Source organism: Hyperoodon ampullatus (assembly GCF_949752795.1).
Source record: "Hyperoodon ampullatus genome assembly, chromosome: 10".
Classification (NCBI taxonomy): domain Eukaryota; kingdom Metazoa; phylum Chordata; class Mammalia; order Artiodactyla; family Ziphiidae; genus Hyperoodon; species Hyperoodon ampullatus.
Genome location: NC_136923.1, coordinates 93,732,675 through 94,309,390, shown reverse-complemented (window position 1 = coordinate 94,309,390; position 576,716 = coordinate 93,732,675). Strand labels below are relative to the sequence as shown.

The following is a 576,716-nucleotide window of genomic DNA, read 5'->3' as shown; positions in this document are numbered from 1 at the left end:
AAAGTTAACACAAATACAACACTACTATGTAATATCCAGCCCACATTTAGATGTTGGGGGTAGGAGTTTATGAATTAATTTATTTATTTTTGCTGTGTTGCGTCTTCGTTTCTGTTCAAGGGCTTTCTCTAGTTGTGGCAAGCGGGGGCCACTCTTCGTCATGGTGTGCGGGCCTCTCACTACGGTGGCCTCTCTTGTTGCAGAGCACAGGCTCCAGACGCGCAGGCTCGGTAGTTGTGGCTCACGGGCCCAGTTGCTCCGCGGCATGTGGGATCCTCCCAGACCAGGGCTCGAACCCGTGTCCCCTGCATTAGCAGGCAGATTCTCAACAACTGCGCCACCAGGGAAGCCCCCAACCCACGTTTAAGTTTCTCCAGTTGTTTCAAGAATGGCCTTTCTAGCTGCACCAGTGCTCTTGAAATGAGAGGACATTCCTGCAGGGGTTTTTTGTCTGTTGGCTTTTTGCAGTTTTCTACACACTCAAGTAAATACATGTTCGCCTGCCAACTAATTCATTTGATGAGAGAAAAATAAATTCACGTGCCACTAGAAATGACAAAAAGGTAACAAGAATTTTAAAAAAGGATAATTTATAATTTCTCAAGATATACATACTGATTCATCCATTTTCAACTGATCTAGATCTATATGTATCTACTCTCTAGCTTACCAGGTTCAGTTTTACTAACTGGTACAAGACAAGCTTTCTAAGAAGTGGATAGCATGGGCTTCCCTGGTGGCGCAGTGGTTGAGAGTCTGCCTGCCAATGCAGGGGACACAGGTTCGAGCCCTGGTCTGGGAAGATCCCACATGCCGCGGAGCACTAGGCCTGTGAGCCACAACTACTGAGCCTGCGTGTCTGGAGCCTATGCTCTGCAACAAGAGAGGCCGCGATAGTGAGAAGCCCTCACACCGCGATGAAGAGTGGCCCCCGCTCGCCACAACTAGAGAAAGCCCTCGCACAGAAATAAAGACCCAACACAGCCAAAAATAAATAAGTAAATAAATTTATTTAAAAAAAGAAGTGGATAGCAGTATCCTTAGATTTCTTTTTGAATTACTTTTAAATTAGTTAAAGAAATTAAATTTCTTTTTAGATTCGTAGTCTGATTCCCCAGAAATACCACCATGTTTAGACTGTGGGCTCCTTTAGGTTAAGCTTATGGATCGTGTCACAATCATCTTTTCATCCTTAGTAATTATATCGCAGCTGGTACATAGTAGAAACTCAATAAATGATGATGTGAGTGAGCAAGTGAATGCTTTTTCTGGCCATTCAGAGCAGGTTCTGCTCCCCTCCACATCTCTGCCAGTTTGCAGATATGAACTCTGTGCCCTTTTCCAGTTTGGCTACAGTCATATAGAGAAGAAAGTTTAATAAGATAATACAGAGAAAGAAGACCAGACCTTGGTCCCTCCTCGGCAGAGGCAAGATATTACTGGAATCACAACAAATCTGAATCATGGCGGGTTTTAACTGCAAATAAGATACACAGGGAGACTGGGAATCCACAGGAAGTGAGATTATTTGACCTGCACACCTCCATGCTTCTTTGAAATACTAGAAACTTTGTGTTAGGCAGCAGGTGGTGAAAGCTAGGGTGGGCTATAAACGCTTCTTTAAAAAAAATAGTCCACTCACTTTTCCTTCTGGGCTTGAGGGAAACCCTCATTCTTGGACCTGTCCAGCTAGATGAGCGAGGAAGTAAAATACCTTCTCTCAACGTGAGATGAATGCTTTTCACTACAAAGTCTCAAACATCCTTGGGTCAGGGTCTGCCTGTTGTCAAATGTGGCTTCTTATTGATTAAGGGAAGAGGAAGGAAGAGCAAGGGAGTTTCTGTTAAAGGCACCTTCAATCTGGTATCAGCTTATCCTTGAAAGAATCACACTAGGTCGATACATATAAATAAATCAGAACTATATGGATCAAATATCTCAGAGCTACTGAAGATATACCATGTGCATATATATATGTAAGAAGTAACTTCTTGTTTGATCCAAACAAATATACTCTCCCAACATGCTCTGAGCTGATAACTGAAATTCTCTCATCATAGACATATAGGCTTTCAGAGGGTCTTTTTAAATTCCTTCTTTTCCTTTTTTTCTATTTTAGTTTTGACTTATTTTGTTTATTTATTTGTTTATATACTTCAATTTATTCAGTAACATCTAAGTTCATGAATGCTGGAAAAAAAAATTCAAGCAGTTCAAGATGAAAGCCTTCCTGATTTCTTCTCTCTAATTCCTCTGCCTTTCCTACAAGTGTCTGTTCTCACAGGTACTGCAATTCCTCTAGTTCTTTCTCTGGATGTTTACATACACATGAAGCAACAGAAACATGACAAGTATAGGGGACCATACATACCACGTGCACTACTCTGTCCCTTACTGTTTGCTCTTAATGTGCCTTAGAAATCTTTCTTCGTGCAAGGAATTTCAAAGGTGACCTGAGCCAATGCTTTGTAACAGGGCTCCCCAGGGCCCTAGGGGTCCTGTAGGGGGTCCTCACGGGCTGCCCCAAAGAGGAGCAAACAGAACAGCTCCAGGCTCCCGACCCTGCTCTGGCCAAGGGGCCTCCCATTCAATCTTCTTGTCTTTGTTGATTTCCAAATAAATTTTAATTAAAATTTTTTTTTTTATTTATTTATTTATTTTTGGCTGCTTTGGTTCTTTGTTGCTATGTGCGGGCTTTCTCTAGTTGCAGCAAGTGGGGGCTACTCTTTGTTGCAGTAAGCGGGCTTCTCATTGCAGTGACTTCTCTTGTTTCGGAGCTCGGGCTCTAGGCACGTGGGCTTCAGTAGTTGTGGCACACGGGCTCAGTAGTTGTGCCTTGTGGGCTCTAGAGCTCAGTAGTTATGGCGCATGGGCTTAGTTGCTCCACGGCATGTGGGATCTTCCCAGATCAGGGCTCGAACCCGTGTCCCCTGCACTGGCAGGAGGATTCTTTTTTTTTTTTTTTTTTTTTTTTTTTTTTTGTGGTATGCGGGCCTCTCACTGTTGTGGCCTCTCCCGTTGCGGAGCACAGGCTCCGGATGCGCAGGCTCAGCAGCCATGGCTCACGGGCCCAGCCGCTCCGCGGCATATGGGATCCTCCCAGACCGGGGCACGAACCCGTATCCCCTGCATCGGCAGGCGGACTCTCAACCACTGCGCCACCAGGGAGGCCCGGCAGGAGGATTCTTAACCACTGCATCACCAGGGAAGCCCTCCAAATAAATTTTAACTTAAATTTTTTTTAATGTGTTGATTTAAGAAAGGGGGTGAGAAGGACTGATCTAGTTCAGTTCTGCTGTCTGTGCCTTCTGCTAAGATGTAAATGATTCTGAACTGAGTCAGGCAGTCTCAGATTTCATTGGCTTATTTGTTTTTTTTTCTAAAAGCAATTTTAAGGTGAAAGTGGAGAGTAACACTGAATTGCCTCCATTTTCCCAACGTGATCAGTCTTTAGAAGGCTAGAGACAGAGAGGATTGGGAAAGGCCAGGGATGGAAGCAGACCGATTCCCTGGCCACTTTCTCCCTCCTCCAGGAAGGAAAAGAGCCCATGTGTTCATCTTGGGTCTTACATATTTCTGTGTATATGTTACTATGTATCATCTGTACAACCAGAAAATCACTACTCATGTGCCCCTTGAATCTTCTCCGGCTTTTCTCTCTAAATCTTAGATTCTAGACCTTTCTGTTCTGCTGGGTCCAAACCCAAAACCCCTTGAATGGTCAACATTGTACTCATATCCGGAAGGCCTGGGAAAAAATCTGACCAGACAGGCCTGCTCCAGCCTATGGGAGACGTTCTTTCTGACCCAGGTAACCTGATCCTCTGAGAAATTTCTGAATCAAACAGAAGCATAATAAAAACCATCGCTAAAAAGCTAACATGCAAGAGGGACCAGGAAGTAAAGTCTCCCCACTAACTGTCAAAGTGCCTGGTTATTTGCAAAGGCAAGTGGTTGGAGCAAGTCTCCTCAGTTGGAAAACCCAAGCAAGTTGCTGAATTCCTCTGAAACTCAGCGTTCTTATCCATCTAATGTAGATAATAACTGCTTTTTTTTTTTTTTTTGGCCACGCTGTGCAGCATGCAGGATCTTAGTTCTCCGACCAGCGATCAAACCAGTGCCCCCTGCATTGGGAGCGCTGAGTCTTAACCACTGAACTGCCAGGGAAGTCCCTTGAAGATAATAACTATTAATCTCATAAGAGATTAAGTAGAGTAAGGTGTAATTAGATGCTGAAATTCTAGCTCAGTGCCTGACACAAACTATTACGGGTTGAACTGTGTACTCCCTAAACACACATATTGAGGTCCCCAGAATCTCTGAATAAAACCTTATTTGGAAATCAGGTCATTGCAGATATAATTAGTTAGGTTAAGATGAAGTCATACTGGAGCAGGGTGAGTCCTTAATCTAATATGACTGGAGTCCTTTTAAGAAGTGGAGGGCCTCCCTGGTGGCGCAGTGGTTGAGAGTCCGCCTGCCGATGCGGGGGATGCGGGTTCGTGCCCCGGTCTGGGAGGATCCCATGTGCCGCGGAGCGGCTGGGCCCGTGAGCCATGGCTGCTGAGCCTGCGCGTCCGGAGCCTGTGCTCCGCAACGGGAGAGGCCACAGCAGTGAGAGGCCCGCGTACCACAAAAAAAAAAAAAAAAAAAAAAAAAAAAAGAAGTGGAGAGGAACACACAGAGGGAAGACAGCCCTGTGATAACAGAGGCAGAGTTTCTTCAACAAATGGTGTTGGGAAAACTTGATATTCACATGCAAAAGAATGAAGCTGGACTTAATTAACTCAAAATGGATTAAAGACTTATACATTAGAACTTAAACTATAAAACTCCTATAAGAGAACAAAGGGGGAAAGCTTTATGACATTGGATTTGGCAATGATTTCTTGGATGTGACACAAGAAGCACAAGCAACAAAAGCAAACATAGACAGGACTACACCAAACTTAAAAACTTCTGCACAGCATAGGAAACAGTCCACAAGTGAAAAGTCCAGAATGGGAGAAAATAATTGCAAATCTTTTATCTGATATGGGGTTAATAGCCAGAATTTATTTTTTAAAAAAGTAACTCAATCTAAAAATGGGCAAAGGACTTGAACAGACATTTCTCCAGAGAAGATATACTAATGATGAACAAGCATATAAAAGATGGTCAACATTACTGATCATTCGAGAAATATACACCAAAACCAAAATGAGATATTACCTCATACCCTTTAGTTAGGGCACTTTCATAAAAACAGAAATTATAATAATAAGTGTTAGCAAGGATGTAGAGAAATTGGAACTCTTGGGCACTGTTGATGGGAATGTAAAATGCATTAAATGCAGCCACTATGGAAAACTGTATGAAGGTTCTTTGAAAATCCAGAAACAGGATTGTCATATGATCTAGCAATCCCACTTCTGGATATATCCAGAAAAACTGAAAGAAGTTTCTCAAAAAGATATTTGCACACCAGTGTTCACTGCAACATTATTCACAATAGCCAGAAGGTGGAAGCAGCCCTGATGTCTGTTGACAGATGAGTGGATAAAGAAAATATGTTATATACATATAATGGAATATTAGTCAGCCTTTAAAAAAGGAAATCCTGTCATATGCTACAATATAGATGAATCTTGAAGGCATGATGCTAAGTGAAATGTGCCAGTCACAAAATGACAAATACTATATGATTTCATTTATATGAGGTATCCAAAGTAGTCATACTCACAGAAACAGGAAGCAGAATGGGGGTTGCCAGGGTCTGGGGGAGGGAGATATGGGGAGTGGTTGTCCAATGAAAAAGTTGATGAAAAAGTTCTAGAGATCTATTACACAACAACATGAATATAGTTAGCACTACTGAACTGCACATTTAGAAATGGTTAAGATGGTAAATTTTATCATCTTTATCATTTACGTGCTTTTTACCATAATGCAAACATATGTACATATATAAATGCATATATCTGTGTTCTGTGAATCCACCATGATTCCTTAACAATAGTATTAAATATAGCCATTTAAGTGAAAATTACTGGAGATTTGATGCTTAATTTTTTAACTTAAAAAATCAGAATTTTAATAAACAATAACATTTAATGTCTAGTCATATGCCTTTAAAATATGTAAACAAGCATATTAACATAGTTGATTCTTACAGTATCTGATTTTAAAAAAAAAAAAACTATGAGAAACTATACATCCTGACCATGTTTTCATAATAGTATTAGCTAGTATTCCCTAGAAGCTTACTCTGTTCCAGGTACTATTCATCTTTTTATATCAATTAATTCTCACGTCAATCCTGTGACATGGGTATGAAACTAAGGGACTGAGTGTTATAGTGATTTTCCCAAGGTTACACAAGTACTGGACCCAGGCTTTGAACCCAGGCCGACTAACACCAGCATCTAATCTTGTCCCCCAGGCTCTTCAGCCTCTATCATAAGCTCTGTCCCTGGTTTTCTCTGTATGTCACTGTAGACACTGCCGTGTGAGCCTGGGTTTAGAGTCGTCCATCCACCATCCCCAGGTGAGGCGAGCTGAGGAGAATGATGTGGTCAAGTTACCATTTCACTATATGGTGTCACAATCCAATAAACCCTAAATCTGCTGCTCCCCTGCCCTGTCCTTTCCTGGTAAGTAGCTCCCCACTGGGCTTGCCCGTGGGACATACTGGCCTTACTTCAGACCCCGGAGAAGGCACGCTCCCTCAAGAAAGGCTCCTAACAAAAATGTGGCTCCTGCTACTTCAGAAGGAGAAGGAAAGTGTGCATAAATGAACATATTTACAGATTTGATTTGAACATTCAATTTCATCTGTATGTAGCATGTGTTTCATTATACAGGCAACTGAGTTCTGCTAAAAACAAGGCTCCAGAATGCCACTCCTGTTTGCTTAATTCTGTGAAAGAAGTTCCAGAACTATGTTCCTCCATGCATCACCACAAAAATAGTGGTATGTATACATACATATGTATATACATGTATAAGTACAAGGTAACACAGCATAAATATAGAAGTGGAATAGGCAGGCACATGTTTAGCCAGACTTCTATTCTGGCTTCACCATGTGCTAGTGAGGGGGAGCATAGGCAAAGCCATAACACGCTGACACAGACACACAAAACCCAGAACAGAGCAGTCCCTCTCTGACGACAGGATAACGGTGATGCTGACATGTGCATCCACAACCAGGATGGCACTCTTCCATCTTTTCTGCACACTCGGCCCAAAGGAAGTGTCACCATTTTTCTAACTACCTTCCAAGATCCCAGCCCAAGAGAACCTGACAGTTTTGTCCACCACTCTCCCTCCAAGTAGCTCAACTGAGCAGCTTTCCCTCTCTCTCTGTCCTGCGGCAGATTTTTTGGCCTCTCCCCCTCCCCTGGCTGAGGGCTTCCTGCAGACCAATAGCAAAGCCGTCCCAGAGAATCAGTGGAGAGCCTGTCTGCAAAGCAGCACCATTCAGCCCAAGAAAGGGTCCCTTTGAGAAATAGGAAACTGTCAGGAAGGTGGATAGAATGAATCTGATTTCCCAATATTTTTTCAAATAAATGGAGTCCAGTTTGCCTCAGCTATAATCCAGGCATAACATTTATATGAGAACATAAAATACTACACAGCTGTAAGTAAAACAATATGTGTGTTCCTGAAAATAGTGATACCACTTGCCAGTAAGACTATATTTTGACCAAATAAAAGATGACCTAAATTTGACTCAGTGGGATGGGATTTACTACATGATTGCTTCTTGAAATGAAGGGATAGATAGAAGGGATTTCCTGAGGGTAGAAGGAAATAGACAAGGAGAACAACAGAAAAATAGGATGGAAAGTTATATAATTAGGACTTGATTTGAGAGCTCCGGTTGTATAAAGAATAAAGGGCATTTAACTTTAAATGTGTAGTTGTGTCCCTCCCAGATAAAACCTCCTTTTATATCAGACATCCATATTGCAAAGTCCCTCACGGGCCAACATCGAACACATAGAGAAGTGAGTTTTCAGCCATAACGGGAGACCATCATTATAAACACCCCACTTTACAATGGTTTTTATGTATTCCTCCATTTCTTCCTTCATTCACATGTATGATCACTTAACATATATGCCTGTGGACTTAATATGGAACAGGCCCAGCGGGAGACAGCTCTGCCCCGAGGGAGTTCACAGCCCTGCAGGGAGGAGGAGTGGGGCCACTTCAATCCCGGCTGGTAAGGGCCATTATAGGGAAAGAAATCTCCACACAGGGTGCTGTTCCAGTGCAAAGACATTCACAAGGGGTCCTAAGAACACACACAAGAGGACACTGAGTGAACCAGAGGGACCAAAGTGAATAACGCTGGAGCTGTGTTCTTAACAAGAGGACAGTAAGTCAGAGAAACTGGAAAAAAGCAAAGCAGCAAGTTTCATCCAAATCACGAACAACAACAGGTCAAGGTCCATGTGCACGGCTCTTACACACATTGTCACATTTGAACAATACACAGACTGTTCCCAGATGCTTCAGTAAGTAGATGCATTAGCCAGGACTTAGGTATGGCTGATGTAACAAATCTGAAATAAGGGTGGCTTAAGCAGGTAGAAGTTTGTTCTTTCTCACAGAACAGTCCAGACTTGAGAGCAATCAAAGCTGTCTGGCAGCTACGAGCTCGATAACAACAGTCCTTCTGGTTCACGGCTCCACCATCTTTAGGATGTTGTATTCGGACCGTTCGGTCCATTTGCATCTCAGTTCCAGCTGGAGAGAAGGGGAAAGGGAAAAGGGGAGGACACAACATTCTCCTTTAACAGCACTACCCAGAACTTCACTTCTCTCCACACACTGTTGGCCAGAACTCGGTCACATGACCACACCTGGCTACAAGGAAGCTGGACGTACAGTCTTTGAATATTCAGGGCAACCATGAACACAGCTATAGATGCATATTGCATAGAAGAAAGAGAAATGGATACGAGGCAGAAACTAGACATCTCTGCCACCCCAAACGAGCCCTCCTCTTCTTCCCATCCTGAGGCAGCCACAGATTTTAAAAGACTTCCCAGGAAACCATTGGAAACTTTTGTACACAACCATGTGCGCACACACACACACACACACACAAATGTATTACACAGCTAACAATAAGTTTTTCATTTAAAGAAGGAAGATAAAAACTGCAGAACTTTATATCAGAAGATACTGTAGATTGGACCCAAGACTGTGGCCCGGGGGTTGGGGCAGTTTCTCTCTACAGGGACACACAGAATGGAGGAATCACATGAAGACGGGGGTGATGCCCTCCATCACCTCCCCCTCTCCTGACTTCTTCCCCTGCAACATTCTCCCCCTTAGTCTCACCTCCCCCATTGAACCAAACATGATAGAACGCATTGCCCTGGTAAGGAGAGTTTGCGTGAGCAAATCAGGATGTGCAGGCTGTGACAGAGCCAAAGGTACATCACTATAAGGGTGAAAAGAACCAAGTTGGGGCTTCCCTGGTGGCGCAGTGGTTGGGAGTCCGCCTGCCGATGCAGGGGACATGGGTTCGTGCCTCGGTCCGGGAAGATCCCACATGCCGCGGAGCGGCTGGGCCCGTGAGCCATGGCTGCTGAGCCTGCGCGTCCAGAGTCTGTGCTCTGCACAGGGAGAGGCCACAACAGTGAGAGGCCCGCGTACCACACACACAAAAAAAAGAACCAGGCTACTCCCAGCTCTGATTAATGAGTTAAATAAACTGGAGCAAGTTGTTTAATCTATTCATGCCTCAATTTCCTCAATATCAAAAGGAAATAAAAACACTTGCCACACCTGAAGACAGTTTATAGAGAGAACCAGCAAAATGGAATATATATATATTATTTGTATTATTTTCTGTTGCTACATAACAAGTCACCACAACTTAGTGGTTTAAAACAATACCCACTTGTTATAGTTTCTGTAATTCAGAAGTCTGGGCACAGAGTAACTAGATTCTCTGCTCAGGGTCTCACTGGGTTAAAATCAAGCTGTCAACCAGGGCTACATTCCCATCTAGGGTTCAATCTTCTTCCAAGCTCACAGGTTGTTGGCAGAATTCATTTCCTCGTGGGTGTAGGACTGAGGTCCCTATTTTCCTCCTAGCTGTCAGCCGGGGACCACTGTCAGGTGCTGGAGGCTGTGCATAGTTCCTTGCATATGGCCCCCATCAGCCAGCATCAGCCCTCATGGGCATTTCACATCACGCTTTTTTGTTTCTTCCAAGTCAGCCAGAGCAAATCTCTCTGACTTCCTCATTTACAACCAACCAGAGAAAGCCCTGCTTTTTGAAAGGGCTCATACAATTAAGTCAAGCCTCCCTGAAAACCTACCTATCTTAAGGTCAACTGATTTGGCACCTAATTATACCTGCATAATCCCTTTTCTGGAGCACCTAGATTTGTGTTTGATTGAATAAGTGGGAGATGGTGTATATATACCAAGGACCACAATCCTGCAGGGCCATCTTAGGATTCTGTCCTTTGGCCCCGGAAGATTCACATCCTTCCCAAATGCAAAATACGTTCACCCTCTCCCAAGGTTCGAAATAGCCTCATCCCATTAAAACATTTTCTTTTTTTTTTAATAAGCATAAATCCTGTTGCTTTGTGAATCTAAGTATTCCGCTAAGGACCTCCTGCATTTTCCAAGCTGACGTCACAGTACTCCACCTGCTTGACTCTTTTCTCTGACTCAAGGATTCTTGCTGTGCTATTGTATTCTTACATCTGGTTTTCTCCAGGGATGTTGCAAGGTACTCCACGTTCTCTCTCCTTTTTCTGTCTAAATTGACTGTATTCCAAGTGACGTCCTTCTGTCGGCATATGTTTAAGCTGGCTGAGATAACGGGCTCCACTCTCTGTATGCTTTTCCGTCCCCTGGCACATTTTCCACTCACCAGAAAGATAGTACGGGCTCGTGGCAAGAGGAAGGACTTTGGAGTCAAGTCAGTGTAGATTCAGATTTTCTCACCAAGCACTTTTAAACTAAATATGCTTGTTACTTAGCCTCTCCCCATACCCACTTCCTCCTCTGTACATTTGGGATGATACCTACCACACAGGGCTGTTGTGAGAATTCAGTGACATCATATTCTTGAGAATTAAATGATACAACATTCCTAGCATAGAGCAGGTGTGAGTTCGAGACCCTTCCTCGCTCTCCTATCTCCTACCCCACGTCATCACTCCCCTTCCTTTCTCCTCTCCTTCTTTATCTTCTTTCCACCACCATCTCAAAGAACATCTAAAACTGGTGAAGCAGTGGTGACCACAGTATATCACATTAAAGGATAACTGCCTTGTAATTTTATCCAAACATTCCATTTGAATGCCAACATGGTAAGTGGGTTTTGATACCAATTTTCTCCATGCAAGACTACTGTGGAGACAGTGCTATTCTCTCATTTTCCTGACACCCATTTTTGTACTTTACTTTAAAAATGTGCTTGGACTGTGTTCTCATACTATTACCACACTCTAACAGATTTGTGCTCCTTAGGAAAGGAGATCTGGTCTTGAAAGTGTTCCAGATCTCTCCCTTATCAAGACGCTTAGGATAAAAGAAGGATTAATGCTCAGAAGTAACTTAACGGAAGAGCTGAGGCTGACCAGAGGGAAATGTTAAGGACTGCCTGGCACAAGTGAGCACTTTCTGGCAAACTTCTGAAAGTACTGAAATAAAGGGTCAAGAGTCATCTGCTAAATGACATGGACTTAACACAGGAATTGTCACGAGGCTGTTTGGGTTTTTTTTTAATGCCAGTGCATGATTCTAGCTTGGTGGTGTTTTGTGCAAACGCGATGTTGGTCATATGAGAAGGGTTTCAGAAGCAAGTCTCCTGTTAACATTTCTAGGCTCCAGCAATCACCAGAGCATAGATACAAACACTGCTTCTGGAAAAAGAATAGAATTGTCAACCAGTGGCCTCCAGTCCCCTGCTCCATAGGTCAGATGCCTTCTTCATCATGGGGCTGTGAAGCAAGGATGTAAGGGAAAGGATAACACTTGCACTGAGTTCTCAAGATCAAGACAGAGAGAGCTCATCGGCACAGGCAGATCACGCCAAAGTCAAGCCCCCTTCAGTAGAAAGGCATATCTATAAATCATTAGAGATTCAGGGTGCCAGGAAAGCTACTCTATTCGCTCAGTATTATAGGCAGAAGGCTTGCATTTGCCAGATGCTTTACAACTATTTTTATGAAGTATTACCCATAATACCCCGGGAGATAAATGAACAATATAATCTCCACTCTATAACTATGGAAGCAAATAGCCATGGAGGCATTCTGGAAGTGAGTAGCAAGCTAATGTTAGAAACATGGGCCAAACTCGCCAGGTCAATGATCTTTCTAGTGAATAAGTTTGCCTGGTAGCAAGAATGGTCTTAAGTTGACGTAAAACTCGCATATAAATTTAAAATCTGAGCCAGAGCAAAACTGAGCTTGGTGAATTGTAACTTGGAATTTAAAAGGAGATATCTACTTCCCAATACAGTACAGGACTGTTTGAGCAACATCAAGTATATCAGGTGAGGGTACAGTCACAGTTGCTGTAACGAGGGGACCCTAAAACACAGTGGTGTAAACAATGACATAATTTTATGTTTGCCACTTGTAATAGTCCAGGGGTGGACCATGCAAAACCAGAAGGCAGCTCTGCCATCCTCAGTACATGGTTTCCATCATTTGAGTCCGAGGTGTCTGCTCCAGTCTCACCATTCCCAACCAGCGGGAAGAAGATGGGGACCAGGGCATGACACAGAAGCTATACCCACTCACACCCTATTGGCCAGAGCAGTCACTTGGCCATACCACGCTGCAAGGGGGGCTGGGAAATGTAGTCTGGCTGGGTAGCTAAATGCCCAGCACAAACTTTAGAGTTATCAAAAGAAGAGAAGAAAGGATACTGATAGAGAAGCCGCGGTCATGGTTTCACTACACTTAAGAGGCAAAGATACAATCCTCAGACCCAGTGTTCCATCCTCCCTGCCCCAGCAGGGGGAAACAGAGCAAGGTCAACCATGAGGTGATTAAGAAGAAATCTGGTATAGTGACAGGGGCCTGATATTAGGACCCAGAAGAGCTGAGTTCTGGTACCTGCTCTGTCATAGGTAAGCTATGAGATCTTGGGCAAGTCATTCGAATTCTGGGTCTCAGTTTCCTCATCTATAAAATAAGAAATTGGGGCTTCCCTGGTGGTGCAGTGGTTGAGGGTCCACCTGCCAATGAAGGGGACACGGGTTCGTGCCCCGGTCTAGGAAGATCCCACATGCCGCGCAGCGGCTGGGCCCGTGAGCCATGGCCGCTGAGCCTGCACGTCCAGAGCCTGTGCTCTGCAACAGGAGAGGCCACAACAGTGAGAGGCCCACGTACCGCAACAAAAATAAAAATAAAAATAAGAAATTGGACCAGGTAATATCTGAGGTTACCTCTAGATCCTACACTTAATGATGTCAGAGTAGAAACTTAAACACGGTACATTTTCTAATGTAACATATCCCCTCAAGTTGACTAATAAATGACCAGAACTTACAACATGACAAGTTTTTAGTCTTAAATGGAATATAGAAAATGAGTCCACTTTATGAAAATCATGGCATGATTTAGTATGTAAATGAGTTTTATGTTTTCATAACGTTTTTTATCTGACCAAAATAGTTACCCGTCCTACTCATAGGTAACACACACACACACACACACACACACACAAACAACAAAACCAAAAAAACCCTCCATTTTCTCTATAAGCGTACATTACCATGAATACCTTACCAAAGTTAATTCAAAGCACTTTAGCTTGTACTAAGCTTCACAGTTAGTGAAGATACGTTTTACGTGTACTTTCCTCAGTTATGTTCATATAAATATCTCCCATTAGTGTGGCAGTTTGGAAGTCTGGCTTCTGGAAACAGGAGATAACTGAACTAGAATTCCCTACAGAGTCTGCTGGACACTTTAAATATATTCTTACCAGTCAACAACCATCATCCTTTGAGTGTCCTTTGAAGCTAATGTTATTGAATACCATAGATGAAAAAGGTGATGGTAGTGAGATGTAACCAATAAAGTTGTTGTTCTTGTATAAATAGTAAATGGCTCTGAAACTATTTCTGACAATAGTGATAGAAAATGAATGGAAATGATATGTTGCCTTCCAAGATCTTGAAGGCAAAAGCATATAAATGTTAGTTTATTAGATTATTTTTATAAAAGTCTCATTGTTTATAATTAGATAGTAATCACGTATTGTGTGCCATGAATGTTTCCCAAGTGCCAGCCATTTTGCAAAACACTTTAATGTGGATTTATCACCAGCTTCAGGAAGGTGTGTCTGTCTCTCTCTCCTCTGGCAGAATCTGAAAGTTGCCTGCCCAAGAGCTATTCTCCCTTTCTTCCCTAGAAGTGAGCACCCATTTTATGTGAAACTTCAATGTACCCAACTAAAGCACTAATTTACCAGCTTACCTTGCAACTAACAGTGACCAATGAGATAAAAAACAGAAGATGTTGAGTAAAGCTTGCAGAAAGGCAGGGAGACAAACTAAAGGCATGTGCCCCCTTTGTCCTTTCCTATTTCTCCTGCTGCCTGGAATTTAGAAGAGATGTCTGGAGCATCAACTGCCATCTTGTAATTTATGGATGGAAACCACAAACTAAAAATGACAAAGGAAAAAGTTAAAAGAAATCTGGGTCTGTGGTAAAATCATGGAGCTGCCATCCCAGCCATGCCTGTCTACCACCAGATTTATTCTATACAAGAGAAAAATAAACTCATATGTGGCTGAGCCACTATTATTTGGGATTTTTGGTTTATACTTTTGAACCTAACCCTAACCAATATACCTTTCCTCATTCTTATATATAAGAGAATTGAGGCTTGGAGGCTTGTCTAAGATCTAATAGCTAGGCAAATGGAGAGCCAGGATTCAAGCCCAGGCAGTCTGATTTCAGAATCTCATACCTCTCATAGTCCACATATTCTTTAGCTTACTGATTAAGAAAGAAAGACACAGCATTTGTCCATTCACCTTTACCTAACCCAACACAATACTGTAAAATCACAGAAGTGATAGAAGATAAAGTAAGGTAGATGGTCTAATAATCCAATATACTAAGACTATTGGATTGCTGAGTAAGCATATAATTTATCTGCTATGTAAGTTAATGAAACTGATGTAAAGACCAATATTTAATAGTGAAAGTCAACTTCCCTCGCACACCAGACTTCATAAAAGACCCCTCAGGAGGTCAGGGATGTCATACAACTAGGCCCCGTATCCCCCTCCAAGGACATGCATATCTGCAGATATGAAGCCGTCTTGCCAACCCAGGCCTTCTTTTCAACAGACTCAGTCTCATTTCCTGGATTGTGTGACTCATGAGAAAAGAAAGGCATAAGTTAGCAGTGATATATAGAAGATATTCTGTACCTGCAATTAAATAATGGTCATGCATGTAAGAGCTATGTTTCGCCCACAGGAAAATACCAGGGAAGCACAGTTTTTCCATTTGAAACCACACTCTCCCATGACCTCAGATGAGAACCGAGAGCAACCAAAGTCTCATGTATGGTTTCAACGCCCAACCAAAGTGAAATTCTACAGTATACACCACATTTCACTGTACTGATTACAATGAACCCCGAATAGTTTCATTAAAATTAAGGCCTTTAATGATACAGGAAATGTGGCCAGATGGCAACATGAGCCATCCTGTCTTCCCAGAAATTGTGGTAATTGACATAGGCTACCACCTAATCAAGAGAGTCAGCCTGATCATGAAATCGCTGAAAGAAACCATGACCAGTTCAGAGCTTTGTGCAGAAAGACCAAAATTCAGGGGCCTGCTCATATGAAAACAAAACAACCATGGACCAAAGACCTCAGAAATTGAATCTGGGCTTGGGGAGCTACAGAAGACTACACATCTAGATTTTTCTCTTTTTCCCTGGGCAGTTTGAATTGCACGTCTCAACTTTTGTGCCGAGTATATGTTTTACCCCTCTAGGTTCACTCTTTTCTACCCTAGAGGCTGATATGTAAGGACCACATCAAACTCTGGCTTCTGGGTGGGTCTGGCCAGTGGGGAGCACCAGCAGATGATGGAAGGAGGAAGCCAGCGTCTCAGTCAGCTCAGGCCGCCATAGCAAAATATCACGGACTGGGTGGCTTAACCAAAAGAAATGTATTTCTCAAAGTTTTAGAGGCTAGAAGTCCAAATCCAGGTGCCAGCCAGTTCAGTTCCTGGTGAGAGCTCTCTTCCTGGCTTGAGGAAGGACAGCTTCCTTGCTGTCCTCACTTGGTAGAAAGAGAAAGACCCAGGTCTCTGGTGTCTCTTAGAAGGACATTAATCACATCAGATCAGGGCCCTCCCTTGTGACCTCATTTTACTTTAAATAGCTCTTTATAGACCCTCTTCCAAATACAGTCACATTGGGGGTTTGGGCTTCAACCTATGAATCTGGAGGAAGCACAATTCAGTCCGCGTCAGTCATCCTAGTGGGCCACTGAGACAGAGACGGCTGAGCCCCTCAGCCAAAGTTCGCGGCTCCTATCAGGCGGGGCTCTTCCTAGAGCTGTCTCTCTCCAGGTTCCCGTAACTTCTTCCTTATCTCACTCCTTCCACCCTAGGGGTCATGATGGCTCCCCACAGGCATCTACCCCGGCACTCTGCACTCTCCCTTAAGGTTCCCTCCATCCCTGCATCCCGTCCTGCGATCACAAACTCTCCTGGCACAACCCAGTTGGAGTGTACTTTTCTTTCCCTGCCCAGGTACCAAAATAACTTTTGAGCCAGTGCACATAGGAATGTGGAAGTCCAGAGAGGCCTGGAATGGGAGTGCGGGGACCTTGGAATTTCAGCAGCATCCCAGCACTCACACACTGCATAGCAGGACTATAGCACCAGCTTCCCTGCCTTTTGACCTTCTGGATGAAATGAAGGGCTTAGATGGCCCCTAAGACCCCTTTTTGCTATAAGATCGTTCTACAGATCTCCTTCGCCTTCCCTTTCTTTCCTCCTCTTCCTCTTACGACCTCTTTTCCTTTCCACGTATATAGTACACGCCCGCCTCAATCCATACCACACAAATCCCAGGGTCAACTGATGAAGAGTAGAGGCCGGTAAGGTTAGAAAGTAAACAAGGAAACCATTTCTTTTCTCCTCACACATCACAGAGAACCACTATGAAAACAGACTCAGGAAAATTCCATTTAAAATATTAATATTGATTTAAAACTATTTGGCAATGTGCTGGTTGGCATAAATTACAACTTCATAGTTAAACAACCCCGGCTAAAACTGTTTGTGAATATTGACATGCCCAAGGTTAAGGAACTATAAATAGGTCCCTTGGTCAGCTAATTCTAAAACAATCCACCCTGGACTTCTGTTAGCATTTAATGAACACAAAACTACAACAAATGCAGAGCAATGTTGCAATCTGGTATCCAGAAAAGAATTCAGCCAACTTATGATTGTCAGGCACTTGTGTAACTTGAGCCTCTGAGGAAACCGAGCTCCAAGCCTTCTCCATTTCCAATTTTGTAAACTACAAAATCAGCTGCTGCCCAGTGTGTGCATAAATTAATCCCCGATTTTCCATACAAACTGGGTGTGTACTTCAATGACGCAGTTAAGGCTGATCCTGAGGATGGGGTGGAAATGGACATAAGCGCTGCAGCCTTCTGCCAGTGGGACTTTGGGCAAGTTACAGGAGTTCCCTGGGTCTCAGTTTCCTCATTCATAAAGCAGGGATAAAAATGCCTACCTAATCCAGCAATTCCACTTCTGGACATATAACCAAAAGAAATGAAAGCAGGGTTTCAAAGAGATATTTGCACACTCCTATTCATAGCAGCATTATTCACAATAGCCAAGAGGTGGAAGCACCCCAAGTATCCATCAGTGGTTGAAGGGATAGACAACATATGGTATGTCCATATAATGGGATATTATTCAGCCTTTTAGGAAGATAATCCTGCCGCCTGCCACAACATGGATAAAACTTGAGGACATTATGCTAAGTGAAATAAGCTAATCATAGGAAGACAAATACTGTACTTAGAGGAGGTACTTAGAATAGTCAAATTCATAGAGACAGAAAGTAGAATGGTGCTTTCCAGGGGCTGAGGGTGAGGAAGAAAGAGTTTTGTAAGAAGAAAAAGTTCTGCAGATCTTTTTCACAGTAATGTGAATATGCTTGACACTACTGAACTGCACGCTGAGAAATGGCCAAGATGGTAAATTTTATGTTATGTTTTTTACCACAATTTTTAAAATGCTTACTTCATTTAATCTTTGAGAGAATGAAATGATGTAAGTGAAAAGGCCTGGCATACAGTAGTAGATGCTCAGTGTGTTCCATCTTTCTTCCTCCTTCACCTCATTTGACTGGCTTATAAATTATTTAAAACATTAAAGAGACTCCTAGCATCCAAAACACATGGACACAGGTAGGAAAGGGGGATCAGGCCCCATCTTACTTTCCTTACCTCCCTTTTCCTTCTTTAATTCTTTGAAGCTGGGCCAGGTCACCATCCAACTCAAAACCTCAAAGTATTGGGGCTTCCCTGGTGGCGCAGTGGTTGGGGGTCCGCCTGCCGATGCAGGGGAGACGGGTTTGCGCCCCGGTCCGGGAAGATCCCACATTCCGCGGAGCGGCTGGGCCCGTGAGCCATGGCCGCTGAGCCTGCACGTCCAGAGCCTGTGCTCCGCAACAGGAGAGGCCACAGCAGTGAGAGGCCTGTGTACTGCAAAAAAAAAAAAAAAAAAAAAAAAAACCTCAAAGTACCAACTCGAGGCACAATTTGTCACCCACTCAGGAGGTGCCTGGCATCTGTCATCTAGTACCTCCCAGCTGATCTCTGGGACCCCAGAAGCATGCCCTACCTCTCTTTGTTCCAGAGAGAAAGGTCCTGAGACAATTCCTTCTGTGTTCTGCTGACGTTTTTAAAAAGTAGCAGTATATTCATTCATTCACACAGCTAACAGTAGATGCCTCCACTGTGCCAGGCACTGTTCTAGGCACTGGGGTATGGCAGTAAACAAGAAAGACAAGGTACTTGCTTTCACAGGAGTGCTTATCTCCTACTGGCTTCTTTTGGGGGCTCATACAATTTGTCAGTTCCCACCCCTGTACCTCTGCCGATACTGCCTGGAATTCTCTCCCTGCTTCTCCTTTCCATTCAAATAATAACCCAACTTTTTAGAGCCCAGCTCAAGTCCAAGATCCTCCTTCAAGTTCCCGATCTTGACTCTGCATTCTCCTTTCCCTAACAGCTCTTGCACCTAGATCCTACCCCACATCATTCAGGGTCGTACTGCTCTCTCAACACGGCTTGGGATTTGATCTTGTTTCCTAACTAGATGATGGCCCCCCGATGGTCAAGGCCATATTCCTTTGTCCCCTCACACCCCTCCCCCATAGGACATAGCACAGAGTGTTTGCCAAGAGAGGGTCACACTTCTTAGCTTCTTTTTTTTTTTTTTTTTTTTTTTTTTTTCATTACGTGGGCTTCTCACTGCTGTGGCCTCTCCCGTTGCGGAGCACAGGCTCTGGACGCGCAGGCCCAGCAGCCATGGCTCACGGGCCTAGCCGCTCTGCGGCATGTGGGATCTTCCCAGACCGGGGCACGAACCCGTGTCCCCTGCATCGGCAGGCGGACTCTCAACCACTGCGCCACCAGGGAAGCCCTTCTTAGCTTCTTGAATCTCTGAGTGTGATGTGGAACAGTTCTTGGTGCCAGGTTGGCACAGAAATCTGTTTCCTGCAGCTGTATCTATAAATCCCTGCCTTCCTTAAATTATATCTAACTCAATATGCTAAAATAACTTCTATCAGAAGTATAATTTATGGGATAGGGTTAAATACATATGTTTAAAAGAACATCTATATTGATTTTTCCAAAAAGTCCAATATATATTTTACACTTAATCAATCACACTGTAAACTGATTTTTAAAAAAAACAAAGAAAACAAAAAAACTCTCATATGTCTAGCATTGTGTGCAGGGGAAGAAAACTTTCCTCTACCCTCTTAGGTTCTACAGTTAGGGCCTGAAAATCAAACTGACAAAAGACAGATTAATAGGAGAACATGTTTATTTTGTAGGTATACGGGATATCTTACAGAAAAGAAATGAAAACCCCAAAGAAATAGTTAGACCTGGGGGCTTATATACCACTTTAACATAGGGCAATAAATTGTGGAAAAGTAACTAGACAAAGAAAGGGGGGTGATTGGGGTTTCTAGGGGTTGTAAATTGTAGGAAGCTAAATATATAAAGGGAAATAATTAAAGAGAAGTGTTGTTGAGGAAGGTTTGTTATGCAGACTCAGCTTAGTGCCTTTCCATTGATGAGAGTCATCTCTGGTGATTAAGGGTCCTCCTCCTCTTCCATGTATGGGAAAAGAAGACAGGTTTATAGATGAAATTTATGTTCCCTTTTACAGAGGGAAATTTATGTCCTGCTTTTGGACAGAAAGAGGGAGCACAGAGAGTTTATTGCCTTCAACTCAAAACAATCCTGTGGCATATTGTGGGGTGGCAAGCTTTCATTCCCTCCACGTGTAAATGGCAAGGGAGGAGGGGGACCGGCAGTGACAAGAGAAAAGATGAGGAAAGACAACAGGTTTGTCAAAAGATTTAGGAAATGTTTGCATAACTGCATGGAGAGTTGAAAAGCTTTACTTAAAACTAACCTCCCTCAGTTCTTGAAGTTTGATTTTAGAACCCGTATTTCCTTGTTGTTGTTTTTGTTGTTCTGGGTCTTTCTGAGGAGGAGACAAGAAGGACAGCTTGACCCATAGTGGTAATGATGCATAAGGGCAAAAAAATCACTCCAAGGAAGCACCTCAGGCATAAATATCTGCATGCAATTATGCAGTAAACAATCCTCCATTAGCTAGGCAAGACACAGACTATATGTCTTCAACGAAACAAAAAATTATCAAATCAATAATAATACTGTCGCTTTAGTAATGTTTTACTACCTAATTCTAGAAAAGGAGAAGTAAATTTACCTTTAGACATTCTCCATTTCAAAGTACTAGTGTGCAGAGAGAACACTGGATTGAGAATCAAGACTTGTATTCTAGGGACTTCCCTGGTAGCACAGTGGAAAAGACTCCACGCTCCCAGTGCAGGGGGCCCGGGTTCGATCCCTGGTCAGGAAACTAGATCCCACGTGCATGCCGCAACTGAGAGTTCACAGGCCACAACTAAGGAGCCCGCGAGCTGCAACTAAGACCCAGCACAACCAAATAAAAATAAATAAATAAATATTTAAAAAAAAAACAACAACAAAAAACCCAAAGACTTGTATTCTAGACTGTGGCGTTCCAAGGACAATGGTGCTTCAAGGAAAAAGGACGACCCTGCCTGAAAAAATTACACCCCCTACCAGACTCCCCACTATGTTGCCATGGTTATGAAATTCCTGAGCCCACCTGGGTGACGGGACCTGTCCCAAATAAGGAAAGGCCTCTGCCTTGTCCCACTCCCACGCTATAGGAGGAAGGCATATGTGCCTCGACCAATCGAAATTTTCACCTCAGACCATTCCTTTGTTTTCTGGCTATAAAAACTGACTAATAGCACATGTTCAGGCTCGACTCTCCCAGACTACTAGGAAGTTGCCCTCTGTTCAGGCAGCGACACTTGCCTCTAATAAATTCTATCTTCTTTACATTCTGCCTTGTGTCTGGAGATTCTTTTCTTTTTTTTTTTCCTTATTAGTTATCTATTTTATACATATTAGTGTACATATGTCAATCCCAATCTCCTAGAGGTTTTTTTCCAACCCACATTCGGACCACAACATACACCAGTGTTGTCCAGTAGGAACATAAAGGGAGCCATATATGTCATTTTAAATTTTCTAATAGCCATACTAAAATGAAGCAGGCTAAATTAATTTTAGCCCAATATATCCAAAATTCATCATTTCCACATGTCATCAATATAATTATTGAGATCTTTTACATATCTTCATATCTGGAGAAAAAGATTGTCCAAAATCCAATGTCTGTTTTACACATACAACACATCTCAGTTTAGCCACACATCAAGTGCTCAACACCAGCGTGTGTCTGGACAGCTCTCCTCTAGACTCTGATCCCTTCAGACTGGCTACATGACCTTGGTTTTAACCTCCCTGTTCCTAAGTAACCTCACTTCAAATTGAGAGGGAGAAATAAATGTCACCCAAAGCTTTTTCTAGTATAAATTCTGCTGTGTCCATAACTTGTATACTAATGGAAAGACAGCCATTTCCCAAATTCCAAATGTAGTCCATGACATTTATTAATAACACGCTACTTTTTAATGTAAAATTAATACATGTCCATTGTAGAAAAAGTTTAAAAAATACAAAAAAGTAAAAAAAAATCTATAATCTCCAAACATACCTACTATTAATATTTTGATAAATTTCCTTCCTGATTTATTTATTTTTTTAACTCAAGAAACAAAGTTGAAACTTTGGGAAGCAATGAATATATTGCTATACTCTTCCTTACATATTTTAGGAACTTTTTAAAAGTCATGTAATTTAGTTTCCAAGAAGACAGATCTACCTTGTATATACTTTTCTTCTCTGCCCCTTTTTTCTTTTCTTATTGAGACATAATGGACATATAACATTGTATGTTTCAGATACACAACATAATATATATGTATATATGGTGAAATGATCCCCACAATAAATTAACATCCATCACCACATAGTTACAAAAATTCTTTTTCTTGTGATGGGAATTTTTAAGATCTCCTCTCTTAGCAAACTGCAAATATACACTACAAATTTGTTCACTATAGTCATCACACTGTACATTAGGACTTAATTTATCTTATAACTGGAAGTTTGTACCTTTTGACTCCCTTCACCCATTTCATGTTTTTTTTAATATAAATTTACTTATTTATTCATTCATTTATTTATTTATTTTTGGCTGCATTGGGTCTTCGTTGCTGCGCACAGGCTTTCTCTAGTTGCAGCAAGCAGGGGCTACTCTGTTGCCGTGCGCGGGCTTCTCCTTGCAGTGGCTTCTCTTGTTGCGGACTGCAGGCTCTAGGCATGTGAGCTTCAGTAGTTGTGGCTCACGGGCTCAGTAGTTGTGGCACGTGAGCTCTAGAGTGAAGGCTCAGTAGTTGTGGCACATGGGCTCTAGAGCACAGGCTCAGTAGTTGTGGTACACGGGCTTAGTTGTTCTGTGGCATGTGGGATCTTCCTGGACCAGGGATCGAACCTATGTCCCCTTCATTGGCAGGTGGATTCTTAACCACTGCACCACCGGGGAAGCCCTTACTGGTTTTTTTTGTTTTGTTTTTGTTTTTTGCGGTACGCGAGCCTCTCACTGTTGTGGCCTCTCCCGTTGCGGAGCGCAGGCTCCGGATGCACAGGCTAAGCGGCCATGGCTCACGGGCCCAGCCACTCCGCGGCATGTGGGATCTTCCCGGACCGGGACACGAACCCGCGTCTCCTGCATCGGCAGGTGGACTCTCAACCACTGCGCCACCAGGGAAGCCCTCCCTTCGTGTTTATTTTTGACATGAAAAGCATCCAAATCATTTTCTTTCAAAATCAGTTCGTTATAGGGATCTTTCTTTGATCCCTCATGTCATTTTTGTAGCCTTTTGTTTATTTCCATGATGTATCTTGGGAGTCTTTAGTTTCCATCAATTTTCTCTCCTTTCTTGTCATCTGTATGCAAGACCACCCGGGTCTAATGTCTATTTGGGGTCCTCTCTGGTCAAACCACAGAGGCAGTCCTCTCCAAGGGATGATTTCCTAGGCAATGCCAGAGTCTCTCCTTAGGTAAGAGTAACCAGGCCATCCATGGGTCAGCTTGACAGCTTGACTATCAAGGGTTGCGAGGACTTTGGATTAGCACCTCAGGGCAATGGTAATATTTAGTCTGAATTGCTTCCCCATCCTTTCTGAAGGTTTTTTTTTTTTTTTTAACCCAGCAATTAGTCAAAATGTAGGCACTAAAATAACTATTGAATACTTAGCATATTTATCTGTGGGAGTTGTTGGATTTTATAAAGGCATGAGAAGAAAATAGGTTTATCTCCCTTAAAATGGCTCCCTTTCCTTTTCTTTCTTTCTTTTTTTTTTTCATTTCTGATTCCTTTCTGTCTTTCAGGAAGGAGAGCGTGTGTGTGTGTGTGTGTGTGTGTGTGTGTGTGTGTGTAATTGTCAACGTGCACAGCCGGAAGAGGAGAAGAAATGGAATTAGAGGTGAAATGAGTAACCACCCTGGCAGCAGGGCGCGTGTTAGCGCCCCACACGTGGGCCCGAGCACCCCTCCTACAGCCCCCATCAGGACAACCCCCCACTCTTTGATATGCTAATCGTGGCTGTGGGTCGGTTCTAGCTGGCAGGAGAGCAGAAGCTTTCAGAAGGCTGACACGTTACAAAGCTGCAAACTTCAAAGCCCGCTTTAAAAGGGTCTGTTCTCATCCAGCAAAATAAGTTTGCTTTTTACAATGCCTAAGAGAAAATCCCAACAAATTAGAGTGGAATCTTAAACAATGAAGCAGGCCCAATTCAGAAATAAGGAACCAATTAATGCTATCAACATGGCTTCTATCTGTCCTTAGGACTTTAATCACTTCAAGATGAGTGCATGCATCTGATTAGGGTCCTCTGGCAGCTCTCTCCTCCATCAGGGCTCAGTGAAAAAAATGAACAGGGGGCTCGGAGGCTGGAGTCCAAGATTTGCACTCGTCAGCAGGTCCCACTCTACCTTGAACCAGGTTGACGTGGTTTCTGGCAGAAAGACCAACAGAGTGTAGGACTTCAAGGAATGCAATTCCTGTCTTTTAGAAACACATATATGATTTGTTGGGGTTATTTCAACTCCCAACAAAAATCGAGGTACCTCACCAAGGTTGGCCCTAGAAGTTCATAAAGTACCTGCTTTGTCCCATCATCTTATTTTGTGACGTGTCAATCCAGGTTCTGTTACCAAAGGCAGGTTCATGTCCCTGATGCACAATGAGGCCAAACCAACTGAAACGTCGGAGTTTGGAGCAGAGAAAGGTTTATTGCAGGGCCCAGCAAGGAGAATAGGTGACTTGTGCTCAAAAACCCCGAACTCTCCAATGGTTTTGGGGGAAAAGTTTTGATAGGCAAAATTTGGAGTGAGGGCTGCAGGGTGTGTGACTTTGCTCTGATTGGTTGGTGGTGAGGTAACAGGGTGGTGCTCCAGGGATCTTGTGCTCAGCCTGAAGTTACCATCCTCCACCTGGGTGCGGCCTTAGTTCCTGCAGAAGAACTCAAAGATGTTGTTATGTATATCTCTTGAGGAGGAACCAGGACCCTGCTTTAATCACTTCTCTATAGTTTCTTGATTGTTCCTCCTTTGTTTCTGCATTCCCTTACTTCCATGATTAGCAACTGTTTGACTCTGCCCTTTGGAGCTCAGGGAAGGTCTATGAGGCAGAAGCCTATTTCTTACAAACAAGAAGTGAGGGGGGAGGGATGACACAGAAATGATTTATACCTGGGAGGGCCCCACAGGGTCCTGCTTGGTTTCAGTTCTGACCCCAGTCTACAATTCTACCATTTTTTAACTTTAGCTCTTAGGCTCTTGAAGACTATTTTAGTCTTTGTCCTAGTTGGTTTGGGCTACCATAACAAAATACCACAGACCAGGTGGCTTAAACCACAGAATCTATTTTCTCACAGTTTTGGAGGCTGGAAGTCAAAGATCAAGGTGCTGGCAGGATTGGTGTCTGATGAGAACTCTCTCTTTGGATTGTAGGTGGCCACCACCTTGCTGTAGCTCATAGGACCTCTTCACTGAGTGCATTGGTGGGGGTGCAGGGGGTCTCTGGTATCTCTTCCTTCTTTTATAAGGACAATAATCCTATTGGATTAGGGCCCCACCCTTATGACCTCATTTAACCTTAATTATCTCCTTACGGGCCCTGTCTCCAAATACAGTCACATTGGGGTTAGAGCTTAAAAGGGATCAGAATATGCCACTCCAAAATATACCACTTTGGCGTAAGGATTATTTTGAGCTGAAGGTGACTGGGAATCAACAGATGCAGAAAGAAGCCTTCCCTTATCGGACTAAAAGCAGCAAGTTCTGGGAAATAAGGTTGCCATAATTCCCTCTCCAGGGCGAATCTACTCCCGGAAGGGAAATAAAACCCACCCTAAATCCCTTCTCTACACGAGTTTAATGGCCCTGAAAGAGACAGAAATATCACTCAGACCTGTATAGACAAACATTATCACAAACTTTCTTACCTGTCCTTTCCATAAAAGCCTTTTCTCCCCCATCCCTTTCACCTACTAAGTTAGGTATATAAGCCTCTAGCTTTAACCATTTAACCAGCCAGCTACCTGTTTTGTTAACTCCCGTATGCATAAGAATAATATTTTTGTCGTGTTTATCTCTTTGTTCATTTAATGTGCAGGCCTCCATTTTTCAGAACATAAGAGGGTAGAGAAAGAATTATTTTCTCCCTTACAGGCTTCAACTTATGAATCTGGGTTGTAGGTGACCGGGGACAAACTTCAGTCCACAGCAGTCTTCAAGCTTCCTCAGCTATAGCCAAAACCCTCATGCATACTTTTGAAGAATGAACACAGCAAGCCAGGGAAAGAGCTGTGTCCTTGAGGAGAGAATGGGAGGGTAATGCGGGGTGATGAACTCCGACCAAGACGGCACTTGCCTGCCTTCCTCCCTCGGTTGTACCTGGGGTCTCCACTACCTCCAGGCTTTCCGTTTTGATCTTAAAAGGACCGTCTTTTCCCACTGGCTAATGGGTATGACCTGTGTGTTGACCTGTATGAGTTGGGGGTGGTAGAGGAGGGTGAAGAGTTGTCCTGGCTCTGAAAGGGAGCAGAATATGCCACCCCAAAACATGCCTCTTTGGCATATGGATTATTTTGAGCTGATTATTCTTTTTTTTTTTTTTTTGCAGTACGCGGGCCTCTCACTGTTGTGGCCTCTCCCGTTGCAGAGCACAGGCCCCGGACGCGCAGGCTCAGCGGCCACGGCTCACGGGCCCAGCCGCTCCGCGGCACGTGGGATCCTCCCAGACCGGGGCACAAACCCGTATCCCCTGCATCGGCAGGCGGACTCTCAACCACAGCGCCACCAGGGAAGCCCTGAGGTGATTATTCTTAAGAGACTGCAGACACAGGAGAATCTCTGAAAACAGCAGTATTTACCCTTTTGTAAGGGATATTTACATTTACAAAGGAATTCTCCTCTTTTCAGGGTCTCCCTCATTCTACCAAGAAGAGAAGAATGACTCTAAATCACAAGAAACTCTTATCAATGGGGAAGGCCCCGACTTAATTCTGCATAACCACTTTCATTCTGCATAACAACCTTACCCTTGTTTACTGGGCTTAACTCCCTTAGCTGGGCTCTACCCACAACATCTTTCTTTTGTCTTTGGCCGAAGACAGTTTTTAAGGTGGTGGCATGTGGGGGGGGTTTATTCAGTTTTCCTGGGTCTCTCTTATGTATACATGTTTTTAAATTTCTGTTCGTTTTTCTCTTGTTAATCTGTCTTTTTTTACAAGGGGTCTCAGCTACGGAACCCAGAAGAGTAGAAGGAAAATTATTTCCCCCCCTACAGTTGGAACAGTTCAGGACAGCCCACCCTCCAGGAGCCCAACAGCTCGAGAGGCACCAGGCAGCTGCAGTTCCAGCAACTTGGTCTCTGCCTGGCACTGGCACTAGATGGTGGCGCTGGCAGCAACAGAAAATGGTTTCCACCTCCTCTGAGGTCTGTTGCAGCCATCAAGAAACACGGCCATCAGAGGGGAGCAGAATAGGCCACCCCAGTCCCTCTTTGGTATTGGGATTATTTTGAGCTGGTTATTTTTTTAAAAAACAGCAGACACAGGGGAAGCTCTGAAAACCAAGCAGAAGGTTAGCCCTTTGTAAGAGACATTTTTTACATATGTAAGGAAAATCTCCATTTGTGAAGGCGTCTCCCTCTCTGCACGCGGAAGAGGAGGATTACTAAATCTCTAGAAACCCTTATCAATGGCGCAGGCAACAACTTAAATGTGCATAACAGCCTTACCCTTGTTTACTCTACTTTTCCTGGGAACCTCCCATAACAAGTCTCCCCTCCCCACCCAGTATCTTCTTTTGTCTTTAGCTGGAGGTGGTGACTTGGGCCATTTCCGGGAGTTACTCAGTTTTCCTGGGTCTCTCCAGGTCTATAGGAGGGACACATGCGATTACACTTGTTTATTTTTCTCCTGTTAATCTCTTTTATTACTGGGGGATCTAGCCAAGAACCTAGAAGGGTAGAGGGAAAACTCTTTTCCACCCCTATACTATATACAGCAAGATTAACTGCATTTTAAAAACGCACAGGAAAAAAATACTGGAAGGAAACAGAGCAAATGGCTTTCTTTCCTATGTAGACAGCAGCCTAAATAATTGCATCCTCTGAGATCTACATAAATCCCACTCAAGCCCCCTCTCCCAGGTCCAGAAGGAAGTGTGGGATGCTCCCCCAGGTCTCCTGAATTCCGGAACGCTCGGCCTCTAAGACGTGCGGCTCGGATGTCCCGTCCCCTTCACTTTCAGCCCCACGAAGTCTCACCACCCTCAGCTCTTCTCCCCGCCTGGCCCATGGCTTTGGGGGGCTAACAGCCTTCACTGGAGGTGCGGGGAATGGGGGTGGGGACGAGGGCACAGGGAAGGGTGGCCGTCTCCTCGTACCACTTCAAAGTCCTCCAGCCCCCCACCCCGGTAAATTTCTCCCCCGCCCACATCAGCACAGTCCTCCGCCACCGCCTGTCACGCCGAAGCTCCGCCCACCGATCCTTCCGCGTTCTCCGGCCGAGCTACCGGCCTGGGGGACCGACCCCCATGCCCTTCACCCTCGGAGTGTCTGGTCCAGGGATTTTACCAAACGAAAGGCCACCTACTCCAGAGTGGGGTTCTGCCACTCTCCGACAGGCAGAAGCAGCTGCCACTGGGCTTTGGCTTAAAGTCGCATTTTTACCTTTACTACAAACTACTTTCCAAACTTTCCCGACACATATTAATTTCAAATAATGTTTGAAATTTTTGTTATGAAACACGGGAGGAAATAATCCACAATGGATGATAGCACACACACAAAATAAAAGGATTAGAACCCCCCAAAAAAATTTTTTTTTTTAAGTGAGAGTTCACATATGGACCAGTGGGTCTCAACCCGGGATGATTTTGCGCCCCTAGGGGACATATGACGACGTCTGGAGACGTTTTTGATTGTCCTAACAGTGGGGTGGAGGGTGCTGCCTGCAGTGGGTCCTGACCAGGGAGGCTGCTGAACATCCTCCCATGCACTGGACAACCCCCCAGCAAAGAACTTTATGGCTCAAAATGTCAATAGTGCCAAGGATGAGAAACCCTGCTGTAGGTTAACAAGCATCTAAAGAGAGGAACAGAGTGACTCTCTCTTCTCTGTTTAAAGTGGGATCAATTAAAGGAAACCATTCCCTTTGTTGACAGAATAACAACAGCTAGGAATTACTGAGAATTTGCTCCGTCTACAGCCAGACCACCCTGAGCACGGCCAGATCCCAGGAAGCTAAGCAGGGCGGGGCCTGGTTAATACTTGGATTGGAGAATTTTCTCTGCCCCTAACAACCCTATAAAGCAAGTAGCTGTTCAGTTATCGTCCCCTTTCTAAGCATAAGGGAACCAAACTGTGGCGAGGAGCGGGTAAATAACTGGCCAAGGTCACACAGACAGTGTGACAGACCCAGGAGAACTTGATACAGAGTAGTGTCAGGCACAGAGGAAATGGTGCTAACATTCACACTTTGGTCCTAAACTTGCCACACAGAGATATTTCCTGCATTTCTACCCCACTGCTGAGCAAACAGAGAAGGTGTTAAAGGAAACATGAAGCTTTGGGCGCTAAATTTCATCCCAAAATTGTGAATGGCAATTTTGTGTTTTGTAAATGGAACTTCCAAAGTGTGTTTCATTCGGGAGGCTTGATTTTTGGCCTTTAAAATTAATCAATCAGGGAGTTCCCTGGTGGTCCAGTGCCATGGGCCCGGGGTTCTATCCCTGGTCTGGGATCTAAGAATCCAGAAGCCATGTGGCGTGGCCAATTTTTTTTTAATTAATTAATTAATTAATCATATTATCAGTACACTGTATATACATATGTATGTATGTATTTTTAAAATACTTTTAAGTGTGCATTTTTAAATATGGTGAGAGAAAGGGAGGAAGGCCCAGATGGCTTCACTGGAGAATTCTACCAAATGTTTAAAGAATTAACATCAGTTCTACACAATCTCTTCCAGAAAAATAGAAGAGGCGGGAACACTTCCCAATTCATTTTATGAAGCTAGTATTGCCCTAATACCAAAACTAGACAAAGATAGTACAGAAAATGAAAACCACAGACCAATATCCCTCATGAATATACATGCAAAAAATCCTTAGCAAAATATTAGCAAATAGAATTCAGCAATATATAAGAATTACTTACCATGACCAAGTGGGCTTTATTTCAGGGAGACAAGGCTCATTCATATTTGGAAGTCAATCAATATAATCTTCACATGATCAGATCCTTCAATGAAAAAAAAGCATTTGACAAAATTCAACATCCATTCGTGATAAGAAATAACAGAAAAATAAGAACAGAGGGAAACTTCCTCAACTTGACAAAAAAAGTAACCACAAGAAACCCCCTACAGCTAATGTCTTACTTAATGGTGAAAGACTGAATACTTTCTCCCTATGATAAGGAACAAGGCAAGTATGTCTGCTCTCATCACTCTCATTCAACATAGTGCTGGAAGCTCTAGCCTGTGCAAAGCCAAGAAAAGGAAGTAAAAGGCATACATTTCAGAAAGTAAGAAATAAAACTCTCCCTATATGCAGATGACATATAATAATTGTCTGTATAGAAAATCCCAAGGAATCTATTTAAAAAGAAAAGAAAAAATAAATAAATTCAGCAAGGTTGTATGATATATAAAATAAATACACAAAAATCAATTGTATTTCTATATATTACTAATGAACATGTGAACACAAAATTTTAAAATATAATGCATTTACAGTCACTCAAAAAAAAGGTGTAAATCTATTTTACATGCAACTGTATCTGAAAATTAACACCAATTTTTTTAAAAATCAAAGAAGATCTAAATCAATGAAGAGAATTATATTCATGAATTAAAAGACTCAATATAGTAAAGATGCTAATTCTCTCAAAACTGATATACAGGTTTAATATAATTCTTATTAAAATCTCAGATAATTTTGTGGATATAAGCAAGATGATTCTAAAATTTATATAGAAAGGCAAAGGAACTAGATTTTGGAAAAAAAAGAGAGAGAGAAATCTGTCTACTTGAATTTGAGGCTTATTATACAGCTATAGTAATCAAAACTGTGTGGAATTGGAGGAGGGAATAGACATAAAGAGCAGTGGAACAGAATTGACTCAGAAACCGACCCATACAAATATACCAAACTGATTTCTGACAAAAATGCAAACGCAATTCAATAAAGGAAAGATAGACTTTTCCCAAATGGTCTTGGAGCACCTGGACACCCAAAGCAAAAAACAGAACAAACAAACAAGAGCCTTCTCTTAAGTCCCACACCTTTCTTAATCAAAAATTAAATCAAAATGGACCACGCTTTAATGTAAAAATGTAAAGCTATAAAACTTCTAGAAAATAACATAGGAAAAATGTCTTTAGGACCTAGGGCTATGGAAAGAGTTCTTAGATTTGATACCCAAAGCACGATTCATAAAAGGAAAAATTAATAAACTGTGCTTCATCAAAATTGAAAACTTCTGCTCTGTGAAAGACCCTCTTAAGAAAATGAAAACGGGGACTTCCCTGGTTGCCCAATGGTTAGGGCTCCACACTTCCATTGCAGAGGGCACGGGTTTGATCCCTGGTCAGGGAAATAAGATCCTGCATGCTGCAAGGTGTAGCCAAATAAATTTTTTAAAAACAGAAAAGAAAAGAAAAAGAAAATTTAAAAACTAGCTATAGAGTGGAAGAAACTATCTGCAAACCACGTGTCTGTCAAAGGACTAGTATCTAGAAAATATAAACAACACTCAAAACTCAAGAGTAAAAAAACGAACAGTCCAATTAGAATGTGGGGAAAAGACCATAAAGAGACATTTGACCAAAGAAGATATGCAGATGGCAAATAAGTATATGAAAAAAATGTTCAACATCATTATCCATTAGGGAAATACAAATTAAAACCACAGTGAGATATCACTATCTCAACCCATCAAATGGCTAAAATAAAAAATAGCAACAACACTGAATTCTTCTGAGGATGTGGAGAAACTAGATCATTCATATAATACAATGCTGGTGGGAATGTAAAATAGCACAGCCACCCTAGAAGATAGTTTAATGGTTTCTTTAAAAACTAAACACAGACTTATCATATAACCCAGAATTGCACTCTTGCTCATTTATCCCAGAGAAATAAAGATTTATGGTCACACAAAAACCTGTACACAAATGTGTATAGCAGCCTTATTTGCAATAGCCAAAACCTGGAAACAACCCAGGTGTCCTTCGATGGGTGAATGATTAAACAAATTGTGGTACATCTATGCCATAGATATGATTCAGCAATAAAAATAACAGACTATTGATACAGGCAACAACCTGGATCAATCTCCAGAGAATTATGCTGAATGACAAAAGCCAATCCCAAAGGTTACAACTTGTATGATTCCATTTATATAACATTCTTGAAATGAAAAAAATTATAGAAATGAAGAACAGATTAGGGGTTGTCAGTAGTTAAAGAAGGGTTAGGGGCGGGAGGGAAATGGGTATGCCTATAAAAGGGCAACCTGAGGGATTCTTGTGATGGAAATGTACTCTATCTCAACTTTCAATGTCAACATCTTAGTTGTACACTGTGTTACCATGCGGGGGAAACTAGGTAAAAGGTATAGGGGAGGGCCTCCCTGGTGGCGCAGTGGTTGAGAGTCCGCCTGCCGATGCAGGGGATACGGGTTCGTGCCCCGGTCTGGGAGGATCCCATATGCCGCGGAGCGGCTGGGCCCGTGAGCCATGGCTGCTGAGCCTGTGCATCCGGAGCCTGTGCTCCGCAACGGGAGAGGCCACAACAGTGAGAGGCCCGCGTACCACAAAAAAAAAAAAAAAAAAAAAAAGGTATAGGGGATTCCTCTGTATTATTTCTTACAACTCAACTGCATGTGAAACTATAATGATCTCAAAATAGAGAGTTCATTTAAATAAACTATATTTTAATTATAATATAATAAACTATATCATAACTATATAACTATACTATATTAAGCCTTTTTAAACTGGATATCTTTATGGAATTCATCTTAAGCTTCTCAGAGAGCCATAATTTGAAAGATAAGCTTTAATATGGTCTTTAGGAAAAGTTATGAACAATACAAGCCCAGAACAGACTAGCTCCTTGATTAAGGCTAAAAAGTACTCATTGACTGGAGGAGGAACCCCTAAAATGTGACCAGGAGACAAGTTAGGTGTTAGGTGGGCAGTAGAGGGAAGTGTAATCTCACAGAATTGAAAATTATTATTCTGGGAATGATTGCAGAGTCATAATAATTCCCACTTAATAAATGCTTACTATGCCTCTGGTACTATGATTTGTTCAGATCAGGACAGTCGCCCACTGTCCTGAAGAGCAGGCACCTATAATCCATGTAAAATAAACTGTAGACATAGAAATTGTAATGTGCGAAGAGAGTGGAAACGGAGGAGGGGATGTCGTAATGACAAGTGCAAACAGAGTCACCATGGAGTCTAGAAAGAGCTGGAGGGTGAGACACGAGGTGTTTTTCCAGCACTGACCAGGACAGAATACAGCTGGCCAACACAAACATCCAGTCCACTGGGCAAACATATTCCTGGCTGAAAGCAGATTTTTCACTTGGGGCAGTCACCATGTGATGAAAATACACCCTCTAGGAAATCCAATTTCCTTTGCTTGGGTTCTATAGTCATCAAGCAACCTTCTGATCTTAATTTGATTTTTGATGGTTTCCTCACTAGAAGAGAAGGAGCTAATGGGATCCAATCTGTTAAATGATTATGTGTTTTCTTCCCTTATGACCCTCCCATGGTTTTTTGGCATTGAGTATTTTGTTCCAAATTGTTTTCTCTCTCAGGCATGATAGTATTTTCCCTCCAACACGAATATAACCCCCTTGAGCAAACTGAGTCAACAACCATTTATTAAGCACCTGCTATGTGCTTGGAACTGTGCAAGGAACAAAAGCAAAATGCAGCCGAGATATGATTTGCACCCCAGCGATGGCTAATTTCTTGGTGGTCCTTTACCAGCTGAGCTGGTAGTTGTGCCATTATGGCTAAGAATGTGGGCTTCAGAATCAAACCAATGGAATTTGAATTCTGGCTCCAACATTTACCGTCTGTGTGAGCCTGAGCAAGTTACATAACCACTCTGACCCTCAGTTTCCTTGTCTATAAATCAGGTAGATTTCACAAGTTGTTGTGAGGATTAAATGAGTTAATCTGAACAAGTCATAGTACCAGAGGCATAGTAAGCATTCATTAAGTGGGAATTATTATGACTCTGCAATCATTCCCAGAGTAATAATTTTCAATTCTGTGAGATTGCACTTCCCTCTACTGCCCACCTAACTTGCCTGGCCACCCAAGGTCCAATTATTTCCAGGCATCTGGGAACATCAGGGAATGCAGAGAGGTTCTATAAATCTACCTTGGCTCTCACTTGCCACCAACCACCAACTGACACATACCATTGCTCTGTCTTTTAGGCGCCTTCACACCGGCTCCTCCCCACCTCCTCCTGAAAATGGGCCACGGCCTGCCCTCATTCCTCACAGTGCTAGCTGGGGCCTTGACATTCATGACTTGACCTTCAGAAGGCTGTGGGTAACCAAAGGGACCTGCACCCAACTCTGAGTCTGGGCTTATCACTAAGTTTCAGAGGCTGCCTCTCTTCCACTCTAAAAAACCACACCATCTCCAGGCCCATAGAAAAGCGGCGGGGTGGGGGTGGGGGTGTTTTGTTCTGTTTTGTTTCATTTTAAACAGAAACTTGATCTCAGAGATGCAGCCCTGCCCACCAAGAAGACAGTCCTGTTCATTCTTCTGCAGAGCTGTTGAGCTGCACGTCTCCAGCTCCCCACGCCCAAACAGGCTCTGCTTTACCTGTGCAGGACCACAAGGCCCAATATAAAGGGAGTCAGCCCTCCAGGGACCCCCGGCCCCCCTGTAGCAGAAATAGCCTGTTGCAGCATCAATGCCCATCATGATTCTCCTCCAGCCACCGAGGTTTCAAGAAACCTTGAGCTGTTTTGTTGATGGAGATGTCCTACCACACCTATTTTGCCCAGCATAAAGCACAACAGCTGAATTGGGGGGCAAGAATGGAGAGACAACTTTTCCACGTGTCACAGCCGTGTCACTCTGCCAAGTGTCTGAACAGAGTCCTGAGCAGGACAAATACCAATCTGACCTCCCAAAATAATCAAAAAGCAATTCAAATCTGCTGTTAGGCTTCTTTTTTAAAAAAGTAAACACGGGACTTCCCTGGTGGCGCAGTGGTTAAGAATCTGCCTGCCAATGCAGGGGACACGGGTTCGAGCCCTGGTCCGGGAAGATCTCACATGCTGCAGAGCAACTAAGCCTGTGTGCCACAACTACTGAGCCTGCACTCTAGAGCCCACGAGACACAACTATTGAGACCACGTGCCACAACTACTGAAGCCCACGCGCCCAGAGCCCGTGCTCTGCAACAAGAAAAACCACCGCGATGAGAAGCCCACGCACCGCAACGAAGAGTAGCCCCCGCTCTCCGCAACTAGAGAAAGCCCGCACACAGCAATGAAGACCCAATGCAGCCAAAAATAAATAAATAAATAAATTTATTAAAAAAAAAAAAAGTAAACACTAATGGAAAATACAGCAAAACCTATATAAATCCTCTTTGCCCTCCTTTCCTGGGCCACTGCCCCAGGATTTGCCCCTTCAGCTATTCTTTTTCTCCCCCTTATGTAGCTCTTTCTAGAATAAATCTGTCAAGTCTTCCTCTATTCATCAGCCTGGATGCGGGCAGCCAAGCCGGCAGAAAGAAACAGAATCTTTGGACTTCCCTGGTGGTGTAGTGGCTAAGAATCTGCCTTCCAGTGCAGGGGATGTGGGTTCAATCCCTGGTCAGGGAACTAAGATCTCACATGCATGCTGCAACTAAGGAGCCCACCTGCTGCAACTAAGACCTGGTGCAACCAAATATAAATAAATGAAATTTTAAAAAGTAAAATAAATTTTTAAAAATAATTATACATATAAAATAATAAATAATTCCATATCTTTAAAAAAAAAAGAAAGAAAGAAAGAAACAGAATCTTTCCACAAAGTTCAGAGGAAACATATACCTGCAGAGCTGTGTATGTTCCTGCTTTAATTTTTGTTGTTGTCTCTCCCACATATTAAGTCCGACAGTTTTCCCAACAGTTATCATTAAGCACATCTTGTCTCCCACCAACGTGGCTATATATTCACCCTTGAACTTGACCAACAACTCAACAATTGCTTTGTTTTACAAAAGGAAAATAAAAGGATTTTAAGAAGAGAAGGGGTCTTCCCTGGTGGCGCAGTGGTTGAGAGTCTGCCTGCCGATGCAGGGGACACGGGTTCGTGCCCCGGTGTGGGAAGATCCCACATGCCGCGGAGCGGCTGGGCTCATGAGCCATGGCTGCTGAGCCTGCACGTCCGGAGCCTGTGCTCCACAACAGGAGAGGCCGCGGTGGTGAGAGGTCCGTGTACAGCAAAAAAAAGAAGAAGAGAAGGATTTTAAGAAGGTAACGGAGGAGAAGAGAATGAAGAGAAGATGAAGAGATAAAAGAAAGCAGGTGAGGGAAAGTGAGAGAGCCAGGCGGAGAGGGGGCCTGGCAGACAGTCTGCTGCTTCTCCAGCACGAGCTGGTGGTCCCAAATAAGATCAGCTGTGGATGACAGGGCGCTTTCTCAAAACACCTTTCTGAGAACACCTCCCACAACGCGTCAAAACAAATGAAATCTACCCTGACAGTATCTTCTTACACTAGGGGCAAACGCACATTTACGTAATTCAATTCAACAAATACTGGTTGAATATACATAGTATTATATTATATAAATATGTATCAATACATATGAGAAGTAAATGATGAGAAGCTGGTCAGGATCAGGATCAGGAGGCCCTGATGGCAGGCCCCCTCAATTCCTGCTGCAGGACTGTGACATCTGACTTTGGGGAACAGATGTTACTGGAGTGCCTGCCATCGCATTATTCACCTAGCGCTCGCCTGTGCCCGGCCCTGATCTCACAGTGCAGGGGATAAATACAGTCTGTGCTCATGCATTAAATCAACATGCATTACACACCACGGAAAATACTTATAAGATGTAGGAATTGCATCTTTATTTCCAAACACGTGTGTTATTAAAGTCTCTTAAGGAGACTGGGGAACCAGAGGGCAAGGTTAGCATTTTTGATGAAGGAAGAAAAGGTTTTGAGGTGCACGTTATGTGAATACTTAGGTTGAGTGACTGACTTTTCAGATATTAGCAAATACCTTTCTAAACTCAATGACTTTTGCAGAGAAAAAGACATGCTGTGTATTTATTTATTTCTGAATCTGCACTGACGGAAAAATTAAAAACTGCTCGATATTAGCACGCTCAAGCTGCCAGAACAAAATGCCACAGACTGGCTGGCTTAAATAACAAATTTATTTTCTCACAGTTCCGGAGCCTGAAAGTCCAAAATCAAGGTGTCAGCTGAGTTAGTTTCTGGTGCAAACTCTGTTTCCGGTTTGCAGATGACCACCTTCACACCATGTCCTCACATGGTATTTGCTCTATGTGATCACAGAGAAAGAGAAATTGCTGGTCTCTCTTTCTCTTCTTATAAGGACACCAGTCCTATTGGATTAGCGCCCCATCCTTATGACCTCATTTAACCCTAATTACTTCCTTAAAGGTCCTGTCTCCAAATACAGTCACACTGGGCATTAGAGCTTCAATATACAAATTTTGCGGGGTGGGGGTGGGGTGGAGGGGGTGGGGAGGGGATGCAGGGGGGAGGGCGGGACACACAATTCAATCCCTAACATGCTCCTAAGTGCTTTCAACAAAAAATATTGCTTATTTAAATACCTTCTGAAGCTAACATCTATAGATACATTTTAGGAGTACTAAAGTTGAGAGTGACAAGCACAGAATGAACTTAATACGTGTTGCTACTCTGACTGTAGGTTGGTGGTGGTGAGGATTGTTTTGCTTTGCTTTTTTTTTCCCCCATTACTTTACACTGACTCTCTTAACTTCTCAACATCCAAAGTTCATTCATGCTAGGCTGTGAGCCCGCTGAGAACAGAAGGCATTTCTTTTCAGCTCCCTACAGAGTCTGGCACATACCAGGAGCTCCATAACCGCTTTTGCAAGAATGCACGGCTCCTTGGCTTGTAGACGTGGGGTTGCGAGGGGGAAGTTCATGAGAAGGGCCCGAGTGGGTGGAGGCAGGCTGAGAGGGACCCTTATCTTGATCTCCCCACCTCTCTGGAAGCTGAGGAAGAGAACCCTCTAAAATGAGCAGCCACCATGTCCTAGGGAGAGAAGACATGATACCCTAAGTCAATTCTCTGAGCACTGCATGCTCCGAGAATGTTGACGCATCAGTTGGGATGAATGCTCGGAGGATGTTGACGCATCAGTTGGGTAGTTAGTACAACCCAACTACCCTTTGGTTCCCCTGGCCACACACCCAAAAGGTGCCAGGACCCAGGTCAGAGGTCATAAGAAACAACCAGCAAACATTACCAAGTACCTGCTCTTCAGTAGTTCCATAAATACTTATTGATGACATATTTTGTGCCAGACACTGTACTTGGCACTGCAGACACAGAAGATGAATATGACACTCTGGTCCTCTAGGAATAAGTACGGAGGTATCAAGAGACATGACAATGCTGAAACCGCTAGACCGCTGTGCCAGGCTTCTTCTTATCCTTGACGAAGCATCACGTAATAGCTGGTGGTTCCCCAGTGTCTGGAAGTAAAGACCTATCCTATGTGTGTTCCCCTGAGCCAAAGAAAAAGTTTTTCATTTAAATTTGACTTATTTTTTACGGCTGCCCATTGATTTGCCTGAACTAAGAGGTATAGGTCTGGACTGTTCCTGCAATTAGCCAGAGGAAGGACTGAACGAGATATCCAGCTCACAGTGATATTTTAACACTCCTGCTCGTAAGGCTTAAGGTGACAAACGACAAGGTTAGGATGAAGATCTGCCCCCAGTGAGAGGCCATCAGGCAGCTGGCAGGGAGCACAGACAGAGGATTAGGTGCTCGAGTGGCAGCTCAGCTTGGTGACCTGGCCTCCCGCCAGGGCCACCCTCTCTGGTCAAACTGTCCAGGACATCCCCCCTTCTCCTACCTCCCCCCAGGCACTGCATCATCACCACCCTGGGCGTGAGATTATACTGGGCAGCACATTGTGGCGACTTCCTTGCTTACCCTGTCACTAAACTGGCCCAAGTAAAAGTGACTCTGTCCTTGATCTTACCATGGACGTCACATGGGGACAGCAGAAGCACACAGACCCTCCCACGGAGCCAGCAGATTTTACCAGCAACCCCAGTGTGGGAGATAAGCCTTAAGCAAAGAGTTGCCGCAGAGTGGGGCAAGTATCAGGTTGAACTCAATGCAGCTATCAGTGCTGGATTGGTTTTGCCCTACAAAGACAGACATTTCAAAGGGAGGCACAAACTACTGGGCGTAAGATAGGCTACAAGTACGTATTGTACAGCACAGGGAATATAGCCAATATTTTGTTATAACTTTAAATAAAGTATAACATTTAACAATTGTTTTAAAAATAAAAATTCTTTCAATTAAAAAAAATTGTGAGGGCTTCCCTGGTGGCGCAGTGGTTGGGAGTCCGCCTGCCGATGCAGGGGACACGGGTTCGTGCCCCGGTCCCGGAGGATCCCACATGCCGCGGAGCGGCTGGGCCCGCGAGCCATGGCCGCGGAGCCTGTGTGTGTCCGGAGCCTGTGCTCCGCAACGGGAGAGGCCGCAGCAGTGAGAGGCCCACGTACAGAAAAAAAAAAAAAAAAAAAAAAAAAAAAAAAAAAAAAATTGTGAAAAACGAATTTCTTGTGGTTCAACCTAATGTCCTCATACCTAACTCTTACATAGCACCTCCAAGCTCTTTACACACAAACTCACTTCATCCTCACAGCAGCCCTGCAAGGAGGGGGCTGAGTAAGTGGCTGCTAGGAAGTGTCAAGGATACAAATGCAGGCAGCCCAGCCCCAGAATCCACACAGGATGGGCCAAGATGCTCTAGAAAAGGCTTCCAGAAGGAAGTCAACCCAAGAAGCCTTGTGCCCTCCGACACCCGGCATTGCAACAAAAGGTCTTCATGTTGTTTTAACAGGGTCGAGTTTGCCCGGCCAGACGTTATCCCTAAGGGTTCAATTCACACCACCCAAACTCACATGGGGTTCACCTAATAAACATCTGTTACCTAAATGCCTGAGGGAGGAAAAGAATGAATGAACAATAGCAGAGAGCAAGCTTGTTCATTTCCATGGAGAAGTAACAATGCCCAAGCACCTGGCACGCTCAGGTGTGCAGAGTTGGGGCGGGCAGGAGCTTCTGAACACCTTACCTGGTGTCATTTCAAAAAAGCAGAAACGTATGGAAAATACTATCATTTTCATTTTACCGGTGAGGAAATGAGCTGGGAGAGTTGACTGAAGCCCCTGCCCCCCTGATTCTGACCACACTCTTCTCAGCCCTGCTTCGGCCTTCCAGGATGCTCAGCAGCCCCTCTTGCCAGTGGAAAACTTCACTTGGGAAATCCAATTAAGAGGCTTCAACTGCAGAAGGAGTCCAGGTGCAGTTTAAGAGGAGTGGAGGCCTTTAGGAACCACTTCCAGCCGTAATATCCTGGTCCAGCTTTCTCCACAACGCAGCCGTACACCTACCCACGAGAAAAGAACCCTGAAGTCAGTGGTCAGGGCATCTGCACCCTGGGTCACCACTGGAGAAACTAGAAATTGTCATTCCCTCACTGTGGCACCTTTTTCAATATTCCTTATCACCTACCAAAAGCTACTGCCATTACAACATTACCTCATGATGGGCATATTACAATTTCCTAGATTACATCTTACCTGACATGAGTTACATTTTAGGGTTGTTGCTTCCTGGCACCTTAATTTCGTAAGTAAGCTATCTCCAAATCACAGAGGAGGATGAGTTACAGCCACTTCTATCCATTCTCTAAGACTCATTTCCAGAAACTAACATTTTCTTCCCTTGGCCCGGATCCCGGGGTGTACTATCTGCTGGTTCTATTGCTTTCTATCCATTAACCATAATAAGTAATGATGATGTTCTTTACCTCGCTTATTTTGTTTTCTTTTTTTTTGGTGTTTGGCATGAGAAGAACTACAGGCAGAATCTGATTGTGTAAAATTGTCATCTTTTTGCAAAGAATCCTTTGCTGAGAGATGGTCATGAAGCTGCTAAGGAATTTTTCTTCTTATTGTTCTTAATTTTAATTACAGAGATTAGTTAGCCTATAGAGAGATACCAAAGATAGAACTCTACGCAACATTACCATATAATCATCAAGGGTTAATAAATATAAAGGGAAAAGAAGGTGTTCTTACCAAATGTAATAACTTAGCCACATTTTATATCCTACCCCTGATGAGTCAGACAAAAAACTTCAAATAGAGCACATGAAGGGTGGATAAGGCACTTAAGACACTGTCTATTTGACTTCCCTCCACTGCCAGATGGCAAGATTCAGGAGTGGAAGAAAGGGAAGGAGATGGGACTTAACTCCTCAGGAACTCCTCGGTTCCTCAGGAAATCCACCTCCTTGTAGTACATGGCAAACCGTAAATGAAAAAGAACAAAGCGAAGGAATGGGCAAGTTGAGATGATTTAAAACCATGAGTGTAAAAGCATAATTGTGTTGAGTCTCTTCATAGGGCAAACAGCTATTTTCCCTGGGGGAGGACCTTCTACAGAATCATCCTTCCGGCCCTATGGCCTTCGTTTCTGCTGTGCCTCTATTGGCCCCCAATTTAAGTCCTTTTGCAGTTGACTGCATAGGAGTCACCATTCTGTTCTTCATACATAAAGAAGACGTGTTAAGTGATGGAAAGGGTGTAGAGAAAGGGAACCCTCCTACACTACTGGTGGGAATGTAATCCGGTGCAGCCACCATGGAGAACAGTATGGAGGTTCCTTAAAAAACTAAAAATAGAGTTACTATATGATTCTGCAATCCCACTCCTGGGCGTATATCCAGAAAAAGCTCTAATTTGAAAAGATACATGTACCCCAATGTTCATAGCCACACTATTTACAATAGCCAAGATATGGAAGCAACATAAGTGTCCATCAACAGATGAATGGATAAAGAAGATGTGGTACACATATACAATGGAATATCACTCAGCCATAAAAAAGAATGAAATAATGCCATTTGCAGCAACAGGGATGGATTTAGAGATGATCATACTAAGTGAAGCAGGTCAGACAGAGAAAGACAAATATCACATGATATCACTTATATATGGAATCTTAAATACGATACAAATGAACTTATTTACAAAATAGAAACAGACTCACAGACATAGAAAACAAATATGGTTACCAAGGGGGGAAGGGGTGGGGGAGGGACAAATTAGGAGTTTGGGATTAGCAGATACAAATTACCATATATAAAATAAACAGAAAGTTCCTACTGTATAGCACAGGAAACTATATTCAATATCTTGTAATAAACCATAATGGGAAAGATTATGAAAAAGAATATATATATGTATAACTGAATCACTTTGCTGTATACCAGAAATTAACACAACATTATACATCAACTATACTTCAATAACAACAACAAAAAAAGAGGATTTGTTATTTCCCATGCCTTGGGAAAACTAGCAGTCTTCGATGGATATTTTACTGAATGGATTTGCAAACTTTTCTTTAGCCATCTATCTTTACGTATACATCCTATGAGTTAGCTACTGGGAATAACGTTATGATGGCTAGATTGTGTCTATTATTTAATGTCCTCAAGTTTTTGTGGCTGAATTTGGATGAAGGGATTAAATGCTAAAAATGACAAATCATAGCTTTAAAAAATAAGAAGAAGACTGGATTTAAAACAAAGCAAAAACATCCTCCAGACATACAACATCTAGTGCAGGAAATTTGCGAGAACAGTGAGTAGAGTATGGTCATGACTGGAAGTGGCCTGACAGCACTGAGGACCCAGCTGAACGTGGGAGACCGTGCATCTGAGGCGACCAGGCCCCTGCGTTCTGTGTGGTTTGCACTCAGCATCCATCCTCACCTCCTTCCTTCTCTCCCACAGAACAGGGCTGAAGACTAACAGCCACATGTCTCAGACTCCCTTGTAAGTAGAACTCTGGATGTGACTGAGGCTCTGCCAATGAGATGCCCCTGTGTGGTGCTGGGAAGGTGGGGGGTAGGCAGAGGGTGAGCAAGCTTGGCAGATGTGGGCGTTTCCAGCACACTCTACCATCTGGTCACCAGCTTGCTGGGTGTGAGGTGGCAATGCATGTGACAACAAAGGTAGCAATTCCTTCCAACTGAATCCCAAGTATGACTGTGAATCCAAAAGCCCAGTGGTGCCCCGACCTCTACTCCGTCACATCTTCACAGTTTTATAAGAACCCAACATTAAATCCACTTCTGCTAGAAATCTCTAGAATGTCTTCCATCTCCTGCATCAAATCCTGATTAATAGGTGTGTTTCCTCTAGGGCCAAAGCAGTCAAAGATTACGAGGCTGAAGAGTTGGACTGATCTTGGATTAGTATTTTGCAGGGCAAGTTTAAAGGAAGGAAAGGGGAGAGAGCATGATTTGAACAGCATTTCCCAAACTATGCCATGAATAGCTTTGGGGATTTAAGAGGTACAAGCACAAGGCATTAAATAACATTGAAACTTGTAATAAAAGAGTTATTCCCTTTTCAATTCTCTTTTAATCATTTAGGGAGAATTCTTAGGTTGGGACTTGATTTCTTTAACACCTCTCTAATATGTACTAATCCCCTTTACTTGCAAAGAGAATAGCCACAGAGCCTTTGATCAGGCAACAATCCTTAGCTAGAATAGAAAGACTCTGTTTTATTTTCAATATACTTATTTCCAGAGTTGTCCTCCGAGTATGGTAAGCAATAGCAGTTTCCCATTTATGTTAGTGAGACAAGTGTCTTTTTAATTTCTACCTTTTATTTTGAAATCTTTTTAAAAAGACAGAATAGCACAGTGAACATCCATATGCCCACCACAGGGACTGTACCACTGTTTTCTGTTTTTGTTTTTAATTTTTGGCCATGCCGCTTGTCCTGTGGGATCTTAGTCCCGGAAGCCCCACCCGCTGCAGTGGAAGCGCCGAGTCCTAACCACTGGACCGCCAGGGAATTCTCTACCACTGTTGACATTTTCCAGATTTCCTTCATCTATAATGTCTTTCTTGTTCAACAATGTAAAAGTAAATTACAGACTTTGAGGCACTTGACCCCTAAAATATCAATATGTCAGCATGCAATTCCAGAAAACAAGAATATTCTTCTACAAAATTATAGCCATTATCACGCAAAACATAATTAACAATTCCCTCAAGTTGTCTAGCCCATGTTCAATTAGGAGCGTGTTTTTTTCTTAAATAAATTCACTTCTAAAATGTGAAATGATTTAAAGAAAAAATAGACAATTAATAGTAAACAATAATATAGGTATATATAATATAATAATATAGGTATACCTAAAAATATAATATAGGTATGTGGTTATGGAGAAAAGTGTCATGATGGGGAAAGTGGGGAGATGGTAACAACAGTAAATAATAATATGGGTGTTATGTGGATAAGGGGAAACATGATGATGGTGGGTTTTAAAACTTTAGGTTGAAAACTAATTCCTGGGGAATGGTAAAAATGATGGAACATGAGATCTAGGCTGGGTAGGAAAAGGAAATAGAACAAGAAAGATGCTAATAGGTTGGGAAAAAAGTAAGTGGGCCAAGAAATAGAAGTTACTCCTGGTCAGAGAGTAAGTGTGCTGGGAAGAAAAGAAAAAGTAGGGGCTTCCCTGGTGGCACAGTGGTTAAGAATCCGCCTGCCAATGTGGGGGACACAGGTTCGAGCCCCGGTCCGGGAAGATCCCACGTGCTGTGGAGCGGCTGGGCCCATGCGCCACAGCTGCTGAGCCTGCGCTCTGAGGCCCACGAGCCACGGCTACTGAGCCCGCGTGCCACAACTTCTGAGCCCACGAGCCACAACTGCTGCAGCCCGTGCGCCGAGAGCCCGTGCTCTGCAACGGGAGGGGCCACCGCAAGGGGAAGCCCGCGCACCACAACAGAGAGTAGCCCCTGCTCACCGCAACTGGGGGGAGCCTGCGTGCAGCGGCGGAGACCCAATGCAGCCAAAAATAAATAAATAAATAAATAAATAAATTTAGAAGAAGAAAAGAAAAAGTAAAGTGGAGGCATAATGAACACCAGTGTAATTAGGGGTTATCCTGGGAGTTGTGACAAGTGGTGACTTGTACGCTCTATGACATAGTAGATGACCCTACAAGCTCTAGAGTCAGCCTGCCTGGTTTGAATCCCAGTTATGCTACTACTTGCTGTTGAACCTTGATATAATGACTCAAAATCTCTTTGCCTCAGTTAACTCATATACAAAAAGGGAGGGAAATAGTAGTTCTTAGCTTGCATGCTCTTGTAAGGATCAAATGAATTAATACACTGTAAACCCTCCCTAACACACAAGTGACAAGCATTACCCCCAAAATTCAGTGGTGTAAAATGCAGGTTTCTGTTATGGCAAAGTTAACGAAAAACAGTATTTTTCAGTGGGTCTGTGTGGTCACGAAAACTACAAAAGTAAAGCTAATAAAATATGTAATGTATACAACTAACCAGAAATGGTGCCTCAAGTACTGGGGCAAGGTGAGGGGAGGAAGTGACACAGTGGTAGACAATCAGAAGAGGACAGGAGGGGGGGTCTTCCCTGGTGGTCCAGTGGCTAAGACTCCGTGCTCCCAATGCAAGGGGCCCGGGTTCGATCCCTGGTCGGGGAACTAGATACTACATGCTGCAACTAAAAAAAAAGATGCCCTATGTTGCAACTAAAGATCCTGCACACTGTCAACTAAGACCCGGTGCAGCCAAATAAAGAAATAAAGTAAATTTTTAAAAAGTGGGCAGGAGGGCAGGAAATTTGAATTTCAAAGTCAGCAGAAAGGGGAGGAGCCAGGAAAGGGGTGGGATTAAGATCAAGGTTACCATCAGGACTGTGGCCTATAAAGGGCTCTCCTCCCCCAAAGAATAAAATTTTATTCAACTTCCATAGGAGAACAAGGGTCAGGCAGAGAACAGGAGATAATTACCAATAGCCAACTGTGTTTTATGGGATATTGATTTATCAGTTGGTTTTACTATATATGTCAAGGGCTGAGAACAGGCCCTGGCATATCAAAAGCACTCAGTAAATGTTCAGTATCATTATTATCATCTCTCTCTTCTCTATTCCCACTACCTCACCCTATTTCAGGTCCATGGTACCACTGGGCTGGTTTAGGTTAGTTCTTCCTAACTAGTCTCCTGTCCTGGGCAGGGAATTCATAGAACCCACCAGGAACTCCCCCGCTTCGTTTCCAAGTGTCTGCCACATCCCAGCCCTTCCTAGAGCTTCTTCACACAAGTTAATATGCTTGGTACCGTGGTGACCACCGCTGATTGGTCCAGGTGGGCATCGGACACAAAGGGAACTGTTGACAGGCTAGTCAGCAGCCAGTGAAGTTATCTGCACAACAGGGGTCTCTATACTAGCCTGTGGTTGACTGGTCCAAACATATTCTTCAATCTAGAGAACTGAATGCAAGATGGAGAGAGGGCCAGTGGGCACAAAGGAAACAGATACAAAACAACACAGAGACAAGGCAGTAAGCAGAACTTCTGAGGCAGGAGAAGCCATGAGTAAGCAGAGTATTTACCACCTCATCTCTGGTACCTACTGAATCTTTTTTTTTTTTTTTTTTTTTTTGCGGTATGTGGGCCTCTCACTGTCGTGGCCTCTCCCGTTGCGGAGCACAGGCTCCGGACGCACAGGCTCAGCGGCCATGGCTCACGGGCCCAGCCGCTCCACGGCATGTGGGATCTTCCCGGACCGGGGCACGATCCCGTGTCCCCCTGCATCGGCAGGCGGGCTCTCAACCACTGCGCCACCAGGGAAGCCCGAATCTTTAATTAAGAAATTTAACACCTTGGTCATAGTACTCTTCTCTGGTCCTGCTCTCAACATTATCTAGGGCAATATCAAGGTCCATGTGGATATTCAAGGTCTTTGGGTCTTAGAGTTTTCCAAATCCAATGACTTTCTCTTTAGGTCTCTTTTTTCCTCCAGCACAGCGTTAATACTTCCTAAATCTAGGAATCCCAGAATTTTAAAAGCTGGAACAGACCTTATATATGTCACTCCTCTCAACAAACAAACAAAAAAATTAATTGGCTTCCCTCGGTTATGACTGCTCAGATTGCTTTTCTGAAAATAACTATCTTGGAATTCCCTGGCAGTCCAGTGGTTAGGACTCGGCGCTCTCACTGGCAAGGGCCTGGGTTCAAACCCTGGTTTGGGAACTGAGATCCCACAAGCCACGTGGTGTGGCCAAAAAATGAAAGAAAATAACTATCAAAAGCCGTGTGAGTATATGGCTTCCCTGGTGGCACCGTGGTCAGGAATCCGCCTGCCAATGCAGGGGACACGGGTTCAAGCCCCGGTCCTGGAAGATCCCACATGCCATGGAGCAACTAGCCCGCGAGCCACAACTACTGAGCCCACATGCCACAACTACTGAATCCCACGCGCCTAGAGCCCGTGCTCTACAACAAGAGAAGCCACCGCAATGAGAAGCCTGCGCACCACAACGAAGAGAACCCCCACTCACCACAACTAGAGAAAGCCCTCGTGCAGCAACACAGTCAAAAAAAAAAAAGGCCGTGTAAGTATATGCCTTTGTAACCAGCAATTCCACTTCTAGTAACTTATCCCATAGAAAATAGTTGGACAAGCACACAAAAATGATATGATGGAATATTCACTACAGCATGCTTCAAAACAGCAAAAGTTTGAAAACTACTTACATGCGTAACAAGAGATTTGGTTAAGTAATTGTTACATACAGCCATTTGGTGGGACACTGGTGACTGAAAATTGGAATAGGGATTATAAATTTATTAACATAGAAACATGTTCTTGCATTATTATTGGGTCACAAAATGGGGTGTTGTGTTGTGATTTCATTGATTGGAAAATATTTTAAATATGTTTACATAGGGCTTCCCGGGTGGCGCAGTGGTTGAGAGTCCGCCTGCCGATGCAGGGGACACGGGTTCGTGCCCCGGTCCGGGAAGATCCCACATGCCACAGAGCGGCTGGGCCCGTGAGCCATGGCCACTGAGCCTGCGCGTCCGGAGCCTGTGCTCTGCAACGGGAGAGGCCACAACAGTGAGAGGCCTGCGTACCACAAAAAAAAAAAAAAAAAAATATATATATATATATATATATATATGTTTACATAAACAGAAAAAAAATGTGGAAGGATTTTATAGAACTTATATTTACATGGCGAGAATGTGACAATTTTGCTCCTTTGCTTATATGTAACATCTAAATTTCTTCATTGAAAATACATTTCTAACGAAATAAAAACAAAACAAAAATCCTACCTAAGGCCAAGAACTGGTGACATCCCTCCTATAAATTATGTAGAGAGAAGCCCATCAGAAATGTCAGCCCCCTGCTCCTGCATGTGGATGTGTTTATATCTGTCTTCACAGCAAGCACACACTCACATTCATGTCTCCTCGCTCTCCCTATGTGACGGGAAAGACCCTGGAAAGCATAGCTGCCTTTCCCTCTACAGTACCAGACTCGGGGTCTTACACATTGTAGTGGGTTATATGTCCATGTCCCAGAATCTGTGACCGTGACCTTATTTGGGAAAAGGGTCTTTGCCCAGGTAATTAAGTTGAGGATATTGATATGAGATCATCCTGGATTATCCGGGTGGGCCCTAAATCCAATAAGAAATGTCCCGATAGATAAGAGATAGGCGAGGGGCTTCCCTGGTGGCGCAGTGGTTGAGGGTCCGCCTGCCGATGCTGGACACACGGGTTTGGGCCCTGGTCTGGGGGGATCCCACATGCCGCGGAGCGGCTGGCCCCGTGAGCCACAATTACTGAGCCTGCGCGTCTGGAGCCTGTGCTCCGCAACAAGAGAGGCCACGATAGTGAGAGGCCCGCGCACCGCGATGAGGAGTGGCCCAAAAAATTAAAAAATTAAAAAATTAAAAAAAAAAAAGAGATAGGCGAGGAGACAACACAGACGCAGAGGAAGAGGCCACATATAGACGGAGACAGACACTGGACTCAGGCAGCCACAGCCAAGGGACCCCTGGGGCCACCAGAAGCTCTTGAAGAGGCGAGGAAGCATTCTCCCTTAGAGCCTTCAGAGGGAGCACGGCCCTGCTGACACTTTGATTTTGCACTTCTGCCCTCCAGAACTGCGAGAGAATAAATTTCTGTTATTTTTAAGGCACCAAGTTTTTGGTGATTTGTTACAGCACACATAGGAAACTAAGACACACATAGTAGGCATTTTGTCAATATTTGTGGGAGAACAAAAAAGAATTGTTTGAAGGGCTATGTCCTTGGTTCTAATAGCTTTGATTCAGAAAGAAAGACAATCTTATTAAAATACTTTTCTAAACCCTAGTTTCTTATGATCAAATGTGAATTCTTCCTCCCACCATGTATTTTAAAGGTAACCAAAATGGCAAGTGTTACTTGGTGATCTCCTAGCCTTGATGCGAAATGTGGAAATAAAAGTAACTGACTCACCCTTACAACATGGAGACCCAGGGTTCCCCCATACTTTCTCAAAGGCTAAGCTTCTTATTTTACTGGAGTGTGACTTCAGTATCCATGGCTTTGCTCCAACTTCACCAAACACTGACAGTAAAGGCTTTAAAGGGACAATGACAGAGTTGAGAGGCTGAAAAATTTGACCTACTTTTCTCTTCTGTCTGTTCTAAAAAATCCATGTCATTTTCTTCCTGTGATTCAACTCAATTCTTTAATCCACATTCCCAGTTCCTTTCCACGGAGGGCATAATTTGGCCTCATGTGTTTGCTTTTTGTTTTGTTTTTGAATCAAACGCTTCTGTGCTTTGATAACCAACAGTGAGGAGGAGAAGAAAACGCGTTTTTCTTCAGGTTTTAAAACAAATAGTGTTGAACACTCCAGGGATTATCATGTAAAACATGGTGCAAAGAAATGTGAGTGGAGGGGGACTTTGAAACCTCATAAATTGCTTGTAGGATGATATCTGCTCTGGATGACAGAAAGCATCAGTCTTCAAGGTCGCTTCTCATCCATGTGATGTACAACTGCGTATGGTTCCAAATATAAGACAGCCCCTGCCTCAGATGCCAGCGTGGGGAAGGAACGCACAGAATGAATCCACACGGAAGTGAACATGCAGGGCTGGTGTTGGACGAGATCACAGATAACGAGGGGTTTGCCCACGCCTCTCCACCCGCCCCCGCATCCCTCTACCTGCCCTGTTGGCTGAAATAGGGGCTTCTCTCTGACCCAGAGATGATCGGTGACTTCCGGCTAGGCCTTCTGAGAGGGAGAGACCTTCTTCCTCCCCTCCCCCTCCCCCTTCCCAAGCCAACCCCTCCAGGTTCCTGCCCCTCTGAGCCTGCACTGTGTTGAGGGCTGGTCTGCAGAGGGCCTGGCACGGTTCTGAAGAAGACGCTGCAGGAAGCATTTCTCACTGGGCTTGAGCTGTCCACTGGAATCTGCTAAACTAGAGAGCAAGTCCCTTTCTTCCCCTCAGGTGAAGTGAAGCCTTGGCCTTCTCACCTCAGAGAGCACACGGAAGGGCCTAGAGAAAAGGGAAGCCTTTGACTCTTGTACCAACCAGAACTGAAGGGATGCCTACAGCCCGGGGAGGACACATGTGGGTAGCCAGCCTACTCAAGGGAAGAGAGACCAAGCAGATAACCGCATTCAACCTGGATGATAATGGCAGGAGAAGGTATGGATTCTTCTTCTAAGGCGTAAATTACATTTTAATGGTGGCTTTCAATGCCTGAAAAGAAGATAAACTAACATGGGAATGTTGACCGGTGGTCAGTGTGGGAAATATTCTTTAAAAGAAGGGCTGTCAAAATGCTTGCTTAAAATCACATCAACCCGTAGCTCTTACTCACTATGCACTAAAGAGTTTAACGAATGGATGGCTCTGAAAAATATTTCTCATACTAATTGGAAAATTGGAATACACTTCCCAATTTGCCTCCCTCAAAAGGACAGCAATGCCATAGGCCTGTCAGTATTACAGGTCAGCTGGAGTCACGTAAAAGGATGGTATCCCATAGACTGACTTGATCAAATGGCGTAATCGATCAGAAAAGGGGAAAGGAATTTCCGAGTCCAACAGGAGCACAACTTTTGTCCAGACACGGAAAACCAAACTGGCAGATTGGGAAGAACAGAATTAGCCCTCCCCTGGTGTGGCGGGATGCCTGGATCTGGTGACAGCTGGCATCCTGAAAGAGTGGCAGGTACACTGCAGAAAGAGGGGCTTTCCCTCACTCTACGGAGAGCAAGTTTTTCTGTGGATTGATCAGGACCAAAAATATTTCAGGAGAAAGCACACCCCAGTGCCTTGAGTCCCTGCCTACTGTAGGCTAGTAGGTCTCTGCCCTTGATGCTCAGTAGGGTCTGAATGGCAACTGGATGTGGCCCAATATTTTCTTCCAAGGGAACATAATTACAAAATACATGGTATAAACCTCTGACCCATATCTCAGGTCTCAGCACATCCAAGTTAAAGGCCCTTTACTGGTGTTTGAAATAGCGTTCTGTATCACCCCCATCAGAAAAATTCTCACCTTTCTTTTAGGCCGCCTTGGAGCTTAAATCAGCTGTATATTTCACCATATGGACCTAGGAGCCAGCCGATTTTCGGGCAGGGGGGCGGGGAGGTGAGAAGGGAGCAGACACATGAAGGTCAGAGGCCAAGGACAAGGAGAGCTCTGAGAGTGGGTTCCTGCTTCTGCTGCTCCTGGCGGCTGATCCCAGTCCTGCCACTGGGGGCCAAGAGGTACCCCATAAACTCCCACTCTCGCTAATGCTGGGTTTCTGCTACTTGCTGCCCCAGGGGTCCTATGGCCACGTCCCCACTTGCACTGTGAGTCCTGTGAACATAGGAGCAGTGTCTGCCTCGTTCACACTTATGTGCTGAACAAAGTGATGTACAATAAGAAGCAAACATCTGAAAATCCTCAGAAGACATGGAAAACAGGAGGCTTGTTGGAGTCTTGGATTGGGAGTCAAAACCCTGTGCAATCCTTTTGTCTCTACCACTATATGATTGTGACCATAGATAATTTACTGAACCTCTCTGGGCCTCTATTTGGTCCTAGAAAGGCCATAACATAACACAACGTAACATAACCTAAAACATAACATTAAGTGTTTGGTACACGTTAGAAAGACATTTTTATTATTGCCCTTGTGTTCCCCATATTTTCGTAAAACATGTAAAAATTTGTAATTTTTAACCTGAAACAAACTGCATACGCTAATCCATTTTTCCATAAAATAGCCAGTATTACCAAACCTGGCAAATATCATTCTAGTAAAAGCAAAAAATAAAAAAAAAAAACCCTTACCATTTCAGTTACGCTGTGCCCTCTTCCCCCCAGATAAATGATGCAGTTTCTGTTAGACATCCTGAAATATTGAAAAGAGCTTGAGGACTCCCATTACTACACTCAGGGACTCCAGCCCTCTGGATATTCTGGGTGGAAACCATTTCACTTGATGACTAATAAACCCTAAAATTCAATTATTCTGATAACTTAATAGATGCCTGCAAATTAGTACAAACAGACAACCTGAAGGAAGCAGGCTGGACACCTACGAGAAAGTTTAGATTCCACCTATACGTGGAATCTAAAAATTTGCTACAAATTTACTTATTTGCAAAACAGAAACAGACTCACAGGCGTAGAAAACAAACTTATGGTTACCAAAGGCGAAAGGGGGTGGGGGGATAAATTCGGAGTATGGGATGAACAGATGCACACGACTATATATAAAATAGATAAGCAACAAGGATTTACTGTATAGCACAGGGAACTATATTCAGTACCCTGTAATAAACTTTGTATAATGGAAAACAATCTTTAAAAAAGAATATAGATAGGGCTTCCCTGGTGGCGCAGTGGTTGAGAGTCCGCCTGCCGATGCAGGGGACACGGGTTCATGCCCCGGTCTGGGAAGATCCCACATGCCGCGGAGCGGCTGGGCCCGTGAGCCATGGCCATTGAGCCTGCGCGTCCGGAGCCTGTGCTCCGCAACGGGAGAGGCCACAACAGTGAGAGGCCCATGTAACGCAAAAAAAAAAAAAAAAAAAAAAGAATATAGATATATACAAATATATACGTATAAATGAATCTTGCTATACGTCTGAAACTAACACAATATTGTAAATCAACCATACTTCAATTAAAAAAAAGAAAAGAGGGGGGCTTCCCTGGTGGCGCAGTGGTTGCGAGTCCGCCTGCCGATGCAGGGGACATGGGTTCGTGCCCCGGTCTGGGAAGATCCCTCATGCCGCGGAGCGGCTGGGCCCGTGAGCCATGGCCGCTGAGCCTGCGCATCCGGAGCCTGTGCTCCGCAACGGGAGAGGCCACAGCAGTGAGAAGCCCGCGTACCGCCAAAAAAAAAAAAAAAAAAAAAAAAAAAGAAAAGAGGGCTTCCCTGGTGGCGCAGTGGTTGAGAGTCCGCCTGCCGATGCAGGGGACACGGGTTCGTGCCCCGGTCCGGAAGGATCCCACGTGCTGCGGAGCGGCTGGGCCCGTGAGCCATGGCCGCTGAGCCTGCGCGTCCGGAGCCTGTGCTCCACAATGCGGAGAGGCCATGGCAGTGAGAGGCCCGCATACCGCAAAAACAAACAAAAAAAAAAAAAAAAAAAGGAAAGAAAAGGAGGGCACTTTCCGTTCTCAGCAGTTTGAGAGTTGAATACCACTTTCAAATACATTGCTGATGTCGTGCTGATAACATTTGCAGGCCAGTAAACTACTCCTCCAACGAATAATTGACTAATAACACTTACTGAGTGTCTCCTACGTGCATACTAAGTACTTTTCACCTATTGTCTCAATTACCCTTTCCCCTTCAATGCCAGAGCCTTACATGGTAGGCACTAATATTTCATCACCCCCATTTTCCAGATGAGGGAATTGAGGCACTAAGGGTAGAGCTGGGATGACACCCAGAGTGCCTGACCCCTAACCTTTTGTTGTTGCTGTTCCCCGACCAGGGATCGAACCCATGCCCCCTGCATTGGGAGAGTAGAGTCTTAACTGGACCGCCATGGAAGTCCCTGACTCCTAACCTTCATGCTACACTGCTTCTTGACATCCCTATTGGCTGTTAGATGACCCTGTTTGAAATCCTCAGTAGCATCTGTATTAGCTTCCCAGGGTTGCTCTGACAAATCACCACAGACTTGAAATTTATTCTCTCACAGTTCAGGAGGCCAGAAGTTCAAAATCAAGGGATCTGCAAAGTTGATTCCTTCCGGAGGCTCTGATGGAGTCTCCCGTTCCATGCCTCTCCCCTCACTTCTGGTGGCTGCCAGCAATCCTAGAGCTCCTTGACTTGTGGCTGCATCACTCCAATCTCTGCCTCCATCTTCACATCTGCTTCTCCCCTCTGTGACTCTGGATCTCCTTTTCTGCCTCTTAGAAGGACACCTGTTGTTGGATTTAGGACCCTCCCAATCCAGGATGATCTCACCATGGGATCCTTTCCTCAATCTACAAAGACCCTTTGCTAAACAAGGTCACATTCACAGGTACAGGAGTTTGGCACTTGGACATACCTTTTGGGGGACAGCCACTATAGCATCCAACAATCTTTGCCTCAACCTTTCATGAGTCTTATTTTCACACAATCCCGTGGTTCTTTTTTTTTTTTTTTTTTTTTTTTTTTTTGTGGTACGCGGGCCTCTCACTGCTGTGGCCTCTCCCGTTGCGGGGAGCACAGGCTCCGGACGCGCAGGCTCAGCGGCCACGGCTCACGGGCCCAGCCGCTCCGCGGCATGTGGGATCTTCCCGGACCGGGGCACGAACCCGTGTCCCCCTGCATCGGCAGGCGGACTCTCAACCACTGCGCCAGCAGGGAAGCCCACTGTGGTTCTTTTTTGAAGGATGGTGGTAACTCCTATGTCCCAAAACATAAACCATACAAGATTTATCACTCTAATTACATAGATGTGACAAATTTAAAAAAGAGAAAGAAAACAGGAAGAGAGAGAATATATAGAAATGATAGAAGATATAAAAGCATTTATTCAATTAACAATTGTTTAGAACTCTGGGTCAAGCACTGTGCCAGATGCCAGTCCAAAAAAAGAAAGAAAGACATGGCACCCTCCCTGGGGAGCCTGAGGTTCAACTTGGGGGGACAAGGAATCGAGGGCAATTGCAGTGCAATTAGAGAAGTGGCATCAGGTGCATGGAAAGGCTTGTGGGATCACAGAGAAGGGAGTAGTTAGCGTCCCCCGGGTCAGGGTGAGGCTTCCACAGAGCAGGTGACATTTGAGCTGCGTCCTGAAAAACGAGTGGGAGTGTGCCTGGGTGGGAAGGAGCCCAGGAAGGGCATTTCAGGCAAAGGACTGAGCAGGAGGCGAGCTGCAGGCGCCGGAAGAGATTGACAAGTTCAGCACACAATGCGCGGTTCATCATCAGGCCCCACTTTCATCCCGTCAGCCTTGGCACCGAACCTTTCAGTGACCTTACATCATTGAAGACATACAACCCGAATCCTTTGTTTTAGAATGCCGGCCCTCGATAACCCAGCTCAAATCACTTCTTCCCAACATGAAGTCCATGCTGCAGTCCTCCTGTCCCCAGTCTGTCCCTTATAAGGAGTGACTGCTCCTGCCCAGTGGCTCCTAGGATCCTGCTGGAACTGCCACATGAGGGACGCTCCCAAGTCCCATCCGTCTACAAAACAACCATTCTTGGAGAACCTTCCCATTGGCCAAAATTCCATAGAAACCAGCTTTCATTATTAACATCTAAAGGCAATTCTTCAAGCGCAAAAAAATTGGCCTTCACATATGGAGCTGTATCCAGAGGGTGATGACACAGCATCTTTCTAAGGAAACAAATGTTGGCCATTGTCAACCCCAGCAAGCCAAAAAATATGTTTTGTCTTTGAGATGAACAAGGAGAAAATGCGGGGTGGTGATGGTACAAAGAGGAGAAGGGTCTGTTATTTTTTTTATCCACAATTCTGCAATTCAAGGTGCTCCCCAAACCCCTAGCTAAGTCCTAACTCACTGGGTGTCCAGGGCTGACCTGAATGGATGTGAGCCTATTAATAGTCTGTCTCTTTCACTGTGCAGTCTGTGCCTTTGGCTGCAGAGTTAATAAGATGCTTGGTTACACAATGCTGCAGGACCTCTACCAGGGGTGTTAGGTAATATTCTGTGTCCTGAAACTCATTTGGCTCCAAGGATTTGGGATGTGAGACTGTGGGCCTGTGGTTGCTACATCTTGCCGCAGGTGTTTTTAATGATCGTGCTCCCTGGGGCTGTGTTTATTCTTAGCTGGAGCTCACTTGAGGGATAGCCTGGTTAGGGTCACTGACAAATCTTTGTCCAGGGGCAGGTAAGATAGACAGCCTCGGGCAAATGAAACAAGCAAAGCCAGCTGGAGAAGACAGCCAGCGTGAAGCCCAACTCCACCCCTTCTCTCGGTCTCAGTCTTATCACCATGAGGCTGTATATCAGCAAGTGGTCTTGACCAGTGCAGATTGCATTACACAAGATGTAAATAACACAAGATGTTGAAGGACATGGAACCTCCACCTCCTGGCCCTGCCTCACATCACACCCCCAGATGTCTTGGGTCTACACATACTCTCACAGCTTCATTAGAATGACCGAAGCTCTCTGAAGGTCAGCCACTTGAGACATCAGCAGTTGGCTTCCCTATGCATCAGGGCCAACACACACACACACACACACACACAAACACACACGTAGGATTTTTTAACATAGGCATGTGGGCTTATGTCCCAATTCTTCTACCTGCCAGATTCGTGAATTGGAACAATTTAACTCATTCTCACCTGCTGCATCATTTAAATGGTTATAATTATAATAATTGCCTCTGACTCTTCTTTTCAGTGTCAAATAATAGACTAGACGTGATAGTCCCTGTAAGCAATAAAACGATATACAAAATGTCATCGCTGTGTTCATTATTATTTTTAAGGTTAGAATATTAATTATACTGGAATACTTATTCGTTAAGGCAATACTTCTCAAATGTATTATCAGGGGGCACTAATGTTCCAAAAGATGTTCTGCTATTAAAATTGAACAATGACGGTCTTTCTCACCCTCCAGGGGAAAAAAAAAAAACACTCAATCAATGACAGAATTTTCTCAATACTAAATTTACCATCAATTAGGTTTTTCTTAAACATTAGGGTCCAATTCTACTTGTCTTAGAAGTCCTATGAGTCAGATGAGACTCATGTGTTTAAAGAATAACTTGTGCTTAAAGAATTACTCTCCGGTGCCATTTTACAAAGAACACCTTGCCAGGCAAGATGTTGAGTGCCGAGGACGCACATATGAATACAAGGGTACAATTCCTGTATTCTAGAAGCTGAGTGATAGGAGAGAGGTGGTGTGAGTGTAGAGAGGTGAACAAGCAGTTGTATTAAAATAGAAATAAAATCAGAGACACTCTGATACCTGTGTGTAAAGGTCTTACCTGGGCACAAAGGAGGGAGTGTTGTCCGATTCTTGGGGATAGAGGGTAGATTCAGGAAATGCTTCACAGAAAAAAAATGACACCCAGGGCCAAGACTTAGGAAATGTTGAGCAGTATCATATCCTCCCACGGCCCCATCACGTGGGTTCCCTGTGGTGAGGCTAGTTAGCGGACTCACCAAAGGATGTTTTCTTCAGCAAGATTCAAACTCTGGATTTTGCTTTGAAATTCAACATTTTCTAAGTGGAAACCCCATTACCGCAGAGCCTAGCAGTCTGAGTTACAGCCAGAGTGCAACACGGAGTGGCTAGACAAAGATTAATTAAGGCAGTGGGTTTGAAAGGACAAATGAATCTTGACGTACAAACATAACAAATGTGTGTGTCTAACACTAATTAGCAATAAAAAAATACTTATCTTCTAAATACACAAAGCACATATTTTCAGTGACAACTCATTCTATGCTTAATCCCCACATAAACACATAGGTCAAAGAATGCTTGGGTCAAATCTTGTGCTTTCATCCCCTGGATCCACATGGGCTTCACTAACTAGCCCACAGTGAGGGGAAGAGAGTCCGTACGGGCCCATTTTGGGGAAATGCTCATTTGCAATCGGGCAGATGAACACCAAGGACCACCTCTCCACTCATAAAGCAATCTGTCAATGTGCAAGGACTTCAAAGGCAAATTAGTATTTATATACCTACTCCTCTGCAGTTTTGCTCTTTCAGTTTTAAGGTAGAATGGCTTGTGTAATCCCTCTACTGAAGACCAAAGAGTTTGTACTCAATCTAAATTGAACTAATTCTGATTCTGCAGAATGAGTTAAGAGAGCCCCAACTCTGGGTTTAGTGAACCAGTTACCTAATTAATTCATTATTCAGGGATTCCCTCGTGTCCTGAACACCGCTAGGTATTGTGTGCTGGTCCTTCCTCAGAGAGAACTTCCCTCACCACCGTATCGAAGTAACAACCCCCCACACACATTCTTTGCTCTCCTCCTGCTTTATTTTTCTGCATCACATTTGCCATTTCCTAACTTTGTAGTATAAATGTGGGTTTTTTTTCTATCTTCTCCACATGGAAAGCTCCATGTGACGGAGACTTTGAGAGTTTTATTTAATTCTGTAAACCCAGTCATAGAATAATTCTTAGTACATGGTAGGCACTCAGTAAATACTTGGAAGATGAGTGGATGAATGAAGTTGAATGAATAACTCAAGAACAAAACAGCCCTGGGCCCCCTGGGATTGGTCTCTCTGTTTGCAGGCCAGTCCCCTCACTTGTTGAGGACCGAGTCTCCTCAATGGAGAGTCTTCCAAAGAAAGTGTTTCAGGGAGGTGCCACCCCTCACTGTGTGGGGAGGTATAGCCAGTGGCTAGAGCTTCAGATAAACATAAGAAAAAATATACTGAGTCTGAGGCTCTCAGAGAGGCTTGGAAGAGACTGCCCAACCAGTGGGGAGAAGAGAGGAGGCTTTGGGGGTGGGGATGACTCAGTGACCCTTGTCAGGACATGATTTTTAACTTTCCACCCACAGACACTTTGGGTTGGCCAGAGAATTCTGGCTAAACTTCGACAAACTGTGCCTACAACTTGACGATTGTTCTCTTTCTCCCCACTCTCCCACTGCCTTCTCCTTATGCCATCGTGTGCATTGTTTCTGGGAAGTCTGTGAGGAATAATCGAGCAACGGAGGCAAACACTTATTGCTGTAAGCTAGTGCAGTCGACCTTTGTGGATTACATTCCCAGCATCATTTCTCCTTCCCTTTCCTATAGGCCCTGGGTCTGGGTTGGCCATTGGGATCAACTCTAGAGGTGAGATATATGATGTAGGGTAAGGGAATCAGCATTATTCCTTCCCCCTGGCCACACAGATTGGTTCAAGCCAATGAGCTTCAAGAAAACGTTGCTGGGGATTTGTGAGAATGAAGTTTCTCAGTTCTTTCAGTGACACCGTTGTCCACAGATGGGAAGAGGGAAGCGTGTAGTCCAGGATTTATAGGCAGCCATCTTGTGACCCCGAGGTAAGCTAGCCTTGAGATGAAGCATAACCACAGAAGACAGATAGGAGACAATGAAATAAACAGGACCTTTGGTGACATTACTGAGCTAAAGGAAACTTGCTTAGCTCTGGGTTTTTCAGTAGATGCACGTCAATATATTCCATTTATTATTTGAGTCAGTTTGAGCTGTTGGCGAAGCTGATAACTACCGAACTCATACATAGGTTCTGATTCTTTTTCCCAATTTAAGGTCAACTGGGGCAGTTTGTCTTAAAAAGTGAACTTGGGGGAAGATAAATTTTTCATTTCCCCAGCTTTTATTATGGATAAACTATTTGATTTTATGACTTGTTTGGGATGAAATCCTGTACACTTGCATATTTTGGACTCAGAAAGAGATCTGGAACTTTGAAACTGAAATATCCCACTCATAAACTGACAATCAAATATCTTATGCCAAAATATTCTTCAACATTAACTGGTACTTATAAAATATCCTTTGAAATATGGCTATCTAGAGAAGTTAAATGTGTCTGGGGATTAGAACAGCATTTATTCACAGTCTCTTCTTATGCTGGCTGAAATGTTTCTAATTGATTTAGACGTGTGGAATGTTTGAGATAGGGGAACAGGGTGCCGTGGTTAAGAACAAGGCTAATTTGACCAAGATCAATCTCAGGCAAGTTAGTTAACCTCATTTTGGTGGATATTGTTGGTGGCCCACCCAACATCCATGTCCCCCCTTCCTCTGCCGTGCAGCCAGTGTGACTCGGGGGAAGCTAACTACTTCTCTAGCTCTGGAAGTGAGTCTTGATGTATCTAAACCAATCACAATGTTTTTACCCTCCTCTTCAGCTCATGATACATGACACAGATCAGGCCAACAAAATACAAGGGGATTTGCCCCCAGAGTTTCTAGGACAGTTCCTCTAAAAGAATTTCCAGAAGCAATTCCCTCCCTGAGGTATAACGTAAAGAAGAAGAAAGCCAGGTGCCCTGACTGCTGCTGACAGCCAACCCTTCACCAGGAGGAGACCCAGCCTCAGGGATAAAGTCCACACTGCTGATGGCAAGGTAGAGAGATGGAAAGAACATGGACCCTTGAAGTCAGTCTTCTGGACAAATGATCACCCAACTCTAAAGTCCATTCTGCCTTTGGACTTCCTGTGAGCTGTGTGAGCCAAGAAATGTCCTTATTGTTTAAACCACCTTGAGTTGGATTTTCCATTACTTGCAGCACAAAGCACCCTCACTGTTAAGCTCATTAAACCCTATTGCATAGAAATGTTGGGTGGAGTAAGTTTGACAGTTCATGTGAAGTGCTTAGCATAATGCCTGGATCATATAAGTGCTCAATAAATGGTCACTATTATTATCTAACCTCTCTTTTTACAGATTACTTGCCCAAGTTACTATAGATTTCCTATACGTTTTGTGAGATGAGTCCAAATGCATCAAACCAGGAAGAGGGCCAACAACAGTCAGATGGTTAAGTCAAGAAGGTTGATGGAACTTCCCTGGTGGCGCAGTGGTTAAGAATCTGCCTGCCAATGCAGGGGACACAGGTTCGAACCCTGGTCCTGGAAGATCCCACATGCCTCGGAGCAACAAAGCTTGTGTGCCACAACTACTGAGCCTGTGCTCTAGAGACCGTGTGCCACAACTACTGAAGCCCGCGTGCTTAGAGCCCATGCTCTGTAACAAGAGAAGCCACTGCAATGAGAAGCCTGTGCACCGCAACAAAGAGTACCCCAGCTCGCTGCAACTAGAAGAAGCCTACGCGCAGTAACAAAGACCCAATGCAGCCAAAAATACATAAATGAATAAATTTATAAGAAGGCTGATAACCCAAGTGCCAAGATCCTAGAGGCAGAAAAATGCCCAAAACCAAAAAGAAGTCTGGGGCTTCCCTGGTGGCACAGTGGTTAAGAATCCTCCTGCCAATGCAGGGGACACAGGTTCGAGCCCTGGTCCAGGAAGATCCCACATGCCGCAGAGCAACTAAGCCCGTGAGCCACAACTACTGAGCCCATGTGCCACAATTACTGAAACCCACGTGCCTAGAGCCTGTGCTCCGCAACAAGAGAAGTCACCACAATGAGAAGCCTGTGTACCGCAACGAAAGAGCAGCCACTGCTCGCCGCAATTAGAGAAAGCCCACACACAGCAACAAAGACCCAGCACAGCCAAAAATGAATAAATAAATAAATAAAATTATTTAAAAAAAAATAAAGAAGGAGTCTGGTTAGACAAGACTGGGATCAAATACCTTGCAAATGGAGTGAGGTAGGGACAGAGTGGATCTCCAGGGTACCAGGCTCCCAAATGACAATCCCACCCTGTCCTAATAGGTCCAGCTGGGGGCTCAAATGGAAGACCCTGCAAGACAGCATGTTAGCAGCAGAATCTAGTTAAGCACGAAGATCTTATTCTTGTGCCCTTTCCACTACATTAAATTCAATTCCAGCCCGTGGGCATTTATTTTTGTTACATTCAGAAGAATCCTCCTAAGTTACTTATCGTTATGGAGTGCAAGAGGCAAAGTGCCCACTTCCAACTTCAAAGTAAGTTAGCGGTTATCCTGGGGTGGAGGGGAGATACACTGGGGTGTTACATCTACATTGCATATTCCTATAATGACTGAAGTATCTACAAACATGGCACATTTTCTTTTTGTGCGTCAAGGAAACTGGTCCATTTGTTTCATAAGCATTCATCAGTCCCTGCTCCTGCCCCTTTGAATTAGGATGAGTGAGTGAGTGATGAAGAGCTACTCCTTCACACACAGTTCTCTGGACCACTCCAGAGCCCACGCAGCCTTCCTAGGCCTGGCCCCTTTGGGTGGCCTTCCCAATGCTCCCACCTCAGAAAGAATACTCTGCATTGCCCTCCTGAGGAGCTGGATCACTCCAGGAAAAGTGGGCAAAGAGGCAGCCCGCACAGACAGTGCTCTGAGCTACCCAAGGACACGTGTGGCAGGAAGGCTGAGCCCGCTGCACCTGTGGAAGGCTCGGGTGCACACGTGCTGTTCTCTGGGCGCACTCCCCTTCGGTCAGGTGCCCTCGGCTCACTGACGTTACAGCCACACAGGCCAGCCCTGGTCACTAGGGCGATGGCAGAAAGCAGGTCAGCTTTCCTCCCTGTCCCGGGCTCTGCTCCTTGACTGGAGGGACACTGTTCCTATCTCCCCTTCACCCCGGCACACCCTGTCATTGGGCACTTCCCCATCTCCCAGCCTCTCTCGTCTCACACCTGCTCTAGGGAAGGATCTGACAAGTTCAAGCCCATTCAGGACACCTCCACAGCCTCACCCATTGTTTCCTTTTTTTTTTATTTTTTTCGGCTGCGACTCGCAGATAGCAGGATCTTTGTTCCCGGACCAGGGACTGAACCCACACCCTGGGCAGTGAAAGCGAGGAGTCCTAACCACTGGACCACCAGGGAATTCCCTCCGTTGTTTCTTATATGTCTCTGGAGGAAACTGCCGCTAGACCCAGTCACCAGCCACAGTACAGGATTATGATGGGAATCACGCAAGCCTCCTGGCATATTAAGGTGTCTTAATTGCCACCAATAAGACTCATCCCCAACTCTGGGTGTCATTTTGATCTTCCCAATTACCCTGGTGACAAGAAGTCTCCTAGAAGCGTTACCCACTAAGCTGACTCAGCTCATACTTTACAGACCATAAGAAATAGAATCTAAGTGATAGAGTTATTATAAAGATTAATTGAAATAATTCATGGAAAGAGAAACCAGAATGTCCCAAGTCTGGTGGCTCAAAGCCAAATGCATCATTCTATCCCCTGCCCGAACTGGGGAGTCTTCCTGGGTTACCCTCCCTCTGCAGAGAACGGCAGTCCCCTCCACCCAGTCACTCCGCTCGCTTCTACTTCCTTGATCTCCCTTCTTCCTCACCCCCACCCACTACTGATGACAATACTAGCGACAGGGACACAACTGAACATAGTGTCAAGCACTGTGCCAGCACAGGCTTTGGAGCTGGGCAGACCAGAAATCATTTAAACCCCAGCTTCATCACTTAGAAGTGGCATGACTTCCTGTGAGTCTGTTTCCTGTAAAATCAGAATAAAAATAGTACCTACCTCATAAGGTGTCATAACGATTAAATTTGTCATTGATATAAACGTGCTTAGCCCAGGACCTGGCACACGAGTGCTTAAAAATGGTAGTTATTAGCATTATTTTCTCCAATCCTCACAAGAACCCTATAGAGTAATGACTATTATTCTCATTTTAAGGACAAGGAAATTGAGGAGGCCGGGAAGTGACGTGACTTGCTGAAAGTCCTTGTAGCCTATAAGAGACACAGCGGGGATTTTCAAACCCAGTGTGTCTAGTTCTAAAACCCAAGTCCGGGATCAGTTACACAATTTGTAGAATCTGGTACAAAATGAAAAGGTGGGGGGCCCTTGTTCAAAAATGACCAAGAATTTCAGGACACAAGAGCAGAGCGTCCAACCAAGTGGGGGGCCCCTCCCAGTCCTGCCCACGAGGCTGGCCCTGCTCTAGCCTCCCAATCGGCCCAGTCCTGTTGATGCGACCTTCGCTGGATTCCGTGTCTTCCTTTTACTCCCTATGCCCCGGTTCCAGCAGCTCACACCTTCCTGCTGCATTAGCCTCTTACCTGGTTTTTCTGGCCTCAGCCTTGTCCCTGCCAACCCATCAACCACCGACTATCAAAATTATCTTCCCAGAGAACAGCTCTAATGATACCCTTCTCTTTAGATATTCTCTAATCACTACGCTTTGCTTAACAAAATAAAATCCAAGTCCCTTAGAGAAGCATTCAAGGCCCTTGACGGCATGACCTTTGTCAGATGTCTCCCCTGTACATTTTTCAGACCTGTCACACCAGATTATTCCCACTTGCCTCCTTGGGAACTTTTGCTGGGCTCTTTCCTTTCTGCTGACAACATCCCTCAATCATCTTTGCCTATTACAATCTCATTGTCTCTGAAGGACCAGCTCAAATGCTATCTCCATCACAGAATCTTACCTGACTTTCCCAAGGGGAATCCATTTCTCCCTCCCCTGGGCTTTCTTGGGATAGTTCTATGCCAGTGATCACTGTATACCTTGTATGAGGGTTAATATATGTCCAGGCCTTGAGAATTAAGCTGATTCAAAAAACAACCTGGGCCTTTCTGGCTGGGTGAATTCAGCAAGTTGCTCCATGGCTCCGGGTGGGAATAGTAAGGATTCAATAAGATAATACAGGTCGACTATTGTCTGTGCCTAAGGGACACACCACAAAAGTCGTTATTTGTCCCTTGTCCTTACTAAGAACCATTTCTCATTCATCTCCCTCAATGCCCAACACAAGGCCTCACCCACTGCAGCCAAGTGAATTATTTTGCCCAATTAATTAACCTACCCCTAAGTTTCCCAGCCCTACTTGTGCCTCCACTTAACATTTTAAATGCCCACACCAGCAAAAACCTATGCAGGCTGCCTGTTCTAAATAAAATCCTTATCTACCTACATTCATTAATAATTATGTTTTGTTTTTAACATAGGGACTGGTTTATATTAACATCCACAGGCCCTGAGAACATTTTTTTAATAACCGGGAGTCATGAGCTGGGACAATTCTGCCTTCAGCAGGCCAAATTTAAAAAAGAATTATTCCCACAAAAGCTTCTGTATCTCTTCTCCACCTAAGTTATACTGGCTCTTAACATTTGGAGGCAGAAAAGCTTTGGTTTGAGTCAACTGGGCAGCTTAACTAATACAAATGAAGAAGGCTTTATTTCCTGGGTTAATGGTATCAGCCCCTCCCAGGGATGCAAGGATGCCAGTGGGGGAGGGAATTTCCCCTGAAGGCAAAGCCACAGGGTGTTATTTTGAAGGAACCTTCCAGAGGTGGATTCTGGTCTTGAGGTTGCTGGAGGTTTACGCTTCTTCTGAGAGATGATCTAACATGAGATAGTGCCAGGTGTCTGTGGCCAAGCTTCGGCCACAGTGCCATCCCCGCCCAGGACCAGGAACACGATGCTGGTGGTTAGGCAGCTGTAGAGAAGCCCTGTGATCTGCAACTATGGGGCCGGAGGCAAGAGGGAGAAAGGGGACCCTGGTAGCGCTCTGAGGTCCACCGCTTGCGGCCAGAGGGTGCCTGACAGGCACAGCAAAGAAGTTTCAGTGCCAGAACTTGCCAGATCATCTAATGCATTGGGATTTTACCAACCCATACTAAACCTGCCCGTTTCCCCCTGGTAACTTATGGGCCTGACCTATGATGAGATTGGGTGTCCTCTAATAAAATGTCACCTGATGATTCATGAGGATAAATAATGATGTGTGGTTTTTGAAATTCAGAGATGCTTGTCCTTTCGTTAAACAGGAAGACAGCTTTGCTTTTCTACTGGCCCAGGCCCATGGGTTTCTAAGCCCTTTTGTATCCTGGAACATTTTGTGTGAGAACTTGGCAGCAGAAGGCCTGGCCTCAATGAGTGAACCTGGGAGCCCATGTGTACAGACTTCCCAAAATAGAGACACAAAGAGAGCAGAGGCCTCCTGGGCTTGGCCGGCTTTCTAAGGCAACGGAGGTGTTTGTGGTCAGTTTGAAAGAGCATCTGAACACCCCTAGAACCTACAGTATTAATTTCCTGGAGCTGCTGCAACAAAGTCCCCATGCCGGCTGCTTTAAAACAGCAGAGATGTATCCTCTCAAAGTTCTGCAGACGAGAAGTCCAAAGTCAGGGGGTGGGCAGGGCCGTGCCCACTCTGAATGCTGGAAGGGAGAATAGGTGCCATGACTTTCTCTTAGCTTCTGGTGTGGTCAGCAATCTTCTGCATCCCTTGGCTGGTAGATGCATCATTCCAATCTCTGCCTCTGTCTTCACACGGTGTTCTCCCTGAGGGTCTTCAAATCCTCTTCCCTCTATATGTGTCTGTGTCTCTTCTTTTCTTATATGGATACCAGTCACATTGGATTAGGGGCCCACCCTACTTTAGTATGACTTCATCTTAACTAATTACATTTGCAATAAGCCAATTTCCAAGTCCGGGTACAAATCCTTTCTGTGTTCTCTGTTTCTTGTTTGTAAGGAAATAGGCTTAATTCAGCCGCCTTGACCTTCCCTGATTTCCAAAGGGCAGATTCAAACAATTGCTAATCAGGGAAGGGAGGGGATGCAGAAACAAGGGAGGAGCAGCCAAGAAACAATAGTGCAGGGACTTCCTTGGTGGCGCAGTGGTTAAGAATCCGCCTGCCAGTGCAGGGCACATGGGTTCGAGCCCTAGTCCGGAAAGATCCCACATGCTGCGGAGCAACTAAGCCCATGCGCCACAACTACTGAGCCTGCGTTCTAGAGCCCGTAAGCCACAACTACTGAGCCTGTGTGCCACAACTACTGAAGTCCGCATGCCTAGAGACCATGCTCCGCAACAAGAGAAGCCACCGCAATGAGAAGCCCGCGCACCGCAACTAAAGAAATCCCATGCGCAGCAATGAAGACCCAACACAGCCCAAAATTAATTAATTTAAAAGAAAAAAAAAAGAAACAATAGTGCAGCCTTGGGGCAGGGTCCTGGTTCCTCCTCAAGAAACATACATACATAACAGTATCTTTGAGCTCCTCTGCAGGAACTAAGGCCCCACCCAGGTGAAGGATGGTGACTTCAGGCTGAGGGTAAGGTTCCTGGAGCACCGCCCTGCTACCTCGCCACCAACCAATCAGAACAAAGTCACACACCCTGCAGCCCTCACTCCAAATTTTGCCTATCAAAACTTTTCCCCCAAAACCATTGGAGAGTTTGGGGTTTTTGAGCACAAGCCACCTGTTCTCCTTGCTGGGCCCTGCAATAAACCTTTCTCTGCTCCAAACTCCGACGTTCCTGTTTATTCGGCCTACCCCTGCGTCAAGCACGCAAACTTGTGTTCGGTAACAAAAGCCCCGCCCTCATATTTCATCTAATCCTAATCCCCTCCCAAACACCTCACCTCCAAACACTATCACATTGGGGGGATTAGGGGTTCAACATATGAGTTTTCAGGGGACACAAACCTCCAGCCCATAACAGACTTCAACATATCTTTTGGGGATGCCCTGGGTACCCACCCACCTGAGCAGCTACAGGGGTCAGCAGGGACAGAGGTTCGATGTCTCTGAGCTAAATCCTCCAGCGGGAGGGGCGTCACAACCCCTAACATAGCGCAACAGGGAAGAGCTAAATCGCACTCCATGTTGGATCTCTTTCTTTGACTTTAACCTTTGCTTTTCATTGCTTTTGTTATTATAATGATAAATGGCCTGACTCAGGGAACCCTGCCCCTCTGCCTGAATGTTAAACCAAAGTGCCCTTGTTCAGGGAAACATCCTGACCCCACCCACATGTGGATGGCTGCAAGAAAGAAGCAATGAACCCATCCCCTCCCCAGGAGATGCTTTGCAAGACCGATGGCCCTTTTTACTTTACTTCCTCTCCACCTCTCCCTCTCTATCCTGCCTTTTTACTTTATTTCTCTCTCTGATTCTATAAAAGAAACTGGCATCCGGACCCTGATAAGATGGTTATTTTGAGACATTAGTCTGCCATCTTCTCAGTCTGCCAGCTTTCCAAATAAAATCGTCTTCCTTTCCTCAACACCTCGTCTCCGATTTATCGGCCTGTCGTGCGGTGAGCAGAACGAGCTTGGACTCGATAGGAGTTGGCCTCCTCAGATTAGTCCTTTAATGATCCAGCCATTCGATACTGAAATCTGCGTGGGGCGTATCCCAACCTCTGGGAGGCGCAGGGCCTAATCCAGGAAGGTCATCTCCCTGCTTCTCTTAGGAAACAGCGCCGGCTAAAGCAGAGGGATCTGTCTCAGGGGAATGCCGGCACAGGCAGTGCTCCTGGAAGCTGGTACGGTCTCCTCAATTGGAAACCACCCTCGGGGGCACAGCCTGGCCAGACTAACTGATTTCCCTCCTCAGAGGCCCCGTCACAGACCAGTGCCCTGTCCACACACTGTCCACACAAGTACTGCCTGTCGAGGGGATGCTCCACAACTATCCATTTCATACTGACAGTCCCTGCCCACGGCCGCCACCCCAACGATCACGTGACAGGGCTGAAGGCCTTCCCAAAGGACGGGCTCTCTTGGCTGGGTCTGCTCTCCAGCCCTCCCCTCTGCCCTCCCTCCCCCGACCCCAGGTATTTAAGTAGGCACGTCTTTGTTTGGAAACACTGGGCTCACCCCTATTAATAATACAACGACGGGCTTCCCTGGTGGCGCAGTGGTTGAGAGTCTGCCTGCCGATGCAGGGGACACGGGTTCGTGCCCCGGTCTGGGAAGATCCCACATGCCGTGGAGCGGCCGGGCCCGTGAGCCATGGCCGCTGAGCCTGCGCATCCAGAGCCTGTGCTCCGCAATGGGAGAGGCCACAACAGTGAGAGGCCCGTGTACCGCAAAAAAAAAAATAAATAAATAAATAAATAAATAAATAATAATAATAATACAACGAGAGGCGCCCGTCTCCAAGGAACTCCAAGTGCTTCACAGGCGTTATCTAATTAGCCCTCACCCAAAGCCCGCTCCAGCAAAACCATCAGGGGAGCGGCGGCTGATTCAGAGCCACGAAGGGATGGAGACCTCCTTGGAGCTCTTGGGGAGAGCAAAAGGCACAGTACTTGCTCAGGAGGTGGGGTGACACGACTTCCAGTGAAGAGACTATTGTAAAACTCGTCCCTTGCTCCCCCCAGATTGGGAAACTGGGTTGAAAGAACGTTTTACAAAACCCCAGAAGGGCATTCCTTGACTACCTGTACAGGTAAGCCACCACGCTGAGGACACTGCCATATGCCAGTCAGGGCCCTCAAGATGAATACCCTTGTCACACACTCACTCTCTGCTGTCCCATCACTGGGTACGCACCCACCCCGATTACCACCTACTTCTAACTTCTCTTGATGGGGCCACCAAGAGTGGGAGGGGTAACTGGAGGGGAGCAGTCAGTGTGACCCATTGGGGGCGCCCATCTTCCCCTGAATTCTCCCCATCTTCCCACCTCACATACTGCCATGTCTAAAGTACACACAATGGCCAGAGTGCTCGAGACCCATGAGGTTAGGCCCCCCAGCCTCCCCCCAGAGAACCAAATGGGCCTCGCACATATGCTGGCATCCTGCACATCCAGTTAGCTGATTTACCCTCGGCACCTGGCTCAGTGCCTGGTCCCCACCTTGAATGTATTCAATGCATATTTAGGGATATATAATGGGAACACTAATTCCTTGATCCTCTCAAAAATCCTCGGTGGAAGATGGGGCTGGAATTTTTATCTGCATTTTACAAATTACCAAAATGAGGTTGAATTGACTGGGGGATTTGCCTGGGGTCTCACAGCTCACAGGTAGCAAAACCCTGAATGGAACCCAGATCTTCATGCTTCAGGAAGCAACCTTTGCCATCATACCTTGTTCCAGCCCACCTGCCCCTCTTGGAGAGTTCAGAGTGCTCACTTTACTAAAACCTTTACAGAATTAAAACTATATATCATCTGTGAGGAACTAGACCGCTGACACCGTGTGAAATAAAAGCACAAATGAGAGAGAGGAACATTTTCCCCCAGGAGACTATTTGGAAAATCAGAACCATTCCTATCATCCTACATTTGGGGAGAATAGCGTAGGGTCAGGTTGGTGAACAGAGGTCCAAAGGCAGAGTCAGCAATTGCCTTCCCAAAGCTCATTCCAGAACTGACAAGTGTTGATGTTAAGGTTTTACTTAAGTAGAAGAAGTCAAAGAAAAGTTACAAGAATTCTTACATAGCACACAGCAGTTACAAATATGCAATGTACTTTCACGTGCGTTATTTCATTGGACCACACAGACTCTGTATGATGAATACTGTCATCCCTATTTTTATAGTTGAGAAAACCGATGCTCAAAGATTCCTTGCCTAGAGACACATAGCTGGCAAATTTCAATCACACTCCAGCCCAGGTGCTCGGCCTCTAAGTTGGTGCTCTTTCCAAGTGTATCACAGCCACCCCTTAAATCCTTCTGTTATGATTGCAGAAGTATCGCCTTGAGTATCTGTTGATGACCTATCTGCATCAGTTCCTGCTGTGTCAGACGTCATTGCTGTTCATCGACACAGCTCCCCTCTCTGTCCAGGCCTGCAGGTGGATGGCACTTTGCTGCCCCCTTGAAGGTAGACATCACTAACTGACTTGCTTTCCCCAGTGAAAAGTGGGCAGAAGTGGTGCCTGTCGTTTCCAGGTGGACACATTTACCTGCTGGTGCTGGTCTCTCCAGCTTTCCCCCACGCCACACTCATAGTGAAAGCTCACGCTGAGACTGAGCCTCCATCAGCCTGGGTCTGGGTATGACCCCCGTGAGCAGAGCCTTCCTGTTGAACCTGCATCAAATGTGAGGAAGAAATGTCTCTCTTGTTTCAAATCACAAAGATGTGGGGTTTGTTTACTACTGCAGCGTAACACGTTCTGTCCTGACTGACACACTACCCAGAATTTCCTTTGGAGAATCTGCCCAGCATCAAGGAGTGTTGGGTAGGACTGAATCTCCCCCCAGATCTAAGGGATAGACTCCGACTGGCATCTTGCAATCCATAAAATATTATCTGTGTGCCACAGTGCTTGGTTTAAGTATGGATAATAACCTAGGCCCATGCCAATCAACCCTTAGTATTTATTTAGAGCAGTTCAGGGATGAACCAACCCGTGTGAAAGTAAAAACTGTTCAACAACTATGGAAGCAGTGCTATCTCTCCCTCGACGACAGCAAGCCCCTATTGGGTTGGATGACCGGCCTGCAAATGAAGGAACCCTACGTGAGGACAAAGGTGAACCGAGGGCAAAGGCAAAACCTGCAGACTGTAGACAGAGAGAGCAGAAGCCCACTGTCAGCGCTGGATCTTTCAGAGATGAGCCAGTCCAAGGTGAGCTTTTGGACTTGAAACTTATATGTGTGTGTATATATATATATATATATTTTTTTTTTTTTTTTTTTTTTTTTTGCGGTACGCAGGCCTCTCACTGCTGTGGCCTCTCCCGTTGCGGAGCACAGGCTCCGGACGCGCAGGTCCAAGCAGCCATGGCTCATGGGCCCAGCCGCTCCATGGCATGTGGGATCTTCCCAGACTGGGGCACGAACCCACGTCCCCTGCATCGGCAGGTGGACTCTCAACCACTGTGCCACCAGGGAAGCCCCAGCAGACAGTTTTAAACAACTTCCTCCTCAGAATAATAACCCACTGATATAATGATATGTAGGTATTAGAGGTGTTTCTACAGTCAGCCCTGCATCGTTTGGGGGCTTACGTTTTGACTTTTGTGAGGTTGTAGATATTCCTTAGAAAGGCAACAGAAGTGAGTTTTAGAGTCAGAAAGGATTTTAAAGAACATATGGTCTAACGGCTCATTTTATAGATGAAGGACTAAGGCACAGAAGGTGCAGTCACACTTCCCTGGACGTCCTGCGTGACCGGCTCCCACTGACCTCTGATCCCATGGGTGGTAAATTGTGCATCTCAGGTCGTTCAGGGGATTAAAAGCAGATCACGTGCATAAAGCTCCCAGCGCTGGGGCTGGCACAGTGTGGATAATCAACAAAGGCTGACTGCTTTTTATCAGTGACTCACATTTTAGTATCGAGGGGGGTATAAATAACTGACACTCCCCTATCAGTTATTAATAGTATAGAGACCTCGCCCAGAGCCGAGAAGGAGCCAGGCCCTTGAACTTGACCCAGTAAGCAGCCACGGCCATCTGCAGAGAGGTGGGTTGACCCTGAGTCCCCGCCTGGAACTTGGGGTCATTCTGGGGCATGAGGCAAGCCCACCGGGTATCAGAGTTCCTTCTCACGAGGATCTGGCACTCAAAACTGTGTCCTAAGCTGATCAGAAGTTCCAGAAGAAGCCGAGAAGCCATGTTGCTGATATTTTGAGAAACATGGGGGCCCTTGCTGTTCAGAACAGGCAGTCCCTTCACAGAGAACTGCTGAGCACAGATACCCAGGGGCCCAGCACCCTAGGAGACAAGGCAGAGCAGGCCCAGAGTAGGGCCAGCCTTGTCAGTAGCGCCTGCGGGACACTCCTGAGCGCTCTTGGAAACACCTGGTAGAGATTCCACAGGGGCTGGAGGTCCTGGTGAGCCTGCAGGACAAGGGCCCATGATGGGGGAGTAGCTGCAGCAAGTCACACGGGCCTCACATCTACCAGGGGCTGCAGAAGCTCATGGAGACACGGGCCCCACCGTGCAAGGCCCAGCCCTGATTTAATAAACAGCAGCAGGAGTGGAGCTGCTATCTCCTGGGAGCAGGCAGCTCAGGAGGAGAAAGACTCCGTCCAAGCGAAGCCCAGGCCACCGAAAGCAACTGTGATCATTTCCTGTCTTATTAAAAGCCAGCCCTGCAGAAGGCTTTTGTTCTTGGGTCCTGGTGTTCTCAGGTCTTGGATTAAATGAGATAACTAATGTAAGCCACCCCTTCCCTGTTCCTGGCACAAAATGAGCATGAGATAAATGGCAAATGTCTTCCCCTGCTTCTCTTCAAAGTGTGAATCTCATCTGAAAATTAGCGGGACCACATACACTCAGAGGGTCATCCGAAGAGCAGCGGCTCTTACGTGCATTCAGGGGTTGGAGATGGACCCTCTCCTTGTTAGCTGTGTATCCTTCATTCTCTGTATTTATAAGCTGGACGTAATATAACCCTTAGGCGTCCTTACCCATCTCACTGCAAGGATTAAATGAGATGGAGAAAAGGGAAAGGGTTTTATCAGACACCGAAGGGCTGAAAGGCCTTCACCTTTCCTATCAGCCCAGAAGCTGACAAAGCTCCTTCCCTGGTCCCGCCCTCTCTCTAACAAACACTTTTTTTTTTTTTTTTTTTTTGCGGTACGCAGGCCTCTCACTATTGTGGCCTCTCCCGTTGCGGAGCACAAGCTCCGGACGCGCAGGCTCAGCGGCCATGGCCCACGGGCCCAGCCGCTCCGCTGCATGTGGGATCTTCCCAGACCGGGGCACGAACCCGTGTCCCCTGCGTCGGCAGGCGGACTCTCAACCACTGCGCCACCAGGGAAGCCCACAAACACATTTTTTTAAGGAACAAATTCATGGGATTTACCTGATGGCCAGTTTGCTCGCGCATATCATTTTTCCAATCTAAATTCAGTAGCAGCTGCGGCAACCGTAAAATGACTTCCTCTTCTCCACACTTGGCTTCAGTGACAGGAAGAAAATGAGACAAACTGTAAAGGTGTGCTCCACACTTCACTCCATATTATATAAAACCCCGATACGATAATCCTTCGCAATTGTTTCCACAGTCAGACGGGCCAGAGGGCGGGCGGAGGGAGGAGAGCGCCAAAGCTGGGAAGCCGGTGATGGAGAGGCAGTGCCCAAGTAGGGGCGGAGGAAGACTGGCCGAGGTCATAGGTCGTAGGTCAGGGTGGCCATCGCCTGCACCCCTTCCACAGCCACATATTCTCACCCGCTGTCCACATCCTCTCCCTTCCCTTTCAGCTCTGCAAGTCCACTCTTAGGAAGGTTCTGACGGAAGTCTGGGGTCTCAGCATGGAGTCACCATCCTCCACCTGGGTGAGGGCCTTCGTGACTGCAGAACAGCACAAAGACACACGTCAGATTATTATGTGCATCCCTGAGGAGGAGTTAGGACTCTGTTTTCTCGCCCAAAGGTGGTTTCTTGACTGCTTTTCCTTTGTTTCTGCATTGCCTTCCCCCACAGCCCTAATTAGTAATGGCTTGAATCAGCTCTTTGGACCTCTGGGAAGTCCTGAGAGACTAAGTACTATTTCTACAAACTACAGTGTGTGTTGGGGGGGAGGGACACGCATGGAGGGGGCTTTGTACCCGGGAAGGCCCCCTTTTTCTTTGATACTCCTCCATTTTGAGGCGAACGGGGTGGGACAAGAAAGGGGGTGAAGTTTTGGGTAGAGAGATTAATCACAAACTCAGCAGAGGACCTTGGTTTTCGGGGGACTCAGTTTCACCGCCAGCTTCAGGAGAGAAGGGCTGTTGGGTGCACGGGAACTCCCTGGCATTCTTTTTACAACTTCCTATAAATTGATCTTTATTTCAAAATAAAAAGGTTAAAGTAAAAGGCACCAGGTTTTTCTGTCTGTTGGTAGAGCATCGTATGCTCCTTCTCCTGTAAGCCTCCTAACTCTTGCTCATTCTTCAGAATCAGCTCAAAGCACACACTCGATAAATGTTTGTTAACTGAGTGAACGAATGGTCCCTGTTATTTCTGTGATAAAGAAAGAGGCCGTGGAATCAATAAACCAACAAAATTTAGCAGCTAACAGCATGCACTTGAAGCCAGGCTACCTGATAGAAACCCCAGTTCTATAGGCTCCTCTAGCCGTGTGACTGAGTTTAGTTTCCCCAGCCCCAGTAGGAATAGTACTGACTGACATCGTAGGCTTGTTGGAAGGATGAAATGAATGCACTGTGATACAGCAGGAAATATACATTTCATCTTCTCCCAGGCTCCTGACACAGAGCTTCTAAAGCCTTTGGAATTTCCTGAGCCATAGGAGCTTTTGTGGTTATTCCTAACAAACCCTTTTCAACCATACCTGAGTTTATGCTAATGAGGTGGCATTTGGTGGGCCCCCAGATAGCCCGGGGATGGGGGCTGATTGCCCGAGGACTGGAACTCTCAGCCCTACCCCCAGCCCTACCCCCAACCTCCGGGGAAGTAAGGAAGGCTAGAGGTTGACTTCAGTCACCAATGGACAGTGATTTGACCAATCATGCCTGCATAACAAAACCCCCTAAATGATGGGTTCTGAGAGTCTCCAGGTCGGTGATCACATCAAAGTGCTGGGAGGATGACGTGCCCCCATCCCTTGCCTTATGCATCTCTTCCATTGGCTGTTCCTGAGTTGTGGGTTTTATACTAAACTGGTAACAGTACGTAACTTTTCCTGAGTTCTGTGAGCCATTCTGGCGAAGTATGGAACCTGAGAAGGGGCGGTGGGGGGTGGGGGCGGTAGGAACTGTGACTTATAGCCGGTTGTTCAGAGGTATAGGTCGCAACCTGGCCTTGCAGGTGGAGGGCGAGAGGCAGGCAGTCGTGGGGGGCTGAACCCTTAACCTGTGGTGTCTGCACTAACCCCAGGCGGTTACTGTTAGGACTGAATCGAGCTGTAGGATACCCAGATGGTATCTAGAGAGTTGGAGGGTTGGTTGGTGTGAGAAAAAAATCCCACACCTTTGGTGTCAGAAGTGTTGGGAGTGGAAACAGATGAACTTAAAGTGCTTAAAATAGTGCTTACACATGTAGTAAGGTCTCAACTCGGTTACTATTATTTTTTCTTTTTTTCTTTTCTTTTTTTTTTTTTTTTTTGCGGTACGCGGGCCTCTCACTGTTGTGGCCTCTCCCGTTGTGGAGCACAGGCTCCGGACGCGCAGGCTCAGCGGCCATGGCTCACGGGCCCAGCCGCTCCGCGGCATGTGGGATCCTCCCGGACCGGGGCACGAACCCGTGTCTCCTGCATCGGCAGGCAGACTCTCAACCACTGCGCCACCAGGGAAGCCCTTTCTTTTTTCTTTTGGCTGATCTGGGCAGCATGCAGGATCTCAGTTCCCCAACCAGGGATTGAACCCGGGCCCCCTGCAGTGGAAGCGCGCAGTCTTAACCAGTGGACCACCAGGGAAGTCCCTTGGTTACTATTATTAACTCTATGTTGCCTTTTCTGACCTGTCTCCATCCTTATTCCCATCCCTACCCTCCTCACGAGCACTCGAAACATCCTGTGCTACCCCCGAACCCAGCATCACCTTATCCCGTGTCCCATTTACCTACTGCTGTGCAACAAACCACCCCAAGACCAGTGGCTGAAAGTAATGACACCATTTTTTTTTTTGCTCATGAATCTGCATTTGGACAGGCTCGGTGAGGACGGCTTTTCTCTGCTCTTGTTGGCATCAGCTGGGGTGGCTTGGAGGCTGGGGACTGGGATCTTAAGCCATATTCACTCACGTGCCCTGTGCTAGACGCAGGCAACAGCTGGGACCTTCACTGGGGCTCTCGATCAGAACACAGACCTGTGGCCTCTACAGGTGCCTTGGGCTGCCTTATGGGGGCTGAATTCCAGGGGCAAGTGTTCCAACAGGAAAAGAGCCAAGTGGGAACCATATCACCTTGAATGACCTAACCTGGGAAGCCACACAGTGTTACTTCCTCCAGTCTATTCACTGAGGCCATCACAAAGGTCCTCCAAGCTCAAGATCAGAGGAAACAGACTCCCCTTTTGACGAGGCAGAGGCAGGATCTGAAAAAGCATGTAGGACCAGAAATAATACTGTATTAGCCATGTCTTTTATTTTCTGTACTCTGATGCTTTGATATCTGGGGCCTTGCTGACCTTGGAGAGACTGCCCTCCCAGGGTTAACCAATTCCTAGAGATCATCAACAACTTACCCACAAGTGCACTTTTCAAACACACACCAGCCAATCCACAGCCCATACCCCAACCACCCCCCTTATCAGCTCTCACACTCTGGGCCACTAAGTACCTGCCCTAATCACCCCAGGGCCTGGTACCAGCCCATGAGGGACAGCCCCTATGCCCCAGAGCCTGATGAAATTGTTCAAACTAGCCAGTCCTAAGCCTGTCTTTCCTGCCTCAGGGTTCCTTCCCACAGAAACCACTAGAAAGGCTCTGACCCACATTTTCTCTCTCCCTCTGCCTCTTGATGTCACTGGTGCTTTCCCATGTGGCCCCTCGTGGCAGGGCTCACCCCCTCCTCTTGGAATCTGTGAGTATAACAAACTATCTTTTCAGTGGTAACTATCTCCTGATCTCTTGGCTATGCCTCAAATTTTCTATTAATATACCATATTTTAGAACAAATACTGTGGCCATTTGGGGGAAGTACAACCTTCCACACTCTGTATTATAGCTGATCATGTACTTGCCTTTCTCCTCATCTTGACTTTGTTCACACAGAAAACAGACCTTTCTTCTATCTCCTTATCCCCTGTGCCCAGTACATAGGAAGTACCCGTTAAACGTTTGTTGACTGACTAGCTGACTGAATTTCTGATAGCCACATACCACCGTTGTCCTCCTTATTTAATGTCCAAAGAGAAAGGATGCTGCAAATTCCTTGACACACCCTGCCCCAGTGGTTGCTTACTCAGGCTGTTCTCACCATGCTGAAGCACACACACCCAAAAATCACAGCTCCTGTCACCTCTGCTTTGTGAGGTTTCCTGGCATAGAACAAGCCTCCTCTGAGTCCCAGGGATTGGACATGTGAAGGCAGGGTGGGAACCCCTGAGGTGAGTCTCATCACCAGAAGGCTGCACTGGCCGTCAGAACACGGGGAGAAGCTGGTCTCTGAATCGCCTGCAATTGTGCACGCAAACGGCTGGAGTACCCCTCATCCCGGCAGCTCAGTCACGCTTTGTGAAACTAACTTAGGGAAATTTCTCCAGTGCTAAAATCTCCAGGGAGTCCCTACAGAAAGGGAGTCATGCCCCCCAACTGTCCCCATCCCAGAAAAGTGGACAAAACCGCAAGACTCTGCATAGACCCCCAGGACAGCGCCTGGATTCGCTCTGGCAAAGGTGGCAACAAGCAGGAGAAAAGCGAGGGGATGCTCCTCCATCCTTTGGGTTTCTAGTCCATTCTCCCACTCCTCCTGCGAGGGCAAAGGCTTCCCCAAAGCGCCAATACCTTCCTCCTCAGGCCCAAACAGTGCATGTGAGGAAGAGAGCACCTTAGAATGGTTTACAGCAAGTGGGGGAGGTCAGGAAAGACGCCCCGCACCTCTTCCGCCTGAGTGTCAAATGCTGGAAGCCATTTGACAACTAACAAAATCTCATTTTATTCCCTAACGAGAGATGAAATTTAAAATGCAAATACTCCTGAGAGAAACAACACATTGGTTTAAGGTCAGTCAGTGCTTAGTCCGACAAATAGCCCTGCTTTGCGAGCAGATCTGATTGCGGGGCAGGAGAGGAAGCAGAGAGGAAACCCAGGGGCAGGTATGGAGGGCAGAAGAGTGATTCTCTGCTTCCTTCCCCAGGAGGCTTCCTTCCTTCTGCCAAGACCTTGTCTAACCATCTTATTCAGAGCTTTCAGTAGCTGTCAGAAAAGCCATTCCAGTTCGCACCCCCTACAGCCCTCAGATCCCATTCTCCAAGTCAGCCAACTCACCTGAGGCGTCTGTGAGTCCTTCACTTGCTCAAAGTTCTCTGCAGAAAAATGCTTTTCTCATGCATAGAGGGTATGACTTTTCTCAGCCAAATTTCAATTTTTAAATGCGGTATCATTCACAATAGCCCCAAAGTGAAAACCACCCAAGTGTCCATTAACAGATGAATGGATAAACAAAATGTGGTATAAACATACAATGGAATATGATTCAGCCTTGAAAAGGAATGAAGTTCTGATACATGTCACATTATGGATGAACTTCTAGGAAATTATACTAAGTAAAATAAGCCAGACACAAAAGAACAAAAATTATATGATTTTACTTTTATGAGGTGCCTAAAAGCAGGCAAATTTATAGAAACATGGTTGCCAGGGTTTGGGGGGGAGGGAGGAATGGGGAGTCATTGTTTAATGGGTACCGACTCTCTGTTTGGGATGATGAAAAAGTTCTGGAAATGGATAGTGGTGCTGGTTGTACAACCATGTGAATATACTTAATACCACCAAATCGTATACCTGAATGTGGCTAAAATTTTAATTTTATGCTGTGTATATTTTACAAAAAAAAAAATTTAAGCAATTACCACTCTCCCAGGCTATCACTTGTCTTTTCCCCCGTGCTCTGACCCAGTGTTCTGTCATTGGCTGATTGAGCAGCACCAAGCTGGGAAGGCCGTGTCCAGGATCAAGAAGAGTCCGGCGAGGTGAAACTTCTGACCACGGAGAGGCCAGCTCTTATGCCAAAAACAAAGGCTGGTCTGTTTCCACTATCCCAGAAACACACCTTGCGCAGCCTCCCCTCTGTTACATCAACGCTTCCATAACCACCTTTTACCCACAAGCTCAAGTTCTAACTCCTTAGGCCAGAGTTCAGTACCCTCCCATCTGGCCCCAGCCCAACCTTCCAACTTCCCCCTCACTACCAACCTCCACAAACTGCTCCGACCGTCTGGCCTATGCCCCATTCTCCAAACACACCTTGCAATTATGCCACTGCCTCTCCTGCCCACGTTTCAATGTCCATCCTGAGACCCAGCTCCTCAGGGGTCCCTCCTAAAGCCGTTCCCTTCCACGGAGGCACAAGTCCTTCCTGAACTCGGGGCTCACGGCATCCGTCCCTTTATTGCTTGGTTATACAACAGATGCACTGGTGGTGGTAATTAGATTCTGAAGATTCAGGCTCTAAGGAACTTTAGGAGATTATTTAGTTTGACTCCTTTAATACATAGCGAGGACACGAAGCCTGAGCAATGACTTGCCCTGGGCCTCGGCACGCCTTAGTGGCAGAGGAGGGAAGAGAATCCCTGTCCTGATATCTACTCCATCCTCTTGTTCATAGCATCACGTGGCCTCTTGGAACTATTTTAAATGTGTTAACCTTACTGTTGTCCCCAACGGGGTTGCGAAGCTACGTCAGGGCAGGCAAGGACCACACTCCTTGTCATTTGTGTCCTCACAACACCCAGCACTACGAGGCATGCAGGATCTTAGTTCCCCGACCAGGGATTGAACCCGTGCCCCCTGCGGTGGACATGTGGAGTCTTAACCACTGCCAGGGAAGTCCCGAGCACAGTCTTAATAATAAGTCCATGTTGAAACCATAAAGGTGTTACTAGGTCATCCCCTTAACTGCTCTGGCCTAAAATTTCTTTTAACGGTTTCTTAAGAATAAGATCTTTTTCTGCTCTTCCAGTTTGGAATATCTTCCTTATGAGTTTTCTAAGAGTGAGTTAGGCAAACCAAAACAAAAGCAGGTGGATGATAACTGAAGAAACGTAACCAGTTTTTGTAACCTCAGAAGCACATTCAGTTTACTTCTTGGCCTGAACTGTGGACCCACCATAAGTCGAACCAGACATACTTGCTCTAATTTTATCTCCACTTTGCAGGCAGAGAGCAGCCCTGGGTTGGTTCACTTCGTCTATTTCCTAGACCATTACTCCGTCGCTTTTGCTGTCTTGGCTGTGTGGGCATCCTCTCAGTTGGAACATACAGAGGCTGCTTCTCCCGCCGCACAGCTCTTAGAAAGAAAAAAGGAAAAGAACAAGGAAACACAGCTTCACCTCACTCGTGATAGAGACAGAACCCTCCTGGCGGGCCCGGTATCATCTGCTTAGGGGGTGAGTTTGCAGATGTCTCATTACCTAAGGCAAAGCCTGGATCTCCTCCAGCAAGCGAGCTCCCCTTTCTGGGAGTCTGTTCCCTCCTCCAGCCTAATGGAAGCCATCAGAGCAGGATGTGGCTTTTGGCATCACAGACCACAGAACCCAAAGGTACTGGCTGCAGGGAGGGGGCCCATCAGCACGGGGGTTAAATGGTGAGGAGGAGAGAAAGGAAACCTGGGGAAAAGTTCTGAACGCTGAGTAACTCTGGAGAGGAAAGATGAGGGAGAGAGACCCAGATCCATAATTACAGAAGCCTCGTGCAAAATGTAATTAAAACTTGGGCGGAAACAAACACCAGAAACAAGTGTCATTCATCACCCTTAAAACACCAACGAAGGTAAGCGCTGCCACAAACTCAGGCAAAGAAAGGGAGCAGGCAGGAAGGAGGGGCGATCACTCTAGATATCAAGCAAATCGAATGACCCTGAAGGCCCCACCAGACACGTGCATTAATCACCGTTATCCCGGCTGCACACCCGCACGGGAGGCGAACCTGGCCCGCTCCAAATGACTTCAGCCCACGGAGTGCGCTGGACTGGGCTGGACTGGGCTGGACGGAGGGGCAGGGAGGCAGGCCCAGGGGAGCCCAACCGGAGGCGGCCATGTGGCACCCCCGGCTCTCCCCGGCCAGGCAGGAGGAGAAGCAGGAGAATTAGATTCGGGCAGGTGAGGGCAATGCCCAGCTCTCCAGCCAAGTTCCTTCCTGCTGCTGCTTTTTTTCTGCATAACAGGCTTCAGGGTGATACTCAAGGATTGGGCGAGCAGGTCCAACTGCTCAACCCTTGCTGTTGCTGGTTTTCTCCTCTCCTGAAATTCAGAGCGGAGGGGGAAGGAGAGCAGGAGGGAATGGGATGGTGGGGGGGTTTGCAGTGGGGTGGGGAGGGGACAAAGGGAGCCTTTGCCTTGGTTTCCTGTGCGGCCCGGGCTCTGTCCACCCACACGTGAGTCCCCAGGGCTGCTCACAAGCTGAGCCTCTTCACAAAAAGGGGCTGGAAAGCAGCTCAGCTTTCTGGGCTGGGAGCTATGTGCACTTGATGAGAAATTTCAAGTGGGAACCATCTGAGTCTGTGCCTATGTGAATGAGAGTGCATTCGGAGAGAACAAATGATTTACTAGCGGGGCCTCCACAAAGTCTCCTTCCAAAAGGGAAGGAGCTTCTCCTCACCCCACCTCCACTCCCTTATCATTAAAACCTTGAACGGGAGAGTCCATTTGGTCTCCTAAGCCAGCCTGCAAGGGAGTCATAGCTAATCAGGCGACCAGCTCAGGTCCTCCAGCCTTTCTCTGAGTACAAGAGTATGTATAAACTGGCAAAGTGGACTGCAGACCACTTTGATGTTAAACAAAGAGGGAAAACTCCAAAACAGCTAAAAACGGTATTCCTGTTGAACTCCTCGTGTCCTTTCTACAGAGCATATTTAAAACTCACACAGCCTAATAATGAACGATTACCATTTCAGACACTTAGACCCAAGTGTTTCCTGGAAGAGAGAATGGCCAGTCTCGCCCTCTGCATTACTTGCTCTGATTATAGAAGACTGTCTTTTGAGCAGCTGCCGGGGCCTGATGCCATAAGATCGCAGCATACACCACCTCATTTAATTCTTGCAGAACCTCTGTGAGATCCATACTATCATCCCATTTTGAAGACGGAGCAACGGAGCGGTTAAGGAACACGCCTCCTATGTCTCGGCCTATAATGGGGTTTCACACTCTGGTCTCTAGGGTTCCAGAGACCTCCCTGGAAGACAAAGCTTGGGTTGTTTCCCATTCTCATGAATGAACTCCCCTTACTTGGGAATGAGGTGCTTTAGGTGGTTGACATAAGTACACTTTTCAGATATCCAAGACCTATCCCTTTAAAGCCAAATCTTTTTAAATGTTTAATTCGTTGGAAATAGAATTTTTCTCAACTATAATTGTACACTCCCATGGCTTACAAAAGAGATAATTCCTAGGAAATGTCCAGAGGAATGATTCCTGGGCAGGTAGGAATTCCAGCCTTTAGGTCCTCAGAGAGGCCAAGGAGGGGCTATCTCTTGCGAGCCAAGAGGATGATTCCTGATCAGGTGGGGAAGAGGGGTGTGATCTGGGTACAGCCTCGCCCCCGAGGAGTAAAAGAGAGGACCAGGAAGATTTTCTGAAATGGAGTCAGAAAACCAGCTATGGATCAAGAAGTAAGAACCTTGTAAGAAGATTCTAGCATCCATATTGTCCCGTTCCTTCTTGCTAATAAATGGTAAAATAACCTCCAAAACAAAACAAAAAAATTTTTTTTAAATTAAAATGTGTATGAGCCAAAATGTTAACAGTGGTGATAGCTGAGTGATGTGATTAAGCTCATCCTTCTTCCTTTTTGCTCCAAGGCTCCATTTTAACTTAGATCAGAGAGGTGGATTGAGCACTCAACTTTCAGGCAAATCTTGTACCCAAAGAGCATGTGGAAGGGAAGACAACGTCTGACTCCCAAGCAATGTCACGGGGGCCATGGATGCTATTATGTTGTGTTCGTACGCTGTGTCCATAAACCTGGACAATGGGGAGTTTTCGGAGCCAGGAGGAAGTTACTTAGAACCCGAGCTCTGCCACTTAACTAGCAGAGTCACCCAAGACACTTCACTTAATCTCCCAGCCTCAGCTTCTCTGTCTGTAACATGGGACAAACGTTACCTACTTCATGGGATGGTCGTGAGACTCAGTATTTCATGGAGAGCACTTTTCATTCAGGGAATGAATATACTAAAGGAACAGATGCATTCATGAGAGCAACGTATTTTGCCTACGTTTACAAATAGGACACCTTCACCTCCTACCCTCTCACATTGTCAACTTAGACTTCATTGAACCATAAAATTCATGGTGAGATGAATCTACTCCGGACACCATTTAAAGATTAGTAGCAATTACCGAAGTGCCAAGAGAAGCTGTAAGTGTCACTGTGAGACTGGTGCCACAGCATGAGACCATATTAGGATAAAGCTACCAGGCAGAGAATTAATGGGAGTTAAGCATCCAATTAAATGTATGCCTTGAATGCTTTCACATGTCTTATCTCACTCCATTAACAGAATAGCCTCATAAGGTTGGTATTATTATCCCCATTTTACAGAAAGTTTCAACAGCGTCCCACGGTCACAGAACTAATAAGTGGCATAGCCAAGATTTATATCCAGATCTCACTGACACCAAAATTCCTTCTTTATACATTGTTTCATGTTTGTTATCTATTTTTGTGTGTGTGTGTGTGTGGTACGCAGGCCTCTCACTGTTGTGGCCTCTCCCGTTGCGGAGCACAGGCTCCGGACGCGCAGGCTCAGCGGCCATGGCTCACGGGCCCAGCCGCTCCGCGGCATGTGGGATCCTCCCGGACCGGGGCACGAACCCGTGTCCCCTGCATCGGCAGGCGGACTCTCAACCACTGCGCCACCAGGGAAGCCCTGTTATCTATTTTTGTAATCAGCTTAGTTACTAGATTTGTGTTAATAGTACCCAGAGCATTATTTAAGGCTAGACAATTCCAAGGAAGTTTTTCAACGGTTTATGACCCATGGATGAGTGATTCTGAATATTACTGGTGAAATGCAATTTCTTCCTCCATCTGTCTTCCTCTTCCTGGTTGTGTCTCTGTCCCTCTCTCTTCCCCCCGACTTGACAGTATTCCCATCAATATAAAGATAAGATTATAAATCTAAGATATTAGTTCAAACTTGTTTTTTCAATTTAAGGTATGAGAAAGAGACAGAGTGTGTGAGAGAATGAGAGTGACAGAGAGATTATAAAGACATATCCTTTAACTTCTGTTTACCCTTGGAATTTATACCAAAACCCATTTACCCTAAGGCTAAGGTTGTACTTGCAATGCTTCTGCCGGTACTTTAGCCAGTTTCCCAATCAGTGTGTTGAAAGCCTGGGTCACAGTGGGGATGGTGATACCCTCAGACCTCAGGGCAGCCAGGCGGAGCCACAGTGCCAGAGTCCCGGGATGTGTCACCTCCAGCCAAGAGCTACCTTTACCAATGGTTCCCTTCCTGATTGCGTCTCTCCAAATGAGAAAGGTCAGGAAGCTCTGCATGTCTTACGTGAGAAGCCACACATCAGGCAGAAAAATCATTTGATAGCGGAATCTGAAACACTCCCCCGAAACCTAAGGTGTCCAAAGAGGTCACTGATACTCAATCCTCTTCTGGGAAAAATACGGGAGAGAGAAAGAGTCCAAAATCTAGACCTGGAATGTCACCAAGCTCACTGTGCATCCAGTCCCTCTCTGAGTTGGACCTGACACTTTCCAACATCCTCATTTCCTGCTGAAAACATCCATTCATGGTGAAGGGGCAGCTCAAGGGGAAAACACGCAGCACTGACGCACACAGTCAGCCGTTTTCTCTTAAGTAACTTGGTGGGAAACCGGCCATCTTAATGGAACCACAGTTTGACGGAAAGGTGCCACCATGAGCGATTGGTGTTGATCCGACCTACGTCTCAGCCGGCCCCACACGTATTTTGTTCTCAAATACCCACCGGACACAGTGTGCCTGACATCGCTCTGGCTAAGGCAGGTCTGCTGGAAGCTGCGGCATCTTATCTCCTTCCACACAGAGCCTCAGGCCTTTCCAGGGAAGGGTTGCTACAGTGGGGAATAAGAGCAAGATATGACTTGCTATTTTATCTTCAAACCGTAAACACCACTTCTGTGAACAACCATTTCTCCAACAAGCAGCTTACCTAACCCTCTGGACCTCAGTTTCCTCTTGGGTAAAAAAGGAACAACATCCATCTCAGAGGGCAGTTGTGTCAATTAAATGAGGAAACCTCTGGGTCATGTTTGACACTGAATAACAGGTCGGCGAGCTCCTCCCCTTTCTGGCCTTGGCCAGAGTCTTCTCCACAGATGCTATGGCGTGAGGAGTCCCATGATGACGCAAGACATGCAGCCAAAGGATCCTAGACAACAAAGGGTCCAGCCAAGGTCACAAGCTTTACCAGGAATGGGACCAGGAGCAGAGGTAAGACATTTCAGTGAGAGAGGAGTCAAGCTACACACTGAGCTACTAAGCCTCCAGCTCTTAGGCAATGGAGACTCAGGAATGCTAGTCTAACAGCCTTGACATATATATTTTTTAATTCCACAAATTCAAATGAGATCGACAGTATTTGAACTCTCCCCACACATGCCAGGGCATAATTCACTTCAGGATGGACATGTGTCCCTATGACTCCAGTATAGACAACAAAGCAAAGCAGAGATCAGAAGTGAATTTGGGTTATGGCTAATACAGAATACCCATTGAAAAACTGCAAAATGGACTGACACGCGCTGTTTTAGCTCTGTACATGTGTGCTTGAATCTTCCTAAGGCACTAAAACTAATGTTTAAACTACATATGTGTCAAGAAACACAAAGACGCTCATTCTCTTTGATCTAGTCTCTCTCTGAGAATCTGTCATGAGGCAAATTCAGTGGCTCAAGCTAGAAACCTGAACATCACTTGGTTAGAACACTGCTGCAGGCAAGAAATGGGGAGACAGTGAACCTCGGTCCAGCTGTTCATGGTGTTTTTTGACATCCATATTATAACGTGAGAAATGCCTACAGTATAACATTAACTGAAAAGGGGACCAAATGTTAAATATAAATCTGGTTACAACTCTATTTTTAAACTAAGCACACGTAAATTAAAAATATTAGAAGGGGGGGCTTCCCTGGTAGTGCAGTGGTTAAGAATCCGCCTGCCAATGCAGGGGACATGGGTTCGAGCCCTGGTCCAGGAAGATGCCACAGAGCAACTAACCACCACAACTACTGAGCCTGCGCTCTAGAGCCCGCGAGCCACAACTACTGAGACCGCATGCCACAAATACTGAAGACGCACGCCATAACTACTGAAGCCTGCGCTCCTAGAGTCTGTGCTCCGCAACAAGAGAAGCCACGGCAATGAGAATCCCGCACACCACTATGAAGAGTAGCTCCCGCTCGCCACAACTAGAGAAAGCCTGCGCATAGCAATGAAGACCCAATGCAGCCGATAAATAAATAAATAAATAAATAAATAAATAAAATCTATTTAGGACTTCCCTGGTGGCACAGTGGTTAAGATTCTGCCTGCCAACTCAGGGGCCACGGGTTTGAGCCCTGGTCCAGGAAGATCCCACATGCCGCGGAGCAACTAAGACCATGTGCCACAACCACTGAGCCCACGTACCACAACTAATGAAGCCCACGTGCCTAGAGCCTGTGCTCTGCAACAAGAGAAGCCACTGCAATGAGAAGTCCATGCACCGCAATGAAGAGTAGCTCCCACTCGCCGCAACTAGAGAAAGCCCACACACAGCAATGAAGATCCAACACAGCCAAAAACAATAAATAAATAAATAAATAAATTTAAAAAGATAAATCTATTTAAAAAAAAATATATATATATATATATATATTAGAAGGGGGGAATTTCCTGGTGGTCCAGTGGTTAGGACTCTGGGCTCTCACTGCCGAGGGCCCAGGTTCAATCCCTGATTGGGGAAGGAAAATCCCACAAGGCATGCAGCGTGGCCGAAAAAAAAAAAAAAAAAGATTAAAATATATTAGGAAGAACTATGCCAAACATCAATAGTGATTTTCTTTGGGTGGTAGAAATATTAAAATATTTTTCTTCTTTTAACTTTTGCTAAATGTTCTGGCTTTTTAAAAATTGCAGTGTTGGGGCTTCCCTGGTGGCGCAGTGGTTGAGAGTCTGCCTGCCTATGCAGGGGACACGGGTTCGTGCCCCGGTCTGGGAAGATCCCACATGCCGCGGAGCGGCTAGGCCTGTGAGCCATGACCGCTGAGCCTGCGCATCCGGAGCCTGTGCTCCACAACGGGAGAGGCCACAACAGTGAGAAGCCCGCGTACAGCAAAAAAAAAAAAAAAAATTGCAGTGTTATTTACCTACAATAAAGTGCACAGATTTTAAATGTACAATCAATGAGTTTTGACAAATATACATACCAATATCCAAAAAAAGTCCTCTGTGCCCCTTTCTTATTAATCTACCTCTCTGCCCAATAGCAACCGCTGTTCTGATTTCTATCTCCTTAAATTAGTTTTGTCTGTTCTTGAACTTCATATAAATGAGATCAAGTGTGTAATCTCTTGTATGTGGCTTCTTTCACTCAAAATAATGTTTTTCAGCTTCACCCAAGTTGTTGGATTCCTTTTTACTTGCTGAGTAGTATTCCAATGAATGGATATAAAACATTTTGTTTACCCATTTCCCTGTTGGTTGACATTTGGGTTGTTTCCGATTTTTTGCTATTAGGAATAAAGCTGCAATGAACATTCTTGTAGATTTATGCTTTTATTTCTTTTGAGTAAATCTCTAAAAGAGGAAGAGAAGAATTGCTGGGTTCTATATACGAAAATAGTTTTCCAAACTGATTGTACCATTTCATACTCCCATCAGCAAGGTATGAAAGTATGAAAGTTCCGCTTGTTCCACATACTCTCCAGCATTTGGTATTACTGACTTTTAATTGTTTACATTAGGTAGATGCATTGTGGTACCTCACTGGCTTTAATTTCCATTTCTCTGCTAACTAACAATATCAAGCATATTTTCATCTCCTTATTTGCCATTGCTGTCTCTTCTTTTCTGAAGTGTCTGTTCACTCTTCTTTCATCTTTAGTCTTGAGCCCCACTGGCCAGGCCTGGTCCCCAGCCACCTCCAAGACATCAGCCCAGCTGGACCAGTGAAAGGCATCAGGGGTGGACATCCAAAAGAAAGCCAAGAGCTATTATCAAAATGTAGGGTGGGGACTTCCCTGGCAGTCCAGTTGTTAAGACTCCGTGATTCCACTGCAGGGGGCACGGGTTCAATCCCTGGTCGAGGAACTAAGATCCTGCATGCCGTGTGGTGCAGCCAAAAAAAAAAAAAAAAGTAGGGTGAATGGATCTGGGTGGCCCAAAATGACAAATTCCCATCACATCCTACTTCTCCCCCAAGCCTCCATTCAGCCCCATTTAGGTCTGTCAAGACTGCAACCATCCTTCAAAGGCCAACCTAATATCTGCATCCTCCAAACAAATTTTCCTTGTCCCCGCTTGCCTTTCCACCACTACAGAAGATTGTTTTACTCTCTCTTGTGGCAGTTCTCTTACTCCACAATTCATTATCAGGATTTGTGCACTTGGGTCTCATTTGTCCTACCACATAATAATTTTTTGAAATCAGGGTCAGTTCTGCAGCAACTTGGCACAGTATCTTATGCATAGCAAAGCACACATTCATTCATGCATCCGTTCAACAAATATTTATGGAGCATTACTTGTGTGCCAAGCCCAATGCTAGTGAATGGCATCCAACAATGAACACGATAGACATAGTCTCTGCCCCCGTGAAGTGTGAAGTTTTATGGGGCATAGAAACAAGGAAACAGCCAAGAGCAGCTCGAGGTGGTGAGTACTCTGATGGGGTTGGGGGCTGAGAGTTGGGGGAGGGTACAGAATAATACAAGAGTGTACTGGGGGCAGGGCATGAGACCTGAGAGCTGAGTAGCCAAGTGAACAAGAGTTCATGGAAATGTATTTTTTTTTTTTCAGTAAGAAATGATTTAATGTAAAATATACAAATTTCTCAGTATGAGAACTTCCACAAAACAGGGAGAATGACAACTAAAACAACTTTTCTTAAAAAAGAACACTCCCCTTACCTTGTCCTTGCTACCCAGCACTCAAAAACAAATCTGTACAAAACCACCAACACAGAAAAGGACCTTAGAGGATGTTACAACACAAAGCCTTCAGACGTAATCTAAACTGCTCTCCTCACCGAGACCCTCCCCCGATAGAGCTGAGGGTTCCCAGGTCCACCGGGGAAAGTGAGTGGTCTCAGATCATCACCCCTGCTGTGCTACAGATGGTCCACGGTCACTCGCTGTCAAACTTAACAGAATTGACTTGGACAGAGATGGAGCCTCCCCGGTAACTGCCCCGCTTCTTCTTGGTTTTCTCGTGCCGGAAGGATTTGCCTTTGGTGAACTTCAGAATTTGATTGGCTCGCTCCCCCCAGTCTCCGGCTGCACCCCGCTTGGCGTCAAAGGAATTGTCTGCCACTCGAGCATCCACCTGAATTTCCTCCTCCCTGATCCTTCGGAATGGGGAGGATCCCCTTCGTTCTCCTTTATTCCTTTTAGGAAATGTGTTGGGGGTCTGGGGCTTTATCTTCTTGGCTGGAGGAGTCTCTGCCTCCTTAGCAACCTCATTCTGCTTCCACTTCTTTCCTGAACCTGGCTTAGCAACTGCCACTGCTGTCTTTTTCTTGCCCTCCTCCTCCTCGTTGCTGTCATGGAAATGTATTAAACATAAATGATTTAACTTAAAAATTGCTAAACACTCAAGGAATGGTGAACATGGCCTGCCAAGCAAAGAGGGAGGAATTGAAGATATCTCTTGCCCATTTTAGAGATACATGTGATGGGTGTTTCAATTTGCCTCTGACATGCTTTCACACTGCGCTGAGATTTTTTTTTTTTAAGCAGGGAAAGAGCTGTTTAGGAAGGTAAGGAGCACGAAGCCCCCAGCAGAAGTAAGCCCCAGGGCACAAGCGTCCAGCAGGAGACCTGTATGCACATCTTCTGCTTGTGTGCAAGAGTGTGGGGACGAGGGACAGGGGGAGGAAAAGAGCTGAAAACGAGGTTACAAATTGTGAAGAGAAATCACGGCGTTTCTGTCTTTCTTTCTTTTTTTTTTTTTGCTGTACACGGGCCTCTCACTGTTGTGGCCTCTCCCGTTGCGGAGCACAGGCTCCAGACGCGCAGGCTCAGCGGCCATGGCTCACGGGCCGCTCCGCGGCATGTGGGATCCTCCCGGACCGGGGCACGAACCCGCGTCCCCTGCATCGGCAGGCGGACTCTCAACCACTGCGCCACCAGGGAAGCCCCACGGCGTTTACTTCTAAATGACAACTCTTTATATCTTCCTACCCCAGGCCTATTTGTTGACAAGCCATTCTGTCAAAATGTGTTTGTTGGTCGAGGGAAGGGAGGCCCGGTGTTCTGGCGGTGCACTAGGCCTTGATCTTGTCTCTGTTGGAATCCAAGAGGCTCCCCTGTGAGCAATCAGCCTTCCTAATGGGCAGGAGGTCCCTCTGGGAATGTGGATTTGACAAGGCTTGTCAGAGCTGCCAGGCTTTCTCCTTCTCCTGTTCCTGCCCTGGGAGGGGAACAGCTCCGTGGGCTATGCCAGTCCTTCAAGGACAAGAGCTGAAACCACAGCGAAAAGCTGCTCAGACATTAGCGGGGCAGACGCAAAAATCCGTCATATAAAAAAATATCTGGATGAACAAAACAGGTCCAGGCCAAGAGCACAGTGTAACTTAGGGCTGTGGGAACAGCCTATGGGGAACTCAGTAGAGTGAAGCACCCTCTCTCTCTCAGATTCCCTATCACCCAGCATAAGTGAACTAAAATTGCCTGAGGATCAAGCAGGTGGTAAAGGCCTCTCTGGCAGATAAAGGTTATCTGAGGATAGACTTTTCCCTGAGGCTGTGACTCTGTCTTGCTCAGGTCCACAGTGGAAGAAAAGAGGTCCAGGGGCAGAGAGGTGCTGCAGAGGAGCCCTGGCCTGGAGGAGGCCAGGTGGGTGAGGCCCTCTCCTGGACCCTGGGCCTTAGTGATGAAGGCCTGGCCTTGCATCCTTAGCTTCCCCAGGTAGAGCCAGGGTAGCCGGAAGCCAGAACGTGATTTTGATAGGCCTCTCCTCTGACTCCTGTTTAGTACAAAACCAAGGAGGAATGGGTGCAGAGGGGAAGAGGTAGTTCAACTGCCACATGTCAGCAGGATGGGTCCTTAAGGATTTGATGAATGTAGGAAGATTCGAAAAGATCTCAAGCTGCAAACAAATGTCTTCCTATTTTCTCCTTTATACAAACCCAATTCCTCTCACAACACACACACACACACACCCCAGTCCCAACTCATCTGTCCTGAAGATAAACATGCTTTCTTTAAACCCTAAAACCTGTCTTCCATTAATTCTGCTTCTCAGAATGAAGCTTTCCCTGGTGACTGATTACAGAAAATTGCTTATTTCAAGAAACGTGGAATCCCTCCTGCAGACAATGGCTTCCATTCTGGTTTCAGGGACTTCTGCACTGATGGGAGCGACCAGCAAGCGCTTTGAGGGGATCAGAAATGGGGGGGAAGAGGAGGGAACGGTTCACACGAGCACCCTCCCAGTCACATGCACACACACACAGCCCATCCCAGAAACCGCACCATATGACACAGATACATTGGGGCTTCTAATTACTTCACTGTCTAATTCATGCTAACACAGCAATTAGCGATAAAGCTCAAAACACTCATACACATTAGCCTGATGACATTTAATTATGACATTAGATGTATTGAGACATGTAGCTTAGCAAGTAATAAGAAATCTACATGTATGGCCGATCTAAACTGCAATGTAATAAAAATAAAGAAAAGCCATGAAACCCTCACGTTGCCATTAAAAGAAAATGGTGTAATGGGTGCATTTTTACGTGAAATATACCATTTCCAGAGGCTAAGAATCCGGTCTCCTCGGCTCAGAAAACATAGCTTGGTCTTTATTTTTGGAAAAAAGGAAAGGGGAAAAAAAAGTAGACGGTACTTCATTATTGCTCCATGCCTCTGCATATCCATACTCACTGTCAGTCCCCTAGACGTCAGCAGAAGATACAGGGGGAAAAGTGACATTGTATTGCCAGGATGGTCCACGAGAAGTGCCATTTGCTTGTGGTTTACATGGGGCCTGTTCATGAGACATGATTAATAGCTCAGTGGCGCTGCCAAAAAGCACATAAATCTGGCCATCCGCGGAGTAATTGACATACTGCTTGTCTCGCAAATACCTACAGCGCTCGCTTACCGCAGGCCGATCCCCAAGTGGGCATTCCAAGCAGCTGATTAAGCAATGCACAGTTGCTGACACTACAGTTTGGGGGTCCGTTCCTTATTGCACCCAATTAGCTACCACATAAAGCCCTCCTCCCCTATATCAACCTTGACCAGGTGTTAGGACCAGCTGAGTGAACACAGGCTACCACGGAAATTCCACTGGAGCACTCAGGCCCTAACAGAGGGGCCCTTGGGATGGAAACCTCAACCCCCAAATTCTGGATCAAGCTGTCCTTTGGGTTCGCTTCCCAAACACCGCTGCTTTAGTTCCTCACACCCAGAGCACAGCAATCTGCCCCCCAGCCCCCAGTGGTAACCACTGTTTCCCAGATCTTTCTTCTCCTCCCGCCCACCTCATTCTCCTTTCCAGCTCATTATCCGTCTTCACTTTCCACATTGAAATCGAGCAGCCCCACGTGGCTGTGATATAAGAACTTGAAAACTTCAGCTCCCTCACCCCACCCTTTCCTCCGATGTCTCCCTTTCTATGAAAACGTTTAAACAAACAAACAAACGATATTGACATAGCACAGGAGGCACAGCCGAGATTAAATATTACATAATGAACCAGTTGCAAAGCCCTTTGAAAGCATAAAATGCTGTAGGAGTAATTATTATCATTGTTATTAATCACCTCGGTTCATCGCATATAGTAAACGAGATAATAAAGAAGGGACTCTTAAATGCAGTATCAGCAGCAAGACCCATTTATTACAATGCTATTTGCTTGGATTCCATTACAGTTATAAAATTTTACGCTCATCTAGCACTTTCCATCTAAGAATGTCAAAGTGCTGTACAAGCACAGGCTCTAATTCCACTAATCCTCCCAACACTTGAGGGGAGCGGGGACACAGCAGAGAAAGGCCACTTCCACTTGTGGAGCTCGTCGTCTGAGCAGATCCCTGTCCAGGGCTGGGGAGGACTCCCTGCTGAGGGCTACACCTAGAAACTTCCAAAATCTGAAAAAGTTCTTAAGTGAGTCATAGCATTTTTTTAAAGCACAAATAATTAATGTCAGATAGACACATGTACTGAGGTCTGACTTTTTTTTTCTGTGTGGGGATGACGTAGCCACTGTCTTGTGAGTAACCCACCTGCCTTGATCCCACCATTTTGGCCCATGATTTCTGTGTTTGCCACCAGAGTCTGAAAGAAAATCGTCTATGTCTTACTGTAGGTAACATTGCCAGCCGGGAAGTTTTCATACAGGGATGATGATGAATGATAGTAAATGAGTGTCTACCTTGAGAAATACAATGAAAACAGTGTATGTTGGGACTTCCCTGGGGCACAGTGATTAAGAATCCGCCTGCCAATGCAGGGGACATGGGTTCGAGCCCTGGTCCGGGAAGATCCCACATGCTACGGAGCAACTAAGCCCGTGCGCCACAACTACTGAGCCTGCGCTCTAGAGCCCGCGAGCCACAACTACTGAGCCCGCGTACCACAACTACTGAAGCCCACGCGCCTAGAGCCCGTGCTCCACAACTAGAGAAACCACCGCAATGAGAAGCCCGCGCACCGCAAGGAAGAGTAGTCCCTGCTCGCCACAACTAGAGAAACCCCCCACCCAGCAGCAAAGACCCAAGGCAGCCAAAAATAAAAATAAAAAATAAATAAATTTATTTTTGAAAAAGTATGTTGTCAACATCTTGTCCTTTTGCCAGTGTAATACTCATCTGGGGAAAAAAAACAGCTGTAGATAACTCTTATACAACTTTTACAGTATTTCTAATACTTTGTTGTAGGTTTTGGTTTAAGTAAATGGATAGTTTCAGCTATAGTAATAATTCTGCCCTAAGAGCAGAACAAATTATTTACACTCTTGGGATTTGGCATCCTTACACTTTTAAAAGTGTGTTATGACTCCAGAGCAAAGTACCCACAGCTCTGTGTGAGGTGATCCAATGTGGTCCAGGAAGGAAACAGATTTACTTTATTCTATTTTCTTTTCTTTTTTTTTTTTTTTTTTGGCTGCACAGCATGCACGAGCTTAGTTCCCCAACTAGGGATTGAACCTGTGCCTCCTGCGTTGGAAGCTTGGAGTCCTAACCACTGGACTGTCAAGGAAGTTCCACTTGATTCTATTTTCCGCTGAGTGTCTGTGTCAGTCCTCTTCCACACAACAAGCAGAAATGATGTCAGGCTCCCCACGTAGTTCTTGACCACATTTCATTGTGACCAAAGTGGGCTATGAAGCATTTTCAGAAATCAAAGAACCTTAGCCCAAGGTAACGCTGCTTTACGTAAAAAAATAAAATGGGGCTTCCCTGGTGGCGCAGTGGTTAAGAGTCCGCCTGCCGATGCAGGGGACACGGGTTCGCGCCCCGGTCCGGGAAGATCCCACATGCTGCGAAGCGGCTGGGCCCGTGAGCCATGGCCGCTGAGCCTGCGCGTCCGGAGCCTGTGCTCCGCAACGGGAGAGGCCACAACAGTGAGAGGCCCGCGTACCGCAAAAAAAAAATAAAAAAAGTAAAAAAATAAAATGGAAGACTCCTTGGGGTGAACTGCCCGCTAAAAAGATTTTCTTCCAATTCTGGAGTCGAGGACCCAGCTTTGTGTCCCAGCTGCACACCCAGGGGAAAGTCCTCCATCCTCCAGGTGTGTCTCCTTAGCCCTACCTCACAGCCCAAAAACAGCCCCACCCCCAGCCAGGTCAGAGTCAAGGCCGGGGTCTCTGACTCGAGAAGATAAAATCCTTCTCACCTGCCCCCACCCCAATCCAGCGCCTTGCAATTACTTTTGTAGATTCCCAGCATTCCTTAAGAAGACTTTTCACAGTAACCAAAGTTGGGGGCAGCCAAACGCAAACACAGGGAAAGGGTCTGCGAGCAGCAGCACTGCGGACAGAACAGCCGGAGCCCCGCAAACTGGACCAGCAGTGGGCCTGAGGGGCAGACGAGGGCAGCGTTTCCGAGCCTTTATCGGAAGCCACTCAATGCCACACTTTGGCAATTAATACACAGCCTAGCAAAGCACTGCTGGGTAGAAATACAATATATGCTGTATATAAAGTTTATACTCACACGAATCTGGGCGCTGGTATGACATGGTGGCCCAGGAGCACAGCCGCAGCAAGGGAATGCTGAGGTCCAAGAGGACCAGCCCAAGGTGGCCTGAGCTGGGCTCTAGCAGCCACGGCAAGGCAGCAACGCCAGAGGCAGCGATGCTCAGAAAGCAGGCACCAGCAGAGACTGCAGGTGAGGCGCCCACAGAGATACAGGAAGATGGAGACCGGCGGAAGAGTGCCGGCCGGGAGGTAAGCAAGGGCAACCAAGCCGCGGAATTTACTCTCTACCCTCAAGCGGTGAAACCTACAGACATTCAGGTCAGATAACGTGACTGGATCACAATTCTGGCTTAGGTTAAATACGAATGTCAGACACTTGGAAGCAATCTCTGGCTCCAGCCTCTTTTGAGATTAGAAGGCTTTCTCCTAAAGAAACCGGACAGCTGAGCAGTGAAATCCACGGCCTGCCTGCAAAAGCCCACGGAACTTGGCCTCTGCCGGAAGTGCAGCGGCCTTTCCTTCTGTCTCCTTCCGCGCTCTGTAAATCAAAGAAAGCAAAGCGCCGTAAATCAAAGAAAATAAGACTCGTGTGAAATAATGTTTTTTTCGGGACACAGTGACTCCTGAGCCAATTAAGACACGAATTTTCCATATTCTGGGTGATGGAAATCAGGTCAGGCAGGGCTAATAAACAACACAAGAATCAACAGCTTAATTTCTCCTTCAGAGAGAAAGCAGCCTAGCTCGGTGGAGAATCTACATCACGTGAGTGAAATTTCACTTGTGAGGATCATGTTAGTGCTGCACAAGCCCCCAAAACCTCCCACAGAGACGGCGCATCAGAGGTGAGCCTTTCCCTCTTCTGTCCTGGTTGTCAACTCTTCTTATCACTGAAGAGCCCACGCTGGGCCACGACTGAGCTTGACAGACAATAACAATAACAACAACAAAAAGCCCTGCCTGGAAAATTATTATTTTTATACACAATACACATCCGTTTGGTAGACAGTTTCCAAAACATCCACCAACCCACAAACATGTTCTACAGTTTCGTCCCGTTAGATGCAAGCATACCATACCCTAAGGGCACACAAGGCTTCTCCAGGCCACTGTGGTCTTACACAAACATCATAATTAGTAGCATGCTTGCTTCTCTTAGCGTCAGCAAAGAAGAATAAGCATGGCAGAAAGAAAGAAAAAAAGGAAACTGGAGTCCCAAGTAGAGAAATCAAAGTTGGTGTACTTTTGAATTCATGCTTATGATGCAGATAATACACATGATTACGGGAAATTTAGAAAACACAGATAAGAGGGAGGGAGAGAATTCGTTCCCTGGTCTAGAAACTAACATATGTTTCTGCATGATTTATTTCAAAAGATAAGTTGGCAAGATACAGCTTCCCAACGATTACCTCGAAGTTCACTCACGCAGAGAACAAATTCATCATGCAAAAGTCTCTCACCAGGAGCTTTAATGAAGAGCATGGTATCTGGTGTGAAGGACCCACTGCAGTTTTCTTGGAGGCAAGAGCCACACGTACATAATAGAAGGTTCACTTAGAGAACTCACGTTCATGGTCTTCATTCCAGACTCTCGGAGCAAAGAGAGTAGGAAAAGCAAAGAAAGGCAATGAAAAACAAGAATATTTGGAGTGTTAGTACTTATCGGGGCACCAAAAAGCCAGGGTCCCCTGCTCTTCTCCAATGGCTCCTACTCTATAGGCCAGGGGGGTAATTGCAAGGAGGTTGCAAGTGGTTTGCAATGCCAAGTAGTTTCCAACAATAAGATAATTAAAAGTATAATGACTATCCCATGAGGCTCATTAAATTCTTTGATATTAACAAGGGGTCCTCACCCTTCTAAAGTTTGAGGGTCATTCCTCCAGGCTGTCTTCCACTCCTAAGACTCTAGTGCTTAAGTCATCTACCATCCAGGTCCTAGACGTCCTCATCCAGAGGATGCACCAGGAACCTTCTCTACCTATGTGGCCCCAAACACCTCACCTCAGTTCAGGGCCTCAATTTCTCCTTAACACTGTCATTGTCATAATGATGGTAATAAGTGACACAAAGGGAATGTCTAGCCCTCAAAGGTAATTTGGGGAGTAGTGAGATTGTGTGTCAATTCCCTAGAGACATCCATTTCCAAAAAGGATGTTGCTGTAAAGATGTAGAGTTTTCTCAAGAAGTCCAACTATAACCCCTAACTCACTACTCGCTAAATCTGTTATCCAAACTGATTCTCAATCACAGAAAATCTACTGTAACTCTGCCAAATGGATACTTTCTCACATGGAATTAGGTACTCCAGATGCCTGTTTTCTATTTCCACTGTCTGCCATCAGAGTGTTATCTATGTATCCAATCACAGATTCTCAAGTTGCAAAATGGATTAAAAATTCACTCCATTAAGAATGTTTGCAATTGTTTTTAGGGATGTTATATGTTTAAAACTTTGTTCAAATTATAAAGTAATATCACATTAATATTTACCTTTAAAGATAATGGAAAATAAGTATATGAAAAAGATCTAAAAATATTTATTTAAAACATACCATACCATGTGAAAGAAATATCTATTACATTACTTTTCAACCCATAAAAGCTAACCATGTCAACTTAACCAAGGGAATTGCTGGCCAAATACAGTACTTTGTTCCTAATGAGGCTCCAACCAACAGAAAATTGTGGAAAAGAATAGGATTTGGTATCAGAGACTTGGGTTTAAATCTCAGCTACCTCACTTGCAGATTTCCATATTGAGTCAAGTCACTTTCCTCATTTCTAAATAATAATATTCGCAAGTTGTGAAAAGGATTGAATGTAATAATGTACGTGGAAGCAAAATGCTATGGAAATACTAGCTGTCAAGTTAGTATACAACCCATTATTCTTCCGTCCATCTAGTAAGTCAAGAACCACAACTTCTTTTATTGAAGGGTAGTTAATTTACAATGTTGTATTAGTTTCAAGTGTACAGCAAAGTGATTCAGATATATATATATATATACGTTACCAGATTCTTTTCAATTATAGGTTATTACAAGATATGGAATATAGTTCCCTGTGCTATACAGTAGGTCCTTGTAGTTTATTTTATATATAGTAGTATATATATGTTAATGCCAAACTCCTAACTTATCCCTCTCCCACCCCCTCGAGATCCCCTTTGGTAACCATAAGTTTGTTTTCTGTGTCTGTAAGTCTATTTCTTTTTCATAAATAAGTTCATTTGTATCATCTCTTTTAGATTCCACATATAAGTGATATCATATGACATTTGTCTTTCTCTGTCTGACTTACTTCACTTATGATAATCTCTAGGTCCATCCCTGTTGACGTAAGTGGCGTTATTTCGTTCTTTATTATGGTTGAGTAATATTCCATTGTATATACATACCACTTCTTCTTTATCCATTCATCTGTCAATGGACGTTTAGGTTGCTTCCATGTCTTGGCTGTTGTAAATAGTGAACCACAACTACTCTCAACTAGAGTAAGGTGTGGGAAGTGGGGTACAATTACCCCCCAGCCCTACTAAAAACATCTGTCAGCCTCTGCACCTCTCTTACCATCCAAAAACCCCCACTGAAAGAAACCAAAAGTAGTCCCCCTACCAAAAGAAGGTTCTCATTATAATAAGTCCATTAATACTGGCTTTACAGTTGACACCTGCTAAAACATTTTTTCATGAAAACCCAACATCAGAATCATATGGTAGGTTCAAAAATAGCTCTCTGTTTAGAAGTTCTTGTGAGAATTGCCATTTCATGTCCTGAAAATAAAGGAAATAAAATAGCATGTGCATGTGCTATTCATAATGTATAAAATATTGTATAAAAATATTGAATAAGGTATATTATAATGTATAATAATGTATAAAATATTGAATCACTATGTTGTATACCTGAAACTAATATAATATTGTAAATCAATTATACTTCAATTAAAAAAATTAAAATAAAGATTTTTAAAATAACACATTTGATACACAATGTGTATCTTCTCTCCTTCCCTGTTAGCATCTGTCATATTACCGGCACCATCTTTGCACTAGGTATAATCATGAGAGCTGCATGCATGACCATTTACCTGCCTGACTGGAGCTGAGTTACCTCCTGGGTGCTCTTCAGAGTCATAAGGGAGGAAAAATTGTTTCTAGGTAACTTTTTTTTTTAAATCAACATTAAACTCTGGATTTTAGAAAATATAGAGACTCCAAGGTCAAACATCTTCCCTTCATAACATCTTCAAACATACGTTATCACCATTTGAGTTACAATCAAATTGAGCTGCTGGAGGGTAATGTAGAGCCACTCATCTATTTGAGCTTTCATCTATTGATACAAAGAGATTCTCATTGAATGCTTTTCTATGCAGTTTTTTCAAGTACTTTTTTTTTTTTTTGGCTACAAAAGAAATGTGATCATTATAAATACTCAAAAGTAAGAGAACTTCACTCATAATCTCACCAACCAAAGACAACCATTAACATTTTGCCACATAATTTATGGTCTTTATTCTATGTGTGACTATAAATTCCTTAATGACAATACAATATGCATATTGTTGTTCAATCATTTTCCTTTTTTAAAAAAATTATTTATTTATTTTATTTTTGTCTGCGTTCGGTCTTTGTTGCTGCGTGTGGGCTTTGTCTACTTGCGGTGAGCGGGGGTTACTCTCTGTTGCGGTGCACGGGCTTCTCATTGCAGTGGCTTCTCTTGTTGCGGAGCACAGGCTCTAGGCGTGTGGGATTCAGTAGTTGTGGCATGCAGGCTCAGTAGCTGTGGCTCATGGCCTCTAGAGTGCAGGCTCAGTAGTTGTGGCACCCGGGCTTCATTGCCCCATGACATGTGAGATCTTCCTGGACCAGGGCTCGAATCCATGTCCCCTACATTGGCAGGCAGATTCTTAACCACTGTGCCACCAGGGAAGCCCTCAATCGTTTTCTTCTTAAGGGCCAACATTGTTCCCCGTCACACAAGTTTCTTCAGCACTACTTTAAATGATAGTATAGTATCCCATGATGTAGATTTATCATGTGTTATTGAACCAACCCCCTATTGCTGGGCAGTTAAGTTGTTTCCAAATTTCAGTATTACGAACAATGCTGAGCTAGACATCCTTGCAGCTAAAGCTTTGGATACGTCTATGACTATTATTTTTAGGATAAATTTTACAGGCAAAATTACTGAATCGATCAGCATGCCAAAGTTTAAGGCTTTGACCTGTATTTGTGCATTTTTGTTTCCGAAAGCAAGATTCCACGATCTTTAAATAGGCTCAGTAATATTCCATGGTACATATATACAATGGAATATTACTCAGCCATAAAAAGGAACTAAACTGGGTCATTTGTAGAGACGTGGATGGATCTAGAGACTGTCATACAGAGTGAAGTAAGTCAGAAAAAGAAAAACAAATATTGTATATTAACGCACATATGTGGAACCTAGAAAAATGGTACAGATGAACCAGTTTGCAGGGCAGAAGTAGAGACACAGATGTAGAGAACAAACGTGTGGACACCAAGGGGGGAAAGCCGCGGGGGGGGTGGGGATGGTGGTGTGATGAATTGGGCGATTGGGATTGACTTGTATACACCGATGTGTACAAAATAGATAACTAATAAAAACCTGCTGTATAAAAAATAAATAAAATAAAATTCAAAAATTCAAAATAAAAAAATAAATAAATAGGCTCAGAGATATCAAAATTACAGTGTGACTGTTATTTACAGAAACTAATCAGTGACTTAGTCTTGTTTCACCTCTCATTGATGGACAGATTGGGAGCACTGAGGTGGAAAATGTATCATTTGACCAAACAATTATTTAACAATTTGTCAAGAACCTATCATGTCTGGCACATAGCAGCTCCAAAATCAATGTTTCTTTTTCTTTTCTTTTTTTTTTTTGGCCATGTCATGCAGCATGTAGGATCTTAGTTCCCCAACCAGGGATCAAACCCACACCCCCTGCAGTAGAAGCTCAGAGTCTTAACCACTGGACTGCCAGGGAAGTCCCAAAATCAATGTTTCTTAAGCAAACACTGAGTCCCCTCTCTTTAGGCCTTGTGCCCCATTCCTGCTTTAGAGGAGTTTCTGCATGGTCTCTTAGCATTTTCTGTATAGGAAGAAATACTGTAAGTTTCCTTTGGCCAAGTTGTCCCCAGAACCATCCACATAGACACAAAACCAAAACAAACATCTAAATGTTGGCCAAATAAGTTTCCCACCCAATGTCTTAGAACCAGTTCTTAATACCACCATAGGGAACCATTCTCCACATGCTTATATATAGGAATAATGAAACAATTTTCCTTATATAAACTCTCTTTTTTTTTGAGGTACGCGGGCCTCTCACTGCTGTGGCATCTCCCATTGCAGAGCACAGGCTCCGCGGCCATGGCTCACGGGCCCAGCCGCTCCGCGGCATGTGGGATCTTCCCAGACTGGGGTACGAACCCGTGTCCCCTGCATCGGCAGGCGGACTCTCAACCACTGCGCCACCAGGGAAGCCCTTATATAAATCCTCTTTAACCAAAAGTTCAATCATTCTCACCTTTCTTGATGAAATACAACTGAAAAAAAATAGACTATTATAAATAAGAAATTTTTTGGCCAATATTTCAGAATCATTTCTAATTTAAATGCCCAATTTGTCCCCTGGCTGTACATGTAACCACACCTCTATCACCCTCAAACTGCTCTCCTAACATTCCGTTCCCTTCCTGCTATTTCCAAGAGGTCAGAGGGAAAAAGTCAGTAGAAAAAAAAAAAAAAGAATCAAGGAAACAGTTCAAGACTTAGGAAATTTTGACATCTTTTCCACAACCATCAAAAAATGATTTTTAAAAATAAGTACCACCCTGGACATCCCTTGATACCATTCTTTCCTCAAAAAGCATAATTTAACACAGAAAACATTGTCAGGGGCTGTAGAACAAGTTACTACTGAATGGCTGTTGAATGGGACACATTCAAACAAGTAATCATTGCTCTGCGGTCGACACCAGCAGTGCGTGAATTTGGGTAAACTTGAAATCACTCACTTAGCTGTATCTGGGTCATTGCAGGACTCTGAGCTTAGAAAGAGAACTGGGTTATGGCTCTTGTGTAGCCTGAGATTCACACAGGCCCACAGGGACCACACACCCATGACTAGGCACCATGTTCTCAACCCAGCGAGGTGCTGAGGAACCTTGATGGGCTCAATTGTGAGCGCCTGGGGGGAGAGAGTAGGTGTTACTCCTCTTTGCAATCACTTAGCACAGGACCTAACACTGTGAACGAATGAACTAAAACACTATCAGAAGTCGCACCCTCCAGAGGGTAAGTGTTCCAATGCTAAAATATGTATCACGGCAGCAACAGTGATAATCATTATTTCCTAAGACCTGAAGTTGACTCTATCGACCACTAGAGACCAGGAAAAACAACAGAGCATTAAAACATCTTTTTTGAATGTAGTCTTCTCTTCCTCTTTGCTGCCTTCATGACTAAGGCCCTAAATTTGTGTGCCCACTTTGCTACTCTCAACTCATGTACGTTTTCACCCTGCGGGTGGCTCTCCAAAACATGCTTTAAATCCTATTTTCTTAGGACTCAATTTGCAGGAGGTGAACAAATCAAGCAAACCTGTGTTTAAATCCCAATTAACCTCCATGAACCTTAATTTTCTCATCTGTAAAATGGAACGGTTTCCCACATCAAGTTATATAAACTACTCAACATGGGGCCTGGCACAGTGCTTAATAAATAGGATTTGGTACTTTTATTATTAAAGACAGAGGAATCCAGCAATGTGGATTCATGGAGGAAGTAGAAGATGAGGGAGCCTCTTTTTTTTTTTATTGAAGTATAGTTGATTTACAATATTGTGTTAGTTTCAAGTGTACAGCAAAGTGATTCAGTTATATTATATATATGTGTATGTCTATATACTTTTTTTTTCCGATTCTTTTCCATCATAGTTTAGAGGGAGCCTCTTAAAAGTAGCTAAATCAGATCCTAATTTTTGATCTAGGCAAATTAAACTAATCATAATAGAATGGTGATAGGTGTAATGATCTGTGAGAAGGAAATCACATTTAGCTAGGATGGCTAATTATTTAGGTTAGAAATCAAATTTTACTGGAAAAAAAATTCATGAGAAAAAAATAGAGAAACTCTTAACACTCTCTCCTCTCACTCTCTCTCTCTCTCTCTCTCTCTCTCTCTCACACACACACACACACACACACACACACACAGAGCTTTCAAGCATCCTTGAAGTCGATAAAATTGTGACCCTAATACATTAAGAAAAATGCCCTAAACCAGCCAAGAGTGAAAACAAACATGACTGAGCAATAAATTGGGATCTCCTTCCCTCTGCTTCTGCCTCCCACATGCTTGGGTTTTGCAGGGAAACAACACAGTCCATATGGAGCCTTTGGCATAATCAAGACACACACCCCCGCCCCACCCTCTCTGCACAGGTCCTCCCCCAGGTGACTCCAGGCCCAGGCGTCCAGGGGCACTGTATAAACATTAGCTGATGCAGATGGAATGAGCAGATGTCTGGTGTCCCAAGCCCAGGCTGTAAGGGACAGACAGTGAGAATGAGGAGGGGGCTCAGAGGCGGGTAGGCACCCTGTTTCCCTGCCCATTCCCCTGATCCCTGAGTGCCAGTGATGGGAAGAAGTGCTCATTCCAGCAGGTGGTGACCCCACCTTGTGCCTCTCCCGAGACCACGATACCCAGACCGAGACAGAGCATGAGTCAAAGCAGCTTGGAGGTCACCTAATCCGATCTGTCCATGTGACAGATGAGAACACTGAGGCCTGGGGGCTTTAAAGGACTTGACCAACCTCATATACCAGCTTCTTACAAAACCAAAAACAGTTTCCACGTCTCCTGCCTTCTAGAGCAATCCTTTTTTTTTTTTTTTTTTGCTGTTCGCGGGCCTCTCACTGTTGTGGTCCCTCCCGTTGCGGAGCGCGGGCTCAGCGGCCATGGCTCACAGGCCCAGCCGCTCCACGGCATGTGGGATCTGTCTGGACCAGGGCACGAACCCGTGTCCCCTGCATCGGCAGGCGGACTCTCAACCACTGCGCCACCAGGGAAGCCCAAATCCTCTTTATTTATACTCTACTGCTGTCATAGTTTGATCAAAGATCATTCATCCAACTTCTCGTTAAATCCTCACTGTGTGCCAGGCACTGGGGCCAGCGTTTGAAACAATAAGATTCTTCCATGGCAACAATAAAAGATCTCTCTGTAGGTGCCGAAAAGAGAACAATTACGCTGAGAGCTTCTTGCCCTTCAACATCAAACAATTGGTAAGCTCCTACTATGTGCCAAGTTCAGTACTGGGTACCGAAAAAGAAAGGAATGGATATGACACACTCCCTCCCCTCCGTGGGGTACTCCTAGTTGACATTAGGTTCCGCTGAAATGAATAAACAGAGGAGACTCAGACCATGAATTAACATGGAATAAACACAGATAACAAATAGACAAGATTAAATATTTAGATTATGTATTGGCCAGGGGTTAAGTGGATTAATGGAGTCATGAGTTGGGCAGAGTTACGGGATTTCCATGTTTAGACACAGGGTAGATTAGGTTGTCTAGCATATGGAAATGTAAACCGAAACTGCTATAATCAGCATTAACACCCTGTATACATCTCTAGAGGTGCCTTTCTGTCAAAGGGTGGAAGGTGCAGGACAGACTTGTCTCGCCCAATTTTACGACATCCTGGTGAGCCAGAGCCAGGGCTGTAATTCCCAGGCTCCGTGTGAGGACACAGAGTCGGGGTGGGGGGGGGTGGAGGGAAAGCCAAGAGCCACTAGAATGGAGTCCTGGCTCCTCTTCCCCTCCAGTCCAAATGCCTCTGGAGCACTTGGGCAATTCAGACAGGCACCAACACGATGACCTGTTGTAACTCAGCCCCTTTGATCTTTTACCTCAAAGGAGGAGAAATTGTGAGAGCTACCTTGTAATTATTTCCCAAGTACTTCAAATATATGTTTTGGATTCTCTATAGAGCATAAGTTTCTTAAGGGCAGGGACCTACCTTGAATGTCTCCGTCCCCTGCAGCTCTGGAGATGCAGCAGATGTTTTATCTTTTCTTGCTGAATGAGTGAATGGTCGAGAGAAAAAAATCGCACAAGAAAAGTGAGTGCCTGGGAGAAATCAGTTGTAGAGCCAGTGAGGGTTGGAAGAGAGCCGAAGGCCAAGGATGCACCATCTCCCTGGGGGAAACGGTGGGTGAATTGACAGGAACTGAAGGAGTAGTGGGTGGAACAGATGGTCCAGGGTCAGGAATCAAGTTCGATTGTGCTGTCGACCAGGCACAGTGTCCGCTGCCCATTCATTCCCTGCCCTGCACACTTCCTACCCCTGTGAAGCGTGGTCCTAAAACAAGTCTCTACCCAGTTAGAGATTCATTTAGATGCCCCTGAATTCACTTGCTTTACTCCTCCATCAATAGATACAAAAGAGAGTTCTTCGTGAAGACCTTGCTACTTTGTTTTTCTGGATAGAGGAATCCCATGACCATATTCTCATGTGTATCCCACAGGTAGTTTCTCAAAGAATAATGAAGGGCACGAGCATTTGGTTCCAGCACCAGACTTGTGTTCGCTCCTCCTTGTAACTTTTCTCCCAAACCAGACAGCCACTCACTATACAGATAAATTGCAGAGTCTTTTTCTAAAATTATTCGCTTGTTGCTCCTTCATAGCATCATGCCTTTTAGACCACATCCTGCCTATCTTCCCCGCCCCCGATATGGACGAGTGCTAATTTGCAGAGCAGTCCTAAGAGAGGTTAGATGTGGGTACAGTGCAGTGGAGAGGTCTGGGTTTGACTCTGGGTCCTGCTGCTGTGCCAGCACTATGGCAGCCTTCTAATGGAGCCTTTTGATTTACAGACAAGCTGAGGCCCTGGGACATTAAATAACCTACCTTTTGGGCTTCCCTGGTGGCGCAGTGGTTAAGAATCTGCCTGCCAACGCAGGGGACACAGGTTCGAGCCCTAGTCCGGGAAGATTCCACATGCCGTGGAGCAACTAAGCCCGTGAGGCACAACTGCTGAGCCTGTGCTCTAGAGCCCATGGGCCACAACTGCTGAGCCCGCATGCCACAACTACTGAAGTCCACGTGCCTAGAGCCTGTGCTCCGTAACAAGAGAAGCCACTGCAATGAGAAGCCCATGCACCGCAAGGAAGAGTAGTCCCCGCTTGCTGCAACTAGAGAAAGCCTGCGCGCAGCAACAAAGACCCAACGCGGCCAAAATTAATTAATTAATTTTTTAAAAACCCTACCTTTTTCTAATTTTTTTAAACAAATTTATTTATTTTATTTATTTATTGTTGGCTGCGTTGGGTCTTCGTTGCAGTTGGGGGCTTCTCATTGCGGTGGCTTCTCGTTGTGGAGCACGGGCTCTAGGTGCGTGGGCTTCAAGAGTTGTGGCCCATGGGCTCAGTAGTTGTGGCCCATGGGCTTTAGAGCACAGGCTCAGTAGTTGTGCCTCACGGGCTCAGTTGCTCCGCGGCATGTGGGATCTTCGCGGACCAGGGCTCGAACCCGTGTCCCCTGCATCGGCAGGCGGACTCTCAACCACTGTGCCACCAGGGAAGCCCTAACCTACATTTTAAATGAGGCTTTATCCCACCCCTCCAAAAAGAGAGAACTATTCTAGTCAATGTCAAAAGTCTATTCCAGCCCCATGCTTTTGACTGCAGTTTCCCTGCCTTTAACCTTCTTCCCTGCCATAAACTGTATCTTGTGAGATGATAAGGTAAGGAACCTCACCTGTCCCTGCTTGGAACTGTTCCAATCTTACTATGCTTTGCATTCAAATGTTGCAAATTGTTGCCAGGTGTGGGCAAACAGGCTCGTGACCTTTACACACCCTCCTATTGGGTGTGCTCTGCCTCCGGCTTCATTTCCCTGTTTGAATACCCTTTATCGCCACCCTACACAGAATGGAACTTGATTCCCGACCCTGGACCATCTGTTCCACCCACTACTCCTTCAGTTCCTGCCAATTCACCCACCGTTTTCCCCCAGAGAGATGGTGCATCCTCGGCCTTCGGCTCTCTTCCAACCCTCACTGGCCCTACAACTGATTTCTCCCAAGCACTCACTTGTCTCTGGTTCATCCTCATCCAGGTCTTCAAAGTAAGTGTGTCCATTACTGCTTCCCCCACGCATTATTTTGCTCAAAAAATGAGAATGTAACACAGATCCCTGAAGTTCTAAGGGAGACTCAACCCTTGAAAGATTGACATATATATTGCTGTCTTGGTGAGTCAGTAAAAAAAACTGTTAGTCCAAAATGGCTTTGGCCTTCTTTGGCGATCTGAGGGCAGTATTTAAAGGATAGGAGCTGGGAAGTGCCTCAACAGTTAAAATATTCCCTGAAAATACAAACTGGCAGACCGAATTCATTATTGTGGATTCTTTTTTTCTTTTAAAGTAGAAAAAACATTTTTCAAAACTCGGGTTATATGCTTTAAACATTGTCCTGACATCTGTTCTTTGAAAGCACAATAGAAGGCATGCATTCAACTACAAACACAGATAAAATATGGAAACGCAGTTCTGTATTTCTGGGCTAGGGACATGCTAAGTAATAGGGATTTGCATGACTAAGCTTCTACTATGCTGACATATGCAAAATTCAGGAGCAATCAAATAGGTCTTCTTAGTTTGACAATGTTTAAACGAGAAACAGCCTTCACCCTGGGTCTGAAGACATCGTGAGCTCACAGGAGAACCTGACTGCACCTAATTAATAGCAATTTTAAAACAGCCCTATCTAAATATTAAGTCTCCTAAACTAATAGTGATGTAGGCAGGGATTCTAACTACAGGAACAAAAGGTCAGTAGAGATTAGACCAGGGCAATGGGGCACAATTCACCTGAGCTTTGGCCCAAGCTGATTTTTAAGATCTCACCTTTACTTGCAAAAAATAAATAAATAAATAATAAAATTTTAAAAACCTGGAACCGAATGAATATATATTCTGAAACTTATTTCATGCTAAGTTTTTGTAGCAACATTTTTTTCTGTTCCTTTAAGATGTGCTACCTTGTAAGAATAAATGAATTCTCAAAAGCTTAGTCAGTTAAACCCTGCAGTGACAGCATCTGTTTTGTTCTTTTTTAAATAAATTTATTTATTTATTTTGGGGTGTGTTGGGTCTTCGTTTCTGTGCGAGGGCTTTCTCTAGTTGTGGCGCGGGGGCTACTCTTCATCGCGGTGCACGGACCTCTCACTGTCGCAGCCTCTCTTGTTGCGGAGCACAGGCTCCAGACGCGCAGGCTCAGTAGTTGTGGCTCACGGGCGTAGTTGCTCCGCGGCACGTGGGATCTTCCCGGACCAGGGCTCGAACCCGTGTTCCCTGCATCGGCAGGCAGATTCTCAACCACTGCGCCACTGAGACCCATTTCACAGAGCCTCGCAGAAGAAAAGTGTGGCCTCTTCTAGGCGTTCCCTCCCTCCCTCCTTAGGAACAGCAACAGTGATGCAAGAGAAGATTGTTGGCCCTATGTGTCTGGGGTGTGATGGTTCTCAGGGGGTAGGAAAAGGATGCTGGTGCTTTGAGAGTGGCAGGGACTTGCCCACCCAGGTCTCCATGGGTGGCCGGACCTCTGATGGAGCAACAGAGGCCCAGAGGAAGTGGAAAGGCCTGCCTTCTAATCAACTTCAGAAGACTGGTCACTAAGTAATACAGCAGTGATCGTGAAGATCTGAAGGAAGACCAGTGACCCTTCCATAAATGTGCAGGACTGACAGGACTCCAAGTCTCTCACATCAGTGCTTCCCAAACTGTAATGTGCACATGAATCACCTCGGTCTCTTGTTAAAAAGCAAATTCCGATTTAGTAGGTCTGGGGTGGGACACATGATTCCATGTTACTAACAAGCTTTTGATGATACACTTTGAGTAGTGTCTTAGTCATGCAGGCAGCTATAACAGAGTACCACAGACGGGGTGGCTTATAAACAACAGAAATTTATCTCACAATTCTGGAGGCTGGAATGTCCAAGATCAAGGTGCCAGCAGATTCAGTGTCTGATGGGGTCCTGCTTCCTGGTCCTTCTCTCTGTGTCCTCATATGGTAGAAGGGGCCAGGGAGCTCTCTGGGGTCTCTTTTATAAGGACACTAATCCCATTTGTGAGGGCTCCACCCTCATGACCTAATCACCTCCCCCAAGCCCCACCTCCCAATACCATCACCTTGGGAGTTGATTTCAACTTATGAATTTGGGGGAGAACACAGACATTCAGTCCATAACAGATAGAGAGGTCTTGTTCAAACCTAGGAAAGTGGAGAAGCCTACCATGGACAGGTAATACAGGCCAAATTACCAGCCCTGGGAGGTGGCTCCCAAAGAAAAATATTCAACTTGATTTAGAAAAGTTAAATAAGTGAGATTTCCTACATCCATGTGTGAAATGAGCAAATTCAAAGTCATTTCTTATGGTACATGCTTGCCCACTTGTAATTTAAGCTGTAAAACAGCTGTTACCCATCAAAATAGACCAGTCAGTGAGGACCAGCACACTGCACGAGCACCCGCAAAGCCCCCATGGCATCCATGCATCATCCACTGTCTGCATTTCACAGATGGGGTCTCCACCACCTCAGCATCATCTCAACCCAAAGACCATGACGAATGGTTCTTCAGTTATCACAATGCTTTTATTTATTTCTTTATTTATTTAGTTAGTTATTTTTGATGGAGGATCATTTTTGTAAATGCTTTGAGAACTATTTTATGATTTCATTGTTTCCCTACTGCAAAGTTTAATCTCCTAGATAAATACTGTTTTACTGTAGCAACCTGCTCTGAGCACCTACTAGACATTAGCCATCATGCTAGGCTCTTTACATATACATCATCTCATTTATCACCCATCCCTGAGAGATGGGTATTAGAAGTCTCGTTTTATAGCTGGGGAAATTGATCCTCAGAGACTTTAAACAACTTGTCAAGCTCACTTGGTACTAAGTGGTTGAACTGAAAATTTAAAACAGGTCCACTTACTCCAGAGCTGTTTTGTTTGTTTGTTTGTCTCTACCAGACCACACTAGCTCTGAGCCTTCTCCCAGGTCCACAAATAGCCTTACGATCACCCACCTGCTTCAGGTTCTACTTCCCAATGGACCATCATAACTTTCCCAAATAAAATAGGAAAATACTCTGTGCCAGGGACTTAATCCTTAATCCTTCTCTTAACTTCTACTTGGAGCCTCCTCAGAAAGGAGAAGACTGTAGGGTCTAAAGCCTCAAGAATATGCCTGATCTTTGGTTCATCTTAATTTTCCAGATGTCTAATGAGAGTTTCATGAGCCATCTCCAATCCTTTTGGAAAAACTTCTCTAACAAAGAATTCTCTATTCCTAGAGGGCTGAATACAGCTTCCTTAGGGTTTAAGACACTATGGACATTAAAAAGTCTTACCCTTTCCTGGAGGGATAAAAATCTCTAAAGGGGTTCAAGATGACACTCTCCCTTCTCATTCAGAAACTTTTCCAGGAATTCACTGAGAATTTCCCTCATCCCTGAGACAGGCGACATCATTAGGTCCACTAGTGCAGGGACCGTGACTTGCTCCTAAAATCATTCATTTTAGATCCTATGTCATTCAAGTCAAGTGGAAGTGTGCATGGCACAGATTGGCATTGCACCAGAGGGCAGGTAGAATTGGGTAGCCAGGGAGAGCTGGATTCAACGTTGACTCGGCAACTTACAAGCTGTGACACCTTGGGCAAACTACTTTACTTTTCGGAGTCTCAACTTACTTAACTGTAAATATTAGTAATGTAGTTGATCATAAGGCTGTTTGAGGATTAAGTGGGATATCCTATAAAACGTACCTGGCCTGAAGTTGCTATTCAATAAAACGAATGGGAGCCCTCTCACGAGGTAGAGGATTTCAGAGTTTATTCCTTTCACTCTCTGCTTTATTTTGTCTGAGAAGAGTGATGGGTAGGGGGAAATCCCAATCACTTTTCTATTTCTCTTCCCATCAGCTAGCAATCCATTTTCTGCCAAACAGTCAGTCCTTTCCATCTTAGTCAGGCTGAAAGCCAAATAATAATAATCAAAAAAAAGAACAGATAGAAATCCATCTAGATATCATTAATTCTTCTAAGGTTATAAATTGGGCCAAGTATGGGTCAAGCTAAAATTGTGTCATTCTTCTGGGCTGATATGTGGAGCCATGTCTTGATTATATTAATGCTTATCTAGATGACCTCTTGTTGTGCTTCCAAAATGGCTCAGAAAATAGACATTCAGGCTGTGGTTTGCCCACAGCTGTGTACATCATCCATCCACCTCTCAGTGACACCTCATCAGTCCTCTCCATCGAACTCCTATCCTACAGTTATTCAAATTCTACATATAACCCAGACCATGCTTTTTCTTTCGCTCTGTCTCAGAGTTACCCAGCTAAAGAAAACTGCTTTCCACCTCTGGGTTCAAATCCAGGTCAAAATGGTACCTTTTCCCCTCCTCACCATCCCACCACCAAGCCCCTCTCGAGGCCCCCAGGGCTGAGCATACAGAGCTAGGCATGGGGTTGAATGATTGAGTGAATAAATGAACAATTGTTCCAGCAGGTTTGGGCACCATGTCAAGTGTGCTAGGACACAGGCCATCTGCTTTGTATCTTAACACCGCATGGTGTTTCTCTTAGTCATTTCTTTTGGGTCCCTCCAAGCCCCCCAAGCACCAGTGTACTTAGAGTCGTTCAATAACACCTCTTAGCCAGGGAATTCAAAGTAGTTCAAGATGAGTGACAATAATTAACAGTCCTATGAAATGATGTCTATGCACAAGGGGAGAGAATTGCAAAGGTAAAAATAGAACTCAGGTGTCCTTACCCCAAAGACATTGGCTAAAGGATCAGCTGCCCACTCCTCGGACGACCTTCACAGCCTGCGTCCTGTTATTCCACAACACGCACCTTACACTCAGACACTCTAGTTCTTGCTACTCAGACTGTGTGTTTGGACCATCAGCAGCAGCAGCATCCAGGAACCTGTAAGAAATGCATGACCTGGGGCATTTCCCAGATGTACTAAATAAGGATCTGCCTTTTAACAAAATCCTCAGGTGATGAAAATGCTGCCAGTCTGGGGACGATACATGCTTTGAGTAGCATGGCTCTAGATTACCCGTCATCCTCTAAACAAGTCCCACATGGTCATGCCTCCAAGCCTTTGCTCTTATAATTCCTTCTGCTTATAATACTCTTTCCCACCTTCTCTCCGTGAATTCTACGCAATTTCAGTTCCTCTGTAGAAATCATCAGAGCACCCATCTTAGCACTCAGCAAAGAGAAGAGCTTGCTTATCACACTCTACATAAGCATTCCTAACCACCTGGAATTGTAATTAGTTGTTTATAGGTGTTGGTCTCTCCAGCAAGATTGAGTTCAACAGTGGGGACCATGTTTATTTATCCCCCAGAATATGCTATGTGCTCAATAAATGTTCATTGAATCAACATGAACACTAGCTCCATGCTCTTTGTCATTTTCACATCTTCAATAGATTCCAGAAGAAGCCATGTGGCTTATGTAAAATCCCACCAAATTTTAACTTGTGCCACATTTAGCATCCTGCAAATGCCCATGTGCTTGCCGAATGGTGGCCCATCTTGAGACAGAACCTTAAGAGATTATGTATCCTATTATATATTATGTATGTCCTCACAGATGTGCTGAAACAATAACGGTCTGCTCTCGATCATCTTCGGCAGGGGCTTATAACTTGCAGAGAGTAAATGCAAAAGCTGATTTGTAACCTATCACTAGGAGCCTTAATGGTTCAAAACAGGCCCTTACAATGTTTTTCTTTGCCAGTCCAGGAGCACACGACAACAAGCTTTGTGGGTCGGTAAGTCGCTATTCTGGAAAAAAAAAATGGAAAAACACACTTTGAAAATGGGAGGCATTGAAGTAAATCGTAAATTTGTCTCATTATTTCCTGTTTCTTACTTCATCCTCATTCATGACTATAATGGCTTGGTTTGAAAATTCTACTACTATGATAATTTCCTCCTTTCTCAAGGCCCCAGCCAAACCCCACTGGAAATGAAAGAACTGAGCAGAGAGATGGTTGAAATTTCCCATAAGCTGAATTTTTTATTACGGCGACTGCTGCTTTAAAAGCCCGTCGTAACACATATGGCTTACAAATTATTGCCTCATGTAGGGAAAGCAAAATGCTCTTTATCCAAGTAGACGTGCACTTGCCCAAACCCTAAAGGGAGCATTTACGTGTTTAGTGTTGAGATCCTGTAACAGCAGAGGTGCTGTTGAAGGTACCACAGATAAGCCTGGGATAACTCATATACGTGCCTCCTCGTCACTGTGTGCTATAACTGTTCTGGACTCCAGGGATGTAGGTTCTGGGGGATCAGTCACTGACAGTATATGACTAACAAAAGTTTTAGAATTTTAGGTTGAAGATGAACTTCAAGGTCATTTCGTCTAATGCTTGAATCTCTTAGGTAACATCCCTACCAAGTGGCCATCCAGCCAAGACCAGAATACCTCCAGTAACAGGGAAACCCTTACCTCCCAAACACTTATGTCCCTTCAGTCTGGTCTCCACTTGTTTATGCTCCATCTTTTCCTGTGCGGGAGCACAAGAACAGCGGTTTTAGAATTCGACTCTCACGAGAAATCAGGTCCGGTGGTTTCCTAACTTCGGAACTGTGGGTTCAAGTACAAATTCCAGGGAAGCAGAGTCTGCTTAGTCTAACTGGATACCACTCCTTGTCTGGAGAAAGGCCAGAACCACTGAGACCACAGGCAGCGGAGATGGGGGAGTCCTCCAAAGTAAAAGGAGGTGCTGGTCCCAGAAGAAGGAAAAAGAGTGCTAGACTGACAAGAAACAGTCAGATGTTTACAAACTCACATTCCTGCTTTTGCTCAAACCTGGAATAACCTCTTCAACCCCCAGACAATTCTAACTGGCAGCCCGGGTCCCGGCTCCCGGCTCCCGTCCGCTTCCCAGCTCTCACTGCATCTGCCTTGGTGTGTAGATACCCACGTGCTTGGACATCCCATTTCCCTTACCAGACTGTAATTACTTGGAAAGGGAACCAAATCTTGTAGCTCTTTATCTACCACAACACCTACCTACAAAGTACGTGCTTACATACAGTTGCTGTTTTCCAAATTATGTTTTCCAAAACAGCAGAAAATGTCTTACTTCAAGCAGATGTACATCCAGAAAGTAGGGAGAAAGGAAATTGTGAATTACCCTGAGCGCTTAAACTCCTTCCTTTTAGGATTTTATGGCATGTGGGATTTCTACTGGTTAAGTAAAGATTTCTGTTTCATGATAGTAGTGTTAAATTGAAATATCTCAACATATTAATATTCATCCTCTGACATTTTAACTACCATTTCTATTCTCTCACGCAGTCAACAACCAGTAATTGCATCAGGATTCAGGAATAGAAATATGAGCAACAGATTTATCTCTGCCATGAAGGAGCTCATCATCCTTGATAAGTCAGGGGTAGAAAAATAAATCAGGAATTCCAGGATGAGACTCTGTACACCAGAGATATAGACTAGGTGCCTCTCTGATCCCGTAAGTCAGAATTTCTCAGAGCACATCCTCCACCTTTCTGCAACCAACCCACTCCTGGAACTTCTTACACCGCAGACCCCCAGCCGCATGTCTGACCTATAAAATCAAGCATTTAGCCTAGTGCTTGGGGTCCAAGATTTTCTAACAAGCTCCCCAAGGGGGAATTTCATGCACATCATATATTGAGAGCTACTACTCTAGTAATAAATTCTTGAGATTTGAGTATGCAGAATATTATAATAGGGATATTCCAAAGCCAAAAACCCCCCCCCCAAAAACCCTGTTAAAATCCCAACAAAACAATATATAAACTCACACTAGCTTATCATCTGATGAAAGGAAACTTCCATGCAGTATCATACTCACTTTCATGGCTTACCGTTTCCCAGCATACATTGTTCTATCATTAAACCCTGCAGGAGAAGGATGCCCTGCTTGACAAGAAGAGTTTTCAGACTAGCAAGTGACTGGAATGTTACCTGGTCCAGGTGTTTGTTTAGGAGGCTGCACCAGACTTCAGCACATCTGGGTTGCATTGCGTTTCCTGTTAACTGTGACCTGCAGTATGTGTCATCCAATCACACGTGTGCCCCATGACAGGTAGGCTTTTTCTGACAAAGGGAAAGATGCAGCAACCCTATGTGTAGTTGAGCTGGAAAACGTGCTATTGGCTCAGTCAAAGGATAAAGAGAAGTATAATCTAACTTCTCCCTTTTCTAAAAGCCATGATAACTACCAGAAACTTAAAAATAAAAAAAAAAAATAAAAAGTCTGTCTTTCTAACAGCAGGCTCCAAATTTCCAGCGGGCAATGGAACAAGCCTGGCATTAGAGCTCTAAGGTTTAGCCCCACGTTGCCTCGTAGCAGAAGTGGAAGCAAGTCGCCCACCTCTGTGCCTAGTCTCCTCCTCTGTCCAACGCTGGCAGCATCTGCCCTACCTCCGGGGTTTCGGTCGGATCCGTGGTTCATGGACGCAAAGGTATTTCATATACTCCGAGTCAGGGCTTCTTACCCAGGGGTCCATGGGCCCCCTTGGCCTGGGCTTCAGGACTTTAGTGAACATCCTGACATTATAAATAAAATCTGGTATGTATAGGCACACGTGCTTTTTTTCTGGGGAGAGGGTCCGTAGCTTTCATCGGATTTTCAGGGGAGTCTCTGACCTAAATTAGCATCCTGTTCCTCTTTTCTTTGTAACTGATTACCATTACCGAGTGTTTATTGAGCCTTTACCATGGGATCTGTCGTTAGTGGTGCAGTGAACCCCCAATTCTCTTCTAACCTTTGAGCCATCAAGGAAGGTTTACAGGCTTTATATCGGTTTGGGTTGCACTTTACAGGAAGGAGTGGGTGAGGGTCATGCACCAGGAGACGCCTGGGAAGCATTACCTCACCTCTGGGGGAGTCTAAACCCCCAGGATGCTCTCCCCGGCCTCCAGCAGGGCGGAGTGGGAGGCTATCGTGGAGCTGGTTCTGTCAGTGCAACACCTAACATATGGCGTGTGCACTGATGCTGATGAAAACAGTGATTCATCCTTAATCCTTAAAAAAAAAAAAAAAAAAAGCAGTCGACCCTGTGTGGCCTTGGCTCTCCTCCCTGAATGCCCTTCTGTTCTCCAGAATGTCTGTGTTGTCACCTGCCTCCACCTGATCCTGTTGGCTCCTTGGTCTTCCTCGCGTGCAGGCTCCCTCCAGCCCTCGAATCTCGGTCTCCTCTTTCCGTTGCTCTTTTCTCTGCTTCCTCACTGTCCGTCCTGGAGATTTCTGTTGCATATCCTCAGCCCTCTCTGTAATGGAACGACCTTTCCTCTCACTCCCTTCCTGGCCTCACTGTCCCCCACCTCACACCCCTCCCATACCTGGTCTATGCTTGACCTTTACCATCCTCCCCTATCCCTTGCCCCTTGGAAGGAATACCTCCCTACCGGGGGTGGGGGTGGGGAAAGGGAAAGTAAGAGGTGAAGGAAGATGCAGGAAACTTTGGGTTATGGGATAAGGAGGTGAAAGGTGGAGGAAGAAGGTTGCCGGATGAAAACATTGAGAATCACCGACCTTCTCCTGCCACTTTGATTTACTTCACAAGGTCTTTTGTTTGGTGCCCAACAGGGCAGAAGGCAAAGGTGTTATATTCTGGGAGAAGACCAAACCTCACCAGTCTTGTAAAAAAAGAAAGAGAAGAACAGAGGGACAAGAAAAAAGAGAGGGAAAGCGTCAGGGGATAGCAGGGAGTGAAGGATAAGAACATATAATCTCATAGCTTAACTGTGTTTAAACCAAAGCAGACCTTCATCAATGGGTGGGCAAACAGGGACAAAAAAGAGTCATATCTGGAGACAAAGGCAGCCAATCACTGTCAATGAGATTTGGGACCAGGGTAACGTCCAACTATGCAACCAGGTATGTTCTAAACATTTGTTATTGGTAGGGGCTCAAAACACATTTTCAAAAAAAGGCAGTATGATTCAGAGAAGTCAGACAAAACCGAGTGAATCTGGGTTCGATGTAACCTTGGTCAGGTCACAACCTTTCAGAGCCTCAAATGAAGATGAGCATACCTTCTTAGAAGTATCTCTCTAGTGCAGGATTGTTGTGACAAATAATGATATGTCTTAAGTGCCTTGCATACAGTAGAAGCTCAATAAATTATGGTGGTTATTATTACTATCATTAAAACTCTGCTATATATAGCAAGTTCGAATCACAGGGGGAAACTGCAATAGCTAATAACCTGCAATCTACCAGAAATATAAAGCACTGTCCTAAAAAGACCGTAGAAATCTAACCACTGTGCACTGCACAATTCTTCTAGAGGAAAATGTCCAGAGTTCAATCCCCAGCAGTAGGAGTCAGTGCTTCTGCAAATACAGCCTCTGTTGGAATCTGCACCAGGGTAGGGTGGAGAGGGTGGGTATCCAGCAGGTTGGGAGTAGAGAGAGAGTCAACCTCATAAATAGTGGTCAAGTGTCTAAGCCTCAGATCCTCATCTGTAGAAAAAGGACAGTAATGTACACTGTATACAAGTTGGAAGATTAAAAATTGACCAGTGGGACTTCCCTGGTGGCTCAGTGGTTAAGAATCCGCCTGCCAATGCAGCGGACACGGGTTCGAGTCCTGGTCCGGGAAGATCCCACAAGCCGCGGAGCAACTAAGCCCGTGCGCCACAACTACTGAGCCCGCAAGCCACAACTACTGAAGCCCGCGTGTGTAGAGCCCGTGCTCTGCAACAAGAGAAGCCACCGCAACGAGAAGCCCGCACACCACAACGAAGAGTAGCCCCCGCTCACCACAACTAGAGAAAGCCCGTGCACAGCAACAAAGACCCAACGCAGCCAAAAATAATAAATTTAAAAAAAAATTGACCAGTATACCAAACCTGTGTTTTCTGGAACATAAGCTCTATAGGATATTAATAAGTGTTATCAAAATAGGAAAATGCTGGATCACAATAAGGTCTCATATGTAGGCAAATTGGCAGTATCTACCAACATTGTAAATGCACATACCTTTTGATACAGCAATCCTGCTAATGAGATGAGGGGGAGAGATTCAACTGATTTCTTATTGCAGGACATCTTCAGACAGGAATGTGATTTAAAGCTTTTCCCAAACATATTTAAATCCAGGCCCCTTTTCTTGTAGAACATCTCCTGGGACTAGTGTTCCAAGGAAGACATTTGGAAACACTAAATTAGATCATGCATGTGAGAGCTGGTACAGATGGTACTCCATAAGCCTTTTATTTTCTTCTGATGGTCCCAGGATTAACCCTAGACCTCCTATCCCATCACCACCATCTGTTCCTATGACCAAAGTCTCTCGTCTCCCTAGTCAGCTACGGAATATGATATGGTCCAATAACTTTTCCCTAACCTCCTGTCTCTGAAGTATAGAGTCCCTTGGAAGTTTTCTAACGCTCTTCACTGCTTAGAGCAATAAGAAATGAAGAACAAAAACATTTCTACTCTAATTCCTTTCTCTTCATTCACTTTGTCTCTGTATGGAATGACAAGGCCAAATACAGTTTAGGTATTAAAGGTAAGCATTGAAGTTTCCAAGTGAAACTCATCTACTTTGCAAAGAAAAATTAGGTAATATATCCTGGGTCCTTCAACAGAAAAGGTAGGGGAGCTTGTGAACTAAAACACAAATCAGAACAGAGGCTGGAGAACCAAGAGCAGTTGAAGTAGCTTCGGGAGTGAGCTTCCCTTTCCTTTCCTGAGTCATCATTAGCCTTTTCCCCTAGGATCTGATGGGGTGCCAGTGAGAAAATGTGGGACTGGTCAAGGAAGGGAGGAGGAAGGCAGAGGAGTGGTGGGTTTTAAAAAGGGAAGACCCTATATGCTGTATATGATGGAGCACTGGCAAATGGGTGGTGCCCACACAGAGTAGGTCTGAAATCCCTGAATGAATGAATTAATGGATGAACCACCAACCAACTAGACATAAATTGAGTACAAATCAGAAAATCATAGTGTCTTCAGATTAAGAAAATAAAGGTCTTAGCCAGAGTCAGATCCAGTGGAGCAAGGCTGCCTTGGTTGACCAGGTAAAGTGTTCTCTTGAATACCTAACTGAATCGCTTTTGTTCCAATTCCTTCTCAAAGGCACAGAATCCCAGCAGGTGCCTGGGGGAAGGTCATTCTTCCCGCAGCATTTGTCAATAGACCTGAATTTTGCTCTAATCTGCTCAGAGAGGCTTTCTCTTCCTTTGTTTGGGTTTTCCTCCCCTCTGAGCATTGCCTCATCTCTAGATAGTAGAGATCTTCACCAGCTAGCCATCAGGGGTTTGGCACTGTGACTGTGGAATCTCTGCTATTCCTTGAATATGAAACAAACACAATGGAGACTCAAAGTATTGTTATTATCTATTATAGACAGAAAAGAGGAAAAGGAAATTTAACTGTATGCACAGCCAAAACCATCAATATTTACAAAGGACTCCAATTACCGTAATAATTGTTGTGGAGTACCTTATAGAAGACAATGGAATGCCATACAACTGATGAAGGATGTACAAAATCTTAAAACTACATGCTAACTCTGACACACACGATAAAAAGGAAATGTTGCTTAGCCAAGAAAGATAGATTTAAAAGTCAATATATTTGTTTAAGTAAAATATTACCAGGAAGATGAATCTTTAACAAGCAAAATATGACCTGCATCTGAAGCCAAAGATAAAATTTTTCAATTATTCATTGATTTGAATTATGAATACAAATTCCCCTTACATTTTACTGTAAATAATTGAGAGTTAACTCGAGACTTAAAGTTTTTTCAGAACAAAGGAATGAGTTTAATTCAAAAATTTAACTTATGATAACTCTCTGTTAAGTACAATTAAAGTGGTAGAATTAAGAAAACTAACATAAGGAAACAAAAACTAATAACAGGAAGAATTGAAATTTGAATGTTTATGGGTAAATGAAAGTCACGTTTTCCTAATTAAGGATGAATCTTAGGGGGACTTGCCTGGTGGTCCAGAGGGGAGGACTCCGAGCTCCCAATGCAGAGGGCCTGGGTTCAATCCCTGGTCAGGGAACTAGATCCCGCATGCCACAACTAAGAGCCCGCATGCCGCAACTAAAGATCCCACATGCTGCAACTAAAAAAAACAAAAAAGAGATCCCATACACCGCACCGAAGTTCCTGTGTCACAACTAAGACCAGGCACAGCCAAATAAATAAACAAATTTTTTTTTTAAAAAAAGGATGAATCTAAGGAATACAATTCTGATTGAAAAAGCAACACATGCTCCTCCAGAACCTGCTCAATCTTACATTTTTTTCCTCTAAAAACCTTTTGATCTTAGTTCCTCTTCTCTACAAAAGATAACATCTACTCTTTCAAATCACTTCTGTTAGTTAAGATTAAGGAGTTGAAAGGAAGGTGATCCTGGACAATTCTGCCTCTAGCTGTGGCAGATTAATTTGTAACAGACTAACACTCCCCCTAAGAACAATTGAAGAAAATGGAGATGGGGAAGAAGAGTCTGTTTGAGGGCATCAGAGAGGTACCAAGGCACCTAGGAACCTGAGGGGGCAAAATTCCAGAGGGCAGGGAATCTTTGGTGTGAACCTGGTATCTGTCAGCTGAAGCTAAACAAGAAGAATAGAAAATTCACAGCCTGTGTATTATCAGTTGATGCAGCGATTTCATAAAAATGTCTAAATTCAGCCTAATATATTTTCCTAAGCAGCAATGAGGAAGGCATTACCAACCCTTCCAAGCGAGCACTCCTTGGATATTAAACCCAGGCTTTGGGCCTCCCTGGTGGCGCAGTGGTTGGGAGTCCGCCTGCCGATGCAGGGGATACGGGTTCGTGCCCCGGTCTGGGAGGATCCCATATGCCGCGGAGCGGCTGGGCCCGTGAGCCATGGCCGCTGAGCCTGCGCGTCCGGAGCCTGTGCTCCGCAACGGGAGAGGCCACAACAGTGAGAGGCCCGCGTACCACAAAAAAAATTAAAAAAAAAATAAAAAAAATAAAAAATAAATAAACCCAGGCTTCCTTTGGAGCTGCCAATTGTCTCCTGAGCCATAATCAGAATTGAATACTTTAAGACCTTCACAAAACAAACATTGTTAAGTTAACTCGGTGACTAGCCAAGTTGACCAAAGGTAAAGAGTCTTAGGAAGGAACCAAAGGCAAGAGAAAGTCATTGCAGGTTGGGTTCCCCAGAGGCAGATGCTGAGATGGAGTTTGGGGTATAAAATGTTTATTTTAGGACCAGCACCTATGAAAGGAAGACGGGAAGAAGGAATGAGCAGACGGGGCCAAATAAAGTTTCCGTTTACCAGGCAGGGAGTTTCAGAGTAAACTAGTACCCATCTGAGTTGTCCCCCATTGGGCCAAAATAGCGACTTTATATCCTCTTCTCTTAAGTCATGGGATCCAGAATATGGCATGAGCTTGCACATATTTTGTGGCTCTCTGCAGATAAAGCAGACTCTGGAGGAGCTGACAGCTGAGGGCTTTCTTCTGACCACACTCCCTGCAGCTGAGCAGCAAATCTTTCCTTGAAGGAGGAGCTAGTTCCTGCATTTCCCTATTTCCCAGAGCAGGGGCGGCCCAGAAAACGTAGCACAGGATACTAACGGCGAATGGAGTCAGGGGTGGTGCCACCCAGGCACGTGTTCATTCATGCTACATTCCTCAAACTTTCACTGCTCACTTATTCTGCACCTAGACCTCTACTAGGTACTGTGGATCCAGAAAGGAGGCTCACACTCTCCCTACCCTCAAAGGACATCCATCCGCAGTGAGTACTCTAAGAGCCGAAAGCACAGCGCGGGGGGGTGGGATGCGGGGTGCTGTGCGACAGGGAGGGGTCCCTCACCCAGCCGAGGTGGGGAAAGGGGGCAGGAATCTTCTCCATTTCCCACCCAAGTGCCTCCTGGACAGGAGTGTCTGCTGTGTAAGTAACTAATCATAACCGGCTACCTATGGGGAAGCAGACCCTGGTTGGTCTATGGAAATAGTAAAACATAAGGAGCAAAGATGACTTAGCTGTCACCCCAAGAGTCATATGAAGGTGAATCACCGTCAACTTCCCTAGGCCTTTTTTATTCATCTGTAACAAAGGGGAACTCTATTTCAAAGAAAAAAATAATTCCTATGACATGTGTTCACTGTAATTAAAAAACCTGGTCAGGATTATATAAAATCTGAGCTTGGTTCTCCCAGTTGTGGAAGGCTCAGGAAGTTAGATTTACAGAGTCTACAGAAGGAGCTGAGAAGGGGGCTATTTTTGTCTGTTTTTTTCATAGCTGTAGCCCAGCTTCTACAACACTGCCTGGCACAAATGGGAAACTCAATATTCCTTTTTTTTGGCTGCCAACAGCTTTATTTCCATTTGATCCAAGGCTTGGGAAAGGGCTCCAGGGTAGTTAAAAAGCTGCCTAGTGGCTGCAGAGAGGGCTTCAGGCAGAAGCCCTGACCACAGGGGCTCCTCAAAGGCCGCTGGGTTTCAGAGGCTCCTAGTCATGCTTGAGGGTGAGCCTTTCAAAGAGCTACTAGCCCAACCCAGCCTGAGGACCAGCCAGCCTGCAGAGGTTGGTCGGGTGGTCACCCATCTTCTTGATGAGTTTCACCTGCTCATACAGGAAGCGGCTCTCCAGGAAGCGGCTCTCCAGGAAGTCTCAGAGGTGGGGGCCTGTGCGGGCAGAGCCCAGGGCATGCAGATCGAAAAGGGCCTGGTTCAGGTCCTTCTCCATGAGAATGGCAGCTTCCATAGCGTCCTGGGTTTCACCCCACTCATCTTGAGATGTCTTCTGCGCGTCCTGGAAGAGGGCACGGTCGCTGCACTGGTTTTGTATTTTCAAGAGAGGTTCAGTGCCTTAGCGCTTCTCCTTGGCCAGTTCACGGAAAAAGCGGCCCACACGCTGAAGAGCCCCATCGTCGCGGTCGAAATAGAAGCCCAGAGAGAGAGGTAGGTATAGAAGGCCTGCAGATGCAGGTTAACCAGGCGACCTCTACCTCGGTAGAATAATTCTGACGAATCTGGGAGCTCAGGGTTGATTGGTAATAAGGAGTTAACCTCAAAAAATGGTGTTGGGGCTTTCCTGGTGGCGCAGTGGTTGAGAGTCCGCCTGCCGATGCAGGGGACACGGGTTCGTGCCCCGGTCCGGGAAGATCCCACATGCCGCGGAGCGGCTGGGCCCGTGAGCCATGGCCGCTGAGCCTGCGCGGCCGGAGCCTGTGCTCCACAACGGGAGAGGCCACAGCAGTGAGAGGCCCGCGTACCGCAAAAAAAAAAAAAAAAAAAAAAAAAAAAAAATGGTGTTGGTTGGTTCCAGTGCCGTAGGGTAGCTGAGTGGCTGATTCCAAAGGTTGCAACTGAAAAAAAGGCTGGAGGGCGGTCGGAGGCTGGAACAAGGGGTATCCCTTGGTCCGTTCATTCTAAACACTGTTGAAGCAAGAGACAGATCCGCAGGCCTGCCGCGCGACCTGCCGGAAACTCAATATTCCTCAAGCCAGTTAGTGAGAGCAGTATAGTCACTTCCGGCCCCCTCCGTCTCCACCACCCCCACCCCCGCCAGCCTAAGCCCTCCTTTCCCCCCTCCCCCCCTGCCTAGGACCACCTCTGAGCTAAGGCTGCGACTGGGACACCTGCAAGTGGCTTCTCCAAGTGGCCAGGGCTTCCTCACAGTGTCGTGGCTGGGTTGCCAAGGTGAGCATCCTGAGAGAGAGGGAGCCACACAGAAGCCACGTGGCCTTTTGTGACCTTGCCTCAGAGGTCAAACACTGTCACTTCCACTGCATTCTATTTGTCGAGGCAGTTACAAAGATCTTCTCAAGTTCAAAGGTAGGGAACATACCTTCTCAGTGGAGGAATGTCAACATCACATTGCAAAAAACAAAAACAAAACATGTGGGGTGATACAGATATGGCAGATGGCATTTTCTGAGGGATATATATATACATGCCGTGACACTCAAGCCTTCCCTTGCTTTTACCTTATCAGACATCCGGCACTCTGCCCTGCACATGCTTCGTGCAGTACTTAGGAGCTCTGCAAGGAAAATATGAACAGAACGGCTCTCCTTCCCACTCCTGCCCAAACTCAGGACTGGGGGACAGGGGTGCAAAAGTGGGACATTGGGAATGTTTACCTCAGAAGGTAGAGGACTCACTTGGGCTCTGGGTGACTTGGGAGCAAAGCCACACACAAGCGTCATCACTATCACCTGTGTCAGCATACTATTTCTGTCCCTTTCACTCCTCTTTTTCATGGTTTATTTCTCATAGGTGTTTATGTTATAGGGAATAAATCTTGGGAAAGAAGACATTATCGTACATTGTTAAGTCTCCACTTTCATGTATTTATGCCAATGCTTGTGGCCTCATTAGGAATTTTAAGCTGAATTCACTTATGCCGGGTGGCCCATTTGATAGGAAGTGAATTTCAGACTAGGTCAGCACTCAGGCAGTCATCCACCTCAAAGTCAGGGTACAATTCAATTCTTTTTGATATCAATGGAGGTATTCTTTAACCAGAGTTAAAATAATCTAAAACCATCTTCCAACAGTACGATTCGAATGAAATAACATCCAGCGTGCTTAGATTGGAAAAAATGGCATTATTCAATTTCCAGATACAGTAACTCAAATAATGAATTTGAAGAACTCGGCTTCGTAACTGTCCTTTCAGTTCTCTTTTTCTTTGTGGGAAGATGGAGGAGGGGTGGCTAATGCAAAAGCAGAGGCAGCATCTTATTTACGCCATAACTGCTTTCCTGTGTCCTAAACCCTCAAGAGGCCTTTCTGAAGAAACAGGGGTGAAAAAAATTAAACCTTATCCAGTGGAATTTACAGAGCTAGAAATAAAACAGCCTTAAAAGTTGTAACAGATACCTTTTTGGTTTATGACCACATTCTCTAACATCTGTTGAGGGACATTTTCTGACCAAAGGGTCTGTCAGTATCAATAAGGAAAGATGTGTTCCTCATTGTTCTAGAATCTACGGTGTCTAGGGTTATGGAAATGGATATCTACTGTAGTTCATACCGAGGATGGAGAGGGAGATTACAGACGGAAGGAAAAGGGGACGTGGATTACAGTGTGGACTTGCCCCTGGCCTTGCTTTGAACTCCCTGGCTTTTTGGAACTTAACCAAGATCAAACAGGCAGTTGCAGCCAGCTCACGGCCTCTGGTTCTCTGTATAAATTTAGGAGTTGATTTTGAGGTTAAGATTATGAAGTTTTGTGGTAACTTTAAACTGGAAAGTATTGCATTCACCTTTTATATTCCCCAAAGAAAGAAGAAATGCCCAGCCATGTAATGAAACTCCTTTCAATCTGACCATTGTGTTAGGAACAGATTTCACACTGAGCGAATCTTTGAAACCAGACTCAAATGTTTCCCATTAAGGCCGTGCTCGAGTATAAATGTGCAAGGGCCCACTGCAGACTGTGCCATTCTCCAAGCAAATGCACACACTTGGTGACTTGGGTAGGGTATCAAAAACAGATCCACTGTTGAATACTTGTTTGCACTTCTTATTGCCATTGCTTAGAGCCTAGACAATGAGAAAGAAAACTCCCTCAACCTCTTGGTGGTGGCGGTGGGACCTACCTGATTAGGCAGAACAAGTGTGCGTCAAACTGTTGCAGCCTTAATGTCTGAATCAGAATTGCTTGCTTACAATGGCTAAGACATATCTTACTAGAATCCTTCACAGTTTAGCAACTTTTGCTTCAAGCTAAAATAAGTGCTAGGAAGTAGAGTTTAAAATGATGCACAAAGTTTTAGACTATCAAAACAGGAGATTCTATTCAGAAAATGACTTTTACTGAAGTTGAAGAAAACTACAATACATTAACAGAAAGTTTCAATCTGTTATAAGATGGTTCTCAGTTTGATTTTTTTTTTTTTTTTTTTTTTTTTTTTGAGGTACGCAGGCCTCTCACCGTTGTGGCCTTTCCCGCTGCGGAGCACAGGCTCCGGACGCGCAGGCTCAGCGGCCATGGCTCACGGGCCCAGCCGCTCCGTGGCATGTGGGATCTTCCCGGACCGGGGCGCGAACCCATGTCCCCTGCATCGGCAGGCGGACTCTCAACCACTGCGACATCAGGGAAGCCCCTAGTTTGATTATTTTTGAGGGGTGGGGGGACTTTCCTTCCCTTTGTCTTAGAGCAAATGATAAAAACAAGCACTCCTTATAAAATAGCTCCATACAAGAGGGTGTTAAGGCAAATTAAAGTCCCCAGGTATAACTACAATCATGCTAATGAGAACAGAAACAAGGGCACTTATAATATGGTCTTATCCCAGACTTCAGGAAAGTTCCTAGATGGTATCTTATGAATCCTGTTTGAACAATAGGCATGGCTATCTCCACTTTATCTTGGGGCAATCGAGGCATCCAAAGATAACTTGCCAAGGTCATAAGATTCCTCAGAGCCACCACCAGAAAAGAGAACCTTTGGGCTTCCCTGGTGGCACAGTGGTTGAGAGTCTGCCTGCCGATGCAGGGGACACGGGTTCGTGCCCCAGTGTGGGAAGATCCCACATACCGCAGAGCGGCTGGGCCGTAAGCCATGGCCGCTGAGCCTGCGCGTCTGGAGCCTGTGCTCCACAACGGGAGATGCCACGAGAACCTTAATAGTGCAAACGCTGCTCAGAAATCAACGTTGTATGCATACTGCTAGGAGTAACTTTTGTAGACAGTGTACTGACTGAAGGAAGTGGTGAAGCAAGAGGGAAAAAGAATAAAGGGGAAAATGAAGGCTGATCTGCGACTCCTCAAAAGTTATTTCTACAATTATTCAAAAGGAGACAAATCAATTATACTTCAATTTAAAGAGAGACCGTGTTTCAGTCTTATAAAGTTTGACATAATTTAAGACATAATTTAATACAACTTGCATTACTCAAATATGTACTTCTAAAAGTTTCCCCTTTCTTTTGTTTTTAATTGAAGTATAGTTGATTTATAATGTTGTGTTAGTTTCAGGTGTACAGGAAAGCGATTCAGTTATACATATTTTCTCAGATTAATTTTCTTTATAGGTTATTACAAGATATTGAATATAGTTTCCTGCTCTATACAGTAAATCCTCGTTGCTTATCTATTTTAGGTATAGTGGTTTCTGTCTGTTAATCCCACACTCCTAATTTATCCCCGATCCCAGTTTCCCCTCTCTTTTTGCAGAATTTAAAATTATATTGAATACTTTCACCTAATGTTTCAAACTTACAACAGTCGCCTTCAGCATTTTTTAAAATTAATTAATTTGTTTATTTTTAGCTGCATTGGGTCTTTGTTGCTGCACACAGGCTTTCTAGTTGCGGCGAGCAGGGGCAACTCTTCATTGCGGTGCACGGGCTTCTTATTGCGGTGGCTTCTCTTTGTTGCGGAGCACGGGCTCTAGGCACGCGGGCTCAATAGTTGTGGCACGTGGGCTCAGTAGTTGTGGCTCACGGGCTCTAGAGCTCAGGCTTCAGTAGTTGTGGTACGTGGGCTCAGTAGGTGTGGCTCGCGGGCTCTAGAGCACAGGCTCAGTAGTTGGGGCACACGGGCTTAGTTGCTCTGTGGCATGTGGGATCTTCCAGGACCAGGGCTCCAACCCGTGTCCCCTGCATTGGCAGGCGGATTCTTAACCACTGCGCCACCAGGGAAGCCCTCACCTTCAGCATTTTAAAGTACCATTTTAAAATGATTTCAATGTGTATTATGTCATACAGACATAAGTATACTGTTACTTTCTTAAATATTGCTATCAAAAACACATATACAGTAAAAAGACATTTCCACTACTCAGTATATTCAGAGTATTTCCGTTGTCTGGAATTCATCCAAAGAGCCACTCCTACTTGGTTTGTTTGGTTTTTTTGTTTTGTTTTGTAGGGTTTTTTTTTTTTTTTTTTTTTTCCTGCAACTTAAATTTTCTTACTTGCTAACAGTATGAGTGATTAGAGTAAAAGGAAGGGGGAAGAGCTGACATTTTTCTCACCTGAAAGCAAAACCAGCATCCAGCAAAACTCTTTCTTCTATCCTCTCCGCATTCTTTTTGGTCCCAATTCCAATCATCTTAGACCATCACCAAAATGCTCACTGACTCCAATTTAAAGTACTATTGACCCAGAAGTGTGTGCATTGTAATAGCGAGACTTTTGAGGTCTAACAATTTTCCAGGGTCCAAAGGCCATCATTTGTAATGGTTAGGCTTTCAGGTGCATTGACAGATAGTGGGGGACCATCTTTGAAACCAGAATCGATTCCCCTCCATTCATGTTACAGAAGTAACTTCTTATGTGTAAGGCAAGTTCTGAGTACAGATTTTGATTATTTTTTAGCTTGTCTTAAAATTTTAAAACCTATCAAAGCTAGAAAGTGGTCTACCAAAGAATAAGGGTCATGGGCTCGCCAAGTCCTTGAATTTCAAACCAGAGACAGATGATTCCCTTTGACCTCTGAGGGCCCTCCTCACCCCAACTGCTACAGGGGAAAGGGGGAACAGCAAGAAAAGCAAGAAAAACTACAGGCCTGACAACAGGATTTGCCAGGAAGCTGTGTTCCACCTAGAACCTCTCTAGACACACGGATTGCTGATGCCTGTACGTCCACAATTAAAGATCCCTTCCTCCCTCAATACAATGAAAATACCCTGGTAAAAGGTCACGTCTTATCCAATAACATGACAGCATATCTCAACACCTACAGCATAAATACTTAAGGTATTTGGTGAAACTCCAGATTCCTGGACTTCAACACGGAATCACTGAATGAGAATCCTGGGCACCAGGGCCCAGGAATCTGAATTTTTAACCCAAATTCTCATTTGATCCTTACGCACAGTAACATGTAAGAACCTCAGGCTTTGGGACTTCCCTGGTGGTCCAGTGGGTAAGACTCCTCACTCCCAATGCCAGGGACCCGGGTTCAATCCCTGGTCCAGGAACTAGATCCCGCATGCCATAACTAAGAGTTCACGTGACACAACTAAGAGTGTGCATTCTGCAACTAAGAGTCCACATGCTGCAACTGAGAAGCCTGCATGCCACAACTAAGAAGTCTGCATGCCACAACTAAAAGATTCAGCATGCCACAACTAAGACCTGGTGCAGCTTAGATAAATAAATAAATAATAAAATAAATAAGGGCTTACCTGGTGGTGCAGTGGTTAAGAGTCCGCCTGCCAATGCAGGGGACACGGGTTCGTGCCCCTGTCCGGGAGGATCCCAAATGCCACGGAGCAGCTGGGCCCGTGAGCCATGGCCGCTGAGCCTGCACGTCCGGAGCCTGTGCTCCGCAATGGGAGAGGCCACAACAGTGAAAGGCACGCGTACCGCAAAAAAAAAAAAAATAATAATAATAAAATAAATAAATAGTTAAAAAAAAAAAAAGAACCTCAGGCTTAGAGCTGGAGAGAAATAAGGAGGAAGCAAGAACAGAAGATGTGGGACCAGGGTTGTATGTGGAATCAAAGGTAAACATCATAAAGTATGGCCTATTTGACAATTTAAGCCAATCTTGGAAGACACAGAGAAGGCCAAAAAGTAAAATCAATGAGAAAAAAGGAAGGAAAGAGGGCACAAGTTTTACGGACCTGCCATGGGCCTCTGAAATGTTGTCCTGCATTAAATAGATCTTGGCCACCTCATCAAGGAAGGAGTTTTGTTGTGGCTCTTCCTTTTTTATTTCCTTTTCATATAAAATGATTCCTTTCCTTACTCGCACAGAATTTTCCTATGGAAACATGGGTTTTGTGGAGAGTAAGAAAGGTATTTTTTACAAATGAATGCTTTGTACTCACTAATCCCATATTTTTTCCCATATTAGTTTCTTCAGGAATTTCTACAAAGATGGTATTTTATCAGGTTCTTCTTCTTCTTTTTTTTTTTTTTTCTTAAGAAACACCTCGGGCTTCCCGGGTGGCACAGTGGTTGAGAGTCCGCCTGCCAATGCAGGGGACATGGGTTCCAGCCCTGGTCCGGGAAGATCCCACATGCCACGGAGCAACGAAGCCCGTGTGCCCCAACTACTGAGCCTGTGCTCTAGAGCCCATGAACCACAACTACTGAGCCCGTGTGCCACAACTACTGAAGCCTGCACACCTAGAGCCCGTGCTCCGCAACAAGAGCAGCCACCGCAATGAGAAGCCTGCGCACCACAACGAAGAGTAGCCCCCGCTCGCCACAACTAGAGAAAGCCCGTGTGCAGCAACGAAGACCCAACACAGCCAAATATAAATAAATAAAAATAAATTAAAAAAAAAGAAACACCTCACTTAAAATAAGCAAAACGTTTTTATTCACACAAGTATCTTTTACTAACTTTATCCAACATTAGAAGCATTGTAGGCTCCAAAGACTATCATGATTAACCTTGTTCGGATGAAACTTTAAGGATGTGCTTTGAACCCACAGAAGAAATTAAATGCACAGTTAAGACTGATTTTCATCATCAAATTGCAACAGGGAATTGTCTTTAAAGCCATCTTCTGCTGCCTTCATTAGAGTTTTGATCTCTTGCTGCAAATTTATATTCCTTTGTGGGTTTAAGGCAGATATTGGATATCCTTTTAACTTATATTTATTAAGCAAGCTATTGATGAGTTTCATTCTGCCACAAATTCATGAACGATGTTCCCATGACCACCCTAGTGGGAGTCTTAACTGAATACAACATCTTCAGGATAAATGGCCATTTGTCACAAGGTAAAAGCTTTTTTTTTTGTTGTTGGCGATACGCGGGCCTCTCACTGTCGTGGCCTCTCCCGTTGCGGAGCACAGGCTCCGTACGCGCAGACTCAGCGGCCACGGCTCACGGGCCCAGCCGCTCCGTGGCATGTGGGATCTTCCCGGACCGGGGCACGAACCGGTGCCCCCTGCATCGGCAGGCGGACTCTCAACCACTGCGCCAGCAGGGAAGCCCGGCATTTTTTTTTTAATCGTGAAAGTTAAAAACACATACCACTTTGACTTTTTTACATTTTGACTTGTTCCACAAGCCCCAATCAGCCAGCAAATAAAAAATGTATGGCAATAATAGAACACCCAGAGAAACGTCTGTGCTCCCCACCCCGCCCCCTACCCAGCCCCTTTCCCTTTCCAAAAAACCTCTCCCAATTTAGGACCTTCTATATGTATCGGAGCCAAGTTCCTGATTGGAAGAAATTCTGACCTAGAAAGGAGGAGGGACAGTTTCCCTGGTGGTTGTCAGCTTTATTCACCACCTCTCTGTTCTGCATCACAGGGGACCTGACCCGCGCGAACTCCACCTCTCAGGTCCCCTTGCCCCTGGCATCCAGCCCCTTTCAGTCAGTGGGGGCCCTGGATGGAGACTGAGGGAGCAGGAAGAAAGGAGATGTCAGAGAAATTTCGCCCTTCGTTTCTGTTTTAGGCAGCATCTTTGGCCGAGGCTGCACCCCCTGCGGCTCCCCCCCAGGGCAGCCTCGCGTTGGCTGAACTGAGCTGGAAGCCAGTCGGCAAGGGAGTCTGGGAAATGTCTCTGTAGATCGGCCCTTTGTGCATGGTCCAGAGCAGATCAGGGGAATTATGAGGCCTGGATCTGAGAACAAACGGCTAAATGATCAGCCCAGAGAGCTGAACTAAGTAAGACTCACTGGCATCCTCTCTAGCTCGGTAGGCCAAAGAGTGACAGTTGACTCCAGTTCATCCACTCAATATTTACAGTGCATTGACCAGGTGTTAGGAGTTGTGCTAGCTTCTTTTTTATATGTTTGTTTGTTTGTTTATTTATTTTTGACCGTGTTGGGTTTTCATTGCTGCGGGCGGGCTTTCTCCAGTTGCCAGGCGTCTTCCTTGCGGCACGCAGGTTTCTCATTGCTGTGGCTTCTCTTTGTTGTGGAGCATGGCCTCTAGGCACGTGGGCTCAGTAGTTGTGGCTCGTGGGCTCTAGAGCACAGGCTCAGTACTTGTGGCACACGGGCTTAGTTGTTCCGCGGCATGTGGGATCTTCCCCGACCAGGGCTCGAACCCCTGTCCCCTGCACTGGCAGGCGGATTCTTAATCACTGCACCACCAGGGAAGTCCTGTGCTAGCTTCTAAGAATGCAAAGATAAAGAACATATGGTCCCAGCTCTCACCATCTTCGGTTCGAATCCCAGCCCTATTCCCTTCTAGTTGGCTTTGGGCAGCTGACTTGACCACTCCAAGCCACCACCTCCTCTGCTGTGAAACAGGGAAGATAATAGTATCTACTTCCTAGTTGTTTTTTTTTTTTTGTCTGCATTGGATCTTAGTTGTGGTACGTGGGCCTCTCTCTAGTTGTGGCATGCAGGTTTTCTCTCTGTAGTTGTGGTGCGCGGGCTCCAGGGCACTGGGCTCTGTAGTTTGCAGCTCGAGGGCTCTCTAGTTGAGGCGCTCGAGCTCAGTAGTTGTGGCGCATGGACATGTGGGATCTTAGTTCCCTGCCCAGGATCGAACCAGCGTCCCCTTCATTGTAAGGCGGATTCTTTACCACTGGACCACCAGGGAAGTTCCTCAACTTCCTAGGATTGTTTTAAGAGTTCCATGAGATCGCTGCTTACAGTAGACATTCAGTGAGCATTTCTTGAATAAAATTGTGCCTAGTGAGCCAGACACTTAATAAGTAAAACGAAGTTGCACTTCACTGATTGCCTCCCCTGTGCCAGACACATATGTTCGTTACTTTAATGCCTACAACCACCAGCAAGGTGGGGTAAACAAGCAGTTTCAATACAATATGGTAAAGCTCTATAACAAACGCACCCACAGGCTGTGCTGGAAACACTGTAGGGGGAGAACCTGTAGAGACCTCACAGAGGAGTTACAGAGAATTGCATCAGAGGGAGAAGGAGGCAGGGCCCAGAGGGTAAGGACCTCCCAATAATAACAACAGTAACGGGCTTCCCTGGTGGCGCAGTGGTTGAGAGTCCACCTGCCGATGCGGGGGGCGCGGGTTCATGACCCAGTCCGGGAGGATCCCACATGCCGCGGAGCAGCTGGGCCCGTGGGCCGTGGCCGCTGGGCCTGCATGTCCAGAGCCTGTGCTCCGCGACGGGAGAGGCCACAGCAGTGAGAGGCCCGCGTATCGCAAAAAAAAAAAAAAAAAAAAAAACAACAGTAACAAAAGCTAACAAGGATTGAGAACTCACCCAGAGCCAGGCCCTGAGCGACAGTACTCACTGAGTCTTCCTCCATGGATGCTCCCTATCAAACCCATTTTATAGAGAGGGAACTCAAGTTTAGGGTTCTAAATTATGTCACCCAGCTAGTAAAGGTTAGGGTCAGGATCCAAACCCAAGTGTGCCTGACTCCAAAGTTGACGCCCTGAGGAATAGCAGATGCACTCCTGGCTGTAAGGATGGATTGTTTTATTGAGTTAACTAACACAGCAGCCACAAAGTACAAATCTGTGTGCTAACATCCAACAGACTGTAGACTCCCTGGGGTAGCTGCACAAGGAGAGCTTGACACTGAAGGTGCTTAATTCTTTGGGAGTCCAGCTGCACAGCCCCAGCTCCCAGCGGAGGACCAGGGAACAAAGGGCTCCATCCTGGGGTGGGGGGCAAGTGGCTGAGGGGGGCACGTGTTCTCTGGAAGTAAACTGAGTGGCCTTGAGAGGTGAGTTAACCCTTTCAAGACTCCGGGCTACTATGTGGTTTAATTATCTCGTCCAAGGTACCGACGGCACTCTGTCTCACAGAGCAAATTTATCTTTCAAATGGGAGCCACTGACCAGCCTGCTTAGGTGTCAATTCTCTTGTCTTTTCTTTAAAAGGCCAGTTGCAGGCAACATCACTACTTTTCTGCTTAAAAGAAAGTGGGGAGAAGTCCTTAAAACCTCCCAAGATGGCTTTTAATTAAAAAATACTAATCCTTATTTTTCCTATTTCTCCAACCTTCTGTGCTGCTGGGGGTTGTGGATGTGAAGATGAGATATTTTGCAAATAATAGTAGACCTTTCCTTCGCATTTCAGAGCCGTTCAATTATAAACACTGCCACCTGCAAAGCTGGAAATCAATTCAACGGCAATCTTCTTTAAAGCGTTTTCAATGCAGCTGCTAACCTGTCTAGATGTTTAACTTTCAGGTTTCAAAACCTGTCAGTTAAAACTTGCTTACTGTTACTCCTTTTCTCTGAAGCTACAAGCCTGAAGAGAAATTATATAGCAAATTGGAAACAAGGAACTAAGACTTGATAGGAACACAAAAGGCCCGTGAATGGGCTGTGGTACAAGAAACTACAATCCCTGCTCTGGAAATGAATGAAGATTAGAGGGCTCGTCTACCCGCAGCCTCTAATGAGGTTGCGCCTTCTCGGTTCTGAAGGCAGCAATTGATCCCTTCACAAGAACACTTGGGCTATTCCGAGAAAAAGACATTAGTCAAACCTGTTGTTGGCTGAGTTTACCAGTCAATTCTGTTGAATTGTGGCATGGGTAGCGTGGGGTGGACGCAGCTCATTAAAAACTCCATTCGGGAAAACCCGAAGGCAACAGGATAGTCATTACTGAACTAATTCTATCGGCCTGAAAGAGTTAATTCAACTCCTAGCGGGAAGCAATGTACTTTCTATTCCGCAGGATGAGCCAGCCTCTCACCCAGCTTAGCACAATGAGACTGTTTTTCCTCAGCCCTCCCCTCTACTCTGGGCTGAAGGCCCTGTGACAGTTGACAAGCCCAAGATGGGGCTCACCAGGAGGGTCTCCTCTCATTCCCCAGTACAGGCCCCTCTAGGCCTAAGGGCCGGCCGGGTGATGCTGAATAAATCCATGCACACAAGGAACAAGCACAAGGACAAATCCCTTGACTTTGTGTCTGGATTCTAAACACCTACCCAGATTCTAACAGTGCAGCCAGATCAATCTATCAACAAGAGTAGCTAAGAGATGGCTGATTTATATGCACCCTTTGCAGTGTATCACTGGGCACAGAGCACCCTGTAAGCAGTTCTGCACAGGCTCCAGTCCTGGCCCAACGGAGAACAGAGGCCATCACCCGCCTGGACCACAAATGTCCCCACTGAGAAAGAACAGAGAGCCACAGAGGGCCAGAAGTGTTAAATGATCCACACATTCCCTTCTAGATACTACTTTTTAAAAACTAATTTATTATAAAAAATGTCAAATATAGATCAAAACAGACATAATGGTCCCCTATGTACCTATCACCCAGCTGCAACAATTAATAACTTACAGCTAATTTTATTTCAGCTGTACCCCCAGCAAGTCCCCCATCAGGTTATGTTGGAACAAATCCCAGACTTTCTATCACTTCATCCATAAATATTTCAGTGTGTATCTCTAAAAGATAAGGCCTCGGGGCTTCCCTGGTGGCGCAGTGGTTGAGAGTACACCTGCCGATGCAGGGGACACGGGTTCGTGCCCCGGTCCGGGAAGATCCCACATGCCGCGGAGCGGCTAGGCCCGTGAGCCATGGCCGCTGAGCGTGCGTGTCCGGAGCCTGTGCTCCGCAACGGGAGAGGCCACAACAGTGAGAGGCCTGCGTACCGCAAAATAAATAAATAAATAAATAAATAAAATAAAAGATAAGGCCTCTTTTTTTTTTAAACAAAACACAAAACAATTACTACCTCTAAAAAAAAAAAACCCTTTTGACACCTGCTACAACATAGATGAACCTTGAGGACACTGTGCCGAGTGAAATAAGCCAGTCACAAAAGGACAAATTTTGTATAATTCCACTAACATAAGGTTCTTAGAGTAGTAAATTCATAGAGACAAAAGTGGAATGGTGGTGGCCAGGGGCTGAGGGGAGGTGGAGATGGGGTGCAGTTGCAATTCTGCAAGATGAAAAGAGCTCTGTGGCTGGATGGCAGTGAAGGTAGCACAGCAATGTGAATGTACTCAACACCACTGAACTGGATAATGAACTGAAAAATGGTTAAAATAGTAAATTTTATATTGTTATATGTATTTTACCACAATTTTTTTCAAATAGTAAATTAAAAATAAAGCCCTTCACATTCATAAACTATCCATTAAGCGTTTAATTATCTCATAAATGTCATATGTTTGTTCAGTTTGTTTGCTTGGATCAGAATCCACACAAGGTTCACAGACTGTGCTTGGTGTCAGTTCTTATCCGTTGTCTCTCCAACTGTTTTTTTTCTTTTTTTCCCACTGCAATTTATGTATTGAAGAAACTTTTCCTAGAAAGCTTCCCACAATGCAGATTTTTCAGTTTGCATCCCTGTGATGTCCTCTGTTCCGTTTTCTTGAAAACTGGAAGTTGGATCAAGAGAGCAGATTAGAGAGTGGCATGGACATATATACACTACCCAATGTAAAATAGATAGCTAGTGGGAAGCAGCCGCATAGCACAGGGAGATCAGGTTGGTGCTTTGTGACCACCTAGAGGGGTGGGATAGGGAGGATGGGAGGGAGGGAGACGCAAGAGGGAAGAGATATGGGGATATATGTATATGTATAACTGATTCACTTTGTTATAAAGCAGAAACTAAAAAAAAAAAATTATCTGTTTCACCTTCATTTAGTTTTTTGATGAACCGATATGCCAGGTACCTTGCTGTAGGCTTCGGAGACACAGATTAAAGAGACAGCTCCTGTCTTCAAGGGTTTTATGATCTAAAAAGACTAGTAAGAAAGGTTATAATCCAATTGGTAAATGTTATAATAACTGCTGTTTACTGAACAATAACTACATGGGTAAGATGGTAAAGGTTTTACATTATTGATATCTTTTTTTTTTTTTTTTTTTTTTTGCGGTACGTGGGCCTCTCACTGTTGTGGCCTCTCCCGTTGCGGAGCACAGGCTCTGGACGTGCAGGCTCAGCGGCCGTGGCTCACGGGCCCAGCCACTCCGCAGCATGTGGGATCTTCCCGGACCGGGGCACAGACCTGTGTCCCCTGCATCAGCAGGCAGACTCTCAACCACTGCGCCACCAGGGAAGCCCCCATTATTGATATCTTACATCCTTACAATATAAAAAAAGCATGACATGGTTTAATAATAAAAATAGGGCTTCCCAGGTGGCACAGTGGTTGAGAGTCCGCCTGCCGATGCAGGGGACACGGGATCGTGCCCCGGTCCGGGAAGATCCCACGTGCCTCGGAGCGGCTGGGCCCCTGAGCCATGGCTGCTGAGCCTGCGCGTCCGGAGCCTGTGCTCTGCAACGGGAGAGGCCGCAACAGTGAGAGGCCCGCGTACCGCAAAAAAAAAAAAAAGAAAGAAAGAAAGAAAAAAGAAAAAAAAATTAATAAAAATAGTATCATGAGGGACTTCCCTGGTGGTCCAGTGGTTAAGAACCCGCCTTCCAGTGCAGGGAACTTGGGTTCGATCCCTGGGAACTAAGATTGGGTAACTAAGCCCATGCGTCACAACGAAGAGCCTGCACACTGCCACTAAAGATCCTGCGTGCTGCAGCTAACACTCGACGCAGACAAAAATTAATAAATAAATAGTATCATGTGCTCTGGGGTCAAGTAGGAGGAACACCCATCCCAGACTGAGGGGGTCAGATATGTCTGTATTAAGTCTTTTTTTTTTTTGCGGTACGCGGGCCCCTCACTGTTGTGGCCTCTCCCATTGCGGAGCACAGGCTCCGGACGCACAGGCTCAGAGGCCATGGCTCACGGGCCCAGCCGCTCCGCGGCATGTGAGATCTTCCCGGACCGGGGCACGAACCCGTGTTCCTTGCATCGGCAGACGGACTCTTAACCACTGCGCCACCAGGGAAGCCCTGTATTAAGTCTTTTTGAATTAATTTATCTTAATTGTGCTAAAACAAACACAACGTAAAATTTACCATTTTCAGTGTTTAGTTCAGCGGCATGACATACACTCACATTGTTGTACCACCATCACCACCATCCATCTCCAGAACTTTTTCCATCTTCCCAAACTGAAACTCAGTACCCATTAAACACTAACTGCCTGTCCTCCCTCTCCCTAGCCTGAGACAACCGCCATTCTCCTTTCTGTCAGTATAATGTGACTACTCTAACCTCTTCATGTGAATGGCATCATATAGTATTAATATTTGCCCTTTTGTGACTGGCTAATTTCACTTAGCATAATGTCCTCAAGATTCATCTGTGTTGTAGTATATGTCAAAATTTCCTTCTTTTTTAAGGCTGAATAACATTTCATTATACGTAGGGTTGGCCCTCTGTATCCATGAATTCTGCATCTGAGGGTCCAACCAACTGTGGACTGAAAAAAAATTCTTTTAACTTCCAGAAAGTTCCAAAAAGCAGAACTTGAATTTGCTGTGCAACAGCAACTATTTGTATAGCATGTACATTGTATTAGGTATTATAAGTAATCCAGAGATGATTTAAAGTATACGGGAGGCTGTACATAGGTCATGTGCAAATACTATGCCACTTTATTTAAGAAACTAGAGCATCAGAGGATTTTGGTATTGTATTGGTGGGGGTCAGGGGTGCTCCTGGAACCAACCCCAGTGGACGCTGGCGGACAGTTGTATAGACCATATTTTGTTTTATCCATTCATCCGTCAATGGGCACTTGGGTTGCTTCCACCTTTGGCTATTGTGAATAATGCTACCATGAACATGGGTGGATAAATACTTCTTCAAGACCCTGCTTTCAGTTCTTTGGGGTATATACTATGTTCAGTTTTGAAGAATGAGAAGGTATTAAGGCAAAAAAAAAAAAAAAAAAGAACAGAAGCATTCCAAGAAGAGCCAGTGACTAGTGGAAAGGCACAGAGAGCTATTGTTAAGCTCAGCTGAAGAGTAGAGAGAGGAGGGGGGCGGTGAGATACAGGGCCACAGCGAGAGGCAGGCACTAGACTGTAAGGGCCTTGCACACCATGGGGAACGGACGATGGGGGCTGCAAGCAGAACTGAGATCAAATCCCTCTTTTTGCTGCTATTCTTAAATTGTCTACTTTAATGTAATTTTAAGCAAATATTCAAAAACAATGGTTTTACAGGAAAGACTTTGGGCCCTACTGGAAATGACCACTAGAAGATGTTTAGGCATTGTGGTGACCCCATTCTTCTGTTTCCCTGACAACAGGCCCCCTCACTCTACCAGTGTTCAATAAATAGTAATGGAGCGCTCAACAGACCAATTATTTATGGTCAATGGATTGATGTTATTTCATAAAATCTTTTGCTTAAAATAATATTCTCTAATGCACTGCTTTTATTTGACTGATTCTTTTCAGAATCAACTAAGCCAGAGCACAGATCCACTTATGAGTTTCTGCATTCAACTCTCCATCTTGCTTTTCCCTAACACAGGATGAATCCCTTGAGCTGTAATGAAAATGGTGCCAGGTAAGCTTGGGGCCCTACCCAGCTATGAATGATTTTATGACAATGCAACACATAATCTATTCATTTATATGAAGAGCCTTAATCCCCTGTGAACCCAGTTACACTGCAGAGAAATAGATGGCATGCTGTGTGTGTGTGTGTGTGTGTGTGTGTATCAGTTTAACACTCGGGTGACATTTGGGTGTTTCTCACAATGCTGATAAACACTGACACCATGAACGGACAAGCTGCTCACAAGAGGATCCATGAGTCACACCTGTGTGTTCTTCAGTGTGTTTAACTTTTCTGGTATTCATGTTGATGCTTTGGTTTATAGTGTGAAATAGTAGTAAAAATGAAGAATCACCAGAATGATTTCTCTACAAAAGTCATTCATCTAATGAAGATTTGGTCAGCGGGTGAGAGTGGGGGGCGGGTAGTGTCCTGTAAAGGGCGGGGCAGGATGTGCAGCCGAGGTCACATCGGCTGTTATCAAACGAGAGCTCTGGGCCAGAAATCCTGCAACATGGCTCAGTCAATGGAGGTGGGTTTTTTTTTTTTTTTAAATAAATTTATTTATTTATTTATTTTTGGCTGTGTTGGGTCTTCATTGCTGTGCACGGGGTTTCTGTAGTAGCAGCGAGTGGGGGCACTCTTTGTTGTGGTGCGCGGGCTTCTCATTGCGGTGGCTTCTCTTGTTGTGGAGCACGGGCTCTAGGCGTGCGGGCTTCAGTAGTTGTGGCATGCAGGCTCAGTAGTTGCAGCTCGCGGGCTCTAGAGTGCAGGCTCAGTAGTTGTGGCACACGGGCTTAGTTGCTTCGTGGCATGTGGGATCTTCCCGGACCAGGGTTCGAACCCATGTCCCCTGCATTGGCAGGCAGATTCTTAACCACTCTGCCACCAGGGAAGTCCCTGGAGGTGGGTTTTGAAGTGACCTTAGATGTCATAGAGCAATACAAAAAGTCAGCACTATGAACTGGCCTTTCACCAGGTGAGGGGTGGATGCCCCCAAATACATTGATGAAGGTGCAATCATAGCAAAGGAGAGTCTGGTCCTAATCCTTTTTTCTTTTTTCTTCTTTCGGCCGCACCACACAGCTTTCGGGATCTTAGTTCACCAACCAGGGATCGAACCCATGCCCGCTGCAGTAGCAGCGCAGAGCCTTCCACTGGACCCCCAGGGAAGTCCCAGGTCCTAATCTTTTAGAGACTAGTCACTTCACACTTGAAGTCTGATGTTCAACTCTGATTATTCTGATGCTTAAAAGCAACTCTGAGGCATGTAGGCAATAAGCATTACTTTTCATTATATTCTTTTATTTAATGTGAATGTTCTGATAGGCACACTGTATTGCTTACAATTTAAGTTCAACTTCATATAATAGAGCTCCATTTCAACTAGTCCAAAATGGCTTAAACAAGATGGTAGTTTATTTCTCCCTCTGGGAATTCCCTGGTGGTCCAGTGGTTAGGACTCCACGCTTTCACCCAAGATTCCATCCCTGGTTGGGCAACTAAGGTCCCGCAAGCTGCACGATGCGGCCAAAAATAAAAGATGAATATTTCTCCCTTAGATATAAGCACAACTATAGACAGTTAGGAATGGTGGGGTGGCCTGAGTCACCACTATGCTACCCCTAGATGTTGCCCTGCCCACATAGCCAAAGAACGCTCACTACTAAGTCCTTGTTACAAGCCACAGGGCAGAGGAAGGTGGGATGAAGGGGTATATCACCTCCCTGTAAGAATGCATCCCAGAAGTGGCCAGAATTCCAATTTCCAGAATTCATCACAAGGCCACGAGAAGGTGCAAAGGTTGCTGGCAATGTCAGTACCATGAGTAACACTGGGGTTCTCTGACAAGGAAGAAGGATCGAGCATCTGCTGGGGGACCCCCAGCAATCTCTGCTACATCTGTTTTCTTTTTTCTAAATTGAAAAAGAAAAACTGATTCACAAAGAGGGAAAACTCCCCCAAACTTACCTGGTCAACACCCACTCATCCGTCTTGTGTCAACTTAAAAGTCACTTCCTGTGAGAAGCCTACCTGGGGTTTTCTCCTTCCTTTCCTTCATCCTCCGTGGCCCCCATCTAGAGGAGGTCTCCCCCTTACTCTCCGTGAACAGCACTCCTCTGAGTGTTTTAACTTGCCAGAGTTGAAATTAATGACTCACTGATACGACTATGTATGTCATGTCTGCCTCCTGAATGGCATTCTGAGCTCTGCGAGGACAGGGACTGAACCTGTCATGGTCACATGGCCCCCTGGTAAGCGCTCAAAGCAAATTTCTCAAATCAGTTCATAAATGAATGGAAAGGCAGGGGGGTGCGCTCAAAGTCACACAATTAGTACAGAACCAAGACTGAAACTGGGTCTTTAAACTCGTTTGTTTTTCTTATCATACCACACAGCTCTTCCAGGTAACAAAATGAGGGCCAGAAGGACAAGGTCACTAACCTGAACTTGTGCAGATAATTAGTTGTAGGACAAGACCTGGAATCCAGGACGCTTAAGGCTCAGCCCAGTTCTCTTGCCACCAAAATATAATAATGCTTTTATTTCCAAACCCAAGGAGCTCCTATCTCAGAAAAAGTCAAGGGGTTCACCAAGAGACTCCCAATCATGGGCAAAACAATTTGCTTAAACTCATTTTGATTTTAAGAATAAATCAGAATATGGGACTTCCTTGTTGGCACAGTAGTTAAGAATCCACCTACCAATGCAGGCGACACGGGTTCGATCCCTGGTCCGGGAAGATCCCACATGACATGGAGCAGCTAAGCCCGCGAGCCACAACTACTGAAGCCCATGTGCCTAGACCCCATGTGCCTAGACCCCATGCTCCACAACAAGAGAAGCCACAGCAATGAGAAGCCCATGCACCATGACAAAGAGTAGCCCCCGCTCGCCACAACTAGAGAAAGCCCACGCGCAGCAACGAAGACCCAACGGAGCCAAAAAAAATTTTTTTTAAAGAATAAGTCAGAATAATCATATGTAACATGTGAACCTTCATGGGATTCTAGATGATCAGGGGAAGAAAACACCGTATAAAAAGTATTTGGGGAACAATTGGAGAAATGTAAATATAGATTATATACTAGATGACAGCTATTAAGTAAATGTTAGTGTCCTTGGATGTGCCAATAGTATTGTGGTTGAGTAGAAGAATATCTCTTTTCTTAGAAGATGCAGATTGCAATATTGAATAGGGTTGAGGGAGAAGTGTTATGATGTGTACAGTACACAGGGAAGATCCTACCTTTGAGTTCAGCTTGGAAGATAGTGTTGGTCTATGTACACGGGAGCTGCTTATCTACTCCTCCTGGGGAAGAATGGGCATCTTGACTATCACATAAGTTACTATTGATTGATGTTATTATTTTGATCAGCTGAGACTAAGGCATTTCCCCCCACAATCCTGATTGGATAAGGCTTTGCATAATCCATTAACTGACAAATGATAATACAGCTGCTTTTTATTTTTATTTATTTATTTATTTTGGTTATGTTGGTTCTTCGGTGCTGTGCGTGGGCTTTCTCTAGTTGCTGCGAGCCGGGGCTACTCTTCGTTGCCACGTGCAGGCTTCTCGTTGCAGTAGCTTCTCTTGTTGCAGAGCACAGGCTCTAGGTGCGCAGACTTCAGTAGCTGCAGCACGTGGGCTCAGTAGTTGTGGCTCAGGGGCTTAGTTGCTCTGCAGCATGTGGGATCTTTCCGGACCACGGATCGAACCCGTGACCCCTGCATTGGTAGGTGGATTCTTAACCACTGCGCAACGAGGGAAGTCCCACAGCTGCTTTTTTTTTTTTTTATTTTTTTTTATTTTTTTATTTTTTTTTTTATTAGTTTCTGCTTTATAACAAAGTGAATCAGTCATACATATACATCTGTTCCCACATCCCTTCCCTCATGCATCTCCCTCCCTCCCACCCTCCCCATCCCACCCCTCCAGGCGGTCACAAAGCACCGAGCTGATCTCCCTGTGCTCTGCGGCTGCTTCCCACTATCTATCTACCTTACGTTTGGTAGTGTATATATGTCCATGCCTCTCTTTCCCTTTGTCACAGCTTACCCTTCCCCTTCCCCATATCCTCAAGTCCATTCTCAAGTAGGTCTGTGTCTTTATTCCCGTTTTACCCCTAGGTTCTTCATGACATTTTTTTTTTTTTTAATTCCATATATATGTGTTAGCATACGGTATTTGTCTTTCTCTTTCTGACTTACTTCACTCTGTATGACAGACTCTAGGTCTATCCACCTCATTACAAATAGCTCAGTTTTGTTTCTTTTTATGGCTGAGTAATATTCCATTGTATATATGTGCCACATCTTCTTTATCCATTCATCCGATGATGGACACTTAGGTTGTTTCCAGCTCCGGGCTATTGTGAATAGAGCTGCAATGAACATTTTGGTACATGTCTCTTTTTGAATTATGGTTTTCTCAGGGTATATGCCTAGTAGTGGGATTGCTGGGTCATATGGTAGTTCTATTTTTAGTTTTTTAAGGAACCTCCATACTGTTCTCCATAGTGGCTGTACCAATTCACATTCCCACCAGCAGTGCAAGAGTGTTCCCTTTTCTCCACACCCTCTCCAGCATTTATTGTTTCTAGATTTCTTGATGATGGCCATTCTGACTGGTGTGAGATGATATCTCATTGTAGTTTTGATTTGCATTTCTCTAATGATTAATGATGTTGAGCATTCTTTCATGTGTTTGTTGGCAGTCCCACAGCTGCTTTTTAAAATTTCTCTTTGCACATCCTAGGTTGGCTCTATCAGGGAGTACATTACAAGAACATATGTTACAAAATAGTCTGTTGGTTTTAAAACATAATGGACTTCACCAGAGAAGGCCATGTACTCTTGGCATCCAGTTATACAGTGTTTTTGTTGTCTCTGAGAATCATTTACATTTAACGCATGCTGTTTTAAAGACTGGCAGGAATTCCTAAACAACTGAAGCTCTAATCTACAATTGTTCTCTAGAAACAGAAATCCAAATCACAATATTCTAAGAATATAAGGTAACTAATGTGCCTCCCAAGTGGTTTTGTTTCTCCTGCCTTCTCCTCAAACTTCAATCACGAACTCTATTATTCCAAAGTTACAAAACTATAATTTTGAAATTAAAGCATTAGTAAAGGAAAAAAAAACCTTTAGATTCTACAAAGATGGTAAGAAGACTCAAAGAAGATCTACTAACTATAATAGTCATTTAACACTAGAATCAGCAACTTAGGAAAGTTCCATAATCTCCATCCCTAGAGAGCACTAAAAATAGAATGGACCACCACACGCCTTGGATGATTTATGTTCTCAGATGTTCTAAGGCAAAGGTCTTGACCACAATTCTTGAAATACCTTCTTCCATTAATATTCTGTTAAAAAATTAAAGCAGACCACAAAAGTGAGGCCAAACTGTGTTCGTGGCATTTCTATGTATATAACTATCAGAGAATTAGCCAGATTCAAATGTCGAAGTGGGTGACCCTAGGTGGTCTCCAACCCTGAGAGTGAGGTGGGGGAAGGGCAGGACTTTTACTGTTGATTAATTGGGGAATAAGCATGAGGCAAAATAGCCCCCATTGTCTACTTATCTAATGTGTTTTCATCAAAGTCTTAAAGATGGGTCTAACATATTAACTTTTATTAAGGCTCCTAAATCAAGATGTGAGCATGAGGTACCTCAGATGTTCCCAGGGAAAGCAAGAGGATGCTCATAGAATTTATCTAAATAGAAATGGCCACTGCTGCTTGAGAAAAGCTTCCAGAATATGACCAATACCCATCAGACCCATCAATTTATGACCACTTATGAAATACAAAACCATAAGTTTAGCAATATTTAAGGAGTCTTCATAATTAATATAAGGGAACATCCAGAGGAAAAAGTCATAAATCATTTAGAATATTAAAAAGTGTAATACAGGAAGTTGATTAGTTTTTGTCCTCACTTCAGGAAGGACCACTTCACAAAGGAGGGCAGACGTGAGGCACATTTGGAGCAACAGCCGGGAGCAAAGGAGGAAATGGAAACTACCAAGTGCTATAGATTGAATGTTTGTCCCTCCTCGAATTCATCTGTTGAAACCTATTTTCCCCACTGTGATGTTAGTAGGAGGGTGGAGCCCTCATGAATGGGATTAGTGCCCTTATAAAAGAGGCCTCTAGGGCGTCCCTGGTGGCGCAGTGGTTGAGAGTCCGCCTGCCGGTGCAGGGGACATGGGTTTGTGCCCCGGTCCAGGAGGATCCCAAATGCCGCGGAGCGGCTGGGCCTGTGAGCCATGGCCGCTGAGCCTGCGCGTCCTGAGCCTGTGCTCCGCAGCGGGAGAGGCCACAACAGTGAGAGGGCTGCGTACAGCAAAAAAATAAAAAGAGGCCTCTAGCAGCCTCCCCTCCCTTCTGTCATGTTAGGACATAGCTGGAAGACCGTTGTCCATCTCTGAACCAGGAGACAGGCCCTCACCAGACACCAAATCTGCTGACATTTCTCTCCTCCATTTTCACCCAAGCCACCTGGATTAGTTTCCTAGGACTGCCATAACAAACTACCACAAACTGCGTGGTGTAAAACCACAGAAATGTATTCTCCCAGAGTTCCGCAGCCTAGAAATTTGAGATTGTGGTGTCAGCAGGACCATGCTCGCTCTCCTAACTTCTGGAAACTGCCAGCAATCCTTGGTGTTCCTTGAAGCCATGGGCAGAATGTTTGTGTCTCCCTCAAAATCCATATATAATGAAATCCTAACCCCTGAAGGCAATGATATTAAAGGTGGGGACTTTGGCAGGTACATCCATCCTGAGGGTGGAACTCTCATGAATGGAATTATTGTCTTATAAAAGAGACTCCAGAGAGATCTAAGCCCCTTCCACCATGTGAGGATATAACAAGTCTAAGACCCAGAAAAAGTCTTCACTCAACCATGCTGGCTCCCTGATCTTAGACTTCCAGCCTCCAGAAATGTGAGAAATAAATTTCTGCTGTATATAGCTACCCAGTCTATAGAATTTTGTTACGGCAGCACAAATGAACTAAGACACCAGGTATGCAGCTGCATCACTCCAATCTCTGCCTCCAGTCACATGACCATCTTCCTTCTGTGTGTCTGTGTCTTCACATAGTTTTCTCCTCCCTGTGGGTCTGTCTCTGTGTCTCTCCTCTTCTTATATAGACACCAGACATACTGGAATTAAGGCCCACCCTAATCCACTCTGACCACATCTTAATTTACATCTTAATTATATCTACAAAGACCCTATTTCCAGATAAGGTCATATTCACAGGCACCAGGGATTAGGACTTCAACATGTCTTTTTTTGAGGGGGGCGGGGAGACACAATGCAACCTACAACAACACTAAAGAGTCAGTCAGGGCTTCCCTGGTGGTGCAGTAGTTGAGAGTCCGCCTGCCGATGCAGAGGACGCGGGTTCGTGCCTTGGTCCGGGAAGATCCCACATGCCGCGGAGCAGCTGGGCCCGTGAGCCATGGCCGCTGGGCCTGCGCGTCCGGAGCCTGTGCTCCGCAGCCGGAGGGGCCACAGCAGTGAGAGGCCCGCGTACCGCAAAAAAAAAAAAAAAAAAAAGTCAGTCGTTCCATTGGTTAGTACAATATTTATTTATTTATTTGGCTGCGTTGGGTCTTTGTTGCTGTGCACAGGCTTTCTCTAGTTGTGGCGAGCAGGGGCTACTCTTCACTCTTTGTTGTAGTGTGCGGGCTTCTCACTGGGGTGGCTTCTCTTGGTTTGGAGCACAGGCTCTAGGCAAGTGGGCTTCAGTAGTTGCAGCACGCGGGCTCAGTAGTTGTGGCTTGAGGGCTCTAGAGCGTAAGTTAAATAGTTGTGGCCCACGGGCTTAGTTGCTCCGCGGCATGCGGGATCTTCCCGGACCAGGGCTCGAACCTGTGTCCCCTGCACTGGTAGGCAGATTCTTAACCACTGCACCACCAGGGAAGTCCTAGTACCATATTTATTGAGCATCTACATAACTGGGTTAAACAAAAAAATCTAGCCAAAGATGATTTTTTGCCCTCAAGGATTGGGAAAAGAGCAGTTATTATAAAAACAACTTTAAAGACCATTAAATGCTAAAAAAGATTACATCAGTGCTGTTTTTATAAGGTTAAAAAATGGAAAAAGCCTAATTATCCAATTAAAAGGTTGTGTAAAAGTAGGATAACCAACTTAATCCTGGTTTGCCCTGGACTCCCCAGTTAAAGTTCTGTGTCCTGAGAACCCTCTCCAGACCAAGGCAAATGGAGGCGGTTTGTCACCCTATAGCAAAGATAGTAAAATACTATGCAATTTTCATTCTTAAAAAATGCTAGTAAGGATTTTTAAATGATGTTAGAAATGTTTTTTTTTTTTTTTTTTTTTTTTTAAATTTTGTTTATTTATTTATTTATTTATTTATTTATTTATGGCTGTGTTGGCTCTTCATTTCTGTGCTAGGGCTTTCTCTAGTTGCAGCAAGCGGGGGCCACTCTTCATCGTGGTGCGCAGGCCTCTCACTATCGCGGCCTCTCTTGTTGCGGAGCACAGGCTCCAGACGCGCAGGCTCAGTAATTGTGGCTCACAGGGCTAGTTGCTCTGCGGCATGTGGGATCTTCCCAGACCAGGGCTCGAACCCATGTCCCCTGAATTGGCAGGCAGATTCTCAACCACTGCGCCACCAGGGAAGCCCCTAGAAATGTTTTTAATGTAATGTCAAGCCACGGGAAAAAAAGCAGAATTCAAAATGCTCTAAAGCAGTAAAATCATAAGCATGTATATTATTTAAAATTTTTCTATTAAAAAAAAAACTGGTACAAAATATGCCAAAACATTAACTGCAGTTGCCTCGTATGGTGGGATTATGAGAGGTTTTCTTTTGTGCTTCTTTACACTATAGTGTACTTTTCAAATTTTCTATTGATGAATATGTATTGCTGAATCAGGAAAAAAATTAAGGGAAAACTAAGTAATAAATTTCTGGATGGAAATTAACCTCCTAAATTCCTACTACTTTTACTCTCATAGAATAATTTAAAACAGCTCTTAATAAGTATTTACTTCGTGCTGAACACTGCTACTCATTTAATCATTATTCTTTAGAATAAAACTAAAGTGTAGGTTCTGTTGTTATCACCACCTCTCAGATGAAGACACTGGGGCTCAGAGAGGCGAAATAATTTACTAGCTGGAAATCGAAAGACTGAATCCCCTAATCTGGACCACTGCTCTCTCCCCCGAGAGAACTTACTATGTGACCAATATCTGTAGCAGAATGTTTAGGACACCCCACCATTCCCCCGAAGTGTTCACGTGATGAGTTTCCCTTGAGCTGCTGAAATACAAAATTGAAAAACAATTTTGAGATGAAGTGGTGTAAGAACACAGAAAATGAAGAGGTGAAGGGACAATTATTAACAGAAAAAGCAAATTTTGTGCAGAGAATGAAAATTTATCACATTATACCATATGGCTATGTTATGATTAACATTTATATGGTAATAATACTGTACATACTTAGTATTGATCCACACTAAACTGTATTGGGAGAATGGAGGCAAGAAGTGTGTGTGAATTCTTGACTGGGCTGTGAGAGAGAGTTATGGCCTCACCCACTACTGGGAAATCAACTGATAATTCCTAAAACTGAAAACTCAAAAACTAAACATACAACTTATTAAAAATTATGAAGATGAATACTGAAATAATTGACTAAAAGTGTTGGAAGTATCTGGGGAGCAGGAGATAGGTAGGGTTGATCAGGGGTTGCTGTTTTTAGTAACAAGCCTTGTAGAACTATTTCACTCTTAAAATTATGTGCATGGAAAATTTTAATAAAAATAAAAGAGAAGAAAAATTAAAATAATAACAATAAACATTCATGTGTATATCTTTGCACTTGTGAGAAATAATTTACAAAAACTGAGATTGGGGGGTCGATGAAAATGCATAGTTTAAACTTTGGTGTGTATTACACAACTGGGACCCAGAAAGGTTAGATAAATTTCAACTACAATCAATAAACACATGATAACATTCATTTCTCTACTTTTTTGTTGGCTGCGCTGGGTCTTCATTGCTGCACGCATGCTTTCTCCAGTTATGGCAAGCAGGGGCTACTCTTCATTGTAGTGCGTGGGCTTCTCATTGCAGTGGCTTCTCTTGTTGCAAAGCACAGGCTCTAGGCACGCAGGCTTCAGTAGTTGCAGCATGTGGGCTCAGTAGTTGCAGCACGCAGGTCCCAGAGTGTGCGAGCTTCAGCAGTTGTGGCACATGGGCTTAGTTGCTCTGTGGCATGTGGGATCTTCCTGGACAAGGGATCAAACCCATGTCCCCTGCACTGGCAGGCGGATTCTTAGCCACCCACTGGACCACCAGGGAAGTCCCATTTCTCTACTTCTTTTCAGTCTTTTGTCAATTTTTCATTTCTAACAATATGATAGAAATAATGACGTTTCATTTGCATTCTTAGGTTATTAAAGTTATTTCTCTCAGTAATAAGTATATAAATGTGATTATCATTGGTTACATCTTTTGTGAAATTGCCTGCTTATACCCCTTGCCAATTTTTTCTTTTCTGCCTTTTTCTGGTGGGGGGCGCTGCACAGCACGGCATGTAGGATCTCAGTTCCCCAACCAGGGATCAAACCTGTGCCCCCTGCAGTGGAAGCACAGAGTCTTAACCACTGGACTGCTTTTTCTTGTTAATAGGTAAAGAGTTCATTGTGTATAACTGATATTAACCTTATATTTGTCACATATTTTGCCAAAAGTTTTCCAAACTTGCTTAAACATTTTGTGGCGTATTTAGAAAATATTTCTCCATCCCCAAATTATTTTTCAATCATCCGTATTTTTTTTTTTTTTTTTTTTTTTTTTTTTTTTTTTTGCTGTATGCGGGCCTCTCACTGTTGTGGCCTCTCCCGTTGCGGAGCACAGGCTCCGGATGCGCAGGCTCAGCAGCCATGGCTCATGGGCCCAGCCGCTCCGCGGCATATGGGATCCTCCCGGACCGGGGCACGAACCGGTATCCCCTGCATCGGCAGGCGGACTCTCAACCACTGCGCCACCAGGGAGGCCCCAATCATCCGTATTTTATAGTACTTCATATTTCATTTTTTTTTTTTAAATTTATTTATTTATTTTATATTTATTTTGGCTGTGTTGGGTCTTTGTTTCTGTGCGAGGGCTTTCTCCAGTTGCGGCGAGCGAGGGCCACTCTTCATCGCGGTGCGCGGGCCTCTCACTATCGCGGCCTCTCTTGTTGCAGAGCACAGGCTCCAGACACGCAGGCTCAGTAGTTGTGGCGCACGGGCCCAGTTGCTCCGTGGCATGTGGTATCTTCCCAGACCAGGGCTCGAACCCGTGTCCCCTGCATTAGCAGGCGGATTCTCAACCACTGCGCCACCAGGGAAGCCCCCATATTTCATTTTTAAGGTTTTCTTTTTCACCCATTTGAATTAATGCTGATGATAAAAAGTGAGATAGTGATAAATCATTCAGTTTTAATTAATTTCTGAGTGTTTTAAGTGTGTGTGGGGGCTCTTGCTTCCCCAGATATATAGCAAAAGCAAACACTGTAATTTCTAGATTCCAATGTATTGTGTTTTCTCCATTTTTAGTGGGAATTAGAAACATCTTACCTTTATTTTCAGTTTTGATTGCATTTCAATAGCAATCAGTTATCTTAAAATATGAATAAAAATTGAATGACTTAAACTAAGACTTTCAGTAATATTTTGGCATTCAGACTGTGTGCTCATTTTGTGTTCTTGCTGCCAAAGCTATTGAAGTCTCAGAATTGTAAGCATTTTCTAGAAATTGATAGCATGATGAGCTTTCTAGAAGAAGGAATTTTAGGTGCTTTCTAGCTTCTGTTAGTTATTGATAGAGAGAAAAAAACAGGTGTAATAAGATTTCTTTGCTCTAAACCACAACTTTCTAAGAAATATTAGAAGAAGCAGTTTCCTCAAAATAATGGTAAAATATGGTGGAAACCTCTTACTAGTTTCTGATGTTCCCCATTTGGGTGTATGCTCCATAGAACTAAATCGGGTTGTAAATAAATTAGAAATGCCCGGAAACATGAGGACGACTCCCTTCACAGACACATACATGCATGAAAGAAACTTAACAAGGTGGTCTGTAGGCTTAAGAAGGAAATTGCATTTTCTTAAATAAAAGACAACTTAGTAAATGAAAAACAAGGAAAATGTCCAGCCACAGATTTTAGCAATCTTAACTGATTTGGGGGGAAAAATATATGAAACTTGTTAAAAGAGTAACTCCTAAGAGTTCCCATCACAAGGAAAAGAGATTTTTTTCTTTTTTCTTTTATTTTGTATGAGATAATAGATGTTCACTAAATTTGTTGTGTAATCATTTCATGATGTATGTAAGCCAAATTATTAGGCCATCCACCTTAAATTTATACAGTGCTGTATGTCAATTATACCTCAATAAAACTGGAAGAAAAAACATTTTTAAAACTGAATATGACAGAGTAGATAAAGCACAGTTACTATCCTGATTATTCCATTAACCTGTAAGAGCAATTCAGCTTAATTTTAAAACGTTAGTAGAGTGTCTATTATGTAATAGACACTGTGCTAAGTTGAGGGTCACAAAAATGAATGTGGCATGGCATGACCCTGACCTAATGGTACTTACGTACGGTTTGGGAGATTCCATTGGTTTCAATATTCAGAGCAATTGTTCCACAGTTAGATGCACAACATTCTCTGCAGGTGGAGTGGTGGGGTTTGGAGGGGGCTGTTGGGAGGAGCTGGTGCCTGAGTAAGAGTTAGTCGGGGAGGGCAGTGGGGCTTCCCTGGTGGTGCAGTGGTTAAGAATCCGCCCGCCAATGCAGGGGACACAGGTTCGAGCCCTGGTCCGGGAAGATCCCACATGCCACGGAGCAACTAAGCCCATGCACCACAACAACTGAGCCTGCGCTCTAGAGCCTGCGAGCCACAACTACTGAGCCCGTGTGCCACAACTACTGAAGCCCACGTGCCTAGAGCCCGTGCTCCGCAACAAGAGAAGCCACCACAATGAGAAGCCCGTGAAGTGCTACGAAGAGTAGGCCCCACTCGCTGCAACTAGAGAAAGCCCTGTGCAACAATGAAGACCCGATGCAGCCAAAAGTAAATAAATAAAAAAATTTTTAAAATTATTAAAAAAAAAAAGAGGGGAAACCTGAATGGGCAAAGCCACCAAGACATAAAATATGACATTCACAGAAGGATTTATAAGAACTTTGCTATTACAAGAGCAACAAAAGAGAGAAGTGAATAGGTGGGAAATCAGTCTGGAAAGTAGACAGAACCTGAAGAACCTGTACGCCGTGTTTAGAACTTATTTTCTGTGTACTGAGGAGGAACCATAAAGGGCATGAGGCAAGGGACAAAGAAGGAGCAAGTTTCTGGATGTCCCTGGGCCCCAGGTCTCCCTCCTCTAGAATAAGTATGTAGGAATTGTTTTTCAAGTCCTTTCATACTTAGACCTCTGCAATTCTATAACGAGAAACATAATTGACATGCTTTATCAATTGATTTATTTTGAAGGGGATCAGAATATGCCACCCCAAATATGCCACTTTGGCATAAGGGTTGTTTTGAGCTGAAAGCAATTAATCAGTGGCAAACACAGAAAGAGCTCTTTGCCCTCCCCCAGCTGCCTAAAAGCAGGTCATAAATTTCCCTTTGTGAAGGTGTTCATTCTCCCCTTTCCTGTAGGTGGAGGAGGAAAACAACCATTGTCACTAGAGACAGAAAATCAGCACTGAATTGGGTCTGTGTAAACAAACCTTATTAAAATAACCCTTACCTTCTCTTAGTCTCCCCCACATATCTACCTTCCCACAATTTATCAGCCCTCAGCACCCAAATCTTTTTCCTTTGTCTTATCACTTCATCACCCTTTGTTAAGAGGGTATATAAACCCCATATTCTAACCACCCCAAGTGATTCTAAGCACATTTAACCTCTCTAAATTTCAGCCTGCTTATCTGCAACACATGGTTAAAACCCAGTTCACAGAATTGTTGAAGGATGAAGTGAGATGATGTCTACAAGCCCTGTACTGATCATGACTCACTTGGTTCAAATATTAGAAACCCAGTTAAAACTAATTTCTTTTTTAAAAATTTTGGCTGCACAATGCAGCTTGCGGGATCTCAGTTGCCAGACCAGGGAGTGGACCTGGGCCATGGCAGTGAAAGTGCCGAATCCTAACCACAAGACCACCAGGAAACTCCCAAAGCTATTTTTTTTTTGTAAATAAATTTATGTATTTTATTTATTTTTATTTTTGGCTGCATTGGGTCTTCATTGCTGTGTGCAGGCTTTCTCTAGTTGCGACGAGCAGGGGCTACTCTTCGTTGTGGTGCGTGGGCTCCCCATTGCGGTGGCTTCTCTTGTTTTGTATCACGGGCTGTAGGTGTGCAGACTCAGTAGTTGTGGCACTCAGGCTCAGTAGTTGTGGCTCACAGGCTCTAGAGCACAGGCTCAGTAGTTGTGGCACATGGGCTTAGTTGCTCTGCAGCATGTGGGATCTTCCTGGACCAGGGCTTGAACCCATGTCCCCTGCATTGGCAGGTGGATTCTTAACCACTGCGCCACCAAGGAAGCCCCTAATTTTTTTTTTTTTTTTTGGCCATGCCCGCCACGTGGCCTGCGGCATCTTTGTTCCCCGACCAGGGATCGATTCCATGCCCCCTGCAGTGGAAGTGCAGAATCTTAACCACTGGATGGCCAGGGAAGTCCCCCAAAGCTAATTGTTTTAAATGGGATTGATTAGCTCCTGTAAACTGGGAACTCCATGGATATGACTGGCTTGAGAAGATACAGGTGCTTACATGTGAACAACATTTCTTACCCTTTGTCTGCTCTCTTTTTGTTTCCTGGCTAGTCTTTTTCTGTGTAGTGGTTTCATTCTCTTTCTACAGTAGGCTTCTTCCATCCTGAGAAAATGTCCACCACCACTGCCAGGATTTCACAGCCCAACCCAGCAGTTCAAGCTGAAGAAGGAAGCTCCCTTCTCCCAGAGTCCATATATCATTCCCAGGGAAGGATTCTGATAGGACCTGCTTGGGTCATGTTCCACCCCCATTGCCAGAGTGATTGGCAGCCTGCTGGCCTGAATGTCTCCTGGGTAGGTGGTGGGGATAGGATGAAAGCAGTCATCTGTGGAAGGAGAGTTTTAAAGCATGTAGGTGGTTTTATGTACAGGGAAATTGTATATAGAAGAAAAGTCTATGGACATATACCAAACTACTTTATTTCCACTGGAATTATGGTATGTTTGTTTGCTTCTTTACACCTTTTGGTATTTTTCCAAACATTCCACAAGGAACTGTATTAATCTGACAATGAGGGATTAAAATTACAGAAATGAACTAGAAAAAGAAAATATGTTGCTGAGGAAGAGAAGTAGATATATAACCCCCTCCCCCAAAATGTGCCACTTTGGCATGTAGATTATTTTGAGCTGAAGGCAATCAAGACCCAGCAGACTCAAGAAAAACTTTTACCTTTCCCTTACTGCCTAAAAGAATTTAGATAGGGGGCCTGGCCCAGAAAGAGAGCTATTGCTGGAGATAATTCTTTATCTGAAAGACTTACTTGTACAACAGGGCAAACATCTGATTACCATCTTATCTTCCTGTGAATTACCCTTCTCCCCCACCTTTATTTTTTAATAAATTTATTTATTTTATTTATTTATTTTTAGCTGCATTGGGTCTTCATAGCTGCGTGTGGGCAAGTGGGGGCTACTCTTCGTTGCGGTGCGCGGGCTTCTCATTGCAGTGGCTTCTCTTGTTGCGGAGCACGGGCTCTAGGTGTACGGGCTTCAGTAGTTGTAGCACGTGGGCTCAGTAGTTGTGGCTCACAGGCTCTAGAGCGCAGGCTCAGTAGTTGTGGCGCACGGGCTTATTTGCTCCGTGGCATGTGGGATCTTCCCGGACCAGGGCTCGAACCTGTGTCCCCTGCATTGGCAGGCAGATTCTTAGCCACTGCGCCACCAGTGAAGTCCCCCCTCCTCCCCTTTGAGGCCTCAAGTCCGTCTCCCATTCCTGAGCTCAGGATGGCATAGAAGACTCAATTGCCTGACTAACTCTGTATCTCATATTTTTATGGGGCTCCCATATATACAACATTAAAGTTTTTCCCCTGGTAATGTCTTATGTCAATTTAATTATTAGACCAGCCAAATGACCTAGAAGGATAGAAGGAAGACTTTTTCACCCCGATGCTGATGAAACCAGGAAATGTAGTTTTCATCAGGGAGTCTAGAATATGTCTCAAAGCACGTGAAACATAGGAAAATATATGGGTCACTTCCGATCTACAATGTGATTAATTGTAATACATCTGAGACCGAGTTGTCCTGATACAGTGGAAGTGGGGAGAGAGGGAAGGTGGTTTTGTGAAGTTCTCACTGGAAAGGGACTTCTGTGGCGGTCCAGTGGTTAAGACTCTTTGCTTCCACTGCAGAGGGTGTGGCTTCAATCCCTGGTCAGGGAACAGGGACCCTGCATGCTGCACGGCGCAGCCAAAAAGAAAAAGAAAAAAAACGTTCACAGTGGAAGAAATGCCAGGAACACCCTTGTTGCTCAAGTCCACCTGCTCTTCCAGGGAGAGTCCCAGTTCCGAGGGGCTGGATATTATGAGATCTGCACAGGAAGGTCCCCAGAGGGAAGACGGGGGTAGGGGCTGTGCCCTCCAGAGGCCCGTGCGCTCCTTCTCCCCTCTGCTCTCACTCCCTGCCTCCCAGCACTCTCCAGGACCCAGCCTTGCCCCTCGCTGCACCTGCTGATTCGGGAGATGGGCAACCCTGGCTTTCCAGCCAGGATAAATTCCTTCTGAAATCTACAGACCGGTGTAGGGGAAGAAAAATGATTTTCCTTGTACCCTTCTAGGTTCAGGGGTTGAGACCCCCCTGTAGTAAAAGACAAATTAACAAGAGACAAACATAACTTCAGCAACATGTATCCCAGGCTTCCCTGGTGGTGCAGTGGTTAAGAATCCACCTCCCCACATATCTACAATGGAATATTACTCAGCCATAAAAAGAAATGAAATTGAGCCATTTGTCGTGAGGTGGATGGACCTAGAGTCTGTCATACAGAGTGAAGTAAGTCAGAAAGAGAAAAACAAATACCGTATGCTAACACATATATATGGAATCTAAAAAAAAAAAAAAGGTTCTGATGAACCTAGGGAAAGGACAGGAATAAAGACGCAGATGTAGAGAATGGACTTGAGGACACAGGAAGGGGGAAGGGTAAGCTGGGACAAAGTGAGAGAGTAGCATTGACATATATACACTACCAGATATAAAATAGATAGCTAGTGGGAAGCAGCTGCATAGCACAGGGAGATCAGCTCCGTGTTTTGTGACCACCTAGAGGGGTGGGATAGGGAGGGTGGGAAGGAGATGCAAGAGGGAGGGGATAGGGGGATATATGTATACATATAGCTGATTCACTTTGTCATACAGCAGAAACTAACACACCATTGTAAAGCGATTATACTCCAATAAAGATGTTAAAAAAAAAAAAAAAGAATCCACCTGCCAGTGCAGGGGACACGGGCTCAAGCCCTGGTCCGGGAAGATGCCACATGCCACAGAGCAACTAAGCCCGTGTGCCACAACTACTGAGCCTGCGCTCTAGAGCTGATGAGCCACAACTACTGAGCCTGCGTGCCTAGAGCCCGTGCTCCACAGCAAGACAAGCCACCGCAGTGAGAAGCCCGCGCACCACAAAGAGCAGCCCCCGCTCGCCGCAACCAGAGAAAAACCCATGCGCAGCAACGAAGACCCAAAGCAGCCCCCAAAAATAAAATAAAATAACATGTATCCCTCCTGTATACATGGGAGATACCCAGGAAAACCAGACAACTGCATGAAATGGCCCAGGCCACCACCTTAAATACCGTCTCCCGCTAAAGACAAAAGAAAGATGGGTGGGGAGGCCAGTTATGGGAGGTTACCAGGAAAAGCACAGGAAGGTTGTTATGCAGATTTAAATCTGGCACCCTCTTCAGTGATGAGAGTTTTTTGGTGATTGAGGGTCCTCTTTCTCTTCCTGGTACAGAGAGGGAGATACACTGCAAATGGAGATTTCCCTTATAAATATAAATACAAATACAAATATAAATTTCTACTGTTTTTAGAGCTTCTCTTGTGTCTGTTTTTCCTCAAAAATTATCAGCTCAAAATAATCCTCATGCCAAGGAAGCATATTTTGGGGTGGCATATTCTGCTCCCCATTCAGTGCCATTTTTACTTTGTTATGTATTCAAGAAACTAAAAGGGGGCCAATGTGCCTCCAGTGTGGACCAAGAGGGGAGAGCAGAATGAGATGAGAGAGAAGAGCTGAGCAGCGATTTGTTGGCACAGTGAGAATTATTCCAGGTAAACGGGAAACTTAGCGTAGGGACCCTCAGCTTGTGTTTCCTGAGAAACAGAGCCTGAAACGAAAACTTCTGTGCAAGTTGAAATGATTCTGGGAAAGAGGCAAGACCGAGAGATTAAGACAAAGGAGGAGGAAAACACAAGTGTCAGGCTGCCACTTCATCTGAAGCAGTAGGGCTTCATCCCTGGATCTCCCGAGGAGCATAAAGCGAGCCTCCGGATGGTCCTCCTGACGGACTAGAGGTGGGGCTGTTTATCCTTTGCCTCAAGCTTCCAACGGCTGCAAATTTGGAGGAATCCCCAGGCAGGAAGCAAAGTCCCCCCCACCCAGGTGTGCACAGCAGGTAGCCACTGTCCTATGTCTTGACTTGAAGACCACTTGGGACCGCCCACTGGGGCCACCCACCCCACAGCTGAAATCAGAAGTGACTGAGATCAGAAGTGGGAGGAGTCATCCAATACAGAGGGTTTTATGCAGAACGATCACGACGCCCAATTTGTGTTTTTTAAAAAGACCACTCTGCCTGCTACTTGGAGAATAGATTTGAGGACAGCCGGTGGGGAGGGGAAATGGAGCCGGTGATGGTGTGGTCAAATGCTAACATCCCAGCACAGTATGTTGATGAGACAGAGTTGAGTTTATTGCTGTCTGCGGTGAAGCAGAACAGGATTTTGGCAGTGTCTTGGAAGGGAAAAAGCAAGGTTGAATTTTATGGAGAATTTGGCTCATGATTTAAGGTAGGTCTTTCAGCATGGAGGCTCGATTAGGATCATGATAGAACAGTTTAGAAACTAGCAAGGTGAGAGAATTTTAAGGCAAGGGGTTCAAAGAATATGGGGGCATGAAATGTCTGTTGATGTTTTATAGCGAAAATTCAATGGATCTTCCAGGAGGTTCCTGTAAGAAACAATCAAATTCTTTGCCTGGGGAAGTATGTCCTGGAAAAGTAAAGTCATGCTAATGAAGACAAAGGAATAGTAAATTCATATTAATGTGGACAGTTCTGGGAGAGGAAGCGTCTTTCAGTTCTCTGAGTCCTGGCTCTCTGTAAGGGTGGACAGCTTCCCTTCTCTGTGTCTTGTTCTAAAGAGCGAGCCCTGAGGATGGAGAGAAGTCAATGAATTCTCAACATATTTAAGAGGCAGAAAATGCAGAACTTCCTATTGGGCCAGATTGTGAGATATGGAGAAGAAACAACACCACCTAGAAATCTCACTAAGACACTGCAATGTAGGTGCCAAGTAAGCTTGGGCTAGAGGCATAAATTTGGATATCAGTAGTAGGTAATTATTACTTAAGGGCTTCCCTGGTGGCGCAGTGGTTAAGAATCCACCTGCCAATGCAGGGGACACGGGTTCGAGCCCTGGTCTGGGAAGATCCCACATGCCGCGGAGCAACTGGGCCCGTGAGCCACAACTACTGAGCCTGTGCGTCTGGAGCCTGTGCTCCGCAACGAGAGGCCGTGATAGTGAGAGGCCCGCGCACCGCGATGAAGAGTGGCCCCCGATTGCCACTAGAGAAAGCCCTCGCACAGAAACGTAGACCCAACACAGCCAAAAATAAATATACATTAAAAAAAAAAAATCCCTCTTAAAAACTGCCAAAATATACACCCTAACGAATACTGCCTTTCAAAATGAACCTGAAAAATAAAACAATTACAGTGTTAAAAAAAAAAAATTACTTAAAACTAAGGAAGTGTAGAAAGTCACCTAGTGAGAGCTACCTTCTCCCAGAGCTTGTGTATCATTAGACAGATGAAAGAAGACGGTCCAAGGACTAAAATCCTGGGTGTTTCTAAGATTCAGAGGCACGGTAGTTAAGTATCAATTCAGAATGTTTTTATTTGATGGCAAATAACAGAAAACTCTTGTTGAGTGTTTAGGTGAGGGTGTATTCTTGTCACATAACGTGAAATCTGGACCTTGGCAGCCCAAGGATGGTGCAGCCGATCCATAATATCTTGCGGAGCCAAGTTCTTTTATCTTCCTCTTCTGCGGTTTTTGGCACGTAGGTCTCTATGCTCGAGCTTGCGGCTTCACGGTCACAAGATGGCAGCTGTACCTTTGGGCGCACGACCACAATCCAGGTAGGAAGCAGGAGGGACACAGGGCAAGCTCTCTCCTTTTAATCAAGAAATGAAAAAAAAAAAAAAAAAAGAAAGAAATGAAAGCTGTCCTGGAAGCCTTTACGCAGCCAGCTTCTTCATTGTCCAGAGCACATATCCTCCCAACTCCAAGTGAGTCCAGAAAAGGAAGTCTTTTTAGCTGGGCACTTTGCTGACCTGAACAACACTGGGGTTGTATTTGTCAGGAAGAAGGAAGGACCGAGTATTGCATAAACAGCTGGTATTAGATAGAAGGAACCCAGGAAGGGGCCTGAGTGGTGGCGAGAGAGGGGAAAGGAAAACACTGAGAGTCTGTGATGTTCCCCAAACCAAAGGAGGACATTCTTTCAAGAAGGAGGGATCAGCTGGGTCAAATATTCCTAAAGAATCTGAAAAAGATGGGGAGGGGGGAGAGTCCAGTGGATTTGGCAACACAGAGGTCACTGGGGATGAGGACAAGAGCAGGTTCTGTGACGAGGTGGGCGTGGAGCCCCGGGGAAGCACGCGGAGGAGAGGATGGGATGTGAGGAAGTGTGGGCTAATTTTATTTTAGAGGTTTGGCCTTGAAAGGGGTGGTTGGGAGGAAAAAGAGGCGTAAAAAGGGAAGGATGTGTTAAGATGGAAAATATTGCCGTCTATCTCACTAAATTGTCTTGAGGATACGACAAACATCAAATAGTTTTAATATCTATTTTAAAACATTAGGTTTCAGGGCCTCCTAAGCCCATTTCTTCCCAAAGCTCTACAGCATGGTGCACAGAATAAGCTTTGGAGGCAGAAAGAGTTAGGTTTGAAACCTAATTCTGCCTAGCTGTGTGATCTTAAGCCAGCTGCTTAACCTCTCTGAATCTGTTTGCTCCTAAGTAAAATGGGACAACCATGGCTCGAAAGCCATGAAAGTATAGTTGCCTGCAAAGTACCCATCACAGTGCCTGGTACAGAGTAAATCATCAATAAGTGGTACTAACATTTTTCTTGCAGGCCAGACCTAGCACTGATACATCAAGGGGCTAAATGAAATTCCCACGAGACAGAGATAACAGACGCTTAATAACGTTTTATAATTTCCTTTGAGCCAAAGCACAGGAAGACAGGCCCCATATAGCCATACTCCCTTAATGTGCACAACCCAACTTACTCCTTCATGTTTCCCTATTTGTAACATGGCAGAAAATCATGTACCTGCTTGTCTCTCTGAGGCTCAAAGTGTAGCCAGAGGGCTGAGCAGCAGCTGAGCACCTGCCCCCTCCTTGAAATTCAGGGTCAGCAGGAGGACAGACCGGCAAGAACATTCACAAGGGAAGAAAGTTCTTTGCAAGGCAGATGGAAGAACAAATATTAAGCAAGAAACACATGGATGTGTGTGGATGAAAAAAGTATGTGTCACGAGAGCCCTCATCACGTGAGCTGACTCTGTATTATTATTACTTTATTATAATTACGATGATGTTTACCTTTATTAGGCTTAGCTCTTTGTGGGGAAAGGGATGGATCACAGTAGGAGATTCAGAAGGCGTTTCTAGAGTGAAATGAAGGATTCTAATGTCTCTCTCCTGCACACCACTCCGAATGACTCTGGGCTCTGATAGCTCTGACAGAATTACTGAGTATTGATGAAGATGCTTGGCTTGCGGGGTTTCCAGAAGGAAACGGGGCCCACTGTACTGCCTCACCCTCCGCCCAGCAGCCCAAAGAGCCCAAACACTGGAGTCGAACAGTCTAGGTTCAAATCCTGGCTCCACCCCTTAGCAGTCAGGTGCCCTCAGGCAAGTTTCTTTTTTGTTTGCCTTTGGTTTTGTTTTTGTTGTTTTGGCATCCCTGGATGGGTTCGAAGCACCTCAGGCAAGTTTCTTAACCTTTCTGAGCCGTCCTGTCTTTAACAGTAAATGGAGGTGGTAAAACCAACATCAGTTTCCTTATGAAGACTAAAGGAAATCTCATATACAGAGGGCCTGGCTCAGTGCCCAGCGCGTAGCTGGGGCTCAGGCATTTCTTGCCCTCTGAGCCCTTTTCCCCCAGTGTATGTCATCTGCCCCCCTTCCGGACACATATGTGCCCCACACATATGGCCCTAGGGATGGGATGATGAGTAGCGAGGCTTCTTGTGTTCTCTGGGAAGCAGATGCTGGCATGGGGTTTCACAGGGACCACCTATGAAAGAAAAGAGCAGGAGCAGAACTGGGCAGGGGGAGTCTTCAGATCAGAATGAGGATGTGACAGACCCTCTCCAAGCCAAGGGAGCCGTGGAGCAGAGAACACCCACTAGAGGAGTCCCTCCTGGGGCAGAAATAGCCCAGCCCTTGGAACACCACCAGGCTCTGTCTGTGACCGTGGGCTGTCTGGAGAAGCCGGCCTCCAGCTGAGATGGGTCCCAGAGGAGACACCTAGGGACTTTCAGCCCTGCAGCCTGTCCTTCCTTAAAGGCGCACCTCTGGTTTGTCATGCCTCTGAAAACGAAATTATTTTTAACACACACTAGAAAATGCTTCTTAAAAAAACCTAGGAAATCGCTTCTCAGCCTTTTGGCAAAGATCAAGTGTAAAAAACACTAGGAAAAGGACGTCGGAGGATTTCCAAGTGTTCCCAGTGCTGGATCAGTGGTAGCAACTGATGGAGAAGATAGAAGGGAGGAAGGAGAGGAAAGGAAGGTGCAGGAGGCAGAGAAGGGTGAGAAGAAGAGTAAACTAGGAGGGGTGGGGTGAGAAGCTGCAGTAACCAGCCTTCTCTGATTCCCCTGCTTTCGGAGGTGGGCCTGAGCTGGGCTGAGGGGAGCAATGAACCCTAAGAACTCGCATCACTCTCCCTCCCAAGAGTGGACGAACTGCCACCATGTACATCCTCACCATTGCTAGGCTGGGGACGGGAGAGTTGGGGACTCCTTGGCAAAGAAAGCCGTCCTACTAAGAAGGAAGGAAAGAAACATGGCTGGGAGAAAGCCACACATCGTTTACCCCCTAATCTTATTTGAGCCCTCCTTAAGGAAACCATTTCACTCCTAACAACAGTGTTTACCAAGGGCTAACTATGTCCCTTGCTGAGCACTTCGTGTGCACGATCTTAATCTTTACAACAACCATTGCTTGACGATAATGCTATTAGACCCATTTAAGAGATGGGGAAACTGAGAATTTCTAGTTATTTTATTTTATTTTATTTTATTTTATTATTTTTTTTTTTTGCTGTACACGGGCCTCTCACTGCTGTGGCCTCTCCCGTTGCAGAGCACAGGCTCCGGACGCACAGGCTCCGCGGCCATGGCTCGCGGGCCCAGCCACTCCGCGGCATGTGGGATCTTCCGGGATCGGGGCACGAACCCGTGTCCCCTGCATCGGCAGGCGGACTCTCAACCACTGCGCCACCAGGGAAGCCCCTAGTTATTTTAGTGTGACAAGGTTAACTAGTTTGCCCAAGACTATGCAGTCAAGCACAAGCATAGTCTTCCTTTGAACCCAGGTCCTCTGATTCCCAAAAGCCTGCCTTCTTCATCTCAGAAGATCTTACCCATGGGGCAGGTTAGTAATAAGTTAGTAGTAGGTACACCTCTTACTGAGGTCCAGTGTGACACATGAACCTTCCAGAGTTCACTCAGCTGAAGTCCACACTCAGCTGAGGTTCTGTTGCAATAGATAGAGCAGAGGCCGAAAAGCCCAGAGCCCTGGGTGCCAGTTCATTTCTGGGTCAACCAATAGTACTCTGCACAGGTCCCAGTAAATCTTATCAACCTTGTTTTTTCCCCCTTATCTTTGAATTGAGGAGACACATGAAATGATCTCTAAGATTCCTTCCAGCTATGTAGTTATTCATTATCAAGGGTGAATAACCCCCAAATAATTCCAGGCTAAGTCAGGACTAAGTATATGGCCCAAGGCACTTGGACATGTCTTGTTTTCTAAGGAGAAAAAAGGGCAAATATTGCTGCAGACCGTTGCATCAATGCAGGCTGTTAATGGAAAGTCAGATAGGGTGAGTTTGTTTTCTCCTGATTATGAGTAAGACCTTTTCCCGTGCAAGAGGCCGATCTGACAGTCTCCTTTGCGAGAGCCAGACCTCTCTCCCTTAGGAGAACACACTCATTTCCCCCTTTATAAAGGGAAAAGCCTCACACGCCCAAGCCTCAAATCCTTCCAGCTTAGATGTGCTTTGGGCCTACAGAGTCTTTTATTCTCTCTTTCATGAAATGAGTCATGATTAATAATAGCCAGAGGGTGAGGAATTACAGTCATGCCTTATTACTGAAGATGCGTCTTCACCCCAGCCGATGACGAAGCATTTCATCAACTGGAAGTGAGCCTCAGCCGCAGAATTTCACTCTCACATCCCCAGAGAAGGGCTGTTACAAGGTGTTTGGGAGAGCAGAGGAAGTACAGCCCAGTTAGTCAACTGTGTCCGTCCATCCACCTCCTACTTAACTCATGATTCAGCTCTTGACCCCCCAAAACCATTTTTCTTTCTTTCTTCCTTCCTTCCTCTCTCTCTCCCTCTCCCTCCCTCCCTTTCTTTTTCGTTCCTTTTCTTTCTTTCTTTTTTCTTTCTTTTAATTTATTTTAGTTTTGGCTATGTTGGCTCTTCATTGCAGTGCGCGGGCTTCTCGTTGCGGTAGCTTGTCTTGTTGCGGAGCACGGGCTCTAGGCGCGCGGGCTTCAGTAGTTGTGGCGCACGGGCTCAGTAGTTGTGGCGCACGGGCTCTAGAGCGCAGGCCCAGTAGTTGTGGCGCATGGGCTTAGATACTCTGCAGCATGTGAGATCTTCCTGGACTGGGGCTCAAACCCGTGTCCCCTGCATTGGCAGGCAGATTCTTAACCACTGTGCCACCAGGGAAGTCCTTCTTTCTTTCTTTTTCTTCTTCTTCTTCTTCTTTTTTTTTTTTTGAAAGAGAGAAAACCCAAAAGTTAGTACTGATCTAGGAAAATGAACCAAATTTTCTCAGAACCGATGAAAATCAGAATGGATAAAATAACACTACTTTTCAACTAAGTTATTTCCCCTTCTGGGCGTTTACCCAATCGAATAATCAATAATAACCACTTATAGAGAGAGGTAGGTGAAGGAGGGAGGCTGAGTGGCTGCTTCTCTTCACCTTGGCTTGACTGTCTTGATTACTTCTTAGGTGATAAACCAGTCTCAACCTTAAACACATGGGGAGGAGGGTGGTAAGTCATCCACAGGCACAGGGATGCATGAAAATAAAATATAAGGAAAAAAGGATTGAATCAGCATTACCGATATATTATCTCTCCAGCCCCATCTCATCCTTCTGGTTTGAGAACTACTGTATTGGTCACCACAAGTGCAAATGAGGCTCCTTCATTCAAGAGAGCCAGGTTTAGGCTGACCTCTTTACTAACTGGAAGCAGTGGATTGTTAAATCTAATAAGCATATGCACATTTGTTCTAGGAACAAATAGCTTTGGGGTACAATGCAAGATGACCTGCAATGAAAGTAAACTATTAAGTACTTAACATTTTACCATAAAGAGTTGTCTAATGTCAAAGTGTGTGGGATTTGGTGTCTTATCATTTGATCCAGCTTCAATTATGTTCTGTGGTTGATTTCAGCACCTCCACCCCACCTTCCCCGCCAACCTCCATTGCCCAGCCCCCCTCAGCGGGTCCTCCCGTTGCCTTTAAATGACTCAGAACCCACACACAGAAAAAAGGAAGTCTGTTTTAGATTCACGAACCTGCCCCTTGCTCTCTTTAATTACAGTGTATCCAAATGGTAAATGATTTTATTTGCATTCGAAGGAAAAATTCAAAGCATTGGGGTTGGGAAGGGGAAAGTCTTAAAATCTTTCCCTAAATATTCTGACAATATAAACCCAAAGGAAGGGGGAGTCTCCAAGATTAGCAAAGGTGATGGTAAACAAAACAAAATAAATGACAACAAAAAAATCCCCTCCGAAATACCTTATTCCATGATCAGCAAAAGCAGAACAGTATAAAAAAAGGAGACTCCCCCGAATCTTCTTCCCCCTTTGCCTCTTTTGTTAGGCTTTCTCCTTTTGGCCCACAGGTAGGGCCTCTGGGGCTTCTTTCAGAAAACAATGGCTATTCCTTTCATCCTAAATGCTCCCAAAGACAAACAATGCACCTCCCTCCCTGCCCCACCCTTAAGCACTTTCTTTCAGTGCTGCTGTATTTTTAATTCTCCCTAGAACTGTTTCCAAGGCTGAATGGAGTGCCCGCCGTAACACGTCTCCTGTTGCTGGGTGGCACATCTGTGCTTCTTGCTTTTCCTCCACCCTTCAGGTGAAAGAGGCAAGGGGCGGCATGGGGGGTGAGGCGGGCATCAAACTTGAGAAAGCCTAAGCAAAGCAAAAATCCTTTGAGTGCCCCTAGACGAGGATCAGAGTGCAGTGGAGGTAGTCTGATTTCCCTCTCTGTCCAACTCACCTCCAGAGGTGGTTTGAGTCCAAGGTTATCCAGTTAACCAAAAGAGCTCAGCGCTGGAGCCTGGAATGGAGTCTTGGATGGTTTCTTTTCATCATTTATTGGTTAAGTTTTAAAAAAAGAATTTGAGGGGGTACTTCCCTGGCGGTCCAGTGGTTCAGACCCCTCGCTTCCACTGCAGCGGGCACAGGTTTGATCCCTGGTTGGGGAACTAAGATCCTGAATGCTCTGCCAAAAATAAACAAACAAACAAATAAATAAATTTTTTACTTGGCCTAGGCGCCTACAGTCTGCCAGGTATTTATTCTAGGCCTTTGATTTACAGCAGTCCCCATGACAGACAAGGCATCTACACTTGTAGAACTTACATTCGGCTGAAGGAGACCAACAGTAATCAAATAAATTAGATATGGCTTCAACAAAGAACATCCACACAGAGTAACGAATGAGAATTGGGATAGAGGTCAGAGACGGTCTTGCCAAGAAAGTGGCATTTATGCTAAGACCTGTGGGAAGGTCTCAGATGGGGGAAGTCAGAGCAGTCCTTCCCAGGAAAAGCAAGTGAAAATGCAGGAGCTTGGCTCACCACAGGGAGAAAGGAGATTCCAGTGACTGGAGCTGATTAGCAAGGGAGAAGGTTGTAAGAGATAAAGTTATAGTTAACATGTGCTGAAGAACAAAAATTCAGCTGGGTAAATCTTAAAGGTCTTATTGGCTTGACTCAGCAATTTATGAATCAGGCAGCATCCAGTCTAGCAGATAGAAAGGAACTCTAAAGAGTTGTACAATCCGAGAGGGGTTTATAGACCAAAATGAGCAGGAACAAGGTATTTGCTGATTGGTTAAAGCAAGGTGCTTTCGCCATATGGAGGAAAGGGAAGTGTTGTAGCCAGTGAGGTGACTTGTGCTGAGCAGACAAGCACTCACTGGTTGACCCAGGCCTTCCTTTTCTGGGAGAGCCAAGCATAGAAACTTAGTGAAGTTTTGGTTTGCTGTTGTCGGGCTGGCCATGAGCGACTCCATCTTGGGCCCAGTCTGGTTACTTTAACAAATGGTATGGGAACTCATTTTTAATGAGAGGTATTACATCATCTGACTTTCATATTTTTAAAAGACCACTTTGGGAGTTCCCTGGTGGTCTAGTGGTTAGGAATCAGTGCTTTCACTGCTGTGGCCTGGGTTCATTTCCTGGTCAGGCCAAAAAAAAAAAAAAAAAAAAAAAAAAAAGACCACTTTGACCATCTGTTGAAGAATAGATTAACCAGAAAAAATAGATTAATAGATTAAACAGAAGACTAGATTAAACAACTAGCATACAATCCAGGTAAAAGGTAGATTAACTAGGACAATAGCAATAGGCATTGAAAGAAGTGGACAGATTCTGATTCAGGGTATATTTTGGTGGTAGAGACAATAGGACCTGATGAGATTGGCTGTTGGGGGACTGAGAGAAAAGAAGAATCAAAGATGATTCAAAGGAACTTCGCTGGTGGCACAGGGGTTAAGAATCCACCCACTAATGCAGAGGACACGGGTTCGATCCCTGGTCTGGGAAGATCCCACATGCCGCGGAGCAACTAAGCCTGTGCACCACAACTACTGAGCCTGCGCTCTAGAGCCCGTGAGCCACAACTGCTGAGCCCACGTGCCACAACTACTGAGCCTGCGGGCCACAACTACTGAAGCCTGCACCCCTAGAGCCCATGCTCCACAGCAGGAGAAGCCACCACAACGAGAAGCCCTTGCACCACAATGAAGAGTAGCCCCCACTCGCCGCAACTAGAGAAAGCCCGCAAGCAGCAAAGAAGACCCAGCACAGCCAAAAATAAATAAATAAATAAGTAAATAAAATTTTTTTAAAAAGACCAAAAAAAAAAAAAAAAAAGTGTGTGGAACCTGTTTAGGTTTTGATTTGAATAAACCAACTGAAGAAAGATAATCCTATAAAAGTTGAATATAGACAGCATATTAGCTGACGTTAAAGCATTATTGCTGATTTGGGTAGGTGTGAAATGGTATGATGGTTATGTTTTAGACAAAGTGATAAAGGCGCCTTATCTATTAGATAAATATAATGAGGTATTTATGGGTAAAGTGGAACAATGTCTGGGATTTATTTTTAAATTCTCCAGAAAAAAAAAAAAAGGGGATAAATGAAATAAGGATGGGAAAATACTGATGACTGTTGAAGCCGGGGGATGGTATGTGAGGAGTCATCATACTATTATATATGTTTATATTATTATCCATATGTTAAAAATTTTCCATAATAAAAAGTTATATTTTTAAAAAGTAATAGAAAGGAAATCTTAATAACTAAATACTGTAAAGAAAAATACAAATGTCAAGTACAACTTTCAGTTTTTCAGTAAACTGGACTGTTGTCACAGAGACCATATGGGGCAAAAGCAGCAGGCTGGTACGTCATCAGCAGAATGGATCCTGTCTCCCTTGTTTCACCAATGATCTATATAGCTCTGGAAGCCTATACCACCTCTGCTTCCAAACCTGTAACATAGAAGCATACCACCACCACCTTCCTATTCGTCTCGTAGAACTGTGGTGAGAATCAAATGGATATGAAACCCAGACATGAAATCCCCTCTAAAAAAGTAAAAGCATTTACAAAAGCAAGGCATTTGCTTTTATTACCCAGCAGGGACACACACTGGAGTTGTTTGGGAATTTTTAACATTGGGGTTGATGAAGAGTTAGAGACGTAGATTGTTATAAATTGACTCACTCAATTTTCAAAAGTTAAAAGTAACCTTTAATCGCTGACAATTCATCACATCCAGGATTCCTCCTATCCCAGGCTCACCACCCTGAATACCAGTTACTGTCCCTTTAGAGACAGTTGAGATAGAGAGAAGAAATTTAAGATTCAGAGAAGCTGAAAGAAAGCTTTCAGAACGTAATAGCTGCTGGGGATGATCGGGGTGGTATGAGGAAAGGATGACATGATCAAGTCTAAAAAGAATACTCCACAGTTTTAGTCCCTTATTCAGCTGGCCTTTCATTCATTCATTCAGCAAACGTTGACTAGCACCTACTGTGCAGATAGTGTGTGAGGAATATGGGATACGCTTACAAGAAAGGCAGAAGGTCCCCACCTTCATGGTATATACGTCATTAAAAGTATAATGGTAGATTGTACAACACAGGGACTGTAGCCGATATTTTATAATAACTATAAATGGAGCATAACCTTTTTTTTTTTTTTTTTTTTTTTTTTTTTTTTTTTTTTTTTTTTGCGGTATGCAGGCCTCTCACTGTTGTGGCCTCTCCCATTGCGGAGCACAGGCTCCGGACGCGCAGGCTCAGCGGCCATGGCTCACGGGCCCAGCCGCTCCGTGGCACGTGGGATCCTCCCGGACCGGGGCACGAACCCGTGTCCCCTGCATCGGCAGGCGGACTCTCAACCACTGCGCCACCAGGGAAGCCCGAGCATAACCTTTAAAAATTGTGAATCACGGGAGTTGCTTGGTGGCCTAGTGGTTACGATTCCGGGCTTTCACCGCCATGGCCTGGGTTCAATCCCTGGTCAGGGAACTGTGATCCTGCAAGCTGTGAGGCGTGGCCAAAAAGAAAAAAAAAAATTGTGAATCACTATGTTGTACACCCGAAACTTATATGATATTATACATAAGGCCCCTAACGTAGTCTCATGGAATCAAAGATTTCCTGGAAGAAGTGGTGTTTCCTAGAAGAAGGAAGCTGATGGATGACTAGGTAGGATTAAGGAGGGTGAGAGGGATGTGGTATAAGTGTGCAAAGGCCTAGAGGAGAAGACTAGGTGGAGTGGTGAGAGATGAGGTTGAAGATGGAGGGGCTGGGTCAGCACCATTTTAAGGAAAGTGTGCTTTAAGAGTAGGGTATGGGCTTCCCTGGTGGCGCAGTGGTTGAGAGTCCGCCTGCCGATGCAGGGGACGCAGGTTTGGGCCCCGGTCCGGGAGGATCCCACATGCCGCGGAGCGGCTGGGCCCGTGAGCCGTGGCCACTGAGCCTGCGCGTCCGGAGCCTGTGCTCTGCAGTGGGAAAGGCCACAGCAGTGAGAGGCCCGCGTACCGCAAAAAAAGAAGAAAAAAAAAAGAGTAGGGTATGTTTCAGCCATCATTGCTATGTAACATCTACTGCTATGTAACAAGCCATGCCAAAACCTCGTGGCTTAAAACAACAGCAACCCTTTACCTACTCATGATCCTGCGATTTGGGCTCTTCTTTGCTCCCCAGGGTGCTGGCTGGGGTGATCTGACTGCAATGGGAGAACCGAGATGGCTGGGGTTAGAATGTTCCTATGGCCCCACTCGCTCCTCTGGCTGCAACCTTCGGGGGCCGGCTGGTCCTCTGTTTCTCCAGCTGGTCTGTTATCATCTGGTTATCTGGCCCAAGTTTCTTTCCATGGCAGCTGACTCCCAAGCGAGGAAAAACAGAAGCTAAGCTCTTAACCCCTGGGTTTAGAAGTCCCAGAATGTCATTTTCATCACTAACAACATTCTGTTGGTAGAAGCAAGTCAGAAGGCCCAGACTCAAGAGGAGGAGAAATAGATTCCACTTTTCATGGGAAGAGCGTGCATATGGGGATGGGAGGAAGTGCTGGTGGCCGCCTTGGCAGGCGATCCGCCACAGGCCAGAATCAGATTTGGGTTGTGGGAAGACCAGTCTCTCTTCACTGCAGAGAATGGATTGTAGCTGGGCAGCGTGTGGGCAGGAAGGCCAGTTTGGAGGGAATTACGGTGGAGCAGGCAAGAGCTGAAGGTCTAGGCTAATGGTGAGGACGGAGAGCAGTGAATGGGTTTGCAGGATGCTTTTACAAGAGGAAGAGTCAGGTGACGCCAGGGCTCCTCCTTGATTTTAGAGCAGCTGCCCCTTGTTCCACGAAACCCCAACTTAAGAAAGTGATTCTTATTCCTAAATGAACTTTATCTTTCAACGGTGCTTCAGTCCGGCTAAGGAGGTCACACAGGTAGGGTTAGCTTGACTCCATGAAATCAAGGTAGACGAACTGTGCTTGAAGAGGTCAGGCAGGGACGCTCTGCATACGTGCAAGCATCAGAGAGGCAGCGTGGCCGGTGGCTTGAAAGAGTCTATGGGGGGCTTCCCTGGTGGCACAGTGGTTAGGAACCCGCCTGCCAATGCAGGGCACACGGGTTCGAGCCCTGGTCCAGGAAGATCCCACATGCCACGGAGCAACTAAGCCCGTGCACCACAACTACTGAGCCCACGTGCCACAACTGCTGAGCCTGCACTCTAGAGCCCATGTGCCACAACTACTGAGCCTGCGTGCCACAACTACTGAACCCACGTGCCACAACTACTGAGCCTACGAGCCACAACTCCTGAGCCTGTGTGCCACAACTACTGAAGCCCACACACCTAGAGCTCGGGCTCCGCAACAAGAGAAACCACCACAATGAGAAGCCCGCGCACCGCAACAAAGAGTAGTCCCTGCTCACCACAACTTGAGAAAGCCCGTGCACAGCAACGAAGACCCAACACAGCCAAAAATAAATAAATAAATTTTAAAAAAGAAAAAGAAAGAGTCTATGGGAGGCAGAGTGGTCAGCTGGCCTCACCTCAACCCACTGCTTCTCTGTCTCTGGTGGAGAGGAGCCAGGGTCAGGCTTTTCTTTCTCTCCTTGATCCCACACTGTGAGGCTTTCTCCACTTGAGCGAGCGGGAGAGTCAGGTTGACCTATGTTCTCTCTCACCGGTAGCCCTAGCCACCAGCCCGAGCAGGACATGAAAATATCTGAGGTCGGTGAGTGTCAGTGAGGCTGCAGAAACTTTAGTTCCTGTCCCCAGAGAGCAAGAATCCGTTTAGAAAGCTTTTGCTCTAGGAAGCTGAGCCAGGGTGGCCCGGGATGTCAGACCTATGATCTCCTCCGATAGCCCTGATTTGTGGAGCAAGGACTGCTGAGAAAAACAGAAGTTCAGCCAGCCAGGTGAGGTTCCCAAGCTTCCCTCCCCCTGTGGCCAGGAGGACAAGACGGAAACATCGGGTAGAACAGCCTCCCTCAGCGCACCTCCTCACCTTGGCACCTGGCATTGAAAATCTGGAACAACTCGGTTGTTTATTGATCCCTGAGGCTCTTGGGTCATTTTAGGTTGTATAAATAGATGCACCTCGATCTTGTGCAAGATACAAAACTGGGCTCTTTTTTTTTTTTTTTCCTCTAAGCACTGAAACTAAATTTTAAGGGAAGAAGAAACAGCTATAGAAACCAAACAAAGCAGCCCAAGAGAGCAAACAACGTGTCCAAAACTGAAATAATCATCTTTCCCCCACCCCCAGTTTCCCCTCCGAACTTCCTTATTTCTCTCAACAGTAACAGCATTCTCTGAGCTGCCCAAGCTCAAAAAACTATATATTTTAAACGTTGACCCTTTTCTGTCCCTCGACCCACATAACCACTGGCACCAAGTCTTGCTGGTCCTTCCACTCAAAAGCTCTGTGACGTTCCCACAATCCTCCTCTACCCCAGGGTCTGGCCTTTCACCCTTCTAAATGCCTTGCTGGCATGTCCCCTCCTTTCAGGCTCCCATTAGAGTATCCTCTTCAAACTGCTACCCTGGCCACGTCCCACCCATCACCCCGTCATGATCTCACGGCTGCCCATCTCTCCAAGACTCACCTCTGGTCATTTGCTCATGTCCACCTTTGCCAAATCCAACCAATCTGCTTGTAATCCCTTCACTGCCCCCTGCTCCCTCTTGCTTTGGTGCCTCTGCGCCTGCTGTTCCTCTGTCCACTTCTGCACCTGGCTAAAGCCACTCAGTCCTCCTAGTGTCCCTTGCTCTGGGAAGCCTTCCCTAATAGCCCAGGCTAGAAATCCCCAACTTTTCTACCGTGGTGTTGATGGCACTGTGTTAGGATATTCTGCCTCCCGTCACTAGACTGTGAGCTCCTTCAGGGAAGAGCTGCTCTCTTCCAGCTCGGGACCCAGAGGAAGAGCCCCCGTAAGTGGGGCTGAACGACTGAGCCCCTTCTGACTGTTCTTTCCTTCCCTCCTTCCCCACCTCCAATTCCTTCTGCACAAGACTCACCACCTACCCCTATCCGCCCTGCCCGCAAAACAAAATAAAACAAAACAAAGCGTATACTTAGGGGAAAAATTCTTAGCGAAGCTGCCGTTCATGGCTCTCCGGGAACTACCTACTCCAGCCCTTTCCACTCTAACCCTCTGCCCACTTCACAGGCACCCGCGTAGCAGGGCTATCACCCTAAGGCTCCTTGACTCTGTCCATATCTTGCTCCAGGCCACCCAGTCCCCTTGTTCCAGCCCTCTTCTCGCTTTCCCCATTGTTCCGGGCCAGGCTAACCCTCTCCAAGGGTTTTGAAATCCTGCTCAAGCTCCACCCCGTCTCCACCCACTGCGTGGCTCTCTGTCCCTCTTTTCTGAATCCTATGGTCTTTATTAACCTAATCTAAATCTTTATTGGTACTTACCCAGATGCAACCTCATGCTGTTCTTTCTTGAGGGTATAGTTTTGTTCCAACTAGATTCTAGAGCAAGGGTCATTTCTTACAGGACTTTTTACTCTTGTCAATATCAATTATCAGGCACATTACAGGCCCTTAATGTATATTTAACAAATCATAGGAAGATATAAAATCATGGAAATATACCATCCAGCAAGAACAGTATTAAACTTTTATCTTTAGCATGTAGTCAAGAGTTGGGCAGGAAGTGGAAAAGAGGGACCTGCCTTCATGGAGTTTACATCTTAATGAAGGGAGCTAAGACAATCACAAATTAATGCCTATTAACACAAGTGATTAAAAAAAAAAACTACAGTTGTAAAGAGAGTTATTTATATAGAGATTTACTAGGTAATTTGGGAAACTGAAATCAGGAGAGGAGCTGTCTGGCCAAACTCAGTTCAGATCCTTTTCCAGTTTCCACATCACTCTCCCAAACTTCTGGGCACTAAAACATCTACACAAGAAGTTCTCAAACTGGACTTCCCTGGTTGCGCAGTAGTTAAGAATCCGCCTGCCAGTGCAGGGGACAGGGGTTCGAGCCCTGGTCCGAGAAGATCCCATGTGCCGCGGAGCAACTAAGCCCGTGCGCCACAACTACTGAGCCTGCACTCTAGAGCCCGTGAGCCACAGCTGCCGAGCCCACGTGCCACAACTACTGAAGCCTGCATGCCTAGAGCCCGTGCTCCGCAACAAGAGAAGCCACCGCAGTGAGAAGCCCACGCACCACAACGAAGAGTAGCCCCTGCTCGCCGCAACTAGAGAAAGCCAGTGCACAGCAACGAAGACCCAACGCAACCAAAAATTAATTAATTAATTAATTAAAAAAGAAGTTCTCAAAACTAGATGAGTATCACACCCCACAAAGGACTTGTTAAAACACAGATTGCTGTGCCCTGCCCCTAAAATTCTCATTCACTGGGGCTGGGGTAGAGAGCCCAAGAATTTGCAATTCTTACAAGTCCCAGGTGATTCTCATAGGGCTAGTCTGGGGCAGCACACACACGTGGAGAATCACTAGACCGGACCATTTTGGAACCTAATCATGGAGATTATTAAGTTTTCGGTTGATACTTTTTTCTCTTGTGTGCCTATCTTTTCTTTTAGATAGACTGCAATCTCCCACAGGACAGGGACTATTTTATCATTGTTTTTCTAACCTCCTCAAATCCTAGCACAGTTAGACACAGCGTGTAATTTAATACATCTGTAAAAGCTGGAGAAGAAAGGAAATTGGATCCTTCATGGCCAAAATAAAGGCAAAAGAAAATATTTTCATTCTTTCAAGTCTTGGTCCAATTAAAGGAAATAAATAGTACCAGTATTCATACTAGTGCCTTCCAAGTCAGCCCATTCTCCTCAATAGCACTGAATTCCTCTCGAATTAAAAGGATCATCAATGAGATCTGTATATCATGACTCATCCACTCATTCATTCACCCCCAACCCGGCACCAATCTGAATCAGTTTAAGCATGACTGAGCAGCACTCTAAAGGATTTATCACATTTGCAATAGGAAAAAACAATCTGTTTGTCAGGAAACAAATGATATTACAGGGCCCAAAGGTGAGTAATTGGCCCTAATGACTTGGAAATAAATTTGAATTCGCATTGAGTAGGCTGTAGAAATATCTAGTACCGTATAACTGAATGCCTGGTGCTTTTGGGGCGGGGAGCAAGAGGGTTGGGAGGGGTGGGATGAGGGGGGCAGAGAGCGTGGTTGTCTGTTGCCCCCTCATAGCTGGTGCTGCCCCACTTTCTTCTCCTCCCCACGCAGGTTAAAGGAATTGCTGAAGTGAAAATTCACAGCCTATTAACCTTGGATTTTGGAAGGTGTGCCACTCCCATGATAATCCTCTGCAGCTGTTTTTAACATCATAGTTGTGAAAGATTCACCTCCAGGTCAGTTCTGAGAATTATGTGTTTGGCTGAGACTGGCAAGAATTGGAAGAATTTCCTGAGGGTCCCGGAAAAGTAACTCAGTTGAAGAAAGACTCCTTTGTGGACCAGAGAGGCCAAAGGTATGATGGTCACTGGTATCTGGGATTTATGTCATGCCTACCCACCAAGTGTTCAGAGGAATGGGTACAGTGAGAATGGTCTTTGTTCAGGGACATTCATTGATTGCATCATTCCAAAAATATTGATTGAGGACCTGTTCCACCCTTCATTTGGAGCTTCTACCCTCTTGGAGTTTGCAGTCTTGAATATCTTTCTAAGCTGGGGTGACCATCCTTGATGGTTTGCTCAGCACTTTCAGTGCTAATACCAGGAAAGTCTCAGACAAACCGAAAGGTAGACTCTTACCTGGACCCACCATTCCCTGGTCAGGGCTGTCATTCATGAACTTAGGCTCAAGAATCCATAATAAATGACTCTGCTTCATAATAAAAATTTCAGAAATATATCTGTGTCACATACTAAAGGATATCTACAATGATACCTGTGTTTCTGTATGGTTTTTCCTTTCAGTTGGCTTTTTTATTTCTAATTTTTTTCCCCTCATCAAAATCCATACTAGAGTACGTGACGACTTGCTCCACTGTGTTGATAAGAAAGCTGAGATATAGGGCTTCCCTGGTGGCGCAGTGGTTGAGAGTCCGCCTGCCGATGCAGGGGACACGGGTTCGTGCCCCGGTCTGGGAGGATCCCGCATGCCGCGGAGCGGTTGGGCCCGTGAGCCATGGCCGTTGAGCCTGCGCGTCCGGAGCCTGTGCTCCGCAATGGGAGAGGCCACAACAAGTGAGAGGCCCACGTACAGCAAAAAAAAAAAAAAAAAAAGAAAGCTGAGATATAAAAGATACTTTATTAAAAGTATCATACATATCAACACTTCCTTATTTTGTTTCCTGAGACCTTGCTAGAATTCTGGTTTGCTAATCTCTAATACTTAATTCATGATAACATATTAATGACTGATAATAGTGTAATAATTCTCTTGTAGAACTTTCATTTAAAAATAGATCCCTAGATCTTAGAGTGCCTTATCCCAAAGGGAGAAATTTTCTTTTCTTTTCAAGAATGATATTCTAATGGTAGAACTCTAACTATGTGGGCCAATTCACTACCTAAAAGGGCAGCAAATGATCTGTGGTCAACCTTGACCTTCGATTTGAGAAAGGAGATATTTAAGTGCCTCTCTTCACCTAGATAATGATTTGGGCTGTGGATAAGTAACATAAGTCAGTTACTTTTGTGGATGTAAAGGTCATTATGTTGGACTTTCACAATTTTTTTTTTCTAAACCATAATTTTAATTTTAGTTTTAATTTAATTTAATTTTTTTGGCCGTGACACGTGGCATGTGGGATCTTATTCCCTGACCAGGGATCAAACCCGAGCCCCCTGCAGTGGAAGCATGGAGTCCTAACCACTGGACTGCCAGGGAATTCCCTTAAAATTATTGATGACTATTATAAAAATTGAAGTTGGGCTTAAATAATGCTCTACTACAGTATAAGCCCATCTGCTAAGCCAGCAAAGTCAAATACTTTGGCTGCTTCTTTATTTAAAAATTTGGGGAAGAGAAGAAAAATTTTTAGGCAGAAAAAGACATTCAACCTTTTTGAAGCTCATCTTTCCCCATTCTTTAGGAGAAAGAACTCTCAGCCAATTGATGGTGCTAGATCTTGGGAAAAAGCAGGAACCTAGGATGAAAGCTGGAGGGGACAAGGTAGTTTTCTCAAAAGGGACACCCTTGTCCCAGATGTGGATATTGGACCCATCCTTGGACCACAATACTGAAAATTGAGAAGCTTCATTCCTTCCCCCCTACCCCTACCTTTTCCCAATCCCCATACTTATGTACCCCAGAAACTTGTAAATCTTTGGATCAAGTAGGCAGTGGCTAGGAGATCAGATGCTGGGAGTGCCATCTATAGAGTATCCTACTCTCATTTACCTCATCTTGTAATTCATGTCACAGGGGAAGTGGATGCCAGAGAGCCACACAGCCTATCCCCATTACCAGACAAACACCTCAACCTCAGGACCTTTTGGGCACTGGTCATTTTCATTTGAAAGGTTAAATTTACAAGGCAACTGTATTAGTTTGCTGGGGCTGCCATAACAAAGTACAAGCTGGCTTAAAAAATAGAAATTTATGTCCTTGCCTCTCTGGAGGCTAGAAGTCCAAGACCAAGTTGTCCCCGCTGACTTATTTTCTTCTGAAGCCTCTCTCCTTGGCTTGTAGATGGCTGACTTCTCCCCGTGTCTTCACATGGTCTTCCCTCTTTGTGTGTCTGTGTCCAAGTTTCCTCTTATAAGGACACCAGTTATACTGGATTAGGGCCCACTGTAATGACCTCATTTTAACTTAATTACCTCTCTAAAGATCCTATCTCCAAATACAGACAACGTTCTGAGGTACTGTCAGTTAGTACTTCAACATTGCAATTTTTGTTGAGGACACAATTCAGTCCATAACAGCAGCAGACAAATGTCATTTGTCAGAGGAATACATCCACACCGATCTTGAGTTTTAGACTCACTTTATGAAAATGTCTGGGTGTATTATGTTACTGAAGGAACATGAAATGTTTCATTTCGTTGTCCTCTCTTCTTTGGACATTGCACAAGAGAAGTGCTGGCTGGGAAGCAAAATGGAGATCTCTTAAGTACCACTTGTCAATCAGTTTCACTTCCCCAATAATTGCAACTCCTTGGTGGGAGCTGACCTCTTTGAAAGAGCACTCCAGATGCAGAGAATTATTTGTGAACAAAACAATCATTGGCACAGTGCCAAATTCCATTCATTTATTTCAGAAGCATTTATCTACCATGTGGAGATACTTTGCTAGGTAAGTGCTAGGTACTTTGTAAGCAGGTAAATGGAGAGTATAAGGAATGTGATTCTGACCGTCTATGTCTGAGACCTGGAAAAGTTTGGGACAGCTGCAGCCATATTGACATGGCTGAGAAATGTCCAAGGATCTGTTCTATAGTAATTTCAGAAAATCTAGCCTCCTTCCTCCTGGTTTCTCCTATCCTCTAGGTTGAGAGAATCTCAACCCATTTGGGATCCTAAGTTGCTTGGGAGGTAAGGATTCTCCTACCAGTCGGGGACCCTAGTCTCTTCTTGAAACATACTGACCCAAACAGAGTGCCTTAATCATGGGCTGTGACAATCTCTCTCTCTCTCTATCTATCTATCTATGTATTTTTCTATCTACACAACCATGTTGTATAAAATTGGTATGATCACAAACTACCCAGATTAGTACTGATTTGTACAGAATCATAGAATAGTAGATTTGGGAGGGTGTTTAGGCCACAGTCTCCTTCTTTACAAGTGAAGAAAGTGACGCCTAGCAAAGTGACTTGTCCAACGTCACAAAAACTGAGACTAAACCCCAAGCCTTCAGATTCCCAGTATAATCTCGCCTGTAAGCTATACTATATTGAATAATCACCCTGATGTTATAGTTTTTCTCTTTGTATCTGTATTTGTCTACAAGCATAAATGCCCCAAACCCTCTAAGATACCGTACACTGTTTGAAAGCCCTCACCTCCTTTATCTTATGCACATGCACACGTGGACACAAAAAGACATTGCCATTTTGTAGTAATAAAGGCCTGATCGTGACACTGTGGGTCCCCTTGCCTTGTCCTGCATTTCTGGACTTCACCTGGGTTCAGTGCCTCCTCCCTTTTTCTCAGCCCAGGTGCCCTTCCTGTCTGAGGACTGTTGGGCTCCACTTTGCTCACTTAGGAGGGCTGCAAGGATCCAGAAAGGTGAAAGTGCAGAGAAAGGGGAGCATTCTAAGCAGGCACTGGGTACTCTTTGGATGGATGATGAATGAATAAATGAATGAATCAATGAACAAATGAAAGCTAAAAGGAGAGAAAAGAAAAAAAGAGAGGAGGCTGAGCTTCCAGATTCTTGGGGCTGAGGATGGGTAGACGGGGGTGGAGTTAAGGAATGGGGCCTCTTCTGCAGTCTCCTGGGAGGCTCAACACCAGAGCAGCTCATGGCCAGCCCTCCGCTGAGTAGAGCCTAGAGGCCCCCTACTTCCTTCAGATGTCTTCCCTGACATTCCTTTCATGAGGGAAAACTCAGTGCTTTGTGTGCATGTTTTGAGGATAGGGTTTGTTTTATTCAATTTTATATCCTTAGTAAATGTTCAACAAATGTTTTTTTTTTTTTCAGTGAATGCTTGACAACTGAAAGACAAACATCTGGAAATTAATAATCCACTAATTTCTAGTCACAGTATAACTGCTGGTGTCCGAATCTCTTCTGTTTTACTGTGTGTGTGTGTGTGTGTGTGTGTGTGTGTGTGTGTGTGTGATCAGAAAGAAACATGGTCCCGGGTTTCTGTAAAGGTACGGATGAATCTGGGGTTTTGGAAACATTAAGATTTCGGAAAAGAACATAAACTCAGCAGATGTTACAGTTTTGCAGGAGATAGGCTCTGTTTTTGTTTAGCAGCACATGGATTCATCGGAGCCATGGGCAGAGGGTTGGATGGAGATTAACCAGCATCTTGAATTATGTGTCTGTGAAAACCTCAAAATGTGGAAGTTGGGGTGAACGAGAAAGTGTAGCCCTGGACTGAGCTGGACCCGTCTGGAATCAAACGCACCTCCAGGCTTCTGATTGGTGAAAGCTACTTTTCTCCTACGCTACTCCCTTTTGTGGCCCTGACAGAGTGAAGAGCTAATGATTCCTGTGGTGGCCTGTGATTGCCGTTGCTTATTTGCTGCCCAGAATGTTTTTCTCCCACTCCTTCTGGTAACAAATTGTGCTCCACCACAATGTCCATGGTGGGAAACAAGTTTTCTTTGGAGCTACCTTCGCTGCCTGCTGACAGAAGAAAGAAATGCTGAGATGAATGGAGAGAGAACGAGAAGCAAGGAGATGGGGGAGATGATGACATCATTTATAGCCCTAAAACTAGGACTCCAGATTCCCCAGTTAGATGAAGCACACATCTCCACCCCTTTTTTTTCCATTAGCTATTTCCATGTGGGCTTCCTTCAGCTGCAACAGATGTCCTGGTTAATACAGTTCCTTTCCTCTTTCCCTGCCTACTTGGAATCTCTATGCCTCAGTTTCCTCATAATGATCCCCTGTGGTTTCGTTAATTACTGATAGATTTCCCCCCCCCAAACACAGAGTACCGGTATTATTATAAACAGTAACTTCTATTTTTAGGAACTGCAGGTTTCCCATCTTGGCTGCCTTACCAGAGTTTCTGAATTGGGGCCACCTCACTTTCAATAACACAAGACATAATCTAAGCAGAATAGTAATGATAGTCCAAAAATTTTAGAAAATCCAAAGAACCAGGGACTTTCAGTGACTTGTATAAACGAGGTCCATAGTCAACCAGTATAAAATATTATTTTACTGTATCTGGCTTGTGCTGTGGCGTTTAAGTGAAGCTTGACAAATAAGACTATAAATTCAGGGACGGGGAGCAGTGAATAACAAAAAGAACTAATGTCTTCTTGACATCACTCACTCTTAAGAAGGCTGTTTACGTCTCGGTTTACCTTCTAGTGTTTTAAAATACTCTGGCAAATCTCAGCTTGAAATAGCTGTTCTACCTTCTCTCAATAGAAGCCCCTACCTCCTAAGTACACTGGCTCACAGTTATTTATAAACCTGATGTCAGTCAAAGATTATTTTTTACATCCCTCCTCCTAACTCCCTTCCCCCTACATACCAAGATAGACCTATATAAAATTAGAAACTTCACATAAAGTATTCAGTCACTTAGGTAAGAATTATTGTCAGTCAGCAATCATTTTTGAAGCATAAATTCATCATACTGGGTGAAGCATGTCTCTGAGACTGTTCCATGGATACCAGCTCCTTAAAAATAGGCTTCTGTGGCCAAAGTAGTTTGGAAAACTATATGCCTCTTAGGGATTTTAAACTCTAAAGTATCTTTGGGTAAGTTAGAAATTCCAAATCTATCTCCTCAAACATCCTTTTCTTTCAGTATCTGGTAACATGGAATAATGTGTCTTGGACCACATTTTAGAAAACCAGGGAGGTGGCCTGCACAAGGGATGCAGAAACAGGAGGCCTGGCTTTGACTCCTGGCTCTGCCACCCTACTAGTTATATGAACTTGAGGAAATCGTAACCTCTTACTATTTCATTTTCAAGCTGGAAGAGTGAAGATGGTAAGACCTATCTTTTTTTTTTTTTGCGGTACGCGGGCCTCTCACTGTTGTGGCCTCTTCCGTTGCGAAGCACAGGCTCCGGACGCGCAGGCTCAGCGGCCATGGCTCACGGGTCTAGCCGCTCCGCGGCATGTGTGCCCCCTGCATCGGCAGGCGGACTCTCAATCACTGCGCCACCAGGGAAGCCCAGTAAGACCTATCTTAATCTGGGTTGTTTTATGGGTTAAATTATATTATTATGACTGTGCTTTAAACACTATAACAAGTTATGTAAATGAAAGGTATCATTAGATATCACAGAGAAATATAAGGTTGTATTAGGCAATTAATAACATACAAGTATAAAGAAATCTGCCCTAGTAATCCTTACCCAACAATTATGTATTTAAGTCTACTTAGGGGGGCCAGCACTGAGAGGGGAACAGGAAGCACAGTACAAAGGTCAAAGGTCAAAGTAGGATTAGAGCATGTTGGATTCACAAATTTCTTTCGTGATAATTGAATTTAACCCTCTCATTTTATTGACGATGAAGCAGAGGCCCACAGGAGTCAAATGAATGGCTTAAGGTCACTCAGAGAGTTAACATTAGAAACATCTGATTCCCACCCAGTGATGGGCCTCACTGCCCAAGGGCTGCCTCAATATGAGACAAATCATGGCTCCAGTGAGATTTTCAATCTAAATAGGAGAGACAAGATATACAAATGACATAATCAGAAAACAAAGACAACATGGAATTAAATTTATTTATTTATTTATTTTTTGTGGTACGTGGGCCTCTCATCGTTGTGGCCTCTCCCGTTGCGGAGCACAGGCTCCGGACGCACAGGCTCAGCAGCCATGGCTCACGGGCCCAGCCTCTCTGCGGCATGTGGGATCTTCCCGGACTGGGGCACGAACCCGTGTCCCCTGCATCGGCAGGCGGACTCTCAACCACTGCGCCACCAGGGAAGCCCCTGGAATAAAATTTTAAAGCTCAAAAAATGGGGCTGATGGTAACCGTGTGAGGTGAGAGATATGTTAATTAGTTTGACTGTAATAGCCATTTCATAATGAATATGCGGGCTTCCCTGGTGGTGCAATAGTTAAGAATTCGCCTGCCAGTGCAGGGGACACGGGTTCAAGCCCTGGTCCGGGAAGATCCCACACGCTGTGGAGCAACTGAGCCCGTGCACCACAGCTACTGGGCCTGTGCTCTAGAGCCCATGAGCCACAACTACTGAACCCATGTACCATAACTAATGAATCCTGTGCGCCTAGAGCCTGTGCTCCACAAGAGAGGAGCCACCACAATGTGAAGCCTGCGCACCTCAAAGAAGAGTAGCCCCCGCTCGCTGCAACTAGAGAAAGCCCGTGCGCAGCAACGAAGGCCCAGCACAGCCAAAAATAAGTAAAATAAATAAATTTAAAAAATATGTATATATATACACTAGAGTGGTAAGTTTCCACACCTCTTTAAAAAAATGAATATGCATATCCAAACATCACGCTGTACACCTTAAATACGTGTAATTTTTATTCTTAAAAGATGTGGCTGAAGTAACGGGGCAATGAGAATTCAAGAGGAGGAAGCCCAGCAGCCAGGCTGAACTGGAGATAAGACTGGAGCTGGGGCCTTAAAGAATATACAGCACTATGGTGGGTTTGGATACTGGAAGAGGAGAAACAGTAGTGCTCCAAAACGCAACTGGAGATGATAGTCAAGAGGCTAAATGGCTGGCAAAAGTCTAAATAGTCAGGCATTATAGTTTGGGTGAAATATTCATCAGTAAGCATTTACTGGACCCTGCCAAATTCTAAGAAATTTCTGGAGCTTTGGGCCGGGGATGAGAAGTAGACAACATGGTCTCTGACTTTAGAAAGCTTATTTTTTATTTGGAGAGGAGATGGGAACATAAGACAAAATTGGAGAATGTAAGCATATACGGATATAATACAGGGGGGCAGGGAAGATGGGCTATTAAGGCAGGATTTCTGGAGAAGATGAACCTTGACTTCTTAGGAGAACCATGGCTGTGATTCATGTGTGGAAGCACGTGGGATAATGTGTGTCATCCCTGCATTAAGAGGGAAATTTCAATATGCATATAATATAGGACTGTGGATTATTCTACTGTCCTTAGTCTTTACTTTTTATTATTGTATTTTATTTTTATTTTTTTGCGGTACGCGGGCCTCTCATTGTTGTGGCATCTCCCGTTGCGGAGCACAGGCTCTGGATGCGCAGGATCAGCGGCCATGGCTCACGGGCCTAACTGGGATCTTCCCGGACCGGGGCACGAACCCGTGTCCCCTGCATTGGCAGGCGGACTCTCAACCACTGCACCACCAGGGAAGCCCAGTCTTTACTTTTTAATTCCTTCCTTGTCATTTCTTTTTTTAAATAAGTTTATTTTATTTATTTATTTTTGGCTGCGTTGGGTCTTCGTTGCTGCGCACAGGCTTCCTCTAGTTGCAGCAAGTGGGGGCTACTCTTGGTTGCGGTGTGAGGGCTTCTCAATGCAGTGGCTTCTCTTGTTGCCGAGCACGGGCTCTAGGCACTCAGGCCCAGTAGTTATGGCTTGTGGGCTCTAGAGCACGGGCTCAGTAGTTGTGGTGCACAGGCTTAGTTGCTCCAAGGCATATGTGGGATCTCCCGGGACCAGGGCTCAAATCCCTGTCCTCTGCATTAGCAGGCGGATTCTTAACCATTGTGTCACCAGGGAAGCCCCCTTGTCATGTCTTATAGGAACTCAAACGGCGGACTAGAATGCTTGGTTAAATATGGTTGCCCATGCAGATTTGGACCCAGAATAGTAAGTGCCTGCTCTTGTGTCTGATGATTTGCCACCTCTTCCTCTTTCACTTCCATCATGTTCCCAGGCTTCCTACAGTGGATAATTGATCTAATTAAGGGCATAAAATATAAGATTAAGGAATGATCTTTAGACTCTGCCCTATTAGTCACCATTCCCTCCAGCTAACCAGTTCCCAAGTCCTATTGACTTTTGACATTCTAAGTATTTCTCAACGTGTTCTCTGCTAGCTCTGCTATTTCCTCTGCTGCTGGATTCAGATCATAACCATTTCTCACCTCATTTATGCAATAACATTGCAACTGGTTTCCAGCTCTCCCTGCGTCTCTTTTCTTCAGTCCTCAATTTCATCTCTCACAATCAGAATCACTTTTCAGAAACACAAGTTCGCTTTATACGGCTAGTGAAAATCCTTCTGAGCTTCTTGTTTCGCTTACAGGCAAAGTCCAAAGTGGCTCACAGAACCTTTCTGGTCCTGGCTCCTGCTCACCTCTCAGTTTCATTTTTGGTCGCTCCCAAACAAAACTGAGTCCCATCCATAAGTGTGGTTGTTTTTTTAGGTCTCATGTTTTTGTTCTTGTTTTTAATGCGGGAAAGTTGCTCAGCATTCTTCAAACTGCTGATCTCCTACTCATCTTTCAAAACTCCTTCATTCCTGGTCACCTCAGCTAAGCATTCCCTTTAGCACCTTTTCTGTAATGCAAATACAGTACTTTTTTTTTTTTTTTTTTTTTTTTTTTTTTTTTTTTTTTTGCAGTACGCGGGCCTTTCACTGCTGCGGCCTCTCCCATTGCGGAGCACGGGCTCCGGACGCGCAGGCCCAGCGGCCACGGCTCACGGGCCCAGCCGCTCCGCGGCACGTGGGATCTTCCCGGACCGGGGCACGAACCCGCGTCCCCCGCATCGGCAGGCGGACTCTCAACCACTGCTCCACCAGGGAAGCCCAAATACAGTACTTTTTAGAGGTATCATAACTGGTTGTAGAGTCTGCCTTTTCTACTGAGCTGTGTGTTTCTTGACAAAGAACTTTCGGTCTCTCTCTCTCTGTGTCTTCAGGAAGGAGACCAGTACTGGCACACAGGTCCTGTAGGAGCACTGTGCCTAGTGAGGTCTTCCCCCACCCTCTCATCCCCTACTTCACGACTTGGAAGAGGTCAAGAGACCTGCTGTGAAAGGTAAAAATCATCAGGAGAGTGATAATTCACTTACAGAAAACGAAAAAGAGGAGGAAAAGGTAATCTATGGCTTTGCCAAGATGGCAGGGAAAGGAAGCTCATCAGGAGACAGTGACTTCCACAACAGGAAAGCCTTCCAACGGCTAAAAAGGCCAACCTATTTTCCTTTTCAGGGAAAGCGACGCTAATGTTATACACATCTTTTGGAAACGAGCAAACAGCCCTCAAGCCTCAGTGAGAATGGTTTTTCAAATGTGGTGACCTGGAGACGGGCCCGCAGCAGAGTTCTCTGGGCCTGGGGACAGAGGTGCCCAGCCTCAGGGGCTAGCTGAGGGAACCTAGAAGAAACCCAGCTCTGTTCTTTAGTATTTTGCCTGGGGATGGGCAGATCTGACATTAAACTTCCTGAAAGCTAGTGAAAACCCTAAGAGTGTGGAGAAGTGGAGACCACCAGAATACAGGTCATAATGATCAGAAAGTCTTCTGAAACCACCTCGTTGTAACCTAACCATCAAGTCACGTGGGTGGCCAATATGGAAACGTGGAGTCTGTTCTATGGGGTCCTTCAGCATAGGCGCCATGTGAAGGCTCAGAGGGTCGTTTATTTTTCTCATTGTGAAAGGGACATATGATGCGTTATTTCAATTTAGAAGGCAGATTTTCTTTTTTTAAAAAAAGGAAAAGTAATACTTAAAAAGTATTTTAAAGCAGCACTTTATTTCATTTATCAAAAGCTTCTAATAACTTGCCTGGTTCTCGGCTGGGTTCACATTATTATATAATCCACCCCACAAGGTTTGATGGTCACTAATTTGCTGATGAGGAAGCTGACCAGCTCAGAGAGGCCGTCGGGTACCGTTTAGGAAGGGGCCCAGGGGTGGTTTGAATCCAGGTTTCTTACCTCGTGCCTGACACCTTTCTAGACACCAGGTTCTCTCTTCAAAGACTAATGAAGGTAAAACCTAACAACTGTGATACTTTAGAGGTAAGGAGAATCTGAGGAACGGGAAGGAGAATTGAAGGTATGGGAATGAGTACGAGGGCGTATTTATTCCACTTTTTCATTTCTTAAAAGGGTTGCCCGAGAGGAGATGCTTTAGAACATCACTTCTGTAAAACCACGGTGAAAACGAGGAAATTAACAATGCAGAAAGGCTACGAGAGACTTGACAAAGTTGTTAATAATGCGAAGGCCGAAGAGATACACCAGGCCCTCCCTACTTCATTTATACTGACGATTAAATAAGCACAACAGGGGGCAGAGGCAGGTAGAAAGCGGGCTCTCGCGTGGCTACCGCCGTTGACATTCCTGGCACTCGGCGTTCCAGATGCTTCCTTACGGTGTGCGTGTCTGTGTGGCTCGGGCTCCATATTCCACTCGTTTCCCCCTCAACGTTTTAGTCTCGCTCACAGGCGCCCCAGACGCAAAAGACGGCGGGAGCAGCCAAGATCGAGCGTGATCTCCTTAAAGACGGAGATCTTTTGTAGCAGGCGGCGGCCGGGGCTTCCCTTCTGGGGTCCCCCTACCCCGAACGCCGTCCTCGCCCGCCGGGCCGCGTGCCGCGCCGGGAGGTGGCCTTTCCGCGCGGGAGGCGCGTGCGGCCGCGGGCAGAGGTGACCTCGGGCTCCCCCGAGTCCGACCGCGGCACGCTTCGTGCGGCGACGCGAGGCGGTGTCCTGAGGTGACACCGGCTGCGCCGCCGAAGCAGCAGGCGCCGCCGATCAACTAGTTCGCACCGAGGATTCCTCTTGGTGCGTGGCCCAGTTTTCCTTAGGACTGGCTCCAACCCCTCGCCGACACCGCCCCCCGCGCCGCCACGCTCCGAGGCCTTCCCCTGGGACGCCGCGCGTCCCCCCCCACGGCCGCTCGGCGCGGGCCGGCGCGCGCGCGATTCCTCGATTCCACAGGCGGTTTGCGCCGCGGGTGGGGGCGGGGCGCGCGGGGAGGGGGCCGGCCGCCGCGGGGAGGGGGCCGGCCGCCGCAGGTGGGGAGGGGGGCCGCGGCCGGGGGCCAAGGGGCGGGCCGGCGTGGGGAGTTCCTTGCTCGCGGACCACACGCTCTGCGGGCCAATCCCGAGCCAGCCTCTCTCAGTGTCACACGCGGGACACGTCCAGGCGTTTGTTGGCAGGGCCGGCGAGGGGGAGGGGGCGGGGAGGAGGGAGGGGAGTTGAGTGACAGGCTTGCGGGGCAGGCTGGGAATTGTAGTTCCCAGCTCCCGTGGCCATAGCCATTTTGTAGTCGGGGGACTACAACTTCCAGAAGATCAAGGGGACCATTCTAAGGTGCCCCGGGAATAGGCGGCTCTCCCCGGGGCCGGCCGTCCTGGGGCACTGGCACCCAGCAGCCCGGCTGCAGGTAGACACGAGGCGTGGCGGGGGCTAGCGTGTGGCGGCTGTGGGGTGAGCGGCAGGCTGGGGAAAGGGGGTGAGGTGGAGCGACCGAGCGTGCCATGCATTGAGCTAGGGAGCCTCTCTCAATTCCACTCTGAGGCTCGGCGTGGGAGCGATGTCTGAGGGGTAGCCCGGGCAGGGTTCGTCGAGGCCTCTCGGGTGTCTCGTCGACGGGGCTGCGGGGGTCCTCTGGGCTCGGCCGGTGGCGGTCGGCACCGGAGGAGGCGGGCGCTTGGTGGCCCAGCTGTGGGAGTTTTCGGCTAGCGTCCGGCGGGGAATTATCCGAGGAGCCCTAACTTGTATAAAAGCAGAGTCCATTTAAAGTTGGGCTGGATAGCCTCTCTCTCATTGGTTAGGGGGCTTGGAAAAAAGAGACTCGGCGAGCCCTCGCTGTGGTGCTGCCGCCGCCGCCGCCGCCGCCGCTGGAGTTGACTCTTCTGCTCGCACTGCTGCTGCAGCACAAACGTGACTTCCAACATTTTTTATTTATCTTTCCTTTTTCTTTTCCAAGATGTAACTACGGATCAGACACTAAGGACCTTCACGTTTCGCTGATGTAGTTTTTGGAGGAAAAAGGGGGGGGAGTGAAGGGCGTCGGTTTTTTTTTGTGTGTGTGTGTGTTTCGGGGGAAATTTTCCATTATGAGTGTTTTACTAAAGTGAAATTTTTTTTTGTTTGCTTCGTCTTTGGCTTTTTTTTTTCCTTCCCAATTTCGGATTTATTTCAAGGCGAATCGGGCTTTGGGGGAAGAGGAAGAAAAGTCGGATTCCAAGATCAACCACCACCACCAACAACAATAAAAACCACCAGGATATTTTTTTGCAAATTTCTGACGGCTTTAAATTCATGAAGCAATTGTCCCCTTTTGCAATCAGCATTTGGATCTCAGAATGAGCAAGGAAAGACCCAAGAGGAATATCATTCAGAAGAAATACGTAAGTGCTCCTAACAACACATCCTTTGACTTGTAGTTTTAAGCAATGGCTGTGAATGTCAAGTTTATAGATAATTCTGCAGCTGAAGGGTTTTAAACACAGCGTCCGATAAGGCTGTTTCTTTCTTTTCTGAAAGAAGGCTTTTTCAGGCAAAGTCGTGTCTGCCTAGTTTGGACGAAAAAACAGATTGGTGTAGCGATACCTCCAGTGAATAAATTGACCTCGAATGACACAACCATAATCTAGTTTTAGATGAAAGGCAGGGGATTTTGGTGGAGCCTGGGTGGGGGTGTAGGGGCTGCGGTAATGTGACTAAACTGCATTCTCCGGCGGATTTGGTCCCTATTGCACTTTGCATGCAAATGAGCCTGTTATTATTATTAATGTTATTTGGGAAATCGTGTAACGCATGTGTGTTGGAAGCCCTTTAAGTTGCAATCGAGGGTCCGATTATGGCGATCTTGTTCCTTGCACTGGCACATCAAATTTAATGTATGTGGTCGTTTTGGCTTATTTGGTTCGCAACATAAACCAATTGGGAATCGCGTTACAGCGAATGCATTTGTTGGGATTGACTTTAATAATGGGACTGGTTTTGTTTAAAAATTCATGGTTTCCAGTTTTAGGGAGAAAAAGACATACAATATAGCTAATGTTTTTAAGAAGGCATGTGAATGCATATGTAAGTGACTACAAATAATTACTCCCAGTTAACTGGCCTTCTGAAATTGGGTGATTATTGAGATATTTAACTGGTGTGGAATAGTTAAATTTGTTTTGTGCATAGTACAGCTACGTTTTGATTGGCATGGGTAGTGTTTTTGTTTTGTGTGTGGTGGCTTTTTTTTTTTAAGTTTGGGGGGAGGGAGGGGAGAGGGGTCCGAGGATTAACCAAATATGCACTCGAGTGATCGGTGATTAGCTGCATGCTTTAAATCAAAGAACCCATTAAAAAAAAAAAAAAGGCCAAATGAACACACATTAGGAATAATGCAGTGTTATAAGAAAGTTTTATTTAACTCGGGTCGACAAATTGGTCTTAATGTTTTCCCTTTTTGAGCAGTGTGATGTGTGTAATGGGAGATGACCTTCGGGGCACTGGTTTTGTAAAAAATAGATTTAATGGAAAAGCTGAATATCTCTTCTTGAGGGCTGATCCTAATCTAGACACGTAAACTTCAACTATGAAAGAAATGCAAGGTTAAATAATCAAGCCTAACTTAAAAAGCTGTTCCCTAAAGAATTTAAGAATTAAAATAAATCCGCATTGCAGAGGGCTGGGGAGAATGCAAAGGACTAGTTTAAACTCGGGCAGTAGAAACTGCAGGGAGACAACCTTGCCTGCGAGCGTGGACGCCTTCCCGGGGCACATCCGATCCGGGTGCAGCCACAAAGCAAAAGGGGTAGAACTTGGACCAGAGCCACCCCCACCCCCGCCCCAGTCATCGCGAAGTTGGGGAGCGGCGTGGGGTGGTATGTTTTGTTGCCGGTGGTCAGCGGATTGTCTCGAGTCCTGGCGTCCGGCCGCCTGCCCGTGGCTGGCGGCGGCCGCGGGAGGCAGAGCACGAGTTAACGCTCGGGGAGCGGAGCCCGTGTTCCCGATGTGCCGGCTGCGAAGGGGAGGGCGCGCGGGGGTCGCGGCGGGCTGGGCCGGGGCCCGGAATACGCGCGCGGCCTGTAGGGGGCGGCCTGCAGGCTCCGGGCTCCGGGCTGCGGGCTCCGGGATCCGGGCTCCGGGCGGGCGGCGCTGGCCGGCGGGCTGGCGGATGGGTGGGTGGGGCGCGGGGGCGGTGCGGCCGGTCGGCCTGGGGAGGGGGCGGTGCGGCGCGCGGGGCGGGGGCGTGGCGGGGAGGGGGCGGGCGGCGCGCGGCTGCGGCGGGCGCCCCCCAGCGCGCGCACGGCGGAGCATGGCGGCGGCGGCACGGCCGGCTCCCCGCGGCCCTGCCCGCTGGCTCCAGTGCGGGCCAGAGAGCAACAGGTTAAGCCGGCGAGACGTCAGCGCGCCCCCTTCCCGCCCCCTGATTCCTCCCCCGCCTCGCGCCGGCCTCCCCTCCCTCCCTCCGCCCCCCGCGGCTCCGGGTTCCCGGACGCTCCGGCCGCGTTCTTTTGTCATTGTGACGTCACAAAGGGACGGGCCCGGGTGGAACCTTCTCCTCCTCCGTGACGTCAAAAGTCGGGCGGGAGGTTCCAGCGCGGCGGGGCTGCGGGGGAGGAGGGAGCGGCGCGGAGGCGGGGGTTGCCGCGTGGGAGGAGGAAGTGGAGGAGGAGGAGGATGCGACCGGCCTCGGCCTTCCGCAGCGAAACGCCGCGCTTCCCTCCAGGTGAGCGCGGGGAGCCTGTGGTCCCCCTGCGAGCGCCCCCGACCCAGCTGATTCTATTTAGGGGGTGGGGAGCAGGGCGGAGACGCTTTCTGTCTGCAGAAACGTTTTCGTTTCCTCTGTTTCCAGGTCCGCTGATGCTGTGGCATTACTGCGGTGGTGGTCGTGTTCTCTCGTCAACGCTTTTGAAAAGCAGGGAAACTTCATGCAGGGAAGCTTGGCTTTGTAGGAGAACCATGTTGTGGATTTGGCCACCTTGTCACTTTTAAGTCCTGTTGGGGGTGTCTCGGCAGGATGTGGCGGGATGCCTTTCTGGGTGATGTTGCACAGCATCAACTGTTGCTCTTTATGGATGCCTTGAAACACCAGAGTGGCACTTCTTCGCTGTGCCAGCTCTAGGCCTATTGAGTATTTTAGGGGGTGGGGCAGACGGGGGAAGACTGTCATTGATGCGCGTGCTTGAAAGAGCACTGGACTGCAAGTCTAAGGTGTTCTGGGCTTAGTTCTTGAGAACTGGAGAACAAGAGGCTGGAAATCTGGGTCTGTTTACTCTTCTGTAAAATGGAAAAAGTAATATGTGCCTTTGCCACTTCACTTTATATGAGATCACGTGCTTGAGATAATGTCCGTGGAAGATGTAAAACAGTATGTATGTTCTTTCAATGTAAGGTGGAATTATTACTTGAGCTCGTGGAAGGCAGCATATTTCCTGCAAGTAGTCTCAAAAGCCTTAGATGCCTGCCGCGTTCTTGTTTAGTTTATTGCTTTAGCAAAGCAGAGTTTGGGGGTGGGATTGTAGATGGCAGGCTTTGGGAGAAATGATTGTTATATTTCATATTAAATGACGTCCTTGAGAAACTCATAAATTGCACTGTAATCCTGTCTTAATTGCTGGGTACGATTCCCGCTACAGCACCTTAAATAACTAAAAACATTTGCCTTTCAAAGCCCTAATTCACTTGGAGAATAAAAACAGTTGCCTGTTTTGCTCTATGCGTATTTTATGCCATTTCCATCACTCCACTGGTTGGTTATTCCTAGGCAGAATAACAGATGATACCCAGGTTGCGAAAGCATTTGATCTTTGATGCTTTATAGCAGGTATGAGTTTGAAATAAAAATCTCTGCCCCATGAAGATATGATTCATACAGTTAGCATGAAAACAGATTACCAGTTTGATTCCTAGGACAGCTCAAGCAGAATTTGTAACACTAGTCTGTAAATTTTAAGTACCTAATTTTCTGAGTTAAAAGTGCAGTATGATTGAAAAAACTGGGGAAAGTTTGTGTTACCAGATTCAAAAGTGGGATTTACTATAATTACATAAAATTGTAAAGAAAAAATAGAACGATACCAAAATGTAGTGGTAGGATTTATGAGCTTCTGCCCCCCGTGGTGCCCCCTTTTCCCCCCCATTTTACACCCAGTTGAATTATTTTACAGTTCTGGGGGAAAAATGTACACATTATTTAATTGCTACACTTTTCCTTTTAAAAAAATATTTATTGATTAACAAATATTTATCGAGTATATATGGTGTACTGCTATAAAGTTAATGGTGTTTTTAAAAAAAATTTATTTTGGTTTTGGCTGCATTGGGTCTTTGTTGCTGTGCGCGGGCTTTTCTCGTTGCAGTGAGCGGGGGCTACCCTTCGTTGTGGTGCGCGGGCTTCTCATTGCAGTGGCTTCTCTTGTTGCGGAGCACGGGCTCTAGGCACGCAGGCTCAGTAGTTGTGGCGTATGGGCTTAAGTTGCTCCGTGGCATGTGGCATCTTCCCGGACCAGGGCTCGAACCCGTGTCCCCTGCATTGGCAGGCCAACTCCTAACCACTGCGCCAGAGAAGCCCAGCTTTTCCTTTTTTGAGCTGTTCACGTGGCTTGATTTCTGTCTGTCTCTAGTAGTGGAGAAAACTTTTCTCTTTGTTACATAGTCTCGCGCAGAGACAATTTAGCAACTCTCACTGTCTGGAGAGATTATAGAAGGAATATTGTCAACTTAAGAGTCCAAAGTGTGTCACTGAAATTAAAAAAAAATTATGTTTAAAAATAATCCAATTTGAGTTATTATTACTTCGGTTATTATTACTTTACTGTAGACCTGACTTGGGTGTCCCCCATAGCCATTGGCCCAAATAGCCAGTTAGAATTATTTGGTACTTAGATGGTTTAATGGCTGTTTCCTCCGTCATAGGAGGTTAGACCAGTTCCTGTTGCTGGGCTGCGGGCTATTGACTCTCTTACAAACGTCTTGGAAATAACTCCAGTGCTAATACATATCCTGTTCCAAAGGTTATTTAAACTTTCCTCCTTCAGAAAGGGAAAATCTTTTGGAGTATGTAACCGATGTTTCTTAGATTCAAAATAGGACCCTTTTCTTCCTTTCAAAGACGACGTGGGAAAGTCATATTAAGTCCAGTACATTAAAACACTCGGTAAAGGCTAAGCTGGACTTTTTAAAAAATTTAATGATAGTTTTATTTAACCTTAGTATAATAAAAATATTATCTTAACATGTAATCAGTACAAAAGTTGCTAAGATCTTTTGCCTTCTTTTTTTATCTTGTGTCTTTGAAATGTGGTGTATTTTTTTAACCCTTACAGGGCAACTCAGTTTGGACTAGTCATTTCAAAAGTTCAAGAGCTACGTATGACTAATAGCTATCCTACTGAACAGTGCAGATCTATGTAACCAGAGGTGTATGTAATGTAGCATGGTGTCTGCATTGGTGACAAACCTCAAGTTCTATAAAATTGCACGCTAAAAATTACAGGGCTAGTGGAAAAATAAGGATGAAACATGTCACTCAAAACATATAACTTCGGTGAAGTGAACGGTAATGAGTCAGTAATGTGGATCTGGAAAAATGACATGAAATGATCAGGCAGGCAGCTCAGACTCCAGAGTGAAGAGTGGTTACACTGACAGTCTTTTATGTAGAATAGAGCTGATACTGCCAGGGTAGTATGGATGGAAGTATGCTGTTAGCCGTAGGCATTGTTTTTTTTGTTTCTTTTATGGGGTTTTTTTGGGTAGATGCACACTTTTGTAGTTCTGAGTTTTTTAAAAATCGTGACTGGATGCTGAAAAGCTGGTCTCTTTTTAGGGTTTGCCCTTGATCATGATGGTCTGAGGACCTGACTCCTGACATTTTCATCCAGATGGTTAAAAGTTTTGCAGCCTAAGAAGTTTAGTTATTGGAATTCTGCTTGCATTGTTTTGGTGCTCCTGTTACTGATCCAGGTCTCAGTCTCCCCTAGGATTATAATAACAGCACTCCTACTAATCGCCTTCCACCTACCCAGCCTCCCTGGTTCTCCTGGCTGCAGAATATCCTGGCTGTGATATCTCAGCACAAAGCTCCTGGCCAGTGGGCAGGCCTGGGAAGTGTGTGCTCCTGTCCCCTTTGGCTCCTTCCCATATAGACGACTTGCCAAGTGTCAGTTGTTTATTTCCAAATCTGGTTATTCCAGTTAGACTTATTATTGCAATTTCGGTTAAATATTATGTAAACCTTTGAACGAATGTGAAAAGAGAGTTGGTTTTTATGAAAGCTTGAAGCTGAATGTTTGAGAACCCTTGATAAAAGTGAAGTACTAAAAAAAATGAGACTGTTACATTAGATGTGGGCCCGCCATTTTCCGCATTTAAAAAGCTTGGGGAAAATCTGTAAGGATTCTGCACACGTTGCTTTACAAGTGGTTCCCTTTTAAGAACCAAGCTTCACTTACGGCCAAACTTCCTTCCCAACAAACAAAAAAGCATAACATGGAGCCCCAAGAATTCTCAAAAGTATCTGTAACAGCACATTTATGTGTTCATTATGTTACATGTACTATGTGTATATGTATATAATCTATGTATCTGTATAAGTAGATATATATATATTTTTAAAGATTTCCTGCTTAATAAACTTTATATTAGCTAACCAACGTATGGTCCCTATCAGCTCTGATAAGAGTGCTTCCTTTGTATTTAGCCTTAATCCTCAAACATTAAACTAGACTAGCTTATCTAGTTCACGCCAGGTAGCATAGATAAAATGTGGGTCAGAGTGGCCCTGCTGAGGTAATTTGTATTACCTTTAGAGTTTGTGTCATTCTCAGGATGGCGGAGGCAGCAAGATGAGGGGTTTTACACCTCATTTATATGGAGTGCAGAAGCTTGTATCTTGCAATCCAGCAACTTTAATTATTTTGTCTTACTTAGGAGATACTGCTAAAGATCTGTTCCATTTCAAATCCTCAAGCCTACCTGTTAATGGAAACAAGACACATTTGAATCAGTTTCTACTCAGTTCTCTTGTTTCTTTCCATCTCCCAGGTCCCTCTTCTCCTCATTCCTCTGACTGCCGTCCCCTCCACAAGCCTCGCTTCCTTTTCCCGGCCCCAGACTTCGTGTTTCTGGTCCCTTTTGTCTGTCCATAAAGCCTTTTCCACACTGGCCTCCTCGTCGCAGGCCCCTTTCATTCCAGGAGGTGGGAACTCTGATGACTTTGGTCTACTTTTTTTGTAGACAATTTGAGTGAGATTTTTGTTATCCTTTTAGGGTTTAATCTTTCTTGAGTTCAGACAACCCTATAGCCTTCTGGCAGCCTCACACTTTTCAATCAAGGATTTTCATTCATTTCTGACTCGGAATAAAATTGTTAAAAGTAGAGCTGAACCTAGCAGGAAGTGGCAGCCCTTGCCGGATACCCTTTTGCTCCCGGTTGAATGATCCTGACTGCTTCCGGGACTTCCTGTCTTGTCACCTCTTGCAGGTGGCTTTTGTCTCTTTTGTTCTCTTTGTCAGGATGTGTGGGGTGAGAGAGGGCCCACATTTTGCAGAGGTAGGTCCTATCCTGAGGGCCAAGTCTCAGGCACACCTGAGTGGACAGCTGGACCACAGCCCTGGGCCCTGCGTCTCTGTTGGGCTTTCTTTCTACTTCCACCAGTCTGTCTTGCCACAGATTTTACTGCTCTTGTGAGGAGGCCTCCCGTGCCTCGTGGGACTTCTCTTTGCCATTTGAAGAAATGTGCCAGAGGAGCTTGGATTGTAGGAAACGCTCTAGCATCGTGAGGAGAAGGTGTCAGTACTGAAATAAGTGCCCACAGTTATTGTTTCCCTAGTGAATTCACAGGAGAGGAAGAGGCTGTGGAGTCCATTTTACAGAAGGGAAAACTGAGGCCGGTAGGCCCTGGCCAGAGAGTGAAAGGCTGTATCTCCTTCCCACTTTTTAGTCCAGATGAACTTGAGGTAAAAGGAGTGATCGGAGTAGCCCGAAAAGGGGAAAATGCCATAATGGTGGCTCTTGGCAGCTTTTGGAGAGGTTTTTTGGCTTGAGAAGGTTGGGGGGAAGTTAAGGCAGTTTGTCAGCCTCCAGGAGCAGGAGTGGATCTGTCTCAAGTGCATGTTTGTTGTTTTTTTAAACACCAGTTGGTGGAGCTACCCCCTTATCCCCCGCTGGCTGTCTTCTTGAGTCCTCAGTGGAAGAAGAGCTGAGATCCCAGTTGTCCTGGGACCTGGCTGGTTTGTGCTCTGTATTTTAAAGGTGCCCCCACCCCACGCTCTTTGGTGTATCTAAGGGCTGGCCTGGGCTGCGTTTGCTCTCCAGGCTTCCGAATTCATTTGATTTCGCAGGGGCTGTTGCAGATCAGCCTCGATGCTTTTTCTGGCACCTTTATCGTTGCCCCTGACTTTTGCTGCGTAGGGTACATGGGGCGCTGGGGGAAATCATTTGCCCTCAAATCCTCACCAGGGTCTGGGCCGGGCAGTAAACAAAGGCTGCCTAGATATGTTAATGAGGCAGCGTGAGTAATGGGAACATTATACATAATTACTCGCATATTCATAGGGTGTATGAGGGCCTTAGAAAGGGGAACCCTACTGGCAGAAGTTCTTGAGAGCTGTTTTGGAGAGCTGGTGTGGCCTAGAAGGCCTAAATTGGATCTTAAGTTCTAATTTTGTTAAGTCTGTCAAGCTCCACCACCCATGAAGAGAAAGGCAGTGAGCATTGAAATACTGGCAGCAGTGTTTAGTTACCTTGAGTCCTAGAAAGTCATAAAATTCATAGCCACAAATTTTGCCCCTCCGTACTCCTAGTACAGCTCTTCTCACGTATTTTCTCCAGTACAACCAGGAATTCTTTTCCAGTGATATTTTTGGCTGGGGGTGGGGAGGCATGAGAGGGGTGGGTTGTGTGTATCTTTTCCATCAGGAGACTCTCTGGTTTATGTGACAGCAGCCCAGGTATCTAGTGACTGAATCACCCAGGGGAATGTGGGAGCCATTTGGGCGCCCTGTTTTATTGCTCTCTTTTTAAATCTGGGTGGTTCTTTCTCCATTATTTCCCAGCCACAATTTGGGTTAGGGCTACAATGGTTGTGTGTGTTATCTCTTGGTTCTTATTTCTGCCAGCTGTTAAAAGTGTTTGGTGCCTCTGGGGGCAGAAACAGGTGCCAGGAGGAAATGAGAAGGGATTAGGGCTGAGCATGTGTTTCTTGCATTTATTCCCTCCCTAGGTTTGCAGAAGGGGTGCTGCATGAATGCTTATTCTGTTAAGCAGCAGTTGGATGTTGACCTAATCAGGACTTGGAGTGTTTTGTGCTTTGAGTCCATGCCTTATTGCTAGTATGTGGGCTTGGGGAATTTAATGCCGCAGATTGGGACAGGCTTGTTTTGAGTATGTAGGGCACCTCTGTGGTTATAGTGGACAAGATTGGGAATATGAGCTGTGTGACCCTGAGCAAGGCACATAACCTCGCTGGGCTGCTTCCTCGCCTGGAAAACTTGTTCCATGCACCTCACAGGCTTGTTGGGAGGGTCAGTAAGATTTTTGATGTGAAAGCACTTTGTAAACTGCATACTATGCACAAATGCTCAAGAAGGTATGATTACACAGTTGGAAATCACCAACCTGGAGACATCAGGTCTGTCGGCAGCCTTCCAGGCTGACTCAGGAGTAAACGAATCAGATGAATTCTATACTTTGCCTCTTAATAAGCCAAATGAATAGCAACAGATATTCTGAAGCCCATTTTGGGATATAGAACAAAGCTTTAAAGATTAAAAGGTGATTATATTCAATATCTCATAATAACCTATAATGAAAAGGAATCTGAATAAAAAATGTATAATTGAATCACTTTGCTGTACACCTGAAAGTAACACAATGTGGTAAATCAACTATAATTAAAAAAAAAAAGATTAGAAGGTGGTGTAATCTCTTCCCACTCCCACTCTCTGGTGGTTGAATCTCTTCTCTATTATCCAACACTTGACTTCTGAATATGTCTGGGTGGTGAGGTAGAAAGACTGACAGATTGAGAATTAAGATTAGAGCGGCACTGAATCTTTGCACAGAGATGTTTCGCCAAAGGTGTTTAACCTGGATCTTGGAGCAGTAATCCTTGAACTTGAAAATCTGACCATGAACCTTCAGTGGATCAAGTCTAAGCTACGTTTGTCCTCAGCACAGCATAAAAAGCCCTTGCTCTACCTTGAGCTTCTGGCCATCCGTTCCACTGCAACTGAGCCAGCCTCTTGGCCTTTGCACACCTTGGTTGCTCAGCTTGCTCAGGGGACGGATTGCCTGTGGAGCCCACCTTGACCACTCTGAGGCCTGACTGGGCAGCCTGCCACCCCTTTCCCCAGTCAGGCAGAGCCAAACCCCTTTTCTGTGGGCCCGACTCCTCACACGTACCTCTAGGTGCTGGAATTAGTGTTTACATGTGTCTCACCCTATTAACCCCACACGATTAGAGGCTGAATTTTCTGTCATCACACAGTTTAGGAAATATTTGTCGAGTTGAAGCTTTTGGAGTATTTCAAATACTACCCACTAGTGGGAGGGAATTGGTAAGGATCTAGTGGAAAAAGGTGAGCTTCACTAATCAGAATTTCACAGCTGAGAAAACCTGAGGTGTCTAATAACAAAGGTTGCACGTTTTATCAGTGACAGCCGGGGCATGAAACCCAGCTCCTGATATAGAGGAAGGCCAGCTGGGGTAATGCCTTTGGACCGGCTTTCAGAGATGCTTCCTCCTGCCAGATGGATCCTCAGTTATCCATGGTAACTGCAGTTATTGATTGATTTTCATGGGAAAATAAAATCCACATGTAATCCCCATACCTAATTGGGCCAATAGGGTTTGTCCCCCTTTGAAAACGATTCTTTTTGCCTTATAAGAAAGCATTCAACTCGAACAGCTACACGAAGGTAAAGTCTAGTGCAGTTACCTACGGGGTGCTCCTGCACTTGTAGATATGTCGTTTTACCTATGTGGGCTCATACTCCTAAGATATGTTCTGTTCCGTGCTCTTTGCATTTATATCTCATTTCAATTATCAAAATATGATTCTGCATCATTATTTTTAATAGCTGCTGGGCACTCGGTCAATCTGTACCACAGTTTTCTTGACCTGCCTGTTCTTTTTTTTGCTGTACTTGGGCCTCTCACTGCTGTGGCCTCTCCCGTTGCTGAGCACAGGCTCCGGACGCGCAGGCTCAGCGGCCATGGCTCACGGGCCCAGCCGCTCCGCAGCATGTGGGATCCTCCCGGACCGGGGCACGAACCCGCGTCCCCTGCATCGGCAGGCGGACTCTCAACCACTGCGCCACCAGGGAAGCCCGACTTGCCTGTTCTTGATGGCCTTTTCACAGTGCGGGGGCTGTCGTCCACAGTGATGTGTGCAGTATGCTTTTCCTGTATCTTTTTGCACTTAATTCCAAACTCCTCAGTGTGGAACTACCACTTTGTGTTACCTGTGTTTACAATTCAGATCCCTCTTACGTTGTTTTCTGGGAGAGAGACTGTACTAATTTACAGTCCCCCAGGTAGTGCCAGCGGGTTTGTTTGTTGGCTTTTAAAAACCAATACAGGCACTTGTAACAAGTAGTAAAGATGTCAGTTGGGTTTTATTTAAGTTTCTTTTTTCTTTCCTTGTCCTCTCTCAGGGCTTTAGAAGTAAATGAGATAAGATACGGAAAGCACTTTGTAAAACAAAATTGCTCTGAGAACACAATGTGTTATTAGTCAGGATGACTGTAGCGGTAAAGGCAGAAGCGTCTGTGGAATTGTACAATTACATATTTCATGTTTATGAAATGCTTTTTTTGTGAGGACGTGACGTAACTTTAAAATGACCCCAGAATCCCATTCTTTTCGCAAGTGATTTCAGCCTTGGTTGTGAGGTGGGTGTTGTACGGTGACAAAGGTCCCATTGGGCTCTGGCTTGGAAGACTGTTCAGTCACATACAGCTGACGTATTCTCTGACTTTGTTAGGGGTTAGAAAATATGACATTGTCCTTGTCTTCAGAGAATTTACAGTTCAGTTGACAGCAGAGATGCCGAACCCTGTGGGAATAGAGCCGGTGACCTTGGGTAAATCACTTCCCCTCAGTCTCAGTTTCTTCATGCATAAAATGGGGAGACTTAGACTTTCATTTATTGGCCCCTCAAGGTCATTTTGGGGGAGGCAGAATCGTACGTTAACGTGTGAAGTGCTTTATAAACTGTAACTATCTAGACCAGATTATTCTTATTTTAGGTCCTGCAGGTCTTTGTGGCTGTAATTCTCCAGCCTCAAGGTGGAAGAGGGAACACAATGTTTCTGGGTCATCCTTGCTGGTTACAGCCTATCCGGGTTGTCTGAGGAAGAGGATAGAAATGAAAATAATATAGATGCTTTTTCTTCCAAACTTAAGGTAAAATGCAGTGTGATCTTTATATCAGACACACTTTTTGATTGTTCTGATGATGGCTTTTTATCATCCTCCCTCCCCCAATGTGAGAATGAGGTGGTATCCCAGAACTGCTAAGAAGCAGCATTACTTTTTGGCGTTTAAGAGTACTTTTGTTTGTTTTTTTTTTTTTTTGCGGTATGCGGGCCTCTCACTGTTGGGGACTCTCCCGTTGCGGAACACAGGCTCCGGACGCGCAGGCCCAGCGGCCATGACTCACGGGCCAAGCCGCTCCGCGGCATGTGGGATCCTCCCGGACTGGGGCACGAACCCGTGTCCCCTGCATCGGCAGGCGGACGTCCAACCACTGCGCCATCAGGGAAGCCCTAAGAGTACTTTTGGATAAACTTCTTCACCTTCTTTTTCATTCTTCAGTAAAGATGTCTTTACTTCTTTTTTTTAAATTTTTATTTTACTTATTTTTATTTTTGGCTGCATTGGGTCTTCGTTGTGGTGCGCGGGTGTCTCATTGTGGTGGCTTCTCTTGTTGCAGAGCACGGGCTCTAGAGTGCAGGCTCAGTAGTTGTGGCACATGGGGTCAGTAGTTGTGGCTCACCAGCTCTAGAGTGCAGGCTCAGTAGTTGTGGCGCACGGGCTTAGTGGCTCCGCGGCATGTGGGATCTTCCCGGACCAGGGCTCGAACCCGTGTCCCCTGCATTAGCAGGCGGATTCTTAACCACTGCGCCACCAGGGAAGCCCAAGATGTCCATTTAGAAATGAGGTAGGACTTAAATGTTTATTGGTTTTACCTAAATAGCCCCCTTTTCCATTCTTCTGTTGCCCAGAGCATGAAAGCGCTGTGCGTTCTATTTTCAGCTTGTGATAATGTCTTGATGTTGGGGGATGAAAGAGTCGATGTGAAGGCGAGGATCCGTGGGCTGGAGTCCCAGTTAAATTGGTAGCACATGGCTTCCACCTGCAGTAGCTCCCTGCCACCAGGACCGGGTACTTGACAAATGCCACGTGACTCCTTTCCAAACTGATGATCCCGAGTGGCCAAGGCTACCACCTTTTTTTTTTTTTTTTTTTACATCTTTGGCTACCACCTTTGATAGGTGCCAAACGGGCAGTCACCCTGGTTTCTTAATCGTTTGAAAATGACGAAACACTTGGTATTGCTCTGTAAAGAGCTCATTCCCGTTCATTTAGGAGGGTTCAGCGGGGGACGGGGAAACAGTCTCACTAGTAAGCCTGATTCTTGTGGTGTGGTTTCTGTCTGACATTCGATTCCATTCGCTCTGCAGCCTTTTCACTGGGACTTGTAGTTGGTTACAATTTTTTGAGGGGGGTTTATTTCATATATTTACTTATATACATCACACCTTATTCCGAAAAGGATTTAAGGCCGTAATGAGCAGTCATCCTGGGAGCAAACAGTTTTTGCTTTGATCTGACTTGAAGTTCACTTTCTAAATCCCCAAAGTGACAACCACATTAAAATATGGGCAGTGAACACTTGTCCTCAACCCACCAGTGTTTGGGCTGAGTAGCTTTTTGTTTTAACTCTGAAAACTTGACCTAAAACTTTAGTTAAAGGCAAGGTTTGTTAAGTAATATTGGTATTGACACCCTGAGAGAAATTTTAATGTGGAAGAATTTTAAAGATGCATGAAAGTAATCCCCGGTGGTGATCACATCCTTGAATGGCAGAGATCAGATTTCTATTTAAATGCCAGTGCAGTTTGATACCACCTTTTTCCACCATGCAGGGGGCCAGAGAGGGTCTGGATTTAATAAATGAACTTCTTTGGGGGAAGTGATTGGTACATGTGACTGCATGATCCAGCATTCTGTGTTTTTAAAAATGTTTGCAAATACTCATTCTGTACCATAATCCTCAAAACTGCTGTTGGGATTCCAAACCATTGTGGTTTAAACTTCGCTGGAATCTGAAAGGTGGCTGACAGAGTGAAAGGAAATCTCCTTAAGTGAAGAACACATTTGACTTGCCTGATTGTCCCAGGCTCTGGGCTCTGGGCATATCTGAGCCACAGGCCTAGTCTCCTGATGGAAGAGGTTGGGGAGTACTGGTTTCTTTCTCCTGCACTGCCCCCCACCCCAGCTCAATATAAACACCATCATTCAGTCCTGCAGAAACTCCTGATACAAATATAGACTTGCAGAGCCCTGAGAAGCACACTCTTTTGTACTCGTGATAAATCAGAACTCTAATGATGCTATAAAAATGGGTTTTCTTCTGGCTCTGGTAAGCTAGGAAGCCCTGGGAGGTCAGGAGGACGACGGGTCTGACTTGGAAATATCTGAAGCTGAAAAGTGACGTTTTTTCTTTTCTTCTAATTCTGCTCCCTGCTCCAGTTACATGGAGCTGCTACCCCAACGCTGACACGGCCCCAATGAAACACATTTTCTACTCTGGAACTACTAGCCTTTTTCCTTTCCATCTAATGTGAGACTTGCTGAAGTTGTCATGTTATTTCCTTCCAGAATATTTTGGAGCAGTAGGCAAAGCCTCTTGGGAGTATAAATAATGATGATTATAAAGAACAGTCAGCTTACCAAGGAAGACCATTATCTTTTTCTTTTTTTAAAAATAAATTTATTTATTTATTTACCTTTGGCTGCATTGGCTCTTCATTGCTGCACGTGTGCTTTCTCTAGTTGCCGTGAGCGGGGGCTACTCTTCGTTGTGGTGAGCGGGCTTCTCACTGCGGTGGCTTCTCTTGTTGCGGAGCACGGGCTCTAGAACGCAGGCTTCAGTAATTGTAGTGCATCGGCTTAGTTGCTCCGCGGCATGTGGGATCTCCCCGGACCAGGGCTCGAACACCTGTCCCCTGCATTGGCAGGTGTTTCCTTAACCACTGCACCACCAGGGAGGTCCCAGGCCATCATCTTTGATTTGCAAAAGCTTTTACAGCTGAACATTGTTTGCTTACTAGTTGTTTAATACAAATGAAGACCTTAATGGTACCTATTGTAAGAGGAGTCCTTTTACTCTGTTTGTACACGGAGAAGGTTATCTCAATAAAGAACAGAACACATTGCTCAGTCCTAACTGCTTGTTTCTCCGGACAGGCATTATATACGGTCCAGGGAAGACCTGGGATGCTGCTTCATGGTTGCTTTTTTCCTACCGTCAACGCACAGAATCCTCCCTGCTGAGGTGAAAAGATTTTTAAGGCTGATAAGTGACCGAATGTACTTTTGGAGTCCGTCTTCTGACTGCTTCCTTCCCAATTTATGAATCCAACCAAAGACGGTTTTAAAACGAATTTAAGGGACTTGTCTAAGTAGGCACTGACATTGGATAAATATGGTAGGCTGTCATGTTCTTAATTAAAGCCCACAACATAGCTGCAGGGAAAGAGGAAGCCTCCAGTTGCAGTTTTTATTTTTTGGGAGATTATAGTTACCCCTCATCACACTTTTCAGTCTAACTACAGTGTGTGTGTATATATATATATATATTCTTGGCATACACTGCGGTCCTTGGCTGCTGTATCTTTAGCAAAGTGTCAGCCCCTTTTAGCCCTTTCTTTTTTAAAACTCTCATATCCCCAGCTTATTCCAGTTCCTTTGGCAGTTCTTCAACTATGTTTCTTTTGGCGTTCTACTGGTGGTTCAAGACAGAAAGGCATCCTAGGCATCTCAGTCTTCCCTGAGTGATCTTGGACGTGAATGTGATTTTTTTTTTTCTCGCTTAACAGTTCGGTGGTTTTTAGTATATTTGGAGTTGTGCAATAACACCGCGATCAATTTTAGAACCTTTTCATCACCCCAAAAAGAAACTCTATACCCATTGGCAGTCACTCCACATCTCACCCCAGTTTTTCTAGTCTTTGGCAACCACTAATCTACTTTCTGTCTCTATGAATTTGCCTATTCTGTACATTTGATGTAAATGGAATCATACAATATGTGGCCTTTTGTGACTGGCTTCTTTCACTTGGCATAGTGTTTTCAAGGTTCCTTCATGTTGTAGTGTGTACCAGGACTCAGTTCCTTTTTATGGCTGAATAATAGTTCACTGGGTGGGCATACACCACATTTTGCTCATCCATTCATCAGCTGATGGATATTTGGGTTGTTTCCACCTTTTGGCTCTTGTACATAATGCTTCTGCGAACATTTGTGTGCAAGTCTTTGTGGGGATGCTGCTTGCGTTTCCCTTGGAATACCTCAAGCTAGACCGCTTTGCCCATCTAGGTGATTACTACTGATACATTTATTTACTGCTCTTTCACCTGTGAAGCTGTTCCTCTTAGCCTGTGTCCCAGAGCCTCCTGTGTTCTGTTCAGCAGAGGGCTGCATGGGACCCTCTTCTGCTGGGGGCAGCTGCCTTGCCTTGGGGTGGTGGGGTTCTCACTTTCCTTCCTGTCTGACTGCTACTCTTCACTGTTTGTGGGTGGCCAGCAGTGGTCTTATTTCCTCTCCCCCTTTTCTTTGCAAGCTCTAAACACTTGGTTAGGCGTGAGAAAGTGGTGGGGCTTGGAATTTCATCACGGGATGATTGGCTTTTTGTGGGTGCTCAGGTGTTTTGTGTTGTCGTTCTGGGCCTTCAGGTGCATCTCTGCATAGCATTTACCACGTAGTTTTGGGAGGAGCCAGAGGTTTAAAAACCCTGGCTCCGCTCTGGGCGGCAGAGTAGGACCGAGGGGCCGTTTTCCTGTTTTAACCTTTGGTTTTTGACTTTGTCGTGGTTACCGATGTTGATGTGCTTTGGCAAAAGACTATGGGTAAGAGAACCACTGTCTACCTAGAAATTCGCCTCATTTTCTTGCTCCTTCCAAGCCGCCTTTTACCTAAACGAAAAATGCTTAAAAATCAAAAAAGGGCCTCATAACAAACTCCTTTAAGAAATGGGAGTTCTTTTAAGGAAGAGGGATGGTGCCATGTTTTCTTTGGATATTTCTGATTTTTTTCCCCAGATTTATTTTTCCCAAGTTGGTGTGAGATTGTTGAGATGAGATCAGTCTCCTACTTGAGCACTTTTTGCTCATTTTCAAGTGTTCGTAGAAAGTATGAGGCGATAGAAGAGAGTTGGATCGGTGGGGATGGAAAAAAGCCCCATGACCAAGGGTGCTGGAGGCCTTTGGAGACTTGGACATTGTGGGTTCTGGTTCTCTGGGAGTTACGACTTGGTCTGGGTGTCCCTGCCTTTCCTCGAGGTTCCTGGTGATAGGAAGCCAAAGGCTAGTGTGTTAGCGTTTGGGGATCTTATTTATTACCTACTGCTCAAGTTCAGTGTCAAAAAAAATTCATTAATAAGGGGAGTAATCCCGTTTTTCCACCACTCCCCGGTTTCTCTGGTACAGCTCTCGGTTCCAGGTTGACTCTTGTGTCATTGATTTGCCTTACCTAAAGGGCAGACGGCTGTATTCACTATTTTCTCTGTAGTGGCTAACTAACCAAGAACTGGCAAGGTAAGATACCCACCTCAATTTAGAAGGTGAGTGCGTGAGTGAGTGTATATGTGCGTGAATATCTAAGAAGGAGCTGCTATTTTAAACTTTGCATTGTTTAACTGGAAATCTGTGTTCTGTTCTGCCAGGCTGCCTTTGTGTGGCGTTACCTATAACCTACACACATACTTGTGCCATTTCAAAAGCAAATGCCACATCCCTCCTGCTAAAATTGCTTATTAGAGCTAATTTTACGAATTGAGTTAGAACTGCCCTATAATGTAATGCAGAATATTTCCCAATAATGCCTAGGTTAACAATGATAGTCTTGCTGTATTGTGCAAAAAAGGCTTCTGTTCAGACCCAGCTGGGTTTCAGGCTTAATTCATTGCTCTATGGTGGGATCACCACAGCTGCTGTGGGGCCTTTACAAATGCAAAAAAGCTGTCAGTGTTTGTTTCATCAGCTGCATAAGTGATGAGGCCAAGTTGAGGAATCCATTCCAGTGCGCAGTGTGCAGGCTGTAGCCATTATTGTTTACAGAATTAGTGTGTTGGAGCTTTAAAATAGTTGGCACATCGACCGCCCTTTAAAAGCACAAGACTAAGGGACAGGACCAGTTGGTTGTACTTGTAATGTTGGCCGGATCCAACCCAGCCCTTGTCTTTGACAGTTGCTTGCCCCCGTCTGTGCTGCGGGACTGACCCTCTTTTGGACAAGGCAGGGGTGCTGAATTCATGTCCCTTTCGTTGCATCTCAGACTTAGGTTTGCAGTCTTCTTCTTCTTCTTTTTTTTTGTTGTTAGAGTTTTTCTTGTTATTTTAGAGTCCCATAATTGTAATTGAATTTTAAAGCCTTAATCCTCCTAGCTCCAAAGAGGTATAGGACTGTCAGCTGGGACTTCAGATATCTGTGCAATAATGTTCCAGATCCAGCTCTATGGGGTTTATTTTGTGAAGTGATAGCGCTTTGGGAATTGTCCTCAAGCCTCCCTGTGGATACAGAAATGAAGCCTGCTTCTTGGCTACAGAAGGAGCCAGTGGACAGGTCACTTTCCAGCCAGTTAGGGGGTATCCCTGCAGGGTTCCTCAGTGGATGCTGACCCCCTTCCCTAAGGACCTGGTGTAGCCATGGCAGCACGTCCAGTCCCTTTTGGGACCTGCGTCCATGGTGTGTCACAGGATGGTGTAGAATTGTCCCCTTCATTTTAACCTGATTGATTTTCAGCCCCCTTCTCAGCTCAGGGGTCTGTCTGAAAGTCATGCCTCATGGAATCGGAGGGCACTGGTGGTAGCCAGTCTGTACAGGTTTTAAAAGTGGAGCTTGTCAGGTCTCTTAGCCAACGGGGATGAATAACGGTGCTTCCTTCGTCCCAGCTGGAAAGGTCCCAGAGTGCACTCCCGCGTTCATAAAAAAGATGGCACGAGGCTCAGGGTCTCCAAATTAAAGGTCAGTACTGATCAGCTTTATCTCAAATAGCTGTCACATATGCTCTCCCTAATTCCTTTATGTCTCTACATTTTGCCCTACAGACTGTCTGGAGCCCAAGAGGACAAATGGGTCCGATGAATCCCATGTGGTATTTGTGCTGATTAAGCAGAGTTTGGGGATCCTGGTATGTCCTCCCTCGAAAAGCGCTCTCTTGAAGGGAGAGGATGGTCTTGGACAAGCAAATTTTAACTCTTACAGTGAACTTGCATACAAAGTCAAACAGCAGTCTAGATTTTTTACTTTCTTCCTACAGCCCCTCCCAGCGACCGTGACACTCACCCTGGAACAGTAGTAATGAAAAGGAAAATAGCAAACAGTGAGTTCCACATCCTCTGCCCCTGGGGGAAAAAACTACCTCTTAGGGCCTCAGAAGGAAACGGCAGTTTGCTGGGCCTCGCTCTCCACCCAGAGTGCTTGGCTGCTCTTCAGGAACCGCAGTGCCTCACCTGTTTCTCCTGGCTGCGGTGTGTGTTGTCTGTTTTGGCTTTAGGAGTCTCTTATCAGTGAAAAGCTTTTATTGTCATTATGAGGCAGAAACGTGGTGTGTTTGTGTTAGCTTATATGGAAGTACTGCATTGTCTGTTTTAAAACAGTTTTGTGAGTACATAATTTGGAGCACGTGTGTTTGTGTGTGTGTCTTTGTGCACATCATCTCACCACTCCTGGAGACCTCAGTTGCCTGCCTCCTAGGAAACTGCTCTAAATGCCACCCTGCCATGTACTAGCTGAGTGCCCTGGGAGATCACTGGGTCTCATCTGAGAGCCAGCCTTAGTGTTCTGCACTGTAAAATGGGATGCAGATGCCTCCACGAGGGAGGACGAGGTGTTCTGTTAGGTGTAACTGCGTTGCCTTCTGCCTGCACATCAGTGTCGCTCTCTTGCAGCTGCTTGGTGGAGGGTTTGGAGTAATACTGACGTATTGCAACTTGCTGGATGGCAGATGATTAGTTAAATTGTTCTCCTTTGGCTGTGGGGAGAGGTGGTGAGCTCAGCACAGAGCCTGAGCTTCCTGGAGTGTCATTCTCCTGACCTCAGCGCTCTCCACCCATCAAAAAAAAATCTTAGGCGAGCGGCTCACTAGCATCAGATGTAGCATTCATTGCCTTTCCTTTTCCCATGTAGAGGTTCAGAGATCTGTTTGAGGGGAAGCAAAAGGCCTGGGGATGCCAGCGACTGGGAAGGGAGCGTCTGAATCCTAACCAGCTGATGTAAATGGCTTCAGGTGCCGAGGAGGGAACGCCTGCTCCCTGGCAGGGCGTCAGTTGTGAAACAGTCCAGGTAGAATGTTGTTGTTAGAATCAGGTTTCAAACGATAGTAAAAATGTGGACGGACTTGAATACTCAGAATGGAGTGTGCCGATTCTGGTGAGTTTTCTGGTTGGTTGTTTCATCCCCTGCTGTTGAAAGTCTTTATGGGAGGATATTTCATTGGCTCTCCTGCCTTTAGAAGTCCGCTGTGATGTAGGAAGGAGATTTCACCTTGGTTTCATTACTGAGGACCTTACGGGCCCTCCTGGCTGTTAGTCTGACAGTTCTTTGTTACCGTACATCCGTCTGGATGGGATCAGAGGTTGCTGGTCTGTGTGCATGCTGATCCCCAGAGGGCTGTGTGTTTTACCTACATTCCGAGGATGTGGCCGTGTTACTTGGGGCCCTGGAAATAAGCTCCATTCATCCGAGGGTTCAAATGAGGAAAGTGGTTCCGTGGAATGCACCTTCACATGGCCCCCCAGAATGCTGCTGGGTCAGAACTCCTATGTCTTAGCTCCAGAGCGACGGCGGGGGGGGTTAGTCATTTATACTCTGGCCACGGTATAAATGGGGGGGGATACGGACTACTCCCCACCCCAGAGGGTGGATGGCTGGTGGATGGAAGTGAAAGCTTTGCTTATGAAACTATCTGCTCACTGGACCCTGTGCTGAGGGGTGGTGCCGCCACCCTTTCCCTTCTCTGGACCCACCCCTTGATGCAGAAATGTCAACCAAAACCTCCAGACCCTCTAGGGTGACATATTTGACCAGAATTGGCTTTTTGAAAGGGTACAGCTAGGGTTTCCTACATAAGCGCTTTAGCAGCACAACCAAAAAGCTCATCAGCTTTGAGCTCTGATTGTTGTTGACCGTGGTTATCTTGCTGCTGCTGCTGGAAACGAAAAAGTTCATTTGCCAAAGGGACTGTCCGTTTCCTTGCCAGGAGTGCAGCTTAACTCTGGGCTTCCTCTGGTCGGAGGAAAATGGTTGCTTCCTCCCTGTTCTCCTTCTTTCCATTTATCCAGTTGTGGCTGGACTGCTGGGGGAGGCCTGGGGAGAAGGGGGTGAAAGAACAGCTAAAAAGTGGTTGTGCAGAATGTGTCTGGAAAGGCCGGTGGCTTTAGAAAGGGGGTAAAGTGGGAGGGGGTGACAGTCGCTGAAGCATGACAAGCCTTCAGAGGCCCCTGGGACTTAAAAACAAAAAAGGGAGCTTTCTGCAGATCTTTCACACGCACACGTCTTCCTCTCCTCCGTCCATTCCCCCCTGCTGGTTTGTAAATCTCCCAGTTGGACATTTTTAACATGGGAGTGCTTCGTCCTGTGCTTCAGTTGGCAGGATGCTCACATGCAGCTGCAAAGAATTTGCTTCTCCTTTTCACAGCATCTCTCAATGAAAAGCATTAGTGGGGCTACAAAACAAAATAAAAACTTGAGGGGTTTTCAGAAGTGGAAGCCAAGTTTAATTAAAGTCAAGGAAGTTGGGGCTATATAACTCTTTTGTTAAGTCTTTTCAAGTCAGGCGTGTGCCCGTGGCCGGCAAGGTGGAAAGTGCCGGGTGGCTGCCCCCAGTTGGGAAGTTTGAGGCCTCCGTGTCTGGTCTGTGCTTGGGGAACATCCTAAAGTTTATCAGAAGATGTGCTGAGCCGTCACCTCTTGTTGCTCCTTTATTAGGTGCTTGCCTCTTTCTTGTTGGAGGAGGAAAACCCTTAAGTGGCCTCTGTCTCGTCACACCCCTGCTTCCACCCCCAACCCTAGACCAAGCCCCTGGACTGTAAACCTTCTTATAAAAAGTGAGTTTCTGACTTGATACCTGCCTTCTCACGTTGGCTTTTTAACCTTTTAGTGTACTTTGGAGGTACTCCTGAGCATTTTCTTGGGTGATGGGTCATTGGCTTGGTCTTGGAGATTTTGCACGTGTTCACAAACACGTACATGTGCGAGTCCCTTTGGGAGGAAACCCTCCCTGTTATGCAGGCGGTCTGTATGTGTGTCTGCAGTGCTGACTGTGCAGGGACCGGAGCCCAGGCAGGGTCCAGAAGTGAGCTGTGGTCCAGTCAGGCCTGGATTGTCAACAGGAAGGAAACTGAGAATTTACCTCACAGGTTGAAGAGAGGTACATTTAATATTTGGTGACAGGGCCTTAAATTGAGTTTTGCCAGGAGACTGTTTAGCTTTATTCCTGATATTCCTGAGTAGTCACAGAAATTGTGTAATTGTGTGTGTTTTTATAAAAAAATTTTTTTTTTTTTAAAGACACAAGGTATTGGTACACCCAGCTAGCTTAGTCGGTAGAGCATTGAGACTCTTAAAGACAAGGAATTCTGTACAAAAGGAGCACACTGTTTTGTACTTTTGTAGATTCTAGCACTTCTTTTCTTCTGACTGAGGAAACGATTTACTCAGGATCTTTCTTGGGTGTTTTCGTGTATTTGATCCTAACCATTTATTAGGTAGTCTGACAATCTTCTCTCATTTCATTGGTATAGAATTGGTGCTTTAAGAAGCTTAACGGTTTCAAGTGCTGTCAGGCTGACGTGTCCTGGGGCCTGGAACTTGAAACCGTACTTTTGGACTTGACAGTGAATGTGTTGTAGAGGTGCTGAGCTCTGGTTTGGGTTTACGCTCTGCCTTGGAAAAGCGGTGGAACTTCGTACAGTTAAGTTTTCCTTAGCTGAGAAGTCGTAATGTATGATGGGAACATTCTGATTTCTGTCTTCCTAGACATTTGTAGCCCGACGTCCCTTTCACTTTATTCAGCTTTAATTCTACAAGTATTTATTTATCTTCTTTGTGTTATTTGTCCAGTTATGTATTTTGGACTCTCGTGGTGGGGAAGGACGTGGGAGGGAGTCCAGGATTGAGACCAAATAACGTTCCAGGAGGTTTTCGGCTGCTGCACGCTGATCACACAAGGATCTCATTACCAGGGAGCTTCTCTCGTTCGGCAGGTCTGCGGTGGGGGTTGAGATGCTGCATTTCTCGAAGGCTCTCAGCGGATGGTCCTGTGTCCTCGCAAGGGTTTAGGACAGCTTTGATTTTGTGGGTAGTTTGTGCAGTGGTTCTCTTTTTTTTCATGTCTCTGTCGCAACCAGAGCAGCTCTTTGTGCACTGGGGAGTTGTCATCAGATCTCTTCTACCAAAAAAAGTTTAAAAAACTCACTTTAGGGGATCCAGCTTGCTGAAGCAGCAGGGACTGAAGACCACATTCGTCATTCTCCCCCAATTGAAAGATGTTTAAAAACAGTTACGGGATTTTGAAGCCTCATAAGCATTGCTTCAAACAGCCTCTTTTGGCCCAATGTCCTATACGCTCTCCTTTCTGAGGACCGTTCTTTAATTTTTATTCTGGAAGGAAGCCTGGTGTTTCCTTAAAGACTAGTTATTATAATGCACTGTCTGTATAACGTTATGTGTTTCCCCAAACTCTGTCATGTCTCATTTGGTAAACACAGAGCAGTCTCAGGGATTTCTGTGTAGGGCCCTTGCTGGTTTGCTGGTTTCTATCCAGAACTCATCTTGAAAGCTTATATGTCTTCTAAAAAAGAAGCTCTCTATTGGATGGTAGCTACTATGGGTTTGTACCTACTTAAATGTTTTATGAAACAGTGTTTTATCTATTCACACCTTACCATAGCCCTGTGAAGTGGCTATTTTCCCCCAAATTGCAGTTGAGGAAACAAGGCAGGGGAAAGGGGCCAGGGTCTGCCTCCCCTGCCCCCATCCCCAGGGGAGATTTGAATCCTGCTCTTGTTTCGCTTTGAAGGCTGTGCTTGTCTTCTTCTGGGCGGGCAGTGCTGCCTGGTTGTTATGCAGCCGAGCCGTGGGTTTCAGTTCTGACTCTTGGCATTTCCTTAATCTCTCTGTGTCTTAGTTTTTTTTAATCTGTAAAATGGGGATCATAGTAGTATAGTATGTGTATGTCATTTAATTTTGAATGTCTGGCCGTTTTACTTTTTTTTTCTTTTTAACTACGTTATTATTGCTGCCACACCGTCACTGAATTCATAAGCCCAGCTCCTAACGCCCCCCAAACCCCCACAGTAGTTCTTAAAAATCATTCTCTCAAGTGTTAAAAGAAGATTTTTTTTTTTTTTTTTTTTTTTGCGGTACGCGGGCCTCTCACTGTTGTGGCCTCTCCCGTTGCGGAGCACAGGCTCCGGACGCGCAGGCTTAGCGGCCATGGCTCACGGGCCCAGCCTTCAGCGGCATGTGGGATCTTCCTGGACCGGGGCACGAACCCGTGTCCCCTGCATCGGTAGGCGGACTCCCAACCACTGCACCACCAGGGAAGCCCCAAAAGAAGAATTTTAATGATTTTTCGCTCAGTTTAAAAGGTATGATACTACATTAAGATTTATTATGTATTTTATCATTTATGAAACAAAACCTAGTAAGTGGCTATTTACAGAGAAGGAAGTTGGACGATTCACAGTTGGTGTTTACTAGATTTTGTGGGTCTTCATTTGTTACTTGCTCCATTTCCCTGTGTGTGTGTGTGTAGGAGGGGGGTGGAGTTCCTTCTGCCTGGAAACATTGCAGCTTCCTCATAGTAAGAGTAACTGCGTTTCCTGGTCTCCACCACACTCATGTTTACTTGTCATCTTTTAAGAAATATTTTTAATTTGCTAACAGTATTGAATACACATAGTGAGTTTTCTGTAAACATATGCTAAATTGAATAACGAAATGATTAAAGGCTTTAAATGGGATGTGTTTATAATCTTTTCTTCTACAATTATTTATCCCCACTGGTGTCTCCCCTGGGACCAGCTCTTAGTTATAAAAGTAAGGAAGTGGGGCTTCCCTGGTGGCGCAGTGGTTGAGAGTCCGCCTGCCAATGCAGGGGACACAGGTTAGTGCCCCGGTCTGGGAAGATCCCACGTGCCGCGGAGCGGCTGGGCCCGTGAGCCATAGGCCACTGAGCCTGCGCGTCTGGAGCCTGTGCTCCGCAACGGGAGAGGCCACAACAGTGAGAGGCCCGCGTACTGCCAAAAAATAAAAATAAAAATAAAAAAAATAAAAGTAAGGAAGTGATCTTCACATAATGGTTGTGTTCTTTAAAAAATTGTTTTTAAGGATTTTTTTGAAGCATTTTTTTTTTCAGCAGTAATGTAAGTTAGTAGGACCCTGGTTTTGAATTCCGAAAGATCAATTTCATTCTTGTGGGACTACTCACTGAAGAACTTACTGTTTCATTTTTCCCCCCTTTTGTATCTCTTTCAAAATATTTATATCTTTTTCTTTCTCTATCTTTTTTTTTTTTTTTTCTTGCAGTATGTGGGCCTCTCACTGCTGTGGCCTCTCCCGTCGCGGAGCACAGGCTCCGGACGCACAGGCTCAACGGCCATGGCCCACGGACCCAGCCGCTCCACGGCATGTGGGATCTTCCTGGACCGGGGCACAAACCTGCGTCCCCTGCATCGGCAGGCGGACTCCCAACCACTGCGCCACCAGGGAAGCCCCTCCTTCTCTGTCTTTTAAAAATATTTTTTGACGTGAAATTTTTAATTATTTTTGGCAGCGTTGGGTCTTTGCTGCACGCGGGCTTTCTCTAGTTGCGGTGAGCGGGGGCTCCTCTTTGTTGCAGTGCGTGGGCTTCTTATTGTGGTGGCTTCTCTTGTTGCGGAGCACGGGCCCTATGTGCGTGGGCTTCAGTAGTTGTGGGCTGTGGGCTGTAGAGCGCAGGCTCAGTTGCTCCGCGGCTTGTGGGATTTTCCCGGACCAGGGCTCGAACCTGTGTCCCCTGCGTTGGCAGGCGGATTCTTAACACTGCACCACCAGGGAAGCCCTGAAATATTTATTTATTTATTTATTTATTTGCATTTTATGAGAATTTCAGGGATGTCCTTACTGTTTTGCATGTTTCTTTAAAGGTGAATGAAGAAACTGGTGCATTTTTCGTTTGTTTGTTTGTTTGTTTGTTTTGGTCAACTAGAGAATTTTGTGATTCTATTTTACGTTCACAGGAAAGCTGAAGGTTTCCATTTGTTATCTAGTATTTTGTTCTGAAGAAACGTGTGCTATTTGTAAAACAGAAAATGTGTTGGAAAAGGGCAGTTCAGCAGCCAGTTGGGATCTGAGATCCAAATTAATTTGCCTTCATTCAGGTAACTTAACACAGCCTGGTACTGATCTTTCCAGAGTGGTTTATTACACAGCAGCCCAGGATGGGAGAGGGAGATTTTAGAACTTGCGTCTTTATGTGTGAAAGCGGGTAATTTCGTAGACCAGAGCCAGCAATTCTGTTGCTTCACTATTGATTCTGGATTTTTTTCTCTTCATGGTGATCCTTGGCATCTTTAGTCTTCGTAGGGTCTAAGAAGGAGATTTTAGAGGTTTCCACTCTTCCTTTCCTTTTTTTTTTTTTTTTGCAGTACGCGGGCCTCTCACTGTTGTGGCCTCTCCCGTTGCGGAGCACAGGCTCCGGACGCGTAGGCTTAGCGGCCATGGCTTATGGGCCCAGCCGCTCCGCAGCATGTGGGATCTTCCCGGACTGGGGCACGAACCCGTGTCCCCTGCATCGGCAGGTGGACTCTCAACCACTGCGCCACCAGGGAAGCTCTTCCTTTCCTATTTTTTCCCATTCCCTGATCGCATTAGTGGAACCCTTAAAAAGCTATTGACAATCTGATGGTCTAAAGCTCCACCTGCAGGGCTTCCTTGGTGGCGCAGTGGTTGAGAGTCCGCCTGCCGATGCAGGGGAGGCGGGTTCGTGCCCCGGTCCGGGAGGATCCCGCTTGCCGCGGAGCGGCTGGGCCCGTGAGCCATGGCCGCTGAGCCTGCGCGTACGGAGCCTGTGCTCTGCAATGGGAGGGGCCGCAACAGTGAGAGGCCCGCGCATAGCAAAAAAAGAAAAATAATAAAGCTCCACCTGCAGTTGGAAGCCGGTTGTCCTTCTGGAATGTTCTTTCTATAGGAGGCTGCTGGTACTAGTCTCTGGGCCATAGTAGTTTTGGTTAGGCCTTTGACTTAAGGTCTCTGGAGAGGCCTCCAGACTGCAAGAACCTTTCTGGCTTCCCAGTTTGTGTGATAGGATTAAAAGTGGGTTTTGCTGGGTTACCTGGGGCTCTGTGACTTGAGGTCACAGCCTCTGGGTCATGGGAGCAGCAGGAGGTGTGCAGGCAGCAGAAAGAGCTGTCGGGTCTTCCTTGTGAAAACGTGTCTCCGCTGAGGATCCAAGAATGGAGAAGCACAGTGCAAGGGGCAGCACAAACGCTAGCCCTTGGGGGTCAGAGGCAAAGACAAGAACAAGCTGGAAAACTTTGTCCTGACCTAGAAAGAGGTCATATAGACAGGCCTTTGGATCTTTGGCGTTTCCTTTCTTTTCTTTCAAAAGGCCGAGTGCACAGCTGAATCGGAAAATTTCCTGCATCCACAGCTTCTTCATTAGGTACTGATACCGGTTAATTCAAAATCACTTGTAATTGGAAGCAGCTGCTGTTGCCCAGCTGACTAGGTGTTGGAGTCAGATGCTTTGAATTAGCTGGACTTGGATTATTCATATTTTAATTAAAGTCCATTTTATCTCTCCCCTCCTCCTCCCAGTCTCTTGTCTCTCCAATGGCCAGGATTTTACGGTAACACGTTTGAAATTACAAGAGCGTCCCAGTAGAAAGGCATAATGTAAGTTCAAGGACTTGCAGTTGATTATGGTCTTGTATTATTAAATAGCAAACTTAACTGCATTGAAATTCCCTTCTCTCACTCTCTGAACCTTGCTTCTGTAGTGGGGAAATTCCATTCCATGTAGAAAAGTTGAGACTTTTGTCCCCTTTCCTCCTCTTGGGATACAGATGTATTAGCTTAATTGCTTGTGTCACTGCTATGGGAAAGGTGCTGCATGAAATGGGACAGGCAATTTTCTGGTACTTTTCATCTAATGGGGTTTGCAAATTAAGCCACGAATAGTGGGGCTTTGGGGCAGTTGGGGATATTTTCTTATAAGAAGATATTTCTTATAATGAGTGCAATGGTGAGGCTGTTTAGTGCTTCTGTATAGGTACAGAATGTTCAGCAAGCAGCTTGTAGGGGTAAAAAAACCGACTGCCTTGATTTTGAGAAAAAAAGGTACCGCAAAAATTGCTTTGCATTTCTCTCTCCATTGATGCTAGTGAGGAAAAGAGACAGTGCTGGAGGGAAGGAGGTAAACGGATGTTGCTCTCCTTTCCCTGTGTAAGGTGACTAACGTTTGACTTGATAAATGTCCTAGCTAATTTAATTTTGTTTTGGTCCCTCTCCTCCCCTTGAATGTCCGAGTTTAGCTGACTCGCAGAAAAACCAGGACAATGCAGACCCATTTGATTTTGCATACCTGTTACAATGCTTAAGCATTCTGTGCAGTCTCAGGAACCTTTAAAAGGGCATAAGATATATGATTACCATCCGAAAGGAGTTTAAAGTGTCCCTGGAGAGAGAAAGCATGTATTTGTCAGTGCCTTTAGGGAACTATGTAAATCACTGTCAGTGCATCCCATAGGATTTGGCTCATCATCTACCGAGCACTGGGAGAGCTGAAGGAGGAGGACTTCTAGGGGCGATCGGCTGTTTGGAGGTAGAAGGTCACCCCTGGAGCAATGAAAGAGTCCACCCAGCCTAGTCCTTCCATTTCCCTGTCTTTGCAGAGGTTGCCTAAGGATGTCCACCTAGGTGTCAGCCCCTTGACTAGAGACTCCAGATCTGTCTAGCATTTTCTCCTGTTCCTGTCCTGCATTGGGGCAGAGATCTGGGGCCCTGTGGAATGAAGCAAGGGATTTTACTGGCCTGTGTACATGGTCAGGGACTGGAACAGATGGGCTGGGTGTCACTTTAAGTAGCAGTCCTTGTGTGTTTCATCCATGCCACCTGACATCTCCAGTGACTATTCAACATAAAGTTGCTATGCTAGTTTCTTGGTAACAGGCCTGGCACACTTTGATTGTTTTTGGACTTTCACCACAAGGCCATCAGCAGGCAAGCCCTAGGTATGCTTTAAGGAAGAGGGAACACATCTGACAAAGCAAACATCTTAGTACCATGTATTTCATTAGAAAGCTACAGTCCCTTCAAATTTACCTTCCTCATGAATGCGGGTGCTTAGTGAGAGGTCTTTGTGGAATTCTCTCCACGGTAGTAAGCACCACACTTTTGAGTGCCTGGCCTGCTAAAAAACAGATTAAATGTTAAAGTGTGTAAACTAAATGTATATATATTCTCACGTACCTCTGCAAAGCAGAGTTTATTCTTTTATTTTACTGATTAAGAGCCTCAGCTTTTGAGAGAGAAGAGGCTGAAGCAGTGTGGGGTGTAGGCGGAGCTGGAGTTGAGTCCACTTTTCTCCATTGTGTAGATTTCAGTAATGATATTTCTGTACCCCAAGGTGTCTAGGCTTACAGATTTTGACCCTTCTCTCTCCTGGGTAAAGGTCTTCGGGGTTGTTGGCCAGCCCCTTTTTCAGGGTACTCAAATGAAAAGAGGAACCAGTAGTTAAACTGAAATCTCTAATCAAGGTCCAGCAGGCCTCATTTTGCATTTTAAGGTCACTCTTGAACATAACAACTTAATAAGGTAAAATTATGATTTTTATAAATTGAGTAGCTATTACTGAAGCATTACACTTATCTATTTCAAGGAGAAAAACAGGAAGAATGTATACTATATAGCTTACTAATATATAAACCAGGATTCCATCTAGTTAGAAATGCTTGGGGAAATTTCAGGAGAAAGTTAGCAAGAACAGTATGAATAAATGGAGACAAAGCAGAAACAACTATTTCTGGGGAGAGAGCACACCGGCGGTGCATGCTGTAGAAGGTGCAAGGAAAAAATTAACCCCAGTAAGAAGTATGCCCTCAGGAGGACCAGTGTGGCTGACATAATTTCGGAGGTGCAGGAGAGCGGAAGGGTCCACACCCACAGGAGGGAATTGATGTACGAGGAGGGGATGAGGCAGAGGTTACCCAGCTGTTGTGTAAACTCACTGCAGAGCCCCAGATTGGTGGATGCTGGTGGCTACTGGGGGATGGCGCCAGCACACCAGGCCTAGTCTCGCCCGCGCTGCTGAGTTTCTCATTTCGTCTGAGCTTTTCCCCTGATGGGAATGAACCCACATTTGTGGAGGGGTGGGGGAGGGCAGGGAGGAAGGTTTAAAGGAAGGTGGGGAGGAAGAGAAGGGGGGATTGAATTTCAGTGTTTCTCAACTCAAGGAGCAGGAAAGCAAGATTCTCGGAGTATGAAGAAAGAATTCTAATTAGAGGATAAAACAGAATTGAGAGCTAGGAGAAAGAGAGACTTTTGATTTTCAAAACTTGAGTGTGGGGAAGAATCACCTAGGCCTACCCTACTGATGCCCTGAGATGCTGGTCCCACCTAGCACTAGGAGAGAAGAACGCAGCTGGGATTAGAACTTAGCCTTGTGGGGTGCTTTTATTTATTGACTTCAGAAAAGGGTTTTTGTCTTCTCACAGCAAAGCGTACAGGAGGCCACGTTGGGGGTGTGTGCACGCGCGTGCGTGTATGTGTGTTCGGGGTGTGATGGTGAAGGAGGCTGCAGAAGAGGGGAAGTGACAGGTGCCCAGACAAAGACAAGAGAAGCTGTAGGGCTGCTGGCTGTCTACCTTAGAAAGCGAAAAATAGTTTACATTTGGAATGGGACTCAGGGAGGAAATGCTTTGAGATTCAATTTGTTTCCCCCTGAGAAAAACTAATTATTATATACCTGTTGCTGGTGGATAATAAGCTGCTTTTTTTGTTTTTTGCTGCTGACTGTAGCTGTGACCTTCATTTTGGTATCTTTCAACTCACGTCTATAGGAAGTTCTCTATCGCATAGAACTAGGATTTCAGTTGTGTGGTCAAAGGGTGTATGCATTTTTAATGTTCATAAATACTAAAATGTTCTCTGAAATAATTGAAGCGCTGCACTCCTCCCAGCAACATGTGTCCTTGCTAAAGTTGATATTGTCAGGTGTTTTGTTTTTTAAAGTGTCATGAGTCTGACTTGTAATGTGTATGGATTCATGTGTTGACGTTTATGGCACACCATGCTTCCTGTTTTCAGTGATACTCTGGGGTCATGAATGTTTGTGTCCAAGTGTATTACTCTTTATCTCCCTTGCTAATTTATAAAAGCCTTTACTGACACCACTTGCATTAAAATCCTGCTGTCACTTCCCTTAGCTCTCCAAGCACAACTTTCTTGTACTTACATTTATACCATATTTATCTGCACTTGTGTTGATTGGTTAGTGTGGGTGAGGTCCTATCTCCTAACTTCCCTACTGTCGTCAGTCATCTTTCATGAAAACAAAGTTACTTTCCTGCTCAAAACTTCCATAGCTCTCCATTGCTTATGGGATAAAATCTAAGCTCTTTAAGTGTTACCTAAAACCCTTTGTTAGATCAGTCTTATCCCAGTTTCATCTTCTGCAGCATGCATTCCTGTTCATTTTCTGTCTCTTTCCTGTCAAGGTCATGGTCCTTTAAGGCTCTGGCTGTATTGCACCCTTCTTTCTTCCATTTTGCCACTGGTGACCTTCTACCTTCCCTGAAAGGCCCCTGGGCTCCGGCTGTGTGTTGATACTGCTAATAAGCATCTACTATGTGCCGGGCACTTGGCCTTGTTCTTGGGAGAAGCTCGTGAGCAAAGGCAGTGTTGTTGATAGGCAGATACCTCTTGTAGTTCACCTTTGGGTCTACTGGCCTGTGTGGTACATCTTCAGGTCTGCAGGCAGTACATGTTTGTTGTTATCCTCATTTCCACCTTAACCCAAGGCTCCTCCAGATAAAGTTGATTAAAATCTCTTTCCCCAATTTTTTATAGTATGAGAAATTTCACATAGAAAGTTGAAGGAACAGGTATGACGAACACCAGGACACTCTTCACCTAGACTCCCAAGATGAACATCGTGCGGTGTGTATGTGCATTACCCAGCGTCTTCTTTCTTCTTCTCAAGTCTTTGACTTTGGAACATTTGAATGGTGCTCTTGCTTATCCATTAAAAAAGTACTTTAGTAGGGTAGCACTTTAGAAGTATTAAAAAAAAAATTCAGTGGCTGTAAATGTTGGCTCTCGTTCAGCTGTAGTATTGTGGCTTCTCTCAACATGTTTGAGTTAAACTATAGCAGGGCCAAGTTGAGAAATTAGTTTCTCGGTTTTCTCCTTCCAATTTAGAAAAAAAATTAGATTTCAGATCCTCTCGTTCCTGTAGTCTTCCTCTTGGTTCTTCCGTCCTCCTACATTAAAAAAAGATCACGAAGAATTGGCTAAGATGTCGGTGGGAGGAATGAATATCCAAATTTACAGGAGATTGTTGGTGGTAATCTTGAAATAGGGTGCTTGAACCTGTATTGAAGGTAGTTCATTTAGTGCAGTTTCTTCTAAGTCATAAGTAACATGGGAAGTAAAGGGCCATAACTGTTTGGTTTTTTTGTCTGTTTGTTTTTGTTTTGTTTTTTGGCCACACCTTGTGGACTGTGGGATCCTAGTTCGAACCCAGGCCTTTGGCAGTGAGAGCTCGGAGTCCTAACCAATGGACCATCAGGGAACTCCCAACCGCTTGGTTTTAACATGAGATCTTTGCTTTTCTGCGATGTAGGTGTTACCATTAGCCTGGAAATCCAAGTGCTGTCAAGTCATGCCACCAGGTAAGTGATAACTCAGTGTTAATCATGCATTAGCTGGTATTTGAATGACTGCTTTGTGAGTAGGTTAGAAAGTTTTAAGTGTGTCAGTGTTCGGTTTTCGTAAGTGCAGGAGTGCTGAATGTAATCTGTACTTGGGAGGCCGCTTCCAGTTATTCCGCACAGAGGACTTGGAGGGCAAACGGGCTACAAACCCCTTGTAGTAAGGGACTGATTTAGTCAGGTGACCTGCCCAAGGCATTTTGGGTTTGCCCCAGATTGTCTATCTTTCACTCTTCACTGCATTGTGATTCACGTGATGCCAAAAGAAAAATAATACGAATGCATCATGGTATGCAAAATTCAAATTGATTTTGAATTTAAATTTAATTTTGAATTCAAGGTCAAATTCAGAAATGTTCAGAGCAAAATGTGAAACTCCTCTGTGTCCCTTATGCATTCGTACTCAGTACACTTTCTGTACATTTATACACATATTTATGTAGATGTGTGTATATATAGGATTCCCCCCTTCTTTTTTTTATTTTTATTTTTATTTTTTTTTTTTTTTTATTTTTTTTTTATTTTTATTTTTTTTTTTTTTTGCTGTATGTGGCCCTCTCACTGTTGTGGCCCCTCCCATTGCGGAGCACAGGCTCCAGACACACAGGCTCAGTGGCCATGGCTCACGGGCCCAGCTGCTCCGCGGCATGTGGGATCTTCCCGGACCAGGGCACGAACTCGTGTTCCCTGCATAGGCAGGCAGACTCTCAACCACTGCGCCACCAGGGAAGCCCCCCCCTTCTTTTTTTTAAAGCTACACATTTTTTTTTTAAGATGTTGGGGGTAGGAGTTTATTAATTAATTAATTTATTTTTGGTGTGTTGGGTCTTCGTTTCTGTACGAGGGCTTTCTCTAGTTGTGGCAAGCGGGGGCCACTTTCATTGCGGTGCGTGGGCCTCTCACTATCGCAGCCTCTCTTGTTGCGGAGCACAGGCTCCAGATGCGCAGGTTCAGTAGTTGTGGCTCACGGGCCTAGTTGCTCCGCGGCATGTGGGATCTTCCCAGACCAGGGCTCGAACCCGTGTCCCCTGCATTAGCAGGCAGATTCTCAACAACTTGCGCCACCAGGGAACCCCACCCCCTTTTTCTTTTTGGCTTGTTTCATATAAATGGAATCATGGGTCATGTTATGTGATCTAGCCTTTTCTCACTTAACTATGTCTTGTAGATCTTTCCATGTCATTCTTTTAAGTGCTGTGCAGTATCTGACAGGACCTTATGATTTCTTTCCAAGAAGAGTGCCTGGCATTTAGGGAGCACTCAGTAGACATTTAAGTTGTTTTCTCTGTTTTGTTTACTTAAAATAAAATTTCTTTTCGTACATCTTTCACACGCCTGGGCATATTGGCATCAGATTGCATTGGAAGTACTGAGTCCAAAAGTATGTGCTCAGTTTTTACAGTAGGAAGAGATTTTTTTTTTCCTTCCGAAAAGGTTTAACCAATTTATTTGTATTTTCACCAACAGTGTATAGAGTCTTTATTTCCCTTCCTTCTTGCCAACAAGTATTATAAAACTTCTTTAGTTTTTGCTAATGAATCAAATATGACTCATCATTGGTGTTGGATTTGCATTTCTCTGTATTGAGCATTTTTCATTGGCCGTCCATATTTCTTTTGTTCATGACCTGCCCCTTTTTTTTTTTTTTAAAGAATCCACGACAAACTTTATATATTTATTTATTTGGGTGCGTAGGGTCTTCGTCGCTGCACGGCTTTCTCTAGTTGCAGCGGGCGGGGGCTACTCTTTGTTGCAGTGTGCGGGCTTCTCATTGCGGTGGCTTCTCTAGTTGCGGAGCTCGGGCTCTAGGTCTGCAGGCTTCGGTAGTTGTGGTGCACGGGCTTAGTCGCTCTGCAGCATGTGAGATCTTCTCGGACCAGGGCTCGAACCTGTGTCCCCTGCATTGGCAGGCGGATTCATAACCACTGTGCCACCACGGAAGTCCCTCTGCCCATTTTTATATATTTTTTTTCCTTTTTCTTACTTTTTGTCAGAGCTCTTTATGTTCTTTATTTATTAAACATATGACAAATATTTTCTCCCAGTCTGTCCCTTATGCTTTAATTGTGTTTAATTGTGCCCTTTATCCTTTAATGGTGTCTTTTTTCTCATATAGGTATTTAAAATTTTTCTGTAGTCGAGTTTGGTTTTCCTTTACAGGTTTGTGTCTTGCTTAGGAATGCTTTTCTGACCTCAAGAATATGAAAATATTCTGTAAGAAATTCTCCTTCCTTTATTATTTCCCATCTGGTTAAATACTGCCCTCCAATTTCTTAATCTTCTCTGTACTCTTATATCAGCCACTAAAATGGTATGAAAACTCAGGTCTCTGGAATCTTCCAGTAATAACTTCTTCTGACAGCCACATTTTATGGATATGTTGGGCTATATCCCTACTTGTATACCCAAAGGCTTAAAATGTACTTTTAAAAGTGTTGGTACTTAATTATTGTCATGACTATCATTATCCTGTATTAAATAATATATTAGTGTTCCCATGGATGTATAAGAAGACAGCCTTGGCCTATGCATCAGTTTCTGGATTCTAAATCCATTTAAATATACATGAAAACCTACATCAATTCTGAGTTTTTTAGTCTTTAAAAAGAAAGGAAAAAACAGGGTGAGATAAAGGGGTAACATCTATTTTGTACCATTGTGTTATACACATGAAAGGTAGAAAACGGATAAAACTAGGAGACTGCCCCTAAACAAAGTAGCTTTCTTTTGCGGTCAGATTTGCATTGGTAAGAGTCACTTTGAGAACAGGCTCTGAGCTGCTTGCCTCTTTCGGTTGTACATATTTGCCATCCACAGGTTTCTTTTGAAGGATAGAACTGCTTTAAAAGCTTTTTAGAACAACTGCTTTAGCCTTGGATTTTCTCCCTTAATTCGAGTTTTTCCTGATTTCTTTTGACACTTGCTACTTACTGTTGGTACCATGGATGTGTCTTTAAGTCTGTTTTCATCATGTAATAATAGGGGAAACCAGTTACCTAGGCTATTGCTGTGTAAGGTAAAGCTAAGAAGTCCCTGATTAAGGAACTGGCCTCTGTGAGAAGTACAGTGTCATTGCTTTTGTCTGTGAACTTTGAAATTGCTTTTGGTTCCTCAGAGACCCTTTGTTTATTGTCTGCTTCTCTAACATAGTCCCTAGTAAATGAGGCTAGAAAAGAAGGCAGTGTCTTTGTGTTTCTAACCTTTTGCCTCCATAAAATTCATATTTCAGTAAAACAATTTGGAGAGTCTTCAGAATCTCTTAATAAAGGAATTTTTGCTGGCATAAAGCATGCATTATGTATCAGACTTACATATTAAAACCTGCTTGATGGAAGAACAGCAGATTTAGGCTGGTTGACTCACCAACCTGCAACTTCCAAAGTCTAAGTAGGGTTATTCTTCCTCCCTCCTTCCCTCCCTCCCTCCCTCCCTCCCTCCCTTCCCCCTTCCTTCTCTCCCTCCCTCCCCCCTCCCATCTTCGTTGAGGCGCGGGCTTCTCATTGCGGTGGCTTCTCTTGTTGCAGAGCGCAGGCTCTAGACACGCAGGCTCAGTAGTTGTGGCATGCAGGCTCAGTAGTTGTGGCTCGCAGGCTCAGTAGTTGTGACACAGGAGCTTAGTTGCTCCAAGGCATGTGGGATCTTCCCGGACCAGGGATCGAACCCGTGTCCCCTGCACTGGCAGGCAGATTCCCAACCACTGCGCCACCAGGGAAGAGTCCCAGGTTATTCTTTATACATCGGTTATACTAAGTTTGGAGTTCCTCCTTCTAGTACAGTGTTCCTACTGAAATTATTTTCTGTGAATGCTGCCTTCCTAGTACAGCCCACTAGAACCTCATCCTGAGAAGTGTTTGCCTCCCAGCTCATTTCCCTGTACCTACCTTATCTTTGCTGCCTGCCCCTGTGTCATTTGCCCATTTTCCAGATAGCAGTGAAAGTAATCAGATTATCACTTTAAAGCCCTCCGGGCTACGCAAGCTCAGCCAGAAGGCTGGGCTCAGAGCCAGTTTCTGTTGACTCTGCACTTCCCCTCCCCCAATCCAGAAAAACTTTTTGAGCTGTTCCGGTCCCCATTCCCCAAACACATGCCCTTTTGCTTATCCCAAAGGCACTTGTAACTTGTAACCTTTTGCAATCTGGTGAAAGGGTCTCTTGACCCTTTTTCTTAAAATGTTTCCAAATGCTGAGACAGTAAAATATCCAGGATTAAAAAGGGAACCTATTATATTGAAATGTAGCCATCAGAATGTGAAAAAGCAAATTTGTGAGATGGTAAAACATGTTTACTTCTGAATCCTCTATTAAATAACTGGCCCTAACAGTGGGTTTAATTATTGCAGTTTCACAGCAGTGATAGCAAATGGTATTTCTTTCATGCTGTCTGCAACCACTGTAATGTGGTAGAAAAATATGTAATCTTAATTTTAATGAAAATTATTAGCTTGGATTGTAGCCAAATTAGCGTATGTCTATTGATACATAATTTACATAGACACCCATTTCAAGTGTATAGTTCCTTGAGTTTTTTTTTTTTTTTTTTTTTTTTTTTTTTTTTTTTTTTTTTTTTTGCGGTACGCGGGCCTCTCACTGTTGTGGCCACTCCCGTTGCAGAGCACAGGCTCCGGACGCGCAGGCTCAGCGGCCATGGCTCACGGGCCCAGCCGCTCCGCGGCATGTGGGATCTTCCCAGACCGGGGCACGAACCCGTATCCCCTGCATCGGCAGGCGGACTCTCAACCACTGCGCCACCAGGGAAGCCCCTAGTTCCTTGAGTTTTGACAGTCATATACATATTCCCACGTAACCACCCAATTAAAATATATTTTCATCACCCTAAGTGGTCCCGCCTGCCCTTTGTATAGTTACTTCTGTCTCCACCCAGCCATTGTTTGTTTGTTTGTTTATTTATTTATTTATTTAGTTTCTGCTTTAACAGCCATTGTTTTAATTTTTATCACTAAAGATAATAAGAGTTGCCTGTTTTATACAGCATGATTTTTTCAGATTGATTCGTGTTGCTGCATTTATCAGTAGTTCATTCCTTTTTTATTGCTGAGTAATACTCCATTGTATGGAAATATCATAACTCATGCATCTACTTACGCATTGAGGGACGTTGGGTCGTTTCCAATTTTTGGCTTAGGGTTGCTGTGAACATTTCAGTTCAAGGCTTGGATATAGTCAGTAGGTTTTCATTTCTTAGGAGTCAGTCATTCCTTATGTATGTAATTGGGTCATAAATTAAGTGTATGTTTAACGTTAATAAGAAACTGCCACACAGCTCTCCAAAGTGCTTGCACCACCTTGCCATCCTGAGTGGTCCAATGGCGCTATGTCCATGTCAGCGTCAGTATTGTCAGTCTTCCTGCTTTCTCTCTCTTTTTTTTTTTTTTTTTTTTTTTTTTTGTGGCACACGGGTCTCTCACTGTTGTGGCCTCTCCCGTTGCGGAGCACAGGCTCCGGACGCGCAGGCTCAGCGGCCATGGCTCATGGTCCCAGCCGCTCTGCGGCATGTGGGATCTTCCGGACTGGGGCACGAACCTGTATCCCCTGCATCGGCAGGCGGACTCTCAACCACTGCGCCACCAGGGAAGCCCCCTGTTTTCTTTTAATGGTTCGTAGTGTTCGCATCTGGCCAGAATCAAGCCCACGTGATGTAAGGTTGGTTTTCAAATGAGTTTAAAAATGCTTTAAAAATTTACATTAGATTCTGCTTGTACAGTTAGTTACTAAGTAGCATCTTAGAGTGTTCATCTTCTCTTAGGTTGGAAAGGCTCCTTTCTTCATCTTCTTGAAGTTTTGACTCTGTACCAAACCCCCCTTTTCACGTGCAGTTGGCCTTTATATGGGGAAGGCTGAGGAGCTGTTGTGCCTACAGTTCTCAGTGACTTAAATGGTCTGCTTTCTCGGCCTGTATCAGACATGAAGTAGCAGTTAAGTCAAGACGGGGAATCTCTTGGACTAAAGGAGAAGGGAGCACTGACCTCAGATGGAGGGATGTAGCTGAGAGCCCATGACACCCCAAATCATAGTGACCAGGAGCACTGTATTGAATGGGCAGGCAGACCTCCCATCTCAGGGCTGCGATGCCGCCTTCCTGCGTACACTGCGCGCGCGCACGCACACACACACACGTATTTTAAAATAATGTTTTTTTTTTCTGAAGTAGTAACACAGAAACAACCCACAGAAAGGCAGAAAAGAAGTTATCCCCAGCTTAACTGTCCCACAGAACTGTTGTAAACATTTTGCTGTATTTTGCCAGCTGTTCTTTGCCTCTGTGAAAATGTTTTGGTAATCCTGTGGTATATACAGTTTTGTTTCTCTGTTTTTTCCACTAGATATTATCGTAAGCATTTCCTTATGTGATTACATGTTTTCCATAATAACAGTTTTTTGCCCCACCTCACTGCCAACTTTTCTGAATCAACCCCTTTACTTTAGGTTTTCATAATGAGTGAGTCTGAGGTCTTCCCCGGGTTTGCCCGTCCTGTGGGATGAAGCTTCTTTTTGTATTTGTTCTTTCTTTCTTCCATAATAACAATTTTAATGGGGGTGCATCTATTCAATGCATGTGTAAGTGCAGTTTTCCAAATTTTATTATTTTATTTTTATTCCTTTTTTATTGTTTCTTTTAGGATATATGACCAAATACACAATTACTGGGTCCATGGAAATGGACATCTTAAAAACATATCTCTTGTATTTTGCCAAATGATTCCCCATAAGCATGATACTGCTGCTCCCCAGCAAGTGTTGTTCCAATACAGCACCTCAGAGCCCACTGGGATATTTAAATATTAACATTGTGAAATCCAGAGTCACCTGGAAGTTAAGTTGTAATATTAATTCAAGGTAGGACATGGTTTTAGAAATATTTTCACGTGCAGTGGCAAGTATCAACAGTATTCTGGGAAATCCATTCAGGACTGTCATTTGCGATCGAGCCTCGAAAACAGTTTGCCTTTTGAAAGCTGTGTATCCCTAAAGCAATCTGAGAAACTGATCGGGTAAAAGAAGGTTACCTAGCTGGTTCTAGGCTTATTGATTTCTTATTTCTACCTCCAAAAGCATAGGATTTTGAAATAGTTGAAGATCCTCACAGAGGGATGCCTTTCCCTTCCTGGGCCTGATGCCTATTTTTTTTTTTTTTTTTTTAAATGATGTTGTATTTATTTTTTAATTTATTTTGGCTGTGTTGGGTCTTTGTTGCTGCGCGTGGGCTTTCTCTAGTTGTGGTGACCTGGGGCTGCTCTTCGTTGTGGTGCGCGGGCTTCTCACTGCGGCGGCTTCTCCTCTTGTGGAGCACGGGCTCTAGGGGTGTGGGCTTCAGTAGTTGTGGCACGCAGGCTCAGTAGTTGTGGCTCGCGGGCTTTAGAGCTCAGGCTCAGTAGTTGTGGTGCACGGGGCTTAGTTGCTCCGCGGCATGTGGCATCTTCCTGGACCGGGGCTCGAACCCGTGTCCCCAGCATTGGCTGGTGGATTCTTAACCACTGCTCCACCAGGGAAGCCCTCTGATGCCTATTTGATGCTCTTGAGTCTGCCCCTAGTTAGTTCACTAGGGGGTCCCTGGACTGGAGTGTCCCAAAGTGTCATTAACCTTTGTGATTGCTGATCTGTGTTTGGATTTAGGTCACTTGCATTTTTTCTCCCTACAGATGTTGGAGTGATCTGTAGTAATGGCAAACCTCGTTAGGCATCATGAATTCATGGTGTGAAGAGAAGTTGGGCACATTTCAGGGATGACCCCCTTTTCCTTTTTTTTTTTTTAACCTAAGTTGTGATACCTGTTGATACCTGTTAATCTTTTCCACTAATAAATTGTTTTAGAAATCATTTTTAAAGAACTCTGGTTCTTTGAAAGGGCAATTTGAAAAAATTTTATTGAAGTGTAGTTGATAGACAAATAATTTGTAAACAAAGGAATTAGAGGGCTTTACTTTTGAATGGAGACTAAGTGTTTGTGATAAGGTTTTGTGGAATAGTCTTTGATTTATTTAGTAAACATTGATAGTGTTTTCCGGTAAGATTGTCCCTTATCTTAAGGATCTCATTGTCTAGCAGGGGAGACAGGTACACAAACTGCTGATTATAGTATGTCAGGGGACTGAGGGACACCCACAGGCCATTTCAGAAGCTTCCAGGAAGGAGGTGCTTAACTGTTGTGGGAGTGAGGTATTGGGTCAGGGAGGGCTTCCTGGAGGAAGGCAGTTTCTTATAAAGGGTGAATACAAGTTAGTCAGGTAATGGTTAGAGAAGCAGGGTCAGAAAGAACACTGCAAAGCACCAGGGCCTAGAGCAGCGTGGGCATGTGTGCACACCTGTATATGTTGGTGTGTCTGGAGTGGAAAGGTCAGTGCAGGCCATGGAGGGAGATGAGCCCGGAGAGGCAGGGCTTGTTCCTGCCAGTAACCAAGAATCAGTGAGCCACAAACTTGAAGATTTTTAAGCTGGGCTGATGGTGAACTACATTCTGAACTCTGCTGGGGGTAGACTCAGAGTTAGGGCCTCAACCTGACTTCTCCTAATGGAGAAGAGACACAGGGGAAGGACTTTGTCATCTGAGGGAGAGACGTCTGGCAGCTTGGGACAGGGAGGATCCTGGGGCCCGGAGTGTTTTAGGAGAGAATGTAATGAGAACCATTTCATTTTCTTGTATCAGCAATATAACTTCTTGAAAGAGGAAACCTATGAATTGCTCCAAGGATTTAGATAACTCGAAAGCACCATAACAGGTAACTGGAGCTTGCCCACCACGGTCTTCTTTAGCTTCTCCCTGGTGTGGAACCATCTCATATTATGCAGACTACTGGTGTGATCAGAAGTGGCTTTGCTAACATTAATGAAGTTAATTTTATACAAGTAGATTTCAAGAAGTGTGAAGCAGTTAGCACTTCAGGCCATTTTAATTGGAGAAAATTTTTTCCCATTGACTTGCTATTTTTATTGTGGCTCTTAAATGAAGATTGTGTGATCTAACTATAACTAAACTGACAGACTTGAGGAAGCTGCAGACATTTGATAGAGTTGACAATCTTCTCGGCTTCTGTAGTTTGAACTCTAGTTCTAGGTGTCCCTGCTTCTGGGTGTAATGAAAATGATACTGGGATTGCTGGAAGTCTTGGCTGTGAGGAGATTGCTAGATGGTGAATAGTTTAAGAGATGTAAATTTCATTGTTGAATAGCTCTTTGGCTGCTTAGGGTTTTATATTGGAAACATTTTTATGTCTCACATAAACATACAAAAGAGAGACCACTTCTGCCAGGCTTGTGGCTTTCTCCCCTTTGTGAGGCTGTAACTTAATGTCGAAAGGTGTCCTTTCACCGCCCCCTCTCGCCGCCCACCCCCTGCCACCAATCTCCTTCATTTTTTGATCTTGCTTCTTTTCCGTCCGCAACGAGAAGTTGCTTTTGGTCTTTTAAATAACTTATAAAAAGAAAGGCCTTTGTCAGTAACATTTTCATTAGGTTGAAGTGAATGCTATTTTTTTTAATTCTTGGTATAAGTTAGTGCGTTGGGCATTTGTAGTGTTACGTTCTAATGTTGTCATTTTTGGAGTCTTGGAGTTTACAGATTTTGACAAAGAAGACAGGAGCAGCAGATCTTTCTAAAGCAGGGATACTCTGATCTCCTCGCACCTCAGAGCTCCTGGTGACTCTTTTGCACTTACTTTGTTTACTTTGTGGTAGGTTTTTAAAATTTTTTATTTATTTATTTTTGGCTGCACTGTGTCTTCGTTGCTGCGCACGGGTTTTGTCTAGTTGCTGCGAGTGGGGGCTACTCTTCATTGCGGTTCACAGGCTTCTCATTGCTGTGGCTTCTCTTGTTGCGGAGCACGGGCTCTAGGCACACAGGCTTCAGTAGTTGTGACACGAGGGCTCAGTAGTTGTGGCTCACAGGCTCTAGAGTGCAGGGTCAGTAGTTGTGGCGCACGGGCTTAGCTGATCCGTGGCATGTGGGATCTTCCCGGGCCAGGGATAGAACCCATGTCCTCTGCATTGGCAGGCAGATTCTTAACCGCTACGCCACCAAGGAAAGCCCCTGTGGTAGGTTTTAAAAGTTCTTTCTAACTGAAAAGTTGCAAAAATAGTACAAAGAATTTCTGTCATTTACCATTTTGTCATGTCTGCTTATATTTTCTCTCCTCTGTGTCTTTCCCTCACCATATACTTACTCTGAACCATTTGGGAGTAAGGTGCAGACATAATAACCCTTTATCCTCAGATACTTAAGTATATATTTCCTAACAATAAGAATGTTCTCTTACAAAACCTTAGTACAGTTATCAGTGAGGAAATTAATATTGGGAACCCTTTAAGCTGTCTCCTGTGTCTCTATAACACATCCCCATCATTCCTTAAACACTTTCTTCCTTTCTGATACAGGAAGGTGTGCCAGGCTCATCTTGTACGTTCCCAGCCCCTTATGTATCTTGACCATTTTATGGTTTTCATGCTGTTAACGTTTTTTGTTTTTAAATTTTCCATTTTGGTTTACACTGTAGTATTCATAACATCTCATGTGTGGGTTTTGTCCATATCGTGGCTCCCTGCTTATGTCCTCTGGCCATCTCCATCCTTGAAGTGTCCACTCCCAGTTTGGGTAACTGTAGCAAGTCTCAGAATTCCTAAACTAAGGCATCTTCAGAGTTGTTTCAGTCTGATGTTTCTTTTCAGCTGTCATCGTGTACTGTTTATCTGCTTATGCTTTTATAAGTCATGCCTTTCTTGGACTTTCCTTCCCCAAACAGCACAGAAGTCTTGTTAGGGATGGTTGGCCCTTACTCACCGGGGCTGGTCATTTCCCTTTTCCTTCCTCTGGATCACGGCTGTAGCAAGTCCTGGACCTCTTTGATTCCTTTTCGGAATCCTTTCCACATAGTACTAGTGGTGGCCCTGCTGATCTGTAAGAATTGGCAGGAGAGTTGGAAAAAAAAATCCAGTATTAGGTTATTTAGTGAACCCTATATTTTCTCTATAAATGTAACATGTTAATGTTTTTCCTTTTGAAAGGAGCATATATGTAGTACAGGAAATTCAGAAAGTAGAAAAGAAATAAGTAAAAAAAGAATAAGACCTACAATATTAGTGCTCTCTTACCGTAATCTAGATCTGTGCACAAATAGATCTATGACCGTTGAATCCCATTTACAATGTAAGACTTTTTCCTTACAGGACTCTCCTCGTGAACTCTTTGCGGAGACTTAGTAACCAAGACATTTTGGGGGGGTTTAATCCAACTTTTCCCTCACATATGGCAACAGAAAGTGATGTAATCAGAGTGTAATCAAATATAATCAGAACTAACATTTGAGGGCTTCCCTGGTGGCGTAGTGATTAAGAATCCGCCTGCCAATGCAGGGGACACGGGTTCGATCCCTGGCCCGGGAAGATCTCACATGCAGCCAAGCAACTAAGCCCATGCGCCACAACTACTGAGCCTGCGCTCTAGAGCCCGCGAGCCACAACTCCTGAAGCCTGGGCACCTAGAGCCCGTGCTCCACAACAAGAGAAGCCACCACAATGAGAAGCCCGTGTAACACAACGAAGAGTAGTCCCCCACTCACTGCAACTAGAGAAACCCCGTGCACAGCAACAAAGACCCAACGCAGCCAAAAATAAGTAAGTAAAATAAAAAAAACAAACAAAACAAAACTACATTTCAATTGTAGCTCAAGTCATTTTTTTTAGTTTGTTAATGTGTTTTATTAGATAGCTTCTCAGGACTCCCATCTGTTTTCCTCGTATCTTTACCAACAGTAAGAATATTTTCTTATAAAGTGCCTGCTGGGTTCTGTTAGACAATTTGTCATGGAGTCATATTTCTGTTAAGGGTCTGAAGAGTTCACTACTACAGTGACACGTTGAAATTCCATGAGTTTCTCTAATTATTGTTACGTTAATAACTTAATTTGTACACTTGAAACCTCCAAGGATAAGGACAGTTGCCTTTTTTCAGTTCCTCTGAGCAAGCACATTTTTACCCTATACACTCACATACTACTTCGAAAAACACCCTCCTCCCCAAATACAGACCTGAATCAAACCACCAACAAAATTGAGTGAGACAGTAGTGTGGTGTATCCCAACTGTGTTCTGAGAAATATGTTATGCTTTTGAGGGGGCCAGGGAGGGAAGCTTCTGTGGTCAGATTTTTTAGAGAAAGAGAATCACAGCGCACATGAACAAAGCTAAAGGCAAGAAACCTGTTTAAAGCTGACAATTCTCAAACTGAGTTGGTCAGTGAACCCCAGTTATGAATAATACCCTTGGACCTAGGGTTCTCTGGAACCCTCTTTGGGAAAGACCAAAGTAGTGTAAAGAGCACTGCCTGTTCTAATCACGCCTCTGCTGCCAGCAACTGATGTGTAAACATGAAGGTGTCGGTAGGATAAATCACATTTCAGCTTTCTCTACAACAGAGGTCCAGGTGTGTTTGACACCGGGAGGAAATGGCATTGGTCTCTCTCTGTTGGGGGTCATGAGGAAGAGGGTCTGCAGAGGGATGAAATTCTTTCTGTGGGAAGGGGTGAGGGGTGGATTTAGAGGGAACCCAAACATCTGTTGAGTCCCAGCTTTCTGCGTTAACTCACTAAGCCTGCCATCTGCTCAGAAGATGGTGTTATGCCCTTTGCTATAGTAAGGAACTTGCAGCCTGGAGAACGGGTGGAGCTGGCATTCAGAAGCGCTGGTTTCCTGCTCAGTTAGGCCTGGGAGGGGAAATAAGAACAAGTCCACCGAGCTCTGCCCGAACCTGTGGTCTTGGTCTCGGTTCCCTTTTATTCCACGGCACCGTAGCTTGGGGGCCACACAGATGGCCTCGCTGCAGTTTCCAGAGCAATCCTCATTTGGCCGGAAGTTATTGAGGCAACCTCTGCCAGTTTCCTCACTTCAAAGGGGTGGGCGTGGGCATGGGGGAATAAGACATTTGTCTTGAATCATATTTTCTGTTGATCTGGCTTGCTTGCCTTGAGGCTGATCTCTGAGTCTTCTCTTGGTCATCACTTTGCCTGCTGCCCCTTAAGAGAACCAGAGTTCAGTTCTGCCAGGATCTCAGGTCCTGAGGCCGTGGGCTTCCGAGTAACTGCCTAGCGTGGCTGCCCACCCCACCGTCACCCCGCCCCTAACCTGCGGCTTCTTTTGTCTCTATACGTGGAATTCCAGATCGTCCTGAAATGTGGTTTCTAATTAGTCCAGTATATGTTGAGAATAAACCACTGAGTCCAGAGTGTGTGTTTATACCTCCATTTGGGGTTTGGATGGCGTGGAACTGCTCTACGCAGACTGAAATCTGTTGGAAAACTTTTCAGCAGTGAAGGTTGGATGTGTTTTTCCTAATTATCTGACTGCTGTGCCTTTCATCTCATAAGCATGTAAAAACCTCTGCTTAAAGACTAGTTAGCAAGTTCTGATCTGAAATATATTTTAAGGAAAGATGCATAATATACATGTAAAAATTCCTCCATCTTAAAGGTGTGCTGTGGGCAGTGAGGGAGGAGGGAGGGCCTGGGAGCAGGAAGGCTTGTTCCACTGTGATGGGATGAGTGACATTGAAGCTTCAGTCCATGGAAGCATCTGGGCTTGCAGCTGACCTCCTTCCGCTCTTGGCCCCAGCTTCCTGAGATGCTGTTCTTGTTCTGAGCTCATGGAGAGTAATAAACTGCACCTGTAATTCATGAGCTTGCAAGGCCTTCTTTAACCGCTTGCAGCCAGGAGAATAATGACCTCATTTAAAATTACAGATCGCTCATTTTGGGCCCTTTCTGTTTCAAGTTATGAATGAAATTTGTGAGCCAATTACTGGATGGTGGAGCCTGTTTGCAAAGACCAGGCACCCTCATGTTGTCACTGCTACTGCTTGTGTGTGTATGGGCGGAGGGGAGGGGAGAGGTAGAGAAAGGGAGCAGGCAGTCCCCTGGTGCTTTCCCAAATCTTGTGTGTGTTTTTTTGTTTTTTTTTTTTTTTTTTTGCGGTACGCGGGCCTCTCACTGTTGTGGCCTCTCCCACTGCGGAGCACAGGCTCCGGACGCGCAAGCTCAGTGGCCATGGCTCACGGGCCTAGCTGCTCCGTGGCATGTGGGATCTTCCCGGACTGGGGCACGAACCCGTGTCCCCTGCATCGGCGGGCAGATCCTCAACCACTGCGCCACCAGGGAAGCCCCCAAATCTTGCGTTCTTAATTTGAAATAGTTTTTAAAGAAGGGTTAGGGTTACCCAGACCCTCTCAGGGATACCAGTCAGTAGATAACTCTTAAGTGAGTGAGTTTTGGTAGCCAGGAAGCAGAATATATTGGGGTGAGAAGATTCTGGGTATAAAAGAATAAGACTACGTTCCCTATGTAGTCTCCCTACAAACTGAAGACTTAAAGGCAAACATTTAAAGCAGTGTATAGGTAACTAGGTTTTCAGAAACTATTTCTGAAATGGCTATAATTACTCAAATCCCAGGCCTTTTAAAAATTCCAAAGGAACAGCAGGTGCCGTGTAAGGAGGAGGGCTACAGAATGATCTGGTGTGACTTGAATTAGCAAATTGGAACTTGAGCCCTTTTTTCACTCTAAATTTCTTTTTTTGTTTTCAGAGACTGGTGAGAATGTTAGCATAACTTTAATGCATTTAAAAGTGAGACCATATTAATCACAGGCATTTCACTTTCTGTCATGAGTTCTGGACATTTTGGCTTGAAATCAGTCATCAGTGTGTTCCTTAGATATTTACAGAATCTCATTTATATCTTTATTTCTTTCTAGGCTTTTCACTCAGGATTCGTCTGAGTGACGGGAAGTGCCATTTATTTATTGACTGTGGAGGGTAGGTTACATTAATGGATAATTGCAATCCATCTCCCATTGTGAGAGGATCACATTAAATGGAGAATGTTGGCCAAATTTTATTTCTTGTATAGATTTAACTGCAGCCTGTAAGCTCTTAAGAGTGGTTTGTGTGGGACGATTCTGTTTTCTTTCCCACCGTGGTTTGATAGGAAGAAGGAATGCAGAGCTATAGTTGTTGTGTATATTTGCAAGGTAGGGGAAATTACATGGATACTCGAATATGAAATTCAGATCAGGAAATGAGGCTGCCCTCTTGGTGTGTTGATGGACACATTTTATTATTAGCCTGTGAAGGAAATGTCTGGTTTGGTGACTTAGGTTGTAATAAGGAGAGCTCCTTATTTTTCTGGCGTAGTAAAAATTTGATTAATGTAGATTGTCAGTGTTGGTGAGTTGTATCTTGATGTGTTTTTTTGAGTCACTGATATTTAGGGAAATGTATATCTCTACAAGGGGGGAAATGGGTTACAACTCCTTGTACATAGGAGGGTGACAATTCATGACATCCAAATCCTTCATTTTACAATAATTACAGATGTGTTACTTCAAGAGTGATGAAGAAAGGTGTATATTGCAGCTTTAGTAGCTGAAAACCTAATGCTGTAAGTTCTCTGTTTTTGCCTTGATAATATTCAGGATGGTTTATGTCTATGCTTTATTTAGGGTGATTTAGAGTGGTCCCTGTTTCTTTACTCTCTTTTCCATATTTTGTTATCTTTTTGCTTCATTCATTTTATAGTGAGAATTACTTACAAAACTGAAACGGGGCTTCCTGTGCTTTGCCCAGGATGGACGATTTTAATGCGAAGAATAAGAGAACATTAATAATACACATACTGCGATCACAGGATTTCTGGTGGTTAATTTTCAAAATAGGTGACAGTTAGGAACCACAAAGAATTTTCAGTAAATTTCCTCTTGTTCACACTTGATGGCAGAATTAGAATAAAATGGTAATTCTAATTTTTTACTTATAAATGAAAGTTATAGGAATCTGGGGCTGATTTTGACAGGCTTGTAGCATTTGATTGGTTCCTTCACCTCTCTACCTCCACTTGCTTTCTGGTAGAAAGTGTGATCGTGACTCAAGGCACACATACATTCTTATACAGCGCAGCACTTCTCAGACCTGCGTGGGAATCACCCCCGGGTCTTGCTGCAATGCCTGCTCTGGTTCAGGGCCTGGGAATGTGCACCAGGCAGGCTCCCAGGCTGTCCTGAGCAGGGGGCCTGGGGAGGGGCTCTGTCAGTTGCCCCCACTTGCAGGCCCAGCAGCTGCTGGCCTTGGCTCTTTAGGATGCGTTTTATCCTTAGGGCTTGATGTTTCTTAAGTTCAGCACTTCTGTTTGCTTTTATTAATTTATTGGAAGCACTGTTTAAAATGCTTGTTGCCCTCTTTGCTCAATCAAATGAGATCTATTGGGAGAAAGTTGCCCCTGTTTTGTGATTATTTAAATAACTGTGATTAAAATCTTTAGTATTATTTTCAATACTGGCCTCAACATCCTGCCCCAAGAAAATCCCCAACCCAATCACCATTAAACAAGGTAAGCTCATTGGACAAGGCAGTAGTAGCTGAGGGAATAGATATTTCCAAGTTTGGAGAGTGCTGTTTCAGGTGCCGACGTTACTGTGTATTGTTAGTGTTGAGTGCTTTCTTTTTAGTTCCCCCGGGGTGAATCCTGAGGGTAGGTTTAGTGATAGGTCATCTTGAACCCAGCACTGAACCCCCAGTGCATAATTTATGATTCGGAGCGCTGGGTCCGAACCCCAACTCTGCCCCTTGTTCAAGCTGTGTGACCTCCAGCAAGTTGCTTATGTTCTGTGTGCCTCGTTTCTTCAACTGGGATGATCATAGTATCTTCCCCATGGGGTTGCCCCGGAGGTAATTAATGTCAGGTGCTTGTAAACATTCCTAGGTAAGCAGGAGGCAGTGGTTGCTCCCCTAGGTAGCCAGCCAGCCTTGATTTCACTTCAGTTGTCCTGGCCCTTTTCTACCATGCTCCCTTTTCCTTGCCTCCTGAAGTTGGTGGTACAGGATGGACATGGTTTAGTGATCCTCACTGTAATTTGGGGGAGATGAACCTGTACTTTTTGGTAGCCTCCCAGAGGGTTGATCATTCATTCATTCTTTAGAGGAATGATTTAAAGCTGGAGGATTCCCAGTCTGCTGGCAGCCTTTCCCAGGCCAGCAAGTTTACAGACACTGGAAGAAGCCAGCTGGTGGGGTACAGCCCTCTCTGCAGCAGCCAGACTATCATCTGATGGCCCTTCACAGATTCCCATTTCTAGATGACGGATGCTTTACTTTTGACCTTTGTTGCCTGGCCTTTTCCCCTCTGGCCCTTTAATCATCTCTTAAAAAATCAATCAACAAATATTTATTGAATGATTCCTCGTAGGTCCCTAGGCTGCTCCGTGGATTTCTGCCCCGAATCCCACTCTTACCCTGGACAGGATCATTATCCTACACAGTAGCCCTGGACAGTTTCTTTGGTGTCTGGTTTCCTAGATTATGGCCGGAAGCTGAGCAAGCTCAGCACTTTCCTTGAATCACCACGTGTATGCGCAGAGCACGTGCTAGTGGGGTCAGCCTGGCTCCAGGTGTGCCTGGCGCGGTAGGGAGAGCCGTTGAGCAACTCTTACACTGTGTTTCATCCCTTTGATTGGCTCTTTTTTCTTAGCTAAAAGCTTCCTAGGACCACTTGGGCTGGAACGTCTGAAATCTGTCCTGGGATGACTGCAGCCGAGTTGCCCCTTCTTGGCACTTGGTGGGAGGGGTGCGCCCTGAGAGTGAGCACAGACCTGGGGTTTAGTTGTACAGGGTTTCTGGCCCATAATTTGCACCTGGAAAATGAGCCTGTCCGAGGATGTGGCTGCTGGCTTTTGTAAGGTCTTCTGTCTTTGGAACGGTAGCTGTACTGCCAGTGTTGTTGTTGCAGTCTTGAGGAATGATTTAGACTGTCTGCTGATGTTTGCTTGTCCTCTTGAACATGCCCCCTTAATGTCATGTCACGCGAGGGGGCTTCCTCTCTGAGACCAGTTGACATCTGGGCTGGGGAAGGGGTACAGGCTGGTGACATTGCTCCACTTTGGAGACAGAAAGGCCCCACTGGGTGGAGTTGCTTCCGAAGAGCTAGGTGCCTTTGGTGGCTTTCTCTGTTTCACCACGCTGCATCCCATTCTCCTTCACGTCCGTCTTTCCCTGCAGCGTGGTTCAGCTTAGAGTTAATGCTGGTTTCATTCTCTGGTGGTGTTTCCATCTCAGGGGGAGTTTAGGTTCAGGCTAGAATGGGGAGGGGCGGCTTGTGATGTGTGAGTAAAGCAGCTTATTTCCCCATGGACCATGACCTCGTTGTCGTCTTTGGGTAATAGGCCAGAAGCAGATGTCCTTGTTGACTGAGAATAAACAGAGTTCAAGGGGTCTTGGCCTTGGTTTTTTCCCTGATCTCTTTGGGTTATTCCTTCAGTACTTAACATTCTGTCTGTAAGAGATGCGCTTACAGTTCAGATGAGGTCTCAGGAATTACTTGGGCAGGGTATGAATGTTTACAAGGGTGTCTCACCATCCCTGTAGGGTACTGTGCTGTACACATTATGCATATACACACGTCATTCTGAACATTTTCAAGTTAAGAATTTACTAGTATTCACTATCCTGTTGGCTGCATTTTTTAAAATGCAAAGAAGAGCTCAGTTTGTATTTCTAGAGGCTCACTTGTGGCACCAAATCGATCTCTTTTCTAAATATCAGGTTTTTCAAAGCTGTAGTAGCAGTTTCTCAAGGCTTACAGTGTTCTGAGTTTCTGCTGGCAGGTAACTTCAGTTTTCGTCATACTTTGAGATTCACCAATGGCAGATGCTTTGCGTGCTTTGCCATCAGCAGTCATGTGGTGTGTCCTGAGTGTCCTTTGGAGTTGAGTACATCAGCCGTAGCAGCAGCAGCCGCAAAATCTCGGTCACGATCCCCTACCCACCCACCTGCCCACCTACCCACTGGCCTCCTTTCTCATTAGCAATGAGAGGCAGGAGTTGTTGGCTTGGCAACATTTTACCTTAGGGGTCATGCCATTTAGTCCAAATTCTGGTGAATTGAAAAGAATACTGTCTTCTTTAAACGGATTTTTCAGATTCTTTAAAGAAACTTTGAACTTTCAAGTGAAGTAGCTAGATAAAGAAACAGAATCTTGGGCTTCCCTGGTGGCGCAGTGGTTGAGAGTCCGCCTGCCGATGCAGGGGACACGGGTTCGTGCCCCGGTCCGGGAAGATCCCACATGCCGCGGAGCGGCTGGGCCCGTGAGCCATGGCCGCTGAGCCTGCGCGTCCGGAGCCTGTGCTCCGCAACGGGAGAGGCCACAACAGTGAGAGGCCCACGTACCGGTGGGGGGCGGGGAAAGAAACAGAATCTTATCAGCCCCTCCCTAGTGAAGTTGTCTTCAATGCCGTAGTTTAGTTTGGAATTGTTTGGACTTTTAAAAAAAATTAATTTATTTGGTTTTATTTTTGGCTGTATTGGGTCTTCGTTGCTGTGCACGGGCTTTCTCTAGTTGTGGTGAGCGGGGGCTACTCTTCGTTGTGGTACGCGGGCTTCTCATTGTCATGGCTTCTCTTGTTGCAGAGTACGGGCTCTAGAGCGCAGGCTCAGTAGTTGCGGCGCACGGGCTTAGTTGCTCCGTGGCATGTGGGATCTTTCCGGGCCAGGGATCAAACCCATGTCCCCTGCGTTGGCAGGCGGATTCTTAACTACTGCGCCACCAGGAAGTCCTGTTTGGACTTCTAAACAGGCCTGGGAAGACCTTTCACAACAGGACAGCAAAAGCGTGTACAAGGAATGTAGGAACAAAAGCACGAGGGGCAAGTGGGACAAGTGGGATGGAGAACAAATAGAAGGGGGGGAAGATCCACACGCCATCCTTTTTCCTGACCTCATCCTTCTGCTTTGAATTTTAAGTGACTGTTTTCTTTGTTCTGTTTTTAGTCGATTGCAGTTAACTTTTATATTCAAACTTTAAAATTCCTTGGAGCTCTGCTTGGAGGAAGGGGTTGTGGTTTGTACAAAAGACCTGTATCTCACCCACCAGGAAATTGGACTGGTCTATTCATTATGTAGTGTTTGAGGCTGGAGGTTGCTGTGGGTTTTTCCCCCTTTTTTGCTGATGCCCTGCTATGAATCAAGAACACTTTTGTTTATTGTGTGAAATTTTGTATCTTTCTGTAAGTTAGCTAGTCTTTCCTTTTGATTATGTGATTAGTTTACTTTGACTTAAGACTAGTAGCCAATGAGAAATGCATTCGTTGCCCAGATTTCCTAGGAGAGCAGAGCCTGGTTTCAGTTAATTTGCATAGTTCATTATAGTGCATAATTCATCAGGCCCAAGAGATCCAGACTCCCAGCCAGTGTAGTTTAAAACTTTATTATTTTTCTCTGGAGCCAGTGAAGTGACAGCTAAAGCCAGCAGTTGCTACACTGTAGACCCTGACTTGGTTTTTCTCATTCAGATCAGAGTTTCCATCCAGTGTTCCTGCCATAGCCTGTTGACAGTGCTTCCTCCTTGAGTTTTTCCAGTCTTTTGGAGCGGCACAGAGAATTCTGGGTTTTTTTTTTTCTCCCCCATAATGTCCCCTAGCAGTTTCCAGTCATTTTCCTGAATGTTTTCCCTCTTTTTCATTATTATCTCAGTGAGTCTTGTTGAACTCCTTTGTGTTGTTTTGGGAACCCAACCACCACTTGAAACATGTCTTTTAGTGATGAAGTGCATCCTGAGTTTTAAATGGTCAGTGAATAAATGAACTTTCAGAAGGTAGACTGTTTGAAAGTCGATTCTGCTTGTATTCTTAAAGTCACCTCTTCGCCAGCCCTTCTCGCTTACTTGAGGGTCCTGCATTATTCTCATGGGTTTGGTCCCTCTGTACGTACACTTGGAAATGACACTGATGGTGAAAAGAAGTGTCTGACAGTTAAATGGCACTTCCTGTGTTCTGGGCCCTAGTCTAAGCATTTTACATGTATTAACTCATTTGATCCTTATACCATCTGTGTCAGCATGGTACTGTTAGCTCCATGACAGGGATGTGGAGACAGAAGCCAGAGGAACCAAGCTCACAGGTGGTCTGGCTCCGGAACCTTTTTTATTGTCACCCAGAACTTGATGCTGACACTCAGTTTGTCATTTCATCCATCCCCCTGCCTTTCTAAAGAAACTCGACATTTAAATAGAAGCACAACATTGTTTTTCTCCATCTTTGACTTTCCTTTAAAAAAAAAAGTGTCTTTTAGAAACTTACTTCATTTACATATGAACGTTGGTAAAAATTGAGGAAGAGATAATCCTATCCCCCCTGTGGTTAAATAGTGACAGTTGATCTGTTGAATACCTTCCTTCTTTAAAAAACAGAGAGATTAGGCAATTACAACAAATGTTATCATTAGAGTCATTTACTCTTATTACATATATTACAGTGAGGGCCTTAAGCTGTGAGGCTAAGCTAGACCCTCCCCATTTTGAAAAGACATAAAACATGTCACTATGCTGTCGTCAGTGACTGAATCCACCATTTGGTCGACCACGATTTTTTTGCTTATTAGGGAAATTGGTTCTCTCAGGAGCATTTTGTGTGCAGTCAATATGCCACATGCTCTGATAGCTGTTAGGGTAACAGAGGAAAGTTTCATCATGGCTTTTCTCCAGTTTCATTTGAAGAAAGCCGTGAGGAGCCCTCTGGAGGGTTGACATAGTAGTAGTTGAACAACAGTGACCTTTTTGGTTGACTGCCTTTCCTGTGACGCTGGCTCGGTCTTTCCCCTGCCAGGATCCCCGCCTGCCTCAGCCTCAACTCTTAAAGCCACCGCACGGTCCTTGTTGGGTAGCTCTTCGGGAAAATCCCATGCTCTTTCCTTGTCTTTCAAAGGTTCCCATTTTATCCTCACAAGGAGCTAAATAAACATGACTCCCATGTAACAGACTCATTGTTCATCTTCTTTGGGCTGAACAACCCTGTGTCCCCTCAGCCAGTTGTGCTCATTATTCTGGTTGTGGAAATCCTGTCAGTATCCTTAAAAAAATAACCCCTATTTTAAGTTTTCCGTGTGTACTATAACTAGTATAATTATTTTGCATACCATTTGACTCAGCCACTCTGCTTCTAGGAATTTCTTTAGACTTGGCCACAGGGATGTGTATCAAGTGTATTTCACTGTATCACAGTGAAGAATTGTAACCAATGGGGGATTGGTTAAATTAGTGAACATCTGTTCCATGCAATCATTAAAATGATGTGGTAGCAAGAATATTTAATGACAATGTAGTAAGTGAAAAAAGCAAGTGAGAAAATAGTATGTACAGTTTAATCTTTTGTTTTTGTTATAATAATTCAAATAGTATATTTGTTCAGGAAAAGTACTATAAAAGGATATATATATGTGTGTGTATACATATGTATATGTACACACACACATATATACACACACAAATACACACTCCAAAATCAACAGTGTTTTATCTGAGTGATCGAAATAAGCTTAGTTTAATTTTTGTTTACCTGAGAAATAGTTATTGATTTATTGATCTCCTACCATATGCCAGGCACTCAGTAGTGAACAGTGGCTGTGATGTTATAGACGGAGGCGACAAGACAAGTGCTTTGATAGGTGAAGTGTCCAGGGTGCTGTGGGTACACTTTGGAGGGACAACTGAGACTTTCTGGATGTCACAGTGTAGACACTTGGAGGGTAGGAATTAGCTGGTGAAGATGGGGGTGGAGAGCAGTGTGTTCGAGAGTAAAATGTAAGGTTTCGTGATAAATCATGTGCGGGAGTTTGGGAAGACGGAGGGATGCTCAAGAGATAAGGCTTATTTGTATTTTTTTCAAGAAATATGCATTGCAGTGTAATTTTAAAAATTGGCATCTAGGATCTTCCTTGTCCAAAGAAGAGAGAGTCGGGGAAGCAGTGAGAAAACAGAGTCGCCATGTCTTAAGAGAAGCCGCCGCTCATCCAGCTGTGGATTGAGACAAGGGAGGTTTTCCTGGACTGACTGGTTGGGCTGGGCTGGGCGTCTCTGGTGAAATAGATGAATACCAGATAGCTAATTTAATTTCTAGAAGTGCTGCTTAAATGCCTTTGCCCCCTACTACTGGTTAGAGCAAAACAAGCATGTGATTTATGTAAAAATACATGAATATTTTAGTTTTTGTCATAACCCTGCAGAACAGTGTAAAAGTGATGCTTCCTGCTGTAGCCACTTTGCAGAATAAAAGTAAGAAAATCAGTATTCTTTTTTTTAAAGATGTTTTACTCTTTATTTTTGTACTAAGTGTTGAAAATCTGGTGGTTATTTTATTATTTTTTTGTTTTTAAACATCTTTATTGGAGCATAATTGCTTTACAATGGTGTGTTACTTTCTGCTTTATAACAAGGTAAATCAGCTATACATATACATATATCTCTGTATCTCTTCCCTCTTGCGTCTCCCTCCCTCCCACCCTCCCTATCCCACCCCTGGCTGCTTCCCACTAGCTATCTGTTCTACATTTGGTAGTGTATATATGTCCATGCCACTCTCTCACTTTCTCACAGCTTACCCTTCCCCCTCCCTGTGTCCTCAAGTCCATTCTCTAGTAGGTCTGTGTCTCTGATCCTGTCCTGCCCCTAGGTTCTTCATGACTTTTTTTTTTTTTTAAAGATTCCGTATACATGTGTTAGCATACGGTATTTATTTTTCTCTTTCTGACTTACTTCACTCTGTATGACAGACTCTAGGTCCATCCACCTCACTACAAATAACTCAATTTCATTTCTTTTTATGGCTGAGTAATATTCCATTGTATATGTGTGCCACATCTTCTTTATCCATTCATCTGTTGATGGACACTTAGGTTGCTTTCATGTCCTGGCTGTTGTAAATAGAGCTGCAATGAACACGGTGGTAGGTGACTCTTTGAATTACGGTTTTCTCAGGGTATATGCCCAGTAGTGGGATTGCTGGGTCATATGGTAGCTCTATTTTTAGCTTTTTAAGGAACCTCCATACTGTTCTCCATAGTGGCTGTATCAGTTTACATTCCCACCAACAGTGCAAGAGGGTTCCCTTTTCTCCACACCCTCTCCAGCATTTATTGTTTGTAGAGAAAATCAGTATTCTTTACAAATGACTAGTCACAGTGGAAAACGCTGTCTGCTGAAGTTATCATTTATAGATAGCATTAATAAGTCACCCTCCTCCCATGTTACTGCAACCAAAACTGAAATGGTGGTTTACATAGAAAACTGAAGGTGAGTGGAACAAAGATGGCCCTGAATTTTGGTGAAGGGATTCTCAAGATGGCATAAACCATGCTGTTCTGTCCTGTGCTGTCTGCGTTTTTGTTTTTTTTTTGCGGTACGCGGGCCTCTCACTGTTGTGGCCTCTCCCGTTGCAGAGCACAGGCTCCGGACGCGCAGGCTCAGCGGCCATGGCTCGTGGGCCCAGCCGCTCCGCAGCATGTGGGATCTTCCCGGACTGGGGCACGAACCCGTGTCCCCTGCATCGGCAGGCGGACTCTCAACCACTGCGCCACCAGGGAAGCCCTGTCTGCCTTTTTTGCCAGGTTGTTCTGGAGAGCTGGGGATGCCCTGGCTTCTGGAGGTGCTGAAAGGAAATGGGCCTAAGTCTTCTGACTGATCTTCCTAGGAGATGGGATTTAACCTCAAATACTCAGTACCCTTTGACCAGATTTAGACCAAGATTATTGTCTTAAAATAGCTCTTGGATGTGACCCCTGCCAGGATGACTTGTAAATCATTTTGTGCCAGGAACTGAGCTGACTTTGGTTTGTGGGCTGCTGATTCCAGGTCTGGGGACGTGTTCTGATTTTCTGTGTCTCTGAGGGGCCGCCTGCCCAAAGACCCCTTTTGCGAACCCTGGTGGAGTAACCCATCGTGAGCGCCAGGACTGGGCTCCTTTGGGCTGCCGAGGTTTGCCGTGGCACTTTTGGAACTGCAGTGGGCTAACTCCCTGTAGTGTTTCTGTAACAGAAGTTGTTGGGCTCTGAGACTTTTCCCTGTGGAGGGTAGACTGGGGCAGGGGGTTCATACCACCCTCACCCCAAATCCAGTCCCCTCCCCCAGGAAAGGAGTGCTGGTTGCCTGCTTCCTGCCCACCTAGTGTGAGTCCTGGCTGTGGGGAGCCTCCCTCAGTTTGAAACCTCACTGGGTTTGAAAAAGCATGAAAACTTATGAGCAAGCCTTTTCTCTGCACAGGTCAATATTGGGATTTGCTTTTCTGCCCAACACAGAAGCAAATCCCTTAAGGCAAACCACAAATGGTACTCTGATTCAGCTTGCAAAAAAGTAACTTTTTTCTGTTTTTTTTTTTTTTTTTTAGTTAGATAAAATCTGCTTTTTCTTTAAATATCCCAAGGTCTGAAAGGGAGTTTGTATTGTAAATATTTCTTTAATAAGTCACTTTTAACAGCATGAAACTTGGGGCAATTTCCCCACATTTGGACCAGGTCCCTGAATTGTGTCACCAGAGGTGTGGCTTTTGGCATTGACGTGTATTTAATTTGGGTGGCTACTTTCCAGTTTAACCCAGTGAGTTGTCACAACTGCCCCTCCCCTCTTCTTTTTAAAAACAATTGTAAATCAGTTCAGATTTAACAACAACAAAAAAGCAAGTTTCCTGAAGTGCAGTTTACAAATGCAGCCATTGCAAGTCCACATTTTGGTAAGTTTTGGCAGCTGCACACACCTGGGTATTATATGCAACACTTCCATCCCCTCAGAAAGGTCCTGCCACTCCCGTCCCACAGGCCCGGGCCAGCACTGCCCTGCTTTCTAGCACTGTTGTAAAAGTTCATGTAAATGGAAGCAATCTTGTATCTAGGTCCCTTACTGGAATGCTTTTGAGGTTCGTACATGTTGTGTGTACCAGTAGTTTGTTCTTCCCTTTTATGGTTAAATAGTCTTTTTTTGTTTTAGTTTTTTCTGTGCCTTTCTTTTTCTGTCTATTTCTGTCTTTCTGTTTTTCTTTTTCTTGTCTTATCTTACCTTCTCAGATGGTCTGGTCCTTCCATTATTTCACAGAGAGTCCATTTCTTAACTGGGCATTAAAACAAGCTTTAGTTTTCACACAGACTGGAAAAGCCAAGTACCTGGAGTGATGATCCAGCCAGATTCCATGCTCACCCCTCCAGATGAGGGGAAGAAACAAGCAAATGTATCAACAGACCCAGCCTTTGTTCCTTAGCATCAGAGCTGGGAGTAAGCACTGGAGTTCTCACTCTCCCTTCAGCATCTTTCCCTTAAATCAGGCTGCAGCGTCCAATTCTACAAAATATGCTTTTTTGGTTTTTTTTTTTATTGCTTGTGTTAACTTGTTTTGAAGCTTAGTTTTTGGGGAAGAGAATTCAGTGCTGAATGTCACAGAGCTCAGTGCTGGGCAACTGTCTCCTACGTCTGTACCTCTTTACATCCCTTCTTTTGATCAGAGGGGAGAAGTGAGCCAAAGGGACTCCAAACAGAGAGGAACCATGGAGCCTTAGGTGCAGGAGACTGTCTCATGATCTCTGCTGCAATAGTTTTTATCAATGAGAAAGTGTCATTCTGGTGGATCTGTGTGCCTGGTTAGTGTACACTGTAACTTCTCATTTTCTTTCTTGTACGAAGAAGGTGCTATGTTGAGAGCAGGTGTCCTGTGTGGGGCGTGGGTGGGGTTGTGGCCTGGGTGGTGGCTGGGTTGGGAATCCGGAAGGGTGCTAGCTCCACCTGCCCCCGCGTAAATACTGGGAACTGGGGCTCAGGTCTCACAGAGCTGGCATTTGTACCTCTTCATCGTGGCCTCACATTTTCAGGAGAGTCAGCTTTTCTGAGAAATCTGCTGTCAAAACTGAAATGACACAGAATGCTGCTCAAGTCAGAGCATGCGGTTATCGGTGCTTCAGCAGAATGTTGTATGTCCAGGTGCAGCGTTGAGAACCACATCTGTCTAATTCGTGAGGTGATGCACGAACTCGCAGAAGTGGTGTGTCTTTTCTCTGTGGCACTAGTTTATTGACTTGCAAATCTGGGGAAGAAAGTTAAGTAGCCTGAAAGTAAGTGGACTTGGTGGGAACGTTCCCTGGTGATATATAGGAACTTCACTGCATGTTCAGAACTTATTATTAGAAGGTTAATTTCATCCCACTTGGGATTTTTCAAAGCAGTACCCACAGTGCATTTGTCATCTAAGCCTTTCCCCGAATGGCAGCTGAGCCTAGTAGGTGTGAGGCTTGCTAAATTACCTTTGTCGTTCTCTCCCCAAACAGCCTCAGACCTGCTGCTCCCGAAGCCCTCATGGAGGCGCCCCTCTTTGTGTTTCTCTTCATTATCTTGTTTGGGGGAAAAATACTGTGTTTGGGTTCATGGTATAGCAATGTAAGTGACTCCAATTCTGGATAACAGGTATTCAGATGGTAGGGTTCACAGGCGAGGACCCCTGTGAGGCTTCCTGAGGTCAAGCACCGTGCTTCCACCCCGAGGGCTCCTGTGGCTCCCTGGCTGGCCCACGCCATGCTCTCCCCACTTGTGTTGCTCTCTTGCTAGGTATTCTGTCACGTTGCCCTTTTATTTCTAGCATGTACCACTACCTCAGATACCTTACTTGTTATTTACTTGTTGTTTTAGAATATAGAAGCAGGAAGCTTTTTGTTCTTGCTCTACCTTGAGACCTACCTCAAGCACCTAGAACAGGGCCGGCACTGTACTTCCTAAGTATTTGTTGAAGGAGTGAATGAGTACATAGTACTTTGAGATTTGCTGTAGTTCACTTTGTGACTTCTGGTGTAAGGTTTCTCATAGGCATGGCTTTAATCCAGTAAGTGATATTGAGAAGTAAGTAAGAGCCATGCATTAGATGTAATTCATACAGTTTGTTTGGTACTTGTGTGTTGAGGCTGAGAGGCCCCTGGAAATTCAATTGAGGCCTCTTGGAGTGGGAGAAAAGAGGAAGCTTAAATTCGCAAAATGCCAAAGGGAACCCAGAGCTGTCAGAAATAGATCTTGGAGGAAAAGTTTGGGGACTGTGAAATAAATTGGCAGAAATAATTTGTGAACTATTATTCCTGGTTTCTAGAGCGTGTTGGTAAAGCAAAACATCTGGGTACCTGGCCTAGTTTGTTTGATCCTGGCTGCCACCGTAAAAGCCTTCCACAAGAAACACAAGAGTGGCATGCTTGTCTAAAAATCATCACTGTATTTTTGTAGATTGATTCTGTTGGAAAGAAGAGCTTAGACATGTTTTTATTACAGTCATCACTTCTTTAAGACGCCAGCTAGTGGACAATCTGGAGGACTACAGAGGGTCAAACAGCGCGTTGGTCCCTTAGAATTTTGTTTGATTGACTCTATTATGGGCGGCTTAGCAAAGCGGATGCCTTACTTTCCCCCCATCGATGTCAGCTGGCTTCCCAAGGTAATGAGAAACGACTGTGTGTAGCCGCATCTCGAAGCATTATATTTTCAAACGTAACTTTGATCTTTAGCCGGGGAGGCACAGCAGAGTCAGTAAACCCTAGAGTGCGAGTGGAATCTGGAATTTTGACCTACACCATTTGTGTATTTTGGAGCGGCGGTGTGTCCAGAGTGCAGATGGAATACCTTCATAATTAGGATGGGGTTTGGCCAAAATAGATGAAGTGTCTTCCGTTGCTTCAGGACCCCATCAGTTGTGCTGGTCCTGAGTTCCTTGAAGAAACACGTGGAATTTGTGCCCAGTTCTTTTATGTCTAGTTCGGTTTGAGTTTTGAGTATAATACTGCAACCAGAAGTGGGAAAGGGCTTTACTGAAGCAAGTCCCTTGGGGTGTATGCTGGCTGGGCCCAGTGTGCTGTCCATACACCAGCACCTGCTGGTTCTGACTTGGAATCTGATTTCTTTGTGGCTCCAAAATCTACGAAAGAAGAAAGTGATGCTTTAAAAATTAATCTTCTTTTTATCTTTAGATTGATTTCCTAGTGATGAAGGCCTTAGTAATAAGCTGGAGCCGGAGATCATTCATATGGGTCCTGCTTTTGTTCAGTTCCATTCCATAAATATTCTGTTAAGTGTCTTCTCAGCTAATACCACAAGTACAACTAAAACGGTGACCTCTACACATTTTGATTCTAAAAAGAGAGCTGCTTGCTTGAGAAGCTCTATGAAATACAGATTCTGTTGTTATTTAGCCAAGGGTCCCAGTTAGGAATCTTTTATAAGAAAGATGGTTTCTGTAATAATTTTCAGGTTTGTTGCTGAGGACGGTAGAATTCCTTATGCTCTGCAGTGCTTAAAAGCGAAGACATTTTGGGCTGTTCTTGGCAGTAATAGTAGTGGTATGACAGAAAAAGTGGAGAGCCACCTCTGTTTCCCCTTTTCAAGTACTGGAAGATGCTGACTAGCATTCCCAGAGAAGCAGCACATGTTTTAGTGTTTGCTGTGCCTGTGGGCCAGGTGACAGAGAGCGGGAGAGGTGCTGAATGGGCTGTGCCTGGAGCCTTTCTCTAGACCAGCACCTCACGTGAATTTGGGGTGAACCCCTAGGCCACAAAAGGGTCATTGCTATTGCATGAAGCACTTGAAATCAGTGAGGCTCGTTGTTGGAGACTGTGGAAAATGAAGAATTTCCCTCATTGCAAAGATTATCCTATCTGTCTTTCTCTCTGTCTATCTTTTGGAAGGTCATTATTAGTGTCTTTATTTTTTTAATCTTTCTATTTTTCTTTCTATTTTTCTTTCTATCTCTCTCTGTCTGTGTTGGGTCTTCGTTGCTGTGTGCAGGTTTCTTTAGTTGAGGTGAGCGGGGGCTACTCTTCGTTGTGGTGCACGGGCTTCTCATTGCCATGGCTTCTCCTGTTGCGGAGTACAGGCTCTAGGCGCTCGGGCTTCAGTAGTTGTGGCTCGCAGGCTTAGTTGTTCCGCAGCATGTGGGATCTTCCTGGACCAGGGCTCGAACTCGTGTCCCCTGCATTGGCAGGCGGATTCTTAACCACTGCGCCACCAGGGAAGCCCCATCAGTCTCTTTAAAGAGCCCAGTTCTTGTTTAGTTTTTTTGTTTTGCTTGTTTTAGTAGATTTTATCTATCTATCTAGATATCTACCTAGGCTGTGTTGGGTCTTCATTGCTGCACGCGGGCTTTCTCTAGTTGTGGCTAGCGGGGGCTACTCTTTGTTGTGGTGTGCGGGCTTCTCTCGTTGGGATGATGGCTTCTCGTTGTGGAGCTCGGGCTCTAGGTGCGCGAGCTTCAGTAGTTGTGGCTCGCAGGCTCTAGAGCGCAGGCTCAGTAGTTGTGGCTTGCAGGCTCTAGAGTGCAGGCTCAGTAGTTGTGGCTCGCAGGCTCTAGAGCACAGGCTCAGTAGTTGTGGCGCGTGGACTTAGTTGCTCCGTGGCATATGGAATCTTCCTGGACCAGGGCTCAAACCCGTGTCCCCTGCATTGGCAGGCGGATTCGTAACCACTGCGCCACCAGGGAAGCCCCTCTTGTTCAGTTTTTAAGAAACCTTTGAAGCAGTGTGATTTGGTTAAAAGGATTGCTTGAAGCCAGATGCCTGTGTTTAAATCTCAGCTCTGTCTCTAGTGGAATGACCTTGGGCAAGTCATTTAGCTGGTCTGCACGTCAGTTTCCTCACTTGTAAAAAGAGGATAATAGCAGGACCTTCGCCTTAGGGTAACTGTGGGATTTAGATGAGTGTATGTCTGGTTTAGAATGCATCCCTGTAGACACTCTTAAGTATTAGCAGTTGTGATTTTACACATCCTTTCCCCACCAGTTATTTATAATTAGAAATGGTACGTTGCTCAGCATTTAACTTGATTATATCAATTTAGCAATAGAATTTTTAAAGTCAGAAATAATTTCTTCCTGTCCCCCTATGAAACCCCCTTCAGAAAGGGGGAAGAAACAACTCTTAGAAACCAGTTCAGAAATAAATCTTATCTGGGAAACGTAGAGACAATAGCACGTGTCAGTTTTTTTCCCTTTTACTTGAAAATGCAAGTCTCACTTAGGATAACAGTTGGGCTTCTTAGGTGGTTATGGTTTGTTGTGGCTTTGGGCGTCATTTGAAGGTGATGAATGGATTTGTAGTAAAGATATACTTTAATTTGAAATCTGAGATACTCAGCAAACATTGCCCTGAAAGTAATTTCCCCCAAAACCCCCCCGGAAATTTTTACCTTTACTTTAGTAAACTTGGAGGTTTGCCTTTTGAACTTAAGTTTTGCCCTGTTTACAAGATCAGTAAAGATGAGTTTTCCCAAAGGCAACCAGCGGGGCACAGCTCCCTATACCTTCCAGCCCGAATCGTGTCCTCCAGATTGTGTCCTCTGAATCCCTGAGGTGTTGGGTTGGAATGTAGTTTTTGGGTTTCTGTTTGAATTAACTTCTGCTGTTGAAATGGCCGTGACCGCCTGGGTATTTGTTCTAGGCCCTCCTATCTATGCCCCCTTCATTCACCCCTCTTCACCCCCAGGGTAGGTGTTCCCCTGGCGGGGATTAATTACCTTCAGGGCACCACATAAAGCTGGGGTGTACAGCGCTGGCCGAGGGCAGGGGTAGGGGGTGTCGATCCCTGTCGGGTCTCTTCAGTTCTGGTCCTGCTCCCCCAAACTTGTGTGTTTAGGCCTTGCTTTCCCGGCTCTGCTCTCTCCACTGTGTCTCAGCAGCAGACGAGACGAGAAACTGCAGAGGGAGGCAGAGGCAGCGGGGGTCTCCCAGGCTGCGTGGAGGCTCGCTGATGGTCCCGGGCGTTGAGCTTGCTCCCCCCAGGCTGTGAGAATGGGAGTGATTACTCAGACAGCTTGCTCTCCCTTTGTGTTTAAACTGCAAAGGAAAAGCTGACGTCCAGGACTGGGCCGGGGGACGCACGGCTGTAGCCAGCCAGCATTTTGATAGGGAAAGGGAGAAAGAAACAAGGAAGGTTTAGGGAGCTGTGCCCCGGCTGCCCTGGTGGGGTGTGCTCTGCAGCCGTGCCTCCTTCTGGAAGAGGCACGTTGATGTGTGTTGTAGGGTACCTGGGACCTTTTATATACCCAGCAAGAACTGTTTGTTTTCCAACGACAGGAGTAGAAAGAAGCAGCTTGCTTTCAGCGCTTCTAGCTGCACAGTTGCTGGGACGTGGAGGCTGGGAATCACATGCTCTCAGAGCCTGTCCTGATGTTTCCCAGAGCCACCCCCCACCCCCCTCTTTAATCATGAGGCATCTCAGAGGAGCTTCCTTTGGGGCAGGCCTGATTCCCGGGTGTGACTGTGCCAGGGCTGGCCAGCCTCATTAGAGCAGATTTTTGGGAGCAGAGACAGTGAGGGATGGGAAAGGTAACAAAAACCTCTTGGGATTCCCGGATTGCTCAGGATGTTATAAACAGTAAGTGCTGCCTTTGATCTTGGAGGGTGGTGTGGGGCAGGCAAGAGGCGGGGGCTGGTTACTGGGAAGAGAGCTGGAGCCAGACAACCATAATGGCCTGTCCAGCGGCTGCTGTGAATCCCAGTGGCAAAAGGCTCTCTGCTTGCCACTAATTTCTGTTTTCTTTGCTGTGGTTGGCTTTATTAGAAGGGCATAAGGAAGCAGCCTAGACATTCAGTTCTAATCAGTTTTCTGAGCTAACAGCAGGGAGAACGAAATCAGGCCTTTGGTGATGTCAGAGAGGATGACTGGCTTTATGGCTTATTTACTTTCTTGGGGGTGGGGAGAGGTATATATGGAGTGTTAGAAATCATCAAAGAGATTCATGAGACAAAAACTCAGCCTTTTCCTTCTTCTTGGAAACCTGGGACCAATGAGGGGCTGCTGCCTTAAACATCATTTTCAAAGGATGCTTCTGACAGTCATTGTCTTGTGTGTAACCTTTTTCTTTACTTGGTTTCAAACTGGCTGTTAGGTGTGTGAGTGCGATGGATTTACCTGTCTTTGGTTTATGCAACAAAATTTGGAAATGGGGTCTGTACTGGAGAGTATCAGGGAAAATATAACCTGCAGATGGCCCTGCAACTTTCTATTGCAGCTAATCAACAGCTGCAAATTATGTTAATTTGATGCAATAATCAAGCTTCTTGAATCAGCTACATTTTGATTTCAGAGAAGTTCAACCCTGTGACTCTTGCCTTCTGTGAACTGGAGCTGAGTGCTGAGATATTTCAGTCACACCCTAGTTAGGGAGTGTATCTATGGATCTACAAGTTGGTAATTGCAAGTAGACACAGCTATATTGTTAGAGCTTCGTTAATTTGAGCTCCCCAGATTCTTCCATCCTCACAGTATGTTTTTCAGTATGCTTCAAATAATTAAAACTTTGTAGTTGTCCCCTTTTTAGCATGGTTCGCTTATGATCCTGTGCGCGGATGTATAAGGAGAAAGATGACAGGAAGAAACTGTGCTTGGGGAGGCTTGTGAAGAGAATGGAAAATGCATTGCTGTGTTGATTCCCCCCGCAATCCCAGTGACTTAATATTTAATCAAGATACAGGTCAAGTCTTGGTTATGTAGCAGGAGTCCAAGTTAGGCTAACCCTGTTTTGTTTCCACCAGGACTGACTTATAAGGAAAAAGGAAAACCTTGCATTTAATTAGGCAGCTCATAGGACCTATGGGTGAAAATAGGAAAAATACAGTTTAAGAGCCTCAGTGATTGTATGCGAAATACTAATTCAGAGTGGATTGGTATCTGGGAAGTGAGTGTAAGTGGGTTGAGGTCTGTAGGAGGTGAAATATTGACTGTTCAGTATCAACAGGCTACATAAATGTGATCTGGAGGTTGTTTTGAACCCTACTGTACTTTAAACTCATCTGGTATTCATTACAATGCATCTCCTCAACAAGATGAAACTGTATAGCTAATGACATAAAATGTTTCCTCCTTATCTAATCAGGAATCTTTCTTGAGCAGCTAGATTAGACGTTGTTCAGAATGGATAATATAGGAAATAATTACTCACTGTATTTCATTTGTGGAATTAACGGTATGGCCTCTTAACATATACTGCTTATGGAGATAAAACCAGCTAAGAGCAGTCTCTGGTATCTTTTGCCAATGGCAAACAAGAATACGATACTGTTTTTTTGTTTTGTTTTTTAAATCTGCATGTGAACTATGATATGCAGTTTGGAATTAATTTAATGGTTTTGGTGCCTTTGCCCATATTGTTGGTGGAGTTTTATGAAGTTGTAGTATGTGAACGTGGGGGAGGGGAGGCAGTGTATCATAATGAATAACATTCACTCAAGAGAATACATGTTGGTTGTACAAGGCAGTATGATGGGCACTCGTTTGCCTGTTGTGAGCACGTTGAAATTGCTGGAAACTTACAAGATAATTTTGAGAAGAAAATAACTAGATTTCATTTGCCTTTGGTTTCTGAATGTTACCAATTACAGAGGACCTGAGCCTGGGCCGATTCAAACTCTTGGGCTGGCCAAAAAGTTCGTTTGGTTAGTGAATACATTGTTCAATAAAGTTCTTGCTGAAAATGAAAAATGTCTTTTATTTTTACTTAAAAGCGAATGAACTTTTTGGCCAACTGAATACATTGAGTTTTGCTGTCATTGATATAATCATCCACATTCTTGTTTTTTTTAAAACAAGTTTATTTATTTTTGACTACATTGGGTCTTTGTCGCTGTGTGCGGGCTTTCTCTGATTGCGGCGAGCGGGGGCTCCTCTTCATTGCGGAGCGGTGGCTTCTCTTTTTCTGGAGCATGGGCTCTAGGCGCGCCAGCTCAGGAGTTGTGGCCCGCGGGCTCTAGAGCGCAGGGTCAGTAGTTGTGGTGCACAGGCTTAGTTGCTCTGCGGCATGTGGGATCTTCCCGGACCAGGGCTCGAACCCGTGTCCCCTGCATTGGCAGGCGGATTCTCAACCACTGCGCCACCAGGGAAGCCCCACGTCCACATTCTTGTTGTAGGGATAAAGGGCAATGCCATCTTTTACCTCAAGAAAAAGGAAATCATAAAAATGATTCTTAATAGTTATTTGTGAGTTGTCTACTCTGTGTGTTAACTGAGGCTGTGACCATATGAGTGTTGAGAATATTAGTTTCAGAACACATTTTGTTACTGTGAAAATGGACGCTTACCCAAGGATTAAGTCACTTCAAATGATGTTTGACAAGGAGATATTTAACAAGTTTTAAAATCCTTTTGATTGGGTCACAGGACACTTGGCTGTAGCTTTTTATTACTTACGCTTTCTCTCTACATTCAAGTATTGGAGGCAATGAAACCAGGCTGTCTGTTCTGAACCAAAGACTGGGCACCAGGAGACTTAACTGTTTCATAACTTGTCCACAGAAGACACATTTCTTCGCCATCTCATGAATAGTTCTTGTCTTTACGAAGTAATGGCTGCGTTCTTCTTTGGGTCAACGGCTAAGCAAAGTAACAACAGCCAAAATATTTTCTTTGAAGATAGGAGAAGTTAGTAATAATGGAGTATGAGTTAGAACTCTAATTTTATCATTGGAAGCGTTCTTAACTATTAAAATTGGTGTCCAGGGGTTGATGGGAAGGTGGGAAAGCTTCACTGGGCCAGACTGGTAGAATGAAAAATAGGAAAATGTAATTTCAGACATACGAAGAAGCAGATAGAATAATATGATTGCCTGTGGGACCTGAGTTTTCAAGAGACAGTAAGAACAAGGGGAAGGTGTGTGTGGGACCTGTGGTTGTGATCTTACACCTGGTTAAAGAACAGGATGCTCAGAGAGTAAGAGCTATATTCATTATTCTGTGGACTAATTTAGTATTGCTTTGCAATGGCCTACCAAATATATTAGCCTTCAGCGTATTTCCCAGTGCCTAAGAGGGTCCAGATAGATGCTGAGGTATGTGCTTTGAGTAACATCCTTCACTTGAGTCCTTTCCTTTTTTTGCAGGATTGGAGATATTAAAAAACAGCACCTACATTGTAAGTACTGAGTGAGTTTGAATCACACGACAGATGCTTAGAATAGTACCTGGCATATGTTGAAAGTGTTCAAGGACTATTTCTAAACTGAAATCCTGGGCAGTATCTTCAGCCAGCAGTTAGGGAGTACCTGCATCAAGCCACAGGCTGAACCAGACTTTCTCTCTCTGTCATTTAGCTGAAAAGATAGCTTTGTACGAGGTACCTGTAACATTGGGGGGTTGGTGGCACCACTGCGCCCCCAAGGGAGAATTCAGGACAGAGAAGGATAGATGATTTCCTGGCTATTTCCAGATTATGTCTTAAAACTCCCCCCCCCCAAATTCCAGAATATCAGACATAACCATAATATAAACAGAACGGCATACTCTTAAACCAAAGAGAAAAATTCCAAGCTGTTCTGAATTATCTGGTTCATTTGAGATTGGACTATGCGATTTGGTCGTGGCAGGCTCTTTCTAGAACTTCAGTGCGGTTAACTCAGTTACATGCTAAGGTATCAAGCACCAGGACTGTAGTTTGCTTTTCCCCACAGCATGGTGGTGGTAGATTTCCAAGAGATTCATTCTGGGTTTTTTTCTTTTCTGCTCCCCTGGGCTGTGGTAAGGAACCTCTTAGATCTGAGTGGGTGGTGGGCTTTTGCCTGCTAGGCAGGCCTGCACAGCCTGGTTTTCCAAATGCATTTCTCGCCTTGCTTTCTGCATCCATTAAGCGTATCTGAATTGTGTAGGAGTAGCTATTTCGCGTTCTTTGCTTTTCCTTTCTTACACTCTGACGAATGAGCTGGGGTGGTGTGTGTGCGTGCTTGCATGCATGTGTGCGTGTGAGTGACTCACCGTAGCCTGGCTTCGGCGTGCTGCTGCACCAGAGAAATACTGCGGCCCCCCACCCCGGCCCGACTCAGCAGCTTTCACAGATCTCAGGGCCACTCTCCTCTACCCCTGAAGAGTCAAACCAGGGAAAGGTTTTCCAACACCTTGCCTTTCTTCCGTTTGTGGCCTTTCCTTGGGATCATGCTTTGTCTGGCATTGTAGAGCTCAAAGTTACTTCAAATGTAAAGAGAGCCACTCTAGCCACCTGTGAGCAAGTGAAGCGTGCCTGGTCTGTATTGATATGCGCCATTGGTGTGAAATACACGCTGGATTTCTAAGACTTTAGTAATATGAAAATAAAGCTAAGTCACTTGATTTTTTTTTAACCGAATGAGTCTTTACATTTTCAAAAGTTTCACACACGATTTCATATGGTCCCATAATAACCCCTGCCCCCCGACCCCCCTATGGCACCCCTTCCCTCTCCCTGCAGGCAACCACTAGTTTCTTCTCTAGATCTTAAATCACTTGATTTTTATATTGACTCCATGTTTAAATGATAATATTTTGGTCATACTTAAGTAAAATATTATTATTATTATTATTATTTTTTGCGGTACGCGGGCGTCTCACTGTTGTGGCCTCTCCCGTTGCGCAGCACAGGCTCCGGATGCGCAGGCCCAGCGGCCATGGCCCACGGGCCCAGCTGCTCCGCAGCATGTGGGATCTTCCCGGACCGGGGCACGAACCCGTGTCCCCTGCATCGGCAGGCGGACTCTCAACAACTGCACTACCAGGGAAGCCCCTAAGTAAAATATTTTTGAAACCTCACCTGCTTAGCAGTTTTAATGTGACTATTTGATAACTTAAAATTATCGTGTAGCTCGTGTTGTCTTTCTCTTGGACAGCACTGGTCTATTGTGTGCAAGAATCTTGGGACACAACTGTGTCATTATGCTCTGAGTAAAGGGACATATTGAGGTACAATTAGCATGCAGTAAAATTTACCCATTTTAGGTATTCACTTCTGCGAAGTTTGTAAATGCATTGAGTCATGTAACTATCACAGTCAAGTGCCCTTGTCAGGTGCCCCTCTCTAACCAGTGAGTTCTTTTCTGGATTTTCTGTGACTTTTCTGGAATGTCTTAAGTGGAATCACATAGCATTTAGCTTTTGAGTATAGTATAGTTTCTTCACGTATTGGAGATTCATCCATGTTGTTTGTATTAAAAGTTGATTTCTGTTTATTGCTGAGTGGTGTTCTCTTGTTGGCTATACCACAGTTTGTGTCTTCATGGACATTCACGGACGTTTGGTTGTTTGCATTTTTTGGCAGTTTTGAATGGAGCTGATACACACACGTGTGTTTTTGTGAGGTTATAGTATTTATTGCTAGATATTCATTGCTAGTGTATGTTTTAACTTTATAAGAAAATGCCAATCTTTTCCAGAGCGACTGTACTCTTTTTGCATTCCACAAGCAGTGTATGAGGGTTCAGTTTTGCCCTGGAGGGTTCATGTGTATTTGGTGTTGTCAGCTTTTCAATTCTAGCCATTTTAATAGGTATGTAGCAGAATCTCACCGTGGGTTTTAATTTGCATTTCCCTGGTGACTGATAGATGTTGAGCATCTTTTCATGTGTGTATTTGCCCATTTAAAATTGGGTTTTCTTATTATCAAGTATTGAGAGTTTCTTTTTTAATATGCTGTGGATACGAATCTATTATTAGATATTTGTTTTGTACATATGTTCGTTTTCTGTATTAGTTTGCTTAGGGCTGCTGTAACAAAGTACCACAGACTGGGTAGCTTAAATACTAAAAATTTTCTCACAGTTACGGAGGCCAGAAATTGAAGACCCGGTTTTTTTCTTCTGAGGCCTTCCTCCTAGGTTTCTGGTCGCCTTCTCCCCATATGTTCACATCCTCTCTCCTCCGTACACGTCCAGACTTCATCTTCTTATAAGGACACCAGTCATAGTAGAGCAGGCCGCACCCTCATGACCTCATTTTAACTCAGTCACCTCTTTAAACACTGTCTCCAAATGCCAGTCATATTCTGAGGTACTTTGGGGCGGGCGGGCGGGGAGGGGTCACAACTCAGGCCATGACATTTCTTAACATCCATTTTCATCAGTGGAACAGAACTGTTATTATTTGAATGAAGCTCAAATTATCAGTTCTTCCTTTTTGTATCCTGAGAAATCTCATGGCAAGGATTATCTTCTGTGCTTCCTCTAGGACTTCAATAATATTTTTTTATCAATACATGTGGGCTCTGACCACTTTTGGAGTTAAGTTGTTTTTGGTGAAAAGTATGGGTCAAAGGTGATTTTCTTTTTTAAATGACTCTCCTTTTGTTTTTGATTTAAAACTCTGTGCTCTTTGGCAAAGTAACCCATGCCCTTTGACAAAACATTTCAACAGCACAGAAGGGAATAAAGTTATAAATTCTCCACCCTGTCCAGTCTCTCTCTCTCTCTCTCTCTCTCTCTCTCTCTCTGAAATCCTTTCCAAGTTTTTCTCTGTATTTGTATGTGTGTATAATTTCATCTTCCTCCTAGCACAATTTTGAAACTTGCTTTTTTCACTTAATCCCAAAAGGCCCCTGAGTGTGTTGGGTTCCATTCCCAAAGGTTGAGATGACTGCTGCTGGCTGCTGCTGGTGGGGTATCTGTGTTTTACACTGAAATCCTAAGTGGGAAGTCCGTAAGGAGAGGAGCTTGTGTGTCGCTTGTACCGAGCATGGCTCAGCTTTCATCTTCTTTTTCCAACAGCTGACTTAATCTTTGTTTCTTTTTTTTTTTTCCTCACTATTGACTGTCAGGCTTCCCGTTTTCAGTCCTTGAACAGATATCTCACAGGTCTGTTTGTGTAAATCTATCTGTAGTTTTTGAGTAGATAGCTCCATAGGCTAGATGCTTCCAGGGGGAGTCGTGGGGTTTCCTCCACACCTGGTCTCCTCTGGGTTCTGTCCCTCTGGTCCCTTCACCCTGTTTCGTCCCCTGAGAGGTCGGCTTTGTTCCTGTTTTTTCCACAGGCCCCCCTACCTTCTCTTGCTTCCTCTTGAAAGGCTGTTTTTCCTCCTATCCTTTTTTTATGAAGACTTTAGAACCTATACCTTGTACCTGAGCACAGTGTTCTTGTAAACTTTGACTTTTATCTGCGCTAAGAAAGTTTGAATGAGACCCAGTGTATGTGCGTACACGCGTACAGTTGAAACACGTTTCATGAAACTTAGCCTTAGGTTCATTACTATCGGTGATGTACTAAGATCTGTCCGGTTTTTCCTGATTTAATTTGAAAGAAGAACGCCTGTCAGGAGACCCCGTGTGTTGATTTTTTATTAGGGATCAACAGTCTAGAGCACAGTGTATCTTGGCTATTCACCGCTTGCCTTGATTTATGTATGTGTTTAAGCCACTTTCTCCCAGTCCCTGCTACACGGAGGCCCTTCCTCGTAACAGTGCTGTGTGTGGGAGGGGTTTAGGGGGACACTGTTCTTTTCTGTCAACTCTGTGCCTCATTTCACTTCCCAGGAAAGAGGAGTGGAGGGTCTTTGCTGGGCCTGGTCGCAAGGGGAAGTTCTGCTTTTCCCACAGACTTCCCCCTCCATCTCCGTGGTTCTCAGTGTCACACAGGGATCCCTGGGGTTCTCAGAGTTCCTTTTTGGGGAATCCGCAAGGTAAAAAGTATTATTAGAGTAATACCATGGCATTGCTTTCCTGCTTCACTCTCGTTTCTCTCAGATGTGCAGTGGGGCTTTCTAGACACTACACGGTGTGAGAGAACGCATCGGATTGAATTCTGTTATGAGCATCCAGGTGACTTCTGTTACACCAGACATTAATGAGATTTGCCAAAGTGGAAAACGGTGCCACATTTTTCAGTAAATTTTTTTTATTTTGGAAAATATAACTTTCATCAGGATGTTATTTATGTTAATGTGTAGTGGTTTTATTTTCTAAGTGAATGAATGTATATTAAAATTTTTTCTCAGTCTTAATTTGAGTATCTGTCTATCAATATCTAAATATCTACATCCCATGTAGACAACAGCTCTCTAGGTCCTCAGTAATTTTTCAGAGTTCCAAGAGATCCTGAGACACAACAGGGTGAGACTTTTGCTGCTCTGCTTATAGGCTGTGTGGTTTAAAACCTTTTTTTTCTAGAGGAGCAAACACCTCCCCCCTCCCCTTTTTAACAAATTTATTTATATTTTATTTATTTATTTTTGGCTGCGTTGGGTCTTCGTTGCTGTGTGCGGGCTTTCCCTAGTTGTGGCGAGAGGGGGCTACTCTTCGTTGCGGTGCGCGGGCTTCTCATTGTGGTGGCTTCTCTTGTTGCAGACCACGGGCTCTAGGCATGCGGGCTTCAGGAGTTGCGGCACACAGACTCAGCAGTTGTGGCTCACGGGCTCTAGAGCGCAGGCTCGGTAGTTGAGGCGCACGGGCTTAGTGGCTCCGCGGCATGTGGGATCTTCGCGGACCAGGGATCGAACCCGTGATCCCTGCACTGGCAGGCGGATTCTTAACCACTGCACCACCAGGGAAGTCCCACCTTCCCCCTTTAAGAAACAGTTTATTATAGGAAGTTGCCAACCTATGCAGAAGTACTGAAAATCGTCTAATACACTACCACATACCCATTTCCTGGCTCCAGCAGTATCCAGTGTGTAGTCAATTCTGTTTCATTTATAATGTCTACTTCTACCCTTTGGATTGTAGTAAAAGCAAATTTCAAACATCGTATCATTTAATGTGTAAACATTCTGTTATTAAACTTAAAAGATGAGGATTCTGTTTACAGAAGACATGCCCAGGATACTGATAACATAAATAATAGTTTTTATTTATTTATTTATTTATTTATTTTGCGGTACGCGGGCCTCTCACTGTTGTGGCCTCTCCCGTTGCGGAGCACAGGCTCCGGACGCGCAGGCCCAGCAGCCACGGCCCACGGGCCCAGCCGCTCCGCGGCATGTGGGATCTTCCCGGACCGGGGCACGAACCCGTGTCCCCTGCATCGGCAGGCGGACTCCCAACCACTGTGCCACCAGGGAAGCCCTAAATAATAGTTTTTAATATGAAATAACTAGTCAGTATTCAAATTTCCTCTACACTGTCTCCTTTTTTTTTAAAAGGTTGGTTTAAAATAAAGTCTGTACACTGAGATTGGTTGATTAAAAAATAAGTTTATTACTAATCTAATACCCCAGCCCTCACCCCTATAGTTTGTAATTTGTTGCGGGACAGGGTCCTTTGTCCTCAGGGTCACAGTTGTGTGTGGCCTCACTTGCCAGCAGCCTTTGGGAGAGATCTGAAATGCCGTGGATGGGGTTTTGCTTTGAGGAGAGACCTGGCCTTGGGTTTTTTCACATCTCATCTTCCCTTCTGACCAGTCTCCACTCCCTCCTCTACATTTTCACATTTCAGTCCCTCAGCTGCACTTTTTCGGGGGTGCAGATCTACAGTATGTGTAGCGCATCTGGAGAGTAATGCAAGATCCTTACCTCCCGGGGTCTGTGAGTGTCGACACACTCACAGTGTGTAGTGTGGGTGTGTAGTGTGATTGAGAGAGAGGACTGTGAAATCCTGGTTGCCCACCTTGAGGGTGGGATCGGCCCCTGGGGTCTTAGTTGGGTGCAAGTGTGAGCAAGGCTGAGTTCAGCGCCGTCCCTTCCATTCTGATGCAGGTTGACCTGCGGTGCTTGGGAGGCTGGGCTGGGGAGGAGAAAAGAGGACCGGGAGGGAGAGAGGGCCCAGCACCCATGAGGCCACTGGGAGGAGCTCGGAGAAGCAGCCCCCGCTGGATGGTAGAAATTTGGTTCTACGGCAGGTTTTTTTTTTTTTTTTTTTAATACACTTGGAGATGAACAGGGCCTAAAAGAGGCCTTCTAACCTCTTTATTTTTACGTTCTTACCCTTCCAAGATCCGGTGTCATTTCCTTTGTGAAGCCTTCTCCCTTCCGCCAATTAGATGCATCTTCCATACCGGTGTTACCTCGTTCTCATTTCTCTCACAATGCAAGTCACACAGCCTCTTAATTGTTTGTTTTCAGAGGTTCCTTTCCCCCTCGGTGCTGCCCTGGCCCCTGTTGATCCATCCTGTTAGCAGATTGCTGGTGAATATTTATTTACCACAGGCCTGGCTGTTCAGTAAATGTTGGCAGAATAAAAGACTCACCCCAGAGAGTTCATGCCGGGAAAATTCCAGGAGGTGTGAGGTGTAAGGGTCAGCCCTCCTGCAACACCCCAGGGAGGGCCTTTCCGTATGATGTGGGTCCTTGTAGGTCCTGACAGAAAGGTACACGAACCTTGCAGTGTTCTGAGCTCATTATTTGGTGCTGATGAAAGGATTAAATGATTATATATGTACAGTGCTTAGAAAATAGCTAAAATCCATTGAAGGCTCACTCCCGTTTTTACAGAAGAGGGATTCGAAACATGAGACTGTTCATCCAAGTTGCCCAGTGTAATATTAATATTACCGCAAAGCCAGGACTGTGAGAACACAACGTACAGCCATAATGAGACAGTGTGCCCTGTGACTTCGAAGCAGGATATTCGTATTGTCAAGACACCCCGTCCCCCATTTCAAACCGATAGCAGTGTGGGTTTTATGGGATGGGGTTGCTGCTGTAGGACGGTTACTTGTCAGGTGTGTAGAGTGTGGAGACTCATCCATTAGATCTGTAGCTTGGAGGCCCTAGCCCAGTGACGATGGGCTGGGCACACACACACAGCCGGTGTACGAGAGGCCAGCAGGGAAAGCCGGAGAAGTGATTGCAGGCCTCCAAATGTGATGTCCTCAAAATGGGATTTTTGCTAGGTTCTCATCTTTCCCTTGAGACCAGAGAAGTATCTGTACACCCACTGTAAATCCATTGACTCAAGGAAGCAAACTAGGTCAGAAATAATTTAGGAACCCAGAGAAACAATCCATGTATTGGTGCTTGAATTTAATGAGGCAGAAACAAGTGTCCTTTTAATATGTTGGTTTGCATTATTTTGGGATCCCCCCTTAGCCCTGCAGTTCCCTTCTTTATCTTCCTCTTACCATTCCTTGGGACTGGGATTCTTCTGCTCTGTGGTTCCGAGTGATCCTGCCAGGGGAGGGGATTGAAGGGGATGGGTGTGGGTGGAATTGGGGATGGATGGGCCTGGAGAAGTCAGTTGCTTCCAGGTCTGCAGGGTGTAGAGGGAGAGTTGACAACCTGCCTTGATCTAACAAAGGTTTGAGCACAAACGAGGGAGGTGATGTGTTGAAATGAACTCCTTAGGGTCCTGCCTCTACTCATGGCAGGCTCACAGTCCACCAGGGGAACTGTGTGTGTGTGTGTATTGGCGGAACATACTGGATGGTATGATGGCCTCTTTTACTGTTCCATCCTCATTTGGGGGTGCCCAGATTAACTAGCATCTCCCTTTCATGGACGAGAGTTTCCATCTTTAATAAATAGGCTAAACCACTTATGCTCTGTCTACCTTGCGAAGGTCAGGCAGCTCATTTAGATTTGTCTTCCTGTTTCTAGAGTTGTTGTGCAGTGTTAACAAAGTTACTGGATCTTATTTTAAGATGTTTCCTTCTTACCCATGAAATACCTTTATTCTTCTTGGGGGAGGAAAATAAAAACATGAGCCTAGTGCTAGGTTGCAAATGTTTATTTTTTTGGGAAAAATTTTTTTTTGTAGAATATTGGTGTAGGCTTGTGTCGTTTTGTAGTCCTGATGATTTGAAACATTTACTTTATATAGTTGTTGATGTACATCTCGGTGAAATAGATGTTTAGCAGCATCTTGTCTTCTACTTAACTTTTCCTGAGTGTTTTTTTGGGTTTTGCTGTAATTAAACTTGGCATTCATTTAAGGAATACGTTGTGATTTCTTTAGCCATGACCTAGAGAAAATGACATGTATCTACTCTGGGAGTGAATTCTGGTAAGAACCTTTGTCCCTCAGGCCGCCTTTTTTTTTTTTTTTTTAAATTTCATGAGTCAGACTGTAACTTTAAAAGAAACTGTAGGAGCTGTTCCCCAGGTTATTCACAAAATGAGTCTTTGTCTGCTTTTTCATTCACCATCTGGTTACAAAGCTAAATTGGAATCGTGCTTGTTTTAATTATTTTCTACTTGTGTGGCCAGGAGGTTATTTGGTCTGGCGAGGTTACACTATAAGCTCACGCTCTCATTAATACCGCCGCATCCACATCCTGCGCCAGCACCAGAATGGTTAAGTTGATCCACTTGTGTGGCCAGCGCTTGATACAACACAGTGGTCACGACTTAAAATTACGGAGGAAATGTGGTGTCAGTATGTGGGTTTTCTTTTTTTCTTTCTCTCTCTCTTTTTTTGTTTTAATCTCCAATAATGTTAATTAAGTACTTTTTTCTTCCAACAGAAATATGATTATAAATGGCTTAGGTTGGCAGTCTTAGATTAGTGCATGGTGTTATTAGAGGGATATGGTGTACATTTCAAAAACTGGTATAATAAGAAAATATTCAAAACACATTTTGAACACTCCACAGCATGAATAATGGAAATAGTGTAGTCAGAAGCGTCTCCATTCAGTCACCGTTTTTGATGAATCAGCCAAAAGATGCAAGTATTGCAAAGAGGTAGTGTTTAATACTAGGAAAGTGACATCAAAGATCTCTTAAAAACTTTAAAAAATTCTGCACTTTCCTGCTTGGGAGGGCTGAATACTTCAAAGCTTCAGTGTTTTTAGAAGGTGACTTAATTCAGAGTTCTGTGAAATAGTGTTTGTTATTGTAATTAAGTAATTGTTTCTTAAGATAGTCTGATAAGTGCTTACATATGCAACTTACATATTCAGTATAATAGGTACTGAAACGTACATATTCATTGTCTTGAGAAGGTCCTCCCCACTCCCCATTTAAAAAGCACGACAAACGTGTAGTCTAATACAGGGAAAGGAAAGCAGAAAAAGCTTCTGCAAAAGTATTTAAAGTTGTCCGTTTGAGCAAGAGTTTATGAACCACCCTGCGATTTGGGAGCATACTTGCTAAGGTAACCCGTTACAAATGTATGTTCTGGATGTATGTTCTGGCACAAGAGCCAGAGTTGGGTCATGGCCTAAAAAATTTGGAAAGGCTGGTAAAAGGGAGGTACTGCCAAACGAAAAACCAGTAGCTCTAACTTAGCCATTCATCAGCGTGTAGAAGGAGGAAGAAAGTGGGAGGATTAAAATGGCCTAGGAAAAAAAGGCCTGCCAAGAAGGATGACAATATTCATGCGAAATTACTTTGCTGATAATTTATTGATATTTTACAGGACGGGGTTAGGTGGTTATTTGAGAAAAACAAATTGACGATTTGCCTCATGAGTTTAATTTTTAAGATATACCTGAATAGTAATTGGAACTCAAACTTGTCACACAGTTCTTTTATTAATGAATCAAAATACATTGTGTAATAGTGTTAATGTAAGAGACCTTAAAGTTAAATCCAAATCTTTATTTTCATTTAATTAAATGGGTGGCTTTTTACAGTAGCACCGTGGAGAAACAGTTTTATTATCTGGAAGGAGCAACATTTAAACGCGCTCTTCTGAAGTACGCATAACCTCCCAGTACTTCTAAAGGAATATGTTGTTGTAGTGACCACACCTGCACTTCAGCTCCAGGAGAAGAGACCAAGATGTTATAGAGTTGGTGGATGCCTTGGTCTCTTGCCTGCCTGATAGGCCTTCTGAGTTGTGGTAAGACTGGAGAGTTTCACTCTTTAGCCCCTGCAGAGTTGGGAAACGGAACAATTCTTTGTGTGGATTTGCCCTGAAAGACAAACAAATCAAAATTGGGGAAATAGACATATGTTCTTGTATTTTAACATACATACACACGTACACACATGCACATGTTTCCTAAGCTTTTTCCCACTATCATCATCATCATCTTTTTTTTTTAATTAACAGCTTTATTGAGATATAATCCATGTACCATAAAATGTACCCTTTTAAAGCATAAAATTCTATGGATTTTAGGGCTTCCCTGGTGGCGCAGTGGTTGAGAGTCCGCCTGCTGATGCAGGGGACGTGAGTCCGTGCCCTGGTCCAGGAAGATCCCACATGCCGCTGAGTGGCTGGGCCCGTGAGCCATGGCCGCTGAGCCTGCGTGTCCGGAGCCTGTGCTCCGCAACGGGAGAGGCCACGACAGGGAGAGGCCTGCGTACCGGGAAAAAAAAAATTCTATGGATTTTAGTATATTCTCAGTTATGCAACTATCACCACTATCTAATTTCAGAACATTTTTGTCACCCCTGAAAGATAGACCTCACACCCACTAGCAGTCACTGCCCATTCCCTCTCTCCCCCAGGCCCCACCAGTCATTCATGTCCTCTTTGGTGCGATGGATATGACTGTTCTGGACATTTCATAAAAATGGAATTGTACAATATGTGGCCTTTTGTGTCTGGCCTTTTTTCACCCATCATAATGTTTTTGAGGTTCATCCATGCTGTACCACGAATCAGTACTTCACCCCCCCTTTATTATTATTTTTATTGAAGTGTAGTTGTTGAAACCTGTAAGTTATAGGTGTACAAGTTACAGGTGTACAGTTCATAATTTTTAAAAAGTTATACCCCATTTACAGTTATTATAAATATTGGCTGTATGCCCCATGCCTCCCCCGTTTTAATTTTTAAAAATTGTGATAAAATATACATAACAGAATTTCCCATTTTAGCCATTTTTAGGAATATAATTCAGTGGCACTGACAACATTCACCTTGTTGTGCAGCCATCACCACTATTGATTTTCCAGAATTCATTCTTTCTTATTGCCAATAATATTTCATTGTACGAATAAGCCATATTTTATTTATCCATAAATGACATTTGGTTTTCATTTATTGGCCATTATAAATAGTGCTGCTATGAACTTTTGTATACAGGATTTTGTCTGGACAGAGGTTTTCAGTTTTTTTAGTTGGCAGTGGAATTGATTGGTCATGGTAACTACTTATGTCTTTTGTACATCTTATTGGAGAAATGTGTATTCCTTTGCCCATTTTTGGATTGGGTTGTTTTGTATTTTTGTGGTTGAATTGTAAGAATTCTTTATATATTCTGGATATAGGTCCCTTATATGGTAGATGATTTACCAATAATTCCATCCCCTACTGTCATGGAAATAGGGATATATTGGATGCTCCTTTTTTCTCACATCCCTCTGAATGTGTTTTGGTATTAACAGAAAGGATTATAGCTAGCTTAGCATCCAGATTTGTTCAGGAATGTGTAGGTGGTAAAGAAAGGAAACGAAGTTGAGTTACATGTCAACAGAAATGAGATTCAGAGTTGGTGCCATGGTGTACAAATGATTGGGGAATCTTGGGTCAAGGGAAGCATACCACTGAGGTGGTAACACAGAGTTCGAACAAGTAAGTACCAGAGGAATCTGTTATCAGGCAGGGCATTCTGGAGAAGAGAGGAACTTTTTTGTTTGTTTTTGGTTTTTGAAAGTATGGTTTTTGGTATGGAAGAACACACAAAACCCATCAAGTGGGCAGACCTTTAAAGTACTACAGCGTTTTACAGTGGGAAGACCATAGCCCCAAAGGAAGGCTTGCTTGGTGCAAGCAGAGGTGTTTCTCGGAGTGTGTGTAAGTCTGTACGGATGTGCAAACAGGAATTGATCTGACAGTGTGAAGACATGGCAGGCTTCTCTAATTAAAGCCTCTTGATGACATTAAACTGTGTTGCTTAATTACAATAAATCATATATTAACAGATCACGTCACTTAAGAGGCATTGTCAGTGTGCTGCATAATGGAAGAAAATTTGACCTTGTAAGTCGCAGGGGTTCCTGGGAGGTGATGGCTCTTGTTACCCAGGGGAACGTGAGCCCCACTTGAGTTACCTTGGAGTAACTCAGATCTTAAGAGAGTGCGTCCTGATAATTGTTTATATGAAGATGCTTTTTATATGGCTACATACTTGAAATGTAGGGACCGTTTTATATACATTGAAGGGAATAGAGTTTTCCTGTTCTGTCTATTTTCACAGCCACTAATTTTCTGACCCCCTCTTAATTTTCAATCTGGTCTGGGCTTGGCTTGACTTAAGTCTACAGCGGTTTCTGCAGGCTCATGCGACAGAGTGCTTATTTCTTTGTCCCTCCTTCAACCAGCATTTGGAGCCCATTGACTACCAGATGGATCAAGCAGGTATTGGCTATTTTTGCCAGTTGAGCATCTGGTAGACATTATATCGTGTTCTGTATGTCTCTTTCTTAGATTCTTAATTCTGAAATACTTGCGATACTGTAGAACTGTAGAAGTAGGAGACCTTTTTGAAACTCTGCATGAAGTAACAGTGAAATAAGGGCTAATGTGGGACTGGGAAAATGCTAGTTCCTGTGAAAAACAGACTCCTACTGCCAGTTCAAGAACTGGCACATAATAGCATACGACACCACCTAGGCTCACAAGGGCTGCTATTAATTTATTTTCATTGGTTTAGTTTTCAAAAGTTAATGGTATTAAACCAGTGGAGTATATTTAATTTCTCCTTGATGCAGACTATTAACCAGTCACCAGCCTTTTTTTCTCTCTTGATTTTGTAAATGGTAATTGAAAGTCAGTACGTCTTAGCTCTGGACAACCAGAGGGGGCCCCAGGGAGTACTCTGTCTGCACCCCTCGTGTTGTACACGGCAGCGTCAGAGACGTCAGGGTCACCTTGCTTTACGGCAGAGGTCTGCTTTGAATCCAGATGTCTTAGGACAGGCCTCTCTCTGATCTATAGTGTCACCTATTACAGCACTGGACACGTTTGTTCTTCCTACAAGCTCTCTCCCCTGTCTTTGCACCTGGGACACCATTTTCTTCTTCCTTTGTTCTCCTCCTGTCTCTGACCATTCTCTAGCTGCAGGTCGTCTTTCTCTGCTCGCCCCTTGATGTTGAGGTGTCCCTGAGCATCTCTTGTCTCATGGTGTCCCCTGTCCTTGGAGGGCCCCCAGTTCTCTATCCACAGTCTCTCCTCCAGGCCGCAGCCGTTCCTCTTTGACTGCCCTCTTCCTGCTGAGCAGCAGTGAGAAACGGGCTCCTCCTCTCCGTGGATGCTCTTGTCCCGAGCATGGCCCCTTCATTGTCCTGGAGGACACCATCAACGTGGCTGGGCTTCTATCCCCGAAGCTCTAAAACAGGGAGTAGGTTACCTCTGGGTGTGGGGGGAGGGAGAGTATGTCAAGTCTAAGTTCTCTAGTTGTGTGTTTTATGATGCTATTTCTAAAATTTCAGTATCTTGCTAAAAAATAGGAATCTGAGGATGAAACAGTTTGGCTTTTTCCTGTTTTGGAATGAACTATTTCTGTAAGCCTCAGAATTTAATAATTGCCAACATTTAGTTAGAGCTGTAGTGTATACTTTTTAAGCCTACATTTAAAGCAACATTTGTAAATTCCTGTAGACAATGATAGATACTAAGGCTTTTGTAAGGGAACCATTTTGCCTGGGGAAAGAATGTTGTACTATTTCCCAAATGTTGAAAACTGCTCTCTGGAGCTTATTAAAAACATACCCTCTTCTGTGTTTAGTTTCAGCATTGGTTCACTAGTAAAATACAGGGTTATGGTTTTAAAAAAGTGAAGTTAAAATTTTAGGTGCATGTTTTATGCATTTTTAACACATAACTAGGATCCTGTATTCTATCATGCTCTCTAGGTTGTGACATGCAGTCAGGATTGGGAACCAGCACTGGACTTAACCAAATTTCTTTTGCCAGGCAAGGGTTAACTGATTTTTATTGAGTGTGGTTCAGTTGGCCACGAGTAAAAATCAATTTGTTACTTCTAATCACCCCTCTTATATGCATTCCAGATTACAGGGTTTTCTTTCTTAATGCAGATGCTGTGTTCTGAAGCCATGGCTATGAAGTTGTTACAGTCAGGACTAACAAATTTGGCATGCCTGTAAAATGCCTGGCATGTCCTTTCCTCTTAGCCTGTGCCTTCTCCTGTACTTCTTACTTTACAGAGGAAGGAAGCTGATGACCAGTGAGGTCCCAGCAGATAAAATCATGGGCAGGTTTCTGAGCCTAATTCTGACTATGTGACTTATGTGACAGGAATGGAACTTTTGATACTTTGCTTTTCACTAGTTGGGCGTGTAATTTACCTACGAAATGGGAGTAGTTAGGACCACTCAGTCTGGTGCTAGAGTTTTATTTCCTTGTGTAGGATGTGCTAACCCCTAGGCTGTAGTAAGGCCTCCTCCCCAGCATGCTTTGAATGGTCATTTTAGTGGATGAGTATTGGAGAGCTGTTGAATTCATGTGTATGTAGGAAACATCTGATTTATCTAGACTTCCATTCATAAGACTTGGTGGTGTCCTGTATGTCTATTACAATTCCAGCTGTGATGGGGAAGGTAGATTTATGGTGTTGATGCCATGATCTTTATTCCAGTCCTTCTTAGTTCCTTCCAGGTCAGAAATATGTTTCCTGTGAGTGTCAGCGTCAGATAGTTTTAGGTAACACTCCCAGATCTCAGGTGATCTTGTGACTGTCTAATCCTGAAGTCACCTGTGGGATGTTAACTGAAGTTTGCTTCCGTGCCGTCGTTGGGACATGTCTGTCTCTCTGTGATCATTTAAACTGTCAAAGTCCTGGTCACCTTGAGCAGGCTCGCAGTGCAAGTGTTTGCTTCACATACACCCAATGACCTCTATCTCTTTAAAAAAAAAAAAAAAGTGAAACAAAGGAGACTGTTTGCAAAAGGAAGTCTTCTATACCCACGCTATTCTTCCTGCCTGTGTGATGTTAGAAGTGTTATTTTCATTGTTCTGTAAAAGTTCTTGATGGTTTCTTCTGTGTAATTTTGAGATGTTTCCTATTCAATGGAAAAGTGTGAAATATTCAAGCAGAATTAGTACCCTCTCCCTAGCCCATTTCTTTTCTCTTGCTCTATGTATCTATTATTTACATGAAGAATTCTTCCTCCCATGTGTTCTTTCCAACTCATCTGCATTTTGAGTGGGGAAAATTAAAAAACTCTTTTAAAAATATAGTTAAGGTTTTTCTTTGAAACAGTGGATATAAAATTGACAAAGTCTTCCTTAAGCAGATGGGCTTTTAGTTTCTCTACAACACATAGGGAAGTGGTCACAGTCTGGGGCAGGCCCCAGCCTCACACCTCACATAGACATGTGCCAGAAACGCCTATTCTTCCTGGGCCCATCACATTTATTATATAAACAGTGCTCATAAGACTTACCACACCTCATTGACTGGACTTTCTATTTTTGTGTTTAGAAGCGTTTATACTTATATATAAAGTATCTTCTTTGGGTAATACTGTATTCTAGGAATTATTGACGGGGTGCCAGTTAATTTTGCCACTAGCTTGCTGGATTAGTCATTATTCTTTAGTAAATGGAGATGAGAAATCACATTGATGAAAGGCTGGGTTTGGAACAGTGCCCAGGCACGGGCACAATCACAGTCTCCGCATTGTACCTTCGCTGATAGTCAATACATGTTTTCAACAAATGCAATTATGTAATTAAATATTATCAGGAGGGTGTGCAGTACTGAGAAGGTCTAAAGTTAGGAATTCCAGAAAAAGAAAGAGTGTAATTTCCTAACAGTTGGATACCCTATTTTGTGTGCGATTTATATAAAGTAGCTTTTTTATATCACACAGTATTTTATTTTCATTTCAGAACATTTAGAAACTCTGGATGCTAAAATAAAGAAAAGTAGCAACATTTGTACCGCTCTGATAATTATTAACATTTTGTGTTTGTCAGGTTTTTTTTCTTTTTCATTTAGTGTGCTGAAACTCGAAGAAACGAAACAGAAACAGTCCCCAAAGCATATCGCACAGAAGATTTATAAGTCTTCTATTTAAAATAATTTTCTGCATATTTCTTTGTAACCGGCTGTATAGTGTTGTACAGTGCAGGGGAGTGGAATCACCCCTCTCCCAGGCTTTGTGCACTGGGCTCTCTCCCCTACCTTCCTTTTCCTTAACTGTGCCTCCTTGACCCAGAGGGTGGGTGTGGATGGGGGAACCTGGGGCAGAGTGCACACAAGCTCAGGGTGGTCTGACAGCCAGATCTTCAGCCAGCTCAGCCTCAGCCTCTCTTCTGTGTTGCCAGTTAGAATTTATTAATACCTGGCTTTGGGATAAAGTAATGAACATCCTCACAGTTTAGTGCATCTTCATAATTATCTCCTTAGGATAAAAAGGAATGAATTACTTGGTCCAGAAAGACACTTTTAAGAAGTCTTTTGATGAGTCTCACTCTCTCCATAGCTCTTAAAATCATGGAGATGCCCTGTGAAGTTTCATAGTTGGTTAAAATTATAGATGGTTTTTACTGACAAAGTGTTTTTCATAGGATTATTCAAATAAACTCTTCTACTTCAAAAATGAACATATTATGTAACGTGGCCTTTTTTCGTCCCAGTATTTACTTTGTATCCTTATTTACCCATTACTTAGGCATTTAGTACTAGTACTAAATTACTCATTATTTAGATGCTTTGATTTTAGAGTTTATTTATGCCTGTGTTCTAAGATGTGTTAACTGAGTCTAGGTAAGTAAAATAATGAGGATTGTTGTGAATAACTGCTTCAATGATGCATTCCTAGTTAGGACTTAAGAAATGCTGTTGTCCGTGCTTTTCAAATTTGGTTTTCTGATTTTTTTCGGGGGGGGGATTTTCGCACTGAACTTCAAAGGACGGGTTTCATTAAGTTCTCCTTAAATGCAGCCAGATCAGTCTTACAATTTTGGTGGGCATAATTATTGCTGGTGGAATTCAAAGATGGTGAATATCATATTTAAAAAACTCCCCCGAAGCTGGGTTGAGGTTATATTGAAGAGTTGGATGTGTGTTGGAGAGTATGATCAATCTCTCCATGTAAAATTGGGCTATTGTACATCAAAGAGACCTGTGGTGTGTGTGTGGTGCCGTCAGCGAGGGGGAGGGGCAGCGTGATACCCTGTCACTGTGCCCTCAGCAGTTAGCAGATGTTCTGTGAGTTAATGTGGCCCTTCCGTTATCTCTGACAGAAGCAGGGTCTGGTTAAGATCAGATTGTTTAGACTAATGCACGTTGATCTTGGCATAGTAGTCAGGAGAGACTATGAGCTAGCTAGACCAGGAAAAGGCCGTGGTGAATTTAGATTAAAAGACAAAGCAGTTAATAATTGGAGAATAGCTTTGGTGTCTTGGACTCGGTCATTCATTCTGATGTATGCTGATTTTAGATTTACCCGAGAGGACCTTTTAAATAGCTTCAGAGTATTAAGCTCCGTGCTGCTGACCTTGCTGATCTGGGCATCGGAGTTCCTGCCAGCCCTTCTTTCAGCCCTCCAGGGAGATCACGGAGACAACTAGCCATTGGGTTGTTTTTACAGCTATGTAATACCTCAGTGTTTGGCATTTGTCCCGGAGCTTCAGTTTAACTTAACGTTTACCTAATGTTAACTTAATGCATATGTCTAATAGAATTGAATGCAAAGTTTTCTTGTGTTTTAGGGGAAGTACATGAAATTCTTTCACACTTGGGGAGTAAGTGGTGTTAATATAGTTTCCAACGGGAGCTGTGAAACTCACTTTCATGGTTTGACTATATAAAGTAGTAGTCAGACCTAAAGCAATTTCGGAAAGTAGAAGAAGGAAGGAGGCATTCACTAATTCTTTGGGGTTTTTTTTTGTTTGTTTTGTTTTGTTTAATTCAGTGGGTGGTGCTTGAGTATATAATTTCCTCTCTTCCATTCTGTCATGTTCCATGTAACAAAGATGAAACATACTTTGACATACGGAGATTTCCCTGGTTACATTGGGGGTTAGTAGTCACCGTGGAGTGTGTGTAGCTCTGGCTGACTCAGCTGTTGTAATTGAAAAATAGAATTTTTGGAAAGACTTTTTTGAATGCGGTTCGTATGGAAGTCTGATGAGCTTTCTGCTGTTTTCTTAAACAGGTTTATTGAGATGTGTTACATACCATACAGTTCACCCATTTAAAGTGTGCAATTCAATGATTTTTAGTAAGTTCTCAAGGTTGTGCATTCATCACTATAATATAATTCCAGAGCATTCCCAGCCCTCAGAATCTCTGATTTTAGAAGTAAATTATCTGTGATTGTTTCTTTCCATGAATATAGATCATTCAGTGTTGACTGGAGGTTTTTGATGGATTCTCTCCTACTTGTGTGTATCTCTATATATTCTTGGCAGAAAGTTTTTAGTCCTGTGTTGTCTGTCTCTTCTTGGTCTGAAGTTTTCTGTAACAGTCAACTCTTAATTAGCTGTAATAGTTTTAACTGCCTGCTATTATAATGCTTTGGGCATTTTTCTGTATTTTTATTAATAACTTAATCTGTAAAGTGCTGCTAATATTACAGTACAGTTTTGAAGACTTGGATTATGTACTATTTTGGGTTGTCAGCTTCCGTCTTTAATATTAGTTGAGGATCCGTTAAATTTTTTTTTTTTTTTGCCAGAGCCTAATTTAATTAGAAAGGTGAATCTGCTGCTGTTGCAAAAATCAGAAAATGAGTCAGATGTGATCTCTCTCCGTATGGCATGGTTGCCCCTCCCCCTCCCCCCACACCCACACCCAAAGCTGCAGCTGTCTTCCAGGCTCAGGGATGATAGTTGGCGGGTGTTCCTACTGCTTTCTTGCCACACTTGTCAGAAGTTTCTAGTATGTGTTCTTGCAGTTCTGTGCTTTGGAGTAGAGACTTACACACTGCTTATCTATCTGTGTAGACAGGTTTCTTTCAAGGCCTTGTCAAGAGGGGCTAGAAGAGATTCAGGAATGCAGTATAGTCTGATGTTCTTAACCAGGGACGTTCATCTGAACACCTTGTGGAACTACAAAAATTCAACACTTCTACCCCCAGCTACTCTGGTTTGGAGTGGAGCCCCGATATCATGGTTGGAGCTGCATCCCAATTTGAGAACCATTTTAAATTGGTTTATCTTTGTACCGAAAGTCTGAAGGTCAAGGTTATCAATTTATCTTTGTCTAGCCGTTGTAGTCCTGTTTTTTTGTCTGGGTAATTGAGAAAGAGCTTTTTTTGTTTGTTTGTTTGTTTTTTGCGGTACACAGGCCTCTCACTGTTGTGGCCTCTCCCGTTGCGGAGCACAGGCTCCGGACGTGCAGGCCCAGCGGCCGTGGCTCTCGGGCCCAGCCGCTCCGCGGCATGTGGGATCTTCCCGGACCGGGGCACGAACCCGTGTCCCCTGCATCGGCGGGCAGACTCTCAACCACTGCGCCACCAGGGAAGCCCGAGAAAGAGTTTTTGATAGGAATTAGGCAGTATTTGGAAAAGTAGTTCACCTCTGGGTGGGGGATAGGATTCAATCGAAATTCAATTTCTAATTAAATATAGCTGACATTTTATTCATATTGTTGTGGGGATGAAGTAAGACCATCTGTGCATTTATAGCTTTTATAAATTTACTCTCTCTTACAACTATTTCATTTCCTTTAGAAGAAATTTTCTGAAGAGGATTTCCTTTTTTTTTATGTTTTCCTAGAGTAGCACGGGGGAAGGGTCTGGTTTAATACAGCTCTTGAGTTGCTGTGTTCTGTTTGGGTCCCATCGTGACTCGGGGAGGCTCACTTTGCTTGGTTGCTTTGGGGGAGAATCTGTGTCCTCCCCTGCCTCTTAACTCAGTGTGCGGTCTGGGTCACGTTAGCCTTTCCTTCATGGCGTGGTTCTGAGACATGGTTGTGGTCGTACATGTATTCAGTAAATGTTTATTGTTTTTGTTGTTGTTATTCAACTATTTGTATTTGAAATAGTGAATTCTTATGAAGTGAATTTCCTGTTTGGTAATACTACATTCTGTGTTTTTTGTCGTATGTAGACTGGAATCTTTGAAGAGGGTCACGGTCTTTCCATCCTATTAAATGTGCATTGAAGCATCTATTTGGTGAATGTTACTTTGGTGTTTTAAAGGAGTTTAAATGCACTTCCCAGAGATCCTGGCTCAACATTAATGTATTCATTTATTCTCTTGGAGAGTAATTGATTTTTTATTGCACAGTAGTTTATAGCAGGTGTTAGAAACTCCTGTTAACACCAATGGCAATCAACATTGAACTTTTTTTTCTTCACTGTCTGCTGTCTTGTGGTTTTCCACCATTTATTCTTAATTCTCATGTGTAGTGGAAGTAATTAAATCCATGAGTCTCCTCCTCTTATTATAACTGTTTGCACCCCTTTTAAGTTTTCTCGGCTTTCCCAGATTCTGGTTTCAATTAAAGTGCTGATGGTTTTCTGGTTTGTAGGGCAGGATAGTTGGCTTTGGTGTGGCTTTTTCCCATCTTCCTTTCTGCTCTTCTGCATTTGGTTGATGCACCTGTGTACATAACTCTAAGAAAAGAATTTCCCTTCCTTTATCTGGGAGGGGGATGTCGAGTCATCGCCTAAAGAAGCCTTCTTGGCTACCTCCACAAGCCCTGCTTGATGTCATTTGTCCTGAATATGGTCCACTGGACACAAGCATTCAGATGTTTGTAATTCCAAATAGATTTTAAATATAGTTGTCAAGTTTATGTAACTGAACTATTTTATAGCTGAAAAAAGCCAGGTAGAAGGATTTCCTAAAGCTGTATTTGTAACCCGAGCGATTAGGTGATTAAGTAATCTGAGTACACTTGGACACATGTTATGCAACTAAACATTCAGTAGCTACTCTATTTAAGGATTTGGCACTCAGGATTTGAGTGTGTTGATTTAATGTAAGATTTCAGGAAAATGTGTGTTGGGGGAGGTGGAGAGAAAGGGAGAAGAGAGCTGCGTGCTTCTCCTGAGAGAAATGGTTATTTAAGCAAGGAAGCGTTCTTCTAAGTCGTTTAACCTTTTAAGCCTTCAGAATCCATTTTACCTTCCCTGATTATTTACGTGGCTGCATTTTTGAGAAGTGTTTCAGTTCTCATTATGTAGATACACCGTGAGGATGTGAATGAAAATGGGACGGAGAATGAGACATTCTCCAATTACACCAATCTCTTTTTAAAAGGTATAATTCTGTTGGGGTTTTAAAACTTACACTTTGTATATGTTGGTGGCAGCGTCTTAATCCATTTTACAGGACAAGGGAATTTTATTATGCCTATTCAGGATGCTGTTTTCTCTCGGAGTTTTCACTGTAGCAGATGACTGTGTGTGCATGGGGGAGACTAGTCAGTATTTTCTAAAATGTGTTTTGGAAACTTCCACTGACTGGTTCAAACTTTCCATAAGCTCACAGAAATGGTTTAAAGTTTTAATTTGATTTAATATTTTGTTCCAGATGTTAACTAGTGGATTTTCTTTTCCTTTTTAGTTATACTTGAAAGGTTAGAGAGAATTGCTCTTGCTTTCTTCCCAAGTATAAAAATGTCAAACTCCAAGGTATCCTTTATTCTTCATCGAAACCATTAGAGGGTAAAACGCCCACAGCCAAGCCTTTGCAGACAGTGACAACGTACAGCTAGATGAGAAGCAGCCGTACCAGGAGGAGCCCACAAGAGCACACATAGCTGCCAACACTTAGCATTTACTATTTACTGCCTCTTTGGGTGGGTGGGTGGGTGGGTGAGGAGAGTTAAGCTAATTAATCGGACAAAAATATTTAATTTATTTCAGTGAAAGAGGCAGGTCATAGTCTACCATCTGAACCGTATGGGATGGAAGTCGAAGACTTAATTGAGGAGATGAAAAGAGCTCCAGGGACACAGTTGAAAAGGTTTTTTCACTTTGGTAGTCTTTGCACTAGGGACGGAAAGCATTTCCGTGAGATCTCTTAGACCATCTTGTACTGTGAACTCCCCCTTTGACCTTGCAGTTTAGGTTGCTCTGCTTATCATTTTCTTTAAAAAACACAAAAAAACAAAATCCCATCCAGGAGGTCACCTGTGGGTGACTTGGTAGATTAGTACTGGTTAGTTCTGAAGGACCTAGTTGTTATTTTAGCTTTTATTCTCTAATCCAAGATATGGTTATTTCCTGTGGGTGATGGAAGATACTGAGCAAAAAGTAAAAATGCTCCATCTGTGAGTGGAGTTCTGTGGGTGAGTTTTAGTGTCTCTCTCCATAGCCACAACCGCATCATGTGCCCTAGTTAGGCACCTGTGAGTGAAGTGGGCCTCACGGGGTTATCCAGAGAGAATGAGCAGAGAGTTTTCAGTCTGAAGTATTTCCAGGTTGGAAAATTCCCATTTCTATTTACAGGGTTTTTCAGTCTGGAGGTAGAGGACAAATTAAAGAGCACGGTTTTAGAAGTGGGATTGGGCTTTGGCACGGGCAGCTTGATAGTTGCAGTTTTGGCAAAAGGTCATCGATGGGATTTGGCTCGCCAGGAGCTCCCGAGGAAACACTGAAGAAAAAAAGGAAGGGATACCATGAAGTCCCCCACTCCCCCTCCTCAGGCTGCAGTTTTGTTTGTTATCAGTGAGACTGAGGGAGAGTTGAAGATCTGGTGGATCAAAACCAGCAGTTTCTTATTCTAGCCTTCAGCTTAACGCGTGCAGCATCGTTTCTAGCTAAAATCCTGGACTGTTGTGTTTTGGAGACAAGGCACAAGCCATGTAGGCGTTTCTTCTGACAGCTTGACCCTGGATTCTTTGGTCACAGATGTCACATCTGGCCATTCGTAGTTTTATCACCCAGTAGATGGTGAAAGTTGTAGAGATGGGTTCAGAGGTGGTAACTGGGCCCTCTGTATCTGAGAACTAAACGTTGCTTAAGTCTTCTGGATTATTCATGCAGCTCTGTGGATGCACAGCATCTGTTCTGACAACTCAGGACCCGAATTTGGGGAGCTGGATCAACTCTGGGCATGAACAGAGGCAGACACCCAAGGGATCGCAGAATCGCCATCAGCAAGGTCTGCTGGGTGGGAGGCCACTCTGTAGGGTCGCTTTTCTGTTCTTTTGTGCTGGGAAGTAACCAGGCACCTGGTGTGACCACGCTGGTTTGCTGTATCCGTGAAGAAGGCAGGCAGCACGTCTTCCTGCTTCCAGCTCCCTTACTTTCTCTCTCTATCTGGAGACTTTTATCAAAATCTGTATTGAATGAAGTGTCTGCCTGGCAGATACTCCTCCACTGTAAACATGGAGACCATGTAGCTATTGGGGGTGATTTTGGTGTTACTCAGTAATTATCATTTTTCTTTGATTCAAAAATGTATTTGGTTTTCATAGTTTAAAATGTTTAAAACAAGAAATAACCAGATGGCATCTGTGACATAGTTTCCAGAGCCAGAGCATAAGCAGATTTGGTCATGGTGCTTTATCTTATAACCAGAACTTCAGTGAAGTTATAGGCACTGTTGGGTCTTTACATGTTAGAATTAACTCCTATCTAAACAAGATTCGGAAAGACTTGGTTTCAATGGCGGATCATATCGTTAAGTTATTTTGAATAAACAAAGGCACAGAAATGAAGCAGCAGGCTGTAAATTTGATATCAGTGATAGAAATATTTGTCGTGGCCAAAATTTATGGCACCTAAAAAAAGAAAGGTGGCTCCCCCCCAGTGGATGAAGTTCTTTTAGGTCCACAAGGATCGCCTGTTCTAGGGCATCTGAAGGCAGGAGGAACAACCGGACTTAAAATTCAGGGCAAAAAATCTGGTATCTTGAGGCGTGATTAACGGATTGTGCCATAGTGTGTTCCGTCCTAGTGGTGTAGAACGTAACGGGGAATTTTTTACTTTTTGGTGAAGGAAGAGGATGCCACTAAACATGAACACGGCTCACGATGAGGAGACCTGAGCTCACCTCGCGGGGTTCCCGTGTAGTCGGGGAGTCAAGCAGTGGTTAGAATCTCTGAGCAGGTGTGTGGTTCTAATAGGAGAACCACATGCTGACACTCTGAGTTCGAAGAAAACTTTTCTGAGGTGAAGAGAGACATCTTCAGCCGATACTTGACAGGTGACGGTGGGGAGTTAGGGGCAAAGCTGGTGGAGCTGTTGTGCCAGCACGGATGGCTGCCGTGGGTGGTGGGGATTGATTGTCCTGTTCGCTGGTCACACAGATGAGACGGCCCTTTTGCCAGCGCAGGGTGTCCTGGTGTCCTGGGAAGAAGACGTTGGCCTCATGAAGCAGGAGGTCTGGGTTCTCATCCCTGCCTTTCTCGGTGGAGTCCAAACAAGCCTTTCTGACTGTTACTTAGGCCTTCTAGGTCTCTCTGGGGTCCTCACGTGTACATTTTGGTGCAGGTGTGTAGTGTTCTCTCAGTAGGAAGGTGGTGCATTTGTATCACTGAAGCCTGCTTAGACTGTGGCCTCTGAGAAGCAGCTATTTTGGGGGCCCCTGCTATTGATCATTACTTTCATATTTGCTGATTTTTTTTTTTAAAGGGAGTGACCACTTTATGGGTTAAACTTGTAAGTTCTTCTAGCCTTCTGAAAAGCTGCTGTGTGGTCCCTCTGTACACACACTTTTGTGCGGCCTTCTAAATGGGATGTTTTGGCGGCGGCTTCCTTTGGCAGGGGAGAGAGGCAGCCTGGGTCGCTCTCCGGCTGCTGCTTCCAGGCTCTCCCGGCTCCTGGCTCCCCTCTGCCCATGGCATCCCAGGAGACTCTCTACAGACTCGTCTGGCCTCGGCTGGAGGGTTGGTAAAAAGGAGCAGATACTCCTGTAGATAAGCTTTTTTAAAAGGAGAATCACTGTGCTGAATCTTGGGGCCAGGAGGTATTTAACGTCTATGTTGATTGTTCTTTTTATCTTTTTTCCCCCTCCCGTGAATAGTCTCCCTCGGTGCTCTCAGATGTGGCAGAGGAACTCCGCTCTGGCCGCTGGCCCCTCACGGGACAGACAGGCAGGAGTCTTCCTTCCATAAACCCAGTCTTTACTGCTCGCTTATCTTGCCAGCTCTCCTCCTCCCTGAAATCCTGTTTGTTTCTTGCACTCAAATTAATTTATTGACGTGTAGCTCTTTGTAACAGAAAGCATTAAAGGCTGCTCTAAATCTGAGCGATCGTTCGACCCTGTGAGGCTCCAGGTTTGAACAACTACAGCTCTCTGATGGTTAACAAGGAACTCTCTTCAGATGCCTCTCCCCCGCTTCCCCAACATTAATGTCACCTTGCCCCTGTGTGCGAGTTGTTTCCTAGTAACACACGCACACTGTCAATGTCCTGGCTCAGACTGAGACTCCTGAAGAAGCAGCCCCGAGGAGGCCCACACCTGCCTGTGTGGTCATAGATCACTGAGTGGTGTGGGAGGTCTTTGTCTGGGAGACAGGAAGCTGCTGCATCTTGGGGTTTCCTTCCCTCCCCCTTCTTAGTCCTCTCATTTTGCTCCCCTAACCTGCTGTACGCATGAAGTTGTCTGAGTATCTGTTAAGTGGGATGGTGGTCCTGTCTTTCAGGGAACAGACATTGGATGGAGCGCCTCCAGCTGGCGGAGCGGTAGAAGGGTAGCATGCAACTCTAGCTTTTTCCACTGCTGACGTGACTCGAAGTCTAAGTTCTCTGTAAACACTCAGCAAATATGCAGAGTAGCGCAGGTTTTGCAAATAAATGCAGTGTAACACCGCAGAGGTTATTTATTTGCACAGGGCAACTTTATTGAGATATAGCAGTACTTTCTTTTCATTGATGAACAATTCCATTTATGGATATAACACACTTTTTTGTGTGTGTGTGGTACGCGGGCCTCTCACTGTTGTGGCCTCTCCCGTTGTGGAGCACAGGCTCCGGACACGCAGGCTCAGCGGCCATGGCTCACGGGCCTAGCCGCTCCGCGGCATGTGGGATCTTCCCGGACCGGGGCACGAACCCGTGTCCCCTGCATCGGCAGGCGGACTCTCAACCACCACGCCACCAGGGAAGCCCTAAGAAGGGCTTTTTTGAATAATAAAATAAAAAAAGTAAAGTTCCAGCCCCAAATCTAATGCCATTTGATAAGGTCAATTAACAGTTGAAATCCTAGCAATCATTTGCAGGCTTAGAAGGTAAGACCCTATCACGTTAAATGATCCTGTTCCTAACGTGTGTCCCGTGTTCCTCTTTTTTGAGGAATCAGAACAATAGTAAAACCCTTCAACCAGGTTGCCACTCCCCTACCCCTGTGATTTCAATACAGAAAAAAAGTCTTTTCAATCAAAACACTCACTTACTTTGCTGTTTCTAGGGAACTTTGGGAGATGGTTGTTCCACCCATTATTGTCGACCCACTTGGGTGTTCCTCCTTCATTAGGGCAAGACTTGAGGCACTGATTGTATATTTATGTACACTAAAAGAAAAACAAATGGGAAAAAATCCGGGGACTCATTTTCTTTCAGCCTCCTCATGTACAGCTTAAGAGAGGGGAGCCTGCATAATGGCCCCCAAAATATATTCAAGTCCTAGCCTGTTACTTCATGTGGTGAAAGGGTCTTCAACGGGGAGATGGTCCAGGTGGGCCCAGTGTAATCACAGAGGTCCTTACACAACAGAGGTAGGAACATCAGAGGCAGAGAGAGATAAAGGAGAGTGAAAACAGAATGTAGAGGTTGGAGTGAGGCTCTTTGAAGACGGCTGAAGGGACCACAAGCCAGGGAGCCTGAAAAGGCAAGGAATTGGATTTTCCCCTCAGAGCTTCCAGAAGAAACCAGCCAAGTACCTCCCCTTTAACCCGGCAAAACTGATTTTGACCTTCTGACCTCCACAACTGTAAGAGAATAAATTTGTGTTTTAAGACACTAATTTGTGGTAATGGTTAGCAGCAGCAGTAGGAAAGCAGGCAGGGTGTTATCCTCGTTTCTTTGTCCTCATTAACAGAGGGGTGGACTTGACTTTGTTAGCTTATGTGAATTAACTTATCGCTTTGACCCTCATTAATTTTTCAAGATGAGAAAATAATTAAGTGTACCACCCTAGAAAATCAAGTGTTGAGTGTATTGAAGGCTACATATACAGTCTCCGAGTTTTTGCCACATTCCTGGTGGACTTCAGCCAGTAATTTCATTAGGAAACCATGTAATATGTGCTTGCATCAAATAAGAATTTTATGGGTGATAAATGCTCTGAAGAAAGTTAAATCAATTATTTAGATTGTGTGGTAGGGTGATCAGAGAAGCCTTCTTTGAGAAGGTGACATTTGACTGAGAAATGAATATTGTGATAAGGGAAGATCCAGAGGAAGAGAATTGCAGGGGGGAAAAAAGTGCAGAAGAGTTATTTGGGATGTGGGTTCAAACCATTGCAGACCACAGCAAGGATGCAAAGGAAAAAAGTACTGAAAATCAGGAAGAATGTTGAGATTATTATATCAATACTTGGTTCTGTCCCTTTCTGTATACTTGGTCACTAATGTTTGTCAGACCAAGGCTCTGGGTATAGAGGGAGCAAACCCCACACAAACCCATCCTTCCCTTATGATAAGAAGTTTATGGGTCTCAGAAAGTGTATAAATTATGAAGGAATTGTCTCCTTGTACATTCTATTGATTTTTAAAATTTCAGTGATGATGCATTGTTTGAAGTTTCTAATGAACATGATAAATATCAATTTAGTTGATATTTTGGTTTGCTTAGGGTGCCATATAATGATATGTTTTGTATTTGGGAATTGTTAAACTTTTTACTTGGTAAAGAGTGGTTATGGATTTGTTTCACGTATCAGTGGATGATTTTACAAGCCTTTTAAAACTCAAACCCGGTTTGCTGGTAACATTATTTCTAGAACTTTCACAGGGGAATACAGTATTAATAATTTCATTATTGTCAATATCTCAAAGTTAATTTTAAGTAGAATTTGTTTTGAGATTAGCAAATTTAATATCATAGTATAAGTTTTGGTTGTTGAGGTGAAATTCACATAATACAAAATTCCTCATCTTAACCGTTTTAAAGTGAATATGTTTCAGAGATTTCTTTGAACAGGTAAAGATGAGAGTGAAGGCTTCAGTCTGCTGGTTGCTCTAAGCCTTTTTGCTCAGTGCCCCTAGGACAGTGGTGCTGGAGCCCCTGACAGGCCCTCCCTCCGCCTCCTCTTCCTTTCCTACCCCAGGCAAGCCATTTGTTTCCCCATCAGTGCATTGTTTCACCAGCATCTCTTAGAAGGTTGCCTAGAATATGGTTGAGCTCAAAGGGTGCAACCATAAGTATAGATAGCATGGGATTTTTGCAGTACTGAAGATATCATGTTTCACAATAGAACAATTCTTGATCAGATGTGTACAGTATACAGAATGGTGAGGATTATGAGGCAGGTGCATGGACTTATTTTTATGCTCGTCATTCATTATTAGTGTTTTCTGTGCTTCCTGTCTTTAATCACAGGCTCGTTATGGATATGATTTAAACAGTACATGTCAGTGAACTTCAGTCGTCATTGCAAACTGATCACATCCTCATCACAGTGGGAGCTAGTGTGGTTGGACTGATGGACAAATGCCTTCTGCGTTTGAGAGGCACTCGGGCTCTCAAGCTGTTTTTAAGGGAGAATCTCTCTAAGCAATTCTGTTTAGTGATTTTTAAGAAATTCCAAGACATTGGAATAGATTGGGAAATTTTATGCCAAATGTACGGGAAAGAATAAGTGAGAGTAATGAGAAACACATCCATTCTCAAATATTTTCTTGAGTTATAGTTTGTTGGATTTTCTGGAAACTTTTCAGTTTGCACTGCCTACAGAAAATGAATTGTCACCAGATTCTCTTTGTATTTAAGGGCTGTGTTAGCAGGTTACACCCTTGTAGCCTCTGCTGGCTTGTGGACGTGTCCACTTCCCTTGTTTGAGCATCTCCCAGATGTGTTTCTTTGCATCTCACCGAGAAGCAAGTCTCCTTTCCTCCCAGTTTATTGCTGGCCATGTAATTTTGTTTATGATGTTTTTGTTTCTGGTGGTTTTTCTCGTACTCTGTACTCTCACTCAGGAAGCCCATCTCCTTTTCTATTTATGGTAATTACTAGAGTGCATTTTATTTTGGGCCTTGGGGAGTGCTTGCTGGGTTTCTTCGGGTGGGCACGTATGTTAAAATTGGAAAGTGTTTTCTTTGAGGTCAGGGCTTTTGTTAAATGGTCTGAAAAGTTTGTCAAACCCCAACTGGCCATAAAAAAAGAGAGAATTGTTTTGTGTAGGATAACCTCTCCTCCATCCCTTCCTTTTTCCTATCTTCTGTTTTTCCTTTTAAACATTTCATCGTCAACTTTAAGGATAAAATCAGTCCGTTACTGTCGGGTTGGAAGGGTGAGATCTGTTTCTCTTGTGCGTGGGGGTGAACAGGTCTTTTTGAGAGCTGCTGTGTAACTGGAGAATATTAGGAGCAAGAAGGCGGCAGGCAGGCAGCTTGGTGTCTCTCTAGTGTGTTCTAGAGGCCCACTTATCTGGAAGCAAAAATAGAATTATATGTTAACGTGGGCAGTAGATCTCAGAGTAGAGCCCGACAGTCCTTGTTCTGACGGCACAAGAAGAGGAACGAAAGCTTCTTTCATGTCCTACAGGTGACTTAGGGGCTGGGGTTATTCTGCAGCGGCCTGAGATTTGGGTTAAGGAGAAATTGAACATCTGAAGGTTTTTTCCCCCTTAATTTAGTTCTTAGTTCCCAGTGATGGGATATTGGGTCAAAGATGATCTGCCTTTCCAGTCTCTCCCTCCTGTTAGAATTAAATCAATGAGCAACCATAACCTAGTTTCCTGATAGTATTACTGAGATAGTATTTTTGTATGTATTATTGGCAATTCAGAACTTGGCTCTGACTCACAGACATGCAGGGTTGGTTTTCCTCATTCAGTTGGAGGTAAGGAAGCTTTGAGTAATTTATTCAGTGTGATTCTGTCCCTTGAAGATAGTAGGGGCTCATTTTGTGTTTCAGAGAAAGGAAAGCTTTAGTATCAGCTAAAACTTTTTCTCGAGTTTAGAGAATACTGAATTCTCAGTTTTTAGAGGATTAATGTCAAGAAAATAGAGTGTATTAAAACATTCTCTGTGCTCTGTTTAAGTAGTTACCTGGTTTCCTTAGTTACGTCCTTTCCTTCTTTTCTTTTCTTTTCTTTTTTTTTTTTTGCGGTACGCGGGCCTCTCACTGCTGTGGCCTCTCCCGTTGCGGAGCACAGGCTCCGGACGCGCAGGCTCAGTGGCCATGGCTCACGGGCCCAGCCGCTCCGCGGCATGTGGGATCCTCCCAGACCGGGGCACGAACCCGTGTCCCCTGCATCAGCAGGCGGACTCTCAACCACTGCGCCACCAGGGAAAGCCCTCTTTCTTTTCTTTTAAGCTTCATTTCCTCAACAGTTGTTTACTAAGCTCCTAATGTGTACCAGGCTTGCTGTTAGGGAGTTGTCAGGACATGGATGATTTTGATGCAGTGCGACTGTGATTCCATCAAAGGTGGGAGTGGCGATGGATGGGTGGTGCCGGGACTGAGTTGTGAGTTCACCAAAATCTCTGGGTGCAGGCCCTACCCTGGACCATTGAGTCAGAGGATGGTGGTGAGGTCTGTCCTCCGTAAAGCTCCCCAGGGGATTTCCAGGGCAGCCAAGCTCCTGTGCTGCGCAGACTGGAACACTAGTCACCAGCAGTGGAGGTGGAGGACTGGCTAGGACGATGGGAAAGTGGGTTTCTGGGAACCCCTGTTCAGTGCGTTTTCAGGAGAGAAAATAGAAATTCTAAGAGAAAGTGCAACATGGGTATGGCAGTGGGATGTGACTCATGGGTGGGTATGATAGAAAATAAGAGTTGACCACTTAGAGGGAATTATTTTCTGTATTCTTCCACCAAGTCTTAGGGCGTCCAAAAGGAGCTGCTCTGGATCCTTGCGCGATTCACTTGAGAGAAAACAGGTTGTAGTTTGTCTTCAGCCCTGTGCAAGTCTTTCTGGTTTGTGTCCGTTTGAAAACTTGTCTGCATAGTCTCTGTTGCTGTACAGGGTATCCTGTGAGCAGGTTTTGGTTACCAGGGTATCCTGTGAGCAGGTTTTGGGCCTCAGGCCTGCCTCTGTCTGCCTAGGGGTGGATGTCATCATTTTCCTCATTTGCACGTGAAGCTAAATATAAGAAGGGGTGCCTGGATTTGTGTGTGAGTGATTTATGACTTCACGTGGCTACATAGAACTTTCTTACCAGCTGCAGCCGTTGGGCTACAGTATGGCCTGAGCTGAGCAATGGATTTCTAAGGTCTCCTCGGCCATATTTTTGAACTTAATTTAGGGCTGCATCCAATGTAGATGTTTCTAGAATGCCTCTGGAGCATGTGAAACATTCCTTTTCTTCCTTCCATGTTCACTCCTCTGCCTTCATTCACTCTTTATTTGAAAGCATCCTTTTCCCTAAGTCTCTGAAAACCCTTTTAGCCATAAAATGACTCGTCTGGGTCAGCCAGCCTTTACCTGACTTCACCCTTAACTTTCAATGAAGAGGTGAACTATGTTTTTCTGCCCTTCGATAAAGTACCTAAGGTTAGAGCCTAGGTTTGATGTTGAACCACCAGCTATTTTCAGATCTCCAGCTTTGACACGTGGCCTGAACTTTGACCTCTCCTCTAGGGACAGCTCCAACTCAGCATGTCTAAACACTAAACTCCTGGTTCCTGTCTCCCTTCTCTCTGCTTCAGAGCACTCTTTTCAGAAGTGCCCTTTTTTCCTCCAGAAAGGAAAGGAAATGTCCTGAGATGAAAAATTTGGGGGTTGATCTTTCACTCTTCTTTTCTCACGGGTACTTGTATTAAGGGTCCTGGTCACATAGATCATCAGCACCCAGTTTTTCTTGCCTTCTGAGTGTTTCCAGAATGTAACCAGTCCTCACAGCCTTTCGCTGCCTCCTGGGTTCTCACTTCTTGTGTAGGCAGTTGTCACAACCTTCCTTCATCACCCCCTAAGCTGGTTTATTCTTAACCCAGCAGCCTGTGCAAATTTTTACAAATGTAAAACAAATTCTGTTACTTCTTTGCTCAGAACTCTCCCATGGTTTCCCATTTAGAGTAAAATTGTCATCTCCCCACTTCTGCTTTATTCTTTCACACATGTTACCTGAAGTGTAAATAGTAAACTTCTACTTAACATCCACTGTGCTCACAACATGAGTTTTGTTTCTCTTATCACTGTGAAATGTCAGCATAGGAAGGACCATGACGTTGCTTCTAGAAGGCCATATTTGCTTTCCCTAACAGCTTTGCTTGAAAATGAGACTGCACATATGCCATGTCCCCTTTTGGGGGGTCAGCCCTCATGACTTTGGAGGAGCTTTGTCCATCTATAGGTAAGCGTAAATCTTTTCATTGAATCATTCACTGGTCTATCAGGCTGTTTTATGGAGCTGAAAAAACGGCAGGAAATCTCATTTTGCACGAAAGAAGCAATGCTAGAACTGGCAACTGGCTTGGACACAGGAGCCAGCAAAGGTTTCCAGTTTTGTTTAGGTGGCAGAAATAATTGTGATCTTCGCAAACCATTGTGAAATAGTAATATGGTTAAACCTTGTCATTGGACTAGGAACTGGCTTAACTGGTAGGAAATATCTCAGTTTGAATAAAATTGATACCTTGTACTAAGTGTCCTGGTCACAGAGATCATGCATTCTATACATTATAAAAACTGAAAGCTGTGGGAAAATACTGAAACAGACATACTTGCTAAATTGAGCCTAATTGACTGTTTATATATTTCTTGGTACTAAAGTATTGATGTGAAAGAGATTTGAGGTTGGACTTTTATCTTTGTGTATTTAGAAAATCTGTTTTTTTCCTGTGTATGTATGTATGTATATATGTATGTATGTATGTATGTATGGCTGTATTGGGTCTTGGTTGCTGTGCGTGGGCTTTCTGTAGTTGCAGCGAGTGGGGGCTACTCTTTGTTGTGGTGCGCGGGCTTCTCATCGTGGTAGTTTCTCTTGTTGCGGAATATTGGCTCTAGGTTCGTGGGCTTCAGCAGTTGTGGCACGCAGGCTCAGTAGTTGTGGCGCATGGTCTTAGTTGCTCTGCAGCATGTGGGATCTTCCCCGACCAGGGCTCGATCCCGTGTCCCCTGCATTGGCAGGCAGATTCTTAACCACTGCACCACCACCAGGGAAGTCCCTAGAAAGTCTGTTCTTTATTTACTGTTGAATTATTGTTGAAGTCATGATCAATATTTAGTTAATACACCAGTACTCCTGTTTCCTGATAATCTGTTTTGAGATGGGGATGCAAGGATGAGAGCTATTTTTTTCTACTTGAGGTGCTCACCCCTTGTCTGGGGGTAGTGGTGTTGGGAGCTCTAGAGGGGGAAGGACTTAAAACCTCTATGGTAAGTTGGGTTAATGATAATTTTGTAGGGCATGCTAAGAAATTTGGAAATTCCCCCTGTAGTAGCCATTGGGGAGCTATACAGAGCTTTTGAGTAGGGAAAGAGCCCCTTGGATTGATGGTTCTAGAAAGTAACACATTGCAATTATTGTTTAGATCATAATCAGAGATTGGGAAGGGCAGAGGAATCAGAGTTGAAGGTAGTGGGGGAGGGGAAATAGGAAAACTGGGGGAGAGTCGGATTACCAATAAATTGCATTCGATTTGGCAATTATAATGTGTTTCATGGCAGTGAGAACAGTTTTCATGCAAAGGCGAGGTGGGAGTCAGGTCCCTTGCAAGGCTGTGTACACTTGCGGTTCTCAAAGTGTGTTCCCTGACCAGCAGCATCGACATCACCTGGGAGAGCTCCGTGGGTGGAAGCCCCAGTGTGTGCTTTATTAAGCTCCGGAGTTGTTGCTCACAAACGCTCAAGTTGAGAGCCACTCCCTTGGTCATTTGTTTGTACATCAGTCAATAGAGAATTCCAGAACTGGAATCCAGGTCTCTCTTACCCCTGTTCCAGGTCTCTCTTACCCCTGTTAATATGTGTTTATTCTAGTGAAGTATTTTTGAATGCCTGCTGAATACTAGACTCATCTAGTTGGGAACACGAAGATGAAAAAGACCACACGGCAGGTCCTCTGGAGTCACACAGGCTAGTCAGGATGCTGTCTGTCTTAACCTCATAACCTTATGTGCATGATTTGGAGATGTTTGTGTGATGCTGCTCCACTGGTTAGTTGTAAAATGTAGAGGACAGAATGCATGAGAAACGAGTGGTATGTGGCCTGCTACACAGTGGCCTGCATTTTCTGTTAGTGGGAAGCACTGTTTGGAGGGGTGACAGGCATTAAAATGATTTCTGGAGACCCATGCCTGTAATGACAGGGTGCAAACCAATCCCAGGGTGGTCCTTAACTCTGGGGACCGCTGGAGGATCTGAGAAAAAGTGGGAAAGGACAAACGTGATGCGTTGTCAATTTATGTTAAATTCAAGGACAAAGTTTATTTGTGTACTTTACTATAACTTGAAGTTTTTCATCAAATGGCCCCCCCAAGCCCTTAATGGTTTTACAATGTAGCATGACCAACCAGTCTCCTGCGAATGTATGGACACTTATATGCTTATTTCCAGGATGGAGGTCCTTGGTGAGCCAGAAAAGCCAGCAAGTCCGTCAGGTATTGACAGAGCCCCTAAAGTGGCCCAGCAGTGTCCCAGGGCCTGGAGGAAGAAATAGGAGTGTAAAACTTGCCCTGACCCTTCGCCACAGCTCACAGGCTGATAACCTTGACTGGCCCTGGCAGGAGGCGTCACCCTATTGGTCCTGAGAGGCTGGTGGGTGGGGTGCTGGCTTTTGTCTGTTCTTAATCCAGAGGATGAAGTTTGTAGGAGAATTCCTTAGAAAATGATTTGAAGGCATGTTAAAGCAGTGTGCATCTTCAGGGCTTCCCCGTAGAACAAGAATTTTAGACTTCATCCTTTGAATTTCATGTATATTCCCTGCAAATCTGAAAGGCGACACGTAGCAGAGCAAATTGGAACCACTTTCCTGAGAGTTGTATGGGTGGATATCTGTTCTTACCTACTTTAGACTCTGGCTTTCTTGTGCAAGGTAGTGTCTCATATTCCAGAATTCTCCTGTTCCTGAGTAGAACATAAAGGTACATGTTTTGAAGAGTCTCAGGGACGTAATGAAATGCACGAGCAAGGAATACAGTCTATTGAAACCCCGTCCAATGAATTATAAGCGTTGCTCTACTACAGTGATGATGGAAACATTCTTTAGCTGACCTGTCCATTTTGGGACACACATGGCTGTTGAGTTCTTGAAATGTGTCCACTACAACTTAAGGAACTTAATTTTTTGTGGCTGAAGACTACTGTATTGGATAGTTCAGCTTAGAATATGCCATTTGGGGGATTTGGGGGGGTATTCTTATTAACTTGAAAAGGCTGTAGTGATTAAAAGATCCAAATCAGTCAATTCTTTTGGGAACCTACTTGTTATTAATAATTTATTCCCAAATGAGGCCATTTTGGAGTCACACGTTGGCATTGCTGATACTGGATTGTCCCTCATTCTGATTTCTTTTTCTAAGATATCGGTCAAGTATTGTAATTTGACTTAATTTCGCCCTCATTCTGAAGGTAGATTGCCAGTCCGTTTTCTGCTGGATTCTTGGAGATAATGCTGCTGTAGATCTTGAGTCCTTTTTGATTATGTTGAAACAACAACCTGTCAGACCAAGAATTGCAGGGGGTTGAGTGCTGTGTTGCATGGCCCTCACTGCTGGTCCCTGACTGCACTGTTTAACGGTGAACGTGCGCCGGCGCAGCCCGTGCTGCTGCTGCCTTGACAACGGCGGTGTTGGACACGCTCAGAGGCAAAAGGGCTGACTTGGCAGCTGCCCAGCAGATTTTTATAAAGGCTCAGTTGGTGGCCGGAGATTCAGGCTGTCAGAGTTGTGTTATGCAATAAACCGTTTTCAGCAGAAGTTCTTAATCCAATTTCAGCTGTAGCTTTTTTTTTTTTTAAATAGGCGGTAATCAAAGATAAGTACACATTATTTAATGGGAGTTTGGAAGAAGTAAAACTCTCCTTGCATAAGCATTTTCAGACCGTTTGCTTTATCCTGGGAAGCACGTCTGTCGGAGGAAATTTGCTGCTTGAAGTGCTTTTAATTTAAAACCAAGGCAAAGGAACGTCATTCACAAGTTCAGTAAGTCAGTGGCTTCCTGGCCACTTATCTAATTTCTAGGTGTGAATATTCCCCGATTTCTCTTTGATGTTTTAGTATTGACAGGTGAACCATTTTATGGAATTAAAAAAAATGGATTAGCATCAAGTCGATTTGAGAAATTGAGTTGATTTCCAATGGAGAAAATATTTTGTTAGAAGGGGAAGAAACAGTAGTTTTAGCCTAAGTTGTACCTCCCTCTCACTTTATCCTTCAGTATTCTCCCTCTCTCTCTAGCTCTGTAAATCCCCGTTTATATGGAGTCTGTGCCAAGAATCAACATCCCCAACAAATTACTATTATTATTATTTCCGTTGCTTTCGTTGTTCTCTCAAACTGTTGATGGAAGAGGCTGATAGTTCAGACAGCAACAAATTGCCTTAAGTAGGATGATTTAATAGCAGGTATATGCAAAACTTGTGCTCTGGAAAATAAAAGGCATTCATGTAGAGTTTTCCAGACGTTTTTCCCTGGAAGGAGGAAAGGGCTATGACTTCCTTCTCCCCAACTCCCTCCTGGAGCAAGTCTTTTAAATTTGCTTTTCTTACTGGTCATCTCTTTGCAGCCATCAATTCCCCACCCCATACCCCGCCTTGCCATTTGGCATTTTCTGTTAATCCAACCCAGGGTGGAATTGAGCATTGGAATTGGACATCACACTTCACTTTTTTAAGAAAAGGAAGTGGAAAGTCACAAATCTCTCCATTTCCAGAGCCTTGACAGAAGTGGGATATATGCATATTGTGGTATTAGTAACTCATCCAGTAGCTCCTGTAATCTAAACACATAATTGTTTGTCTTAGCACTTGTATAAGTTTTTTTTTTTAAATAAGTTTTTAAAATTTATTTATTTATGGCTGCATTGGGTCTTCGTTGCTGCGTGCAGGCTTTCTCTAGTTGCGGCGAGCGGGGCCACCCCTCGTTGCAGTGCGCGGGCCTCTCGCGTTGCGGAGCACGGGCTCTAGGCCTGCGGGCTTCAGCAGTTGTAGCACGCGGGCTCAGCAGCTGTGGCTCACAGGCTCCAGAGCTCAGGCTCGGTAGTTGTGATGCGCGGGCCTAGTTGCTCCAGGGCACGTGGGATCTTCCCAGACCATGACTCGTACCTGTGTTCTGTCGAATTGGCAGGCGGATTCCCAACCACTGCGCCACCAGGGAAGCCCTGTATAAGTTTTAATAAGGGGTTTCATGTTAGGAGAAGGTCTTCCTGCCTGTGAACCTGAATGTTCTCTTCTCTCCCAACCTGCACAGCCCCATCTGCTTGGTTTACTTACCGGAGGCTGTGAAGGGCATTTGACGTGCTGTGCTCCCTCCCTGTGGAAGCAGGAGTGTTTTCTGTGGAACGTGGTGGCTTCTGCGTCTGTCCCGTGCGTAGTTACCACACCCACCCCCAACCCCCCGCAGGTTGAAATTTAAAACATTGGTGGGAGGTTCTGGATTTCAACTTAAAAACGCAGGTGTGTGTCACACTTTTATCCTGCTATGTCTTGGATGTTGGCATTATTTTATGTGGTGATGTTGTTAAAAATGATCTGTGTGGTAGTGAAGACCTTTTTTTTTTTTATAATGGATTCAAATCTGCTGGAAGGGACCTAGTCCCTGGTTGACCTACGTCCCAGTTTTCTACCAGTTGTCCCAGCATCATTATTAACAGTGCCCTTGGCCGCGATGATAAGTTACTGGTCACTCTACCTGTGATGGATGAGACTCTTATGCAGTTTGCTCGCAAGTAGTGGGAAATTCACTATCTTCCATGGGGGGGGACCCATTTCATTTTTAAAATAGTTGTCATTGTTAGAAAATGTTTTTTTTTAATTTGATCAGAAATGGGCTTCCCTAGAACCTGTGCTTTTTCATCATTGTTTTCCCTCTCTTGAGTCAAGATGGCCTGAATTTGAAACCATAAAAAAAATGGAGCCATAGAGAAATTGCATAAGGATGCTTTGAGAGATGCCCATAGAATTGATATTCTGTCAGTTATAGAAGCCAGTTGTAAAGGCCACTGAGAGGAACTCCCTCCCTCCTTCCTTTCCCCTCCTCTGCCTTCTCCTCTTAGTAGTTTCCAGCTCTAGCGGATGTACGAGTTGTTTGTTTTGCATATAACATTTATATTCACCCTTTGAAATTAGTCATTTTAATGGTGCTTTCGTTTACGAGCCAATGTGAGTTGCCCTTTTGATGTTTTCTCTTTAGTAACAAATTTCTGAGTTTAGAATTTCGCTTCCTGATCTGGCACCTGCCCCATAGCGGACCGCTGGACTGCTAGCGGGTTCTTGAGCCGCTCCTGCTTCTCTCCAGCCGCGGCGCCTTTGGGCAAGACCCTGAAACTCACCTCTGAATGATAACCACGAGTTTCGTGATTCCTTCCTTTCCCATCCCCCCCCTTTTTTAAAGAAGATGTTGGGGGTAGGAGTTTATTAATTTAATTTAATTTATTTTTGCTGTGTTGGGTCTTCGTTTCTGTGCAAGGGCTTTCTCTAGTTGTGGCAAGCGGGGGCCACTCTTCATTGCGGTGTGCGGGCCTCTCACTATCGCGGCCTCTCTTTGTTGCAGAGCACAGGCTCCGTAGTTGTGGCTCACGGGCCCAGTTGCTCCGCGGCATGTGGGATCCTCCCAGGCCAGGGCTCGAACCCGTGTCCCCTGCATTAGCAGGCAGATTCTCAACCACTGCGCCACCAGGGAAGCCCTCCCATCCCTTTTAAACTAAAGGGAGAAAGCATGGTGTGGCCCTTGTCCGAAGGGGAGGCCGAGCAGAGAATCACGAGCATTAACTGTGCAAGCAAGTGCTGAGCCCAGCGTCTGGTATACAGCGAGCACCCAGGAGACGTTTGCCATTGTCATACAGTTGGCACTCCACATCCCTGGGTTCCGCATTCCTGGATTCAACCAATGGCGGATTGGAAACATTCAGGAAAAATCTTCCAGAAAGATACAAGAAGCAAAACTTGACTTTGCTCCACCAGCAAATATGTAAATATTTGCCCCGCCAGTAAAAATGTAAATAGCATTTACATTGTATTAGGTATTACAAGTAATCTAGAGCTGATTTAAAGTGGACAGTAGGAAGGATGTGGATGTAGGTAGGTTATATGCAGACATAACCATTTTATATAACAGACTTGAGCATCCTGGCATTTTGGTATCTGTGCGTGGTCCTGGAGCCAATCCCCTGTGGATAACAAGGGATGACTGCAATCATTATCACTTTTTATATACTTCCCTTATGACTGCAGGGGTATTGTCCTCTGCCTGGCACCTGTTTTGTAAACTTGACTGACCTGGACGTCCCTGTTTCCTTGCACTAAAGCATCTAAGCGCTCAGAAGAGGATTGGAAGCCCAGCTTGGTGAAAAGCTGGCCAGCACTGGAGAGCAGAAGCCCTTGAAGGCTTGGCCCAGGCCTGTGGCTGAATGGAGGGCATGGCTTTACTGTATCCCTGACCTGATCAGTTTTGACACAGTCAATTAGAAGAACTCTTGGTGTAGTTAGAGCATGTTAAATCAATAACCCAGTGTTTTGAAGTGTGGGCCATGGAGGGACAGTTCGAATGGTCAGCAAATTTATTTATATTAAGATCCTTTTTGGGCTTTATTTAAACTAACGTTGATTTGAATTTATGCCGTCAGTGGAGGTTGGGCTGGGCACTCAAGCACATTGAAAACAGTCATGCATGCCACGCCCATGTCCACAAACCCAGCCCTTCTCCATGACGGTGTGTGGGGGGAAGACACAGCAACCTGCACCCAGCAGATCCCGTACCTTCTTTTCTGTCTTGTCCAGTAAACCTGGGTAAGGAGGACAACTTGGTTTATGGTCTCATTGACACATGACCCTCCGTGGCCTGTTGTGTTGGTTTTTGTTTTTGTTTTTTTACCTTAGAGGTCAGGAGAACATCACAGAAAAAGAATTCTACAACTGGGAGCTGTGATTTTTTTGTTGGATTGGAGCCTGCCTTTGGGTTTTGTTGCATTGTAGTGTGGGGGGGAAGAACCCCCCCGCCCCCCAGTAAAATCACCTTGGAGGGTATAGTTAACTGCAAGCTTAATGAGGTCCTGCTGTGTAATGTGGCTACTAAAATGTACCCCAGCTTTTGGATTGTGCACGGAAATAGAAATGATCTTATTGCATGTGTTGGTCCTGTTGTTCTAGAATTTTATTCACATGTTGGAATGTGTGTTTAATTCTGGATATCACCTTTTTAAAGGGAAGTCATTCAAAATTGGGTAATCAGAGAATGAGGGTTTGAGACATCATGTCACATAAGAATGATTCAAGGAACTATCCACTACTTGTCTTACCTTTTTTGTTGAGTTCGCTTTTGCTATTTGGTCACTTGTTTTAGTTCAGTGAACAGAAGTCAAAGGGAAGAGTTCTCAGAATATGTTAATATAGACTTGTATATTCTGACAGTAGAAATGGCAACAGTTGGATGTTAGAAGTATTCATCTTGCGGTTTCATCTCATCTTTCTTTACCTTTGCCTGTATCGTGATGGAGGTTAGAAAGTGACATGAAATGGGCAGGATGGGGAACTAGTGTGTACAGCAGAGCTTCTGAAACTTTAATGTGCATGGGAATCACCAGAGGATCTTAAAATGAGCCTGCATCTCTAACAAGATGCCCAGCGGTTAAGGCACTGGTGGTCTTTGGAGCTCACTTGGAGTTGCAACGGTATGGAAGGATGTACAAGGCTGTTATATCTCTAACCTGGACTGTGGGCTTTGGAGAATTGTTAGATGGTGCTGTTTGCTGCAAGGTGTGTAGTGTCTTCATGTGCTTACTTTCTGTGCCCCTTTTTCTTGCATGTCTGTTATAAAACTTGGGGCAGCATGAGGTTATGCTGTTATTTTTCCTTTTAATAAAAAGATTATGTATGACCATAAACATTCTAGTTGCATTCCTGACCTGTTGCCATTTTCAAAGTTATTTCAAAGAATGGTAGACATTTTACAAATGAAAAGAAAACCCTGTCACTTTCACTTTTAAAGGTCTTATTACTCAGTCTTCCATTTGCCAAAGAAAGTGATTTTTCGCAGTCAATAGCGAAGTGAATCTAGATCTATGTGATGATTTTTCTTTTCCCCCGCTACTGCCAGCAGACCCAATTATTTTTATTTATTTCAGTGTTTGCAAAGCATTTTTTGGTCTTGGGGAGAAAGAAGTAAGAGATTGGGGGAATGAGGAAAGGTGGTGTGTCATCGGGAGCCTGATTGTTCTTCTCAAGGTTTAGATGGTCTATTAACCTAGAGGTCTTATGGAAACTCCAAATGACAAGAGCTGTTTTTAAATCAACAATGCAGTTCAGGGGGCTTCCCTGGTGGTACGGTGGTTGAGAGTCCGCCTGCCTATGCAGGGGACGTGGGTTCATGCCCCGGTCCGGGAAGATTCCACATGCCGTGGAGCGGCTGGGCCCGTGAGCCATGGCCGCTGAGCCTGCGGGTCCGGAGCCTGTGCTCCGCAACGGGAGAGGCCTGCGTACCGCAAAAAAAAAAAAAAAAAAAATAATAATAATAATAATAATAATGCAGTTCACAAGAATAGACACACACTCTGGGCAGCTGAATTTGCATCAGAATGAGGCTGCTAGACTCCATATCAGTGGCTATACCTCCTCCTGTGTCTGCCTTTATTAAGCTGACCAGTAAAGTAGAATGGACTGAATGCTTGGCTACTTTGTTCCTGGGGAAGAAGAACAGGGAGAACTCAGAAGGGGTATTTTGTGAAGGAATTGGTTGTTGTTTAGCTGAGGGTCAGGGACTGCAACAGGGACCGTGGATTTGGGCCCTGTAAGGCCATGTGGACTTGGAGATGGGCACTGTTTTTTGCAGGGAGCTCTAGGTGGTGGCAGAAGGGGTGGTGTGGCCCCTGTGTTGGGACATTGACAAGCTTACTGCTGAGCATGTGAGGTGTCGCCTGGCCCTGTTGGATTAGTCACTGTGGGGAGTGTTTTTGGGGATTTCAGTCAGGAATTAGAGTGATTTCAGGCACCTCACTTAACCCATTCTGGAAGTTGGCACTGGCAGGCCAAGTGTGGGTAATGGTACATGGGAGGTGTGAGGCTGAGTCTGTACGGTTTTCAGAAATCCTGAGCTCTCACGCTGTCAGGCATGTTTCAGGTGCTGAGCAGGAGAAACGATTTCCTGACTCCATGGAGACATTACTTCTAAATAAGACAGCTACTGAAAAGGGGGCAGTATAACAGAGGGCCGGACTTAAAGGTCATAGAAGCACTTGGGCTGGGGGGTGGCCGGGGGAAGTGGGGGGTTCACCTGAGTTGCTTGACTTCTGGTGAGGGAGTCAGTTGTGTCTGGATTGTGTTCTAGAGCGCTCAGTGCTTGGTCGTTCAGAACCATGATAAGGGTGGGTAAGCGTTAGGCCTCTGAAGTACCTGCTTTCTGGCTTTCCAGGACACCCAGCTTAGGTTGCTCAGCCCTGTGCTGCCTCGTGGTTGGGTGCAGGCCCACCTTGCTAGCCTCCCAGTAGGGAGGGGTGTAAGCAGAATGTAGTGATTCATCGTGACTCTGCAGCCGTGAACGGCAGTTGGATTTCTAATCTCTGAATTCTTACCTGCTGAGCTTTTGGAAACAGAGCAGAGTCGACTTCTTACCTGCTATGTTTGCATCTTGCAGCAACACTGAGGGAAGCCTTGACCAGCATTCTAGATTAGAAAAGAACTCGTGTGTGTGTGTGTGTGTGTGTGTGTGTGTGTGTGTGTTGTTTTGTTTGATATTATTATTATTATTATTTTTTTTCCGGTACGTGGGCCTCTCACTGTTGTGGCCTCTCCCGTCGCGGAGCACAGGCTCTGGACGCGCAGGCTCAGCGGCCATGGCTCACGGGCCCAGCCGCTCCGCGGCATGTGGACCGGGGCATGAACCCGTGTCCCCTGCATCGGCAGGCGGACTCTCAACCACTGCGCCACCAGGGAAGCCCTGTTTTGATTTTTAATGTCTAGAACTGGAAACCCCATATTCTGTGTCCTGGATTTGCTTCTCCTGTATTTAAAGTACTTTATAGGGGTCATGGGGCTGCTGGTGTCAACTAAGTGAACCTTAAATGCATCTTCCTTTGCAGGAGTTTTCCTCTCACATGGTTTATGTTTTAATTAGATATTAGCTGTTGGAGTATAATTCTCTCATGTGGAGGCCTGGAGTCAAAATGAAGGCACCAGTCTGAACAGGAAGCAGTAAATCATCACAGGAATTTTACACTGAAAGCTATTTTGGGGCTTTACAATTTATAAACTCTGTGTATGTAGGAAATAATCATTTATAATCACAGCCTGGCTTGTTGTGGAGACCTGAATGCTGAGGGTAGGAACCTGGGGGTGGTGAAGAGAATTCTGCCCGACAGACTTCCCTGGATCCTGAAAGGTGGAATTCAGCCCAATGAGCATGAACTCTTCCCGAGTTTAAGATCATCATTCACTTGAAACCAAAATGCTCGAGGCATTTTCACGCACACTGAGGGGAGTTGCTTGTTGCCAAGAGTGATACATCGGGCCTTTCATATGTTGTGTAGCTGAATCATTTACCTCTTATGCAGGTTGGTTCCTTGGGCTCCTCTGGTGGTGTCTGGTCAGAGCGCTTCATTTTCCTGGTTTTCAGCCATGCGATTGGCAGGTCTCTGGTGACTTGGACCCAGTGGTGGTTAAGAAGTCACGTGTGTTCCTCCCGCAGGGTGGAGGCCAAGTCTGCTTTCAGCCTTCATGTGTGGACTCGACCACCACCCTGGTCTGTACATGCCTTGTCTCTCTTAGGAGAGCGACTGGGGAGACAGGATGTGCCTTCTTCCTCTGGAGGTGACGGAAGCCTCGGCTTGGCAGGTCTGCAGAAGTGAAGGACATCCGGGCTAGGTGGAAATCCTAGCTCTTTTCTCCCAGGCCTTCTCTTCCCCTTGTTATGTAAGATGGAGAATCACTGTCATTCTAAGAAATCCTGGAAGCTTAACAGGAGCACCGCTTCAGTTATTTAGGGCTTTAGAGTCTGTGTGGTTGGATTTCTAAGATGTAGTGTGTGTTTATGCAGAGTTTAGGAATTTGTGAGCTGGAGAAGACCTTGGATAATCTATTTCCCTTATCTCAGCCCCTGGAGGGTTTAGTTGGCCGGGTAGTGGCAGGGAGTAAAAACCAGTTCTGTTGGATGTTGAGTGTGATAGCACCAGCCTGACTCTAGGGTATTTGGCCTCCTGTTTGAGCAAAAGGAACCTGAATATCCAAAATCCTGCTTTACTGGGGTATTAATGTTTTCCTTATTCTCTTAAGGCCCCAAATAACTGAGAAGCCCATAATCCTTCCATCTCTAAATTGAACTCATAAAATGCTTAAGTCTTGAAGTAGGTGTGTGACTGTAAGAACTTCTTAGATTAGCAAACAGTAGGCAGATATCCACAGAAGAGAACCTGTGAGTATCCCAAGCTGTGTGAAGCAACTTTTTAAACCTTAAAATCAAAAACTCTTGCTGGTTCCCTAAAACAGTTAACTCATTCGGGGCACCGGTATCAACCATCTCCGTCTTCCCAGACTTGGCTCTTGTCCTGCCTCAATCCCTGCTGGTCTGCAGTCTTTCTTTCTGTGTTTACTATTGGAATTGCTGGAGTGCTCTCTGGGCGGGCTGCTGGTTCTTTGGTGTGCCCCCCGCCTCACCTTTATTTTGACATAAGGGAGCCACACTTACAAATGAGATCTTCAAGACCTATCGTTTGTATTCTTTTTCAAAAATTATACCCCCACCCCCCTGCCACCCCATTCTCTAGTCCACAAAGATCCATTGCCCTTTTCTGCAGTGGTCCCTCTCCCTCTCTCGTTTTTGTGATTCATCACCTTAAAAGGCCAGTACAGATCCAGTTTCATTTCTTCTGACTGAACTGTAAGTTCCTTGAAAGTAGCACCAAACCGCAACAACAACAGTAAAATTTCCAAACAGGTGTAGCTCGTGTTTGTAAGGTGCCTACATTCTGGCATATTCGCTTTAAAGAACTCCAGTACAGTGATGCATTACACCTCCTGTTGTGACTGCAATAACTCTTTTTTTTCCCCTAAACTTTGCCAGGATTATAAAACTTCTCTATTACCAGTGAATGACGGGATTTGGGTGTGGGGCATGTAAAGGAAGTGCGATGCTTGTGTCTCTCTTCCAGTCCCTTTACAGCCTGAGGGGGTGGCTCTTTGCTTGTGGTCTCTCCAGGAAGGGCCAGTGCCCTCCCTCCACTAGAGGATGTAGTTCTGATCTCCAGAACTTGGTCTCAGTCACTCAGTACTTGTTTGGGATTTGTTTTTTTCTTAAAGTTTATTCTGACTCTTAATTAGCATTTGCTTGCTTTCCTTTAAGTAACTCCACTCTCCGCATTCTTCCTTGTTTCTGCAGGATGACAGTGATGGGATTCCATGGTCAGAAGAAAGGGTGGTACGTAAAGTCCTTTATTTGTCTCTGAAGGAGTTCAAGAATGCCCAGAAGAGGCAGCATGGTGAAGGCATTGCTGGGAGCCTGAAAGCAGTGAATGGTGAGTTGCCTGTTCCGTTGTTTTGGATGATGTCTCTGGGCCTGGCCTTGTTTCCGAAATGGATGTGCTTTGGGCGGCTCGTGCTTCTCAGGCTGGGCCCCTAACGGCAGTTATTCTGGACATCCCGTCGGGTTTATAGATTTGTTTCGATGCTCCTTTATATGTTGCATAATATAATGGGCGAGGTGCCTTAGTCTGCGCCCTATAGACAAGACCAGGGCTGCGATCTGGTTTCTGCCGGTTCTTGGATTGAGTGTGGAGCCTGACTTAACAGGTTTTTCTGTGAACATCTGTCTTTCTACCCAAGTATGAGGGCAGAAGAAGCCTTTGATGCTCTCGCTGAAATGTGGCAACTTTGGTTCCTAGGCCCTGTTTATATAGGAAGTAGCCTGAATCTGCGGGCCTGCTGCCTTTCCCGCTCTCTCTCTGGCTCAGCAGCCTCCTAAGGTCCTGCTTCCTTCCTTGTTGATCAAGCTGGCAGGTGGGCAGTGGAGGTAGAGTTCCTGTGCGTCCGAAGTGTCCCTCATCCTGGATGGGTATCAGGTGGGTCCTTGAAGCCTGGAGAGAAACATGCTCCCATCTGAGTTTATTCCGATGTCTCTTTTTAACAGGGTTAGTGTGACTCGGATGAAATCATCCAGTGAACACCATTTTAGAACTAGCATTTGGTTACTACTTATATTTTATTTCGGGGGTTGTGGCTGTGGCTGTATTCCACAGCCTCTCTTGTTCTTATTAATCTCCTAGAATCTTAGATAAATGTGAATGAATTGACCGTGTTCTGGTTTGTACTTGTTCGGAGCGAGGAGATAAGGAAGAGGAGATCCTGTTATCCTTTTTGAGCTCTGGCTGTGATCCTCCGGTAGGAGTCACCACACATGGAGAACCTGACGGCTTGCCAGGGGGCCGAGCGACAGGTTGACTTAGGGCGTCCAGTTTTTTTCCATTCTGCTCAGCTGTAAGGTGAGTTGTCTGGGAGCCTCTTGCTGGAACTAGTGCTTCCAGACAGGACCTGCTGACGCTCCCTTTCCACAAGGCCATGGCGGGGTTTTCTGACATGGCCTTCCCGAGCACCACCAGGACCTGCCCTGCCATCCACCCAGGTTCTGTCTCTCTCTTCTAGTACTGTGTGACTTGAGACAAGAACCGCCTGAAGTCTGAGCCAATGTGTATGGGAAAGGCCCTTTCTGAATCTCTCACACGTGCAGAAGCAAAATAATTTGAGGAATCTGTTGGCACGGTTAGTTACACAGCTTGGACCCCTATTTGTTCATGGGTCTCCTACCAGGTAGGGACCCCGCCCTTTCTTGGCTGCCTGTAATGGAGTAAATGCTAAGCCATGTGTCTTTTTAGAGAGCATTTGACGTGATCAGTCTTGTTGACGTTGCTTCACATTGAACATGCTGTTCTGCTCTTAAGTTTTTGAGGGGAGGGTGACGGTGGGGAGAATATCATTGGATCCTGGGATTATAGTAGAGCAGTGGCTGCTGCTCCGGGGTTAGAGTTTACTGCTGTGACAAGGCGTGCTCTCATTCTGCTGTTCTGGAGTGGTGATGCCTTCGTGCTTTAGGAATCTTTTAACAACTAAAAGACCCACCCAACTGGGAAAAATCAGCTTTTAGGACAAGAAGGTAGCCAGGTGTCCAAGATTGAATAATGGTGGAATTTGGGTAAAAGAAGAAAAACTAAAATAAGGCATTCAAGAAGCAACTAGTGCTGCCAGCTAGTTGGCCAAATGTAGCTCTTGTTTTCGTTGGCATACTCAGGGCTTGACGATACCGAGGAAGGAATTCTAAGAAAAGTTGGCACCTACATCTCTACTGGGATCATTGAAGACTTTAAATCATTCTTTTCCCACCTCCATAAAAAAGGTGGTCTTTGTTGTTTGTCGTGGTAGTTTGCCTTTCACCCTGATGAAGCCTGACTTGTCTTTCCCTCCCTCTCTCCTTCCTCCCCTCTCCTTTGGTTGTGGAGTTGCTGTCAACATGCCCTTTTCTGGTTCATGTTGGTGTTTGTGCAGGCTGTATTCCAAGGCCACCTTTTTGTTATTCCGCATGTTGGATTTCGATAGCAGTTCTAAGTAAATACATCTCCTCGTTTTAGAACTTGTGTGTGTTTTAAGAATAATTTTCTTAAAGGCAGCTAGCATGTTAAACAAAGTGTGCTTTCTTATTCGGGGGCTACTGGAAAGCATGGAAACCAGACTCGTTACCATGGGAATAAGTCCCTCTCTGTAGGTCCCAGAATCTCAAGGGTGCTCTCCTAGGGGGGGTGTGATCCAGAGAAAGCTGAAGTAGCCGGCAGCCTCCAAGACTCTTGGTGTGGGGATGGGTAGTGAGGACTGCAAGCAGCATTGTCTCTGAATGTGTGTACATATGTGCGCGTCTACATTTATCACTCAAGTTTGAGTGGATGCTTTATAACAGATCATCATCTGTATGCTGTGCAGTAGAATGACCTTGCCTGGTGCTGTGCGTCGCAGCACACTGTTTGGGGTTCTTCATTGTGGGGGGCAAGTGAAGATAGGTTAGTGGTGGGAGAAGAGTGGTTTTAACAGTCATGCCTTTCCTTTTCATTTCTCTTTTAATTTTTTTTTGGTCCCCTACCCCCTTGAGGTTCCCTTTCAAAAGTTGAAATAATGCCATTGTTTTGGTTTTAATTGTGACAAAGTTATCTGGCGGTAGAATTTGAAACTGTCCAGTACAGAGCCCTTGCTGGGAGGTGTGGCATGAAACTGGACGGGACAGAGGTGAGAGTAGGTGCCTGCACCCAGCTAGGGCGGTGTTGGTGGGGCTTCTGCCCACTGTGCTCCCTTTCTCATGCTTCATGGCTTGAGGATTGTTGGTACGTGAGGTACCTCTGAGACCTGTGGGGTTTCTGTCTGTGAGGGGACGATGACATTCTTGTTGGGGGGCTCTGTGAGTGTGTTCTCTGTGGTAGTAACTTCCTAATGGCACATGGTTATTTATGCTGCAGTAGCAGAATTGGAATTACAGCTCAAGTAACTTTTTTTTTTTTTTTTTTGCGGTACGCGGGCCTCTCACTGTTGTGGCCTCTCCCGTTGCGGAGCACAGGCTCCCGGACGCGCAGGCTCAGCGGCCATGGCTCACGGGCCCAGCCGCTCCGTGGCATGTGGGATCTTCCCGGACCAGGGCATGAACCCGTGTCCCCTGCATCGGCAGGCGGACTCTCAACCACTGCCCCACCAGGGAAGCCCCAGCTCAAGTAACTTTGAATCCAGTACTTATTTTAGAATCCAGAATGGAGGAAAATGGCACCCTATCTTTGCAACAGTAGTATTGAAAACAAGGTGTTTTGTTTTTCCCCCTGTATTTCGAAACAAAGATGTTTCTTGGTTATTGGTCTTGCCAGAGTTTCCTGGGAAAACTCAATTTTAAAATCATATCTTGAGTCCACAGTAGAATGGGCTTGACATAATTTTTATCTAATTGGGAAATGAATTGACATCACTTCTGCGAAATCACAGGCATGCTAGGATGATGAACAAGCAGCCCCCTGCCCTGGCCTCCTGTGTGAGGAGGGTGGGGGGCTGGTGTCTGCTAACAGGGTGCCAACAACAGCAGCTTGTCTGAGTGGCTGAGCTCAGCCGCGCCCCTTGTGCAGGTCTGGTAGAGATGTAATAAGCCAAGCAGACATAAGAGAGTAGAGACCTCGTATTTTATGTCATAAACTCCATGTTTGCCATCAGTCTTGGTTTGTGGTTCTGAAGTGACAAGGGATGAATTTTTTTTTTGTGTCCTACTGGAGGTAGTGAATCTTGAGTCTGGGACATCCCGGTGGGTTGTCTGTAGGAACTGAAGCCGTTGTTACACAGCTTGTTGGCTGTAGCCAGGCTTCAGGGGAGGCGGTGCTAAGGTTTCTGCTGGATGTGAGCCTTCTCTCTACTCTCTGCTGTAGATGGGGCCACTTCTCCTGGCAGTAATAAATTGACAAAAGCTTCAGAAAGGCTGGCGGAGGCGGAAGCCTCGGCCACTCTTTGAGGGCCCTTGGCCTGCTGGGCCTGAAATTAGGGACATTTAAATAATAACATGCTACACAAATAATGAGTACACATAATTACACAGTAAGAGAGGGGAGCTATTAGCTGTATTTGAATTTCATTTGCTTCCTATAAATTTCATCTGAGATCCAGCAAACCCTGTGGCCAGCTAAAGCATCTTGACTAGATTTAAGGGACGCTGGACTCTTTTTTTCTTAGAATTTTACAGTAGTTGTGAGAGCTGGAACCTGTACTGAGCGCTTGCTTTTTGCCAGTTACTGTTGTAGCACTTCACCTGTATTTTGCTCATTTAACTTTCAGAACCAACCATTTTCTAGAAATATAGGAAACTGCACTAGGGCGGATTAGCAATTTGCTTACACTACTAGTATGGGGGAGAGCCAGGATTTAAACCCCGGCTTTCTCCCTTGCTTATAATAACCGCCACTTAAGTAAATAGAAGTAGTTTTGGAACCCCCTATAAAGATAGGATTTCAAAAATACAAAATTGTAGGAGTACTTTTTTTTCCAAACAGCAATTTCTTTTGAAGGAGATTTGTGAAATCTCGTTGGCAAAGAGACCTCAGAAGTGGGGGGCAGTGCAAGTATTTATTCATGTGACCATGGTTCTGGGCTTTATTAGCGCTTGTCATTGAATTGATAGTCAGAGGAAATCGAAAAACTGCATTCCTCCTGATTGGTCACCCTCCTTCCACACAGATACATTCATTATTTCTTTCTGTTTCTTCACCTAGGGATACAGATTTGTGTTTTTAATATTGTTGTGGAACCAGCCAGCTGGCCAGAGGGCTGCCACTCACCTCCATGAGGTGGTGAGAGAGGGCAGTGGCCTTGCTGGCAACAACTGTCCATTTGTAGCCAAGGATCAAAGCTAGGAGTACAAATATAGGACCCCCTGTGCAAACCCCACCCCCTCATCCCATTGCTTTCTTAAAAGGGTAGAATTTTGTTGGACTGTCTTCAAAATCACTCTGGGATTACTGATGTCTGTGGAATAAAACACGGGCCCAGCTTCTGCAAATTCGCTGTTTACAGGATGAGATTAAAGTGTGACTTTCGAGTCAAAATCAAAGTCTGGGCACCTTGTCTGATGAATGGAAGTTTATTTTTGGCCATATTTGAAATGAATGCTGTGACTGTATGGTGGCCTTCTCCTGGCCTGAAGCTCTGATGTCCAGCAGTTCTCAAGGTAGTCTCTACTTCAACAGGAAAGACAATCTCCCCCCACCCCCTGCCGAAGAAATTGGCGTTTCCAGATTGAACTGCTGCTGCATCAGTGCTTGTGGCCTCTGCAGGTTGGGCCATGAGTTAAGTTTTCTCTTAACAGTCCAGCGCCTGAGACATTTGTCACCTGCGTCCCCTGACAGCACTCCATGGGAGAGCAAGGCAGTGAGGGCAAATACACTTCCTGAAAACAACCTACATTTATTCTTTGTTTAAAAAGGAAGCTGCCTCTATCTTGGAGAATGGTGGAGTTGGGAAGGCTTGATTTCTCTCTCTTGTAGGTGTTCTGTCGTCAATGTTCATGACCCTGAGTCATGCAGATGGGAAATTTCTAGATAGAGCTCCCATCTGATCAGTACTTGATGGAATTCTTAGTATGTAGGAGCTATTGTGAGTAATAAAGATGGAACTGAAATTGCTAATTTTGGGGGAGTCAGAATAGCTTATTTCATCTCATCTAAGATGTCATTAAGTGATGCATTATTTTATGGAAGAAAAGAAAAAATGCTTCCAGTTATAAGTGTAAGCCATGGTAACTGTGAGGTGCTTTCTAACAAGAGAGAAATATGTGTGACTTGGTATCAATGAAGCACAATAAAATATAACAAAATGCTTTAAAAATCAGAGGTGTGTGTGACTGGTTTGATGTGAGGAGGCCAGCAGGGAGGCAGGTGAGGTGAAAGGCCCAGTGCTGAGCTACCAGGAAAAGCTTCAGTAAAGAAGTTGCAGTCCTGTGGGCCTTGAAAGATGTGGGACTTTCTGAGCGAGGGCTGAGGCTGGGACAGGGTGGGGTGAGGACCAGCAAATAGACATTGGCCGGGATTGCTGATGTCACAGTCCAGTGGGACAAATGGCGGGTTTCAGTGGCCAGCCTGCTTGTACTGCTCTGGCACCAAGGGAATGGCGAGCCTGCCTGCAGCCCTTTGGGCCACAGAATTATGGATTGCTAGAGCTGGAAGGGACTTTTGGAGGTATATAGGTCAGGCTCATCATTTTACAGATGAGGAATTTTGAACCTTGCTGATGAGCTTAACTGGAAGGAATGGATCATGCTGAAGACTGATTGGAACCAGAAATCCAATTTAAATGATGGCGAGACACCAGCCTTCCCAGTAGGCATGGCTGCGTGTGAGGATTTCATGGAGTGTTAAGGATGGAGGTGCTTCTGGAGGTGAATGTATTCTGCTCCTCTTTTCCTGTCACTTGTGCTTGAGGCCCGCTGCCCATCCAGCATCCTCAGCCTGCCACCTCTGGCAGTTCTGCAAGCTCTGTGCCCTCTCTTTGATTACAGGCCCATCCTCCTGGCTTGGACCCCTGTAGTAAGAGGGGCACACCACCCAGGTAGTGTCACCTGGGGGGCGGTGCGTGTGATGTCTGAGCTTGAGACGGTTCCACGGTGTTTTCCTGCCTGCCCGTGTTGTTAGAATGGCTCAACTTTGAGAGGTGTTGAAGCCAAGAGGATGGAAACCTGCTGTGTCCTGGGATGTTTTTTTTTTTAATCACGGTGCGCGGGCCCCTCACTGTCGCGGCCTCTCCCGTTGCGGAGCACAGGCTCCAGACACGCAGGCTCAGCAGTTATGGCTCTCGGGCCCAGCCGCTCTACGGCATGTGGGATCTTCCCGGACCGGGGCACGAACCCGTGTCCTCTGCATCGGCAGGCGGATTCCTACCCACTGTGCCACCAGGGAAGCCCCCCCGGGATGTTTTTTAAAGCTCTTCCGCCTCTAAGAGTCTGTCTGGTCAGTGCCTCCCTTTGGGCACCAAAATCCCTTTTTCTCATCTCTATGAGAACACCACTCTGGAAAGTATCCCTCTTTTCTTCGTCATTTGTTTACTTCTTTACTAGATCATTCCCATCAGTAAACATAAACATGTTGTGGTTTCTCCCATAAAATAAACCCTCCGATAATCTATCTCCCTCCTGCTATTCATTTCTTTTACTTTATAGAATTCTTCGGAAAAAAATGTCTACACAATCTGTTTCCCTCTGTTATTTACATTCACGTTAATATCCTCTCCCCCCTCATTCTCTTTTGAACCCCTAGAGTCAGGCCACGTACCAAGGCTAATAATGACCTTGATGGCCAAATCCAGTTATCAGTCAGTGTAGCTTTCTTTAGTTGCCCATCCGGCAGCGTCTGACATGAAGATTCTCTCCTGAACTCCAGTTGCCTGCCTGCCTTGCGCACTTTGCTTTCTCGATAGGTCTCGTGAACTTGAGATGGACCAAACCACCTCTGTCTCTCCACTCCCTCCCATCTGCTCCCGCCCGGCCTGTCTTCCCATTGTCAGTAAACGCCAGTTCCATACTTCTGGTTGCTTTGATCAAAACCTGGGAGTTATCTGGTACTCCCTCCACCGCCGCCCCGATTTTGCAAAACCTGTTTATTCTAAATTCACAATATGTTCTGAAACTCAGTTTGCACCACTGCCACGAGTCCACCATCTCTAGCTTGGGCTGAGGCTCCTAAAGCTCCCTCAACTTCTGCCTTTGTACCTCTCTAGGCAGCAGCTAGAACAGTCCTTTGTAAGTGTGAATCAGCACACGTGGTGTCCCGCAGTGTCCCCCGCCGCCATCTCTCTTAGCGTGAAAGGCAAGCATCTTACCCTGGACACTGATATGGTCCCCCAGCATCTCTCTGGTCTTATCTGCCTATCTCTCCCTCACCTAGTCTAGCCTTCCTGCTGTTCCAAATGCATTTGGTAGTATACTCACGGGCCCAGCCGCTTCGCAGCATGTGGGATCCTCCCGGACCGGGGCACGAACCCGCGTCCCCTGCATCGGCAGGCGGACTGTCAACCACTGCGCCACCAGGGAAGCCCTGGTAGTATACTCTTGCCCCAGAATTTTTATGCTTGCCGATGCTTCTGTCTAGAACGCTCTCCCTTTAGGTACCTGTGTGACTTGATCCCTCTCGGTATTTCAGGGTCCTGGTCAAATGTGCCGTTACCAGAGACCTCTTCCTTGAGCATCTTATTAAAAGTTGTGCCTTTGCCTGTTACCCTTTAGCTCCTTACCTCGTAATATTTTTTGACATAGACTCTCTCACTGCCTGGCATTGTATTATTCTGTTTGTTTATTATAAGCTCTCGCCCCACAGTGGATTGTAAGTTCCAGGAGAGAAAAGCTTCATCCATGTTAACCGCTGCTGTATGCACAACTCCTCGGTGCTCTGCAGAGTGTGTGGTCACCTGCACACCGGCTGTGTCCCCGCCCCTCTGCCCAGCACCCCTCTGCTACACTGTGGACGGGTTCCTCTGTGTTCAGGGGTTTGCACCGTCTCTCGCTCCACGTTTCATTTTGAAACTGCGTACCTTGACCCTTGACCCTCTAGCCCTTTCACCCCAGGTCACAGCCCATATGCTAGTTTCCCTGTTACCAAAGTGCACATCTAGTCATAACTGTGATGTCTTTATAAGTCTCATTATCATAAGCATTCTTGGCAGTGGGTCACCCTTTTATCCTTTCTTTCTGAACTACATTTGTTGAAAGCCTACCTATGTGCAAGATACATTGATTGGTAGTTTAAAATAAAACTGTCCTTTTAAGAAAATAAAAGTTACTGCTTTTAATTCTCATAACATTGTGGTAATTATACAATTACTATCATAACTTTGTGGGTTTGTTTAGTGGGTCTCAGATGGAAAGCAACATGCTCAAAGCTACATTGCTAAGAAGTGGTCAAATCGGGATCTGAACCCAGGACTCCTGAATCCATATCTTGCCCCACTTTTTTTTTTTTTTTTTTTAATAAATCGAGGAAGACTTTACACTCTGTGAAATCACTTATCTTAGGTGTGCAATTTCGGGAGTTGCCAGATGCTCATATACCCGTATGACCAGATCTCCAGTGTAGATACAGGACTTTTCCGTCACCCCAGAAAAGTTTCCACCTGCCCCTTCTAGTTCATTTGACTTCTTTAAAGTATGTGCTCATTTGGTGGCTTGTCAACATGGCTGTCTCTGTTTTTAGGAGCTTTTATGATGTTACATGAGTTTACGATATTTCTCCAGAATGTACCAGATGCCAGAGAGTGTCTGTTGAGACTTGAAAGCGCCTCAGAGACAGAGGCACAGGTGTGTCCAGTAAGCAGCTCTTGGAGGCCTCAAGCAGTGCTTGAATAAGGACCCCACAGTTGGACGTGCTCAAGGATGACATTTACCGTCTCACGGTGGCACTCATGGAGCCAGATTCTCCATGTTAAACCAGCATCAGAGTTTTCATTCTCAGCCGTTGTGCAAGTCCAGACCAAGTGGGCTTTTAAACAGTTACTTCTCATCCTCTTCCATGTCACTTTTCTCTTGTGGCACCCCTGCCCCGCCCCTTGGTGGCACTGTTCTTAGTCTGCGTGTTTAGAATACTCAGCCTTGGTGTTATAATTCAGGACATTCTAGAACTGGGGTTCAAGACTTGGCTTTTCCCCAAGGGCAATTGGCACCTGTAAGTCATGTGCCTTCTCTGCTAACACAGTGTGTTTTCAGTTAGATTGATTCTTGTGAGGACCCCATGATCAGCTTGATGGCCTTGAGGATGCAAAAACATGAGGCAGCAGTGTGGTGAGATTGCCGATTTCTTTCCATTTTCTTGTGGCTGTGGTGTAAGTCTATATATAAGTCAGCTTGTGCTGCCATAAGAAAATATCACAGACTGGATGGCTTAAACCATAGAGCTTTATTTCTCATAGTCTGGAGGCTGGAGGTCCAAGATCCAGGGTGCCGGCCACTTCAGTTCTTGGTGAGGCCTTGCTTCCTGAGAGAGAGAGAGAGAGAGAGAGTGCGCGCACGCACATTGGTTTCTCTTCCCCTTCTTAAGAGGATACCAACCCTATCAGATTAGGGTCCCTCCCTTACAACATCATTTAACCTTCATCACCTTTACAGGCTCTGCCTTCAGATATAGTCACACTGGGTATAACGGTTTAAACATAAGAATTTGACTGGTGGGCATTAAGTCTGTAACAGTCCAGTACTTGGTAGGGATTTGAGATGGTGACAGTTCTATTTGTTTCAACTGTAGATTAAGTTAATTGCTGTGTTAATTTGTACCATGTTTCTTTTTGTGAGACTGTAACTGTTTCATGGTAGGTCAGGAAACTGTAAGGGCTGTTTGACCTTAGAGAAGATGTTGTTCCTCTCAATTGGGTAGAATTAAACTTGGACATTTATTTATTGAGTTGTTGCTTCTGTGAGACCACCTGGATTAGCCCAAGTCCCTTATTTCAGTGGGCATTGAGACATGATTCATATGCACAGGGAGCAGCTATCCAAGGCCAGGAGCCCTAAGAGAGGGCAGACAAGGTGTTTCTTAGGCCCTAAGGGCTTGGGAGGGGATTGGCAATTGAGATGGCCTAGGAAGGACGGTTCTAGCCTTGAGTTTGGAAAAATCATGGGATTATTTGAAGTTGAGGGAATCCTATTAGTTATACGTTAGTTAATTCATCTTATTTGCTTGAATATTATGCTGTAAATGTAATTTAGGGCAGTGCTTTCCAATTATTTTAAATTCTCAACCTGTATGGAAAGGGAAGGCCCTGTGGCATTCACCAGATAGGGCTGCACTCAGCCCGAAGTAGCTTGCCCACGCGTGGAATTTATCTATGTTCATTCTTGTAACTGATAACGCCACCCACCTCCTTCTACTTGGAGAAAGGCCTCATGTGTTTTCTAAATCTTACCCATTTCATGATTTGAATTCTGTGATATGCATATTTATGGAGTGTACGATTCCTGTCAGATTTACCACAATGGACTAGTGCAGTTTTACTTTGCTTGTGAATTTCTTAGATCCCATTCCCCCAAATTTAGGGGACCTTTTATCTTAGTTTCTGGAAATAACCTGTTGTTACTTGAGCCTTCTACTGTGTATATTTAAAGCCAGAAGAGTGATTAACTGGGTAGGCTTTGGGGAAATTGCCCTGCAGTCCACACATCCCTTCATGTAGAACGCGTTACTTAATCTCCCTGCTGCCAGATCTCATCTGTCCTTCCAGATTTCTCCATGGCCTTCAGGGTCCTTCTGCAGAGTCCCAGATTTGGCTTCCTCATAATTTCTTTCCGAAAGATTGTAAAACCGTACAGGTCTCGCGTTCCAGGAGGTTTGGGGACAATAAAGGAAATGTGAACTGTTTCATAACCTCAGCCGTGCCTCTCGAGGAGAGGCGTGGCCAGTGTCAGCCCAGCCTGTCAGCCAGGCTGTCCCTGTGATGTGCCAGGGAGAGCTTTAGGGCTCCTTGTTCTGACGTCCTGGGACCCAGGTCCCCTCTCTTTGCACCGTTCCCTGACCCGTCGCTGGTGTTCTTGGCTCATTCACACCTTGGATGTAACGAGTCAGCTCTCCGTGCACACAGGGCCTCTTCCCGGCTGCCCTGCCCTTGTCTTCTGGGTTATTCCTTAACCAGGTCTGCACTTCCCTTTGGCAGGTAGGTGGGCATCCTGGTCACGCTTGGCACCTGGTCTTGATGACAGGGGACGCCATCTGGGCTTGAGACTGGCAGGCCAGCTTGCGGTGCTGTCTGAAGTGGCAGTTTCCTTCCAGTTTTTCATGGCTCTGCCTTCTGATGCGTGAAGGCAGCTCAAGGTCTCCACGTCGGAAACATTGAACTGTTATTTCTGACATTCTCCTTCCTTCCCATACGATTGGGGTATTCGTGAAAGGGACTCATTGAATCCATGTTTTGAAAGTTACCTCCTACCCTCTAGACGGTTGATGAATCCTCTTCAGACACCATCAGGGCGGGTGACATGCCAGTGGAAATATTGCAGAATATTCCATTTTGGCATGCAGGGGGCCTGCTAATTTCTAGTGGGATCTGTACTGCAAATCGCCTAACCTCTACCCTAGTGGCTTTATCCCGTCTCACCCAGTCCTTGACCTGACTTCAGACAACCAGTGCTGTTTGAAAAGGGCCTTTCCAGTCGACTCGGTTGGAAAGCGTTACAGTTGTAAAGGGTGAGCTGGAAGCCTCTCAGCTGGCACTTCCTGAAGCCCTCAGAGGAATATATATTGGCACACACTCCACGCTCCGCCTGAACCCTCCTCAAAACTCGAGAAGCCAAGCGTTAGGAAGCACAGGGCCAGGTCACAGTGTGTGTGTGCGCGTGTGCGTGTGTGTGTGTTTGGGGTGGGGGCACGTCATCATCCAAGCTGAGAGAGCCAACTGGTTCCTGATAACAGTCCCGTTTCCTTCCCCCTTCTCCCCACATTTTGATGTTTATCTTCCTGCCACTGAAAATAGAAGTGTCTAGTGAATGCAATTTACAGTGTGTTTCTATTTTTTTTTTCTGGAGAGCCTTTTCTGCAGAAGATGCAAATAGCTTTTTTTGTTGTTGTTTTTTCCTCCTCGTTTACAATTTAAATAAGAAGGAAAGTGCTGGGCTGCTTTACTCAACAAGTGTTACACCTTTTAAGGAAAGTTGCCTTTTTTCATTATTGGCTTTTCTTCTGTGGTTTCAGGGGACAAGGTGCTGAGGTAAGAGGCGGGAGCTTGCCGCTGATTTATTAGCCTGTTTGTTACCATCTGTCTGCCTCGCACTTCAGTCTGTTGATGGAAAGCCCGATGTGAACGTGCCGCAGGGCCTGAGAGATATCCATCTTCCTGAGTTGTCTGACTGCAGAGCCTGTATAATCACTTCTACCTAGGCCCTCACAGGAGTCTGTGATGTGGCGAGTAACCCAGGGGAGAATGGTGGCTTAGTTTCTTCTTGCACCTTGGACACTCCTGCCGCTGCAGATGCAGGTCCTGCAAAGATACTGTCTCCAGCAGTGTCCACAGGGTCAGCCATCCCACTCTTGGTGCCTCCCCCTTCCTGGGGTCTCCCTTTATGGAAGAATTCCAAGGGAATAGGTTAAGATTGCCATCAAGTGGCTACTCTTGGTAGTGGAAGGAAGGATACTGGCCACCACCGTGGGCTGACTTGTCACACATTCTCCTCCAGTGTCTTAGCCCTTTTGTGAAGCAGAATCAAGGTCAAGAGTGCTTTCTGCCTGAGGAACCGACTGGGTTTTTTTTGGCGGGTGGTGGGCAGAGCAAGCTCAGAACGTCTGCATATGGTACATCCCCAGTGAGAAGGCACCTGTGGGAACCGCAATTACGCCTTCCCGGGTGGACTCTGGAACCGGAGGCAGGCTCAGCTGCACTGGTCTGAGCTCAGGGCCCTGGAGCCATGAATGCACATGATCGAGAGGCTTCCTGGAGAGAACTGCTGGGCATTCATCCTCCTGCCAGTCCTGGGCCAGGAGGCCAAAGCCCTCCAACTTTTCTCGTGGAAATTGGCAGAGAGGACCATGCTGTCATCCGTGAAAGGATGGCTCACAGTCCCACCAAGGGTGAAAAGAACTAGCAGACCTAATTTGGCCGTTCTGCTTGGCTCCTGCCCGTCGTTTCCCAGCTCTGTAAGTGGAGGAATAATTTCTTTCTCAGAGGTGATTAATGGGATGATTTATTTGAAGTCCTTAGTACCTGGCAGAAAAGAAGCATTCAAAGGGCAGTTGTTATTGAGGTTCTAGGTATACATTACCTAACCACTTCTTATAAAAGCTGTAGCTGTGTCATATAACAGCATACTTAAGGGACTGTATTAAAATCGGTTTGTTTTGTTCCCTGGGTTTGGGTGCCAGCATCCTGTAATTAGACCTCACCCTAGGACTTGGAGAGCAGAAACCCTGACCAAGCTCAAAGGAAGCGATCCCTGTTTAGTTTTCCCCAGCAGGTCATTCCTCAGATGTGTTGGGAAGCCTGCCCTGTAGGAATAGTGAGAGTTTGGTTTGTATGGGTGGGGCACCCCTTCCTGGGCACAGAGGGCTGGATTCTGTAGTCTCTGAGCCAGCACTTGGTACATGAAAGAGGATGGATCTGTGCCAGCTGGGTGGAGGGCCCAGGCCTAAGGCAGGCGGAGGGAGAATGGCTTTGGAGTACATCAGAATGGCGACTAAACTTTTAGATCAGGGTCAAGGAAACAACTCTTGGGACCTATGTATTTTCAGCAGCCTTTTAGAAGTGATAGAGGCTATGTGATGTAAGCATTCACACTGCAATCTGTCAAATTATATTAGCCCCAAATTCCTGGATTCCAGCCATTTAAAGCAATATTGGATGCATCAAAAAATTGATGTGTTGTAATATGCACTGACATTGTCCTATCATTCTAGTTCTACCAGTAACTGGGTATCGCTGTGAGCAATCATCCCTTCACTGGTTTCCTCCTTAAGTAAAATAAAACTCTGGCCATCCCTTGTCTCACTTGGTTCTGTTTTAGTGATTTGTGATGACAGGATGTGTTTATGGCAGGTTCGTGTTCTTCCAGCTCTCTCAAGGCCCTGTGTGCTGTTGGGTCGGGAAACACTTGGAGGCTTTTGCAGAACTTGGAGGGGAGTGGATAGGAGATAATCTAGAGGAAAGGTGCCTGTGGTGTGTGCATCCTTCCCCACCCACGCCTCTCCCTGCACACAAGAATGTGGGGTGACGGTTTCTCTCTGGAGGTCTCCTGCATGTGTAGGAACAGAGGCCGCAAGCCCAGAGCCCTCTGTTTGCGGGTTTACACCTCTCAGTGCCTATAGCTTCGAGGGTAGCAAGATGCGAGCCTAACTCAGAACAGTTTCATGTTCAGTTTCATGAACAGTTTTTGTTCGTTGATGCTTGCTGACCTTTCACCCTCAAGCTACAAGAGGATCACTTAAAACTGTTTGTGATTAAAAAAAAATGCCCCTTTGGTGTAATTGCTTGGCACAGAGAATGTTTTTCTACAGTTCTTCATTTTCTGAATAAGCTTGTGGCTTTTGAATGGTTCCAACCTCCGTTTTCCCTTCTCCCCTCCTGTAAGAGCTACACCACACCACTTACACTGCGAGCCATCTGTGCTGCATTGGAGGGGATTTATCAGCTCCCGCTCTGTTCGCCCCTCCTGTCCTTTCACCCTGCCGCCTGAAAAGAAGTTCGGCCTGTCTGCCTTGCCCTGTGTACTGGGTCTTAACTCCTAGCAGAGGACAGCACACAGACACAGGGGCTGCTGCTGGGTCTTGAGACTAAAGGAATGAAAATTGTATAGATCAGCGCTGGCCAGGAGAGCTCTCTGCCATGATGGAAATGTTCGTGTCTGCGTCATCCTGTACAGTAGCCACTAGCCAGTTGTGACTCTTGAGTCCTTGAGACCTAGCTGGTCTGGATAGTTTTAGTTAATATTAAAAGCCGCAGGTAGCTAGAGTCTACAAAATTAGACCATGCAGTTACAGAGACAGGATGAGCATAGTTGTGAAATTCTTCTCTTTTATCCTCATGCTCTATCTTTTGTTGTTGTTTTTGGCTGGAAGTCTTTTTAGGTTGTCAGTGTAGTCAATTTCAGAAACATTCTCTTGGTATGTTATGTAGAAAGTCCTAACAAAGTGAAACAATATTAATATTTGTTTCAAATGCCTTTTAGTGTTTTGGGCAATTTCAGAACACTCTTGCCCATGGTATTAATGTCACAATGTTCATATTATCCTTGACTTCCATATAGCAGTGTATCACTGGCTCCAAAAATTGTCTACCGTTCTCATGTACCTTATCCAGGTTTTTTTATTAGCACCACATAAGTAATGTTTAAAATAGCTGCTTTTTTTTCATTAATTACTTCTTTTGCGTTCAGGTGCTGCTTCTATGATGGCAGCACACCTATTCTCCTCTGATACCATTTAAATAATTTTTAAGATTTCCTTTTGGCTTTGTATTTATAGTTTGTGTGTGTGTGTGTTTGTGTTTTTTTTTTTTTTTTTTTTTTCTTTTTGTGGTACACGGGCCTCTCACTGTTGTGGCCTCTCCCGTTGTGGAGCACAGGTTCTGGACGCTCAGGCTCAGCGGCCATGGCTCACGGGCCCAGCCGCTCCGCAGCATGTGGGATCTTCCCGGACCGGGGCACGAACACTGTGTCCCCCGCATCGGCAGGCGGACTGTCAACCACTGCGCCACCAGGGAAGCCCTTGGCTTTGTATTCAAAGAAATTCATTTTAATTGTGGAAAATTTGGAAATTTCAGAAAATTATGAAGATTCTGCTGGGGAGAATACCAGTTTTTATTACTAGTTTTATTTTCTCTGGTCTCCTTTCTGTACATTTATATTTTTTAAGCACAACGTAATTGTTTTATGCAGTGGAATTTCTACAGTTTAAGTTACATTGTAAGTCTTTCCTCATGTTACTAAGTGTTTGAAAATGTGATTTTTTTTTTTTTTTTTTTTTGCTGTACACGGGCCTCTCACTGTTGTGGCCTCTCCCGTTGTGGAGCACAGGCTCCGGACGCGCAGGCTCAGCAGCCATGGCTCACGGGCCCAGCCACTCCGCGGCATGTGGGATCTTCCCGGACCGGGGCACGAACCCGTGTCCCCTGCATCGGCAGGCGGACTCTCAACCACTGCGCCACCAGGGAAGCCCTGAAAATGTGATTTTTAAAAATCATGTGTAATGTTAAAAAAATTGTGTTCCATGTTTAGCATTAGTCTTTAGTATGGTATATGATACTTTTAAGGAAAATACCATGAAGAATATACACAAAATTGTTAATAGTGACTGATGTAATTTCACCTTATAAAAAAGATAGGGGCTTCCCTGGTGGCGCAGTGGTTGAGAGTCCACCTGCCGACGCAGGGGACACGGGTTCATGCCCCGGTCCGGGAAGATCCCACATGCCACGGAGCCTGCACGTCCGGAGCCTGTGCTCCGCAACGGGAGAGGCCACAGCAGTGAGAGGCCCGCATACCGCAAAAAAAAAAAAAAAAAAAAAAGATAGGAGGATTATAGTTAGTTTTGGTTTTTATTTAAGATTGTTAGTAACAAAATGAGTTTATCAAAATTAGCAGGGTATAAAAGGTAAATACTTTGAGGAAGACACAGAACAGCTTTACATGTAGAAATAAATTATTGGCTCCATTTCTTCTAAAAAATCATTTAGGGGTTAAATATGTATAAAATATTATAATGTGAAGATTAGTAAGTGTCAAATTTATGAGAGCTCTAATTTTATTTCACCTGAAAACTTGAAGGTTATTTCTCAATGATTCCTAATTTTGATTGGTGAATGCTGGGAAATCAGTGTATTATAGATTACACGAGGCATTCCTAGCAAAATACTTTTAAACACAAAGAGATAATTATTTGAAACATTTTTCTCTCTAGGAAGAAAGCAGGGATGGGATACCTTTGGAAGCTTGGTAAGTTGTAGCATGAGGCCCCCCCAAGGCAATAAGAGCGCTTCAGCTTATGAAGGCCCTGAGATGGCCTCAAGAAACAACTCACGCTTTCGACAGCATTTATTAGGCCTCAACCACTTTCTCTATGCTTATGCTAGGTTTTGAGGGTTATTAAGATGAGCAAGACTAAATCCTCTTGGTCAGTACCCTGACAATCAGGTATTAGAGATTGAATAGCACCTGCAGAGCAGGTGGAGTGTGTCACTAAAAGCTGACCAGGAGAAGCAACAGGAGCTTTCTGGGCAGACAGAGGAGAGAGTATTCCAAAAGAGGGAATGGCATATGCAAGGGTGCTAAGGCTTGAGAGCTCAGGCAATGCTGAGAACGTGTCATTTGCCATACATGCCCTCAAGCCAGCTGCCCCAGCGCCTTCATGGACTGTTGTGGGGTGTTGCCAGGTTTGAAAACTAAAGCACTGATATCCAGTCTATTGCATGGCTCAGAAAGCTGATGTAGGAGACCTCTCTCTCTCTCCCTCCCTCCCTCCCTCCCTCCCTCCCTCCCTCTCTCTCTCTCTCTTTAAATATAGAATTTAAACCAGTAAAAGGAGCAACAAAATAATAAAGACGAACTGTGTCGAAATCCTTGCACATAAATTCTTGTTTCTCCATTTACTTTCTTAGTACTACTTTCTAGAAGTGAAATTGCTGAAGTAAAGACTTCAAAAAATTGTCATCCATTTATCAGTCTTTTACCATACTCGCAGTGTATGAGACTATAGGCTTTGTCAGAGTTAGATTTGAAAAGGGGATCAACTGCTCTTCAGTTGTGACCTGAGTCTGCTCTTGGTTTCAGTCCTTTTCAAACATAGTTTTCCATTATTCTTTATTCTGAAGTAGATAACATGGCCATGTTGGGATTCTTGTTCAATTTTACTTAATATTACTGCGATTCATTTTCAGAATCACAGTGTTGATAATCTTCTTTAACTTGGCATCATTTCTCTGTTTGCCTTTTGAAATCCATTATCTGAATCATTTAAAACATATATTAAAAGCTAAAGTATATATTATCTTCTATTTGTTTTTATAATCAAATAATTAAAGTATATATTAAACAAAAAATTGTATTTCCTTAGCACCGAAGTTGTATTAAGGCATATAGGTAGCCCTTCATAAAGCACTCATCATGTGTCATTGGTACTTTAACATATGTATAATTACGGTTTTTTTTTGGCTGTGTTGGGTCTTCATTGCTGCGCATGGGCTTTTCTCTAGCTGTGGCTAGCCGGGGCTACCCTTTGTTGTGGTGCGCAGGCTTCTCATTGTGGTGGCTTCTCTTGTTTCAGAGCGCGGGCTCTAGGCGCATGGGCTTCAGTAGTTGCAGCATGCGGACTCAGTAGTTGTGGCTCGTGGGCTCTAGAGCGCAGGCTCAGTAGTTGTGGTGCACGGGCTTCGTTGCTCCACGGCATGTGGGATCTTCCCATGTGGGGTCTTCCTGGACCAGGGCTCGAACCCGTGTCCCCTGCATTGGCAGGCGGATTCTTAACTACTGCGCCACCAGCAAAGCCCCAACATATGTATAATTACGTTAATGTCTTAAAACCACCGTTGTCCTTATGCCTATTTAACAGATAAGGAAACTGACAGAGACACAGACACAGAGAGCTTTCAGTGATTCTCCTTAAATTCGAACAGTTCACGGGGAGTAAAACTAGGATTAGAAGCAGGCAATCCTGTCCAAATTACAGTATGTGTGCTGTGAACCACTAAGGTTCTTAGTGGCTTAGATGCTTACCAAATAAACCAGTTTTTTTCTTTTTTTAAATTAAAAAAATCTGATGGAACATTTTTTCCGATAGCTTATTAATTTGAACTTCCTGGTTTAATTGTAGTGCCATTTCATTGGTGTTAGTGACTAAATCCATAGCAACCAAGTTTGTTTCACTAGTTAAAACACAGTCACCCAGCCCAGATCTCCCTTCTGTGTTCTTGTAATTATTGGTATTATTTTATAATCGAACATTGTGACCTTGAAGTCACATTGGCTCTAGGGCCAGTCACATGCATTATACAGTTGAGTGCTGTTGGTGCTTCAGGAATTACCAAGCCCTCTTGGAAAGGGTTCACGCCAGACTCTGTATGTACTTAATTCTGCTTGGTATATTGCCAGTGTCTTAACTTTTATTTAAATACATACAATTTTAACAAGTCATATTTATTATTAGTATGATGGTTCTATATTTTTGGAAGTCAAATATTAGCACAGTGGATCATGTTGGCTTGTTTTTAAAAATCATAATTTAGGTGATATGATCAATATACCATGTAATTCAGCCCAAATAACAGAGAAATATCTTTGAGCACATAGCTAATGCAGGGCACTCATTAAAATCCTCTATTTCCTCGACTTCCTAGACTCCACAGCCTTTTATGCCTTTCTCTCACACAGGGCAACCCACGCTACCCTGTCCCTCCTTTTTAACTATTTTTGGTAAATTGCTGTTCATAGCACTTAACTCGCATGTTAAGGTGCCTCCTTCGTATGCAGTATAGGTAGCAGGGAACTGGAGAGCTTTTGGAGGCTGATCTTGGGTGGTAAGAAGTACTCCAGGATTTGCTCTAGCTCTGACAGGCTTGTCTTTCCTTTACGAGGTGGATCCCAGCCCTCAACATGGGCTGACTTCCTTGATTGGATACATGAATAAAACAAGGTCTTAATTCTTCTGAGGAAGCAGGTTCTTTAATTAATCAACACAGGGTACTATTAGATGTCTAAATTTGATTAAGGCTAGCAAAATGCTGAATGCAGCTGGTGGGCTGCTGGAGTTGGCCCAGCTCGGAGGTAATGACATGTTAGTGCACATAGGTGAGTCTTTGATTCTAAAGCTCTTAGCAGCAGACTAGGTCCTCAGATGTCCTGGTGTTGAGGTGATAATTAGGTGGATGATGGCCATGTACCTGGCTGGCTGCAGAGCAGTTCTTTGGATAGGACATCCTTTCTGAAATTCTGTTCTGTTCTGAAGTAGCAATTGGAGTGACTTGTACTCTGGAGTCTTGAGTAATAAGAGGTCCTTATATTTAAACATTTGGAGATTCAGTGATACCTTTCTGGTGCACTAGCAAAAACTGACTCCTGAAACCAGTTTGCCACTAACTTATAAATTTGAGTATTTGTGTATCCAAGGATTTCTAGTAATTCCACTCCTAGGTATGTATCCCAGGGAAACTCTAGTGCATGCTTTCCAGGGGACAAGCAGAAGGATGTTTGCAGCATGGTTAATAATAGCAACAAATAGGCAAAACTTTAGACGAACAAGAGAATCAAAATAAATTGTGGAATATCCATACAATGGAGTATGATAAATAATAGTGAAAATGACTGGACAAAGTGTAAGCAAAATCATGGTTGGATCTTGGTAATAATCTAATGTTGAGTTGGGAAAAAAAACTCTTCTAAGACTGAACACAGTGTGATAGTCTTTTTGTGAAGCTCATAGTCAAGCACAGTAAGATAATATACTATTTAGGCATATGCATATTTGTGCTGTAACTTAAAAAATAATGAAATGAGGTGGGGGGAGCCACAATAGATAATGTTTTAGTGATTGAGTTTTCAGATATTCTTTGTATTATTAAAAATTAAATAAAATGGGGGTAGGTGGAGTTGCTAGTATTTGGGGAGTCTTGTCTTCATTTAAGAATTGAGACTTGCTCTGATCTTTGGATGTTGAAACTTAGTTGGTGATGCTGTCAGTCATATTATCTTTGAACGAGAAACAGTCCTTGCGAAGTCTCCCTTTTCTGCCCTTCCCTCTTTTCAGAATTTAAATATTGAAAGTTGTGTTTCTGTTCTTAAACTGAATCTAGTTCTCAGCGTTGTTGTGTGTCTCCCAGAGGGTGCTGCTGCTTTTAGTCTGTCTGGTGCTGAAGATACGTTCCCTCTTTGGTAAACCGACGTTTTATCTAAACAGTCCAAAACCTACGGAAGTTCACAGGCAAGAGTTTTCCAGTTCCCCTTCCTGATCCAGCAGCAGAGCACAGGCCAGAGTTGACGCTAAGCGTGTCTTTTAGGGAATACTGAGTGCATGGTCACATGCTGATGATGGTTTTGGAAGTAAGAGCAGCCTGGGGCCAACATCCTGTTATGCCTTATCTTTTTGAATTTAAACACCTTGTTACTTTTTTAGTTGATGGGAAGAGGAAGCAGCAGTGAAGCCAGGGAGAACAGAGATATGGAAAGAGCACAGAGCCCTGATTGCCATGGCTGTGTGGGATTGGTCAGAGGCCGAGATGTTAAGGATGACCAGTGTCCCATTCATGACCCTCAAGCTTCATTTCTGGCTGGTTGTTTATGTCTTATGGTTTGCAGTTCCTTACTAACCTTTTCTCAGGATTACCATACATCCAAATGTCTATCTCATACCTCTTTCCAGTTCTCCCTTTTGGGTGCTTTTGATTAGTGAAGGCACTTAAAGACAAGTCCCAGGAGAAAAAAGAGGGAAAAGCCAAATAGTCATCCCTTAAATGTCCTTTAATTGACTGTGTATGACTTATGCTGCAGTGGGACACATGCCAAACAGTTGTTCACCATAATAGGAATATATTGCACTGGAGAGAACTGAATGAGGGTCTGTTCTGGGCTCACACTGGCCATGCAATGATTGGAGAGGCTTTTCCAACCCTGTATCCTACAGCGATTTGTGCCATGACATTGTTCTAGTGTATTAGCTTATCTCTGTCCCCAGAGACCTCAGGGTTCATAGATGGCCTTCTGCTTGTTGAGAACTTATAAGGAACTAATACTGTGATCTTGGTTAAGAACCAGACCTGAATAAGCCTTCATTTACTCATCTGTAAAATGAAGGATTGTACTAGATTATCTCTTAAGGCCCTACCTATATTTTGGTTTTAAAGTGGTGGAAATCAAGTAGAGGTTAGGGAAGACCATCACCTGCCTCCTGATATTTTTGCTTGAAAGTGAGGCAGCTGGAGATGCCATGGTCATTTAGGAAACAGGAACCAGCCATAGCAGACAGAGTAGTCACTGGCCCTGTGAAGCGGACAGGTCTGCTTTCAGGGTTTTTTGATTCTAAATAACTTTACCTGTGTGAAGTCCAGAAGGGGCTCATTCAGTAGTTAAATAACAACAACAGCAAGCTAAAAGTAAGAGTAGGGGGGCATTCTTTCCCCAGTTCCCTTGGATGAGTCTGTGAGTGAAGCTTTCAATACCATGTGGGTTCTCTGAGGGTGTTGCCACCATCTTTTTTCCCCTCTGGAGAGACATAAAGAGGAGAATATGGGCTGGTGTTCAGAGCATGTGTTTTGGACATTATAATTGCCAGCTGAAGTTCGAAAGCTTCAGGAGAATTGACTTTAACAATCAAAAAGCTTATGACATATGAAAGGAGATGCGAGCTCCAGTTATCTGAGGCCAGGGAGCTGGCCAGCCCCGCTGGAATCTTGCCTTTTTCATCCCTCTCGGCAGCTGCCAGGCCACAGAGCCCGTTTTGTAAAAGATCCTCAAGAAGCAGTGAGGGAAAGGAGCTTCTGTTTTATTAGATTAGATGAATTTATGTGTCTGGGGGAGGGGTGTCCATGCGCTGGTGGTGGGGAGGGCAGCGGTGGCCCGTGCAGTCATCACCGAAGTGATGAAGCACCCTGGTAGCAGGAATGGGAGGCAGGGGGCGGGCGGGCTGGAGAAGGAGCATGTGGAAAGAGATTTCTGCAGAGTCTGTCTGGAGAGCTGCCCAGGTTTCCCAGCCAAAAAAACAAATAAAAATAAATAAAAGGCAAGTGCTGAATGACACAGATTATGATATTAAAAAGGGATGCCATTGAAAATGTGCCATGGACCCTGCTGCCGGGCTGGTGGGGGAGGGAGTGTGTGCACGAGGGGGGCAGTCTGGCACACTGGGCACACAGAAGTGTGGACAATTAAACTGCTCCGGTCCAAAGTGGCGCACCGCCGGCCCACACCCCATGTCAGAAATTCTAAGATAAGGATTTGTCTGCATTGCAGGTTGAGGAAATTGCAGGATGAAAAGCAAGTCCATCTTTTCCTTTTTCTCATTCTAATTTATCAGGAAGGAAAAAAGCCCCAGACCCCTCCTCTTTGGTGTTAGATTCCCTCCCAGCCACATAAATAACCTCCTCTCCCTGACGCCTCCCCTCCCCCAGGCCCCTGCGCCGCTCGCCTGGCTGTCCTATTGCCGCGTGGAATCTGCACCGCCGGAATCTGCACTGCCGCCTGCTCATTACGTACAGGGGAGGATTGTTGACAAGTGCTCTGGAGCCTGCCTCGCTGCGCTCTCCCTCCCTCCCTCCTCCCTTCCTCTGTCCTTCTTCCTCTCTGTCTCTCTGCAATGATCCGGCTCTGAGGATGGCTGCTCCACGGGTCTGTCAGGTGCAGTTTTTGGTGGCTTATCTTGAGGAACCTGGGATAGAAGGTCTGTTCCTATAAATAAAATAAAAATCAAATAGCTGTAGATTTGTTTCAGGCTGCTGTGGCTTTTGTTGGAGAAATAGGCCTTTTGTGGGTTTCCCTATTGGGGTCCTGATTAAATCCATTATGGGTGGCAAGGTGCCATATATATATATATATATATATATATATATATATATATATGAGAGTATGTACAAAGTGTTGCGATTTGCCTAATATTAATATCCTTTCAGCTTTGGTATCCTCCCTAGGGGCAATGGTGGCTCCTGCAAAGGTACTGTGGAAATTTACAAGAGAGAATTAATGTCGCTCTTAAAGCATTGAGCTCTGTTGACCATTTTGGCCAAATCTTCAGTTTTAGTCAGGCTTGTACGAGTTTAGACCTTTCTCTGGAGATTGAACACCATCCTGCTATGGCCGGTCCCTTTATTTTATTGCCAATTGATGTGATCATTTCCCAGCATTTAAAAATAGATGTTTCATTAAAGTTAACTAGTTCATCCTCACCAGAGCTTTGGTTTCCTTTATAAACAGCTTGCGTGTTTTTCATTTCCTGTCATACTTTGCTTCTCCACCTCGTCTTTCCTTGAAAGATGGAGGAAACTGAGGCACGTCAGCAGAGACCGAGTGGTTCTAGGTTAGACCTTCAAGCTTTGAACTTTGAGTGCTCTCATTCCTGCTCCCGTATTTTGTGCATTGATCCATGTTTGTATTACTAAATAGAGACACAGGTGAGTTTTAGCAGCCATCAATTTTAGGTGCCTCAAATCTTTGCAGATTCTGTGGCCACGTTCCTGGAGTTGTGCTTTCTGTACTGTTTCCTTAAGATTTCAGCCCGGGAACTGAAGGCGGCTTTGGGAGGCTGTAGGCCTCTCTGAGCTTGCTGGCTGCCAGCAGGTTTTTTTTTTTTTTCTTTTTCTTTTGGACTTTGAATAGCCCACTTAATCCTTTACTATATTCATCTGAGAAGTGGGTGTGTAGTTGACTTGTCTGTATGTGAGGGGAAGGCACTGAGTGCACTGGGAAACTTACGAACAAAACAGTTTAGGACTTGCATGCGGCCCATTTTATGGGCTTAGGGAATAAAGGCAGCCGGAGAGGTTTTTGGGGGCGAGGATGTGGCTGTTTACTTCTCTGTGAATTATGATGTTAGGACACAAAGTGTTTGGAGTTGTGCCCATTTATCATTACCGGCTTGTGCACAAACTAATAACTTTATGGGATTTGTCGATTTGTGTTAAAGCCAGCTTTGTTTAACTTTGTAGAGACTTGCTAATACTGGACAACCGGTTTCTTGTGGTAACTTACTTTTGGTGGGGTAAATGTAATATGAAGCTTTAAAGATAACTCTCTCTCTCTCCCTCTCCCTCCTTCCATACACACACACTCACACACCTATACTCACACACACACACACACACACACACTTTAATTATTTACAGGTAGAATGTCACTATCTGGGAACATGCACCGCATATGGAAAATGTCCCCTTGAGAAGCACAAATTCCATGATTTATAAAACCAGATTTTGGCATGTCAGCTTATGTGAACAGAAGACTTTGGACATGCTGGTCTTGTTTGTCTATCTAAAAGAATTTCTCTAAAAATGCGCAGGGTTCCTGTCCACTGTGTCTGCCTCTTAAATTCCCGGGCGCCGCAGTAAGTGGTCCATTGTTCTGCAGCTCATTTCCACACCAGCCTAAGCACAACATCGACTTTAATCACTTCTGTATGTGGAAAGCAGTTTTCGACCTCTGGGAGGGGGGGCTTGGAACTGGGCCACCTGTCCAGCAAATACTTTTAGTTAGCTGATAGAGACTTGAGTTTCATGTTTTAGGGGATTCCAAGATTCGTGCTTTTGATGGACAGTCATAATTAGGTTGACTGGTTTGCCAGCATAAGGTATTGGGATGGGGCACGGACCTAGAGGAGGTATGACGTGGGATAGAAGGCTTAGGATAATTGGATTCAGGTAGAGCTTCTCATTGTAGAGCAATGTGGGTGCTTATATTTTAGTAATCATTACTGCTCAAGATACTGTATCTGTTCTGATCGTTATAAAAATCACGTCAAGGATAAAGAATGGGAGGATGCGGGAGAGTATAGGGAGGAAGTGCCTTTGCCCCAGAGAAGTAGGAGTTGTGCTAACATGCACAGCACGTTTTGCTCACTGTTGTCATCAGCAGAGTTTCAGTAGCTTCTGGGCCCATCCAGAAATCTTTCCTAGGGATTATGGATCCTTCCCACGGAGGGATTTTGTATCCGGTGAAGTTCCGCCGTGGCTCTTTGGTTGTCGTTGTTGGAACCTCTCCATGAGGAGTGTTTTCTTTTTCTCTCCTTGTGTAACTCCTGGTCAGGACGTAGGAGGAGAGGTCTTTTGTCTCTTGTTGGTGCTGACCCACTTGGGTTTTAGTAAGAGCAGCGATCTGGTTCCTCCCCCTGTGTGTACTTGGGACCTGTCTGCTGGCTTGTTCCTTTGTGCCTCGAGGTGAGGAAATGCTTCCTGGGCTAGGGTTCTGTTTGTCTCTTTTCCTGCTCGAGTCTCTTGAATTTAGTCATTTGCGTGATTCTGAAATAGGAGGAAAGGATGAGGTCAGACATTTTCCTTGCCTGCCCAGTGGCCCAACTTTTCCATGTTATTATCACTGCGTCAGATTTTTTTCTAACATCTGTTCTCAAAAAATCGAGCGTGCAAAAGACGGTTTAGATTACCCAAGAAGGTTTTGTGGGGAAAAAGTCTGGTGGTGGTGAAGGGCTTCTAGGGGATTGTCTGTCTGTCTATCTACTATCTACTTTCTGGGTATTAAACTAACAAAAACCTGTGTTGCCCTTGTGTCTTGGGGGCTCCTTTGAGGGTTTGTTGGGGCTATGTTTGGACCCCGTTTTCTTGGCTGGAATGAGAAATCTGCACAGCTGATTTGAGAGCAGACAAAGGGGAGCCCTAGTCTGTCAGGGGCCATCCTCCCGAGGGAAAGGGATAATTATTTTCCATCAGCTGAGGTATTAAACCACGCTCATTTGTGCTTCGTTGACCATGAGTGTGGCAGTGACATCATGCCTCACGACTGTTATTTGTTCTCAGCCACCTCAGCGTCCTGAGATGGAAAAGGGTGTCAGTGGACCAGCCTGGGCTTAGCTTTGCGGACCCTTCTGCACTGCTCACCCCCTTCCCTGGACCCTGCGATCCATCCAGAAGCTCAGCTGCTGACCTGAGTGTGTACAGTTGGGTTTAAACTACATATTCATGTTGACCCTGTGAAGCTGGCCCAAGCCAGAATTTCCCTGGCATCCACATGCAAAAAGCAAACAATCCAATTTTTCTTCCAAAATTTGAGTGAAAATAGGCTTTATTGTCTACTAGTAGTGGCAGCAAACTTGACATTCTGAATACCTCAGAGAGGGTCCTACCTCAACCAAGGGGCTGCTTTTATAATTTTTCCTCTCAACTCAAAAGTACAGCAGCCGGCCACCCCCATCCTCCAACACACGCACACACACACACACACACACACACACACACACGCTGCTGCAGCAAATGAAAGCTCTCTTTGGATGCTTGACTGTTTAATATGTAATGTGATACCTTGTCTCGCAGTGACAGGGTGACAGACGGGCATTGGCTCTATAATACAGAATTACCTTTTGTGCATCTCTTCTACAACAAAGCCAAATACACTGACTCTCCCTAATATGCTAATACGTTTGGTGTGCTCCAGATGTTTTGGAAGCTCGGGAACAGCTTCAAAGGTCTCCTTGTTTTCCTTTATCTTTAACCCTTCTTTTGTGAAATAAGGGCATTAGATTTTCCTTCAGTTTTGTATTCCATCACGTACGTGTAGCTGATGGGAGGACTGGCGAAACTTCTTTGTGTCTAAAACAGAAAATTGTAAGCACTGCCCATTCTAGTCCCCCCTTTTCAGATGTTAGGAAATAATTTCCTTCTCTGTGCACATTTCTGTTCTGAAATCTGTAGCTCTCATCGTCACTTAGCTGAAGGAATCTTTGGCCTCATTTGTGTTTTAAATTTCCCAGCCCCCCTTATGTTAAGGCCAGGGGGAGTTGTTCATGCGCATCTCCAGCCCTCAGAACAGGACTGCTCCTTCCTCTTTGCTGCTGCCGCCGTTCCAGGCTTAGGAAGAAACAGTTCGGGTGTGTTGCCTTGAAAGCCTTTTAGTTGCTTGCTCATTTGGGAGATGAGGGTCCAGAGCTCCTGAATTTTGTTTCCTTGGGGTTCTCAGCTCGTGAACATGGGCACTGCCCTTGTGGTGGCCTGTGGCACGCCGCCCCGTCAGCTGACAGTGACTCGCCGAGGGCTGCCTTTACCGCAGTGATTTGGAATTTTCAGCTCATATTTATTGCTCTTGTGAAAGACAATAGATGTGGTTTAATTTAAGTTCAACCTACTGAATATTAATAGAGGAGAACGAATGCTCGTGTGGGGAGGCGGTCTTTGGGCCATCGCGTCTCCTCTGTGTAACCTCCTCCCCCCCGACAAAGGTTTGTGCTGATGGTGGGATTGGGCGAGGGTGGGAAGATAAAGCCAGTTGGTGTGTTTGGAGGAGAGGATGCCATTTGATTATTTCTCATTGACTAAAAATAATGTAAGAGATCTGTGGCAGGGCTTTGTTCCATAGCGGAAAGGAAAGGCGGTACTCATTGGCTTGTCTGATGGTCTGATAACGGCTCTTCTGCCCCGTGGTGTCGTGTTCCATCTTGCTGACCTGGCTTTTCTGGACTGGGCAGGTGGTATGAGTTGGATGAAAACGTTCAAAATGAAATAGGGGAGCCAGTCCACTGGAGATGTGAATAAGGGGGTGGGTGGTGTGCAGAAAAGAAAAAAGCCCAGGTTTATCCAACCATGGAGACTGTCTAACTAAAAATAAATGTACATTTTCTCTGTGCTGATGTCAGGACGGGGGTACTCAAATTGAAACAGTCAGTTATACGCAGAACAAGTACGTAAAGGCTGGAAACAGCTGAGGTCTCCTAGTTCACAGAGCAGGCAAGCAGTCCCTTTGTGTCGGCCCCTTTTTCCTGATCTGGAAAGTGAATGACAACCCATCTGTCTGGTAGTTCAGGTAACAGACATTGTTAATCCTTGGAATGGAGGCATCTTTGGTGTTCTTTGAAGATATTAGTCTGATGAGGGCTTGGGACTGTGGACTCAGCGCTTTGATTCATTTTAATGGAGCTCAGTCATGCCTTAGTGTTTCAGAGCATTCTCATCCTTTTGCCTGACATTGAGCGCACATACAGTCAATTAAAATTCCCCCTTTTCGTGTAAAACTTGATAACCCAGTTTCCCTGAATTTGTGCTTGGGCAGTTGATTTTTTTTTTTTTTTTTTGGAGAAAAGAAACATTATATCCTTGTTCTAGACTGATGCCTCTTAGATATGAACACTTTTTTTCCATCATGCGTTACTTTTTAACTGTATTTGTCATTAGCAGGCTCTGATAGCTTTGTGATAAGTTTTGTAAGCAGCCTTCTTTCCTTTCACAAAATTGATGATCCAAGGTGGAAGAAAGCCCCAGCAGAACTTAGGTTTTGGGTGCCTTACTGTGAGTGAACTTTGGATTTAGGTGCCTTACCGTGAGTTGTATTATGATAGATTGTACAAACATAATTGGTTTCCTGAGATCTAGTGCACACTTGCCCAGAGCTTATAGTGTCTCAGGGCAACTAGATCTCTTACTGGCTTGAATCTTGCTTCCCCCTGCAATAGCGGATCTCAAGATGTGGCCCCTAGACCAGCCAAAGCAGAACCAGCATCATCTGGAAATTTGTTAGAAGAGACACACTGGGGTTATGCCCAGGGCGTAAGTTTGAGGGTCACTACTCCTTACAGTCTACAGAGGTTCTTTTTGTCAGGAGGACAAGGGCACAGCTGTCATTGGATAGCTGAACTTTTCTCTGCTAACTCATTCCTGCACTTGCTCACTCATTCACTCATGAGCTGCTTGCTCCCTCAGGAGATGCTTGAGATCTTGGTGTGTATATACCAGAGGGGACAGCAAGTGCTTCTTCCTCAGGCTCACCGAGCAGTGCCTGCTGGCCCCTCTGTTTCCTCCGTGTTCCAAACACAGCTTCAGACAATCACCTCTTCTTCCTCCTCCACTGTCACCAGCACCACCACTGTTTTTGCTTTTCGTTTTTTAGGTGTATTGTACATACCAGCTTTGCTCTCCTTGTTTTGCTGTTGCAGGTTTGCTTGCTGGCTCCAGTGATTCATATTCACTGCCCTCCCCTATTGCTTGCCCTGCAAGTGCAAGGTTTCTTCTTTGTACATACCGCTAACTGATACACACAGGAGTATCTCCTCTCACTACTAAAATGTAGGCTTCGTTGGATTATGCCTGTATCCCCAGTGCCCTGGCATATGGTGGGTGTTAAAAAAATGAAGTTATATTTCCTTCCTCCTTTCTTGCTTTCTTCTTCTTTAAGTCCTTACATACTATTGAAAAATTTGAATTCAACCAAGAGTACGCTTTTATTTTAGAGATAATCCCCCCCTTAAAAAAATTAATTTTATATATGGTTCCATAACCAGAATTTTTATTTTGAATTTACCATCCTTTTCAAGTGTGGTAATTCATCCATTAGCACCTCTTTTTTTTTTACACGTGACTTATATTATGTCCCTGGGCTAGTTTCCTAATCTGTGTTTATAAGTATGGTCTGTATCTTCCTACTATTTGGGTGGGCTGCTGCGTGGTCATCCCCCCGGCCCATGACAGTACTGCAGTGCTCTCTAATTTAGTGCTGGTCTATAGAGATGTTATTTCAACCACATATGTAGTGTTAGTTTTCTAGAGCTGCATTAAAAAATTTTAAAGAAGCAGGTAAGACTAATTTAAATGTATTTGACGTAACCTAATAATACACCCAGAATATTTCAAGAATTAATATCAAATTATTAGAGAAATGTTATAGTGAGTTTTAAATAAGATTAAATAAAAATAATAGTTCATCTTCTTACTCACATAGCCATATTTCAAGTGCTCAGTAGCTCCCTGTGACTAGCAGTTACTGTAATGGATAGCACTGCTCTCATCTTTGAAATGTTGGCCACACTTCAACCCTTAGACTCATAGATTTCCCTGCAATTATGTCTCCTGTTTGCCTCACAGTGCAAACTCCCCACATTTTCTGTTTCTCTGGGAAGTTGCCTAGTGTTTTCATTTCCATATTGTAGTCATGACTCCCAAAGCCACAAGTCTAAGTGACAGCCATGGGATTTTATTTACTGCATTGTATTAGATTTCCAACGTTATGTTATTACTCATACCCTGAAATGATGTAAAAATAGATAACTGGGGAAATGCATGCGTAAACAGGCTAAGTCCCAGGGTTTTGTTGCAGTATACTGTGTTCTTCCAGAAAATCTTACCCAATATGTAGAATATTGTGTTCTATTGTAGTGTTTCCTGCAACTAATAGGAACCGCTCTTTAAGTGCTTCAACCAAAAAGGGATTTCATACAGGGACGTAAGTGCTTACAAACTTGCTGGAAGGGTTGGGAGTACAAAAATCAAGGGGCCACCCTGCCCTTTTGGCTTCACTTAAAAGCCAAACACCGTGGCTGTGAGAATGCAGACACTTGCTAGCATTTCTGCTGATGCTCAGAGGCTGGTGACTAGACAGTGGAAGTGGGGGCCGGTGGCTGTGGACACGTGTGTGGGTACAAGCCCCCCATTGGTGGAACCTAAATCGTATCCAGGACCCTAGATATAAGGACATCTGAATGCTATAAGACCAGGCTTTTATTCAGCTGTGACCCGTTGGCTGGTGGCTCAGCAGCTTCTATGTCACTTGGCATAGCCCTTTTCCCAGTCTGGGTTACTAGTGGCTCATCCTGGGGCCACCAGACTCCCTCTTCCGCCTGGGGCCATGTATGGAGTCCTGGAGAATCCTTATCCTCTGAGACAATCAGATTCCAATACAGTGACTCTGTTACAGTGGATTGCTATGGAGAGCAAGTTGTACAGTCAGACCTCTAGTTAAGAACTGATATATGGCCACAAGGCAATGATGGATGCTTTTTCTTGGGTGGCAGGTACTGGTTCCTGAAGGCAATTCCAAAACGCATTTCAGTGTTTCTAGAGTAAATATGTAGCCCTGGAAGGGTAACTAGTTTGAATCGGTACTACGTGCAGTTGGTTTCTTCCTTTCCACCCCCCAGCCCTGAAAGATGTTGATGCACTTCAGAAAGAACGAAAGAACGCTGTAGTGTATTATTACAACTACACATTTCTGCTTGACTTTCCTACCGTTGGAGTTATTTCTTTGGTAGGCATTTCACTCTCGTGTAAGGTCTAAAGTAGGATGAGGTGGGACTTTTCCCCCTCCATTCACAAGGGATATGTACCTTCTGATTCTCTTCTATCCAGGAGATTCTTGTCTGCCCTCATCAGCCACTGTGTAGGGTTAACTGTGGTAAAGTGCTGCTTCCTGATGTCATGTATTTAAGTGTTTGTCCCCTTTTTTCACCTGTAGGGCTCCTTGGTAATGGCCAGTCTAAGGGATTAGGACCAGCATCAGAACAGTCAGAGAATGAGAAGGACGATGCATCCCAAGTGTCCTCAACTAGCAACGATGTTAGTTCTTCAGATTTTGAAGAAGGGCCGTCGAGGAAAAGGTTAGTACCCAAGGCTGAACGTACTGGTGCCTTAAACCAGGGACTTCAAACTAGGTGCCAGTCTTGTCCGCGTGGGAACAAACTTGGGCCCACTCGTACCCAATCTCCTGATTTTTTTCATAGAGGAGCCAGAATTCTGGATTTTTGTATCAAATATCCTGGTTTCTAAATATTGTCCACTAATTATTATTAGAGATGAATAAAGCAAAAAAAAAATGCTGTGGACCAAAGAAAACACTTTCCTGCCATAAAAATTGGCCAGAGAGTTGCCAACTTGTAATTCCTGTCTTTGCTGTTCATTGTAATTGATTTTCATCAGTTGTATTCTTGAGTATATTAGATGGTATTTCGCCATTTCTAAAGAGATGTTTCTAAAAATTTGAAGAATTAAATGTGGTGTTTCTGAAACATTTTCCCCCTTGTCAGGAAAGCAGAATCCACTTGGTGTTAACCAAGTTAGTAGGTGTGAAATCGGTTCTTAAAATTAATTTACCAGCAGGTTTTTAATTATTTTAAATGACCTTCCTAAATAAGCTTCAGGTAGCTTGATCAGGAAGTTGGCTATGGTAGTTTGCTACGAGTTGTGGCGTCATGGTCAGACAGTGACATTATATAATAACGCTTTTAATTGGGTGTTTTAAAAACCCTTTGTTAGTAATCAGCCTCATTTCACGCCTCGTGTTGTCTGCGCGGAACGCCACCCCCGCCTTAGAATTTACATTTCATTTCATTCCTTTTCTGCTCTCATATTCAGTGTTTTCCTAGATGACAAGATTAATTACTTTTTCTTAGAATCTGTTTTTTGGAGAGGTTTGGGAAAGGGGAAAAAAATAACTCCTGGTCTGGACTTCGTTGTTTGCCCTTTCTGTATACAGCATCATAGTTACTTTTCAGAAACCATCTAGATGTGTATATCTAATGAAGAACTGAATATGGTGGCAAATTAAGAGGCAGGGAGAAGAGTGGCCATGTGTGGATACTTAAAATCCTTAACAGGACTGTACGTTAGATCTGAAATTTGAGGCGCATAGCTCCAAGCCTTGAGTTTCCTCTGTCACGCAGTGTCTTCGTTTAGAATACCCGTGGTATAGAGTCTGTATTAACTTCCATCCTCTTTTTCCCTTAATCCTCGGCACTGTGTCTTAGAAGGTGTCGTTGGATTTGTTAGTACAATTAGCACGCGTATGTAAGAAGTATCTCTGCCAGTGTACTGGACTTTGTATGTTACTCCGTTTAAAACCATTTGGCTGAGTGTCTCAGTGTAAGCCTTTCATGTTGCAGATGCTCTGTGACACACATCCGCTCGGCCCCAATTTGAAAAGTGCAGCGTCACAAGAGGGGGGTTAAAGGGTGTGTAAGAAAAACCACATTAGTAAACATACTGGAATGTGTAATAATACTCTCCATGTTTCCAGACATGGGTGGGGGGCGGTTCATGCATCATCTTTCATCTGATTTTGAGGAACAAAAGTCTGTGATTGTGGTTGGAAATGACAGTACCCATCCTTCGGCTACATGGCCGTCCATCACCCTCACCTCTGGGGAGGTCGGTCGGCATGGGGGTATGATGACAAAGGCCATTAGGCTTCATTCTCTTGGGGTGGGTGTGGGGAGCCCTTTGTCCCTGGCTCCTAGTGCCTTTCTCAGATGGCAGTGCTGCCGGCTTCCTCTTTGCACGGGACTGTGGTCCTGTGTGGCAGCTGTGTGCAAATCAGTCAATTAACTTCAATTCTCCAGGGCAGTGAAAAAGAGAAACTTTGTTTAGGGGAATTTAAGGAAAACTTAAGGCATTGCTAATCTGCTTTAATTATTAGTGTGCCAAGTACCTTCTTTTACTGAATTACGGATTCATGACAGCATTTTGGGGAGTTACGACCACAGTCTACTATCAGGGATATATAGTGTAGATTAAGGTTTTGACAGGTTAGGCTAGATTTAGGGCTGGTCTGGGGTGGCCTGCGTTGCAGAAAGGGGCTACACTACCCATCCGTAGTTTACGGATGGGTAGTGTAGTTAGGGCATAAATGTCTTGAAGTGTTGCAGGGTACATAGCAAATAGAAAATAATAACTTTTAATAATTTTTGGCTTATTTTGATTCCTTGTTGGTATTTAGCATAAACGTTTAGTATAAATTCTGTGGTATGAGCCCTGCCTTGTAAGGGTATGAACTGGAATCTGAATTCCTGGAGCTTTGTCAGCGACCGTCAGACTTCAGTGCTCAACCTTCCTTCACGTTACATGTAACGTACCTTTTCTAAGAAGCTGACGAGTGCGCTGTCTCTGCTGATTCCAAGCCAAGCCCAGAGTAGCTACCTAAAGTGGTGATTTTGAAATGTCGCTGAAGCTACATTGAACTGATTGTTGACTAGATCTTACTCTTTATCTAGCGTCTAAAATTCCCATAAATATGCACGAGAAGAGCATGTTTTATGATGCACCACTTGCATTCTCTTTTGGCATTTAGACTTCCTATGTGAGAACACTGAGTCCTAAAATTCCAGTCATGATTTATGTATTTGTTTTGGAAAATGCTCTCTCTCTCTCTCCCTCTCCCTCTTCCTCTTTCTCTCTCTCTCTCCCTCCCTCCCTCCCTCTCTCCCTCTCTCTTTAGAATGATACGAATTGCTAGCTATTTTGTACAGTTAATTGCTCTTTCTAGGTGCATGTTTTTAGGATCACCAGTTAATATGCCTTTGTCTTGGTGGGGGAGGGAAAGAAAGAGGGAATTTATGTGTTTGACTTCCTTAAGAAAAATTGAAATCTGATGTGTAGACTACGCCAACCTCAGTTTAGACCTGGCCCTGAATTTCCAGCCTGCAAGTTGAAGCAATTCCATTTTCTGATTGATGCTTGTAACACATTTCTTAAGTCTTTAGTCAAAACATCCCATGTGTTTACGCTGTGTTATTTTTCTACCGGAAACCCCCTAAGCTATGTTTGGTCCTATGTACTTGCTGCCATTGGTTTTACTTAAGTTGGGGATCTTTTTGGCACATAGGAAGCAGTAGAATCCAGAGTTCCATAGGATTTATTTTTCTTGATTGAGGCAAAAATAAAAGGTATCTCTTTACCTCGTCATTAAAAGGTCATCATCTAAAGTCACTCTTTGTAAAAGGAGAAGCCAACCTCTCTAGAAGCTCTTCTTTGCCTGTTTGATGGACAGGGCAGCCCAGCCACTGAAGATCTGAAGGAGTCAGCGCTGGTGGGAGTTCCTAGGTGTTGGTTTTCTTTTTCTTTTGATCCCTGTGGTAGGTGAGTTTAATAAATAATTTAAAAAATCATACATTAATTAGTTCTTACTGTTTAGAATGGAAACATTGTAGAGATTTTCAGCCTTTCATCATGCCATGCCTAGCTCCTTACCCTCACCTCCTTATATTGCTCATCCCATGATACTCGGTTATTGTAAAATTTGTTTCCTGCAAGAAGTATCTGAGGATTTTTAGAAACCAGAATGGACCAATTTTGTCAGTCATGTGTGGATAGACTGTGAGAAACTTGGGAATGATGGTTATGGTCAGGATAGGGGTTATGTGTTTGGCTGGTGGAAAGAAGGTGTACAAAGAAGTTGGTGAAATGGTATACTTTCAGGTGTAAGTGCATGGGAGATCCAAAATGCATGGTCCCTCAGGGGTCACTGGACTTGGCCACTCAGATATCTAGCAGAATTAAGTGTTGTATGTACTTATTTTATCTTTGGATGGGTGGTAGTTCTCAGGGACGTGTCATGGGGACCTTGTGGTTAAGAGTATGGGCTGGAGCCAGACCATGTGGCCTCTTCTGGCTCAACTGTCTGTTATGTGTTCTTGGGCAGGTTCTGTAACATCACTGGGCCTCGGTTTTCTCATCTGTCAAATGTCTGTGACAGTAGTAACCACCTCATGGGGGGTTTTGTGTCCTAGGCAAATTGATTCATGAGGAGCTCCCAGGTATATAATGAGGACTCCATGTGAGATATTACTGTTAGCTGTCATCAGCGTGTATGACACATGAATTGCTACATGGGGACATGCACATTCATTGAAGACTTCTCAAATGTGATTTTGATTTATGCAAATTGTGATTTCTATCTTTTCTCCATGGCACCGCCCTCACCGCCATCCATGGGCAGATGGAAAAGTGTGGGCCTATGTCCCTCTTTTTTTGAAGTTACTGAGTCACGGGAAGGACCCTAACGGTGTGGAGTGTGAATTCTTCCACAAAGCTTGTTGTGACCAGGTATTTGCTTGCATGGAGCAAGAGCAAGTGTGAGTGGGGTGAGGTTGTAGTTTGTGAAGATGCTATCTGGGCTATTCACACGTAACTCACACCTAAGCCCTTGGGGGGTGGCCCCTATTTCGCTAGTACTTAATAGTAAGATCTCTGACACACTTTTAAAAACAAACTCCACGAGTGTCTACTGAATTAGTAAAAAAAAAAAAAAAATAGTGTGGACTCTGCCTCTGTAGGGATGTAAGTGTTTTCTTTTTGTTAAACAAAGAGCTGCTGTATTTTAGTTATTTAAGCCTTTGGGAGTGTAATACTTGATGGAGTTCAGACAGTCAGCCCTGCTCTAGGAGGTTGGATTTTGAATGTGGAGTGTTAGGGGTGAGGACTTGGTGTGGTTCAGGTTTTGGGTATGAATGCATGTTGAGATGGTGAGAATTCTCCCAGGCTTTTAATAGGCATCCCTTTTACAGCTGAATTGTCAAATATTACTGTTTTCCTTATTATTTCTGTTCCGAGGTGCTATGTTGGCATGCAGTAGTTTGCTACCTCCAAGTTTGGAAAGGTAGGCCCAAATGCATAGGATTCTTACTGGGCAGCACGCAGTGTTAGAAACTGGAGTTATTCAACGTGACCATCCTTAGGAATTAGAATTTTAAAAGCCTAAATAGTTTTTACATATCTCTGTAACAAAATGCATTAGTAGGATAGATAGTTTAATGTTAAATGCACTATTGATTTCAGAGCTATCTTGACTGAAACATACTCTCTACCTACAGGAAGTAAAAAAGGTGCAAATCTGAGGAACTGAATATTATGCGGCACCTTTAATAACCACAGAAAATAACTGTGGAGTTACATAAATGTAAAAAATGTAGGGCTTCCCTGGTGGCGCAGTGGTTGGGAGTCTGCCTGCTAATGCAGGGGACACGGGTTCGAGCCCTGGTCTGGGAGGATCCCACATGCCGCGGAGCAACTAGGCCCGTGAGCCACAACTACTGAGCCTGCGCGTCTGGAGCCTGTGCTCCGCAACAGGAGAGGCCGCGATAGTGAGAGGCCCGCACACTGCAACGAAGAGTGGCCCCCGCTTGCCACAACTGGAGAAAGCCCTCGCACAGAAACGAAGACCCAAGACAGCCAAAAAAAAAAAAAAAAAAGTAAACCTAGCTGTGTCTAGCCCATCCGCTCTTTTAATTTACCCACACAGCTGTCACTTCTGGTGCTCTTCATTCCTTCCTTTAGATCTATGTGGCTTTCTGGTATCATTTTCCTTTTGATTTTGCTTGTAGGACTTTAACATTTCCAATTTCTGCTGGTGTTGGATGACTCTCTTAGGTTTTTTTTTATATCTGATAAGGTCTTTATTTCACCCTGATTAAAAAGAATCTTCTTATTAGGGTTGTAGAATCACATGCAGTTGTGAGGAATTCACATTCAGTTTTGGAAGATATTTCTGCTGGGTATAGAATTGTAGGTTAACAGTTCCTCCTCCTCCACTCCCCTGTGGAGTTTGTTAAAGGAACTGCTGCACCATCTCCTGGCTTGCAGTGTATCTGGCAAGACATCTGCTTCTAAAGTTTTAAAAAATCTATCATACAATATGCTTTCATATAGGTTTCCTAGATTCTTGTGTTTGGACTTCATAGAGCTTCTCAATTTTGTAGATTTCATCAATTTGGGAAAGATTAGAACCATTATTTCTGCAGGTATATTTTGCATGTGATCTCCCCCCCCGCCCCCCACGCCCTGTAGGGATTTCAGGTGCATGTATATCAAGGTGTTCCACATTGCTCCACAGCTCATGAATACTCTGTTCATTTTATGCCAGTCTTTTTTTTTCTCTGTGTTTCATTGTAGATAGTTTCTACCTAATATCTGCAGACATATAATTTTCGCCTCAGACATTGTTGTCTTTAGTCTCTAGACGTCTCTAGATTTTGGTCTTTTTATAATCTTTAGTGTCTCTCCTAATATAGCTTAGTCTTTGTTCTACCTTCTCGAACGTATGGAATGGAATTATGATAGATGTTATTAGTGTCTTTGTCTACTAACCTATCATGTGTGTCACTTACGGGTCATTTTGGATTGATTCATGTCCCTCCACTCAACGTAGGTCATATCTTCCTCCTATTTTGCTTGCCTGGTAATTTCTTATTGGATGCTAGGCATCGTAAGTTTTCTTTTGTTGGGTTCTGGGTATGTTTGTCTTTCTCTGCCTATTCTCAAGCATTGCTCTAGGGTATGATCAGGTTACTAGAGAACATTGAACCTTTTAAGCTTTGTTAGGTAGGGCCAGAGAGCAGTGTTTGGTGTAGGGTTAGGTTTTCCCAACTACTCAGGTAGAACCCATATGAGTACTTTACTCAGTGTCCTGTGAGTTATGTGTACCATTTTGGCAAAGCATGATTCCCAATCCTGTGTGGGGTTTGGGGAGTGTTCCCTGTAATTCTTTCTTGTGGTACTTTTCCTTGGGTACTTCCCTCACACAGGTGTACTCAGCGAGTACTTGAGGAGGGTCCTCAGCAGATTCCAGAGTTTTCTGTGTGGCTCTTGCCTCTCTCGTACTCTGCTCTATACATTCTGTTCCTCCCCAAACTCTCAATTCCTTCTCCTCAACTCAGGGCTTCCTCTGGATTTCTCTCAAGGCAGTAACCTGGGCAATCATTTGTTTCCCAGGGACCACAGTGCTTTGTTGTGTGATGTCCATTGTCTTGTGTGGAGTTTTAGTTCTTTCAGGCAGGAGGGGAATCCTGTCCCTGTTACTCTGTCTTAGCCAGAAGCAGAAGTCCTATCTGTTCTTTGAATGTTGACTGAGAGAAAGAGAATGAGATAGAAAACACAGCACAGGAAATGTAACTACTATGTTTGCACTTTATCTTAGTCACAGTCGTAACCTCACGTTTAATTAGTCATCAAAAAAGAAAAAAGTGAATTGCATAAGTAGGCCCCCAATGCAATGAAATAGAAAATTTCAAAATAAAGAAGCAGCTGACTTATAAATAGAAAATCTCCCTCCACAAGAGAGCATGTTGCTAGTAGAAATCCATCCTTCATACTCTTTGAAGCTCCAGAACCTCTGTCTCTAAAAGAAGAACTGTCCCTTAGTGAATATAACATACTGTGCTAATAAATCTTACTTCAATCCTTATGAAATACCTGGAAGGTTTTATTACCCTGTATTATAGCTGAGTCAACAAATGTTCAAAATACTTCACCAGTGGCATGTTTCGTGTAAATAACAAAGTCACGATTTGAAACCAGCTCTTCATATCTCTAATGCCTGGAACTTTTTCACCACGTCACCTTCCATCAGGAGTACTGGATGTAGGTCTTATTTTGTCAGGTACCTTCAGGACAAATTCCAGAAGGGTGCTCCTTTGGGCCAGCAGTGCCCGGCTTGGCGAGCTGAACTGTGGCTGGTTCACAGTGCCTCTCGCCCCCTCAGCTGAGCACCTCCGTGCACTGGACACCTCTTGCGGCCCCTCAGATCATATAGCCTAGTAAATGGTCTCTTCTCTGCTGGTGCTTGTATTCCTTCTTTAATGTAATAAGTGAAATTTTTTTGTTCATTGTAAACCAAGCAGTAGATAGAAGACGGGTGAATCTTTAGTTTCTTTTGAGTAAAACACACTTTGCTTTTGAAATCATTTCTGGACCCTTCCAGTATTAGAGGTCAGAGGTCATGCTTTCCTGCACAGGTCATCCTGGATGGGAGAACTCTGAGGACCTAACTGACTCTTATTTCAAGTGACCGTTCCAGATAGATCATGATGACTTAGTGATTATAGTGGGTTGTTCCTATATCCCTCTGGGAAAATACGCTTTTCTTTCACTTCACTTTTCACTCTGGTTAGCTCACCTCAGGTTCCTGCTCATGGGTGGGTCTCTTTCACCTTCCCTGCTGTTCAAGTTTGGGAGGGGAGTTTGCATCTCTCAGCTCTACACACCTTAACCCTGATCTTAAGTGTTTTCCCAGATTAAGTGGCCACCAAGGGGAAATCTGAGAGTCACGTGACTCCAGATGGCTAGCAGAGAGCTGTGAGAGCCTTTCTGATTGTGCCAGGGCTTCTCAGTGTCATCACCCACGGTCATGGTTAGATGCAGATTCTTCTCCTGCAGCAGCATCCCCTGGGCTTTGTTCAGACCTCTCAGATCCCGCTCATGAGTTCTTTCCCCTCGGTAACTAACCCAAAACACTGGCGAGGAGTCTGTTCAAGAGAACCCTCCCGTGTCCCGTCCCTCATGGTGACATGGAGCCTGGCCATGGTGTCTGCGGAACCATGGAAGCTGCTCTAATCAACATAACGTCTGACTGGTTTTGCACATGACATTTTTTATGGGCGGTTTATGGGATTCCCCGTTTCCTCTTCCTGTCTTGGAATTTTGACTATGTGGCAGATTGTTACCTGTGTGGCGTGACTTGGGGGTTTCAAGACAATGTTTTGCATTGCTTTGGTTTCCAAGAAGCAGACCCTTTTTCTCATTTAACAAAGCATCTTGTGGAGTCCATCTGTGTGGTCCTTCTCACACGTTAGGCCCTCTTGACTGTGCACATGAAAATGCACGAGCAACGCCCTTTATGGACTAAAGGTGCAGCCCAGTCACGGATCAGAGGAAGGAAAGCCCAGGTCTAGGTGGTGCTTTGGGAGGTGGGGTGCAGGAGGCAGAGGGTGGAGCTTGGAAGAATCTGGAACTGGGTGGGGATTGAGGTTGCTTCGTGATTGCCCAGACTTGGCTGGTGATTTGGGGTTCCCTGTATGGAATGTGTGTAGATTTGTTTGGCCTAAATGGCAGGATGGACTGCAGGTTCCCTTCCCTTGGGAATGTTTTCAGTCTCCCCTCTACCCTGTGCTTCTAACTTTAGCGGAGGTGCACTGTTACCACCCAGACCAGCGTAAGTAGGACTGAGGGGTGCTCTGTGTGCTTGACTTCACCCTGGGCTGCGCCCCTGTGTGTTATCCTCGGTTGGGTACGTGGGACGCAGGAGCTGTTGGAAGGGCGTCGCCTCGCATCCCCAGTCCCGCCGACTCTCACTGGCCTGCTCTTCCTTAGGGCCGCGGTCGCGAGGCCTGGGGAGGTCGGCTGTGGAGGGTGGTGTTCAGGGCTTCCTGGCAGCTGTGCCTGCACTGCGTGGTGCTCCTGTCCTTTTCCAGGTCCCCTGTCCTTGCATGGAGTCTCCTTCCCTGCTTTCTCAAGGCACTCCCCTCCTTGGAGAGCCTTCCTGCTGCTTCTCTCTCCTTCCCTCTTCTTCTTCTCGACCCTGTGGACATGGCACATGGCTTTAGCCTCCTGAGACCCCCCTCCTGACTTCAGTGCCTCTGGCCCGGCACTGTTCATAGGTGTATCCCCGGGACCAGGACTCTCATACAGTCCGTGAGGCCATTGTTCCTGGGACAGGAAGACAGCTTTCCAGGGCCTTGGTGTCTATGAGATTTTCTAAACTCTTGGAGTGATGCTGGGTCCCTGGGTAGCATACAAACATGTGTAAACTATTGTGTGTCCATTCCTGATGGCCTGTTGATCTTATGGCAAGTGACACCTGGGTGGGAGACTTATCCCTGATTGATCCTCTGAGTTAGATGGTTTAAGGAGTGACATGTTTTTTTCTGGCACAGTCTTATAACTAGGCCTTTGATTAGAAATCGGGAGAAAGAAAATTCTAAGATTCTAGGATCATATGGACTGGCGCTTCATCTCCTTGGAGAGCCTTTCTGCTGCTTAACTCAACTTTTCCTCTTAACTCTCCATGAGAAAGACAATCTTCCAAAAGAATTACCCCTTTGCAGGGTGGCTTTGACAAATGTTTATGTGCCACTTCTGGTGTGCCGGCCATATTCTAAATTGTTTACGTGTATTAGTCCATTTGATTCTCACAGCAGACCCTTTGGGATAGGTCTTTGAACATCATTCCCATTTTGTAGATGAGGAAACTGACACCCAGAGGGGATTGGGTGAACTTTGCCAGGAGATAAAGCCCCCAGATTATTTCAGAACTCAGTAAATGGTTTCTACCCACCTTGAGTGGAGTGATGCAGAGCCCCCATGGAGTGCTGGTGTTGGAGACGGATGGAAGAGTTCTGTTTTCAAAATTGGGGGAGAGGTCTGAGGATTCTCAGGGCTGGGCCAAGTGATACCTTTCTAACCCTCAGAGGAGTGGGACCTTCAGGGAAGCAGAGTCCAGGAATGCTGATTTCTTCATCAAGATTCGAGTTGTTTGTCAGGTACTGGGTGGATCTAAGATATGGTCGATTAAGCCTCATTTTGAGCTGCAGGAAATCTCCATTCCAGAGAGAAGAAGGAAAGAAGCAAATCATTTCAAATGCTGTGTGTCGAGTACCATGGAAGAGATGTGACGTCTGTGGGACACTAGGGGGTGTCTAGGGAAGTTGGGGCACCCTACAGTGAGCTGACAGGAACACTGAGTTTTTCCTTTTGTAGACTCTTTCACTCTTGCTAGGCTCTAGACTCCGTGGAGCAGCTCTTGTAACTTCCTGACGGAGGGTGTTGGGAGCCAGCTTCTTGGGCAAGATAACACGGAGAGACAGGCCCAGTGCCGGGGGCGCAGTCAGCCGGGTTACTGGATGTGTTGGAGCCACATTAATCACGGGATGAGCATGTTGGGTGCTGCAGAGCAGGGAGGGCCAGCGCTCCATGCCGGGAGCTTCTTCGCAGAGGCTGAGCCTTGACACATGACGTGGTCTGTGTGCTCTGTAGCCTGCTGTTTCTGGAAGGCCTGGTGTGCTTCAGTACTTTCTCTAACTGACTTGACCAGAGGGCTGGAAGGGGGCAGGGTTTATTTACTAACTTTTCTGTACAGCACATTTGAGATAAGAGGGTTAGTTGATATTTTGCAGGGGCACACGTGTTTGTTGGGACAAAAATATAGGTCCCACCCCAGTTTTCTGTCTTGCAGAATCCATCATCAGGATTGATGCAATATTGTAGTTGATTTAAGCAGTCACCTGTAGTGAGAGTAGGGTGCACCCGACACCCCACCCTGCCTGTCCTGGGCCTGCAGAGACCTGCAGTGGTCTGGGAGCTGTGCAGTCTTCGTGTTGGACCAGCCCAGGTAGGCAGCCTTGCAGTAACGAACAACCCAGGTGGTTCTTCGAATTAAACACGGTAACCTATCTCAGCAGTAGGTAGGCGCCTGCTATCCTGTAGCCTTGGTCCCCAAATCCCTCCAAGCCAAGATGTGCTGAGAGGCACGGGAATTGATGTTTGTTGGAGGCATGTTGAACGATAGCATTAGTTAGCTTCCTTTGATTAGAGGAGGGAACAGATGGGCTCCCTGTCTTCACCTTAGTAAATGAAAAACAAACCCCAGTTGTGATCTCTTTCTTTTTTTGAACCAAAGGATGAATTGACTTAAACATAAGAGGTTCTTGGCTAATCAGAAAGGGATTGGCGGGGGTGGGGGTCGGGGGGGCTTTGGTAATTGAAAGCTATCACTGTCATTTTCTGGGTTTGATTAGGAGACTTTTAGAATAAATTTATGTTGGCTCCATCCTTACTTGACTTTTAAAGTTATCATGGAATTTCGCACCACATATCTGGCCTGGCTAATTTGGGGTGCGGTAGCACCTTGTATGTGGAGTAACACAGTGTAGGAATCTAAAGCAGGGAGAGGTGTATCTTTCTGGCATTGTGCAGTTTATTTTCAGGTTTACTGTTAATGCTTATCTTCCTGGAATCGTGTATTAAGCTTTTTCATTAGTGAAACTGGGCTCCTCTTTCCTTTACACATTACTTTTCCTGCTAGAGGGGGATTCTGTTTAGAGAAGTCTTCGCAGATAGTCAGTTCTTCTCTATAAAGACGTACCACCCTCCTAAGAGGTCAGTGTACATGGGTCTTAGTGTGAAGGAAGGAATGGGAAACACAGGGCCTGCCCCAGAGCACGTGTGTCCTCTGCAGGGTTAGAGACTGGCAAAATCCCTTTGATTTAATTGGTCATTAGTTGTTACCGAGGGCAAATTTTTGGATGCTTGTGAGAATGGGCAGCTGCTCCCGGAATTTGCTTAAAGTTCCTGGTAAGCACACAGGCTTCTGCTGCATTTACTTGTTTAAGGAAAATGGTAGAACTTCATTTGAGGCAGTTTTATTACCGCTGTGGCCATTTCCTTTTTCTGTTACCTCAGAGATCTGATTGCAGGGATATCACTTCCACCTCCTATGCAAATGATGGCGTAGCATGCATGCTTTGTGGTTGCCATGGAAACTGGATACCAGTTTCCTTCCTTCCTCTTCTAGCACTGCTCTTCCTTGTATTTTCGATATGAACGTCTCTGTCACGTGCTTTTGCCCTCCTTGCCTTTTACACTCCCAAAGGACAAATGTGAACGCGTCCCTGATCTTTTCAGTGGTATCTGACCCTCCCGGAAACATCTTATCAGTGCCTAAGTCTTCCTTGATGAAATTGAGAGCGAGCACAAAGACAACACTGGTTCCATTCGTCTCACGTGAAAGGCACTAGGTGCTGGGTTTGTGGGGTTTGGAGTCACCTCATTTGCAAAGGGGGTGACAGCCATTAGTGTCACTTGTGGTTCACATGTGAGTGCTTTTGCAGGGGTTGTTAGACATGGCTTTTTATGCAGAATGTTCCCTGATGTCAGCATCTCACTTGGCTGCTTAGCAGCTCAATTAAAAGCAGTGCACATTGTTGCTGCTAAGATGAGGATAGCGTGTTCTCATCACCCCCGCCCTACCCTTTCCCTCTCTCCTTCCCTCCTCTTCATTTTGATGGTAGAATTGGCTAGGTGGAGGCACTGCGCTAGAGAGATTCTAAAGTACAGGCCGAGGAGGGAAGGCGGCAAGGTAAATCACTGGTCAGGGGCAAGCTTTTGGTTCATTTCTGCTGTTAGAAATTCAGAAATTTAAAGAAGAGATCATAATCATAGATGGGTTTTTTCCCCTTGGAATAAGGTAAATGTGGGACAAGAATATTTTCTCACTCAGCTTTAGGCTCAGTTGCTTTGATCTAGAAACATAGAATCTATCATGGCCTCATAAAATGCCTTGATAGATCTCTCCCGCTAGCTTAAAGCCCATCCCATAGGATGAGTGTGGAGTCAGCATCATCTGTGTGATTTTTTTTTTTTTTTTTTTTGGAGTGTGTTTGGACAGGGAGGGAATTGGGTGATCGTCGCTACCTAGCTGTGCTCACTCCATGTTCAAGCTTTAACAGGGTTTGGCCCTCAGCTCCCTCACAGATGGGATCGTCCTTGTTTTTCTTTGTATCCTCAGTGGCCGGCGGAGTATCTGGTATGTTTGTGTGAAGGTAAACAAATTCTAAGAGTAGCCAAATAAAGTGTAAGGAAAGGAAGTCTTCCTAGAGGAGTTGTTCTATTTGAGAAGCATATTTTCCTATTTAGAATTGTCCAGATCTTACATACCCTCTTATCATATTGGAAGGTAGGTGCGTGTGTACTTGTGTGTCTGTCTCTCTGTTGTGTGTTTTTGAAGTGTTGCCATTGTTATTTATTTTAGAGGGTTAGGAAAGACTGGAGCGTACTGTTTTTTGGTAATAATATATTATTCTGCTCTTTTATTCCCGCACCCCCGCCCCAGCCTGTTTCTCCTCCCTTCTTATCTCTCCTCTGCTTCCATAATACTTCCTGGGTCCAAAATTCCACAGCCATCTATATAGAAACCAAAATATAACTTGTAAAGTGACTCGTCAGGGCCTCTCTTGTGACCTCTGATTAGGATATAAGCAAGTACCTACTTCTGCTTTCACAGCAGGTTCTGGAGTCCTCAGACCACTGCAGTGTAAGTTTTCTGCATTTCCATCAGGCACTGTTAATTAGTGATGCCAAGTGAAGGGGGAAAATGCCTTCTTGTCTGAAGGCCATGTGGTTCTTCCTGTGGTGCTAGCTTAGTATTGACTACTGTTTTCTGGTAGAATTTTGAGATAGTTAACCAGATCATCGAATTCCATGATAATAAGCATTATTCTCTCATCATGATGGTAACAAATATATCTGGCCTTTTTTCCTGTTACCCTCTCAGATCTTGGTTTTCCCAGAGGTCAAAGAAGACTTAGCCTTTGTTCATTTGCGTTTTTGGAGTTCAGTTCTTAAAGAAAATTTACTCTGTAAAGTTTGAGTAGCATATATGACCACTTTATAAAAAGCTTCAACTATGTAGAATTGGCATTAATGTTAATTACTGCTGTCTACCGTATATAAAATGCAGAAAGATTGAAAATGTTTAAAAGGAAAATGAGAGCTGGGTCTTAGAAGTGAATCTTTGTCCTGTTGTTCATACTTGGTTTCAGACATATTTGGAAATGAATGGAGGCCTTCTGAGATGTTGCTTCTTTCATAGGAAGTAGTATTTTGTTGAGTACATAACAGTGTAATAGGCCAGGTGCTTTACTTGACTGGGTCAAGTAAATTGTTCTCTGATAATATAATTAAAAAATAACACGAAGCAAGCATTGGCTCTGATGTATTGTCATGTAAATCCATTTAGTGGTTATTGATTATTATCTTGTGGGAAGGCTGTTTTTGTCAGTGCCTACTTATCTGGGCACGGTAGGATTACTGGGGCCTTGTTTCCAGGCCGAAGCCCACCTTGGCTCCTGCAAACTATTGGGGAATGAATGGTCTGAAGAGGATGCTTCAAGTAAGCATGAGCACGATTCAGGTCAATCTTGGGGGATACTTTGTGATTACCCCATGATGTATTCATTAACTTACATTTTGTTTTTTCCCTGTTAACTTGGAACTGTGCAGGATGGGATTCCAGCAGTTTTAAAATATATGTTGGTTTTTTTTTTTTTTTTTTTTCATTTTATTTATTTATTTGGCTGCATTGGGTCTTCGTTTCTGTGCGAGGGCTTTCTCTGGTTGCGGCGAGCAGGGGCCACTCTTCATCGCGGTGCGCGGGCCTCTCACTGTTGCGGCCTCTCCTGTTGCGGAGCACGGGCTCCAGATGCGCAGGCTCAGTAGTTGTGGCTCACGGGCCCAGCTGCTCTGCGGCATGTGGGATCTTCCCAGACCAGGGCTCGAACCCCTGTCCCCTGCATTGGTAGGCAGATTCTCAGCCACTGCGCCACCAGGGAAGCCCCTAAAATATATGTTGTTTTCAGTCCTTCTTTCTCTAGAACGTAATTATAAATTTGTTCAGCCTGTTATTCTGCCCCCAAGAACTATGTGTGCATCCATTGTGACAGCCTGCAGACTGTTTGTACTCTAATCTGCTTGCTGGTCTAGCACATGCCATTGTGTAACGTGGACTGGCACTTGGCCTTTCTGGAGCTTCTCGTTATGCCCCTTTGTTAGGGATTTGAGCCGCTCTGGCCAGGATTTCTCTCCCGACATTCATTTCTTAGGCCTCCTACCGTCCAGTCTCATGGAACGAGGCCGGGATAAATGGAGCCCTTATAGATCATCTGAATGTCAGATCATCCTGGTCCATAGATGAGAAATCTAAGGCTGAGGGAGCACTGGGCACTGGGAATCCTCACGGTGAGAATGTCTGTGAATGTTTGAAGTGATTTTAGAACCAAATCAAAATGTACATTGATCTTGTCCATACAGCCAAAATCTGTATTACGTCTCTGAAAGATGCCCTCCTGCTATGAGCTTGGGCTGTCGTTGAAGCCAGAGGAAGGTACGGCAGTACAGCCTTCCCTGGGTGCTGGAGACCTGGGTGATTCGAAGGTCAGGAAGAGTGATGCCAGCAGACGCACGGAAGGCTCGCTCGGCTGCTTTTTGCGGGGCCCTGTCTGTCACCATAGCCGCCTCTACTTCCACTACCTTTGGTGCAAACGAGGGCTTGCCCACGTGATTCAGATTTCTTGGTTCAGCCCTCAGATGGGCAGGACATACTTTAATCCCTGTTTGAGGACAAACATTTGCTTTTGCCCATCTTCACCACTCTCCTGTGTTTGCCCAGATATTTAAAAATGCATACTTAAAACAATGAAATCTGTATACAAAGAAAGTATTTAAGACTGTCGACATAATTTTCTCTTTCGTTGAAGCAATTTGAGAAATGAAGAGGCTTACAGATGTCAGTTTGGATAGTGACACCCACGGATTTCCCAAAGAGGTTCTATCTCCATTGTTGACCCTTAATCTAGGAACATAGAAACTGATGCTGTTGAAACCCCCTTGAGCCAGTAGCCACTAACTGCATGACAGTGGGAGTGGACACACTTCTCTTAGCAAGTAAAGCCAGTAGGGAGCCTGTTCCCAGGCATGCCTGGCTAGGTAAGCAGGCTAAACCCGCTGTGAGCAGTACCCATATATATATTTTTTTTTTTTTTTTTTTTTTTTTTTTTTTTGTTGCTGTACGTGGGCCTCTCACTGTTGTGGCGTCTCCCGTTGCGGAGCACAGGCTCCGGACGCGCAGGCTCAGCGGCCATGGCTCACGGGCCCAGCCGCTCCGCGGCATGTGGGATCTTCCCAGACCGGGGCACGAACGCACGTCCCCTGCATCGGCAGGCGGACTCTCAACCACTGCGCCACCAGGGAAGCCCTACCCATATATTTTTGCTAAGCGAACTAGGACCTACAATACACATGGCACCAGTGTGGCACCCTTTATGGTGCTACCTTTGAAAGTAGACTTTATCAAAATTGAGAGGACAAATCCAGAATTAAAATCCCTCTGGACTAAATCTGGTTTTGTTCATTTAAAATGTAAAGTAGATCTTTGATGCTGGCTGCCTCACCAATTAAACGGGCCTTCGTGTCCAGTACTAGGGACAGAATGCCTCTGTAATGTGGTGCAGTGGAGAGAGCAAAGGCTTTGCAATAATGTAGATACTTGCTTGGCATCTATGTTCTTAAAAGCCAGGTAAAGTCGCTGAGCCTCCATTGCATTGTCCGATAAATTTGCACCACAGCACCTTATGGAGCTGGCTCTAACCCAGTGGTTCCCCGACCTGAGCGTGTAGGAGACCACCTGGAGGACCCTTTAAAACCCAGCTTGCTGGGTGCCCCCCCGCCCCAAGAGTTTCTGATTCAGTTGGTCTGAGAATTTGCATTTCTGATAAGTTCCCAGGCAGTTCTGATGCTGCTGGTTGGAGGATCACACTCTGATAACCAGTGCTCTGGTAACCACTGGCCTAAACGCTGTACATGATTTAAAGCACCTGGCATATCACTGTCCTTCAACAAATACTAAATGTCCGTTTTCTGTAGAGTCGCTGTGTAAATGGACAGTGATGATGCCCGCAGTTAAGAATTCTGGGAGCCGTTAGCCTTTATCCGGTAGATGCAGCCTTTGCTCCAGAAAGACTTGATCTCAGAGCAGTATTCTCCCCTTGTCACCGCTTGTTAGTTTGGGTGACTCCTATAGGTAAGAATTTAGATGAATTAATTTTTCTTTTCTTTGGTGAGCTGTGATCATTTTGTTCTCTGGTTTGGGTTCTCCTTTGAACAGACCTTTACTCAGCCCAACAGGTGAAGCGTGGTTCGAATTCATCTGTCTGTGCTCCCCTCTTTCCTTCAGACATGTTGAGTTTAGGCCTTAGCCAGGCTTCCCATGCCTGCTTGAGATGATGCCTTTCGAGACCTTTTTCATTATGTGTCCCCAAACGTTTCCTTCCTCAGCTTGTTCATCTGCTCTGTGCAGAAGCAGAACAAGGATGTCTTTCCTTCCCTTGTGGTTTATTTGAAATTATTTATAGACTGGTCTCTGGCTGCATGCCGCCTCCTTCCCAGCCCCCCCGCCCGGGGGTAATTTGTCTTTAGGTAGTTGCTTACGTGCAGTATGCCCTACCTAAGGGCACGCTGTCTGAGTGGAAGTATTTTCCTGCTACAAACAACTCACCAAAGCAGACAATGTGATTTCATCTTGGATTGCCTTTGCACGGGATTGTCGTGGGCTGGCTTTAATTCCCTATCTGTAGGATGATTTCCAGCTCCCTGTAGGTCATAGTGGCTGGTGCTCCCTTTGGCCCGGTAGATGCACCCACACTGATGGCATAGTACTAGGTCTGGGGATGTTTCCCGCTGTTCTTTCTGGGCTGTGGAGAGGAAAAATTGGAAACAGTACTGTGTCCCTGCAAGTTATTTCTTCTTTTGTTTTCTACTTAGTATTCATGGATGGTATTCGGCTGACAGTGAGACAATGCAGTATCCTTCACATCCCCGTTCTTATGATTCTACCAGGCCTTTCCCCACAGCCCTTCCAGGGCATGTGTGTGAATATGTGTGCGCCCGGCAGCGGTGGGGTGGGAGTGAGAATATGTACATATGGAGGTGCCAGCGCACCTCTCATTCTTTCTCTGATTTCACACGTTTCAACTTGCAGAGGATTTAATTTAATTTATACCCGGCGGGGGAATTTGCCCGTAAAACACACACACACACCTCCATAAGTCTGTCTCCGCCTTTCACTGTGTGCCCAAATTCAGTGTTTTACAAAGCAAGTTGTGTTTTAGGTCAGAGAAGGAGAGATGACACTAAATAACACTGTAGCTGTCCCTTGGTGCACAGAATTCATACTTCTAGTCATGTTTGCTGTGAAGGGCAATTCCATATACTGATCAACATTTTCTCAGTAGCTTGTCCTTTAAAATGAAATTTGTTGTATTTTTAGCCTGTGGGTTTCTTTTCGGGGGCGGTGGTGTCTCCCAGAGAGTGTTGCACAGAGATTGGGATGAGCCAGTTCCCTTGAGGTAATGGGGAGAGGGAGTGTCACAAAATTCTTGCAAGGGCAAAATAGGGTCACTTCTCATCTGTGTTTATTTTACCCACTGTCAAGTGTGGATGGGAATGCTTTGGTTTACAGTCACCATGACAACAGAGGCTACTCCCTGCCCCTCAACAGGCAGTGAACCCATTCATTTATCCAAGTGTCTCAAAATTCCATTATGTGCATTCCATGGACTGTTAATTCAAGTATTTTGACAGAATGTTGTTGTGTGTTCTCTAAAAGTATTCAGTAGTGGCTTAATCCTGTTCAAGTCACCAAATACGTGTCTTGAGGCACTGTTGCCTCCTCTCTCAGGGGGTGATGAGAAGAAGGATGGTCAACAACAGAACAGGGTTCCTCAACTTCCTGTATCTGGGGCTTTTCTGTGCTGGGACATTCTCTGAAGTTTTGTGGTCGTATATAACAGAATTTTTTTCTTTCTACTCCATAAATAGATTTGGGCTTTGTTTTCAAGGAAAATGCTTTAAGTTACCACCAAGTTAAATCTCTTAATTCTGGCTAGTTTATTTCAAATTTCCGGGGTGTTCGGTTACTTTTGTTAATTTAGTACTTTATCTGTATTTATTTTTGGCTGCGTTGGGTCTTCATTGCTGTGTGGGGGATTTCTCTAGTTGTGGCGAGCAGGGGCTACTCTCCATTGTGGTGTGCGGGCTTCTCATTGTGGTGGCTTCTCTTGTTGCAGAGCAAGGGCTCTAGGCATGCGGGCTTCAGCAGTTGTGGCCCTCGGGCTCTAGAGTGCAGGCTCAGTAGTTGTGGCGCATCAGCTTAGTTGCTCAGTGGCATGTGGAATCTTCCCAGACAAGGGCCCGAACTCGCGTCCCCTGCACTGGCGGGAGCATTCTTAACCACTGTGCCACCAGGGAAGCCCTACTTTTGAATGTTAGTCATTGTGGTTCCCGCCCCAGCTTTATTGAGATATAATTGACATATAACACTGTGTAGACTTTAAGGTACATAACCTGATGATTTGGTGTATACACATATTATGAATGCTTACCACAGTAAGGTTAGTTACTACATCTGTCACCTCATGTACTTTTATTTTTTAATTTAATCTTTCAAATATACAGTAAAGTGCTATTAACTAAGTCACTATGCTGTACGTTAGATCCCCAGAACGTACTCATGTTAGAACTGGAAGTTTCTCCCTTGACCACCTACACACACACACCCCTGCTAAGAATCTACTCTCTGTTTCTATGAGTTTGGTTTTTTTAGATTCCACAGTAAATGAGGATCACACAGTATTGCTCTGTCTGACTTAACATGACACCCTTGGCGGCCATCCCTGTTGTCATAAATGGCAGGATTTCCTTTTTTATGGCTGAATAATATTCCATTGTATATTCATACCACGTTTTCTTTATCCATTCATCCCTTCAAAGATTCTTAGTTTGTTTCCGTATCTTGGCTGTAAATAATTGTAAATAATGCTGCAGTGAACACGGGGTTGCAGGTATCTCTCTTCGAGATAGTGACTTCATTTCCTTCAGATGAATACCCAGAAGTGGGATTGCTGGATCCTGTGGTAGTTCTGTTTTTAATTTTTTTTTTTTTTTTTTTGCTGTACACGGGCCTCTCACTGCTGTGGCCTCTCCCGTTGCAGAGCACAGGCTCCAGACGCACAGGCTCCGCGGCCATGACTCGCGGGCCCAGCCGCTCCGCGGCATGTGGGATCCTCCGGGATCGGGGCACGAACCCGTGTCCCCTGCATCGGCAGGTGGACTCTCAACCACTGCGCCACCAGGGAAGCCCTGTTTTTAATTTTTTGAGGAGCCTCCATACCGTTTTCCAAAGTTAGCTGCACCAATTTACACCCCCACTGACAGTGTGCGAGGGATCTCTTTTTCTCCACATACTCCCCAGCATATGTCTTTCTCATGTCATTTTTCCCTGTATAATGTTTGTATTCTATGTTTTTACGTTCCCTTAAGATGAGTTCAGTTCGTGGAAGCATGAGAGTCTGGTGGGCTGTCCTCCTGAGAGAGAGTTTGAGTCCTCACCTGGTGCCTTGTCTCCTTCTGTAAGTCCGCAAAGGTCTGGCTTTAGGCTCTAAATGGCCCCAACCCAGCCCTCAGGCCCCACTGGTTTTATTGTTTCACTGTTGAGCTAATCAGCCTAGAAGCCCAGGGGTGTGAGGTTGTCTTTGTAGCTGTTTGCTTTGAGAAGGGGAGGTCAGGAAGGAATAAACTACTTTTCTTCCTGGAAAGTTCTCTTCTCCTGAATGATTGGTTCCCAAGCCTGTTTCTATCCCAGAGGGAAGTTGTTTCAAGGGCCGATTCCCTCGTGTGGCCCAGGTCCTGTTTTTTGTTGTTTTTCTTTTTTGAAATACATCTCCCCCCGCCCCGGTACGTGGGCCTCTCACCGTTGTGGTCTCTCCTGTTGCGGAGCACAGGCTCCAGACGCGCAGGCTCAGCGGCCATGGCTCACGGGCCCAGCCGCTCCGCAGCATGTGGGATCTTCCCGGACCGGGGCACGAACCCGTGTCCCCTGCATCGGCAGGCGGACTCTCAACCACTGCGCCACCAGGGAAGCCCTAAATACATCTTTATTGGAGTATAACTGCTTTACAATGTTGTGTTAGTTTCTGCTGTATAACCAAGTGAGTCAGCTGTATGCAACATCCCCATATGCCCTCCCACCCTCCCTATCCCACCCCTCTAGGTGGTCACAAAGCACCAAGCTGATCTCCCTGTGCTATGCGGCTGCTTCCCACTAGCTATCTATTTTACATTTGGTAGTGCATATAGGTCCGTGCCACTCGCACTTTGTCCCACCTTACCCTTCCCCCTCTCTGTGTCCTCAATCCATTCTCTATGTCTGCGTCTTTATTCCTGTCCTGCCACTAGGTTCTTTGGAACCATTTTTTTTTTTTTAGATTCCATGTATATGTGTTAGTGTACGGTATTTGTTTTTCTCTTTCTGACTTACCTCACTCTGTAGGACAGACTCCAGGTCCATCCACCTCACTACAAATAACTCAGTCTCATTCGTTTTAATGGCCGAGTACCAGGTCCTATTTTGTATTGTCCTGCTGCAGCTCCATTACACCGCACTTCATGGAACCCAGGCTTCACGGTCAGACCCAGAAGGCAGGGCGTGTGTTTGCTGGTTCCCTGAGGTCCCTTTCCGTCCAGCTCACGGATTCTCAGCCTCAGTTTCCCTTTCAGGTGTACTCTTGCATGTGCTCATGTTTGAGGGGTCTTCCCCGGCGTAGTCAGTAGTTCTGGGCCTGCCTGTTGCCTCTCCTTTGTTGAAGGGGGAGCGGAATGAGAGGATGGATATTGTGAGTTTTCCGAGTTGGGTTTTCTTGTTCAGTCGCCTTACTCTTCTGTGAAATATATCTACAGTTTTAGATTGATAGCGAATTATCAGAGCTCACTGAGTAGTGTTTTCGTTTTATGACTCCTTGCTCAAGTTTGTCGGTGTCTTTATAATCCCAGAGCTGAAAGATTGTAGAAATCTAGGACAGGGAGGTCTAACTTACCTGGTGGCACCAACAGCTCTAGCGATGCACCCTATTTCTACCTGTAGGATTAATTCATGTAACATTATCTGCTTTCAAAATTGGGTAGCACAAAGAGAACAGTAATTTGCGGGGGGAACCCCTGTGACGTTACATTGCTGTACTCTGCATCTCAGATGAAATAAATCCATCTCAGAAAGCACTGGGTAAAATCTGGGATACCTGGAATTGTGTGAAATCGGAGAATCAAACACAGAGAAACCTGAGGAAGAGCACAGCTGAAGGACTAAGCTGGGGAAGGGAATGACCATCCTTCTGCAAACCAGTGGGTTCCCAGGGTCAACTTCTGGGGGTCTTTTCTGGGTGTGAGGTTGTTATCACTGGTCTCTGAGGGTATTTTGGAGGGAGTCTGGGGAGGCAGAAAACTTTTAAGAGTCCAGCTGGAAATGTTCTCCTACATGCTCATTTACAAATTGCTGAAGGCGGGGCCTTCCAGACCCTTCCCAGGGCTGATGGATGGCTGGGAGCGTGGGGTTTGGCATCGTATTGACAGAGTGGAAGATGGATGTCTCTTTGATCAAAGGGAGACCATTAGGGCATGTTTAGGCTGGTAGAACTGAAGAGACTTCTCCTAAAGGGAGGAGTTCTGCGCCTCCTGGCCCCCACGGCCTGCCACCCGCATCTTTACGAACAGGATTCAGATTTATCCAGCTTGCAGCCCTGGCATTGTGCTAAAGCTAACTGTGAGGAAGCTTGCATTTAAGTAGCTTCTGTTTCTTTGAGTTAATCAGTGGGTTACAGAGAAGGGGAGGATGTCATGTGTTTCCATGATGCCTCAGCACGTCATGGGTTCGGACCATTTGGGACGATGTGACAGTTTTCTCTCTCGTGTCCCCTCCTTCATGGGGTCCCTACCAGCACCCGTCCTTAAATTGCACCTTGGGGTTCTCCTTCTCCTCCAGAGCTGGCTTGCCTGGTGGAGGCGGTGCAGCGCAGCGAGAAGAGCCACGTAGGAGGTTTCCGTGGCCAAGTGTCTCGCCACTCAGTGGAAGGGGCTTACATTCTCCTCTGGGCCGGGCAGTGGAATGGGAGAGAATGGGGCCACGGGAAAACAACACGTCTGCCGATGGGAAGCATCACAGAAATGGACTGTTCCTGGTGTGGGAGGACCCACGGAAGCTGGGTTTGAGTTTGGGGTTAAAAAAATAAGGTTTTAGAGGTTAGTCACTTTTTAACCTTTCAGTTCATAAATGTTGTTGACAGTTCCTTTTATTTTTTTTTTTTTTTTTTTTTTTTTTTTTTTTTTTTTTTGCGGTACGCGGGCCTCTCACTGTTGTGGCCTCTCCCGTTGCGGAGCACAGGCTCCGGACGCGCAGGCTCAGCGGCCATGGCTCACGGGCCCAGCCGCTCCGCGGCATATGGGATCCTCCCAGACCGGGACACGAACCCGTATCCCCTGCATCGGCAGGCGGACTCTCAACCACTGCGCCACCAGGGAGGCCCGACAGTTCCTTTTATTATTGGAGGTTTCCGTCGGTTGAATTATCTCCCCCCTGCCCGCCATGTTCACAATTTATTAGGATCATGTAGGACATCGGGATTCTCTCCCATTTCTTTCCCTCTTTTCTCTACTTTCTGTTCTCTGCCCTCTTTTGTGCCGCCGTACAGAGAAAACGAGAGGAGCCAGGCGTTGCCGAGGCTTCGTGACAGCACCTAGGACAGAAGGGTCTGAGCCGCACTGAAGGAGGCTGGCCTGTGGCTTCATTGTTTCCTGTTTATGGACACGAAAATGGGCTCGAGCAGGAAGGATTAATAAAGGGCTTAATTGAACAGGAAGTCTTTCAGCCCTTTGGAGTTGCTGAAGTGGTGCATACAGCGTGGGTGTTTATCTTGAGTCCTGTATAAGAGGTTGGACTTTCCTGCGGTTGTTTCCTGGAACTTGGTGAGGATCAGAACTTGTCAGGGCATTTGAATGTTGCAGACGGAAAAGGGATAACTAGTCACTGACAGCCCTGGGTGAAGGGGAGGGCTTGTTTGGATTTCTGTGTACTGCCAGTCGCGCCTCTTGGGGTTTTCTGCAGCTGGCCTTGCTCAAAGCCTTTGAAAGTCCTTTGAGCTGCTTTTATAGCATCTCAGCAAATTCAAATATAGTATCTCTGGAAAGGAGTGATAAGTCACTCGTCTTATTAACAGCAGGGTTTTGTTGGTTAAATGGGTGTAAGAAAACATATTTGATGACAGGGCCCCTTGTGAGTCAGAGACCAGCTTTTCCCTCTTGGAGAAATTCTCATTTTGTGATGTAAGTGAGGTCTAGTCAGAAGACACTGTCACTAGACCCCTGCGAGGGATCTTTTGAGCCACACACAGTTATGGTGGATGTGTGTGTCCTGCAGATGTTTGGTGAGTCTCTGCTTGTCATTTGCTGCCGCCCACAGACGTGACCCCTTTCCACTTAGTGCTCCCTTGACCTCAGGTATTAGGGCCTGTGCGTTCATATCCTGCAGAGTCCATCTGGGACTCCCAGGTGGTTGACAAGGACGAAGTGAGGGGACTTTTATACTGGGGAGAGGCATCTTAGGTCCCAGAATGGGTGTTAAGAGTGTAAATGAGAGACGATCCTGGCTGAGTTGGAAGGTGTGAGTTGGCCTCCATTCCCTGGGCCCGTCTGGTTTAAAAGACCACTTGGTTTGGTTTGATATAGTGATGCCATTTGGATAAATGTTTCTGCTTCCTGGCCTGACATATGGTTACCTTCTGCAACCCTGAATGTTGGTAGAAGTTCAGCATTGCTTGAGGGTATCCTAGGCCTTGTTAGAAAGGAAGGTGAGTTCTATGCCATGACTCTCTTTTGCCTCCTTTGAATTGATACAGGTTCTTGGGTTTTTATTTAAATTTCTGTGCCACTGTTGTGTCTGCTGGGTCCGTCATGGCAGCCTCCAGTGACACTGAGCCTGGGCTGAGTCTCTGAGGCTGGGATGCTGTGAGCTCCAGTTTTTCATTGGGAGAACGTGCCGTAACTCCAGGATCACAGAGCACAAACAGCAAAAAAAAAAAAAAAAAAAAAGGGAGGATAATGGCTCTTATGTTCATTAGTGATTAGCAGATTCTTTTTAATTATAGTCATGATTTTTAACTTTAGCAGTTGTCATAAAATCCTAGACCTCTTTTATAAACATTCAGGAAGAGACAATGTGTGGATTGTAGCGTATCCCTTTATCACAGAACAGACTTCCCTCCGCATTTTGGTTGGTGATAGCTTACGTAACACCCAACTTTGAACATTACATGTGATTGTGTTTCAGCCTACTAAATACGTTTCTGTCAGCGCCCCAAAATGAATACTCTGGGCTTCCCAGGGAAGGAAGCATATTAGAACCATGGTGCATTACTTTAGTTTTGCCTTTTCTTACTTTTCTGGGTGGTAAAAATCACTTTGGGGGGAGGGAACGTATTTCAGAAAACAATCCAGTGGATTTTAGCCCTAGGTATATTTTCAAGATATAAAATGTTGGATTGTGAGTTGCTGTGTGTTTTCTATATACAAGCAGGGAATTTATTGTAATTGAGTTGTTGGGTTAAACGGTATTGCTAACATTGTTCATCTCTTACTTTCTGTGAAAAGTGGCTGGTTTCTTACTTCGCTGGCGTCAGATTTTAGTGCAGGTACTAAAAATTGGTTAATGCCAGGCTTATCATAAATCTGCGAAAGTCAGAATTCCCCTTTCAGGGGTGATCCCAGAGCTGGTGTCTAAAGACTGTCTACTGCCATCTATTGGTGCTTGTTGGCTACTTCACGGGATTTCCAGTGGGCGGGGAAGTTGTCCAGAATCCCTTTTCTATTTGCTGTTCTTTAAATAAAGCAGATCCCTGTTAGCAGACTTACTGTCCAAGAGGCCGAGGATGTGAGAAGCTGAAGGAAGCCTACTCCGTATCTTTCAGGGACTGGTTAGCTCTCTGAGCACTGCCTTTGTGCTTTGGTCCATCACATGCGGATGGACTTCTGAATCTCACCCTGTGCACAACTCCACGGGGAATGTTTCTGGTGGGAAGTTTCCATAGGATTGACTTTTCAGTTATACTGCTAGGGTTCCACTGGATTCTGTTGTTTAATGAATGAACTGTGTAACATTGCAGGATGAATTTCTTCGTGTATTTTTCTTCTCTCCTTCAAAGAACGAAGTAAAACATGATTCCTGCCTCACAGAGTCATTCAGTCTCCCTTCCCAGCCATCGTCTCTGCCAGGATTCGAGGAGTTTTCTGGCAGTTTTCGCAGCCGGGTATTGAGTAACCTAAAATTGAGAAACTGCTGGGGTTCTTGTTGAAATAGTATTTTTAAAAACAAAATTGGCAGTCCCACCTCAAGAGAGAATGAATGGAAAGGCAGATCAGCATTTCAACTGGTTCTTTGAGGCTTTTACAGATGAGTGTACTTTAGGTAACTTGTTCACACCTTGTAACTACAGTAGTGTATTAGGAATTTCTTTGGCAGATCCCTGCTGGATTAAGACTTTTAACTTCCATGTGTTGGTCTTCTGACTCGTGTTATCCTTTTGTTACTTGTGCTGTAAACAGTTTTTGCCCAAGACTGCCCTGAACCTAACGGTCTTTGTGGAGAGGAGCATTTGCAGCTCCTAGATCCTGGGTTTAGAGTTGGATTCCCCGAGAAGGAGAGGGTTATGCGGCCTGGGGGTGGTGAAACCTGCGGCTTTCCATTGGCGGTAAACTGTAACACATGTGACATTTGTGACTGACGGAACAAAAGGGCTTTGTTGCCGCTTTAATTGTTGATTAATGATGATCCCTCTCAGATTTGACATGGTTGCTTTCTAGAACACAAAAGAAGTCAATGTCAAATATTTCCTTGATCATGCCAGAGTCAGGATTTCCAGGCAGCCTTGGTTCTTTGACATTTCAGGATGCTGCATCAGACTTTAAAAAAAATAATAATTGCATCATTTTATTAATGGGATCAAAAGCAGTTCTGCATATTACTTTTCATACCATTTGTGTGGGCTCCCACCACCAGCCTGAGATTTGTGTGACCAACAGATGTTTCACTTGGGAAGACACCACATGTATCTTGTAGCTATTTAGTACTTTGGTATTCTCCATTCTCTCCCCTGACCCTTTTTACCTGAGGTCAAGGAAATGAAGGCTCACCTTTCTCTCTGATGCCCACTTTCTGAGGAAGTGCAGTTATTTGTGAGCATTTGGAGTATCTTCCGAAGTCGGGGTGGTGTTTGGGTTTGCAGTACTTGCCTTCTCTTTCGTCTGGCCTTTTGGTGGGTAGAGCTGATGAATATACTTATAAGGGGTTAGGTTAGCCTTCCTGAGGATATCTCAGGGTTCTGAAGGAAGGTCATGTGTTTTCCTAAATGAGTCATTTATTCCTGATTGGAAGGATTAGGTCTTAAGGCAGCAGAGTATAGATAGCATGGTAGTTAGTAGTGGAAGGGAAATTATGGAACAACTTTTGGCATTGTGCCATCTTTTTTTTTTTTTTTTTTTTGGGGAAACATCTATATTTAAAATTTTTTCCACCTCTGCCTTCTAAAGTGCAAGGCGGTATGCGTATCTCAAGATCTGGAAGTTATCACGTTTGCTGTTTTGCCTGACAACCTGTAGTTGGGAAGTAGGCGCTAGCAATCTTTAGCAACACAGGCATTTTGGAGGTTTTTATTTCCCACTTGGTACAGGCAAAAGATCAGTACTTGTCACCAGAATTATGAAATCATAATGCAAGAGGAATTATTACAGGAATTACTATATTGAGGTTTTATAGATGAGGTCAGAGGAGATTGGAGCTAGAAGGACCCTGAGTTGTTTCCTTTTCATAGGGGTCTCTCTCTCCACCCCCCCACCCCCCCCACTGCTTCTGCCAACAAGGAAATAGAGTCCCAGCTTGCCCAAGGTCACAAGGTAGTTGAACCAAAGCAGCCCAGGGTTTGTGATACCACGGTTCTTTTCCTTGTACCACTCTGACCAAGCAGAACTTTACAGGGTTTCATCTCCAGGAGATTCAAGCAAAAGAAGTTCCTTTCGGTATATCAGGTTAATAGCAAACTTTTACTCTAAATAGTTGCCTGTGTAATTTAATTTAAGACAAGTGCTGCAAATATTTAACATCCTGCGGTTTTTAGCATAAACGATTTAATCTCTTTCTATGTAAAGCAAGAAATGAGGCCTCTGAACCCGTATGGCAGGATCTCCAGAAACACCTGAAAGCAGGCATTTCTCTTCTCACGGAGCTGCAGACCTCCCTTTTCTGTCACTGGGTGAAGTCCCTACACCCCAATGAGACAAACACCCATTGTAACTCTGGAGCAGGGTGGGCCGTGAGCGCAGAAGGATGGAGCCTGTTGCCAGTGCTTCTTGTTACCGAGTTTGCTGTGCGTTGGTCTCTGCTAGCCTCCGGGTTCACTTGAGGATGTGTTTATTTTCTCTTTACTATACAGGATGTTTACAGCCATCCTGTGTGGTTTGCCCGCAACTGCACTTGCATTTGAATTTGGTGGGCAGCTTGCCCTGGGCAGGGGATATCCCCTGCCCGACCCATACAGTCTCCAACACACACCCGCCCTTGTTTCTTTGACTAGCTGCCAGGTCTGTAGTGTGTGTGTGTCTGGGGGTAGAATAGAGTGGGTACTTATTTTGGAGATGGAAACACAGGAATTTTTTTTTTTTTTTTGAATAGGCCTTTCAGCAAGTTGGCAAAGCTTCAGGGCCAGCTCCCACACCGGCACAAAGAGCCTGGCTGGCTATGCGGGTCCCTCTGCACTTGTCGGATATAACGCATTTTCTTTCTTGAATGAACACACACCCTGCCCTCCCAGCCATGCATTGCTCTCTGTTTAGACTTGGGGTGTAATCTAAATAACTGGATTTACCAGCTTATGTTTTTAATATTGCAAAATTAAGTTAATAAGATGGTGTTTGGCATTCATGGCCCTCCACGAGGACCGGCTGGGCGCTGCTTTAGACCCGCTCATCCCCCTCGCTTCCGCCTTGTCCAGCTGAGTTGCGTGCATACCGCTCGTCCTCCGTGGGTTTGTAAACTATCAGAAATCCTGGGCAGAAATGGAATTTAATTAACCTAGAAATTGCTGTTGTGCCATATTTAGGGCTGCCCTAGAGATTGAGCACACAGATAGCAATAAGCCGGTTAACTCTATCCTGTAGGTAAGCCCAGAGGAGACCCGGAGACACAGTGCCACAGTGATGGCGGGCTGCCCGGAAGCTTCCAAAGGCAGGATTTGGGGAGGGCAGGAGAGGGCACCGGGGGAGTGTTACAGAACAAAGAGTATCTGGCACAGGACTTGGTCAGCCCCCAGTGGGTTTTCTTTACAAGCTTTGTCTTGCAATTTATCTGTTAACTTGGAAAATAACGCTAGTGTTTATTTCGGTCTGCTTCTCTATTCCCATAAAGGTGCTGTACTTTTTTTCTTTTTAACCTAAATATGAAATATATTTGAAGATTTATTGGGGTAAAATTTTAAGTGATCAAGCGAAACGTTCCTTTGGCTGTTGGCCCCGATGCCAGCGAATCCCACATGAGAGAAGGCTTCTTCTGTGAACCATGGGGCGTGGAAGAGAGGAGGGAGAAGACGGACACCCTCCCATCCAGCTCACGCAGCTCGTCAAGAAGCACCGTCTCTGACGTGCGGGGGTCTCGTGTGCAGGGGTGCGTGGCAGGACCTCCACACCTGGGCCAGCGGATTGTGGCCCAGGGACAGGTGTGCTGCGTGTGGACACATGGGGTGCAGCGGCGTGCCTTGGGGTGGGGGGGGGTACCTTGTGACGCAGCGTGGTTGACAGCCAGAACGCGACCTTAATTGGCTTTTGTTCGACGATGCTCTTGATGGGCAAGTGGCTCAGTAAATTCTCAATAAGCGGTGCCGGTGGTGGTGGAGGAAATTGTGACCGAACGGGCAGGTTCTTCGGAAACTGATGCTTAGTGAAACTGGATTCCACTCGACCTTCGCGGAGCCATATCCTGGGATGGCCAGTAACTTTACTGGTGGCCGAACCACAGGCCTCTCCTGTAGCTCTTGGGTCCGTTGCAGATCTGTCCAGCCATCTCCCTGCCACCTCCGGATTGCCATGCCCCCTCTGTCCCTCTGCTCAGAAAACGTGTGATTCCTAAGGAATGAGTGAGGCATTGGTATTGTTCATAAATGGGACAGCAGCGTAATGTTCCTGCCTTTCTCTCTCAATGTCTACGGAGGGCTCGCCCTCGACACGCGGCAGCCCGTACATGCAGACGTAGGACATGAGGAGGCCCTGGCAGGAGAGACCACTCTGTAGGCCACCAAAGGGCAGAGGAATGGAAATGGAGTCGAGCGGTAGGTCCTGGGGGATGTGCTATTTGAGGATGGCTCAGTCTCTCTGAGGAGGTGACTTTTGAACAGGGACATGGAAAACGTGATTCCGTAAAAAGCAGCAAGCAGGCTGGAATGTTCCCCTCACTGGATTATAGGAAGAAGCCAGCCATGGTGAGATAAAGGGGAGAAGCATTCCAGCTAGAGGGAGCAGTCTGGAGTGAGCAGGGTCCCCTGAGAACCTTTGCCTCTGTCCTAAGAGCATTTATTTCTATATAGAGTGACACTCTGGGGGGATCAGATCAATAAAGCAACTTTCGTTTCAACACCCCCCCCCCCCCCCCCCCCAAAAAAAAGGAGGCACTTTTGCTTAAATGGGATTCACACCAGCAGGGCTGAGCTTTGTCGTGACTGGGTTGCCATGGGGCTCCTGTCCCTTCTAGAGAAGGGACACCCCAGATGGCCTTACCCACGACAAGGGCTTCAGATAGCAAGCCCTGCATTCCCTGAACTTGCTCTCTGAATTTTTTACTCTTTTATCTCACATAGACACATTTACACCACGGAAGGTGAGGAACAGCGATGATTTGATGTGAAACCACTTCTGTTCCCTCACCCTCACTGCCCCTCAACCCTAGATTTACACACTGTAAATAAAAGGTTACCCTCAATGTATTTATTCATATATACATGTATGTACATGTTTCTTCCTCAGTTGGTTTAAGTTTCTTCGGCTTGCTGGAGAGTTTGGTTTTAGTTGGTTTCATTGACCTTCCTGGCATGGAGGAGTCTTCTGTAAGGGAAATTCCTTCCTGGATCAGTTAATAAAAGATCAACACAGAAGTGAGTCTTGCACCACTTGACCCTCCTGTGGTTTGTGTGGGACAGACGCCCTCTGTACTTTCTGCATTCTGGCTTGCTGTGCATTACCAACGGGCAGCAGAGGCCCTCCTGGCTAAACTTCAGGCAAAAAAGCCTTTGGAGGCCCTACATTCTGCTTGTTTCTTCCCTTGATGCCCAGGAGCTCCACACTCTCTCCAGCCCCACCCCTGGGTGGCTCTGAACTCCCTTAGTTCAACCTGAATTTCCATTTAAAGCATCTTCGCCCTGGTAATGGACTGGAGGGTGTTCCTGGTGGAGGGATGGGTGGGTCCCATCTTGCTGGCCTGCTCACGGCTGGCGCCCAGCAGCTGAGTGCAGGCCGTCCTGGAGCTCCACCGCCCTCGGTGGGTGCCTGATCATGCCTGTCCTCTCCTGCACGCCAGCCTCCTTCTTGCCCCAGCACCTCCAGGTGCAGATAATCTAAGTCTTCAGCACATCTGGACCTCCCCGCCCCCTTTCTGTACCGATTTTAAATAACATACACTCATTTCCTCGTATCAGACACTCTAGAATGAATCACCTATCCCGCAAACATACCCGAATGGCTAAGAGTGCTTCCTCCATGGATTTGGCCTCTGAGTTGTGTCATTCAAACTCTTTTGTTGCGTGGGGACAGCAAAGCAAAGTCACACCTTTGTAATCTCCCGGGACCCACACACACACAAAGCCAAACCGCAGACCTGCCCTTTCCACAAAGTACAGATTCTTCTGGCCTCTTTAAAACAAGATATTGGTTTGTCTTGTTCTTTAGGTCCTGCTTTCATCTGGGTCTCACAAATACTTAATCACTTGGGAGCTTGGCTTATTCCTCTGAGGGGTAATTTATTTTACTGTCGCTTTTTAATCTGTTATGCCCTTATTTTTCATAGCCTCCCTGAGAAAGTCATCAGGCAAAAAGTGCCTTTTATTTGAGCAACGGTCGGAGCATTTATCTTTGAGGTTATGAAATTGTAGAATGTTTTTCCGTGTCCTGCTCCGTGTTTGCGTGTTTGTTTTTCATTCAGGCTGTGCCATCTTCTCATTATGTGTGGCATTTGTCGTTGCCGACTTTTGAGAAAGCAGTAAACACTGAACATCCTGTTCACGTACAGGCAGTGATTCCATAAAGCCCCCCCTTAATGCCCAGGGTGTGAGTTGTGTCCATTTAAATGAAGATGTACAAATCAGAAGATTGCCAATTAAAACCCCTTTTCAGTAGGAAAACGTGACAGGGGTTTTCTTTTAACAGGAAGGGCAAGTTGGAGGAGAGAAGGAGCTTGTTGGAAGAGGAGGGTAGTTCTCCTGGGCTCAGTCCACCCTGAGGGTGGCAGGGCATGGCGCCGCTGTCTCCTTTTCTGTATCCTGTCCTTTCTCTGAAGCAATCCTGCTCAAGGCACGGGCTGTTTGCTGCCTGGTGCCAGTGAGCTGAATAGAGAAATTGAGAGTGAGCAGTGAGCATGTTAAAGCAGTTGAACAGGGTATGTCTGTTGAGTCTAATAATAAATTTGAGCTTGTAGTTTATGTCTTTCATTTTCTCCCTACAATAATTATCTTATAAAAATATCCATTTGTAAAAGGCAGAAAATCTAAAGGGGACCGTGAGGGGGAACCAAATGCAAAACGGATCCTCCTCTGCGATGGTTTGAGAAGCACTGTTCTTACATCTCTCAGTTGGTCACACACACACCCCCCACCCCCACCCCCATCTGATCTTCCTTGAAGGTCAGTCCTCTGGGCTTGGAGGCTCTCCCAGCACACACTTCTGCTCTCTCATCTTCTGGACAGTCAGTTGGTTGCAAAAAAAAGCTCTTTGTTCTTCAGAACACAGGAATGGGAGCGTTGTTTTATCCCCTTACCATTTATGACGTTTGGAATTTCTGTTAAACCTTGTTATATGGCTGTTTTCCTCTGGTTATTCCTGGGTTCTGAAGTGCTTTTGATTAACTGTGACGTTTTTAAGATTTTAGGGACTGCGGGTTGTTGCCCAGTCCCTAGTAAGGGACAGTCATGCTGTCATGACTGTCATGCTCTCTCCCTGTTGATCAAGTGTCAGTTCATACTGGGAATATGACCTATTCAGGAGTGTTTCTGGTGGGTCGTAAGGGAGGCAAGAGTTGAGTCTGGGCAGGACACGGGAGGTTAAAACTTAAGGGAGCTAATTTTTACAAAGTGGAAAACCAGTGTGTGTGTGTGTGGGGGGGTGTTATTTTGTTAAATACTAGAATGTTAACTTAAAATGTTAGGGTATTTTGAGCACCAGCAGTGGAAGATACTATGCTTACTGTTTTACATGATCTCAACGATAGTTAAGGGAAGACTTGTTTGTGCTATAGAATTATAAATATATGTAATACTCAAAGCAGCCTTGAGCCGGGGTGGCTTTATCAGTCCCACCCACATAGTGACTGATTCCAGTTTGGGGTTCTGAGCAAATCCGTTTAAAGCCCTGTGCCTTAGGGCTGCTTTTTTTTATTTTTCATTTTTATTTTTTGCGGTACATGGGCTTCTCACTGTTGTGGCCTCTCCCGTTGCGGAGCACAGGTTCCGGACGCGCAGGCTCAGCAGCCATGGCTCACGGGCCCAGCCGCTCTGTGGCATGTGGGATCTTCCCGGACCGGGGCACGAACCCGTGTCCCCTGCATCGGCAGGCGGACTCTCAACCACTGCACCACCAGGGAAGCCCAGGGCTGCTTTTTGATTCTTGTTTTTTCCCTGCTCTCAAATACTGTTTCTTGAGCATCTTTATGAGCAGGGCCAGAGAGGTGGTTTAAAGCAGGACACCTACAGGTTCACACCCTCAAAGGTGTTTATTTTCCATTAGGCGTTGAGGTCTTGAAAATTCAAGGGAGAGCTAATAGGAGGCAATTTATGATAAAGGTCAAGTCAGTTATACAGGGGGTAAAAACACTTAGGTAGAAAAAGGAGAACGACTACTGGCTACAGTGTTAGGAAAAAAGTAAAGAAACCTTTCCAAGAGTCATTAGGATTCAAATTAATAGAGTGTCTGACATGTAAAATTGTGTAAATGAACAATGTCTGGTTAAGGAGATTGAAGTTGTGATTTGTAGACACCAAAGTATAAATTAGGGGATTGGTATCTACGTAGGATGGTAATAGGGGAGAGGCCTGAGAAAGGTAGGTTAAGGCCAGTTTTTCAAATCCCTAACTAAGGACTTTGGACTTTTTGTATGGGCAGAAGGTAACCCATAATTTGGCCATGAAGGAGGGGTTTTGAATAGACTAGAGAAGTGGTCTCCCCCCGGCCCCCCCCACATTACAAGCTTTAATTCCAGGTGGATTTATTTGGCTGAATTGGAGTTAGAAGAGCTTAGAGATGGGGAGACTACTTCCTCCGGGGGTGTGAGACCAGGTCAGTGACAGGCTAAGGTGGACGAGGTGTCCTTACAAAATATGAAGGCAGTTGTGCATGTGTTTGTGATAGCATCGTGTTAAAGCACAGAATGCTAAATAAATGTGGCAGATGATTTGTGAAAAAGTACAAAAGCCATTAATCCCGTGCCACCTAATACCGCATGCTGCTTTGGAAATACCCAGGCACACACTGGTTTGTGCACAGGCACGCGCTTGTGTGCAAACGTACACACATGCTCATGGTGCACATTTTATATCAGTGTAGAAAACATAGCCCTTTAAAGCAAATTTATTGCCCTTTAAAGCAGGCTTGTGGTTTACGAGAGTGAGAGAGATACAGAGAACCTTAATTAGAAACAAAGAGTTTGCTTGAAATAAGGTCTCTCTTCCCTTTTGTGTCATGATTTTATTGCTGCACGTAGATCTATATCGTCCGATCTCTGCTTGTTGTTAATTTTCTTTTGCTTTTACAGGCCCAGGCTGCAAGCACAAAGGAAGTTTGCTCAATCCCAGCCGAATAGTCCCAGCACAACTCCAGTAAAGATAGTGGAGCCATTGCTACCCCCTCCAGCCACTCAAATTTCTGACCTCTCTAAAAGGAAGCCTAAGACAGAAGATTTTCTTACCTTTCTCTGCCTTCGAGGTAAGACCGTGTTGCCATTTTGGAGGGAGCAGCCTGGTTGAAGGAAAAAGGGGTGAGGCTGTCCCCAGGAGTTCTGATGTTGGCTTTGGTCTCTGCTCTACAACCTCTTTGAACTCCCAGCCTGGTTTGAGGGATTGAGAGTGTAAAGTGAGGAATCCCACCCAGAGGGTGCTGGAGCCTTCCTGTTTTTTCCCCTCTGACTCTTGAATCACCTTTCTTGGCGTCTCAGCACACAGTGTCACAGTTTGGAGTCTTACATTCTTATAATTGACTTCTCCCTGACATCCTTTTAGGACCTCTACCACCCCAGCATCACCGTCACACACATGCTTTGCAAACTTGGCTTTTTGATTTGTAATTTTTTTGTTGTTGTTGGGGTAGTTGTGGATGGGTGTTAGGTCCCGTTTCCTAGTGTTTTCTGAGGTCTGGGAATAAGCCACGCTGATGGAGGGTCCTCTCCCTCCCCCCGCCATACTACTTTAGGAAAAATAACAGTAGTGCTTTGTAGGTATAGATAACAGTGGAAATAGTGGTCTGTACATACGAACAGGACCAATGAACGGAGTGCACGGAGAGGATTTTGTAATTACAAAGTTACAGTTTTGTAATGAAGGATGGGTTTGGATTTACATGGCCTTATTTTGGGCAAGTCTTTAGGAACTAAGTGAGGGAAGAACACAGAAGATGGTGAGGGAGATTGAGGGGCCTCTGCATTGCAGGTAGGAGCATCACAGAAGGGAGTCTTCGAGCTTCTCGCTGCCCTGTTGGGCCACAGCATTTCAGTCTGTCCTTTGATTGATGGTGCTCACATTGGTCACTCAATTGAGGCAGGGCTGTCAGGCTTTTCCACGGAAAGCGGACCCTTGACAGCTTTTGTGATGATACATATTTCATTGCGAGGCTCTTTGAAACACTCCATATTTCGTTTCTCATCAAACTCGATTTACTCATTTTTGGGGATCTGGATGGACTCATTTCCTGTTTTGTTCAGAGGGTTGTAATCCATTACTCATCTGTTTTGATGTTTGATTGTCCCAGATCCCATCAGTGTAGCCCCTTCAAGCTGGCTCCCTTGCCCTTTGACACGTCCCTGTCATCCTCCCATCCCAGCTCCCTGACACAGTGGAATGTCCTGGACTCTTGTTGTGTACTCCCTCCCTCAGCCCTGAAATCAGCCATTTCTTCTAAGAGCCCTGTTCATTTTCAGGAACAGCTGCTCTTTAGAAGCTAGGATCTGGGCTTGAGGTGTGCTCATAGCTATCGGAGGGAAATGCATTGTGTGTGTGGGGGACATGTGCAAGGGCATGTATGTGCAGCTCATTTAGTATGCACATCTATGTCTCTAGGTCTATTAAAATCCACGAATGAGCACCAGTACCCTCCCAATTTTAGTTTAGCACCAAAGGGTTCCTTCTGGTTTTCTTTCTTTTTTTTCTATATTAAACAGTGAGAAAGTTGACTCCTGTTATCCATAAATTGTTTATTTGATCCATCTTTTCCAGTGTGCCCCACCTCCCATCTATTCTGCCACCCTCGCCATGGAGCCCTTCTGATCTCACTTGGCTCGGACCCTGTGAACGGCCTGACCTGTGTGTGAACACCTCTTCATCCTCCTTTGGCTCTCGCACACCACAGGGACTGCCATGGTCGTTACACACACACACACACAAACACACACACACACCTACCCCTTGTACCAGTTTGCTTTAGGACTAAATTGTTAGGGAAGGGAAAATGAAGGGTGAGGTCTTTGTCTGAGATTACAGGCTACTGATATGATAGTCCTGGGAGACTCAAGACCTAAAGGAGGAGAATAAGTGTATTTCAGTGCCGACCACTTCTCCCTCACGAAAGGGAGTGGGGTGGGTAGCAGGGCCTCCTGCCAGCATCTCCCTTGGGTTTGACATAGCTCCTTGCTGAAGGAGTCTAGTGATCCTAGGTGTTGAGGGTGGAGATGGAAAGGAAGGTGTACAAACCCACTAGCAAAGAATCAAGTGCAGGATCGGCTGTGAAGGGTGAAAGGAAGGGGAAAGATGAGAGTGACCAACGGGCAGGTAGGCGGTGGGGTGGTGTCATGAGCGGTGGAGAGTGAGTGGGACCAGGTGCTCAGAAGAAGGAATTTGAGCCAAAGGGATCTTTGAAGGGTCAACAGTATCATCAGAGGCAAGATGGTTCAGGTAAATAATGAAAGCTCTGTGTTCGTAGGACTCTTCATTGTGTCTTTTTAATCCCACTGGAGCCAAATTTACCTTGGAGCCATGCCTTAACTCTTTTCTTTAGGAAGATTCACTGATTGTGTTCTATTAGGATGTCAGAAAACTGCTCTGCAGATTATGGAATTTAGTTATGAAAGTTTTTACCTATGGAGCGGGTGTGACTTGTTTTTAGAGTGGAATTTGTATGTTTGTGCCATGTGCGTATATATGCATAATTTCTTTTAAATCGTATTTTCTCTGGCTTGGGGTGATTTGGGGAGGACCTCGCTTGGAGAGGCATGCTTATTACTCGAGTAAATGGCACCTAGGGAAAACATTACCAAGTCCCCAGCTTTGACATTTCCAGGCTCTAGACACAAGAGAATCATGTCTTTTCATAGACACAGTTTACTTCTGTCACTTGTCAGATGGAACAAAAGTTTCAGTAAGTGAAACCTAAGGTGTTTAATTTTGGAAAAATGCTCTGAGGCTTGGAAAGTTATTCCTACATTCATGAGCCAGACAATAAAAATAGGTTTCGTTGTTTATTTTAGCTGATATGCAATAAGGTTTTGACACAGAGTATTGCACTCTCTTACTCTTCCTCCTGTACTTTTTAGATTTAAGGTATTTTATTTTAAAAGCCAGGGCTTTGGGCTTCCCTGGTGGCGCAGTGGTTGAGAGTCTGCCTGCCGATGCAGGGGACGTGGGTTCGTGCCCCGGTCCGGGAAGATCCCACATGCCGTGGAGCAGCTGGGCCCGTGAGCCATGGCCGCTGAGCCTGCGCCTCCGGAGCCTGTGCTCTGCAACGGGAGAGGCCACAACGTTGAGAGGCCTGCATACCACAAAAAATAAATAAATAAATAAACAAACAAACAAATAAACCAGGGCTTTGTGAGGTCAGGTGTGTTTACCTGATCTGGCTTTTCTAAAAGCCTCAAATGATAGGTGATTCGCTAAGTACTTCATGATATTGGAAATGTGATGGATTTGGTGGCATTAGATGGCATACTTTAATATGCAGTTGCTTGAGCTAATTAAAACTCATATTTTGAGGTGTACAAGGGTTAAATAGACAAAGCCTGTTGTAGTGGTACTTTAATAATTCTCTTTCAGTTTCAAATGTTGAAACTTTTTTTAGTTATCAATGTATTTCATGTTCCTCTAAGGAAGATCAGCAGAAAAGTTGGAGAAACAGACCAAAAAAAAAAAATCAAAATACCCCTCCGTCTAATCTCCCAGACACAACCACTATTTCTCATCTCCTTGGTGAAAATGTTACTAAGCCTTCTCTGTGCATATACAATACAAGTCACACACCCCAAATGGAATTGCATTATATTTTTATTTTTGCAATCTGGTTTTCCTATTTCACACTCTCACATAAATACCCCTTCCATTTTGTGGATGTCTCATCATTTATCTAATTCTTGATTTACATGTAGATGTATTTATAACTTTTAGGTATCAACTGCTGGTGACACTTCCTCACTTAAGTCTTGGCCTCATCTGGAATCTTAACAGGCAAAGTTGATAGTTGGAAATTTGATTAACTTTCTCTTTTATACCTGCATTCTAATTCTGCCGCTGCTTTTTTCGTATGGGTTCCACACCAAACAGAGCTTGTCTGAGCCCCAAACTTTATGCTTAGCCTCAAGAGCCCGGCCACTCCATCACCCTTTACAGGAGTCTCTGGGTAAAGGAAACGGTCTTGAGAGGCTTCAGTATTGGTGGGAAAGAAAGCCTGGCTGCAGAAATCGTGAAGGAATCAAAGACCTGGAAACGATGTTTGTTGCCAAGGATTACAGATCATCCTTTTCTCCAGTCCTCCGTTGTTACCCGTAATAGTCTCAGTGCTAATTTGGAATATGGAAGAGAATGAATCTTGAGAAAAAGCCGGCAAGTAGAGTTCTTAAGCCTTGGTGTTTGTTACCCATCAGTGACACTCAGCAAGCCCAAGACAACTCCCCACAACTCCGTTAAGTATCTTCAGCGAAAACCTGGGGTGGGGAAAAATGATACCGTTAATAATTCTGGGATTAGTGTGTACATGTCAACACAGCGGCCAGTTGTTCAGGGATAAGAAGCTTTAGAGATTTAAAAAATCTGTCTTAAGGCACGCGGAGACCTTTCAGCTAAGTTTGGCAGGGCTCTCTCCTTTCCTATTTAATATCATGACCTAAAATCTCTAAAGGAAAGGCAGAGTGAATAGTGCAGCCCGCCCGAAGTGTTTGCCTGCAGTGTATTTATCTTTAAATGGCTGCGTTGAAGGGGGTCCACATGGCTCCTGCCAGAGGCATAATTAGCATCTTTTTTTGCTCGTGCACATCGGCCGAGATGGGGGAGGGGTGTGTGCCCGGGGCCGCGTGCCTCGATTCTAACCTTCGCTACATCTTCTGTCACCGATCTCGTTATTCTTAATGAGTTCTGTCTTCTTCTCTTTGTCCTGACTATGATTATTAGCAGGTTAAAAAAAGCTTAACACAGCAGAGCAGTGGCAGGTTAAATGATTCTCTTATTTATATTTTTCTCTTTATGGGGCTCTGCAAACAAGGGGGATTCCCAAGGGGGATCCCTGAAAATACACATCTACACATGGCTCCTTCTTCTGACCGTGGGTGTCACAGTCCAGTGTCACAGTTCGGAGGAAAGAAGAGAGCTATTTTGGAGGAGGAGGTCTTAGGAAAGACCCACACTGTCAGCCGCGGAGAAGCAGTCCTTTCTGTTTTGGGACTGCTTGCCTATTGTTTCGCAGGTCTTAGAGAATCTTCAGCCATCAGCCGTCATTCAATTGCTAATTAATTCAGCAAGCCTTTATTGAACATTTTTTATATGCCAGACACTAGAAAACAGATTAGCAACAGGAAAGCAGTATCCCTGTGGTAGGTGTGATAGACCAACTAGGCAATGCCAGGGTAGAGGGTGCGCATGTGGAACAGGAAGGGACTCTGCCCAGGGCTCTCTGGGATGGAGCTGGCTTTGTAGAAGGAGAAAGTTCTGCAGGAGCCCCTGCCAAGGCCTGGGGTGGTGTTGGGTTTGTTTTCTGGAGGGCCCCTCGTTAAAGCAGGGGAGTTAGACGTGTCCGATTCTGTGGGCCCTGGGCTGGATATTCACTGAGGTTCTTCAGCCGAGAGAAGAGACATCACATGTCCAGACCCTTATTATTGAGTAAGATGCTCCCGGCTAGAGGAAGGGCTCTCCAGCGGGTTATTATAGGAACACAGGCCGGAGGCTGAATGATCCTAGTGGATCTTGGGCAGATGACTTAAACCACTCTCAGTCCAAGTGTCTTCTTTTGTAAAATAGGTGTGTAGTGAGCACACAGTTGCTGTGGAGTTAAAGTCATGGGTGTGAAGCAGGCCAGATGGTGCCTGTGGTGACCATCCAGTGGACTTACGTTTCCCAGTGAATTTAGGCAGACGAAGAGGGTATTGGAGGAGCCTTCCATTTGAAAATGAAGAGGAACGATATGAAAGATCAGCTTAGGAGAATGCAGGTACCAGAAGAGACAGACCACCCATGGAACTCTCTCTAAAGGCAGTCCGTTGGCTTTATTGGTAAGGACCACATGTTTTGATAGAGTACTGGCGTTGGGTACTGAGGAAGCCTGGGGTGATTTAGAGGTCACAGAATGAAAGGGGATTAACCTGCTAGAAAGCAATTAAGTAATCCTGCAGTTGCAAGGAACACTATGGCACTAGTAATGAACTTCCTTGAGCAAAATGGGAATACTTTACATGAACTCTTTGGGGAGGAAGGCCCTCTGTCACAGTGATACACAACTTTTTTTTTTTTTTTTTTTTTTGCGGTACGCGGGCCTCTCACTGTTGCGGCCTCTCCCATTGCGGAGCACAGGCTCCGGACGCGCAGGCTCAGCGGCCATGGCTCACGGGCCCAGCCGCTCCACGGCATGTGGGATCTTCCCGGACTGGGGCATGAACCCGTGTCCCCTGCATCGGCAGGCAGACTCTCAACCACTGCGCCACCAGGGAAGCCCCACAACTTTTTTTTTTGATGGATCCTTTTGAGAGGTGTCGCATCTTAATTTTTGAGAGAGGTAACAGACAAAGTGGTATTCTTGCCACCCTGAGGATTTCAGTGGCCACCCTCACTTTTCTCCAGATCAAACTGGCCTTATGTTCCTCATATGCTTGGTTTTCCAAGAGTCCGTATACTTGGCTGAGTTGTGCTGAGCAAGCAATTTACTTGCCAGGATAGTTTATCAGGCTAGTTATGAAGAAATATGAAACCATCGTGTCCTTAAGCTCCAAGGAGGGGAAGGATGGATCCCCTTTAATTGCTCTGTGACCTCGATCAGTTGTTAAGACTCCAAGACATTTTGCTCAGAGGGTTGGCCCCGCTCCAGACTAGCTGGCCTCCGACCAGGCTTTGCCCTCCCTGCAGATAAAGCAGCTCCCTTCTCCCTGCCAGTGGCTGCTGGCGCAGAGTCAGTATCCTTCTCACAGTTGCCTCTGGCCTCCCCCTTAGTTTCTGGAGAGTCCCTTAGTATTTCTCGTCTTTTCTGAAATCCATTTAGAGAAGGTAGATGGAAGTAAGGATAGCCCTGTTTTGTTTACAAAGCACCTTGCTGGCAGCTGACACTAAGGTCATCAGGATCCATGTCCCAAAGGCAAGGTGCCCCTTCTACTGTATTTACGTCTGATAGGATTTGTGGACACTTCTGTGGTGGAGAGAGAGAGCACAGACTTGGGTGTTCAGGTAGTCTCTGTGTGGCCTTGATGAAGTTAATTTCTGACTTGTTTCCACTTCTGCTAGGTTGAGTGTGCTGTGTGGTGTGATCTGCACATGCAGTTGCTGTGAGGAGATCCAGAGACCTCACTGCATTTGACTGGATGTGTATTCGTTTGTGTACGTTTCAAGCCACAGGTATAGACAGCCTCATGGGAAAGACAGTAAGCAGATTAATTAAATGATACTTTCTCCCATTGCTGTGGTTGGCTAGGTCGGCACGCGAGCTGACATGTCAAGAGGGAACGTGCTTCTCGTTGCCAAGTCCCTCATGTCAGGGCTCTTAGAACACGTGCCCTGCCGTGGGGCATTTCCTAAACGTGCAGTCAGACTGGCGCATCTGGGAGCACGTAACTGAAGAGGGGGACAGTGAAGTGACCGTCATATCATCCCTCCCTCCCCGTTCTTCCTGAAAAAAGGCTCTACGGGCTGAAGGTTTCCAGCTCTCACGAGGCATTACTCTGCCCAAGTTCCAGAAATTCTAGCTGTTGAGTTCATCTTGTGTTTCCATCCTGTTTCTGTGCACCGCACTGCCCCCCTCCCCTTGTTGCCAGTCTGCTAACTTTCCCATTTAGTAAAGCAGAGAGGAAATAAATTGCCTTGGCTCTCACCTGTGGAAAGTGACAGCCTGCTTTTATAATTTTGAGTTGTTTTTGTCACTGAAGCCATGTGTCAGCCTAATAATGGCACTGAAGTGTGGGTGTTGACAGTGCTTTTGCATATGCTACCTCATAGGCCTTTGGGGTCATCACAGATGTTATGTCTGAAGACATTAATCTCATTGTACAGACAAGTAAACTGAGGCTCCTGACAATGGGCACGTGACTGCCAAGCTGATGCTTCATCCTGGACTTTGGGATTCCATGTAGAGTCCTTTTCAATGATTAGCATCCTGTGTTTGGATAACGTGTGTATTATAAGGAAGAGCAGTTCCAGGATGGGCTTCATCGCCCGGGCTCCTCCTTATCCCATAAGGAGTTAGGGGCTCCCTTTGTGTTTGGCCTTTGGCTGGAGGACCGTTTCCCAAGCCCTGCTAAATGTGCCCCTGCTAGTGCCAGAAATGACATTAGCTGCATGTTTAAAAATTTTATTGTAATATTAACTGCATTTTCTTTAGGGCATGTGATATTAATTTTCTAGTGATATAATAGGAGAATCCATTTAAATCATGAATATGAATCACTTTAAAGAAAATAGCAGGTGGATATGGCACATAATCTTAGGGCCTACGGAAGTGGGTGAGGTTTGGGAAGTCTTGGTGTAAATTCTTCTTCCCTGGTAAATTGTAAAGGCCGACCTGGAAGAGACAGGTCATCATTCAGTGTGTTACAGTTGTGCCAGTCTTTCAGGGCGCTTGGTGTTGACGTGTGGGGTGCGTGAGCGTTCAGGGTGAGTACGGATGTCTGGTCTGTGAGGGTTGCTGGTGCCTGGATCAGTGCCGGGTGCATACACAGTGGGATGAATGGACCAAGGCAGTTGTACCCACTTTCTCCCTTGACTCTCCAGTTCCGAAGGATGGACCTCTCTCCTCTCCTCTAACTCAGGAAATCAGTAAATAACTATCCCTTTCTCCCCCTACCCAGGCCCTACCAGGTCACTTTGAAGTTTTGTATTTTAATTTAATATGATAGTAGGGGCTGATTGCTTTCATTCTGTTTGTGTATCCTGAAGATCAATCACGAACACGCCAAATGGGGGGTGGGGACAGCCCAGAGGTTATTAGGTCAAGCTACAGAATTTGACTCCCCAGCTAAATGACAGCGGGCAAGGAATCCCTTTAGGGTCTTTGCAAAATAGAGCTGAGCTATGTTTAGCGTGTTAAGATAAAGAACTGGTCGGGGGAGGGAAGATAATGAGAACGAGGGCTTGTATGTGTACATGATTCACGGAGAAGAATCCAATTTTATAGAAACCACAGCCCAAATTAGAGAAAGCAAGCTTTTGGATTAAAATGATTTCTGTTGTGGTTGTAACATACCACAGTTTGATTTTTGTCCAGATGAAAACATTTGGTTTTCACTTCAGTAAATATTGTGGAGGCATTGCCAGCTAATTCTGAAAAGTAATGAAATACGGCTTTGGCAAAGCGCAGATGCATTCTGCACTCCCGATTCCACCGACTGATCCAAGTTCAGATTTTTTTTCACGTTTGCTAATGTGCTTGAATAATCAGGAGAGAAAAATATGCCTGCGATTTTAATAGAAAACTGTATATACTAAATATACACGTATAACTACCCCCCCCATACCCTATGCAATCCTTAACGCTCTTAAAACACTAAAAACGTTCACTTTTCATTGATTACTCTTTTAAAACTACAGAGTTTGTAAAGGAGCGAGATGGTGTGATTTTGTGTGATAAGCAGCCTGTCTGACTTGCACGAGTGGGGCTTTATACCTCTGATGAGGAGAGCCCACCTGAGGACACCAGGTATGGGTGCTGCAGAGCCCTTCCTTTCTCAGACCTTGTTTTCACCTCCTTCGCCTGTGTTTTGCAGCAGAGCCCTGCTGTAGAAAGGGAAGGTTGTTATTTTCATCCCAGTAGATCCATGCCCATTTTGCTGAATACTGAACCCACAATGAGCTTTTCAAAAGTTTGCCTCATCTGACATTTGGAGGGAAGACGTTTCCCTAATAAATTTTCTAGAGAGGAAGCTTACCTCTTACATGCGAGAATCTATAAGTTGCCAACTATTTTTAACGAAAAATTCTAAAAACACGTACAGTCTTCTGTTTTCAAATACGAAATGTTAATTTAACTTTCTACTCACACAGCCTTGATTTGATTATCTAATATACCTGTTCACCCATTTTATACTGAAGAATGTGGGATAATTTTCACCAGTGATAAACAGCACAGACTTCTGGGTGATTTTAGGGCTTTAAAATATCCTTTCCTTCATCTTTTTCTTTTTTTGTGTGTGTCTAGCAGATTCCTCCTCCTCTAAACTTATTTGTAAATTAGATAATTGAGCTTGTAGCTAGGCTAAGAAGAAATAAATATGCTCTATGTGAATGTCTTGACTAGTTTGGCTTCTCAGATGCTTTTGGTTTTCTTTTATGTATTTGAGGTTCTTCTTCGGCTATTCTCTAGGTATTACCAGACAACAGTCAGTGTTTCTCCATCACCTTGATTATGAAATGTGAGGTGATCTTACTGGTCTTGTGTCAACAAGAAAGAAAGAAGCTATTTTTGCTGCCTTTCCCCTAGTGCTGTGCTTTCTCCTGATCTGGAATGTTGGCTTGGCCTCCCCGTGGCTTTGCAGATGGACATGTCAGCGGGGTCTTAGAGGGATTTCCAGTAGCTACATGGTGACAGAGCTTTGGAATATGCAGCATTAGACTCTGTTGGATTTAGTCTTTACTCCTTGCTTCAGTTTGACTACAAGGTTAATGAGAGGTACGGGTATTCAGGTCCCCAGTAAAATTCTGGAGGTCTGGTTTTTCTGGGGGAGAAGGCTGTAGTTGATGAGGCCACTACTGAGGGACAGGTCATAGATTGGCAGTGGCTTCTTGAACAAAGCCTGGAGAATAGTAAGGCCATACCCAGGCTTGGGGAGAGTGCTGTCCATGATGAGTGGCACCTGCGGAGGGGAGAGTTGGCACAAGCCTAATATTTGAACCAAGGGCATTTTGCCTCTTAGTGGTCCAGTGGTAAGGAATCCGCCTTACAATTCAGGGGACTCGGGTTCTATCCTTGGTCGGGGAACTGAGATCCCACATGCCACGGGGCAGCTAAGCCCGCAGGCCACAACTACTGAGCTCACACGCCTCAACTAGAGCCCGCAGTGCCACAAACTACAGAGGCCATGCCATCTGGAACCCACGCGCCACAGCTAGAGAGAAGCCCACGTGCCGCAACAAAAGATCCCACATGCCTCAACGAAGATCCCGTGTGCCGCAGCTAAGACCCAACGCAGCCAAAAATAAATAAAATAAATAAATAATAAATAAATCTATATAAAAATGGATTCATAAGATTGGTTGTTTTCTGCTTTTGTTGAAGAAATTACCCCATATGCTTTCTTTAAGATGTTAATGAAACTTGGATTCTGAACTGAGCTCCTAACATCCCCTCCATTTTAGTTCTTTGGAACATAAATATAATGTCCACCCCATTCTCAGAATCTTGAATGTAAGGAATGTGATGCTTTATGCATTGGGTTTGAGTTTCAAAAACTCCTCAACAGATTCTGTAGGTGGCAGTTAATTATTTCTCATGTGTTTCATGTAGATTTTACCTCATTCTGTTTGAAACATAGATTTACCTTCCCCCTTTTAAAGTTACTCCCAAATGGCCTCTGTTGCAGTTTATTGCCTTTTCTCCTGCGGGGGGTGGGAAAGAGGAAGGTGAAGGGGGGGGGGTAATGGTTTACTTCCTGGAATTATAGCCTTTAATCCTGCTTCTCTCAGACAGAGGGCAGAGTGGGCTGTGGAAGTTACTGCAGGGTCTACACAAAAACCTGCTTTTCACAGTACTAACCCATTTTCTGATTTCAGCCACTGGTCAGTGCATCCAAGATAGTGTGTAGGAAGGCTCTTCTTTAAAGGAAGTTAGATGTGGATATTCTGATCTCCAAGGAACTTGAAGAGATTTATTTATTTAACCTATTCCTTCTCATTCTACTGAAGAGGGAAATGTAATGGCTGAGTCTGTAACTTTCAAGTGTTGAGTCCCCAGCTCTGCCTGTCTGGCAGCATGTAGTGTGTTACCTTGTGTCATGTTACATGCTAGAATGAGTTGGAGTTTATGGTAAATTTCCTTTTCTTTCTCTTTTTTCTTTTTTTACTCAGAACCTCTTTTGAGTGCTGAAATAAGGTTTCTTCTGCTTTTTCTTAAGTACTTAAAAAGTTAGATTTAGGATCTAATGGTATGGGTATATTTGGCTGTGGAGGTACTTATGTATATCTGTGTGGATGGTAAGTTCCAACTGAAAACTTCTAAGTAGGAAGCTAGTAAGGGTGGTGTCTCCTCTTTCTCTATTCAGTCTTGTACCAGTTGTAAAACCACTTAGTACATGGGTAAACATATTGTTCAGTGGAAATACGGTCAGATACTTCCTCCTCCTCCTTTTTTTTTTTTGAAAAACTTCATCTCTAACTTCTATTTGATTAGACGATTTTCCCCAAAGCCTGTGTCAGACCTTCCTTCTGTTGTAGAACCTGCTTCTAATTGGAAGTGATCAAAGGGGAGAAAACAAAGGAAATGGCTTTTGTCAGAGTGTATCCAATTCTGTTACCCGCAGAAGTTTTGTCACATAGATCCCTTTGGAGTTTCATCTCCATTCAGTGGTGTGACCCACATAACTTGTGGGGTTTTGAGTATTGATAGGTCATTGGCGACAACAAGAGGAAGGTACCGTCTTTGCCTTTGTGTTTCTGGGAGCCGGGCGGTTTTGGTTTCCCACTTCAGTGCCGTGATACCACTCAGTCATGTCCGTCTCCTTGTTAGAACATGCAGCCCCGCAGTTGGACAGGAATGGTTTAAACCATTGTGGTTGAAGTTCGAGATCCCTGTTTGGGAAGGAGAGCAAATTTGGTTACTTGGATCTTGACCTTTGCTCCTGGAGTGTTAGCTCATTCACAGGAAACTGTCGAGAAGAAATGAACTTCACATTTATTAGTTCTTCTGTTACTTGATAGTAGCTCTCCTCAAGGTACCTAATGGGAAAGAAGATTGACGTGTGGCCAGAAATGAACTCAGGGGCTTAAAAAAATTTTGATCCATTAATCAATTAATTTGGGGGATTTTTAACAGCCTTCGGTCCCAAACAGTATACCAATTAATTGACAGATCTCCTCCTGAAAATTCATGATTTGATAAAGAAGAACTGTATTGTGCTTCTTTGTAATATTGAGCTTATTTTCTGGTGATATTGTTCTGTCTTATGTTCAGAAACAAAACCATTTGGGAATGAGGAGGTCAAGGTGTGAAAGGAGTAAGGGATGTGTATGAAGAGGGTTTTTCATGTTTTTAAACCAGCCTTTCAGCTAATGTTATGCAGGAATTTATTTTAATAATTTTACATGCTATTAACCTGATCATCATATCAAAGTAGCTTCCAAATATATTGTGGGTTTTGGGAACCCATCCGGGTCATTCACCCCATATGAATATGAGATAGTTTCCTTCTATAAGGAAATGTCATATTTTGTTTTTACTACTTCTGTCTCATTGTCTCTTCTTTCATTTTAAATTTGTTCGCCCAAATTCTTACTTTTTAAGTCTAGAAAGCGAAAGACATAACCCAGAATAGTCTCTTGTCCTTGACACTGTGGGTAGATTTTTAACAAAAAAATTATTAATTTTTCTTGCTCAGTTCAGTCCTTGGTGGTTTTCCCCTTCCCTTCTTAAGAACTATTCAAATGAGGTTTTTAAAATTTTCATTTGTTACATTTGGTGAATGGCATCATCCCCCTGCTGGGGGATTTTGCTTGAAATCTGTTAAAAGGACACAGATGGAGTTGTATTTCCTGGGGGATGTTTGAAAAATAAATTAAAAATGGCAGTAGAGATAAATAGCTTTGTTTTATCTGCTCAGTCAGGAGGATTTAAGTTTGTAACTTAACGAATGGCTCCATTTGAAGTGCGCCTCTGGAAGGGGTGTGAGGATCCAGGCCTGTGTTTATGCACCTTCTTTTAAACCCACTAGGTTCTCCTGCGCTGCCCAACAGCATGGTATATTTCGGAAGCTCTCAGGACGAGGAGGACGTCGGGGAGGAAGATGATGAGTCAGAAGACGTCAAAACAGCTACCAACAACGCTTCCTCTTCATGCCAGTCAACCCCCAGGAAAGGAAAAACCCACAAGCATGTTCACAATGGACAGGGTAGGCCCACTGTTGAATTTGGGTTAAAAAAGATAAAATCCAAAGCTTTGGGTGAAACGTAGAATCGATCCTATGTTGAGAAGATGAAGGCTGCAGAGCTGGTGGCGAAGCTAGTTTTGGATGCTTCTTTAAGTACCAGGCACTTAGCAGACATTGGTGTAACCCAGTCCAATCAAGTGTGTTCTAGACAAATACATTGTTAAGATGAGGATACATATTCTTATGTTTGCGGAACTGATGATAAATTCCATAAGAGCGGCAGACGTAGGAATTGGAAGAGGAAGACGTCACATCTAAACAGAGATGGTCAAGATGATTTTGTGAAGACGCTATTGTGATGATCAACTTACTGTTGTGATTTTAGCAGGCAGAGATAGTGAAGAAAGGAAAGTGTTATCCAGTGTGTGAAATCAAGTACATGCATATGTATTGTGAACTAGACTGATCTTTTTTCCCCTCCTTGACTGTTAACATCGTGGGGGAGGACATGTAGCCCACAAAACAGGAACAAAAGCGTTGAATATGAGAGAGAGAAAAGTATAAATAAGTTGGCTGTGGAAAGTGCTCAGTGGTTTTTCAACAGGGAGGTGACTTAATTGGAGTTACATTCTGAAAAGATTAAGCTGGCATCAATTAAGAGGATTTCATAAAGGGAAATGATGTAAAGAAGAGGAAACACATTGACAGGCTGTAATTGTAGGCAATTACCTGGCCAAAGGTAACGAGGGACTAAAAGGTGGTCATGGCAGTGTAAATGGGAGGATATAAGTACAACAGTGTGTCGGTAGATACAGAAATACTGCAGCGAGTAGGGTTGAGAGGACTTGATGACTAATTGGATTAGCAAGGGGTGGGGGGAAAGGAAGTAAGAAAAGACGAAAGAAAAGGAGAGTGGAGCGGGGAGCATGAGGCTGGGAGAGGTGATGGCTGTTTTCTGTGAGTTCTTAACCAGGTCCTTTGCTCGAGATCATACTTCCATTGGGACTCACGGAGACCCTAGAAGGTAGAGCGTCCCCGTCTACAAATGGCAGAAAACCAGTGCTGCCCAGTAGGTGATTGAGGCAGAGGAGAGCTGCTCATTGTTTTCCCTCCACGGCTGTGCACTGAAGTACTCCTTGTCTTTCTGGACCCAGTGGGAAGTGGAGGTGCAGGACCAGCATCGCCTAGAGGTGACAGGAGTCCGTCTCACCTGCACCATGGCTGGGCATTTCTGCCTTGTCAGTTGAGTGATTATTCATCTGTCCTGCTTCCTGCTTAGGGCTGTGTTAGGTGGCATAGAGACATGACAGAATGTGACTCGAGGACCTGACAGTTTGTTGGGGAGATGAGGTTAATAATCTCAGTGCATAACTCAGTATTTCTCAGCCTCCGCCGCCTCATCTGTAAGGTAGGGATTAAGTGAAGTGTTTGTGTAGCCTGTTAGCTGTGTGTGTAGACATGTTCATAGTTAAGGGGTGGCTTCTCTAACTTCCTTTTAGTGGGTGGTGTTTCAGTAATCCCCTTTGTGAGAGGGTGGATTGAGGGCTGTTTTCCATGAATGACAGTAAAAATATGAGCGTTTTCAGGATGGGTTCATCTACGTTATCTCTTTTGATTCCATCTGCTTACTCTACAGCAGAGTCATTGGGAGGTGGTCAGGGCAGGAGGTGCTTCTTGCTTTACAGTTGAAGAAACGGAAGATCTGATACCTTGCACCCATCACCCAAAGTGGCAGATTGCAGTCAAGATTTTTGAAATGCCCCCCGCGCTAGACACTACTCTGTAGTAAGGGTGAGCATGTGAACCAGTCGTACTTTGCGGTGGGTCCAGTCTGTGCTGTGATGGTGGCGCTTCCACTCTCGTCTGCTCGACAGCAGCAAAGAGCCAGTGCCACAGGCCATGGCCTGGGAGACACAGCTCTGCGTGGGTCTCCAGTTGTGCTGTTGCCACGTGGCTTTCATGTCTTTGGAGGTTTCATGTCTTGAAAACCCAAAGGATGGCAGTGCTTGCTTCTCTGCGAGGCCAGTGGAAGGAGTGGGCTGAAGCCAGCTCGGACGTGCACGGGCCGTTAGGAAAGCTTCTCCAGTGTCAAGTGACCCAGAGAAAGATGAGAGTTTTGTTGAAAAAGAAGTCAGCTTTGGAGAAGGCCAGTTCCTGCCTCAGATTCGGTATTTCAAAAAAACACTGAGTTCTCAACACCTAGTTAGTCGAGCTTACTTACCTGCCCTGTTCTACATCCTCTGTGACATGAAGAAGGCCGATGACAAGAAAGCGAACTGCCACCAGTAGGTTATTAAAGCAAGACTTAGTGACACTGGGGAGTAAGGCCCCCCCCGGCAGGAGGGCGTAAGGAGATTCCTGAGGGTACTGTCCTCGGCAGCAGAGATTAGAGGGCCATCACCCAAAAGTGGTGAAACGAAAACGTAATAATCTTTGAAAACTGAACATTTAGCTGTGGAATAGTGTTCCTTTCCCAGCCATTTCTAGATAATTGAAATTATACTGTAACACCAAATTGCATAACACACACATTTGTCGTTCCCCCCCGTTCTGTTCCCATAAAGGTCTTTATCAGCGTCAACTAGTCACCAGGAGCTTCCTTTCCTGCCCCTTTTAAGGCTTAATTAGCTGTGTCTTGCTGGGTAGGCATTTAATTTCTCTGATTCTTAATTTCCTCTTCTATGAAACAAGCAGGATAGTGTAGGTGGGCATTCATTTTGTTCCTTCCTTCATTTATATCCCGGAATAAAGAAATAGTTAACTGCGTGTGTCTCGGGTACAGGAATCGTTACCATTGAGATCTGTTATGGTGGATGGTGGGCATTGCTGTGTGTTAAAGGGAAGTGGCTTTTCCAGGATGACCTGATTAGCTGGGTGAAGATCCCTAACTAAAATTTTATTCCTGGAATCCATTTTTTTCCTCCCTGAGACATAGTACCATTTTCAGATTTAAAACATTTATATCGCACCCTGTTTTCATCTCCTTCTCATTCCCATCTATACTGTATCTTCTTGTCCCTATTAGGACCCATAGGAAACTTGGTACCCTGTTGTCTCCCGCAGAGTATGAGTTGCAGAATGGCAGCAGTGAACCCCAGGACTCTAGTGGTTTTCACAAGAATCCTCCAAGCAGTCAGGCTGGGATCACTGAGAACTCTGTTTCTATGATTAGCAAATACAGATCAAACAGTGGCAGAATTCCCGTGGCAGCTTAAACTTGTCTTTCCTGCTTTGTTTTCACTGAGACCCTTTTCTTTGTAAATATAGAGCAGCATTTCTTGAAATTCCTTGTAATGGGATTTCATCTTGGGTACCTATCAGTTATAAAACGGATATTTGTTTAAACGTGACATCTGTCAACAGAATGAAACAGATATTCCTAAAGAGGGTTCACTTGTAATAGAAAGTTCTCTGCGGGAGTACAGAAGGTGTTTACCTGGTCTGTTGGCATGGCATCGGGCCAGTGGCTTTATCGGTAAAGAAAGCAGATAGATGGTCGGTGATTATGTATATGAGGAAACTGCTTGGGCTCACCCAGGACCAGCCCTGATTGACTTTGTTTCTTCTGTCTGGGCTTCAGAGGGGGCCTCCTTCAGGCTCAGAAAACTGATCTTTTGCAGTTTAGGTTCAGAGAGCACCTGCAGAGCCCCAAGCTTGATTAGATTTGCAAGGCACTGCTGACTGGTTGCGTCCTAATGAGCCGCAGGCCGGTGTCAGAGGGTTCCTGAGCCATGAGGCCAACCACTTGGGCATGCCGCTCCCCAGAGTGGATGAGAGGGCCCTGTGGTGTGACACCTGTGACACGAGGAAGCCAGTGATGCTCTTGTCCTGCTTCACGTGGTCCTCCCACGCCTCAGCCCCCATTCCCTGGTTTTAGAGGGCACTTGGTGAACATAAGCTAAGAATCATTCTTGCGAGTAAAGTAAGTTCTCTGACTGCATGGGAAGAAAAGGCGGGCTACAGTTCGTGAATGAGATGAGGGTGTTCCTTTTCCCTGCCCTTGCCTTAGTTTTTGATTGACTGATTGATGGATACTTGCCTCAGTTTTACTCCCTTATTTTCCAAAAAGTAAAATCTACAGACAGATCATCTCCGTTTCCTTCTGATTTTGGACTGAGGTGAACAGTGTACAAGTGTTAAAATAGATTTTCTAACAGGGAAAACCTGGATGAGGCCATAATCACCATGTGGTCAAGCAGGTCCTCAGAATTGCGGACTTTTTCCACATGAGAGAGTGGAAAAGCAAGCAGCCTTTGTGTTCTTCTCCCTGACACAGGATTTCTCTTGGCCAGCGGTGCTTGCCCCTGCTTCGTATGCTGTTGATGTCGAGGAGTATCGGGAAGTCCAGCAGCATCTGAACCCTCCCCCGGGAGCAGCACCCTCACTGAAATGTGGGGAGATAAATGCACAGAAAACCAAATGGGGAAAACTAACTCTTTATTACGGGGGTAGTAGCTTTGGCCCAAAACCCTGATTTGGCGGCAGGTCCAAAGTTTTATTTAGGCTGTGTTGGTTTGAAGAGGTGAGAACCCAAGCTGCCGATGGTGTCCTGCTTTATCTCGTTTCTCCCCTAAACTTGAACCCCAGTGAAGCAGCAGTTTCCCTACAGAGCAGGAGTGGAGCTAGTGGAAGCTGATGCCAGGAGAGAACGCACGCTCCCCCTGCCCTCCCCATAGGTGTCTAATGGGGCCTGGCTGGGGCAGCGCTCAGCTTCCCAGGGATAGGAGCCCTGACCCCAGTAGTCCCCTGCCAGAGCCTGGTGACCCCAGGCACATGTTTAGTTGTGCAAACATTACAGAGGACTCAAATGTTCTCATTTACAACCCACTGCGCATCCTAATGGAAGTGGGTGTGTTTATTAAAATGCATGATCTGAAATGACAAGGATGGCATCACACGTGCTTTTGACCTTGGCTCAGCACTCAAGGGTTACCATAACAATGCCTCCAGCAGCTTCTATTTCGATGGCTCTTCAGAGTTTCCAAAATGTGCTTCAGTGTACAGAACCTCAAATGATCCTAACAGTAGAGCCCTTAGGTAATCTCTGTATTTGGCTATCAAACAACACAATCAAAACGTGGCTCTTGTATTTGTGTTACAAGTTGGTATTTGAAGGGGCTCGGTTTTTGAGAAGTTCTCGTCATTGGTAATTGTTTTTCAGCAGGGTAAGTGAGGTAGGGGAGAGGAATTAATGCTTTTGTCTGGAATGATTCTGGCTTTGGTTTTTCCTCGGTGGTGAGGCATTCCTTACCCTTTGCACAGGAGAACTCAGTGAGGGTGGATTGTTCACGTCAGCCCCATGTTGCATATTCTCCACATGCTTGTTTTGTACTTAATGAAACAGGAAGGGAGTAGCAGAGACCACTGTTTCTTAGTGTGCTCCTCTTTCTGAAGAAGGACATTGCTCACAAGTCTTTTTTTTTTTTCTTTTTTTCACAAGTCTTTTTAAAACAACATGTCGTCGGACTCCCAGCTGGAATAATTTCATTGCTTTTGGATTGACATGGTCGGGGTGGGGGGGAGTTGTGTAAGGGCCGAAAAGCGATTGCTTGGGTGACTTCACCACATTTCTGCCCTGTGATTGCCTTTGAGGTGCATTCAGCAGCCCCTCTGTCTGGGTGGTGGAGGGGTGGGTTGTGTGGGAAGAGCCAGGGTCCCCCCGTGTGCCACGGGGAGATGCGCTCCAGCTGAGAAACGCTTTTTCCTTTTACCTTCCACCCCTCTTCCATTTGGGGCCACTTGACCTAGTGGCTGAGATCAGGACACAGATCAGGACACTGAGGCTTGTCTGCCCATATGCGGTTGCAACTTCGGGCACTTTTAGTCTTCTTATCTTTAAAGAGGTAGGAGGAGTGCTTTTTCATAGGTTTTTATTTTATTTTTAATTAATTAATTAATTAGTGACTATGTTGGGTCTTCGTTGCTGTGCGCAGACTTTCTCTAGTTGTGGCGAGCGGGGGCTACTCTTCATTGCGGTGTGCGGACTTCTCATTGCAGTGGCGTCTTGTTGCGGAGCACGGGCTCTAGGCACGCGGGCTTCAGTAGCTGTGGCGCACGGGCTCTAGATCTCAGGCTCAGTAGTTGTGGTGCACGGGCTTAGTTGCTCCGCGGCATGTGGGATCTTCCTGGACTAGAGCTCGAACCCGTGTCCCTTGCATTGGTAGGCAGTTCTTAACCACTGCACCACCAGGGAAGTCCTTTCATAGGTTTTTGTGACTGGCAAATGAGTCAATATAGGTTTTATTCCTATGTGGTAGAGAACACTGTATTGGCTGTTAACTCCACGTGTGAGTGAGAAGATCTGGAAGTCTAGAACAACCTTGCAGTTGATAAGAGAATCCTGGAAAGTTAGTACGTTTCAGATACCTGGCACGCAGTGAGGGCTGCCCGAGGGGGCTGCTGTTAGCACTGTGACGTTACTGACCGCATCTGAAGGAGTTGCTCCGAGTGTGGTAAATGGTCGCTGGTGACACCTGTCCACCAGTATGAGCAGCCCGTCCCCATTTCTTTTCATCTTGCTGAAGCGTTTGCTCTCTCGGTCCACGCGGGACCTTGGGGATATACACACACATCTAGGACCGCTCTGGCCCCTGGTGGTTTGGTGTGCGGACGGCCGCCTGGCTTTTCCATTAGGGTTCAGGAGTGGGTAGGGATGGCGTTTCATTTGGGGGTGATGAAAACATTTTAAACTTGTATTTTTGTGGTGATGGTTGCACAACTCTGTGAATATGCCAGAATCCACTGGATGGTACGCTTTGAATGGGTGTGGATCACATGCTATGTGAATAATAGCTTACTAAAGAGAAACGAAAGTCTGTTAGCAATGAGTGAGTGACAGATGCACTCAGCCCAGCGCCTGGTGCTTGATGAGTTCTCAGAAAGGGGGTGCTGGCTACTGTCCTGTTGCTGGCCTCAGGCCCCATGACTCTTCTAAAGAACTGTAATACTCTGCAGTTCTGAAGAAATTAAGATAATGTATTCGATTTTCAGAATCTTTAAACAATTTTGTTGTCCATACTTGCCTGGGATATGTTTATATCATACATATTATGAATTGAATCTCTGAGCTGTTCACCCAGCTGCTCAGTATTTAGTGTTTCCAGCTAAATTCATCTGTCTTGTCTTAAGGGGACTTTTTAGTCACTTGGGAAGTTGTGCTGTTCCCAGAGTCTATACAGTGTGAGTATAGGATTTCCAAAAGTCATTCCTTTCCTGGCTGGAGGGTTGGTGTGGTACAGTAGCAGATCTACAGAATTTATTTGGAGAACCTTGAAAACAGTCCTTATTACACTGCAGATATTTCTTTATTTGGTTTTCTGTACTAATATTTTTACTCTGCAAATAACCAATTCTTCTCTAACTTGTAGAGTGATTGTGTACATGGAGTGCCTTCCAGTTTAACTCTTGTGCACACTTTGAAGGTGTCTCTCTCCCCCAGTTTGTTGTGAATAGTTAGAGCTTCCTTGTTCAGATCCGAAGGTGGGCTAGAGTCTTGCCATTCACTTCAGAAGTGGTTGGCCTTTTAGAATTCATATCCTTGAATGCAGGGCTTTATGAAACCCTGAGCTACGAAAACAGTTCATTCATTTGCTCTTCCACAGTTGACGCTTGTCCCCGTCTGAGTATAACCCATAGTTCTCTGCTCTGTCTTATTTCTGGAGGGTGAGAAAGTATGAGATTCCTCTTGGACCACTGCCCACCCTCCCAGCAGGCCCTCAGCCTGGGCAGTCCTCTGTCCTTGCCATGGCACGTTGGAGAATGCAAGAGCCATGGAGCCACCAGAATCGGGGACAGGCAGGGGGTCGGTCACCATCTGGCCATCCGTCATGTCCTTTCCTTGGTTCCTTTGGGGGCCAAGGGGGCCAAGAAACCATTTTTCTATGACAGAAGCCATTCATTTGGATTGATGGTCTTTCTGATGCCCTGACCTTTATATTCTCATAAAGGTCATGTGCCATTTTCAAACTTTGGTATCTGCAGTTATTAGGATCCTATGTAAGAAACGTGTTTAATTGGCAAATCTGTCTAACTCTGTCAGGTACATTACATCAGTATCCATAATGTGTTCACATTTCTAGATCTTGGAACCCTGGTAATAACCAAGTTTTGATAGGAAAAACATTCTATGACTTACAGATTCAGGTTCTTACAAAGAGAAGAAAATCCAATTTGCTTTAAAAATTCTTTTCAAGAGATTTGTTTCCTGTTTCACACGTAACCGAAGTGGTAAGATTTCACTGAGTGTAAATTCCAGAGGGCTTCGGTGTAAACCAGTAGAACGTGCTTGTGATACTGGCTCAGGGTGCTTGGAGGCCTCTGTAGGTTTCAGCCCTTGCTGTGGGCTCCCAGCGTGACCTAGATCCTCATGGGGCTTATGCTGACCTACAAGTCCTGGCTTTCTCTACCGTGACACGTGACTGCCGTAGCTAAGTCAGTGGAGCCGTTTTTACCCAGGGCAAACCGGGTTACAGCACTCACACAGGCGGCATTAAAATCCTTTTGAACTGTTGGCACAGGTTGGCAGACACATTCCATTGTTTTCAGACAATAGTGACTCAAAGTTGAACTGGCTCCAGGGAGCCAGTGCGGCTTTTGTACAGTAACAAGGATTCAGTGCCAGCCGATTGATGGAGTCTGTCTTCCCCGAGTCAGGACGCCTTGTAATGACACGAAGCTTACATTTAAATATCTGGCTCCGGATCAGAAACTTGGCGTGCTTCTCTTTTCCTTTCTGTAGCACAGTCTTCTCTATTTACAGCGATTCTTTTTTTGTTCCTTCGGTTTGTTTTGGGGGTGGGACGGGGAGCAGGTCTTATTTGAGGTAATTTGGGGGTTAGTCCCACGTTCAGCTTCCTGCTTCTTCTTTCCTCCTGTGCATCGTGTGTCTGCTGGCAGACCTTCCGGCCCAGCTTTTGGGAATGGCTCTTGTATTTCTCCTTCAAGGTGAAGGTTAGATGTGCTGGGTCATCTCAGGATATCAGGACTTTTGCCAGATGCCAAGCAAGGAGTCCTCTTCCCTACTCATCTAATAAAAAAGCTGCTGTCGTTCAGATGAGGTGCCTTTGGCAGCACAAATAATTAGCAAGATTGGGGCGCCTGGCTCTGGCAGGGGAAGCGGGCAGGCAGAAGTGCCTCTGCTGGCCTGTGCGCTCTGTTTAAAGGGAATGACTGTTTTCAGATGTGGGTCTTTGCTGTTATCGTGGGCGCTTTTAAGAAGATCACCTTTCTTATATTTGCACAACTCCTTTCTCTGAAGAACGGATAGCATACTTTACATACTTTATTTGGAATACTTTAGCGATTCCTGGGGGGCAGATAAGGGCAGGCAGCTGGTTTGTTTTGTAGTTGCGGGAATTGAGTCGCAGATGTGTTTGGATCTGGTGGCTAGAAATCGCAACCAAACTATCCCTGTCCCTCCAAGAGGTTGTGTATGGAGTGAGGGTTTTAAAGACCTTATGATCAGCATTTTATCGACTGCCTTGTGGATCCCCCAAGAATCTCGTCCGGATCTGTGTGGACAGAGTCAGATGGGGGAACACCGTTTAGTACAGACTCTGGAGCTGTAGACGTGAGTTCCTCCTTGGAAAGCATCGCTTTCCACCTCACAAATGATCGCGGGATTGCTGGTGAAGACGTTTCTAAAGTGCCTTCTTGTCCGTTTCTTTTTCATCCCTTTCTGGGAGCAAACCTTACCTTCTGAAGTGACCCTAAGTCAGAATACCAGCCTTTGGATGTAAAGGTTTTGCTTGCCGTGGTGTGGAAACCCTCGTCTGCAGACCATTTAACTTTCAGAGTATGTGTATACAAATCAATATATTTGTCTCTGTTCATTAATGCAGAGGTGTTTGTATCTGAGTACAATACAATTTCCTAATATGGTTCACTGTGATAAATGCTTTTTTCCTCTCCTTAAAGAAATGAGTCCAGTTATTTCTTTTAATTGGAGACAGTGTGTGTGTGTCCTCTGTACATCTCGAACTTTCTGTCTCTTATGTTCACAGGGTTTAGGCTTTTCCTGTGAGAGTGAATATTTTTTCCTTTCCCCTTCTCTCCTCTTCTGGAGAATCTTACAAATTAAGACAAAAGATAATTACTTGGAGGAGCAAAACTGCAGGTTCCCACGACACTTAAAATTAATGAGCTGTTGAGGACAAAACATACCTCGTCTCAGGCACCATCATCTTCACCTAACAAGCGCCACCCCCCCGTCCACCTCCCAGTGACACGTGAGTTGGCTTTTTGGCTGTGTTTGCCATTTGGGTGGACGGCTGCTGTAAAACAGCAAGGTGGTTACAGAAAGAGGATTCCTTTGAAAACTCCCCCTTTGTTTGCAAATCCAAGTTGATTTTATTCAATTTTTAATTTTTGTATTTTTGAAAACCTTCCCCTTTCCAGATCATCTGATCAAAATAGTCTTTAGTAGAAACTTGTGCTGCAGTTCACAGAGCAGCCACTTTGGTTTATTACGTTAAGGGCGCGTGCCTCCCTCTTTCCTCTCCTGCCTGTGATCAGGGTCCCCTTTCCCCACAGTGTTTTCCTGGGGAGTCATTTTTGGTGCTGGTGGTGTCAGAGTACAGGGCATTAGAACAGAAGCAGAGTTGTGCATTGTTTCAGGTACAGATAATGACAGTGCAGGCTCTGTCCTCCCGCCCCCGGATCTCAGAAAGATGTTGCTGGCTAACCACAGTGCCAGCGTTTAACTAAGTTCCTTGACGTCTCTTTCTAGCAACTGGCCTTGCCCCCATGGTTCACCTGGAAAAGAAAAGAGTGACAAACTGTGAGCACTGGTGCCCTGATGCCCATCTGGCCTTGGCCCGGTCATGGTGTGGTGATCCTTACAAGCTAATGCTTGCCCACTGCTGCCGCAAAGATCCTTTCTAGACTAATATTTTCTCACTGAATCCTCCAAACGACCCTATGAGATAAGTAGTTAATTGGGAAACTAAGGCTTGGACAGGAAACCAGTCCAAGGTCAGATAGTTAGCAAATGATTTATTTGGATTCAAATTTAAGTAGCTTCATTTTAGAGCCTGAGCTTTTTGGGGGGTTTGTAGGTCTAGACATAAGTACAGGGGCCCTCAAACCCTCTAGTAAACCATGGGGTAGCTAATAACCACGGAAAAGATGAGCCAGCCTACTGGTTTCAGGCTTGTTGGTCTCAAGACCCGTTTCTGCTCTTAAAAAAATATTGAGGGACCCCAGAAGGCTTTTATTTTGTGGATTGTATTTATTGATATTTACCATATTAAAATTAAAAACTGAGGTAATTTAGAAATATTTACTCATTTAAAAATAACACAAACCCCATTACATGTTAACACAAAGAACAGTGTCATGTAAAGGGACAGTATTCCAAACCCCAAAAGTTATAGGTGAGGAGGGTTGCATGATTTTCCATTTTTGCAGATGTCCTTGAAGTCTGGCTTAGGAGATGATTGCTAGATTCTTAGGTCTGCTTCTGCATTCAGTCATATACGAAGAAAATCAGTCTCAGACAGAGAGGTGGTTGGAAGAGGGAGGAGCCTTTGTGAAGATTTTATTCTTTGATTTCACACCCAGACTCAACCAGTGGTAGTTTCTTCAAGGTCAGTTGTTACCATCATCTGAACCCACATCGGTGAGCTTCTCATGCTCTGTTACGTTAACATCCGTTGGTTTGCCTTCTCCCTTGAGTGGCTCTCTGACCCACACACAATTTTGTAATGTCTTGTATTGATTATTTGAAAATAATGGTTCACTGGGTTATCCACCCCTACCAGTCATCGGCGCCGTCCGTTACGCTGTATCCAAGAATCTTCTCTCTGCACTGAACTCATCGGGAAAGTCTTTAAGTGTTGAGAGGCCGTCAAACTCATGGTGGCAGATACAGGTTTTCCAGAATTGTCATTTTTGCCTGAAATCGTGAATTCTGTCATTGGCAGCAAACACTGTTAGTTACTTTTTCCTTGACAGGCTCAGTTTATTCATTTTTGAGAAAATGGCTGACAAATAAGTGCATCGGTTGTCCTTTCAAATAGAAATAGCATTCCGTGAAAAAGCAGCTAGCTTACAACTTAATTTCACAAGTGCTTTTCCCTAGGAATAGTCATCATACTGGTATTCAGGAGAAATGCCTTATGTGTGGTTCCTTTTTTAAAAAAAATAAATTTATTTATTTATTTATTTTATTTATTTTTTTGGCTGCATTGGGTCTTTGTTGCTGCGCTCGGACTTTCTCTAGTTGCGGCGAGCGGGGGCTACTCTTCGTTGCGGTGTGCGGGCTTCTCATTGCGGTGGCTTCTCTTGCTATGGAGCACAGGCTCTAGGCATGCGGGCTCCAGTAGTTGTGGTGCATGGGCTCAGTAGTTGTGGCGCGTGGGCTCAGTAGTTGTGGCTCACAGGCTTAGGTGCTCCACGGCATGTGGGATCTTCCCAGACCAGGGCTCGAACCCGTGTCCCCTGCATCAGCAGGCAGATTCTTAACCACTGCGCCACCAGGGAAGTCCTGTGGTTCCATTTTTGTCACACAAAGTATGTGTATTCCAGGGTTGAGATTTAATACTGTTAACAATTTCTATTGCTTTATCACTTTCCAAAGTGAAACTTTTTTTTTTTTTTTTTAACCGCTAGTAACTGGTAATGAAGAAGACCAGTATTTGTTCATTGAGTTTGGTGCCACTGCATTGATTTGTGTTGAATTTTGCTACCTGTTGCCATTTTCTTTTGTTTTTGTTTTGTTTTTAGTTTTATGGAGATGTAATTCACATATCATAAAATTTACCCACAGTGTACAATTTAGTAGTTTTTAGTATATTCACAGAGTTGTGTAATGATCATCACAGTCAACTTTAGAACATCTTCATCGCCTTCACCCTGAAAAATCTGTACCCATTAGGAGTCATTCCCATTTTCCTGAACCCTCCCCAGCCCCTGGCAACCACTAACATACTTTCTGTCTCTTATGTATTGGTCTAGTCATTTCATAGGAATGGAATCCTATAACAGGTGACCTTTTGTCCTTAGCTTCTTTCATGTCCCATAATGTCTGCAAGATTCGTCCATGCTGGAGCATGTATCTGTTCCCGATTCCTTTTTATGGATAGATAACACCCCATTTTGTTTAGCTAAATGCCAGTGCGTGAACCTTTGGATTTTTTCCTCAGTTACTAACTGTTGTTAATATTTCTGCTCTGAACATTCGCTTACATGTTTTTATGTGGACATATTTTTCATTTCTCTTGTGCTCATACCTGGGAGTGGAGTTGCTGGGTCATATGGTGACTCTGTTTCACATTTTGAGGAACTTCCAGATGGTTTTCTACAGTGGCTGCACCATTTTACATTTCCACCTGCAGTGTTTGAAGGTTCCACTCTGCATTCTCACCCACACTGGCCTTTATCCATCTTCGTGAACATAGCCGTCCTAGGGGATGTGAAGTGGTATTTCATGGTCATGTTGGTTTGCATTTCCCTGATGGCTGATCTACCTTTAGCCATTACCATCACTGAAATGTCAACGCAGTAAAAAAGGTAAATACTCTCAGGACAATTAAGAAAGTACTTTTGACCTAGGGGATCCCCTGAAAGGGTCTGTGGGTCCCCCATGGGTCAGGTCGCTCGTTAAGCTCGTAGAACAAGGAGGGCTGTGGCTTCAGCATCGTATTTTTCCTTGTTTGGCCAGGACGTTGGCACCGCCTGTGTTTTCCCATGAAATGGATATTGGGAGGCAGTGGTAGGCAGCCGGGTCGAGTAGGAGGTTATGGTGAGTCTGCTTAGGCCCGCCCTTGGGCTGTATTGAAGCCCATTCTTCTACTGCATCTGCGGGGAGGACGGGAGGCCAGAAGAAGAGCTCTTGCCACAATCTGTGTGTAGTAACCTGAGACGGTCCTTTTAAAGAGGCAGCAGCAGTAAGGTCTCCCCAGTGCCGAGTGCCTGCTGAACCCAGACAGGGCACTGCACACTCTCCACGTAGGAGCATGTGGTCCCCAGCCTTGGCCAGAAAACGGAGGATTTACACAGCTTGCCCAGGTGCAGACAGTAGGGCTGGGAATTGAACCACTCATACAATCTTGTGAAAGGGAACCAACCCCCAGAATAAATTTGTTTTGTAACCAAACAGAGAAGTAAGTAATTCTAGAATTAGCACACTGCTCATCTTGGTGGCAGTAGCAAAGCTCAGGAAAGTATGGAGTATTTAAGATTAAAAAAAAAAAAGGATGAAGCTTCCTGTGCTTTGTTTCAATAAAGGAGCATGTGCACTGCCTGAGAAAATTGGTGAATGGTCAAGAATTGCCTAGATTCATGTTCCTTGGCTTGATTTTTTTTTTTTTTTTAGTTTCTGCTTTATAACAAAGTGAATCAGTCATACATATATATCTGTTCCCACATCCCTTCCCTCATGCATCTCCCTCCCTCCCACCCTTTGGCTTGATTTTTAATCACATTGAAGTATGACTTCTTATGGATGTTGCTTCTCATTTGTCTGGAAAGCGAGTGCAGATATTGCCAGCTTGGGTATGATGGATGGATTCTGACAATGTGTAGTTAGTTACACTTAGAATAAATGCCAACCATTCGAAGCGCTCCGTTTTTCTGTAACAGAGTAACCAGCAGAGCCTTGCACAACACAGGATCATATACCATATTTTGCTGTGGCGTGGTCTTTACGTCTGTATTGCACATCTATTTAGAGTGTGTAATCACTGGGGCTGTGAGCAGCTTTAGAGATCAGGGCTCACAGCCCATCCAGATATGGAAAACGTGAATCTCTGTGTTACACCATATACAGTGTAATAACAAGTGCACTAAAGAAGCAAATCTAAGCGATCGAATCAGAAACAATTGGGGGAAACTTAGAGGAATATCATACCATCTGAAAATATGTTAGGATATTTTTTCTTCTTCTTCATGCGGGGTGCTGCTGGCTGCATGTAAGAAGGTCCCCACCTCTGCTCAGCTTCATGGGAGAACTTTCTAAGCTAAGAAACTTAAAAAGTGGGTTAGCAGATTTAGCAACATAACAGATGGAAAAGCAAAAAAGAGGAAAATATTTGCAATCTACAAGGCATAAATGTAGTTTAAAGGACAGACAAATGGGGGTGACAAAGAAAGCGTTGAAGGCACTGGGGAGGGCATCCTTGGAAGACATACGTTACTGTCTTACGGACCAGCGGGAGAGAGGGTTTGACTTCTGTGTCTTTAAGCTCCAGGAAGAGGTTTCAACTCAAAGGAGGAGGAAGGTTTTCTTTACAGCTGCCTGGTCCTGTGGTGACGTCTGCCTGGGATTCTGCAAGGCATGGTTGGGGGGTGGGTAGCCTTGGAGTGGAGGTACCCAGTGGGCGGGTGGGCACAGTGACCTTTCAGGGCTCCTTCTGTCAGGAAATGCTCCAGGAGCCTTTTTAAAATGACAGCCGAAAGGGCTCACTGGCTTCCCTGGCTGTTCCGCCTGGAGCTCGTGGGGCCGGGCAGCCAAGCATGGGGCAGCCTTCCTCGTTCCCTGGAGAAATAGGCCACCTGCCCCAGGGGGTTTGAGATGCGGGGCGGGGCGGGGGGACCTGCGGGAACCAGAGAAGCAGATGTGAAGGGCTTGTGGATGCCGTGGAGGAGTGCCGGGCCCACCAGGTCTTCCCTGGAGTGCGAGTCCCAGCTGTGAACAGAGGAGAAACCTCAGGGCAGCAGCGTGATGAAGTTTACTGTGATGACCCTGAGCATCGCTGTTCTCTTCTCAACTCCCTGAAGCGGGTTCGGGGGTGTGCAGGAGGCACACGGGGAACCAGCACCGAGCACGACCTGGGGACCAGGAGGGTGGGCCTGGGAGGCGGCAGGGCCTGGCTCGGCACTCGCCTTCCCTTGGCGTCCTCCGTAAAACGGGCGTGAGGATAAGGTCCAGTCCCTTTGGATTCAGAGGCTGAGTGACTTCCCCACCTGACCATGGCCCCTGGGCTGTCGGCAGGCACTTAATACTTGTAGGTGTGTTGTGACTCCTGGGATAGAAACGGGTCTGGTTCAGAGCGCCTGTGCCTCTCTGTCCGTCTTCTCTGGTCACTGAGGGGTGAGGTGAAGCAGCTGTGTCGTGACCCATATCCGTCAGCAGATCTGCAGCCTTAAATGCGTTACTTTAAACTGAAGAATATATTCTTTTTTCAGATCCCCTGTATCTTTATACATGAGGTGGTCCTGTTCGTGGAATGTGATTGTGTTGGTTTCTTATTTTTTCCTATTAATTAATTTATTTATTTTTGGCTGCGTTGGGTCTTCGTTGCTGTGTGCAGGCTTTCTCTAGTTACGGCGAGTGGGGGCTACTCTTTTTTTTTTTTTTTTTTTTTTGGTGGTACGCGGGCCTCTCACTGTTGTGGCCTCTCCCGTTGCGGAGCACAGGCTCCAGACGCGCAGGCTCAGCGGCTATGGCTCACGGGCCCAGCCACTCTGCGGTATATGGGATCTTCCCGGACCGGGGCACGAACCCGTGTCCCCTGCATCGGCAGGTGGACTCTCAACCACTGCGCCACCAGGGAGGCCCCCGGGGGCTACTCTTCATTGCGGTGCGCGGGCTTCTCATCGCAGTGGCTTCTCTTGTTACGGAGCACAGGCTCTAGGCATGCGGGCTTCAGTAGCTGTGGCACACAGGCTTAGTTATTCCGCGGCATGTGGGATCTTCCTGGACCAGGGCTTGGACCCGTGTCCTTTGCACTGGCAGGCGGATTCTTAACCACTGGGCCACCAGGGAAACCCCTGTCGTTGGTTTCTTCATTTTAATTCTTCTCTTTTTGTTTAAGGTGTGATGTTGATATTCTCAGGGCTGCTGTGCATTTTGTGTGTGTGTGTTTTGTTTTGTTTTGTTTTGTAGGTTTTTTTTTTTTTTGTGGCTGCGTTGTGCCTTTGTTGCTGCGTGCGGGCTTTCTCTAGTTGCGGCGAGCAGGGGCTACTCTTTGTTGTGGTGCGCGGGCTTCTCATTCTGGTGCCTTCTCTTGTTGCGGAGCATGGGCTCTAGGTGCATGGGCTTCAGTAGTTGCGGTGCCTGGGCTCAGTAGTTGCTGTTCACGGGCTCAGTAGTTGTGGCTCGTGGGCTCTAGAGCGCAGGCTCAGTAGTTGTGGCACACGGGCTTAGTTGCTCTGCGGCATGTGGGATCTTCCCGGACCAGGGCTTGAACCCGTGTCCCCTGCATTGGCAGGCGGATTCTTAACCATTGCACCACCAGGGAAGTCCCTGTAGGGATTTTTTAAAATGGATTTTTCAGTGGTTTCAACCAAAGCAGATAATTCCTAGGATGTGTTTATAACTTTTGTTTTTGGTCTCTCTGTGTTTAGGATTATTCCTGTCCTTTGTGGTGGTTGGTTTGACTTCAGGTTGGGTCTTGAGAGCATGTGAGATGTGATGTTTGTCCAGAATGTTTTCCTTTTCTTTCTCCTTTTGTCTTTGGGGGATTTAGGGTACCTGGCAGCAGGCAGCATCTTCCGTAGTGACTTTGTTCTTCCTCTCTCCTTACTTTCCAGTTTTCAATGGTTCCAGCAGGTCATCACGGGAGAAGGAACCTGTTCAGAAACACAAAAGCAAAGAGGCCACTCCGGCGAAGGAGAAGCACAGTGATCCCCGGGCCGACGGCCGGAGAGAGCAGGCTTCCGCGAGCCACCCCCCAGCGGCCCCCTCCGTGGGCTCCTCTGCCAGGGGGCTCCTCGCTCACCACCACCCCCCTCTGCATCGGTCGGCTCAGGACTTACGGAAACAGGTAAAGCCCAGCCCTGCCGCCGGGGAACCAGGGTCTGGCCCGGAGGTGCCAGATGCCACAGCCGCGTTTCGTCAAGTTAACTGAAGGGGAAATGTGAGTAGTAGCCTCGAGAGATCCATCTTTCCAGAGCTCAGAAGGCAGGAAAGGATGCTCAGAGGTGAGAGGGGGTGAGAGAAAGATGACCTGGGCACAGAGGTGCCAGTGCACACGCCTCTCCTACCGTGAAGATGGATTAGGCGGGGCCGTTGGTGGGTTTGCATCCCTCCCTGGAGGATGCTGCCAGCACCCAGTGCCACCAGCAGTGGACCCTCACTTGCTGGGATGCCCTAGAAGGGTAGGGAGAGGGAACACTCCTTCGTTACCCTTCCGCCGCCCCAGCGTCCCGGGCACCAGGTGAGGCAGGGCGTCCTCTGGTTAGGCCGGGAGCCACAGGTTACCTTGGAACAGGCCTGCACGTGGCCTGGAGTGTTCCCTGTTCTTCTTGATGGACACGTTGGTGGCTCGCGGCAGGACTTCCGATAGGCCTGCAGGCGGTGATGGGACGGGTGCAGCCGCGGGGGACACTCACTCCGTCCTGCGCTCTCATGGTTAGCGGAGGCAGCACGCGCTCTGGCGCCCCACCCCCCCGCCACGCCCCGACTTCGGGGTCACATCCAGAATGCAGATCCTTTGTGGGCACCTCTCCCTGCCCTTGGACAGAGTTCTCAGCACCTGGAAGGGGGACCCTGGGGATGAGGAGGGGTGTGGAGCACGGTGCGGCTCTCACCCGGGTCCAGTGGCATCTCGTGAAGCCTTCTGCTCCGGTTCTCGCTCCATCTGAGAGCGGGTGAGCCGTGGGGGTCAGAGGTGAGCTCTCCACACCGGGAATTCTGTCACATACGGTTAAAACTTTCCTTAGAATAGACTGAGGACTCTAACCTGGAAAGATTGGTTGATTCTGGGCAAGGCGCGGGCGGCCTGGAGATTCCCTGACGGGCACTGCTGTGGAGAGAGCTAACAGACGGATGGTCACCGTGGTGTGAAGGTTGGAACTCCTCCTGTTGAATTGCGCTTTCTCCATGGTCTTTCTCATTCTTGATGATGCTGGGGACCATTGTCTCTGAATATGTAACTGTGTTCACGCACATACATAGGATTGTGTGTAGACACACGTAGTGTTCGTCTTAACCTTTAGCTTTCAGATATTACTCAGCTCTCCAGCTGGAGTGGACGAGGCAGGAATCCTCGTGTTTAATGTGTCCACAGTCCTCTCAGATTGCCACTTAGTGCTTCTGAAGTGTTGCCTTGAGATTAAACAGGTGGTTTTTGCATATTTTAAACGTTGCCCACTGTTCCTGAAACACAGACCTCACGGTTTTCCTCACGAGAACACCTGAGCGTGGTTGTGGAATTGGCCGCCCCCGAGCTGGGAGCCCGATTTTCAGGACATAAAGTAGAGGATGCACCATCCCTTTGGTGTCTTGAGTCCCCAGTCCATTTCCAAAGCTGTTGGCCGGACAGGCCCTTGTGCAGAACTTTCCTCCAGATCTTTGCTTATGAAAGAGAACAATTCCGAAGGGGTCTAGAGAGGGAAGGGATCCACCTGTGGAGCAGGAATCTCAGTGAGGAATGAATGTGTGACTTTATTCACATAGAACCATAACCAATCTCTCTCTCTCTCTCTCTCTCTCTCTCTCTCTCTCTCTCTTTTACACGTGAGGCTGCATTGAATAAACCCCCATCTCAGTTGGTCCAAGCTCATCCTCAGCCCCCAGCGCTTGCCCCTCAGTTCAGGATTTCCCTTTGTAACTGAACAAGAGGAGTTCTCGCAGTTGGAGGTGAGAGTTGAGGGAAGTAGAAGGTACCCCTTCCCTGGGGTGGCCCCATCCCCTTGATCCACAGCAGGCTCACGCGGCCCCTTTTACTCGCAGTGTAAAAGATGGAGGAGCGACCTGGGTAGCAGGGCAGACTGTCATCTGAGTGACTGTAGGAGCCTGGCCGGCTTTCTGGGTTCAGGTCTTGCAGCTGGGGTGTAACCGTCCCCGTCCCACCCCCTCCTGCCTGCCCTCCCTCCCCTGTCTAATCCACGCGAGTGGGATGACCCAGGACTCCCAGGTCTAGTTGGGCTCTGACCATGACCTTCACCGAGACTTAAGCTGTAATAGTTAACCTTCCTGAGCCTTATTGTTCATTTGGAGCCAATGATGCCAACTCTTCTCCCAGGGACATTGTGAGAAATGAAAGGATAATTTTGATACCATCAAATCCCATTAGTTAAGTACTCTAAGAAAAAAGGTCAATAGAAGCCCATTGTAGATTCCTTTGTAATGGCCTGATGCAAGTGATTAGAATCTGACCTTTCATCTTTTCAACTGCATAAAAGACAGGAGGCCCAGAGAATACGGATCTGTAATTTCAGATATGATTAATTTTTTTCTGTCGGCCTGAAAGAAAAGATCAGTGGTTGTACGAAGTACAGCTGACAGGGTGGAGGGATGCCCTATGTAGGGGTGCTGCCGAGAAGTGACCGTGCCCTGCTGGCCCCAGTGCACCGAGCGCTCGCTCTTCTTGCTAGGACATTGCCTCTCACTGTGCTGGGTGGCGTGCTCAGCTTCATAAAGGCCCTGGCCTTTGAGACTCAGAGCACGGGAACTCAGTGTGAGGGGCCGCCCCAATCCTCCAGCTTTTATTCTCCCAAAGGCTCCAGGTGTGCCAGGTGACACCCACACATGGGTAGCAGCCCTGGAACTGCCCTGGGTGATGATCTGGATGTGTGGTAGGTGTCAAGTGCTTCCTTAGAACCGTACGTACGTAATGTGCACTAAAAGACAGTAACGAATTGAGGATGGAGAAACAACCATTCTTACACCTGGAGAGGGTATGGAGATGTTTTCCAAGCGTGTCGTGAAGAGGCTTTTGCAGACAACTGTGTGTGGTTGGTAAGCCAGGATGTGGAAGACGTGGGTGGTGAGGCTGCCCCCGGCCGGCACACCTCCCTGTTCTCATCTGTTGCGCTGAAGCTGAGCCGTAACATGAGGGAGAAAACCACCAGCTTGTGTGGCAGGGCAGACACGCCCGGCGGGGTGTCTGCTGGGCTGTGGCACCTTTGAGGAGAGGTTTTCACAGTCAAATGTACGGCAGTTGCAAAAAGTCTTGGCCTAGTCGGATGGAGAGAGGAGGCTGAGCTGTTCAGACCAAAGAGTGAGGCGTATTCTTTAACATTCTGGAAAATGAAAAATGAGCATCCAGAGAGAAATGGAGAGACTGGCCTTAGCTAGAAGAACGCGTAAGGTCTGACCGTGCTCTTCATCAGGTCATGTGGGGAGTTTGAACGGCGCCTCTGTCACGTGGTGTTTGTGACTGGGTCCGGTGGCCTGCAGAGGGGAGGGGGCAGGTGCTTTGGGAAGGTTAGGGGCTCCGGTCAGGACCAGGCCTTCCTTTGGGAGAGCAGGGCTGCGTCAGCCTCTGCTCACTGACTTGCAGGTGCCCGCCACACCAGCAGGCCTGCCTTCCCTGTCCGTAACTCGCTGCCTGTCCAGTGGATTCTGTTCATTTAGGCTCTTTTGCTATTTAATTTGAATTTTAAAGTCCAAATACACTGTCTCCAACCAAGAGTGTTTCTCTTGGGCTCCTTTGCTGCTGCTCTGAGAGGATGGGCAGAGCCACTTGACTCAACGACTCCCTCTAGTGGGAAATGGGAGTTTGGTCGTTGACTTTTTGGTTGAACTGAGGACCGCTTCATGTCTGTGCGACAGGGGTAACCTGAGCTACAGGTGCCGGGTGGGCGGTGGTGGGCTGAGACACCCCACTTCCTGCAGAGCTGGGTGACAGCTGTGGGGTGCAATGTCAGAAGCCCACACCTGAGCTGAGAAGGAGCACCTTAAAGAGATGTTAAGTTATTCAGCCGAAGGGCTTTTATTGCCCCCTGGAGGGCTCTGCCTTGGGCCTCCTGCCTCCTGCGTGTTGATTCTCCAGTGAATTACAGTGACGCCTCTCCCCGTATGAGCACTTCCTCCAGATGTGTAGGGTTGAGAGCAGGCCCGTGTGGTGGGCTGGCCAGGTGACCTGGGCGTGTGTTGCGGTGAAACTTAGTGTCGGGCTCTGTTCCATGGTGGAATAGAGCGGTGGCTGGGGAGATGCCCAGTGTGAAGGTGAGACAGTGCCTCGCTCCATAGCTTTGTCTCCTTTGGTACCAATTACTCATTGGACCCCGGAGGCAAGCACAGGCCAATGACTAGGCGTCTGTGTTTATACAAATAGGTAAATAAGGAGACGATCTTTTTGCCATTGAAGATGGTGAAATAGTTATGCAGAATTCCACCATGTGAAAATTTGGAATTTCCTGTACGACAGGGAGCCAGGAGGTCAGGTGGCCCCAAGAAGCCGGACTGGATTGACCCGGGGCCCTGTGCTGTTCCTCCAGGTAGAATCTGGGAGAGTGGAAGCCTGGCTTCCTGGCCTCCTGCAGGTGCACAGCCGTGTCGGGGGAGTGCAGAGCTGTCGGGGACTTGCACACACTGAGCCCCTTTCTCCATCCTCACCGGTTAGGTCAAATCTGGATGGGGAGGGCTTTAGACTGGAATCAGCATTATTTTCAAGCTCCCCAGGGGTTCTCTGGGCTCCCGGGATCGGGAGGCACTGAACCTAAACCTCGGCAAGACATGACGGCTGGCGGTGGGCTGTGCCGGCAGGAGCTGCTTGGTGGTGTCCACTGCGCAGTGGTTGCCGTTTCTGCTGGCGGATCCTCATCTTCAAGAAGAGATTAACGGTGCCCTGCGTCTGCTTCTGTGTAAGTTGGGTGAGAGTCGGAGCAGGTTAGCCACAGATTGAGGGCTTCGAGGGGTGTCTTCTCTGAAGATGCAGAGACCTGAGCATTTTGCTGATGGAAAGCTCTTTCTGTGAGCCTCAGCAGGATTTTACTGTTTCCTTTAGTTTTTCTAAATGGTTTTGTTTTTAGTCAATGGAAGCATTTGAAAGAACAGTTAAAAATTTGAGGTATTTGCATTCCTCACCATACATCCTATTCCAAATTAGTGGTGCTTATCATGGAAATTTTGTCTTTGCCCCTGGTTTTATAAATTTGTTTTTAATTTATTGTTGCCAGGCTGCTTGTTTTGTTCTGGTTTTGTTTTAAAATTTCCTGTTACGTATTCTAGACCACCTGCTCTGTCAGTCCTGCTTCATTCTCGAGTGGCCGGCAGTGGTGCATCCAGGCTGTAGTTCCTGGGCCTTCCCTTTGGCCTCTCCCTCCACAGTGGGGTCTGGGGGCTCACTGAGTCCAGCAGTCAAGGCTGGCTCCCCAGAAACCTGGTCACCGAACGCCCCGGGGTTGGCTCATGGAACACAGTCTCACACCAAAAATTCACGGCTTTGATTGGACCGCGTGTAATTGGCGAATGAAGAAATACAGGTCTGGGGGCTTCTTTCCTTTTTCTGTTTTCAGAACCTTCTGTTGATCCGTCTGCTGCCGTGGTTCCCAAAGTAGGTCCTTGGCTGAGGCTCAGCATCACCAGAACCTCATTAGAAATGCAGATTCTCGGGCTCCAGCCCAGACCTCCTGGATGGGAGACTCTGGGGATGGGGTCCAGCGACCTGGGCTGGGCCTGGGCCTAGTGCAGAGGTCGCTGAGACTCAGGCCCTGCCCTCCAGGACCTGGTCCTGGGGTGGGGCAGCGGCACAGCCCGTGGGTGCATCGGGTGTGGACAGGAGAGGCGTGAACTGCTTTAGGTGCCAGATGGCTTCCCCAACTCGGGAGCCCAGGTCCTCCTCCGGGTCACCTTCTTCTCTGGGCTCATTGGTGAGAAAAGACAGCTGCTGTTTCTGCTGTTTCCCAGTGAGCACATATAATGTTTAGTCTGCCTTTTGGGGAGGTGGTGTTGCTCAGGTAACCCTGGCATCCCTGGCTGCATGTGAGAACTCGATACCCAGGATGGGAAATGACATGTCAGAGGCCACTGAGAGGCACAGCTGTGACGTGGTGTCCGCGCCGGACCAGCGCAGCGTCAGTTCCTGCTCTGGGCCCGTCGTCATCCTTTGGAAATCAGTGCTTTTCTGGTGTCCACCCTTGTCACTCGCTGGCTTCTTTTTATAAATGAGGGTGACCTTTGTGTGTCACAAGATTACTGTGATGTCCAAGCTGTAAGATGGCTGTGAAGAGAGGCTCATCGTTTACCAAATTCCCGTAGGACCGAATGTGGGCGCTTGTAGGGGCGGGAAATGGGAGCTGTCTGTGCAGAAGGGGTCGGGCCTGTTTTGCTTCATCAGAGAGGCGAGGTGCATCCAGTGAGGTGCCCTGGGGCCCGTCTCATGGGTGACTGACTGGCAGACGCCCACAGCTGACAGCTACACCTCTGGGCGTGGCGCGTGACCGGCATCTGAGCCACATGAGTGCTCTTATTCCTTTGTTTCCGTAGCATTTTTGTTTTGTTTTTTACTTATTGAGCATGGATTTTAAAATTCTGCGGGCAGATCATGCTGCTGTAGGGAGCACAGGAAAAACTGCAGCTACGTCTTTTCTTGGCACAGGTGTGCGCCTGTGTGTCTGCCCCCTTACCAGCAGGACCTTGCTGTCGGGTGTTATTAACTTGTGGCAGGTGATAGGCAGGCACGTTGAGGGTCCTCACTGGGAAACATCTAGTTTCAGACGACAAACGTGCATGTTACAGCGCACCCGGGAGACCCCCTGGGCAGCACCCAGGTTGGCTGCGTGTTTTTGCGCGGAAGGATGGGCCCCTAGTCCTGCGGAGACCCTGAGACCGGGTATCTCAGAGCTGGCTTCGGGGCTGTGTGTTCTGCCTGCCTTGGCCGGGACCCCCGTGCCGCCGCCTCTCAGAAGCGGGCACCGGCTGCTGAGTCCGGGCGTGGGGTGGTCCCCGCTGACGGGTGCTAACTCCCCCTCTCTGTTCCTCCCAGGTTTCTAAGGTCGGCGGAGTCACTCGAATGTCATCTCTGGGTACAAGTGCAGCCAGTGCCAAAAAGATGCGCGAAGTCAGACCTTCACCGTCCAAAACTGTGAAGTACACTGCAACGGTGACGAAGGGGACTGTCACATACACCAAAGCCAAGAGAGAACTGGTCAAGGAAACCAAACCTAATCACCACAAGCCCAGTTCAGCTGTCAACCACACAATCTCAGGGAAAACTGAAAGTAGCAATGCAAAAACCCGAAAACAGGTGCTATCCCTCGGGGGGGCGTCCAAGTCCACCGGGCACACCGTCAATGGCCTCAAGGTCAGTGGCAGGTTGAACCCAAAGTCATGCACTAAGGAGGGCGGGGGGCGGCAGCTGCGGGAGGGTCTGCGGAACTCCAAGCGGAGGCTGGAAGAGGCGCCCCCGGCAGACAAGCCGCAGTCGCCCCCCAAGAAGATGAAGGGGGAGGCGGGTGCTGCCGAGGGTCCTGGCAGGAAGGCGGCCCCGGCCCCCGCGGAGAAGGCGCCGCCTGGCGGCCACGGGAGGAAGGAGGTGCCCGAACGGAGCCTGGAGAGGAACCGGCCGAAGCGGGTGACGGCCGGCAAGGGCCCGCCGGGCAGACAAGCACACGGCAAGCCGGACGGCGCCCCCTGTGAAAATCGTTCTACCTCGCAATCGGAGCCCCTGCCCCGGCCGCACGAGGCGGCGGCCAAGGCCGAGAAGGGGGCCGGCAGGGCCGGGTGGGCGGCCATGGACGAGATCCCCGTCTTGCGGCCGTCGGCCAAGGAGTTCCACGATCCGCTCGTCTACATCGAGTCGGTGCGCCCTCAGGTGGAGAAGTACGGCATGTGCAGGGTGATCCCGCCCCCGGACTGGCGGCCCGAGTGCAAGCTCAACGACGAGATGCGCTTCGTCACGCAGATCCAGCACATCCACAAGCTGGGTCGGCGCTGGGGCCCCAACGTGCAGCGGCTGGCCTGCATCAAGAAGCACCTCAGATCTCAGGGCATCACGATGGACGAGCTCCCGCTCATAGGTAAGGCCGCCCCCCGCCCACATCCCGTGGTGTCCGCCCCAGTTTCTCCGGGCCCTTCTTGGCTCGGGAGGAGTCCGAGGCCTCCCTTTCTGCAGGTGCGGGGTGCTCGTGGCAGGAGGGGGGGCTGGTCCTGCGCCCCCCGCTCTCACACTAGGCGACCCCTGCTGCCCCGAGCTGCGGGCCGCCTTGCTGAGGCCAGAGTGGTGTCCGGCGAGAGGGGCGGGAACGCTGCCCCCACGCATCTGTCTGCTGGGGGCTGCCTTACCTGAGTTCTGCAGGCTGGGAGGCTTGACCTACAGGAAGTGATTTCTCACACTCTGGAGGCTGGAAATCGGAAAGCAAGGTGTTGGCAGGGTTGGTTTCTCCTGAGGCCTCTCCCCTTGGCGTGTGGACGGCCGCCTGCTCCTGTGTCCTCACGTGGTCTTTGCTCTGTGCGCACGTTCCTGATGTCCCTTCCTCTTGCTACAAGGACACCAGTCATGTTGGGTTAGGACCCATCATGATGACCTTGTTTTACTTTAATTACCTCTTTAAAGACCCTGTCTCTAAGTACAGTCACAGTCTGCGGCCCTGAGGTTAGGACTTCGACATCTGACTCTTTGTGGGTGGGGTACATGTCAGCCCATTTATCTCTGTCTGCTCATCTATCCTTGCATCTCAGTTTTTCTGGTGATTACTGGGCCCTCGTGGCACCCACAGGTCCAGGAACAATTCTGAGAGCAGGCACAGCTCTGGCTGTCACTAAAGCAAAGCTCTCCTTGGTGCCTGCTTTTGTGAACATACACCCCGCTGTAGTGAAGGCCCTTGGCCCCCAGGCAGAGCCCACGATGGCTCCTGGAGTCCACATTTCCCTCTTCCTCTCCCGCTTACTGCGCCTCCGGGATTAACTCGCAATGTCGGGGCTGAGCGGTTCTGCGGAGGGGGTTCCTTTGGGGTCTGCCAGGTGAGTCACGTGCTTCCCTTCTGGCTCTAGACCCTCCACAGGAATAGGGCATGTCCTTCCTCCAGTTGGAGAGGACAACTTTTGAGAGGCAGCGAGCAGAGGAGATATTATCGGTCGTTTAGGTCTCACGAGTTGGCAGTAAGGTAGGGCTCCTGGTAAGATGGAGGTTTCATCATTACTCTCAGCAGGTGAGAATCACTTAAATTGAAAGAATTCTTGGTTTGTGGTCCACTGTCAGGGATGTGGTCGAAGGTGGCACAGGGCTGGGGGAACAGGCTGAGGAGGTGCCAGCCTCTCGGGAGCTTGGCGTTGGCTGCGTGGGTGACCAAGAACCTCACCAAGTCGTGGCTGCAGTGGGACGTCTTGGGTGCCCCAGCCTGCTGGGGGGGGGGGACGGTAGGTCTTCTGGGGACAGGCGGTGTGCTCAGGTGACGTCATGAAGGCAGCCAGCGATCTTCCATTCAGAGTAGGTTTCCTTAACCTTGACTCCCGTGGCACCAGAAGCCGCGAGGACCTGACACTGTGGTGTGTGTGTTCACACCCGTTGCTGTTAGCCCAGCTGTAATGCGTCGTCAGCTTCCAGAAGAGGAGCTGAGCTGGACCGTTAACCGCAGAGGCCTCGGGCTGTGGCTCTGAGCTCAGCCTCCTTGCAGTGCGAGAGACTTGGTAGTTTTGAAGGAATTTCCCAGAATCCACAGAGCGGCTGCTCCTTCTCTGGGAGGGCGGCACTTTGTCACGTAGCATCCTCATGGTCCTGAGAACGGGTTGATGATAGCAGGTGAGGAGTGAGATAATGGATTTGCAAGTACTGGGTCAGTTTTCTCCGTGCTGTTGAATAACAGTGATTGCCTCCCTTCTGGTCAGCCTGTGGTCTGAGCCCCTTGGGGTGACTCCCATCCCTCTTCACCTCGGCAAGTCCGGGCGGCGTGCGGGCAGCCCCAGGAGTTGCCCCAGTTGAGAGCAGGGCCTGGAGTGCATCTTGGAATCTTGGGCTTTAGGCCCCTCCCGGCCAGGGTTGGGGCGAGTTTCCTCCTCGACGTGGCCCCCACTGCACTGACCACGACAATGCCAGCATCCTACCAGCCCAGTGGATGGACTCGGGCCGCTGCTCGCCCTTCCCCTGGCCGAGGCGGCCCCGTGTTGCCCGGCCGCCCAGCGTGCACGTGCTGCTCTCAGGGGTCCCGCTGCTTTTCCGCTCATTTATCTTATATAAACCTATCCCCACCCTTTAAAGAGCTAAACGTTCTTAATGTTTACTCTGCTCACCTACCATTTTGTGGTGTATTTACCTCCTAACAGCCAGTGGATGGTTATTCTGGAAGATTTTTTCCCCCTTTATTGGCCAAAGGGAGGTTGATTTTCCAGGTCCCACTGAGAGAGTCACTTGGCGGGCATTCAGACACATCTGGGTTTTGACATGCTTTGTACAGTGTGATCAAGGGGCATAGTGAAAACGAGCCCCTACACCTCCTGGGATAAGCAGCCCTCTGTGTGAGTGGTGATGGGAGGAGCTGAGGGACAGACCACTTCCTGCCCCGAGGTGGGTGCTGCCTGCTGCCCGGAAATCCTGGGGGGGATCCAAAATAAGTTACCGTGTGTACGTGCGTGTGCGCTGGGGGTGTTGGGGGGTCGGGAATGACAGCACATACTGCGTGTATACACTTGCCGACATCGCAGCTGTTCCGGGTGACGCTGGCTTGTGGGTGTGGCCGGGTGGCGCTACCCAAGCCTTGCCAGCCCCCGCCGGGATGCCGTGTTCCATCCCCCTGCCTCCTGGGGTGTGAGGGGTGGGCACCCTGCCCCTGCTTCAGGGGGCGCTGGACTCGTCCTCCTCGCGGATCTGCTCGGCCGTCTCTCCTTCCATTCAGCCCTCTGCCTGAGTGTCCTCTCCTCGGGACTACCTGCCCTGGCCACCCTCCTAAGACAGCCGCCCCTCAGCCTGTCCTGCTCTGTTTATCGTCCTAGTGCCCAAGAAGGTCTAAACCCCGTCTGTCGACTACATTGTTCTGTTTGCTGCTCTGACCCCAGGGCCTGGCGGCATCTCTGGCATGTAGTGGGCACCGGGCACCCGCGGGCTCTTGGGCGATGGAGGACGGTCTTGTTCACGGGCCTTTTCACCGACCGTCCCTGTGTTTTCTCCCCTCACTGTCCCAGGAGGCTGTGAGCTCGACCTGGCGTGCTTTTTCCGGCTGATTAACGAGATGGGTGGCATGCAGCAAGTGACTGACCTCAAAAAATGGAACAAACTAGCAGACATGCTGCGCATCCCCAAAACCGCCCAGGACCGGCTGGCCAAGCTGCAGGAGGCCTACTGCCAGTACCTGCTCTCCTATGACTCCCTGTCCCCCGAGGAGCACCGGCGCCTGGAGAAGGAGGTGCTGATGGAGAAGGAGAGCCTGGAGAGGCGCAAGGGGCCCCTGGAGGGCCACACGGAGCAGGACTACAACCGCTTCCACCCGCTGCCCCGCTTCGAGCCCAAGAACGGGCTCATCAACGGCGTGGCCCACAGGAACGGCTTCCGCAGCAAGCTGAAGGAGGTGGGCCCCGCACAGCTCAAGACGGGGCGGCGGCGACTCTTTGCTCAGGAAAAGGAGGTGGTGAAGGAGGAGGACGACAGAGGCATCCTCAGCGACTTCCACAAGTGCATATACAAGGTGCGGCGCCTGGGTGGGGCCTGGGCGTGGGGCCTGGGCGGGGCCTGGGGAGCACATGCGGGCCCCGGGGGGCTCCGCTGCGTCAGGCTCCCGAGACCTGGCGACCCGGCAGTCGGCTCTGGCTCCGTTCCTCGTAAAGAGAGGTGTCTACAGTCTGCAGGGGGCTGGGTGTCCGGACAAGGTTACTGGGCGCCCAGCCAGGGGAGTCGCTTGCCCACCATGGCCTCGGGCTTCCTGTCCATTAAATGGGTTTGTGTGCGCACATGTGTGCCCATGTGCCAGGAGTGCAGCCTGGGAGCCACACCCCCTCGTCCTGGAGTGGCTGCCCGTCGGGGCCCGGCCCTCTGTAGCTCCCGATGGACATGCCCCCACTGCCACCCAGCCTGCCCAGCCTGGCTCTGCCGGCTCCTTTCTGTCCGCCACCACGGGTCTCCTGGGGAGCGGGAGGGGGAGGGGAGGCTCCCTGCTTCTGCCCAGCCATTCCGACGAGGCGCCCTCCTCTGGGGAGTGAGGTGGCGTCCTGGTGTCTTCCCACTTGGCGGCCTGGCTCTATGTTCGCAGGGCGCTGGGGACCCGGGCTGGGAGGGGGCACAGACTGGGCACTGCCCCTGCACCGCTCCAGCAGTGACCTGCCCCGTAGGCTCCGGGGGAGGGGCCCCGTGGAGGCCTCGGTGGTCACGCTCCCACCGCACGAGCCTGTCCGTGGTCTGGGGAACGCGTCGGGCATCTGCGGTTCTGCCCTGAGTTTGACCTCTTCCCTTTGAGTCCCCGCTCCGAGGTCCCACCTCTGGCCACCCTCTGCCTCGCTTCTCATTCTCTCCTAGGCTTGAGTCCTGCCCTCCTTTCTGGACAGAGATGCCTGCTTGCCTAGAGCTTTTCCTGTTACCGGACCCGGCCAGCTGTGGCTGCGGTCTGGTGGCCATGACAGTGCTCCATGGCACCTCTGTACGCCGAGGGGCTGGGAGCTTGAGGCTCCAGGTTCTGAGCCCCCTCAGCATCCGGGGGCATTGACTGCTGTGTGCTGGGTGTCATCGCCTTGAATTACAGGCACCTTGCTTTAGCTGACACAAAATCAGGTTCCTCCTAGCAGTTAGGATTTTATTTTGTGATGAATGGCACGTCAGGAGAAGTCGGGACTTGTACAGCAGTTTCTCTTTTAGTTAGAGCCCCACTTACAGAGCTGAAGAGCAAAAGCAAAGGGTGGGGTCTGCGAGCTGAGTGCTTTGACTGTCCTTCCCCAGGCAAGAAAGGTCTGCCCCCTTCCTAGACCTGCGGCTCTGTTCGCGGGGCTGCTCCAGCATCTCCTCATTAAGGAGACCCTCCCTGACCACCTGCCTGGCAGCCCTGCCCCTCTGCTTCTGGTTCATCGCACTTAGCGCCACCTCCCAGCTGTTTTGTGTGAGTCAGAGTTCCCCAGGCCACCATGAGGCCAGGGACGTTGTCTGTTCTGACCACTGCTCTATCTGCAGCCCTTAGAACCAGGCCTGCACACAGTAGGTGCTCAGTAAGTACTTCCCCAGTCAGGGGGTGAGCGTGCCTGGTCAGGGAGGAGTGCAGGGCTTGCCTATAGAACAAAGCATATCCGTGATGCCATGGGTCACCCCAGTGAGCTTGTCCTTGCTAACATTCCCAGGAAGGGGTGGCGTGCAGGGGTGGGGAGGGGACGTTAGATAATCTGAAGAGCCTGCGTGCTGTCCCAGGGCGGCGTGGGGGGCGGGGACTGGCTCCGTGGCAGAGAAGGGCCGGATTCCTCTGTCCCCTGCACATCTACGAGGCCAGGTTGCTCATCTGGCTGGTTCTCACGTGAGGACCCTCAGGGTGGGTGTAGGCATCGCCCAAGTTTCTTTCCTGGGGTCCCCGGTCCCGAGGTGCAGCCGGTGTCTGTCTTGGTTTCCCCCTGGCCACAGCCTTTCTCCTGCCCTTGCCACGTTGCACTTGTTGCTCCAGGAAGTGAAAGCAGCTTTTAAGCGGGGCGCCCTGCAGTGCACCCGGGGCTCCTGTGGGACCCCGTTCTGCTGGCTGGCGGGGGTGTCTGGCCCGGCGCTGGATGGCCAGGGGTCCTCCGCCTCCTTTGTTGGCACCGGGGAGTGTTTTTCCGCCGCCTCTGCTCGTGTCAACTCAAGACGTGGCCCGGCCCCCGGTCACAGGGACGCGTCACGCAGGGGCCTGTGACGAGGTGGCCTGCGTTGAGGTCCTGGTTCTGCTTTGTTTCTTACGCTTGACTCTTGTTTTTGCTTTCTTTTCAGGGGAGGTCTGTTTCTTTAACGACTTTTTACCGAACAGCAAGAAATATCATGAACATGTGCTTCAGCAAGGAGCCCGCACCAGCTGAAATCGAGGTGCGTGAGCTGGGCAGTCCCGGCCCCCCGCTCCGCTTGGAGCCAGGGGTGGAGCCCCGGGCCTCCTGGGGGTGGGTGGGTGGAGGGGTCGTGAGCGCTCAGCCCATCGTCTGGGCGCTGGGGGCGGCCAGAAGTTTCAACTCGTGTGGATCCCAACTTGTGCAGGGTTAGCAAAGGTGTAATGGAGAGAGCGAGCCTCCCCGGCTTCGCCCTGACTCCCCTGGAGCCGAGGCTGCGGCCCGGGGAGAGCCCCAGGCGGGCCCCGCCCAGCTGGCTGCCTCTCAGCCCTTCTCACCCTGTCCTCTGGGTGCCTGTTTTGCAAGAGAATGTTTGGAATCCCCTGAAACCACAGTTGTGCCCTTTGCTCTCTCCTGTTTTTCATTTAGTGGGGTTGGCAGGTTGCCATTTTTGTGCTTCTGAGTTGCGTGAGGTTGGAGAGGTGCAAGCGCGTCCTGCGCCCAGGCCAGCGAGCAGGAGTTCGGCGTGAGGGGCGGCTGGGGGCGCCCGGATGCTGACGTAGGTGGGCCTGTGCAGGGAGAGGCCCGGCTTCTCTCGCTGGTTCAGGGCGGCTGCCGGCGGAGCATGCGGTGATGCGGACTGCAGCCTGGCTTTTGGTGAACAGCTGGTCTCAGAGCACGTCTTTTTCTTCGAAGATATGTGCTTCTTCCTCTTGGTAAAACCGTGCTGACCACCAGGGCGCCCGAGCCCTGATTGGATCGGGTTTCCCGGGAGTGGGCCTTTCAGGACAGTCTGGGTCACCAGGACGCCTGGTCCCTTGCATCTGTGCCGCGTGGGACCCCGCCTCTGATGGTAGCCGTCAGAAGCCCAGGAGGTCCCGCCCTGGTGCTCAGTCCTGGTTTCCCAGGTTGGTGAATTCCGTGTTCAATTTTGGCATCACCGTCATTCCTTTTAGGCCCCGGGTCTGCACCCTGGGCGGTATCTGTGAACACCACACAGTGGCCTGACCTTTGGCCCTGCCAAAGCCGTGTTCCATCTACCGCGATGCCAGCGGGGCCCTGATTCTGGGACACATGGCCGTCTTGGTTGCTTCCCGAGTGCCTGTGCCATTTGTGGGAGAAACGTCAGAGGAAAGGAACGCGACTCTGGGGCTGAACATCAGAGCTGGAGAAAGAGGCCTTTGCTTTACAAGCACAGGCCCTTGTCGGGAGTCCCCGAAGGTTACGGTTGTCACTGTCCGTCGCTTCCTACTCAGGAATTAATTCTCTCTGGAAGCCTAGGTTTCGCTTTAATAGTTGTATAATATCTAAACACAAAGGGAAGATTTGCTAAACTCCACACTTTGGCTGGCTGACTTCTAGATCCTGCAGAGAGGCTGGGCCCTCTCCTTGTCCGGTGTCACCAGCCCGAGTGGCCCCCCCGTAGCGGACGGCCCCCTTCCTCCCCCGCCTCTTTATTCACCCAGCAGAGGTTGGTGTGAGTCTAGGCAGGACTGGCCCGAACCCGTCTGCTGCTCCGTCATCCCCTGCCTGCTGGGACGTCTGTTTGGGGAACCCGGGCATTTAATGCTGTCGACCTCCTCCTTGATGCGGGGCATCTGGCCGCCCCCAGGCTGGTCTCGTTGCAAGAGCCGCATGGCGGCGTGGTGGCTGACACCGGGGGCTCGTGGGTGAGGCTTCCTCCTTTACGTGGCGTTCCAGGAAGCAGGGGCGGGTGATGCTGTGCTTCTGGAATCATGACTGAAGACACAGTGAGGGGGAAACTGAACCCCTCTCACCTGTTAGCAAAGCGCATCCCGATCCCCTCTTGCCCTGCAGTCGTTTAGGTCATGCCCACCCCTCCCCCATCTGTTTCGCTGGCTTGGGTCACAGCCTGGGGGTCCGACCCTCACTTGCAGCCCGAGTCTGTTGAGACGCCTGCCTGGGGCTGTGGTGATTACACCTCCGGACGGTGGCCAGACGTCTTCAGCCCCTTTGCTGTTACCGCTTTCTCCCTCCCTTTCGTATAAATGTTTTTTTTTTTTTTGCGGTACGCGGGCCTCTCACTGTTGTGGCCTCTCCCGTTGCGGAGCACGGGCTCCGGACACGCATGCTCAGCGGCCATGGCTCACGGGCCCAGCCGCTCCGCGGCATGTGGGATCCTCCCGGACCGGGGCACAAACCCGTGTCCCCTGCATTGGCAGGCGGACTCTCAACCACTGCGCGCACCAGGGAAGCCCCTCGTATAAATGATTTTTAATTGTGGTAAAATATGTGCAACATTTACCATTTTAGCCATTTTTAAGTGCAGTTCAGTGGCACTGCAGTCCATTCACATTGTTGTGTGACCGTCACCACCATCCATTTCCAGAACTTTTCCATCTTCCCAAACTGAAAGTCGGTTCCTGTTAAACACTGAGCCCCCGTCCTCCCTCCCCGCAGCCCGTGACACCGCCGCTCTTCTCTCTCTCCGACTTTGACTGTCCTGAGTACCTCACGGGAGTGGAATCACGGTCTTTGTCCTTCTGAGACTGGCTTATTCTACTTCGCGTGAAGTCCTCAAGGTTCCTCTGTGTTGTCGCGTGTGTCAGAGTTGCCCTCCTTTTTGAGGCTGAGTCATATTCCGTGGATGTTGTACCTTGTGTTTATCCAGTCGTCCACTACGGACGTGGCTGCCGTGACCGTGGGCGTGCGGTTGTCTGTCTGCAGCCCTGTCCCCCTGCTCCCTAGTGGCCATCGCTCTAGGCGAAGATGGTCCCTTCGTCTCGCGTCATTGAGTTGAGCTGGGCCCCGCGGCCACGGGCAGCAAGGTGGTGCTGACGGCCCTCCCTCTCCCCGCAGCAAGAGTACTGGAGGCTCGTGGAGGAGAAGGACTGCCACGTGGCCGTGCACTGCGGCAAAGTGGACACCAACACCCACGGCAGCGGCTTCCCAGTGGGAAAATCAGAACCGTTTTCAAGGTAACGTCGGACGCTCCTGCCCGTGTCCTGGGGACTGGACGGTGCCCCTCCACGCCCGTCCGTGACGCCCCTGTACTTTCCTCTGCAGACACGGATGGAACCTCACCGTCCTCCCCAATAACACAGGCTCCATCCTGCGTCACCTTGGTGCTGTGCCTGGTAAGCCTGCCTCGGGTGGCTGTGGACCCAGCTCGCCCCGTCGAAAGCTGGAGGGGAGGGGACTGCGGCGCACGGCGCGTAGAGAGAACTGGGATTGTTAGAGAAGAGAGAGGGGTCAGCATCATGGCTGAAGTCAGTAAAAATGCAGAAAGGTAAACCAAATCGCAGATCTAGCAGCTGGGCAGATGCGTAATGGCCAGCTTTCCACCTTGGCCAATTTCAGAGCTAACGTTCCGCCTCCGTGGGGCTACTGCCCCACAGCCGGGAGGGAAACCAGTTGTCCTGGGTGTTGCGGGAAGAAGGGGCCCCTGGAGGAGGTGACCGGCGTGGGTGACCCCACGCTGGGGGGGAGGGGTTACCCCCGAACAAAGGGGCCCCGCTTCCTGGCTGGTGGCCAGTCGCAACAGTCGTGGTCGTGTTCCTTGGGCATCTTGCCTCCTGCCTTAAGTCACTAGTTAAGATGCTCTTCCGCTACTGTTTTTTTTTTTTTTTTTTTGCGGTACGCGGGCCTCTCACTGCTGTGGTCTCTCCCGTTGCGGAGCACAGGCTCCGGACGCGCAGGCTCAGCAGCCACGGCTCACGAGCCCAGCCGCTCCGCGGCACGTGGGATCTTCCCGAACCGGGGAACGAACCCGTGTCCTCTGAATCGGCAGGCGGACGCTCAACCACTGCGCCACCAGGGAAGCCCCCGCTACTGTTTTGTGTCGTGATCTTGGTTTCTGTGTAAGAAGCAGGAAAGAGCAAGTCCCTTCGTCTCACTGGGTTTTGGCTGGTTTTGAATCCTATTTCTTCCTTTCTCTTGTTTGGGGAGAAGATGCAGTTCCTCTTGCTGTCACCCTGAGACACTGGTCTTCATCCTGCCCTGTCCCCTTTGTTCTAGGAGTGACAATTCCCTGGCTAAATATTGGCATGGTCTTTTCTACCTCATGCTGGTCTCGAGACCAAAACCACCTTCCCTACATTGACTACTTACACACTGGTGCTGACTGCATTTGGTGAGTACCCCGGCCCCGGCCTCCTGATGCCGCCTCGCGCTCACCGATGGCTGACAGCCTTGGAGGACTGACTTTGCGAGTTTGTCCCGTGTTCCCTGTCATGTCAGCCTGGGGAGCTGTGTTGGAAGTCGAGCTGGTGGAGAATATTTTAATTGGCTCAGGTGAGGCTCATCGCCTGCTAATAGGGGGGTTTCCTTCTGTGAGGTTTTCCCCTGGTGGTGGTTGATTTCCAGGCGTTCGTTTCATAGCAGGGTCAGAAACAGAGTACAGCAGAAAGCTGCCCGGGAGCGGTGCCCAGTCCACCGACTGCAGAGGGAGAGCAGGTCTTACTGGAAGTGGAGTTCCTGCCGTGGGAGATGCACGGGTTTGTCTGTTTCCCAGGAAGCCTTGTGCCCGCTTCCCAGGCGTGATCCTTAACTGTCAGGCTCACCAGCCCTGACCCGAGATGGCTCTGCAGCTCCTTTGTTTATGATGGCAGAGGGGAAATGAAATCACTGCAAATAATCAGATGTCTTGTCGTCTCACGGGCTTCCGGCACCGCATCCATTCCACACTGTGTTTATTGTCCTAATGGGATGATTAGCATCATTTATTAAAACAAACAAAGTCTTAGAACTAATGTTCTCCCTCCAAGGAGCCAGTGTCGGCAGCAGTCTGGCCATCACGACTCGCCCTGCCTTCCGGCTGCGTCAGGGCGAGTGGCGGTCGGTTTAGAGGTGGGCAGGCCCTGTGGTTGATCTGCGGTGGGGCTGGGGTCTCGGGCAGAGCTGAGGGTGGACAGCCGGACGGTCCCGCGCAGGGCGGCCGGCTGCATGGACGCTGTGGGTGTGCGTGCCCTCCTCCAGGAGCCACTGAGCCCTCAGCGCCGTTCCCCACGGAGACGCGGCCGGGCAGCACCGGCCGGGCTGGGTTGAGAGTCACAGGGTCCCATGCAGGCCTGTGACGGGCCCCACCAGACCCTGGTTCCTCATCAGAAAGTGGAGTGACATGGCCCACGCCCCCACAGGGTGATGGGGTGAAAGTTCGTGGCCCCGGTGGTCGTTGTTCTGCTTGGCCGTTGAGTGAGAGACAGGGAGACCCTAGGTTCCGTGGGCTGTGTGAGGACTAATCCCTGGAACCGCGCCGATGGGGAGGAGAGAGGCGGCCGGCTAGGATCAGAGAACTTCATGGTGTGTGGTTTTTCTTAAAACATGTGATTGAGGTTAGAAACCCTGGATTTGAATCACAAATCCGTAACAGAATATGTTGGCATTGAAATAACAAGCACTTAAAGGAAAAGAGCCCTGGATGTGGTGAGTGCATCCTCTCAGCAGCGGAAGTCAGGACTTGATCCCTCACCTCCAGGGATGCGTCACAGGTGCCCTCCCCACCAGGCCTGGGCAGCCTGAAGACCTGTCACACGGCTCCGGGGGCGTTAGATGTCCCACCGAAGCCTGTGGATGGCGGGGTTGGGAGGTCCCAGAGGAGGGGGCCTTGAGGAGGCTGCACGTGCCTGCCTTGCATGCTGACCACCTGCACCAGTATCTCAGGAGCTGTAGGTGGCAGGTGTGTCCCTGCTGGGTCCTCCTGGGACACAAGTGGCGGTTCCCATTCTGATCCCTGGGATCACACTGAGGGTCCAGGTTCTTCTGGTTGAGTTCAGGCCGTGTTTTCTCCCACCATCTTCCTGGGCTCCTTGGCTCCAGCCAGCGGGGTCCGTGTTGTCTGAGCCCCAGCCCGTGTGTGGCCGCTCCCTTCACCTGACGCAGGCCCTTGTGGCATTGGCCGTGCTGCGTGTCTCTTGTGTATTCCACACCGAATCCTAGTCCTGCAGCGTCCTCTGTCTGCTACAGAAAAGCGTCAGGTGCCAGCCCAGCGATGAGTCGCAGCTTGGGAAGCTCACGAGAGGCTTGTGAGTGCAGATGTGTCTGGGTCTGATTTAGAGCGGCTCTGAAACATCTGCTTTTGGTTTGAAGGCTTTTTGGCTCACGCATAGGTCAGATCTGCATAGAAAAGAGGAGCGTGTTTGTCTGCTGGAGTGGCCGCAGAGCTGCCCTGGGAGGAGAGACCCTGGGGACGCTTACGAGCGGGCCCACCTCCCCTCCGGCGCCCAGGGCCAGTTTCCAGGCTGCTGTTTGCTCATCCCCGAGGGAGCGTGGAGGATGGGCTCCCGGGCAGAGGGTCCTTGTCAACTCCTTCTGCCCTGATTCCAAACCACCCAGGTATTGCATTCCTGCTGAGGAGGAGAACAAGCTCGAGGACGTGGTGCACACCCTGCTGCAAGCCAACGGCACCCCCGGCCTGCAGATGCTCGAGAGCAACGTCATGGTACGGGGGCCACGACGGTGGTGGAGGCTGGGGTTGCGTCAGGTGGCGTGGCCGACGCAGTTGTTTTATTAACTCACCCTCTTTGTCGACCTGCCCCTCAAAGGGAAAGAGGACAATGAAAGCTAAATCCTCCAGGGATCCAGCATAAGCAAAACGTCCTCTCTTATGAAAACCAAACTAAAGTGCGTTCCTCTGATTGATGGCCCAGGACACGGGGCTCATGCTCGTGGGGACTTCTGACTCTATTCCGGGCCTGGTGGTTTTTTTTTTCTTTGTAAATGGCGACTGGGCTGGGCTGGGCAGCTAGACAACTGGGCCACCTGGGCCTCTGGTCAGGATCACTCAGGGATGAGCACAGCGGCTGCTGACCCTATTTTCAGACGGTCATGAGCCTGCTGAGCTGCCGGGAGCCTCTTTAGCCTAGAATTATGTTCTGGCGACCTGAGCTCACGGCTTTTCTGGCCTCCGCTGACCCTGCCTGGGTCTCCTTTTGCTCCGGGCCCGCCTCACTCTGGGTTTGGCTCGGAGAAGGTAAGCAGCAGCCCCTCCGGGGTGGGGGGGGCCCGCAGCCCCTGTGCTGTGCACACGGATCCTGGTCCAACCTGGTCAGTGCCTGTGGGGACACAGCGGCCACGCCTTTGCCTGAATCGTCACTCTTGGGCCTATATCAGTTTAGAACTTCCTCCTCCTTTGTTTAGGAGTTACGTCTCTTTATTTTCTAAAGGAGAAACAAAACGTCTTTCATACAAAACGTAATCTGTGTCTGGAGCAGGCTTAAGCCCCGATGCCCTGTCTGGAGGGCAGGTGTGCTGGCAGGCTGTCGCGCAAAGAGCTCCGGACGGTGGGAGGGAGGCACCCAGGAGGGCGGCCCTTTGTGGGCGTGCGGCTCAGCCCTCGTCTCCACAGATCTCCCCGGAGGTGCTGTGCCGGGAGGGGATCAAGGTGCACAGGACGGTGCAGCAGAGCGGCCAGTTCGTCGTCTGCTTCCCGGGATCCTTTGTGTCCAAAGTGTGTTGCGGCTACAGCGTCTCTGAGACCGTGCACTTCGCCACCACCCAGTGGACGAGTATGGGCTTCGAGACGGCCAAGGTAGGCAGGCGGCCCTTGGCACGCGTCCCTGTGCGTGTGTCTGTGTGTAGATAATGTTTAATTTCAAAGTGAGTCTTGGAAACCTGAGTTGGCTGAGAGTTTTTTTTAGGGAGGGAGAGCTGTTAGAGGTTGACTGTATCGTGAAAGTCGTCGAGCTCTGTTACTGACCCACGGCGGTACTGGGAGGTCAGTACTGAAGGTGTTTAAGGCAAACACTGTTCTCGACTGGCGGAGCCACAAGTACCTGGTGTCTGGTGTCTTTCTCCAGGGAGACACGATTGTCGTACAGTTTTCAATTGCTTTGAATCCAGGTGGAATTCAACATTTGAAAATTCAGATAGCGACCCCTCCCCAGTAAAGAAAGCCCTTGACAGCTGCCTAGCATTGAAAATTCTGCCCTAAAGGGACGTGACTGCCCCTTGCAGGAGATGAAGCGTCGCCACATAGCTAAGCCATTCTCCATGGAGAAGTTACTCTACCAGATCGCACAAGCGGAAGCGAAAAAGGAAAACGGTCCCACTCTCAGTACCATCTCAGCCCTTCTGGACGAGCTCAGGTAACACAGGACCCCCGGGGCCCAGGCCAGGCGGGATGGGGGTGCGGCCCGTCCTCTGTGGGAGACCGCCGGCCACCAGCTCGGAGCTGCAGGGCCCGCCTGGGGCTTGGCCAGCGGGCGAAGACTTCGGGGTGCCGATGCTGCAGGAGGTGCACCCTCTTTGTGGAAATGGACAGGAGGTGGCTGCTGAACCCCTGGCCTCACGGGTCCTTGGTGCCCCTTGCCATCGAGGAAGGGCCCTGGGAAGGAGCAGACGGGGCAGGAATTGAAGTGACCGTTTGCCTGGCTTCCCATGTGACCTGCAGAGGCTCAGCGGAGCTGGTGGACAGCACACGATCTGCACACGCTTGTCGACCCTCTGATTCCGACGTCGGCAGATAGTTTGTCACATCTGTCCTTGGCCTGGGCGCACCCTGGCTGGCACTGGGCGCTTTGCCCCAGGTTCACCGCAGGCAGGGCCCGGCCATCCGAGAGCCCTTGAGGGGGTGGTCTGACCTTTCGACTTTGGACGCAGGCCCCAGGTGGGGAAGCTGGGCCCCGAGGTCCCGCGGCCCAGCCGCTCGGCACCCTGAGCCTCGTGTGTCTGGACAGGGACACGGAGTTGCGGCAGCGGCGGCAGCTGTTCGAGGCCGGCCTCCACTCCTCCGCCCGCTATGGCAGCCACGAGGGCAGCAGTGCCGCACCCGACGGGAAGAAAAAGCCTCGGAAGTGGCTGCAGCTGGAGACCTCGGAGAGGAGGTGTCAGATCTGTCAGCACCTGTGCTACCTGTCCATGGTGAGCCCATGCCTCCCTCGGGGCCGCTGCTCCATCTCCCTGACCCCCAGCTCTGCCTTTCTCTGCCCCCTGCCCATCCTCCCTCAAGCAGCTGCCCTGTGGAGACGTGTGCCCGCCCCCCCGCCCCATCTCTTTCCTTGTCTCTTTTAGCTTCTCCTCAGCCCTGTGACTTATCTTGCTGCCCCGTGGACTCTGAAATCTGTCTGGTTAAAGTAGCACCTCCTATCTCCAGCCTCCCCCTGTCTGGTCCTGGCTGGAAGGCAGCCTCCTGAGCTGCCACAGTCCAGCCCGTCTGCCTTCCTTCTTGGTCGCTCCTGCAGCCTCCTTGAGGGGCTGATCCAGCCCAGCCTGGGGCTATGTTACATGCTTAGCGTCCCTATGCCGAGCCCATCCCAGGCCAGAGGCGACCCCATCCAGAAGCCTTGCTGGACGGCCAGCTGGACGGTGCAGACCCGCCTCTCGCCTCCCGTGGGCAGCTGCCCTGACACAGGTCTCTGTAGACGCAGGAAAGCCCCCCGCTGCTGTGGCCTCAGCCGGTGCCATTGCCCTCTCCCCGCCTGTGCAGAATCCCCCTCCCGAGAGAGAAGCCTAGGTAGTAAGTGCCCGCCCCACGCCCAGCACGATGTCCCACTCGTGCATCCCCAGCAGCCCCACGTGGCCACCGAGGTGCAGGGTGGCAGGCGCGTCCCAGGTCTGACTCTTGGCCTCCTGGCCACGTGCCGCGTGACTGTGATGCCGTCTCACCCCCTCGCCAGGCGTCCCCGGCACCCCTCTGGCTGCCCTGCAAAGAGGGGACTACGTGGCCACTCCCGCTGAGCCAGATGCCCTTTGTCACACGTGAGACGTCAGAGCACTGAGAAATAATGAGAGGAATACTGTAATCGTTGGCTAGGGCTGCCATATCAGAGCACCACCAACTGCTGCCTTGAGCAACAGAAGTCCCTTTTTTCATAGTTCTAGAAGCTGGAAGTCCAAGATCAATGTGTCATCAGGGTTGGCTTCCTCGGAGGCCTCTCCTTGGATCGTAGACGGTCACTTTGCCCTGTGGACTCACAGGGCCTTTCCTCTGTGTGCTTTTGTGTGTAAATCTCTTGTTGTTAAAAGGATGTAAGTCATATTGGACTAGAACCCACCCTTATGACCTCAGTTTCCCTGATTATGTCTTTGAAGGCTCTGTCTCCCAATAAGTCACCTCCGGAGTTCCTGAGGGTTAGGGCTTCAATGTCTGAATTTGGGGAGGGGGGTAATAATTCAGTCCATAACAACCACGCATCCCACTTCACATATTTTCTTCTATCTAGCTTTCTTTTCCCAGAGGCTTTTTAAAGGATACCATCAAGAACCGTGCTGTCTTTAAAACAAACAAGTCATAAGAATTTCCACAGATCTTAAAAATGTTTTGTGACCATCGCTCATAAAAGCCACATAGTTCTGTGTCCGTTCCTCTTGCATTAGAATGGAGTTATTCTCGTGGGAAACAGTCATCGTGTATTTCCCATGAGCCTGGGTGACTCTGTTGTGACCTCATGTGGCCCTGGTCCTTTCCTGTGGGCTCCAAAGACGGCAGGGTGTGGGCTCATTTTTAGGCTCTCCCTCTGAAAGCTGTACCTTGAGAGTTGTCACCAGGATTTCTTAGCCAGAATGTTATTTTAAAAAGCACATATCCTGAATACATAGGTAAAAACTGAGGTTTTATTTATATATGCTTTTCATTGCTTAGGTACTAAGGGGTTTATATGTTTTTGTTCACTGTTTCGTATTTATGTCTGTTCCTGTCCTCAGCCCCGGGTGATGTGTTTGTGCCAATAAGTGTCATTTCCTTATTCCTACAGCTTATTTTTTTTATTTTTTTATAAATTTATTTACTTTTATTTATTTATTTATTTTTGGCTGCATTGGGTCTCTGTTGCTGTGCTCGGGCTTTCTCTAGTTGCGGTGAGCGGGGACTACTCTTCTTCATTGCGGTGCGCAGGCTTCTGTTGTTGCGGAGCACAGGCTCTAGGCGTGTGGGCTTCAGTAGTTGTGGCGCACGGGCTTAGTTGCTCCGCGGCATGTGGGATCTTCCCGGACCAGGGCTTGAACCCATGTCCCCTGCACCGGCAGGCAGATTCCCAACCACTGTGCCACCAGGGAAGTCCCCAGCTTGTTTTCTTGTCTTTGCTTAGCAACAATGAAGATAAGAAACCTAGGTCTTCCCATTGAATCCTTAAGAAAAACCTGTGATGCTCTTGCATCTGGTGTGTCAAGGCAGCATTTTCGCATTGTTTACACTGAGTGAGACCAGGACAGGGAGTCAGGGTTGGGGTGAGGGATGCCCCCCACACACAGCTCTGAGCATCTGCGGGGCCTCGGCCCATCCCTGGTGCCAGCGCATCCTCCGGGCACTGGAGGTTCAGGCTCGCGTGGCAAGGATCAGGAACCGTGCTGGCTGGAGTGTGGACAGAGGTGCCGCCTCCCGAGGTGGTGTAAACCAGCTGGACCAACCGAGCCGCCCAAGAGCAGGGGAAACACGCGTTGTTGCCGAAGTGTCCAGGGTGTGGCCATTCTGGCACCTTTTGTACCAGTGTAGTTTTTGAACCAGAAGTCTCAGCAGTCCTCAGAACCCTCAGCCCCTGGCCACCAGCCCGTTGCGCTCAGACCCCCTGGCGGGAAAGTGCACAGGAGGCAAGAGGGCCCTCGAAGCCTTTGGGTGCAGCTCAGAGATGGTCACTTACTTGTTTCCTGGTGGACGATCCCGGTCCCAGTGACTTGTTGGTGTTCTCGTCAGTATCCCGTGTCTCTGGGTCACAGATGCCCCTGGCCTGGGCGGTGGCCTCCCACACTCTGCTCCCGGGACACCCCCCTGTCCCCCACCCCCGAGTCCCCTCAGCCCCGGGTGCCTCTCGTCCCGCAGGTCGTGCAGGAGAACGAGAATGTGGTCTTCTGTCTGGAGTGTGCCCTGCGCCACGTGGAGAAGCAGAAGTCCTGCCGTGGCCTGAAGCTCATGTACCGCTACGACGAGGTCAGTGCCTCGCGGGGTGGCAACGGCCCCCTGCCCACGTGGTCCGTGTCACAGCTCTCATCGTGACCGCGTGCAGCCGGCCTGGTTCCAGGCACCTTCTGGCTGGACGGTGCCTGACGTGCTGGGAAGGTAGCTCCTCGTGCCAGGATGGGGGAGTGGGCAGGTCCGGCTTGAGTTCCACTGGCCTGGAGAAACCAGGAGTGGAGGCTGCAGGGATTTTTGTCCTTGTCCGCGCTTTGTTGTGCCCCAGCGAGCGCGTCCGCAGCACGCTCAGCTCTGCTTTCCCTCCTGGCCTCGGTGCCTTGGTTCATAAGGAGTTCGGTTTCGGGGCGTGGGTGCCCCATTGTCTGGAGGGGACTGTGCCATCACCTCCAGTCGGGGCCCAGATCCTGAGTCGGGGCCCAGATCCTGAGGGGACAGCGCGGGACAGACTGAGACCGAAGTTGGCAGGGCCAAGCCAGGGCTCCCCTTTGCTCCAGGCCGAGGGCCGCTTCAGGGGCCTCGCGGCTGCGTCCATCTGGTCTCCGTGTCCTCAGAGCAGCCCCGACCCTGGGGCCCCGGGACTCGGCCTGAGAAGCCTTCCTGGCCCCGGCCCCGCGGGGTCTCTGGGACACGAAGTGCCAACCGCCATGCCCGCCTGCCCGAGTCGGCGTCCCTCCCCCACAGCTGCCAGCGGTTCTGCTGTGGGTCCGCGCGTGGTGAACTTCAGAGCCTGCGGCCACTTGCTGAGCTGCGGGGAGCGCCCGAGGGGGCGGCCCTGGGAGCACCCGCACCCTTGTCCGCACCCCGGGGCCTCGGCAGACACGGAGCCTTTCACTGTTTGCTCCTGAAGGCTTCAACTTCTGAATAAATCCCAGTTCCACCCTCTGTGAAAACCGCAGCCATCCCCAGAGGCAGGTCCGTGTGAGGTGCTTTCTGTGTTGGCTGGTCTCCACTGCCCGTTAGGTGCCCCCATGGGGAGGGCGCTTCTTCAGCCGCCACGGAGCACCCAGGGCTCCGCTTCCAGAGCAGCCTGTCTCGTCTCGTCACGTGTGTTTTACGTGCTTCTAGGCTGCTCTGCGATTGCGTTTCCAGGTACAAGCTCGCAGCTCCGGAGACACGTGGCCCTTTTTGGGGTGTCACCTTGGGAGACTGCTCTGGGGACCCCGTTGCCCCTCCTGGCCCGCCCTCTTCCAGAGAAGCGTCCTCCTCCCTGTGGTGTCCAGCTGGGAGTCCCTTTCTGAGGGTGGAACCTGCTGGCTCCCCCATCCCCACTGCCCTGGAAACCTGGGGCGGCCAGTCCCACGTCAGGCGGCCTCATCCGGCCATCACACGTGGCAGCCCCGGGCAGGGCCGGGCCGGGTGCCCCGGGAGGCGATGGAGGCACCCGTGGGGACTCAGGCTGCGGTCAGACTTGATCAGAAGCCTCTGGCTAAATTGTAAGATTGGAAAGCTGAGAACAGATCTCTTTGCGTCGTCTTTGTTTTCAAAGAGCGTGTTCAGCGAAGGCAATAACCACTTTCCCCTCCCTGCTTCTTCACTTGAACAGCAAATGTCAGAACACGGTTAAAAATAAACCCTCGTGTCTGAGTCAGAGCATCTCTGGCAACTCGCAGGGTACAGCCGGCGGCGCTGGGGCTTCTCGAGATGATTCTGAAGCTCGACAAAACGTGGGTTAGTTTCCACCTCCAGCCCATCTTGGAGCTAGGTGTCTTGATGTGACCAACATCCTGGAAAAGAATCACATCTGTAGCAGGGTCTGTCGGTCTGAAGCTTCATCATTGGTCCTCACGCATAGGGGAGAGAAAAGGTTCTGCTAAGCCTCCTACTTTGCCAGTGGCCTGTTTTAGTAAATGAAAAGCACAAGTCCGTTCCCTGTTGAGCTGAACTGTACTTTGCTTTTTAATTGGGGAATTCCCAGCTCTGGGTTGGATCTCAGGACTGGCTTCTGGGAGCACAGCTCTGGTCTGAGCCCCGGTGCCCAGCACTCAGGCCCCCTCTGTCCAGCCGTTCGGTCCCACAGGTGCGGGCGGGTGGCTGCCTCCTGGGACCCCCCTGCTGCCCAGGTGGCTTTGGCTGCGGGTAACTGGGCTTTGATGAAGCTCATCTGTTTGTTCTTCATTAGCATGTGTATCGGAAGTGCTTTAAGTGGCCCGAGGATGTCTGCAGTGCCTGGGAGCAGGCCTGGGCCCAGACTAGGCCGACCCTCCGGCTTGAGTGAAGGAGTGGCGTGCTGTCCCCATGTCCTCCTGGTCCGTCTGTCCCTGGCTCCAGCAGGTGCTCTGCCGTGTATGTCAGAACATGGGCCCTTTTAATACTCCTCCCCGTGGTTTCTCTTAAAACTGGATTGTTTCGAGTTGTGTTAAAGTTACGCATGTATTTTTGACGCCAACAGATAGATGGTTCTCTTGTTGCGTTCTCTCCCCTTCGCGGCGGAGGGAATGAGGAACATTTATAGACACGTGTTTGTATTCATCTGCAAGCGCAGGTTAAGTAGGCTTCAGAGTAGCCAGAGAGCGCACCAGGCAGCCCCCAGGCATGTGTCACCGTGCAGGGAGCCAGGTGAGAGGCACGGGGCCCTCAGGCCTCCCCTTCCTGCTGGGGCCCCGGGCAGCCTCTCAGCCCCGAGGAGGTGCCCAGGGGGCGGCAGCAGGAAGCCTGCTGCTGTGTTGTCTCGGCGGCGAGGGACCTCGTGGACACGGGTGAAGGTACAGACAAGACGGGAAAGCAGCTCTAAGGAAACAGCCCCACACTTACTCTGGTTTGGGGGCTGCAGGTATTTCAGGGCTTTCAGCTCGTGAACGTTTGACTTTACAGCCACCAGGGGGCACTCCTGGGCTCCCTGGAGGGGGAAGTGGGGTTAGGAAGCTGCCCATCAGGAAGGGACTTGGCATACCGTTTCCTTGGCTTCCAGGTGAGAAAAGGCAGGTTTCTCCCCTAGGAGGAGTGTTTCGTTGAGGTGCCTGGCCAGGGGACCTCGGGGAAGTTGTTGTCCTAACCAGCTCCCAGGCCGCCGCACCCAGGAACCTCGGGGCGGATTTCCAAGGCCACCCAGCCCTCCCCACCCCCCCTCTGTGCCGCTCTGACGTGGTTTGATGAAGGTGACTCCCTGGGGGGTCCTGGCGACGCTCTTCCGTTGGCTAATCCTGTGTCTTCCTTTCAACCCGAAACAGGAACAAATTATCACCCTGGTCAATCAGATCTGTGGCAAGGTATCTGGTAAAAACGGCAGCATTGAGAACTGTCTCGGTAAACCCACACCAAAAAGAGGGCCCCGCAAGAGAGCGACGGTGGACGTGCCACCCTCCCGGCTCGCCGCTGCCTCCTCCTCGTGAAGACGCCAGCACCGTGGGCCGGGGATAGATATTTTTCTGTAATTATTATATTCTAGTTTGGAGTACTGGCTGTAGGATACAAGCTGTCTTTGCACTAGCTCTGAAGAAGATTTTCTTCTGGTTTTAGAGAACTAATTTTGTTTTAGCATTAAACTGTTGAACTTTTTTTGTACTTAGAATACCTAGATACTGCAGTCAGATTTTTGAAACTGCCGTATATTCACTGTTTTAAAACCCTTGAGGGGCTGTTATTAATTTGTATCGCCCCTTGTGGCTGACAAAAGCCTTTTTGTTTGATTTTTGTTTGTGTTTTTTTTGTTTTGTTTTTTTGTAATTGTTGGGGGAAAAAAAGGCTTTTTAACCCAGTTTTGAAGAGGGTGAAGTTTGGAGAACAAATTTAAAACCATCAGTAATGTGAGCAGATTTTTTTCTAGAGAGGAAAAGGGATAGGAGACACACACACACACACACACACACACACACACACACACAACTTGAAAGAAATGGCTTTACTTTGGCTGTCTTTTCTTCTGTCATGTGCAGGATGAGTTTGTAATTGTTAAAACCGGAGAATCCCCATTTTGTTTCTTTGGGCGGTTATGGCAGCTGAAGGTGGACGTTGTTTCCTAACCATAGGCAAAATGAGGAGGTCGGAGTGACGAGGTTCTCTTTACCAGCACATCACTATGCATCTGTTTAAGGAAAAAAAAAAGGAAAGAGAAGAAAAAGACTGCCTGCCTTGGAGGGGGTCACGTGAGGGAAACCTGTGCCTGATTTCATTAGGAAATCCATTCTGTTATTTTTTGGTGCTGTTGGCTACTTTATCAAAAAACCCTTCAATAGCATCCTTAAGAAAAAAAAAAAAAAGGAAAAACGTGATTGAAGCCCTTAAGTGCTTCTTTGTCATGGATGTGCAATCTTTCTAACATTCCGTCTTCATCTCACAGCTTGTTGTTTTACACCTTCACAGGTCAGCATTAATCTTTCTTTTTAAACTCATTCTGTTGGCGATCACATCTAGAGCCACTAGGAGGTCTGCCGTTCTTTTTGAATGTGAAAATGTATCTGCGCTCATCTGGTCTATTTTTTTCTCTTCATGTTGTAACAAAAAGAAAAAAAAAAAAATCCCGTCCCTTTTGTATATACGCCTGTAAATTGTTTTAAATACTTGAGCCTTTTTCTGGGTGGGGGCGGGGAGGGGTGAGAAGACAAGATGAAGAAAAGCCTTACACTTCAGTTTCTTCATCGGTTGGATTGGATGCTTACAGGGTTTTTCTTGTAACATTTATAAGTGCTGCTTACATCACTGAACAACAACAACAAAAATAATAATGGAGTAGCTGTTGCCCTTCTCCGGTTGTGTGTACAGTACGTGTGGAATAAAAAAGGGAAACTGTTTTCACAAGCTGTTCTTTGTTTCATAATTGGATTCACCGATCCCGCAGCTGCCCGTGTTGCACTGAGCTCGCCGGTGGGGCTGTCTTGTCAGGAGCGTCCTGTGACACTTTGTCGGTTGTCGTTGGCAGAAGACTGAACTGTGTTGGAATATTTAACAGTGACATGAGCAGAGTCGTGTTTTCCAGTGTGCTTGTCCGGTTCTCATGGCCTTGCCCTCTCTTGGACAGTGAACTTCTGCCTACGGCTTACGGTCTGACGTTTAATTTATTAGCGCTGCTCTGGACCCCTCCCCCGGGAGGGGAGACTTCATGTTGTTTATTGCCAGTTTTTTGTTTACTTTTCAGGTTTGTACTACAAGGTTTAATAATAAAAACAAAGTTTTTTGGACACTTGTTTGTCTTGTGGAAGAGAGTGAATGAAATGAGATGTTTTCTGATAAACGGGCTGAGGGGGTCTGTCCCATTGGCCAGGGAGTGGAGTGAACACTAAAGATTTAATCCCACTTTCCCTCCACTGGCAGGTGCCTGGATGCCCTCTGAACAAAAACCAAACGGCTGCCATTTGCCTGATTTTCTGCGGGGCCCCTGGAGACCAGCGGGCAGCGTGGCCACGAGGGTGCAGGGCCGCAGCCGCCCCTCGTCCCTGGGCTGTGAGCGAGCGGGGGGAGTGGGGTCCCGCCAGGAGCGGGATGACGTGTGGGCTTGGCTTCAGTTTCTCTCTCTTCCTCTGGGCCCGGGTGTGTGCTCTATTAAGGTAGGCCGTGCTTGTTGGACTTCATAATTTTTGTAACGATTAGATGAAAACCCAACCTTGGTTAAGAGCTGAGAGGAAGCAGTTTCCTGCCTGTAAAGGGCTTTGCCATTCAGTGCCAAGCCGGCGTGGACACCCAATTTCCTGGCCTAGCCTGCACTGTGAGGCCTGCAGAACATGTGTGTTTAGCAGCCCTTCTGTACAAACTGGCTGTGTTTGTGGTCCTCAAACTTTATTGTAGCTGTTGTTTCAGTCAGTTTCTCACACATTATTGGCAACTGTGTAAAAATCGAGAGCCTCTCTAAATACACCTGCCTTCACTGCGGGCCTCTGGGCACAGCTGTGTCATCCTCTGAAGGTGGCCGGAGCACGGACGCCCGGGTTTAGGAGTCACTGTCATCAGTGTGTAAGGTGGCAAGGGCGGTGTCCACCTCCACTCCCTCCTCGTCAGACTGGACCACGGGGGACTCACCCCCTTCGCTGGGGTCCCGGGCAGTCGGGTCGGTGCAGGGTGCAGGTGAGGAAGGCCGGGTGGCTCGGGAGGCATGTGGAACCTGAAGAGTAACTTCGTCCTGACCGGGGCTCGCTTCAGGCCCTGCAAAATAAAGCAGAAGCGAGCCTGTCCTAGAAGTGCTCCATCTGAGAACTGCCCCTGAAGAGGATCATTTGAACTTGCATAGAGTATAAAGCGGGTGGGAGTTCTCTGTTCCTGTGACTTGCAGGCTGCAGAACCAGGCCCCATGGCAGTGCAGGAACTGCCCCCAGAAAATGCTGAGCTGGGTGACGCCAGAGGCAGCCCAGGGCCCGAGCTGACCCTTCTGCCACCTGTGACACATGGAAAAATCCCGAACCCTTTCCAGTATCCAATAAAGCACTGTGCTCAAGGCCAAACTGCGAACACTGCAGTTCTTTGAGGAGCGCTCCTGGTAGCCTTGATAATCTAGATTTACCTCTTTATAGCCTTTGAAGTAATTCAAAGAAATGGCGTTAGGGGAAAAACCCTTGTGGATCCTCTTAAAGGAATCAAAACCATACGCAGGTGATGGAGTCTCTTCCTGACCCTGGGAAGGGGCCGGCCTTCTCGGCGGGACAAGGGCCTCCCTCCCCGGGACGGCACTGCTCACGCAGTTCCCGGGAAGGGGAGACGGACGGAGCTGCTTTGTGGAAACCTTAGAGACACACGTGGACAGGAAGCCCCGGGCCTCAATTGTGAGGACGGTAGCCCATGGAGTGGGGCCACCAGCCAAGGGGCAGGTGCTGCTGAAGGGCTGGCCTTTCCCTCTTTTGTACGTGGAAGAAACTTAAACACGTTCTCTGTAATGACGTCTACGAAGACCACCCACCCAGAAGGAATGGTCCGAAACTTGAAATAAGTTGAGTCCAGGTATAGGGCCGAAGCCTCAGTAAGTACGTGCCGAATGAACATGGAATTTCGGGAAGGCATTAAATGGAGGTAACGTGCCCACAAGGTTGCAACTAATTTTTTTTTTTTTTTTTTTTTTTTGCGGTACGCGGGCCTCTCACTGTTGTGGCCTCTCCCGTTGTGGAGCACAGGCTCCGGACGCGCAGGCTCAGCGGCCATGGCTCACGGGCCCAGCCGCTCCGCGGCATGTGGGATCTTCCCGGACCGGGGCACGAACCCGTGTCCCCTGCATCGGCAGGCGGACTCTCAACCACTGCGCCACCAGGGAAGCCCTGCAACTAATTTTTAAAATACAGTCCGAGTGCTGAACACAAACCTTGGCCTTGCCCACAGCAGAGATCAAATAAATACCTGCCGAATGGGGGAGGGGGAAGCCACACAGGAGAGCTCCCACCTCCCCCAGATTCTAGTGCTTAGCCACAGAAACCCCACTCTAATTAACTTCCGAGCCAGAGGAGAAAGAACACACAATTTAAGAAAGCTCCCTGTTCACTGAAGGTGTCTGGGTAAAGCACTGAGAGTCGTTGAGAAATTCACGACCACGACAGCCAGTGTGTCATTTGTCCACTTCTGTGAGGCCAGACTGCGTGTGGAATGGGTTAGTGGGACAAGAAGATCTGTGCACGCCGTGTGCAACCGAACCGCCCTGTATCGGCTCTCCATGTGCAGGGAACTCATGGAGCTAGGTGTGACTCAGTGTGTGCAGGCTTGTCACCCCTACCTGAGACGGGGGATGGCACAGTGTTCCCCTCGCCACCGGAGTTCAGGAAGACGTCCAGGGCCTCCTGGTCAGAAATGTCCACCAGGTCCATTTGCTCCAGCAGGTCCACATTGACTTCCATGGATGACATGCTGCCCATGGGCTCTGGGGAGACCAGCACAGGAAGAGGTCAGACCTTCTGTCATTTAATAACACTTCAAAAGGTGAGCTTCCACTGTGTTAGGCTAAAAGCACATTGTGTTTTCTAGGTGTAAAATATCTCCCGCTACTCCAGACTTTTAAAATAGACTTTGGAGCAGTGTATTATTGACAAGTCCCAATTTGGTACTTTAAATCCATCCTAGCTTAACCTTGGTTACCGTTACCTCTTACAACTGCCACAGCAGTTTTCCTTTTCACCCCCAGCCCTCTTGCTTGCAAGTGCTGAAGGTAACCCTTTCTGCATCAGACAATTCTGGGCTTTGGAGGTGGGCGCCGACACAGAGAGGCTCACATTCCTGCCAGACACCTCTGGCTGTGGTTGCCCCCAGCTTTACTACAATTCCATTTGGAGTCTTCTCTGCCCTTGTCACATTTCTCTAGTCTTCATCTTAACAGCAAAGTTTGAGCATCTGCAAGCTGGCGAGTTGCAACCAAGAGCTCCCTGCAGTGAAAGCACAGACTAGGAAAAAAAAAAAATCAGCCCACCAGCAGAAAGATGCTGCAGGGCTAGAAGTCTGAGCCTGGGCACGGTGAGGGGTGCGTCCGGGGTCTGGCGTTCATATTTAAACTGCCTCTGTGGTCCAGAAAACTGCAAGCTGGGTAACTTAAATCATCCCAGGCATGATGCTGCCTGTCACAAGCAAATAGAAATTTTTGGATGTGGACACATCCTTAACCCAGGGTCTCACAGGAATATAAACTCAACACAAAATCCAATCCAATCTGGAATTTACAGTACACATGTCGCTATGCATGAGGGTCGGCAGAAACAAACACTATTAGCATCTTTTCCCGAGAATCCAAAGTGGCGTTAAATATTTTACAATGAACAAGGTGTCAAAAATCAGATCAGCCATTTGAAAAAAAGCCAAATAACTTCCAAATAGGAAAAATCACTGAAATTTAAAACTTCGGGCACAAGTTAAAGAGGTGAGAGCCAAATAGAAAATTAGTGAACGAAACAAGTGGGAAGTATGGAAGAGCTTGAGATAAATGGAAAATGCAGAAGTTTACGTATCGACAGTTCCCAAATGAGCATGGAGACTGCAGGGACCAGCAGTATTCACAGAGGCTGATTATCTTCCAGATTTGCTGAAAGATCAGACACCCAGGATTTAGGAACAAAATATATTCCAAGCAAGACAGATGAAAGAAATCCTCACCTAATCCACTGCAGCGAAATGATGAACATCAAAGAGAAAGAGCAGATTAGGGAAGATAAGGAAATAATTAGACCTACAGCTCAACAACGGGAATCAGAAGACGGAGTAATAAATTCAAAGAGGGGAGGTAAATATCCTCTCTTTAGATCAAGTGTGCGATACAACTCCCGCCTACGCCTGCTCTCAGCAAAGTCCGACCGCAGGAGGAGGGAAGAGGGCACGGGTCCCGGGAGGGAGGCCGAAGAGCACGGAAAAGACATGTAAGTCTGTGAGTATATATAAAACTCAGTAAAATAATCATAATAGTATGAAATTCGGGGAATTTACTCCAGCTGAATTGAAGGACTGGACGATAATGACAGGAGAGGCGGCTTGACGAGAGCCAGATCCCTGTTGTGTCTGGCAGGAAGGTGGGAATCTGATTGTCTCTGGGCACAAGAAATCATGAAGGCTCAGCACTAAAGCAGGTAAAGCTTGTTACAGTTGAGACATCCCACTCAAGGTGGCAACATCCAAGGCAGAGGAGCCGGGTGACATGTGCCATCAGTGTCGCCCTTGGCCACGCAGGAATCACGGCCACTTCACGGGGATACCGGGGTGGTGTTGCCCTGGGGCTCCTGCAAGGCTGACCCGTCAGGGGGACCTGAGTGCACAGGGGCCAAGCTCGTGCCTCTGGGGGTTGCTCTCCTGTGGGGGAGAAGGTGGGGAAAACTCAGGTTTTCTTTGTGACTGTGGAGTCCTTTGGTGGCGTTTCAGCCTGGCTTTGACTTCAGTTTTGAAAGGAGCAGTCTCCCTTTTTTTCTGTCTGTGCCATTCTCTTAAAGAGGGGAGAAAAATTATTGGACTGAAGGCATAGGCAACGCTTGCAGGAAAACAGAAAGCACCAAGTAAGATGGTAACGAAGCCAGTTTTATAATGTTATGTGTCAAATTTGGTTCATTTACATTTGCTGTGATCACTGACTGCCTGGCTTCTTTACTATCATCTTATTTGGTGCTTTCTATTTTCCTGAAAATATTTCCTATAAGTATAAAACCTAGTTATTCTGTTTGTAATTAACTTGAAGAAAGCTGACATGGCTATATAAATATCAAAAAACATAGACGTGAAGGGGAAACAAAAAAGCATTATTGGGGTAAAATACAGCACTTAGTGGTTTTTTTTTTTTTTTTGGAGGTTTATCCACACTACAGCATGTATCAGTAGTTTGTTCCTTTTTTTTTTTAGTTAATTTTATTTATTTTTGGCTGCATTGGGTCTTCGTTGCCATGCGCAGGCTTTCTCTAGTTGCAGCTAGTGGGAGCTACTCTTTGTTGCCATGCGCAGGCTTCTCACTGCAGTGGCTTCTCTTGTTGCAGAGCACAGGTTGTAGGCACACGGGCTTCAGTAGTTGTGGCCCGTGGGCTCTAGAGCGCAGGCTCAGTAGCTGTCACGCGCGGGCTTAGTTGCTCCGCGGCATGTGGGATCTTCCCGGACCAGGGCTCGAACCCCTGTCCCCTGCACTGGCAGGCAGATTCTTAACCACTGCACCACCAGGGAAGCCCCTGGTTAGTGATTTTTTTAATGGTTCAATTCACCAGGAAGGTAATTCAGAATTTCTATGTGACTATATATTTTGTGGTTATTTTTTATAAAGCAAAATATGGAAGAATCACAAGGAAAATGGTAACAAGTCCATAATCATGGGGGAAATGAGGATCTAATGTACCTCTTTGATGACTAAGCAAAATCCAAAATTGAGTATTAACAGGAAACATCTGAACAAGCCAATTTAGAAGCCTTTTGAAATGGACACTTACAGACCCCCAACCTCAATCACAACAAAGAGAACTCTCTAGACATTGCCATGGGTCCCCGAGGGGACAAAGTTGCCCCTGGTTGAGAACCACTACTTGATGAAGAATTAAAATTAAGATAGTATGGTTTGGCTCAAGGCCAGACAAACAGAAGACTGGAACAGAAAAGCCTAGAAAAGACTCAGTTGTACTGAAACTGACAGAAGACCACCTGAGCAGTGGAGAGAACACTGGTACTGAGACAGACAGTTCCTGCTGTGAAGAAATAAAGTCAGATCCTTACCTCACAATGCACACAAAAACCAACTGGTGGTGGACTTAACGGGCCAAATATATAAAATGGAAAACATAGAAACTTTTAGAATAAAACACAGCAGAGTATCCTTATAACTTGGAGGGAAGGACTGCCTAGACAAAACACAAGTACAAACCATAAGCAAGAAAATAAAGTGGGCAAAGCTTAAAAATAAACACATTTAGCAAAGGCCACACTAGAATAGAGAAGCCACAGATTGAGAGAAGGTATCTGCACCAGACATCATCAGAGAAGGCTGATACCATGAGTGTAAGACTCTAAAGGAAGATAACCAACCAGCAGAAAAATGGACAATCAAGGAACTGCAGATTAAAGCCAAAATAAAGTATCATTTCATACATATAAATTTGTGAAAAATTTTAACTATCTGACACTACCAAGTGTTGACAAAGCTGTGCACATACAGCTTCCGGGAGATTGTAAACTGGTGTGGGTATTTGTGACAGAATCCAGTACATTTAGATATGCTTGTCCTATGACTCTCCTAGTTATGTACCCTAAAGAAGCGGTTCTCAAGATGTGGACCCCAGACCAGCAGCCTCGGCATCACCTGGGAACTTGTGGGAAATGCACATTCTTGGGCCCTACCCCAGACCTACTGGGTTTATCACTAGCCCAAACATCCTCCTGCCCTCCCCAGGCACTGGGACACCCAGGGGCTGAGTCAGAGTGTCTGAGGGCACAGAGGGCACCCCTGGCTACACAAGATTTGACTGAACTACCAGCCCAGCAGAGATGCCAGGAACTCAAGGTCTAACAGTGGGAACACACAGGTACAGACAGGACATCTTCAAGGTGATGGATGTGGTCACAACTAACTACACACTGTCAGGACACCCAGGTGCTTAGCAACAAAGTGAAAGCAACAGATGTTTTTCTGAGAAAATGGGAGACTTGTCGGTTGGAAGCGAAAACCTGCGTCAGGATCTTAACAAAACACCTCATCACGTCCTAATGGCACTTGGAGCTGCCGGGCATGCGTGGGCCCCTGGTCCCCACTGCTCCTCAGCACGGTGGGCACTGCCCTCGCTCCCCTTCAAGTGCATGAGGCTCCCCACTGTGGTTCCCAGCCTCACGACAATCCCAGTGGGCACAGATGTCCCTTCACCCTTAGATCATTTTCTGGATAAAACTTTCCATGCCTTTGTCTTAACTAAAAAAGGATGCTTTGGAAAGTGAGAAAAATTCAGACTGCTATTTCTGATTTAGTGGAATGAGTGTAAAATACCTTGTTCACTGTAGAGATTCTTATTTTGATGGATTCTTCTAAATGAAAGAATGTTCATCCTTGGAGATGAATATGCTGTAAGAAAGGGATGTGTGACTCCCAGGCTGGGAAGCCTAAGGGATGGCCCTGGACAGCCTTGTGTGGAGAGGCCTGTTTGTTATTTGTGAACATCTTTTCTGCTCCAGCTGAAGCAGGAGGCTGAAAAGCCCAAGGCCTCCAATTTTCTTCCTCAGTGCTTTCAAAACCACACATATTGGCAATGTACGTGTGGCTCTCTTTTTTACCTTTGAAAAAAAAAGAGCCCAACACTTTTTTCAGACTTGAAGGACATTTTCCTTAATACTTAATTGCTATCTGTTCAACACGTCTTGACTGAGCCCTTCCTCCTCTTTGCCCAGCACTGGGCTGTGCTGGCCACAAGGACCGGCAGTAACAGCCCATCCCTGTCTCAGCGGGCTCACGGCCAACAAAGAGGGACTTCGGAAGCTGCAGCCTCTGCTGTGTCCTCATCCTCTGAGGATGGGCTCTCCTAAGAGGCACTTTCGTGTTCTCTTTGCCTCTGCTGAGCACTGAGCAGGTGCTCAGGAGATGTCTGCTGAACTAAACTGAACAAGCAGTAGAGTCTCTACTGCTCTTGTCTTCACTGTCCCACCTCCCCATGCCCTCTCGGCATAACACCTCACTGTGCTCAGATCTGTGGGTCAGATTTGCCAGGGTGTGTGTGTTATGGACTAAATGTTTGGGTGCCCCCCGACCTGCCCAAATTCCTATGGTGAAGCCCTAACCCCCAGTGTGATGGTTTCTGGAGGTGGGCCTTTGGGAGGTGATTATTCTAGAGGTCATGAGGGTGGGGCCCTGAGGATGGGGTTAGTGCCCTCCTAGGAAGAGGCACCAGAGATGGAGCTCTCCCTGTCAAGCAAGGACAAGCTGCAGACCTCTCACTGGGAACCAAATCAGCCAGCAGCTTGACCACAGACTTCCAGCCTCCAGCCCTGTTGTGTATAAGCTACCAGTCTGTTGTTTTGTTATAGCAGCCCAAGCAGACTAGGGTGGTGTCCTTCTCAGCTGCTGCCCACAACATGACACAGATCCCTGGAGTGAACAGGGATGGCTCTCTCCATAACCAGCACCAAACACTAAAGAAACTGAATAGCGAACGTACTCTGAGGGAACATGCAGTCTGACTTTCCCAGATGAAGACAGACTCTCCATCAGTGGGACACACAGAGGGCGAGCTGACTAGAGATGAAGCAGTTGAACTTCAAATCTGTACCATCCACCTCAGTTTAAGAAGCACTGTCAACGTAACGCATCCTTCGGTCATTGTAAGTCACGCCTATTAGTCTGTTTTCTCTACATTCTTTTCCTTCCTCATTCTTTGATTTCTTTAACCTCTCCTTGGGGAGCATATCGAGAAGGAAGGAACAGAGGGAGGGTGACAGATAACTTGGGGGTGGCTTCCGTGAGGGGCAGGGTATGGAGAGCAAAGGCCGGGGCCAGGCAAAAGAGGAAGGATGAGCACAGAGGTCTGGGAGGAGCAGGGGCTTCCAGGAGGACGGAGGGCAGGTAAGCGGGGAAGCCCAGGATGCTTGTACACACTGCCCACTGCTCCTGCGCTGGCCAGAGAGAAAACGTCAGCTGCCCGCCCAGACCACTCCTCCACAGGCACCAGGTCCTGGGAAGGAGGGGCTGGTGAAGGGGCCTGGAATCCAACTCCTGTGCCCCTCGGCGTGTTCTTGGGAACCAACAGATGCATCTAGATGTACATCACAGCACGACTTACAGAGGCAAAGAATCTTAAGTGTCCAACTAGGAAACTGTGAGGATATGTCCTGACCATGAAGATGCCGCTTTTAAAACATACCCTTTCAAAGGATTTTTAATAATGTAGGGGAAAGATCCCCATACACTATGAAGGAAAGTTAGATACAAAGCCAGATATGTGTACAGTCTATATAAATAGGCACGCACAGAGAGAATCACCCTAAAATAGTAATAGGGATTAGGGATTCTGTGCTACAAAATTATGGCTAATGTTTGTTTTGTCTTTTTAATGTTTTAAAAAAAATGTATTCCATGTTTTCTAGATATCTTCAACAAAAGCCTAGAACTACAAGAAGAGGCAACAGCAAGACAGAGACGGCAGGACGCATCCCCTTTGAGCCTCTGTCCCGGCCCCACTCTGGAGGCAGCACCCCAGCCACACACAGCGCGGGCCCCGCTCCCTGACTTGCCTCGCCTCTCTGCTGTCTGCAGGTAGCCTGTGGAGAGGTACTGCTCCATGTCCTGCTGGAAGGCTTCCTCAAAAAACTTCTGCCGCTCCCTCAGCTTCATTTGCTGGGTTTGCTCCATGTCCAGGACCTTCTGGGTGTGCTCCGCGTCGAGTTCAGCTAAGGACACAGAATAATTGGGGTCAGGCAGGGTTTGGAAAAGGACTGAGACCGGAATGGGTATAAATACCGACTCACAGGCTCACATCTGGCCCCCTGACTGCAGCACAACAGGTGGAGAGCCAGGGCTCCTGGAGGACCGTGACCACTGTCCACCTTACCCTCACCCAGCCCGGCCTCAGGAGGCACTCAGTAAACGCTGGTTGCAGAGCCAGCACGTGGCCACTGGAGTCTGTGAGAAGAGAACCTGGTCGTGGCTTTGCTGTCCGTGAACCAGCCACTTGGCTGAGTCAGTTAACCTTGCTGAGCCATATACTGTATGAACATTTGGGATAGACATATTACCCCAGTACCGACGTGAAACATAAGAACTTTACATTCCAGCGAGGGCTGCATCAGTCACGCCAGGAAGAACTATAATACGATGAGCCCGAGCCTCGCCGCCAACAAGAAGCCTGAATTTACCTTCTCACATGACCCGCTGGCGGCTCACCCTTTCCCAGGCTGCATGGGGAACCCAGATGATGCAACCACTATTCATCCTGTACACAGGCCAGGGGTTGGTTCTGAATCTGTTTCTAACTCTCCAGTCCTCTGTTCTTCACAGGGTGTGGTAGGCAGGATTCGAAGACAGCCCCCAGGAACTCTGCCCCCAGATGCATAGCCCACAGGACCCCAGGACTCGTGATTACGGTATTCTCTGTGGCACAGCTGACTTTATGAGAGAGAGGTCGTCTGGATGGGCCTGGGCTTTTCCAGGAGAAGAGATGTGAGCACAGAAGGGGTCTGACATGAGGATCATGCCCCCTCGCTGGCTTTGAAGATGGAGAGGCCTAAGAAGGACTGAAGGTGTGTCCAGGAGCTGAAAGCCACCCCAGGCTGACTGCCCGGCCTGAAAACGGAGACCTCAGTCCTACCACCACAAGGAGCCAGGACTCTACCAACAACCTGAACGAGCTTGGAAAACAGATTCCTTGCAGCCTGGTCAACCTCTGATTCCAGCCTGTGAGACCCTGAGCAGAGAAACCCATCACAGGTTAGAACAGCCATCATCAGAAAGCCAAGAGATAACAAGTGTTGGTGAGGATGTGGAGGAAAGGGAGCCCTCGTGCGCTGTTGGTGGGACTGTACACTGGTGCAGCCACCATGGAGAACAGCATGAAGGTTCCTCAAAACATTAAAAAGAGAACTAACATATGATCCACTAATGCCACTTCTGGATATATATCTAAAGGAAATGAAAACAGGATATCAAAAAGAGATCTGCACTCCCATGCTCACTGCAGCATCGTTCACGATAGCCAACATATGGAAACAGTTGAAGTGTCTGTTAATATCTGAATGGATAAAGAAGATGTGGTACATATACACAAAGGAATATTATTCAGCCATGAGAAAGAAGGAAATCCTGCTGTGAGAGACAACACAGGTGTGCCTTGAGGACATTATACTGAGTGAGATAAGTCAGACACAGACATATACTGTGTGATCTCACTGATACGTGGAACCTAAAAAAGTTGAACTCATGAAACGGCAGAGAGGTGGTTGCCAGGGGGAGAGCGGGTGGAGGAGCTGGGGAGATGCTGGCCCAAGGGTGCAAACGTGCAGGTAGAAGAGGAGTCTGTTCTGGCGATTGAACGCACAACGCTGCGCTCACAGTCAACAACATCGTATTATATTCTTCAAAGTTTCTGTGAGACTAGATCTTAAATGTTCCCACCACAAAAGAGAAATGGTAATTATGTGACATGATTGAGGTGTGAGTGACTCCACAGTGGTCAACATGTTGTACACCTTAAACTTACACAATGCTACACGTCATCTATTTAAAATTAAATAAAAAATCTTAATAAGAAAGTCTTCATGGTGTTACCAAGTGATTTTTAACACCCCCCCAAAAAAAACCCCAGAATTTACAATGAACAATAGTCTTGGAGGTCCCACACGATTGACCTTAGTCACTCCCTCCACAAATACTCAACACCTCGTGTCACAGCTCCCGGGCACAACACGATCCTGTATGTGTAGATCTTAAAAACTTGATAATGGAGTATATTTTTAATCCCAAATCAGTTATAGCCTTCAATATTTAGAATATTCTGGATATTCTTCCTGTATCCTAATCTTCATATATGCAAGGAATGGTAATATTAAGCAAAGCAACACAGACAGGAAAGTAAATCATCCCGACGACATGTAGTCACGTGTACATGGTGGTGATTGCTGTCTTCTCACACTATGATAATCACTATGTGCATTCTCTGAATTTTCGTGTCCCCCTGACTTGCAGCCCCCCATCTCAAACCTCTGTTTACAGGGAGATGGTTTGGGAAGAGCACAGGTTTTGGAAGCAGTCCGGGCTTCGTCCTGTCCCCTTTATGCCTTTAGCTGCTTCTGGCACATCATCCCACCTCCCTTTAGCCTACCTCTGATTTCTGAAAGGCAGCTCTGTGTGAGCTCATCTGTATGCCCACAAGGTCCCAATTCAAGGTGCATCTCTTATTTTTTTGGGGGGGGGGTATCAGAGTATCCTCTGAATCCCAGGGAACCTACAAGTCAGCTTAGCCCAGAAGTTCTGGGGAATTAAGGCAGCTCTCAACCAATGGGTGACAGAAGCCAGTGTATCAATGACCAGTCTCCCATCCTTTGGATGGACAATTCTAGGAGCCATTCTGAACAACTGTCAGAGGCCCTGGTGGAACCGCAGCAGCGACTTCAACAATGCATCCCTTTATCGACGTTGCCTTCTTGCCCCCTCACCCCTGCTTCCCGGGATCACCTCTCACACAAACTACCTGCAGGAAAATCCTCATCTCGGGCTCTGCTTCCCGAGAAACCCAAGCAAGGACATCTATTACCAGCTACAACTAACTGAACCTCTCTGGGTCTCAACTTCCTCCTCTGTACAAGACTGGTGAACTTATTTCATACGGGTGTTGGCAGGATTAAATGAGGTTACCACGTGAATCACCAGGCACACAGTATTGCCAATAGCTGACAGCTAATATTAATACCAGCATTATTATTAGGAAAAGATACGAAATATTACCATGAAGCAGGATGAGCACGACACTGAGAATCACCCCAACTCTTTCAGCCCCACTCAGACACTTCAGACTGAGTCACCCATCAATGCCCTTAACAAACGTGCAAGGAATTGAGCGTGTACTTTTACGAGGGAGAAAGGGAACTCAATAGGATGTCTTTTCATTTATTTCACCTCAGCCATCAACCTATCTGCTCAAATGCTTCATGACTGCCAGGTGCATTAGAATAAGTGAGCCCTAGAATAGATTAAGTATGCTTCAAACACTTCAAACGAAGTTCAATTACTCTTTTTAAAAAAAAAATCCAAAACAGGAAGCTCAGAAACAAAGATCAATGCAGAAATTATCAAAGGGGTTTTCATTAAAGAATATCTTGTTTTAACTGAACTAAGATTTTCTATAGATACAGAGATACATAGTTATGCAACTTGAAAACTTTCATTCTTCTCAAGACTTCTGCTTCAGGAGTTCAATTCTCTCATGTTTCTGAATTATAAGTTCTATAGTTTTTGTCTTAGGTTTTTTACATTGGAATGAAATGTAATCATGTTCCAGCCCTCACAAAAGGGGGGACACGGTTGGGTTAGGGAACTTAAAATCACTTAAAGGAAAATAATCACTGTTTTAAGTTTTAAGACATGTTACACACTAGTTATTTGAAACATTTCCAAGCGCCTTTTGTCATTTCCCACTTTATTTCAGAGCCCCTCTTACATCTCAGGGCTGACCTCTAAGCTAGAATCACAGAACTAAGTACATTGACTCTATACCAGCTGTACACTCGGGACAATGATGAAAAAAGCACGTGGCAGTTATTAAAAATAACTGTTCTGCTCAGCAGCTAAGAAGATTCACCCTCAGCTACGTGCCTGAGCAAGGATGTTCTGATTGTGCTGTTTGTTCTGGAATCATCGGTTCAGCTTTTGCCAAGAAACAACTACATTTGGGAGTGGAGAAATGATGGAAGGACACTGAGGGAATATTTCAAATCTAGAAGTTTAAGAGCATCTGACTTTGGGAGAAAGACTGTGGAAAAACAGAAATTATAGAACATTTTCTATAAGGAAAAATGACCCACTATTCCCATCAAAGATGTCATTTATTATACCGGGGAAAGCCAGACAAATACAAAGATTTTAAAGAACTTCAACAAATAGCCTTAAGATTAAAAAGAAAAAAAAATAAACACACCAAAAAATTAGATAAAAGATGCTGTAGTTTTTCTACCAGGAGTCAGGAGTAATCATTTAATTCCATTATCAACCCAGGTCTGTGTCTCCTTTATTTCAGCTCCAGGTCATTGCTCAAGTTTTATCTGACTGCAACTTCCACTCTAGCCTCCACTATCAATTTCAATTGGATAATTTCTCAAAACAACAAAAAAAATTCCATTACCAGTGAAGATGTTATAATCAATTCTCAATTATATGTTTTAATGGGGCATAAGGGTATATATGAGATATTTTTAAAAATCCATCAGGCTCATTTCAGGAACACTTTCAACTTATTCCACAACTAAGCCCTTTTAACAGAACTGATAAGTAATAAAAGACAGTGAGGTGTTAAGGACTGAAAAAGCCTGGAGCTGCTGGGAAGAAAGAAACGGATGATGTGAGGAAAACCAGGACAAACCTCTCCGTTGAGTTACTGAAGAGTATCTTTAATCCAAAATTGTTAGAAGAGAAAACAATAAAATTTAATTAAATATGAGTTAGGAAAAATTCTGGTAATCTCTACATAATATTAAAGATTGAGAACATTTTTCGTTCATGATAAATAAGACTAAGAATAGATTTTAAATCTATCATTTAAATATTTACAATTCAGATGTTTTTATATCGAGAATACAAATTTTGTGATACTAAAATGCATATGATATGATCAAGGAAGAAATGTGAAATCTCTGTAAATTCCTAAGCAAATTTCTAAATACAAGTAGGCACGTACCTTCCTAAACTGTTTTTTGACAAAAATTTAACTGCCAAGAGGCTGTCAAACTACATGATCACTAAATTACTACACTAAATTCCGTCACTGTGACAGAATTTAAAAAAATAGGACCCACTATTTTTCTTATGTTTCTAATTATTTGCCATTTATTTAAAAGCTTTTTTTTTGATGCATGAACAATGCATGTACATTGTGGAAAAAATTTTAATCATAAAAAAGCACGTGGACTTCCCTGGTGGCTCAGTGGTTAAGAATCCACCTGCCAATGCAGGGGACACGGGTTTGAGCCCTGGCCCAGGAAGATCCCACATGCCGTGGAGCAACTAAGCCCGTGCGCCACAGCTACTGAGCCTGTACTCTAAAGCCTGCGAGCCACAACTACTGAGCCCACGTGCCACAACTACTGAAGTCTGCGCGCCTAGAGCCCGTGCTCCGCAACAAGAGAAGCCACCACAACGAGAAGCCCGCACACCGCAACGAAGAGTAGCCCCCACTCACTGCAACTAGGGAAAGCCCATGCACAGCAACAAAGACCCAATGCAGCCAAAAATAAATAAATAAATAAACAATTAAAAAAAAAAAAAAGCACAAATAGTAAGGTGAAAACCTCTCTGAAATCACCATAAGTGGAGGAGCACTACTAACATTTTGATGTACGCTCATCAGCATCTGGTGTACATTCTGTTCTCCTTGAACCATATGAAATTGCAATATTCAGTCTTTTTTTTTTTCTCTTTTTGTACCACTGGAAGAGTTGCTGTTTTCTCAACTTTTTACTCTGAAATAGTTACACGTTCATAGGATGTTGTCAAGAAATGAAGAGAGCCGGTCCCACACACCCATCCCGAGTCTCCCCAGTGCTAACACCCTATCCAGTTATGGTACAATATCAAAACCAAAAAAACGACACCGGTACACTCCACAGAGCTTATTCAGATTTCCCCAGTCATGCATGCACTCGTGTGCGTGTGTGGGTGTACAGGACGGGGGAGCTCTCTCCAGGCTCATCACACACGCAGGCTTGTGTAACAAGTGCAACCAGGATGCTCAACATTACTCTTACCACAAGCTCCTCCGGCTGCCCTCTGGTAACCATCCCCTCCCCCTTCCTCCACCCTTACCCCTCCCTAAGTCCAAATCTGTGATCATGTTATTACACAAATGCTACCTAAATGAAATCATGTGGTATATATATATATATATCCTTCTGAGATTGGCTTTTTTCACTTGGCATATTCTTGAGGTTCATCTTAGCAGTTGCTCATATTGAGAATTTGTTTCTTTTTGTTGCTGAGTTGTGTCCACAGTGTGGAGGGACCACAGTTAGTGGTCCTAGTCACCCACTGAAGGACACCTGGGTGGCTTCCAATTTTTGGATACTGTAAAGTTGCTATGAACATTTGTGTACCAGCTTCTGGATGAAAGTAAGTCATTTATTGGAGATAAATGCCCAAGAATGCAATTGCTGGGTCATATGGTACGTGCATTTGTTGGTTTTGAAAGGAACTGCCAACTCTTTTCCGGAGTGGCCCCTGTCACCAGTGGAGGGGGGACCTCATTCTCCCACATCCTTCCTCACCAGCATTTGGTGAGACCTACTTAACAACTGTGATAGAGAATCTGTTTCCTTCCCTCGTCCTTTTCCCCAGAGTATGTGTCTGTTAGAAACAAGTTTCAACTTCCTCTTAAATATTTCCAATAATTGCTATTATTTAAATAGGAAAATATATTTTAGAAAAATTCTATACAGGAACGGAGGACTTGTTAGTGACAAAATATACAAGATTTCCTTCCATTTTTAAAACCCACCTACTCTGTATTTTTACCATTTAACAGTCACCTTTTATTTCTATCTCAAATTAGTTTTCAAAATACGGCACACTCAACCATTTTTAAAGTCTCCCCAACCTCCTGCCCTGCCTTAAAAAATGAATACAGATTGTTTCAGGGAGGACAAAAAAGGCCTTTAATTAATCCTGTCCTAGAATTGTAGGTTTTAAACATTCATTTAAAATACCAACTTCTGTGCCCTATGCCTCTACAGTTTTTAAAAGTTTTCTGTCTACCCTTCATCAACAATTAGTTTCCAAGACAGGTTTACAATTATTTTATACCATACATTATTTCTATGAGTATTTGAAAGTATTATAGAGCCCTTTCCTTAATTCCTCAGAATTGGGTCTTCGGGAAAAAAAATTCTGTGCATGTTAAAGTCAACACATGTTTTAAAAGAAAGTTAAATGGCTCTTTATAGAGCTTCTCTTCAGCCCCCCTCCAACACACACGGACGCATGCACACACACACATTTATCAAAAGCCAAAAGGTACTTATTGCTTCTACATGCAACTAATAAAGGATACTTCTTACCTAAAATGTAGTAGTTTAGAATAATGGCAGGTTTTGCAGACAGACAATAAATAACTCCTTTAGACAACAACTCATGGCAACTCCTAAGGAGACTCCACAAAGTTCAGTCATTTAGAGTAGCTACCGGAACAGCTGTTTCCTAAACCCATGTCACAGGAAACAAACACTATTCTAGTATCTAAACTTCTGGCACACTTAAAAAATTTCTATCAATTACCCTGAAGGAAATGACCACTCTCTAGAGTACTAGCAAAATAGACACTGCGGAAACATGATGTGTACAAGGTTTGCCCAAAGCAGTAAGACAGAAATGCTCAACTATACCTTATTTTTTGCGGGAGGAGCAAGGCAGCTTAGAATCCCCTGATGAGGCTGCTGGTCTCTGAGCCACACCATTCACCCCACCAGGCCTCCAGTTTCCCATCAGTTAGGAAGGGGTTGGGGGGGCGTTGGATGATATCCATAAGAAAGTCACGTCCAGCTCTTAAAGGCTATAATTCTATTTTTACTTCCTTTCGACTGGGGCAGGAAGAGGTCTCCTGAATCCTGTCTTTTTTTTTTTTTTTTTTTTTTTGGTAAAATTAAATGAAAATCAGATTAGCGGTAAAGGATTTAGGACCTTTTGAATTTGACAGTAACTTTTCAAGAAAATCAGATTCAACTATTAACAAAACGCTGAAGGTATGTTTGCATTTATCTTCCTGGTCATTTTACTGCTTAAAGAATGATGAGAACAGAAAGCTTAAGATTAATGGGTAAGTGAGAAGTGCACTCAAACTGTGGCCAGAGGCTTCACGAGTTATGAACCTGTGCCAACGTCATGACGGGGGTCGGACTGGAGGGCCCGTGGCCTGAAGTGAGTCTAGGTAGCGTCAGGACGGCTGTGCTTCCTGCCGGGGTGGACAGAGAACTAGATGGGTAAGACGTCAGTTTAAAGGGGCGGTTCAACTCCACTGGAAAGGGCTAGTCCGTGATATGTTACAAAGGATACTTTTTACAGAAACAGTATGTGAAATTGCTGTGTTAGATATCAAGCGTATGCCATGTTATCCCATTCTTTGGATAGTTTCCAATTTTTTCTTGTAAGATTTAAAAAACTCCAGGCTAGAAGCTCTGTGTTATGAATATTTAGCCCAATTTCCTAGAATTTTAAAGTCCTGACATTTTCCTTAATTTTACTTAGAGTACTGACCTACTTAACAAAATTTGGGGGGGAAATGGGAAGGGTTTAGATTGCTACAGGAATCCTTCCAAACTCCAAAGTTTTTTTTTGTTGTTATTGTTAGTACATTAAACACTCTAGAAAAAGAAGTACAAACCAGCTGCTTGTGTCTCAGTATGAAAATCAACTCTTACAGAGTTCATTCAAAGGGGTTATGGAGATAGCAGGCCCTTAGTGTCACCAAAATCAATTCGAGGGCTGGTGACACAGAGGTTGCTGGATCACTGGGCCCCATGCCCAGAGTTACCAATTCAGTAACTGGTAGGGTCAGAGAATTTACATTTCTAACCAATCCCAAGGTGATGCTGATGCTGCTTGTCCAAGGACCAGACTTTGAGAACCACAGCCCTTAATGAACTGTTTCTGTGCATCCACTTCATTCAAACTTTTACTTTGTACAAATATTTATATAATGGAAAAGAATAAATATAAGATGGGGAAGTTGGCACAATTCATGGAAATGACAGAAACATCCTCTCCTAAACTCTCTTTAAAATATTTACAAAATCATCCAAAAAGGAAACTCTCCAGCAGCAGCCAAAACGTATAATCATAAATAAGCAGGACTTGTAGTCATTTTTACCGATAAGAGACAAGCGCCTTCAGGATCAGAAAAGCGCTGGATCCCATATTCTGTGGAATCCCTTACCAGTCCCCAGCTCACGGCCTGGGGGCTTCATACAGCAGGAGACAAAAATGTTGTGACCATCTGTTCTTTGTCCTGAACCCAGATCCAACCAAGGAGGAGGTCCTCATCCTCGCCATTTGCAGAGACAACGTGGATTATATTAATGTAATCAATATAAAATTACATTTGTATTTAAAACTAATAGACAAACTCTGTCAAATAAAAATTAAGAGAAGAAAAAAATACATATACCAGAGTTAGATATGGCAAAGAAGGTATGCCAATGGAGGCAGAAGAGATGTAAAAATATGTGACTGGTGATGGGGCTCTGGACTTGGCATACTGATACTTTCAGCTGAAGGAGTTTGAGAAAATGGCAGAAGCAGGAAGCTCACTCTGACCTCCCCCTTGCTCTTCTCCCCTGAAGCAGGTCCTAAGACCCTCATGGGGGAGGTGCCCTCCCTGTACCCTGAAGAGAGGAGCATCCTTATCCCCAAGACGGAGGGACACGGAGAAGAGTGCAACATGCTGGCCTGGCTTAGTCTCCTCCAGTTCACCACACTTACCTCAGAGCCTCTGTCCTAATGACATTTCTCCATGAACATCCACTCTTCTTCAAACCTGGATTAAAACACTCAAGTTAACTCTTTCTTTGGGTCTTCATTTCCTTATGAAGGCCCCCGTGTTAACGTAAAAGTTAACATTAACTAAATCTGTACACTTTTCTCCTGTTAATCTCTGTCATTTTAATTGTCAGATCTAGCCAAGGATCCTAAGAGGATCGAGGAAAACATTTTTTCCTTCCCTGTACTAACTATCATGCCCAAATACATGCTAACACATTTTGAAGCATCAATGAAATGAATAATCTGATTTAAAAATTATACAGCCCCGGTCTGGGAGGATCCCGCTTGCTGCGGAGCGGCTGGGCCCGTGGGCCGTGACTGCTGGGCCTGTGCGTCCGGAGCCTGTGCTCCGCAGCGGGAGAGGCCACAACAGTGAGAGGCCCGCGTACCGCAAAAAAAAAAATAAAAATAAAATAAAAATTATACATGTTATAGAAATTAACACAGGAAATGAAATTGTTAAATATCAAAATCTAATGGAGAAACTGAAATTATTTCAAGTTTTCAAAGTCATGGGTATGGAAAAGAATCAAAAGCTATCTAATGGATTTTTCGTAGTAATTCTGAAATCAAAACTTGATCATGTATTTTTTTAAAAGGTGGTGAGAGGTGAGGAGAAGCCTAGCCCCACCAGATATTAAAACACTTCACAAAACAACAATTTAAACATTATGGAGTGACTTCCCTGGTGGTCCAGTAGCTAAGCCTCCGCACTCCCAATGCAGGGGGTCTGGGTTCAATCCCTGGTCAGGGAACTAGATCTCACATGCATGCTGCAACTAAGAGGCTGCACACTGGAACTAAAGATTATGCATGCCGCAACTAAAGATTCCACATGCCACAACTAAAAAGAAAAAGATTCTTCATGCCGCAACTGAAGAACCCGCACGCAGCAACGAAGATCCAGCACAGACAAGATGAATAAATAATTTTTAAAAACCACCAACATTATGTAAAACAAAAAGAGATGGGTGGATCATTGAAGTGGAAAATCCCCAAGAGATGTGATCATATGCTAAACAAATATAATAAAGGATATATCAGAAACAAAGGAGAAAGTAAGAAATTTGTAATAAGTGGCACTGTGAAAACTAGTTGGCCATTTATAAAATCAATTTAGAGGCATACAGGATAAATTAAATAACTGAAAACCAAAAATGATATTCGGAAAAAGAAATGAAAACCAAATTAAACCTTTAAATTTACTAATAAGGGATCTTACACACTATAGAAGAAATTATCAAGGATCAACAGATACTGTGTAACATGAACAGTAAACACTCTTGGATATTTAAAAAAAACAATAAAAAGGGAAACAACAGATTGAGGAAAAACAATTGCCACAAGTAGCGAAAGATCATTATTTTTACCACAGTTTAAAAAAAAAAAAAAAAAAAAGGGCTTCCCTGGTGGCGCAGTGGTTGGGAGTCCGCCTGCCGATGCAGGGGACACGGGTTCGTGCCCCGGTCTGAGAGGATCCCACATGCCGCAGAGCGGCTGGGCCTGTGAGCCATGGCTGCTGAGCCTGTGCTCCGCAATGGGAGAGGCCACGGCAGTGAGAGGCCCGCGTATCAGGAAAAAAAAAAAGAGAAAAAGAAAAAAAAATCCAGACCCCAATAAAATCTTTTCAATAGAGAAAGCAGACAGTTCATAGAAACCAAAAATTGTTCAGCCCTATATGTTATTAAAAATGAAGTACCATTTTTGTCCAGTTACATATTGGCCAATATAAAAACAATGCTAACAAGAGTGAGGTGAGATACTTTCATTACTAGTGTTTGCATAAATTGTTAAAAAGACTCTTAGAAAGCAATCTGATTTTAAAAATCTCTAACATACTTTCACCTAGTGATACCGCATCTGAAGATACACGCTAAGGACATAATCCAAAAGGATAAAAGAGCTACTACCTACCTAAAGAAGCTCATTTCTGTATTAAATGACTCAGCCACTTGATGAGCCATCATGCAGCCAACAACAAACATGGTAAAGACATAAGATATTAAGTAAAAGAAGAATAAAAAGACAAATATGTGTAACTTATCACATGAAAAAGGGCTGGTAAAGCACTCCTGAAAAATTAGTTTCATTAATACAGTGAGATTGTGGATGGTTGTTTGCCCTCAATGGTATAAACTTTTTGTAATGTTATATAGCTTTAGAATTAAAAATTCAAATAAGCATAAGATTCTATAAACACACAAAATATATTTTCATTCCCCAATAATCATAATAAATATGTATTTTGACATATCCAACTAATACTTTATTGTTTTGGGTGGTTATAAAAATAAAAAATTCCTTCTTTTAAAATGTTCAGTGTATGAATATACTTCTTTATTCACTTATTCTTAGGTAATATTCACAAATTTAATTTATTCAATATGTTTAATAAGCATATTTACTACATGCCTATTAACTCCTTATAGCTTATTTGTTCATGATTTAAAATATACTACTTTGGGGCTTCCCTGGTGGTGCAGTGGTTGAGAGTCCACCTGCCGATGCAGGGGACACGGGTTCGTGCCCTGGTCCGGGAGGATCCCACGTGCCACGGAGCGGCTGGGCCCGTGAGCCATGGCCGCTGAGCCTGCGCGTCCGGAGCCTGTGCTCCGCAACGGGAGAGGCCACAACAGTGAGAGGCCCGCGTACCGCAAAAAAGAAAAGAAAAAAAAATATATATATATATATATACATACTACTTTATAGCAATACTACAGTAAAATTTAGTGTTACCTGGAACTTTTACAACCAGAAATTTCCATTAATCAACATTTTTGAGCTTCATTAATATAAGTAGTTAATCACAATGATAACCTAAGACATTAAGAGATTTTAAAGACCTTTCTGAAATATTAAAAAATTTTATAATACATTCTACTGCTTTGAAAATTGGTAATCTTGGACAGACTAAACAGCAAATAACAATGGTTTAAATGGCAAAACGTTTAAACTAACAAACTTCTCAACCTTGAAAACCTGGTATGCTCATTATGCAACAGAAGTAATCACGTAATTAAAAATTTGAGAATACCTTAACCTGCTATGGATTCACAGCTATTAAACATAGTCTATTCATGGATTAAGATAGATCACACCTAGGTTTCACATCAATATTTTCTATTCCGAAATTCTAAACTTTAAAAACAAAAGAAAACAAGTTCTTCCCACTTCTAACACTTGTAAGGAAGGAATGACTTTTTTGCAAACACAAAACTTAAGAACACAAAACCCAAAATCACTCCCTTGCTCCTAACATTTGAATTTCAGTACAAAAGTAGTGTCACTGGAATTTTCTCAAGTAACAGTTCTCATATCTATGATAACAGTGATGTAGACTGGCTGCTATATTATAAGAAAATTTTGAGAAATCTCCAAAAACTAAACTCAGATGCCTGTCTAAGGAAATTTGGCGGAGGGGGGCAAAAAGAGAAAGAAGACAATAAGATCTCAGTACATCTGAAAATGAGACAATGTTAATTAAAACAAAACCAAACTTGCTGGTAGTGATTGGGCCTGGTGTTGAAGCCTACAGTTTTTTAAAATCATGAGTGAAACATTAGAGATATAGATACTAAATTTAAATTTTCATTAACTATATAAAATTTTATATTTCTGTATCTTACTCATCCAGGAACAAGCAACAATTTGACAAATGTGAGCCAATGCTGACAGCTGCCCCCTGACATGAGTCTCACCATCAGTATGGGGAAACAAACTTAAGCTTTGGTTGCTTTCTTATGAGTCACATCAAAAATAAAATGCAATCAGAGATAGCACCACTTTCTATTTTATGTTTGACCCCAAAGGAGGTGTCGAAGGAATGCCATCTGCAGGTCCACAATTTGAGCATTTCTACCCGAACAAATGATATTCTTCTTCTCAAGGGGGATGTGGATCTGGAAATCCACAAGACGCAGCTGGCGTGGAGCCCCCTGCTCCCCGGGGTCTCCGTGGCTACCTGGCCTCCTCTCCTGGAGCTAGTTTTCCTGCCCTCATTAGCTTGTGTTATCTTTCCCACCAGCCCTTTATACTCAGCTAGCTGTTGACTAAGGTCTGTGAAAAGTTTTTAGAGGACAAGATCCTTCCAGCAATTCAGAGCCAAGATGCTGTGTTTTTAGGTTTAGTGTCTCCCTGAAAGGACATCTGCATTTTAGTAGGACACAGTAGAATCCAAAGGCCTTTAAAGCTCAAGGAACAAAGCTAAGAGAGGAAGTTTTTGGGCCGGGGCTCTGCCCCGTGACTGCGCAAGTCACACTACCTGGAGCCAGCTCCTGTGGGCCAATCCCAAGTCCCCCTCAGGAAGTGTCCTGTCCACAGGGGAGAGAACCCCCTGGTTACACAGGCAGCTCCCCACACTCCACCAGTGGGATGCTGAGATCAAAATTATGTTCAGCTGAAGATCACACATTAGCATAATGATTCTCTATGCTGATAGAATAATTCAGATGTTAGATTTCTTTAGAGTTTAAATATCACTGAAGAACACTCAATAATATTCAAAATAATTACCTTCGGAAATGTTTTTACTTATGCTGCCTTGATTTCAAATTAAGTAGTCCAAAAATTGCAATCTAGAACAATGGTTTCAAACCTTTTCAGGTTTAAGAGTGGGTGTACTTTTATTGACAATTTACTGAGAAAATACGTGACAACAGAAATCTATTATGAATTCCGTAGCACTTTTAAAAATGACTTTGAATTTTATTCTGCACAACATTTACACACATTTGCCACAGAATACTGCATACATTTCAACTGTATTTTCACACAGGACCCAAAGGTCAGCATGCTTTTGGATGCAAGAGCCTCTCGCTATAAATGTCCTCATGCCACAGGTTGGAAACATCCTGCTTCTAGAAGGTTCAGTGACAGTCAAATCTCAACATGCTTGAAAGCCGATCATACCACATTATTTCCAGAAAATACTTTAGAAATGGGGATTTATCACTTTCAATTACAAGCTGTTGGAAGCTTATGAATGAGTGACTCATGAATAAATTAGTACTATGAATGGCTGCCTTGGTCCCTTCCCTCCTTGTACCATAAGTCCCTCACTGCCAGCTAACAGGGTGGGGATGAGACATGGATTCTGTGCTTCCCAGACAGGCCGGCGGTACTAGCCAGCAGGGATGGCAGGAGATGGTCCCTGAGGAGATCCCTGAGTCCAGAAGCAGAGGAAGAAGTTGCATGAAGAAGGAACCAGTGGGAGAGCAACACATCAACACACGGGGCAGCCTGTGGAGTAGACCGAATTCCTCACTTCCCTTTGAACTACTTCCTGAAATTTCACCATTAGAGATTTACATATTTTACGTTTCTCTTTTCAGCAAATCGAGAATACTCTATTTGGGAGCTTTTAGAAAACTGCAACATTCAAAATAGATACAGATGCTAGATGTGGGGAGAAATGGGTAGAAAAGTAGACGATTTTGAAGAAAGGGGGAGAGGGCAGCTGTGGTGGAGGCCTCAGTAGGGAGCTTTGGCCATGAGGGTAATAAAGGCCCAGCAGAAAGAGGGACCAGAAAGTGAAAAAGACAAGTACGAAATGTCAGAGACCCACTATTCCTGATTCAAAATGGTGTTCAGAGATTATCTTACCCCCTGCTCTTCCTGTTTTCTCCTGGCTCTTTACATTATGGGCAGTGAGGACTTCTGCAAGAACAGCCTGGAAACTAGACCACTATTCAGGAGGTAGGTATCGCTAAGAAACCGCTTTCCCAGTTACACACGACTTACAGCCAGCATCCTAGGGCTCCAAATAAGCCACGCGCTCTCCCCTGCCCTTGACTGTGACCGCACTGCCCTTGGCTCAGGGGCCTGCACTCAGCCAACCTCTGCTCATCCTCCGGGTCTCAGCTCAACTGCTCGCCGTCTGACAAATGCAGGGAGCTTTAGGCTCTCTTTCCTCCCCACTCCCACTGTAACAGGTAAGTGTCACTGCTGCCACATGCCTACCCTCTGTTCCTCCACCAGACACTAGGTTCCTCGAGGGCAGACATGATGTCTCTTAAGGGGATTGGGATATGCCACCCCAAAATATGCCACTTTGGTCTGAGGATTATTTTGAGCTAAAGGCGATATAGAAACAGCAGAAATGGGAAAAGCTCTTTGGCCTTCCCCTCTCTGTCTGAAAGCAGGGTACAAATTTCCCTTTGTAAAGGCAATATAAATTTACGTTTGTAAAGCTGTCTCCCGCTCCCCTACCAGGCAGAGGAGACGATGCATCAACAGAGAAGGCAGCAGCCTGAGTCCGTGTAACAAACGTCACTCAGTAACCCCCTTCTCCCATTAGGTCCCCATATACTCACCTTCCCACAGTCCACCACCCCTAGAAGCCTGAGCTCTCCCTCCTTGTCTAGTTGTATCTGCACAACTCATCACCCTTTGTTAAAATGCTACAGAAACCCCTGGGTCTAACGGCTGCTCTGGGTCTTCACTTGTTTTCTATGAAGGCCTCCATGTGTACACAAAAATTCAAATACTGCCATCAAATAAAAAATCTGTCTTTTGTCAATTTACTGTTCAGGGCATAGGCGCTAAACCTAAGAGGTGGAGGAGAACGTCTTCCTCCCCTACACTTTCAGCCTGGCAGCCTCAGCGCCTGCCACGTGCTCAGCGAGAGTCCGGTGAATGACCTGGTGACCACCCTGGCACGGGGGCTGCACAGTCGATACCACACATCCAGGAGCAGGGGCACCATGCACAGGTGGGTGGTAGCAGGCTTCCCACCGGCTGCTTGACTGCAGAGGTGCAGAAGGCAGTCACAGCAGGCCAGGTGTTCAAGATGCAGTCATGCAGAAGACAAACAGACACAGCAGCTCAGGAAACAGCAGCACAGCTGAAGGGAAACACTGGCATCCCATTGTATGCGCTGAGAACAAACATGTATCATCACCAAGGCTAACAGTGGGAGCAGGAAGTGGCTACAGCTGGCTTTCAGGGGCTGGCAGTGGACAATGGTGTCAAATTGGTCCATAAAATCAGTGTAGTACACATTCAAAAACACCTGAGCTTAACAAGATTCACTTTAATACAAAAATGCCATTACCCAAGGACTACGGAAAAGTTGGCCAAGAAACCTGTAAAGCATTAAAAATGGCATTCCAAACATAATGCCACCCCCAAATGATCAATAAAATACAGTCTCTGAATCACTTCCCAAAATTCATATTTACAAAACGATGCAATGAACTTTTCCTTGGGGTTGACAACTGAAAGTAGGCAGAGAAACTGAAGGAATATTGAGTTTATCCAGAAGCGTACAACCTGTAAGGATATTTATCCTTTCAATGAAGGGTTCAATACACGCATGAGATTATGGGAAATCCCTTATATGAACTCAATGATATGTACTTAAAACAGCAGCAAGATATATAAGAAGCCTATTTTGTTCCAAGGAAAGTCTGTAAGTTGAGCTACCACTCCTAAAACAAGACCCATAGTGTTTTGAAGCTGGGATGTGACACGACAGTGTCCTTTCCATGAACTCTCCACAAAATGTCAATATTCCTTAGAACCAAGGCTTGCCCACCAATCCAATACACAGAAATAAGTTGTTTTCTTAGGCAACTTCGTGTGGTCTTTCCCTGTTCTAGGCACAAAATAGGAACTGAAGAATGATTATGAAAATAGCAAATCGATGACTAATTACAAGATAGGAGTAAGAAGGCACAGCATTCAAGAAACACCCACCCAGGAAAAAAGTTTATCTAAGCCAAAACAGAATTATTTTCATTTTATCACTTTGTGTTTTTGTATAAGATCATAAGCAGGAGAGAAAAACAAAAAACAAACAAACAAAAAACCCAAACGCTTGCCATCTTTTGAAAGAGTCTGCCTAAAAGTATAGTAAAACAAGTTGAGTTGACTGTATGAGATGGTTTGTAACATATCAGGGAAACAGCCCTATGTTTCCATGTCCTTTGAATATGTTAGCATATAAACTTAGGTCCTAGATAAGGATACAAGATTTTTAAACCCTTAAAAACACAAACTTCATATTATGTAAGATGGCACCATACGAGATATATGTTCTGTTTTAAATTCAGGTAAGACAGAACCACACAGTACTCCAGAGAGAGAAGTGATCTGATAAGCATTTTGGCACAAATTGTTCAGGCCTTTTCACTGTCCTCTATCTACCTTCCCTTGTATGCAGAGGAATTTTTTATTCTCCATGGTCAAGGCAATTAATGACAATGCTCTTGGCAACAGGTAGCTCTGCCTTTTTGGCTCAGGCAGCTTTGCCAGTTCCTAAATTTGCTTATAAAAACATAGGTGGAGGGCTTCCCTGGTGGCACAGTGGTTGAGAGTCCGCCTGCCGATGCAGGGGACACGGGTTCATGCCCCAGACCGGGAAGATCCCACATGCCGCGGAGCGGCTGGGCCCGTGAGCCATGGCCGCTGAGCCTGCGCGTCCGGAGCCTGTGCTCCACAACGGGAGAGGCCACAACAGTGAGAGGCCCGCGTACTGCAAAAAAATAAAAAAATAAAAAATAAAATAAAATAAAAACATAGGTGGATCCCTTAGAAAAAGCCCCAGAATCTGACAGTGAATTTCTTATCTTTTTCTTTTTTCACCCTTACCTATCCTAAGCCTAATTCCTTCCATTTACGATCATGGGTATGCACACAAGAGATGAAATATTTTCCCATTTCCTAGAATCTCTTAATTTTGATGGTCAAAAAGGTACTACATTTATTTACCATTTATGACAGTAAGCAGCTAAAATGTTCCTGCAAAGGGATTCAATACCATGTTGTCGTTCTTCCTTTATATCAGCATTTCGTTACCTCTCTTTCTCTATACCTGAAGTCAAGAGAAACCTTCGATTCTCTGTATACTTCAGAAAATTGTAGAAGAGGAAATATGTTCCCAGGTATCAATTTCACAGACAGAATGGAAAGCACTTAGAAAAATACATGTTTTAGTTTTCTGAGCAAGATACTTCTTACCATTAGTCTAGAAATCCCAGTACTTTCTGGTTTTTTTTTTTTTGCAGTACACGGGCCTCTCACTGTTGTGGCCTCTCCCGTTGTGGAGCACAGGCTCCGGACGCGCAGGCTCAGCGGCCATGGCTCAAGGGCCCAGCCGCTCCGCCGCATGTGGGATCTTCCCAGACCAGGGCATGAACCCGTGTCCCCTGCATCGGCAGGCGGACTCTCAACCACTGTGCCACCCTTTCTGTTGTATTTTGAAAGATAAAGTGAATTCAATTTTTTGTAATCCCTTTGAGGAATCGTAATTTGCTACTATTAATTCACTGAGTCAATTAAAGGATACTCTGGGAAAATCGTAGAAAAGATTCTTCCACATTTCATATTTCAGAACTAAAGTAAAAGCTCAGAGTTGAAGTTGATATTGTGGTGCTTGAAAATGTCTCACAATTATCTTTTGTAGAATTAGTGGGTTACAGCTCAGTTTGTGGCACTGTCATTGTTCTCTCATATTCACCAGACTCAGTTACATTTCCCCTGATAACTTCCTGAATTAACAGTAGGGAGGGTCCATCTGAGACTACTCGACCCTAGATTATAAGCCGCTTTTCTACAACAAAGGTACTTGCTCTTCTATGTGTGTAGCATAAAATAAGTACTTAACTTTTTTTTAATGAAATGGACGTATGAATAAATAACTAACTTGCTTTTAATTTTTTTCCTAAGTCTTGTGAAGTAGGATGAAAGCAGTGAAGATGTTTAAACTCAATTGCTGTGTGTGGGCTATTAGGACCATCTCCTTTTGGTAAAGAGAATCCAATGAACAGAACCAAAAAGAGGTGTGTGCTAGGGAACAGACTGGAAGCCACAGACACTGGCTTACTCACCCTTATTATAGCCTCCAGGTTGGACGCTTGACCATGCAGAATTCAAGGCAGGTAAGCCCTCAAATGTCCCTAATCGTCCTAATTTTCACATTTCCCTTGGGCCCAAGCTACCATTCTCTCTCACTAACTGGTCAAGAGCCTCCTAGCTGGTCAATCCAGATCCACACCAGCCCTCTTCCCATCCATTTCTGCATAGTAGCCAGAGTGACTGTTCTGCATAGCAAACCTGGTCATGTCACGCCCTTCCTAATAAAACCCTCCCGAACTCCAGTGCTCTTAGAAGGACTGCTTCACATGGCCTCCATGACCCCGTCACCTCTCCAGTCTCATCAGGTACCACCACCTGCACTCACTGCCCCCAGCTCGAATGCTCTCCTTCCTTCTGCCTCTTCAAACTTGACATAAGCCCACTAGCCTTGAGCTTTGCACGTGCTGTTTCCTCTGGACGTAATCTCTTCCCTCCCCTTTCAGCTCCTACTCAGCTTCCAGATCTCAGCTTAAGTTCCACTTCCTCACAGAAGGATTCCATGATCTCCACAATTAAGTGAAACCCAACCTATGATAAAACTTCTAGAAGAGAAAAGGAGAAAGTCTCCATGGCCTTGAATTAGGCAAAGAGTTCCTGGATACGACAAAAGCACAATTCATTAAAAAATTTTTTGATAAAATGGATTTCACCAGAATTAAAAACTTTTGTGCTTCAAAATATACAGATGAGAAGATGAACAACCACAAACTGGAAGAGAATATTGGCAAATCACATATCTGACAAAGAGCTTGTATCCAAAATACAGAACTCTTTCAACTCAATAAGACAACCTAATTAAGAAATGGGCAAAATATTTCGGTAGTCATTTAACCAAAGAAGATACATGAATGGCTAATAAACACATGAAAAGCTGCTCAACGTCATTAGTCAGTGGAGACGCGCAAATCAAAATCACAGGAGAGGGAACACAGGGCGTCCTCCACGAGCACTACCCGTCTATGAAGCAGCCTAACGCGGTACACAGAGCACAGCCTCTGAGGTCAAGAAGACAAGGTTCAAATGCCTGCTTCACAAGTTTCTAGCTGGGTAATTTTGGAAAGTTACTTTAAACTCTCTCAAATTCATAAAACAGGGACAAGGACACTACGGCTGCTGTGAGAATTAACAACGTGTACAACATGGCTTATGCCCCCTTCACTCTACTGAAGCTGCTCTTCTCATGGTCACCAGCGGTTCACATGTTGCCAATTCCAATGGACATATTTCAATCTTCACATTTATGAGAAGATGACAAAACTGACCACTCTCTCCAATATCTAATTACTCCAAATTTTGTTAATTCTGCTTCCAGAATACCCCTGGGATCCATTTTCACTTGTCCCCATCCCGGTCCCGTTCCCTTATCTGGCCTCTGACCCTACTCAACCCTTTCTACTGTCTGTTTTCCACAGACCTAACCAGAAAATGACACTCATTTTCCCACATACCCAGTAAGAGTCATATTTCCAAATTATGAATCAGATGTTACCCCACCCCACCCCCACCCCCCCGCTACTTAAAACCCTTGGTCGGCCTTCCCTGCAGTACAAATGAAATCCAAACTCTTTCTAATTCTCCGTAAGGCCTTCTGGGTCTGGCTTCTGCGGCGGCTCCAGCCTCGCCACAATCTGGCCACTCAGGCTGCCCCTTATTCATATTGGTTTTCTCCCTCTCATTCTTCTGTCTCAAACAGTCACTACCTCGGGTAGTCCCTGCCCTTTCCACCCCCTTCACCAGTCTAAACTGTGTCCCTGTGATAATGAGTCATTGCTTGTAAACTGCCTAACTCTTCCTGCTGGACCGACCTCCATGAGGGCATCTCCCCCATCCCTCGTGTATATATGTCTGTACGTGTGCGTGTATACTGTGTATGTACATACACCTATTACATGAATGTGTACATATTATATACATGTATACCTACTACCAGCAGAGGGCCTGGCACACGGTGGTCAATCAACAAGTGAATCCTATTATTTACTTTTTGTTAAGGTCTACAGAATAAAATGACCATTAACCCAGAGTCTTCCAAGGACCTTTCCCAATAGCCCCGAGACAACTTTGGGATTCCTTTCTGTTCCAAATACACTGTATACACTGTCTTACTATTTTTCTATCTCTTCCTACTAGACTATCAGCTCCTTGAAAGTAAGAATCTTTTCAACTTTGAATTCCCAATGCTTAACAAAGAAACAGGCACAAATCTTTGTTGAATCAGCAAACACTGATTATAGCAGAAATTTTTTTAAAAAACCTGATTTTTATTTGGACAACCTTCACAGGTACCAATATGCAACTGGTCCATCTGGTTTTACTTTGATGTTTTAATAGTTAATGAGAAACAGAAAGCCAAATCAGCTACATCATCTCCAAAGAGACTGCTTTCACTTTCCATAAGATATACTTGAACATATAGGTGATTTACATTCAAATAATTAATTTTGTAATTAAAAAATCTAAAAATAAAACACATATGGCTATATACTCTTTCCATACTTTCATCAAACCATATTTTAGTATGACCTACTCTGGCTTAGAGATTGACTAAATCAATTCCTGATTTACTAACAATAACTTTGTAGAATAAACTGAAAATTGAAGTTGATGCAGAAGCCAAAAGAAAAACAGCACACCTCACACCCTGCCAAGAGACAGTCCCATAAAAATGAACTTCATATTTTCAAATAAAGATTTAATGAAACTAGGATATAAATCACTTTTCTGCAAAAACCAGCTCTATTCAAAAATATATTGTGATGTATGGAATGCTTTCTTTGGCTGTTTCACCTTTTTATTTGATGTACTGAATATACTCAGTACACCAAATTTTAATTTTGGATACACCAAAATATCCCTTTCTCTTAATTAAAAAATCAATTCTACATATTTGTAGTAACAGAGGTTAATAAAATTTTTTTAAGGTGGAAAGAGTTGTTACTACTTTTCTGTTTACACGGACAAACATGTTTAGCTGTATTTCATAGTGTAGCACATTACAGAAACTTGAAATAGCAAATGGGACACTACTGGAATTTTTGTGTGACATTTATAGCCTACTTTTGAAAAATTATTATAAAAATAGCAGAAAGAGTCCTGCTCCTTAGCCTAACCTTGCTGCCCAAGAGAACAAAAGCAGGATGAAGCAGAGGAACCCTGCAAATGTGTTGTGATTCCGTCAGCTTGTGTAAGGACAATGAACCCACCACCATAACAATGCCCTATTTTTGCACCTGCCCGCTGCCTCCTTTCTGGGCAAGCACCAGAAACTCCACCTTCTAAACCAGGGTACTCGCTGGCAGATAAAAAATTTTTTTAAATTCCTTCTTCTTCCAGCAGATCCCCGAGACATGCCATTCTGTTTGCAGAGTAAACACTTGACTTTCTAAGGTTATTACTCTGTTCTTTCTGGGAGTGCTTTACGTAAGCCAACTAGGCTTACAGATTTTTGTAAATTTCCGCTTAAAGAGGGTTAACGTTTCTGATAAAATAATAACATTTGAATGTGAACTAAGGCAGTTTGTGAACTGAATACTAGACAATATGAAAATAAAAAGTAATTCAAAAGTATACTCTTAGTAAACTAGAAATTAGTAAACCAGGTATTACAGAGATATAACATGACAACATCTATTTCACTTATTATTCTAAAAAACCTAACATCTTTCTATCTTAATGGCATTAAGGAATTAAAATTATTATATTATTTTAGGTACAATAATGGCTTTGTGGTTGTCTTATTTTTTAGAGGTACACATTGAGATATTAATGGATGAAATTGTACCACATAGGGAATTTGCTTTAAAACGATGCAGTGAGGGAGGGAATAGGCAGGGATGGTGGTGAAACAGATGGGCCATGTGTTGAGTGTTGAAGCTGGGTGATGGGGACATGGACTTTCATTATGCTCTATTTTGTACATGTTTGATAACTTCTGTGACACAAAGGGGGTGGGGGAAGCATAATAACTCTTTTAACTGTCAACCTGATCAAACAAAAAATTTCAGCTAGTCACAGTTCAAATTTATTCAAAGAACTGTCAATCGAAATTAAGAGATTGATAAGGTCCTATTACCTGTCACATTAAACCTCACTGTAATCTCTTTAAAGACTGTAAGTCACTGATCCGTGAAGAATCCTCCCTCCCTTTGCTCCCTCCACTGTCTCTCTCTTCTAGTTTCACTGCAACTACTGCTCCTGGGGTTTCAATAGCCATATGGGATCTTCTTCAAGATCAGTACATACTCACAAGACAGGTGCCCGGAATTCCACAGGTTTAGTGCCCTGTGACTGCAAGGGTGCCTGATAACCTTCCTCTGGGCAGTCTTCCCTGTCTGGCAGGCCCTCGGAACCCCGCACCAGCCCACAGTGATCCCATAGTCCACTTGTGGTCCTACAGCCACTGACTGACTCCCAGCTGTACTGTGAACTTCCTGATGGTAGCAGACACGCAGTCCTATTCAACTTTACATCCTGGGTTTAGATTCAACAGGAGCAGAATAAATGAGGAATGAGAGAATAAATTTGTAAATCTCCAAGTCAGGAGCTCATTCTAGAACTCTAAATATTTTGATATTTTTCACATTGTAATTTCAAGGCATTTTTCTAAAAATTATGTTAATACTCTAATTTAATCTTATGAATGCACATTTGTTAATAAACTGTTTCTGAAACCAAAGTTTGAGTCCTGAAGATATACTTTTGATAAAAATAGCCAACTCATATTTGCATGTGAACAATTACCTTATTTTACAGAGCTTTGCCACTGTTTTCATTAAAGAGACAGCCCATGGCTGATCAAAAAATGGAGAGCTAGGAGTCCCATCAATAAGAATTATGGTTAGTACGCACTCATAATTACAAAGAGCTTAACATTCATTCCAAATTTATCATATGGCTGGTACTATTATTATTTCATTTATTCTCACAAAAGCACTATGAGGTAGGTACTACTATTTTTCCCATTTTATAGGTAAGCAAACAGACTCAGAGGTTAAGTCACTTAGCCAAGGACATACAGCTGCAAGTGATGAACCAATTCAAACCCAGCCTGTGAGTTGAACTGCTAATGCAGACACCTCCACCCATATTTATTTATTTTTTTTTTTTTTTTTTTTTTTTTTTTGTGGTATGCGGGCCTCTCACTGTTGTGGCCTCTCCCGTTGCGGAGCACAGGCTCCGGACGCGCAGGCTCAGCAGCCATGGCTCACGGGCCCAGCCGCTCCGCGGCACATGGGATCCTCCCAGACCGGGGCACGAACCCGTATCCCCTGCATCGGCAGGCGGACTCTCAACCACTGCGCCACCAGGGAGGCCCTCCACCCATATTTATTACGTACAAGAAACTCAGTTCTGCAACCTACAGAGGTTTAGACTTGATTTTTCTCTTTTTCTGTATCTTTATGCCTTTCGAGTACAAGACAGAGAAAGCAAGTAATGGAAAACAAGTTACTTATCCTGTTTGCCTTGTCTCTGTAGTAATAGTAGCTAACGCTTACGTAAATGCCAGACACTGCTGAAAATCCTTCACATGTACCAACTCAGTTAATCCTTATAGCAATTAAAGGATGTAGGTCCTATTCTCGTCTTCATTTTTTAAAGAGGAAACTGAGGCTCAGAGAGGTTACACAACACACCAGTGAGCACTCCTAGTGGCTCCAGATTCAGTGCTCTTAATCACCTCCTCCACTGCCGAATAGGTACACATATACCTGGGTTATCCTGAAATGTGTGGTTTAAGGATTAAGCCTGTATATCCTCTGGAGCAAAGTTACCATGTTTGCTTTTTTTTTTTTTAACCTCTGCTATTTTTTCCAGCTATATTTCATAGTCTAGTTTTCAATATCAAAATTAGAAAAATTGCACTGGTCAACGTCAATTTACAGAAGTAGATATTGTTATTTTCCATCCTACTACCATATAGGAAATGTCTGATACATGGTATAGATTAAGAGAAAACTAAAGCGAAGGTTTTATAGACTCGAGAATTTGATTTATCAAATTAATAACATTTCTGGGCTAGTCAACTCCAAGGAGTTTTCACTATAAACCACTATAAAGAGCCAACTTTGGAGGAAACTATACTCACTATCTTGTAATAACCTATAATGGAAAAGAATGTAAAAAAAGAATATATGTATTTATGTATATATGCATAACTGAACCACTTTGCTGTATACATGAAACTAACACCTTGTAAATCAGCTTTATTTCAGTAAAAATTTAAAAAACAATAAATGAATAAAAATTAAAATGAAAAGAGCACATAAGATTTGAAGAGTCCGTTATCAAAGAAGATATCCTAATAGCAAATAGGCACATTGGAAGATGCTGAATATTATTAGTAATTAAGGAAATGCAAATTAAACTGCCATATTACACACCCACTAAAATGGCTAAAATTAAAAAGGTGGACAAAAATAAGTGTTGGTAAGGATGTGGAGCAACTGAAACTCTCATATATTGATGGTAGGGTTGAAAAACAGAAGAGCCACTTTCAAAACAGCTTGGCAGTTTTTAAAAAAGTAAACATATACTTACCATATGACCAAGCAATCATCATCCTAGATATTTACCCAAAAGAAATGAAAACATGTATCAGAAAAACACTCATTTAAAAAAAAAAGTCAACTTTGGAAAATTCTTAAAAATGAAAAACAGAAATGGTCACTCTGTAAACATTTTCTTCTGCTCTATGCAGTTAATATAAGTTCTCAGCACCATTTTAAATCATAAAGGAGAGTCTCTGCCGCTATTGCTACGAAGTCTTCAACAGAAAGACAGTGAATCCACATGGTTAAGTACTTCAAAGATATCTTTGAAAGGTGCAAAGATATCTTGTCTCTGGAGATGCCCACATCTCTGGAATCTGGGCACACACACAAAACCAGAACCCCATGTAGATTCTCTGAATCATCACAAAAACAGAAAGTTACAAGGAGAAGATAGCGATGCTGCATAAGTGGATGACTTATTTCCTCCCTCCCTCCCACAAACGCTGACCGAGGGCCCACCGTGTGCCAGGTGGTGCATCAGCTGCTAGAGATGCAAGCACTGGTGGGTTCTTCCTTAGTGGGCACTACATCCCTGGTATTGGATAGAGTAGACAGCAAGAACAACGAACACAGGTGTTTACTAAGTGAACCAACAGCATTTCAAGACCTGAGGGGGTTGTTTGGGGGAAACAAGGCTCCTTAGACAGAGAAAATTAAGTAACTGAGGCTGAGCCTGGCCCTCCAAAGGGGAGGCTGCACTATCCCATGAAGCAGCTGTCCAGGTCCTGAGACCCCCCAAGGAAAGACTCAGACTCAACACCCGTTCAATGGGGGGTGTCTGTGGGGTGTCTCATATACGAGAATTTCATTCTACTCAGAGCATATTGTTTTCACCAAAAATTATTAGAAGTGAATCCACTGTCACGCTCTCCAGTGAGCACTGAAATAAACACCCTCCAGCACAGAGAGCACTGCCTCAGCAAGCTGTTCCATCCAAATGCTCAAAAGATGTTTGCGGAGAAGGAGGAAGGCAGCCATTCAACAGAAGCGTTTCCCTGGAGTTACCTGGACATGAAAAAAGGCAAGTCTATTTATTAGTTAGTGGTTAGATCCTCTAATATTTCTCTCACAATCCAAGTGGAGTGTCACCAAGTTTTCTAGTATTATTCAATACAGCCCTAAAAGAGAGAGAGGGCTCTGATCTCGGTTGAGTGCTTTCCACCATGAGGCTGTAAGTACTAAGTTTTCTGAATAGAGAATTTAAAACACGTTTATTCTACAAACACACTGATGATTTTCTGCTATATGTCCTCTCAATACAAAGCACAAAATATTGCCAACCTAACACAACTGTCTAATTCCAGAAAGCAGTAATGTTTTCATCCTTTAATCTACACGAACCAAATCAGCCATTTAAGGGCATAGCTCCATCTGACTTTCATGGACTCTTTTTTAAACACTTCTTTGGGCTTTTCCAGTGTTAAATTTGAAAAAAAGAGACACCGTAATATAAACCTTCTTACCACAGTTCTGAGAAAACACACTCGTTCTTTAGAGTATAATGCAAAATTCTCTCAAGGTAGTTACTCATGCTGCACAGGGCAACCTGAGAAAAGACTGAATACGAGGGAAACCAAAAAGTGAAAAAGAAACTCAAACAGCCTGCTCACCCTTACGGTGCTGCCACCACTTTCCGAAGTCACACACGTGGGCAAGAGACCACAGAACAACTCCTCTTTGGTTTTATACTGCCGTTTCCAGCTGTGATCAGCATTTTGGTATTTAGTCTCACAAAAGTGCAAATGATGAAACTGGCAAAAGTGGCAGCAAAAATGCTCCTGCTAAGAGGGCCCCGGGCAGGAAGGAGGGGGAGACTCGGCCACCAAGGTTTGTCTCTCGGCAAAACTGTTTTCACAGCGTGACTTACACTTTCCTTTTGAACTTCATTTAACTGATCAGTGAGGAAAACACTTTTCAAAAAGCTGTCTGGTTCAAGATAAACCCAGCAAATAATATATCCTTAAAGTTTTCAGTACAAAAAAAAAAATTGTGATGAAGCCAGAGAGGCAAGCATGGGCTTTCAAGAAGAATTTTATCTGCTCTGTTAAAGAGCTTGGACTTAATCCTGAAGCTCAGTTTTCCAAAATACTGCACGCAAGATAATTTGTGGTGGTACAGGCAGTTTTAATAGTAGTTTCTATTTGTGTCAAGTGATACTGGTTTTCCATTTATAATAAGAAGAGTATTTTACTTTTTCTCTTTTTTTTTGGCTGCGCTGCACGACTTTTGGGATCTTAGTTCCCCGACCAGGGATTGAACCCGGGGCCCTGGCAGTGAAAGCGCTGAGTCCTAACCACTGGACCGCCAGGGAAGTCCCTAAGAAGCGTGTTTTAAAATACATTTTTAAAATGAGTTGACTTAAAGAAAGTCAGTTAAAAGCGATACAGCCGATACATGGATACGTCAAAACTTGTGACTGAGGCTCTAGTGACTGAAGTTAGGAAATGCTGCTGGAAGGACTAGGAGCCACTCCAAGGTTTCATGATGTGGCTGATGTGAAGTTTTAGTTAGATGGCTAGACGGCTCCACAACGTTTAGAAGACAGAGTTAAAAAGATTCCAAGCCAGCAAGCAAGGGGATAGGATGCTGTCTTAGTACTCCATCCATCCAACGAATATTTACTGAGTCCTGTGCCAATCACTGTCTAGACACACTGGATGCAGCAGAGAAAAGCCAGATAAGTGTATGTCAGGTTTGCATGTTAGAGAAAGAAAAGAATGTATGTCATAAGTGAAACAAAGCCAGGTAAAGGGAGAGAGAGAATAATGCACAACTTAAAACATGGATACCTTTGAGAAGGCAGCAGGAAGAAAGGAACAGTGCAGGCAGAGGGCTTAGGAGAAGCCCCAGGCCAGGAAGGGCATGCCGGACCCTCAGGAGGAATAGCGGGCAGCAGCTGGGGCTGGACAGAGGGGCCAGGAAAGAGTGGGAGGAGGTGAGGTGGGGCGGGGGCGGCAAAACGCTGGGTGATGCAGGCCAAGCAAGCAGCGAGAAGGGTGCTGTTCTCAACAGCATGAGAAGCTGCAGGGTGTCTGGAGCAAGGAGGTGATACTCTGTGTGGAGGGTGACAGCAAGGCAGGGGCTGGGCGAGGAAGCCACCGCAGCTTCCAAACACGACCCAGGCAGCTGGACCACACGGCAGTGGGTGAGACAGTAAGAAATGGTCAGATCTGGGATCTAGTGTGAAGGCAGGGCTGACTGGGTTTATTGAAGAATTGGATGTGAGGTGTGAGAGCAAGAGAGGAATCAAGCAGCATTTTATTTTTTGGTTGTGTGTTTGTTTTGGTCAAAGCTCCAAGATGAATGGTGGTGTCACTGGGATGAATGAGCGGCCAGGAAGGTGGGAAGGTGAGCGTGAAGACTTCAGGCTTTGCCGTGTTGAGCCAAAGTTGCCTGTAAGCACTAGCTGTACAGATCCTGAGTTGGCAGTTGGCTTTTCCAGCCTAGAATTTAGGGGAGAGGCGGGATAGGAGCCCTTTAATCAGGGAGTCATTAGCATCAGATGGTATTTAAAGCCTGGGGACTGATGAGACCACAGAAGGTGAGAGAAGAGGCCCAAGGATTGAGCCCGGAGGCACGGCACCACCTGGGATGAAGCGAGTAGAAAGGACAGTGAGGCAAAGGCGACTGAGAGAAAGAAGAGTGAACTACGGGGAAAATCAGAGTAAGTGCTGGAATGATTCAGCAGACAATGTAGGAAGAGAGAAGGAAAAAGTGCCAGAGCGAAGTCCTTGAGGAGGAGAGAGCAGATGGGAGGCGGTGCACAAAAGGAGAGCTGGAGAAGCGGAGACAGCCCACCGACCAGGGAGGAGGCAGAGAGCAAGACACGGGGGTGGGGAGAGTCAGTGGAAGGAATGCAAACAAGTTCCCTTCTGAAGGCTTCTATTCTCCTCGGAGGAATCAGAAGAAATCAGTTGAGAACAAGGAGCAGAGATGGGATGCTGGCAGTCTGAGCAAAGAGAAGCAGAGGTGAAATGCAGCAGCAGTGCCAGTCTGTGCTCAAGGCTCTCTAGTGAACTGTGGGCAAAATGCAAAGTGAGACCTCAGGGAAGGCTGAAGGTTGTTTCCAGCCACAGCCAGCTGCTCAGGATCAGGCACCATGCAGGCAGAGTTTAACTTAACCAAGTAAATTTTGCCAACAAAATTTGGCAACAGGAGGTTGAGAACTGCCAAGCATTATTCCAGAGTACTAGAAAAATTAATGACCTCTATGGCAAAAAACTGATGCTCACTTCATACTACACATCAATATAAGTTCCAGATTCGTTAGAGTGAAATGAGCAAATGGTAATTGAGCTGGAATCATAAAAACCAGAATAAATTACAAGTTAACATTTCTTTCTTAGGATTGGGAGGGAACTTTTTAGGCATTAAAAACAATGGAGGATGTCCTTTTAAAATATTCACTTGAATACGTAAAAATATTAAACTTCCATGTGTAATAAAAATGCAAACAAAATTAAAAGACAAATAACCAAGCTGAGAGTTTAAATACCTGTAATAAATATGACAACAATTTGATATCCTTCATATGTAACATCCTCACCCGCAATCATTAAGTACACTAAAATCCCTCCTGAAAGTGGCCAGAAGCCTGAGCAAAACAATTCACCACCGTCTACTTTTGTTTATGGAATGGGTACACCTCTACAAGGAAAGCCACATGACTATTTGGTTTTCCAATAGGGCTCAGCTAGCCACTTGACTGGGCCCTGGAAATCTATAAAAATCATTAGGTGTGGACCAGTCTTCTGAGAAAGTGCAAACTCCATCACCTGCCCAAAACAGTTTAAACAGCAGAGCTACAAGATCCCATAGGTTATTTTCCAGCACAAACCTCCAGAAAACTGAGAAAAAAATCATAAAGCTCCATATGAATTCAACAAATAAAATCTCTTTTTGAGCCTGACAGGTAAAATTTTCACAGAACTCTCCTTTTTGTGGTATTGAAATTTAGTTTTTCTGAAAGGTGTAATTTTTGCTGTCAAGTTTATACCATATTCCAGCAAAAAGGTAATGAAATAGAACAACTGTATTTATTCATGATACCAAACATACATGATATACAACAGAAAGTTGTCCTGATACATTTCTAAAAAGACTCTTGCTATAATTATTGTTTACAGGACAGTAGTATATAATCATTATAAGAAATTACAGAAAGGTAACATTTAAGCATCACAACCCTGATCTCAAGGCTCTACTTTTGTGTAGTTTAATACCTACACAAGCCGTTAGAATTACAACTCCTCTTCAATATAAACCGTCATCTTTGGGAATTCTAGCTCATGCCACACCATGACATCTTATGACAGGTATTAGAATAAAGAATCAACGAGGTCTTAAAAATAAACTGTCTTAGAGACAAAATTAACAGGGAGGATATCAATATTTCTGTAGTATAGGACATAGATACTACCTTTACTGAAATACTAATTTATATAACATAAACCAGCTTTTTAAACTTACACATATAGACATGTGAGAAAAAAAGCAGATACTTAAAATCTTGCCAGTATTCACCAATAAATCAAGACTTTCAGGGAGTAATTTCTTAAATCATTTTAAAAAATTAAATTTAATACCAGATTATACCTGTATTCAAATCTTTGCTCTTAGAACCACCATGTTAAGATAGTATAACTGAGGGAAGAAGAGAAAACATCATTTATTATACATTCCCTATAAACAATTTAAAAATAAGCACTAAAGTTCTCACTTCCTCCATTCTTACCAGTTTATTCCTGAACACCTAACAAATAATGAATAAGGATGTGGTAATACCTCGAGTTAGAATTTCATTCCATGATGCTCCAGTGTTATAATGAATCCCTGAGCTATCATTTTGCTTCGGTTAATGCGTCTAAGCTTAAAGAGCTTGAAGGGTTTGCTACACTACACACAAGATAGACATGGGAAAGGGAGAAGAAGAAGGAAGTTTCCCTTTAATTCAAGTTCAACTTTAATACATAATCTCAGAAACAGAAAAATCACAATAGAGTAACAAAGAGCTCAGGGACGATGTGTGCTTCTTTCATTTTTTTTCTTTGGAAACAAGTGGGCTTCCATCTGACGGCATGATATGTAATATGTCATAACATGTGCCACCTTAAAGGCAAAATACAGAATTTTAAAAAATGCAATAATTATTAAAAAATTATTCCTCAGTAATCTCCATGGGTAGAATAAATTACTCAACCGAAAAAAAAGCCACCAATTAATTTCTAAGGTATAATTTTTGCAGTAAATTCCACAAATTCAATATCCTTATATGTGCTATTTATAAAAATGCCACAAGTAGACATCATAAAACCATCACCAACAGGTGACAGGGAGCACTGAAGTTCTGTATAATTAGGGAAATAACATATAGGTTTTAATCTGTATAAAGCACTATTACATTTTCAAAACCCATTTGGAAAACCATCCATTTTAGAGGAACCAATATAGTAGCACGGAATGAACTTTAACTTTACCTTATTATTGGATACAGCTCACATGTTTAACTATAGTAACTGCTTCTTGGAAAATGAACATACAAGCAGCAAGGGATGCTGAGTTAGTTTTATGGAGCTGTACATTAGTACTGGACTCATTACTCTAACGGCTGGCATTGCTTTCCTGGCATTTTATATTTATCTTATAAATGTGACCAGTCATAAAAATGACTGGTGAATTTCACCTGATGGATAAGACACAAAATTATAAAAGCAGAAGTCCTACATTTCCATGCAACAGTTTTTACTTATTTGTTTTAGGTATTAATTTAGTAATTATCACTTCTTTGTAATATAAAGAAACAAATAATGTTTTCATTAAAATATACTGTGTAGGTTCAAATCAAGGTGAAATTTAATTTCTGCTCTTCAGTGATGTATCACCTGCATACCATGCAAATACCGCAATGTACCCAAGCATGGAGGTAAAAATTTTGAAGAAAAGCATTGAAGGAAAAACATAAAGTTCCACCTACAGGGATTCCTCTGATTATTTTCGGTGAGTCCTGGAGATGACATGGATGTGAGAACTGAACAAGTAAACAGAAGCTCAGTGCTGGTCAAGTGAAACCTCCAGTTACCAGGCAGCTCCCTTGATGTGCATCTTCTGGGATGTTGAACAAAGGAAGTGAGGCTGAAGCCAGAAGCAGGTTTTTCCAAAGAAATTCTATTAAGCCTGTTAGTTTTCTGCTGATGGCTTAAGCAGACATATATAGGAATCTACTGCCTCTATAAAAGCCAAATGCAAGCTCTGAGGGCTCTGGTGTGCAAAGATGTATGCACAGATCTGGGGCCATACCAAATGCTGCTCAAAAACAGGGGGAGGGAGGCTGAAAATATACTAAATCCACCTGCATCTGTCATGTAGGCACAAAGACACATTAGTAACATACCACAAGAGAAGAAACCTTGCTATCTGGAAGTAATAAAATAAAGATTAAGAATATAGTTTGTTTCCTAACACATAAGGTATCTTTAAATTTCCCCCAATTCATTTTCAACATGGCTTTAGCCTAAAGGTTCCTTCAAATTCAGCAACACTAACCAGTAGCTTGGAATGTGCTATGTATTTTTAGTAAGTATCTTAAATCACCACAATTCCAATAGTTACAGATACTTGTCAACAGTCTTTTCCTGTTTCAAATCGTATGCTCTGAACCCCACTCCCTCTGGTCCGCTCTGCATCACAGCTTCATCAACCAGCCACTCTCATTGCCCTCAGCCTCTCCCTCTCTACAGCCTCTTTTCCTTTTTCATACAAAGGCACTCACATTTCTCACAAATTAAAAAATGTTCCTCCCTTCAACCTGACCCTCCCCTCTAGCCTCTCCTCTCTTCTTTCCTCCTCTAAGCCTTAGCTTTTGAAAGCACCGCTCTACTTCCCCATTCACTCAAACGTTTAGTAAGTATCAACGTGCCAGGCACCTGGGGGTCACATGGCGAACGAGGCAGAACCTCCCACTCACTCCCTCATCCTCCACCATCTGGGTTCCCCTCCCGTCCCTACACTGGAACACCCATGCTGCTGAAATTATTCCAGTAACATCACCAATTAGCCTTCAGTTGACAAATTACATGCCCCTTCTCAGACTGTCTTCCACCCTGTCCTCTCCACCACGCGACACTGCTGCTTGGCATTTCCTTGAAATGTTCTCCGCTGAGCGACACCACTCTCCCCGTTACCTCTGTGGCTGACTGTTGTCAGCCTCCGTTACAAGGAACTAGTTCTCTTCTTATGCCTGTCTAGTGAATTCTAGTGCTTCCCAGATTTCTAACCATTGTCACCTTTGTTTTCTTCTGCCTGCTCTCCGTGAGCAACTGCATCCAAACCCAAGGCTCCCCATTCCCACCTGTGTGCTGACTGTCCCCAATTCCAGCTCACACCTCTCTTCTGACGTCCAACGACCCATTGGACACTTCTACCTGTAATGTCTCATAGACACCTCAAATTGAATATGCTCAAGACAGAATTCACTCAACAAGAATAAAATATTTACAAACAAATTTAACAAAAGAAGTGTGAGACTTGTATATTGAAAATAACAAAACACTGCTAAGAAAAATCAAAGCTCTAAATAAATGAAGACACATTCCATGTTCATGAATGGGAAGACTCAATATTGTTAAGATAGCAATTCTCCCCAAATGGATCTAGAAATTCAAAACACTCCCTATCAAAATCCCAGCATGATTTTTTTTGTAGAGATAGACAAAACGATCCTAAAATTTATATAGAAATGCAGAAGACACAAAATAGCTAAAATGATTTTTAAGAACAAAGTTGGAGGACTTATACTTCCCAATTTCAAAACTACAGTAATCTAGGCAGTGTGGTATCGGCAATAAGGAACAAAACTGAGATCCAGAAATAAACTCGTTACATTTATGGGCAAGGTGCCAAAGCAATTCAATGGGGGAAAAAGCCTTTTCCAAAAAAAGTTCTGAGACAACTGGATATATGTAAAAAACAAAACAAAATAACTTAGACTCTTACATCATTCAAACACAAAAATTGACTCAAAATGGATCATAGGAAAAAAAAATGGATCACAGACCTAAATCTAAGAGTCTACAATAACAAGTGTTGGCAAGGGTAAGGAGAAACCACAACCCCCATACATAGCTGGTAGGAATGTAAACAGTACCACTGCTTCAGAGAATAGCTTGGCAGTTTCTTAAAAAGTTAAGCATAAACTTATCATATGATCCAGAAATTCCAGTCTTAGCCATATACCCAAGACAAATGAAAACATATGTCCGAAGTCTTGCATATGAAAGTTTATAGCAGCATTATTCACAATAGCCCCAAAGTGGAAGCAATCCAAATATCCATCAACCAGTGAACGGATAAACGAAATGTAATAAATTGATACAATGGGATTTTTTTTTTTTTTTGGCTGCGTTGAGTCTTCGTTGCATTTCGTTACTTTTACCTCCTCTCCAAAAAACCAGCAGAATTCACTATGGTTCCCTCCCAAATCTGCTCTTCTGCCTTTATTACATACCCTGGTAAGTGAAAAATCTATCCACCCACATGTCCTAGCCAGAATTCCAGTCATCCTAGACTCCTCACAACAATCATGAAATTCTTTTTGTTCTACCTACTTAGATTCTTGAATCTGGGTCTTTCTCTCCATTCTACAACTGCCTTCATTCAAGTATGTTTAACAGTTTCTCAACTAACCCCTCTTGCTCTAGACCTTCTCTCTTCCAATCTGTCTTCCATATGATCCCAGAAAACTTGCTCTACAGTGCAAATCGGATCCTGCTAGCCTAATTAAAACCCTTTGGGTGCTCCCACCCCTACCTGGCTCTCTCAGTTACAACAGTGACTGCTGGGCTCTTCAGACCATGCAGTCCCGCCATGAACAAAAACTTTCAACATGCACCCCAAATGTGTATATTTATATAACATATACATCAATTCCTGTATTAGTATATTATAGAATGTACACAAAAATTGAAACTTAAAAGGATGACATAAAGAAGAAAGAAACGTAAGTTCCAGTTTTCTTCTCCACAACTATTACTTTGCATACTCACTTGCCTCTTTGGAGACCACTGGTCCAAAGGAAAAAGCCTAACCTCCTCTGCATGACATGTGAGCTGTGTGGCATGTGCTCCCTGCCTATGCCTCAACTTCACCCCTCACTACTTCACCCACACATCATATGCTTCAGCACTAACTAATTGTTCATAGTCATTTCATTGAACAAGAAATTAAATTTTAACTTGTATTCTTTTTTTAAAATATCTTTATTGGAGTATAATTGCTTTACAATGGTGTGTTAGTTTCTGCTGTATAACAAAGTGAATCAGCTATACATATACATATACATATATCCCCATATCCCCTCCCTCTGGCATCTCCCTCCCACCCCTCTAGGTGGACACAAAGCACCGAGCTGATCTCCCTGTGCGATGCGGCTGCTTCCCACTAGCTATCTATTTTACATTTGGTAGTGTATATATGTCCATGCCACTCTCTCATTTCGTCCCAGCTTACCCTTCCCCCTCCCCATGTCCACAAGTCCATTCTCTATGTCTGTGTCTCTATTCCTGTCCCGCCCCTAGGTTCTTCAGAACATTTTCTTTTTAACATTCCATATATATGTGTTAGCATATGGTATTTGTTTTTCTCTTTCTTACTTCACTCTGTAAGACAGACTCTAGGTCCATCCACCTCACTACAAATAACTCAATTTCATTTCTTTTTATGGCTAATGTTCCATTGTATATATGTGCCACAACTTCCTTATTCATTCATCTGCTGATGGACACTTAGGTGGCTTCCATGTCCTGGCTATTGTAAATAGTGCTGCAATGAACACTGTGGTACATGACTTTTTGAATTATGGTTTTCTCAGGGTATATGCCCAGTAGTGAGATTGCTGGGTCATACAGTAGTTCTATTTTTAGTTTTATAAGGAACCTCCATACTGTTCTCCATAGTGACTGTATCAATTTACATAACCACCAACAGTGCAAGAGCATTCCCTTTTGTCCACACCCTCTCCAGCATTTATTGTTTGTAGACTTTTTTTTTTTTTTTTTTTTTTTTTTTTTTTTTTTTTGCGGCACGCGGGCCTCTCACTGTTGTGGCCTCTCCCGTTGCGGAGCACAGGCTCCGGACGCGCAGGCTCAGCGGCCATGCCTCACAGGCCCAGCTGCTCCGCAGCATGTGGGATCTTCCCGGACCGGGGCACGAACCCGTGTCCCCTGCAGCGGCAGGCGGACTCTCAACCACTGTGCCACCAGGGAAGCCCTGTAGACTTTTTGATAATGGCCATTCTGACCGGTGTGAGGTGATACCTCATTGAGGTTCTGATTTGCATTTCTCTAATGATTAGTGATGTTGAGCATCCTTTCATGTGTTTGTTGGGAATCTGTATATCTTCTTTGGAGAAATGTCGATTTAGGTCTTTGGCCAATTTTTAGATTGGGTTGTTTGTTTTTTTGATATTGAGCTGCATGAGCTGCTTGTATATTTTGGAGATTAATCCTTTGTCAGTTGCTTCATTTGCAAATATTTTCTCCCATTCTGAGGGTTGTCTTTTTGTCTTGTTTATGGTTTCCTTTGCTGTGCAAAAGCTTTGAAGTTTCATTAGGTCCCATTTGTTTATTTTTGTTTTTATTTCCATTTCTCTAGGAGGTGGGTCAAAAAGGATCTTGCTGTGATGTACGTCATAGAATGCTCTTCCTATGTTTTCCTCTAAGAGTTTTACAGTGTCTGGCCTTACATTTAGGTCTTTAACCCATTTTGAGTTTATTTTTGTGTATGGTGTTAGGAAGTGTTCTAATTTCATTCTTTTACATGTAGCTGTCCAGTTTTCCCAGCATCATTTATTGAAGAGGCTGTCTTTTCTCTACTGTATATCCTTGCCTCCTTTATCAAAGATAAGGTGACCATACGTGCGTAGGTTTATCTCTGGGCTTTCTATCCTGTTCCATTGATCTATATTTCTACTTCTGTGCCAGTACCATACTGTCTTGATTACTGTAGCTTTGTAGTATAGTCTGAAGTCAGGGAGCCTGATTCCTCCAGCTCTGTTTTTCTTTCTCAAGATTGCTCTGGCTATTGGGGGTCTTTTGTGTTTCCATAAAAATTGTGAAATTTTTTGTTCTAGTTCTGTGAAAAATGCCATTGGTAGTTTCATAGGGATTGCATTGAATCTGTAGATTGTTTTGGGTAGTATAGTCATTTTCAAAATGTTGATTCTTCCAATCCAAGAACATGGTATATCTCTCCATCTGTTTCTATCATCTTTAATTTCTTTCATCAGTGTCTTACAGTTTTCTGCATACACGTCTTTTGTCTCCTTAGCTAGGTTTATTCCTAGGTATTCTATTCTTTTTATTGCAGTGATAAATGGGAGTGTTTCCTTAATTTCTCTTTCAGATTTTTCATCATTAGTGTATAGGAATGCAAGAGACTTCTGTGCATTAATTTTTTTTTTTTTTTTTTTTTTTTTTTGGTGGTATGCGGGCCTCTCACTGTTGTGGCCTCTCCCGTTGCGGAGCACAGGCTCCGGATGCGCAGGCTCAGCGGCCATGACTCACGGGCCTAGCTGCTCCGCGGCATGTGGGATCTTCCCAGACCGGGCCACGAACCCGTGTCCCCTGCATCAGCAGGCGGACTCTCAACCACTGCGCCACCAGGGAAGCCCTCTGTGCATTAATTTTGTATCCTGTTACTTTAACAAGTTCATTGATTAGCTCTAGTAGTTTTCTGGTAGCATCTTTAGGATACTCTACGTATAGTATCATGTCATCTGCAAACAGTGACAGTTTTACTTCTTCTTTTCCGATTTGTATTCCTTTTATTTCTTTTTCTTCTCTGATTGCTGTGGCTAAAACTTCCAAAACTATCCTGAATAACAGTGGTGAGAGTGGGCAATCTTGTCCTGTTCCTGATCTTAGTGGAAATGGTTTCAGTTTTTCACCACTGAGGAAGATGTTGGCTGTGGGTTTGTCATACATGGCCTTTGTTATGTTGAGGTAAGTTCCCTCTATGCCTACTTTCTGGAGGGTTTTTATCATAAATGGGTGTTGAATTTTGTGAAAAGCTTTTTCGGCATCTACTGAGATGATCATATGGTTATTCTCCTTCAATTTGTTAATAGGGTGTTATCACACTGATTGATTTGCGTACACTGAAGAATCCTTGCATTCCTGGGATAAACCCCACTTGATTATGGTGTATGATCCTTTTAATGCGCTGTTGGATTCTGTTTGCTAGCATTTTGCTGAGCGTTTTTGCATCTATGTTCATCAGTGATATTGGCCTGTAGTTTTCTATTTTTGTGTCATCTTTGTCTGGTTTTGGTATCAGGGTGATGGTGGCCTCGTAGAATGAATTTGGGAGTGTTCCTCCCTCTGCTATATTTTGGAAGAGCTTGAGAAGGATAGGTGTTAGCTCTTCTCTCAGTGTCTCAATTTGCCTATGAAGCCATCTGGTTCTGGGCTTTTGTTTGTTGGAAGATTTTTAATCACAGTTTCAATTTCAGTGCTTGTGATTGGTCTGTTTATATTTTCTATTTCTTCCTGGTTCAGTCTTGGAAGGTTGTGCTTTTCTAAGAGTTTGTCCATTTCTTCCAGGTTGTCCATTTTATTGGCATATAGTTGCTTGTAGTAATCTCTCATGATCCTTTGTATTTCTGCAGTGTCACTTGTTACTTCTCCTTTTTCATTTCTAATTCTATTGATTTGAATCTTCTCCCTTTTTTTCTTGATGAGTCTGGCTAATGGTTTATCAATTTTGTTTATCTTCTCAAAGAACCAGATTTTAGGTTTATTGATCTTTGCTATCATTTCCTTCATGTCTTTTTCATTTATTTCTGATCTGATCTTTATGATTACGTTCCTTCTGCTAACTCTGGGGTTCTTTTGTTCTTCTTTCTCTAATTGCTTTAGGTGTAAGGTTAGGTTGTTTATTTGAGATGTTTCTTGTTTTTTGAGGTAGGATTGTATTGCTATAAACTTCCCTCTTAGAACCGCTTTTGCTGCATCCCATAGATTTTGGGTCGTTGTGTTTTCACTGTCATTTGTTTCTAGGTATTTTTTGATTTCCTCTTTGATTTCTTCAGTGGTCTCTTGGTTATTCAGTAGTGTATTGTTTAGCCTCAATGTTTTTGTGTTTCTTTAGAGATTTTTTTCCTGTAATTCATATCTAGTCTCATAGTGTTGTGGTTGGAAAAGATACTTGATATGATTTCAATTTTCTTAAATTTACCAAGGCTTGACTTGTGACCCAAGATATAATCTACCCTGGAGAATGTCCCATGAGCACTTGAGAAGAAAGTGTACTCTGTTGTTTTTGGATGGACTGTCCTGTAAGTATCAATTAAGTCCATCTTGTGTAATGTTTTATTTAAAGCTTGTGTTTCCTTATTTATTTTCATTTTGGATGATCTGCCCATTGGTGAAAGTAGGGTGTTAAAGTTCCCTACTATGATTGTGTTACTGTCGATTTTCCCCTTTTATGGCTGTTAGCATTTGCCTTATGTATTGAGGTGCTCCTATGTTGGGTACATAAATATTTACAATTGTTATATCTTTTTCTTGGATTGACCCCTTGACCATTATGTAGTGTCTTTTTTTGTCTCTTGTAATAGTCTTTAATTTAAAGTCTGTTTTGTCTGATATGAGAATTGCTACTCCAGCTTTCTTCTGATTTCCATTTGCATGGAATATCTTTTACCATTCCCTCACTTTCAGTCTGTATGTGTCCCTAGGTCTGAAGTGGGTCTCTTGTAGACAGCATATATACAGGTCTTGTTTTTGTATCCATTCATCCACTCTATATCTTTTGGTTGGAGCATTTAATCCATTTACATTTAAGGTAGTTATTGATATGTATGCTCCTATTACCATTTTCTTAATTGTTCTGGGTTTGTTATTGTAGGTCTTTTCCTTCTCTTGTGTTTCCTGCCTAGAGAAGTTCCTTTAGCATTTGTTGTGAAGCTGGTTTGGTGGTGCAGAATTCTCTTAGGTTTTGCTTGTCTATAAAGGTTTTAATTTCTCCATCGAATCTGAATGAGATCCTTGGCTCGGTAATCTTGGTTGTAGGTTTTTCCCTTTCATCACTTTAAATATGTCCTGCCACACCCTTATGTCTTGCAGAGTTTCTGCTGAAAGATCAGCTGTTAACCTTATGGGGATTCCCTTGTGTGTTATTTGTTGCTTTTCCCTTGCTGCTTTTAATATTTTTTCTTTCTATTAAATTTTTGATAGTTTGATTAATATGTGTCTTGGTGTGTTTCTCCTTGGATTTATCCTGTATGGGACTCTCTGCACTTCTTGGACTTGATTGACTATTTCCTTTCCCATATTAGGGAAGTTTTCAACTATAATCTCCTTAAATATTTTCTCAGTCCCTTTCTATTTCTCTTCTTCTTCTGGGACCCCTATAACTAGAAAGTTGGTGCATTTAATGTTGCCCCACAGGTCTCTTAGACTGTCCTCGATTCTTTTCATTCTTTTTTCTTTATTCTGCTCTGCAGTAGTTATTTCCACTACTTTATCTTCCAGGTCACTTATCCGGTCTTCTTCCTCAGTTATTCTGCTATTGATTCTTTCTAGAGAATTTTTAATTTCATTTATTGTGTTGTTCATCATTGTTTGTTTGCTCTTTAGTTCTTCTAGGTCCTTGTTAAACATTTCTTGTATTTCCTCCATTCTCTTTCCAAGATTTTGGATCATCTTTACTATCATTATTCTGAATTCTTTTTCAGGTAGACTGCCTATTTCCTCTTCATTTGTTTGGTTTGGTGGGTTTTTACCTTACTCCTTCATCTGCTGTGTATTTCTCTGTCTTCTCATTTTGCTTAACTTACTGTGTTTGGGGTCTCCTTTTCACAGGCTCCAGGTTTGTAGTTCCCATGGTTTTTGGTGTCTGCCCCCAGTGGGTAAGGTTGGTTCAGTGGGTTGTGTAGGCTTCCTGGTGGAGCGGACTGGTGCCTGTGTTCTGATGGATGAAGCTGGATCTTGTCTTTCTGGTGGGCAGGTCCACGTCTGGTGGTGTGTTTTGGGGTGTCTGTGATCTTATTATGATTTTAGGCAGCCTCTCCACTAATGGGTGGGGCTGTGTTCCTGTCTTGCTAGTTGATTGGCATGGGGTGTCCAGCATTGGAGCTTGCTGGTCATTAAGTGGAGCTGGGTCTTAGCGTTGAGATGGAGAACTCTGCGAGAGCTCTCGCAATTTATATTACATGGGGCCAGGAGGTCTCTGGTGGACCAGTGTACTGAACTCGGCTCTCCCACCTCAGAGGCTCAGGCCTGACACCTGGCCGGAGCACTAAGACCCTGTCAGCCACACGGCTCAGAAGAAAAGAGAGGAAAACAAACAAACAAACAAACAAACAAATAAATAAAAAATAATAAATAATAAATAATAAATAAATAAATAAATAATAAATAGTTATTAAAAAATATATTATTAAAATTTTAAAAAGTAATAAAACAAGAAAGATGAAACCAATAAACAAATCCACCAATGATAACAAGCGCTAAAAACTCTACTAAAAAGCCAAAAAAAACCCCAAAAAACCCCCAGACAGACAGAACCCTAGGACAAATGGTAAAAGCAAACCTACAGACAAAAATCACACAAAGCAGCACACATATACACACTCACAAAAAGAGAAAAAGGAAAAAAAAGTGTATATATATATATATATATATATATATATATATATAAAGGAAAAGAGCAACCAAATCAATAAACAAATCTACCAATGATAATAAGCTCTAAATACTAAACTGAGATAAACATAAAAGCAGAAACAAACTAGATGCAGAATGGAAACCCAAGTCTACAGTTGCCCCCAAAGTCCACCTCCTCAATTTGGGATGATTCCTTGTCTATTCAGGTATTCCACAGATGCAGGGTACATCAAGTTGATTGTGGAGATTTAATCCGCTGCTCCTGAGCCTGCTGGGAGAGATTTCCCTTTCTCTTCTTTGTTCGCACAGCTCCTGGGGTTCAGCTTTGGATTTGGCCCCGCCTCTGCATGTTAGGTCACCCTCTGGTGTCTTTTGCGAAGTCTGAGTTCTTCTGCCAGCGTTCAGTAGGTGTTCTGTACGAGTTGTTCCACATATAGATACATTTTTGATGTATTTGTGGGGAGGAAGGTGATCTCCACGTCTTACTCCTCCACCATCATGAAGGTCTCCCCCTTAACTTGTATTCTCTTTTTTTTTTTTTACAACTTTATTGGAGTATAATTGCTTCACAATTAACTTGTATTCTTGAAATAAAATAAACATCTCTGCATCTTTGCAATTGTTCTTTCTTCTTCCTGGAATGTCCTTATTACCCTCTTCTGCCAGGTCAGCACTCAAGTGCCTCTCTCTAAATAGTTCATTACTCCTGCCTTAGTGTGCTTATTTTTATTTTAATATTTTTTACATTGTATTAAAATTATATATTTGCCTTTCTATCCTATAAGCTTTGCCACAGTGCTTTTAGCTCCTTGAGGACAGAGGACAGCTGTCTTACCCAACCTGAGTCTCCATTACCTAAATATTGCCAAATGGCAGCTGAAGAGTTTTGTCTTATATGTTAAGCTAACTCTTTGAGTTGAACCAACACATTTTACCCAAGTTTACCATCTATTACATCCAATTTTGTGACATGCTATGGCTGCCAAGCCAACAGTACACATAATCCATATGCAAGTCATCTAAACAAGTGAGGCTCCTAATAGTCTCAGAATTCTCCAATTCAGACAATCTCATTAATTTTATTTCTTCTTTTTAACACAAATTTAGCCATGATTATCACTGGGAACTGTTCCACCTCAAAGATTTCAAACTGAAATTCTTCCTCTGACCACAAGATCCACCTCAACAACCAAAGTGTTTTTCACCTTTAGGGTGTACGCCATCCCCAGTACCTTGTATCTTGCTTATTTTACTGGTCTCATCAGGCCTCTCCTTTCTGGCCTGAATTCCATGGCCAATCATTTTAATCATGATCTCATTAGCACCCAAGATTACCATGATCTGCTGATCCACCATACGTGCTCTTTAATTCGCAGCTTTGTGTTAACCAAAGCATATTTGTTTTGGTTTATATTTCTACTTCTGAGCCTAGCCTTGCAAATTCAGACTACCTCCATACACAGATTCTTTTTCCCATATTACCTGCCAACCTTTCCTCCTCTAAGGTCTCAGAGAAAGAGATGTCCTGGATCCTCTACAAGGATAATCTATCTGGATATTTTTTCCCATCTTCTCTAGATCTTAGTCAACTCCTTAACATCTTCAACTTCACCTTCTCCCCTGACCTTGATCCTGATTCTATCTCAAGTGACCTTTTCGTTTCTTTCCTAATTTCTCGTGTATTTCTGATTTACAATCTGGATTCTCCCTTTACAAACAGCTCTGTCAGGTCACCAGTTGTCTATTCATCCCCATTCTGCTCAACTTTTTTGCATTACTTATAGCACTGATAACCACTTCTAGTTTAAACTGTCTCCTCTCTGGACTTCCTGTCACTGAACTGTCTTGGTCTTCCTCCAGTTTCGATGACCACTCTGGCCCTGTCTCCTTCATCGGCTCCGTTTCTCAGAGCTAAGCCTTAAATGTGATCACACTGTAACAGGCTGGTCTTACCTGCCTTTCCCCACATACTCTCATGATGATCCACCCACTGTGAAAGTGATAACCCGTAAATCCTGGCATGTTTTCACACTGTCAGTCACATTTCTGACACAGTTGGGTAATGTTGTATTGAGGAGGAGATTACAGTGGATGTCCTCTTATATGATACAACTGGATCCCAATGTTGGTCATTTAATTTTTCAAAAGTCAGTTAATATAGCAATCCATTAAAAACCACTTTAATTTAAAATACAAACATACTTTTTCCCCTGAATTCTTTGAGTATAGGTCAACTTGTTGAAAAAATCCTTGTATAAGCCACCTTATACTGCACTGGATAAAATTACCAGCCTATTTTTAAAAGCAAAGCAGGAATTTAAGATCTGTGAAGCAATCTGTGCATAGAACCTTTCAGAATTTTTACTATTTTCCCCCAAGTCTTTTCTGATTCATAATTATACATTTTCCAGCAATTTTTAAAAGCTATTCACCTATATTAAGTCTTCCAAAGCAGTCAACTTAATTTTCTTACGAACAGTTCTCCTTAATGCTGAGGTTTCATCATTTTATCTAATATTTAATTAAACTGCATATTAAGGGTATGGAGAAAAGGGAACCCTCCTACACTGTTGGTGGGAATGTAAATTGGTACAACCACTATGGAAAACAGTATGGAGGTTCCCTAAAAAACTAAAAATAGAACTACCATACAATCCAGCAATCCCACTCCTGGGCATATACACAGAGAACACTATAATCTGAAAGGATACATGCACCCCAATGTTCACTGCATCACTATTTACAATAGTCAAGACATGGAAGCAACCTAAATGTCCATCGATAGAGGAATGGATAAAGATGATGTGGTACATATATACAATGGAATATTACTCAGCCATAAAAAATGAAATAATGCCATTTGCAGCAACATGGATGGACCTAGAGATTATCATACTAAGTAAAGTAAGTCAGACAGAGAAAGACAAATATCATATGATATCACTCATATGTGGAATCTAATTTTAAAAATGATACAAATGAACTCATTTACAAAACAGAAACAGACTTACAGATATCGAAAACAAACTTATGGTTACCAAAGGGGAAACGTGGAGGGGTGGGGAGGGAGGATAAATCAGGAGCTTGGGATGAACATACACACCCTACTATACGTAAGATAGATGACCAACAACACAGGGAACTCTACTCAACATTCTGTGATAACCTATATGAGAAAAGAATCTAAAAATGAATGAAAATATGTATGCGTAAAACTGAATTATCTTGCTATACCCCAGAAACTAACACAATATTGTAAATCAACTATACTCCAGTAAAGCTAAAATTAAAAAAAAACAAAAAACTGCACATTACAATAACAAGGGTAAATGAATTTGGGAACAAACAATTCACTCTGGATAGAAATGCAAGTATTTGGCTGTACTGGCGAGTAGCCTATCAGCCACGAGCATTCAGCACGCTGTGGTATCAGTCAGTGTGTTTTACAGAGAAAAAGGAGAGTGATGGTTAATTTGGTAAGGCACATAAGTGAAAGAAAAAGAACAAGTTCGCATGTTAAAGCCATGTTAAGTCAGGAATGTTATGGAGATAAGAACAGTAACCAAGCCTAGATGTCCTCACCTCTACTCTTTTCAGTGCCACGATATTTCTAGACTTATACTTAACAGTGATTAAGATTCATACATGAAATGACAATCTATTTTAAAAATTAAACTGGAAAAATGATGAAAATCCCTAAATAACAGACACATCTATTTGTGGCCAATTTCCTATGTCTTTAAAGACTGTGAAAAACTTACTTACTCTACATGTAGTTACAATGATGGGGTTCCTTCCCCGCTGAAAATAAAAAATTAAGACTTCTAAGATCCGACCCACCTTTTTGTATTGTAATAATATTCAAGCGACTATCACTAAAGAGTTTAAATGAATGCCGTATTTGGGGGAATAGAGAAAACCTTCCTGTTGCCAATATTTTAGAAAACAAATAATAAACAATTAGTTTCAATAACATTGTAGAGATTTGCTAAGTATTTCACAAGTGCAAGGTGAACTTAACTCATTAACCTCAATGGAGTACAGAAGGAAGAACCCAGAACTCAGCGGATCATACGGTTCTACATTACTAACTTTGAGGGTTACTAATTTTCCCTTTTTGTTCCCCAAAGTTAGCTCTTCCCCAACTTAGCAAAACCCTTCTAAATATAACTACAAGTGGAATAAAACAATTGGAGGAAGTACAAGCTTTTGTTTTCCTGCAACATATAAAGGAAAAACAAAGGCAAAAGCAATGTTCAAAAAATAAGCAATTGTTATAATATGTTTGAATGAATTTGTTTCCTCCACTCATGTCTTGGAAGAGCAGTTATATTTCTTTTTTTCTTATTAGATGCTATTCACACTTTTGGAATATTAGCAAAACACTCAGGAGGCAGAGCTTGGTTCAAGATGGCGGAGTAGAAGGACGTGCGCTCACTCCCTCTTGTGAGAACACCGGAATCACAACTAACTGCTGAACAATCATTGACAGGAAGACACTGGAACTCACCAAAAAAGATACCCGGCATCCAAAGACAAAGGAGAAGCCACAATGAGACGGTAGGAGGGGCTCAATCACAAGAAAATCAAATCCCATAACTGCTGGGTGGGTGACTCACAGACTGGAGAACACTTATACCACAGAAGTCCACCCACCAGAGTGAAGGTTCTTAGCCCCATGTCAGGCTTCCCAACCTGTGGGTCGAGCAACGGGAGGAGGAATTCTTGAGAATCAGACTTTGAAGGCTAGCGGGATTTGATTGCAGGACTTCGATAGGACTGGGGGAAACAGAGACTTCACTCTTGGAGGGCACACACAAAGTAGTGTGTGCATTGGGACCCAGGGGAAGGAGCAGTGACCCCAGGGGAGACTGAGCCAGACCTACCTGCTAGTGTTGGAGGGTCTACTGCAGAGGCGGGGGGTGGCTGTGTCTCACAGTGAGGACAAGGACACTGGCAGCGGAAGTTCTGGGAGGTAATCCTTGGTGTGAGCCCTCCCTGAGTCTGCCATTAGCCTCACAAAGAACCCGGGTAGGCTCCAGTGTTGGGTCACCTCAGGCCAAACAACCAACAGGGAGGAAACCCAGTCCCACCCATCAGCAGACAAGTAGATTAAAGTTTTACTAAGCTCTGTCCACCAGAGCAACACCCAGCTCTACCCACCACCAGTCCATCGGATCAGGAAACTTGCTTAAGCCTCTTAGATAGCCTCATCCACCAGAGGGCAGACAGCAGAAGCAAGAAGAACCACAATCCTGCAGCCTGTGGAACAAAAACCACATTCACAGAAAAATAGGCAAGATGAAAAGGCAGAATGCTATGTACCAGATGAACGAAAAGATAAAACTCCAGAAAAACAACTAAATGAAGTGGAGATAGGCAACCTTCCAGAAAAAGAATTCAGAATTATGATAGTGAAGATGATCCAGGACCGGAGAAAAACAATGGAGGCAAAGATCGAGAAGATGCAAGAAATGTTTAACAAAGACCTAGAAGAATTAAAGAACAAACAAACAGAGATGAACAATACAATAACTGAAATGAAAAATACACTAGAAGGAATCAATAGCAGAATAACTGAGGCAAAGAATGGATAAGTGACCTGGAAGACAGAATGGTGGAATTCACTGCTGCGGAACAGAGTAAAGAAAAAAGAATGAAAAGAAATGAAGACAGCCTAAGAAACCTCTGGGACAACATTAAACGCAACAACATTTGCATTATAGGGGTCCCAGAAGGAGAAGAGAGAGTGAAAGGACCCGAGAAAATATTTGAAGAGACTATAGTCGAAAAATTCCCTAACATGGGAAAGGAAATAGCCACCCAAGTCCAGGAAGTGTAGAGAGTCCCATACAGGATAAACCCAAGGAGAAACATGCCGAGAAACATAGTAATCAAATTCGCAAAAATTAAAGACAAAGAAAAATTATTGAAAGCAGCAAGGGAAAATGACAAATAACATACAAGGGAACTCCCATAAGGTTAACAGCTGATTTCTCAGCAGAAACTAGAAGCCAGAAGGGAGTGGCATGATATACTTAAAGTGATGAAAGGGAAGAACCTACAACCAAGATTACTCTACCTGGCAAGGATCTCATTCACATTGGAAGGAGAAATCAAAAGCTTTACAGACAAGAAAAAGCTAAGAGAATTCAGCAGCACCAAACCAGCTCTACAACAAATGCTAAAGGAACTTCTCTAAGTGGGAAACACAAGAGAAGAAAAGGACCTACAAAAACAATTAAGAAAATGGTCAAAGGAACATACATTTCGATAATTACCTTAAACGTGAACAGATTAAATGCTCCAACCAAAAGACACAGGCTTGCTGAATGGATACAAAAACAAGACCCATATAATATGCTGTCTACAAGAGACTCAGTGCAGACCTACGGACACATACAGACTGAAAGTGAGGGGATGGAAAAAGATATTCCATACAAATAGAAATCAAAAGAAAGCTGGAGTAGCAATACTCATATCACATAAAACAGACTTTAAAATAAAGAATGTTACAAGAGACAAGGAAGGACACTACATAATGATCAATGGATCAATCCAAGAAGAAGATGTGACAATTATAAATATATATGCACCCAACACAGGAGCACCTCAATACATAAGGCAACTGTTAACAGCTATAAAAGAGGAAAGCGACAGTAAAACAATAACAGTGGGGGACTTTAACACCTCACTTACACCAATGGACAGATCATACAAAGAGAAAATTAATAAGGAAACACAAGCTTTAAATGGCACAACAGAGCAGATAGATTTAATTGGTATTTATAGGACATTCCATCCAAAAACAGCAGATTACACTTTCTTCTCAAGTGCACATGGAACATTCTCCAGGATAGATCACATCTTGGGTCACAAATCAAGCCTCAGTAAATTTAAGAAAATTGAAATCATACCAAGCATCTTTTCCGACCACAATGCTATGAGATTAGAAATCAATTACATGGAAAAAAAACCCGTAAAAAATCACAAAAACATGAAGGCTAAACAATACGTTACTAAATAACCAACAGATCACTGAAGAAATCAAGGAGAAAATCAAAAAATACCTAGAGACAAATGACAATGAAAACACGATGATCCAAAACCTATGGGATGCAGCAAAAGCAGTTCTAAGAGGGAAGTTTATAACTATACAAGCCTACCTCAAGAAACAAGAAAAATCTCAAATAAACAATCTAACTTTACACCTAAAGGGGCTAAAGAAAGAAGAACAAACAAAACCCAAAGTTAGCAGAAGGCAAGAAATCATCAAGATCAGAGCAGAAATAAATGAAACAAAGAAAACAATAGCAAAGATCAATAAAACTAAAAGCTGGTTCTTTGAGAAGATAAACAAAATCAATAAAGATAAACTCAAATCAATTAAATTAGAAATGAAAAAGGAGAAGTTAGAACAGACACCACAGAAATACAAAGCATCCTAAGAGACTACTACAAGCAACTCTATGCCAATAAAATGGACAACCTGGAAGAAATGGACAAATTCTTAGAAAGGTATAACCTTCCAAGAATGAACAAGGAAGAAATAGAAAATATGAACAGACCAATCACAAGTAATGAAATTGAAAGTGTGATTAAAAATCTTCCAACAAACAAAAGTCCAGGACCACATGGCTTCACAGGTGAATCCTATCAAACATTTAGAGAAGAGCTAACACTCATCCTTCTCAAACTCTTCCAAAAAATTGCAGAGGAAGGAACACTCCCAAACTCATTCTATGAGGCCGCCATCACCCTGATAGCAAAACCAGACAAAGATACTACAAAAAAAGAAACTTACAGACCAATATCACTGATGAATATAGATGCAAAAATCCTCAACAAAATACTAGCAAAAAGAATCCAACAACACATTAAAAGGATCATACACCATGATCAAGTGGGATTTATCCCAGGGATGCAAGGATTCTTCAATATATGCAAATCAATCAATGTGATACACCAATATTAACAAATTCAAGAAGAAAAACCATATGATCATCTCAATAGATGCAGAAAAAGCTTTTGACCAAATTCAACACCCATTTATGATAAAAACTCTCCAGAAAGTGGGCATAGAGGGAACCTACCTCAACATAATAAAGGTCATATACGACAAACCCACAGCAAACGTCATTCTCAATGGTGAAAAACTGAAAGCATTTCCTCTAAGATCAGGAACAAGACAAGGATGTCCACTCTCACCACTATTATTCAACATAGTTTTGGAAGTCCTAGTCACGGCAATGAGAGAAGAAAAAGAAATAAAAGGAATACAAATTGGAAAAGAAGAAGTTAAACTGTCATTGTTTGCAGATGACATGATACTATACATAGAGAATCCTAAAGATGCCACCAGAAAACTACTAGAGCTAATCAATGAATCTGGTGAAGTTGCAGGATACAAAATTTTTGCACAGAAATCTCTTGCATTCCTATACACTAATGATGAAAAATCTGAAAGAGAAATTAAGGAAACACTCCCATTTACCATTGCAACAAAAAAGAATAAAATACCTAGGAATAAACCTATCTAGGGAGACAAAAGACCTGTATGCAGAAAAGACGCTGATGAAAGAAATTAAAGATGATATCAACAGATGGAGAGATATACCATGTTCTTGGATGGAAGAATCAATATTGTGAAAATGACTATACTACCCAAAGCAATCTACAGATTCAATGCAATCTCTATCAAACTACCAATGGCATTTTTAACGGAACTAGAACAAAAAAATCTTAAAATTTGTTTGGAGACACAGAAGACCCCGAATAGCCAAAGCAGTCTTGAGGGAAAAAAAACGGAGCTGGAGGAATCAGATGCCCTGACTTCAGACTATACTACAAAGTTACAGTAATCAAGACAATATGGTACTGGCACAAAAACAGAAATATAGATCAATGGAACAAGACAGAAAGCCCAGAGATAAACCCACACACCTATGGTCAACTAATCTATGACAAAGGAGGCAAGGATATACAATGGAGAAAAGACAGTCTCCTCAATAAGTGGTGCTGGGAAAACTGGAGAGCTACATGTAAAAGAATGAAATTAGAACACTCCCTAACAGCATACACAAAAATAAACTCCAAATGGATTAGAGACCTAAATGTGAGGCCGGACACTATAAAACTCTTAGAGGAAAACATAGGAAGAACACTCTTTGACATAAATCACAGCAAGATCTTTTTTGATCCACCTCCTAGAGTAATGGAAATAAAAACAAAAATAAACAGATGGGATCTAATGAAACTTAAAAGCTTTTGCACAGCAAAGGAAACCATAAACAAGACAAAAAGACAACCCTCAGAATGGGAGAAAATATTTGCAAACAAATCAACAGACAAAGGATTAATCTCCAAAATATATAAACAGCTCATGCAGCTCAATATTAAAAAAACAAACAACCCAATCCAAAAATGGGCAGAAGACCTAAATAGACATTTCTCCAAAAAAGACATACAGGGCTTCCCTGGTGGCGCAGTGGTAGAGAGTCCGCCTGCCGGTGCAGGGGATGCGGGTTCGTGCCCCGGTTCGGGAGGATCCCACATGCCGCGGAGCGGCTGGGCCTGTGAGCCATGGCCGCTGAGCCTGCGCGTCCGGAGCCTGTGCTCTGCAGCGGGAGAGGCTACAACAGTGAGAGACCCGCGTACCACAAAAGGAAAAAAAAAAAAAAAGACATACAGATGGCCAAGAAGCACATGAAAAGCTGCTCAACATCACTCATTATTAGAGAAATGCAAATCAAAACCACAGTGAGGTATCACCTCACACCAGTTAGAATGGGCATCATCAGAAAATCTACAAACAACAAATGCTGGAGAGAGTGTAGAGAAAAGGGAACCCTCTTGCACTGTTGGTGGGAATGTAAATTGATACAGCCACTATGGAGAACAGTATGGAGGTTCCTTAAAAAACTAAAAGTAGAACTACCATATGACCCAGCAATCCCACTACTAGGCATATACCCAGAGAAAACCATAATTCAAAAAGACACATGCACCCCAATGTTCATTGCAGGAATATTTACAATGGTCAGGTCATGGAAGCAACCTAAATGTCCATCGACAGATGAATGGATAAAGAAGATGTGGTACATATCTACAATGGAATATTACTCAGCCATAAAAAGGAACGAAACTGGGTCATTTGTAGAGACGTGGATGGACCCAGAGACTGTCACACAGAGTGAAGTAAGTCGGACATAGAAAAATAAACATCACATATTAACGCATATATGTAAAACGTATAAAAATGGTACAGATGAACCGGTTTGCAGGGCAGAAATTGAGACACAGATGTAGAGAACAAATGTATGGAGACCAAGCGGGGAAAGCCACGGGGTGGTGGGGGTGGTGGTGTGATGAATTGGGCGATTGGGATTGACATGTATACACTGATGTGTATAAAATGGATGACTAATAAGGACCTGTTTAAAAAAATAAATTAAATTAAATTTAAAAATTCAAAAATTAACACTCAAGAGGAAAAAAATTTCAATGAATATTAGTTCTTTAAAAAACTAGATATGATACAATAATCAGTTTAGGGTTTGTTCAAATTTGAGAGCTTTAATTGGCCTGTGGGTGCGTTGGATGTGCTGTTAAATATTGTGCATAATTAGGGATGTGTGTGTAAACAAGATATTTCAGCATAAATTGAGTTACTCTATCAGGTAATATGTAACAGTATCTAACCTTTTGCAAACTGCTGGTCTCCTTTTTTTCTGTGAATACTGTCATACAAAAAAAAAAAAAAGCCTCAGTACTGAGATGCAAGGAAAGTTGACATTTTGCATAATCTGTGTTCCTGCCTGTCTTTTAATATTAACTTGCTTTTTTCTTCTCCTAACATGATATAAGAAGATGCTAGCAGACTAAAAGAAAAGGAGAGGGAAAATAATATTTTATGAGGGTTTCAAATCTTATTTTAAACCAGTGAGGAAAAATAATGTACATGAGTTGTGGTTCACAAATTGATTAAGAATAATGATGTAGCCATGATAATACATCACATGATCATTTAACATGGCCCTCAACAAACTGGCCATGAACTTAATCATTTACTATAACTGTAGCCAGTCAAATAGAAACTCAGCCAAAACAAGTCTGTCTGATTATAGTCATAGTAGGAATAAGCCTTTATACCTTTTACCTTGCAGGTTACTTATTTTCTCTAACACATCCAAATAAATCATACACATGAACAATTCAACTGTAAATAATATACTGGAAAATCTTTAACCAGTAACTCTAAAAGTCAATACTAGCTTATATATGAAACATAATAAGCAATAATTCAAAGTCTTCTTGGTTACTGAAATTCTGAGAAAAGAAATTTCACTACTCAATTGCTAACGAGTAATTGAAACGTGGCAAATTGGAAGGGCTTTCAGCTGTTGGAAAGTTTGTGGTTTTCCCTATTTTTCACAAGTGTTTCCCCATAACCAGTAAGGGTCAATGTGGCCAAGAATTATTCTTCAGTGCCCAACTGCAATAGTTCCCTAAAATTAAAAAGCAATGCTGGGCACTTTTAGTATCTCAGAATATAGTTCATTAAAGCTTCATCAAAACTCGTAATTTTACAGATTGAAAAACTAAGGCTGAAAAAGATAAAGAGACATATCCAAAGTTACAAGATGGTGGCAGAGCATGACCCACCACTGAAAACCTCGCAGGAGGTTCATGTGACTCTGGGTCAACTGCAGGGCCACCTCTCTGCCTTTATCACCACGGCCTCTCCATGTGGCCCAGGCTCGGCACAACAGAAACCAGAATCTTCTTAAATTATGATTCTCTGGGACTTCCCTGGTGGTCCAGTGGCTAAGACTCCACGCTCCCAATGCAGGGGGCCCGGGTTCAATCCCTGGTCAGGGAACTAGATCCCGTATGCCACAACTAAGAGTCCACATACTGCAACTAAAGATCCTGTGTGCCACAACTAAGACCTGACCCTGCACAGCCAAATAATAAATAAATAAATGGTTTAAAAAAAAACCCCAAAACACTATGATTCTCAACAACCTCAAAGTTAGCACTGTGTCTCCTAACATATTACTTATAATGTCATTAGCAGAAACTCTCACTTGGTACATGTGTTACAGCTAAAAAAGAATATCAAAACCACTTGTGATTAAATAAAACTTATGAAAACAGTATTAAGCAAACTTATTTTCTGATGTAAATTGTCTGATTTAAAGAAAAAGGAATGCATTCTTTCATCATCAACAAGAGAGAACATCTGATGTCAATTAACTCTCATCTACTTTAAAGTGAAGAATTAAACACAAAATTACCTTTGAAGGTTTCAAGTTCCTTCCTGTAGGAAAAAAAAAAGATATAAATTTATTAATCTATTCCCAATGGAAACTGCTCTTAGATTATAAAATTTTAAGTACTTCAAATGCCCAGAGTGGTATTTCTAGATGCTCACATGTCAATTATACTTCAGTGAAATTACCGGTACAATTAGCCTAAAGCTACTATTTTCAGTTTTCTGCTATTACCCTATTAATGGCTCAAAAAAGTTCTACCAAAATTTAAACTATTAAAACACTGAAACACTTATAGACATAGAGCATTTTAATGCCAGCTAGGAACCATCTAGTATATGTAAGAATCAGTTTATAAAAGCACTGAACAATTCTCCCTCCACTGATAAATATTAAACAATAGATTTTAAAATCTTTAATTAAAAATCATCCAGAATAGGAGCAGTGTTTTCCACTTTTAAATGAAAGGGGAGAGCATATATCAAAGGATTGAAGTCCACAGATCATCCTGACACAAAAGGTCCAAGCCTCCAGGAAATCCTCTGGTTTGTAATTTTGTCAGTGTCAGTTAGCGATGCTGAAACACAGTTTCCTGGGGAAATGTAAAGCCACGGAAAATAGATGAACAATCATATAACAAAACATTTTTTTTTTTTTTTTTTTTTTTTTTTTTTTTTTGCGGTAGGCGGGCCTCTCACTGTTGTGGCCTCTCCCCTTGCGGAGCACAGGCTCCGGAGCACAGGCTCAGTGGCCATGGCTCACGGGCCCAGCCGCTCCGCGGCATGTGGGATCTTCCCAGACCGGGGCACGAACCCGTGTCCCCTGCATCGGCAGGTGGACTCCCAACCACTGCGCCACCAGGGAAGCCCACAAAACATTTTTTAAAAAATAAATCTGGGGCTTCCCTGGTGGCGCAGTGGTTGAGAGTCCGCCTGCCGATGCAGGGGACACGGGTTCGTGCCCCGGTCTGGGAAGATGCCACATGCCGCGGAGCGGCTGGCCCCGTGAGCCATGGCCGCTGGGCCTGCGCGTCCGGAGCCTGTGCTCCGCAACAGGAGAGGCCACGGCAGTGAGAGGCCCGCGTACCGAAAAAAAAAAATAAAAAAAAAATAAATCTATTTATTTATTCATTCATTCATTCATTCATTTCTGGCTGTGTTGGGTCTTTGTTGCTGCGCATGAGCTTTCTCTAGCTGGGGCAAGTGGGGGCTACTCTTCGTTGTGGTGTGCAGGCTTCTCACTGCAGTGGCTTCTCTTGTTACAGAGCATGGGCTCTAGGCATGCGGGCTTCAGTAATTGTGGCATGCAGGCTCAGTAGTTGTGGCTCACAGGCTCTAGGCACGCGGGCTTCAGTAGTTGTGGCTTGCGGGCTTAGTTGCTCCACGGCATGTGGGAATCTTCCCGGACTAGGGCTCGAAACCGTGTCCCCTGCATTGGCAGGCGGATTCTAAACCACTGTGCCACCAGGGAAGTCCCCATAATACAAAACTTTTTCTTTTTTTTTTTTGCGGTATGCAGGCCTCTCACTGTTGTGGCCTCTCCCGTTGCGGAGCACAGGCTCCGGACGCGCAGGCTCAGAGGCCATGGCTCACGGGCCCAGCCGCTCCGCGGCATGTGGGATCTTCCCGGACAGGGGCACAAACCTGTGTCCCCTGCATCGGCAGGTGGACTCTCAACCACCGCGCCACCAGGGAAGCCCAATACAAAACATTTTTGACAAAGAAGTCAAAAGCAAGTTTTTTTCATGTTTTCCTTCATAATTTTGTAATTATATTTTTCTCATTATCAGTACTAATAATTTTGAGGAGGCAAATTCATTTAGTAAAGGTTTGTTATCCCACTCAAAATATGAGACATTTATTTTTTATTTGCATGTACATTTTACTAAAAATCTAGAGCTATTTTAGATTCTCAAATCAGTATTCCACACTGCTAATTGCAATACCCTTCATGTTCCAAAACCGTTGACTACAATGAACAGCTGGCTGGTGGAACTGGCAAGGTGCCACTGAAAAGCCAATATTCTTGTAACAGCCAAGTGAAGGTTCTTAAATCAGATGGTCATCTCACCCCTTTTTTTCTAAAAATACCAACTCATGATAATATTGCCCCAGCACCAGAGTTCACTAACTAAGAAAAAAAGAATGTTATTTTCAATCCTATCATTTAAAAAAAAAGAGTGCAATTGTTTCCCTTGAGCCAATAGTCCAGCTTCATTCTTAAAAGACTAGGTACAAAGTAAACATGCCTAAAACCTACTTTACACTCCAATAATGGGATGAAAGCCGAAATAGGCCTAGCAGAAAGGCAACATGTATCGTAAGAGAATATCCTGAAGAGATACCTTCAATCTACTTTTTCCTGATGCCCTCGTGTGAGCAATCAATCCCCTAAGGCCACCAAGGGGTGGACAAGATGACGGAACACTCAGTTCAGTATTTTAAGAAGTAATTCTTTTCTCTCTGATTACAGTCTTTAGATAGTGTCTGCCCTCCTTCTTTTAGAACATGCAGCAGAAAACAAAATTTCAAAAAAGCACCTCCTGTTTTAAAAAGGTGAAACTTGGAGTAATGATTTCAGACACTGTTTTTCCCTTACTCTCGCCCTGAATACTAAAAACCATAAAGTGAAGAATCCAGTGTCTACTTTATTAATGAGTCATTGATTGCCCAACTGAGGGAAGCTTTCATGTGGAAGGGAAGCTTACCATGCCCACCTTCCAACCTTCTGGCTGCCTCATCAAAGCAATGGAAAGCTGCTATGAGAAAAGAGGAAAGGTGAGCAGGGTGCTCTCCCTAGACCTCTGTTTACAGACTGTCATGACCCACAGCAGTTCATGAAACTTCCTTTCAGGAAGTAATCCACTCCTGTACCCAGTTCCTAAAAAAGAAGATTGGCTGAGGTAGTGGTGGTACAGATAACGGTGGTTTAAGGTAAAAATCAGTACTACAGAACTTTTAAAGAACTGATAAAGGAAATCAGTAGCACTGAAAGCCCTGAAGTGTTGTAATTTTTAGGGCAAACTCCACAACGTCAGAGGTAACAGCATCTGGAAATACAGAAGATATGAGAAGGGAGGGAAAGGCACGTCAAGCAGAGGTAACAGTGAAAGTGAAGCCGTGGAGGCTGAACGGTGTGGGTTATCTTTAGGAAAGAACAAATAATTCAGAACAGCAGCTGAATGAAGAGAAAGTAGTGGGAGATGAGGCTAAAGAGGTAGAGGATTCTGAGGCTAAAAGGATTCGGCTTTATTTTTAGCAGGAGAATAACTTGAGCCAATTTGTGCTTTGGGAAGAACATTCTAGCTGTGATGGATAGATGTACTAACAAGGGGGAGAATAAAGCAGGGAGCACTCAGGAAACTATTAGAAGAGTTTGAAGAAGAGCTGATTAGTGCCTGGAAAGGGCAACATAAGTGGCAATGGCAATGAAGAGAGGGAGTCCAATTTGAAAAACGCCATGGAGAAGACTCAACAGACCATGGCAACTGATGACATGGGCATAAGTACATAACCATGAGAGTTCTAGTCTGGATCACTGGAAGGAAAGGGAATTCGTTAACAGAAAACTTAGGAAGAGGAGCAGATTTTGGAGGGCAGTGCATCAGTTCAGTTTGGAACTTAATGAAATAATCTGGAAGGTAGAAAACCTAAGGCTGGTGATGCTGAAAGACATGACTCCCATCCCCTGAAACCCACTCAGGGATTCAGCTCCCCCACTGCCCGTTCAGTCCTGAACCTACTCCAGCTTGGCTTCCAGACCCCACCACTGCACAGTGAGGGTCACCAGCAATCACCAAGCTGCCGAAGGCAATGCTCACTCTCAGTTTTCATCCGAATCCCTCAGCAGAATTTGATTCCTTGAGAAAGTTTTCTCTAGTTTTTCTCCTTCTCCCTCAGCTCCTTCTGCTACTTCTCTACCCTTTCCAGACCACTAGATGCTGGAGCTCTGCCAGCCTGGTCCTGGGCCCTCTGCGTAACTTACATTCTCTCACAAGGCAATTCATTCAGCTATGCAGCCTTAAATACCATCCACATACTGACTTCCTGATTTATACTTCCTGTCTTGATCTCTTCTTTGAGCTCCAGAAGCAAATGCAACTGCCTATTTGAGAGCTCTGCTCAAAGTGTAGCAGGCTTCCCAACAATACCTGTAAGAGAGCCTGTTCGGGCTTCCCTGGTGGCACAGTGGTTAAGAATCCATCTGCCAATGCAGGGGACACAGGTTCGAGCCCTGGTCTGAAAAGATCCCACATGCCGTGGAGCAACTAAGCCCATGCGCCACAACTACTGAGCCTGTGCTCTAGAGCCCGCGTGCCACAACTACTGAAGCCCGCGTGCCTAGAGCCCCTGCTCCGCAACAAGAGAAGCCACCGCAATGAGAAGCCCGCACACCGCTACGAAGAGTAGACCCCGCTCGCCGCAACTAGAGAAAGCCTGCGCACAGCAACGAAGACCCAACGGCAGCCAAAAATAAATAAAATAAATAAATTAAAAAAAAAAAAGAGCCTGTTCTTCCTTCAGTCTCCCTCATCTCAACTCATGCCATTACCAAGTTCCTCAAGCTTTGGTTTATCCATCTCCCTCCTTCGCCACATCTAATCCATCAATATATCCTATTAATTCTATCTCAAAACATATCCTGAATCCATTTCTCCCCATCGTCACTACTGTTATGATGATAAATATCGTGCCTTGGATAAATATTCATTTTCTCATACTGAATGTAATCTTTGATCATTCATTCAACAAAAAAAGTACTGAGCCTTAGACACTAGGAATAATGTTAGGAATAGCAGTAGGAATCATGCTCAGGTTGGGTTCTACACGTTCCATAACCTCAAGGAACTTTAGTGAGAGGAGACAGAAGTAAAGCAACAGTTAGAAAGTGACGTCATAGATTAGTGCTCTGACGATGCCAGCCATGCTGAGGATTTTCTAGGAATACAGAGGAGGGAGCAACTCACACACTGTGGGTTGCCGGGAAAGGCTTCCTGGAGGAGCCAGGATTGAACTGAGTTTTGAGGGAAAGTATAACTGACGATGACAGGTAACACTGATTGAAAACATGGCAGATGCTTCACTCTTGACCATTATTACGTCATACTCGCAGCTAACCAAATGAAAAAGCATAGGTGACCAGGAGTTCTAAGTTCTGGCTACTCTCCAAACTCTTATCCAAGTTCACCTTTTCCATGAAGATATCCTTCACACTCAAATGGCAATCTCCCCTTACCTCAACTCCTATAGCACTCAGGTCCATCAGTTTTATAACACCTGGTGCACTGCCTTGTAATGCAGTGATCTCCATGCAGGTATCATCTCTACAATTACACTGCAGAGACCCTGAAGTGCAGAGATCATGTCTCATCCGCCCTGATCACACATGTGCACAGAGTCAGACACAACAGACGCTCAGCAAGTCGTGATTATCAAGTACTGTGGCTGCAGAATGACCAATAATAGCTGCTTCTTCAAAGAAGCCTTTGCTATGACTAGGGAGGATTTTATTCTTTATAAAAAAGTTTGACCACATAGTTTCTCATCTGATAACAGCGTGTTTGCCTCTTGCAATTTCAAAAATCTGAGTTTCTTCTTTTTCAAAGTTTAATAATATTTTCAGAAGATCAAATAAGTAGAAAGAATTGAAATGCCTTCCTTTAGATTTTACCATATTTTAAATTGTACTCAATTCAGCAAAGGCCGTCACAAAATTTAGCATAACAAACCCTGAAACTAAAACATTCACCAAAATAACACCAGACTCAAAAATCTATTATTTCCAAAGGGCGAAACTGCTATTTAATCATCTTCTCTACAGGGGTTGAGTTATGAGGGCAGGGAAAAAAAAGCATCACATTAATAAATCAATCTATGGAGTGTTGCAAGGAGTATATTAAATCTGTATACGTATAGAAATCAACTAAATCAGACCCACAGATGCAAACTTAATAGATGATTGGAACCACTGGATAAATGTCTCCATAAACACAATCATCTCACAGATGGAAGCACACTTTCTCTAAACACTAAACTGCTTCCCCAGGACAAATCCATGATAAAAACCGAACACAATTATTCTCTATGGCAAAATACCACATTCAAAATGTGAAGTGCAAAATCAACTCTCACATTTTTCTTCATATTTGAAAATGTTTAGGGGAAATTTTTTTAAAAGTACGATCAGCAATACCTTCTGTATTGAACACAGTAGAAGAGCGTCCCTTTGTTACGGCTGATGGACAGGAAAGACCTTACAGGACCTCTTTCACAGAAGACCGGCTACTGTTCACTATTACCCAATCTTTTGTTCCTTAGCATTCTACAGACATGAAAATGTGTACCCTTATGCACTTGGTGCGTTTGTGGTTAAGAGGGTAGAAAGTGGATGAAGGTGGGGCTGGAGGAGAGCTGGCCTACCTGCTTGAGGTAATTTTCACAAAACTGTATCTTAGAAGTCCCTGCTGTCATTTGCTCCTTACACAGGTACCGTGGAGGGGCATGTGTTATAGAACAAGATATTTTTAATACGTAGAATGGGAGGTGGCAACAACCAAGAACAGAACCCAAGAGAATAACAGAACTAAAGCACCTACAATGGCAACTAGACACTAACCTACAGTAGAGAAGAAAATTTAGGATATGAGTGTTATAGAAGTAAAAAAAGGACAGTTTCAAGAGGCCAGGTAAATAAGGACTGATGTGTCAATGGGCTTAGTTACCTAAAGACCTAAGAAGAAAAATACAGGTTAAATATTTAAAGTGCATCATGGATCTGGTCTCCATGAGTCTTAATATGACACAACCTGTATACGATCTTTCTCTAGAACAATACTTTAACTTCAGTGTGCCATGCATCTCGTCCATCCACAAGCAAGCTGTTAGAATGATCTACCTTGTTGGCTATTAGATATTTTTGTATTTCTACAAATATTCCTCAGCTTTGTTCTGGGATACAGTTAATTTATTTGGAAACAGTTTGATCTTTTTGATGCTTGCTTTTATGATTAGGTAAGCAGGTCCGGAACAGGGCTCGGTGAAGGTACCCCTGCTGAAGGACACGCTCTTGCGTGCTCTGCCTGGTACCCCAGGAATTCTAGGCTTCCTCAGTCTGGCCGCTGGGCTCAGGCACAGTGTGAGGATGTGAGCACCGGGTACTGCTAACTGACCCTTTTGGATGATATTCTCCTCCTGCCTCAGGTGGTTTCCTCACACGAATTACCGGTCCTCTGCTGAATATTCAGGGGAGCTTTCTGCAGATTTTTGGTATCCTCTCTCCCTGGTACTGTGTCCTGTAAACTCTAGCTGCCTTGGGTCCCCAGGCGCTCAGCTGTTCTTCAGTTCAGAGAGTCTGCCAGGTTCTATCTGGGCCCCTCCCTGCACTTAGCCTGGAAACATTCAAGGCAGGATGCTGGGGAAACCACAGGGCTCGTTCCACCTGTTTCCTATCGGTCAAGGAGATCACTTCTCTTCTTTGCCCAACGTCTTCCAAAGTGTTACTTCATTTATTTTGTCTGTTTTTTGGCTGCATCAGGTGGGAGAGTAAGTCTGGTCCCTGTTATTCCAGCTTGGGAAGATCCTTTCTGTAAAAGCACTGCCTGAAGGAAAGCTCTCCTGATCTACTTTCCATTCAGCACCCAAATGGATCTCCATGCAGAACCTCGGGAGCTAGTTATTGCCTTTCTGCCTATCTCTGTTGGACCTTCTTCTCTGTTGTTCACCTTGGAGAATGCCACTGGTTTCTTCTGTTCTATTCTCAGCAAAGCCAGGCCTGTGGCAAGTCTCCCAGGCACACCATCCTCAACTCTCTGAAATGGAAGAACAGGTCAGACCCGTGGACCACAGCCTGTCTAATGGACAGTCAGTTCTTGAAGCTCAGGAGTTTGGTGGGTTATTCTCTAGAACATAAGCTGGTCAAACACTACTAAAGATAACATCTCAAATAAATCTGTTATGCTTTGCTTTAAAGATTTTCTAAACTTAGTCTACAGTCCACATTAACATAAAAATAAAACACAAAGAAGAGCATAGTTCCTTAGCATTAGCTGTAATACATAAAGCAAAAGGAATAATGACTTTCTCAAAATATGCCTGGGCACTGAATCTTATCAACAGAAGCAGTGCCCCCCACTCACAGGAGAGAGTTTCTAAGAGATGACAATTAAGTTTCAAAGTCTAAATGAATCAGTGAAAAATGCTTCTAGAGTTTAGTATGCCCCAAAGCAGATTTCAAGTCCAATGGAAGATGGTGTTAAAATTATGAGTCATTTATAATTAAGCTGAAATACTAAAATCACACTGTTCTTCAAGATGTAGCTATTTTCAGAGAAATTCTGATGGTATGCTGCATATTGAAGGGGAAAACAAAGGATCCAAAAGCCTGGAAGTAAGAAATATTTTAATTAAATCACTCACATATAACTTTGACTAAATTATTATGAAAGAAGCTCAATAATCATTCTAAGGAATATTATGGTGGTACTGAAAAGGTGACAAATTTAGAAAGCTGAATTTCTTTTCAGCTCTACTTCATTCTTCTAAACGTATCTGTTGCTCCTCTGCTTGGAAGGGTGTCATCCTCCATCCCTGTGTGGCTGCCTCCTTACTCAGGTCTCAGCTCTCACGTGTCCTCCAGGAAGGGCCTTCCCTGCTCACCCCAGCGAAGCAACCCTCCCCACCTCTATAATGTTATTCTGTTTTATTTTCTTCAATATAATTGTCTGAAATTATCCTTTTTTTAAATCATGTACAGGGACTTCCCTGGCGGTCCAGCGGCCAGGACTCCGCACTCCCAATGCAGGGGGGCCCAGGTTCGATCCCTGGTCAGGGAACTAGATCCCACGTGCCACAACTAAGACCCAGCACAGCCAAACAACCCAACAAATAAGTAAGTTAAAAATAAATAAAATCATGTACACATTTATCATCTATTTCTCCCCACACTCATGACTACAAATGCTAGCTGACTCCCGAATCTCAAGTCCATTTCTCTAACTGCTAGCTAGACAATGTAAATGGTCTTAGGTTCTTTATTTTGGCTCATATATTCAATATTAATGCTTCTTACTTGATGAAAAATGTATTCCCTATTGGTTATGAAAACCTATGCAAGGCATCTAGGAGTTACACTTGTATGGCTAACTCATCTTCTAAACCATATGACAACCTAACTACTGGTACCAGTACTTGTCTTTGCCTACAGCCATATTTCATCCACTATACCATGTTTTACTATTGATCAAGGCAGTGTCTATTCCTGCCCATAAAAGCTATCAGTAATAGCAATATCACTTTATATGCAGAAGAGTTATTAGAAAAGCTATTTATGGGTATCTTCCCCCTACAGTTATACAGTTGCTTATATGTCACTTTCATTAGATAACCAGCTAAAGTAGGATGTCCTTTTTCAGTGCAGAAATACTTAGGTTAAACCATCGATTCAAATGTTTTTCAAGGGTAGATACACCCCTAGGAGTGTTCTGAAGCTCTATGTTTCCCTCTGCCCACACTGAGAATCTGCCATAGTAAGCCACATTACTGTTGGGATGGGTCACATCCCTCCTTTCACAGGAGGCAGGAATTTATTCTGTGCCGGGAACTTCTATCAAATATATGACAAAATATCGTATATCCGTTCTCAACTACAGATGCGCTGATATCAACATCTGGGATGGATTCCACTTATTCCAATGCAACAGTCAAAAAAAAGAAGACCCTGGCCTTGATGCTGGCCCCTAAGCAGTAACACAATTTCATGTAACTCAATCTCCTCCCCAGCTCCAACAATCGCTGCCTGCCCGCTCCTCAGTCTCTGATGGGAGCAGAATGAGAAAGTGCATCGGAGCCTATAGTAGACACGATTAGCACTGGAGGTGTGTGAGAAATTATCCTTCATTCTCCCACTCTCTCCATCCCCATCTAGTTGTCTGACCCAGATTTTCCGGAAAGCTACAGAGTGGGTACACTGTAATACACAAACAAACACACACACACACACACACACACACATCCAAGCCTTGTATTACACATTATCTTCTTCAGAGCAAGAAAAGAAAAATCATTAGTTTAGTTTGTAGGGCCCCTTGTTAAAGAGGAAAGAGGCTTATTTCTAAGAAACTCTTCCCTTGTGGACCACATAATAAAATGTTTAATTTGGGGTCTTTGAAAGTTTTTCAAATGGTGTAATATAGGATATCAAGTCACAGAATTTTAATATGTATTAGAGATGAATTGGTTCTGTAAGCAAGTAAGTTGTGAAATGCTGAGTCAAATTTCTCTACTATAGGAATTCTCAGAACCCTTAATAAACTGACATGTACTACAAAGTTCCATGAGGCAAATACAGGGTAAAGTGTTTCTGGAACTTATTTGATCATGGAATGCCAGCGGCTACCTTCTCAGTCCACTGTTCCTGTAAAACACTTCAGGGAATGTTGTAGCTAATAAAAAATTTCTAAATTCAATTTTTATGTTTATCAAAATAGTACATGTACATTCCTTAAGTCAAACAGTACCCACAAGGATTTATGATGAAGCAGACTAGTTCCTCAGCTCAGTTCTCCCCACCTTTCTGTCCTGCTTTTCACAAGCAGCTACATTCAACTCTTCTAGAGATTTCTTCTGGTATTTACCTCCATTATTTCTAAATAATATGCCAATGCATATATTTATTCATTTTTTTTCCATTTACTGACACTAGCCTTCATAATATTCCCAGTTTTGATAACCTCTGGATTGAATAAAAGTAAGAAGAAGCTTAAAATGTAAATAAGACATCTCTGAATAGTAAATATTCTACATAATTTATTATTGGAAATATATTTTTTGATCTACATTTGACTGAATAAAACTACTTCATTCTCAGTGTTGTCAACTCAAATTATTTACACTACAACTGATTGTTAATCAGCCATATATGTGTGTGTGTTGTGTGTGTGTATGTGTATTAACTAAACAAATTGATTCCAAAAGGTTTCTTTGAAGAAGATAGTTCATCCTTTTATATGCTGAACAAAATAAGTTAAGAATTTCAGGAAGACCATGCATATACAGTCAACTAATATTTGACAAGGGAGCCAAGAATACTCAATGGAGAAAAAACAGTCTCTTCGAGAAATGGTGCTGGGAAAATTGAATATTCAGGTGTAAAGACCCCTATCTTACACCACTCACAAAAATGAGCTCAAAATGGATTAAAGACTTAAATATAAGACCCAAAACAATAAAATTTCTAGAGGAAAACAGGGAAAAAAGGCTCCTTATTATGGGTCTTGGCAATGATTTTTTGGATATGATACACCTAAAGCACAAGCAACAAAATAACAAATAAACAAGTGGGACGACATCAAACTAAAAAGCTTCCGCACAGAGAAAGATATGACCAACAAAATGAAAAGACAACCTATGGAATGGGAAAAAATATCTGCCCATCATAAATCTGGTAAGGGATGAAGGTGAATTGGATGAAAGGAGTCAAAAGGCACAAACTTCCAGTTAGAAGATAAATAAGTACTAGGGATGTAATGTACAACATGACGATGACAGTTAACACTGCTGTGTGGTATAAATGAAAGTTGCTAACAGAATAGATCCTAAGAGTTCTCATCATAAGTAAATCCCCCCCACCCTTTTTTTGTATCTAAATGAGATGATGGATGTTGACTAAACTTTTTGTGGTACTCAATTTACAATGTACGTAAGTCAAGTCATGATGTTGTACACCTTAAACTTATACAGTGCTGCATATAAATTACATCTCAACAAAACTGGGAAAGAGTTTTGGAAAGATTACAGTTTATATCGATAAACAGAATTAAGCAATGTTTCATAGTCAGTATTTCCACTATTTGTATTTAGAAAGGCAAGTTAACTAGAACTGAGAATCACCAACGATTCTGTAAGCTAAATGGACCAGCTTTTATTTGGCCCTTTTAACAAAACTCTCCCTTATCTTCCATAACCCTGCAGGAAAGTATATCATTATCTCTATTTTACAGATAAGAAAGCCAAAGATAGGTCATTTGCAAAAGGTCATATAGGTAGGAAGTGCCAGAGAAGAAAATCAAGCTTAGGTTTTCAAGGACTTTTCACAATAACCAAAACAAATCATATTACTGTTAACTATTGTGAATTAAATCAGTACTTATCATTTCAGGATAAAAATATGATTTCAAGCTAAGTCACAAGTCTAATGTCTTATTAGACAATCAGATGCAAAATATTTTGGCATTTATTAATAAATATTTATGTTATGAAGATGCTATGAGTAACCATTAACAAATATCTACATATATAATTTTTTTCAAAGTCTTGGAAGGTCCATCAAAGTACTAGTTAATTTAAATTTCCCACCTTTGGTATTTCTCACTGAAACTGTTAGGTTTAAAACCTATTATGACATCTTACATTAATCTCATGCAGTCCTTGAGAAATAAAGTAAATTTTATAATTTTTTAAAATTTGGCCTATCAGAACATGAAAAATTTACCATTATTTTACCTATAGATTTCAAGCTACTGATTATGAACTGGTAGTCCTCAACTGGCACACTATTTTTTCCTACATTATTTGAGAGTAACAGGTGCTATCAACAAATCTGTTTATCATATCTAAATTTACTAAAGTTATGTAATTTTTTAAGAAGTCTTTCAAATGCTTGTCAAGAAAAGCTTAACAACAGGATAAAGTATAAAGGAAAGCGAACAGCTTGCCCAAAAGCAAAGAATTAGTTGAAGCCAGGACTTGGGTCTTCCGACTAATGACAGTGCTCTTTCTACTACACAATTCCTCTAAATACCTCTAAAATGATATTTCAATTATGTGAAACATGCTAAGACTTGTCCAGTACACTTTGGCTTTTACTCAAATTAAAGGTGAGGCTGTTTTCCAAACATGAAGTTAATTTTCATTTTGTAACATATAAATTATAATGTACTAATTATATATCTAATAAATCTAAGTCACTGGGTGAGAGTGAAGAAAAGAATGACAAATAAAATTTCCAAGTTCCAAATCTTATTACCCATTTCCAGTTCAGGTTAGTCTAATGAAAATAATCACCGTAATAACTACTACTGACAGAGCACACACTGCATCTGATAACGACCATCTCACTGAACCCTCACAACAACTCTAGGAAGCCGGTACAATATTATCTTCACTATAAGCTACACATGTTGAGGCTAAGAGATTCAGTAACTTGCTGAAGGTCTCACAGACAACATGTGACAAAGCTGCGCCCCTTTCCACAGCCTGAGCTTAGGTTCCTTTTCCTCCTGCTCTAAATAAAAGAGAAGAAAAGGGGAAAAAGCAGCGCAGGATCTGCCACTTGGAGAAAATGAGGTCGGGGGTTCTACTTGATTGGGAAGCTCTGCCCATTGCACTTCTCCCCTCCACCATCTATCCCAGCCTTAGCTTTCCAGAACTCATCTTCAATAAAACAGCAACAGATAGTGGTACCAAAAAAAAAAAAAAAAAAATCATGTTTTGGAAAGCTTATTAAATAGATTTACCTGACACCTTTGTCTTTTATCAGTCCAAACTTATAAACAGTAGCATGTAAAGTACTGTGGAAAACTTTGAGACTGAAAATGAATATCATGGTCAATTTTTCAAACTCACCTCTTATTTTTCTTGTAATTTTCCAGGTGTTGGGACTGCATATGTTTGTATCTTTCTAATTCACACTGTCCACATAAATCCTCCAGGTTCAGCAGGTGGTTTTCTACCTCCTCAAAACTAGCCTCTAAATGAGCTGAAAGTATATAAGGTCAAAAGAAGAAACAAACGTCAAAAATCAGAATCCTTGATCATGGAGAAAAGAAAAAGTGTCCAAAGTTAAAAGTCTGAACTGTTGAGACTGTTCTGCATTTATCTAATATTTTTATTAAACTTTCTTGAAGCAAAATAAAATACACTAACAAAACATACTTCAAATTATCTTTTTTGAGTATATTTTTCTATCTCGAACATTTTTAAGACAGAACTTTCCAGAATACTTTAAATACTTTATCAACACATAGTAAATCAACTATACTTCAATTAAAAAAATACTTTATTAACCAGGATGAGGAAACAGAGTATCCTGATTAAGCTAATGTATGATATCCTAATGATCCCATATACCACACACGAAGAGTCAATTTTCATATGCGAATATAGCAAAGTATAATTAACACGTTATACCAAACACAATTTAATATCTGAGATTCCTAGTTACTTTAGCATTTGTTTTGCCTTGCACAGGATATATATAAATCTCCAAGGCACTGCACAGATGTACAAACAATCAGGAAGCAGTGCTCACTGTCCACTGGTCTTTCAACAACTCAACTTTGCCTCAGGCCACAGAGCTTTGCAGCTTCATTGGAACATGGAGATAATCTATGTCAAATCCTTCATTTAAAAGATTCAAGCCAAAGCCTGCAGAAATTATTTCAGAGCTCTGCCCAAGGTCACCTAGCTAGTGAAGAGCAGTCAGGAATCAAAACTGAGTCCCTCTTACATAAAATGATTTCCAGTTGATAGATGTGTAAGTAAACCAAGACTTCATAGTTATAAGGGTGAGGACTGGTTGTTTTCTTAGACAACAGAAAAGTTTCAGAGGTCAAAGATTTTAGAACTCAAACAGCATGAGGGCCATTTACCAAATACTCACCACATGGGCCGGACACTGGGGTACAAAGATGAAAAAGATAGTCCTTGCGCTCCAAGAACTTAAAGTAGAGGGCAGGCATACTTCAGTGACAACACTGCCTGACAGAGCTTGGCTTGAGGTGCTGTGAAAACTCAAAGGAGAGGCATCTAACAGAGATGGGGGAGACCGAGACTCAGCAAGAAATGTGACTCCCACGTCTGGAAGGCACAGCCGTCCGAAGGAAGGGGCCTCGAGGAAGGAGCAAGCTGGCTGTGCAGCTTTCCAGCCTTGGTTTCATTCAGAAAGCTACGATACAAGGATGGTGTGCCTAATCCCTTCCCTTGTCCACTAGACTGTCATGTGACTTTCTAAATTAGCTTCTGTAGCACCTACATTAAGTGCAAATTCCCTAAATTTCAACTTGCAGTTTTAGGTTTATTAAGGTACATATTTTGTCCGTTTTTAATTGATCTGTTTGATCTGGAGATCTATTAAATCCAGAAGCATTCACATTTTCTAATATCCTAAATTTTAACTCTACTAAATATCTATGCTTATAAAAACTCCCGCTTTTATTTGGTAGAGTCTAGGGCTTAAAGACATGGATTTGGGGGGAAAATAAAATTTTACTGAAAAGTTAAAATGTGATGACAAGTAGTTTAGCATTCCTCTTCAAAGACATTTTAGGTAATGATTTTTATCATATTGATCTATCACTGTAGATCATGGCAAGTCTGGAAAAGACTGATAATGCAGTTCATAACGGTTTGGAATCTATCTTCAGGGGTAACATACAAGAGCTAATATATGTGACTATGGAAAGAAAGCCTAACCAGAAACAGTGTGCAAAATCTAAGTTTTAATCAATGAAAAATTATATCTAAGATTTTAATAATGTCATAAATGGTACATAAGGAGTTTATGTGGCGGGAAACAGGCAAAATGATGCTATTATGTTAGCTGCTATTTAGATTATTTTTTGCTATTATATTAAATGGAAAAATGATTAGCAGCCTCAGCCTGGGAGTTCGTGTTACTGGCCCTGAAGAAGCAATGTTCAGCTCATTCTAATAGCTAATAGGATTATTTAAATGCTATTTCACTTTGATAAGTGATAAGAACTAGAATAATTACATTTAATATGGAATCCATTCAGCTCTAAGCTACTTGGTTCCTTTAGCATCACGCATGTTATCCTTAGCATACAGGGGGCTGGATAACAGTGAGGCTTTGATATGTAGGCCAACAGCGTCATGTTCCCGTGCTGAATGGCAAACCGAGATTTAAAATGCTCGGGAGAGTCAGTGGTCACTGTATGGCTGCTGCCAAACTCATATTTATGTCCTCCCCTTTAAAAGTTGTGGCGGGGGACCCTCACTCCCTGGCCACAGCCTACTTTTCCAACCTCACTACCACTCTCCTTCAGGACTGGCTCACCACTCCGAGGAGGGTCCTGTGTGTGCCTCTGCCTCTCCCGAGACGTCTCTGCTTGCCTCCCTGCCCTGCGTCTCCCTGGCAGGTTCAAGTCGGAGCCCGCCCTCCCTCCAGCCTGCAGGGCTCTCTCCCCTCTTCTGTGCTTCCACAGACCTATGAGCCCTGCCCAGGACTTATACTCTGACATTCTACCACAAGTTGTGTACTCTTACCTCTCTCAGGCATCTGTGAATGTCTTAAGCATAAAGACTATATCTTTGCATCTTTGTATCCCCTAAAACCTAGTCTGCTGAATTCAATTAAAAAGGGTTTCTGGAGACAGAATGATTCTATTACTCTAAAACATAAAATAATAACCAAGAAAGCAAATCTATGATTCATGTTCATCTAATTTAAATATTAGGAGGTTATCCTAAATTTTGTAAACAAGTTAAGTTAACCATGGGCAGAGAACTTTAAAAACATTAAACAAGATGGTACTTTGTTATCAGTGTATCAAATCAGGCCCCACTACCAGTGAGTTAAAGCAGAAGAAGCAATGGAACTTTTCCATTTTAACTCTTAACGGGCTTGAAGTCAGTAATAAAATACAGAAGAATTGTATTGATGAACATAAATCTTCTTCCCTTTTTTATATTAAAAACTTTTTTAAAAAACCTCTTTAAATAATAATTATAAGCATATATATGGTATGTATTCTGAATATTTTATATTGAATTTAAACGGGCAGAAATTTAATCTCCCCATCACACCCTGCTCATCTCCGGTTAGGAAACGAGTTGCAGATATGAGTCAATCTGGTAACCAGACCTAGAATGCACGTATATAAAACACTAGCAGGCCTCTGTGGACACAAATGTACCTTTTTATAAGAAATTCCAGCCTCACCATTTTGCTCGCTGTAACACAGCATATGTCTCATTTAGTGATCAGTGGAAAAGATGGGTGGAATTTTATTGGGAAAAGCCATTTGGGAGAGCCTGACAGCTGTGCAGGAGAGAACGTCACAAATCTCTGGGAGGAGACCATCCCAGAGGAAGAGCCACTCTGTTTGGAATTTTCCTTTGGGCCATTTGTTTCGAATACATATTATCTGTAGTGTAACCACCGACAGAAGAATGGAACAGCATGTTAAAATTCGTAATTTCACACTTAAATGAGTATTTTCTAGCAAAAATAATTAGCCTCCAGGAACAAAGAAATCTTTGACTGAAAACCCACAGGTCACAGAGGCTGGGTACTAAAGGACCCCAAGAGTCTTCAACAAATACTTTCATTACTCTTTGTGTAATAAGGTAATGATGGTATGATAATAAGGAACTTTAAGAAATGCATTAAAAGCCATCATGGAACAAATGAGATCTGTGTAGTATATATTAAAAGGTGTCAAAAGAGAGTTAATGAGTCTCTTGAAGGGTCTAATCTCAGAACGTAACCTGGACAATAAGATAATGTATTTCATGAAACCCTAAAAACTGCGACAGCCTCTCTGCTAGATGTACTCTCAAACTCTGTACAGAGAAAGCAAAACAGGTCAGATCAAAAGAAAGATGCAAGCTCAATATAAGGCTGTCATTCTCTTACAGCACTTTGTTATCTAAGAATTAACAGAATCATCTGTTCTAGACAAAGGTAACAGTCTTTTTAAGTAGGTCATATAAAATAAACTAAGCAATAGAGATACTAAGCAATAGAGATAACTCAGAAAAGCCCTTGACATTTTAGACTTCAATATAGGAATAGGATTAGACTACCCTCTAGTGGAAGTTCAAGAGAATTCAATAAATACTTTTCAAACATATGACCAGTTTTACGATAAAATGCACAGAATAAGAAAGGGTACAGGATGTGGAGGACAACATTCCCTTTTATCCTTACACACTGTCTTTCCATGTACAGAATACTACACTGTTGTTCTCACCACATTTCAGGCTATGGTTTTACATTCTATTTTGCAGGACAAGCTAAATTACATAACATCCATCCAAACCCTTCTATCAAAGACAATGGATTTATAAATTTGCAAAGGCCAGAGAGACTCCCAGTAGAACGTCAGCCTCCTGGGGGCAGCTGCCCGGTCTTGTTCACTGCTGTATCCCCAGAGCCTACAAACGGCACATGGCACTCAGCAGATGCCTAATACACCAGGCACTGTGCTGAGTGCTTTACACCAATCACCTCCTTCAACCCTCCGACTACCCTACGAGGCAAGTACTCTCACCCTCAATCCTGCGAGCGAACTAAAGCTTAGAGAAGTTATGAAACCTGCACGGGGTCTCACAGTTAGGAAGCTGTGGAATTGAGATCCAAATCCAGATCGGAGAGCCAGTCCAACAGCCCTTATTTTCCAATTCCCAGCATACCTTTATCATTTCTTTTTTAAATGACAGGCCTTACCAGTAATTACCTATTACACAGGCTTTTGTAAGCTGGATGGATCACACCCCATTAAAAAAAACATGAGTGGATTATCTGTTCTTACTTAATTCCTGAGGGAGCATGTAATCAGGAGTCATATTTATTAAGCCACAGGACAACACAGCTAAAAGCATCATCAAAGGTTCCAATTGTTCACATCATATTAATCCCTTATTCTTTAATAAGGGCAGACCCTCTAGAGAGCAAGGCAAGACTCAAAAGAGTTAAGTAGCCTGGGAAGTGGAGGCACTGACTGGATATGGTATTAGGTTTGACAGTGAAAGGGTAGAAAGTTCAAAGAAGCTAAAAGAATCCTAACATATAGGTCAGTTACCATTTTCTTCTAAGTTATTTTTATTTTTTTATTATTGCTTGACTAAACCTTGTAATATTATATCAAGGTATTTAGGTGACAATAAGGAGTCTTTGGAAGTTACCCCAAAAATAAAGGAATCCACAGTTTATGAGCAAGCATTTTAAAACCAATGATTCGAATACCTAAGAATGATCCATAAACTCATTAAGATGAATTCGCAAAATATATTAATGATATAGATATATATTTATACAACCTACCAGATTTGGCTTCAAAATATTTTCCTGAGACAAAGGCAACAAAAGCAAAAATAAGCAAATGGGCCTATATAAAATTAAAAAGCATTTGTACAGCAAAGGAAACCCTCAACAAAACGAAAAGCCAACCTCCTAAATGGGAGAAGATATTGCAAATGATATATCTGATAAAGGGTTAATATCCAAAATATATAAAGACCTCACACAACTCAATATCAAAACCAAAAACAATCTGATTAAAAAATAGGCAGATGACCTGAATAAACATTTTTCCAAGGAAGCCACACAGATGGCCAACAGATACATGAAGAGATGCTCAACACTGCTAATCATCAGGAAAATGAGAATCAAAACCACAATATCACCTCACACCTGTCGGAATAGCTATTACCAAAAAGACAGTTAATGAGTGTTGGCGACGATGTGGAAAAAAGGGAGCCCTCGTGCACTGTTGATGGGAATGTAAGTTGGTGCAGCCACTACGGAAAACAGTATGGATTCCTCAAAAAATTAAAAAGAGAACTACCATATGATCCAGCAATTCTACTCCTTGGTATTTATCTGAAGACAATGAAAACACCAGTTAGGAAAGATACATACACCCCCATGTTCACTGCAACTTTAGTAAAAATAGCCCAGATATGGAAGCAACCTAAGTGTCCATCAATTGATGAATGAAAAAAGATGATATATAGATAAACACAATGGAGTATTACTCAACCATAAAAAATAATGAAATCTTGCTATTTGCAACAACATGGATAGACCTGGGGGGGGTATTATGTTACGTGAAATAAGTCAGACAGAAAAATACCATATGATTTCACCTACATATGGAATCTAAAAAACAAAATGAATAAACAAAACAGAAAAAGACTCACAGATAAAGAGAACAAACTGGTGGTTGTCAGAGGGGAGGGCAGTGGGGTAGCTGGATGAAATAAGTGAAGGGGATTAAGAGGTACAAATGTCCAGTTATAAAATAAGTTAGTCATGGGGATGTAATGCACAGCAAAAGGAATAAGTCAATAATATTGTAATAAGTGTATTGTGGCAGATGGTTACTACACTTACAATGGTGATCAATTCATAATGTATATAAATGTTGAATCACTATGCTGTACACCTGAAACTAATATTATGTGTCAACTACACTTCAATGAAAAAAAAAAAGAATCAAATTATTTGGAAGTGACCGTCTAGAATAGTACTTCAGAGAATCCTTTAGCTTTAATTTGCCTTTAGTGGTCAATGTTCTCAGATTAGTAAAGAGAGAAAATTCAAGTGAGCATTTGGGAAGCCTGCCCCATTCATTTAAGAAGCCAAAATGCAGTTTCTAAAGAAGACGGTATTATGTCACTAAGTATCATTTTTTCAGGATATTAGAATCTTAATTGAGAATGAAAATACAGTATACTCTACCTTAAGAAAAACTTATATATACTGCATGTCCTAAGCAGAATTAACTATGAAAATAATTAGAATTGTGGCAAAATGCCTTTAATCAGAAGAGTGGTATCAAACAAATAACATTTATAAACAGAATTTACTCTCAGCTGGAAAGAAAAGGGGGGATGGTATCAGAGGTGAATATCTCTGCAAAGAAATACATAACCAATGAAAAGCAAGCGACTCAGAGAGATACAGGAAGAGAAGCTAAAAAGAAAGTGGCTAAACGGAATATTCCAAATATCTTGGAGGCTTTTTCCATCAGTTAGTTATCAAAGCCTTGAGAAGAATCATTCCTATACTTGCAAGAGGGAAATAATGCAGAGGGCCTTCCTCCTAAGACCCGGAATCTCTTTTCCACACCCTGCCTTCAGAAATAACAGAACACTAAGGCCAGGGTTTCAAGAATGCAGTTCATGAGGCCTATTGACAGCTGCCACCCTAACTGCCTCATCCCTCACTGAGTACATCATCATCGTGACTGGGATCCTGGATTCACACTTTATTAACTGTGTGACCCTGAGCAAGTCACAACCTCACCAAGGCTAATTTTCCTTAGCTGTAAAGTGGGATAATAAAAGCTACTTCTGCAGGGATCTTGTGAGGATTGAAAATGTTTGTAAAGCACCTAACAATCTCGGACATATAGTGGGTGCTATAAACATTAGCTATTGTTATCAGCAATAGCATTCCAAATACCATTCGTATCTATTTTATTCACACACACACATTTTATGATTTGCTAATTACTTGTTTTGTAAATCAGCTTTGTTTTGCTTTTAAAGAGGCAGTACTAAAAAACAGAAGAGATGGTGGGGTATCCTTGCCTCCTTACCTATTAAGACTGGGTCAGGTTATCAGCTCAAGAAATTCAACTCCTATGTAGATAACCCCTACCTCTTACTTCACTAAGATCTTAAGCTTGGTTAGAAAATAATAAGCCACGATATTATCCTAAGATGTGGCAACTGTCAAGCATAAAAGTTAATTTTCTGAAATATAAACTCAAGAAATAAATATCAGCATAATTCATCCCAATGAAAACAACAAAAAAATATAAACTTCCACAAGGTATAAATTTAGCCAAACATGTACCCTAATTTAATGAGGGTTTGATCTCTCATCAGTTTAAAGAGGAAAAAAAAGCATATTTCAAGACATGAAGCTCTGAGCAGACCTAATTTTAAAAGCAACAACTTCCAGAGTATATCCTTTAGTCATAACAAAGCCACCCTAATCCTTTTTATTTCCTACATTTACACTTTTAAACAGAGACCTAAAGTCACAAAGACCACCCTGAGTCGCTTTAAAGAATCAACAAAATTATGTTTTCTGAGCAGAAATGAGGCAGAAAAAGTTAGTGGTATATTTTAGAAATCACTTCTACATTTAAAATCATCGTTTTCTGTCAAATCATCAGTTAATCAGAATATGAAATTAATTAGAACTATTTCCCCCCACATCCTGTTAAGCAATAATTTAATGTAGTCTTAGAAAGCTTTGGAATTACACCAAATTATTTTCATTCCTAGAAGTAATGTCCAGAGGCAAACATGGAACTCACTCAGACTTGCCGTCAGGGATTCTAAATCTGCCTTCAGGCCTGGAAGCTGCCGAAGCTGCTGCTGTAGCTCTATCAGGCTTGCCTGCTTCTTCTCCCAGTGTGCGGAGAGCACCACCACCTCGCTGTCAACCAGCTGCAACACGGAAGAGGCGGGGTAAAGTCAAACCAGACTGCAAGCAGAGAGATTACAGCCAGTATGATGAGAGTCAGCCCACGTTACCTTTAAAAACCCTCCTACTGAGTACAGACAACAGGATACTCTAAAGAGACTGGAGCTGTTTTCTTTCTAAGAACCACCTTAACATCCAGTGCAGAAAACCTCAAATTACAGCTTTTATCAGTGCATCTTAACCCAGGAAAGAGAAAGGTCAGCAGTGACCTTAGAAGTCACTTCTAACTATACCCTGTTTTAAAGTAAACCATGTATTTGAAAATTCAAATCTAGAAAAAACAAAAAACAACAACCAAAAAGAAAACAAACAAAAACAAACCCAAAACATAATGAATGGGTAATTATTTGTTTTACAAAAGGAATTCTTTTAAAAGAAAAGTTCCCTAATGCATTTAGAATATATTATGATTCAATTTCCATTTAAACAGGACCACTCACTGCATAAAGTAAGATAAATGGTACTTGTATATGGAGGAATTACTGAGGCAATTGATCAATTCCAGAAAAAGGAGAAAAGGATTTATACTAACAAAGAAGACATTTGGAGGTGAAAGGTTCCCAACAGCAGGGTGGTGAGAGGCCAGACTAGCCTAAAATAACTCTAACTTGTTTTCCTGAAGACTCTAAAGACAATGACAGCAGTTTCTCCCAGTCAATTTTGTTTTGGTTTTAACATGGTGAGAGAGGAAAGGACCTAGAATAAGACTTAGAAGGAGCATGGAGAGGTTATCTTTTGAAAACATCACCAATAATAAGAACTGTTAAAGATACCCATATTTTGTACAATAAAGACTTCAAAATTCATTATATAACAGAAGAAAGTGTATTTGAATTTTATATGTAAAATCAGAGTTCATAGTTAACTTATATTAAAAAAGGGACAATTTACGCATCCCAAGATTAAGATTCTTTAAGAGTTGAAACATGAATACAACTGATTTTTACTGAATCTCACTAAAGAAAGAACTTTTAGAGGTATAAAAAATATCAAAATAAGATACAAAATTATTTGCATGTGGCGCTAGATCATTTTAGCTTCCACATTTTAATATCCTAGGAATTCACAACATTGAAATAAAAAAATTAAGCTACAATAAAGAGGTTAGAAAGCTGCCCTGTTTCCTCACATTATCCCCACTTCGCGCACACCTCCCCATTGTTAGTCAGCCCACATTAGAGGGGTAACCACGTCATCTCACATACAAGCCTCAGCTGAGCTGGGGAGGTGACACCAAGCGCTACTCCAAGTGCATGTCTCATTAATTCTGTATACTTAAAAATGTCCGTGCCAACCGGTTTTGTAAAGATCCTGAAGAGGAGTTTAAAAGATACTGAGCATTGCTAACAGACACAGCTGTGACGCAACAGTAAGGAAACTGGGCTTGAAACGAGGATCTGTGCCCATAGGGTTCATCTGTAATATCCAACAAGTTTCTACTGACTGCCCACTCTTTGCCTGGCACTGTTTCAGGCACTGGAGATACCATGGTGAACAAAACAGAAAAAAAGATCCCTGCACTCTTGGTACTTTAGTCTGGTGTAGGTCTCACAAATTTTCTTAACTGCAGTTTTTAAATTCTAAAAAAGAAAAAATAATTCCTGTATCCCAGGGCTAAACTGATGATAAGAAAGATATTTTTCCTGATACATGGCATATCTTTTAAAAAGTTTGTTAAATCTTAATTACTCTGGTTAATTATGTTAAAAATTTGAAAAATCTAGAATAAACAATTTTTAGATATGAACCATTTCTTACTGAAAAGTAAAGTGAAACATACTTAAGTATTAAAACTTAAGTATAGTTCATCTTCCACAAAATTGAAAATTATATTCTGTATATAGAATATAAGAAGCGTGCACAGAAAGAATATATCAGAATACATTAAAATACTATTTTAATTTAAAAGAATGGGATGTTGAACGGATTCTCAGAAATCATTATCAAGTATAATATAATAATACTAAAACACTTTGAGCATTTCTATGTGCCAGGCCCTGTGCTAAGCAATTTACATATATTATCTCATTTAACTACACAGCAACCTTGTAAACAGAGCAATATTACCACTTCCATTTTACAGAAGAAGAAACCAAGGCACAATGAAGCTGAGTCACTTTCCCAAGGGCCACAGAAGACCTAGATTCAATCCCAGGGAATTTGACACTTAAGCCCATGCCCTTAATTGATATTCTAGGGATTGTGTATAAGGGGACATAAAAGGAAGAAGTGAAAAGCTAGCAAAAGAAAAGGTTCTGAAAAACTGTACTTCAACTTTACTTAATAAGAAATGAGCTATCTCCAGAAGTCCAATTTTTCTCCTCCAAGCAAACAATTCTGAATAAATCCAGATTTAACACCAGGAAATCAAGTTTAAGTAGCCAGACAAACCCATAGCTTGGGTTTGTTGCCCAAATTACAAGTCATTCCAAAATTCCTTCTGGTGGACACTGAAGTTAGGAGAACAAAGAAAAAGCAGGGATACAAGTAAATGGGTAACATTAGGACCTTACTTTGTATAAAACAGTTCTGTGTTTTGGGGTACGTTATTTCATGCGATTTTCAAACAACTTCGGTAAGCAGTGTAAGTGGTGTTATACCATTTTATATGTGAGGAAACTAAAAATAGAGAGACTCCGTTTATCTGCTCAAGGTCAAAATGTATTACTGCAGAAAGTAGGCATTCCCACACCCAGTTCAGTTCACTTCCCACCACAGGCAGAAGAGATCCAACCTGGAACACAAAGTGAAGCATGCCTAATTTAAGCAGCTTATGCACCAAATTGTTAAAACATGAATCTTAAGAGTTCAATTTGAGGGCTTCCTTGGTGGCACAGTGGTTGAGAGTCTGCCTGCCGATGCAGGGGTTGCGGGTTTGTGCCCCGGTCCGGGAAGATCCCACATGCCGTGGAGCGGCTGGGCCCGTGAGCCATGGCCACTGAGCCTGCATGTCCGGAGCCTGTGCTCCACAACTGGAGAGGCCACAGCAGTGAGAGGCCCGCGTACCGCAAAAAAAAAAAAAAAAAAGAGTTCAATTTGAAGGCAAGCAAATATTTCACAGTAATAAAAAGTATAAGCAAATACTGGAAGTCTAACTTAAAAGGGTACCCTCAGAATCTAACCCCTAAGTCACTATCAATTATGTACTCATTTATATATTGCTAAGGGAGGAAAAAAAAATTTAAAAACTTGTTAAAAAAGAAAAGAAAAAAAAAACTTGTGGAAAAAGTCTAGACAACAAAGTTACCATTGACCAAATGTTTTCTAAGATACTGCTTTGAATTTTAAGACTATATAGTAAGAATCAGCTTTAAAGTAATTGAGTATAAAATAATTTGTCAAAGAAGACTGAATTGTCCTTAGGTATATTTGCCCTGGCAGGTTGATATTCTTTGGTTAAAGGCCACTAAAGACACATGAGCATGGCCTGACAAAACAAACACATGATAAAACACTTTGCATGTTAAAGATATACATTCTAAATATTTACATATGTCTCAACAATACGTCAGAGAGCTTTAAAATAAATTTCCATCTTTAAAGCTGAGAACTGTATTTCTGGAAATCAACAGAGGCACTTTTGATCAGATATGGGTCTTAAAATAACCAAATACTCGACTATGAAAAAATGTAGCATTCAGCGACAGATCTTACAGGAAATTCCTTCTCCTATATATTTTATTATGAAACACTTCTTAAAATTAAAAGAATAATAATTTTTGTTAAAGCTCCTCTGCAGGACTTCCCTGGTGGAGCAGCAGTTAAGAATCCTTGTGTCAATACAGGGGACACGGGTTCGAGCCCTGTTCCAGGAAGATCCCATATGCCATGGAGCAAGCCACAACTACTGAGCCCACGAGCCACAACTATTGAAGTCCGCACGCCTAGAGCCTGTGCTCCGCAACAAGAGAAGCCACCGCAATGAGAAGCCCGAGCACCGCAAAGAAGAGTAGCCCCTGCTCGCTGCAACTAGAGAAAGCCCACACGCAGCAATGAAGACCCAACGGCAGCTAAAAATAAAAATAATAATAAAAAAAAAAGCTCCTCTACGGGATATGGTCTTCACTGAATATTGTGGGATTCATCCATGCTGATACATATAGGTATAGTAGTTCACTAATTTTTCACTGCTGTATGGTATTTTATTTTATGAATACTAATAATTTACTCTATAGGTGGACTCTGGGACCATCTAAAGACGCAACAAAACCTGCTATAAACATTCTAGTACAAATCTCCTGTTGCACACACGCAATTTTCACAAATTAGTTACCGATGTATCTAAAGTATTGAGCTCCTCACCCCCTGGGGAGGCTCAACAGGGCTGGAGTAAGTAGACCTCCCCCAGCCTAGCCTCCTCTGACTTCAAGTACTCTCATCTATTTGTTACATAATGAATAGATAATACCATGCCAATGTAATCTGCTGAAATGTGAGCCATACCAGCAGCCCCAGGGGAAAGCTTGGGATGCAATGCTACAAAATATCCCTAGGGGCCAAACTGTTGTTTGAAAGGTATGTGGAATTCCAATGTCCACTTCATGGAAGCTCATTTTTCTAATGTGACTGAGCCGATGGATTTACACTCGCTAGTTCTCATCATGTTTCTTCTAAGGGACAGCTGTCATCAGTGAATAATGACTGACTGCAGAGAAAATTCACGGCTTCTTAAATGTTTGATAATCTAACGAGTGTGAATTTGAGGTTTTCATTTGTATTTCCTTGACTACTAATCAATTTTGAACATTTTCACATTTACTGGTCACTCATGTTTTTTCTTCGGTGTAATACCTGGTCATATCTTTTGCTCACTTTTTAATGGGTTACTGTTCTCTTTTTATTGGTTTGTAGAGGTTTTTCATATGTTTTGAACACTAGTCCTCTGTTTTGTGAACTGCTTAACTTTTTCATGGTGTTGTTTGATGAACAGAAGATTAGATAAAAATTATCAACATTTTCATTTATAGTTGGTGCTTATTATGCCTTGTTGAGGAACTCTTTCTCTACCCTGAGGTCTTAGCTTTTCTACTATTTTCTAAAAGAGGTATAATTTTTCCTTTCACATTTAAGTCTGATGGAGCCAAAATCTGAACCACGATCTTCGACTACTTTTATTCAACATTACATTGGAGGTTCTACCCACTGTAAAAAGACCTGAAGAAAGACTGGTAGGTTTTTCTTCTTCCCTTCCATCCACACAAAACAACTCTCACCCCTGAACGCAAATTATTAGAATAAGAGGATTTAGCAAGATGATTGACCATGGGATCAAAATACTACAAGTCAAATACTGCAGGTTTTGGTAGATATTAGGACAAAAGTTAACTTCTATTAGAAACTTGCTAAAACGTTTTACTCTGAATAATTTTACTGAATGTATTTTCTGTATCTGATGATTATATATTTTTCTCTTTTAATTTGTTAACGTGGTCAATGGCATACAAAAGATTTTCTAATGTCAAACCAACTTTATAATCCTGGAATAAATCTGGGGTGTTAATGCATGGTTGGATTTGGTCTGCCATCACAGCCATATATACAGCAGGATGTCTCCCAGGTAGAATGCCTCTTGCTTATCATCCAATATTCACAGAACAAGCACATATACAAACACATACACAAAGTTTTGGCTAACAGTTATACAGGAAAACTTTACATTTAAGCTTGATACACATTTTAAAACAATGTGTGAGAATATTCTCAAGTGAAATTTCAAATAACATTGGTAGAATATGAGAATCACAAGACGGTACAAGGAGCCCATCTATAAAGGAGAGGCAAGCCCTGCATACTGAGTGTTGAGAGGTCACCTTACTGCACACGAGGCAGCTGTTTGTCAACGAGTGTATCACAGGTTTGGTAAGCAGAAAGCTATGTTTGAAGCACTTTACTACCTAACAGATTGCTACCATCTATAGACGTTTTGCTGGTTGTATATATATATTATAATATATTCTTAAATATATTTAAGAAAGTTGGCAGAGGGCTTTGGGTGGACATGTAACACATTGTGACTTTTCCAATTTAGAATGTGACAAATAGGTTCCTGGATAGAGTGTCTGCACAGAACATGTGATTTCCAGAAATAGGTTACTAAAGTTAAGTGAGAGATAATGCCTCCATTTTGCTTATAATTTTTGTAACTGTATTCATGAATGGGACTGGACTCCAATTTCACCTTCTCATACTTCCCTTGTTGGGGTTCAGTATCAGTTATTCTAGCCTCATGAAATGAGCTGGGCAGTTTCCTCTTTTTTCACTTGCTGCAGGAGTTTGTCTAACATTGAAATGGTAGTCTCTCTGAAAGTTTGATAGAACTCTCCTATGAAACTTTGTGGACCTGGTGCTTTCTTAGGGAAAAGATTAATCACTAATACTGTTTCTTTAGTGGCTATAGGACTATTCAGGATTTGTACTACTTTTAAAATTGGTTTTAGTAAAAATTTCCAGGGTTTTTCCATTTTGTCTAAGTTTTCAAATTTGTCATAGAGTTGTTCACAAGCTCTTATCTTTTCACTCTGCTGTAGCTGTAGTTATATTCTTTAATTCTTAAAATTATTTATCCTTCTTTTCTTGAGCCATATCACTAGACATCTATTTACCAAATTTTATTAGTCTTTTCTAAGAACCTGTGGCTTTGTCTGGCTTCTATTGTACTCTTTATATTCTATTTCATTTACTTTTTTCATCTTTATTATCTCTTTCATTCTTCTTTCATGATTTATTCTATTCTCTAATTCTTAGCTTAGATTAGCTCACTGACTTTCAGTCTAATTTTTCCCCCATAAAATTTCCCTCTAAGTAGTCTTTGGCAAATTATACGATTTATGTGTAGTAATTATTATAATTCAGTTCTATTTTAAAATTTTCAGTATTATTTCCTTCTTTGAACCATAAATTATGCATTATATATTTTTTAATAGTTTTTAAAAAAATAAATTTATTTATTTTTGGCTGTATTGTCTTCGTCGCTGCACGTGGGCTTTCTCTAGTTGTGGGAAGAGGAGGCTACTCTTTGTTGTGGTGCACAGGCTTCTCATTGCGGTGGCTTCTCTTGTGGCAGAGCACAGGCTCTCAGCACATGGGCTTCAGTAGTTGTGGCACACGGGCTCAGAGTTGTGGCTCGTGGGCTCTAGGGCGCAGGCTCAGTAGTCATGGTGCACAGGCTTAGTTGCTCTGTGGCAAGTGGGATCTTCCCAGACCAGGGCTCGAACCTATGTCGCCTGCATTGGCAGGCTGATTCCCAACCACTACGCCACCAGGGAAGTCCCAATGCATAATATATATTTTTAATTTGCAAACGTATGGAATTTTCAAAATTGTTTTCCTATACTGACTTCCAGCTTCATTTGCACCAGGATCAGAGAATATTCTGTATGACTTGATTTACCTGAAACTTGTTGAGAACTGCTTTGCAGCCCAGTACATGGTGAATTTTTATGTGTTCCAGGTGTGCTTTAAAGAATCTGTATTCCGTATTTGTTGGGGCAGATTCTGTATTTGCCTATCTGGTCAAGTTTGTAAATCACATTAGTCGCATGTCCTATATCCATACTTATTTTATTTGGGTTTTTTCCCTATCAATTAAGAGGAATGTATTAACATCCCCCCATTTTGATGATAGATTTATCCATTTTTCCTTATAACTTGTCTTTTATATACTGAGACTTACTAGACACACAGGTTTAGACTTTTCCCCCTTAGGGATCTTATAGATTGATCCTTTGTTTCCTATTTAATTCATTCTCATTATTCTAGTTTCCTTCTACGGGTTTGGAAGATAAACACTATTTCTGTTCTTTAGTGGTTACCCTTGAAATTCTGCCCTCCATATTTAACTTTGCATTAATCAATATCTATACCCTCCCCATTAATAATGCAAGGGCTTTTAAAATACTTGAACTCTGATAATCTGCCTTCCAGATTGCATGCTATTCTTATCTAGCATTTTTTTTTTTTTTTTGCAGTACGTGGGCCTCTCACTGTTGTCGCCTCTCCTATTGAGGAGCACAGGCTCCGGACGCGCAGGCTCAGCGCCCACGGCTCACGGGCCCAGCCGCTCCGTGGCATGTGGGATCTTCCCGGACCGGGGCACAAACCCGTGTCCCCTGCATCGGCAGGCGGGCTCTCAACCACTGCGCCACCAGGGAAGCCCTTATCTAGCATTTTTGTTCTATCATTTTTAATTCCACAAACTAGATAACTGATAGAAATACAGAGTCACTGTTTATATTTACCTATGGTTTACCATTTTCTTTGCTCACTATTCCTTCCTATACCTGAGACCTACCTCCCACAATCATTTCTTTTATCCAGAAATACATTTTTTAGAAGTTCCTTTATTGGACAACTGTTGATAGAAAACTATTTTTATCTGAAAATGTCTCACTTTGCCCTCATTCTTGACAACAGTTTGAGAAGTCTACTGGAAACTCATTCATTTGTAAGTGATCTATCTTTTCTCTTTAGTTACTTTGAGATCTTCTCTTTGCCTTTGGTGTTCTATAGTTTCAACATGGTATGTCTAGGTGTGGATAATTACTTACCTTGCTTGCTTGTAATACTTTTTGGACCTAAGGATTTACACATCTCATTTCTGGAAAATTCTCAGCCATTTACATTTTCCTACATTGTCTTTCCCTCATTCTCTTTCTAGATTATTAGATATATTAAGCTGAGCTATATGAAACTGTAATTTTACAGACCAAAAAGGTCTCATATTGGTAATCTTAGTTGGTTCAACCTATAGAACTTTTATAACCATTTCCTATTAACTCCTCTTTCATAGTTTCCATGTTCATATCTCAGAAATCCTTTCTGGGTAATGTCTGACTTTATCTCCTACTTCAATGTACTCTTTCTTCAGCTACAGATACCTGCTGTTAAGCACATCCTTTGGGTTTTTAATCTCAATGACTTTTAAAAGTCATGTTTTAAAGTCATGTTTCATACTCTCTTATTCCTTACTCATTTTTCATCCATCTTTCACCTCTCTAAAAAGACTTTGTATGTTCCTATTTAATTGTCTGTATACAAGAGTGCAATATCTGAAGTGCCTTACAGGTCTAAATCTTACTCTTTGGTTCTAGTGACTCAAACTTTTGGTAATGTATTTCTTTGTGTGTTTGCTAATCTTTGGCAGAGGGGAGGTGGGTGGTTAGGGGATGAATCTGTGGGAATCTTGAAGGGCCTGGGTTTACAAGTTTTGTCCATGAAGAACTGGTATCTGTTTCTGTTGAGTGTCAAAGACACAGTCACCTGTAGCCCTTTCATTTCTTAAGTTAGTGGTTCCTTGATCATGCAGTAAGTATAAACTAGAGCCCAACACTCATGTGAGGCCAAGACCATATAAACAAATCCAAAATGGAGACTATATTTATTCCAAGTTGTTATGAAGACAAGTTTTCTTGTTGTCTCCTTTTGCCAACAAGTAGCTTTTCTTTTCTTATCTTTTTTCTTTTCTTTCTTTTTTTAAATGTCCTAGATTACCCTTTCACCAAGAGATGTAGTCACTTCAAATATCCAAGAGCTTTATGCAGGAGTCTCAGACTCAGTGCCCCATAGATGAAAATCTCCTATCACCCAAATCTCTGAAGCTTTTGTTTTACTATTTGACCCCAGCTTCCTTGTTATTTTTTTAACCACTCTCATTTCAGTTCCCTGGTGTTTTTGTTTGTTTTCTGCCTTTAGGATTTCCTTTAATTTTTGTACATTTACTGCATTTAAAAATTAAAAAAAAAAAATCTATCCAGCATTTAGGTGTTTTACACCTAAAGGGCTTTTCAAAGTACTAGTCTGCCTTACTAACAGAAACCTATAACCTTCCTTTTCAGTAATTTCTAAGAGAAACATTAAAGTCTAAATTTTATCATATGTATTACCATGTTCTGTACACATAACGATTACAGTTTCATTAATTAGGTAAATGGTAAAGTCAGTCAGTCTAAATTAATTAAAAGTCAGAATCACAGAAGTGTTTTTAGAAAGAAATAACGTTTGATTGACATCAATAACAGACTATATTTCATCTTGGCTAAAAAAGCTTTAAGTACATATACCAAATAATTTTAATTACTAGTCTCTTTTATTCATTACACACTCTATAGAGCTAGAAAATAGGTTGTTCTTCTAAGTAATTGAGGTTGACTCCTGAGATCTTTATATTTATTTGCTAATAAGCAAATTAATGATTTTAAGCAGACTGAGCAAAGTTAAACTTTTGCCCCCCAAAAAAGGAATTCTTAAATAGTGAGTAGAAAGAAATGACATAATTTACATAAACTGCAAAGGTTTCAGACTCAAATTCAAAGCATTATACCTGGATGAACCAAATATTTACTTGCAACTCTAGAATAAAAGTTACAAACTCTCTAAGCTAACTAAATTACTTGACTGAGAAATTATGAAAAAGTGCTTTATTTAGGGAGTTTCATAATCAACTACTAAATTAAATTTCAGATATCCTGCAAAACTTTTTAACACAACTACAAATTTAATTTATTAAAAACTAGCATTTAAGACTGCAAAAGGATATTTTCCCTGTGAGTATAAGATTAGCCGATTCTTTACCTCGCCAGCACTTGCGCACTCCTGGGCTCTTCTGTGGAGTGCAGCCCACGTATCTTCATACCTAAGAAAAGCAAAAAATAATTCAAAATACAAACCACACGTTAAAAAAATCCTACCTATGTATATATATGGCTGATTCATTTTGCTGTGCAGTAGAAGCTAACACAACATTGTAAAGCAACTGCACTCCAATAAAAATTAATTAATAAAAAAAATTCTACCTAAAAATGAACCTGTTACACCCTGTGGTGTCAGAAAGGAAAGCTCAAAAAATAATGGAGACACATTGTAAACACATAGAAGTCAACTTCAAGGGGCTTCCAATTGCCAAATCTGGGACAACCTGAGCAACAAAACAAATAATGGTAGAAATGGGTTATAACTCATGGACTAAAACCAACACCCATGAGTTCATAGTGATTTAAATAAACAGTTGAATGGGGCAGTAGGGAAAAATTCTTCCTTACAGTAGAATTCCAATTAATAATGATAGAAAAAATGAGAAAAATATAAAATCACCATTTGGTAAACACAATACTAATTATTTCAGGCAAGAATTCTAATAGATGCTAAAATTAGTGGGTGAGAGTATAAAGAGAAACAGGATATTTTCATAGTCTCTAAGTATCTCCCCACAGGATACTTATTAATTTAAAAGGGGGAAACAGTATTAAAGTGGAGAAACCTGGCAGACACTTCCTTAACCAAGTGGTCAATATTAACATCTGCAGTAAGGAGACATATCAACATCATGTGCCTACTGACACAATGCACTGGAGGACACAACATTATTCTTCTGTTATTCTTGCCATAAAAGCACTAACTTGAATTTAATCATGAGAAAACAGCAGATAAACCCAAAATGAAGGATATTTTCCAAAATAACTAGCCAGAAATAAACCCATGCATATATGGCTCAATTACTTCACAACAAAGGAGCCAAGAATATACAATAGGGAAAGGAGAGTCTCTTCAATAAATGGTGTAGGAAAAACTGGACAGCCACATGCAAAAGAATGAAACTGGACAATTATCTTATACCACACCCCAAAATTAACTCAAAATGGATTAAACACCTGAATGTAGGACCTGAAACCATAAAACTCCTATGAAAAAACATAGGCAGTAAGCTCCTTGACATTGGTCTTGTGATGATTTTTTGGATCTGATACCAAAAGCAAAGGCAAAAAGAGCAAAAACAAACAAGTAGGACGACATCAATTGAAAAAGCTTCTGCACAGCAAAGGAAACCATCAACGAAATGAAATGGCAACCTACTGAATGCGAGAAAATACTTGCAACTCATACATGTAATAAAGAGTATACCCAAAATACGTAAAGAAATCATACAACTCAATAGCAAAAAACAATCTGATTAAAAAACAGGTAGAGGCTCTGAACAGATATTTTTCCAAAGACATACAAATAACCAACAGGTACATGAAAAGTTGCTCACTTCACTAAACATCAAAAAGTGCAAATCAAAACCACAATGAGATACCGCCTCACCCCTGTTAGATGGCTATTCTCAAAAATACAGCAAATAATAAGTGTTGGTGAGGATGTGAAGAAAAGGGAACCTTTAGTATACTGTTGGTGGGAATGTAAACTGGTGCAGCCACTATGGAAAACAGTATGGAGGTTCCTCAAAAAATTAAAAATAGAACTACCATATGATCCAGCAATCCCACTCCTGGGCACATACTCAGACAAAACTGTAACTTGAAAAGACACATGCACCCAATGTTCACAGCAGCACTACTCACAAGAGCCAGGACATGGGAGCAACCCCTTTGCCATCTGCAACAACATGGATGGACTTGGAGGGCATTATGCTTAGTGAAATAAGTCAGACAGAGAAAGACAAATACTGTATGTTATCACTTATATATGGAATCTTAAAAATACAACAAAAGATGAACATAACAAAATAGAAACAGACTCACAGATGCCCAGAACAAATTAGTGGTTACCAGTGGGGAGAGTGAAGAGGGGGAGGGGCAAGAAAGGGGATTAAGAGGTACAAACTACTATGTATGAAATAAGTAAGCTACAAGGGTATAGCACAGGGAATATAGCCAATAATTTATAATAACTTTAAATGGAGTATAATCTATAAAAAGTTCAAATCACTATGTTGTACCCCTGAAATTAATATTGTAAATCAACTATACCTCAACAAAAAAATTTAAATAAATAAATAGAAAACAAAACAAAATAAACCTGAACTCATAGGTACAGAGAACAAATGGGGGGTTACCAAAGGCAGGGGGTGAGGGGTTGGGTGTGGGTGTGTGTGTGTGAGAGAGAGAAAGGGGTGAAGGTGGTCAAAGGTATAAACTTGTAGTTATACATAACATACAGCACGGTGACTATAGTTAATAATACTATATTGTATATTTGAAAGTTCTTGAGAGTAAAACATAAAAGTCCTCATCATAAGAAAAAATTTTTAAACTATGTGTGATAATGGATGTTAACTAGATTTATTGTGGTGATTATTTTGCAATATATACAAATATTGAGTCATTACGCTGTACACCTAAAACTAATATAATGTCATATGTCAATTATCTCTCAAAAAAAAGTTCAGGCTTAAGAAAAAAGAAAAAAGATCTCAAATCAACAATCTAACTTCACAACTTAAGGAACTAGAAAAAGAACAAACTGAACCTATAGCTGGCAGTAGGAAGGAGACAACAAAGAGAACTAAGAAAACAATTCCATCTACAATAGCATCAAAAAAAATTTAGGAATTAACCAAGGAGGTGAATACTTGTACAATGAAGACTACAAAATATTGCTGAAAGAAATTTTTTAAAAAGACATAAATAGATGGAAAGATATCCCACGTTCATGGAATGGAAGACTTAATATTGTTAAGATGTTGTCAATAGCACCCAAAGTAATCCACAAATTCAGTGTAATCCCTATCAAAATCCCAATGGCATTCTTTGTAGAAGTGGAAAAAAATCTATCGTAAAATTCATACGGAAGGTCAAGGGATCCTGAAAAGCCAAAACAATCTTGAAAAGAAGAACAAAGTTGGAAGACTCACACTTCTTGATTTCAAAACTTACTACAAAGCTACAATAATCAAAATCAAATAATAATCAAAACAGTGTGGTTGGGGCCTCCCTGGTGGCGCAGTGGTTGAGAGTCCGCCTGCCGATGCAGGGGATACGGGTTCGTGCCCCGGTCTGGGAGGATCCCATATGCCGCGGAGCGGCTGGGCCCGTGAGCCATGGCTGCTGAGCCTGCGCATCCGGAGCCTGTGCTCCGCAACGGGAGAGGCCACAACAGTGAGAGGCCCGCGTACCACAAAAAAAAAACAAAAAAAAAACAAAAAAAAAAAAACAGTGTGGCACTGGTATAAAGGGAGACATATAGGCCAATGAAATAGAGAGCCCAGAAATAAACACTTACATGTATGGTCAAATAATTTTTGACAACTGTGCCAAGATCATTCAATGGGGAAAGGATAGTCTTTTCAACAAATATGCTAGGGTGCTGGGAAAAGTGGATATCCACATGCAAAAGAATGACGTTGGACTCTTACTTTAACACCATACACAAAAATTAACTAAAAATGGATCAAAAAATCCAAACATAAGAACTAAAACTATAAAACTCTTTAAAGAAAACATGGGGAAAAGCTTCATGACATTAGATTTGACAATGATTTCTTGGATATAACACCAAAGGCACAGGCCACAAAGAAAATAGACAAGTTGGACTTAATCAAAATTAGAAACTTTTGTGCATGAAAGAACACAATCAACAGATTAAAAGGCAACCAATAAAATGGGAGAAAATATTTACAAATCACATACCTGATAAGGGATTAATATCCAGAATATATAGAAAACTCCTAACACTCAACAACAAAAAACCACCCTGTCCAAAAACAGGCAAAGGACTTGAATAGATATTTCTCTAAAGAAGATATATAAATGGCCAATAAACACATGAGAAACTCACCATCATCAGTCATTAGGGAAATGAAAATCAAAACCACAATGAGATACCACTTCATACCAATGAGAATGGCAAAAAAAACCAACCAGCCAAACAAAAGACCCCCAAAACAAGTTTTGGTGAGAATGTGGAGAAATGGCAACCAGAGAAATGTGCATTGCTAGGGGAATGTAAAATGGTGCAGCTGCTATGGAAAACAGTAGAGGGGTTCTTCAAAATATTAAAGTAGAATTACCATATGATTCAGCATTTCCTTTTTTCAGTGTATACTGCCAAAAAACTGAAAGCTGGGTCATGAAGAGATATCTGCACACCCACGTTCATAGCAACATTGTTTACAATAGCCAAAAAATGGAAGCAACCCAAATGTCCATTAATGGATGAATGAATAAGCAAAATACGGTATATTCATACAATGGAGTATTATTCAGCCTTAAAAAGGAAGGAAATTACTTTGAATTAGTGGTGATCATTTTGTAGTGTACAGAAATATGGAAAAACTATGTTGTGCACCAGGGACTAACATAGTTTTGTAGTTCAATTATACGTTAAAAACAAGCAAGCAAACAAACGAATAGAAAAAGAGATCAGATGTATGGTTACGAGAGGCGGGTGGGCGGGGTGTGGAGGGAGGGCAATCGAATGAATGCAGTGAAAAGGTACAAACTTCCACTTTGTAACATAAGTAAGTACTAGGGATGTAATATACAACAGGATGAATATAATTAACACTGCTGTATGTTCTATATGAATGTTGTTAAAGTCTAAGAGTTCTCGTCACAAGGAAAAAAATTCTTTTTCTTTTATTTTGTTTCTATATGAGATATGGATGTTCACTAAACTTACTGTGGCAATCATCTCATGATGTATGTAAGTCAAGTCATTATGTTGCAATACCTTAAACTTATACAGTACTGTATGCCAATTATATCTCAATAAAACTGGAAGACCAAAAAGGAAGAAATTCTAACAAGCTACATGGATGAAACTTGAAAATATTATGTTAAGTGAAATAAGCCAATCACAAAAAGACAAATACTGTATGACGCCACTTATAAGAGGTACCTAAAGTAGTCAAATTCATAGAAAGAGAAAGTAGAATGATGGCTGCCAGTGGCAGATATTTGCAAGATGAAAAGAGTTCTGGAGACTGGATGCACAACAATGCGAATGTACTCAGTAGTAGTGAATTGTACACCTAATAATGGTTAAGATGGCAAATTTTATGCTATATGTATCTTAAAAATTTTTTTAACAATTAAAAACATTTTATGATTTAGGTATATGCTATTTAAAATGGTCTTTCCGGGCCTCCCTGGTGGCGCAGTGGTTGAGAGTCCGCCTGCCGATGCAGGGGATACGGGTTCGTGCCCCGGTCTGGGAGGATCCCATATGCCGCGGAGCGGCTGGGCCCGTGAGCCATGGCTGCTGAGCCTGCGCATCCGGAGCCTGTGCTCCGCAACGGGAGAGGCCACAACAGTGAGAGGCCCGCGTACCACAAAAAAAAAAAAAAAAAAAAAAAAAAAAAAAAAAAATAAAATGGTCTTTCCTCCACTCAATACTAGTTCCAAAGAGAAAAGACTGTGCTTCAGTGCAATGAATAGACACATTATAGACATTCCTATGGCTGCAAATTTTTCATGTTAAGTCCCCAAATGCACCCCATTTCCCAAAACTACCATACACATAAGTCTACAAGTCTAAAGTAAATCTTTCAATGAAGTTCTTTCAACTAAATCCCTAAATTAAAAAAACAATGATAACATGCAAACAGTACACCACTGATTAATTTTTACTATATCTCCTTTCATGTTCACTTATGTTCCTCACTCAACAAAACCAAGCAGGAAATTAATGTCAAATTAAGCACTCAGAGAAGAAAAATCCCCAGATTTTGCAACCATGAAAAGAAACCGAATAAAATGCTAGAAAAGAGAAAGCAAAATGTAGGTATAGGTGAAGCTGATAAGGCGAAGGAGCACACCCGCTACTGTACACATGGCTACCACTTAGCCATAAGATGCCACGTTACAAGGCACAGAAATGCATATAACAACATATGCAAACCATATACTTATTTTTATAACAGCTTTATTGAATTTTGATACACCATAAAATTCATGCTTTTTTTTTTTTTTTTTTTTGGCCGCACCATGTGGCATGAGGGGATCTTAGTTCCCCAACCAGGGATCAAACCTGCGCCCCCTGCAGTGGAAGCTCGAAGTTTTAACCACTGGACTGCCAGGGAAGTCCCAAAATTCATGCTTTTAAAGTGCATAATTCAGGACTTCCCTGGCGGTCCAGCAGTTAAGACTTCACCTTCCAATGCAGGAGGTGTGGGTTTGATCCCTGGTTGGGGAGCTAAGATCCCACATGCCTCTCGGCCAAAAAACCAAAACATAAAACAGAAGCAGTACTGTAACAAATTTAATAAAAACTTTAAAAAAGGTCCACATCAAAAAAAAAAAATCTTAAAGTGCATAATTCACAGTATATTCACAGAATTAGTTGGGACAACTATCACCATTATCTAATTCCAAAATATTTTCAACACCCTGAAAAGAAACCCCATATCCATTAGCAGTCATTACTCATTCCCCTCTCTCCTCCAAACCTTGGCAAAATTATCTTTCCATCTCTATGGATTTGCCTATTCTGGACATTTCATATAAATGGAATCATACACTACGTGCCATTTTTGTTGATTCCTTTCATTTAGCATAATGTTTTTAAGTTTCATCCAAGATGTAGCACACCTCAGTACTTCATTCCTTTTCATGGCTGAATAATATTCCACTGTATGGAGATAGGAAATTTTGTTATTCATTGACTAATGAATATTTGCGCTGTTTCTACTTTTTGGCTATTATGAATAATATTGCTTTATGAATGATATGCTATTATGCACATTTGTGTACAATTTTTTACGTGGACGTAAGTTTTCAATTTTCTTGGCATGAAACTGCTAGGTCACATGGTAATTCTACTTTTAACTTTTTCAGAAACTACCAAACTGTTTTCCAAAGCAGTGATTTTATAATCCCACCAGCAGAGCATAAGGGTTCCAATTTTTCCACATCACTGCCAACACTTGTTATTGTTTGTCTTTTTGATTATAGCCATGCTAGTGGGTATGAGTGGTATTTCATCGTGGCTTTGGTCTGCACTTCCCTGATGACTAACGATGAGAATTTTTTCATGTGCTGATTGGCCATTTGCCTATCTTTTTTATGGAAATGTCAAATCAAATCCTTTGCCTATTTCTTCACTGGATTATTTGTCTTTTTACTGTTGAGTTATAAAAGTTATTTATACATTCTAGATACAAGTACCTCAACAGATGTATAATTTGCAAATATTTTCTCCCATTCTGTGGACTGTTGTTTCACTTTCTTGATAGTGTTCTTTAAAGAGCAAAAGTTTTTAATTTTGATAAAGTCCAATTTATCTTTTTTTCCTTTGTTACTCATGCTTCTGATGTCATCTAAGAAAATCACGTATTTTAATATTAATCTGCACGTCAATAGAAATGGATTGGAGAAGAAATGGTAAAAAATTAAGAATCAAAGTAAGAAAATTATTGGGGACTCAAATCCAGAATTGATTTTCTTGCAAAAAAGAAACCATAATACATGAACATGATAAAGTTATTGATTAGTAAACACAACAGTGATCAATATGCTCAAAGTCTGAATGGCCTTTGTATTAATCAGTGAAATGCAAAAGCCCCTCAGGAACAGAAATAAGTAAATAATTTCCAATCTCCTTGTTAAGGTAAAATTTAGTTGTTTTAAGGTTTCTATCTATAAAGTTATAAAATACTTTTAGACAATAGTCAGAAGTATAACCTTTTTATTTAAATGAAAACACTTACCTGCTAAGTAATTCTAGTCCAGCAGAGCACTTTGGCAAATATGGAACAGTCCTGCCAAAAGAAACACTTATTTTATTAAAAACTGCTGCTGATTTAGGCCAACTTAAAAAAAAAGTTACATATAATAATTTTGATGCTGTCAATCATAATGTGGAATATTTTTAAATCATTAATGGCAATTGATCTAAACTTTTAGAAAAATGTATTGTTATTCCAAAGTTAATATGCTGCAATATACTATCAACCATCACTTTGCCCTATAGATTTTTAGCACACAATAATGAACACTTTAATAGAATGTTAGCTAACAAGAAATTTTTTAAAAAGCTCCTCATCTCTAGGTTTAAAGTGAAATTTGGTCACGTGCTTTACTTTATTAAAAAATGAGGGCTTCCCTGGTGGCGCAGTGGTTGAGAGTCCGCCTGCCGATGCAGGGGACACGGGTTCGTGCCCTGGTCTGGGAAGATCCCACGTGCCGCAGAGCGGCTGGGCCCGTGAGCCATGGCCGCTGAGCCTGCGCGTCCGGAGCCTGTGCTCTGCGACGGGAGAGGCCACAACAGTGAGAGGCCCGCGTACCACAAAAAAAAAAAAAAAAAAGAAAGAAAAGAAAAAACTGCACCAATTATACTAGTGTTTTCATATAAAACAGATAACACAGCTAAAGAGGCTCACTTGCCAAGTACTGTTTCATTATCAATTTGCTTCTCAATAATGGAGAACTTTTACTGTGCTCTTAATATACAAATAAAAATGATTAATTGTGATCAAATAGCCATTGACTGTCATGGAGTAAAACAATTACATGTCACCATTTTTTCAACCACTTTACAATTTTATCAGAAAAATTTCCAGTGTTACAAAATTTAGAAAGAATCAATAAATTGTTTAGTCAGATGCATTCAACAGATATAAAATCCATTAAAGTAATTATACTATCATGACTACAATCAAAAGTTGTATGGGGCCTCCCTGGTGGCGCAGTGGTTGGGGGTCCGCCTGCCGATGCAGGGGATACGGGTTCGTGCCCCGGTCTGGGAGGATCCCATGTGCCGCGGAGCGGCTGGGCCCGTGGGCCATGGCTGCTGGGCCTGCGCGTCCGGAGCCTGTGCTCCGCAACGGGAGAGGCCACAGCAGTGAGAGGCCCGCGTACCACAAAAAAAAAAAAAAAAAAAAAAAAAAAAAAAAAAAAAAGTTGTATGAAATTTAAGTCATAGTAAATTAAATCAGCACAAGCTTACCTGGGTTTGTTTTTTACTTTAGCTTCTCTTGATTTGTCACTTAAAGTCTTCAGCCTATAATGCAACAAGTATAAAATATCAAATTTTTATAGCTTAAGAGATTTCTTTCAAATGCAAATTTCACAGCTCGTAAAACTTTGGGTTGGATAAGCTAATTTTTTTTTGGCAAGAATTAAGCACCTCTAGACAACAAATATTTGTTTACTATATATCAGACACCACAAATGGAAAATTTATAGCAAATATTTTTACATTTTTCTTGCCCCAAATCTCTTTTCTAGAAACATTTCCTAAATATGACTGGACTAGAAAACCTCACTACTCTGGCAACATCAGAAAAAAAAAAAGTGGTCTCCATAGGTGAACTTGATCGGCAACAGAGATATCTAAGCAGCACATTTTTAAGTAGATAACTATGCCAGGCACTGTCTAAGTGCCAACATTCTGAGAAATTTCAGCTATTGATAAAAGGCTTTCTAAAATACATTACAAACCTCCTTCATTAAAGAGGTCTTGGGACATTCTATTGAACATTTTCTGATAACTCGGCATCATTATCATGAATACCAGTGACTGCATTTTGTGGCAAAACAGTACTCTCCTTAGATGTTTCTGAGCTAGGAATGTCTCTTTATTTACCAACTTGAAACCAGTCTAAAGTGGTTTTCTGAGTTTGTTCAGGATCCTACGTCTATTTCTTCAAAATTTAAAATTTCCACCTCTACCATTGGTCATCTGGTATCAGCTACCACTTCCTGCTTCTGCTAGCTATTTAACTATAGCAGCCCACTCCCCTTCTATTTGCTTTTTTAAATTATTGGGCTGGGAAACATAAACGGGCTAGAAATGCATATGTAAAATAAAATTAAATAGGCTCTTCTATATATAAAATATGAAGTTCATAAACTTCAATGTTTTTTCACTTCACCTGCCCAATTTTTACCTACCTTTAACTGTGGGCTCTGTATCATATAACAGACTGCCAAAAAGCGAATGCTAAATTATGAGATAATCTCACATAAAATGAGATATCTGGACATGTTCTTCTTAATCTGATTACTTCCACAGATATTCATTTCTAAAGAGTCTGAAGCATAGGCCACAGTACCCCAGCTAGCTCCACGAAGCCTTTGTAAAGCTAGACACAGGTGCTCCTTTCTCAAGACACTTTTACTGCACTCAGTCAGAAACTGTCCTAGCATACAAGCTGACTCTCCTATGAATGCCCCAGCCCTTTGTTGTGCACAGTTGTACGTGCAAGCCCTGACAGAGGATTACAACTTTTTGGTCAATAATGCCTGGCTTAAAACCAGAAAGGGACTTCTAGTGTCAAGTCATTTTTTTTTAACAAGTTGCAGTGTCAATTTCATACTAAGATTTTTTTATATGTTCTATGTTCTTTTTCAAAAACTAAAATATTGATGAGATCAATTCCAATACAATTTTAAAAAGACTTAGCAATCTCTTTAATACAAAACTATTTGTATATATCTCTCCAGATGAGTTGAATTTAAAAAGTCGAACCTGTCCCAGAAAAACAATATAAATTTTCAAGCTTAGCATGGAAACTAGTAAATCCAGTTTAAACTAAGATTAAGCAACAGCTAGGGAAAGGTATTTTGATAGCCATTCAACCATTTCCACTCCAAAAGCTGAGAAAGGCACTTAGTTGTGACATCCGAGGTAGAATTATACTAGGATAGGCAGACACAGCAGTGCATTATACTCAAAATGATTCTAGTATTATATTCAGTGATTTGGGACAATTCCATATCATTAGGTGTTACAAGGATATTGAAAGCTCACTGCTAAGACCCTCTTTGAACCATTCATTATAGGACCTAGCAAATCCTTAGGTTAGTATTTCAAGTATTTATTTCTGAAAAAAATGTTAAATTTCTCAATTGTAAGATATCAAATGTGGGGTTCTCCTCCATACTTCCCCAAAAGAAAGAAAGAAAAAAAATAGTTTGGAATAAAAGAGAAAGGAGGAAGCTTATAGGGAGCTGAAAATAAAATTGTTGGAAGGTCAGCAAGAGCTTCCCCAAGTGGCTCCTTAACAACCACCTACTTTAAAAATTGGTCTTTAACCAAATGTAATGTGTGGAACTTATCTGATGTGGATTTGAACAAATCAACTGTAAAAAGACATTTCTAAGAACCAGGAAATTTGATTATGGACTGGAGAACTGATAATATCAAAGAATTAGTGTTAATTTTGCTAGGTATGATATTGGCGTTGCACTTATGTATTTTTTTTAGAGATGAAAACTGATGTATGAGAGATGTAAGAGCTTAGTCTTAGGTTTACTTTATAAATAAGGGAGAGACAAAGCAAATGTGGTAGTAGTCGACAACTGTTGAATCTGAATAATGAATATATGGGGACTCACTGTGTTATTCTATTTTTTTTTTTTTTTTTTTGCAGTATGCGGGCCTCTCACTGTTGTGGCCTCTCCCGCTGTGGAGCACAGGCTCCGGACGCGCAGGCTCAGCGGCCATGGCTCACGGGCCCAGCCGCTCCGCAGCATGTGGGATCCTCCCAGACCGGGGCACGAACCTGTGTCCCCTGCATCGGCAGGCGGACTCTCAACCACTGCGCCACCAGGGAAGCCCTATTCTATTTTTGTATATGTTTAAAACTTTGTAAAAAAAAGTTTTAATAACGAAAAAAGTCTATTATATATTCATCTTTTCTCATCACACCTTCTCCATATAAATCATCAATACGCCAAAATTCAGAATAGAAACTGCTGTAGAAAACAAAGTAGCAAGAAGAAAGTTGGAAGCAGTGAAGAAAGTTCAAGAAAGAAAAAGAAAAAATAAGAATAATAGTCAATGTAACACTTTAAGTCGCAAAAAAATAAGGTCAGACCCCCCAAAAAAGCAAAACAGTCCTTTCTGAAGTATATACTCAAAACCCAGAATTCAACTGAAAGTAGCTTACCATTTTTATTTGGGGATAACTCTATTTAAGTTTCTCACAGTGAGTCTGTGCTAGAAACAACTCGCTAATAAAGTCCCACAATGTCTTGACACACTGAGAAGGAAATACTGATCTGAGTGAAATACCCCAGTTTCCTAAACCATAAAACAGGAGTATTGCACTGACCATAATGATTTGCCACAAGAAGTAAAGGAAATATGACTTTGGCAGCAAACTATAATTGTAAATTATAAAACCAATTCAAACAAAAAGTTTAATAAAAACTATCTCCAAATTTAGTAAAAATTATCACCATCAAGAAAGGTAAGAAGTCAAAAAAAAAAAAAAAGAAAGGTAAGAAGCTATGTACATTACAGGGTCAAAGTAAAATAAAGTAGAGGTCCCCCAATGCACCAGTTCCCATAAAAGCCTTCTCCACCTTTCCTAATCTTCTTCACAATACCGCACACACCCAGGGAGACGTGAGTGCTGCTGTGTGAGTATATTAATACACAGACTTCTAAGTGAGCCACCTGATGATTATTTTCTACCCGAAGCAACTAATGCACACTTCAGAGTTCAAAGCACTTACCTTCAAATTCATAACAGCACAATATTTTATTTTTAGATTGCTGCAAAGACTTACCTTAATTTGACCCCAGCACATTTATTTTTTTAAGCTTTACAGAAAATACTAAGATGGAGGCATCTTACTACGAAACGGAGATAACGAGCAAAATTGCTTAGACAAAAAGTTTAAAAAGTAGTTACACAGAATGAGAGGCGGGGCACGACAATGACTGATGAGCAGGAAACGTGCTTTCTGGGCCTGACTCGAAGGCATGAGGGGCCTTGATGGCATTCCATTTATCCTCACTTCAATTTCCTGCTCATCTAACCCCATCAGCCATCATGAAAGGTAAGGATGGCTGCTTTAAAACACCACAAAATGTATTAATTAGCATATTTTGTCCTTTAAGGCTCATTTTCATGTCTCCATTATTCCAACTTTAAATTCTGTTTATGAATAAAAATCCAATCTATTATATTTTCCCGTTAATGTTTATCATTTTTTCTTTCTTTTTTAAAGCCAAGATCAGGAAACAAGAAAGCATTCTCCACACCTAAAAGTGCATGACCCCAAAGCTCTGAAGGCTAAGAGATTCACACAAAAGCCAGAGACTCAGGAAGGGGAGAGAGGACTATCTCTATCCTAATCACCCCCAAACACACCACTTCGGTCCTGACCTCTCTCCTGAGTGTTTCATAAATTTCCAGCTGTTTCTTGGACCTCACAGCACATGCACTGTCAACTGCTCCTTCTTTCTCAAAACTACTCAACTTCTCTCCTGTTGGTAAATGACATCATTATCTAAGATACTGCAAAATTAACATCCTCAACTTCTCCACCTTTTTCACTTCCTAGTCTCACTTTTTATGATAATCGACCAGTGCCTGTCATGTCAGGACTATTCCCTCCTTCAATTTCTATTCTCTCTCGCCTGCCCCCTAATTATAGCCTTCTTAATACTCTCCCTGTTCCCCATCTCTAACCCTCCCATCACATCGCCTCCCAAATTATTCTTCCAGAAATACAGGTAGGCTCAGGCCGCTCCCCTCCACAAAAACCTTCAGAAGATTCAGTCAACCTAAAAATAAGCAAGACCACCCTATATAAGATAGCAACCCCCCACCCCAAAACCCCTTAACCTGCTTTATTTTTAGCGACAGTACTTATGACCTTCTAGATATTCTGCCTCCTGCCAGTACAATGAGCGCAGGGATGTTATTTGCTATCCGGTGTATGCATTCTCCGCTGTAACCCTAGTGCCTGTCAACAGGTAAGCACTCAATAAATATTTCATAAATGAATTAATTTAGCAAAGCACTGAAGACCCTCTATTATCAGACACTAAACTTCCTTTCCAGGTTCCTCTCCCACAAGAGCTTCATCTCTGAAATCCCTCACCCAAATCTATCCTCATCCCTCCTCATTCTTCAAGGGCCAGTCTAGAAGCCACCTCCTCTTTGAAGCCTTCCATGAATGCATCTGAACTAATGACTCTTTCCTCTGGGCTCAAAAACCACATCACTTCTATCTTTCACATTCAGTTCCTTCTGCTTTGCTTTATGTTACCACCAGTCTAGGGCATCCGGAGGGCAGAAACGGTTTTAGTTAACTTTGTAGCCCCAAGATCTAATCCAATATATAGACACTGGCAAACAGCAGGCAAAACTGAGCATATGGCCTCTTAAATCTTTTTTTTTTTTTTGACAAATGAAAAAAGCTTCTATGATAAAGAAGACTGAGTTCCTGGCCTAGTGTTTGCTGCTTGGTGGGAACTCAGTAAATGTTTATTAAAGTCAAGTTGAATATTGAGATTTTTTTCCTGCTAAAGGTAAGTAATCAGGGAAGAGTCAACATTTTAGGCAAAACCTCACCATTTTACCACACTGTGAATTAGAATGTTAGCTCCTCTCCTTGGAGGTTTTGATACTACAGGAGGGAAGAAGAGAAAATGAGTGCAGTGGGCAGGGCTGGAGGTCAGGGCAGAGGTGGCTTTGAGGAGGAAACACCCACTATCTAGTTGCAACACTTGTATCCAAATCCAAAAGCACCCAGAGCGTTACAGACAGGAAATGCCAGGCAGTGACAGGCAGCTGCAAACCCTTGGTAAATCTGATTTTCAGTTTCCTGAAGGGTTTGTTTTTTTTTTTAATTTATTTATTTTATTTATTTTATTTTTGGCTGTGTTGGGTCCCCGCTGCTGCGCGGGCCCTCTCTAGCTGCGGCGAGCGAGGGCCACTCCCTGTTGCGGTGCGCGGGCCCCCCACCGCGGTGGCCTCTCCCGTTGCGGAGCACGGGCTCCAGGCGTGCGGGCTTCAGCAATTGTGTCTCGCAGGCTCAGTAGTTGTGGCACACGGGCCCAGCTGCTCCACGGCACGTGGGATCCTCCCGGACCAGGGCTCGAGCCCACGTCCCCTGCACTGGCAGGCGGACTCCCAACCACTGCTCCACCAGGGAAGCCCTCCTGAAGGGTTTTACATGCCTGCATACTTCAGTCCTGAGGTCGTGGGTCATAACTGCTCAAAAGGTAAAAAATCAAAAACCAGGGCTTCCCTGGTGGCGCAGTGGTTGAGAGTCCGCCTGCTGATGCAGGGGACATGGGTTTGTGCCCCGGTCCGGGAAGATCCCACATGCCGTGGAGCGGCTGGGCCCGTGAGCCATGGCCGCTGAGCCTGCGCGTCCGGAGCCTGTGCCCCGCGATGGGAGAGGCCACAACAGTGAGAGGCCCGCGTACCGCAAAAAAAAAAAAAAAAAAAAAAAAAAAATCAAAAACCAGAGTGGATTTGAAGTAAATGCTTCGGTGGGTCCAAAAGTCTCCCTCAGAGCTCAAGCCAGTCCCTAAAAAGTGGATGTTCTGTGTGAACTCTCCAAAAGGCTCCTAGAGCAACGAGGGAGTTAAATCAGATGAGGACTCATGTAGGTGAGGGGCAAAGAGCGAAGCTGGGAGGCAGTCCCCTCCTGTGGCCTTTGGACTAGCTGGCCACCTAGTTAGGCCAGAAAGAAAGCAACATTATTTCTAGGTTTATCTCGATTTTGACATAGCTATTATTATGAATAAAAAATTACAAAAAAGATCACGAGTCCATGGACGACTTACAGTCCCTTGAAGGCCAGCAGCAATCTTTCCACTGCCCTCAAGCTGCATCTTTTCTAAGTTTGAATGGAAAGTTGAAATTTGTTATGTCCATCAAATATGCTTTAATCACTAATGTGGCATTCTCTTGCGAGGCTGATAAAGAATATTCCTATTTTACTTTAAAAATAAATAATTGCCTACATTCCAGCTCCAGATATATGAATTTCAGAAACTCAAAATGAGCAGAAAAGCCCTGAGGAGAGGCTGCTGCTATGGGCTGCCGTGAAGATCCACGTGAAGGAGCTCAGGAAAGCACCGGGCCTCTCTTCTACTGAGTTCCTGGGGCAACCCGAACAGATGAAGTTTCCAATTATTTTGTAAGCCAGCTGCTCTGGGTTCTACGGGCACTAACAGCAAGTGTTCTAAAGGAATGCCAGGTCCAGCTGGGTAGTTTTGAGAGGTAGGGCCATGTTGCTTTCATCTCTGAATCCCTCAGTGCCTTCAATGCAATATACACATAAAGCTGTGTTTAATGTCACCTTTTCTCAGCCTGGCAAAATATTCAAAAATAGGTTGATCTTAGGCTGAATATGAAACAGTTTACTAAAAGGAATTACATGGATTTCTTCCTGTTAAGAATCGCCTAGGAGAGCACCTCAATACATAAGGCAACTGTTAACAGCTATAAAAGAGGAAAGCGACAGTAAAACAATAACAGTGGGGGACTTTAACACCTCACTTACACCAATGGACAGATCATACAAAGAGAAAATTAATAAGGAAACACAAGCTTTAAATGGCACAACAGAGCAGATAGATTTAATTGGTATTTATAGGACATTCCATCCAAAAACAGCAGATTACACTTTCTTCTCAAGTGCACATGGAACATTCTCCAGGATAGATCACATCTTGGGTCACAAATCAAGCCTCAGTAAATTTAAGAAAATTGAAATCATACCAAGCATCTTTTCCGACCACAATGCTATGAGATTAGAAATCAATTACATGGAAAAAAACCCGTAAAAAATCACAAAAACATGAAGGCTAAACAATACGTTACTAAATAACCAACAGATCACTGAAGAAATCAAGGAGAAAATCAAAAAATACCTAGAGACAAATGACAATGAAAACACGATGATCCAAAACCTATGGGATGCAGCAAAAGCAGTTCTAAGAGGGAAGTTTATAACTATACAAGCCTACCTCAAGAAACAAGAAAAATCTCAAATAAACAATCTAACTTTACACCTAAAGGGGCTAAAGAAAGAAGAACAAACAAAACCCAAAGTTAGCAGAAGGCAAGAAATCATCAAGATCAGAGCAGAAATAACTGAAATAGAAACAAAGAAAACAATAGCAAAGATCAATAAAACTAAAAGCTGCTTATCTTTCAGAAGATAATCAAAATTGATAAAGCATTAGCCTGACTCATCAAGAAAAAGAGGGAGAGAACTCAAATCAATAGAATTAGAAATGAAAAAGGAGAAGTTACAATGGACACCACAGAAATACAAAGCATCCTAAGAGACTACTACAAGCAACTCTATGCCAATAAAATGGACAACCTGGAAGAAATGGACAAATTCTTAGAAAGGTATAACCTTCCAAGAATGAATCAGGAAGAAACAGAAAATTAGAACAGACCAATCACAAGTAATGAAATTGAAACTGTGATTAAAAATCTTCCAACAAACAAAAGTCCAGGACCACATGGCTTCACAGGTGAATTCTATCAAACATTTACAGAAGAGCTAACACCTATCCTTCTCAAACTCTTCCAAAAAATTGCAGAGGAAGGAACACTCCCAAACTCATTCTATGAGGCCACCATCACCCTGATACCAAAACCAGACAAAGATACTACAAAAAAAGAAAATTACAGACCAATATCACTGATGAATATAGATGCAAAAATCCTCAACAAAATACTAGCAAACAGAATCCAACAACACATTAAAAGGATCATACACCACAATCAAGTGGGATTTATCCCAGGGATGCAAGGATTCTTCAATATACGTAAATCAATCAATGTGATACACCATATTGACAAATTGAAGAAGAAAAACATATGATCATCTCTACAGATGCAGAAAAAGCTTTGACCAAATTCAACACCCATTTATGATAAAAACTCTCCAGAAAGTGGGCATAGAGGGAACCTACCTCAACATAATAAAGGCCATATACGACAAACCCACAGCAAACATCATTCTCAATGGTGAAAAACTGAAAGCATTTCCTCTAAGATCAGGAACGAGACAAGGATGTCCACTCTCACCACTATGATTCAACATAGTTTTGGAAGTCCTAGCCATGGCAATGAGAGAAGAAAAAGAAATAAAAGGAATACAAATTGGAAAAGAAGAAGTAAACCTGTCACTGTTTGCAGATGACATGCCACCAGAAAACTACTAGAGCTAATCAATGAATTTGGTAATGTTGCAGTACACAAAATTAATGCACAGAAATCTCTTGCATTCCTATACACTAATGATGAAAAATCTGAAAGAGAAATTACCCATTTACCATTGCAACAAAAAGAATAAAATACCTAGGAATAAACCTACCTAGGGAGACAAAAGACCTGTATGCAGAAAACCATAAGACACTGATGAAAGAAATGAAAGATGATACCAACAGATGGAGAGATATACCATGTTCTTGGATTGGAAGAATCAATATTGTGAAAATGACTATACTACCCAAAGGAATCTACAGATTCAATGCAATCCCTATCAAATTACCAATGGCATTTTTTACAGAACTAGAACAAATCATCTTAAAATTTGTATGGAGACACAAAAGACCCCGAATAGCCAAAGCAATCTTGAGGGAAAAAAACGGAGCTGGAGGAATCAGACTCCCTGACTTCAGACTATACTACAAAGCTACAGTAATCAAGACAATATAGTACTGGCACAAAAACAGAAACATAGATCAATGGAACAAGATAGAAAGCCCAGAGATAAACTCACGCACCTACGGTCAACTAATCTATGACAAAGGAGGCAAAGATATACAATGGAGAAAAGACAGTCTCTTCAATAAGTGGTGCTGGGAAAACTGGACAGCTACGTGTAAAAGAATGAAATTAGAAAACTCCCTAACACCATACACAAAAATAAACTCAAAATGGATTCGAAATCTAAATGTAAGACCAGACACTATCAAACTCTTACAGGAAAACATAGGAAGAACACTCTTTGACATAAATCACAGCAAGATCTTTTTTGATCCACCTCCTAGAGTAATGGAAATAAAAACAAAAATAAACAAATGGGACCTAATGAAACTTCAAAGCTTTTGTACAGCAAAGGAAACCATAAACAAGATGAAAAGACAACCCTCAGAATGGGAGAAAATATTTGCAAATGAATCAACGGACAAAGCATTAATCTCCAAAATATATAAACAGCTCATGCAGCTCAATATTAAAGAAACAAAGAATCCAATCCAAAAATGGGCAGAAGACCTAAACAGACATTTCTCCAAAGAAGACATACAGATGGCCAAGAAGTACATGAAAAGCTGCTCAACATCACTCATTATTAGAGAAATGGAAATAAAAACTACAATGAGGTATCACCTCACACCAGTTAGAATGGGCATCATCAGAAAAGCTACAAACAACAAATGCTGGAGAGGGTGTGGAGAAAAGGGAACCCTCTTGCACTGTTGGTGGGAATGTAAATTGATACAGCCACTATGGAGAACAGTACGGAGGTTCCTTAAAAAACTAAAAATAGAATTACCATATGACCCAGCAATCCCACTCCTGGGCATATACCCAGAGAAAACCATAATTCAAAAAGACACATGTGGGCTTCCCTGGTGGCGCAGTGGTTGAGAGTCCGCCTGCCGATGCAGGGGACACGGGTTCGTGCCCCGGTCTGGGAGGATCCCACATGCCGCGGAGCGGCTGGGCCCGTGAGCCATGGCCACTGAGCCTGCGCGTCCGGAGCCTGTGCTCCACAACGGGAGAGGCCACAACAGTGAGAGGCCTGCGTACCACCAAAAAAAAAAAAAAAAAAGACACATGCACCCCAATGTTCATTTCAGCACTATTTACAATAGCCAGGTCATGGAAGCAACCTAAATGCCCATCGACAGACGAATGGATAAAGAAGTTGTGGTATATATATACAATGGAATATAACTCAGCCATAAAAAGGAACGAAATTGAGTCATTTGTTGAGACGTGGATGCATCTAGAGACTATCATACAGAGTAAAGTAAGTCAGAAAGAGAAAAACAAATATCGTATATTAACACATGTATGTGGAACCTAGAAAAATGGTACAGATGAACCGGTTTGCAGGGCAGAAGTTGAGACACAGATGTAGAGAACAAATGTATGGACACCAAGGGGGGAAAACCGCGGTGGGGTGGGGATGGTGGTGTGCTGAATTGAGCAATTGGGATTGACATGTATACACTGATGTGTATAAAATTGATGACTAATAAGAACCTGCAGTATAAAAAACAAACAAACAAAAAACTAATACTAAACTTTCTTTGGGTTATCTGTATGGAAATATGTTAATATAAATGTTTCAGACATTACATGAAATTTCTGAAAATCTTATATGTTCTGGTATAATGTTATAAGTCATAATTCTAGGTATTACTTTAAAATGTATATCTCAGAAATAACTAAATTTCCTTGTCAATTGCATTATTATGAACTTTCATCAAATCTTTAACCGTGGTAATTTTTAAGTCTTTTGTCGTTTACAGACAGTTCTGGGTGTACTCTGATGCTTTTGCAAAAATGTTCCTATAAAAGGGTTTCATCTTCAAGGAATTCATGGAAAAGACTCTGACAAGTACAGGTTTCTGGTAACTGACTTATACTGTTGAACTGAGTGAATAAGCATTTTCAGAACTCTAATGGAAAACTGATGAATTCATAAAAGTGCTAGCAAAAAATCAAGATAAAAGAAATTAATTACATGGGACTGAGTGAACTGATGAGGATGATTATAATTTTTGTGACTTTCTGTTTGAATAAAAAAATAAAATTAAAAAAGAAAAAAGAATCGCCTAGGAATTGGTGGACCTGACAAAGGTGAACATCAGAGTTTAAAGGTGCCAGACATCACTTGAAGATGAGTTATTTCTCTGCCAGGTGACAGGCTAATGGCACACACTGACAGTCCAGTGCTTTGTCAGCTGAAAATGACCTATACAAGGAAGCCAATGAAGGGCCTAAACAGAATGAAAGCCCTCTCAGGATGTCTAATCCCAAACTGGCCCCAGTTTATGGCATCTCCAAGAGGTAAGGTCAGTTTCCAAGGCGTTCTACCCAGATCCCCATAACCCTCTCCCTATCTAAACTCAGGTTTTCCAGATCTCTCAGGATGGTTTGGGTCCAGAATCTATATTCCTAGGTAAGCTGAACCTTCCCAAGCCAATGTCAGGAGAATGAATGGGTTCAAAGGCAACCACATGACCTAGGGAGTTACAGTAGTTGTAACTCCCAAAAGATAGACTGTTTCGTCATCAAGAAATTCCTTGAGGTGATGACAACAGGGCTGTCCCAGATGTATTTATCTGTGATCATTCTCATGCTATCATTCCAGCATTATACCCCAACTTTTCAATACAATAATTTACGTTCTGAAAGGAAGTTACTTTTTAAATTTAAAGGGGGGGAGGAAATGCAAGCATGCGAGCACAGCATCAGTGAATGACTGCTACAGCATCTACAACTAATATTCTTAAGGACACCAAACCAAGATTACCAAAAATGCTTTACATGTAAGTGCTCAAGTATTTGACAGTTTGTTACTACGCAGCACCCAAGAGGCAAACAATCTAAACATTTTTGTCCCATAAACTTTTAGCTAACATCTTTCTCATTAGAAATTTAAAACATGACGGAGAGGCCCTCATATTCAGAGCATTCTCCAAAGGATTCGTAATCTAAAGGTGACAGACAAATCCTTTATCAAAGTGACACCCTTTCTAAAGTAATGGAAAAACTAAAATGAATTAAGCACTAAATAACAATAGTGACATAGTGTGACTGCGCTGTTTTACATGTTAATTCATTCAGCCTCACAATAACCCTATGAGTACCATCTTCACCCTCGTTGTACAGTCGTGGAAACTGAGGCAGAGAAACTTGCAGAAACACGTTTCTGCGAGTTTCTGGCGTTAGAGTCTATGCCTGCGGTTCCCAGAGTTTACCGCACACAGGAATCACCTGGGGGTCTTTAAAACCCCATCGCCTCTCTGATGTAATTTGTATAGTTTGCGAGCCAGGCATCAAGATGGTTAACGGTTCCCAGGTGATTCTAAGCAAAGTTCGGGAACCGCTTGGTCCGTGTGCGCTTCACCACTAGGCATTAATAGTACTGCCATAGTTCTGTTGTTTCTGTGGCCCTAGAGTTTCTTCACTGAGGCGTTAAACCCGAGGCAAAGGTAGAGAGAGAAAGCAAAAGGGAAAGAGGCACCAAGCCTTGGCAAAGGTTCAGCGAGCGAACCGAGCGCGAGGGTGGACAGGACGCGCGGCCGGGCCCCGGCGGGTGAAGGCTGCGGCGCCCGCGACCTCCGGCCTGGGGAGGGGGCGGCGGCCCGGCTGCAGGCGGGGCCGCAGAAGTTCCGAGGCCCGAGAGGGCAGGGGTCTCGGCGGCGTGGGAGGGGGCTCAGGGTCACCTTCCCCCCGGGGCAGAGGAGCGGGGAGGCGCGCTCGCCCCTCACAAGACACCCCCCCGGGCCGGCCAGGGCTGCCGGGAGGGGGTTGCACAATCCCCGGCGCGCCCGCAGCCTTCCCGACCCCCTTCCGGGCCCGGGGCGCGGGTCAGAGCCTGCCCGGTGGGACCTAAGTTACTTTGTGTGGCCGGACAGACGCCGGAAAGTTCGTTACTTTCCTCAATCTGGCTGAGATGGGAGGTGCGGGGTGGGGGTGGGGGTGGGGGGAGGGGAGGAAGAGGGACCGGACCGGGGTGCGCGGAGGCCGCGTCCCGGTGCCCCCAGCTGCTCTGGCCGGCCCCCAGGTTCCCTTTCCGTCCCCCACCGTGTACCTACCCGGAGGTGAAATCCTGCTGCACGCTCAGCAGCCGCTCGCGCAGGGTCTCCAGCATAATCGCCGCCGCCGCCGCCGCCCTCAGCCCCGCGCAAACACCTCGCCGCACCTGTCACGGCGCTCCCCGTACTCTCGCGGCCGGCCCCGCCCCCGGCCCGCTTTCGTCTCCGCGCCGCGGCCCCTTCCGCGTTCCCGCCCCCCGCTCGCGCGCTCCTGCCCCGCCCCCGCCGCGCCCAGGCCCGCGCAGCCGCAGTGAGCCCCGCCGGGCTTGGGCTGCGGAAAAGGGGCGGTCTTTCTCTCCTAGTCGAGAAACTGAGCGGCTCGGATGCTTCTTTCTAGCCCAAAGCCAGGCCCTCTCCTTTTCCTCTTTAAAATTGAAGTGGCCACGTGAAAGAATGCTTTAAAACCAGCACTTCTTTGAGTGTGTGCAGCATTTGTTTTCACAGTTTGGAAGAGAGATGGATCAATTTCTTGCATAGCGTGCACCTCCCCTGTAGCAAACACTTTTCATGGACTCTGGTTCCAGGATATGATCCCGCTGGCTCTGACCTTGGATGAGAAAATTAACCATTCTGAGCCTCGGTTTCTTCATTGATAAAATGTCAAAAATCAACTGTTCCGACATCTTTACTTTCCATTCTCTTTTCAACCTACCCCATCAGGCTTTCGTGCCCTACATACCAAAGGAGGTGGCCTTTGTCGAGTCACCAGTGACCGCCATGTTGCCGATACCATTTGTTACTTATCTGCCCTGATTTTTTTCTCGACCTCTCGGTGGCTCTCAAGCAATTCCTTATCCCGTTCTTAAGACACGTTCTCTTTCTTTCAAGCACACCATTCATGCACTCTCCCTTCCTGTCCACTCCTCCTCCTACTTCAGCAGCTGCTCCCAAGGCCACATTTGCAGGCTCCTGCTCTCCTCCATGTATGGCCCCCTCCTAGGTTATTCTATCCATTACGATGCTGTAAATTCTATTGAGGCGCCGGTGGCGCCCAAATCTCCGTCTTCAGCCCTGTCCTCCCTCCCCCTCCTTCAATTCATACCAGTTGCTTACTCCACCTGTATCCAACAGGCATCTCAAACCCAAAATACCAAAAATAGAAAATTTTATTGCAAACTCACTTTCGAACCTAATCCCAGTCTCTTCCATTTCAGTAAGTGGCACCACCATACACCAAGTTGCTCAAGTTAAGCCACCTGAAATTACCATTTCCTGTTTTCCCCACCTGCTGAATATTAATTCATCAAGTCCAATCAACTCTATTTCTAAAGTATTGCTAGAACCTGCTCCTCTTTTCACTATAATCACCCTGGTCCAAGGCACCACCATCTTTCACCAGGAATACTGACAAGTCTCCTTATTCTACCCTTTTGCCATGCACATGCCTGTAACTTATCCTTGATACAGCAGCCAAGAGAATTATTTAAAAGAGCAATCATATTGTGTCGCTTTCCTGCTTTAAATCCTTCTGTGCCCTTAGAAAAAAGTCAAACTCCTTACTCGGCTTACGAAGTCCTAAAATTTGAACCCTTCCTGACACTTTATCCAAAGTAAGTACTACTCACCTATCATTCCTTGACATTTAAGCCATAGTAACCTTTGGTATGTTGTGTGTTCCCTGAAAATCCTAGATTCATTTCCTTGAGGCCTGCTCACAAGCTTTTCTCCAAATTGCCCTATGGCTGGCTCCTCTGTGGCATTCAGATCTCAGCTTAAACATCATCTTCTTAGGTAGATCTTCCCTGATCATTCCAGTTACCGGCCCAATCACTCCCTATACACTCTGTTTTTCAACTTAGTACATAACACTATCTGATAATTTATTTAATAATTGTTTAAGAAAAAGTTGTTTATTTATTTGCTTACACATTTATTTTAAAACCAGCTCTGAGACTAGGCTGAGGTGGGCAAGGCATTCACCTCAGGTGTAAAACTTAAGGGGAAGCCAAAACCCTTAGTAATCAAGATGAATACTATTTTAATGCAATATTCAAAAAATTTTAAATTAGTGAAAAATTTTGTGATGAACAAAATATCAAAATTTTAAGTTTTAAGACAGGATCTGTCTTTATTTTAAAGACTGGGCCAGTGGTAAAGAATCCATCCTGCAATGCAGGGGACGCAGGTTCGACCCCTGGTCAGGGAACTAAGATCCTACATGCCGAGGGACAACTAAGCCCACGTGCCACAACTACTGAGCTTGTGCGCCTCAACTAGAGAGAGAAAACCCGCATGCCACAGCTAGAGAGAAGCCCAAGCGCCGCAGTGGAAGATCTCTTGTGCCACAACTAAAGACCCGACACAGCCAAAAATTAAAAAAAAAAAGAAGACAGGATATGATAGGGCTGGGATTGAATGAGTCAAACGAGTGGGCTGTGTGAGGATAGGCCTTTCCTGGCAGAGCAGAAGTGCCTATTCTGATTAGTGATCTAGGGCAGGGGTCCCCAACCCCCGGGCCTTGGACTGGTACCGGTCTGAGGCCTGTTAGGAACCAGGCCGCAAAGCAGGAGGTCAGCAGCGGGTGAGCTGCCCCCAGTCCATGGAAAAATTGTCTTCCACGAATCTGGTCCCTGGTGCCAAAAAAAGTTGGGGATCACTGATCTAGGGAATAAGGAGCTTGGCCCCATCCTTTCTTCTTTCCCTTGGGTGCAAACATCCAGTAAAGAACAGCCATTCTACTCCATAAGGACAGGCTGCCAGGTGAGCAGGCTGCAGTGACCCAGTGCTTTCTGTGACTGGGTGGGCAAGTTTTAATCTGAGGTACAATAATAGGAATTCTGCTTGCCCATGAACATAAGTCATGTGCTTCATCACCCTTACCAGAAATGAAAGTGATGTTTTGGGTGCTTTATGCTGACTTTCTTATTTCTTAGTAGGTTGAGACAAGTTGGTTTAGAGGGGTGCTGTTTATTGGGTCTTTCTCCACCACCCGGAAACAGTACCTGGTACAGAGTAAGCAATCAAATGATCAGGTCTACAGAGACAGATCCCTCACTGTCTAGTAGATGTGGAAACCACACGTACTGAGAAGAAATAAATGTTTTTCATTGTATTCAATTGAAATAAACTCCTCTGCTCATATGTTTTCAATTTACTAAGTTTCATACATTCCAGTAAAGTACCAAATCAGGTCAAAAAGAGTATGCCTGTCACTAGAAAATAGATTTACTTGTGCCCAGTCATTTTTATCTTGACCACTGCATTGTTTATTAGTCTATGGCATGTTTGTCCTTCGTTTTGAGGTGTTTTATGAACATTCTTAACCCCATGTCTGATAAACCCCAAAAAAGTGACAGTTTCAAAAGTGCTAATAAAGGGCTTCCCTGGTGGCACAGTGGTTGACAGTCCGCCTGCCAATGCAGGGGACATGGGTTCGTGCCCCGGTCCGGGAAGATCCCACATGCCGCGGAGCGGCTGGGCCTGTGAGCCATGGCCGCTGAGCCTGCGCATCCGGAGCCTGTGCTCCGCAACGGGAGAGGCCACAACAGTGAGAGGCCTGCGTACCGCCAAAAAAAAAAAAAAAAAAAAGTGCTAATAAGAGATAATTATAAGGAAACAAAAGTAAATTATAAAAATGAAAGTAAAGAGAAAGTGACTACTGTTGCACATGAGTTGTTTTGTAGGAATGATTAAGGACTAAGAGTTGAAACATGCGATATGTTGTGTCAATTTAAGTAATAGTAATCAGCCAGAAACTAGGAAGATTGACTGGCAAAATGAAAAAAAAAAGTTTTGAACCAACATCAATAGTGGAGGCTACTGACCTAATCTTAATTCAGCAATTGGTTGAGAGTTGATTTCAGAACATAATAGCTAAGCAGGGAGAAAGCTGTGATGATAAAACATTTGGGGCAAAAGCACCAAAGCTGCTTAAGAAGCTCTGTATGATGGGCTGCCCTGGAGCAGCTGCAGCAGCATCACCTGGGAGCTTGTTGCAAATGCGGAATCTCACGCCCCACCCAGACCTACTGAATCAGAATCTGAATTTTAACAAGATCCCCAGGTGATTCATATTCATTTAACATGTGAGAAGCACTGCTCTAGGACACTTGCTAAGGAAAGGGGTTTCCTTGTCTCAGTGGATTTTTACAGTAAATAAAGTGATGAATGAGGATTTGGTGGAATTGGAACCAAAGAAAAGATGCTATAAAAGAAGAAGCCATAGGACCCAGAAGATTTCACACCACTTTTTTGGCAGAGATCTTTTAGAGTAATTGGAAAGGCACTACTGCCATTTGAGTTACAGGAATCTAACAGATTTGTAAAGGCATCTAGGTGTTGTTATTAACCTATTTATAATTTTAAAAAACCAAGATTTTTGATATCTTTAATTTTTAAGAATTTAAAGATGCCAGAAGAAAGAAACCAATTAAAAGCTGTAAACGTTTCTTGTGAAACAATGAGTCCTTCTAAGAATAAAGTAAGCTAAATAAAGCTGGGAGGTAACATCAGCATGGCGTTTTGAAAAGGAAAACAGACGGGAACCTGAGAGGTGGAGGAAGGGAATTCCAACACACAGAGCAAAGATGAGAGCCCAGGTGAAGAACAACACAGAAGAAGAGGGTATTGGGGGAGCGGGCTGAGGGGTGGTGGGAATCAAAGTCTGAAGACAGAAGCTAACAGACCAAGAAGGCAAGCAGCGTGTGGAGAGACACTCCCAGCAAAGTTGGGAAAGAATATTTTCAACATGAACCACATTGAAAGAACAGTGAGAGGCAGCTCAGCTGCATCTATTTGTTTTGAAATTTTATCACACTATAATAAAATGTAATCAGGCACCTAACCTCGTCTTTTTGCTCAGGTGAAGAAAAGAAAGGGACTACACCGTGCATTAGAGGAGGAAACCTCTTTTATTTTTCGTTAATCTATGTACGGATCTATATGATCTATGAAATATTCATAAATAACCAAGTGACTCCATTCATTAAAATGTAGGGACCCTACATGAATAGAGGAGACCACAAATAAATGGTTTTCCCTGGAGAAAGTATATCTCAGAAATTACACCTTCTGAACCATTATAGAATAGAAATCTCTTCAAGTGGGAGAATTTAACTCAAATGGAAACTTTTTAATAAGAATTACAAAAAAATGATTGACACAATTATTACCTATAGTTAAGTATCAGCTTAATATAGGTGGGGGGAGTCCTAATAATTGAAAAGGATTGAGGAGAAGGGCAAATATAAGGTCCCAGTGCCCTAAGAGTTGCTCTCTGTCCACAGGAGTTGCCCATGTCAGTGGAAACTGATACTGAGAAACTGATTCTAGGAGGAAACTAGAGAGAGTCCTTTAAATGCAGTTAAGTGGATGGTTCTCAACCCTGGCTGCACTTTAGAATCACTTGGGGAGCATTTTAAAAATACCAATACCTGGGCCCAATCTCTGGAGATTAAATCTCAGGTTTAACTGGTCTGAGTCCACACCTCTGCAGCCACGCTGTTTCAAGTTTCCCAGCTGATTCTAATGTACAGTTGGGGCCGGGAACAACTGAGCTGAGCTTTGCAACCTGAGCTGCCTGCAGGGAAAGGAAGCAGAAACTCTGGCTAGAACAGCGACTGTGACCTCAGAGTCCACCAGACCTCTCCCTGACTTCAGGATTCCAGGCTGAAGCTGGTCCCCACTCTCCCAGCTCCTTCAAACAGGCACCAGCCCCATACCTTAGTTTGTAACATTTGGTACGTGGGCCTGAGCCCCTGCAGCCTCTGCCCAAACGGCGCTGGCTGACGCTGGAGGCAGTGGTGTGAAGGGGACAAGTGAGCAAGGGAACCTGGGCGCCGCACTGGGGAGGCCAGGCTCCGTCTGGAGGGCTCAGGCCACCCCCAAGGCCCGCGGTCTTTCTGTAAGGATGCTACACAGCGAACGGAGGGGACCCCAGGAGCTGGCTGTGTCTTGAGACTTGGCCTGGTGGAACTGGAAGCTTCTTGTGGCCTTTCAGGAAACAACAGACGTTCAAGTGTCCTGAGCAGCTCTCAGTAGCTGTCATTTCAGGGAAAAGAAAATGTCCCTTGTCCCCTCTCCTGGTGACTCTTCCAGCCCCATTTATTTCTCTGTCTCTGACTCCCTCTGCTTTCATCTTTCACTCTTTGTAAGCTCTGCTCTACCATATGCTGCCTGCCGCTGGGTGACTTCAGTGTAACGCCCTCTCTCCATGCCTTCTGGCTACTGCCATTGCTGCCAACCCTGCCCCTCCCTGAGTGACCAGAAGGCTCTAAATGCTTTCTCCGGTCCTTCATTTAACAGAACATGCCTCACATAAGCAAAGCTCTTGCACGAGACCACCTCATGCTATACATGTCTGCTTGTAGGCCAAGTACCAGTCCCCAGCCCAATCTATTGTGACCCAGGTTGCAGGATCAAGCAACACAAAACATGCGCAAGAACTGCTTTTGGCCTTTTTTTCCCCTAGAAGGGGATTATGAGGGGCTGTTTCTTAGACCTATGCAAGGGGGAAATAAGCCTCTAATAGCTAAATTAGAGAAAAAGTACCCAGTGTACCTGGTCATGTTTTTGCTTATGTTGCTTCAATTCGAGGTTCATATATAATAAGTGGTAAGTTTCCAAACATTGCCTTTACGATGCGCTGAGAATCTTGACAAGGGGAGGGGGAGAAAGAAAGTAGTTCTCATGTACAAAAGCACTGGCTTCCTCTGCTTTAACTAGTGTATTGTCTCTGTTTATACACAGAAATGCAAGTGAACAGATGTATTTGTTGTCTTAATAAACCATTGTATATACCAATGAAGAGCTCATGGCATACGATGAATGGTTTGTTTCCTCCATTATTGGAATTCTGTTCCTGAAGTGAGTCTAACTGCTGTGCTTAACGCCATCCTAATTAGCCACCACTCATCACCTGGTGGTACCCAGCCAGGGAACACGGCATCAAGAAAGAGTGAGCTCGTCGATGGAAGACTTTTTGTGAAACCTCAACTTTTTAAAATAGCGGAAATGTCACAGGAGGAAAAGTACCCCAAACAGGAGCCCCATTCTTCCCCTCCTGGAGGCTACAGGGAAGAAGAAACACTGGGCTCTTAGGCTGACAGTAAGATCGGTTTGGGGGATCCAGGAGTGCCATCCATCTCCCGATTCCCCACTGCTTCCTAACGTGCCCCTCTCAGTCCTGCAAGGCTGAGTCCTCATGGTTTACTGCAACATTGTCTACTCAACGAGAGCGACTGCTGAGGCCCTGCCTATGCCTGGCGCTCTACCAGATGCCAAGCACACACTAACGTACTGACTTGATCTTACTGTAATGACAATGATGGCTATTACCTACTGCGAGCTCACTTAGGCAGGAGTCTAAGCACTTTACACATATTATTTTGCCCATTTTGCAGATGAGGAAATGAAGGACAATAAGGCACCTACGAACCCGTGAAGAGTTTCTAGTCTAGGTGAGGCGATTAGTGTTTTACCTGTGGTGATGACAGCCCAGACGAAGGGTGACTCACCTTGACTTTGCTTTGGAAGAAAGAGTCACGAAAGGGGGCCTGGTGTTGAGCACCCCTGAGAAATTTAAATCCAGGTACGTCAGCACAAACTCCTGGAAGGTGCATGTGATTGGTTGGTGAAGCTTGGCATCTGGCCCAGCCTTCCCGGGCAGCTCTTGGCAAATGGCCCCTGGTTACGTGGCGGTTACAGCCCCCCGTCAGGGGGCTGAGCCCGGCTGGCCCGGTTGTGCGGGTTATCTGTGACACTTCCTCCCTCACAGACTGGCAAGACCCTAGAGGGAGGAAAGAAAGAAGACAGAGAGCCCACTGGTGTCAGGACCAGAGCAGGGGAGGGGTGGACCCTGCCCATGCCAGGCACCCTTGCCCTCTGCCCTCTGGAAGGGAGTGGGAGAGGGTTACACAGCCCCTGCCTGGGATCCCACTGTAGAGACTCAGGGTCAGAGAGAAGGAGACTCCCCTAAACGGGAACAAAAGGCTTCCCAGGGTAAATGTGAATCAGAGACCTGGGAGGGTGGGTGTTGAGCCCCAACTCTGGGGGTGAAGGAGGAGAGGAGGAAGGCCCAGGCTGGGGAATCTGTCCTCCCTATTGGCCAAACCGACACACCCTGCTTCTGCCATTTGTCACAGACAGTGGGTCACCCCAGGTCATTACCAGCTTCACTTCCTCAGACTCACAGGACTAAGGCACTGCCCGTCTGACTGCAGGAGGACAGCCAGCATTTTGAGTCCCCTCCATGGCACGGGAATCTGAGCAGGGCACACAGAGCCCACAGTGTTCACTGGTATAAACAGCCTTTCCAAAGCCCCATCTAACTTTGACCTGTTTCACACTCTCTGAGAAAGGATTTTCAGGAGGAGCTGGGCATGCTTCACAAGGGTCTGTATCATTTTACCTGGGTTCCAATGGTGGAGACAGCATGTCATCTTGGAGCAGGTCTTCTAGAAGAATCATTTGCATGGCCTTTTATGTAGACCAATGCAAACAGGCATCACTCGTTCCAGAGGAAGGGTGTAATACGTTTTGGTAGATAGATGTTAAAGGTTGTGGTGAAGAGGTTCACAAATTTGCATAAAATCTATGGTGCCTCTGAAAGAGCAGATATAGTAGAGCCCCTAACTCCTTCCCTTTCAAAGTCATCCAACATTATAAAACATCTCAGGTGGGGCAGGGTATCTCACTGAGGTCAGATGACAGAAAGACTTCAGACTAGAGACAGCCCAGGGGAAATCATCTTGGTGGAACGGGAATGGGGGAGGTTGGGGAAGAGAGGTTTGTGCTGGTCACCTGGGCCCACGGCACAGCCTGAATTCTATCTCAAAAGGGCTACTTTGGGCACAGTGGAAGTGTGTGTGTGTGTGTGTGTGTGTGTGTGTGTGCATCTGTGTGTAAACAGTGACCTGAGTCACAAAGATGATCTCACTGGGAGCCCAGATGCCTTTAGCTAGGAACAACCAATACCTAGTAAGTAGCGGTTATCCTCTAGCCTCATGGGGGTGAAGCTGAATTTTGACTCCAGCCAAGATAAAGCAAATCTGGCTCCTTGAACTAAGATGATCTCTGAGTTTTGGGATTTATTATGAGGGGAGGGTCCCTACGGAGAGAAGAAGAACCATTCACGTGATATATGAGTTGGAGGCTGACTTGAATGATAAGTTTACCCCAAGCTGGTGAAGCAGAATATCCTGGCGTCTGGGAGGGGTAGCGAGTCAGAAATGCGTTGCTGTCCCCGCCCCTTGTTTGTGCTCCTGTGGGGTACAGTCTGGGAAACGTGGGTCACACTGACTATTTTCTCTTTTTGAAGTGTCTCGTCTACCCTTGGGGGACCATAAACCATCCTGTCTTCATCTTTTAATACAGAGCATTGCCACTAAGTGTTTGCAATACATTATTGCATCTTCACAATTGCAGCCCTAAATCAAATCAGATCTGGGAGCTTGTCCTACAGGCCAAATGGGATTCAGCCAAGGATCAGATCCAGCCTTCAAACTGGACCTCTTTTTTTCTCTTCATTGCCATTTCTTTATGTTCTACTTACATTTTACCCAAACCTGACGTTGTGTTTGGAGTGGGGAGAGAGTTTCCATTAATCCCCTATTTCACCATCACTAAATTTAACCTCCGATGTAAAGTCTCAAGTTCTTTGCCCTAAAAATAGCTTGGGGCTGAAATGAGAGCAGAGGTGGGGATCAGTGTCAGCTGTGGTGTCATCAGAAACCCACTGATGTTAAAGGCCAATAAAGTCCCCTTGTCCCACCCTGGCTTGGCCTTTGCATCCACCCTGTGGGGGGCAGGATCCAGACACATCACCACTCTTCCCAATCAGAATTTACACACATTAGTGAACACTAGAGAGCACAGTCTCAGTGGGGCACTACTCACCCTCTCAAATGTTTTGGAAAACTGGCCAATTTTCCCTTGGAATTTTGACCTTATACAAATTTTTTTGAAAAAGAAAACAAATATTAACGATAGGCTTCCTGTCAATAAACTCAGTACAATGTGTCTTATCAACTTTTAGTAAAAATGTTAAACTACAGTGGCTTATGCTAAATATAACCTGTTGAAATGAAACCTTAAGTTCCAGCAATCAAAATAACATGTCAGTCTTTTGTTCATTTTTCACAAAACTGAAATTTCCAACATTCTTAAACTACACACACACACACATCACTTAAAGAAACTGAGAATCGAGGTGGTTGCAGTAGAATTCCCTGCACTGGCATTCAGTAGGCCTTATAATGTAGATTTAATGTATTTGGGGGGAACACAATTCAGTCCATAACACCAGGAAAAGACTGGGGATCCCTGCCATAGAAAAAAAAGATCTAGAACATATACTTGACATCTATATCTCCATGGACTTAAGGAAGGTAAAAAGCTGTCTCAATGGAATAATTACATGTACACACACACATAGAATAGGTCATCTTCAAACATTTTTCACATATACCATACTAATTTTGATAGTAATAGTAATGCTATACAATAGTAATAGCAATGCTATCCAATTCCTTGCATTTTTTGGGATATTTAATTAATTAATTCATTTATTTGGTTGTGCCAGGTCTTAGCTGTGGCCGGCAGGCTCATTAGTTGCAGCTCGCCGGCTCCTTAGTTGTGGCATGCATGTGGGATCTAGTTCCCTGACCAGGGATCGAACCCAGGCCCCCTGCACTGGGAGTGTGGAGTCTTAACCACTGTGTCACCAGGGAAGTCCCCAATTCCTTGTATTTTTAAGACTGTCACCTAAAAGGTTTTATCATAAGTTTTTTTTGTTTTGTTTTGTTTTTTGTGGTACGCGGGCCTCTCACTGTTGTGGCCTCTCCCGTTGTGGAGCACAGGCTCCGGACATGCAGGCTCAGTGGCCATGACTCATGGGCCCAGCCGCTCCACGGCATGTGGGATCTTCCCGGCCCGGGGCACAAACCCGTGTCCCCTGCATCGGCAGGCAGACTCTCAACCACTGCACCACCAGGGAAGCCCTATCATAAGTTTTAAGTTATTGCAAAAGATTAAATGTCAAGGGGGAGTCTAGATGTTGTTTTTAAACTTACTACCCATTGATATTTTAGTTCTATGTCCTCTATTTTGCCCAGCAGTAAAATTAAGTAATTCATTTCTAGATGGTACATTAAAGGCACAGTTCTTGGTCACGACTTGTCTATGTGTTCATTTGACGCATAGATGACTCTGGAGAACTCTGCTATTAGTTGCCAATTTGTCAACAGTCAACAACAAACAACCTAAATCATCTACTGTTCTCCTGATCTAAGTCACTGTTATGCCAGATGGTGACCCCATGGAACCTTGTACTCTCAGCCTTGGAGGCTGGCATTCGGGAAGCTACAATGCTTCTTCACAGCAGTAGTGTTCTGGAGTTCTGAGCTAGGATGACGTGTAGAGATGAACTGATACTGCTGCTGCACCTTGGGTGCACACATGCCAGCTGCCAAAAACAGCTCTTCATGTTTATTTTAAAAATCTACAGTGTTTGCCAATACAAAACTTGAGGTACAGAAAGATGAATGTCATAAATTGGAACTTTAAAAAATTCTCAGTCTGCAAAACTGGAGTAATTTTTGGCTGAATTTCCAAGAGCCACGTCAATGTTCTGACTGTTCTTAGTGGACCCTCATGATTAGTCATGTGGATGATTTAAGGTCAAAATATATCAGGCTGTATTCTCACCTTTTATAGTTTTTAAAAATTGATAGAGCAATCAGATAAATTAACTGAAGGGGACATACAGTTTCAATTTTTTACATTATAAAGTTGTCATAGGTGTGGCTTTCTTGAAACTTTCATCACACACACACACACACACACACACACACACACACACACACACACAAATCCAGTCCAGCTTAAAAGCTCCATCCTTGGCTCCTTCTCTCCCGAGGTGCAGGCCTGGCCTAGGCTCACTGGACCCTCCCCAGAGAGGAAGATGGACAGACAGATGTGGACTGGTCTGTGCTTTCACTTTTCTTCTTCCTCCCCCTTCCGCTTTTAGGTTCTCCTTGGTCAGGCAGGGAGCCGGCGGATGAACCACAGGAAAGGGGAAGGATGTTCTATTTAACAGGGCACGGATATAATCCTGCCCAGAGGCCCTGAGGTCCCCCTCCCACCCCCTGCCCCTGGCAGTGCCCCGACCTGGGCAATCCGACTCCCCTCTTTCCCACTTAGCCTCTGGTTACCCGGCAGAAAGCCGGGAAGCCCTCAGAGGAGCCCCCCACATCTCTCATGGCCCTGCAGGAGACTGTAAGGTACCCCTGAGTTTGTTAAGCCCTTGTTTATCTGTACTCCACAGAGGCAGGGTATTTGAGCCAGTTAGTTAATCAGCCAGACTAAATAAAGACTCCAGGCAGACATGATAAAAGCCACTGTGCATTATTAAGGGCTTAACCAAATTACATTCGCTAGAGATGAATGTTCGCTTGATGACGGAACTCCCCAGGCCAGATGGCTCAGAATCAATCCCACCGACAAAGTCACAGAGTATAAGCGATGCGTTATAGACAACACCGCAGCTGAAAAAGCCATGCTCTTAAGGTTTATGTCAGTGTTCAGAAACCGAAGATGGATCTTCCCCCTAACCACAAAGTTACAAATGGTGGTTTGGTCGATAGGCCTTTTCTACAGAAGTTGGTTTAACCCCTAAGGTGGCCGAATGACAATCGGAGCCTGAGTTGTGGGTCTGGAGCGGGGAACCACGGCCCCTGTGTTCAGGAGGAGAAAGAGGGCTCTTCCCCTTTCCTGGGGCCAAGGCCAGTCCTAACGGCCCTGCTCCACCTCAGAGCTCCCCTTCTGGCATCTGAACTTCCACTTGCCCTGAGCCCTTGCACTTGACCTGGGTCAGCCTGACTCATCTAGTGCCCCCAGATCCCCAACCTCCTCCTCCACCACTTTACTCAAACTCTCCCTGAGAGGAACAAGAAAGCAAACAGAATTAATTCGTTCAAACTAACATTTGATTTTCTAGTGCTCCTTCCTTTCTGTGGGTGTTTAGGTCTTTGGAAAAGGATGCTCTGTGTTTGGGATTTCACCTGGCCGCAGGAGTCTGGAGGATCAAACAGGGTACAAGATAATAGTAGATTTATTATTCTCAAATGTTGTCTCAGACTGTAATTATCCCTCTTTCTCAACTGGCTTTTAGCCTCTTGGGGCAAAACAAGCCACTTCTGGCAGCACAGCAGCACACTACTGCCCACCTCCACACCCTGCCTTCCATCCCCCTGCCTGATTATTCTAAGGCAAGACCCCTCATTTTACTACTGGTATTATTGTTCTTGTGAGTCAATGCTGACTTTTATAGTAGATACGTGTTGTCTTGGGGCAAAACCACTCATATGGAAGGACCACCTCTCTCCCATTGGATATATCCAAATGGGATATATTTAAATGGTGGTCATCCTTTTTCTGGCCAATGGCTGGGCAAACTACCCCTGCGAGGATAATTGCTGTCATTCTCCTTGAACTTAGTGATGAAAAGACTAAAAATGGTTGGACCTGGTTCATCCTTTCTAGGGAAGATGTCCAGACAAGACCATTTAGTAATCCCTGCTACTGAGGCCTTCTGGAGGTGCCTGGGGCTGTCTGTTCTGAATCTGCCCTATATCCTGCTGAAAGAATCCCTTTTGTTCAAGTTGGCCAGAGTTGGTTTCAGTTGCTCGACACAAACAACCCTGACTGACACACCTCTCCTCGGCCTCTCATGCTCTATCTGCACCATGAACTTGGGACAAGATCTCAAAAGAATGACATACTTCTTATCCCACTGAGGTACCTCACTCCTACCCCAAATCTTATCCTAATACCCCACCCCATGGCCGAACCTCATAAGTCTTTGGACCCCTTTGATGTTTCTGTTGTTTGATTTCTGGAGGTTTGCTGGAAGGCCAGGGAAGCCTGGGCTGCCTCCTCCCTGTGAATGGTGAGGAGGGTCTTCCCTTGCCTCTCACCCACCTTGGAAACCAGTCCCCCCACATCCTGTTCACTCCTAGCCAGCCATGCTTCCCAGAATTACTTAGCAGATTTTATTGCATTTGTCTGCAAAGCTTTGGTTATACTTGTTCACCCAAAAGAATATGTTATTGGTTGAATTCCTGCCAGGTGTAATAAAATGAATTTAAAAAGTTTAGGGCAAGTTGGGTGCTGCTTTGCATTCATTTCCCAATGAAGCCAAAGACAAAAGGATTTGGAGATGCCACAAATCCACGTAAGTACAAGTTTCATTCATCCATAAACATGCTTGTCAGTAACCTGCCATTTATTCACTATATTCACATTACAAATTACACTACCTATACTTTTTGAAACTACTGTCAACTGTCTAGAATTCCTGGGTGAGCTTAAGGTGTTACCTTGTAGTTATAGGCTGGAAATGCTGGGATGCAAAACCAGCTCGAACTCTAAGAGATAGTGCAGGGTGGAGTCAAGAGTCAAATTCAGGCAGCCTGATTTTAGGGCTACATTGTCTCTCCAAGAATGAAGGGATTGGGTGTTTTAATACTGAACTTTGTCAGCTTAATGTAGGAGGCTGCCAATGTGACCCAAATTCTCTATTCTTTAGCAAAAGTTACTATAAAGTGTAACAAAATATTTCTAAATTTCCAAAATGAGGAAAAAATGTTTTTGGGTAAGTTGAGTGGGCTATGTGATAGACAGTCTCCAAAGACAGCCCCCCAATCAACTGTGCATCCCAGTTTTCATGCCCTCGTGTAGTTTCCTCCACTTGAATCTGAGCTGGCTTTAAGACTTGCTTCTTTTAACTTGCAAACTTGGTGCCTGTGTAAATTCTGAGGCTACTTCATAAGGAGCCTTGTAGCTTCTACCTGGGTCTCTTGAAATGCTCACTCTGAGGAAGCCAGACACAATGTAAGTAGTCGGACCCCCTTGCGATGGCCATGCTGGGAGGAAGCCCAAGTCAGTCACAGAGAGACCATACGGAGAGACAAACAGACAGACACCTGGCCAGCCTTTGGCTCTTCCACTCTTCCCAGCCGAGATATCGGAGGGTCTACTTGAGTTTTCAAACAACTCCAGGCCTAGGTGTCATCTGACTGTAATCATGTGAGAGGCCCCAAGTGCTAACTGACCAGGTGAGCTCAGTCAGCCACAGAGCCATGAGGGAGAATAGTAACTGTAGTTTTAAACTACTTAGTTTTGGCATAGTATGATGTTATGCAGCAGTAGATATCTGGAACAGATGCTGAATGGAAGAGACAAATATTGAGATCATACTTTGTACCAGACCCTGTGCTACTTGCTTCACATAAATCATGGGGTGAAAATTATCAACATGGAATGTTGGCCAATTTCTTCCACATCACTCTCCCATATCGACAAGGAAAAAGCCCGTAATTTCCAGCTTCATTTAAACCACCTTATCAACCAAACTTATCTCCCAAAACAAATCACTGGTCTTTCTTCTTCAGAATGGTTTCTCTATACTTGTGATGCAGAATGGCCAGAGAAACACAGAGTTGGAGAGACTGGAGTTAAAAAGAAAGGGCTTTTCGGAAGAAGTTAAGTCATCTTTGTAATAAAGTCTGGGAAAGGGATGAAATGGATAGGTGGGAGGTGAAGTGGGAGTGATAGAAAAAGCAAGAAGGGGTAGAGAATGTTCTTCGGTGGTAAATGAGGAATTCCAGACACTGAGGACACAAGTGAATTAAGTAGAAGAATCAAGCAGCTATGAGAAATACTGCAATCGGTTATGACTGGATTCTCTTCAATGCTGAGAAATTGAATAAAGTTGGAATTGCTTTTCCATGATATTTAGCCTGTAAATCCTGTTTCCTCTGGAACTGAACCACATGGGTTATGGCTTCAATTATGGCTACATGTATCATCTATTTAATTCTTTCAAGACTCTCACGAGGCGTGTATTATTGTCCTTGTTTTATAGATTCAGAAACTAAGGCACAGAGAGGTTATGTGACTTGTTTAAGGTGATATGGCAGTAAGCAGTAAGGCTGATTTTTAAATCCAGCCCTGCTGACTCCAAAGGCCATGAATTTCCACCTCACCATTCTGGGTCAGCTCCCTAGCACTGTAACTTCTCTTCATAGCACTGTCCTTTCTTCTGCTCCTGAAGCACTTTATTGCACGTCACGGCAGTGTCATTGGGGATCCTGTGAGGGGTATGAAAGTGGGGAAGACGAGGCGGTAAATATTTGTACATGTAAGGTTAGCTATTTTAAAAATCAGAGGCAGTCTATACTTCACTATGTTTTGTTAATGTACCACAACCTGAGTTTAAGTTTCTAAAAGCACGTTTTAAAAAATGGTACATGTGGGCTTCCCTGGTGGCGCAGTGGTTGAGAGTCCGCCTGCCGATGCAGGGGACACGGGTTTGTGCCCCGGTCCGGGAAGATCCCACATGCTGCGGAGCGGCTGGGCCTGTGAGCCATGGCCGCTGAGCCCGTGCATCCAGAGCCTGTGCTCCGCAACGGGAGAGGCCACAGTGAGAGGCCCGCGTACCGCAAAAAAAAAAAAAAAAAATCAGAGGCAGTCTATACTTCACTATATTTTGTTAATGTACCACAACCTGAGTTTCTTAACAGTTTCTAAAAGCATGTTTTAAAAAATGGCACACGTGAGTGTCAGATAATGTAATTTCTTAAAACTTGGTTATGTGTCCTTTATCATTTCAATTCTGTTGTGATCTATCGAGCTTTAAAGCAACTAATTTGACAGAACCTACACAGAAGATAACATTCTAAGGCTATCTTGGAACGATACATTTTAATAATAAAGGATGCTTCTGTGTTTTATAAAGCCAGATACAAAATACTTGACAAGAAAAGGAGATTGGGTTCTGATTCTTTCTCTCTCTTTTTGACGCCAGCAGTTGCTTGCTAACCTCTCCTGATCAGCTTCTTATCTATATTCCTTTTTAAAAGGGAACAAAACCATTTAGCATTCTCCTGGCACATTTGTGTCATAATGCAGGTATGCTTTGGGGAAAGAAATGAGAGAAGTTAGTCTGTTAGATGATTCAAAACGTTCACCCTGAAATTCCATAACCAAAAAAAAAAAAAAAAAAAAAGACGATGTTGCTTCCTAGTGATGTTATGAATTTCCTGTTTAAAATGTAAAATTATGAAATCTGGAACATACTCTTTAAACAGGAGCACATATATAAAGCATATCCTGATCATACATAAACATATTGCCTGGTGTGTCGTGACATTCACCTTTTGGCAGTTTTCACCTCCAGCAGAGCAGAGGCTTGGGGAAAGCAGGGAATTTCAAGCCAGCCAATCTGACAACGTAACAGTCTTGATTTTCTAATTAAAGATCTGGCAGGAGTGCTAAAATAAGAATTGGCAGTTATCTGTGAATTTTAACTATTCGTACTTTCTCATGCCTGTTTCTAAAATTTCCTGACAGAAGTCAGTATTAAAAAAAAAGTAAGAGAGGTGGGACAGAGGGGGTAGGATAAGAATGGGCTTGGCTTGACCTGGGTTTAAACCCTGGATCTATCATTTGCTAGGTGAGTGAGGTTGGGAAATTTCCTTAATGTCTCTGAGATTCTGTTTCCCTGCCTGTAAAATGGAGATAATAACACCAACAGCAGGTGCTGTTGTGAGGGTTCAAATGAGTGACAATGGGTGACAGTCTGTGTCTGGCCCCGCAACATACACAGCCGGAGGACAAGAAGCCACGAGTTCCCTTCCTCATAACTTCCGAGGTGGAAAAGAAGATAGGGTAGCAATTCCATCCTGCAGTCTTAAGGAACATATCTATGCTTATTATTTTCTTAGATTTACTAGTAAATGATCACCTTCAAGTGCACAAAAGTGCACTAGGCTTGGAGCCACAGGCCAGCATTTAATTTCAGGGTCCAGCTGGGACTCCTTGACTTTTCTAGACGTTAGTCACCACGGAAAAGAAAATACAAATGGCAACATTCAGCTCCAAACCACTTGTAGGGTTGCTGTAAATATTAATAAGCAATCAATTACCTTTACATGCTTTGGAGAATTGCTCTGCTCAATAAAAAAAATTATCATTATGTACACAGAGAAAAAGGTTTATTTGTAAAGTGTGAAAGTTCTTATGAAACAGTCCACTGAAGCCTGAAATACTGTTACAGTCGTACTGAGACAGGAGGGAAGGGGGCAGGACACAACCTTTAAAAAAATGACAGAGCCATTGGGGATACGATATAAACTGGTTAGAACCAACTTGGCCCAAGATGGTGGAAGATTTGACTTAGGTAGACCTTGAGCCTCATTATACACTGGTTATAATGCATTAGTTAAATGACACACCCACAGGTGCTGGGACAGTTCTGAGGCCGACCATAAAAGGCCAAAAAGTGGGCAGTGGCCCAATTCCTGGAAATCCCCACCCCTTCCCCCAAATAGTTGGAATAATCCACCCACTCGTTAGCCTGTGAAATTACCCAGCCCTTGAAAACTAACCCCCCCATATCTCGGGGCTGCTTTCACCTTCTGAGATGGACCACACTCTGTCTGTGGAATGTGTTTCTCTAAATAAACTTGCTTTCACTTTACTATGGCTCACTCTTGAAGTCCTTCCTGTGTGAAGCCAAGGACCCTCACTTGGCGGCCCCGGCCCGGGGACTCACCCGAGACCGGGGACATGACTATCCTCTCGCGCCCCATTTGCCTGCAAAAGTATTGTCCAGTGACATTTGACACAGGGCCACGGCCTTCTAAGAAAACAGTTATATTAGAAAGAGGAAATGATTTCAAAGCGAGTGTATACTATGTGGTGGTTATACTGTTTGCTATTGGGAATCAGTTTCTTTTGCTCATTGAAACTATTAAGCTTTCTGAGGCTTATTCTCTGCTTTTACCACAGGACAACATGAAAGGCAGCTTTAATTCTTCTTGCCCATTTAGGACAATTTTCAACATTTTCATAGAGTTGTGTTGCTATGTTAGAGCCGACCTGCTGTGTGGTTCAGTCTTAGCGGCAGCAGGGTGGGAAGGCTTGGAGGCAAGCAGATTGGAATTCCCAACAGCGTCCATTGCCTATGAGCTGTGTGGTCTCAGGCAAGTCACTGAGCCACTCTGAGCCTGTTTCATCAACTGCAAAATGGACATAATAGTACAACGTCTTGCACGAGTTTTGCAAAATTTAAGTTTTAGATACATAAAGATACAAAATACAGTGCTTGACATATAATGGGTCCTCATAAATGTTTAGGGGTATACAGAATAGTCACTCATAAATTTGTTCAGGAAGTTAAAAAAATCAAAAGGTAAATTATGCTAATGTTAACCCACCCACATCATGGATGATTAGTTTGGATTCAGGATTAGATATGAAACATCTTTTAAAACATATGCAGAGCAGATAAATTAATATTCACATGCCTTGAGAATCTTAAATTTTCTAGTTCCTGACTTCTGGTATAAAATTTGTAATGCAGTTTAAGTTTTTTGTAAGCTCCCTTTTCTTTTCCTTTTATTTACCTTTAATGAACAAATAAACCCACAGCATTTTCAACCATATTGGTAATTAAAGCTGCAGGGGGATGGAGCAATAAAAATGAAACATTAACTCTAGTTATCAAAGGGAAGCCAGAATCTAGGAGACGAGATGGTGAAGCTTCCAGAAGTCACTTAGGCTACTGATGTTGCTGGGGTGTTATTACATGGTTATTTTGTGGGCATGCAACCAAAAAACCAAAAAACAAAAAACCAAACCCAAAAAACTGATGGCCTAGCTAGCTCACCCGTTTGCTAAATCAAATTGGAGAAATTATCTAGGGCATTCAGCTGTTCTCTGGAGAACATACTGTTTCTTAATTACCTAACTAGAAAACTCATGTGCCTCTGGAGAATTCTTAGGAAACATTACAGAGAGTTCACGCAAACCGCAGCCTCTCGTGGCAAAGGCCCCAGCGTGTATCTCCCACATGAAATTAGTTCTCGGGTCCTGACGTAGCCGTTTCTCCCTTCCCAGTGTCTCCTCCCTCCTGTCCCTTTCTACTATCACTAATCTAGGGACCTTCCCACCTGGCCTGCACGCCTCCAATCTCTCCCCACTTTCGTCTGTCATGCGCTCTGCTGACAGTCATCTTCGTAGAGCACAGGTCTAAACAGCCAGTCTCTTGCTCAGTCTCAGTGGCTCGACACATCCTACACAAGGTCCAGACTCCTTCAAACAACATTTAAGGCCTTCCATAATTTGACCTCACTTTACGTTGAAACTTCACCTCCTAGGTTTCTGTTATCACAGCCCCAATTCCTTAACCTCATACATTCATTTAACAAACATTTAAAAAGTGCTGCAGAATCAAGCACTGGATGGAGAAGCAAGACACAGCCTCTGCTTCCAGGGAGCTCAGAGTCTGGAGATGGGTTAAACATTTACAAAAAGTTACTGAATAATGTGCTGTTATATTTATTTACTAGATACCCAATGAATATTTCACAAGTACCTATGATGTGCCAGGAATGTTCAAGGCACACGGTGGCTGGAGTGTCTAACGTTTCCCAGAGTCAGCAAAAGCTTCAAAGAGGAAGAGGCATTAACTGAATCTTGAGAGGGTCAGATGGCCTCCAAGTGGGGAATTTCAAGCAAGGACCAAGTCCATACTCAGAAGAAAAGGGCCCGGGGGTGGGGGGGCAAAGCCCACAGGATCTTGGTGGGATGGTTCTTGTGGCTGCAGCACAGCTTTAACAATGTGCAGGACTTGAGTTTGAAGAGAGCTCCTTCTTTCCTGGCCCCGAATCCAGAGCGCACACTCTCTCTGGCTGCTGAGCTCTATTCATCCTCCAGGCTCAGCTTGGAGGTCACCTCTCCAGAGAGGCCTCTCCTGTTAGTCCAATCCCCAGTTATTTACTCTAATAATGCCTTGTACTGTTTCTTTCTAACACAAATAATTTTAAGAAGATAATTATTTAGGTAATCTTTCAAGGTCCGTCTCTCCTTCTCCCCAGCTTCAAACTTGAAGTGCAGTGAGGGCAGACTTACACCTGCCAGTTCACAAATCCCCCCTCAGCACAGCTCCAGACATGTCATAAATGACCTAAAATACATATTTTTGAATTAATAATGG

The 576,716-nt window shown here is 44.6% G+C and overlaps 2 protein-coding genes across 5 annotated transcripts; one reads left to right on the top strand and one right to left on the bottom strand.

The window, feature by feature from the left end:
* Positions 1 to 190,353: 190,353 nt before the first annotated feature.
* Positions 190,354 to 433,637, top strand: JARID2 (jumonji and AT-rich interaction domain containing 2; the record flags this gene model as incomplete). Of its 2 annotated transcripts, none has more annotated exons than XM_079713196.1 (18): positions 190,354 to 190,398; positions 305,063 to 305,198; positions 337,544 to 337,685; positions 373,058 to 373,227; positions 386,825 to 387,001; positions 404,453 to 404,685; positions 411,577 to 412,609; positions 415,707 to 416,206; positions 418,453 to 418,545; positions 421,323 to 421,441; positions 421,530 to 421,600; positions 422,481 to 422,595; positions 424,797 to 424,902; positions 425,809 to 425,991; positions 426,417 to 426,547; positions 427,139 to 427,322; positions 430,216 to 430,323; positions 433,476 to 433,637. In XM_079713196.1, 18 exons carry the CDS (start codon positions 190,354 to 190,356, stop codon positions 433,635 to 433,637), a joined length of 3,708 nt encoding a protein of 1,235 aa, XP_079569322.1. The 2 variants fall into 2 exon arrangements, with proteins under 2 accessions (XP_079569322.1, XP_079569321.1); XM_079713195.1 differs by having other exon boundaries at positions 337,544 to 337,739.
* Positions 433,638 to 435,996: 2,359 nt separating this feature from the next.
* Positions 435,997 to 555,774, bottom strand: DTNBP1 (dystrobrevin binding protein 1; the record flags this gene model as incomplete). 3 transcript variants are annotated; one of them, XM_079713515.1, is made up of 10 exons in its annotated part: positions 435,997 to 436,380; positions 437,930 to 438,073; positions 444,868 to 445,023; positions 500,231 to 500,253; positions 513,826 to 513,958; positions 522,279 to 522,411; positions 533,018 to 533,078; positions 540,870 to 540,920; positions 542,108 to 542,161; positions 555,719 to 555,774. In XM_079713515.1, 10 exons carry the CDS (start codon positions 555,772 to 555,774, stop codon positions 436,169 to 436,171), a joined length of 1,023 nt encoding a protein of 340 aa, XP_079569641.1. In that variant the 3' UTR covers positions 435,997 to 436,168. The 3 variants fall into 3 exon arrangements, with proteins under 3 accessions (XP_079569641.1, XP_079569642.1, XP_079569643.1); XM_079713516.1 differs by lacking the exon at positions 540,870 to 540,920; XM_079713517.1 differs by lacking the exons at positions 540,870 to 540,920; positions 542,108 to 542,161.
* Between the last annotated feature and the right edge of the window lie 20,942 nt (positions 555,775 to 576,716).